General features: G+C 39.2%; 17 protein-coding genes and 2 long non-coding RNA genes across 28 annotated transcripts; 10 read left to right on the forward strand and 9 right to left on the reverse strand.

Annotated features, from left to right (window-relative positions):
* Positions 1 to 17,321: 17,321 nt before the first annotated feature.
* grin2ab (glutamate receptor, ionotropic, N-methyl D-aspartate 2A, b) lies at positions 17,322 to 142,646 on the reverse strand. The gene is made up of 20 exons (XM_059334075.1): positions 142,187 to 142,646; positions 141,094 to 141,300; positions 117,165 to 117,389; positions 115,112 to 115,270; positions 56,241 to 56,407; positions 55,987 to 56,121; positions 55,784 to 55,883; positions 52,931 to 53,136; positions 48,102 to 48,216; positions 47,781 to 47,983; positions 39,054 to 39,222; positions 36,553 to 36,706; positions 33,837 to 33,962; positions 31,203 to 31,432; positions 30,397 to 30,557; positions 28,179 to 28,366; positions 25,819 to 26,057; positions 23,923 to 24,106; positions 21,200 to 22,028; positions 17,322 to 21,106 (listed from the first exon to the last, which is right to left on the reverse strand). Exons 1-20 carry the CDS (start codon positions 142,202 to 142,204, stop codon positions 20,101 to 20,103), a joined length of 4,821 nt encoding a protein of 1,606 aa, XP_059190058.1. The 5' UTR covers positions 142,205 to 142,646; the 3' UTR covers positions 17,322 to 20,100.
* A 21,569-nt stretch (positions 142,647 to 164,215) lies between these two features.
* LOC131972331 (uncharacterized) lies at positions 164,216 to 167,594 on the forward strand. Its single transcript, XR_009394457.1, has 4 exons — positions 164,216 to 164,362; positions 165,799 to 166,294; positions 166,996 to 167,127; positions 167,254 to 167,594. It is a non-coding gene; the product is annotated as an uncharacterized LOC131972331 (long non-coding RNA).
* Positions 167,595 to 167,809: 215 nt separating this feature from the next.
* On the forward strand, positions 167,810 to 238,466 carry myo15ab (myosin XVAb). The gene is made up of 74 exons (XM_059334140.1): positions 167,810 to 169,809; positions 170,715 to 173,258; positions 173,379 to 173,498; positions 173,644 to 173,961; positions 174,097 to 174,294; positions 174,526 to 174,758; positions 175,515 to 175,908; positions 176,237 to 176,319; positions 176,839 to 176,902; positions 177,017 to 177,126; positions 178,441 to 178,515; positions 178,635 to 178,725; positions 178,899 to 178,904; positions 178,999 to 179,102; positions 179,636 to 179,699; positions 180,268 to 180,381; positions 182,784 to 182,945; positions 183,086 to 183,199; positions 183,313 to 183,371; positions 183,678 to 183,801; positions 183,912 to 184,007; positions 187,292 to 187,423; positions 190,115 to 190,240; positions 190,666 to 190,743; positions 191,140 to 191,291; positions 192,537 to 192,582; positions 192,697 to 192,821; positions 193,408 to 193,525; positions 193,624 to 193,799; positions 197,081 to 197,165; positions 197,253 to 197,285; positions 197,387 to 197,468; positions 197,696 to 197,826; positions 198,010 to 198,105; positions 198,815 to 198,943; positions 199,059 to 199,165; positions 199,316 to 199,494; positions 200,808 to 200,880; positions 201,550 to 201,741; positions 202,992 to 203,065; positions 203,164 to 203,237; positions 207,064 to 207,172; positions 208,850 to 208,918; positions 209,031 to 209,095; positions 209,183 to 209,563; positions 211,253 to 211,334; positions 211,485 to 211,580; positions 211,780 to 211,840; positions 212,850 to 212,943; positions 213,064 to 213,178; positions 214,936 to 215,051; positions 215,144 to 215,203; positions 215,459 to 215,534; positions 215,646 to 215,761; positions 215,859 to 215,977; positions 217,263 to 217,404; positions 218,836 to 218,947; positions 219,220 to 219,294; positions 224,228 to 224,433; positions 224,542 to 224,660; positions 225,897 to 225,966; positions 226,086 to 226,158; positions 226,816 to 226,889; positions 227,016 to 227,098; positions 227,223 to 227,353; positions 227,442 to 227,536; positions 231,293 to 231,370; positions 231,465 to 231,561; positions 233,236 to 233,396; positions 233,494 to 233,627; positions 235,769 to 235,902; positions 237,392 to 237,525; positions 237,668 to 237,808; positions 237,900 to 238,466. Exons 1-74 carry the CDS (start codon positions 167,932 to 167,934, stop codon positions 237,999 to 238,001), a joined length of 12,879 nt encoding a protein of 4,292 aa, XP_059190123.1. The 5' UTR covers positions 167,810 to 167,931; the 3' UTR covers positions 238,002 to 238,466.
* A 3,893-nt stretch (positions 238,467 to 242,359) lies between these two features.
* Positions 242,360 to 249,131, forward strand: alkbh5 (alkB homolog 5, RNA demethylase). Its single transcript, XM_059334160.1, has 4 exons — positions 242,360 to 244,061; positions 244,147 to 244,227; positions 244,318 to 244,440; positions 248,277 to 249,131. The coding sequence occupies exons 1-4, from the start codon at positions 243,349 to 243,351 to the stop codon at positions 248,434 to 248,436; spliced, it is 1,077 nt and encodes a 358-aa protein (XP_059190143.1). The 5' UTR covers positions 242,360 to 243,348; the 3' UTR covers positions 248,437 to 249,131.
* A 2,729-nt stretch (positions 249,132 to 251,860) lies between these two features.
* Positions 251,861 to 265,730, forward strand: mief2 (mitochondrial elongation factor 2). Its single transcript, XM_059339243.1, has 8 exons — positions 251,861 to 252,055; positions 257,274 to 257,434; positions 258,385 to 258,550; positions 259,070 to 259,161; positions 260,235 to 260,411; positions 261,477 to 261,640; positions 262,755 to 262,907; positions 264,341 to 265,730. Exons 2-8 carry the CDS (start codon positions 257,297 to 257,299, stop codon positions 264,846 to 264,848), a joined length of 1,398 nt encoding a protein of 465 aa, XP_059195226.1. The 5' UTR covers positions 251,861 to 252,055; positions 257,274 to 257,296; the 3' UTR covers positions 264,849 to 265,730.
* A 2,229-nt stretch (positions 265,731 to 267,959) lies between these two features.
* Positions 267,960 to 279,582, forward strand: smcr8b (Smith-Magenis syndrome chromosome region, candidate 8b). Its single transcript, XM_059334172.1, has 7 exons — positions 267,960 to 268,241; positions 268,340 to 268,597; positions 271,889 to 272,301; positions 273,841 to 274,607; positions 275,933 to 276,397; positions 276,695 to 277,163; positions 278,562 to 279,582. Exons 2-7 carry the CDS (start codon positions 268,412 to 268,414, stop codon positions 279,007 to 279,009), a joined length of 2,748 nt encoding a protein of 915 aa, XP_059190155.1. The 5' UTR covers positions 267,960 to 268,241; positions 268,340 to 268,411; the 3' UTR covers positions 279,010 to 279,582.
* Positions 279,583 to 279,740: 158 nt separating this feature from the next.
* Positions 279,741 to 297,706, reverse strand: zgc:112980 (uncharacterized protein LOC503706 homolog). 4 transcript variants are annotated; one of them, XM_059334184.1, is made up of 21 exons: positions 297,617 to 297,706; positions 294,584 to 294,721; positions 294,153 to 294,261; positions 293,975 to 294,068; positions 293,010 to 293,160; positions 292,810 to 292,921; positions 290,704 to 290,829; positions 290,533 to 290,595; positions 290,314 to 290,436; positions 289,483 to 289,638; positions 289,333 to 289,386; positions 286,852 to 287,078; positions 286,684 to 286,763; positions 283,687 to 283,764; positions 283,230 to 283,289; positions 283,048 to 283,152; positions 282,808 to 282,913; positions 281,590 to 281,662; positions 281,282 to 281,341; positions 280,208 to 280,258; positions 279,741 to 280,105 (listed from the first exon to the last, which is right to left on the reverse strand). In XM_059334184.1, exons 2-19 carry the CDS (start codon positions 294,711 to 294,713, stop codon positions 281,308 to 281,310), a joined length of 1,881 nt encoding a protein of 626 aa, XP_059190167.1. In that variant the 5' UTR covers positions 294,714 to 294,721; positions 297,617 to 297,706; the 3' UTR covers positions 279,741 to 280,105; positions 280,208 to 280,258; positions 281,282 to 281,307. The 4 variants fall into 4 exon arrangements, with proteins under 4 accessions (XP_059190167.1, XP_059190175.1, XP_059190182.1 ...); XM_059334192.1 differs by having other exon boundaries at positions 281,275 to 281,341; XM_059334199.1 differs by lacking the exon at positions 281,590 to 281,662.
* Positions 297,707 to 299,153: 1,447 nt separating this feature from the next.
* Positions 299,154 to 308,707, reverse strand: ptcd1 (pentatricopeptide repeat domain 1). Its single transcript, XM_059334217.1, has 8 exons — positions 308,102 to 308,707; positions 306,317 to 306,457; positions 305,886 to 306,104; positions 305,084 to 305,185; positions 301,723 to 302,403; positions 301,435 to 301,551; positions 300,543 to 300,725; positions 299,154 to 299,579 (listed from the first exon to the last, which is right to left on the reverse strand). Exons 1-8 carry the CDS (start codon positions 308,570 to 308,572, stop codon positions 299,340 to 299,342), a joined length of 2,154 nt encoding a protein of 717 aa, XP_059190200.1. The 5' UTR covers positions 308,573 to 308,707; the 3' UTR covers positions 299,154 to 299,339.
* A 289-nt stretch (positions 308,708 to 308,996) lies between these two features.
* Positions 308,997 to 314,194, forward strand: LOC131972390 (stonustoxin subunit alpha-like). 2 transcript variants are annotated; one of them, XM_059334228.1, is made up of 4 exons: positions 308,997 to 309,152; positions 309,811 to 309,871; positions 310,722 to 310,772; positions 311,062 to 314,194. In XM_059334228.1, exons 1-4 carry the CDS (start codon positions 309,114 to 309,116, stop codon positions 311,580 to 311,582), a joined length of 672 nt encoding a protein of 223 aa, XP_059190211.1. In that variant the 5' UTR covers positions 308,997 to 309,113; the 3' UTR covers positions 311,583 to 314,194. The 2 variants fall into 2 exon arrangements, with proteins under 2 accessions (XP_059190211.1, XP_059190218.1); XM_059334235.1 differs by having other exon boundaries at positions 310,725 to 310,772.
* A 934-nt stretch (positions 314,195 to 315,128) lies between these two features.
* On the forward strand, positions 315,129 to 323,508 carry si:dkey-9i23.8 (galanin receptor type 1). The gene is made up of 9 exons (XM_059328560.1): positions 315,129 to 315,227; positions 316,473 to 316,653; positions 317,894 to 318,033; positions 319,130 to 319,193; positions 319,373 to 319,498; positions 320,362 to 320,500; positions 320,592 to 320,756; positions 323,075 to 323,159; positions 323,286 to 323,508. The coding sequence occupies exons 1-9, from the start codon at positions 315,129 to 315,131 to the stop codon at positions 323,493 to 323,495; spliced, it is 1,209 nt and encodes a 402-aa protein (XP_059184543.1). The 3' UTR covers positions 323,496 to 323,508.
* On the reverse strand, positions 323,247 to 324,965 carry tmem187 (transmembrane protein 187). Its single transcript, XM_059328857.1, has one exon. The coding sequence runs from the start codon at positions 324,814 to 324,816 to the stop codon at positions 324,031 to 324,033; it is 786 nt and encodes a 261-aa protein (XP_059184840.1). The 5' UTR covers positions 324,817 to 324,965; the 3' UTR covers positions 323,247 to 324,030.
* Positions 324,966 to 331,467: 6,502 nt separating this feature from the next.
* LOC131976916 (uncharacterized) lies at positions 331,468 to 341,627 on the forward strand. 4 transcript variants are annotated; one of them, XR_009394838.1, is made up of 3 exons: positions 331,468 to 331,950; positions 339,576 to 340,569; positions 340,722 to 341,627. It is a non-coding gene; the product is annotated as an uncharacterized LOC131976916 (long non-coding RNA). The 4 variants fall into 4 exon arrangements; XR_009394844.1 differs by lacking the exon at positions 331,468 to 331,950 and adding an exon at positions 336,702 to 336,875; XR_009394840.1 differs by lacking the exon at positions 331,468 to 331,950 and adding an exon at positions 337,702 to 337,777.
* Positions 341,628 to 353,252: 11,625 nt separating this feature from the next.
* saraf (store-operated calcium entry-associated regulatory factor) lies at positions 353,253 to 362,107 on the forward strand. The gene is made up of 7 exons (XM_059342147.1): positions 353,253 to 353,528; positions 356,853 to 357,031; positions 357,319 to 357,517; positions 357,604 to 357,882; positions 358,556 to 358,721; positions 358,839 to 358,936; positions 361,358 to 362,107. Exons 1-7 carry the CDS (start codon positions 353,462 to 353,464, stop codon positions 361,381 to 361,383), a joined length of 1,014 nt encoding a protein of 337 aa, XP_059198130.1. The 5' UTR covers positions 353,253 to 353,461; the 3' UTR covers positions 361,384 to 362,107.
* A 13,407-nt stretch (positions 362,108 to 375,514) lies between these two features.
* galnt7 (UDP-N-acetyl-alpha-D-galactosamine: polypeptide N-acetylgalactosaminyltransferase 7) lies at positions 375,515 to 408,632 on the reverse strand. Of its 2 annotated transcripts, none has more exons than XM_059334243.1 (15): positions 408,254 to 408,632; positions 404,643 to 404,754; positions 402,377 to 402,695; positions 398,512 to 398,678; positions 397,836 to 397,966; positions 397,281 to 397,360; positions 389,541 to 389,723; positions 387,236 to 387,353; positions 387,017 to 387,139; positions 385,450 to 385,565; positions 380,005 to 380,107; positions 379,766 to 379,864; positions 379,513 to 379,641; positions 378,453 to 378,483; positions 375,515 to 376,777 (listed from the first exon to the last, which is right to left on the reverse strand). In XM_059334243.1, the coding sequence occupies exons 1-15, from the start codon at positions 408,374 to 408,376 to the stop codon at positions 376,671 to 376,673; spliced, it is 1,941 nt and encodes a 646-aa protein (XP_059190226.1). In that variant the 5' UTR covers positions 408,377 to 408,632; the 3' UTR covers positions 375,515 to 376,670. The 2 variants fall into 2 exon arrangements, with proteins under 2 accessions (XP_059190226.1, XP_059190225.1); XM_059334242.1 differs by lacking the exon at positions 389,541 to 389,723 and adding an exon at positions 389,980 to 390,162.
* A 9,373-nt stretch (positions 408,633 to 418,005) lies between these two features.
* On the reverse strand, positions 418,006 to 431,457 carry asb5b (ankyrin repeat and SOCS box containing 5b). The gene is given in 8 exon segments (XM_059334248.1): positions 418,006 to 419,436; positions 419,527 to 419,718; positions 422,011 to 422,145; positions 422,682 to 422,835; positions 424,237 to 424,344; positions 427,135 to 427,214; positions 431,189 to 431,363; positions 431,365 to 431,457. Coding segments are annotated over 8 exon segments (1,065 nt in total). The 3' UTR covers positions 418,006 to 419,308.
* Positions 431,458 to 438,488: 7,031 nt separating this feature from the next.
* spcs3 (signal peptidase complex subunit 3) lies at positions 438,489 to 447,480 on the forward strand. Its single transcript, XM_059336117.1, has 5 exons — positions 438,489 to 438,754; positions 440,672 to 440,745; positions 444,422 to 444,498; positions 445,970 to 446,085; positions 447,045 to 447,480. Exons 1-5 carry the CDS (start codon positions 438,612 to 438,614, stop codon positions 447,175 to 447,177), a joined length of 543 nt encoding a protein of 180 aa, XP_059192100.1. The 5' UTR covers positions 438,489 to 438,611; the 3' UTR covers positions 447,178 to 447,480.
* Positions 447,481 to 457,224: 9,744 nt separating this feature from the next.
* On the reverse strand, positions 457,225 to 486,348 carry kdm2aa (lysine (K)-specific demethylase 2Aa). Of its 2 annotated transcripts, none has more exons than XM_059334246.1 (25): positions 486,204 to 486,348; positions 483,290 to 483,428; positions 480,193 to 480,271; positions 479,945 to 479,991; positions 478,193 to 478,371; positions 477,125 to 477,231; positions 476,875 to 476,968; positions 475,726 to 475,879; positions 475,506 to 475,621; positions 473,792 to 473,918; positions 473,447 to 473,691; positions 472,467 to 472,544; positions 471,460 to 471,587; positions 470,669 to 470,792; positions 470,445 to 470,573; positions 468,976 to 469,059; positions 466,419 to 466,451; positions 466,112 to 466,217; positions 464,537 to 465,151; positions 464,264 to 464,426; positions 462,606 to 462,848; positions 462,312 to 462,475; positions 462,069 to 462,215; positions 458,000 to 458,218; positions 457,225 to 457,768 (listed from the first exon to the last, which is right to left on the reverse strand). In XM_059334246.1, the coding sequence occupies exons 1-25, from the start codon at positions 486,207 to 486,209 to the stop codon at positions 457,587 to 457,589; spliced, it is 3,708 nt and encodes a 1,235-aa protein (XP_059190229.1). In that variant the 5' UTR covers positions 486,210 to 486,348; the 3' UTR covers positions 457,225 to 457,586. The 2 variants fall into 2 exon arrangements, with proteins under 2 accessions (XP_059190229.1, XP_059190228.1); XM_059334245.1 differs by lacking the exon at positions 486,204 to 486,348 and adding an exon at positions 485,328 to 485,910.
* Positions 486,349 to 487,749: 1,401 nt separating this feature from the next.
* On the reverse strand, positions 487,750 to 500,937 carry stx3a (syntaxin 3a). The gene is made up of 10 exons (XM_059343458.1): positions 500,572 to 500,937; positions 498,322 to 498,396; positions 498,143 to 498,242; positions 497,991 to 498,065; positions 497,428 to 497,498; positions 496,403 to 496,511; positions 495,565 to 495,638; positions 494,500 to 494,634; positions 491,888 to 491,998; positions 487,750 to 491,056 (listed from the first exon to the last, which is right to left on the reverse strand). Exons 1-10 carry the CDS (start codon positions 500,599 to 500,601, stop codon positions 490,979 to 490,981), a joined length of 858 nt encoding a protein of 285 aa, XP_059199441.1. The 5' UTR covers positions 500,602 to 500,937; the 3' UTR covers positions 487,750 to 490,978.
* A 36,273-nt stretch (positions 500,938 to 537,210) lies between these two features.
* Positions 537,211 to 546,409, reverse strand: hand2 (heart and neural crest derivatives expressed 2). Its single transcript, XM_059330731.1, has 2 exons — positions 545,755 to 546,409; positions 537,211 to 540,036 (listed from the first exon to the last, which is right to left on the reverse strand). Exons 1-2 carry the CDS (start codon positions 546,370 to 546,372, stop codon positions 539,911 to 539,913), a joined length of 744 nt encoding a protein of 247 aa, XP_059186714.1. The 5' UTR covers positions 546,373 to 546,409; the 3' UTR covers positions 537,211 to 539,910.
* Between the last annotated feature and the right edge of the window lie 30,307 nt (positions 546,410 to 576,716).

Raw genomic sequence — 576,716 nt, forward strand, 5'->3', positions numbered from 1 at the left:
TATCCAAATCAGTGGAGAGATGGTCGAGTCTCCAAATCTCACTGATTGGTAGAATAAATATACTTAAAATGAACGTCCTCCCCAAGGTTCTGTATTTGTTTCAGAATATCCCCTTGCCACCTCCATCAGACTTTTTCTGTAAAATAAAAAAACTGTTTAACCAATATTTGTGGAATAACAAGCGTCCCAGGCTACGTTTATCCCTTCTATATTTGCCCTTTGATGCAGGAGGGCTGCAATGCCCTAATATGCTTTTGTATTATTGGGCAACCCAATTAAGAACTATAATGTTCTATTATGCTGCAGAAAAGCCCCCCATATGGAGAAGTATTGAGTCACTCTCCCTCAGGCTTCCACTTCCCACGTATATCTACTCTGATAAATATAATAAACTCAAAAAGATCACGCTTAATCCTATAGTTAAAAACATGATTTGTATCTTACATGTCACCCGAAGACATTTGAAAGAAAAATCTCCCCTCTCCATTTTTAGCCCAATTTGGGGCAACAATTATTTTGCTCCAGGTAGAGTAGACGGTGGTTTTAAAATATGGGCAAATTTGGGGTTGGGACTGGTGAAAGATACTTTTGGGGGGGATGGAAGACTTTTAAGTTTTGAACAACTAATCTCTAAATTTAATATCCCTCGAAAACATTTTTTCAAATACTTGCAGCTTAGGAGTTTTATCAGGTCTTATCAAAGTGAGTTTACACAAATTCCCCCGGTGTCCACATTAGAGAAAATCCTAACTAAAAACCCTTATGGTAGAGGTATGATATCTGAATTGTATGAACTGCTGATGACATCTTCTCCTGATTCCTCTGCCGCTAAGCTTAATGCATGGAGATCTGACCTGCAGGAGGAATTGACAATGGAACAATGGAGTAAAGCGTGTAAGTTAGCCCAAACACAGACGGGTAACACACGTCTAAAAATGCTGCAATTTAATTGGCTAATGAGAGTGTACATTACACCAGAAAAACTTAACAAATTTAATATGCAGATTCCTGACCTCTGTAATAGATGTGGAGAAGATAAGGGCACATTGTTCCACTGTATATGGTCATGTCCAAAAATAAAGGAATTTTGGGAAGAGGTTAGAGTAATAATACAGGAGATTTTATCAATTAGACTAGTGAGGGAACCCAAATTTTTCCTACTGGGCTTATATCCTGTAGGACATAACATAAATGGCTCTGAAAAAATGTTCATAAATATGGGAATACTACAAGCAAAGAGAGTGATAGCTCTAACGTGGAAAAATATTGGCAAACCAATTATTACGCATTGGTTCAAAGAAATGTCTTTATGTTTACCATTAGAAAAAATTACATATACTCTAAAAGATAAACAAGAAATATTTCAGAAAATATGGGGGTGCTACATCCAGTATATTAAGAACAAAGATTTATCTGATGTACTGTGTGAAACAGGGACAGCATAATTTTTCCCTGTACAGGACCACAATCATATGCTGCATCCTGAAGATTGCTTTATATCATCTGTAAGAACTCTCATGGACTCAAGTGCTCTTATAGAATGTACCCAATGTTTGTATAGCGTTTGAATATGTTTGTCTATGTATTTTGTATATCTATGTAAAAACTCTAATAAATATATTGTTGAAAAAAAAAAAATCATATGGATGCAGAACTTAGTACAGGAGCTGTATCCACCCTTAACTTGTCTTGGGCAATTTTTTCCATTTTTGAATCCTTTTCATCCTGCCTGTAAACACCACTTAAAAAATGTTTACGTGCCATGTTGGTATATATTTTTTTCAGCTATATGACCTAATAATTGATTTTTATTCTGACTTACTGGATCAACATTTTGACCCAAAAAGAAACAAAGAAAAACCAACATAAATGTGATCTTGTGATTGTGTGTGATCCTGTCATCCAGCTCCGGTTTTTATTCTAGTGTGACTCTATTTTATTTGTGTCTTGTGTGTTTAGCGTAACAATTTTGGTCATTTCGTGTATTTTTTAGTCATTTTGTGCCTTTTTTGTGTCTTTTGTTGTGTCTTTTTTAGTCATTTTGTGTCTTCTTCTGTGTTATTTTTTGGTCATTTTGTCTTCACATTTTGTGACTTTTTTGGTCATTTTGTGTCTTTTTTTAGTCATTTTGTGTCATTCTGTGTCTTTTTTTGGTCATTTTGTGTCTTTTTAGTCATTTTGTGTCTTTTATAGTCCTTTAGTCAAACATAAATTGTGATTTAGATTTTTTTTTTTTAACTTTCAAAACACTATCATGCTCAATAAAGAATTTGAAATGTTGCAAATGTGAACAAAGGTTGCACATATGATATAAGAGGGTTACATCCAGTTCTATCATTTTATACTAAATATATTTGAGCTTGTCTCCAGTTTTACTTGGTACATCATCATCAAACTGAAACTGGCCTCATGGAGTTTACAGCCAGAACTTAAGAGGTAAATTTACAGTAGGGCTCCACGCTGCTTTGTTTTCTAGTCTGGAGGTCATGAAGAAAAAATGAGTGCATTACATAGTTGGTAAAAAAATACAAGCTTCTTTAACATTTGAATTAGTTTGATTAATTCTCTTCTACAAGTGTGCACCTTCAATTACACTCACACAATCAATCCGTGCACTATTAAATAAAACAGAATTGAAACTTTTTAAGCACTTATCAAATGCCACCGCAAATACACGCCCAGGTGGAGTTGTGGATGGATGTCGGGCTTTTAAATCAGATGCTCAGTGGTTGATGACTGTCAGCCACCATGATGGACGATGGCATTGTCCATCAGCCCAACAATAATTCAAACAACGATCTGCTGGACAAAGTATGTGATGGTGAGAGCATTTCTTAATAACCTAAAGCAGAATTTTCTGCAACAAAAAAACACTTTAAAAGCCTACAAATAGACAAGGGAGATAATGAATGTTAGTGTTACCTTAGAGAAACTCTTAACAGATTCAAACAGACAGCTGCTAGTTCCAGGCTATATTAAAAAGAAATGTTTATAGTTGCTGTTTAAAGCCGTCCACTGAGTCAGCAAGTGTTCCATATTTTTGAGGTGCTGTGACTAAAAGCGGCATCCCCAAAGGTTTTTTTATGACGACCCGGGGAACAGTTAAAAGAGCAACTGTGAAGGATCTTAGGGTTCGTGGGGGATTGCAAAACGGTGGGGAGTCTGTGATATAAAGAGGGGTGAAGCCATTTAGTGCCTTGATAAATAAGAGAAAGACTTTAAAATCAATTCTGAAATATGCAGAAGTGGCTTGTTTAAAATGAGAATGATATGGTCTCTCGTTTTAGTCTTTGTCCAAACCCTGGCAGCATTATGGATGGTCTCTAGTTTTTCAGTGGCTGCTTTTTTTAGCCCAGTATACAGGATGTTACAGTTGTCAAGTTGCAGGTGATGATGCGCCACCATTGGCCAGTAGTGATGGTGAGTGTAGAGTGGACCAGGAGAGGAACATTCCCATCTGGGGCCGAACCAGATCCACAGCAGTGAGACCAGCAGGAGTGATGGAGCAGGACCACAGCTCCACACCCTGTGAAGAGAGAGCAGAGAAAAGTGCGAGTATTCTGGGAAAATAAAAGCTTGTGTCATGTATTATTGGGACAGAGAGAAAGAGGGCCCCGGTGTATCGTGTCCCCCGACACATTGGGCCTATAGCGGCATAACTAGGGGCTGGTCCAAGGCAGGCCTCGGCCAGCCCTAACTATAGGCTTTCTCAAAGAGGAAAGTTTTAAGTTTACTCTTGAATAAAGAGAGGGTGTCTGCCTCCCGAACTGAGACTGGGAGATGATTCCACAAGAGAGGAGCTTGATAACTGAAGGCTCTGGCTCCCAATCTAGTTTTAAGGACTTTAGGAACCACAAGTAACATAGAATTTTGGGAACGTAGTGCTCTAGAAGGGTAATATGGCATTATGAGGTCTTTAAGATATGATGGTGCCTGACCATTTAGAGCTTTGTAAGTAAGAAGAAGGATTTTGAACTCAATTCTGGATTTTACAGGGAGCCAGTGCAGCGAAGCTAGAACAGGAGAAATATGATCTCTTTTCTTGGTTCTTGTTAGTACACGAGCCGCAGCATTTTGGACTAACTGAAGAGTTTTAAGGGATTTATTGGAGCAGCCTGACAGTAAGGAATTACAGTAATCTAACCCTGAAGTAACAAAAGCATGAACTAATTTTTCTGCATCCTTTTGAGACAAGATGTGTCTAATTTTTGTAATATTACGTAGGTGAAAAAATGCAGTCCTTGAAGTTTGTTTTATATGGGAGTTAAATGACAGATCCTGATCAAAGATAACTCCGAGATTCCTTATGGTGGTATCGGAGGCCAGGGTAATGCCATCGATGCTAATTAAGTCTTTAGATAATGAGTTTCGGAGGTGTTCAGGTCCCAGTACAATCACTTCTGTTTTTTCCGAGTTTAACATTAGGAAGTTGTGGACCATCCAGGTTTTTATGTCTTTAAGGCATGCATTTAGTTTGGCTAGCTGATCAGTTTCACCTGGCTTGATTGATATATATAACTGAGTGTCATCAGCATAACAATGAAAGTTAATTGAATGTTTTCTAATTATATTACCTAGAGGGAGCATATAAAGGGTGAATAAAATTGGTCCAAGCACAGAACCCTGTGGAACACCGTGGTCTACATCAGTGCGCACGGAGGATTCATTATTCACATGAACAAACTGGAAACGGTCTAATAAGTACGATTTAAACCAGCCCAGTGCCGTTCCTCTAATGCCAATTACATGTTCCAGTCTCTGTAATAGGATACGATGGTCAATTGTATCAAATGCAGCACTCAGATCTAGTAAGACAAGGACTGAGACAAGTCCATTATCAGAAGAAATTAAAAGGTCATTTGTAATTTTTACCAATGCTGTTTCTGTGCTATGATGAGTTCTAAATCCTGACTGGAAGTCCTCATATAGACTATTGTGTTGAAGAAAATCACAAAGTTGATTTGCGACTGCTTTCTCCAGGACCTTAGAGAGGAAGGGGAGGTTAGATATTGGTCTATAGTTTGCTAAAACGCCAGGATCTAAATTAACCTTTTTGAGAAGAGGTTTAATTACAGCTACTTTAAATGATTGTGGCACATAGCCTGTTAATAATGACAAGTTGATTGCATCTAAGAAAGAAGTACCCGTTAAAGGTAGAACCTCTTTAAGCAGCCTTGTTGGTATGGGGTCTAGGAGACAGGTTGACGGTTTCGATGAGGAAATCATTGAGGTTAGTTGTTGGAAAGTGATGGGCGCGAAGCGATTTAAATATTTATCAGGGTTTGTACCCGTTTCTAAGGCTCCAGGGTTTAAGGATGCCTCAGTACCAGTTAATGGCAGGAGGTAGTGAATTTTATTTCTAATAGTTATAATTTTCTCATTGAAAAAGCTCATAAAATCATTACTAGTGAGGGCAATAGGAATACATGGTTCAATAGAGCTGTGACTCTCTGTCAGCCTGGCTACAGTGCTGAAAAGGAATCTTGGGTTCACTTCAAAGTAATAACATATCAAATCCATTCATGAAAAACTGCACATAACTTCTTCTGAACCTCTCATCAATTCTGTTTGTGTCATAAAGAAAAATAAAATTAAGACCAAAAAACTAGTCGTACAAGCCACTTAAGAACAAATGTTTGTGTGAGTGTTTCTTGCATGAGGCCTCATGTAAAGACTCATGTATAAAAAAAATCCCTCTCCATCATAAGTTTTGATCCATTAGAAGTGTGTGGCCGTGTCTGTTTCTGCAGAGACCCTGCCCTCTGCCTTTATGTTCTCTTTTCTTTTTGCTGGACGTTTCTGGGCGTCACCCTGTGGGCACAGAGCTACAAAAATAGCTGACACAGCACAGACAAAATGCAAATATAGCGAAGCGAAATGCCAAGCGGACAAAGCTTGTTTCAAAGTGAATCTGGCATCGACTCGCCCACTTCTCTTATACAGTCTATGGTACAGATGTTGAAGTGGCATCAACATTTTTATCCAACTCCAAGCAAAAAAAAGATGTGGAGTTTTTTTAAAGAAACATACGTCTTCCTTTAGGTGCTGCACTGCCATGAATTGGAATAAGACACCTTTGTTTATTAAAAAAAAAGAGTAAACTACAACATTTTCACCTGTCAAATTAAACCCATGAGAAACTTATTTTATATTATTTTTTATATTTTATATTTTATTTTACATTTTATTATTCATTGCCTCATTAACCGCTTATCCAAACTTGGGTTATTTTTATTTTATTTATATTTTAATATTCATTATTATCTTTAACCGCTTATCCGAACTTGGGTTATTTTTATTTATTTATTTTATTTTATTTATATTTCATTATTTATTATTATTCTCAACCGCATATCTGAACTCAGGTCGTGGGGGGGCTGGAGCCAATCCCAGCTGATTGTAATGAATAATAAATTAATTTTATAATACTTTATAATATTATTGATTTTTTTTATGCTTGACTTTAGTCATTTTATTGATGATAATATAGGTATTTAATGTGTTGGTTTGTTGATAAAATGACACCACTCAGTCATCTTGACTCCTGCATCTTCTATTCACATCAAGGACCACAAAGAAAAAATGTATCATACTTTACTGTGTCATCCTTGACACTTGTCTGTGATTTAATATCAAATAAACTGAACTTAACTTTAACTTTTGTCCTCCTCCTCTTTCGCTCGCATGCTTGGATGAGAATTGAAATTGAAATTACTTTGCCTGCAGACGACAAGAACAATCAACGTTGTTGTTGATGGTCACGCTCACTCACAAGGTCAGTAATGCTGTAAACAGGAGTGTTGGAAGACATGGGACCGATGGTAATTTATAGGCACAGCTCTGACAAACTCCTGTTTCCAGGAGGTAATGAGTAAACAGCAAGATTTAACATCTTTTACGGTGAGTAATGACTAATACATTACCGCAATATGGATGCCAAACTCAATATTTTTCAATAAAACAAATACACAAAAACAAATGACGTCCGCCTGTTGTAACATGGTTTCATGTATTATTGTTTATTTTAGTCACACACATGCACAAGCTGTCCTCGTGCATGTGTCATGGGGCATTGTGGTTTGGGGGGGCGGGGAGTGGGTGATGCTGCGGGGACGATGCCCAGCGGCGAGCTCTTTCCCCCCGGGGAGGGCTGAGTGCCTCTCTCTCTCTCCTGCCTGGAGCTTCATCATTTATAGAAGAGACAAAATAAAACAAACACAACAAAACGGCGTGAAGTCTAAGAGCTGCGGCTCTCACATTTACAAGCTCTCACACATGGAGAGGGTAGCTGGAGATGCACACGGAGCAGAGTTTGTCCAACTCCTTGTTCCTGCCTCCCAGCATCCCTCAGCAAGCCGCAGTCAGGTGGAAACCCTCTATTAGAATAACAACAATGCTGCACACTGAGCATGTGTGCGTCAGACTGGATGTAACATTAATGGTGTGATTAGCCAGGTTATTAAAGCTAAATTTACTCTAAATGTTCTGCGTCTATTTCTGCACCTGGAAGTACCCTGATTAGCATACAGCTATTAGCATAAGCATAGCCTGGCAGAACTGTTATATGTGTGAGAGGAAGAGGGAGAGAGTGAAGGGGAGAGGAGAGGAGGTGAGGCAGGGACTAGTTGTCATCAGTCACGCATGACATCTCTCCACTGTGTGCTTATTTCAGATTTATAGCCTTCTACCAGGGAAGCCATGTTGCTTTTGTTGCTCAAACTGAGCTGACTGACAGAGACTGTGGTGTCAATCAGACATCATCTGTCAGCCAGCAGAGTCCACCATCAGAGCCGTGAAAAGGAGCCGTTTATCCTGGATATTAAAGGGGCACTCCTGTGATTTAGTAGAACACTTCCATAAAGTTTAAAGACTCGCACGGCACAGATTAACAAAAAGGACGGTTAGAACGCAGCGGAGACAAGAGTTTAGTGCTTAACAAGAGTCAGGGTCCACACACGCTGTTTCCATAATGCGACTCAATGGACCCTCGCTGCCTGCTAAACGTCTTTCAAACTCCAAAGCCCGCTGTCTTTACCCAGGCTTTGTGTCTCAAGCTTTAGACAAGATAACCCAGGTCAAAAACGGTGATTCCTCAGAGTTAAAATAGAATTTTCGCCTTGTGGTTGTACGCCTCCGCAAACCAGTCAAGTTGTAGTTTACATCCTAATGAAGATTTTAAAGAAATTTAATCGAAGGTATTAAGTGTATTTTTTGGCGAAGCACAGATGGTTAACACACATCAACAACTCAGAAGATCTATGCAATAACTACAGCTTCAAGTTGGACACTACAAGATTAGTGTCACCACTTCAGTATGTGACCAAATATCCCCCGCTCTGTTGAGAGTAATGTTGCCAGTATTTGCAGGACAGTATGATGTCACAGTGGAGCTGACCTTTGAATTTTTGGATTTAAAACGTCATTGCTTCAGCATCTTATTCTATCAGGGGTTTATGTGAAATGTTGTCATAATTAGCACATTCATTCTTGAGTTATGGCCAAAAATGGGTTTCTGAGGACACAGTGACCTTAACATTCAACCTCCAAATTCTAATCAGTGCAAGTGGACGTTTATGCCACATTTGAAGAAGTCCTTGAAGGTGTACCTGGAATATTGGACTGCAGTCGCAAGCTACAGGACACTGTTTCAGTAATGTTGTCACTTTTTCAGTAACAAGTAGTGCAAGGAATTAGAATTTCTTGTTTTTTGTCAGTGGACAAAAAGGTCCACTAATGTTATTCTGACAGGAGCTCATGTGTGGAGATTAGATTAACTCTACAAAACGCTTCCTGTAACACCAAACAACAATCAGATAAAGTAGGCAACTAGCTGGGTAACACTGTGGAACATTCAGCATACTACACCACTGCTATTTTCAGCCATAGTGTAGTATAAGGAGCATATTTTAATACTCTATCATAATATCTTTACTTTAGATTTCAGGGGCAACATATTTCAGCAGAGAAATGCCCCCAATCAAAAATGCGCCCACACATGCCCATAACCGCTAAGCAGCACATTTGATTGGTCGCACTTTTCGACACAACACCAGTGTTTAAAACCACGTTTTCAAACAGATTCAAAGCTTCAAGCTAGCTAGCCGTCAAGAGTCCTGAGAAATATCTGTAACAAGAATTTGTCCTGGTTTTAAACATTGGTAAATGGTAAATGGACCTGCACTTATATAGCGCTTTTCTAGTCGCTTTGCGACCACTCAAAGCGCTTTACACTACAGACTGCGCTCATTCACCCTTTCACACACACATTCATACTGGTGGCAGAGACTACTCTAAACGGTGCCACCTGCCACCATTGGGAATTCATTCACAAACTGATGAACGCAGCATCGGGAGCAATTTGGGGTTCAGTATCTTGCTCAAAGATAATTCGACATGTAGGCTGCGACGGCCAGGGATCGAACCACCGACCCTTCTGTTGAGGGCCAACCAACTCTACCAACTGAGCCACAGCCGAAATTCATGTTTCACCACAAGTCGCTGCCGAACCCCCAAGAAAAAAACAACAACCTTAAAACAGGAGGCATCTTATCTTATTTTATACAGTCTATGATTTTACCGTTAGCCTGCTGCCGCACTTTTCTGGACACCATGGTCGCTTCCGGAGTCAGAGTTAATGGGGAAACAGGACTGTAAAATCCTCCTGGTTCACCTGAGAGCACCTGTGTGGAACATTTTGCCTTCCCACTGAGTTACGGTATGTAAACAATGACCAGTAAACCTTCTCTTTATACATTCATGCCGGTAAAACTTGTCGGCGTTGAGCGTTTACCGGGTTTGTAACGGTGCATTGAGGAACTCAAGTTTTTGTCATAAAGTACCTTTCCTTTCCTTTTTTTATTGTCATTTTTTTGCCAGTTTACTTGTGAGATAAGTTATTATCATTTTAAATAAATTATTTAAATTTTCCATTATGGCCTCAGTATAGTACTACATTTTTCAAAAAAAATTGTCTGTTATATCACACTTTATACCATGTAACCTATCTTTCTGAAGAAGGATTTAAAAAATGAAGATTACAGTTACAAACCAATTATTTAGGGCAGCTTTGGCTAAGTTGGTAGAGTGGGTTGCCCCCCAACTGAAGATCCGATCCCTGACCGTCGCAGCCTACATGTGGAATTATCCTTGAGCAAGATACTGAACCCCAAATTGCTCCCGATGCTGCGTTCATCTGTGTGTGAATGAATTCCCAATGGTGGCAGGTGGCACTGTTTAGGGTAGTCTCTGCCACCAGTATGAATGTGTGTGTGAAAGGGTGAATGAGCGCAGTCTGTAGTGTAAAACGCTTTGAGTGGTCGCAAAGTGACTAGAAAAGCGCTATATAAGTGCAGGTCCATTACCATGGTAATTGGCATTCTAAAAATGGCATAACCTTCAATTCTGACAAAAAGAAAGAGTATAAATTGAAAATCTATTCAGAATTGGGACATTAAAATCAAACTGTGGATTTTGAAAGTTGTGACACCCCTAATAATTAAAAAATTATACCAGTTTTCAAAAAGAAACTTACCAGACCTCTGTATTAGAGGGTGAAACATGGTGACCCATCCCGTTTCCGTGCTGAGACACAAAATGCTTTAACTAAAACATAACAAACACATCAGCCAGAAGTTTTTGGAGGGCTGGATATATATTTATTCATATATAATAACTGTCCAACCCCCCAGTAAGAGCACCGAGCTTTGAAGCCAATTTTCGTAGTGGCCAAGTGGTGGGATTACAGTTTCCAGGTCTGTCAAGTGATACCATTACTTTTTACCTCAGACTTACATTTGGAAAGAGATAAATTGGATTAGATACATTTTTGTCAAAACATCAATCATTTTTGTCAAAACATCAATCATAACCCTATAATAATGACTCTTTTTACTATCAGAATTTGATTAATTTGGTGTGATAACATTTGAAAAAAAACTGAATGATTAAACTACTACTACTACTACTACATGCAACAACTTATTTAACCAATAACATGCTAAAATATATTTTTCTTCAATGTGCAGTACTCTCAGGAAAACAAACAACACAATAGTATATATTAATAATAATGCCAAATAGCAGAAATGTATGTATATTATGTGTATAGAATGTATGTATATGTCTTATTTTTTATATATTCTTATTTTTATTCTTTTCTTATATCTACGTGTCTATATATCTTGAGCTGCTGTGACAACCAAATTTCCCCACTGCAATATAAATAAAGTCATATCTTTTCATATTCAAATCCATATTTTTTTAAAATTTCTTCTTCATTATTGGTTTCTTATTTTTGCAGGGATTTTATCCATGCTTGTTCTGTCAAAGCACTTGGTGAACACTGTTTTTAAAGGTGCTATATAAATAAAGGTATTATTATTATTATTATATCTTATCTTAAATGTAGGCATCAGATTTTGAAAAAGGCTGGTTCTGCTGCATTGTTGGATGGATGGATGGATTGATGGATGGATAGATAGATGAGCAACAAGTGGCTTAAAAACCCTAAACCTGAAATTTTGTATAAAGCTGTTCTGTCAATCACACATCATGTGTCAGCCTGCAGGAAGTCCACCATCAGAGCTGTAAAATGAGCCGCTCCGTCCCGACTCCAGCGGCCAGAACAAAATTTCTTCTTAGACTATGTATCAGCACTGAAAGCAAATCAAAACTGCCCGTCCCTCCCACCCTGCCTCCTACTGCTGGATGGATGACTTTGATGGTAAAACGCTGTCAATCGCCATCAAATCAATATGATCGTGGACTTCCGCAACACACATGCTTGATGCTTGAACGTCAACATGTGGTGAAAGAACTGAAACTGTTTTTTTCCTTTTTCCTCAAGCTCAAGATATCCAGGGAAAATATGAAAACATTTTCATGGAGAAACACACACACACACACAAAGTGAGTGGTGACCGCTGGAGGCTGAGAATAGATGTTCCAAGTTGGATGCAGTTGATGTAACTATTATTTCTCCTCTCTTTCTGCTCTACTCTCCCCTGGTTCATGTTACACCTATCTCGTCTTCTCCCTCCTCCTCCTCTGCTGCTGCTGCTCTCTCATTTCTCTCTATTCATCTCCTCTCTCTATCTATCGCTCTTCTTCCTCCCCTTTCCTCTCCTCTGACTAGGCTCAACTCACTCCAGTATTTTTAGTATTTGTGAGTAGGCGTCGCCAGGTCCTTATGAATTTTCATGGGTTTGTTTAGTGTGTAGGCTGACACGCTGCTCTCCCTCTCTCTCTCTCTCTTCTTCTTCTTTCCATCTATCTATCCAGCTCTTCTCACACGTACAATCACAACAGTTTAAGAACACAAGTGTACATGCAAACACACACACGTGTTAAGTGTGTAGGCTGATTGCTGGTTAATGAGGATGTTTGAAGTCTTGGGAAGAGCCAACAGCCTACACCGGGCCTGTCAAAGTCAGCGCTATCACCCTTATCGTCCTCCATCATCCTCTGCTCCGTCTCTTCTCTCTGACTTCTGCCTGTTTTCCTCCTGACTCCTCTGCAGCCGCGGGGTTGCTCGGCCGCAGACTTTCTTAATCCAGGGAATTAATTACCTTAATTTATCTGCTTAATCTCACACCCCTACGTGTGTGTAGCGCTGGGATTACACACATGCATGTATGTATGAGTGTTGTATGTTGCTTCAGGGGTACATTGAACATGTATTCAGCTGCTGTGCGTTGCAGTAATTACATTACCAGCCTGACATGTGCTCAATTCTATTAATTAAATAAGAGGCCGAGGCTTGAGTATGAGTGTGTGTTGTTACTCTGTCCATTAGATACAACCATATGGATCACGTCAGGACGAATTATGCCGCTGTGGTCCTCACACTCTGTCTCGGAGGAAGCAATACATGCATATGCACCTAAATCACACAACGCATACATATAGATCTGTGTCGAGGCTCTGTATTGCACTGTGATGATTTCCATGCGAGTCATTTCAAAGAAAGTCTGGATGGCTGCAGCGGGACTCCACGTTTTCTTTGTTCTCCTCTCTCCTCCTTCCTCCTGCTCCTCTGACTGCAGCTGGTCTATGGCTTGTGACAGATCCTCCAGCCTCGGTGTGTGCTGATTTGCACCATGCATAAGTGTGTGTGTGTGTGTGTGTGTGTGTGTGTGTGTGTGTGTGTGTGTGTGTGTGTATGTGTATGTTTGTCTATGTGCTCCTCTCTGCTCCCCTCTCCTGTCCCACTTCAGCCCAGATTAGAGCGTCCGTCTCCTGAGGGAGACAAAAATATAAAAATAAAGCTTTTTACCAGAACACTGATCTAAACACACATACACACACATATATATATAAATATATATATACACGTATTGCACACACACACACACACACACACGCACACACATGCACGCACTCACACACTCATGCTAAGGGTGCATTATAAAAGCCTTTGGAGAGTGGGGTAGAGAGAGCCCTTTTGCTGCAGAATCCCAAAAAGCCCTTTTAGTCGTCAGCAGACTGCAAAGATAGATAGATAGATAGATTGATTGATTGATTGATTGATTGATTGATTGATTGATTGATTGATTGATTGATTGATTGATAGATAGATAGATAGATACATACTTTCTAACAAACCCCACTTTAGAAATTGTTTATAGATTGTATTACATGTCGTTATAGATCAGTAATAAGTAAAAAAAAACTTGCCTGCACAAGCCTGAGACTGTTAATGTGGAAGCTTCCATTTCCAAACTCTCACACAAACTTGTGCAGTATAGTCTCGTATAGCCAGACTTATCTCCACAGCGCTGTGTCAGCACTATCATTCTGCTATAGGGGGAAAACACTCCGGCTTGTTTGCATTTCTTTAAACCAAAGACTGTCATCTTGGGCGATGCTAAATTCAGGTTGCAGAGATGGTGTCCATGAAAAACAGATAGTGGAGATTGCAGAAGAGGAAGAGAATGATATAGGCTTATCCCAACAATCTACATCTGGTAAGTCAGACTGTGTTCAGTATGATCCAAGTCTCATTTAATCGTATACTCACTACTTCGCAGCATTTTTGATAAAACCTCACCTTTTAAAACACTTAAGCATAAACGGCTTGTGCAGGTGCGCTGTGTGTGAGATGGTAGTACATAATTTGTAAGGTGTTCAATATAGTTTTGCTGTTGTTAAACATGGCCTCCATTGAGTGCTATTCATCAAGATGTTTCTATTTTTGGATTCTCCATTCACCATGGATGCCTGCAAGAAAAACTAAAAAATTCTTTACAAATTCAAGGTAACATGGGGGAAATAATTGATATACAAATTATTATTTTGTGGGTGAAGTATTCCTTTAAAACAACGTTTGGGTTGCCAATTGAAACGTGAAAAAATACCGTAGCAGCTGTTAATCCATTAATTTCATTTCTTTAGCTAGCTCTTTAATAGCCCAGTCAGTGCCTTGGTGTTGTGGGAAATCATACAGAAATGTTTAAAATACATTTTGGATGATGGCGCTAGAAGGAAAGTTTACAAAAGTGCCAAAGTTTTTACAATTTATCTTGAAGAACACAAGTTTGGTACCAAATTTTATGGTAATCGATTTAATTAGTGGTTTTTACTCAAAACCACAAATGTTAACCTCATGTTGGTGAAAGAGGGAAAGTCAGGAGTTTACCAAAGTCATTAGGATTCATCTTCTGGGGAACATGAATATCTGCATAAATGTTTATGGCAATCTATCAAAAGGTATTAAGATATTTCAGACCCACTCACTTCACCACCCCTATCATGCTCCTAGCCGAGCATCCGGACCAAAATACTTCCATTAACAACTTATTAACTTCAGACATGATGGCTTATTATAAAGTGAGGAACCTCTGACTCACAGACTTTCTAATGAGCCATTAAGTTTACAGTTACGTTGTCATTAATTAAGGCAACCCAAAAGTTGAGAGTTAATTTCCTTGAACCTTAGAAATACTCGTCCGATCTAACAAACTTAAAGTCATGGTCTGCTGTGTATCCTCCTACGTTACTTGCTTTATCTTTTCTATAAATTAATCATCTTTAATTACAGCTTTGACAGGCTAACCACTTCTTTGGAAAGAGCTGCAGAGCATCCTTAATAACTTATGAGAAACTTTCTAATGAGCCTCAAGGTCGACTCTATGGACTGTTGGTATAGGGGCGCCTGTTTCATATGGCACAATATATATATTGGTGAGGCTCTAATCATGCCACAATCGCTGGATCCATTTGTGATTATAGAAACAAGACAGACCATCAGTGCTGAGGAAACATCTGGCTAATGAGACTAGGTCTGCTTTTTCAAATGTTAATCGTTTAACATTTTTGGCAAATACACCTACTCGCCTTCCTGCAGAGAGATCGATGAGATGACTGATACCAGTCTCACAATGTCAATACAGTTAATATAAAGCTACTGCTAACAGATCATTATCTTCGCTTAGCATTAAGACTAGACACAGCTAGTCAGGCATTGTGGAACCAAAGCCTAACCGGATACAGGACTTTTGTGACGGATAATTTTAGAGAGGAAAAATTAATCCATTACTGATCTTTTTTTAATGTGGATTTTGCACCAATATGACTCTGCACAGGGACTTATAAGGCTGCCTATTAAACAAATAACTAAGATTATTATACATTATACACACACGTTCTTCTTCCTGTTGAGCGTCTTCCAGTCCAGACGCCAGTTACATCCAATGCTGCGTGATGCCAGGTTACTTTCTCAAAAAGTTGATTCTGTTTCTACTTTTTCACTGCAGGGATGCAACTGCATTTTTTGCCTTACATCCATTGCAGCCTTCATTGGCGCAGCCTGGACACTCTACCCATATCCAAATGAATGGGAGGACCGGTGGTGTGTCACCACCTGACATTTTTTCCCTCTCATACCTGTAGTGCTATTTATTAATCAATACTGTTTTGGTGTGAGTTGCAGAGTGTATCTGCCTTCTCTTGAATACAGTGAAACTTAATGGCACTTTGCTTGTGCACCAGCAAAGTGCCATTAAGTTTCACTGTATATCAGAGCGCCAAAAAAAACAGCTGAAAACTCAACAGCAATGTCTCTTTACAGAAGTGCCATCTAGTTCAGTTATATGCCAGACATCTCTACTGCTGATATCTAAAAGAAAACTGGGCGACTCACACCAAAACATAGATTGATAATTGAAGTTTTTTAAAGCTAAGGTTAAGGAAGTTTCTCTCCTGTCCTTACTGCCTTCAGCCTCTCCTCGTCAATAATCTCTTCTCTCCATCCTCAATATGCATTCAACTTTTCTAAACTCAGTCTATATTTGTGTGCTCTTTGTTAGTGACATAGCACTACAGGTAAGACAAAAATTATGTGTTTTGGGGGTGAACTGTCCCTTTAAGTTGTATGTATGCTGTCCCATAACAAGTTATGGAGAGATAGCTAGAGGGATAAAAAGATTAATCAACAAGACCCAGACAAGTAGAAAAATGTAACCTTTACTTATTTACAGATTGTACAGAGGTACTGAGTGACAAGGTAGTATTTACAACACAACTAGTAGCTTAGAAACCCCTGAACTTATACACAAGTGAGATACACGGCAGGGAGACGCAGAGGACTACACACCAACACGCTCCTTCCACCCAGTACTGTATATAATATGTGTACACATGGACCAAACTGAGAACTGTGCTGAGCCCGGGAACATTTCTTCCACATGTTCCTCGACAGCGACTGGCGTTGTGCAGGAGCCAGCTGGGCGCCATATTAGTGACATCGCAGGCCGGGAGTCGGGGAGTGTTTAAGTGCCCCAGGCTCCTGTCAGATGTGGCGCACTAACCGGGGTGGAGGGGAACGTTGGTACATGTAGCCTCAGTAGGTCAACTCAGGGAGAACTCAGGTGTTGCAGCAAAATAGGTACCACCAGAAACACAAGCACGTCATGCAAGTTAAAAAATCAAAAAATCAAACAAAAGGTTGGTGTAAAAATCTGTGTGATGGTGGACGTACAAAACTCATTCTACATGCTCTCTTAACAGTACAGACGCAACATGTGTGTGTGTGTGTGTGTGTGTGTGTTTGTGTGTGTGTGTATGTATGTATGTGTGAAACTGTATTTGTGTTATATGAGTAAGAGCCGGGTCGAATGTTATGTGTGGGACGAAGGAAAGAGAGGACAGAAAAGTATACACACACACACACACACACACACACACACACAGAACACCACAAACAACCTCTTGATACATTTCATCCTCTGTCTTATATAAATGCCTGCACGGTGTAAAACACACACACGCACACACACACACACACACACACACGCACACTCACACACTCACACTCAGAGGTGAAACAGCACAGACTCGTAGTGGAAGAGAACTATGTGGGTGGGAGGGGGTTCGTATTAACCGCACAGGCTGGACTATCATTATTCATTGAGTGTGATTCAGATGAGAGACCCAGCTACGTGTTGCTAGTTAACCGGTTAGCCGAGCGGGATAGTTAACTAGTCTGTTGTTAACCCAGCAGTGAAGACTGTACAGTGAGGTCCCAACCAACAACACAACCAGAGGAAAAATAAATCACACAAGAATCTAAAAAACATGCCAGTCTTTTTTTTTTTTTTGTCTTAAAGAAGCAGAATAAAAAGCCACGTTTGTTATTGAAATTAATTCAACACTTAATACCATTCAAATCAAACAAATGAAAATCAGTTTCTAACATTTAAAACAAAGATTTCTCTGTACAGAAGTATAATATTGCAACCTGATATTGTGCATATAACTCACACACCAAACCGGTTAGGATTACCAAAAGAGGGGCAGCGTTCACCATTCAAAAGGTGCGTTTTTATGTTCAATCTCTCTTGGATTCTTTGCAGCCAATACATATAGATATGTGTGTGTGTATGTGTGTGTGTGTGTGCATGTGTGTGTGAGAGAGAGAGAGAAAGAGAGAGAGAGAATAGAAAGAAGAGAATAGAGACAGACGCTCAGCTAATGGGATATCAAGTCTTTTTTCCATCAAAATCCTTGTGCTCAAAAATCAATGCCCTTACTCAGTAGATTATGGATTTCTAGAACACTCATACACACATTGCCAGCTCGTCGAGTGTGTGTGTTTGTGTGTGTGTGCCTGTGTGAGTGTTGCCTCCGTAACGAGTCACTTTGCAAACTCTCTGCTTTGCCACGTGACTCTCTCTGCTGAAACACAGCGCCGTGTTCTCGCCAACAAGAGAGCCATACAAGTACCAGCTACTCTGACGCTCGTCCAGGAGTATTAATTTGATGAGTAAATCTGCAACAATGATGCATTCAGCCTCTAAAATTCACTATGGAAACATTTTTAAAAAACGGGCCTCATGTTCTTTTTGTTCAACATAAAAACTTATTAGAAAAAAAGTACTGTATCCCACGAGGGCCGGTGTTAATTTTGAGGAACTCTTACGACTACTGATATAAAGTGATTTCCAACAATATGTTGAGTTTTAAACACCACGACTGAACTTTATTCTTCTGATACTCAATCTACTCTATAATAGAAGGAAGCAGGGAAAGGAGCAAAAAAGACAAAGGAGTAATTAAGAGAATAAAACAAAAGCGGATGAGGGAAGAAGGGGAAAGGCTAGAAGGAGGGATGAGCACTGTAAAAAGTTTAAAAAACAGAAGAGAGAGATTAAGAGCTGTTGTTGTGTATACTGTATGATGCTGTACCCATTTATCTAACACTGGAAAACTTCTGACCTCACAATGGAAAATCATTGATGCCCTAAAACCCAATGTCAAAGAGAAATAAGAGAAAAAGAAAACATCTATCCAGCGAATGATTGAGAATATTCATATTTTCAGTATAAAAGTGTTTTTGGTCAAACGTCTGTGTTTAGGTGGCAGGGTATAAAATCTACAAAGTGCACAAAGAGGAAGCTATCTCATAGCTTCAACACACATACCCACCCTAAACTACTATCCTAGACTACTGCGTATGTGTGTGTTTATGTGCATATATGTGTGTGTGTGTGTGTGTGTGTGTGTGTGTGCGTGTGTGTGCATATATGACCCTGTATAGGAGTTTAACTGTAACACAGGGCAGTAGGAAGCATGCAGTATGACCTGAAGGCTAGCTAAGAGAGGAAGCAAGGATGCTATACTGTATGTCTGCAGATCTTTGAAACACTAGAACACACACTCTCGTCCTGATAGGCTTTTACTGGCGGCCATGTTTGGTCCACTTTTTGGAATGTTCAATTAACTGACATCAACAATAACAAACAGTCTTTTTTTATTAACTTCCCCATCCCATTAAAACAGACACAGTGTGCGTGTGTGTGTGTTCGAGTGTTTGTACATCTGCGTGCAGGAGCTGTTCGCAGACCTGCGTCTGGAGCAGCCAACCCGCATCCCAGTCTGGTCTATTACAAAGATAGTAATTTCCATTCAAGTCAAGGATTACTCTAGTGTAGTGTACTACTCTTTAAGCCATGCTGGCAGTGCAGTTTGGAGGCTCAGACAACATACGGGTTGACTGTTGAAATCATAGTGCAACAGGAGAGTCCTGGAGAGGGGCAGGTGTGTTCAGCTGAAATATGTGTGTGTGCATGTGTGTGTGTAATCTCAGAAAGAAAGGGGTTTTCTGTGTGTCCCCTTCGTCTCCAAGAGGCTGGTGAGAGGGCGGGACAAGTCGGCTCGTCTTCCAAACACACCATCCTCCATCAGATCCCACTGTTGGCGTTAGACTCAGTGTCCTTCTTATTCCACCAGGGATTCGATCGGTCTTGTCAGACGTATTGTCAGTTTGTGCCTCGTTGCACACAGCTTGAGGCTAGTACACACACTGACACTCACACACGCTCTTCATCTTGTATTGTGCCTGCAGGTGTCCCTGTGGCCCCAACCCTGCCCTATTGAGGGTGTGATAAAGAAACAATGATTTATTTACTCAGCATCACCATTAACCTTTTAGTCCGGAGCAGACCTTACCGTCTTTCACCTGCGTGTGTGTGTGTGTGTCAGTGTGTGTGTGTTTGTTTCTGAGTATGTGCTTAGAATCAGAGCTGCCTGGTCCGGTCACACACACCTCTGTCTTGCATGCGTGTGTGTTAGTGTATTTTCAGTGAGTGTGTTTGCGGGTGACTCTCAGACGTCAGACTCGATGCTGGGCATGCGGCGGTAGAGCCGGGGCCTGTTGCCGCCTGCGCTCGAGGCTCGCGGCGCTGTCACATAGCTCATTGGCTGAGAGGCGGCCGGCGGGACCATGTAGGCCACCACAGGGGGCTCCTGCTGAGGGTAGAACACCTGTTGGTCGACAAGGCCGCCATGCTGGTTGTTGTGATGGCTGCCATGGTTCCCGAGGGTAAGCGAGAGCGGCATTCGCTGCTTATAGAGCTCGTGGGCGGAACTTCTCTGTGGCATGCGTGTGACAGACTGGGGGGAGGGCTCTCGTTGTGTCGTGCCAGGAGCTGACTGGAGGAAAGGGTTGTGAGAGGGCCGATCGGGGAAGAGGCTCTTAGAGCGCCGGGGGAGGGGCATAGGGGCGTCCAGGCTGTGGTGGTGCGAGGGTGACGGTGAAGGCGGGCTGCGGCTGCTGAACGGACGATCAGAGCGCATTGTGAGAACATTAGCATAAGCCCCCTCGTCCAGGGTCATCTCCCTCTCCCTATCTCTGTCAGGCAGACTCAGCCCCCGCAGGTGGGTGTGCAGCTGCGTCTGCCGCTCGGGAACGCCGTCTGGAAGCACGTTCTCGTAGGAGTGCTGACGACTCAGCTGAAGGTGCTGCGCCGACGTGGAGGTGGGGAGAGGAGATGGCGAGGAAGGAGAGGGCTCGAAGTGACTGACCAGCCCGTCGCCTTCGCCCACCATGCCCAGCTCGCTCTGGGGAAGGTAGTGTGTAAACATGTCCCCGCTGTGTGGGTGAGTGTGCGTGTGGGAGTAGTGTGAGTGCAGGTGGTCTTCGCTGATGTCATACAGGTTTCCCAAGTGGGCGCAGGCGTCGCAGCGCGCCTGTGGCGAGCGCACGGTGTAAAGGCCGGAGTAACCGCTCAGCTTGGTGAGGCAGGAGCGACAGTGGCTGGGCCTCTGAGCGCTCTGTGTCCCCTGTCCTGCACCCGGAGCGTCGAACGAACCTCCGGCTTTGTCCTTCACGCTGCGGGGAGAGAGGAGGACACTGATTATACACAGAAACAACAAAAGCACTTGAATCAGGGTCACAGTGTTTGTTTTCTGCCGAGCATGATACCTGCTGTGTGTGTAGGTGCTGTATTTCTTGTCCTTCAGGGAGTGCAGGTCAGCCTCAGCGCTGTGACTGTGGTGCAGCAGGCTGGCACTCAGCTGCAGGATGGGAGCGTCGGTGGGAGAGTGGTGGGAGAGTGAGTGACTGTGTGAGTATGTGCTCTCAGGTGGAAACAGGTCAGGGGGGTAACTGTGGTCGTCACCTCCCCCCTGGCTGTCTCGCTGGTAGGGGGGCGCAGACTGGAGACTGGCCTGGTCTGAGTCAATGGAGTAGATCTTGGATCCTCCGCCCCCACCTCCACCTCCTCCTCCACTTCCCCCTCCTCCTCCTCCCCCTCCTCTCTTCCTCAGCTGATTGATCGGCTTGAATCCGCCCCTCGCTGCCATGGAGTCAGAATCTTTGTGTGATGGCGGCCGGCTGGAGCACTCTGAGATGTCAGAGTGTGGCGGCGGCTCCTCTGGCAGGTAGCGCTGGCTCTTCATTTGCGGAGGTCCGGGTCCGGACGCCGGGGCGGGGCTTGGGCCTGGAGATACCACAGAAGGCTGGGTCTTCAGTGTCTCCACGCTTTTCTTCCACAGGGCTCGCGGTTTGGAGGCCTGCGGACCTGCAGTGAGGGCCGCCCCGGCGAGGCGGGTTTTGCCGTTATCGTTGGTGATTGACAGCTGGGGCTTGTTGGGGCTGGTCTGGAGAGGAGGGGCCTTCTGTTGCACGGGAAATGGTGCAGCATTGTTAAGGAGGTTTTTGTGTCGCCCGGACAATGACAGGAAACTGTGCGGACCAGCGGCGTTGCTATAGAGACCAGGACCCTTCGGGGGCAGACTATGGAGTGAGTTACCTAGGAGACAAGGAGAGATGCACCTCAGACAGCAGATACAATAGATGGATATTTGGATGTGATGCTCAGTCGGTTACATTATCTACTGCCCTGGCACACTGTGTGTGCCGTCTAATGTGTTTCTAATCATGAGGTGAGCTCACACATGACAGTCAATCCGATTACAGTCTGAGTCCACAACAAGGTGAGAGGAGTCACCTTTAGATCTGCACACACAGACTGTATAGAAAAGGCAGGGTGACCTCTGTACGTGCGGGCAATGTTATCAGTTTACCTGCTTTGTGAGGGTACAATCTTTGAATTTTGTTATGAATATTATGTGAAACTGTTAGTTGAGCAAATGTTTTTTATGCAAAAAATAAAACCCTGCTCAAAATAGGCAGCAGACAAGTATGTTTTTTTCTTCTGTTGTGTCACAATTGACGTCACAAATGTTGCAACGGCGTGATGTTGGCGTCCATTCACATTGCAATCCAGCATTGCAGAATGAAGTGGAAGGAGAAAGTAGTGACGTGTAACAGAACAGCGGCAATATGTGGACAGTAAGCGACAATTCAAAACAATAATAGCTGAAGAACTGCCCGTCGTGCTGTTTCTCGCTGAGATTCTACAGAAGTAAAGTTTGTCTGCATTTTGTTGAACATGATTCGATTACTGTCGGACTCAAGTGAGAGGCGTGTTTCTGATGATGCGGTCCTCTTTCTTTCGTATTACCCGAGTGTTGGTCGCAGCTTCACATTGATCCCGCCCCAAACAGTCTCGCCAATTTAACGCCTCTGTTACTACGGCAGTCGGTACAGAGTCTGGATGACTTGGTCCCCTCATTACGCCTCTGGGAGGTTCAGACTGAAGGTGAAACGTCACAGAGGTGTAAATATCGCAGCTAGAAATTGCAGTCAGAGGCTACAGATGATACCCCTAAATCATAATGCATGACTTTATATGACTCCTTTAATTTCAGCTGGTATTTAAATAAATTGTTTTTGTAAATTAGGTAATTAAATCAAAGTAAGATGTGCAATGTTGCTGTTTGACATCCCAAAACATCCATGTGATTTCACAGTTCTGCTTTTGGAAATGTGATGAATTTAAGACTGACACAGCAGATAAAACCTCCATTAACACACTGTCAAACTGAAGCGAAGCCTATCAGTAAACATCTACTCCTTCTAAAAGATAATTTATGATTCCTTTTGACTCATAAACACTCATAGACACCAACCCATTCAGCGAACATGATTCAACATAATTCTGTATTCATTTTAGGTCCATGTAAAGTGAATACACCGAATGTTCTCCAGATGCCTCAATGACACAGTTTACACATTTTTGTAACAGCTGATTTATCAAATTGAAGTTCTACCAAGTAAAACATGACGCTGAATTTAGCACAATTCTGTAATATATATAAAAAACGTTCAGTCGGAGTATTGCACTGCAGAAGGGCAGAAAATGAGCGTGTCCACCCGGGTGTCATATTTCCATTGTTACTGATCGAAGCTGGAGCCTTTAAATACTCATCACTAGTGCAGAGTCAATTGTCCCGGGAATAAATACAGATTTTAACCTTTTAAACTGAAGACAAAAGCCAATTAGTGTTGTCAAGTATTGATACTGAATAAATGAAATCGTTTTTCACAGTATCAGTACTTTTCTCTTCATCTGCTTTCTACTGTCACTTCTCTCTGGCAGATTCACACGTGTAAAAAGGTTTAATTATTGTTAATGGTTACCACTGTCATTCTGCCAAGAAAAACCTAAAATGTTCTACCGTCAATGCTTAAATTTGTTCCCCATGGTGTTGAAAAAAGTACTGAATAATAGTTATTATCAAGGTATCGTATTTCCGTTAGAAAATTCCAGTATGTGGAGTGTAAAAGGGGCTTTATCGTACCTTTCCCCGCCATCACATCGAGGATGTTGGGCTGCAGGAGGACAGTGTTGCGTTTGGGAGAAGACAAAGCCATGGACTTGGCAGACTTTAGCAGATGCAGCATGTTGGCTTGAGGACTAAAGTCCAGCTCCGGATTCTTCTTCTTCATATCTATATGAACACCATGGATACAGCTCCATATACCCTGAGAGCAGCAGAGGAAAGGAAACAAAAAGCCAGAAAAAAAAAAAAAAGAGGCGGGGAGAGAGATAAGAGAGATAATAGAAGAGTTAATTCCCAACCCAATGACTTCACAAGAAAATAGTTCAAACATGCACACACTAATTTCCTTCCACAGTAAATTAACACAGACCTCTGCATCCGTTTCTCTGGTGCGTTTACTGCAAACCTTAACCTCATTTTGTTTTGTAATATGGCAAGAAGAGATAATCGCCACTTTTTCAGATGAACTGCTTTCAGAGGCGCCTCGAAAATTAAATTTAGGTGATGATGTCACTGGAGGGGGCCTTTGAGTGCAAGGAGATGTTCTTCCTGGAGCCACTTAACCTCCAGCATCGCCGCTCTAACGGCATGCGCACACCAAGAAAAAAAAATGAAAAGCCAGACCCACACACACACTTAGACACAGACAGACACCGCACTCTTTTTGTAAAACATTTAATGTGTGAAATGCTGCTCATCTGGAATAAAAGCCCTGCCTAACACAGAAACATGACATATGAATAATGAAAGAATGGTCTGTCTGGATGTGCCCATTTGTGTTCGTGTGTGTGTGTGTGTGTGTGTGTGTGTGTGTGTGTGCGTGTATGTGTGTGTGTATGTGCGTGTGTGTGTGTGTGTGTATTTAGGTTTGTGTGTGTGTGTGTCTGTCTATCTGTCTGGCCATGTGGTCAAGCCCGTCTCTCACCTCGCTGCACCTGCATATGAGTTCCCATTTTTAACTTTGGGCCAGACTCTCTGTCTGTGTGTGTGTCTGTGTGTGTGGGGGGGGAGTGATAGAGAGCGAGCTTTGTGTGTGTGTCTATATGAGTGCGTTCACATCATCCTCTTAGCGGTTTGATTCCTCTATCCCGCCGTCCATACGTGCATCCATAAATTCATCTCTGCTTCAGCTGGGCTCTATAATCACACTATCCCCTTCTTTCGTCTTTTATCACACACATACATACCACGACTCCTTCTATATATATACAGTGACAGTAACTATTGCACCCCCCCCCCCCCCCCCCCCCCCACACACACACACACACGTCCACAGATTTATATTTTGTCTTCACAGAAACAATCATGTTCCAGATACTTCTCCTTTTTTCTGCGTCCCTGTTTGCATTTTCACTGCATCTGAAGAACCATGAAGATTAGGCAAATTAGCTTCGTTTGAGATGCAGTTTTTTGCCAGACAGACAACAGAGTAATCATTTTTGTAATTTACTGTGTGATGTCTGAATTGATGTTGTTAAACACCACAAAGGCTCCACGGCTGTCTTCAAAGTTGCAATAATGTGCTGTGTGGTTTCTGTTATTTTTCTGCTTCAGAATAAAACTGCATTGGAACAACTCTGCAAATACAATTAAGTTTTGTTTCTTTTGCTGTTTTTCTGTGTGTTTAGCCAGCTCTCTCGTTATTTCATGCTCTTTAAGGGTAGTCTGCTGTTTAAAAGTCAATAACATTATACGAAATTCCCAACCGGAGTTGTGATATTGATATTGCAACAACCGATGCCTTCTTACAGTCACAATCAATGCTATACATCAGTTGTTGCACTCTTGAGGATGGTGTTCGATCAGTAAGTAGCGTTCAGCACGGCAAATTCTTACAGCTGAAAGTACCTCCTGCAGAAGCAGCAACTGGACCGTGTTTTCTGCAGTGGAAAAAATACATTTCCTTCCACTCACCCTGCTGATAGTGAAGAGCAGACCCGGTCTCCCAGTGCAGACACCGGTGAAGCAGTATCTTAGCCTCCAGTAGAAAAGGTGTTCAGAGATAAAGGTGAGAATGGAGAGGCCCATGGCCGTGGCCAGCATGTAGAAGACGCCCGCCATGTTGTCTATGTCCAGCTGGCTGGACATCACCTCGTTCTTCTCACTGTGGCAGATTCCTGTCAGCCACTGGGCCTCCAGCTCCTCCATCTCACCTGTTGGAAAGGTGGGGGGAAAAAAGGGCAAAGTGAAGGTTTATCACGGCATTAGAAGGAGGGAGGGAGGAAAGAGAGGGAGCGGGAAAGTGGTAGAGGTGTGCTGGGGAGAAGTGCGTATCATTACGAGGAAAGATGAAGAGGAGAAGGGAGGAGGGGAGAGAAGTGAAGTGGTAAATAGATCGTAATGGAAAGGAGACAGGAGGTGGAGTGAAAAAAGGGTTGTAGGAGGAGGGAGAAGAATTGATAGTGATGGAGTGATAAGGAAAGATGGGGGGGAATTATTATCAGACTGAGAGTGTTTGTGTGTTGCCTGTGCACGCGGGTGTTTGCCCTGGATAAAAAGGCCGGGTGTGAAGTGAAGCGCTTTAGTGGTTTCAGCAGTTTGATTTCTGTCTGGCTCATTCTCTTTCTTCCAGTCACACCATCTCACTGCTTATTATACAGAACAATCTGGAGGAGTAAACAGGACACGGTGGGCACACACACACACACACACACACGCACATGCATGCGAGCACACAGACACAAACACACACACACTTGCATGCACGCACATGCACGCACACGGAGTAATGATGATGAAATGGTGTGTTAAGACTAGCCCCTGATAGCTTTCTGACAGAAGGAGGGTGGAGAGAGGGAGAGTGTTGGGGGAGGAAGGAGGGAAAGCTGAGCAATGGCTCAACTGTAATAACACTAAAGGCACGCAACATCTGAGAAACTTAAATTCCTCCTCCAGACACATTTCAAAGTATGTAAAAATGCCATGATAAATATTTCGTTTAACATGATTTTTCCACGTAGCAGGCGGCACATTTACTCTTCCTCCTTCAATGAGATATTTAAGTATTTCTGGTGTCTGACCAGATGTAGACTGTCGGTACAAACCTGTGATTATTTTTGAATGATATTGTTACTGCGACGTGGTTCACAATATTAAAGGGAATTATTCTTTTTTCATCATTATTCTCAGTTTCATTGAAAAATATAGAAAAGAAAAAAAAAGAAATAAGTAAGAAATAACTTCATTCAGAATTATATTTTGACATATTTTGTGCGTCTTGCACTCACCCATACTGCGGTTTGGACAAAGTTGTGATTTATTGTGCAGAATGATAATGTGTGCCAGTTGTGTGACTAGGTTGACCAGTGAAAGAGTAGTGCAAGATGGCGAGCATTTGAGGAAACATTGGAGAGACTCAGACATTCATGTGTGATCCTGTCACAGTTCAGCTCTGTCTCCCAGTAATTTTCCACTGAGCCTGCCTCCTCCTCACTCCACCTGTCAGCCACTCCCTCCTCATCAGCCAGACTCTGTTCACCTGTTCACCCAGCTGCCTCTGATCACTGATCAAGCCTCTATAGAGACTCCTGCCTCACACACACTCACTGCCAGATTGTTCTCAGCTCTTCAATGACAGACTTTCCAGTGATTTTCCTCGGACTGATTTCCTGTTGCCAACCCTGCCTGCCGCTGATCTACCCATCTTGCCTGACCCCCAGTAAACTCAGCAGCCTTCTGTCCCTGACCTGGAGTTTCCCTGCCAGTCGAAACAAGCTTCGCTGCCAGAGACTTTAAGAGACTTTGCTGTTCAAAGTGCATATTGCTTGCATTGGTCTGTACCTGCCAAGGTTGACATTAAAAGCAATAACCAAGTGTTCCTGGTATCCTGTGTGCTGCAATTAGGTCCATACGCAAACCGATACAGATCCTCAGTCAGACCTAGACTCAGATGCAGAATCTGTTGTGCACCAAAATCGGTAGCAGACCAAACGACAAGCAGACATTAGAATTAGAATTAGAATTCAAAGTGTAGTTAGCATTTGTTGATGTGACCAGGTGTTTTCACTCTCTGTACTGACATGTCCACTCTGCAGTGGAGGGTTTCAGGTCTCTCTTGGTACTTAAATACCTAATCTAAGATGCCATTTGAATGTCTGATTTAAGAGAAGTGCACAAACATCTCCCCTTTCAGTAGAGAAATATGAAAACACCTCTCTGGTCAAGTTCATATGATTAAGGTCTGACATTTTATGGGGCCATAAATGACAAAACAAATTGAGTCGAGGGGATCTTTAAACTTTAATGCAGAACGTGGACGACTGCAAGTTCCTCACCATCTCCGATAATGCCCAGTATGGCCAGATCAACCAGACGCTTCCAGTAGGATCCTTTCTGCAAGGCGATGCCATAACCCGTGGTGGCAAAGATGTAACCGCTGCCGATGGTGACCAGCTTACAGCCGTCGTCTCTGCCCGCCATGTAGTTCAGCACGGCTGCATCGTAGATGAAAGCATCCAGCTTTCTGTAAGAGAACACACATTGTGGGTTTACTACCTAGACCGGGACTTCTCAGCTTGTGATAAAAATGCTAAATCTGAGGGGTCATGACATGATGAAGATGAAAGGTAAGACTAAAAAATGTTTCTACTGCACACATTTCTGAATATTTTTAGATTTTTTTGGAAAATACATGTGTTTGGGAAGTACTGAGTAGACTGGTGGATGAGTACTGGACTTTACTACGCTGAGGATTTGTAAACAGATAGTTTAGCTGTTGTTTAAACTGACCTCCATTCACTTCAATTAATTAAGAATTCATTGCTTTTTTATATTACCTGTTCACTGTGGGATTTCTGCAAGAATTCAAGGTAACACTGTGTGAGCACTTGATATAAAAATAGTCATTTGAAGGGTGAAGTTTTCATTTAATAGGGTCACAAAGGATTGGGCTTTTAACATAAAAATGTCCTTTCATTAAATGGTATCCAGCAGTTAATAAAGTGGCATTTTCTGTCTAATGTCTTTATAAAATGTAACTTCAATTGAAAAAACCCATTCATTCCATGAAAAATATCAGCAACAGTTATAATATTTTTGGAGTTTGTCGGTTAAAGAAAACAATGTGAAATTGGATCAATCAGGCTTCAATACAAAACACCACAGCACTGTAGAGTCTTCACTACTCGGCCTATAATGTACGTACTGTGCCAGTAACAATGTTCCCCAGATCTATGAACAAACCAGTTGGCTTACTCACAGCACTCTGTTTTCTTGGAGCTGAAATTGTTATGCAGATCAGATTTGGGCTGTGTGGCGGAGAGTAGAGTCCGGTGTGCACGCTGGTGCAGCGAACATTCACGCACATGAGGATGTCTTTGTTCGCTCTGAGCTTTAATCTTGTACACACAGATTTTTGTCATTATTCTGACATGACAAGCTGAATTCAAAGTAAGGGTCCACAATCTGTATCTGACGCAACAATCCCCCTATGTAGGCCCGGTATATCCGAGCTCAGCAAAAAACAGAAGCGTGATGTATGACTGTTAACCAAACACAATGTAACAAGGAGCCAATATCAGCCACCTATATAACAGCAGGACTCCTTTTTATAACTTCTTCATCAGCAAAAAAATGGTTTTATATAAGCCAGTGAACGCACCCTGGTGCTAATCAATCCCCCCGGGCCCTCCATGTTAGAGATGTATGCATAAATATTAAACACTTTGAATTAAACTGTTCACCAAAGGGCATATGTTAAACGCAGTCATTGAGAAGCTGTTGTGGCAAAACTGCACAGAGAATTTCATTCATTTAAGTGCATACAGCCTTTGAAAATAACACACTGTAGATTCATTAAAGTTTGGAGCTTTTTAATGCGTGGTTTGTGTCACAGCAAAGACACGAGTTTGACAAGAACTCCAAAGTGTTAACATTTTCTTCAGCCTAGTCAACCAAATTTGCTGAAGAATTGAATTAAACACTGATGATTCTGCTGAACACATTAATTATACGGTTTTGATGTTGTTTCAACAAAGCCTAATATAGAGGGTATATGAGTAAAAAACCTTATCTATTTGAAATGCAGTATCAATGAAGTAATTGCAGAGAGGGAAAAGCAAAAAAGTAGAATTATATTTGGAGAAAATCCCCAAAAGATCAAAGCACACAAAACTAATGAACAAATAAAAGCACTGCAGCCATCCTTCCATTAGTGTGTGTTTAGGAGGGAGAATAAAGGTAGCAAACTCCAGAACAAATTACACTCTCCCTGTTTTGGCAGCTCCCTCTTTCCAGCAGCAACAAGACTCAATAATGAGCACTTGCAGACAGCGTCTGCTTTTTACCGTCGCTGACAGAAACACTGAGCACAGTTTCTGCAGCGCTTTAGCATGAGCCAGTGCAGGGCCCCATGGGGTGACTCTGTGTGATGCAATGTCTTTTTTGTTTGTTTTCACATGTTCTTATGCATACAAGCTGTCTGCAAACAGAATTAGCCCCTCAGGTACAATAAATCTCAAAATGACAAGAGTTGACTTGACAAGTTTACAGTACCCGGTCTTGAGGCTGACCAGCGCATCCACAACGCCGGTCTGATGGTATTTGGTCATGTACTGATGCATATCTGGATAGTTCTTCCTGATGTTGCGCTCGGTGCTGCCGTTGGGAACCGTCCCGAATCGAAATGGAGGGGAATAGGAGTATGGACTCTGGAACTGCAGGGAGAGAAATAAGGAGAGCAAAAGAGAGACAGATTGTTTAAAGAAGGAACTGACAGGAGGAGACAGGAGGGAAGGGAAAATACAAACAAAGAAACTAAAAGACAAAGAGCAGGAGAGAGAGGCAGCGAGAGGAGAAAAACCAAGAGAGGGAGCAGAAGTGTTAAAATGAAGGAGCGACACACAGGAGGAGAGTGACAAGAAGAGACAGAGGAGAAAGGAGGAAGGAGAGACAGTGGAGTGGACTCATCAGTCATCATCATTGTGTGTCCAGTCTAGCGTAAGACTGGCTGGGTTCTGCTGACACTGCCAGCCTCTGCAAACTACACACACACACACACACACACACACACACACACATCTAAACACAAACACACACACACGTCTTTGATCTATGCAGCCCGTGTGTGCGTGTGTATGTATGTGTGTGTGTGTGTGTTCGTGCCCCTGGGTCTGCTGTGCTGGCAGTGTTAGTGTGGTGACAGCTACGGCCAGAGGGTTTGGGCTGTTGAAGCCCAAGGGCGCTCCCTGGAGAGTCCTGTCTGGCCGCAGGGCTGGCATCCATTACAAGAGCAACCCTGACTGTGAATGTGTTTAGTTTCTTCTGTGTGTGCGTGTGTGTCCGTATGTGTGCAACCGCACCTTCTTGTCAGACAGTCCAGTGACTTGGTCCACAAACTCTTCCTGGATCATGAAGGCGGCCAGGTTGGCAGTGTAGGAGGCCAGGAAGATGACGGCAAAGAAGGCCCACACTGATACGATGAACTTACTGGTGGTGCCCTTTGGGTTCTGCACGGGGACAGAGTTGTTGAACACCAGACCCCACAGCAGCCATATGGCCTTACCGATGGTGAATGATGGACCGTGTGGGTCTGAGGGAGACAGGCAGGGAAGCAGAGGGAGAAATAAAAAACAGAATGTGTCAAAAAGACTGCACTGGAGAACCAAGGATGAAACCTCAAAGTCACATTTTCAGCTGATAGTATGAGGCTGATATGGGGGTTACAACAGCAAGTGATGTAATATTGTAGTTGTGTACTTTACAATTTTTTTTCTCCAAGCCCTGCCTTACTGTGGCCTACAAGCAGCTGGAAAAAAAGGCTGAAAAATGTCATAACAGAGGTTCAAATTCTTGCAGATCATCATAGAAGCCACCATCTTTTTAACTACATAAATCTTCCAAAAGAAAAGTTGAAACAAAGACTTTTATGATCCAGTTTGAAGGCATCATGCGTCCAGAGTCCAGTGGAGTGACATTGTAAATATAACGTGACAGTATTATTGGCCTTTATTAATGCCTCCAGCTCACAGATTTTGCAACAGTCATTGTGGATGACAGGCATTTTCTTCGGTTTACGAGTGTAATTAATGGTTGAAGACCAAAAGTTCTTTGGGCCAACTAGATTGACCTTTAATTCTAGCAAGTCAAAGTCAAAAATGAATGTAGTGAGTAACACCCTGATTGTAAAAAAGAAGAAGCTGAGAAGCTGTGAAAGACATGATAAAAACAGAATGTAATGATTTGCAAATCTTTGCAACCCACATTCAACTAAAAAAAGGAAAAAGACATAATATTGCTCAAAATGATTCTATACTCTCACTCATGCTATTTTTGGTGCATTTTGATTTTATTTAGTTTTACAAAGTGTCTTAACTTTTTTTAGAATCAGGATTGTAAACCACTTTACAAGTGACTTTGAAGAATGTTTTTCAGACTCATATCTTATGGAGAGAAGAAAAAGAAAAGAAAAGAAAAGAAAAGAAAAGAAAAGAAAAGATTGGGAGATTTAGAGCTGCTATTCTGTGATGCTGCATGCAGTAATTTGCACCTAAAAACACCACAAAAAGCAACTGACAGTAACTTTCACTTGAATTTCAAAAACAACTGGACGATTATTTTAAAGTGGGCTGTGATTGTCGAGTTGCACAACTCAACTCGCCAGTAAGAATAAAAAAATAAAGGAAAGAAGACAATTTTATCTCATGCCAGTCTAAACTCTGTACAGTAAATATTGAAAATATTTTGAGTGAAAGCTTGCAGCCAGTTAGCTTAGCTTAGCATACAATAAAGGGTCATTACGTCACAGAACTCCTCTTACCAATAACTAACCACCATCAAACTGTTAATGATATGTAACAATATTTAGGAGGGCCTAATGTTAGCCAGCTCTCCATAATTGTTGATCAGTGTCAGGAGTTGGAACCATTTTTCAGTCAAAGGTGAAAAAACACAGTTATGATGGGTTGTAGTGGGACTTGCCATGCCCACTCCATTAACTTCAATTTAGTCTTGCTTAGCCAGACCTATCTCCACAGCTGTGTCAGCACTGGAGATAGGTCTGGCTGCTCCCATTATCATCCTGGTACCGGGAGAAATAAACTGTGGCTTGTTTATATTTCTTTAAACAAATCATAATCATCTTGGGCAGCAATAAGCCCAGGATACATCCAGTGAGTCAGACTAACTTCTATAAAACTCAAACCAAAGTCTGGCACCAATGATGACGTAATGACCCTTCCTTCATTTAAAGGGTTCCTTTTAGACCCTTGGAAGTTAGTTTTTCTAGCTAGAAATAGTGTGGCACATAATCCAAAATGTTTTTTCTTTTACTTAAACGTGTAATTAGTGAGTTTTATAGGTACTGGTTGACAGGTTTTGTTATTTTTGGACGGATCCATGCTAACAGTTTCCAGCTTTTATACTAAGTTTGTCATACAGACATGAGAGTGGTATCAGTCTTTTCATCTAACTCCAATCAAGAAAGCCAGTAAGTGTAGTTCGCAACAATGTTTAACTATTATTTTCAAGAAACACTTTTCTCATGGAGAACATTGTCTGTAAAGTAGTTATAAAACAGTTTTATATTTGTTGCTGTTTGTTGTTCAATCCCTGAAAAATTAACAAACTAAGCACGGTATTTAGCTTTAGTCAACCATGTTCATGTGTACAAAAAGGAAAGAGGAGGATTTATTTGTAAGACCTGGATTGGCCTTTAGATCATTTAAATGTTAAATTAATCTAAAATGTAATTCCGTGTGATCACAACATTAATCTCCAATTCACAGCCAGCAGGGTGGCTCCAGGTTCAGATTTCTGATGATGGGACTTCCTTTAGGAGAGACTTAGGGGAATACTCTGTAGCATTAAGTGAACTGTCTAAAGTCAGGGTAATAATAGGTCACTTCTTTCGCTTCAGGGGAAGCTTGGATCTTTGCTTCTTGCTCCTGGGAGAAACGATTGGTGTGATATTCCTGATTGTGTGTGTGTAAGCCTACCTTTGCCTTGGGCCAAGTTGCGGTTGAAGCCCAGCGGACTGACAAACTCAAAGAGGAAGACGGCGATGGCTGTGACTATGAGCAGCATCACAAACATCATCACCCAAACTGATGCACTGAAGGGCTCTGAGAGGGGAGAGAGAGAGAGAGAGGGGGGAGAGGGGAAGAGAGTTAAAGAGAAATCAAGTACATGAGAAAGTGTTGAGGAGCAGGAGATGCATAAAAAAGTGAGGGACAGAGAGGAAGAGGAGACAGAGAGAGTCGGGGAAATAAAGGAGGAGGCGCAAAAAAAGAGAGAACAGGCACGAGGGGGAGATAAAGCAAGAAAAAGATGATAGTGAAGACAGAAAGAGGGGGAGAAAGGGAGACAGACAGAGTGAGAGAGGAGGGGAGGAGAGGGAGAGTTAGTCACAGAGAGTTTGACGGAGCACATTTCCATATTTCTCATTATTCCCTTGGATGAGAGCTGAGAGAGGGAGAGGCCTGGGGCGGGGGAGATGGTACAGGAAGGGGGGAAAGAGAGGAGGAGAGAGAGACAGAGGGGGAGAGGGAGAGAGAGACAGAGGGGGAGAGAGAAGAATCAAACTCGGAGTGATCTGATGTGCCCTGCTGTGGGCATGTGTATGTGATCTATTTGTGTGTGATCTGTGCATGTGTGTGTGTGTGTGATGGAGAGAGTGTGAGTCTGCATGTGTTTGGTGTGTAGCAGGGCAGGAGTTCAGAGAGCGGGATGAGTGCCAGAGACTCTGTACCCAGACAAATTGTATATGTGTGTGTGTGTGTGTGTGTGTGTCACTGTATGTCTAAGTATGTGACTGCCAGGGTTAGCCAACCCTGAGAGATTGTGCACTGAGGTGCCTCTAATATGAGTGCGAGAGATACTGAACCGTCACTGATACCCTGGCCCAGGCTCAACACACACTCACACACACATGGATACAATGTGCTTTCATATAAATACACACACAAAGCATTCACCCTTTAACATACATACGGCCAAAGCACATTCATTCTCCACACACCCTTGACTCAATACACAAACGTCCTAATATATTCGTGCGGTATCACACACATTTTTTTTCCCCTTTACACACGCATGCTGACACATGGCTTGATACACAGGGACCAACACACGCATGGTCCAATACATCCCCTCGCTTCACGTCTCGCTCCAATGACAATACAAGACATTAGGCGAGCACAGAGGAGCGCTTCAGCTTCTAGTCATCTGAACAACTGAAAGAGAGGCGGAGGAGATGCAGGAGGAAGAGGAGAGAAGAGAAGGAGGCGGAGGAGGAGGAGAGGATAGTATCAAGAATGCTTTGTCTGAGCTGACTTCTCAAAAAACAGCTGGCACACTCCACCTCCTCCGCCCTGCTAGAAATATTAATGTGCTTAGGGTGTTGAGGCCCAGATAAAGTCAGAGTACAAGTGGAATTTGGCCAGCATATACTGTCTGAATAAAATATTCCATTTTATGTGCAGGATTTTGCCAACATGTAAGCACCTCCCTTTTTTCTGATCCCAGTTGTCAGCTCACTGGGGGACAGATAGAGAAAAAATGTATGGTTAAAGCAACTACAAGGAACTTTAAACTGGTTATGAAACAGTCTTAATTTAATACTGATGCATCTATATGACTTACATAAGCAAACCACCACAAAGAAGATTGGCCTTTTCTGTATAGTTATTCTTAATAACTGCCCCTGGGTCCGATTGCCCGCGAAATAAGACTAAATAATTTACGGCACACAGGCTGGAAGAGCCTATTTACATTTTTCCCAGGCAAACTGTCGAGGCTGTCCTCCCCCAAAACAACCCCACATTTTGTTTGAATAACAGCTTAATACAACCCAAATGTATGTCTACTGCTCGGCAGCCTCTAGGTTACAGTAATTATGACGGGAGTTAGGACTAAGTCAGGTGACAGAATATAAAGAGTGACAAAGTCCGTATTGGAAGGAGGCCTGGGTGGATGGGTCAGACAAACACAGGACTTGGACTCAGGACATCAGAGTTTGTGCCCCTTGAAAAACCATACTCAATATTGACTAAGTCTTAACTTGTGCGGTAGCTATGTGTTGTTCTGTGCCACAGTTTATGTCACCTACTACTATAACTACTTCTTGTCCAGGAGCAGTTATATGACAGCAGACGATGTTTTTTCCTAAACCTAACCAAGTAGTCTTGTTCCCTGAAGGTATGAGGACATGTTGAGCTCCTGCTTGCTTAATGCTCCTGAAGGAACAAACTCCATATGTGGTATGGTTTGGAGGATTTGTTAAAAGTTTGGCAGTTAGTAGTACTTTAGCCAGTTAAAATGAAGCAGGAACTACCATTTAAGACCCTAAATTCATTCAGAAAATGTTTACTGAGGTAATAAATCAAGTGAAAAGTGAGCTAATTTTCTCATAAACTTCCAAATAATCTGACTTCTTTTTTTGGAACCAGTGGAGTCGCCCCTTGGTGGCCATTAGAGAGAATGCAGGTTTAAAGCACTTCCACATTAGCTTTAATGTCCAGACTTACAGGTTGCCAACTGGTTAAAAAAGTTGCATCTTTCTTTCACTCGCTTCCAACGGCACAAAGTGGTGTTGCTCATGAAAACACTACCAGCACTTTATAAACAATATTTTGTCCACAGGAACTGCCAAAATCAACACAAAAGTTCCTTGTTGTTGCTTTTAGGAAGACAAAAAGGTAAAGATAGATTTACCAAGGAAGGCGGAAGGAGAGACAGTCCCATTGCTACGTGACACCATGACACTGATGCCCGTCTCCACAAAGGGCACGGAGAAGTCGATGGCCTCTGACCTCTCCTCATTGATGGTCAATGAACCGACGGCCATCACTGCCTTCTTATACACCACCTGGTCAACAAGGAATATAATTATAGTTTGTGACATGCAACCAGCACTGACAAGAAATAAATATTGTGAGCTCTGAATATTTGGACAACATCATACAATTCACCTTAGATCTGTTTCTCCTTTTTATTTTGGATGTGAAATATCACAGTGACTGAGGGTATGCGCTCAGAATGTCAGCTGTAGTTGGAGGGCATTTTCAGCCATATCAGATGAAAAGTAAAAATACAGCTGTCTTTTTCATTGTGCCACCGTTTCTGTTTGTCTGAATGTATTCTGACAGATGGAGAATCTCCACATAAAGATGTCGTTTTTAGTGTGCACTAAAATGTTATGTTTTTGTTTCAGATTTAATTGTCTAAAGGCTCACAGCGGTCCACTCCCATAAACATTACAACAATCTATGGATCATATTGTCAGCTTCCATTATCAGACGTTTTACGTTTCACTTTCAACCTTTAGGGACTTTACTGTGACAGCACTTAGCTTTAATTTAATCTGTGATTGAATATATCATTTCCACGAGAGATAAACGATAGCGATTGACTGAGCCTCGAGGTATCCTGCTCCTGTTAAAGAGCTTCGTAATCCTTGCTCTCAATGATTGCATGACATTTAAAGCCTTAATAAGAAATATTATCAGCCATATAAATTACAGGTAAGAGACAAATTAGCTTCTTGTGTTGCCTCACAACAAGTAATTATATTTTAAAGCATAACTCTTCTCCACTCCTACTGTAGAAACAAACATTAAAGATGTAAAAAAACATTTAATCTTGTATAATGTGCTTTAGTGACACAATGTGTATAAAAACATCTGTGAGCTTATTTTAGAGTGATAGCAGCTCACAGTCCTGTGTGTTAAGTTTTGGTGGTGACTGGTTTGTTTATAATTGGATCACAGATTGTAGCTTTATAGGATAAGTCTGGCAATATGCCATATTTTTCATAAAAGTCAACAAATCCCATAAAAAGACAAACACCAGAATGAATTGACTCTTCTTCTAACAAGTATTCTCTCCATATCTTAAGCCTGATATAGCTTATTCCTCTGTGCCACAGACCACTTTGCTAGAACAAATGGGCTTATGGCACCAAAGGCAGGGTGGAAAATCTTTATGGTAACTATTGACTGTAAAAAAATTACAAAAAAAAACGGACATCATATATGGAAAATAAAAAATATGGACACCAGCCTAATCTGTTAATTAATAATAACTCCATGTAGAGTCCATGTGACGGAATGACCAAGCAGAGGTGATAAATATAAAACTAAAGTCCCATTTTTGAATCATTAGTAATGACAAATTGCCAGGACTTGGGCTTTTTAACACCAGCACAGTTTAGTCTGATTAAATCTGACTTTTCCCCCCTGGTGCAGTTAATTTGGGCAGGTGTGAGCACAGTAATCACACTCAGGTTTGAACCAAAACAACAGCACCTGAGTCCACTTTGAGGAGGTGGTCTTGGGGGGGGGGGTGGAAAGTACTTGTACTTTCCTTGAGTATGTCCATTTTATGTCACTTTAGACTTCTACTCATTACTAATTACATTTTAGAGGCACATATTTAGCTGACAGTTTTAGTTATTTTTCAGGCCGAGATTTAACATAAAAAACATGATAAATTTAAAGTAATTAGACATTTTTATTTTTAAATTAAACCTCATAACAGTATATTAAGTAGTAAACAAAACCCTACCTTGAGAAAAATTGAAATGCTGCTTACATAAATGCATCAATAATAATAATACAATAACATATTTGGAATATATATATCAAATTTGAGTGGGGGCATTTTGCATAATGAGTACCTTTACTTTTGATACTTTAAGTAGATTGTAATGTTGATTCTTTTGTACTTTTACTTCAGTAAGTTTTGAATGCAGGACTTTTACTTGTAATGGAGTAATTCCACACTGTGGTATTGGTAATTTTACTTTAAGTAAAGAATCAGAATATTTCTTCCACCACCGGGTCTCGGTCCAGTCCCAAATAAACTGTGAAGGAGTTTGTTTTCATGACAGAGTGTCAGGTATCAACCATGACGTCTAACTAAATACGTTTATTTCCTGATAATTACATAAAAAGTCAGTGACAAATACACGGTCGCCCATGAAGTTGGAATAATTCTGTTTTCAGACACAATCTTCTGTTAATTGTAGTTTTATTTTCATTGTGATATGTTTGGAAAAGATTGATCAATAACGTTTTGAGAATATATACACTTTATCCATCAATAATAAATCATTGTCACAATCATTTCATGGAAAGAGTTAAAAAATATTTTTTTCCAACTTTATGAGCGACCATATATAATATTGCATTAAGGGACACATCAGTAGGGCGTACCTCTCCCACCATGCCGTTCCACACATTGTTGATCTTCTTGCCGTGTTTTCCGTTCGTGACCAGGTAGAGGTCATAGGTGAACTTGACGTTCCTCGCTATCTTCTTCAGAATGTCAATGCAGAAACCTTTGCAGCACTGCTTAATGTAAGAACCTCCTGATGTGCTGTTACTGCAACACACAGACACAATCACAATTAGGTCATATTTTATTATATCAGAGGACATTTCTGTGTTATATAGGCAAGTGGGGGGAGTGTGAATGAAACTGTACTGTGGTTGCCTGCTCGCTGCACATCTGGTGGTTCCATCAAACTGTAAAACTAGAATTATGACAGTGCAGAGTAACCATAAATACAGCTGAAGGGCAGAGAGAGCTTGTATGGAGTTGCGAGTGTGTGTGTGTATGCGTTTCCCTCAGTGCCTGAAAACACAGGGGTACTGAGCAGATGCTGCCGGGCTTTAAATAGAGCTGGGCTCTGCAGAACAACCAACCCACATGATTAAAATATCAGCTGTCCTTCCCCTCGTCTCTCCCTTTTTCCTTTACGCTGTCCTTTCCTCCCCTCCTCCTATGTTTTCACTGATTATGTCCATAAGGAGGCACCTCTCCAAAACTGACTGCCTGCATACTGTACAGCACATACACAGCGCAGCCATACAGACGGGATGTGCAGAATGGAAACAGATGTTTAAGTAAACTTTTCTGACAGGCCTCCCCGGGGACCTGGGAGCTGTGAACTGAACTGGATTGTTGGATCAAATGATAGTCATAATCTATTAAACTCTACCAGCATTTAAAAGTACTTCCATGAAAACTTTATTCTGTTCTCATGTCATCCACCTCTGATGTACTGTAGCATGTATGGATCGGAACAGTAACGCTCTGACCTTTTCTCTTGCCATTTTGGCTGACTCCGATTCAAGAGAAAGTTCATGAAGAACTGAGGGATTTACACGCGGAGAACACAGAGAACTGAATCATCAAAGGATTAAAATATCTTTTAGCAGTAGTCAAGTGGATCTGCGGCATAGTGTGCGTGTGTGAATGTGTGTGTGAGAAAGAGGGCATAGCATTCATATATACATACATACATGTGTGAGTCTGTATGTACAGTATGTGCCCCAGGTGTTCTAATGCACACATAATGTATACATTAGCTCTTCCCAGCTGAGCCCTCTCTGTGTCCTTATGTCACTATGTAAACAAACACACACACACACACACACACACACACACAGCCACGGACAATAACAGACTCCCAAGACACACACATACAGTACATCTGTTTGATTCATGTCATACATGTGTAACAACAAACAGACAAATAAAGTGGACGTAGTGACTGAGTAAATGTAGCACTCATGGATGGTTGGATGGTTGGACGTATGTATTGACGCACGGATGGCCGGACACGGAAAAACAGCAAATGTAACGTAAACGAAGGCCAAGAACAGACTCGTCATCTTGGCCTGTGACCGCTCTCAGACTTCTGTGGAGATTGCTGCAGAGAAAGGTTAAGAAATCGGGTCACAAGTTAAACTTTCAATGCGCTGTGATTCAGTCGTCTAATTGTCCGTGCCTACAGTGCTGCGATGTCGTGACTACAAGGGGCAGAGACTCAGCGGTTGTTGTGTTGCATCTTCTGTCTGTCGTCTCAAGTCATCCTGACACAAAAGCTTTTAATATGGTGGATTTTGTTTGTAAGAAAAGGTAAATAAATCTTCAAAGAAAGTAATTACAGTTGAGGTTTTTTTGCACGTTCCCTGCGGCTAACAATGACTATCTCATCCTATTTTATCCTTTCCTAATTGCTATCCTGACATTTAACTATTTTCTATTGTCTGGTAGAAATCCATTGAAATTGTGACAATAATGCTGTCAGTCATGAGTAGAATACTGCAGAAAAGATGGATTCTGGTTGTGAATTTGGAATTTGTGGCATTCAAGTGATCAACCAGAAGCACTGAGCTGGTGGCAAACAAACCTGCAGCAATTATGATTAATTCTCATGTACTCTGAACTGGCTGTATATAGATGAGCTCAGATGTGAGATAAATTGCAGAAATTAGCAGAGAGAAAAAAAGCTCTTGTCACGCAGAGGCTCTTATTGAGGTGTCCATATATAGCAGATAATTGGAGCAAAACCTGAGATGTCAAAAAATCCAAGGGAGGTTTCTTTGAGAAACTGAGTACTTGAGAAATATCTCTGCATTGTTTACACACTCGAAAGGGCCTGCAACATATTTCAGCCACTATAAAGACGCCTTTTAAGTTTTTTTCAAAGAGAAAAGTCCATTGTATTTTTTGACATGTTGCTGTTAAAAGAAGGCTCTCAAGCTTTCTGCTGGGCTGATTTTTAAAATGTCATACATGTAAAAACACTCTGAACCGATCTGAAAGTACAACGTGATGAAAAAAATCACAGGCAAAAAGTAAAATTATCAATGTATAAATGGATAATTTTTTCCAAAATCTATGTTTTCTACATTATACATCTTATTTCACTTTGATATGAATTCAAGTTAGGGCTGGGCAATATGGAGAAAAAACAGAAACAAATATCACAATAGTTTTGACCGATTTCGATTTCAATATTGATATTACAACGATATGTAATCTCATATCGCAATATCAATATTTAAGCAATATATCATCACGATTCGTAGTCGTAGCAGCACAGAAGATAGTAATCACAGTTGTGATGAAATACACTGAAACATCAGGACCTCAAGTGTGATATAGCTTTTATACAACAGTTCTTTAAGAACCATTTATTAGTTAAAAGTGAAAGTATTTTCTGGTTTTCCCTCGGATCTCCCCTGGCTCCTTGGCTTCGACTCTCGTTTACGGAGTTTACTGACAAACAGAAAGCTTTACTTGTTGCTTGTGGAAAGCTAACTGCTGATAACTGTAATATTAGCTGCCAGCTAATTCGCTCTGCTGGCAGGAGTGCTCAGAGCATCGTTGGTGTTTACACCGCTAGTACAGGAGCTTTGGACCGCTGGGAAGAGGAGGCTTTCAGGCCTGGGGCTGTGGGAGTGGTGCTGGCATCATGCCTAGACCAGGGCCGGGCGAGCAGGCAACAGAACCGGGTTCAGCTGTCTTTATGGACATCATGGCAGAGGTTACAAGGCATAAGAGGACGTTATGCAGGACGATAAGAGAAAAGGAGAGTGGCCAGGTCTCCCTTGAAAAAGAGGTTCTTAATCTCAATGGGATTTTCTTGGTTAAATAAAGGTTATAATAGTAATAACAAATATTAGCTGGCTTACTATTTCTGTGTTGTTGCACTTGCTTGATGTTTGGCTGTGTGCCGGTTGTATTTGATCACAAGTAATGTAATCATGAGACTCATGATTTTGTGGAAATAATGAAATCTTGAATGCTACAATATAAGGTAATGTTAGACATAAAACGTCCATGTCGTTAACGCTTTAAAACACTGTACATGTAGTTAAAAGTCCCAGTGATGTTGTAGTCTTTGTCAGCACTTATGGAATGCCCATTGTTTAATCAAATCACTGGGTCGGATGTAATTGCTGCATGGAACATCAGTTTATTGCCCAGCCCTTATTTAAATCAGTTCAATAAATATCATCTGTAACAAAGGATGATTAAAGCCATTCAGCCCACTGCTATTGTTGCAGTGGAGAAAGTGATATATATGCAGTGAGGTGGTGAGTGGTGAGGTGGGAAAAAAACAGTATAAATGCATGAAAAAATAATAGCATTTGATGAAGTAGCACAACAAAGTCAATATGAATTTGTGAAACATTTCCATTCCATTAGCAGATACTGTTATCACAAACAACTTAATGCCCTGATAACAGATAAGGAAATGTTCCTGTGATCCTGAAGTGATGATGTCTGATAAAGACGTGCTAAAAATGAGATGAGAAAAGTCTAAGTAAACAAATACAAGGGATGTTTTCCAAATACCAGGTGCGGAGTGAGGATTTGGGAAATGGGGATATTCAGTGGAGAGAGGACTTTTTTTCACAATAGAAGATATGGAGTAATTGTGCGGTCCCGCCTGGAGTGGGAAGGACATTTCTCTATTGGGGAGCTGTAGAAAGAAGAGTCAAGGCCAGGTGAAACGATGACGTAGCTGCCGCAGGGACCCGAGAGCTAAGTGGCCAGTTGTAGCGGAGCACAGGCCTGCGAGTACGGATAGACCATAGCCTGCAGATATGCACGTTCAACTCCCCGAGGAGCCTTGAATGCCAGGACCAGAATTTTGAATTTGATGCGAACAGCCAGCGGCAGCCAGCTGGGAGGGAGGGAGGGAGGGGGTCGATACACGTGGGGAAGCAACAAAGGAGAACTTGGGGAGGTTGCAGACAGGGCAGGCTGCAGCGTTCTGGAGGGTTTGTAGCTGCTGAACAGAATACTTTACGAGCATGGCTTGGTGGGAGTTGCAGTAGTCCAGATGGGAGATGACAAAAAGGTTGGGCTGCGTCCCACATGAAACATCTTTTCATTTTCAGTCTCAAGGTACAGCTCAGACTGGGATTTATGCATTTATTTATTTACAGGCTCCGTCTTTTTCTTTTTTAAACAGGGACACTGCATATTCATAGACATAGTACAAAAGGCTGATTTTCATCCTGGTATTGAAGCCTAAAAGGGCCATAAGGATTTGAATCTTAGAAGTGAACTTGAATCATGACTGAATACTTGACCAGTACTTTGAGAACAATTTGAAGTTATACAACTTATGCTTGCAACAAACGATTATTTTCATTAAGAATGAATCTGTTGAAGATTTCCTCAATAAATAGAAGGAAAATACTGAAATTTGCCTTTTACAATTTCCTAAAACCAAAAAGGATAACTTCTTGCTCTCCCATCAAAATGCAAAAGACCTAAAGATATTCTGCTCTTACTCGCAAATCTTCACAACTGAGAAGCTGTAACAAAGAAATGTTTGTTATTTTTGATTGAACGATCATTTTATGATGCAAATAGTTTAGGACTGATCAGCTACAAAACTAACTGTTTAAGCTCCAGTGCAATTTAAGAAACTTGTTTTTTAAGCACAACATTGTTGGGTTTCACAAATGCAGACGAAAAAATCAAGTGTCTAATGTAAAAGAAATCAATATTCAAATTGTACAGATTTAACTGGTTAATTTGGATCTTAAAATTCAAGTAAACTAAATTCAAGATCAAAAGTCTGAAAAGACTGTCGGTTATGTAAACCCTGGAAACCCTGCAGACTAGAATTTTTAATCAGAATCTGATGTTTTGGATATTGCACAACATGAAATCACCATCTGGAAATTTCTGCAAGGGAAATTTAAACCACAACAATTAAAAATCAGATAAATGGGCTGTGGTTGGATTGTCACGTCTTTACATATTTTCCTTGACGTTAATGGAAATGTCAAACAAAAGATGTGAAGGAGAATTCATAAGAAAAAACACAACTGGGTTGGTAAGAGAATCCGACTGCTCTTATGTACGCAGTAATTATGCAATGTTGAACGTTAATGACGTGGGTCTGCTGTGGTGAAACTACTGAATATGGACTACTAACTTCTTACTGTGTTGTTTCCTGCAGCTATATGAAGTGCTCCATCAGTGACAGGCTGCTTCACCCGCAGTGTGTGAAAGAGAGATACCGCAGATCCTCCATCCTGCTGCTGTCAGACTTTACAATCAACACTGCTCCCAGTAGATCAAGCACCAAAACGACAATTCACTCATGTGCAATATCAATGCTGGCCTATATGTAACTGTGCAATAGCAATATTCCTATGTGCTTCTTGTTATTGCTCTATCCCCTTTGCTGCTGTAAAACTGCAGATTTCTCCGCTGTGGGGCTAATAAAGGATTATCTTATCTTAAGTGTGGACAACCCAGTAAAAAATATCACATTATTACTAAAGTTGGGATTGAAATAAAAACAGGAATGTAGGCTACAAAAAGTGAAACTAAATTACATTCTGAATAGTTGCTCAACCTCCTGTCATTCCATATTTATCAACATTAATCCTCATTAGTATGATTGTATGAAAACAACTGTTACATGTATGCAAGATATAGACATAAACTGTTATACATATAAATCTACTCCTGAAAAACATCTTGAAAGACAAACTTCTGTGTTCTGGTTAATACGTATGTGGATTATGAACAGAATGTGGATTATGAACAGAATGTCGTTTTTAATGCTGCTGCAGGGAAGTGTGGATCGGTGTTATCTTCTTCCCTTTTGTAAAAGATGGTCCAGTGTACCCTACGCTAAAGGAGACAATTAAAAGAAGCATTGAAGCACCTATCCCTAGGATTTAGAGAATTCAAACAGCTCTAATCGCGGCTGCCACTTAGATACTTCTAGGTCATTTCAATCGGTTAGGAGTATTAAAACCACGGCTCAGATTTTACACTGTGAATTACTTTAATTCTAAAAGATCAATCATGTTCAAATGTCAAACATTAGGTATTCAGTCATGGTTCATGCCACAATTAAGTGTTCAGTCGCTTTTAAGAGTCAAATCCTTTCCTTGCTTCCATATTATGCAAGCTTGCAGAATAAAAATAAGACAAATGTTAATGTTTATATGCAATATGTAGCACAGGGGAAACAAATAGGCAGCATTACTAATTATTAATTAGTAATTGTAATATTTAAAACCAGCAACACGTTCGGTACATCTAAAATAACACACCGATCACACTGAATTAATGGAATAATGAAACAAAGAGCACAATGGGCAACACATGCAATTACAGTGGTAGCAGAAACAAAAATCAAGTACACCAACAGATTGGCATTAGCGAGCTGACAGCAACAGAGAGCAATTAATTATTAATGCTGACAGAACTGATTACCCACGAACCCAAATGAGAACTACTTTGCCGGTATGTGTTAAACTCTCTGACAGAAGTTGGAATGGAGTTTTACTCGTGTACAACACTGACAAAGAACACAAAACAGTATGAGTGGGATAATCACTGATGTACATCTCAGCTGGCAGCCTCAGCTGACATGTAGAGTGGTTATATATGAATCTGAAATTAGCTGCAATGAATTTGATTCGACTAGAAACACCTGCAGCTTCTCTCCTGATAAGAAACACCTTGAGCTACACAATGTCGATTTGTCTTTGCAAAGAACAAGCATTACAATAACAAACCAAGCTTTTACATGCACCGTTGAGTTTGTGAGTTTAGCATTAACTTCTGCTGTAGCACCACCATGTGAATACATTAAATTGTCAGCTGCATATATTTGGATTTCAGTCTCGAGGACAAACAGATGGTGAGTCATTATTATATAAAGTAGAAATGAGTGGGCCCAGTATAGATCCTTGTAGAACAAAAGTGGACAAGCAAAGGGCAGCTGATTGACGAGTGTGTTCTGAGACGAATTGAGACAGGATGGAGAGGTGTGATTCTATTCGTTTTTTTCTATTGAAATAGATTACAGGGGGACTAAGAGTGTCAAATGCCTTCCTGAGTTCAAGAAAATACTTGGCTCACCGGTTATCAGCCCATTAAATGGCCGTTATCATCTGTTATCAACCTCATACATATGGATTAGAAGGTGCTTGCAGAAGGACATTCTCAGCCCATTAAATGTTCGATTACAGTTTCCTTTTTGCTTCACTTGGTACTTAAAACTACAGAAAATGGTCTAACTGCAGTCTTGCAGGCTACAGGACACACCCACTTTACTACAAGACACACCCACTTTAATACATGACCCAACCCTAGAGACAACTTCCAGTTTTATGTACTCATTTTAATCCAAACCACAATATTTTCCAAGGTAATCCAAATATTTTTTGTCCCTAAACCTAACAATGTAGTTTTGGCACCATTTAAAGGGCATGCCATGTAGTACTGTGGTAAAAAAAAGTTGCATTTAAAAATGATGACAGATGGTTTGGGTTGAATATATTACCACACATCAGGATACTTAGATGATATGAAAATGGCTTATACAGTGATTTTCTGTTTAACATCTCACATGACATGAAGTCCTTGGTTTAAGGAGCCATCCACCAACCAGCCTGTTGCTCCTTATTGCTACTTTCTCCTTCACCTCCATCATAATTACTATGGCCATAAAAAGAAGTGTTCATTTGTGAAGATGATCCTGCTGAACAAAACGTGTCAGCATCAGAAACGTGCATTTGTCACTGAGCTTATTTTCTGCAATGATCCAAAATCCAGTGCAGAAGTCCAATCGGCGAATTCTCAAAAGACCCCATGGTGGTGTTAACTTGCAGATGGGCCTACAAAAATATGTACATTTTGTTTCCTCTCTATATAACCACTGATAACTCATATTCAATCACGTGATAACATGATAGCATGAGACGGTAGTGTTTTAATAGTAAGATTTTAGCAAAAATTAATTCGTTTTGGAAGTACTGAGCATATGACTCTATAAATGAGACTTGGATTATAGTGCGATTCATCAAGGATTTACTCCCGTTCGGGAATCCCTGGTCAATGTGAAGGCAAACAAGAACAACAAGGTTTTCTTCTTTGAGAACTTTAAATGCTAACTGGCTTTAAAGCATACTGCCAGGCTAATCTTGTCTAATCTAGTCAGAACATGCCATAACCATGCCAGTATTACTATTGGCTGATTTTAATCCAGGTAACGGTGTGAGTAAATGATATACAAACAGTGATGCTCAGGGTAAAGTATCTCTTAAATGGCTCCTGAGAAGTGTGTAGATGCTGTGTTTTTGAGCTCGTTTACTTACTCTTTGACGTGCTTGCGGCAGGGCACAGAGTTTCTCATGCAGGTGCCGGTGAGGATGTCCACATTGTCGACAATGACGAAAGGTTTCTCCTCCAGGGTCACGATGGAGAGATGGTTTTCATCCGCATCCTCGTCGCCATGGGAGTTATACCTCGGCCACACTGGGAACATCAATGACAGCGTCCCGTTCTCCCATCGACCCATCTGTGTGTGCGCAAACACACACACACACAAACAATATTAGGGATAGCCATCTTAATTAAAGTGTTTTGACTTTTTAATTTCCGTGCTCTTTTGCAGAACCGCTGTGTTCATTTGTTACCTTCTCCCACTTCCTCTCACTATTCAGGACGATGACAACCAATTTGGGGTTGGCCTGGTAACCATCTGGAGTGAAGGATAAGTCACGCCCTTCATTCCATACATGCATCATGTGTCTGAAACACATGGGAGAAAAACAGAGTAGGAAGCTGTTATTTGCTTTTGTTTTGCATCTGTTTGAGTGTTTGTGAGTGTGTGTGCACAAGAGCAGATACATTTGAAATAACAAGTTAAGCACTCTATAATCACTGCAAGAGTATCCTCTTCAAATCAATGCTGTCTTCACCCACTGTGTGTGCATGCATGCCTGAGTGTGTACGTGTGCGTGAGCATCTCTCTGTGTGTAGGAGGGGGAAGAGTCAGAGGCCACATATCTCTCCCATCAACATTCTGCATTGATTTCTCCACAGATATACGCCTGAGAGACAAGCCACTGGTGCAACAAGGCTGCCCTCACTCTGTTACTCACTACAGTTATCTTGCATACTCAAACAGTTCCTTTGCTGAAACATTTACGCACTCGCTAAAGTGAAGCAGGAGAGAGGAGTAAATGAACCAGTATCACACACAGTGATATGGGATTAGGAATACACTCACTCCAGTAAAACAATTTTCAGAAGGCGAGGATGCGAGGAGTGTTAAGACTGGTATAATAGCGTGAATTCCCATGAGGGGGGAAAAGGCCTGTCTAAGGAAGTTTTCTAAAAAGACCAAATCGCTAGAGGGACAGCAGCTGCCCCAAACACACATGTTTTTTTTTTCTTAGATGCCATGTGTTCTGTCTTATTACAGATGGTTTGATTAATTTTGACACAGTGTCAAACACGGTTTGCACGGGTGATGTTAAATGCCTAAAATATCATCTGACTAAAATCAACTATTTCAAATGCCAAAAATGTGCAGCTTTGCATCGACTTTGCAAGCATTTTTTAATTTGTATATACAGTACTGTGCAAAAGTTTTTGCCAGGTGTGAAAAAATGCTGTAAAATAAAAATGCTTTCAAAAATAGAAATGGTAATCATTTTTTTTAACCAATTAACAAAATGCAATGTGAGTGAACAGAAGAAAAACCTCTTATGTAAGCATTAGTGCTGTCAAAATAGGTGCATTTTTGCAATTATTTAAGAAATATTTAAATGTGTTTTAAAAAGCAATGCAATTAAACAGTTTAATTAAATATGCTAGTATGATATAAAACAAGAACTGCTAAGTAATCAATAAATGCTATGAGTCTAACCCATGAGTCTCCATAATACACATTACAAGCTTTGTCTGGGGACAAACCAAAAAACAAAGCAATTCATTGCGATTAAACACAGCAAATTGTGCAATAAATTAGTTAAATTACATCATTAGTCAATTGACAGCTCTAAAAAAGAGCATTATTTTCTTTGCTAATAAGTCTCAGCAATCATTTATGTTAACAAACATTTAATAGATGCATTCAAAAGCTACTAAGGTATTCACAGATTCACAGCATGAGTTAAAAAGGGATGCTAAAATAAACTTCTCTTCCATTAGAGCCTGACTGAATTGGTGGACAGTTATTGGCCTATCAAAGGCATATTGGTATCTATCAGTATTGACATATATAATATTCATTTTTATTAAATTTAATTTAAATTTTTTAATGCAAAAACGTATGCTTGAGGTAATTTTGAAATAGTTTTTGCGTATTATTTTATTTTTTATTTATGCTTTTTCTAAATGGTCAGCAATTGACTGATAAATATCATATTAATATTGTATGCACAATGCATAATGTAATGTAATAAAACATTTTTTTAAATGAAATGAGCCTTCTGAGTACCTTTGTTTAGTCATATAGAATAGACTAGAATTGAATGGAATAGAATATATCTTTACTGCCCACCAGGGGCAGAAATTTGTCTTTGTCTCACCGAAAAACTGACATAAACATTAAGACACATAAATAAGCAGAGCAATCAGTAAAAAAGAAGCACATAGACAAGGTCATATACACATTAAAATTGCTTGTCTGTGGCCTGAATTCATCAGTCACCTTGTTCCATTAAGAATATTAAACACACTTGGGATAAATTTATTTATTATTAATTATTTAATATATATATTATTATTATATATATTATTTAATACATTTTTACTTGCTTTTGGGGCTTACAGGCATCTCCACATAGGAAATGTGTATTTTCATTTCAGCTCAAAAATTCACTATCCCCTCCAAAATCAGTATCGGCCTCAAAAATCCCATATCGGTTTGGCTCTGTATTTTATGCGAGTAGTTAAGGGCACGGCGCCATGAGGGATTCATGCATAAACGCAAATATTGCAACAGGAAGTCAAGATGGATAAAGAGAATGGTTTGAGTGCTGTTTAGCATGTGCCCTGCAGGTGAAAACTATGATAATTGCACTCCAATTCAAACAGGTGGGATTTTGTGTTGTCTCATCTGCTGGAGAGGTATTAGAGTCGACACGCATAAATATTGTTGTTGGAGAGTTGATTAGAGGGGTGCATTAATCATCTGTTTTTACAAAGGCTTGGAAACAGGCCTGTGCTCTTTCCAAGCAGGCTCCACTCACATGGAGTAAAGAGTAAATAAAAGGTCCCTGTCTCCCTCGCATGCAGGCACTGAGAAAATACCAAAACAGCTCTGCCATGGGTTTACCCTCTCTCAGCAAACACAAATAATTAAGCACAAACCTGCAAAGTTACACATAAGAGACAATTCTGTGCTACATAACCAAACCTGCCTTTGTCGTTATAGGTTGCAATGTTTTTCACTATTGGTGACATGTCAAGACAAATATATATTTTTGTGTTTGAAAAATCTTCATGGTGCAGCAGGTGATGCCCTTGTCACAGTGCATTGCCACAGCTGAATACATATAGCGGAAACACTGTTGCGGTCTATTCTTGGAAACTGCTGTCTCCTCCTATTTCAGGTTTGTTACCATTTTTGGAGAAAGATTTTGATCTAAACCGATGAGGCTGGTGTGTTTTTGAGGCATGTAAAACAGGCAGATTATATTTCATATATTCAGATTTATATCCACATGTATATTCATGTCACTTTGTGATCTTGTGTGATGTTAACAAAACAAAATGTACAGCTGCATTAAAAAGGAGTTCAATGATTTTGAAATGACTGTATGCAGAGTTATTTGCATTAAATAGAAATTCAATGCCGATTTCTAAAAGCAGCAGGAAAAAAAGCTATTATAGATGTGCAGAACATTTTCTTATTATTAAAGTACTTAGGTTTCCATTGTGTGTGTCTTTTTAAAAGTATGAATAAAGAAGGAAGGGAGGCTCTTCCCACAGTCTGTCTTGTGGCAGGGAGCATCTTTTCAGAAAGAAAAAAAAAGTGACAGCTTAGGGGTTTGCATGGTACAGTGGTTCCATCAAAAAGAATAACCTTTTGAAATTTAGTACCAGGACAAACCTAAATAAAAACCTGTACCATTGTGGAGACCAAATAAGCTGAACTAGAGCCTGGGATATTAATGCCTGTCAGGCAAGAATGACAGGGAATCCAACGGGGTTGATAGTGTCTTTTAAGTGCTGGATTATGTTGTCCTATTCCTCTCCACCTCACGTTGTTTATATGCACACTGCGGCAAGATTGTATCTAGACTAATGTATGCAGAATTCTGATCACAGCCCCACCACTTCCAAATCAGGGTAGGGAAATCCAACCTGTCAGTCTATTATCACAAAAATTGGCTGCAGTTGTTTTGACAAATATGCAAATTATATCTAATAAGTTAGTGAAACAAATGAGGTACCTCTGACAGAAAGAAAAAAGATTGTTCAGAAAAAGGTTTGAGCTCCTATTGAGGTCTGAGTTATATTGGATCAACCTGTCAACAAGGCTGTATATTGTATATGCTTTGATATATTCTGTAATAGGCTAATAAGAGAGAGAGAGAGATGGGATAATAAAGCTATAATGGTGAAAATCACACTGTGGCTCTCATTCTAATGAGGCAACTCATGAGTTATCATAGATGTGCAGAGCCTTGCAACCTGACCTTCGTGTATTCAGTCAGTTTTATACACATTTCTGAATTAATAATCATATTTTAGCCACTGAATGCCTCATATTTAAGATGCAGTCACAATATCACACCAGAAACACTGAAAGGAAGCAATGGCACTAACAGATTCTGTATCTGTTCTTTGACAGTCCTCAGTGTTCAGTATGAATGTGCCTGCATGTGTCCGTGTGCCCATTTGTTCCCTCTGTCTTGTTTGAAGGATTTAACCGTTTCCTCATCACAGAGACTTCAGAGAAAAGAGCACACACACATATTCATACATGCGTGCGCACGCGCGCACACACACACACACCTGCCGACACATACGTGCCACCCACAGAGGCACATAACAAGAAAAAAAGGGCGAGAGAACAAAGCTAGTAAAAGCTGCTTTAATCCTGACTTAATGATAGAGAATCCAGTCATGTGAAGTAAGGTGCACGCACCGAAATACACATGAATACACACACACCAGACACATACAAGGCTGTACTTAACACGGGGCAGCAACAACACGGAGGTCTCCCTGAAGTTCAGTTCATTGTCTCTCCAGTGAGGCAGCAGAGTGAGCTCATACACCGAGCAGCCATGTACACAACAGCTAATAGTGTTAAATGTCATTAGACATCACAGTGTTTAACACTGCTGTCATCTCTGCTTCCTTTCTCCTTTTTACCCCTCTCATTAGTACATTAAAAAGACTTATGTAACGCTGCTCAACACTCAGCTGCAAAGACAAACAGAGTTATGCAAGTCCCTAACCTTGATCTCCTCTCACACTCTCACACATGCACACACATACACACCTGCGCAGGGCGCTGGGTGGGAGCTTCCCCGGGCTCCTGTCTGATGCTGTGCTGTAGCAGCTGCTCTGGGCCTCTGGCAGCTCCCCCTTCTCCCGCAGCATGGAGGTGGCTGCGGAGGAAATGATGCCCACCCCATCCCGCACCCGCGTGTCCAGCGGGTACTCCCAATCGTCGTAGGACACGGAGATCATACCCAGGGGAAACATCTGAGGGGAGAGGAGAGGAGATCTGAGAAGTAACACATATGGTGTGAAAGATTCAATTTGGCTTCAGTTTGACATTTTTTTACCCCGGTTTTAAACATCCATATGTATCTCTAAAAGACGTCAAGCAGATGATTTATTGGTTTCCTGTGCCCTCCTCAAATCATTCACATCTGGCTATTAAATAAGTGTGAGTAGACTGGATGTCCACAAACTGAATTTGTTCATTTCGGTATCGCATGCATCTCGAAACTGTCAAAATGAAAGAAATAGGAAACTAAATAGCTCACTAAGTTTGTCTCTCTAAACCAAACATCAAAAAACTGCCGGCACACTAGTCTGTCAATCTACCACACGATACTTTGTTGTTACAATTTAATTTGGCACAAAATGTTGAATCAGACATTTGAGGCATAAAAACCCAACACAAATAAGGACTGGAGAATGATGGACAAGGAAAGGAGGAGAATAAACATTTGAGAGGCTTTTGAGAAAAGGTAAGCAAACATTGGATATGTTTCCGGTTTTAATGTGAGGGGAACATTTGAGCTGATTATACTTTGAATTATTTATACTCATATTTATATCCTTTTTGGATAATAGCTACCTTGCTGTCCTACATGTTGAGAGTGAATGTGTATGTAATGCTGTCAAACATCCTATTTAGGGGCTGAGCAAATATGATCAGGTAGAGAGAGAAGAATGTAAACAAAGCAGGAAACTAAAAATGTATGATTTATAGTTTACCAGTCACCAGTATTCTTCTCTATACTGTCTTAAGGTTTATAGCTTAAAAGGAATAGTTTGACACTTTGGAAAAGATGCTGGTTTGTTTTCCTGGTAAGATATTCGTCCGTTGTAGTTTCTTGGGCTGGGTGGGAGGGAGGGCATTAGGTGGGGAGGGCTGATCGGGAATCTATATGACAATTTATCGGCATACTGTAAGATGATAAAGCCCTTGGTTTGTTATGTGGTATAAAAACTATAAAATAATGTTTTAAAAAAAAATGATATTCTTCGTGATTTCAATCTCTTCCACTCCACTTTGCCTGTTGAGGGTATTTAGGGGGGGACAGCAGGTCAACAGTAGCTGCCCCATAGAAGTGGACCGTAAGATTAATTTGTTTGTCAAGTTTAATTAATTGTGAAGTAATAAATCTGTTTAAACATGTTTTGCAGTGGCACCTATTCAAATTTTAAACTTTAGCATCTATAAGTGCATGGAACATTGTGATGGATGAAAAGTCATGGAAAAAATATTAGACCACAATTTCTTGTTCATTTTAATGCCTGGTACAACTAAAAGTACATTTGTTTGGACAAATATAATGATAAAAAAAATAGTTCATAAGAGTTTCATCTAAAAGCTGATATCTAGCCATTTTCCGTGGTTTTCTTGATAATAACCAAAATCATTATCAAGGAATCAATGGAAAATTGTTGTTATCATTATATTTGTCCAAACTAAACCAAATGTACATTTACTTGTACCAGCTATTAAAAAACAATAAAGAAAGAACAATAAGGTGAAGAAACCAAGAGTGGTCTAATATTTTTTTTCCCTGTATATGATGGATGTACAGGATTGCCCTTCCAATTCTAAATTATCTATCATAAGGTGTTGAAGCAATTTTTCGGTTGAATCCATCCGTTACACAGATTTGGTCTTAATTTTAACAATTTTTTCCACTCAAGAATAGACACAAATTCCTCCAAAGAAAGAAATCTCTCTATAACAGCAAATTAAGACACCAAGACACCATAGAAAACTCCATGGTGTGATGTTATATAAAAACTTTTTGGACATTTCTGCAAGAATTCCACTTTTGGGCAAATACATGGCACATGGCACTTCTGTTCTGGAAACTGCTGAGAACCCTAATGAATTCACAAGAGCCTAAGCTTTTCAGTCATACCAAATTTATGCAACTCCAAGACTGTTTAGGGACTGCAGTATGCAGAAATATTACACAAAACAATAGGCAAAAATAACACATTTCTACTGCATGTCAAAAACTGCATGTTTTCTGCCCCAAATTGTATGGGATTATCATAAAGTGGGCATGTTTGTAAAGGGAATACTCATGATTACCCATGTAACCCATTTTCATTCTGATATCTGATATCAGAGGTCAAGTGATCCATTTGAAAAGTCAGTTCTTCCCTTGCCAAAATTTAGGGTAACTTTGGATTTTTATTTCACCCCCTTTCAAAGATATCTTGACATGTTTGGCACCAATTAATTCCTTAAGTCTTCAAGTTTCTTATGGTACTGAGCCTGCTGAGCCTCTGAAAGACAGCATGTCAGCAAAGGCTGCAGGTATCCAAGGGGAGCTGAAGAGGTTCATCCCAACAAAAACAAAGTATAAAAAGGTTGGATATGGTAATGATAATTTGTCTTTTTTCCACTCCAAATTTAGCAAACAATAAAGAAGGTGTTAGTCATTTTAGAGATGCTGGTATGCAGATTTTGTTCCCTCAGAATCTCTTTAATGCTATATTTAATATAAGCTGTCAAGAATAAAAGAGATGATTGATATAAGGGGGAGAGGGAGCAGATGACCTGCAACAGCCTGGAATCAAAAACACTACTTGTCTTGTCAAACCACTCAAAAGTGGCCACCTGTTAGTACATATGGGGCCTCAATACCTCAGGGGTAAAGTCTGGGTTGCCAGTGGTGAGACTGGATACAATCCAAATGTAACCAGCTCCTATCAGGCCCAGGGACCGAGCTTCTTCGAGTATATACCTGTGGAGGAGTAGAGTCAGGGAGTTAATAAAGATTCAATTCAGAAATTCTGCAGTGTATGACAGGGAGACAGACACAGCAAAAGAAAATGAAAGACACTCACACAGCCTCATCTTTGGAGCAGTACAGCAGTATAACGGGACTCTGGATCCTCTTGAGGGCGATGTGTGATTTAGAGTTTGGGTCGCCATCTATAGCATCAAGAGTCACCACACTCTGCAGGTCCCAGCGCACAAAGCTGTAATAATACACCATTAAATAATACAAGGTACTTAATCTTGTCAGCTGCTGTAAATAAAGGTTAAAGATGAAAGCAGGCTGAGTGTGTGCACATGTGTGGGGGAGCGTATTCATTACCTGTGATCCACAGTTACCCTCAGCGTGCTGATGAAATCCTGGTACCCGGGGAATTTGGAAGTGACGATAGAAAAAACATGCCAGTCATACTCCTCCATGATGGCAAGCATGAGCAGAGCCTCCTGCTGCAGAGCGGCGCCGAACTGGAAGAACGTGGACTTCTCATCCTGCAAAGACACACGGGCCAGCAGCAGAGACAGTCAGCAGATTTGTCTGAGGAGCTGAATTAATTGCATGAAAAAAAAACACAAGAGCTGGAGTAAGTGTTTGAGCGCAAATCAGACTTAAAAAACCCGGTAGAATTAAAACCATTTTCAATTTTGCAATCAGTGAGTCAGAGCGGGAGAGTGACAGATAAGAGAGAGTGTAAGCGTTTGAGGAATGAACGAGGGAAAATGGGAAAAAGAGGAAGAGATGCCGACAGATTCAGTCAACAAGTCAGACTACACTGAAGGAGAGTGACTGCTGGCAGCAGGGGGGCCCTAATGGTTGGAGATAACTCATAACTCACAGGTTTGATTCCCTTCGACCCTTTGTAGCCAATAAAACAACAGCCGTGCATTGTCTCAAAACCTAATTGAGCCAAATAACAACACTCTACCTGCATGCTCATTTTGTCTGGCGCTGTATTATTGAACTGTCTCAGTGTTTATAATGTTACACATAAAAAAAATATCTGAGTCATTAATGTGGGACATATTTTTTCTGTGCTGCACAAGCTGCAAAAAAATGTGGTGTCATATTCCAGCAGTCTCATTTGAAGTCAGAGGACATCCTCTATAAACTGTGTCTCCAAATTTTCCAGCATTAACTCACAATGCCATGTACAGTTAAATCATTTAGTCTCAGCATTGGAGGGAAACCGAGGGGTCAGCATGAGAGTAAGACGCAGCGGCAAGCGAGCATTACCAAAACCAAAGCAGCTATTAAACAGAATGAAACCCAAAGTGAGTGTGAAATAAGTTGCTAATGATTGCAGAATGTATGTTTGCATAAAGTGTAAGCTGAGTTTTCTCCCTGGGGACACAACAAATAGACAGCAACACAGCCCATCCACCAGAGAGGAGAGAGGAGGAGTAGACAGGGAGAAAAAGAAAAGGCTGAAGGGGAGAATACGAAGGAGAAAAAAAGTTCCAGTCTTGTGAGTGAGATTGAGATACCTGCTGCAGAAAGAGGTGGAAAAGAAGTGAGTCTTGGGAGAAAAACAGACACAAACATCAAACCTCCTCACAAGGTCCCTCTTTTTCCACACACACACACACACACACACACACACACACACACACACACACACACACACACACACATATACATGGGCACACACACACATGCATGCTCTGACACCCCCTCCACAGAGGGCATCAAAGAACGTGACACATTAACATCAAAGCTCTCATAAACACACATGGAGAATCAGCTGTCAGCTCCTGTCTCTCTGCCCCCACCACCTCCACCTTCATGTGCGTGTGTGCGAGCGTGTGTGTAAACCTATATTGTGCTTCTAGTGTTGTCCCTCAGTTTAACAAAAAGCTCACAGCTCTGGCCATCACACACATAAAGCAGGCCCCGCAGAGATTTAACTCCCCTCCCTCCGCGGCTACAGAAAAAAGAGAGAAAAGTGGGGAAGAGAGAGGATGAAATTGTACTTCAAAAAGATCTATCTCACTGTTTCCATCTCTGTGTGTGCATGTGTGTGTATGTGACTGTAGGTGTGTGTATGTGTGTGGCTTTATACTTTAATCAGGTTTAGAAAAGACAAAAAAAAGAGACAAAAATCTCTCCTCTGTGTGGCAACAGGCACATCCTCAGTTTTACCCAGATAACACCAACACACAGGCACAGATACTAACATGCACCCACACCCACCCACCCACCCACACACCCACTCCCTCGCACATACAAGTGTACAACCAAAAGTCACATTCAGATCCGAGCTGCAACACTTGATTTAACAGTTAATCAGCTGACAAAAGAACCTAATCGTTAAAAGGATAATTCCAAGTTGTTACAATGACATGAGATTTTTTCTTTTCTGCAAATTATTATCATTACATTGTATTCTTCAAACAAAGATCTCATCTTAGCAGTTATATGATCAGACAGTTAACAGTTTAGCAAGATTATCGAAACACAAAGCGATCGTGACTGGACTACTGAGCGGCCCATAGTACAAACTGTCATGGAAAAAAATATTAGACCATTGTTTTGTTCAATTTCTAGTTCATTTTAATGTCTGTTACAACTAAAGGTACATTTGTTTGGACAAATATAGTGAAAACAACAAAAATGGCTCATAAGAGTTGAATTTAAGAGCTGATATCTAGCCTTTTTCCATGGTTTTCTGGATAATGATTTTGGTTAACAGTTTAGCCAGATTATCGAAACACAAATACAGCGATCGTGACTGGACTACTGAGCGGCCATAGCACATACTCACATGAAGCTGCCATTGAATCCAGTGAGAACCAGTCATTGAAAATTAGCCTGAGCAGACTGTATGTAGATATCGAGGCACACCTTACATTAACACATGCACAGCCACCTGACCATATCTAACTTTCCCATTCCTTGCACAATCCCTCATTTAAATAACTCCATATTTGTATGAATTGCTTCTACATATTTTCTATTTATGCTGCTGTTTTTTGACTCGAAGAGCTTGTTTCCTTAATATATATTTACATTTAATACTTTTCTCTTTTGCACCAACGCACCACAGCAAATTGCCTGTGTGTTAAAACCTACTTGGCAATAAAAAATTCTGAAAGATTCTGATTCAAACACTGTGTATGGAATTACATACATAACCAATATGTACTGCAAACTGCCTACTACATGCAAGATTCAGTATACCATTACCAAAGTTGCAAGAACGTAGTCTCATGTGACTGTCTGTAATAAATGATTAAAGATCCGACCTGGCCGGCAGCTCTCACAGTTTTCAAACAGGTATTATTTACATTAACTGACCACATATTGGTAATCTCAATGGTTACTCTCTTGCCTGAAAAAATATTCAAAAAGCCTATTTAAAAACAATGTTGTGCTGTATAGACCAGAGCAGGTAGTTAAAATTCACAGATAAAAGAAACGTTGACATAACATCAAAGCACAGAGCTCATAGAGACAAATAAAGAAATCATAGGCAGCAGTCAAAAATCATTCACATCAAGAAGACTCAAACGCTAGAGAGTAAAACGACACATTATCAGCTTTAACACCAACAAACGGGTTTTTTTTGGTTATGGGTTGCTAACTTCCAGGACGGCCTACAAAAATCTGTTGCCCCTGCACTGATCTATAAGGTACAGCTGCTGAGAATCTGCTCCCCGCTTGGGTGAGGGCAGGATTTCAAAGGCAACTTAAGTGTGCGTCAGGGTGAGGGCTGGAGAAATGTGTTGCCTGTCATGGGGCCCAGTAGATTTATGATAGCACAGCCTGATACCCACTGCAGGGCCTAATGATAGGTCATCATTTAACATGGATATTTGGGTTTCAAGAGGATTGCTCACCCATTGTTTAGGATATATCTTTGTGTATTGTTAATAACTGACAAATTTCAGTAATTTTCTCTCACTGCAGATGAAAACTGTGTCAAGAATAGTAGGTGAACCAGATTTCTGATTTCTACAACTTAAAACAGCTTGGGTAATAGGTCCATTTGAACATTTCGCAATACGACCCATATGAGCGTTTTGTGGTTTGTGGTCTAGAAATAGCGCACACATCATTATAGTACATACACATACGATTCACAGTTTTAAAAAAAGTCTGCAGTTTGGTTGAATTTAGGCTACAAAACCAATGATCTAGGTTTATTGAAAAAACTTCCTGGTAAGGTGTTATGAAAGACAGCTTAAACAGTAAATAAAATAATTGCCGGAAGTGAAGTATAGTAACTGTTTCACTAGTCAGCCACCGTTCAGTACTTCATTTCCTCTTCTGTCACATCTGCAAAGATCACTACCACCAGTGTAGATATCATTGATTAACACATATTTAACAATCTAAGTGTGAAATTTCATCTATGTACATGGAGATTTACATGTCTAAATACAATACAAAAGTAAATCTGATGAGAGAAAGCAGTAAGAACGCTCGGGCGACACTCGGGCGATGATCTTAAAAAGTATTTTTACTGTACTGTATTTTATTGTGAAGGACAGAAGTACGGTCCGGGTGTGTTGATAAAGATGGATGATGACGGTGATATTTATTCGGCTTACCCAGAAATATCTGATTTCCCCTGAAAGAATCAGCAGCCCCCACTGTTTTATGAAAACGATAGCACGCGGCTAATTCACTGGTGTTAAGGTCCTTTAGCCGACTCTGGTAAACCCGAGGCTAACGTACGCGGTTGAAACGATATACAGTCTGAAAGATAAGAAGTTAAACTCTAGTTTCACTCCACTTGATTTATTGGAAACATAACATGATCATTTATATAAGCAGTTAATGTGAAATTTGAAAGAATGTTAGCATGTGAGAATGTGAGTATCCGACATTGGTTCCACTCACCCAAATATAAATTCTGCTATTTAAACTCCACATTACGGTTATTCATTACTATTACAGCCACTAGAGGGCAGGAGAGGACAGTCTAAGATGTAAATATAGGTCGTATCTTGCTAACTGAACAAACGGCCTATGAAGTCGTATTGAGGGGAGACCAGTCTGGCTGTTCACTTTTGATGGCTTTTATGCTTTTAAGTATTGTTTGAAACCTGTATTTAAGCTGATATAATATAATATAATATAATATAATATGATATGATATGATATGATATGATATGATATGATATGATATAATATAATATAATATAATATAATATAATAAGCCAGAATCATCCTTTAGGCTATTTATGAAATAAAACTGCCAAACATTTTCTGATTCTCAAATGAGCAGTGGGGATTTTAGGCATTAAATGAACAACGAAATTGATTTTAAAAATCAATAATGAAAGCAATAATTAGTTACAGCCGTAATACAAATACACACATTTTGTTACCTTCACCAAAGCACTGAGGGGGACACATGAGAGGTGTTAAGAAGTCTGAAGGCCACATTTAAAAATACATCAAACAGCGTCTAATAACACAAGGTGCTGCTCAATAAAAACACAGCTGATGGAGAATGAATACACACACATATGTGGTCACAGGCAGAAGATACTGCAGAGATGCTGCTACATGACATACAGATTCATAACATGCTTTTAACATGTTTAATATTTACATCTGTCACTCTGGTCTAATACAGTTCCTTTGAAATAATTTCAAGGGAGAGGAGAGGAGAGGAGAGGAGAGGAGAGGAGACGAGAGGAGACGAGAGGAGACGAGAGGACATGGGTCTTTTTTCAGAAGACTGAGAGGTGAAAGGGGAGGATGATATATAGTTGCTTCTGGTTGTTGAATTATAAAGTATAAAAAGAGACGTTGACACAGACCTGCATCTTCTCATCAAATCACACAAGTCCACCAAGAAGCTCACATATAAATAATGCACAGATAAAACACACACACACACACACACACACACCAAATGTATTTCCACATTATATCCCACTCTACCTAGAGATTTACTGATGACATTGTGCATCAATTATACAAATACAGTGAACTTCACGTACAGTTTCACATCCACCCACACAACACACACACACACACGCATATATGCACAACGGTCCCCTCAAAATATACCAGCTTACCATTAAATAATACACCAACAAAACCAAGACAGATTCTCACTTTATCACTCTTGCACTCACACACTCACAGACACATGCTACTTCATGTCAAATTTCATTTTTGTTTACAGCAATCAAGTGAAGAAAGTATGCAAGTGTGGAGAGAGTGGCACAGATCCAGGCTAATGACAGAAAAAATGACACATTTCTAGAAATCACTGTGAGATGGAGTCATGTGGGCTACAGGAGGAGGAGCTACAAGCAGTGAAGGTGGATGAAGAGAGAAATGTGCAGCCGAAAGCCAAGGAACAATAATTGAAAGGCCGGATAGACGAGCACATGACATGGGGCAGCACAAAAGGAGAGGATGGTGCTCGTATGCAGAATAATGAGAAAAAGATGGGGTAAGGAGGACGATGATGATGAGGCCAGCAATGTGCTATATTAATATTTAATGCAGTAGGTCAGTTAGCATGGCGCAGCAACATTAAGTTGGCTTGACAAAGTACGGCCCCCAGATGCAGCTAAGTACCATCCCACTTAAGACTGCACAAAAGTGCAAACAAACTAGCTAGGCAAAATAAGTTTTGTGTCAACAAAGTGATGTATGCAAGGGTCACATGCAAAATGCAAAAATAAGTCAGCCAAAAAGCCATAATTGCAAATGCAGAATAATGTTCTGCCAACAGATTAAATTACCCCACATTATTCTGTTAAACTGAACATTCAGATTCACTGGCTGCACAGTGTAGAAATTATTTTACCACTACCTGAGGTTTCAGGCACAGGTAACACCTAAAACTAATTTGGTATACAAATGATATTTGTAGTATTTTAAATGGATGAGTTGGGATCTAGAAAGCACCTTTGAGAACAAGGTCACCGCCCCAGTAATTAATAAATATGGCCAGTCCAAATGAAATGATGAAAATGTGCTTCCACTGAGATGAACATAAAATAATAAAATCCTACTTGAACTTTAGGTCACGGCTGTCTCGTTCACAATGCAGGAATCCAAGTGAATATTTTTGTGTGGCACTCTGGGAGGATGTATGAGAAAGCCAAATAATTAGCGATCCGAATGATTAGACAGAAAATCTCTCATGGGGAAAAAGAAGTAGGACTAGCGGGCTTTAAGTTGGTTTACTGTGTTCTATTAACATACGTTCAAGGCAAAGAGTGTAATTTATGCCTTAAGAAAAGGAAGAGATAATGAGACTGATATTAAATTTGGTATATGTGCCATTTCTTATCTAAAAAAATCTTCATCCACCAGGTGTTGCAAGCAGATGAGCTGTCTTGTAATCAAAGTTGTTTCGTCTTTCTTACAAAATGTTGACAGGAAAAGCACAGGGGTCACTGTGGATTGCATTCAGTTTAAAAAGCTCCAGATATCCCACCTTTACCACTAAAATGAGTACATATATGCAGCTTTTTTAGTATGTCTTTCTAGGCTTGATGTTTGTTTGATTTCTGGTGTGACACGTTCAATGTCACAAACGCTCCGGTCCTGTCTTACTCCTTTCCAGCCTTCCTTGATATATTGCTTTGTTTAAAAGATCTGGGTTCCCTGTTGCACAGATGACACTCCTGAACTAGAACGTATGACTTTGCATGACCCTTAAAGAAAGACTTTTTGTCTGAGATATAATGTTAACAGCTCCTTTGTGAACTTGGTTGGATAAACTTAGGTAAGCTGTATGAAGTTTTGTGAGACATGACACATATAAAAGTTCCAAACTGTAGCTTTAACATATTGTTAAAATGAATAGAGCTGAGGTGACCGGTAAGTATTCATTTTAGCTCCATGTAAAGTGAATAAACCTGATGTGTTAAATTGGACTTCTACTCAGTGAAACCAGACCTGAATTAAGCACAATATGGAAACTAATATAGAAAAAGTCTCTTTTCAAATGTTCTAGTTATAACATTGTGCCGGTGAGGGGAAATAATGAGAGTATCCACCCGGGTGTCATGTTTCCATCGGAGCTGGAGCTGATAAATACTCAGAGTCATTTGTCGTGACAATAAATGCAGATTTTAACCTTTCCCACTCAAGAAAAAAGCCAGATGTTCGTGGGTGTTTGTGGGTTATTTTTCCGGCGGGAAATGAGCTGAAGTGGCAATGCCTACAGGGACACTTGAATCCAACAAAGCCATCCTTCATTAAGTTGAAATGTCTGCTGTATGGTGTACAAAAAGGGGTTTTAATTTAAACCACTGCAGCAAAATATAGCTGAATATCTGACTACAGTCTGTAGTGGCCAAGCTGGTGATGTCATCTTTAATACATGTCCTGAAAAAAAGATCAGTGCATATGGGGTGATATACCGCCTATGTTTCTAGTGCTTAAAAAATTCATACAATCCAGGTAAAGTAAGGTCACCTCAGGTATTACAGAGGATATTTTTGTAAGCCGAATTCCAACTGGCAATGCTGGCCCTTATCAGTGTAATTAGGATTAATTAAACACTGCAGGTTAATATGTTAGAGGGATGAAAGGTAGGCAGTCTAAACAAGGGCCTGTAAAACTACTTTAAAAAGCTACACTGGTAGACAGGACACATTTTCTGTTGCAGCCTAATTCTCTGTAAATGCTCAGCAGATGTTCTGCAAACCCCAGTGCTAACAAACACCGCTCTAAATCCATCCGCTAACAAAGAATTAGCTCAGGAAAGCCACTTACAAACAAACACCTAGGGTAGCCTAAGAGAGGAAGCCGTTGTCACTTGACCAGCGTCGGAAGTAACACAGACAAAGAATATCCAGAGAGAGAGAGAAAGAGAGAGAAAAAAGAGCTGTTTATGTTGAAAATAAGCTTTTGAAGTACCGACAGACACAAAATAAATCTACACATACACATTGATTCGTCACTGTTTGAACTACACTACGACTTTAGAAGCAAATAACTGTTTTATGAGCATAATAGTCAAACATATAACATCAAACATCATTCTTTAAACATTGCTGAAAGCTGCGAACAGGGACAGCACAGTCGACAGCCTCTATAGCACACACATAGCATAAAAAATTCTCTTGACACTAACAGAATGTAAAGGAAGGTCCCTCAATAGCTAACAAGCAGTGGTCCCTTAACCACTGAAAGCTCTTCAGTTTTAGAACACAGAGACAGGTCCCAAAGCCCACATCCACTACCCGAACATAGACTTTCCACATTCCCAGGATTGACAGAGAACTATAGCATTTAGCTTGCAGACATGGGCTCCCAATGCTAACAAAGACTACTTTAGTATTTAACAAGAGGTAGGTCCCAATGCTTGAGTCTACTGTACTATTTAACAGCCTCACACTCCCCAGGCAAACACAGAACAGCGTTTAACACGGTGCAGAGCCCCCGAGCTAGCATAGCCTAGCCCAGACCAGTGAAGCATTAGGCCTCACCGCTAACTCAGACAAGCATGTAATGGACAGCAGCGCGGCCACGGACCGACAAAGCTCTCAGCATTACGACACAACCACAGAATGTAATATGGGACTGGAATAGTCTCCTGACACTTGAAAACACATTTTCTAAACCCCGACCAAACACTTACTTTGGTCAATCCACAGGAAAGTTTCACAGAAAACTTTAAAGACTCTTGAGTTATGCAGCACTTTCAGTCAAAGTGGACCTGCTGTATTTTTGGTAGAAGTAAAACAGCGTGACAGAAGTTTGGAAGCAAGAAAAAGGAAAGACAGTAGAATAGACTGCATCAGCTTCTGATTGAGGCAAATACAGTGGTGAGTCTATGTGGCCATTAATGGTATAATGGGAAAAATACAGTCTGCTGCTTTTACACTAAACTGGCTTTCACACAAAATGCTTAAGGCAGCAATTCTCAGACACAAATTAAGTGTCAGGATGAGACATGAACGACTTCTTTATAGTGCCTAGAGAATTTGTTTATTGAGACTGACATCAAGGTTTCACACAGGCGTTCCTTTTCTTTGTTTTTGTACTTTTTAATGATTGTTACATCACTGCACTTTTTGAAATAAAGATATTTAATTCATTAATTTATAGAAGAAAAACAGTACACAAAGGTTTGAATCTCAAAAGCAACTGGATATCATGTTGTGAAATTTAACTTCCAATTGTGAAATGGAACTATTGGGGTTTTTTTTGTTGTTTTTTTTTATAAATGTAATAATAGATTTTTTTTGTAAGGCACTTTTAATCGAAATCTCAAAGTGCTACAGAGCCATGAGTAAATGTTTAATTTAAATACTCCTAAACATATAGAACTGAAGTAATTTATATTGAAAACCACCAATCATTATTATTATTATTATAGACCATTATTATTATTATTATTATTATTATATCCATCATTTTTATCATCACTTTTACCCAATGGTGGGTAAAGTTCTGCAAATATGTATTCAAGTAAAAGCACATTACTCAAGTAAAAGGAAAGATAGATATTTGACAACCTACTCAACTAAAATTTACTGTGAGAAACTGTTTAGATAATGTTTAGAAGTGCAAGGGTCCCAAACTTTTCCATGCTAAGTAAAGCCCCCCAATTATCATTAGCTTAGTCCAAATCAATTCTGAAGTCTCTTTGCATTGAAAAAACACTGTGCAACATGGTTATTTTTTTGAGTTTTTAAAAAACACTTTGCTTTCCATATTGATTTTTTTTAATCTACGACCCCAATTCCGAAAAAGTTGTGATGCTGTGTAAAATGTAAATAAAAAAAACAATAAATCTAAGTCAGTGAGTGTTTATGTACAAAAAACAAAACAGTTTCTCAATTTGAACTCACAATATATTGCCTTTGTATGTTTTTTTTGTGTACAAATAACCAATTTACTCCTGACAACTCAAAATGACATATTGAACATTTTAAAGAAGAGAATTCAGACTACATCAGTTGAGACATATGGTTCTCACAGTGAAACATTTCAAATGTCAGCACTAAGAATTCAATAGGCGTTTGAACTGGTTATATTAAAATCATTGAGTTGCTTATTAGATCTAGATGCTTGTGGCCTTGTTTTGCCTCCAAGTGGTTCACCTCTCATCGAGACACTTAATTTGTGTCGGGGATGTGCTGCCTTGAGCATTTTTTGTGAAAACATTGAAGTGCAATACCAGTGTAATTTTACTCTTTTCCCATAAATGGCCCTAAAAACTGTGAACCAACCGCTGTATGTGTCACAGTCAGAAACTAATACAGTCTGTTTGAGCGCAGGTTTGCCATAATTATCTCAGGGAAGTCATAAACTCACATTTGTTTTCAAAAATCCATTAAAAACAGCTCGCAGACATATTGCTGCCTTGAAGAACGTACAGTCATCCATCATGCCCATGTAATATATTTCTTTCCTGTCAGCGTGTCAGTCGAGATTTTTACAGTTTTGTCAGGATTTTTGGAGCTGCAAAAACCAATTATCAGTTACTAATACATGATGAGATTATCAGGAGATTAGTGGATTTTTAATCCAGTGTCACACTCCTGGGGATGTGCCAGAGATGTGCCCACAGTGATTGAACCAGGTAAGATATCTCTCCCCCAGAAAACCATCAACACAGCCTTTTATTTATCAAACTGGGAGTTTGTTTTATGTACTACTGCATAAACTGTGACTGTTCTTATTTGAGTTCCATATCTGACACCCTGAGACCTTACACTCCAGTTGAATTAATGCTGTTTTGTTTTTAAATGCTGAATTATTCATTATTTAATAATTAGTAAGGGTGATAATCAAGGATTCTATTTATCCATGATTTTAACATACAGACTTACAGACTTTTTATTTTATTTTTTTCTCCCAACTTTGTTTATTGCTTTTCTCAACAAAAACAAACACGTAAGACTATAGAGATGAAAAAAAAGACAAAAAAGACAAAATAACAATAACAAAGTAGAATAAAAATTGAGAAAACAAAATAGAATAAAAACAACAACACACATGCAACACCAGTCAGTAGTAAAAAAAAAAAGAAGAAAAAAGGATAAAAACAAAAATACATATATATTAAATCAGTCTGGAATATCTTTTATTTTATAAATTTTATTTTGTTTTCATGATTTTAATGTGACTGCTGTGCCATTGATAGAATATTGAGTCTTGATTCATTGGTTTGCTATAAACATTTTTTTCATTCCTCTTTAAAAAGATAAGCTACAAGCGTAATATGCAATATTTTTCTTGGAATGTACGATACAGCTGTGCGATCAAATTTAAAATACCCCTATAGTCATGCTTTAAAAAAGTTAGAAATACTTTGCTATCGGGGGCGTTCCCAGTGGCACACCTGGTAGAGTGCATACCACAAAGGCCCAGTCCTCGTGAGCGGGTGGCCCGGGTTAGAATCTGGCTCGGAGCCCTTTCCCGCATGTCTTCCCCTCTGTCTCCCCCTTTCACTCTCAATATCTCTACTGTCAATAAAGCTACAAAATGCCCAAAAAATATCTTTAAAAAAAAAAAACATAGTGTGTCTAACATAGTGTTCCCACATAAGAAGTAAAGAAAAAACTTCAAGAAGGGGCTGAAAGCACATCTACTCTTCCTCCCTCACTGAGAAGTCCTGGATCTGGCCAACACCGCTGCTTGCGTATAAGGTTGACCGGTGAAAGAGCAGTGAAAGCCAGCAACGGAGTTCCACAGCTTGCGTCCTGCAGACTCCGGCAGTAGTGCAGGCCTCTGATCTATTCTCTCCATTAAAGGAAACATCGCTGAGCACCCAGTCCAAAATTGGCGACAAGCAGACGTATCAGAATATGAAAGTGTAGTTAGCATTTCTTGTAGCTGTCAGTGGCTGACAGAGTTAATGGGTCTAAACATACAGTTATATCTGCTACAATGTTACACTGTATTTTCGCTCTCTGTGCTGATAAGTCCCCTCTGTGCTGGAGGTTTCAGGTTTCTTTAATGGCTTTTTATTGGCTTTTATCGAGTCGAGATGCAGCTAATTTAGCTGGCCTTGCATACATTTGAATCTCAGATGTGCACAGAGGAATGTTAAAAACACCTCTAGTGAAAAACTTTGCGCAGATACAAGTCAGTATAGAGAAGGTGAGACATTTTAGGAAACATAGCAAACATTTTTGAGTGGAGGGGAACATAAAATATCCTAATTACCCTTCTTTCGATTCTGATAATTGAAATTGTAAGCTCATTTCAATCCATTTCCAAATTGTGATTCCCCAAATGATTGGTTGGTATTACTAAAAAAGTTCAGCAACAACTAATTTCTGTCTCCATTCCTTCCATTTTATCCAGTTAGTCTATTATATTAAAAAGTGGATGCAAAACCTATTTATTTTGTGGGCTACAGTTTGATTATTCACAATGTATTTAATGAAGAGGGGGATAATGGTTAAAATACAGTAATTACTGTGAAGTAATAACAGAGCTGTTGCTGTCTTAGACACTGACAAATAAGAAGTTAAAATATGCAACTGAAACAGCCTAATTTTTCGGTTGAGAGTGAAGCACAAACAGGCTCTTTTTGATTTCATTAGCAAAACTTTCTAATGCAGATGTTCTTCGGAGGAGGATTATTCCTAATTGGGACGGCAAAGCAAGCCGAATAGTTGTTTTCTTTATTCTGCAGATTAAACAAAATGTAAACCTCACCATGATCAAATAGCTGCTCAGGTTATTATTATGACTTAATATTGTAATTTGCTGATAAATACCCCATACACACACACACAGACATGTTTTTCAGCTGCGTTTAAAAAACATTTTGTGGGTTCCAAGAAACGATCCATCAACTGTGTCTGCCCTATAAATCAAGAGCCATGCTCTGCAGTGCTGACTCTTTCACATATGCTGCTGCATCAGCTAAGAAATCAACTTGAATATTGTAAAGAAACATAATTATTTGGCTTAGGACGGAAAAATACATCCCAAGCACTACTTCGACAAAGCACATTGTATTGGATGGTGGAAGTGCGCTTGCCAAGCACCGGCGGTTAAATCTGTCTCCTGAGTGGTAGCCGATGGTTGTGTGCATGGTTGGCCCTGCCTATCCAAGTGTCAGAATGCTGCTCACGGCAGAGGCTAATCACAACACCTGTTTAGAAGAGATTACAGCAGGATCCGCCAGAGTGCTGAAAGGCCTCTGCTTTATTAAAACTGAAGTGTCTGTCCAGGCTGTGACATCCGCACGCACACATACATGCACAAGCATCAGTGTGGCAGAAAGAAAATAGGATGCACGTCCATATATGGTGTGTGTGTGCTGCTTTTTCAGTAATAATAACTGTTTGACTTATCGAGCTTCAGAGAGAAAGAGATGTTAATGTTATTTCATCCCCCTACATGGAAAATTAATGACACAGCCAACCCTATTCCTCCCTCGGTTTCTCTCTTCCACCATCAGTGAATGAATTTAAAACAGCTCAAGAACTGAGCAAGACCCTGCATCCTTCTCCCTCCTCTGTCAGCCTTCATTGGCAAATCAAAGTATTGCCAGTTTGATATTTATAGCTGAAGTGCCTTTGGGTGAAAAAAAATCCCACTCCCTCTCTCTTTCTCTCTTACTCTCTGCCTGTCTCTCTCAACCCACTGATGGTGACTCTGTTGGACTTTGGAAACCTTAGGCCTGGTGTAAAAATGGCAGCAAGCGGTGAGTCAGCCCATCCCAGTTGACTACCTCAGCTTTGTTGATTGCTCGACCATGCTAAGCAGGCCAAGTGCCGCAGGTATGAGAACAGGACGGCCAGTCGGGCCAGGGTCAGGGCACATGTCCAGTGCCACTGCAGAACAAAAGGATCTGGCTGGTGTAGGAACACCACAAGCCAGAAGATTAATTAGACAATTCACAGTGTGTTAGTCTTTCAGCTTTTAGAGAAGAGCTGCAGGCCCTGCTGAATACTAAAACATTGGTTTATCCCCGTTTTGGTTAAAATTACATTAGCCCAGTGTTTCTTAAGTGAGTTGTTGACAGCAGAGGCATAATGTTTACTAAATACCGCAGAATAAGTTTATACAATGACACAGGCTTCCAGAGGGCATGTCGGTTGGGGGCAGGGTGGATTCACAGAGGAACGCTGGAAAGTGGTGAAGGGTTTCTGCAGAGACTGTTTGCGGGGAAAGGAGGGGGTTAGACAAATCACTAATTCTGCAGAGGAAAGAAAAACGGTAGCTGAAGGGGGATTCATTCATTATATATAAGCCTTACTCAGGTCTGTGTAAGCTTTTTTATACCAAAAACACTCCCACAACACTATTGTGCACACGCTCTCGCTTTCTGAAATACACACATAAAAATCTTGTTGCTACATTTAGTTAAACCAGCAACAGGTTAACGCACCATAATCCTCTCCTCTTCCAGCCTGTGCTGAGCTTGCCCCCGTGTTTTCCCAGTTTAAAGCCACAACTGGTCTCCTCTGCTCCCCATCTCCCCCCTTTCTCCTTCCCTCTCCAATACAGCCACTTGTTCTCATCGCTTTTGTTCACACGACAGTCACCATCCACTGTTACCATGGCAAATCAATGGTCAGTCTACAGATGGGAGCAGATTCATTTCTCCCAAGCACACACACACACACACACACACACACACACACGCCTGAGCACACAATGTGTTTGCTTCCCGCTCTGGCATTCCACCACACTGGTAATGGATAGGTGTGGATGTGCTGCGTGGTTGAGTGCACCAAGAAGATGTGTGTATGTGCGTGTGTGTGTGGCCAATGTGTCAAAGATCAGATAAGTAAATCTATTTCCTTTACTAATTAAAGGAAGGCAGTGCTCTCCAAGGAAAAGAGAGCATACCGAATGCCAGGGCATGGTGTGTTAGAAGTGATAACCACACACACACATTCTCAATACTTTTGCATTCACCCACACGTGCACAGACACACTCAGATATGCACAAATGACTTTTGGCGGTGTGTATATTATCTCCGCTGTGCATCTGTGGGGGTGGGTTGTACATGTGTTTATGTGTGTGTCTATCAGTGGATGCGGAAAGTTGCTAAGTGTCCATTGGGGGAGTTAGAGCAGCTACATGGCAGATGCTTAAAGCCAGTGGCTATTAGACAGCAGAGCAGAGATAATAGGCTACGGCTGCCATTACCTACTACGCCCTATTAGCCAGCACCCAACCTGGAGACAAACAGACAGACCCACAAACGGGGCAAAATCTGTACTTTGCGCGTATGTATTTTTATGTCTGTATCTGTGGGTGTGCATGAGTGCGCTCTATTGGGCAGCGCACGCTTGGAGAGATAGATGAGAGAAGAAGGGAGGAGACAGAAGCGATAGAGAGGAAGGATAGAAGGGCTAATTTACCAGGCCTCCTATTAGTGAGACAGATCTTTTCCAGATGGGGAGGGAGGGGAGGAGAGGTAAAGCAAGACTCTGAGAACGGGGAGGAAGTAGAGGAAGTGCTAACACATTCAGAAAAACAAAAGTGCATTACAGTCCGTGTAAGCAAGAAGATGAGCTGGGAGTTGACAGGGAGAGTGGAGGGGAAGGTGGGAGAGATAGAAGAAGAGAGAGAGAGAGATTTGAAAAAAACCCTCCATGTGACATTCAATAAAAAGGAACAAGAGAAAAACCTCAGTTCCAATATCTGACTGTCTGCAGATGACGTTTCCTAGTGTGCATGCGTGTGCTGAGGAGAGTGAGAGTATGACACACATCACATGCCGGCTCTCTATATCCATCTGTCTATCCATCCACCCCTCCTTCCATCCTTCTGTCACCAGCCGGTTTGATGCTGCAGCTCTCGGTGCAGCTCTTTGCCAGCGCGGCTGATCCTGCCCTCTGTGGAGGGATCTGGTGCTGGTGACTGGGGGGTTACTCCACAAGAGCCGCGTAGTGTGTGTGTGTGTGTGTGTGTGTGTTGGGGGGGGGGGATCAGTGATGACGAGGATGATGATGATAATGATGATCAGGCACTGTTCACTTTCACATCCTCCTCTCGCTTTTCCTCCCTCCCTCCCTCCTCTCTCTCCTCTTTCCTGCTCAACACACTTTACAGAAGTTTGAGCCACTGGGAGATCATTAGCACAGGATCAAACCCCAACACTCACTGTCCACACACACACACACACACACACACACACACACACACACTGGCAAAAACACACAAAGCACACACACACTAAGAGAAAGAGTACACAGACCACACACCCACACATGCACACCCACACAAAAACAAGAAATGGGGGCACACAGAAGAGCACTGCAGCTTAAAATCCAAAACACAGTGAGAGAGACAGTGTGTTACTGCATGTGTGTGTGTGTGTGTGTGTGTGTGTGGGAAGGAAGAGGGACATCCACAAGCACTCTGATGAGATTTAGGGGTGAAAGAGGATTGATTGAGCATCATTTCTTTTTAGAAATGGGACAAAAAGTAGCTGAACCGTCTAATCTGAAACACACATTTACTTCAACAGACCTGACAGACGTGTGTGCACACACTTCGCCACATGCACACAAACTGAGCAGCCACCCACACATCACAAGCCCATTCAATGACTCCAAGCAGCCTTTCTCTCCTACACTCTTTCTAGCACACAAATAAAGAAAAAGTTGCATTCACACACATGCACACAGAACTTATATTCTTCTATACTGTTCTTCTTTCTCTCACTCTCTAGACAAATGCATTCATGCATGCACGTACATGCACCGCAGCACCGAGACATGCAGACACACACACACAGTCACAGTCAGTCTCTCCATCAGGAGTGTGCTGAATAATTCAGTCTAAGGGAAGTACACAAGACTGTTAGGAGTGTATTCAGCGCTGGCCTGAGGGCCGGCCTCTGCTCTAAAAGCATGATGTCACCGCCAGCCTTCTCCTCCTGTCCCTTGCTCCTTTTATCCATTTTCTTTTTCCACTCTCCCCCCCTAACTATCATCTACTGGTTCAATTTGGCTTTGATGGAACATTTAATGCTTAATTGAGTCAAAAAAAAATCATGATGTGTGTATCCAGCCAAGCATTTGTGCACAAAAACGAAAATAAAAAAGAACAGTATTAGGAGTTGCTTTAAAAAGTTTATTTCAACAATCTGTTCAGAGTCTGACTACTATTTGTCTTCCACTTCTGTCTCTCCTAATTTCTCTCTCATTCGTTCCATTTCATCCTTTTTTCAGTCCTCCCTCCCCTTCCTTCTGCAGGTTTGCCAGCTGTTCTGCTGATCCACCGAAGCCTCTCTCAGATGTAGGTCACTCTCTCAATTAAGGCAATTAGCAGCAGCCGGGCGAGACTGAGAACGAGCCGCTCTCATTACAGCAACAGGAGCCATAGGCCCGCATCACATGGCTAGCACTTAACACTCCACTTGGCACCTGCATTAGCCCTGCCTAGCGCCAATCTGCCAGTATTGGCGCTAGGCAAGTATTTACTTGTTCTAGCACTGAATTTGCCCCTGCAGAAGAACCAAGCCGTACTCTTCAAACAATAACACTATTCAAACGGGATTAGTTTTACTCTGTGCGTGATTTCACGGATAATGCATACAGGATAAAGAATCTCTGCTCATAGCCGCGATGTGAAAATCATCTCTGGTCTGTCATAACAGCACAACTTTTAAAAAGAGACAATAATAAGAAAACACAGAATATTCAACACTGCACCAGAGAGGAGACACTTACACCTAACAGACGCGATGCTTGTCAGTGAGGTCAAGAATCTCACCGCCTCCAGTACATGTATAATGACAATCTGCTGGCTGCCACACAGGAAACCCATTATTGAGATTATAGTGGTGTCACTTTGAACTGTATTTCTATTATCAGATGACATTTGAGTTGGTTGTTTCTTACCATTTTGTTATTTTCCACACTGGTAAAAAACACACAAGTTGATCATTAATCTTGTTATTTAATTTCAATAGCTCGCCTCCCTAAGCTATTTTCTATCCATTTTAGATTAAGAATTAAAAACACGACACCTCTATTATTTACACTATGACAGTTCTTCTACTTCAGATTCAAAATTCACAGTATATCACCTTTCTTACAGTATTAAATAAATCACAACCCCTGCAACCCCTCGTTCCCAAAGGTCAGAATATTCTTATAATCACAATCTCTTGCAGCAAAACTAATCAAATGTGAAGATAATCTATATGAAGCTAGTAAGCATCTGCAGTGTGCTGATCTGTAATGCAATCTCTTAGGATGTGTCAGGCTTGTAGCACCGCCGGCCATCATTAGCTGGCTGCAGTGATGTAGGCCTCTCTCAATCCAAATCTTCTGCTAGCTAGCCTCGTACCAATAACAGCTGATTAGTACTGGTCTGGAGAACAATGTTCTAGGATGCATCACCATCAGCGAGAGCAGCAACACCTCTGGCCATCATTAAACTGCTGCAGTGAGGTAGGCCATTTTGTTCCATATTGCTCATTTGCTCTGTGTACACACACACACACACACACACACACACACACACTGCTGGGATGAAATTAATAAAGATTTAATTTTTGTTTACTACATTACATGTTCACACAGTTATAAATTATTTTCTCTAAAACACGTTTATATCAACAAATGTAGTTGTACAATCCAGCAGTTATTACATGTTTTACATAACACACACACACACACACACACACACACACACACACACACACACACACACACACAGAGTAATTACTACCTCAACCTTTTTTGTCCAAAACTGAATAAATTGCATTCACCGGGAAAGGTCTGCTATATTTATTTTTTGATTTATCTCATTCAACAGACTCATCTTCCGAGAAATAAGATGCATAGAGAGTAGACGTGGTGGAGGATATGCATGAAGCTGGTAGGAAATTTTCATGTTTTACTGTAAGACACAAACCAGAGCTGTCAGTATCAATATCACTGACCTTAAAGTTATACAGATTCCAATTGAAAACTTCATTAGACTTGATATTTCACCATCAAGTAAAAGGAAGCCACTGCTCCTCTCCATATACGTGATTATTACACAAATACATTACATGCTGAGCTGCCAACTCTTTCAAACACACTGTGCTAGAGTTCACCACACTACACCACAGTCTTTATGGGATATAACTGCTGAGGGCCATCACTTGGCATTAAATAGAAAAATGCTTATGGTGACTGGCAAACCGTACAAATAGTCCTTTTTTTCTAGATTTGGGTACAAAAAATCTTGAATGCAGGTATCTTTTGACTGGTTTTGATATATCTTGTGTTACCGATGCCCAGCACTTGCTTCAAATGTTTATCAGCCCATTAAATAGGCATTATTGGTTGTTATCAGCCACATACATATAGGCTGGGAGGTGCCTGCTTTAATTGTCTGGATATGTTTTGTTAGGCTTAGGCGCCAAAACTACATGGTTAGTTTTAGGAAGAAAAAAAAACATGGCTTGGATCAAATACCTTACATTACTGAATGTACACACATTGGGAAATGACCATGATATAAATATGACACATTTATGTACTGCTGTAATAGATTATTATATGTATATAATAGATTATTAGCTCTAATGCTTTCATATCCTTATAGACGGTGACCCATAAAGTTGGAATCATTTTGTTTTCAGACACAAATCTCTGTTAATTGTGGTTTCATTTTCATTGTGATATGTTTGGAGGAGATTGATTAATACACATTTGAGAAGATATACACTTTATCTGTCAATAATAAATCATATTGTTCATGGAAAGACGTAAAAAATATTTTATTCCAACTTTATGGATGACCGTGTACAATGGACAATGCAACATAAAACTGAGAAGGCAAAGTTTAGATGTGTTTTTTTTAAGAGACACTTGGTTTACTGTGTTACTGTAGACTTGTCCTTTCCCATCTTGTCTGTGGAGCCCCTCAGTGGCTTTACTATAAATTCAGCTGCTATAGCATAAGCCATGTAATTGGCGAGGAAGTCCCGCTTTAAGCCAAACTGGACACCTGTAATCTACCTAGAGGACTATGTCTTTACCTCGTAGCAATGGGAGGATAATTGCATCACTCTGGGAGAATATGGACACACGTGCTATACAGTGCTATCAAATGGAAAGACAAGAGCTTCATTATGACTTTATGATCGCTCGGTAATCAGACTGAAGTGCTTTCTTTAATTCAGATTTGTTGCATATTAGCACTTTCATTTCATGGGGATATTACAATTTGTATCTGGTGCCTCAAGTCTGTCGACAATTCTAGATGATTACTAACATGATATTTGTGCCGTATGACCAAAGTGAGTTTGAATATCATGTCATTGTGATAATGCTGATTTAATTATTTGGAGATATTGTGGCAGCAGGTCGCCAGCAGGGTGAGAGGCGCTTGTTTTATCTGTTTGTTATATATCTTTTTTTTAAGGACTGAATTTCTCTCTTATGTTCTCTTCTTTCACTTTTTTGATTTTCAATGAGGTCTGACAACACGCCGAATACACTCTGTTGAAGCATCACTCAGCCCTTATCATCTTATCGATCTAAGAAACCCGCAGTGTTGTTATCACTTGTTCAGTGCCCGTAGGAAGTATGTATTTGTATAGTGGGAGATTAAGTAGATTTTTCAATTATGGCCAAATGAGGTTGTGTGTGAAAGTGGGATGTACAATGAGGTGTAATACTCTTGTTTAGAAATAGTTATTTAAAAAAAAAGAAACTTAATCATTCAACATGGTTAGACATATATACAGACACAGATATAGGGAATAAGTTTACATGCAGCACAAACAGATGGATGTGAATAATGAGTAATGGTTATTAGGTGTGTTGTGGAATGTGTAGATTGATTGATCACTATTGTGTTTCATATATTGTGGCTATGCAGACCACTACAACGTCTGCAACTCAATAAAACACTTACTTTTCATAAAGTATCACACCATCCAGCACGTACACATTGAACATTGATATTCTCTGGAAACTATTTGAATATTATTGGAAAATGGAACCTTGTAGCACAAACTCCTAAAGATAGGTAGGCTAAACAGACTTACATATGAGATGAGTCAGGTGTGGAAATCCAGACTCAATTGTGTTACTGACCAGGTGTAGGCCTATCACACAATGGGGCGGAGGTCCCCTAAAAGGCATCCGGTCGGAAACAGTGCAATGTCGCAACATGTCCTACGTAAATAATGATATTTAGAAAAATGAATTCCAAAATCTTCAAAATCGAGGATGCACACCTTCCTGCCATGCGCAAGACACATACGAAATCTGAGGTCAGTCTGACTAACGGTCAGAGATATATGCCCTAGACACACACACACGCACGCACACACACACACACAAACACACACACACACACACACACACACACACACACACACACACACAGACGCTTTCATAGATAGATGTAGGTCGACATAAAACAGCCTGCAAGACTGCTAGGCCTGCTGGGTTATGGCAGAAATAATATTTATTATTATATTTTAATTATTGGAAACATCATGCATGTATTAAACTTTTTTTTTATTGTCTTTTTTTTAAGTGGATTTTCCTAAAATGTAAATATAATTTAACTGAAAAAAATAAATGTAAAACAATAGATAAATACAATAAATATTGTGAGTAATATAAAAATAAAATTAAAACAAATAAAACTAGGTTCTAGTGTACTGCCACAACCTTATGAAAACTCATAACTAAACTTAAAATTAAATGTGTAAAATAATACATAAAAATACATTAGACCAAAAATAAATTAAATTTAATATGTTGTAGGTGCTTTCACAACCTAATGAAAACTCCTAACCATATATTAAATATATATAATATGACATAAAAATACATTCAGGCCACAATAAATAAGTTCAAATTTGTTGCTGTGCAGTGCCACAACGTAAAGAAAACTCCTAAACATATTACATATATAAAATAAGACAAAAACAAATTATGATAAAAATAGAGTAGATCAAATATGTTGCTGTGCAGTGCCACTAACCTAATAAAACTCATTAATAAATAAATTAATAAATAAAATTATACATAAAAATACATTAGACCAAAAATAAATTAGATCAAATATGATGTAGTATGCTTCTACAACAATGAAAACTCCTAACCAAATATTAAAGAATAAAAAAAAAATTTAGACCACAATAAATTATTTTAAATGTGTTGCTGTGCATTGCCACAACCTACTGAAAACTCTCAACATTTTCATAAACTCCATTAAACATATTCCAGCCATAACTCAGCAAAAATGGGTAAAAACGCTCCTCTATAAAGAAAACAGTGATTTAATTTGATGCAATACAAAAAGAGAGATCTTTGTTAAAATGAATGCGTCACAATAATCAATTTATCTTGATTATCTTGTTGCTTTCAATTTTTTTGGCCATTTTTGGGCTTTATTGATAGGATAGAGTGAAGGGGGAGACAGAGGGGAAGACATGCGAGAAAGGGCTCCGAGTCGGATTCGAACCCGGGCCGCCCGCTTACAAGGACAATGCCTCTATGGTACGCGCTCTACCAGGTGTGCCACCGGGAACGCCCTCTTGTTGCTTTCATAATCATTGGAAGCCTACATTGTAATTGAATATTTTTTAAAGATTAATCACCCAGCCATAACATTATAAATAAGGATTTCTGAAAGGTCACAACTCCAACTGAAAACTAAACACTGCCATTTGACGAGGCGTTTGTCTCACTGCGACTACATATGTTCAATATGTTAAGGTTGAATTCAAATTAGAGAAAAAGTCTGGTCGGATTAGCTGTTGTGCATGTAAGCAAAATGATCTGAGATCTGCTGTTTGGCAGTGATGAGCTGCTGCAGTATCTTTACACTATTAATCATCTTCCCCCATGACTAACGCTGATGGTGTCATACAAGTACCGCCTAAGACGGTCCATCTCATGACACCACACACACACACACACACACACACACACACACACACACACACACACACACACACACACAGAAACACAGTCTCTCTGTTTCTCTCTGAAGAGTTCATACTGTACATCTTCACATCCATTTCTCTCTCACACTTGTTCTTTCTCTCTCTCATCCTCTCAAATCGCCTCGTACTTAACTGTTACCATATATGGTTCAATTATTTTACAAGCCCTCTCAATCACCTCTCTCTCTCTCCCCACACTTCTTCTTTCCTCTTCGCTCTCTCCTCCTCTTGAACATCTAATATCACTCTGATCAACTGTGTTCCTCCATCCTTCTCTTTCTCTCTCTCTCCATCTTCCCCCATGCGTCCCCCCCCCACCCTGTCTCCCTCAGCATCTCTTTCTCTGCCGTTATTGCCTCCCTCATCCTCTCCCTTTCTCTTTCTTTCTCTCTGATCTGCTCTGAGAGTGTTATTTATACAGCAACAACCCACGCAGAGTAGAGCAGAGCAGAACAGAGCAGTGAAGGGAGTTTGACTTGCCAAAGTGGGCATCACCTCAGAAACACAACAAAACTCTTCTCTCCTTTACTCCATCTATCCTTACACCACTCTGTTTCTGTCTCTTCGTCTCATCACAACTTTGCTCTTCACTTCACTTTCTTATTGAGGCTGTGCACAAAATATTTAATAGTTCAATGGCAGCAGCTCAAATGGGGAACAGAGCATCAGTGCACATCGACGGCACAGATGATGAAAAATGAATATAATTAACATACTAGATTCAAAAAGGAGGCATCCTAATAGAGAATATATTATGAGAGGATTTGGGTGCTATATATATTATTTTTAACAGTAACTGGGATTAACAGTAAGGTTGTTATCTAAAAATGCTGTCTTAGATTTTCTGTGGTGCATCTCCTTAACTGGATATTAAATATTATGTAAAGTGAGTCAGAGCTCTGTATGGAGGTCAGAGAAGTGGGACTATGACTCAAAGGTTGCTGGTGTGAATTATTGACTGGCTGGGAAAATCTCATGAAAAATAACATGCATACTCACTCAACTTCACCTGCATAAAAGCAGAAAAATAAATCCCACTGCCTGCCTCGGTGGACATGTATTCCACACTCATCTGTAGTCTTGCTCTAGTTGATCTCTGCATATTTTCTGTTCTTTCCTTCATCTTCCATCCATCCATCTTTTTATTTTTATTTTATTTCTTCACAGGGTCACTTCTAGTAGCCAATTTACAGTAGGTGCTACAGGTAATATTAGCCAACATCCTGATGATAGTGTGTTGAAAACTGCATTTAAAGCAGACATCATTTACCAGTCTTGTTAGCATTTACTGTAGGGATGTAACTAACATATTAATGTTTCAATTATTAATTTGGTTAAACAATTAATCATACAGTCATCAAAACATCAGAAAATAGTAAATAATATAGTTTCCTTGAGCCTAAGTTGACGTCTTGACATGTCATGTGTTGTCCCACCAGCAATCTGAAATGAGGAGATATTTAATTTACAATTAGAATGGGACTCAAATGCAGCGTTGGCCTTGGCAGAGGGTTGCGCTCTCTTAGTGCTCCTCTGGTGGTCCCACTTTGTGAGTTTGTGAGTGGTTCTTGTGGTCTAGCGTTAAGATGTGTTGTATTAGTTGCTCAGAGCATCTAAAAGACACATTGATAGCTCTCTGTGAGCCATGAAATATGGTCTGGAACTCATATTTAAGAAAAAAACTACAGCACATAAATGCAGCATGAATGCCCTATCTTGCAATAACGAAACTGAAAAAGTATATGTTTATTCTCCTGTGATTCAGATCTATTCCAAAATGTGGACTGGTTTTCCTTGACCCATGCTATACCCTTCCACCAAGTTTCATAAAAATTAGACAAGTAACTTCAGATAAACTGAATTGAAATCATAACCTCCTTGGCATATAGGTAATGATATGACAAAGAAAGAACAAGCAAATCCTCACATTTCACTGACTAACAAGTAAAAATGAGTTTGGGGGGTTAGTGAAGCTTACTGCTTTTATTGTTCACATAACTACTAGAGCTAATGCCTACGTCTGTACAACTGATAACATCTATTTATCTGTTTTCTATTTCTGCTGGTTCTCTTCAGGGTTGCGGTTCAATTTAAGCCAATTTGACGAACAACAGAGACTTTCCCAGGTAACTTCCTCCAGGTTCTCATCAGGGATCTTGTGGGTTTTTCAGGCCAGCTGGATGAGCCCAGGCTTGACTGAAGGCTCATGCATACCTTCAATTTCTTGTACAGAAGTGTGTAGGAGGAAATGTCCAACGGCAAGAAAAGAGAGATTTCCTGCACACGGTCCTTTAACTTGTAACAAAGTTTCGGTCCTTAGACCTTCATCAGGCAAAGTAAGTTGGACAAATGTAATCACCTAGCTTCCTTTCATCTTGTCCCTTCCAGGGTGACACCTACAATGTGAGGCACCACAGGCACATCCTGACTGGACACTTAACCCATATTGATTGATCTGGCAAAGTACATGCCCAGAAAACCTCCAGAGAAATCACATTTCCAAAGGATGTCTCCACAACTTAATGCATTTGGACACAACCTCCAGCTCCTGAACTCTAATGATGACTGAGGCATTCAATGACCGGTAAATTGTAGCCTCCACTTATACAGGAGATTAGCTCCTTCTTAGCCATCACATTCTGGTGTAGCTCCATCGTTACTGCGGCTAAAAGAACCTGTCAATCACCTGGCCCCACTTACACTCATACATGAATATGACCCCCAAGGCATTCTGATTCCTCCACCTGATACAGCTGCTCTGCTCTCATCTGAACAGCGACCTCAGATTTGAAGGTGCTAACCCTTTTCCCAGCCGCTTCGCACTCAGCAGCACAAAGCTCAACTGCACATCAGAGGTCACAGGCTGATGAAGCCAGAGGGACGGCACCATCTGCGATTTGCAGGGAAGACACGATAAAGTCCCCGAGCTGGAGTTTTTTCTCACCACAGCTGCAATTTGCTTCCCTTAACCATGAAAGTCAAGAGGGCAGAGGGGACAAAGCAAATCCTTGATCCATCTTGAACAAGTTATACACAATGAGAGGTAAGAAATCTTAACTGCAAGGACCAATAGACTTTGATTATAGGCTGTGGTAAGCAATACTCCCGTACTACCACCCAGAAGATATCCGGTGTTACCCATTGTGCCTCTGTCCAATATCCCAGGTGGTGAGGCCACAAGACAGCGGCTTCCTGATGCTCCTTCAGGCTGTGCTCAGACAGGCTATGGGGGTTATTGGAACAACAGGTGCCAGGAGTACAGCTTGGCTTCAAGCTCCACTCCCCAACCTGGCTCCAAGAGTGGGCGCCAGTCTCCCAATTAATATGCACTAACTGTCACAATTACTGAATAGATAATCCCACCAACACAATATGGAAAAGACTAATTTAATATATAAAACTGAAGAGGCAGTGTCTCAAATTGAGCCCCACTCACACATTCATGCGTGTGTCAGGTAATCATAAGTGATGTCCAATTATTTGCAATGAAAAGAAGATGTGCTTATTGCTATGGAAAGGGGGATAGACAATCTAATGAATACATCAGGTGATTTCGCTAATTAGCTGCACACTCTCAGCTTGAAAGTAATCAGTGATATCAGCTGCTTGGGGGTTACTGTAAAATCCCAAATGCTAAACTAATGACTTTGTGGGGAAAGAATATCTCTAAATGATCCCGGAGTCAGGGGCGTCTCTAGGATTTTGACACATCCGGGGCTCAGCCCAGAAGAGTTGAGCAGATGCGCGGGCAGAGCGCGCGCCAAAATTTTTTAGACATAGAGACATTCTCCACATAGCTTAAGAACACACAATTCACACTACACTTGCATTCAGAGACGAATGCTTGATTAAGTACAGGGATGCACTGCAAACCTGTCATATCACCGCTGAAAAAGGTGAAAACGATGCAATCCCATAACCACAGATCATCAAATGAATTACCCATTTTGAATTTAGTTTGCACCCATGTACTGACATTAGCTAGCTAGGTAACAACACATTTTTCCATTTAACACATTAGCAGCTACAGTAGAAGAAGCAGGCTGTGCAGGATCCCTGTATGCTAGCTAGCTGCTATCATGCATGAAAAAGAAAATAAACAAGATGGTTCGACGTTATAGCCTAACATTAATTTTAGCTACTTTCCCCTCTAGATCCATAGATTCATAGATTGTGTACCTAAAATGAATTAAGCTTGGGCAAAGAAGCCCAAGCTTAATTATTTTTAGGTACACAATTCTCACACACTACAATTGCATTTACAGACAGATGCTAATAATAAAAGATCGTTTTTTTCCCATGCAATTTCAACTAGCTGCTAGCTAGCTAACGTTAGCTACTTTCCTCTAGTAGTCTTCATGGCATGTAATTGGACATCAATGCTGCATGAAATGCTACGTTAACAAATCTATCACCCTGCTTCCGTTTTTTTATCTCATCTTATACCTCCACTTGCCTCTCTATTATTTCTATTACTCTTATCTCTTCCATCCTCCCTCTCCCTCCCTCTCTCTCTCTTTCTCTCCCTCCCTCTCTCTCTCTCTCTCTCTCTCTCAGGACCAGCTGGTCCCTCTGAGGGAGAGAGAAACTTCTTAACATGGAGGAAGAGGAGTGGAACTGACACAAACATGGTACGTGTCTGACACAAGCGTCACTCAAATCTCCCTTTTCCACCTTTTCTTCGTCTATTCCCCTCTCACACCTTCTTTCCCTCTCTTCCCCTCTGTACCGCGCTCCCACTAGAACACGTGAAGCACATGGATAGTGGATGGCTCGAGGCATGTGCCTGTGCTCTTAGCACATATGGCTGCCTGTCTGTACAGGAGATGGGGGTGAGAAACATTACTATGCATATATGCAAGTGTAATGACTTATTGTATCTGTCTATTATCTAGAGTGGCATAACAGCTTATCTGCGCAACTACTTATGTCAATATTATGTATGCTTGTGTAGATACACATGTCATCCATCTGATGTTACAGTGAACTGATCTAAATATGCTATTATTATATTTCTAGGTATTTAACTTCTTATTGTACTGTTTTTTTTAGGATTATGTAAAAATGAGTGGTTTAGGTAAAGGGTTCCAGTACAAGTGTTACAAAACATTCTTAACCTTGTTCAAAAATATCTTTTATTTTATTTTAACCTTGTTTAAAAAGATTAGTATAGCTGAGCACACATAACCAAGCAGCACTTCCTCTGCGGAATAAACTAATAACAAGGAAAGAAATAATACAAAAATAAAAAGTGCACTCAGCACAGTTCAGATCAGAGGTGTTGAGATTGCTCTGATTGATCCAAACTCCACTCACAAAATAAACATTTTAAAAGCTGTTTGCCTGTCATCTTGCTGACAGCCCTGACAAAACATGAATTCAGACTTTTTACACATCGGCATCATGCTCTTATTATTTCGGCATATTTTATATCTGTTTATTGCAACAAAGTCACAGCAAAATCAATTTAGTTTGGGTTCATAACAGTGTAGTAGCTCTGTACAGGCAGTCATCCAGACGCAGTTGCTGGAGAAGGTGGTGATGTTCACTGAGCTGTCTGCACCTCCAGGGGATTTGGGTGTTGGTTAAGAGAAGTGAGTAGACAGCAGCCAATGAAGATATAAAACAATCAATAAAACAGGTTTATCAATCACCGCAACCATGAAAGTATGACTGATTACCTGCGGATAGACAGACAAATCTATAGGTGTGCACACACACACGCAGCCAAGCCAAGCATGACTGCCTCCAGGGTTACGCCTGTCAATGTTGATAAGAGAGAGGAAAAAATGTATATCCTCGGTGAATGCAGATACGGACACATGACTGGATGAATATTGAAAAGTGTCAGAAAAACTTATTAAATCTATTATTTCACCTGCAACTACAGTTAAAAGAAAAAAACATCTCAAAAATCCCCTTCTTCCTTAGCACTTGTTTGCACTTGAGATGATTGATGTGAGACAGTGCAGCAGCGATAGGTCCCTCAAGTCCTGCAACTTTGTCAAACATGTCCCTAACTATGATTGATTGTGTTGTATGCCTGTTGCAGTAATTGGCTTATTAGACAATTGAAAAGTTGGGAGGAGTACTGCACCTATAGGGAGTACTTGCTCTGGAGAATGCATCCCTTTGTTCACATACCAATTACAGTGAGTAAATGCATCAGCAGCAGTTCTGCAGAAGTATCAAGAATTACAGAACTTTTAGCCTGCCACCTATCTTTGTTTCAGGTACTTACACGACAGTCAGGAAGTCGATACTTAGATCTCCCTCCAGGCAGTTTCTGTTGGAATGAGCTACACAAGCACAAGTTTATTACTTCCTGTTTTAACTTAATTGAGTACAGCTCTAACACTGGATTAGCTGCCAGTCCTGCTTCCCTACGGAAGAAAGACAAAGTTGCTGTTATAAATATGATCCTTTTCATTTGGGTAAAAGAACTGCAAGGTTTGTGGTCTTTTAAGACTGACCCAGCCTTAGCTCTGACAGCCAACAAAACATTTCAGTCCGAACAGTCACACACCATAAAGCCAACACTTAAAGAGTAATAAACTGTTTAAAGGGTTGCTGCTTTTAAAGTCCCCAATGAAGTTTTCTTGTAAACAAACAAAAGTCATGTTTTCATTCAGTGTTCCTCCCCAAAACACACCGTGTCTGTCCTTGAGGCCAAAATAACACATTGAGTGCATTTCCTTCCTCATAAAACATTCACAAAGCAGGGCTCCAAAGTCATGGTTACAGGGTTTCCATCAGCAATCATTTCGGGAAATTGGGGCCAATTCTTGGTCTAAATTAGAAATAATCAACAGGGAAAGCAAAATGCGTTCTACAGTAATAACCATGTTGCACTGTAATTCTTACCTTGATATAATTTTAAATAAATCATTGCTTACTAGTAGGGCTGCACAAAGAAATATTATAAAAAATTGCAGTGTGGACTAGTTCAAATCCAAATCCAAATCCCAGTATTTGTTGTTATGAATTAAATATTGTGGTGTGTAACACCTGCGAATGTAATAATGCCCACAAACGTAATGCATTTTCCACAAGCGTAATAGCCGCTACCTACTATAAACGTAACACAAGATTTCCCACAAATGTAATAACTATTACGTTTGCAGGAACTTATTACGTTTGCAGGGAAGTGAAAATCGTCAACTTTCAATATTGTAATAAGTTCCCACAAATGTAATAACACAAATAATAATGGTTGTTGTGGCTGTTGTTGTTGTTTGTTTGCCTATACACACACAACTAATACTGACAGTGGGTGCATTGTCATTCCTTTTCAGCTCACAAAATGATTTTGTGTTTAAACAGATTTATTTCTTTGCATAGGCAATAATCAATAATTTGATTCTATTCAACTCAAATGTATTGAATGTTTGATGCCACAACAACAATTTTGCCAAAGCGTGTGAGTTTGTGTTTGTGTACAGGTGAGTTTAATATGTCTACACAAGCATCACTACTTAGAGATATTTTCTGTTTGCTCGTGGTTGTGTACGTTAATGTTTATACTTGTTAAATGTGAAAGTTAGGTATCAGCAGTTAGCGACTATTGTTAGTATGTCGACAATGTAGCTTTATAGGTTTAACTTCTTAGTATGATACTGTTATAATGTTTGGATAGTTTTTAAATCGATTCGGATTTTGTTTTGTTTCACGATCGCTACCACAATTGCTGGTTAGTCCTGTTGTCATGGCGACCACTGTAGTCCTGAGGAAGTCTGGTCAAAGTCGCTACAGTTTAACAGGATACTTGTTACTACTTTATTAGTGTGTTTATCTGTTTGTGTGTTTGCAGATACATGTGTTGCATCAAAATAAATCCCATAACAGCTGAAACAACAGCATCTGATTTCAGTGTGTTACATGTATCTAACACAATTCAATTATTAAAGACTCCTTCTAGAAATGTTTCAAGGTGTGGCCTACATAAAATACCTTTATTTGAATAATAGGCGAATCTGACTCGTATAGTTTTCAAACCCAAAAAGTTAAATTATCTTGTTAAAATCCTTTTCCCTCATTAAAATCCAGAATCAAGAAATATGCAAATACATATGGAGAGAGAGAGAGAGAAAGAGAGAGACAGAGAGACAGAGAGAGAGAGATGCTGCTTGCGTGCATACATGCGTCCGTTGTGTGATAGCAGAGCGGAGAGCCAGCAGCTGGATTTTGCACCCATGGTCAGTAGTGTGTGTATAGACAAACAAACAAACAAACAAACAAACAAACAAACAAACAAACAAACAAACAAATAAACAAACAACAACAACAACCACAAGGACCATTATTCATTGCATTATTACATTTGTGGGAGCTTATTACAATAATGAAAGTTGAAGATTGTAGTTTGTAGTAGGCAGTGGCTATCATCTTTGTGGAAAATGTATTACACTTGTGGAATTATTACATTCACAGGCGTTACAGTGGAGTTATAACTTTGTACAAGAAATTCGGTGGCTGACAAGGGCAGGTTTCTCAGAATCAAAAATATTTTTGGCCGTTGTAGCCTGTTTCACCTCATCAGCTACCGTAGTAGAGGCACCCACGAAGACTTCATGGTGCATTCAGGTGCAACTTGTAAACTCAAGTTTTTACATTTTCCATCACATTAAACGTTAAAATAATTTGTTAACATTTAGCCAATTTTTTTTAAAGAAGACGAATTTGACTCTATAAATAGTTGTCACCAAACCAATGTTCTGTCTAATAATGGCATAGCCCTCAGTGTTGAAAAAAAGTTAAAATAATAATGTATGTATGTATTGTATGATGACGTGTGTAGGGCTCACAGCTACTCCAGAAGGTTCATTTGGATTAAAGACTGAATGCAGTGATTATTATTGTCAACAAATTCTCTCCATGCTTCAAGATGGAGGTCGTTCTTTGTCCCCCTCCAAACAAAGACAAACGACCCCCACCCCCACAGGTATCTGGAGATACCTAAAGGCGTCTCATTGGCTGATACCAACAGGAAATAAAACTTCCAGGTTGAGACACAAAAGTGTCCTGCAGCCACCCCTTCTCTCTCTTCTCTTCTCAACTCCCTGAGGAACAGCATGCCTGCTGTCCTGGTCTGATCTTCCAGGAGGAAGATCAGACACCTTCCCTCTGTCTCCAGCTCTAAGGGAAGGCCGGTGAGGACCCAAACCAAGTGGGCCCACCACGACGCTTCTAAGTTTCCTGCCTGTGATCTATACTGGACATAATCACAGAGACCCTCACCAAGCTTCTGGAGCCAACAACAGCAACCAACGCTACAACCACCAAAACCCAACCAGGAACCAGATTCTTCCTCAAAAGGAGTGCTGCTTTCCCTTTCAACTCTGGACTCTGTGGTATAGTACTGGGCAGTTAGTAAGCAAGAACAAGTTTGTTAAGCTTTAATCAATGGTGTTGATCTGTTGTGTGTTTAAGTATATTTGTTGGGATATTTTGTGTAGCTAGATCACTTGAAGTTGTATGATTAATGTTGCTCTACATATCTCAAGTTGTACATGTAAATTAACTATAACTCATTTGATTTGCTCACACACTAATCCACATGAAATATACTTTAATTTGGCTTCCTACAACACATAGACCTTCAAGACCGCATGGTCTATTGTTCTTCAAGAACAAAAGGGCTTCCGCCATTTTGATTTATTTAAATGACCGCCTTTCGGCCGCCATTTTGTTACACATTCTTTCTCAACCACATTTCCACTGTAAATAGTCTTTTAGATTAGTTACTGTGTGTTCTGTTTGCTTTGCTTTATTTAGAATAAATATGTTTTTGGATTGATATGCTTCTCCCTTTAATGTTGCACATGAATGAGTGATTTGCTAACCTCTGCTATGGAAAGAACTCAAAATTCCTTCAACCGTTACTAAATATTAATAAGGTAATTCGATTATAATTATATTTATAATTAATAATCAATGTTCCAAATTGATAATTTGTTAACTTTATGAGACTGATTAACTATGATTTGCTATCTTTTCCTATTCCTAAGTGAATAGGTGGTGCCCCATCGAGTAACTTTAATTCATTTAAAGTATTAAATATTAATTTAGTCAATTTCCGATAGCAAAATTGACCTAAATTAGCTTTACCTCTAAATATTTTGGTACCCCTAATGGAGGCAATGTGTATCTGAACCAGATACCCCTACACGTGAAATTGTGGAGTTGGTGAAACATGACATCCTCGTTGTTTGCATTGCAATGTTTGTTTTGAAGCAGCCTTGTTCTTCGTTACCTTTGCTGGTATATTGCTATGTGTCTTTGCGCATCACCTCAGTGTAGTTTGAAACCAGTGCATGAATGTGTCCAATACTGCATGCATGCTTGTGCATACAGTGTCGCACTGCTCCGAAGCTTATTGAGAGGACAAAAACTCCACCAGGAACCTTTAATTTAGCAGCCTATCCATCATGAAGCATTGAGTAACCAGTGATCCCGCCGTGAATAGTAGCTTATAAGACAAATAATGGTAACCTTAATGCGCTTCCCCACCAAGTTAGTCGGCCAACCGCCTCACCCACACAGATAAAATCTTTAGACCTCTCCCCAACAATAACACACTCTATCAACCATCATATTGACAAACCAGCAAGCAATTGATTGCTTAATCAATGTAAACCAACTGACGTATGCATCAATCTGCAACAAGATAATTGCATCCTGCAGGGTTGGGGGCCTCCTCATGGGGTGTCATGACAGACAGTATTACAGCTTTACAGTTGGTCTGTTTTCTGTTGGTTTCATGAGGATTAATCTGGAAGCTCCAGTTTTATCCCACATGCCAAAGATATGAAAGACATGTGGATTGAAGTCTAAATTGCATCAGTATGACTGTCAGGTTCTGTGTCAATGCTTCAATTACAGTGTTGGTATAAATACAAGACTGAAAGAAGGTGATATAACCTGGCTTTCACAATGGCGTTTTTGTTTATTATATATTTGGTTGTAATGGTTTGCCTTGATTGAAAATCCTGCATCACCGTCTAACAACTTATTTGGGATGAACAGCATTACCCAACACTGATGCTTTGGGGAATTCTGTTTTTCATCTGCGATACTGAGCACATGTTAACACAAAAACAAATGTTTGTTGAACCAAATCACAGAGAATATATTCAAACAATAACAATAAATTAAATTAATTCTACATTATTAGTAACAATTTAGATGTAAATCAGACAATGCGGGCAAACACTGCAGCGAACAGCTTTGTTTTTCAGTGAAGAGACGCTTTAATTATACAGCAGATGTTTACATTATTAATGCAGATGTTATTTTTCTCTACCTATGTTTACTGTTCATTAGTATGTTGCCATATAATATGAATATTGCATAGATGTATAAAATCTTTTTTAATAAAAAAATCTAATTACAGAAAACGACCTCCATGCTGCTGTGATGACTATCACATCACAATAGAGATAAAAGGGGCTCGCTGGTCTTCACAGGAACCACACTACTCATCATCATCATCATCACTGTTAGCTATCGTCATCACCGTCATCATAGTCATCATCATAGTCATCATCATCTGTAACATCACTATCATTATCATCACAATCAGCCGAGACATAGAAATGAGACACGTTCCATATGCTGAACTGTGAGTCAGCCATGACATTAAAGGCTATCAAGTTCTTTGTTCTGATGTTTCAGTTGAATTTAATCAGCAATGCAGGCTTCCTGCTGGTGCTGAAGAGAAGTTCTCACTATAATATCAAGCACAAGCACACATCTGCAGATTAAAAAGAGCAAAAAGGGGGTTTTGATATGAGCAGATGAAAGGTTAGACCCTAATATAAAAGAATATTTCAATCATCTACACAGAGCAACACCAAAGATGCTTCCTCCTTGAGTCTAGAAATTCAAAGGGCTACTTGTGACATGAATTAGGGGCTTGAGATGTAGAGGAACCAAAGGAAGGAAAACCCATTCAGAAGTAGTATTGCGATGGCAGCTCGTGCACACCACATGTGTGCTGTGGCAGTGCAGGAAGATGAAGACATGCCAACATAGAAATGTAGACCACCTTCCTGGATGTGTTTGCAAGCCTGGCAGGAATGTACTATTCTAGCAGCATGGAGGACATGAAGGACAAACTGATCCATATGTGCAAGGAATAACATTAATCCGGAGGGGAGGAGATAAAATGCACTGGCCTGCAGATGTGCTCTAGATGCTCAATGCTCCGAAAATGGTTGGATGGGTCAAATGCAGAAGACACATTTCCTCAAGAGGATCGATGTAGTGTATATGAGAGTCTCCCTTCGCTCAAAAACGTGTTATGCTTATAATTACATCACATGGATGTTTGACCTTCACTGTGCAGAATGACGTATAGAGTTGATTTCACATTCAGTTCATCTGATGCGGGAGGAAAGTCTCTGATCACCTTAAATCTGAGTTTAAAGGGAGATTTTTTTTTTTAAATGGAGTTGTATGAGGTACTTATCAATAGTCAGTGTATTAACCACAGTTGATGGCGGTCGGCACGCCCACATTTTGGAGAGGCAGGCAAGAGTACTTAGCAAAGCAATGTACTGCTGTGGACGGGAGCAGCAGCAAAGTGTATTTTAGCCACTTAAAAAAGGACCAGCTAAAAAAAAAAATCAATATCAGTTAGTTATAAGTGTACACTATATTTAGAATATTTTCACAATTTTTCCATGCTGTCAGACAGCCTTTTCTAACAGGCACTGAAGCTGTTATATCCATCTAAGCTGTCCTTAAAGTGACCAGACTCTTTTGACAAAAATGTAGTTTTAGCTTGCAGAAAAGGGTTAGTTTGGGTTCACCAAAGTCACACAAATACACAAACAAACTAACCAGTTACTCTTGTGTCCTGCAGGGTAAAAAATGCTGTTTTTGTCTGGTGGCTTTGAAGAGAGCATAAATGAATATAACAGCTTCTATTCCCCGGCAGAAACAGCTGTCTGATGGCAAGTTATACTGAAAATATTCTTAATATAGCACACACTTAAAGTGATGTTGCTCTTAGGTGGCTGAGAGTGGGCTTTTCAGTGAAGTAGGAGGAATCTTGTGTTCAGTAGTTAAATCTCTTAAATGAAAAATATTTGCATATTCATATATTCTGGATTTTTCAATGAAGGAGAAGGAGTAGAGATCTTCAGGAGTAGGAGATTTTTTTCAGTGAAAAACCCATATTAGTAAATTATGATTCAGTATTTATATGCAAGTCATAAAACATGCCTGGAGGGGATCTTTAAAGATATAAATGTGTTTGTATAGAGCTGAGGATCATATCCAAGTTAAAACACCATTTATAACTCAAGCAACTACTTTTCTAAGATAAAATATGATCCCTTTATTATCCCCTGAGATTTAAATGATTAATATATTGTTATTACATGCAGAAGTAGTAGCATGTATTTCCCAAAGACAGCACATTGAATCAGTTAGCGCTGTTGCCTTACAGGAAGAAGGTCCTGCTTATAAATTAGGGCTGCACGATTTCAGAAAAACCTGTCATTGCAATATTTATTTTTCTGCAATATATAGCATCTAGGGAGGTCCAGGGGAATGCTCTCCCTGAAGAAAATGTTGTGCATTAGTCTGGTGCACTTTGAGAGTTAAATTAAGAAGATAGATCTATGAAGAACTCTTGTAAACAATGTAATCATAAACACATTAGTGCATTAGTTGTATGCATAGATATGGATTGTGATGTGGAGTGGGTCCTCCCACATCAAACAGCCCTCTCTAACCCATTGAGTTGAATCCCCATGAAAGAGTGCACAGAAAAATATTTTCAGTTCATTATGAAATTATTGCGGACCGACCCAGACTGTAGGCAATTAATAGGAAACACTGGATTAGTTGAGTATAAGCTTGATGTCTTCCAGTGAATTTGCCTCACTTGACATTTCTCGTCCTGTGATGTGACCATTGCACATGCACACATGCAAATCGATGCTGCAGCAGTATACTGTGCAGCCCTTGTGTAAACCTCTTTTTGGTTGGAGTTGAACGCTGCACATCGGCTGCCCACTTTTTCCTGAATAGTCAGGTCAAATGCAGAGGACAAATCTCCCCACTGGGATTACTAAAGTTTGACTTTAATTAACTTAGTCAGACATTATCTCCCAACTCTGCTGTTAAATTAAGTATGAAGAGCTGGTATATTTCCCAGGTTTTACAACGGCTGATTAAATAAAAGCCTTCCACAGAATCATCCGTAACAATTCAATCGTCTTTGTTGTAGTTCAAACATCATTTCAATTCCCTTTTGGGACTGAAGACGGCAACAACATGTGGAAAGTTACAGATTTCTGCTTTAGGGCCAGGATTCATATTTTTAAGTTTTAGCACAGCTGGCTACATGGTCAAAGTTATTTTTAGATGAAGAACGGAGGTAGAAACAGGGGAGTCAAAAACCTTGATGTTCAGTCTTCATTTACTGGAAAAAAGTTCAGGGTCAGTTAACATTTACATATTGTCATAAAGATAGTTTTATAATTGTACAGATCAGTGGGCTTCAGCAGGACTTACCGCTGGGTGTTGTCTACATTACAATGAAAGGAAATGTAAGTCCTAATAATGTGACTCAGTGGTGCAGCAAACTAATGCAGAAAAGAAATTCATTTGGAATTGAACCCTGAGGGACCCCTTGAGAGATCCTAGACAAGGCAGATGAAAAATTGCCTAAATGGTTCTTTTCCTCAGTTGTGACATGAGCTAAGCCAGGAGAGTGCTGTTTACACCGGCCCTATGCTCGAGACAGTCAATTATAATGGCATTATTTACCATATTGAAGGCAGCCTTGAGGTCTACGAGGAAAGAAACAGCACAGTCAGAAGCAAAAGTCAAGAAGAGGTTGTCTCAAATGAGCCAACTCCAACAAAACAGACAGATTTCCCTTTATGTTGTTTCCTTTCAAACAGAAAAGTTGAGACACAAAAGCAGGGATAATGGAAATGGGTCTGAAACTGCTGAAAATTGTATCATTTTACAAGAGGCAGGCTCATTGCATGTGTATGAAGCAGGGTGAAACAGCCCCAGTGGCCGTGGAGCTATTTACAGTGGAGATGACACTTGGGCCGACAATATCAAGAAACCCCTTAAGGAGGCTTGTGGGGATAATGTCAAGAGGCAGGTTGTAGATTTGATGTAGGAGACAGTCTCTATTAGGGAAGAAAGAGCTCAAAGCAGCTCAGGACAGCACAGTTTTCCAGCGGAATAAAAATGCAGGGGACATTTGTAGGGCACACACTGGTGCCAGTATGTGGAAGGAGGGCACGACACATTTATCAGTGTGGAACAGGACCCTCGAGACCGTCCAGTCCTGAAAACAACAGCACTGGTCATTTGTTTAAACAGATTAAAACAGCCTGTGTTTATGTTCGTGTTAGAGCAGCAACCAAGTACATTTACTCAAGTACTGTACAGTCTGGAGGTACTTTTAATCAGCCTAAGTTTTACCATTTTCTCCCACTTTATTGTAGTTGTATACTTCATTTCAGAGGCAAATATCTCACGCATTACAAATGTTTGCTGGCTGGTATTAAAAGTTACTAAGCTGCACCTAAGGGGGTAGAGCAACTGATCGATATTAATGTATCTCTGAGCAAGACATGGAAACCCAAACCTCTCCCTATGTGTGTATGTGGGGGTGGAAAGTATATTTTTACAGGATGGTGGTTGATAAATAATGTAACCTAAATATAATGTATGATGAGATTACAAAAGCTGATGGCAATATAATAGTTAAACCAGTATTAAAAAAAACTGGATAAAAACTTGACACTTTACAACACTAAAATGCTTCTTACATGTTAATGCAACAATTATAATAGTCCAGTATTATAATATATATTGTATAACACTGACAGGAGCCATTTTGCATAATGAGTACTTTCAGCATTCAGGTTTCATAACAACCTTTCAGCTGATTGTAGTTAGGTTTAAGTGGTCTGACAGGAAAATAGAGTTGTGCACCTCCTCTTACTCTGTTTTGAAGCTTTAGAAAAACTAGGCATTGGCGGGACACTTTGACCAATCATAGGTCATTTCAGAGAGCAGGTGTCCCTATTGGCTGTTCTACAAATGCAGATGTGTGTGCATGTTCCTTTAAATGGTTAAGCCTGATTTAAGGTGGTAAATCCTGCAGAAAAAGTTACTGTTCAAGCATCAACAACAACTGATGACACTGCAAAGCAACCCCGAAAAAGAAGGAATGCAGACCCATGAAAAAGGGAGTCTATAAGAGAGTCTGGCAATAAATGCATAAATCATGTATCAATATCGATGAAACTTTTTCAGGGAGAAAATGTTGCTAATAGTTTGGCCTTCTGCTGACTGAAGGCTCAATGCTGTATGTCTGTCGTCTCAAAGGGCTTTACAGACTGCAGGAAACACAAGAAAACAGGACTTCTTGTGGTATTGGTGCTTTAGCATAGCATCACGATTGGGGTGATAAGCATATTTTTTAGGGTTGTTTTTTACCCTCCTGTAATTAAATGGTTCTTCGGTAGAGCAGGATAAAAACTAAGAATTAACAGCCAACATTTATTTCTTTACTTTAAAGCATTACGGTTCTTAACCCAGTGATTTAGTTACCCAACAAAATGCCATACATTCCTCTATATTTATTTATCTATATCCATCCTCCATACAGTTCTCTACATTTATTTATCTGATCTATTTTCACTTATTTATTTGAATAGTGCATTGTTTTTTGTTCACTTTTGATTGTTTATTTTAATTGCATTTGTATTTGTATGCTACTGGAACTTTAATTTCCTTGAGGGAGTCATCCCAAAGGGATCAATAAAGTGCAGTCTAAGTCTAAGTCTATCTAACTTAAACCATAAACTAAAACCTTAACACTACACTACTACTACTACCATAATGGGCCAAATGACTTTGTTAAATATGATAGAGATCACATGTTGTGCCAAACCTGCAGAAAACTACCCCAACTCTGCAGTTGCCTTCAGCTCTAGGGAGTGTTTTTGCATCTTCAAGCTTAACATTTTGGTTTTACCACCTGCAACTTTACGGTTTCACTACTTTACAACCTTATGGTTCACTCTCACTACTCTCATCTACCTCATTCCCAGCTGCAGCAGGCACATTTAAGATAAACCCACTGTATACTACCTGCCCAACACCAGACCTCAAAGAGACAAAACACCTGCAGTAAGTGCTGTGAATCGTGGAAGATCTAGACTAAAGCTCCAGGTTTCCCTCAGGAGCTGGTAGGGGAGCTCATGAAAACAGAGATGAAAAGAGAGTCAATATTGGACTTGTATTTGTCGGGTTGCAACAAACATGAATCCAAATGAATGCTAATGTTTTGTGCCTACTGGATGTGTAAATAGGCAACTGTTTGCTAACATATTTGCTATAACAACTTCATTAGGCAATCATATGCCAGTGCTGTGTTTACAGGCTTTCCTGCTGCCCACAAGTGGACGTAATTAATGCTGTTTTAGGGATAATTCATTCCCCATCATGCCTCACCTTAACTGAGCGGTTAATGTAGAGGCAGCAGATCATTCACAATATATTTTAAGGCCTGAGGACTCATTGGAGCCCTCTGTCATGACCTTCACTGTCTCCTGATGTTTCTCAGCAGCCCATTAAATAAGTGAATTTTTCCCTTTTTCACACCTTTCCCTCCTAGGAGTCCAGGTGCAGGCACTGAGCCAGCGCTGGCTGCTCTGCTCCAGTGTTAATAGTTTAAAAGGGGCAATCGACTCCGAAATGGGAGACCAAGAGCAACAGCAAAGACAGAGCTGCTCCTCTGTGCCAGCAACAGATTTACATATCATGAAAGATGAGAGATCAGACAGTTCAGGACTGGAGATATTATATTGCAGTGACAATAACGAGCATGCAATATACTTTGGGCCGGGTTTACTGCCAGGTTTATTGTCTGTTTATTGTCTGGAGATCCTGCCTGTTTTATTAACATGACATCAGCTGTGGTTCTAAATATTCAACTTGACTTTTTCCTTGAGATTCTCAAATTTCTGTTACACGGCAGAGAGGCAACTGTGCAGGTGAGAGCTGGGAACAGCCGCTGAAAATTCTTATCCAGAGCAAATCCCCAAATAGATATTAAATTCAAACCAGTGAAGTCAGAGGGGACTTTTGTTTACCCGCTATACAAATCTTCTATATCAAAACAGACTTTAACTTCATGTCTTTGTGACTAAGAATAATTCTAACATGAACCATATAACTGCTAACAGTTGTGTCATCAGCTGGTCTGACACACACATGCAAACATACACACACTCTTTCTTCCCAAACGCACACACACTCAGTACACAGTACATGGTGAAGCTTTCCCCCTTGAAGCTTCTTTGAAAAGGTTTATAGAATCTTAAAATAGCAGTGTGGTCTGTGAGCACAGGGATTAAAAAAGAGAGAGCTACTATAGAGCTGCTGTAGTGTGACATCACACAGACAAAACACACACACACACACACACACACACTAGAGCCCTGCCATTGCCATCTTATTGTACTCCCCAACTGGGGCGTGAGAGAAGGAGGAGAGCAGGGGGGGATGACAAGAGGAGAGGAAAGGGGATAGGTTGGCAAGAGGTGACGAGAAGAAAGAAAGCACGAGAAAGACATGGGGGATGACTGAAAAATAAAAGGATATAAGAGAGTGATGCAGGGGGATAAGCTGGAAAGTGAAGTGTGTGTGTGAAGGAGAGTGTGTGACAGATGACAGTGGAGGAATAGAAAAATGAAGAAAGATGTAATAATATAGAAAGCTGGTTTGTGTGGGACTCCTGCTGAAGTGCGGCGCGTTTGAGGTCGAGTGAAGACGCTCGCAGATCTGAGTGATTTCGTGAGCACACACTTTCTCATAACCACGCACACAAACACAGGTGCAGAGACAGCAGGTCCGGCTAAGGTAATTTTCTCATTGTGTGTGAGACAGAGGGACCTGTTGGCTGATAGCGACATCCTGCTGCTCCATCACACGGCACAGATAGACAACACGACACACCAACACTGCCCGTGATGTGTGCTAAACAGCTGCAGCAGCTCTGCTGAGGAGAGATTGACATCTCCAGCAGCCGTTTCCAAAAAGCAAACAACAATAAGTGAGACTTGCTGCCAACACAGACAGATAAACAGAACGCAGAGACACATAAACAGACAGTTGCACAAGTGCCGTTACACTGTCAAGAATGTTATCTAGAGGAATATATGCCAGAAATGTGTTGCTTTACCTTAAAAATCAATATGTTTATGGATGCACCGATCTGGTAATGGGCTGATACGGGTTCAAATAACTGGATTAGGTATCAGCTATGGGCCAAATAATGGGCTAATCTTTTTAGTCAATACATTTATTATCCTTTAATTCTAAATAACAATTCAGTACATTTATATCCAAGTTAAGAAAGCATTTTTATGTCTGCTGGTGCCTTGCACATGAAAGAATGATCCCAGTCACTTCCACACAGCTGAGCTTATCAATGAAACACTAGTATTGGATCAGTAATTGGTATCGACCAACCAAAAGTTCCCTATCAGTTGTTATCATTGTCATTAATATGCATTAGAAGGTCTATTCCACTTACGAGCATACTGTATTGTATGTCCAGAAGGTCGTTATCAGCCCATTAAATGGCTAGTTGCTATTTTGTTATGTTTCACTTTTAGTTTCTTTAGTTCTACGCACCAACAACTACAAAATAAAAAGTATGTGGTTGGATTTAGGTATAAACACTAAGTTTTGCAAATGAATAACTAATTGTGTTTTTAATCCAAACAAATGTGGTTTAATATAGTTAAAAAAGGTTATGGTTTTATAAATTATATAAAAATAAAAATATTTAGAAACCTTTCACTTGAGGTCCCCTGGGTGGAAGTCCTATACTAAAGGAGCTAACCACCACCCCAACTCTTGAATGTACACCATCGCTTCTTAAAGTTGTCACATCCTCCTTCGCTGCTGTATTAATTGCTTTGGCCACTAGAGGTCGCCACTTAACAATAATGTTAATATAACAGTCCATTAAATGGGCTGAAAATGACTTTCTCAACCTATTCAGTTGGAGCAGACCCTTACTAATTAATACCTATAAGGATGTTAACAGGTGATAACGCCCAATCAATCATGTGGCATCAGAACAGCGTTTAAAGCATAGACTGTATATAAATAATGGACGTAGTCACCGTGACGTCACTGTTAGTCCAACACTGAACAAGACATTTTTACTGAACAAAACATTCAAATAAACTGTCATTAAGTGAAAACACAGGGTGAAAGGGTCAAAGTTATGAGACCAAATCGGTAAACGTCCTCTTTTCTATCTATATAACGTTATATATAACTTTATTGACACGTTGCCGTGGATACGCATTGCTCTGCTTCTCTCCTGATGACGGCTCGCCTTGTTAGTGACCTGTCAATCAAAGGTAGCCCCGCCCCAAATCATATGATTCTTTATCTTCTATTTTCTTCTAAATGGGGCCATTATTAGAACTATTGACATCAAATTGTCTTGAAGATGATTTTTTACTAGTGATTGAGACCATGGTGTTGTCCTGAAAAAAATTTCTGAGGTAATAAATCAAGTGAGAAGTTTTCAAATTTTGCACTGAAATGAATGGCCACATTTTTTTTGCAGCCAAATTTAGCGCCCCCTGCTGGAATTTTCAGTAGATTGCAGGCTTAAGGCACTTCCTGGTTTGCCTCCCTGCTCAGACATGGAGATTGCCGCCTGGTTTAAAGTCCAGGTATTGTATCGATATTGGTCCTTGAAAAGTCAGATTTGTGCATGACTCAACATATTTGGACACATTTCGTGAAAAGTCATGAAGTAAAGTTTGAAATCGTTCTCAGTGACATTGAGTCATTGACTGTCTTACTGTGTGGACTGAATTTAACTTCAGTGAAGTTTTTATTTAATTTGGTGTTTGACACATCAGGGAAGATCAATCTGAAAGTTAATCAGGGCATCTCATCATGAATCTGATTATCTCCTCTATCTCATGTTGAAAATGGACATCTCCCACAGCATCAGACACTTTTCCCTCCCAGTCAAGGCTTCAAACTGCCACGACGGATATATATCAACGGAATCAATAATCCTACGGTTCCTCCCATTGCAAATTTCATTGCATTGCTAATCCAAAAGCAGTATTCAGTGTTAACCTTTCTGTTCTGTTCTTTGACTTTGGTCTGACTCTGATTTATGTTAACACCAGAATAATTTAACAGTGATGCGCAGGTTAAAAAAAACCCAGAAGGGCACTCGGAGAATGCTGACCTCCATCAAGGCCAAATGCAGTGTCACTCAGTGTTAATGAAAGTTAAAAATAATTGGTGTATCCGCCCTTACGGTTCAGATCTGCTCCAAAATGTAATGGGTTCTTTCTTGGCCCTTCCACCAAGTTTCATGAAACCAGCCAGTAGTGTTTCATAATTCCTTCTGACAAACAGACAAACAAACTAACAAACAAAGCAAAAAACAAACAAACAAAAAAAACATTACTGCTGCCCTCTCTAGATTTCTTTAATTGATTAAAGAAATATTCAAATATTTTTTGACCTTTTTTCATATGAATGATTTATTCCCAAGAAGCCTATGAACACATCTGTGGTAAACACAAGTTTTAAAGTGGTGCTTCTGCATTATTCTTTGTGGAGAAACTCAGTTTTACAGATCTTGACAACTCGTGTATTGAGTGCGTTAGTCATGACCTCCTTGGCGGAGGATATAAAAGAGTCACTACGCTTCTCATACCTGTAATAAAGTTGTGTTCAGCTTTATAGTGACAGTAAATATAACAGAAACAGGTTGCCTCCACGCTCTGTAACATTTTGCTGATCTTCAGCCGTACTATATATAAGTTAAAGAGGAGGCACATCTTGCACCTGTTATCACTGTGACCAGATGCAGCAGAGTAGTTTAAATCCAATGACTTCAGTAGATGGTGAAAGAAGGCAGAGGGAGTTTTTTTTTAGATAACATTCGTTTCCCTCCCTCAAACTCTGATGAACCGGAGGCGCTCAAGTTGACATCGGTATTTCGGACAGTCAAAATGGCTTCCCACTATAGGCACACAGATGACGCCGTGGATTATTTCACATTTGATAACATGTTGTCAGCAGTGTTTTGCACATGCAGTTTGCAGGGGAATGGGCAAAAAATAAATAAAAACCCTAACTCTAACTCAGCTGTGCCAGAGAAGGTCATGCCCCATGAAAGGACCGGGGCACGGCCTGAAAGGTTTGGATTGCCAGTTGAAAAGGGCAATTTTCACCCAAGAGGAAAAAGGGCAACCCATTCCTGCCCCCATGAACGCCACTCGTTGTTAGTGTCAAAGCTGACTAGTGTGAGCCAGCTTCACCACTGAAGGAATAAAAGCAGAGGCTTAGGCTGTCGTGATTGGGCGGCAGCACCGCGAGCCAGGACCATAAAGACTGAGCTGTTGGACATTAGCTGTGAGTGACAGTATTTCTGCTCCAGTCGTCTGGCCAAAGACAACAAAAACCAACTCAATATACTGCTGAGAGATTTAACACAGCCTGTTTTTGTCTATGGATAGTGAATGAGAGTATGTCTGTGTTAAAATGGTTGGCCTAAATGATGGATAAAAGCAAGAACTATCGTGGCCGGGTCATGCTAGAAAATGACACAGCAAAATGAATCAGTAGGTGACGTAGTGACTTTACTCACAGGGCTTATTGGTTCATAAAATCATAAATTATGGACGTATTCTCCATGTAATTAAAAGCTTTCTGAAGACCCAAAATGAAGCTCACTGTGGGCGGCTCCAGCCGTCACCATCCTGGCAGTGCCGGACTCCCCCGTACTCCTGGCTAATCCGTAAATGTGCAAAGTGATGGAGAGTGGGTGAGCTGAGACGGCCCAATGAAGCCCACACCACCTGTCACCTGCCTGTCACTCAGAGAGGCCACGTCTTTAATTATGCATAACTTTAAGCCTTTTTATAATTTAAACAGGGAAGGTGTATAAATATTAACCCCTGAATAGAGGTCATGAAGGGGGAAATTGGCCATTGAGACTGTTTTTGTACCAGGCTGTAAACCTGTTTTATTTCGGCTCTAAAGTTGGGTAATTTGAGATTGCCTTTGCAGCCTGACTCAAGAGGCCATTGGAAAAATAAAACTCAGTTTTGGGCACTACCACATTGGCTTTCAGTGCACAGAGGTTGCCACTTGGTTACCTTCTGTAGCTGGCAAGCTAAACACTATGGCTGGCCATGGTGTCTGGAGAAGTGCAGCAGTGGGTGCTAGCTGTATGCTAAGATGTCATTTTGAAGTGTTGATGTTGTTGTTTTGTTCTTTGGTTGCACAGGTCACCAGTGACTTGCGGTGGAAACTGGGACAACTTGCTGGTGAATATTTTAAAAATGGTAAATTTAGTGATTTACCAAGAGTTTTTGGGACTTGGGACACCCAACTTGAAACCACGACAATCCCAGGCAATCGGGGACGTATGGTCATTGTATCGTTAACGGAACAATATGTCAACACAGTTAACTCAAAAGATGTATCTACCATTGACCATTGACTCCTGGCTCATCGATGTCTGCGCACTATTCCACTAAAGTGATTGGTGCAACACAGTTATTTAGCTTCAATAGCTTGCACCATTTTGGACTTTGCTTGTGTTTTAACATAACTTGTAACTTAAAAAATAGGATTTTGCAATTGCTACAAATAGTTAACACACGCAATGTTAGTTGTGTCAAATGGTCTTTCCACAAAAAGCAGCCATTGTTCAGTTGCTGCATGGTTGCAAAGCATGCATTCCCAATTGTGTCTGCATATTTGGCAGGCAGGCAGAAATGCATGCTCTCTAATAGGTAGAGATGATTACCATTTCACACTGACAGACAGGTAAATACACTCGTTCTCCAAATTGGCATGGTCTTGCATTCAATAAATATTGGTCCACATGGGCACTGAGGGACAGGCTCTTTGTGTAGGTAAGCTGCCTGTGGTACTATAAAAGGCACCGCAGCGGTAGCAACTTTAATGGAGTGCGTTGACCCTTTGGACTGGATGTCCGCATTATTAGATGCAAATTATTTTCCCTTAAAGCAATAATGTGCTGCAGGGTATGTGCAGAGTGAGAGCAGAGTGGTGTGATTTTGCCTGGAGCCTAGAACACTTTTTTTTAAGTCAAAGCATTTCTGTTCTCTCATCCTCCAAGACAGTGATCCATTCAGCCGCATTCAAATATAATGCAAAGCAATTTTTGCATCCTGTCTACATCTATGATTTCTTTTACAAATCACTAAATCTCGCTGTTTCCTGAGCAGGATGTGCACACACATGTCTACAGGATTTTTAAAAAGATTTTTTCCTTTGTTATCAACATTTCAGTAATAGCTGTTGTACTATGACAATGGAAACCACTTAAGAGATAGCAGCAAAGCCAATTGCAGCAAATTAAAAGATATGAGTAAAGTGCACTTTGCCAGGCTCTGCATTCAGAGCCATGAAACCACAAAGCAAAGCTAGAGACCAGAAACGTAATTTTTATTTTTTAAACTTTTTTATTTATTTTTTTACGTTTTTTTGTTGTCTAACTGTCTTCTGCTTGAATTTGTACTTTTCTTTGTATTTAGTAGCTCACAAGAGGTCCAGGGAAATGTAATTGAAAAAATATATATTTTTCATCTTTTTAAGAGCAGTCCTCTTGTCAAAGCAGAGACACAAACACATGTTTTACTTCAGTGTGTTGAAATATATTAAGAATCAAAAATCTAATGATTAAACTAAAATCTGTTCGGTCTTGTCAATCATCTGTCGTGTGGTTTAGGGCTTATATAACTGCTTGACAATGCCTCTCACCAAAGAAAGCTACTTCTTCTTTCAAGTATACAACTGTAATTCAGCATCAGAAAGGTCAGGAGTATATAAAAGCTGGGATTAGCTTGTACATTTTTTCTTATTCTAGTTCTAGAACATGTTTATTTGGAGATATAACTGTTGAAGTAATGTAATCATGATGGATAAATGTTTTTTTGTTTAGAATAGGCCATTTTCTCAGACTGGTTCCCCCTCAAAAACGACCCCATAGGTTGTTACATTAGAGACTGTCCTCCGCCGCCCTGTAGTGGCCATAATAATAAAGAATGACGGCAAAGCGGAGTGTAAATGGTGTAATTGGTGGTTGGGGTGGGAGGTGGATGGATTGAACAAACGTCGGACTTTAACTCTGGAAAACAAGGTTTGTGTCGCATGTGAAAGAAAAGTAAACAATGTGATTTAAATGTAATGGAACTTCTGTGCATCATGCTTTAACGTAACTATGTCACTTCCGGTAGTCACGTCACCCTCGTAACTACTTCACTTCCGGCATTTACGTACATCTATCTACTGTTTAAACTGTCTTTTAAAGCGCCTCACCAAGACATTTTTTGACCAAAGCCTAAATCAGTGTTTCTGAAGCCTAAATTCACCAAAACTTCACCCTTTTTTTTTCAACAGCAAGCGTACCTGTATGTATAATGACGTGTGCGTTTTTTTTTACAATGCCCCTCTCCGCTCTATACCACAAAACGCCCATAAGGGTCGTTATGGGTCGTTATGGGTGGTTTTGACAACCTATTCTGTCGTTTAGGTTGGAGATCTTGTTGCATTTTCTTTATCCTTTTTTGAGTAATAGTTTACTGTTTCTTTAAGAGAGTGCATCCCCATGCTTGTTAAGCCAGTTAAGCTGTTGGAGAATCTAGTTGAAGCTTGACTTGCTGCAGCGTCACATGGTTTTCATACAACGCCTTTAGTTTTATGTCTTCTGTGATAAATTCAGTGGATTTTACATGCTTGTGACACATGTTAAATAAAAGTAATTGTGTTTTCCCAACTCTACAACAGACGTTGAGTAGATTCCTGTAAAACTCACCATAGGAGATGAGAAAAACAACCTACAGAAATGTAAACTTCATCCACAGAACAAAAAGGAATGCAGGAAAGTGTGATGAAAAGCAAAGTGAACATCTAAAGATGTCCTAAGATGAAAAGCACTCAAAGTTAAAAAGGGATGATGAGGAGTGACTGTCTTACAGCCAAAACAGGGAAAATTTCAATTGCCCTCCAAAGATGAAAACAAGATGAGTCGTCATGAGTCGTGATGCTGCAGATCTGTTTTCCTTCTGAATGGTAACTTCCACACAGTGCAAAGCGCTACAGCCATAACCAAGGTACAAATATTATTAACATGAGCAATACGTATATTGGCTTCTGATATACATGCTTATCTTTCGCATATGTTTTTCATCAAATTGTTCCAAATTCATTTGACTAGAACCACAAGAGTTTCTTATCGAGCAACACCCACTTAATTTATACTGCGGGGTAAAAATGGACCTCTTTTTTCCTCGAATGTGAAACAGATTAGATATACTGTATATTCAGAAGATAAAATGGGTGGCTGGAACACATGCAGTCTAATTAGGGTTGGCACAATGATGAGTCATCAACCACTGAGCACAACATTCATTCAAAAGCATTTTCATTCCCCAATCCTGACAATTGTGCTACTGCATAAAGTTGTCGCTTTGTGGTTCGGATCTGGTGGCTGATTAACGCAGATTTTTTTGCGTTACTGACTCTCATAAGCTTCCTGATAGGTGCATGTTAAAAAACCCTGACTCACTGACAGGGAGGAAAAGCAGCCTAAGAGTAAGTTAGGAGTGGCTGTGAATGGGCTCATAAAAATAGTTATTAATATTGAACATACATACAAAGAAAAAGTATAAAAGAAAGTATATAAAGAACAACAATATCAGTGTCCATGCCAATGTTTCACTGTGGACATGGTGATAATCCAATTCGGTAGAAATTGTCTAATTCAAAGTCCTTATTAACATCTTAATGGACACATGAGATATTTTTAGATTTTCTCTCTTTGCCTCAGTCAAATAGGAAATTCTGCAACAGGAAATATTTTATTTTATATCTACAACATAACATCATCCACTTATTCAATTTTGTTGGCATGTGAAACAGTGAAATGTTACTGTATAAAGCATTTACTTGGCGGTGTCTACATATATATTTATCATTTTTATCACATTTTATTCTATTTTTTGCATGGGGGAAGTACAATACAACATAAATGATGCTCTTTGATGTGCTGTACCAGTTAGCTGAGAGCTAACTTGGCAGATGTTTGTTTCTACTACAGATGGAGATTTCATTGTGCATTTAGGTTAAGTCAATGTCTGTTCACCAAGTCTATGTGATATTCATATACACAGTATAATGCAAGCTGTTTCGAAGTTAACCGCCATATGACCCACAATATGGGTCACTTATACAGTATATTCTGTTGTTTATTCTAACTCCCCTCAACATGGTGCTCCAACCAGCCAATAAGAGTTCAGGAGTGCACACTAAGTAAACTCAATTTGACATATCTTTTTCTGAACATTTTGGCCCTCTGTCGACACAGTGGATGAATCTGAAAACTCTTGCTGTTACAGCTTTCGTAAAACAATGTTGTTCTTGTTGTTTGGCAGTGAAATTGTTGCTTCTGTTGGTAACTTTCTGTTGCCTACTTGATCAGTGTGATCAGTCAACGCAAATGTCAAAATTGCCATGACTCGACAGACAGTAATTAAAGAAATAGATCACTGTTTTTGGAAATACACTTTTTGGACTTTAGTCTAAGTTTTAGTCTTTAGTTTACTAATGAAGTAGTTAAAACTCACACACAACAAACAGACACATTTTTGTATAAAACCGTCACAGTGACAAGAAGACTCTGGGATGTCAGTGTGTCCAGGAAAGAAACTGTCCTGAGCATTTACCCCCGTAAAAACCCTGTTTAATGCAAATTCAAAAAGCAAGATATAATTCTCATCTTAGCTAAATGACGGCTGTCTGTACAGCTTTTATTTTGGGACAGATATGAGCAGGACTGTAGTAGCTACTCAAGTCTGGTTTTGTTCCACTTTTTTGAAGTCCTTTTCTCTATTTTGTTTTCCACAGCGGACAGTAAACTAACCATGATGACTGCCATAACCACTTTATGAAACTGCGCTGACATCACCTTCAACCAGACTCTCGCTGAATCTTTTAATCAGCAACTAAACAATTGAAGGTCTGCACTGTGACAATTATAAAGCGTTGTGTACGGTGTAGTTTACCTGACATTTTTTAAAATCTAGACTGAGTGAATAAACAAATTGTGGTTGTTATTGATGGCAAATTTAAAAATGTCAGGTCTGTGCCAGTGAAGATTCACTCTGATTAATTGGTGGTCTGCAGTGTCTTAACTGCACTTTCTGGTTACAGCTCAGCTCACTTAAAACCTCGTCTGAGGTGATACCAAAAAAGTACCAGGTACTTTCTGCAACTTTTGCTTAAGGAAAACCAAATAAAAAAAGCAAGTCAAGTTGAGCACAGTTGTAGCATGCAGTGGAAAAACAAACTTAGAATGGAGGTAGTTGGAGTTGTTTGAGCAGGGACAAGGACATGATCTCTCACTGGAATTCTCACAGACAGCCAGTTGTGTTGAGCGGTGCCCAGCTAAGCTAGAAGGAACTGGCCATGAATACCTGTGGTGTAAACGCAGCCAGAGAACCTAAGCAGCAGACACAACAGAACTTAACACTTTAGTCTGGTTTAGTAACCATATTAACCTAGTTACTTTCCCTTTCTTTCTCTCTCTCTCACAAACTCATCATCTAATCTTGCGTCACATTGGTTCAAGGCAAGCAAGATTTCCCGAAAAGCCTTCTAACGTAGTTGGCTGTTCCTCTCGCAACCTGAGCCACCGGAGAATAACAACCGTGCGAGAGTGGGAGAAGACAGAAGAAGACTCAGAGACATTTCAAAACAGGAGAGTAAGATGGAGTGACAGCAGAGATGGAGATGGAAACAGGACAGAGACACTGGGCTGGGGGAGAAAGGGAGACACGAAGGGAGTAAAAGCTGCCGAGCAGGAGAACACTGGAGGTGAAAGTGGGGAAGGACTGAGTGAGTGAATGACACAGCAGTGTGCTGTATCTTCTGCAAGTGACAGCAGGTGAGGGGAGTAGGTGTTTAATATTAAAGCGACTCAGCAGAGAACCCGGGCAAATGGCCCCAACTGATATGGGACATCCCAGGCTGGGACACACACAGCCACACGTGCACACACATACATGCGAGTACACAGACACTGAGGGTTGCATCCCACCACAGTGGCAGAGCAAAGCAGAAAGAACATGCATGTTTAATTCACAACCTTCCATTTCAGCATGTTCGTGTTCTTACGCTACGCACTGTGACCCCCCAACCCCCACCCGCTATCTCCCACACACCGAGAGGGAGGAAGTCAAAAGACGAGATGAACAAGGTTGGCGGGGAATGAGTGAGCGCATATGTGGGGTGAGGTAAAGCCAACAACATTTCTTATTTCCCAAGCGCAACCCTCTGTAATGGAAGTACAACATTCCAAACTAATCCTGTTTCTCTCCTGGGCTTTCACATGCCCTCTCAACACATCAATTCTGTGTTCCCTAAATGTGTCTCCCTCCTCACAGCACACCATCCAACTTCCCATAGATTATTCCTGACTGCTCCACATTGACATGCACTATAGGGGAGGAAAGGACGCAGAGACTGGGGGAAGATTGAAAGAGAGGGGGAGAGAGAGAGACAGGCAGCATGGTTGGACCTGTTGTGACATTGATTTTTTTGTTTTCATTTAGGAAAAAAAATGAGATTGGCCCAACACAAATGGGTTATTCTTTGATTTGTTCGGGCTGGGCCAATTTGGGTGGAATTTGTTTTGGACATTGCGGATTTTTGGCAGAGGTACAAGGAGAAGTACGGTGTAGGCAAAAACAAACACTGGAATGCAAAAGCAATAATGTTGTCAGCAAGGTTCCTAAATCAATGTTTATTTTAAATCAGATACAATGAACAAAGCACACAAGCCTGTAGGTTATTATTTGTACACTTATTCTTTCTTTTATTCAGTCACAATTACTACATATGTGGATGTGCGTGTGTGTGCGTGCGTTCGTGTGTGTGTGTGTGCATGTGTGTGTGCAGTAATCTGAGGACATTTGCACACCAAGCCTGTTCATGCTAAACATCTGTGAAAGCTGTTGATATGGGGGTCTGGGGTCTACTTCATGTGAATTGCAGTTTGGTGTACAGCAGGCAGCAGATGACTGCAACTTAATTTCAGCCCGGGAGATAAATGATGGTGTGGACAAACCGTGTAAGGTGGTGCTGGTGAGGGCTGGTATTCCAAGGAAAAATATACCATAGCTATGAAGCTTCTTCTTATACAGAGTATGTTAATTTGAAATATGTAGAGATGCTGCACTTCTATTGTAAAATTATATTAATGGAGTCAATAAGGTGGAGAAATGATTAAACGGTTAAGAAGTGGATCCCAAAGCAAAATCTTGACTAGGGCAAAACAAAGGCCAAGTCCAGCCCTGGTAATTGGAAACCAGACCACACACCACTAAACAACAGCAGCACTTGTTTGACCCCACTTAAAATCAAGACATTTATTTTCAACTGAGGAGCTGTTGAATATATTCTAAAAGATAAACAAATTAGAAATGAGCTCAGAAATCACCCTGTGTGAAAATCTAGACAATGATCACGTGGCTCTCTTGAATACTCTATTCTGATGGAACAATGATGTCATGTAAAACGAACCATTGATATGGACATGCTCCGATCATAAGTCGTGTTTCCATCAGTACGTTTCTATACGCAGTTTGAAGATTTGCATCAGAAAAGCTGTTTCTGCTCTGCTGGTCAAAATGAGCTGACATGAAAGAACAATTATACAGTGGTGCTTGAAAGTTTGTGAACCCTTTAGAATTTTCTATATTTCTGCATAAATATGACCTAAAACATCATCAGATTTTCACACAAATCCTAAAAGTAGATAAAGAGAACCCAGTTAAACAAATGAGACAAAAAATATTATACTTGGTCATTTATTTATTGAGGGAAATTATTCCAATATTATGCACAGGTGCATCTCAGTAAATTAGAATATCATAGAAAAGTTTATTTATGTCAGTAATTCAATTCAAAAAGTGAAAATAAAACATTTTATAGATCGATTACACACAGAATGAAATGTCTTAATGTATTTAATTTCTACTAATTATAATGATTATGGCTTACATTTAATGAAGACCTAAAATTCAGTGTCTCAAAAAAAAAGTAATATTACAAAAGACTAATTTTTAATCTGGAAATGTTGGCCTCTGAAAAGTATGTCCATCTGTATGACTCAATACTTGGTTGGGGCTGTTTGACTTGAACTACTGGAAATTGACTTTTCCATCATATTCTAATGTATTGAGATGCACCTGTATCTGTGAGTGGCAAAAGTATGTGAACCTCTAGGATTAGCGGTTAACTTGAAGGTGAAATTAGAGTCAATCAATGCTTTAAATCAATGGGATGACAATCAGATGTGAGTGGGCACCCTGTTTTATTAACCAACAGGGATCTATCAAAGTCTGATCTTCACAACACATGTTTGTGGCACCACTGTATGTTAACCCGCGTGCTGTACCTGATCCATAAAAGCTGTCTTTTTTAAAACCTGAGGAGTGGTTGCAGTAACTCTCCACAATCTTGTTTATCACAGTTTTCAGGGATGCCTGCATTGCCTGCTCCTGTTTATGTGATCGGAAATGAAGCCTTTACATGAAATATGACATAATCATGACAGTTAAGTTTGCATCTTGGCAGCTTAATGCTGCTTTAACACCAAGTATTTCACACTTGCGCTGCCCACCTCCACGTATATCCATTATTTTAGAGCACTTGCCTGCCTGCTGGAGTTATTTTTCTGCATTTTCTTGGCACCCTCTTCTTCTTTCTGTTCTTTTTCTTTTAGCTCTCCATCTAAAACATCATGTGTAGACTACTGAGCTGAGCCAGGATAACCAAGGTAACAGAGGATGAGCTGCTCATATTTCACTCCTATATTATAGACTTGATTGCGATATTAACAGAACGCATGTGTGTGTATGTGGAAAGGGAGAGCGAGGCTCTGCCTGCTCAGGCTGCAGAAAGCACAATATTGTTTGTTAGCCCACAGTAATCAGGCTGAATTGTTACCAGCCCACTGGGACTTATTTCGATCCTCCAGATTCCCACCACACCACTGACAGCAGGTATGAAAGCAGCATTCGAACACTATTACATGAAGTCAGATTTCTTTCACAGCAAAGTACATTCATTGGGCTTTTTATTCCGCCTTTTCACACCATTGCAGTTTACATGCATGTCATATTCTGAAATCATTGGGAGCAAATATAGCCGAGAGCAGTAGAGCAGGGTCAGCGTGATGAGATCATCCCCACTGTGTGAGTGTCAAGCGCATGTGTCAACCTCACTGAGAGTCCTCGTCACCTCCATAATGGCCCTGTTTGGCTCTGTCACAAGGCAAGATAGGAGCATAATTAATCAATCAACAGGAAAAAAGTGCCACAATTCTGATAATTAATTAATCCTCTCAGCAGATGTTTGGCCTTTTTTCCCTGTCATTAATGACTAACTGCAGCTTCTCACATGTAAACATTTGCTGGTTTTATCTGCTTTATATCATTATGATTAAAATATCGTTATGTTTGCGGTGTTGGTTGGGAAAAAAGTAAGCATTTTTTCAGATGTCAACATTGTGCAGATATGAACCCATTTTTTATTTTAGCATTTAAAGAGGACATATTATGCTAATTTTTTTTCTGTTTCATAGTTGCATTTTGGGTTTCTACCAGAGCGTGCTGACATGGTTTAATGTTAAAAAAAAATCTGAAATGCTTCAACGTGGCTTGTGTCTCTTTATAGCCCCCTTCTTAAAAAGCCCAGTCTGCACTGATTGGTCAGCATTACTGGGTTTTCTACATCTGACAATCAATTGTTTAATCCAAAATTAAAGCTGAAGTAGGCAGGAAACTGGAAAAGGCACAAAAAAACAGCCAGTATTTTAAGTAAAGTGAGACTTCCCCTTGCAGCTCGCTCCCTCCCCTCTCTGCTGTTTACGATCAACAGTTTTTAGAATGGCAACCAGGTCACAAACTATTATTTTACAGCCAAACAGTCACTGAAATATGTTTCTGAAAACATTTGAGGTGAGAAATAGGCAATGCAGGAACAGAATCTTGATTCATATTTGATCGGTGCTGCCTAGTTTGACAGACCATAGTTCACGAGCAGTCATGGACATGATTGATAGCTGCGTTCAAGACATTTCTCAGCTTTGATTGGTTGTTTTCTCTAGAGCGCAGTATATTCTTGCTAATGTAATTAGGAGTACAGGAGGAGGACGTTTTTTTTTCACAGATTATATGTATTACTCTTTATTGAATAAGACAAAAACGTATTTTTTTAAAAGTTACCAACAGCGGCTTTAATCAACAGTTAATAAAAAAAACTGCTTAGTTGCAGGAAACACAACAAAACATATGAAATTATTAAAGGAATTATTCAAATTTAGACCCAGGGGACACGGGGAAAGAAAATCATCAAAATCCTTTCACACCTTTTCCCCACATATTTGAACTCTGTCCCTCTGGCAGGTGCAGATAAATGAGAACCACAACGACCACACGCACATCAGAACTTGAGGAAAAATATCAATCTTCCGACAAGGCTTTCTCTATGATTTGCTGACTTACTGAGCCTCAGTACCTGCCTGCCACTGGGCTGCTTTTACCCTTAATTCAAACCAGGCAGGAATAGTTTTTTATTTACAGGACAGGCCTGCAGGAAGAGTTGCGGGGTGCTGGTTAGTTACGGGCCACACACACTCACGCTCACACCTGGGAGCTGCTAAGAATGACCGCATTCTTGTACTTTTGGCCACTGAGCAGTTCAATTAGAGCAGTCGGGGGTTAAGTACCTCGTTTAATGCCACATCAACGGGAACGATTGAAGGCGGGAAAAACACAATTTATTTATTTTCCCCACCATTATATTCTCAGTGGGAGGTTCCAGCCAGTGACCTTCATGTTGCACCCTCACTCCTCTAACCTTAAAGACAACTCTCTCTCTCTCACCTTCCTCTCTCTCTTTTCAAGTCTTTTCTCACACACACACGCGCACGCACACACACACACACACACACACACACACACACACACACACTGCATCCCCCCATCAACTTCTACTTCAAAAGGCTGCCGTATTGTAGCAGTTATTGGTTCCTGTGTTTTGGCTGCTATGCCCGGAGAGATTTAAAGCTAAAGAACCAGTTGTGTTTTTATCAAAGCTCCTTCAGTCTATCTGTCAGTTAGCGAGGTCTACAGAGTCAGTACCAGAGAGAGAATTCAACCAAGAAAGAGATGAACATCCCCAACTTTGCACTGAGCATCACACCAAAATAAAACAAAAATCCAATCTTAAAGGATAGCTTCTCTTTTTTCTTTTCTTTTTTAAACTGGGAATCTATTTTTCTGGCGTCCCACTGAGCTCTAGACGTGATACATGATCCCTCTCTCTCTCTTTTTTGGCTTTTCTTAGCCCAGTTTTAGACCAAGCAGAAAATGCATTATTATATATTTAAACAATTCTTGATCATCTATTGAAATAAAAATGATGTACCAGAGAATGCTGAATGTTCTATGCAAAGACTTCTCCTGACCTTATGAAAACTATACTTTTAAATTTGCACTGTGTAACCTTTTGAAGGACTATTTAACATAATAATGCTGAGGGTGATACCAGTCATCAATTCAGTGCGTTGGCAGTGTTTCGACTGGTGCTTAGACAAAAAATAAATAATCCAACTGAGCAGCAGTGATAGCATAAACAAGCTTCCAAAACCTCCTAGTGTGTCATTTTAATCTACAACATGCTGACTACAACATCCTCGGACAGTTTATATATGACGTAAGTGAAACACTCAAACAACCTTGAAATATCAATTTTAAAAGAGCTTAAAATACCACAGGATGGAAAATGTAACATTTTTTACACTACATCATAATCATCACATTCATATTTCCACCAGCTGAGGATATACACAATATCTCTTAAATGGACGCTTTATAAAATATATAAATATATTGTATATATATATATATATAGTGATTTATGGAGCTTGTCATTTCTCCTGCTGTAGCCTAGTGGATTATGCTGAATTGTGAGCTGCGTTTCAGGTGGAATGACTTTCTAAATACCAAGTCTGTCAATGGAATAAGTGTCTGACCTAATTGCTAACGTGCCAGGACATCTGAGAAAACGTGTAGGTTGAAAAGCTATGACCTTTTACATTTAAAGGTGGCTGAGAGGAGGGAATTACAAGTCCCTAATCTCCATCACACAAACACCATGTATGCCAAAAAAAAAGCAGGAGTGTGTTTTGTGTGTGTGCTTTCATGTGTCACGGCCACTCACCTTGTCTGCCATAATCATAGTGGAGCCTCCGTGGACCCCCAGGACTGGAAGTTGCGTCTGAACGGAGAGGAAGTCAAGGATCTGGGCAATAGCCTCCTGATCGGTGCCATCGGCAAACACAAGGCCATGGAGACGAGTGCGTGTCAGAAGCTCACACACCTTGGGAAGCGGTGAAACAAACACAGGTGTCAAACAACCCTGTGTGTGTGTATGTTATAGACACAGAGTGTAGACTGTCTGTGTGTTCTTGTACTTCCGACATAGTGAGGACCGGAACATGTGAGGACATTTTTGCAAAGTGAGGACATTTCATTCCTCACTTCTTTCAAGGATTTTTTGAGATTTCAGACTTTGTTTTAGGGTAAAGGTTACAATTAGGTTTATGTTAGGTTAGGGTTGGACATTTCGAAGGTTAGGGTAAGGGGGTAGGGAACAAGGTTATGATAATTAACAAAAACAAAACCAAATAACGGAAACTAGAATTGAAAAAACATTTTCGTTAACTGAATTAAAAAAAAACGCTAACTAACTGAAACTGTATTGCGAGGTTACAAAACTAACTAAAACTAGGACTGCGCGCAGTACTGAACGGGCCCTCGCAGTACACGCGTGTCGGGGCATGCTGCAGTTGGGGTCTGTGCGTTACAGGGGCCAGTCTACACCACCCCTATGAATTTCATTGCCTTAAGTCTTATGGTCTGGGCACAGTGGCACTTATTAAATTAAACTGCCGCCAGAGCGCCACCTAGGGGCCGATCAATTAAATCTTCAAGGGTTATCCTCAGGAGGGCATTGACAATAAGTATACCAAGTTTGGTGTTAATCCGACCAACCAATTTGGAGATATATAATACTTCAATTTAAAGAGCGCCACCTAGTGGTCATCACCCAAAAATTTTCAGCGAGCCTCAGGGGCTCATGGGGAAGTAGTAACCTGAGTTTCATGTCATTCAGACACACCAATGTGGAGATATGCAACACTTCGTGTTTTGTGTTGATAATAGCGCCACCTGCAGGAAGTTGTTATTTAATAACTTGAGTATTCTTTGGGTTATCAAAATTCTTTTAATAAGTTTTTGTCATGAGGGTCCATAGATGCTGTGTGCAAAGTTTGGTGCAAAACGATGAAATTGCCTAGGAGTTCGAAAAAGTAGGTTTGCGACATTTCGCGAATTTGCGGAAAAAATCTCTAGGCGAAAATGGGCGTGGCCTATATCACGAGATTCGGCACAACTCAGTGAACGCGTGGATATAAGATTTTTGAATGTGCGATAAAGTATGTGGGAGTTATTAGCCTAAATGCGTTTTCCTTTATTATAGCGCCACCTAGTGGTGGAAATTCAGGATGACAACAGATTCTAAAATTTTTCACCATGTGTGACTTATATTTAAAGTTTCATGAGTTTTGGAGTATGTTCAGGCAGTGAAAAATGCGATCATTTGGGAAGAAGAATAAAAAAAATAATAATAATAATAATAAATAATCATTCGAAATACAATAGGGACCTCGCAGGTCGTTGCCTGCTCGGGCCCTAACTAACTAAAATTATGGTGAAGGTGTCCTTCATTTTCGTCTTTGTCAACTTTTTTCATACATAATGAAGATGGATAAGGCAAAGGAAATAAAGGCAAAATTTACTGTGATCTCTTTTAATCTCCCACCCAACAAATACCCCATTACAAAAATAACTAAAACTAATACAAACTAAACTAAAACTAAAGCATTAAAAAAAAAAAAATAAATAAATAAAACTAGCAAACTCACTCTAGAAACTAATTAAAACTAACTGGATTTGAAAACAAAAAATCACAACAATATTAAAACTAAAAACTAAACTAACTAAAAACTAATGAAAAATCCAAAACTATTATAACCTTGCAAGGGCCCTCACAAAGATAGAAGTACAAGAATCTGTGTGTGTGAGTGAGTGTGTGTGTGTGTGTGTGTGTGTGTGTGTGTGTGTGTGTGTGTGTGTGTGCGTGCGTGCGTGCGTGCGTGCGTGCGTGCGTGCGTGCGTGCGTGCGTGTGTGTTTGTGTCACAGCATTTCTCACCTGTGTAATCACAGACTTGGGGTCTGTCTGGTTGATCCTCAGTATTACCACGGAAATGTCAAGGGCATCGTCAGGGCGCCGAGGTGGGCGGAGCTCCTGATCGGAAATGTGGCGCGTCTGGCCCATGATCACACCAACGCTGAGACCTGGAGGCTTCTGGGACGCCACAGGCACCATCATCTGGGAGAGTAGGAGCAACATCCAGCCCACTACACCCATCATACCCTAAAAACACACACAAACACCACAAGTTTACCCAAAGAACCACTGACAGTCTGTCAGTTTGGGACAAAGTACAGACACTGAAATATATCATATCGCTCCCGTTTGCTATACATTATCAATACAAAAGTGGCATTTTTTTTATAATAAAACATACAGGTGCTCTAAACAGATTGGATTGGTCTGGAAGTGGGAGAGATTTGATTAAATTGGCCAAGAAACAAAGACAAATTAAAATATCTCAATATCAAATTAATATTTTATCCAGGCGGAAAAAGCTGATCAGTCAGGTGAGTTAAATGTTACATTTTTGCCATTGTCAATTTTTTTTTACAACAACCATCACTAATAAATGGGAAATTGATAGTTTCATTAAGTTATTTTACTGTAAGCGACAAATAAAATGATAATGAATATTATATCAAATTCATATTTTATCCAGGCGGAAAAAGCTGATCAGTCAGGTGAGTTAAATGTTCAATTTATTGCCTTTGTCAATTTTTTTTTTTTACAACAACCATCACTGATAAATGGGAAATTGATAGTTTCATTAAGTTATTTTACTGTAAGCGATAAATAAAATGCTAATAAATAATGTTTACTAACTATTAGCAGAATTTATATTATTTTAACAGTCTATTAAGGCACACTTTATAACATTTTATATATTTGTTAATGATTGCAAATTGGTTTGTAAACCATCTTTAAACATTATTTTAATGGATATTGTAAAGCTCAAACTTCTGAATTTAATAATTAGTTCATTATTAATAAATGGTTTATAATGCATCACGTTACATTAATTTTACCCCATTAAATCTTTTTGTTTGTTCACTGATGAGAGTGGATATGGAGACATTTACTTTTTACTACACTGTCATGTGGTTTGATGTTCCTAAACTGTCAAAGTAAAAATACTGATATTTGCTTTCTTCATGAGCTGCTTAAAACTTATCAACAAAATATTAATCCTGGATAACCAGCCTTCGAGGTGTTTATACAGTAACCGTCTTTTCTCGTGCCTTTCTAATCCCACAAGGTGTGTTCCCACAGTGGGGCTGATAACAAAACTGAAACTCCTTGTCATTTTTATTCATCTATTTTATACTATTTTATATTTTTGAAAGCATGTTTTTTCTTCGGTCCAACAAGAAAAGCAAGAACTCCCACTTCTTGCTATCTTTGTTTGCTTGAAAGAAGTTGAGTCACTCCTTGTGAGCTAAAAATCGACTTTACAGTGTTGTGGACAGAATATGCTCTCGGATCATCGGGATATAACAGTCTTGTGTATTCTGAACATGTCTTCAAAACTGCAGTAAGTGCTGTAAAATGACCCGCAGGGTTTTTCAAAGAGTGGCTTGTATTTATCTTTGATAAAAAACAGTGTGACTCAGATATGTGACCTGAATCTAATTATTAGCGCAAGTCTCAAGTGCAAAACCAAAGATTACACGACAGGCACAAACTGGAGCCGGGAGTTTACTGTCCTCTTTCTGTCCTCCGCTATTCAACAATCACTAAATTCACTTTCAAAGTGGGCAACCATTAGGAGAGCAGGGTTAAAACTAACTTTATTTTTGCTTAAGCACTAATCAGGCTTCGTGAGACGCCCTAAATCTCTCTTCCACTGTCTGCCTTTATTTGAACAGAATCTATGCCTGTAGGCAATGTTCAAAGTAAAGTGCCAGCTATTAATGGATAAAATAACCCTGAAATGAATGTAATCTGATTTACCCCAGCCATGGGGGTATGAGGGGAAACATTTCAAATCGCTGAAGGCACGCAAATGTCTGCATCAATCAATACCATTCACCGACATGAAAAATAACATTTCTTTCAACTCTACATCCTAACCAAATTCCAGCCTAATACAGAGGAGTTTAAGCTCCCGTTCCTTCTTCAGCTTACTCTGTGTTACCTTTTCCTGTAATGTGAGCAGATCTAAGAGAAGCAGATGAGTAGAGGAAATGCAGTGTGAAATGCCTTGGGCTGAATGAGAGCTAATGAAACCATGATGCGAATGCTACGTTGCATCTCAGCCAATTTCTTACACCACCACAGTCCAGCAGAGCTGAAAAACACCCCAGGATGAAACATCACGTCCACAAAATTAACCCACTGTCTCTTTATCTCTTCATCCTGCCCTCTCCCCGGTTTCTAACTTTGCATCCGTGTATGCTAATCATCTTTATCTATTCATTTCCTCTTAATGTATTTCTTCTTTTTTTTAACTCTCTTTCTCTAATTCTGTCAATCTGTCTTTCCGGCTGGGTTAGTGTGTGTATCTGATCCATGTCATCTCACACCCGGTCTAATCAGGCCAGTTAGTCAAGTCAGTACTTTCCCAGCTTGCTCTCTCTGCCCTGGTGCCCACAGACTAGCCTGCAGCTCCAGCAGCACTTAGCATAAGCCGCTAAATCACACACCGCTACACTCCTGTCCCAGGAAATTAGTGTCAGCTCCAACCAATGGGACAAGATTACACTAACTTTCCCTGGAGTTAGCATCAGAGCTAACATAACTAGGATCCTGCGTGTGCTGGGCTACAGCTTCCTAAATGGTCAACCTAACTGGAAAACTTTGGGTCACTGAATGTTCCCGCTGTCTTGCAGCATTTGCATTTATGTCTAAAATCAGATCCGCTGACTCCTGTGATAAGCCTCCAAAGAGAAATGTCATGAGAGGTAACAGTTTCCCTCTGTGTTAGCATTTATGCTAATATTTCCACAAAAATGAAAAAAGAAAGATCTTAATAATGTAACAATATTCAGCAGCATAATTCTCTAGTATCTGCCAAGGGCGTTAACTCTTCAAAAATCTCTTTTAATGGTAGAAGAGTACCCAATAGCTGATTTACTGCAGTAAAACATCGGGAGCTTTTGTTTGTGCTCATCTTAATATCCTAAATTGTACAAATTTGCCCCGAAGCAGCAAATTAGTCTTGTCTAAAAATGTTTTTATTTTCGTGGCTAAAGTTAAATCTAGATTTGTGAAAATGATGTCTCTGTCAAAGCTAGAAACAACACAACCCATGCTCAAATGGGAGCTGGCATCAAGAGGCCCTCAAGCTGCTTCAGTGACAATGAATCAGAGGACGTCTTTGTGCACAGTGTAACACAACCCAGAGTGATTCTCCTCGGATATAAGCACATTTTTTGGTTCAACAATATTAGCCCTAACTCCTATTAAATAAAGCTCATGTGGGTGTAATTGCTTAAATCTATCAGTCCACAATTTCACTCTTTCAGTCATCGCCAATGAAGCAGCTCTACATAGTGTCTCTAGATGACAACACAAATTAGGCTCGCGGTTATGTTTTCCCCAAAATATCTTAAAGAAATATTCCACCTTAAAATCTGTCTTCTGAATAGCAAACAATCAGCCTTTGTAGGCTCACAAAAGAGCTGCACACGTTTGTAGTTTCCTCATGAACAACAGAATTAATTCAGACAGTTTGGATGGATTTTAATAGTGAATGAAGCCAGATTTCACTGTGGACAAAATCAAAACATCCTTCCCGAACTTCAACAGACAAACTGGGGACTGTGTGGAGAGAAAAATACAGATCACACCCATGTTTGTATGAAAATGAGAGAAAACAGCGATGATGCATGTGTAGAGCTGAAAGCGATACTGGGCTGTGAAATGATTGAAATATTTAATCACAATTAATCGCATGATTGTCCATAATTAATCGCAGATTAATCACACACTTTCACATCTGTTCAAAATGTACCTTGAAGGGAAATTTTTCATGTATTTAATACTCTTATCAACATGGGAGTAGACAAATATGCTGCTTTATGCACATGTATGCATATTTATTATTGGAAATCAATAAAAAATAGAGTAGTTAGAGGGCTACACACATATTTGTAGAACTGGAGTTACGTGTGACTAGTATTTCTCACTGCAGGTCAAAATAATGCGCTGCCATCCCTAGAGTTGCTTTTCTATTTACTGGTTTAATAAAGAGAAACGATTGAACCGAAGGAACTGACATTTTTCATTATCCAACGTGAACAACTGCAGAGATATCTGAAATGGAAAGACTGACAAATGTACTAAGAATTCAACAATCTGAATTGATTGAGAAATGGGACAAATGGACTGCTTACAAGACCTTTCACAGAAACACATACAGAGCCATTGAAGAATGATCGGGACATCCAGTTGTACCGACATGTTTTGTACTGTATTTTGACTTGCGTTTGTTCTGTGGATACTTACTACTTACAATAAAACTCAAATAAAAAGAGAAACTTTTCAACCATCTGCACCACAATCTGCTCTACTTTTCCACTGTCCATTCACTTGTTAATACTATAAATACAGGTATACACATTTTCCAGTCACTGTGAAAAGTTGTTGAAAGCTGAAAACATTTTGATAAGAGACCATGGAGAATTTGACACGAGTAAATTATTTTATTGTTAGTATTTGCTATGTTGCGCATTTCTTTAACAAAATAAAAAGTAAAACTTAAACACTAAACCTTAGACCTTAGGCAGCTTGAGGCAAATCTGTGATTTGTGATTTTGGGCTATATAAATAAAATTGACTTGACTTGACTTGACAGCTTCTTATGTTTTATGGACTGCCATCTTGAAGCCTGGAGTTTGGTATTTTGGCTGTCACCATCTTTTTTTTTGTCTAGGAACCAGAAGTAACCATATTTGGTCGAGAGGGTGGAGCTGGGGAGGATGATGCTAACTTATCAGCTAACATTAGCACTAGCTTGTAGTTCAAGGATGTGTGTTTTAAGCCAGCAAAATGTTACAATTAACTTTCATGAACTGAAAACAGACTGAAAGGGTCAAAGTTTAAAGACAAAAACACACACTAAGCTGTGGGAGTGTCAATAGCAAAGTAGTTTATCGCCCATTTTCTCAATTCAATTCAAAGTTTATTGTCATATACAGAATAGAAACACGTTTCCTTGCACAATGGACATCTTAATTTGCAGTCTGTCAAATGCCAGAGAAGAAGCGAAACAGAATTTAAAAAAAATAGGATAGAAAAAATATATATCTATCTAATATATTTCTATCTCTAAATGGGAGTGTAATTTCCAAAATGAACATCATGCTGTAATTAATTCCACAAACTTGTTAGGAAAATGTTTGCTAAGGTAATAAATCAAGTGACAAGTAGGGTAAATTTCTCATAGACAATGATAATTTTACTTCTTTTTGCAGCCAGTGTAGTCGCCCCCTGCTGGTCTTTACAAAGAATGCAGGTTCAATGCTATTCAACACTGAATTCACTTTTCACACCCAATGGTTGCTGCTTGCATCAAAGCTGCAGTACAAACCTATATAACGATTGCATTATATGAGATAACTGCAGCTCTCTACAGTCTCAAGGCTAAATAATATAATACAACATTTACTTTTTTGTGTGCTGTGCCTCAGCCACTGAGGTTACACTGAATAGCAGCTGCCACCCTATTTTTCTGCAGTTTCTAATCTTAGTGGTCTTAAATATTTTTTTTCCATCATCAAATGTTTTTTATTTTCAGTTTGGTTTGTTAATCCCCATAATACCGAGTTCCAAACTCTTGAGTGTCAGGGCCAGATTTATGTACATATTTGCACTCGCAATCTACATGAAATTAGCGTCTGATTTACTAAAGCAGTAGCTAATTACCAGTAACTGGGACTGTCTTTTAGGTGCATTCTGCATATAAACAACATCTCCAAAGATGCAGTTCAGTGGTGAAATGGGGATACGATGGGGTAATAAATCATGAAAGAAATCAAGCTCAGAAAAATAAGTAAAAATGGTGTAGTGATGCTGAATTCCCATCAAATTAAATGTCACGTTTCCAAACCATTTACGAAGTCCCTGATTAAACACTAACAGAGAAAATAACTTAGACGTCTATTACTATAAAATTGCTTTCAGGTTTATAAAACCAATGCAGCAGGACTCATTAAACATGAAATGTCTTTAAAAAATACATGCAACTTCAACTACATGTCAAGTGTAGCGTAATGCATTAGCACAGGTTCAAGTTCAGGTTAAATGACCACAAAACCACATCTCCATCCAACTTGAATTTAGGGAAAATCAGGAAATAAAATGCTGCAATATTGTCTTTCTGTATTATCCCTGCACTACTTTTCTTTCTAAGAAGCTGTCACTCTCATTTCTAAATAATTCACTGTAGCTCTCCTACACATGTTTCTGCTGTCATGGTGATTTCTGCAGAATGCAGGATTATTAATTTTCGTCTCCCCCACCACAACCTTCCTTTAACATACCATTTCAAATCTGCACCTCTGCCGTAGAGTCAAAGAATTTTCTTTATAAAACTGACCCTTTAGATATGGAGTGAGACTTAATAAGTGTACCAGAATGTGCAGTCAGCCGCTTTTATCAAATCTCCCCCTGTTATGTGTGCAATCCTCCTTTAAATGCTAAATGCATTTGCATGGAGAAGAGGGGCACACTTCACTGATCACACGCAAGCCATGTCTCAGATGACAGGCAAAGTGTGCTTCCAGGCCGGTGCAACTGTTTGATAAACAATATGCACATCAAGTGAGTTTTATGTTGTCTAGTACTGTCAGTTTTATATTTGCAAAACAATGTTACTTAACAACATTGGCAACATTTACAGCCAGTGTGTGTTTGAATATGATATATACAAAGGCTACATATATCTTTTTTTCTGTTGTATCAGAAAATTGGAAGTTGTTTTGTTTTTCAGATACATCAGATAAAAGTCATAACCGAGGCAAAGTTTTGGGTCGAGAGAGCATTAAAAAAGGAATAAAGGGGATTTGAGGAAGAAAGGTTCACTTTCCTCGCTCGTGGTGTGGACTTAATGTCTCCTTTAGAGCAGAGCTGTTCGTTATTATGTGTTGGGAAAGATACATAGTGTGCAGAAGTTAAAAGAAGACTCGGCCACCCACCTTTATTGTTTCTTAGTTTTATTTGGCTGCAACATGACTGTGAGAAGCTAGCCAAGCTTGTCACATTACCGGGCAGTCTGTGCTAAGTTGTGTCTCAGTTGGGTAAAAAAAAATTAAAACACACTGCAGATGGTGATGTGACGTCTTCAAGCACATATTTGAAAATGTTTTAAAGAAATGTGGAATCCTTGGAAAAAACATTTTTCTTGCTTTCTGTGTATATTTCAGTTTTAAATTGGCAGCAGTTTTCCCAAATCAGCTTTGAAAGGTAGCAATTTCATCAAAATCTAGCCACATCGTGTCTACTAACAGAAAAAAATAGTACAGTGTCATCTGATAAGGAGTCATCAGTCACCTTAGGTAAGTCATGACTTCTCAATCCAAAGCTCATTTTTTTCTTACATTTCTTTTTAGATCCATTAAATAATTTGAAACAGTCAGACAGAAATCAAAGTAAATGCGTGACAGCAAAACAGGCAACTTTTCTGCACACAAAAAAAGAATCAGCGGATTTTGTTAACCACGTGCACATGTTTATGATTTGTGAGGAACTCTTAACAGACACTGTGGGAAAGACTGAATATAATGCTGCAAGAATACAATGTTTGCACTTAAAATACTTGTTTGTGTGTTTAGGGTTTATGATATGTACATAAACTTTGGAATAACATTTTAGAAATGTGAGGTTTAGAGAGGGATTTTGGAGAGAAAGTCTAGCTGAAGAGTAAATATATACACACACTACACAGCACACACACACTCCACACTCCATCTATGTTTAATTAGTTTAAATAAGTGTCTCTGATACTGACTGCTTAACATTCACCCGGCTGTCATTTAGCATTTAATCACTTTTAACTGATAAAATGATATTAAAAGTCACTTGAAATGTTGCACTTGCAGCTGACATGTTCAGCTACAGTGCTCTGTTGCTGGAATGATCAGATTTCAGGATTGTTAATGCACGGGTTTGTTGAATAGCGCTACTTGATGCTGATTGGTCAAAAAAGTCAGGACAATGCTTTAAACAACTCCAAATCCTCCACACCCACAGGTCACATCTTTTGTATTTAACACGTGGAGAAATAGAAAACAAGAGAGTGCGGTTTAACAAGCAGACAGCTCTACAATTTGGAGGGTTTATTGATCCGGTGCCATTTCAACCATGCTGTTAATCCATGTACTGGACCCCAACAAAAACTCAAAAACACAACCTTCAAGTAGCACAAAACAAGCTGGTTAGAGGCTTAAAGCTGGAGTCAGGTTGGCAGGTGTCAGTTCTCACAGCTCCGCAGGCTTCCAATGGGGGACAATCACATTTAATTAGAGATAGGGTTTTACATGGAAGTGCTCCCGGGTACTTTTACAATTTTAAGTATCTTGGATTCTTGAACCATGACATAAAACTGTCGTCTTTTGTGATGTGATTTATTTTATTTTAATTTTATCAATCCAGGAGTTCCAGCCATTCCAAGTACCTCACACAGCATTATTCTCTGGTGGGGACCCCCCCTGTGGCGTCCGTGCAATCTATTAAAATGATGTGTATATTATGATGTCAAATATAACATTTATTTTATATATACATATATATTCCTTATTTTGTATTAATAATTAATAATCAGCCTTTCTTCTGTTATAAACATTCCTTTAAATTTCTGTCTTAATTTTCCAAAGTTATATTAATGGTAAATATTTTTCTTATAGAATTTTTCTCTTTTGTTAGGCCTACTTATTAATTACAGCGTATTCTCTTATAAAAGACATTAAAAGACATACACGGTTGTTCATAAAGTTGGAATACAATTTTTTTTTTACCACTTTCCATGAAATGATTGTGACACTGTGATTTATTCTCTACAGATAAAGTGTATATCCTCTCAAATCTCTTTCAAACAAATCACAATGAAAATTAATCCACAATTAACAAAGGGTTGTGTCTGAAAACAAAAAATTTCCAACATAATGGGCAATCGTGTATATAAAATATCATATATCAAAGTTCCATGACCCCCACTTTGAAAAACAGTGAATAAATGTTGAGAAATCATTAAGGGCAAGTACTTATTTTCACTGATGTAGATGGTAAAATTACAACAAATCATAAAAACACACTAAGTGAAGTTTACAAAAATACAAAAACCAACATTTAAAAAAAACAAACCTGTCAACAGAGCACAGTTGAAACTCTTACTTTAGTATTTTGTGCTCATGGTTTTATATTGACCTACAGATAAAAATGAATAGGTACTTTTGAGCATGTCTGCTTCCTGAAACAATATATTGATTGTTTATTCAAAATGAATTCTTCTCTTTCTTTTTATTCCCTCTTCTTAATGTCAGACAATCCCTGACAATCTCTGATATGTTGTATTTTATCAAATGTACAAGAAAGGTTGTCAATAAACCAAATGCCAAAGATATTTGATATTGAATCAAATGACTCACTGCACTTTCGCAAACATGTTTTGCAATATCATACTGGAACAAGGAGCAGTTGTTATGTTTAATTTGAAGGCACAGCAACAGAACACTTAGATATGGAGATTTTAGCAACTGAAAAACAAACACAACATAATCCATAACTATTCACGAATGCCCTTTTACCTCTACTACAACTACTAAATAAAATAAGGAATTGGTTTTAAATTCAAGGCAATTTTGGTGCATCCACTCTGAATATTCTTAATACAGGTGCACTTTCACATGATATACTTAAATATGCTTTTCCTGACCTGGGAGCACCAGGGTTTATATTTTCCAGAGATAGCGCTGCATTTACTTACGCGCAGTGTGCATCATTATCCACCCACCCAGACATTGAATTGCAAAACACAAATGTTTGTTGTCTTCATTCGACAGCGGAATATGGTGGAAAGGTCCTGTTTGAAATATCACATTTTTATTTGTTTAACATTGATGTAAGTTCCTAGTGCCTTCTTGCTTGTCCTCGATAAAACCGCCTTCCTGCTAGACACAGTCTTTTAACAGCCCAACAGCCTTTTTCCACATCAAAATTTCAGCAATGCGGAGAAATGTGTGTGTTTTGGGGGATGGGGGGGAACACTTTTAGCCAATTCTATCTTCTTTTTTTTTTTTTTTTTGCTTGGTAGTGGTAAGCGTGGGACCAGGGGAACAGAAAATGTCCGCGAGAGTTCTGTCATTTATATTTCATTGGTAATAAATATGAATAAACAAGGACAATGCCAAAACACCAGAAAGGACACGCGCCCTCATTCATCGGGGGAATGCATTATTATTATTGTATTTGTAACTGTGTCTGTGTGCATGCCTATATTTGTCTATGTGCTTGACTTTGAGGGTATTTGTGTTTTTGTGCAGCAGGATGTGAAGCAAGAGGAATTCATAACCCCTGCGGAGAAAAGTAAAAGGCAAGAGGTGAGGGTGGGGCAAGAAAAAGGGAAGAAAGGGCATGAGAATAAAGTTATTATGAAGCCGTGCCAAGGCAGGGGAGTGTGTTGTCACTCTGGCAGGATAGTTCTGACCTTGGAGAGAGACAGAACAGCTATAATGTGAGGTAGTTTGATAAGCTCCATTAGATTTTGCATTAGAATTGCACTTAACTGTGTTTAGGAAGTGAATGAGGATAAGTTATGAACCTAGGGTGTGAATGTTTGCATTTATAATAATGATTTAACCTAATGAATGTTTAAGACGGAGAACTTGTATTGTTAGGTGCAGCGATGAGGTGAATCAAGCAGACGGCAAGTCAGAGAAACATTTGCACAAGTTTGAGGATTTGTTTACACGCCAAACTTTTGCATTATTAACTGAAAACTGTACATTAAAAGCGGAGCTGACCACAAACTGAACGAACACCGGGTTTATAAGAACAACGCACAATATGATGAGCTAAGACTGAGCCATCCTTATGAATACACAATGTGATTTTTCTAGCTCTCAATTATTGAAAGGACCTGAAACATTAAAATGACACACAACGGTTGTAGACAATCATTGGTGAGTCTTGTTAGACAACCTCATGTAATGATGGAATAAATTTTCCTTTTAATTTTTAACCAAAAACTGAATTTGTACTCATTTCAATGCATGACAAGTGAACCGCTCTCTTGAATAATCTATTATTGATGAGAGTGAAGACATGTACTAATCCACCAAAATTTCAACTAAAGACTACATATTGCTGTAATAACTTGAGGAAATAAAAGATTTTAGATGACATTTCTTGAGCCAGGCACATGTAGAATAACAAGCAGCTAATAACTGTGTGGATTAAATAATGGATATCTGGGTCACTTTTCTTATCTGATATCATATATGAAGGGACTGACTCGAGTTATACACATAATTGTATTTAAAAATGAAGGGTTTTGAACCTTTCTATGGGGAGACGTTATGTATGTAGCATGTTCTTTTTCCCTGCCATGTTTTCTGCTCAGGCTCCTTTCAAACATGCACATTATCACGTAAATGTGCTGCCAGTTTTACATGTCGGTCTTGTGTTTGAAAAGGCGCCAGGATCTCTTTTCTGTAAAAGTCACGACAGCCGTCTTACCAAGTTAGATCTCGTAACAAAGGCTGAAGCAGCAGAAGGTTTAATACATGTCTTGTTCTACATTGCTCTCATTTAATCATCCTTTATGCACAAAGAAAACTAAATTTATTCATACACTACAAAATATTGTGAATATGACCATCTAAAGCAGTTTTCATGTCAGATCAGTCTAAAACAACATTGTCCTGATGGATAAAACTCTCTTTATCATGGTATATAAAAGTCTATATCATTTTATTGATGTACACGGTCACCCATAAAGTTGCAATAAAAATATTTTTTACCTCTTTCCATGAAATGATTGTGACAATGTGATTTATTCCTGACAGATATAGTGCATATCTTCTCAAAACCTTATTAATCAATATCTTCCAAACATAGCACAATAAAAATCAAACCACAATTAACAAAGGATTGTGCCTGAAAACAAAATTATTCCAACTTTATGGGTGTTTATTGTATTATAGTTACTATTATTAATGGCTGACAAATACTTCAACATATGAATGTAATAATCATGTAAAAATCCAATATTTACGTAAAACAAATCTTCTCATTGATTTTCATGACTGCCCACACTAGCCTGATGCAACTGGAGATATTAAAGCAGGATACGAATTATGACAACATCTTAGCAGACGGTACGAATTATCTATAAATTAATATATTATCAAGAGGTATGTATCTATTCACATCACCCACTCCACATCATGGAGGAGAGACTACAATCAGAATAATTATCAGACCTGGATTCTGTATCTAATAAATTGTGCAACTGATATGAAAAATATGAAGAGATTTACTACTTAGAAGTGGCAGTGAGCCTCCTTTGTGCTCACAATGGTCATTAATTAAGCCTTTGACAGCAAAATATGTTTTAAAAGCCTGCAAGAGACCTGAGGACACTCAGTCATTATTTCCATCTCGTCTCTGTTCTGTTGTGACACCCCATTGTAGCTCTTTTTGCATAATGGTCCTGTTGTGTTTAGATAAAGCGTAAAGGAGACAGACTGTGTTTGAATGCAAAAAAAAAGCCATTACTTTAAGGCGAGACACTAAATGCTCAGGTCAATTTTGAGATTTTGGGTTATTTTGCTTCAATAACAGATCGCCTTTCAGACTTGTGCAGATTTCTCCTAAATTCACCAAAAGTTAGCATAAGATAATACCTCATTTCAAGATATAAAGAATACAAATAACACTTGTCTTGATGTGACTAATTGACTGGGGTTTGATATCTATAAGTTAAAACTGAATGTTTTGAAGGTTTTTACAGATGTGTTTGCCCATACATCATTCATAGCCTGATTTATAGAACATTATATTCATAAAAACATGGAGAGAATTGATTTTTTAAATTATTTTTATGGCGGTTAACAGTATTTTCTGTTTTATGGAGTGATAAAATGAGATATACAATATTCCCTCAGGCAAAAACCTTTGACTCTGAATGTCAACAAAATGAAACAAGAATTTTGAACAGGCTATATCCAATGTTCATATATCTGTTGTGGAAATGCATGCAAATTAGCACAAGTTTAATAAGATAATGCCTTATTTGTATATTTAAACATAACATTTCAGAAAACAAAAAATACTTCTCTTAATGTAAGCAATCAGCGGGGGAAGTTTCATGGTGATAGCTATTAGTTAAACCATTTACCCAATTCACCTGTAAAATGTGCAGAATTTGATCTTTAAAGGCTGTTTTCTCAAAATTTGTTAATTGGCTTTCTTTAAGTAGCACTTATATAGAGAAAACTTTCCATTTTTTTCCATTTTTTCCTATTTATATTTTTTATGGTTTTCAAAGAGGGATTTGTTCATATATCATCCATAGCCTGATTTATATAACATTTTATTCCTAAAAACATGGCAAAATTTGATTTTTTAAGGCTATTGACAGTATTGTCAGATTTATGAAGTGATAATAAGACATTTTGAATATTCCCTCTGAAAAAAACTTTGACCCCAATATGTCAACAGAATGAAACAAAACACCTTTAACCTGGCTTCATGCAATATTCAGGAACTGTATGCAAAGTAGAAAATATTTAGTAAGAGAATCCCTCATTTTCTTATTTAAGCATTACATTTCAGAATCTTACTGTAAGTAATCAACAGGGGAAGTTCCACCATGTTATCATATTTTTCCCTTATTCATCTGTAGTGTCTCCCCCAGACAGACAGATGAAGCCAGCAATTTCACAGATTCAATGTCTGAAATATTATGCTAAAACATTTATTTATGTATGTGGCCATGGCATACATTTGATGGCAGCTTTTCAAAAGCCTCTAACATGCAATCTATCTTTGATCATACATCTCTGAGCGCCCGTTTCTGGTCAACATGTGTTTTTTGATGTGCTGCTTATTGCTGTTAAAACCTGCACTTGGCAGGAGGAGACAGAGGCTTCAAATGTTCCCACATCACCAGATGCCCCGTCTGGCTGAGACAGCACCTGTTGCCGCCGTGGAATGGAGCATTATACCTGGGCTAATATATTTTGGATGATTTGCGGATGCTTTGGGAATAGTTTTGGCCACTGCTTCTTGCTGCCTGGCAGAGCTCTCAACAAGATCATGTAGAAAAAAAAGAATTTAAACTGACTAGACGCTGACACACTAAATCATAGAGTGAACGAGGTCCTATTGATGTGGAAATCTGGTAAAAAAATTACCACATGTTGAAGATTTCCCCGACAGGTAGCAGTATCATTTTATTTGATGGTGCCACTTGACTACATTTATGGCAATATTCACCTCAGTTGCCGGCGTACTATTGATTTGTTATAATACACCAAATAATCTGAAGCACACAATCAATTGCAGAGGGTTTTTTTTTTCACATCTGCATAATTAGTTATTATTATGTTATACTTTATGGGCATATATTGGTATGCAAATGTTGTGTTATACATTAGGAACCTACTAAGTACTGCAGGTTTGTTTTTCCTTGTATATTTATCAAATGGATGTTTGTTTCTCCAAGGTAAGCAGCATCCTCAAGAATTTGGTGCACTGGGGTGTGGGTATAAAAATCTACTTAAGCACCACTGTGCAGCACTTAAATCAAGCTTTGTAAAACAAAAATGCAATTACTATCTCACAGAGTTACAGCCTGATTATGTAATTGAACTAATAATCATTCTTATGATGCACTTTTCAAATCGCACACGGTCCACTGTGCTTCACAAACGGATAAATAACACCGAAAAAAATCAACAGCACAATCAATAAAAGCAGAGCCTGTGCTCCAGGAAGTCTCCTAGGTGCTGTGTTTGTACAAATTGGAGACAAGAGAGAGACCTTTGACTGAGGCGAAAACACCCGCGTTACAGCAGTCTAAGTGAGAAGAGAGATAAAAGCATGGATGACTTTCACCAAATCAATAACGGATAAAACGGCTTAATTTTGAAAAGATTCCTTTCTTTGGAAGAAACGGTCTCAAACAACTCTTAAACAACTCTTCCCAAACTCTTCTGGTGAACATGCCGTGGCTGTGCTTTGGGATTTATATTGATTTTGGTGGGTAAAATATTTGCATTCACCCTATCTAAACGTCCTATTTAAACCACGTTTACATAAACCAGTAACATCACTCTCCTGCCAGTGGCGTGACAGTGATTGCGAGTGACAGATATTGACATAAAGGAGCCACAGATGTATGGCAGCAAATCTGAGCCTGCTAGCCACAGCGTCTACAAGCAAGAACTCATGTACTGTCCTAGCACCTTGGCTCAATGAAGAGGCCAGCAAAACAAGGGATAAGATTGACATTGTGAGGTAGGATGGATATGTAGCCAGCTGAATAGCTAATTAGCTGTAAAAGTTTAAAGGGATTACAACAGATCAGCAAAGCCCAGTGTGCACCTGGCACTAAATCTGTATCTTAAATCCATATAGTGCAGATCAGCCAGAGCACATGTGGAGGCATGTTGTTAAAGTCTGCCTGCTCCACCTGCATAATTTGAATAACTAATTTGCATGATCAGTAAATTGAGACAACATGACACTTGACAAGATGCACACAGGCCTTCAGAGCATTTTCCAATTTCAATTAGTGACAGAGCAGCAGTGCAGTGTTATTAAAGCATTAATAACATCCTGAAATGACTTATCAGAGTTCAATTCATTTGGTCCAATAATATTTGTTAAGTCTCAGAAAGCCAGATAGTTAATGATTTTATGCCATTCACATGTGAACAGGAATTCGGCCGGCTGGGCCAGAGGAAGTCTGTATTGAGCATATTCTCAATTGAAATCATGAAGAAGCCTGCAGAGGCGGTGCATGCAGCCAGTCAGCAACTTTCATGAGAGTGAAAGGGCCACCATGTTGAAAAGGGGGATTCTGTTTTTTCCAATATGTCCTCACAACTGAACAGCCAAATAGGTTGTTTGCCAGTGACTCTCAAAAACACATATATGACAGTTTTAACATTGTGAAACAGTGCTGTTTTTAACACTTGTGAAACATGATTTGGGTGGAAATGTGATGTGATGTAACTGAATTACATTTGTTAAATTGTTAAATAAGTCATTAACACCTTTCTCCTGGGTTAAAGTCTTGTGTTCTATTTATCCACTCCAACCTCCTCCCTCCAAGAACTTTGTTGCTCTTTATACTACACCACCTGACTTCCTCCTTTGCTCCAGTCATAATTACAGCGGTTACTAGAGGTCGCCAGCCAACAAAAGAAAATTTAATTCAGGTCTTTCTAAGCAGTTTGCCTATTTGGCTTTTTTTATGTTTCTGGGTGCAAAGGAAAGAACTGGACCAGGAGGGCTTTGGACAAACTTTTTCGGCTGGTGCAGTAGTTTATTGTGTGTCCTTTATAGCAAATAACAGCTCAACCCTGTGGCTGGAAGACTAAAGGGGCATTCCTTGAAACAAAACACAATTTTCTTTATTTAGGAAAAATTGATTTGAAAATCCCTTTAGTCACTCTTGTTTGACTGCAGTTTTATGGTGTCAAATTAACCTCAATGCTTCTTTAAAAAAACTGTAATTGAAAACAACAGTCCATTTCAACTAAACCCACTTCACTGAAATGTCTTCTAGCCAGTATTGAGCATGTGCTCATTAACAAAATGTGTTTTGGGCCTGTAACTCTTGAAGTCTTTTACAAACTTTTCCCCATAAAACACAAAGGTGTTAAAGAAAACCTTAAATTGTTTGAGTCACTGCTTCAACACTTTTAAAATCGAATTCAATTCAATGTGTATTTGAGGAATTTCTGATTTCACAAAAAATAAAAAATAAGGAAGATAACAAAGCCATTTTACTTGTTCTGTAGCTGAATGATGAAATTCCTTATGGACTTAACATCATTGGCACAGTTAGTGCTGAGCACACATTGCCAGACTCCCTTTTTCGTAATGTAGCTGCTGGCTTATCAAGAGAATTACAATCACTATTCTTTTTACACCCTCTTCTGGAACGTTGGTGCTACATTAGTATATTATTGTGCCGCTCCATAGTACCATTGTTTAAAGAAAGCCCTGTCCTACATGTGTTATCTCCTCTCGTATAATAATCTGATTCATTGTAAAAAATGTATTAATCATCTTAGTAACACGCTGGGCTAATTGTGCCTTAACATACTGTATGTAAAACATGAAATTGAGTGGAAACCATCTTCCCTGGAATCAGTGAGACCACTCACAATGATCCCTGTTGGAGACAAATAAAGTGGTGAAATAGCACCGATACATTTATCTGTTCCTCGTAGCCGTGGAAAACTGAATCAAATTGGATTTAAAATGCTAAAGAATGTCTTAACTAGGACAGTGTTATATCAGTCTGAGCCAAAATCTGGTGTCTGTAAAAGCAGAAAATTGGAATATGGGTTTTGGGTGTTAAGTTGGCCAAAATGACAGGGCCAGACTGTCCGCACTTAGCCACCTCCTAAGCTTCTTTTTGAACACGGAAAAACCCTCAGACAGACAAAGTGTAAAGCCATCATTTAAGGTAACAACTAAGCCTCCTAGGAAGCTGGAAATGTTCTCATTCTCAAAGCCACATGTTGTGTTTAATACTAATCAAGCTAATTCAAAAGCACACTATTCAAATAGACACAGTGGGGGGTTACAATCCAAAATGAAACATCCACCATCTTGAAAGCCTTAAGCTTCCTTCTGAAAGATGAATAGTGACATCAAAGGAGAGCACATCTGTGTGTTTGTTTTAACTCTGACCACTGATTATCAATAGTGAGGTTATTTACCTGATTTTCCTATTATTATAGATTTAATCACTGCTATACAGAATGTAATATTAAGTGTTTCTTGTAGTTATGAAAGCACAGATAATTATCACCCAACTCTGCAATCCCTCTCAGCTCTGTGGAGTGTTTCAGCGCCTGTCATTGTTTTTGATTTCTGGCCTTCAAATTTGCTGTTTTGGTTCAGTTTAACCACTTTCATCAACCTTGTTTCCAGCCAATAGGCAGCTGTTTTAAGTGAGAAATCTCTGATAAAACCAAATCTGTGCTACCTGCCAGGCACCACACGGCAGTGTGAGACTAGCTAATAAACACAGCAGAGCAATTAGCAGCTAAAGAGCCAAATATTTCATTCAGGAGTTTGTGATCAAAACAGCTGGAAAAAAACACAACTTGCATTCATTAGGTAGCCAGAGTCATATTTTTAACAAAAGCTAATATTGTTCTGAGGATGGCATGACAAGGATCATACCAATGATGATTTACTTCTTATGGCAGATACTGATAACATGAACAAAAAATGTTTTAAACTTTAAAAGAAGTTGAATACTTATTTTTTGCAGGGTTCTTAAGATAGTTTTTACACACCTGAAATGGACTAATTAATTAATATTCCAAAAGCCAAAATATTAGTGACATCAATATTGTTAAGACAACAAAAACAGAGCAGTTCTGTCTCTTCAAATGTTCTGTTTCTTTTAAAGTTAATTTCTTCTAGAGCATTTTTGACAAATAGTTCTAATTAAATGCTTTATCATAATCTGTAAAATCAGACATGTCAGTGTATAAAATACTACTACTAATATTCTGCAGATAAAACACATGACAAAGGGCATATAGTAGGCATTTATACTAAATGAAGTAATGCAAATGGAAAGTTATGTTAAGTCAGTGAAAGTGATTTGGCTTTGTATTATTGGCTCTATTCATGCGCTATAATTTCCTCATTGGAATAATGCATAAACAATCTAAAGTATATCATGCATCCCTAGTTGCTCCATGTCAGCCGGATGTGTGAATAAAACAAATGTCTTCCTCCAAAAACGAGCCATGTGTCATTTTTACAGCAGCTTAAAAGGCCCCATGTGTGTGTTTATAGTTAGCGGCACCATCTTTGCCACGACCCCTGACCTAAACCTTTCCATTTTAGTTATCAGTCATGAGAACTTTATAGTGTATTACATCACTTAAAGGTGGTGGACTATGAGCAAGTCTTAAGACAAATTTGTTTCTCGAGCCAAAAGAGGAAATGACTAAGCAGAAATGTTACAACATTATTTTACCTTTCCACAAATATTTCTGCTGGATCTTTCCCCTCATGGATTAGCTTTCACTTTTACTCCGAAAATGTGGCTGATACATTCATCCGTGAGTCACTGTAAACTGAGTCAGAGACCTATAGGTTTTGTCGGAGGTCTGATTAACTGCCAATACAGATCAATAAAAGCCATAAGTTACTTAGCATCCCTTTAACCTTTATCTCCCCATCAGTTAAACAAATAATTGAATCAATAACAGCATTCTGCTAAGCCAGATATGGTGTGTGGACAAATTGAAAATGGTATAAAAAGCCAACATAATCCAATACAAAACTACTATTCTGCAAAGTGTTTCATTGAAAGTGTAACATAATAGCCTTATAACAAAATTAATTCAAACAGCCTTATAAAGAACAAAGGTTCACAAAGCCATTTCCATCGACCTTCCAGCTGGTCCATCTGTCTGCAACAGAGGCATTTAGATACGGCACCGTTAGATTTTTTGATTAAAATAGAAACATGAAATTCTGCTCTTGATTCATACTCAAGACATACAAGTGGCAATTTCTAGGTTACAGCTCTATTATGCTTGTCATGCCTCTAAATCCACCACCTCTCAAGTAGGATCAAGATTATCCTGAATCCCAGCATCAAAACTGTCTGCCCTCGAGTCATGAAAAACACAGATATGAGTTTGGAGATTGATTAAAAGTAGAATTTAAGTTCCAAAATCCTAGCCTGGGCAAGGACAGCTTTTATTTTTCAGGTTTGAAAACCCCCAATTTTCAGGTCTATTCCAATGCGATTACTTAAATCTTATCAGTAAAGTTGGGCTGGATAAGACTTATCTGGAATCTTAAACTGAAGGAAACACTTAAAAAAACATTAAAGATACACTGATACAGATGTACACAAACATTTAGTTAGGGGTAAAAATACTGGGAGGAAAAAGCCATGCTGTGATTTGGTTTTAAAAACTCTTTGGAGAAATCTGCAAAAATTGCATTTTTTCGGCAATTGGATGGTGAGCACTTCTGGTCTGGAAACTGCTGAGAAATCCCCTTATTGTCAATATACCTAGGACATCCACCCATCTTCTGTGGGCCTCTAGATTGTGGTTGTAAAGATTCATGAGGCTGTGATTATCTAAGAGGTCACAACAGGTCATTTTATACAGTGACATCAAGTTAAAAAAAACAAATCACCGTAATGAAATGGCTACTATGGGGATTAACATCATCATGCATGAATAAAATTGAGTCTCAGCATTCCAGTGATATCCAGTTGATGCAATTGCAAAACTGTTTGGGGAGCCCAGTATGCAGAAATATTTAAATATAATAGGCAAAAGTAAGACATTTGTACTGCATGTGAAACTGCGTGGGTTTTGCTATGAAGTGGGCATCTGTAAAGTTGAGAGTCGTGGGTGCCCATAGTGCCCCTTTTAATCCGGTTATTTTACAGTCAGAAGTCAAGGGACCCTTTGAAATGGCCTTGTCAGTTTTTCCCTCACTAATAATAAGCCTAACTTTAGATCGTTATTTCCCCCGCCCAGCAAGATACCATGACATGGCTGGTGTCAATGGAGTCCTTACATCTTCTAGTTTAATATGATACCAATATCTTCTTGCTGAAACGGTGGGGGGTTCACTGATGATTAATGTGACTCACCGGATATAGACTGTGGCTTTAAGCCTGTCATTGGTTGTGTCTCAATTTTGCAGGGGCAATGTCGCTGCATCCTGGGCTTAGCACCACCCAAGACGATTGTGATTGGTTTTAAAAACAAACACAAACAAGTCAGAGGCTTTTCCCCCTGTGGCAAAACAGCAGGACGATAACGGTTGCAGCCTGGCACGGACACAGCGCTGTGGAGATATGTCTGGCTAGGCAAGACTAACTGGTATTTACAGAGCAGCTACTTATTGAATTTTCTATTTTAAATGATGTAAAACACTGAATGCTTGTGCTTTAAGGCATGAAATGGTCAAATTTAAAGGAGCAGAGCATCATCACAAAACGACTGCCCTACTTCATTCTAAAAATATCAGATCTAAAACCTGTATTAGTCAAACCCTACTTAATATCACTATGGCTCACTAACTCATTAAATGAGACCACTGACTGTGTTTTGATTAAATGATTAAACAGAGCACGTTCTTAAGAGGCTTTTGGGTTATTAACTTGTGTCTGAGACTGCACTATCACACATCAATATACAGAAGATCAGCAGGGGTCAAATGACTCATTATCATATGTCACTCAGTCTTTTTCACTGGTAATTGCTAGGAACAGGGAAATGAAAACGCTCATTTTCATCGTCTCAGGCCTCATGTGGGCGGCATTTGACCTGTGATTGTACGTACAAAGACTTCTTCTGACAGTGGACAAGAAAATGTGTTCAATACGTTGACACTAAATGTCAAATGCAACTACGTCTTGGTGGTGGGTGTGGTCGGGGCAATATGGTGCAACGCAGTGCAGGCATAGTAGCAGGTTTAATTGACTTTAAAGAAAGCACTCACTCAGCAGATGACAGCTGAAGCTAAGGGCCATGCCAGAGGCTGGTTGGCTGCACACGGTTTAGCTGTTAATGTTCTAGCCACAACCACATCACCAGAAACCTTATTTTCAAAAATGCAGTTTTGTCAACTTCAGTGGATAGTGAGCTCCAACCAAAAATACTGTGCAGATAAGGGGATTATTTGCTGTAGCTCTTATCTCAGGATATGTCAATACCTCCTTCAGGACAAATACAGCTACAATGCAGGGCAGGGAGGTGCATATTCCACCCACAACTTCTTTGGTTTCTCTCTTTTTTAAGCATCTTAATAATTATTCTTCATAAGCTCTAGGTTGCAATCTTGTGTGTGTACTCCCACCAAAAAATCCTCTATGTGTTTTTGGAAAAGGGAGAAAAAAAGTCGATTTGAGCATTCGCAGTTGGTTTTATTCTAGCATTTTTTATGCAAATGCCTTTAACTAAGCCATGAAAAACAACATATCAAATACCATAAAATAACCTGAAAGATGAAAGAGCAATATAGTTATGGGTCAGTAATTATGTGTTAGGATCAAAAAGCCAATTTTAAGGCGAAGCTATGTTGTTAACAAGCTATCCTTTGAGACTATGTTACAGATAATGCACAATAATTGTAATACTTTTGGACCACTTCAGTACAACTAACGGTTCAACAGAGGTAAAAACTCCATGTATCTTTCATGAAAAAATTAAAAAAAGATTTCTGCATAAATGCTCTCTGAACCTTTCCCCACTTGCAGGCATATGTAGATTTTGGGCTAATTTTGGGCTCTAGCTCTAAAAATGTCTTGCACACAATTAAAAACCAAAACACTGAGACTAGGATGACACAGAGTAGTCTTATGGCTCACCTTTTGCAGCCTTTTATCTGCAATAAACCTCTCTGAATATCTTCCTGAATATGCCGGTTGTAAAAAAAAAAAAAAAGGATTTTTACAAGAACACTGTATCCTGCAGACAACTTTTGGATCTTTGTTACCAGCGTAGATACAAGAACTTAACGTCTGTGTGAATATCACCAGTTCCACTTAGGTGCCATCAAAATAATCTCAAGAGGGCCATCTTGTTAAAGGCGGCACAATAAGATGTTGAGAACAGCACATTTAATGTGAGGGATTAAACAGCTTTAACTGCAGAGAAACAGAACACAGTCTCACTTCTGACTACAGTGACAACCTGCTTCGAGACAATGAACTATAGTACCTGCTTTGCCAACAACAGGGATGGTTCAGTGAACAGCTCAGTGAGATGCATCTCGACATAATTTCAACTCTATGTCATGCTGGATCCAAAATGGGACTCAGAATATGGTATGCATCACATCACTGACAATTCTTCATTTTGATGCTTCTCCTGTTTGGCTTTGTTTCAGTAGTTGGTTAATAGCACACTGAGAGAGATGAGAAACAATGCCCAGCTGAGCAGGAAACACTCTCTGGAGTGATGACAACAAAAAGAAAGTGAATAGAAAAGTAGGCCTACTATAAAATACTGTTAAGGTTTTAAAGGTGTTATGACATCACACCCAGAATTCATTGCAGCTTTGCACAAGATATTTATATTAATGAAGACAGCAACAGCTCTCGACATTCACTGCTCCCACTCTATTGCGTTTATGCCCTACAGAGTTGATCTCCTTTTGTGTCATCCCACTATTCAAGAAAATAGGCTACTGCTGAGCACATCCACAGTCTCTCTCCTCAGTTCTCTACAGCACAATGAGTCTGGTATGGCATGAATGATAATTTGCCCTAAATGATCATGATAAATTTTCACACAAGCACACAGTATTTCACATTAAAAATGAGGGTCGTTCCTTTGCCACTAGGAATGATTAGTGTGATGAATTATGGGAATTGGGGCTTTATACTCTGTCATGTCAGACTCCTATACTCAGATATGTCAGGGTCTTATAGTTACCCCCCATGGAACATCTGTGTGTGTGAGTGTGTGTGATGGCTTCCATGTCCCTGAGAGGAGGAAAAGACACTTCGTGTGTCAGACTTGGCACGGGAAACGGGAGGAAAACGGAAGAAAATGTGTTTCTACAACGTGACTGCATTCAAAGCCTGAAAACTGTAATTTGAGATATGAATTCATTACACGGCCTCTCATCAGTAGCCGGGGATAATGTGATGCAACAGCGCCGCTTAGCGTCGCGTAGCGCCCCGTCTGAGCCGCTCTGACTGCTTGTGTTTCTCCCCTTTACCGGCCGCGGTGCTTACCTTCGGTGTCACAAAGCGTGGCTGCTGCAGGTTTGCGGTCGCAGAGGTTTTGCGCCTTCTTCTTCGGAGTCCGTGCGATGAATGTTGAGTTTTACTGCCGTGGTCTGAGGGCCCGTGCAGGCAGCCACCATGACCTGTCCGTTTACTGGCATTTTGGTTCCTTCTCACAGCGTCAGTGAAACCAGAGGAAAAGTGTTCAAACTTGATCTGGGAAAGAGAGAAAATAAAAAAAAATGCTCGGGCTTATTGCATTGCACCCATGAAAAGCGCAGACTTGTTGAATTTGACTCTGTTCTATAAAAAGGACACGCGCCTACAGGCTGGCGCGTATGGGGCCATAAACATTATTACCCAATGTCATTATATCCTCGTGACTCATAAGCATTTTAACAGTTTTAATTAGATCAAATACCAGCTCAGTCCAAGTGCTTGAATGTGTGCGTTAGTGCGCGCGTGCATGTGCACGTGCGTGTGTTATCTTATGTGTGTATGTCAGAGGACAAGTGCGTGCGTGTGCGCCTCTTTTGGGGATGCTGAGACACAGGCTTATTGGATGGGAAGCTTGCGTGACGGAAACACAAGTTAAATTCAAAGGTAGGATGTTGTACGGTGAGAAAAACCAAATTACTCTCTCTCTCTCTCTCTCTCCCTATGTGTGTGTGTGTGTGTGTGTGTGTGTGTGTGTGTGTGTGTGTGTGCGCGCGCGCGCGCGCGCGTGTGTGTGTGTGAGTGAGTGTGTGTCAGAGAGGGAGAGAGAGAGAGGGGGGAGAGAGAGAGCGCGTTAAAAACAGCCTGTGGCTCCTTAGCGAATATTCCCCTCACGCTCCTCTCTACGGTGCCGGGCTCGTCTATGTAGGGCATGCAGCAGGTTGTGTGTCGGAGACTCGGACGAAGGAAGGAGCGAAGAGAGGAACCCCAACCAACCAGCCACCCCACCACCCCGCCTCTGCTCCACTTTGAGAGGAGAGTGAGTGTGCGGCAGATATTAAACCACTGAACCCCGACAATTGCTGCTCAATATCCGCGTCACCTCCCGAGAGGAGAGAGTTAGTTAGAAGCCAAGCCAAAAACCATACTAATTAAGCCAACTCACCCCATTCCCGTGACACATCTCTCCAGGCGGCCAGGTGGAGATGACATTGCAGCCTGTTACTCCATTCGGGTGCCCTCGGCAGGAGTGGGAATCACATACGACTCTCCTCCGTCAAATTAATCCATCAATTTCTCCTCCATCCAGTCCCCCCAAAAAACACACACCACCACACGGATAAATCCACCTGTCTGCCTCTTGAAGACCTCCCCCTCCACCAGCACCTCACCCCCCCGGTAGATAGGTAGTATTCCTCTCGGTTAAAGCTGTCAAACAGCGTCCATTCAGCGGCGGAGACGGACTGGGGAAAGAGGGGAGAAAAAAAGCCGTGGAGGTGCGGAGATCAGTTAGACTCTAGGATCCAAAATAAGCGTTGGTTTGGGATCTCCAGCGGCAGCCCCGCGCGTTCCGCAGTGAGGGCTCGTGGACAGGTCCGCGCGCCTCCTCCTCCTCCTCTCCTGTCCTCCTCCTCCTCCTCGCGCCGCTCGCGGATTCTTGGAGACTGAAGGGGGGATTCCGTCACAAATAACATCAAAAAGCGCGCACACACACATATATATCCACACACTCTCTCCCCTCTCTCTTTCCTCACTCACCCTCTCCTTCACGCGCTCTCCGAACGAGCACTCAAATAGAAAAACACCCCAAACAATTGGGAACAAGTTTAAACGGGTCGAGTTATTTTTGTAGCTTTCTACGCCGCACGACAGAGGTGGTGCTCCGGCAGCCGACAGAGCGCCCGGGCGGAGAGGAATAAGGAAATATTCTCCGGCAGTCTCTTTACCCCGCAGCCCGCCCGCCCACGCTTCGCTGGCTGAAGGTACTTACACATCAGCCTAGTTAATTAAACATATGGGCCTGAATGAGAGAATGATGGCGTGGTGAAGGGGAGAGGGGGGGGGGGGGGTGGTGGTGGTGGTGGTGGTAGGGGGGGTGACTTGGGTGACTTCATCTCCCCATTATAAAATATCAAAAAGATATGTGGTGAGTTAAGAGGGCGCGCGCTAGGGACATTTCGCCATGTCTAGCCTCCCAAAAAAAGCGACTCCAACTTCACAGTTCGTTAAAACTGATATGTCCCTTCCCTGTCTGCCTCTCTCTGGATTTTCTGCCTCTCTGCGTGTCGCTTTTCCTCCAAAACAAGAAGACGCGAAAGAGGTATGGCGCACACCATCATTCGTCGTTTATGGCAATACCTGGTGCCACCTCGCCAAAAGGCGTGCGCGCGTTTGTGCAAGCATCTCTCTATGTCTTTTTCCGTGTGTGTGTGTGTGTGTGTGTGTGTGTGTGTGTGTGTGTGTGTGTGCGCGCGCTGTGACGACTGTCTCGGCGTCAAACAAGTCACCGCGTCGCGCCTCCGCTCCTCAGAGCATCCACTGCGCACAGATAAAACATTTTAATATCCGCTGAACTGTTGTAACCCAATCTAGTGGTGCACCCCCCCCCCCCCCCCCCCCCCAAATTAAAATACCGATTCCTTCAAAATTACTGCACCCGAAACGCTTATTGCTGATGATGTGTCATGTTCCCTCGTCAGCGCCGGAGTTTGTTAAAGACTATACGGGTGAGATAAGAGAAAATAGAGCCAACGCGAGTGAATTACACAGCCTCAATTAAACATAATTAGCAGATCAAAACTGCAGCACAGGGGGTCCTCAGGGAGCGCTGACAAACCCCCCCTCTCCCTCCATGGCTCTCTGTGCCTCTCCCTCTGTGTGCTCCCTTTGGAGTCCCATTGCAGACAGATGGTGTAGATACTGCATGGGGTCATGTTAGCAGGCCGGGAAACTACTAGGACTGGCTGTCATAAGCCGAGTTACACTTTGAGGGAGAGAAGAAAAAATCAGCGCAGCGTAAACAGACCAGAGGGCTTATTATTAAGGAACACTTCACATCCCTCCTCTTCCTCCTCCTCCACCTCCTCCTCCTCCTCCTCTATCCCTAGAATAAAAATCTCCACCTGTTGAGGTCCTCTATCCTCCTCCGTCAGAGCCCGAGCCTCCAAGGCTTGGAATAAAAGAAACAGACGATTGCATAACGTGGACATAAAAGAGAGAGAGACAGACCACACCAGGGGTGGATGGTGGTCTACTTTTCTTTTGAGGAAAAATTCCTGGGGTTCGAAATATAATAGCTCTGCCTTTCTTTCATATACCAACCCACCCACCATCATCTCCTCCTGCTATTTACCCATTAGAGACATCCTGTTGGGACAGGCCGGACCCAGGACACCCCCTTTGGAAACGCATGCCATTAACAGTGGCTTTCATATTTTGTCTCTTAACCCAACAATTAGCCCCAGTAGAGTATGGCTAAGCTTGCCTTATTCTATATTTAAACATTAAGCTGTTTCCAAGGAAATAAAATCATACGTTCTTTCAGGGCCACCACAAATAAGCCTTTAAAAGCCACCCGTTTCTTTCAATATAATCTCATTCAAGGGTATGAATGCCTGCGGACCTCCCGGTAGTCATTTCTGGGACATGACCTTTTTTCAGGAGTCTGCTGGAGCATAGACTTGAGGATCTCTCTCTCCCTCATTTAGTATGCATTCATCTGGTGCACACCAGCACAACACTTGGACAGTATAGTGAGTCAGCTCTGTTGTAGGTCCACAGTGTTGGAATTCACTGAAAATGCGTCCCTCTGATTATAACTGATTTATAACCTCTGGGCTCAGTCGTCATGCATCTTTCATGGACCAACAGCACATTGAACAGAAGTTATCCAGGCATGTCCTGATGCAGAGACGATGCCGGACACACTCAGCTAAGGTTCAAATCTGGCTCCCAGCATCCAAACACCCCAATGAGCCAGCTGCTTGTACCTCTTCATTTCTGCTGTCTGATTAAATTTCACAAGTCTGTTGCTAATAGCTTATACCAGTGTGTGATTATAAAATATTTGAAAAACAGGGGAGACCCATTACCACTCTGTACTGCGTCAACATTGTGCTAACTATTTTGTTATTACCCTGCATAATTATTGAAGACAAAAGCTCATTCTACTAATGTTGTTTGGCTAATAGTCAAAGCCCAGTACTCCAATATTCCTGGAATGAATCAGAGGAAAAGGAAAGGAGTCCAATTAAAGCAGCTCCAACTATGAAACCAGCAGGCAGACTCACCACAAACACACAAATAAATATATATAAATATATATATGTATATAAATAAATAGATAAATAAATTACAGCGAAGAGAAAACGATTACACAAGGCCTCTGACAAAAATGATGTGGGCAATTTTTGTATCCATGGTAACTGACTTTTTCAGAGTGTCACCACTTTTGTTTTGGCAGAGGCGCAACCCAGATACATATGGCTTATGTTCTGTGGAACTGTGCTGGACTACACAAGTCCCCATTCATAAACAACTGGCCACGCTAGCTGCTACAGGATGCCAGCCACTCATTCACAGACTGCTGATGCAACTAATATGGAAATCTTTTAAAAGCACACACAGCTAATTAGCTGCACAGCTAACTGAAACCCACTCCATAAAAGCTTGTACCTGTCAACTTTGCTTAAAAATCTTTTTAGTTAGAAGCACATTGTTTCCATGACAACAAGACCCACTCTGGGTTGTATTTTTACTATCAGTTTGTATATGTTTTTAAGAAACTACCTCGCTGTAGTTCCGGTGGCAACACAGATTTGCCCAGTTTTCTAAAACAAAATGCACTGGCATCTTCAAACCAGCATACGCTAGGGCTCATCTGACAATCAGGAGTTTGATTGACAGGCAAACACAATAGAAATGATTCACTGTAATGTTTCTACGCAACTGGAAGTAAGCTGGTTGGTAAAGAAAGTAGGTGGGCTGCGTTTGTTCAGATGACTGTATGACGAGCCTACAAGATACATTTCTGTCTTTTATACAATGATCTTGACTCCTCATTTTTTCCCTCTGACTGAGGCATTGCCACAGCGAAGACATTGCATTGTAGCTACAGTGCATGGCTTTATATAGACTCAGGAAATGAATCACTCCGTCAATAAATGGCAACAAAATAAACAGAAATTTATTCAAGGCTCTCTATCTGGAACAAAACGGTGTGATAGCTGGCATTTACTGAGTTATAGATATTCTCCCTCTCTAGTCTGTCTTTTTACTTTGTCTCCCTCCCTCTCTTGCACTCTACACCCTCTCTCGCTCATTCGCCCACAGAGAGTGGGTGACCTGGAATGAGCTCTCCTACAGACGGCACTGCTTCCTACAGCCAGACAGGGGCAGTACTGAATGTAGTGCCTAGATCTTAAGCAAGCTTTCGCCTGACTCTCAAGTGTCTATACCTTATAGCGAGCTCGTCTCCCCCTTTCAAATTTATAGACACCTTTGAAAACCACTCATCTCAAAAATTGATAGGTGATTATTTCCTGTAACAGTGATGATCACAGTGAAAAGTTCATGAGTGCAGCCGCCAAATCAATTAGTTGGGAGTGATGCACTGCTGTGTCTTTTTCACTTTGCCACACCAGCAATTATCCTTAGCGTGAAAAGGTCAGTCAATAATTAAATAATTAATTGCTCGAAAGGTTTTAAAAAGTTTTGAAGCTTTAGTGAGACCTCTCTTCATGAATATAGTCTGTCCTCATTTCAACAAAAAAACATTTTTGCCTGAAATAGGTGAATGAAATATAAAATATTAAAATCTCTTCAATGAAAAGGTACAACATTAAGACTTTTTTAAATAAAGTGAGTGTACTTTAAGTTAATCAGCCTGGGGAAGTTTGGGGATTTGAATAATTCATATTTTGAATAAATTTAGGGCCAAATAGAATAGATATTATAAGAACTGAACTTAGTGAACTGGACTTTCAAAATGAATGCCTGCAAAATGTCCATTCATGCAAAAGGTTCAGCCTGTGGTTGTTGTGATAAATTAAATGACAAAAATATGCATGAAGACACAAAAAAATCAACTAATTTAGGAAATCTTTCAAAACTTGGGAAAATATATTTAGAGCTACAGTTAGCAGCCTGTTAGCTTAGCACAAAGCCTGAAAACAGGAGGAAAGAGCTAGACTGGCTCTGTGCAATGGTGACAAAAGCCACCTACCAGTAATTCTAAAGCCCATGTAAAAAGCTAAATGTCAAATCAAATTGTTGTAGTGTTTCAGGGTATTATGTGCAACACTATTTCTTGCTACACTGGTTTCTCCATGATGTTGCAAATCAATGGAGACTCCAAGAAGTTAGCCTACTGCACCAGGCCAGAAAGGTGAAATAGTTTCACACTTCAATTTTTGCATGGATTATACAAACAAACAAAAATATGGTGACACATAACAAGGTGGCAGGCGGGTTTTGTTACCCTCAGACCAAGCAGCAACTGTGCCAACGCAAAAGTGCCTTGAAACTGCATTCTTCCAAAAGGTCAGCAGGGGGTGACTCCACTGGTTGGAAATAGAAAATAATTACTCTACTCTCACTTGATTTATTACCTCGTTAAACATTTTCCTAATGAGTTTATGGTGTCAAACACTAGTTTAAATTAAACTTCAATAGAGCATTATGTTCATTAAGTAATGTATGCCCAAATTTAGAGTTAAATAAGATAAAGTAGGGTATGCTTTAGGGGTCGCTACCACGGTGCACTGTGAATTTCTGCATAAGAACCTTGTCCCTTTTAGTGTTTGGAGTTCAAAGTTAACTAACATTTTAGTTAATGTCTTGGTGAGTGTTTGGCTGAACTAAAAGACACTCTAAAGGAGTCGGCTATTCATTTTTAATATCGGCTGCCCATTCCTAAACAAGCTAGCTAGGTAGCGCTAGTGTTAGCTGTTTTTCCATTCTGTGTATGCACCAAAACCGCGTCAATCTCAAGGCTTCAAAAACGCAGTCAACAAACCAATGAATGATGTAAAGTTGACTACATAATTATTTTTTATGCAGTCTATGGTTAAGACTGAAACATGCTTGCTGTTTCCCTATATGCTTACTAAAATAACAGGCTGCTGGCTGTGGCTTCATATCTATTTACCTGACAGAGGTAGAAATGGTATCATTATTCTTATGTAACGAGGAAAAAAGCAAATAAGCATAGTTTTCAAATCCGCTATCCAACTATTCAACTTTTCCATTGGCATAAGAACTAACCTGCAGGTTTCATGAAGTCTTTACTCTGACACCAAGCATGCACAAGTCGACAATCACAACAGTCAGATGGAGGTCACAGATTTTCAACTGCTGTTGCAGCATGGCATTCAGATTGCACACAGAGAAGCAGAGAGTACAGACTTCTCAGTATGACCCACCTCGAGCAGCAACCTGCAACGCACAAAAATATGCAGAAATGATGTCATCCAGTTGGTCTGGGGAGGCACACATTTAGAATGTGTTGGTTAATTTGCACTTAAAGCACCAGGGCACACTCTGGTACCCAATTTGACAGTTTGGAAATTTGCAGTGCTACAGGAAATCCCTTTTGTATATTCAGAGTGTTAAATTCTTAGGGTGCTCAGAGTGTACTTTGGGCATTGTGGCTAAGGAGTTGGTGCAATAGAGCGTTTCAATGTTGGAGGCTGTAGCCAAATCAAACTAATTGGCCCAGTCCACAGAACAATTTCAAAAAGCTTATCGAGGCTGTAACTTTTTATGACCTTTCTATTATCAGCATTGCCAGAGGGTGCACTAAATATCTTAATGGCAATAACAAAAACCTGACTGGGATTGAAGCATTGTTCATTTTAGGATGAGATCTCACAGTTTGACCTCTAAATACAATTTACTGTATACTGGCAAGTTTAAAGATTTGTCAAAACACATTAGCTCTTCAAGATGAAGAAACTGGGAATCGGGCTATATTTGGTTTTCAGTGTTGGTTGATAATTGATGATGCTGTTTGTTAGACTGGAGCAACACTAGTGAGATGCTCAGCGGAAGTGGGATTGAACATGTGAACCTGCCAATATTTACTGCTGAACTATGCCACTCGTGATGCTTTTTTAGGTTCCCCTTGAGCTTCTAAAAGCCACAAGCACACTCATTTCACTTGTTTTCCATTAACACGAACAATTCGAAAACTGTAGAAAAAAAAGTACATGTAATGATTTCAATCAGCAGAGTAGCTTAAAAAATTAGTGTTGTTGATTAAACATAGATTAGATTGGGATAGGCTTTATAGGGGGATAATGCCCGATTATGGGGATGAATCCAATAATCAGACAATAGAATAAACTCCCAGCTTGGCCATCAGCCAACCGCTGAGTGAGTCTTTGTTCTGGTGGTGGTGGGGAATGCTGTGGTTGGATGCTGGCATCAGCATATTGGGTTAATAAAGAGCACAATGATCAGTTATTGGCTCCTCTGTGGGTAAGAAAGGAAGCGGAGGGACTGGCCTCTTGTATTTAGAAAGTCTTAGAGGAAGCAATTGTTGAAAAAGTAAAGAAGAAAGAATTTAGAAATTAGTTAGGCTACCTGAATTGTACAGTCAGTTAACAGACACACACCAATTGTCTTGTTTTGTTTTATTTGTTGTTTAGTTGGTAGTGTTTGTTTTTGCATTACCCCCTCTGTTAAAAAATGGTCTGAGCCAATATATATGCTCCCCTTTGTGGTCAGTTTTTGTCATTATTGTTGTCTGCTCAGTTTTACTCTGTTTATATGAAGTTAGCATAGCCTCAGGTTACGTCTGTTTATTTGACCTTTTTTCTTTTATGGGCCAGAACTTTTTACATATTTTATAAGTTGTTTGCTTCATTTTTGGGTCATTTAAAGCATCCTTTTGAAAATCTACCTGTGACTAGGGTGACTGGATTCCAACAAATCTAATTTGGGACAAAGAGTTTGTTCGTGTAGGATGATGTGGGACTGATGCTGAGTGGTTTCAATTTCAACCATTTTTCTTTGCATTCTCTGAATCTGTGAAAATCACCTGTGCTAGATAATTACTGTGTTCTGCTATTGGGAGTGCAGGGGAAGCTGTTAGCATAGCTTAGTGAAGCACAGAGACAAGAATCACTGCTATTACCTCATCTGTTTTGGGGGTTTATTAGGAATGTATCCATAGATTGGCACATCATTTCCATAGGCTAGACCCAGTGAAAGTCTTTTAAAATGTAGGACATCATCTCAATATGTTGGATGTCGGACAATCGATAAAAATGCTGTGCAGTCCCACCTGAAGTGTATAAGATAAACTACAGGCCAGCGCCAGATGTAGAGATTATAAAATAATGGTTTTATTTTGACCTGAGTTGATGACAGTAATTTCATATCACATGAACCCAGTATAAAGAAAATGATCCGTCAACCATATTGTAACCACTTTGCATTATTGTTAGTAGATGAGTCAAGATTGGAAGTTTATGAAGTTTGCTGTACATGGGGAAGAGAAGAGTTGTAATCAATGATTAGACAATTTAAAAAAAGAAAAAACTATTACAACTTAAATTATGACAAAGTGAAATCATAAATACTGTACGTATGGCAACTTTTAGGTTTTTTTTCTGGAGACTCAAAATCTATACATGTACAGCACATGTAGGTGTATTTTTGCATGCATGTCTGCGTGTCAGAAGGGTAGGAAAATGATCTGTAGTTGTATTTACAACATGATGTCAAGTCATGTTCAGCATACTCTGAGCTTGTGTATTCAAGTTAACTTTTTATAAACTTCTTCCTCCACAAATTGAAACTAAAACTAAAATTTATAAAAGTTAAAATAAGGTAAATAAAAACCCCTAGAGGGATTAATGAGGCTCCGGAGGTGACGTATGGTAATCGCTTAGTGACAGTTTCGGCCGTGATCACATACATGACGGATTAAACACGGGACACGCAACTGTGGCCGCGCTAACTGCACAACATCAGCGGCTGATCAAAACAAAGCAGCGTGGCTAATTATCATAAACCTAGCTTCTTGAATTAACCGGCATCGCTAACTGTGCATAGAGTGTCCGGTGCTTGTTGTAAACAAACAGAGATCGGTAAGTGAACACCTCCTGCAGCAGCAGCGCATACACACTGTACTGCTACAGAGCTAACTGCTAGCCTATTAGCAATACGCAGGACTCCGACTCTGCAGCTGGTAGAGACTGCTGCAGGAGGACTGTGTGGCTTCGATTCGTTCTTACTCTTCTTAACGAGCCGCCGGCCCCTGCGACGTCATTCTGGCTGCTTCCCCTCCTCTTTTTCTTTTCATTTTACTGCCCCAACAGGCCACAAATATAAGTTTGGATAACTCCATCTCGCGAGACTGATTTTTAACGCAACGAGAAAAATCGAGTTCAATCTCGCGAGATCTCGTGGCACGAGATCTCGTCACACCCCTACTGTAAATGTATTCATACTTGAGCCAAAGACAGAATTGATTGCAAAAAATAATAGTGTAACTTTTATAATAAAAATTTTAAAATAGAAAAAAAAAATCATAATGCCACAATGCAGTCATTGATGATTACGTCAGTCTAGTGTCTCGTCTATAGTTTGTTTTTATTAATTAAATCATATGTCACATAACGTACCTTGTTTTTGTTATTATTATTATTATTATGATAATTAATTATTATTAATAATGATAAATATAATAATAACAATTACACATTTGGTTGGATTGTTTTATCTGTTGATTTTCTGATTAATTATCCTCGAAAAAAAACATTGATTTGTCAGTGAATTCAAGAATTAAATGATTGATTTAACTGAGTCAAGAATTAAATGATTGATTTTCTCACAATGGCACTCATACTGAATGTGTTTATGTACATCTGTTTGTGTGCTAGTATGTCTTAGCCCCAGTCTCTGTTTGGTCATTTTGAAATCTCATGCAGTCTAGTTTTGGGGACATTTTTCTCCTGAATGGGAAACTCCAGCTCTGCAAGGATATTGTCCATCTGCTGCATCTCCTAAAGGACCACTGAGGGAGAGAGTTGGGTGGCTACATCATGCAGTCTTACACAGTGACAGAAACACACACACACACACACACACCTCTGTAAGGTGACACTGTAGCATTTTCTTGGCAAATATGGTCTAGTCAATGTGATCAGTGAAGGCCACATAAACATGGTTGCAGAGGGACTATTTGTCTCTCATGGAAAGCAGTGTGTTTGCCACCTGCTGTGTAATCTTCTGTGACACTTTGTACTTCGATGCCCACCGGCCAATGTTATCGTCATTACACCACACCTGTGAGAACGGCACAAACAGGCTGTTATAGACTGTCACATTGTTAGTGTCATTATAGCTCCAATATCTCAGACAATAATGACAAAAATGCAGTGATTTCGGTAGATAGGACTCAAAACTATTGACTATGTTTATATGGAAAAAATGCCTCTGCTATAGTTTGTGTGGTGCTTTGTCTGAAATCACTCCCTTGTTGACTCATTCACTACTCAATGTTTGCTTAAAAATCCTGCTCCTTTATGATCAGTAAAATGGCATTTCAGACACATACTTATCATCACCATTTTGTGTTACTGAGAACTGTAGAGTAACACAACTGTGATGTTGGTGGAAGAAAACAGTTAACACGCCATGGGCTAGGGATCGGGATCGGTATCAATACCCTTAAGGTATTTACAACCCTGATTCCAAAAAAGTTGGAAAGCTGTGAAAAACATGGATAAAAAATAATGCCATGTTATCAAATCCTTTTTGATCTACACTCAATTGAAAACACTACAAAGACAAGATATTTAATGTCCCAAACCAATAAACTTTGGGGGTTTTTTTTGTAAATGTACACTCTGAATTCAGAATTTGATCCATTCTACTTTCGTTCATTGTCCCGACATCTTTGTAATTTGGATAGTACAAAAAATAAAACAGTGCTAAGAAGTTTCAAAACTTCTCCAGGCACACAATACCTGCATTGGATCCTTTTTGTACCCAAATCTAGATAAAAAAGACTATTTGTATGGTTTTGCTTGCAGCTTATCAACAAGTATTTTTTGATTCATAGTGACTTAATGTGATTTAATGCGACCATAGCAGCTACAATGCATACAGTTTGTGGTGAAGTGAAGTCGAGTGTGTTGTATTTGACAGACATGGTAGTTCAGAGTGAAATGTACTCCTCAAATAATTTAGATTGGGACGAGTAACTGTGGCATTTCACCTGCTTCCACTCACATGATGGGTATCGAATGAAGTAGAAAAAAGGTATCAAATAAAGTTGGTATCAGTATTACTTTAAGGTTCTGGTATTGTAATTTTTTAATGATACCCAGTCCTCCCGTAGGTAGGATATTATAAAAATGTTTTCCTGCCGTTGTGGAATATTTCAGAGCACTACATTATCAATAAATGTACACATTCAATTTAAACATTTCAAATGAAATGGCAAACAGTCAATGCAGTGCACTATGTAGCACATAAGGATTAATTTAAGGCAGAGCCACTTCCTCCTCATTAAATGTCTGTGCTATATTTGTAGACATTTAAAAGCGGGTATTGGGAAATTTATACTTTTGTTTTGTAAATGTGGAGAGCCTGCTATCCTTAAAGCACTTTAAAAAAATCCAGGCCTGAAAGTGCCAGGTTCAAACAGGGACAGTTGTAATATTATGCCTAAAACCTTTTGCACTTATCTCTAACAGAGGTTTTCAGTGTGAACATGGCACATCCTGTCACTGGAGTCCTGCTCTCGCTGCTGGTAAAATGTCGTGTTAAACATGCTGATATACACAACACACACGCGCACACACAGAATATACACAGCAATTAAGTCATTAGTCTGGTTGGATTCACATGCATAACAGCAACATATGCAGAAATGCGTGTTTGTGAGTGCGTGAACAAGTGAATGTGTCACACCTAAATTAGGTGAACTCACTCCAGCTGTGTCTTGACTTTATCTATGACTTTCTCCAGCTGCTCCTGGCAGCACCCAATCATTGACTCTTCCCACAGAGGGGCCGACAGAGAAAGTAGTAGAGAAAGTTTACACAGCTTTCCACAATGTTAATGCCGATCAATCAAGTGCCAAATTCAGTGTAAGTGTGGTATATGTAAAATTTGCTCAAGATTTACATGTGGTGGCTACCACTGCTCTGTATCCTGATTGTTGTTGCCTGTACATATCTGCCTCTGGCAACAACAGTCAGAGGCGTAGGTGGACTGACCATCATGAGTGGCCAACTGGGACCTGAAAGCCAGCAGTGAGCTGAGAGAGACCCATGTGAGAGAGATATGCGGGGGGTACTGAGTGCACCACTGATCCATGGGTCTCCCCTTCAAACTACTGTTTAGTTGCTGTAAATAGAAATATATTTATGATTAATGAATATGAAACAACAGTCCACTGAGAAGTCAGTCTGTAAAAATCTGAGAAAAAAAGCCCATTTCAAACAAATATAAAAGCAACTGCCACTAACGAATGGATTTAATAGGGATTCTATAATTGTGCAAACCTGCAACATTCCTAAATGTACAATACAGTAGAATACTTTTTATGCTGCTGAGGAGGAGGTCTCACAATTAAAACAATTAGCGTTGTTATGAAATAGCATTGGATCATCAGAGTTATATTAAGGATTTAGGATTTCTTTAGTGTTCATCACACAGGAAGTTTTTATCGGGAGCCGAATTATCCACAGAGGTCTCCTCTCCAAAACAAATGGAGCCGCTGATTAAAACCAGTAAAAACAATGAATAAGCACTTTCACATGAAAAAAATCAATGTTTCGGAAGAGCTACAAGCTGAGCTGTTGCTAACATTTGCTCAGCTTGTTTCTCTGATAACTTCAAGACATCCATTGACTAAAGTTGAAAATTAATAATAATATTAATAAGTAATAAAAGTGTATCGTAAACATGGGGCTTAAAACTGGATAAAAAGTACATTTTCCACATTTATATTGATTATCTTAATAAAAATGCAGATTTCTTTGTGTTGAAAATGTAAGACACATTTGTTAGTGTTGTTGTTAATATATAACATAGGTGAAGTCTGTTCTTATTAATGCATAAAAGTTACATATTATACCTTTAAATTAATGTTCTGTATTTGTCATGACAGCAACTTCATTTTCCCAATCATCTGCATCTAATTAGTAGTTCAGTTTAATCAATTTATCTATTTTACAACAGACATTTTGACTAAGGTAAGCATTAGCATTAGGAAATACAGGTGTAACTCATGACATTAACAGAAAAAGAATGGAGCACACTGATTGATTCGTAGCCTTTAACTGTGCACAATTAAAGGCTGAAAATCAATCAATGTGCTCCAGCTTCTTTCTTCTCCCTTTAAAGTCCTCTGTCCTTGAGCTGAGAGGCATCTGATTCAGCTGCATTCTGTTGAAAAAGCATAGGGAATCCTCTTTGACAATAACTTAGATCTATTTGAATGTTGTAAACCATGACAATGCGAGTAAGCCAATGCACAATACCAGGACCCTGAAACTTAAGCAGCTAAATGGACTTCTGTCATCATTCATTTCATTTTAAGACCTGTGTTTCTCCTACTACGGCATGTTAAAACATCTTCTGTTAAAGAAAAAGCTGTGTACTAACATCTGCTGTCATCAAATTCACAAGTCGATAATACTACTGTCTTTTTGGACAAACATTACATTCACAAAGCGAGATATCTTCAGTTTCTACCAAGCATAACCCAATTTTGTGTGAACCTTTAGACTTTAGAGACCCAGCTCTAGTTTGGACTTTTGGCAGACTGCCTGGTCCCTTGGTTCTGTTTGCCTCCGCTGGCTGCCTACCTGTTTCCGACCTATCCTGCCTTTTCCTGCAAAAGTCTTCTTTTCTTTTACTACTCCTACTACAGACTCTGCCTCTGGGTCTCACTCCAGAATGGTTACATACATTTTAAGTCTGTAGAATTTGCCCAGAATAGCAAGCATAATGTGGTCTAGTCTAAGAATGTACAGTGTAATGATTTTCATCCATCCTCTGCTATTATTTCAGACACTGCCATTCCTCTTCCACCCTGTCCACCAGTTACCCTCAGTGTGTTCCAACATTTTCCATCACCTGATCCTCCGCCTGTCTGCATACTCGACCTCATTACCCCATCAGCCCCTCACTACATACAGTATACCTGCCCAGTAATTCTATTCATTTTCCAGGTTGTCCATCGCAGCCTTGTTTTCTGTATCTGCCTGTCTGCAAGTGACTCAGTCCACAGCTAGTTTTTGGACATTTGGCTGCCTGCCTGGTCCCTTCTGGTCTTGTTCGCCTCCACTGACTGCCGACCTGTTGTTGACCTATATATCCTGCATTTTGACTAGTAAAGCCTGCTTTCGCACTACTAATTCAGCCTGCTGGTCTTGCCTCTCGGTCTTAATCCAGATCTGTTACAGTGCAACCTAAATTGTGAGGCTCCAAAATGAAGATGATTAAGGGGCAGACCATGGAAGCAATGCCAATAACAGAGTAGAGGTCGACCGATAATAGAGAGCAAATACCAATATTCAGTAGTGAAAAATTCCAATATTTATATATATATATATATATATATATATACATTTGTGTTACAAAGTATGGGCTAAGTAGTTTGTTAAGTGCTGTTTTTTGTTTCGAAATGCAAATGTCACTTTTCTTGACACCGGCTTTAATCTGAATTGAATGACATTATAAAGTTAACATCGCTGAGCAGCTTTTTGTCTCTCATTCTGTGCTGCTTTGGCACTGGATTGTAAATTGAAGCATGCACTGCTGGACAAACCATGTTATGTCACCATTTATGGATTAACCAAGCATCTTTTTCTGCATTGTATTCTTTGTGTATATGGGGCAAAATATATGCGGATACTGATGTATCTGTGATAAGCCAATTTCAGCCAATAAAACTGTCTGACTGATATATCTTTTAATGAGAGTAATGTCGTTTAGTCTGAGAATGTACTGCTGTGATTTTAGACACTGCCCCCACCTTTTCCCCTCACCTGATCTCAACCTGTCAGACAACCTGAACCTCATTACCCCATCAGCCCCACACTACATACACCTGCCCAGAAATTCTGTTCATTTTTCAGTTTGTCTATTGCAGCCTTGTTTCCTGTATCTACCTGCCAGTCTGTTATATTGACTTTGAACCCAGCTAGTTTTTTGGACTTTTGGCTGCCTGCCTGATCCCTTCTGGTCTTCTTTGCCTCTGCTGCCTGCCTACCTGTTCCTGACCTATCTGACTAGTAAAGCTTGCTTTTGTACCACTACTCCTACCTGCTGATCTTCCTTCTGGGTCTCAATCCAGATCTGTTACAGTGATAACCTAAATTTTGAAGCTCCCAAAATGTAGGGGCAGAGAGCATGGAAACCATGCCAACAGCGTCAAGAGAAAGATAGTCCAGTTTAGACTAAGAATTTACTGTTATACTGATTTTCATCCATCGCTCTTCCCATTCACTGCTGAACTGAAACCAGGGTGTGGTGACAGCGGGCAGCCCAGTCGCCTGTCTCATGGGGGACTGATTTTCAATCTTTATTTAACCTTTAGCTGAATGCCTATGGATATCTTTTGGCTAATAAATTATTCAAGTAAATATAACAAGCATGACACAAGGTGAAGGATTCACTTTTGTTCGAGGTATTTCTCCAGCCACTATTGTTTGGGCTACGTGTGGGATTTGCAGCATCTACACAGTGAAGTGGGAGCTTATAAAGAGCACTGGAGGATAGTATTATATCCTTCTTGTTTTACTGCAGGCTGTTAAGGTTAAATACAAAATAATCCAAACTCACCCAAATGTTAAATTTCACATTAAAATTCATCACCCACTAAGGTTATTAAAATGCCAAGTATATTTAAAGCATTCTATTTTAAAAAATAGATTATTCAATATCTTTGTAGACCATACAGGACTTCTTGGATTCAATGTTTCCACAGTGTGAGTGGCAGAGTGTGGGGGTTACTGCAGGTCTGTTGAAGTCAGCCCTTCTGAATATAAATTTGTAGAACTTGCCTACTCTCAAAGCATCAGTATGCAGAGAGTGAGAGAAAGCAATTTGATAAATTGCAGCTGTACATCTTCCACATGTCATGTATAATGTGAATAAATGTCTCAAATTGCTGCACAATTAGTCAAAAAAGCACGTCTGGCAAGTGTGAGGCCACAGGTGTGCCCCCTACCGTGTGTCTCGCCTTTGTGTCTAAATGGGAAAATATCAACCATGGATGGACTGCCCACTTTTCTCTATTTAAAAAGATCTTAAATTGTAATTTGGCTTCATCTAATAGGCTTATGAGATGCATCAGCTTTCATATAAATTCCATTTCTGTGTTTTTGAGTGCCAAGACAGGTGTTATCTCTGTTCCGCAGCACCATCCCAACATGAAAGCATGATCTCAGAACCAAGTGGTTGCTGATGATCAAATAATCACCTGCTGTGCAGAAAACAACATGATAATTTCATCTCTGTTGCCCCTTTGCTCTCATATACTCGAGAGTGGAGTAGATCTAAAGCAGCACTAAGCGAAATTCTCAGACTGTTTTCAAAACACCCAGGAGGAACAGAGATGTTAAATTCCTTAAGCTGTATCATTATGTTTAACAGCCATTTAAAAGAATACTCTCACATCCTGGTTGATTCAATCTAATGAATGCTTTGATTGTGAAGAGATACCACCGATTTTTTTTCTGTAAATGAAAGCCCATTTCTGAAACCTGCAGAGAATACAAATATTGCCAGTTGCATCACTTACATTTTTATCTGTATACTGTAATCAATCAACCAATAAATATCATATAAATATAACTACTGATCAAACGCAGCATTTACTGTACTTTCAGTATACTCCCCCCTCTCTGGATATATACTGTAGGAGCCTGATGCTCAATGTCAAGACAAAATGACTCATAATTTCATTTTGTCTTTAATAAGCTACTGCTGTGAAATAAAAGCCCTATAAAGTTTGCATAGATTGTTTAAAAATATATGTTTTGTATCGCCTGATGGTAGTCATGGCTGTACATTGTACCTTGTTATGTATTAAACTCTCTCAGCTCATGTTTTTATCCTTTATCCTTTATGTATGATCACTTGGTGAATTACCCATGCAAAGGCCAAAACCAAAATCTGTAAGAATTCTTCTCTTAAAATTATGTATATTTGCTTTTTTGTCTTATTGGACTTTTGAACTGTGTAGACACAAAATGAAAAATGAAAGGAAAAAAAAGGGGTGGGGGGATGTATGCCATGCATCAAAGATACTAGGGCTGCAACTAACGATTATTTTCATTGTCGATTAATCTGTCGATTATTTAAACAATTAATCAATAACTTGTTTGGTCAATACAATGTTGAAAAATATACATCAGTGTTTCCTAAACCACAAGATGACGTCCTCAAATCTCTTGTTTTGTCCACAAACCAAAGACTGCTCTACCAACTGAACCACAGCCGCCCCAGCCGCTATATAAGTGCAGTACAGTCCATTTTGAAATATTTTTGTGCATTGATGAGCTAAAAGCTGCCCATTTTGCCCATTAAATGCCTATTATGTCTAAGAAGATTGTTTCATACATACATATATTGTGTATGATAATTTACCTGTTTACATGTTCTGTATAAGACTAGCCAGAGCAAGAAGATTATGACATGAGACGTAGCTTGAGGAAACACAACCACTTTTGTCCACAGGGGCCGCCAAAAACAACACAAAATTAAGGTTTCTTGTAGTTTTTAAGGCTAAACACACACACATGCATACAGACAAACAAACATACAGTAGGAACACACACCCTTACTTTATGCAACTTGGAGTTGGGATGAGCGTGGATGTGGTGGAAGAGGATTATGCAGGTTCCATGCGAATACATTTTCTCAGGAGTTTAGTTGGACTGTGGATGAAAGAAAAGATGCACAAAAGTAACATTTATTTTGAGTGACACGAACAAACTCACTGTACTTTGGTATGCAACAGCAGTCAAGTGTGTCCCCTAACGGGATGGGGTCCAAAATGTGACTCAAGGACATTTTGGCAGCAGCAGGGATTATTTGAAACTGATGGACACACAGCGGGGCTATCGCTACTCCAGCAGCCAGGTTATCCTCCACTATCCAGCCTATCCAGGTGGAGCTTCTGTTAAGTGGATGTGGATGGATGTACCCTGCTGCTTTTCTGACACTCAGTTCCTCTATCTATCTATCTATCTATCTATCTATCTATCTATCTATCTATCTATCTATCTATCTATCTATCTTTCTATCTCTCTCTCTCTCTCTCTCTCTCTCTCTCTCTCTCTCTCTCTCTTAAACAAACAGAAAAAAGACACACATTTATAGGTCTCTCTGTCCCAGTGGGGCTTTCTACAGCCACCCTGTGACCTGCTGCAGAGACCAAGTGTCTTGGAGCAGCTGTTCCAGCTCCAGGCGCAGCTGACTCCTTCAAGAGAGAAAATAATGTTGCCGATCCGCTCACCGATCTGTTGCCTGCTGTGCAACCAGCAGAGCCTAGTAGTGGGAAAGCTCACCACTGTACCCATGTTACACCCAGAAGCAGTGAGCAGGGGCTACATTTTCCTATTGTCACCTCAGCAGTATTTTTCTTTTTTGCAGTTTTAGGTTCTTTCCATTTTTACTCTTTGTTACAGTTTTCTCTGACATTTCTCTTCTCTGATATTCTTTCCTCAACTAACAATGTAAGCCCATACAGGTCTAGCTTGACACCTGTTCCAACATTACTCCTGCAGAAACATCACCCACTTCCTGAAGCAACTCTTCGCTGTGTAAGTTATTTGAAAAAAGCAGCTTGTGCCTGCAGAATGAAGCCATTACTTTCCTTGAATGATTCACAGAGCCCAGAGCTGGACAGGGGCCATGGAACATGCCAAGTATTATAGATATTTACTGTTTCAGTGCCCTCAGCAAGCTGTTGTCAGGGGGACACAATTTCAAGCAGCAACTCCTGGTCGCAACACCACCATCAAAAAAGCCAAATAATTCAGGTAAGGCCTGCTACCAGAGAGCATAAAACAGCTACTACCCTCTAGCTCTGTAAATCCCAACAGGAACACAGAGGAAGAAAGAGAGTGATGCCCTCAGCAATTATTAATGTAATCCAGCAGTCCCCAACCTTTCTGGCTAGTCACTCCCTAAAATTAAGCCATGTTTACTTGCTACCTCTTTTCACAGGCTGCATACGTCTGCTAGGGAGCGAAATCACCAGGGGGCCAAAGATACAATATTATCATGATACTTAAGTCACAATACAATATTATTGGCATATTTACCATTTTGAGAACATATTGCAATTACATAAAGTGCAGTAATTACAATCTATGACCTTTTTCCATTTGCATATTGTGGCCCCAAAGTAAAACCTTGCCTAAAATCTGTATTATCTAATAATATAAAGTTCTCACTTTTATTGCAGATAAGTAGACAAACTGACCATCTCTGTGATACAAAACCATACACCTGACAAACATGTTTGAATTAGAGTCCACATAATAAAATAAAAACTCCAAAAGACTCCAAAAATGATTGATTTTATTATTTATAGTATCAAAATGTCAATTTGAATTCCCAATACTAATAATGTAAGTAATAAAAAATATTTATACTGGGCACCTGTGTATTTGTAACAAGCAAAATATCAAGATATTAAGCTGTATTTATTTCCCCCCCTTCCCCGAACATCTACCTGTCGTGAACACATTTTTCTATGTTTTATTTAAATGTTGCTTTTTTTAAAGTGAAGAAGTACAATAACAGTCATTTACATGGGTAAAAAACAAGGGAAGTCTAGAGGAAAGTTAAAATAAAAAAGGTTTCTATGCAGAAACATGTTTTTTTTCTGCTTTCCTACCCTGTTTATCTTCTCACAACCCCTGAAGGGAGTCTTGACCCCTAGACAGGGAAACACTGATTTATTCTAATCTATGTTATGACTAAAAGAGTTTTGGATTATTCCATTGCACGTCAGTAGTTATGTTTTAAAGCAGCTGTTTAAGTAGCCTGGTAATTGATTATGTAGCTGTCAGTGGGCAAAAAAATAAATAAAAGCAGTGACCTGGTTTTGGTTAGAAAACAAGCTGGCAGGTTGGAGAGCTGCCTGCACGGACCGGGATGTTGGCTCCCAGCTGCAGAATGTCAACAGTATAAAGTGTGTTAACCAGGACCGGTTCTAGGCAGCATATATGAGGGGGCAGTCAGAAATGTGAAGGGGGCATCATGTGTACACGTCATGCTCCAGCACTTTTTTTCTGTGCTTATAGTAACGATGCTTTCTTCACTGAAAGGGGTCTATGTGTCCAACCCCAACCAGGAGAAGTGGATTACACTTTGACAGGCCTCTATCAGACCTGTCCAGGTGTCCCACCTGAAGACTAAGCTCCTGCTGGTTTAGCTCTTAAGGTCACTGAGGCATGCAAACCCCCTGACCACAATAAGGTGGCAATCCCTCAGGGGGGAACTTAAAAATAAAAATTTAAAAAATGAATAAAATCAAATAAAATATCACATAACATCCTTCATCCAGATTTCAACCAACAATCGTGTATCTTGTGTCCCTTTTTCGGCTGATTTTTCCGCAGATCATTTTGTCAAATTGTAATACTTTCTCAAATTCTAAAATTTTGATTTGAGGGGGCAAGACATTTATTTAAGGGGGCTCGGCCCCTCTTGCCCCAGCGTAGAGCCGGCCTTGTTAACCCTAGTAAATCTGCCTATTGGTTGAAGTCTATGTAAATCACTGTTTCAGAACCAGCGCTAAAAATAGCTCCAACGTGGCCAAAGGCTTGTTTTTCTCAAAAAGGAAAAAAAGCGATCTCTTGCATCGTGGCTCTCCACAGTTGGTTCAATATCAAAGCCTAAAACCTGTTTTGATAGCGGCAGCCAGCCGGTCATGTGGGGGAGACGGCAAGGTCGTCTGGGTTATGGAGTGAATCCAGTGGAGATGCAGCAGTTTGTGCCTCTCTGCTGTTTGTTTGTTGTGAAGCGGGTCCATCTGGCGGGCGACCGCAGCACTGCTCATGAGGAGACGAGAACTGTACACTGCTTTGTACTCTCACCTTCAGCCCTTATGCGCCATATATCCTTCAAGAAACTCTTTCCCGTTGTGTTCAGTGTGTGTCAAATGTTGACTATTCCAAGCTCTCGTATGCAATAAACCTCCGAAAAACAGCCAGGTGGCGGTGGCTTTTCCCTCCTTAATTAACGCTAAGTTATGTTACTTAGCTTAAGTTTTTTTTTTAACTCAACTAACGGTTACCGAATTAACCCTCTGGAGTCCATCTATTTATTGAAAATACACTGAACATTTTTTATTTACAGTAATAACTTTATTTATATATCATATGTAGACAAGCTGAGAAAGCCAGTTGAAAGTAGTTATAGGAGCTTTCACACAGTGTGCCATTTATGTTTTTAGCATACAATGAAAACTATTGCTATTTTTAATTTACATGCAAATAGACATGTCAAACATGACATGTAGATATGTCTGATAGTTTTATTATTTATTATTTTTGCTGCTGTTTTTGTGTGTATAAATAGTAAAAGAAATTAAAAAAATAAAAAAGGTAGCCTACATTTCCATAGACATCTGTGTTTTTTGTTTGTATTTTGGGTTTCTGACAGCTTTATACTTTGTTAATTAAAATAAATTGAAAAATCTGACTGATAGTCAAGTTTGTGTGGAGAAAAAGGAGCCATGCATGTGATGTAAGGACAGACTGAAAGGTGGTGACCAGAGACAGAAATGAATGCATAGGAAGTTGACAAATTTGAACCAAAATCTCCTGGACTTCAGAGGTTTAAGCTAGGCTATATCGTTCGACCGTTAGGCAAAGATTTGCAAAACATAAAATTTGACTAAAATATGGCTAAAACAGACTCGTTTTTACATTTAAATAACAGTTAATTTATTTTTCTTTAACTTTTCACCTTGTTTATTTACCACTATGTACATGAGTGTGTACCACCGTGTGTAAGACCCAGAGAGCCCACCCACGGTGCTCATCAGTTCTCACCGGAGTGTGTGGAACACAAGCCCCCGGCCGCTCACCGAAGAATAGCGGTCGTTAAATATTCATCCTCCGTTCCCGGTGGCACACTTTTCCTCTCTACTGACCGACCCCTGCTGCTCTGAGCCCCGCCAGAGGAGCAGCAGAGGTGGGGGACTATGAGAGTGATAAGAAAATGTAAACGGAATTTCTTTTAGTGTTTTTTTTGTGTGTGTATTTCCCCTATTTTTTCTACTGCTAGACCTTTAAGAGGATGGGGGAACGTGGCGACGGAGCTCCAGTGTGGGTGTGCCGGAGAAAAGGTAGGTTTTTCTGGGTGCACTTACTCCTCCTCCCTCCCTTTTCCCCTGTCCACACATAAACTGTTCCGTCTGCCCGTTTGTCTGCACACTTTGGTTAATCTACTTCATTCCTGCAAGATAAATGATTATCCTGGAGTTAGTCTACCAAACGTATCTATTTTCCTCTCATTACGAGACTATATTAAATCAAGAAAAACAATGCAAAAGCCTTAGGTAATTGCTTTGTGTTGTGCAAGCTTTAGATTGGCCTGTAAACTTACCTGATCCAACCAACTCCAAACTATTAGAAGTGCTGCAGGTGTAATGCTGGTCCACTAGATAGCAGCAGATTGCTGTATGTGTGTGTGTGTATGTGTAAAGTGTGTATGTGTGTGTATAGTGACAAAGATGGTCTACTGCTTCCCCTCAGGACCTGAATGCTTTTGATGAGCCTCATCAAGTCCACTTCTGTCATAAGTCTGCTTTTCTCTCCTGGGCATGTATCCCAGTTTCTCTGTGTTGTCTCTCCTCTACAAATTCTATCAAAAGATGGAGGACCACCTGCCAGCAGCGATTGCTTTGGGAAGAGGGAGACTGGCTGCTACTCAGAGCTTTTCACGTTTGATAGGGTCTTTTCATTATGCTTCAAAGGCAGATGTACGGTTGGAGACAAACCGTGGGAAATCCAGGAAAAAATACTCTTTCATCACGCTCTTCGTCTTTTTAATGCACATGTGCACCCACTCAAAGACATAACTGTGCATAAACACATTGCGCTGCACACTTGCACACACATACACTACATGTGCTCTTTGGTGGTTGGTAATGATCAGATAGACTTACACTCCAAGACCAAAAGATCAGGATCTGGCAACCCAACACCTATACCCTGTAACAGGACAGATCTGGCAATCCGACCCCTTCCCTCTGGAAGAGGAATAATTTGGTTGATGGCACTAATAATCACAGCCCTGTTACCGATCCTTCTCTGGCTCTATGTGTGTGTGTGTTTGAGAGAGTCATTCCTCTGTTATTGATACCCAGAGCAAAGACGTCATCTATCTACAATACAAGTGGGTGTTTCTCCTGCCTCTGCTTCTTCTCCTGCTGTTACGTATGTGGAAGTAGGTTGGTGGCTGCCTGCGTTGCTCATATAGATGCTGTTTAAATATAATATTTCTTAGAATGATTGTCTTCACTTACACAGTCTTACACTGTTACTCCAGTAAAGGAAGAAGAGTAGATTTATGATCAGAGAGCGTGAAGGTGAATGTACTTCTCTCATGCATAAGTGTGCTTGCAACACAGAAATTAGAGGTTATTGATTATTGGATATTTGTGGCATTGATGATACTGCTATTCATTCTTATATTTTGCCTCCCATGTCTGTCTGTCTGTCTGTCTCTGTCTCTCTCTTTCTCTCTACCTTTTGTATTATTTATGCCCCGCCCCCTCAGCTGCAGAGAGCTCTCGAGTTTCACCTGTAGAGCCAGATGACAAATTAAGACTCCTTCTACGACTCGCCACAAGGAACTCCTCAATTGCACTCAAACACATACACATATATACGCACTTACAAACGCACACACATACACACAAACCGGCAACCCATCTGCCCTTCTCTCTTTCTCCCTCACACACACAAACTTGCTCACGCATACACACTAACTGTCACACACTCTGAGGAGGGCAGTGTGAACAGAGTGCTGTGTTGAGTGAGTGAATGTGTTGTAGTGAGCAACAGAGGACGGACTACGTCAAAAGAAGAAGTTGAGTGTGACCTAAAGACTTTGTCCAGGAGTTTGTTTGTTTTTTTGGCTGCTGTATTCTTTTTTTTTTTTACCACTAAAGAAGACACAACCAGGATGCTACAAATTTGAAGACTGCAGAGATTCTGGCGATCACCACACTTCACCACACGCTCTTCTGTACTGTTTGTCATTGAATGTTGAGGTGACTATGATGGAAAGCTTTCTTGGTGAATGAGTGCGCTGCTAGAGTATGTGTTAGTTTTTACTTCATCCATACAAGAGAAAGGCTTGAAAATAGAAAGAGTAGAGCTGGAGTTACAGATGCAGGTTTTTTGTTTGTGCGGTTTTAATGTTTATCCAGTTTTACAGAAAGCAAATGCTGCAGGGATAAAACTGTGTGGAAATTAGTAAAAACCAACAGAAAAAATTGTTTTTGTAAGAGTTCACATTGAGCTTCACAATACAGTTAATGCTACAGTTTAATGAATTAACTAATTTTATAGAAGGTGTTTAGAAGTCTGGACCATTGAACCCCTTTGACCTTAAGTATGTAACAGAGCTTGAACTTGATGGGTGGAGATTTGAAGTTTCTTTATAGGAGGTTTATAACTATACAGGATTCAGAGCTCTCTCAGATTAGAGATTTATGATGCTTGAGACCCAGAGCAGGGTTTAATCAGGAGTTTGAGCGATGTCTTTGGTGGCAAGGTCAGCTTAATTATATGTAAAACAGTTTGTGGTGCTAAGACTGTAACACTTAATCATTTTAGTCAATACATTTTGAAAGTTAATGAATGGGATGTTGTTATGAAAACATTAATTTACCTAACCACTTGGCTTCATTGAGTCTATTCTAGAGTTTGTATCTAAAGATTGCTGACATTTAGCTGTACATCTTGGCAGGAGCCTTCATGGGGACCAGATTTGGGCAGTGTAAAACTGCTTTGGCCAGGTGGACCTGTCCTCACACAGAACCTGCATATGGTGCCAGTGCAAAGTCTACTAGGCATATCTAAACCAAAGAATCGTTAAAAGGTCAGACTCCTGATCATTTTCTCTTAACATATCACATTCATTTTTCTCAATTTCAATCTTAAAATCCAATGTGTCCTTCCATACAGTGTACTTGTAATATGTTTTTCATTTGTTTTTTGTTTCAAGGTTAAAAGAATTGCATCCTGAAGAGAGGGCATGGTGTGCTCCTAGCCACTTGTGAAAATGCCCAAGAAAGACGCTAAGAAGGACGCAAAGAAGGGTGGAAAACCTGAACCAGAGAAAAAAAAAGAGGAGGAAAAGAAAGGGAAGGATGACAAAAAGGGAGGAAAAGATGACAAGAAATCCAGCAAGGATGATAAGAAAGGTGGAAAGGATGATAAGAAAGGTGGGAAAGATGATAAGAAAGGAGGGAAGAAGGACCCACCCAAGGGTAAAGACGATGGAAAGAAAGGAAAAGACAAAGGGAAGGGTAAGAAAGTGGAGTCTGAGGAAGAGCTCCTAAGTGATGAGGAAGAAGAGGAAGAGTTCAGTGAAGATGAGGAGGATGATGAGGAGGAGGACTCAGAAGATGACAGGAGAGGGAAGGGGAGAGGAGGCAAGGGGGCCAAAGGAAAGAAAGGGGGCAAATCTAGACGTGGGGACTCAGACGAGGATGAGGAGGAGGATGAAGATGAAGACGAGGATGAAGAAGAGGAGGATTACGGCAAATCCAAAAAGAAATCTAAAGATGGATACCACCATAAAGGAGGGAAATCTGATGCTGATGCAAAGAAGAAGAAAAAAAAGAAAGATGAAACTCCGGCAATTCCAATAAAGGAAATCCCAAAGAAAGGTCTGAAGAACATGTCCAGGATGTTCATGAAGTTTTCTGGCTTTAAAAGGCGCAGGAACAGCAGGAAGAAGCTTAAAAGTACATCGAGATTGTTCCTTGGGTTGGGAAAGAGGAAGAACCGCCTTGCTAAGAAGAAACGCCGCAAGTCCATGCTGAAGAACACCTCTCGATTCATGATGAGGTTTAAGGCCAGCAAAAAGAAAAAAAAGGAGAAGGAGGCCAAGGAGAAAAATGGTGGGAAGAAACCAACCTATATGCTGCTACGTCTGGGAGGAGGAGGGAGTGAGAAGAAGGGGGGCTTCTTCAAAGGTTTATTTGGAAAAAAGAATGGTGACGGGCCTCCTGATGACTTCAAGAACAGGAGTGCGTTACTTGGTAAGGTTGCAGCAGCAACTAACTGGCTGACCAAACGCTTCCTGTCCACTAAAATGCGAGGAAATGCAGGACAGCATGGCTGGGGTAGAAATAGTGCACATAGCCGACAAGCCAGCTCCAGAGGTCGTCATCATGGTCACTACAATGATGGTTATGAGCATGGGGAGGAGGCTTATGGATATTCAGGACACCAGAAAGGTTATGGAGGCTATGATGATGGTTATGGCGGTTATGGGGATGAGGCAGCTGCAGGATATGGAAGCCAGGGTCAGTTTGGTTACTATGATAATGGGGCAGGGGGTGCAGATTATCAAGACCAAGGTTACTATGAGGAAGAAGGACTCTATGATCCAAATGCAGAATATTATGAAGGTGGTCTATATGATGATGGCATGGGGGGCTTCTATGACCCTTATTCCTCTCCCCAAGGCTACTACAACAACCAGGAAGCTGATTATTATGGTTATCAGCAACAACAGGTAATGGCAATGTGCGGTGACGAGGGTCTGGACTACTACGCACTAATGGGTGAGGATCATATGTATGGTGGAGAGGCAAATGGATTCCTTGACCCTCCGGCTCAGGGTTATTATGATGAAAACAGTCAAGGAGTTTATTATGGTGATGGACAAGGGGGGTACTATGATACCGGACAGGCCGGTCTTTATGAGGACCCTTATGCAGCAGCTATGGGGGGATTTCCACCAGACTATCAAGTTAGTTATAGTGATGCTGGCATGCCCTACCAAGACTACAGCTCCCAGCAGGCCATTGGATTCCCACCAGGAGGCCCGCAGGTCTCTGGTTTTGTAGGGCAAGGGATGGTACAGGATCAGGTACAGGGCCTGTATGGTGATCAGTATGCGGACCAGTTTGATCAGTATGGGGATGGTACTGGTGGAGTTGAGGGAGGGGAGATAACGTTTAGAGTTCCAAGACCTCAAGTGCGCCTTTTTGGGAAAGAGCGTCTAGATGTGCCCCTGCAACCTCCACCTACTTTGCCCCCTGATCCAGAATTTGAAGACATGTCTGATATCCAGTATGAAGACCAGATTCCTTATATACCAGGTCAACCTGGTGACATGATGTCAATGCAGCAGCAAATGGGAATGTCACCACAAACCATGTTGTCCCCTCACGAACAAATGATGATGCCCCCACAGATGATGTCTCCACAGCAACAAATGTTGTCACCACAGCAACAGATGATGTCACCACAGCAACAGATGATGTCACCACAGCAGCAAATGATGTCACCACAGCAACAGATGATGTTACAACAAGAACAGATGATGTTACAACAAGAACAGATGATGTTACAACAAGAACAGATGATGTCCCCACAACAACAGATGATGTTACAACAAGAACAGATGATGTTACAACAAGAACAGAGTATGCCCGCTCAAATGATGTTACCACAGCAGCAGATGATGACCCAGCAAATGATGTCATCGCAAGAGCAGATGTTGCCACAGCAGCATATGATGTCCCCACAAATGATTCCACCACAGGTAATTGTTGCTCTGTTGTGTCAGCGATAATCCTTATATTTAAGGCTAGAGGGTAACTTTGTAGACTTTCAACCAGGTTCCTACATATAATGTGTGATGAACATGTGAAAATGTGAAAAAATTCTCACTTGATTCTATAGAGTACACCTCTACTGCCCTTCTAAGCAACCAGTTTGAGTTAAACAGCCTGCAGTTCCTTGCTTGTTTTAAAGCACCTCTAACAACTAAGAAAATCTTTCGTAACATTGTTAGCTTTTAGGTTGTGAAATCTAAATATATAGCACAAGACAATGAGTGAATAAAAAACACTTTTAAGGAACATTAAAGAAGAATGTTTATGGCTACTCTTGCATATTAGTATTGTTAAAATCATGAAAATCTCCTTATTAGTCTCATTGAATTCTTGCAATCAGCATCTAAAGGTAAATTATCTCTTTTTCCCAACCATTTATCGAGAACAAGTGAAATATTACTACATGGCTTGTCACAAACAAAATTTTCAAGAATCACAGTTGTGGTGCAATTCCTGCTCGCAATGGATATTTCTTTTGACATAACACCACTGAGATACAGTTCTCAAATAGGCTAGTCAACTACTAAGTAAGTCTTTCTCTAAAAATGCTAATGTTCATGACCAACAAAATAATTAACAGTTGATTGATTTAAGTGATGGTATTGGTCAAACAGACCCTGTGCTTCTTGTCCTCATCAGAATTTTGCGGACACAAGGTTCTATGTTGGGGTGAAAACAATGATATGTATTCTTGATATGTGTCAGTTTACAGACTTTTTTTTTTTTTTACATTAGGTGGATGTTGTATTCTATTTGGAATACCATACAGTTTGATACAAATGTGATGCCCCATTAGTTTTTTCCAATCTTTATTTTTTGTTGTGTTTTCCAGCAACAAATGATGATGGACCCAATGATGATGTCACAGCAACAGGGTTATGGCCCAGTGATTCCTACTCCAACTGCCATGATCATTAAGCAAGCAAATATGTCCCCACTTCCTGCTCGGCGCATGCACTCTCCCACTCCATCCCGCCGTTCCGTCATCATGCCCTCCCCACAGATGCAGCGCCACCCCTCTGCCATGGCTTCCCCGGTTCCTTCTCAGATGCTTCCTCAGAGACGCAGCCCCTCCCCACAACCTTCCATTAGAAGTGGGTTTATCAATGCCCAAAGACCCCCCTCTGTTATCTCAAGACGTATGTCACCTCATTCCTCCCCCATGGCCTCTCCCCGTGCTCGTCAGAGAATGCCACCTCAGAGATCACCGTCTCCCCTGGCTCGAGGACCCTCACCCCCTCACTCCCCCCGGGCCTCCATGATGCGGCGAAGTCCTCCACCCTCACCAAGAGCATCCATGAGAAGACGTTCTCCACCTCCCTCTCCCCGGGCCTCAATGAGAAGACGAAGTCCTCCAGCCTCACCCACTCCAGCCCGCAGCCCATTTGGAGGGAGGAAGATGCACGGTCCACCCTCCCCTGCTCGTTCCCCGGGGCATGCATCTCCACCTCACTCTCCACAGCTCAGTAGAAGACCATCTCCCTCTCCCCCTCCATCTCGTCGCAGTTTGTCCCCTATAGGGCCTCGACCCGGTCCAGGATCTCCCACCCTCTCTCGTCGCTCAACTCGGCTGCTACGGGACCCCACACCATTGGCACGGCCTAGGATGGGGGGTAATGTTCCCTTAGGTACTGTCAGGCCCTCACCCATGGGTCTCCGAGGGCGTCCAGTGCCCCCACCCACCCAGAATGTGCGTCCATTCCGTTCCTCAATACGAAGCAATAGGTCTTCTGTTCTCACAGTGGACTCCTCTCTCCTCTCTTCCCCCTTTCATTCTCCTCACATGGTCCACCGTGCTCCCTTGGGGAGGAGAGAATCTGGTCGATTTCCTCCTCGCCCTGTGGCTCGAGGACGGCCCTTTATGGCCCAGAATTCTATAAGAAGGATGCCTCCGGTCTCTCCACAGCTCTCCCTTAAACACATGCCACATCCTGCATCACCTCACTTTGCCCCAGAAATGGTAGACACAGGTGAGATGGTTTATGATTATGCAGAACCTTATGTTCCCTTATCACCTAATCTTTCTGGTGCAATGCAAAACCAGATGATTCGGGATGCGTCCTATGCCACTTCACTGCAACCTGTGGCCCCTTCATCCCTCATGCTCTCTCGGGCTCTGCAGAATCAAGCTATACAAGATGCATCATATGCTTCACCTTTACAAAGGCCAATGTCCCCATATGAGCAGCCAATGGCCCCTTCGTCCCCCATGCTCTCTCGGGCTCTGCAGAATCAAGCTATACAAGATGCATCATATGCTTCACCTTTACAAAGGCCAATGTCCCAATATGAGCAGCCTATGGCCCCTTCGTCCCCCATGCTGTCTCGAGCTTTGCAGAATCAAGCTATACAAGATGCATCTTATGCTTCTCCTTTACAAAGGCCAATGTCCCCATATGAGCAGCCTATGGCCCCTTCGTCCCCCATGCTGTCTCGAGCTTTGCAGAATCAAGCTATACAAGATGCATCTTATGCTTCTCCTTTACAAAGGCCAATGTCCCCATATGAGCAGCCTATGGCCCCTTCGTCCCCCATGCTGTCTCGAGCTTTGCAGAATCAAGCTATACAAGATGCATCTTATGCTTCTCCTTTACAAAGGCCAATGTCTCCTTATGAGCAGCCTATGGCCCCTTCATCCCCCATGCTGTCTCGAGCTTTGCAGAATCAAGCTATACAGGGTGCATCTTATGCTTCTCCTTTACAAAGACCAATGTCCCCTTATGAACAGCCTATGCCCCCTTCTTCCCCAATGTTGTCTGGAGCTCTGCAAAACCAGGCATTAAGAGATGCCTCCTACGTGTCGCCTCTGCAAAGACCTCAATCCCCATATGCCGCATCTGTACCTGCATCTCCAATGCTCTCTGGAGCCATGAGACATGGTCAGGCACTGAGAGGTGTGGCTTCTTATCAGACTCCACAGCTCCGTTCACCATATGGACCAACTGTTGTTACTCCTTATGATTATATCTCTGAGCCTGGCCCATCACCAATGCTTCATGATGCCTTGCAGAACCGGTCTAATTTACAGAATGTCTCGTCTTTAAGATCCCCTATGATGCAACGCCGTAACCCTTATGCACCAGCTGGGCCTCAGCTCCATAATGCCCTTCAACAGAACCCAAACCTCCGTCAAGCAAATTATCAGACACCTATGCAACTCAGACGGTCCCCATACGGCCCCCAACCACCCTCTTCACCAATGTTAGGAAGTGCCCTGCAAAACCGACAGTTGATGCAGGCATCGTACAGGCTGCCAGATGGAACCTTGATGTCACCATATGCAACTACACCTTCCTCGCCATTGCTTGGCAATGCCTTGCAAAACCAACAACTTCGTGGAGCCTCATACACCTTGCCTGATGGATCAGTTATTAGGGTAGGTATAAAAGGAAAGTCAGAATAACTATGCACTATGTGGAGTACATTTGACTACACATGGAAAAACAATTGTTTTATCACAGATATACTCTGTATCCCCCACCTCCCATCCACCCAGGACCCACGTATCCCCCAGAAGCCCATGTCTCCTAACCTTTCCAGAGCTCTTCAGAACCAGAATGTCAGGGGTGCTTCATATACTCTCCCTGATGGCACTATTATAGACCCAAGACAGCAAGTAAGCCATGACTCATGATCCTATTTATTTAATTTACTATTTATTGTTGTAATCCATTCATCTCTCTCCCTACTTTTCTAAACTAAATGTACTAGTTAAAGCTGAAGTTGTTGTTGTTGATGTTAGTTGTTCTTCTGTCATTCAGCAATCCATTTCCCCAAACTTGGCGAAGGCCCTAAGCAACCCAGCTCTGCGTGAAGCTTCCTATTCTCTCCCTGATGGAACAATTGTGATTGACCCCAAGAAACAGAAGTCCCCAAACCTTGCAGCAGCACTTCAGAACCCTTACCTAAAAAGTGCATCTTACACATTACCCGATGGTACAATCATCATTGATCCACGGAAGCCAGTCTCTCCAAACCTCTCCAACGCCCTTCAAAACTCTGCCCTACGGGAAGCCTCCTTCAAACTACCAGAAGGGGTTCATGACCCCAATATACCAATGTCACCAAACCTGGCTCAGGTAAGCTATGGGTCCAGACATATTGATGTAGATCTTGTTACCAATATGCTGCTGCAATTCTATTGATGATTGATTGAATTACTCTTGTTTAACTTCAGTCTTACCTAAACTGAAACCATCTGTTGTAATACTTAGGCCCTCAGTAACCCAGCCTTGAAGAGTGCTTCTTACACCCTCCCAGATGGAACTATTATAGTGGACCCAAGGAAACCAAAGAGCCCCAACCTGGCGGCTGCCCTGCAGAATCCCTATCTAAAGGGTGTTTCCCTCACCCTGCCGGATGGAACCATCATTATTGACCCACGGAAACCACTTACCCCTGACCTGTCTAAAGTGTGTACCTGTTAGATTTACCTTAATGTAACTTTGCAGCAGCACCTTTTTGTTTTATTGACTTTTTTCACTTACCCAGTTACTGAAACTTTTAGTGCATTTTAGTCATTATAGACTTTGGAATTCTACATTAAATGACAATAATTTGAACTATATAGCAAATTGCATTTATATCCCTTGAATTGTGTGTGTGTGTGTGTGTGTGTGTTAACCTGGTGTGTTGCTCTGCAGGCTCTTCTGAATGAGAACCTTCGTAGTGCATCATACCGTCTCCCTGATGGCTCCCTGGTTATCCCTGGCCAGAAGCCCAACCTCGGATCTGCTCTGAGGAGAAACCAGGCACTTCGGTCTGCAGAGCTCTATCATCTAACAGATAGTTCTGTACTGTCGGGCCGACCCAAACCTACCACTCCCAACCTTGCCTCTGCACTGCGGAATGAGGAACTCCGTTCTGGCAATTTCAGGTAGGGACCTATACTATATATGGAAACTAGGAGAGAAAATGACCTGACAGGCTTAGAAATCAAGCTGAAAGCTAGGCATTTACTTTTTACCATTAATTCAATTCAATATTTGCCCTCCAATAACTATTGGACAAGAATAGCTTAACGAGGAACTAAAAGTCCTCTCTTGCATTCCTGTTGACATTTCTACTGCATCTGAAGAGCCTTGAAGATTAGGCCAATAAGACCAATGGTGGATTTTATGTTCCTTGTTTTAACCTTACTCTGTTCTCTCATCACAGCTCTCTACCTCTCATTAACACCCTGCCTGTCTCTACCGCAGTTCCTTCTGTCCCTTGTTCACTCATGCCCTCAGGTCATTCACACTTTCTCAGTCCATCTTTTTTCTTTTTAACTGGTTGGGACAGCTAAGTCTAATGTTTTTAACATCAGTGAATAACATGTTCATTCCTCATCCTAATATCAGTACTACAGTTTTAAGACTCTTTGTTTTAAGAATGAGGAAGTATTCAAATGGTACACACATTCCCTTGGAGTTTCTGTATCATCATAAAGTACATTGTATAGGAACCAAATCCCTGGTTTTATTGATTTCTTATTATCACTCCTTTGAAAGGTTCTTGGTCCCCTGGGAATGTTCCTACATTGGGACACTCTAAGTAGAAAATCGGCAAAAATATAACAAAACAAAACAGTTTCAATGTCATATTTTTACAACATCTTTTTAATTGAAGAGAAATCTTCCTTGTTTCACAGGCTGCCGGATGGCTCTATTCTCACACGTCAGTTCCAGATCCCAAAGCTGACTGATGCCGTCCAAAACCAGCAGCTTCGCTATGCTTCATACAGGGTGCCAACAGGCCTGCAGGGTGAGGATAATCGCTATGCTGTGGTTCCACCCTATGGGCCACGCTCAGGACACTGGGCCAGGAATGCCCGAGGAGGAGGGGAAGGAGGGGAAGACATTTGGGCTGCTGAGAGGGTTTTACCACATGGAACAGTCCAGAATTTGTCAAAGTGGTCCATGTACAGAGAAGATGGGGTGTTAGAAGGATATTCACCCTCACCCCGACTTGTGGACGGACTGCCTAAGGACATGGACTGGACCCCTGACAGAGTCAAAGTACCTGGTCAAAGCTGGTATGACAAGGTAGCTACATTTATAAAGTCATGTGTTTATTCATATGCATCTGTATCTGTAAAGGCAGCACTTACTCATTTTTTTTTTCATTTTAATTTTCATTTTTTTAATGACAGTGGATAGATAATCACTTGTGACAGGAATGATGAGATGTCAACATTGTTCTAGCAATAAGTGTGAAGCATACCACACAGAAGCTGGATTACAAAAAAAAATAAAAATCTGCATGTTGTTTATCAACTCTGCATGAACTGACAATGAACCAACAATATCCCCCAAGCTTTGACAATGCATGCCAATGTTGGACTAATTACCTACCATGTATGTGTGTGCACAGATCTACTCTATCCTAAGCATGCCCACCACAAGCCACAGGGTGAAACGCTGGGCCGAGGGAATGGAGGACATGACACAGCTGCCGTGAGCACAATCCAGTATTAACAAACACCCTCACAGTCGTTTGTGTCACACGCTTCCAAACATTTTGTTGCTCCAGCGTAGAGCGGCACAGCTCATTTCAATGCATATCCTTTTCGGTTCCTTCAAGCAACTATTTACTCTCTGTGTGTGTGTGTGTGTGTGTGTATGCCTGTAGGCTTGAAAATCCTTCAAAATTTGTGGGGTTCAGAAAGAAATCCCCAGTATTAAGTATGTTAAGTATTTTATTAAAATGCAACATCCAAATATATCTCTTCACATCCTGAGGAATCCTCTGCATTAGATAGTGTATCATTCCAACAGCAGTTTGAAAGACATTATTCCTTAATTATTTCCTGACATGCTACCTAGTAAAAACTCTCTCTGATGTCTGATTTTGACATCTTGAATGTCATTGAAAAGCAATTAATATTGGATGTCAAAGTGGGTGTGGGGATCCTGCTGCAGTGTGACAATATGTGCTCTGCACGTGTGTTTAATTTAGTCTGTGTTTAATTTCAGTGAACTGAATGAGACCACAGTTCTGATGAACCTGAAGAAGCGATACGACCAGGAACTTGTATATGTATGCTCCATTCCTAATTATGCAAATTAGAAAACTAATATCATCAAATGTCATGGTCATCCACTCATCCGCTCTCTTTCCTGTCCTTTCTATCTCTTTTTTACTTCCACACAGACCTACATAGGCAGCATCCTCGTGTCTGTGAATCCCTACAAGTTGCTTAACATTTACGGCACAGACATGGTGCTCCAGTACGGGGGCCGCGGCCTGACTGACAACCCTCCGTAAGACCTGGGAGTGTCTGTGTGTGTGTGTATATGTATGTGTGTTTTTGTGTGTGTGTGTGTGTGTGTGTGTGTGTGTGTGTGTGTCTGTGTGTCAGTGTGTGTGTTGGACCTGAGAAATTAACCCATGAGGTTTTGTTTTCAGTCTGGTTTGTCTTTTGTTGAGCAGGAAATCTCAAAATTTTGTTAAAAAATGTAATGAAAAGTTAGGTCACTGGCCATAGAGGAAGTTATTTGTTTTTGATTAAGACGGTATGAACATCGCAAGATACGCCATTATTTTATAAATACTTTCATGGCTTTTTCAGTTGAATATGGCACATCTATCCCATGGTTGCAGATGTGTAAATTTCAACAAATTCAGATCTAAATGCTGTTAGAAAAGATCTGACATTTTCTCTTATTAAAATAGCTAATTCGGATGATTGTGCAACCTTGGGGTAAGACCTGTGAGTGCTCTCAAATACATCAGCAAAACTCTCCAACCTTTAACTGTAACCTTGTGTGTTGTGTGTTCCCAAGTGTGATTGTACTGTTGTATTACATCTGTCTACATGTGTCGTAAACTGTGCTCTGAGATACAGTATAGTGGTAAATAGAGGTGTAAATGCCAGCACTCTCAGGTGTTAGTAAGAGGCTCCTATTACACTGCTGTTGGTTGGTTGCCAGGGGAGAGTTTGGTTATGGATTTCACTACCACTTCACATCACACACACACACACACACACACATTCTTGTACTTCTATCTTTGTGAGGGCCCTCATTGTAATAGTGAATTCCCTTGCAAGGTTATAATAGTTTTGAATTTTGTTGTGATTTTTGTTTTCAAATCCAGTTAGTTTTAATTAGTTTTTAGAGTGAGTTTGCTAGTTTTAGTTTAGTATTTATTTTTTTGAAATGCTTTAGTTTTAGTTTAGATTTTATTCGTTTATTTTTTTTGTAATGGGGTATTTGTTGGGTGGGATCATCCATCTTCATTATGTATGAAAAAAGTTGACAAAGACGAAAACAAAGGACATTTTCACCATCATTTTAGTTTTGTAACCGCACAATACAGTTTCAGTTTATTATCATTATCATGTAACCTTAACCCTTAAAACAAAGTCTGAAATCTCAAAAAAGCCTATAAAGAAGTGAGGACAGGCCAAAATGTCCTCACTTTGCAAAAATGTCCTCACTCTGTTGGTTAAAAACGTGTTCTGGTCCTCTCTATGTAGGAAGTACAAGAACACTCACTCACTCACAGCTACATTCAAACAGCAAATGAGCATGCAAATGTGTTCTTCCCCTAAACAATATTTTGTTGTGTTGCAGTCATCTTTTTGCCATTGCTAATATCTCATATACCACCATGATGGATGCCAAAAAGGACCAGTGTATTGTTATCAGGTATGAAAAGCTGTTACTGTCACAGGCATTTGTCAACAATGTGTAACAACCTCTTTATGAGTACTAAAGAAAAAGAAGTGCTGCAAAACACTCAGGTAACAGTTTTTTTGTTATTACAGCGGAGAAAGCGGGTCAGGGAAGACTGAAGCTACTAAACTGATCCTGCGTTACTTGACAGCCATACATCACAAATGCAACGTCACACAACAGGTAGATATATACAGTACAGTGATCAGTATACTGCTGTAACCCTATACAGTATATAATATACTTTACTATATCAGTGCATGCAATCTAACAAATACAGTCCATACTGTGATGATTCAAGCTAACACTGTTATTGTTTTACTTTTCTTCCCTTCATCTTGTCCATCTCCTATCAGATAGAGGTAAAGTGTTCCTCTGCTTGCTAAACCTTCATGATCACCAACATCCTTATTGAATTTAGCCATGGTCACATTTCTGTCTGTAATGATTGGTCAGATCCTGGAGGCCACGCCCCTGTTGGAGTCTTTTGGAAATGCCAAAACAGTGCGCAATGACAACTCTTCACGCTTTGGCAAATACACGCAGATCTACATGGAGGAGTGAGTAGTAATGACTTCCACCATTGTGTTCAAGAACTTAATAAGAATCACTAACAGTTTTAAGTGTTCAGGGCTTTTAAGTCAAGAAAAGGAGAGAATCCAGATGATCTAGAAACAAGAAATTTCCACAGATTAAGATAATCAGACTCCAGCTGTAGTAACTATGAGCCATGGCTTAGAATTCAGCAATATTAGTACAGATTGGCTGTAATTTCTCTGGGATATACGCGAGCACTTGCAAAGCTTACAAACAGCCTGTATGTGAGCTCAACTTTGAATAAGCTTCTGGTCACCCATGTCTACACACATACACACACAAACACACACACACGCGCTGTGGGCTTAGTGGAGAATATGCTAACATGTTAGATGAGTAGTTGATCTTCTGTTAGAAAAGATCCAAGCACATTAGACATGCATGACCTGTTACTTAACTCAGACTTACTCTGTGTGTGTGTGTGTGTGTGTGTGTGTGTGTGTGTGTGTGTGTGTGTGTGTGCATGTCTTTTTACCTGCCTGTGTGTCATTTAAAGGGGTGTAATCAGCGGTGCCATAACGTCTCAGTACCTGTTGGAGAAATCCCGCATTGTCTTTCAGGTGAAAAACAGACACATTGACTCAAACACACACACACACAAACACACACACACACACACACACACACACACACACACTCAGTAGATCAGGTGGAATCTTCTTACCAGTGAGTCATTGTGAGAAAGAGGAGATTGCAGAGGAAGACAGCATGAGAGGTGTCGAACATGTCGCACTCTATCGTTACACAGTCCAGCCTGTTCATCAGTCATTCATCCATCCCACCATTTGTCTTTTCTACAGCATTACGTCAAGTTCAATAAATCTACCACTGCATGTCTAAACTGTAGAGCTTTTCTTTTCTTTTTTTTAACAATATTTTTATTAGTTTTCAAGTTTTACAATAAAATTAAAACAAACAAAAGTAAATGATAACATACATAAAGAATGCAGAGCAGAACCCAAACCTTCATACACACACCCATTCACACCAGGTAACTGTAGAGCTTTTCTAATTGCAATTGTGTAAGTGCATATGTGTGCAAGTGATAGTTGTTTATGTCATCTTGCCAGATGTGTCTGTGCGTGTGTGTGTGTGTGTGTGTGTGTGTGTGTGTGTGTTCATCCACAGGCCAAATCCGAGAGGAACTATCACATCTTCTATGAGATGCTGGCAGGTCTTCCTCCTCATGAGAAGCACTTACTGTATCTGCAGGAAGCTGAGACTTACTACTATCTGAATCAGGTGCTCAGAGAAATATGAAACACACATATCCACAGCACAGATAAGGAGTGGTCACTGTAATCAATTCCACAGTCACATTAACAAATGAGATGTCAATTTTCTGAAAATGTCACATTTATTCTACAAAGTGATTAATGGCACAAACATAAAACTCATTGTGGTACCCGAATACAGAGTAAAGGACCTTTGCAGATTCGTTTTATGTGCGATATATTGAGTGATGAATGTAATTTGCTGTTTTCTGTCCAAAGTGAATATATAATTCGTGTCCTTTAGTGATTGATGTCAGGATTTTTGTTTTGCCCTTCGGCAGTGCTCATGGCACCTTAAGCAAAGCAACGTGTAGATATATGACCCCTCGTAATATGTTGTGTCTGTAATTTGTGAACAGTCGAACCAGAGAGGAAGTTTACCTTCTCAGATTGTTTTCCTTTGAGTAATTTTCGAAGGCACGAGAAGCTAAAAACTGTATGACATTTCACATTAGGGAAAGACTGGAAAATTGTGTAACTACTAAATGGATTACCATGAAATTTTGTGAACAAACAACTTTTCCTGTGGTGAGGTTGACAGTGAGTTTTTATTTTAAAATGTCTCTTGGACTATTGGATGCATTGCCATGATTTTTGACACAGGCATTCATGTTACTCTCGGGATGAATTGTAATATATTAGGTGATCCCTTTATTTTTCCTCTAGCAACAAATTAAAAGACTTTATTTTGTCCAAGACTTGACCAAATACAATACATGCATTTGCCTGATATTAGACAGAATTGTCAAATTCTTACACGTTTTTTTTTTTGAAAATCCTTCAAAATTTGTGGGGTTCAGAAAGAAATCCCCAGTATTAAGTATGTTAAGTATTTTATTAAAATGCAACATCCAAATATATCTCTTCACATCCTGAGGAATCCTCTGCATTAGATAGTGTATCATTCCAACAGCAGTTTGAAAGACATTATTCCTCAATTATTTCCTGACATGCTGCCTAGTAAAAACTCTCTCTGATGTCTGATTTGGACATCTTGAATGTCATTGACTTTGAGGAGGGAGATTCATTCATTCATTTCTTTCTTTCTTTCTTTCTTTCTTTCTTTCTTTCTTTCTTTCTTTCTTTCTTTCTTCCTTTCTTCCTTTCTTCTTTTACCCTTACCAGTTGTTGGATACCAACATATCCGCCTGAATCTAATTTTATTAAGTTAAGTTGACACTGATATCAAGCCTTGTCAGCATAATGTTTTTTTCTGGGTTTTAAGTAAAAAAACTAAAACTGCAATGTCTGGCAATTTTGAGAAGACAGCCTCTGTAGCAGCATCTATTGTGTCTATAGTGGTCACAATTTATGTTTTTACACCACCTTGATTCCTTACTTGACAACAGCATTAATCCCACCCGTGGTGCTGTTTGGCTAATCGTTAGTCCCCCCGCTGTGCTCACTGGATTTTCAACAGAGAAACCAGTATTTCATTTCAAGATGCAAGACAAAATCAATCTATAGGGGTGACCCCGAATAGTCAAACTCAACAATTAATCTAAGGAGCCTGATTAGATCGGGAGGTGCTGACTGTCTTGTTTAATGAAATTGAAGAGTACATTTATTAATCAGAATACATACAAGAACAAAGCATGCACAATCGGAGCGCTTTTTTTTTCACTTAGTGAAAGGTTCTTAATTCAGCATCAGGAGGCACGTAGAAACCACTGACACCCACAAATGTTGGTCCTTTCTCTCTCGAGGTCAGTTACATTTGGCTTTGATTCGTCACGCTAAGCTATGAAGGAACATGCTAAAATCTGCACATCAACTCTGTCACCATGACTAATATCTGTTAGTATGCAACAGACCATTCAGTTGCTCCGAAGAGTGCTTAACATCTGTTTCTCCTATGATAAAGAGACTGACTCGTGATATATCTGACCAATATTCAAGTTTGTCTGATTGAGTATCCCTGTTCTTGCACACTTTGTTGCCACCATTGAGCTGGTTTGTTGTCTTGGATTTCTTTGTATGACTCCATGAGATGTGATGAAACAAGTAACAAAAAAGCTGCTCATGCCAATTCTGATTAAAGATCCATAACTAATGGCAATGATATTGGCGGTGCAACAAGCACATGTGGCTTATTTTATGAATAGTAATGTAGCACAAGGCTGACAAGTAATGTGTCACTGCCTTCTGTGGTTCAAAGTGTGGACAGTAGTTTGCTCTGTTGCACCACTAACCCCACCGCTGCATCAAGGTGAGAAGTTGAACCCCCGGAGGTCAACAAAAACAAGACCTTTCGCTGCTGATAAGTTGCTCCTTAATTAGAGCTGTGATTAAACAGGCTGAGGGTAAGAATGTTGTTGTTGATAACGGTGCATGTGTGTGTGGTGTGTGTGTGTGTGTGCTTGAGTGCAGGGAGGGGATTGTACGATAGAGGGGAAGGATGATGGGGAGGACTTCAGACGTCTGCTGAATGCTATGGACATCCTGTGTTTCACCCCAGAGGAGCAGAACGGCATCTACAGGCTGCTGTCCTCTGTCCTTCATCTGGGAAACGTCTTCTTCCAGCCACACCAGGTCTACCTCAGACACACTCACACACAAATAGGCCACAAAAACGCCTTTAGTTTCACAGCTGAGTGATAACGATGATGTTGATAGATGATAGTAATCATGAATGTGAACGCCTCCATACGTGTGGGTGTGCGTTCCTGCAGGCTGAGGGTCAGGAGGTCGCGTCGGTGGTGAGCGCTCAGGAGATCAGGGTGGTAGCTGAGCTGCTGCAGGTCTCACCTGACGGCCTGCAGAAGTCTGTCACCTTCAAACTGACAGTGAGCAGAACGCACATAGCGTAAACAATCACACCCTCACACACATATGGGTAATTATATTATAACAATTAAAAGAGATGTTGTCAGATAACAGATGTGTTGGATCCCCTCAGGATACAGTGAGGGAGAAGATCTTCACTCCGCTCACAGTGGAGAGTGCTGTGGATGCCAGGTGAGTGAGTCTGAATATAGTATCTGTTAAATTAAACACTACGCACCCACTTCTGCATGGAACAACCTAAAATAAAAGCCTAGTCTTGTTTGAGGCTTTTTAATGTCCTTGTTATTTTTTTTTAAATCATACCAGGAGACTACTGACAAAGAGTGAAGAGTCTTTGATATTCTCTTCCAATCTTTGGTAGAGGCATGTGAGGACAAAGGACGTCATGGCTGGGGGAGAGATTTTTCAGATGTCCTCTGTTTCCATAGGAACCGGGTTTTCTGTTTCCATAGAAACCTTATTGTGTGTTTTTCATAGAGATGCCGTTGCCAAGATCCTGTACTCGCTGCTGTTTAGTTGGCTGACAGAGCGCATCAACGGACGGGTCTACCCTCGTAACGAAGCCCTCTCCATCTCCATATTGGACATATATGGATTTGAGGTCAAGCTGAAGAACAATGTCGCTCAATAGTGTTACAGTGCTGATGCAGAGCTGACATGTGTTAACGCAACTCCCCTCACTCACTCATGTCTGTGCTCTTTACCCTCCAGGAGCTACAGGTGAACAGTTTTGAGCAGCTGTGCATCAACTACGCCAATGAAACTTTGCAGTTCTACTTTAACAGGGTCATCTTCCAGGAGGAGCAGGTCAGGGAAACTACAAGTTCATGTTTTCATTCATATAATTGTGTTTTCTCAAAGCAGATGAAGTGATTACATTTTATGTCAAAATATGTTTAGGTTAAAAACAACCTAAATATGGTTGAAAAGTCAAAGTATGAAATATAGAGCACTTACGATTACTGAGAGACAGGTCCTAGCTGCACATTGCAATAAAGTCATACAGTGTGTTTATGTGCTGTTACGGGTGTAAATGGGTTACAGTCTACAGTAACCTGATTTTTTTTTTTTCTCACTTGCAATTTATTGTTTTTGTTTTTTTCAGAATCAAAATCATTTTTACTGTCAAGTAGGTTTTCACATACAAGGAATTTGCTGTGGTGTATTGGTGCAAAAGAACAAAGTACTAAATATGAATATTATTCAAGGAAACGAAAAAGTACTGCCAGTCAAAAAACAGCAGATAAAATAGAAAAAAATCAAAATACTAACAATATTTAAAAAATTATATAAACAGTAGAAACAATATGTACAAATATGGAGTTATTTAAATGAGGGAAAGGAATCAATCATATAAATGCAATCAAATAAATATATATAAATCAAAACATACATCCATCCATCCATTTTCTTCCGCTTATCCGGGGCCGGGTCGTGGGGGCAGCAGGCTAAGCAGGGCATTCCAGACGTCCCTCTCCCCAGCCACAACGTCCAGCTCCTCCTGGGGGACCCCGAGGCGTTCCCAGGCCAGGAGAGAGATATAATCCCTCCACCGTGTTCTGGGTCTTCCCCGGGGCCTCCTACCAGTTGGACGTGCCCGGAACACCTCTAACGGGAGGCGCCCGGGAGGCACCCTTACCAGATGCCCAAACCACCTCAGCTGACTCCTTTCGACGCGAAGGAGCAGCGACTCTACTCCGAGCTCCCTCCGGATGTCTGAGCTCCTCACCCTATCTCTAAGGCTGAGCCCAGCCACCCTACGGAGGAAGCTCATTTCAGCCGCTTGTATCCGCGATCTTGCTCTTTCGGGGGTTCTCTACCGGAAAACGGTGGACTGCCCCCTCTGGGTGGGGAGAGAGGTACTGCCTCAAGCGAAGGAGTTCAAGTATCTCGGGGTTTTGTTCACGAGTGAGGGTAGAACGGAGCGTGAGATGGACAGGCGGTTTGGTGCGGCGTCAGCAGTGATGCGGGCGTTGTACCGGACCGTCGTGGTGAAGAAGGAGCTGAGCCGGAAGGCAAAGCTGTCGATTTACCGGTCCATCTACGTTCCAACCCTCACCTATGGTCACGAACTTTGGGTAGTGACTGAAAGAGTAAATCAAAACACTATAAATAAAATATGCCCATACCCAACCTTACGTACATATACTTGCACATACAAACCTATACATATACACACATTTATACATGCATATACATATATACATATACTTACATACACCCATACATGCCTACACACATGCATACATACACATATATAAAAGAAAAATAAATTATTTTTAAAAATGGCATTAAGGCAAATGTAGATAAAAACCAAGTAAACACATCAAAAGTAAATAAAAAATAGGGAAACAAAAGAGAAGGAATGAGTTTATCTCATCTCAAGACAGTAACCTCATTTCTTTGACTCGAGAGGTCTGGGATTAGAGAAACCTGATTTCCCTAGACATATTTATCCCGTGGAAAGTCAGTTTGTTGGCCATACATACACATAATTAATTTTTTGAAACAGGATGAAAGGAAAGATCGTTTCACATAGCGATGCATCCTGACAATAAAAACTAATTCTATTCAGTAGAACAAAGAACCTGCACACTGTCTGTTGGGAACGTTTCAGTATGGACAGCTTCATCAGGGAATTTATTATTTTTAACAATGGGAGAGACCATTTTAAATAGGCTGGACCAATCAGATTGAAACATAAAAAAAGTCATACCATACATTATATCATTATAGCACCATAACATCTTATGTAAAGTGCACATTATACATGCTTAAAATACACATAGTAACAAAGAGAACAGGCTGCTAAACACAGACTATTATTGTCAATCTGCTGATACATTTCTTCTCTACATTTAATTAAAATCTGGTTGGAAATCTCACACAGACTCTAATGTTTTACAAGCTCCAACCAGACTAATCAGATATTGACAAGATTGATATTTGATATTTGTGGGTTATGAATATTTGCCTACATATGGACGTATTCTGGGACAGTATATGGGAAATTTTTGTTCTACAACACCAAATCCGAAAAAGTTAGGACGTTGTCTTAAACATAAATGAAACAAAATGCAATAATTTTATAATCCTTTGTGAAATATATTAAAGTGAAAGCAGTACAAATATTGTATAACTAGTATTCAAATAGTTAAACTTTGGTATATTTTGTAAGTATACAGAATTCTGATTTGGATGCACTCTGAGGTATTTTTTTTACAGTGTCCCAACCCCTTAGGATTCGGAGTTGTACTACAGGCAGCCCACAGTTTTCTCTGAAAACTTTTAGTTTTGCAAAATCTGACTAAAACTGAAACAGACCGACAGTAGTCTGTATGTTGTAAAAAAAATTGACACATTCACACTGTAAAGAAATGGCCCTGTCACTGCACACCATCAGCCCAAAGTCTACAGCACACATACACACAAATTATGATCAGTGTATCATTGATTGTCCAAAATAAGGTTTGGGATAGGGAAGACATCTGTTTACTAACCTACTGTGTGTGCAGCAAACACAGATTTTCAATAACTAGATCACTGCAGTGCATACAAACCTGAGTAACCTGTGTTCCTGTGTGCCTGTACAGTAAAACATACTGATTGTTATGTTGTTGAAACAGCAGTTAAATGTGTCTTGTAAGAATACTTTTAATCAAGTTTAGAATGGTTTTAACAAAAATGTTGAGACCTTTTGTCCTGCAAAAACACTAAATTGATGTATACTGGGTTCATGTGAGCACAACTAAAGCTTTAAATCTGAGGGATCTTAACCCAACATCACCTTTCTTTAAGTTAAAGTTTCAGTAGCATTAAAAACTGTTAATGTAGGGAACAAATATTATTATATATACAGAATTGTTTTTGTAATGTGACTCATTTCAGAAAAGCTCTCATCAACCCACAAGGTCATTAAATCTAACAAACTGTAGTGGACACAGCATTACTTCAGCTGAAGTGAAAACAACAGTGAAGTTAGAAGAGTTTTATATACACCAACCTGATGACCTCTTGCTCGGTCTGTGTGTGTGTGTGTGTGTGTGTGTGTGTGTGTGTGTGTGTGTGTGTGGGTGTGTGTGTGTGTGTAGGAGGAGTACATGCGGGAGCAGATCCAGTGGCAGCAGCAGCCCGTCAGCCGAAACCAGGCCTGTCTCGACCTCATCGCCGCTAAGCCTCATGGGATACTACGCATACTGGACGACCAGTGCGGTTTCCCTCAGGTACGTCCACACTTTTTGAACTCAACTCTTCATTTTCAGAGTTATAGGAAATCACTAAAATGAATAATAAACAGAGCTGATATTGATTGAAGTGAATTAGAAATAAGATTGATTGATACAAACGGTATAATTAACCTCTTCAACTCCCAGAGGACTGGCCGTCTTTTAGAGGCTGTAGCTGCCTCAGTATTCATGCTTCAGTCAGAATATTTGTTTCATTTGAAACTAGAAGACCTGAATACTGGTTCCAACCATGTCATGATATCTGGACAGTAAGGGTGGTAAATAATGCTCCAAAGTTTGGCTAAATGTTGGCAAAGGAAAAACTGACATGCCTATTTTCACAAGGGTCCCATGATCTCTGACCTTATGATATATTCATGAAAATGTGTTTCATGGGCACCCACAAGTCTTCCTTTTTACAAATATGCACACTTAAAATAATTTTCAGAGCCTGTACACACTGTTAACTAGGGGTGTGACGAGATCTCGCGAGATTAAACTCGACGATATTTCTCGTTGCTTTAAAAAATCAGTCTCGCGAGATTTGTGAGTTATTCGAACTTCTATTTGTTACCTGTGGGTAGAGTGAAATGAAAGAAAGAAGAGGAGGAGAAGGAGGGCAAGCAGCAAGCAGAAAGAATGATGTAGCAGGGGCCGGCGGCTCGTTAAGAAGAGTTAGAACGAATCGAGGCGGCACAGTCCTGCTAACAGGCTAACAGTTAGCTCTGTAGCAGTACAGTGTGTATGTGCTGCTGCTGCAGGAGGTGTTCACTTAGGGATCTCTGTTTGTTTACAACAAGCACCAGACACTGTGCACAGTTAGCAATGCCGGTTAATTCAAGATCTCTATGTTTATGATAATTAGTCATGCTGCCTTTTTTTGATCAACTGCTGATGTTGTTCAGTTAGCGATGACGGCCACAGTTGCGTCTCCCGTGTTTTGTCTGTCGTGTATGTGATCACGGTCGAAACTGTCCCTAAGCGATTAGCATACTTCACCTCTGGAGTCTCATTAATCCCTCTGGGGGATTTTATTTTTTATTTATCTTATTTTAACTTTTATGAATTTTAGTTTTAGTTTCAAGTTGTGGAAGAAGAAGTTTATTAAAAGCTCATGCTTACATCATGCATATAAAGAGTTATAATAAAACATTTCAAAATGCATGTGCAACTCTGTTAAATAAAAGTCTGTTGGTCCAGTCATATATTTTGTCACTGTAGTTTTCTTAAAATCTCGTCTCGTTCTCGTGAACCCAATATCGTGTCTCATCTCGTCTCGTGAGCTGAGAGTATCGTCACACCCCTACTCTTAACTCAAAACACAATATTTATCACAGATTTATGACAAGAAAACATTGTCATACTGTGCTGAGCCCGTTATCTCCCCTTAAGATCAACAGCAAAACAATTGTTAGCTTTAAAAAAAGTCTTGCGTCACTAAATTGATAGTTTAAGTCTATGTATGTATGTTTAAAATATTTTCACCGCTTTACCTTGCAATCAGATGGCCTTTTCTGATGGAGATCTGAAGGCGTTTTATCCTTCTGCTCTCTTAAAAGCCACCGTACTCCGTTGAGAAAAACAGTGATTTTTAATGATCTCCCAGAACATGGTAGTTGCTGGTCTATCAAAGTGCAGAACACAATATACTTCAGGTAAAACAAGTGTTTCCATCAACTAATTTCTATACACATTTTGAAGATTTGCATGAGAAAAGCTTGATGGAAACACCAAATTTCCATAAAACTTTAAAAAAATGTCGATAAAAGTTTTTACACGGCTTGAGGTTTTTTTTGTCTTTTTCGAAAAAAACTTAATGCGCTAGATGGAAATGCCGAATAAGTTCTAGCAAACGTTTAACTCACATGACTGACCAGCTATTTTTTCTATGCCGGATAAATCTAAAAGAAGAAAAATTAAGCTGTGTCTGCTGTCGGTGCCTTCCTGAAGACTTCTTTTCATTTTCTATTATGGGTGGCTAAAAGTTGTCCCATTAGCAACCTTTATGATTGCTGTTTTTTCTCTCACATGCAATATATACTTCTTCTACTGACGGATTAGCCTACATTACACTGCCATCATCTGACAGAAGTACATCTATGCAGCTTTGTTTATTAGCTTTTAAACTAGTTAATGGAAACATCCCTAATTGGCATTTTCTGTAATGACACATTTTTTAAATTTTGCTTCAACTTTAATAGAAACACGACTATAGAGACAGACAACCATTCATGCTCTCATTCAGTCCTACGGACAATTTAGAGTAACCTTAAACTTAAGATGCATGTCTTTGGACTGTGGGAGGGAGCCGAAGGATCCGGAGAGAAACCACAGTGACACAAAGAGAACACAGAAGTCTGAACTATTCCTTTAAAAGACCATCTCCCTTATTGGATTTCTCATAATCCAGGAGATTGAAGTGTGTTGGAGCCGGTTCCAATCAATACAAGACTATCCCACATGCTCACTTACAGTAATTGTCTACCTGCTGTTATCATTATTCCCGGGGCTCCTAATGTAAGAAGCTGACTGAGCTCATGATGAGATAAACGTATTATGAAGTGTCTCAGAGTGAAATATGAACACCGTGTTACACAAGTTACTGCAATCTGCTGAACACGTGTGTTTGTGTTGTACTGATTTAGTTTCCATGTTCACCAACCATTAACCGTCTCTGACCATCACTAGGCGACAGACCACACCTTCCTTCAGAAGTGCCACTATCACCATGGAAACGACCCGCTGTATGCCAGGCCAAAGATGCCGCTGCCAGAGTTCACCCTGAAACACTACGCTGGGAAAGTCACATACCAGGTGCAGTTCATATTCTTTTCAAAAACCGCATCATATTTAAAACTTTTCTTTTTATTGTTTGAATAATAATAATAATGATATTAATATCCTAAAGAAAAAGTTAACATTAAAAAAGTTAAGAAAACTATTTAAGGGTGGGGAGGTGGCATAATAATATCAACTTTATCAAAATTAAATACTTCTACATTTTACTATGTCATGGTCTTCTACTATTATTATAGTTTTATTATTAAAATGTATATTACTTTGTCAAAATCAGAATTGCAATATGGGTTAGTGCAATCTTAATATTTAAGATTCAATTATTTTTTCAATGTATTTATAATCCTAGATTCTCCACCTTGGATAATTGTCCACAGGGCTGTTACATGTTTGCATGTCCACTACTAACCCAATATCACAATTTTTGTGTGTTTGTGTTGCAGGTGCACAAATTCTTGGATAAGAACTTCGACATGGTCCGCCAGGATGTTTTAGACCTCTTCATCCAGAGCAAAAACAGAGTGAGATGCTCAAATACACTTTATTCTTCTGACTGTTATTGTTCCAGCATTTACAGTATATCTTTTATTCTTTATTCCTCAAGAAATTTTCAGTTACTTTAAATATCCGGATTGTTACTCATCATCTTGTTTTGTGGTGGTGCGGCACAGTGTGTGTTTTCACTTGTTACCTAGAACCTATTAGGAAATTATTGTTTTCAGTTTGGAATACATTTTTTGTTGACATTATGTGTAACTAGTGCTACTTATAAAACAACATCAATTCCTTTACTCATTCTGCTGTTTGAAATACCTACTAGAAATATTACCCACCTAACATATGACATGGATACTCAGGACTGACTGTTCACACCATCATCAACCTGTTTGTCCTCTGTTTTGTGTGTGTGCATACAGATGGTATCCAGCCTCTTCTTAAAGCACTCAGAGTCTGTGTCTCAGCAGCGGTCTAACGTGCGGCGCAGCAGCACAGCTCGCCGTTTTCAGGCCAACACGGTCAGCGCAAAGTTCCAGAGCAGTCTGCAGGAGCTGCTGGAGAAGATGGAAAGGTTTGAGTAAAACATTTAACCTTTGGGACACATATGGAAAGCTTTAACATACCTTTATGACATCAGTAGAAAATAGTGAAAAATTGCGTTGAAAGTGCTCCCTCTTCACAACTGAATAGTGTTATACAATAACTGCCTTCCTCCAACTTAATTAAGAGTCCAGACATGTACATTATTTGCACGTCACTTTTGAAATATTGCAAGAATATTTAGGCTGTATGTATGGCCTGACGAGTGACTTAAAGAGGGAGTAACATATGCCCTTTTTTTTGCCTAAATAGACAATAACTACTGAACAATGTGTGCCATGGTGTTACCGATAGATTAAAGTGATTATTGTGGAGTACAGAAGCTGCTGAAATTATAAATGACTCAAGAAAAAAACATGTCATTACATGTAACAGGAATAATGTTAAAACAACAGAATATTAAAAATAGATGTGTATATTAATTATTGAAAAAATGTGATATAAATCAGTATTTTGTTTTAATTTGCTTTTTCATTTATTAACCTTTTATATCAATTGCCTAATTTGTATACTTTCCTATTTAATTTTCCAATGTATTTGTTTATCTATTTGTATATTCATTTTTAAATGTATTTAAAGAAATTGCATGAAGACATGTATAAATACAATTTATAATAATACAGAAATAAATGGGGGAATCCATTTTAAAATGATATAAAAATAAAGCAAAAATAAGTAAATAATGGAGGGAATTAATCAAAAAAGGAAAAACAAGGAAATGAATACAAAGGTAAATAAATAAGGCAGCACGCTAAAACAAGAATGCTAACAGACGTTACATTTGACCAATTGATTAATGTTTGCACTTATTCTTTATATATTTTTGATACATTTATTGGCATATTAACTTAGTTATTGTGTCATTCATTCATTTATTCAGGCAGCTTCCGTCCTCCACATCTTACGAGCCTCCAGTTTCAGTGTTTGTTTGTGGGAGCCATTATCTCGGAATGATGGATTTTATTTGCTTAATTTGAGCTCAGTCATGTCTCTAATGGAGGAAAACAGAGGCCTCTTGATAGCTTTCAGTCTGACACTGTTAATATGTAGCTTCAACTGTGAAGCCATGACATGCTCCGATGATTTCATACTCAGTTGGATTTCTTAAGTCCTCTCAAGTGGAAAGTTGACTTTCTTGCGCTGGACTAATGTACAAAGTCTTCATCACATCAAAAATTCATATATCCATGCGTTGGTTCTCATCTATCTGTGACAGGTGTAACCCTTATTTTGTGCGATGCATCAAGCCAAACCATCATAAGGTATATTTGCAAGTTGGATGATGTGTGCAGGTTTGCAGTGTTTTCTTTTTTTGCCATTTTTTATTGATCTTTAATATACAGCTCATGTGTATTATCTGTGTTATGTATGTGCAGGAGGCAGGAGTGTTTGACATGGAGCTGGTCAACACTCAGCTGCATTACTCTGGAATCATGGAGACCATCCATATCAGGAGGGAGGGTTATCCAATCCGATTGAACTTTCACAGCTTCCTAATAAGGTTGGTTATGTGCTAATCTTCACATTAAGCTTAATGAGGAGAAATGTGAGCTCTAATTGAACCGTGGAAGCTCAAATCTGGTGCAGCCTCCTGTTCAGCTTTCTTTCCTTAAAACAATATTTTATGCTCGTCTTAACACTCGCAACATTCAAATTGTCAAAAGTGCTTGAATTGTTGGCTTTTTCGGGTGAGAGTACAATTCACACACCGATTTCTTCATGCTGAAAGAGCCATCTGGCACTTGCCAGCTCCTGCAGCAGGAGAACAGCTGAAACCAATTGATCTCTCAGCATCTCTGAACACCGGCTGCCAAAGTAGTCAGACTTACAGTATGAAAGAAAAACAGGTCTGAGTGTCCAATATTCACACCAAAACTACTTAATACAAACAAATACTTAAATACCTTGACTCAGAATACCTTTAATACCAATTAGCCTCACACCAGGTCTCTCAAATACACGGACAATAATACGTTTTAGAGTTGAGACACATGCTGCAGCTGTGGATTTCACTAATCTTTGTTCACATTTACTCCAGAGTTATTATCATATTGGGTGATTTGAAATGTATGTGTGGGCATGCTCAGGTATAAATGCCTGCTGTGCCTGGAGGATCCTCCACCTGCAGAGGGAGAAAACTGCGTCATCATGCTCCACAAGCTCGGTCCGGTCAAAACTGGCACGTATCAGCTGGGAGTCAGTAAGGTGAGCTCTCTTTCTCGCTACATGGAGAAGAATAAGGTTGCGTGAATCATACATAAGAAATAAATACTGTGCAACTGAGATTTGTCTATGTGTGTTAGATTTTCCTGAAAGAGGAGCTGTATCAGCTGTTGGAGGGGAAGCGGGACCGTGTGCTGAACATGGCTGCCATCACGCTGCAGAGATACACCCGCGCATGTTTTATCAGGAAAAAGTTTGCCAAGTTGCGGTGGCGTGTGAACATGTTCGAGGCTCGCTGCAGAGGCTATGTAGCCAGGTAATGTTCACCTGAGGTCAACTTTAGCTTATATTTCTAGGGGTATCTGGTTGCAGATACAAATTTCCTCCAGCAGGGGTACCAAATATTTAGAGGTAAAGCTAATTTAGTCAATTTTGCTATCAGAAATTGACTAAATTAATATTTAACACTTTAAATGAATTAAAGTTATTTTCGGGGCACCACCTCTGGAAAGAGGAAAGATAGCAAATCATAGTAAATCAGTCTCATAAAGTTAACAAATTATTAATTTGGAACATTGATTATTAATTATGAATATAATTATAATCAAATTACCTTATTAATATTTAGTAATGGTTGAAGGAATTTTGGAGTTCTTTTCATAGCAGAGGTTAGCAAATCACTCATTCATGTGCAACATTAAAAGGAGAAGCATATTAATCCAAAAAGATATTTATTCTAAAACAAAGTAAAAAAAAAACACACAATAACTAATCTAAAAGACTATTTACAGTTGAAATGTGGGTGAAAGATTATGTGTAACAAAATGGCCGACCAAGGGCGGTCATTTAAGTAAATCAAAATGGCGGTAGCCCTTTTTTTCTTGAAGAACAAAAGACCATTCCTACAACACATAGACTTGAAGGTCTATGTGTTGTAGGAAGCCAGATTAAAAGTATATTTTATGTGGATTAGTGTGTGAGCAAATCAAGTGAGTTATAGTTAATTTACATGTACAACTTAAAGTCTGTAGAGCAAGATTAATCATATAACTTCGAATGGTCTGGCTACACAAAATATCACAACAAATATACTTAAACACATAACAGATCAACACCATTGATTAAAGCTTAACAACTTGTTCTTGCTTACTAACTGCCCAGTACTATACCACAGAGTCCAGAGTTGAAAGGGGGAAGCAGAAATCCTTTTGAAGAAGAATCAGCTACTGGTTGGGTTTTGGTGTTTCCAGCGTTATTTGCTGTTGTTGGCTCCAAAAGCTTGGTGAAGGTCTCTGTGATTATATCCAGTATAGATAACAGGCAGGAAACTTAGAGGCGTCGTGGTGGGCCCAAGCTTGGTTTGGGGCCTTGCCGGCCTTCCCTTAGAGCTGAAGAGGGAGGAAGATTGTCTGGTCTACCTTTCTGGAGTGCAGACCAGGCCAGCAGCGCTGCTGACCCTCTGAGGGAGTCGAGAAGAAGAGGGAGAAGAGGTGGCTGCAGGAGACTTTTCTGTCTCCACCTGGGGGTTCTACTTCCTGGCAGGGCTCAGCCAATGAGTGTAGATGCAGATACCTGTGGGGGTGGGGGTCGTTTGTTCCTTTTTGGAGAGGAACAAAGAGAGACCTCCATCTTGGAAGCATGAAATCAAGAAATTGTTGAAATAATCCTCAATGCATTCAGTCATTAAATCCAAATGAAACTTGTGGAATAGCTGTGACCCCTACATATTCAATTGCTTGTGACTAATATTAAAGGATGCAGAAATTAACCTTTGTGGTCAGGGCAAAATAAAATTAATTTAGGGAAATATGGGACATTATTATGCAATTCTTGGAAAGTGAGCAGGCGGAAGTTAATGAGTGAAATTAATAGATAAATAAAACAACAAGAACCTATAAAAAACCTCATGAAAATATATTATTAATATTATTGGGTTTTTTTTATATATATATTTGTATTATTTATTTTTGTATTTATTAATTAATTATTTTTTTCCATGAATATTTGATGTTGGGGGTGAGGGTTTTTTTGTTTAACTAAAATTTAAAAAAAGGAAATAATTCTGTCTTTCTAAATAAAGATAGAAAATAGAGGGACAAAAACAAAAATTTATTAAAAAGTCATCCCGTGTTCCAGCCCTCAGGTCTCTGTCTGGAAGTTGACTCTTCGAAGTTTAAGCTTTCTTTAACAGGCAGCACCTTGTCCTGTTCTGAGTCTGAAGTTTCAGCCTTGAGCTTTGCAATTTAGGTTCAGTGTTTGGTTTCAGAGAGCCAAATAGGTCGAAGCTTATCACACACAACCTGCTTCTTTTGTCCTTCGTGCGAGGAAGCCAGGTCAGAGGATTCAGGTCGTGCTCATCCATCAGACGTGATCGTTTTCTCCCTCACTGCCAGTCCGACAAAACCTGGAGACGTGATGCAAATTTACATTTTATTTGAATGGGTAAAAATTCACTCACCTGCTTAATGGGGGCACTAAAATGGCAATAAACACAAGGTCAAACCTTTTAAATCTCTAATTATACGTTAGAGATCGCTGGTCACGCTTTGATGAACTTTACACATCATGCACAGTAAATATAAATTATTATATTGATGTAATTACATAAACCTTGCTGCACCAATTGTGCTGTTCTAATTACAGAGATTGACATCATAGTAAAAATGTCCCATGACCCATTCAGAACCCTGTAATGTTCCAAACACTCAACAAATGTTCTAGTACAGTTCTACTCTAAATGCATCCATAAATCATTTGCAAAAAAATTAATTAATAAATATAAGAAATATAAAAAATATTTAATAATGTGTTATTTTTTTCTGTACATTTCAATGGACAGAGAATCTGAACAGGAGAAATCACCAATATTAGAAATTACAATAAATAGTCTTGAGAGACATTTTTGTGAGTTTTTCATGAATAGTTAACTCAAAGTATAATCTGATGCTTAAAACACATTACATCACCAGAAAACAGTATGTTCAAAATCTAATGAGTTTTATTTTCTCTGTGCTTAATCCATAGGATGCATTATAAGATTATTAGATTATCAAATAATTGACCCTTTTCCCCTTCCTTTGACATTCAGATCCCCTGTTCTTTCAAATTGACCAATTTTTAAAAATCCTGAGTAAAATCAGTCGGAGATCGTAATCAACCGCTTGGAAATTCTAACTTCTGACCTCCACATGTTCCAGGTGCACTGCACCAAATATAACCCAAAAAAATCAGTAGTTCTGCCGATTTTCAGAGATTGTTTACTGTAACCAGCCAACTTATAACATCAGTTTACATGCAGAACAGGTTTTGTATTTATGTTTAAATGCAGGAAAATATACTTTACATTTGCCTTTCAGTTGATGGTTTACCATCCATAATCAGCATTTTCATGGGTGCTTCTATTGTTGTTAGAAGTCAGATGGCTGCTTTTTCATGAAGCCCGAACTTCGACTTTTTCTAGTTGGAGGTCACAAAAACTTTTGTTGTCTGAAAAACAGCTTATAATTAAAACATGTTAACTTTTTCAACACCTCTCTTGTACTCATTCTCTACTCTCTATCTGTATCTGTATGAATAATCCATATTTTTCCTGAACAGGAAAAAGTTTGTTCTGAGGAGGAAGTACCTGATCAGGTTCCGCTCTGCTGTGCTGCTCATCGTGAACCGCCAGCGGTACATGAGGGTATGCACACTGTGTCATTTGTGTTTGAAAAACGAATTAAAAAAGTGAACAAATGTGTGAAGTGTAATACTGTTGTCTTTCTGTCAGACAGTGGTGGAGCCTGCAAGAAAGGCAGAGGAGGTGAGTGATGGTGAAAAAGTGAAAAGAGACATTTTAGGGAGGAAGATGAAGATGTAGCATACAAGTGTTCGTGTATATGTGTGTGTCTGCAATGTGTGTAGGATCGCATCAACAGAGAAGTGGTAAATGTGACAACGCTGCCTATCCCTGCTGAGCTGGCACTTCTGCTTCAGGCGGCCTCAGGTGCACGCGCACACACACACACACACACACACACACACATACACACACACACACACACACACAAAACCATATATATACGACACTCTGATCTGCAGCCTCACAGTCTGTGCTATAAATAAACTTCCATCAACAGATGTGTTCCACCTTGTTTGCAGTTGGGTTCAATGATGTTTACTGTCGCATTTCTGTGTGTGTGTGTGTGTGTGTGTGTGTGTGTGTGTGTGCAGGTAGTGAAGAGCTGCATTCTGACTGCTTGGCAGTGGTCCAGGCTCCGAAGGTTCAGGTTGACCCCCAGCTGACCCTGCCCCTGGATATCAACAACTACCTCATGACACACTACATCCGGGCCATATTTAGGGTAAACACACACACAGACACACACACACACACACACACACACACAGAAAATCCAAGCGTAAATGAATAAAACATAAATTGAACTTGGTGACCTTGATTGCACCTAGGAAAGTGTTTTGTGAACTGTAACTACATAAAAGTGTGTGTGTGTGTGTGTGTGTGTGTGTGTGTGTGTGGTTTGTAGGATCCGTTGTTCGGGATGCTGACAGCCCCGATGGAGAGTTCACTGATTCGAATGGATGAAGAGCTAAAACAAGGAGCTCTGAACATTTTCATTCTGGTATGTTGCATTCAAATGCTGCTGGGAAACTCCATCATCCTTAGACTTCGACAGACTTTCTAATCATTCAGTTATGCATAGAAATATGCATATTGAACAAAATTCCGATGCATTGGCTCACATTGCTCTGTGATGTAAGATAAATAAAGTATAAATATGTAAAAAAAAATATAAAACTGTAGAAATGGAATATTTATATTGCACAGAGTGTAGCAGCAGAAATTGCCAGGACCTTTAAGTCAGCTGCTAATCAGCGTTATGTCAGAAAATTAAATAACTATGTCTTTTGGTTTAAGCCGATTTAAAAAAAAAAAAATTTAGCCATTTACCATCATATGTCAGTCTACAAACAAGTAATAAAACCAAGTGGGTTTTTTGCCTTTTTTACTTGATTTTACTACAATGTTTCATCAATTTAAAGCTACCCGTAAAAAAAACATTTTTCCAAAAGATGGTTTTTGTTATTTTAGGTAGTTCTTATCATGCTGATGTGTGTTTTCTGATTCGTTTTTTTAAATTTGTTATGAGATGCTATAAAAACATACTTTAGAATATTCTCGCATTAATGTATATCCATATATTTTACACAGGCTGTATAATGTGGAAAGCTAAGACTGAGCTCCTTGAGCAAATCTTTAAATCCTTTGTTGTTGTAATTTCACGTGTAAGGTTACAGTTTGTGATATAACTGCTTTTGTGTTTTCTATAGATACTAAGATTTATGGGTGATCCAAACTTAAATGGGGCTCAGGAGAATCTGTTTGGGAACTACATCATCCAGAGAGGACTTGCCAATCCCAGTCTGCGAGATGAGATTCTGGCTCAGGTGGCCAATCAGGTGAGACCAACTCATCTTTTTTTAGCCTGGGGGATAGAAACGAAAGCCCAAATAATACGGAATCTTTTTCTTTTGGTGCACATTATCTCTTTACTTTAATTTTCTCCTCCGTTAGGTGTGGAGGAATCCGAACATTTTGAATTCAGAGCGTGGTTGGGTGCTCCTGTCGTCGTGTCTCTCTGCCTTCCTGCCCTCTCAAAGGCTGGCCAAGTACCTGCTGAAGTAAGAAACAGTAAACAGTGAGACGCAGTCACATAACTGTACATGGAAATGGCTGTAATTATACCTGTACGTGCCTGTGATCGTTTGGTTTTAGTAGTTCTTTGCCAGCCTGCATTTCTCTTTTAGCTTTTGTTTTTGTTGTTGTTGTAGGTTTGTGTCTGACTACGGGCCGGATGGATACAACTGTGTGTGTCAGCACCGTCTGCTTCAAGCTCTGCAGCGGTTGAATGTTGGGCCGGAGTATGTCCGTACCTACCCGCCCTGTCTACTAGAGTGGACCGCCAATCGCAAGAGAGCTCACACTGTCCTGCACATACACTGCTTTGATGGTGAGAACACACACAAGAGAGGATTTTAACTGATTTTATAGTCAGATTTAGAGCTAGTTGCAAAGTTGTTTTATGGATGACATAAGAGCATAAAGTGACCTCTTTTCTCAAAGCAGTGGTGGAATATAGCTAAATACATTTACAAGTACTCAAGTACAATTTTGAGGTTTACTTGAGTATTTCCATTTTATGTAACTTTATACTTTTACTCCGCTACAATTTGAAACAAATATTGCACTCCACTACATTTACCTGACAGCTTTAGTTACTTTTCAGGTCGAGATTTAACATAGAAAAAACATGATAGATTTAATGATTTTCTTTAAATTAAACCTCAAAACAGTATATTAATTCTTTAAAATCGGCCCTACCTTGAGAAACTTAAAATGCTGTCTACATAAATATATCAATAACAATAATTAGTATTATTTTGGATTATATAAAACATTCTATGGGGCCATTCTACATAACAAGTACTTTTACTTTGATACTATAAGTACATTTTTTGATGCTATACTTTTGTACTTTTGAGTATGGAGTACTGTAATGGAGTAATTTCACAGTGTAAGGCTGTTAATTAGAGAAAATTGACAACTGAATGGTTGCATGCATCTTCTGCCTTCCTGCAACAAGAGAGAGAACTGTCTTTTATTTGCATTTACTTTTGTATTGAATTTGACTGTTTTTTTATTAAAGAAATTGTTGTACAATTGGTCTAAATCACATGCAGCAACCCTGCACAATGCTTACATATGCAGAAATCATTATATATGTATATATATACACAGACCAGCAATATGTGCCAGTGTCAAAGTTTGTGTTTTATAAATCTGAAACAAGTTTATTTTGACTCCCTTCAGCTTTGCCTATCTCTCATTGACGCAGCCTCACCTTTCTGTTTTTTTTTTTTTTTTTACCTGAGCTCAGTTCGTGTGTGCAATATCCAGCACAGAGGAGTTATCTGTCTCTCATTTCCTCCTCTCATCCAGCTAATCTGTCCTCTGGCCTTTTGGCAAGTCTACTAAGGATTAGACAACACCTGATAGTCGCACTGGTTCACTGGCTTTGTTTGTGTCTGTTTGTTGATGCTGGTGTCTGTGTAAATCTTCATAGGCAGACAGGGGAGAGTGCTTCCAACTTTGTTTCAGTGATACAGTAGAGGGGCTATTTCATCGACAGACAGAAACGGCTCTTAATGCATTATAAGATGAAAAAAACACCCCATATCATTCTTCAAGTTGAACTTTTGGTTGAGTAACTGCTATATATCAGAGAGAGTTTGTCTCTCTAAACTGGTGTCTTTTCTCCTGCAGCGGTGTCCTTCCTGTGTCCCCTACACTCTTGGACAACAGGAGAAGAAATGGCCAAAGACATCTTACATCACAGGTATCATCGTACTGTAAACACAAGCACTAAATACACGGATTGGATTACAAAGAAAGGATACATTTTTTTTTTATTATTATTTATTTGTTCATTTATTTAACAGGGACAGTGCATGGCTCTCAGCCGTACCAGAATTAGCTACTAGCTACATTTCATCTGTAGTCCCTGGGCAGGAACAAATAACATACATCTAACACAAACAAACAAGGCTTTCAAACAGCAACAACAAAGTTTCACACTCTTAAAACACAATACAACACAGGACAACAAAGAGTAAAGTCACAGTATTAAAACACAACACAAATCAATGTTGTTGGTTTTTTTTAAACAATATGTTATTGTTTTTCAAAGCACGCAGTGAAAACAAACAATCACAAAGAACAAACAAACAAATAGAAAGTTAACATTTTATACAATTTCTTCTCATATTTAGCAACAATAAAGACATTTGATATCCCAAGCAACATGCATAATGGGTCACATAGCAGATTCTTAGATGAAATCATTAAAATACAACACTAAACAGATTGCAAAATAGTGAGCTAATGTTATAGGAAACAAACGGAGACATTCAGGTGGCATTGTTATATCATGTTTGAAGATTTGAGCATATTTTTTTGGGCATTATTGTATTTGTGTGTGCGTGTGTGTGTGTGTGTGTGTGTGTAGGGGTGTGATGGAGGGCCGCCGAGGCTGGTCGGTGTTGCTGAAGGAGCCGGCTCAGTGGGTGGAGCTGGAGGGCTCAGACTACGTCCTGGACTTGATGTCGGACCTGGAGCTTCCTGCTGACTTCCCCAAACACAGCAGCTACTTCATCATCTCCGCACAGGAACCGACCAGAGTGCGACCCAACACCAGCATGTAAGACACACACATTTAACACACACAGTTGTGCTGTACTTAAGTACAATTTAGGCATACTTGTACCTTACCTGAATATTTCTTTTGTTTCAAACATCTTTCTATTGAAGTATGGTGTGTTCCCTGGTGTGTAAAAAAGGATGGGTTAAATGCAGGGTTTGAATTTCCCCATTGTGGGACGAATAAGGTAATCTTAATCTTAAAACTTAATTATTCCCAAATATGACTGAATAGGATAATGTTTGCTTTTTCTCTTAATATACATAAACACAAAACATCAAAACATACATCAAGATAAATAAGGTATCAGAAAAACAATAAGGAACAGAATCATCTGTGAGTGAATAAAAATAAAGTAAGGCCAAAAATAAATGTAATGATAATAACAATGTCAAACAACAGAATTAAGAAATAAAAAAATAATTAATAAAAATGTATGAGTATTTCTTTTTTATGCTAACTTTTAAATTATTGCAATCAATTAAACTCCACTATATTTACCAGACAGCTGTAGTTACTAATTACTTTTATGATGAAAATTTTACATTAAAAACCATATTATAAGTTCAGAAAATACAATACAAAAGGCTTCAAAAATGCAGTGTCCACACAGACTGCCTTGTCACAGGTTTCAAATGTCTATGACTTGTTAGAAGTTCTATCTAAACTTAACTTCTTATTTAAATAACAGGCCCAAAGAGAGCCAACATTTCATTAAAAAATAAAGAAAAACAACAACAAAATGAATACAATTGTGTGTGGTGGGGCTTTGATTCTCTTCTCTCCTACCCTGTTACTCACCTCATTATCCCACAGATTTATCTTTAATCTTTTATTCAATTCTTGTCTTTTTCTTTTTTCTTTTTCTCTTTTTCACTCCTGCCCCCAATATCAGTCATAACCACAAACTATAACGTCAAAGAAACAATTCTCGAGAAAAAAATCTCCTCCTGCTTCTTTTTAACTGGCTAACATACTACTCACTGCAAAACTTTGCCTGTGAAAATTCAAACATTGACTCTTCTGGTATGCGTGCAGTACATTGTTGTTGTTTTTTTAATATTAGGGGGAATCAGACAGGCATTGAGAATAACTTTATAGAAACAGCCAGTCTTCTCCCTGATGCTCTTGTTTGCTTATGTAGGTCACAGAGAGGCATCAGTATTAAACAGAGGATGTTTCATAACCTGATTTTAGGGGTTCTTTCCGCTACTACAAGGTTTAAGAGGTTGTAATTATTTGTTTTACAGAAGCCTGTTGGGTGGTGGGTTTGACATGAAGGATGACGTCATGTCTTCAGTACTTCCTGGCTCTGATGGACTTGGTATACATTCAATCAAAAACATTTATATGATGACACTAACTGATTTTGATTGCAGTAAATGATGAAGTGCTCTCCTCTCCTCTCGTCTCCTCTCACAGACTTGGAGCCTCAGAGAGGGATGGATCGTTATCTCGACAGCCTGTTTGACCCCGTACTGTCAGAGGGAACTGGAGTAAGTTGCATAACTCACTCACTGACACACTTGACCACTTGAGAGGGGACTCTGTCAACCACTGGCTGTCAGTTACTGTACGGGTCAAGCTCTGTTTTTCCCGGCCATAGTTTTTTGGCTTTTACTCTCTTTTTTTGCATTGAAGCAGAGAGGCAGGGAAGAAGATCATTTGTAAAAAAAAAACATAAAGTCAGTATTTACATACTGTATGATGGATAGTACTGTGCAAAAGTTTTAGGCAGGTGTGAAAAAATGCTGTAAAATAAGAATGCAAAAATAGAAATGTTAATCATTTTGCAAAGCGAGTGAACAGAAGGAAAATTGGAATCTTTTTTGCCTTCAAACCAGAAACAATTCTGCTTCTTGACATTTTTTCCACATCTGCACAGATGTTTTATCTGCAAGACTTTGCACAGTACTTTATCTTCTAGAAACAAGCAAAATGACTACTATTTTTATGGCTGGGCGATATGGTTTATAAATAATATCTTGATATTTTTTTGTCTGTGGCTTGAGATATTTGATAAATATATAATTATATTCTCATATTTTTTCTAAAATAACATAAATATTTGATTTAACCCTTTCACATGTGTGACCATACCAGTGTAAACTTCCACATCACAATGTCCTGATTTTGTCTGAGTGACACTCTGAGGTTGTGTTCTGTCTGATTGGTCTTTGGAAATTTTGAAAATTATACCAAACCAACTCCACATAATAGACCTGCTTTTAATTTATTTTTATTTTTGTGGAATTCATTGTTAAATGCTGGCTCACATCTTCCTCTATTTTTAATTGATGTGAACTCAGGACAAATATTGGTATTTAAACACATAAACACTTCTTGCTTCTAATGCATACATAAATTATTAAAATGCACAAGGAATATCTCGATATGACAATATGGTCATCTGCCATATCGCATATAAAATTTGTTTAGAAAATGTCCGATATATTCAATACATTGCCAGCCTCTAAAATACAGTAATAGAATAAATTAAAGGAAGAAGATTACAGATAAACAGTTACAAATACATGACAAATTGTCGTTAAATACATAAACAGTGTAGATTCCGTGGTTTCTACAGATTTGAGGCTCGTCTTGCAGCCTGGAAATCTGTTTTGGGACCTTCTCAGTCAGTGTAGTGTAACTACAGATGCCAGATTTTATGAAATAAGAAAAGTTTGTGCTTCAAAGCTGAAGAAGAGAAAAAGTCTCAAAGGAAATAATGCTTACTGTAGTTTGCAGCCAATAGACTTGATGTATATTTCTAGGCAAAATGTGCCTCATCTCATGTTTGTTTGTTTTTACAGTAGGGTCCACATCACACAGCTGACAGAGATGTAATATCTGTTGTGAGTTTGAGTTGTAAATACCAAGATATCATCTCTGCTCAGTGTGTCAGCACATTTATGATGTATTACCCAGCAAGAATGTTATACTTCGCCCCCTGTTTTGAAAGCTACAGTGGAAGTAATATCTGCTGGTTGAGTTATTATCTGGTGATTGTTGATTGAGTTTAATCCGTTCGTATTTAGTCTGGTCAATGGTGCAGTGAATGCTGGCCAGGTTGGATCTATCAGTCTTCAGCCGGGACGGCGATGTGCTGAATGTTAGCCGTGCTATCGGATGTGGCTGACAGGAATTAGCATGTATCAGATGTGTTCTACAGACCTCTCCCGCCCAGCAACCTATTACGTTACCCAGTTACCGTAACTGTCACAGCGACTAGATCGCCACGATGATTTCCCACCCAGGCAACGCAGGGATCTGCTTACGAGGAACTGACACTCTGGCAAATGAAGTGCTTACTATTTAATGAGACATGGCCTACAAACACACACACTCCTGTGGATTTATGGGTCAGCAGCTGATTTCTGATGGACACATAAGAGGGAATTCCTCTGATGAAGGGTGCTCCGTCACAGAGGACAGAAGTTGTAGCCAGCTTGGATTTCAAACAGTCACAATGGAGTCAAAAAAACAAAGAAAGATGTCAAAGTATCTCTAAACGCACTACTTCCATGAGATGTTATCGCCTCCTCACGGCCCAGAACCTCCACTGAATATAGTATTTTTAGTGATTTGTTAGTGAAGTGACAGTTCTTCAGAGCACACTGAGCACACAGATCAGCTGTGGAGGAGTAGATTCTGCTGCTGGAGTGGTTTGGTTTTGACACGTTTTTGTCAAGACTCTGGGTTTCCATTAGACTCCATTATATCTGCAGTGCATCTAAGCTGAATAGAGCTGCTTTCCCCTCTGAAGGATCAAACTATACACCTGTCAGAGGAAGGGGCCGGGTGTCGTAACAAAACGTTCTGATATAATACCAAAGTTTCAGTTCTGATACCAAAATAATACTTTTTTGACATCTCACTTTAAGGAAGATGCACATGTTTTTTCTACAAATCCCCAGTGCCATGTAACCAAAAAAATGTAACAACAAATATGACCATTTTCCAGTTTGTGATGCGCTGTATATTCTAATAATAATAATAATAATAATACTGATATAGTTTAAAATCCCCCCCTCCACCAGCTAGACCAGGGGTGGGCAATTCATTTTCCCAAGGGGCCACATGAGATACTGCAAAGGCTGTGGAGGGCCGGACCAAAACTCTGAACTAAATTCTGCTCAATATTAATTTAATCACATTATAAAATATGGTCAATTATATGGTTTTGAGTTGCTACTGGTAAGAATTAATTTACTATGTCAATAGCAGTAAAAATAGTAAAAACTCCAATCATTATCTCACTTTTCCATTTATTTTAAACAACATACATTAAAACCACAAAAACAATATAGAGCATGTATGTTATGCAGAAAACCAGCAATTTATTAACTAACTAACTCAGTGTTTTTTGTGGAACGCATTTTTGTGCAGGTGCGTATGCATGCACGCACATAGGTAAATCGCCTTTAAAATAAAAGTACTGTGGTTGTATTGTTTTCTAATTTCTGGATAACTTCACACGGGCTGGACAGGGACTGCCAATGGCCAGTCTGAGCTAGACAGACAGTAGGGCCGAGGGAAAAAAGTTGCAATTACAAACCTGTCTGCTACTTCAGCACCACGGACAGCGCCTTGGATTATCAGTACATAGCACAGTTACTATTCTGAGCCACGGTTGAGGGCCATAGGTTTAAAGTGGCACAAACCTCATTAAGATAAAGTATCAATGAGTCAGGCAGACTAAACTCAGCCTCTGCTCCTGAAGGAGGGAGAGGGAGGGATGACAGGTTAACACAGGGGATGTGTCTGGTCATTTTGCTAACAAGGGTGAAGTAAGCAAGTAAGTAAGTCAAGTTTATTTATATAGCACAGATAAAATCACAAAGTGCTCTACAGAAGATAAAAAGAAACAAATAAGATAGGCGAACATAAGACAATTAAAACGCAGTTAAAACACAATGAAACATAAAAATTATAAAATAATATGTACAATGCATGGTGGTCATCCAAATGCCTGTCTAAAAAGATATCTGGTCTTAAGGTGATTTTTAAAAGAGTCCACAGAAATGTGTGAAACTGTAGGGGTAGAGGCAGAGAGCTCCAAAGTTTGGGTGAGACATATTCAAATGATGGATCACCACGTGTTTTCAGACAGTTACGTGGAACAGACAGAAGATGTAGTGTATAAGCCATAATATACACTGATTCTGATATATCAGCCAATAAACTAATGAATCGGTTTCATACCAGCCTCATTCAGGTAGACTTTCCGTGAGTATTTCTTTAACAGCCTTTGTTTTGTTTTGTTCATTCATGTTATAAATCTGAAGTTCAGTGCTAAAGTCTGTCTGTCTGTTCTAACAGGAAGTAGAATCAGCTGCAGGACTGGCGAGCAGGATGAAGGGCGCCGGGGGTGTTGGAGGAGGATGGCAGCAGCAAGGGCAGTCAACCGGCCCCCCACTTCCACCTGGGGGTCAGTCAGAAACACACTCTCACCAAAATCACTCCCTTGTTCACACATTTACTATTTCCTGCTCAATAAACACTCAATAGTGATTCAAACTTTATTCATATAGCACCTTTCATACAGGTTATTGCAGTTGACAGTGCTGCACTGATGATTGACAAGCCAATAACAAGACAGAACAGGTGTAGACCATAAAAACCAGACAAAAGACAAGACCTATTATTATGGGGTCTTTTCTGTTTGTATATTTGTTTTGATCAGTCTCCTTTCTACTCACCTTACACTCCGGTATATGACAACAGATTACTCTGGTTAAGTGGAAGAAATTTTTTTTTTTTTTAATTGTTGAATAAAAAAAAAAGATGAAGATACATAGTTGCCCATAAAGTTGGAATCATCTTGTTTTCAGACACTATCCTCTGTTAATTGTGGTTTCATTTTCATTGTAATATGTTTGGAAGATATTGATTGATAACATTTTGAGAAGATATACACTCTATCTGTCAAGAATAAATCACATTGTCACAATCATTTAATGGAAAGAGGTAAAAAAATATTTTATTCCAACTTTATGGGCGACCGTGTATAATACTAAATAAATACAAATAAAAGAGAAGAAAAATATAAGGGCTATAGAAGAGAGACTTTAGTAAAACCAAGAGAAGTAAAATTTAGATTAAAAAGTTAGGTTAAAAAAAACCCCAAAGAGACAAAGTTTTAGGTTCACATAAGTATATTGAATATAGTAAATGCTGCTATCATTGACCTGTGTAGTGTCTCACAACTTTTCTATTTATAATATATTAATCTAACAGAGAGATATGTGCACAAAATAATTGTGCAGCCTTTTGCCACAGCTAAACCTTCATCATTGCACAGAATTACTGGAAAACAGTCCAATCTGCCCTAAAAGCTTCACACAATCACAATAAAATAATTAGCATCTTCAGAGAGTTTGTGGTAACTGACGTGCAGTTATAAGGGTTGTCCCAGCTCTTTAAATCGTGCCATCTTCTTTTACTCTCAGGTGTGTGTTTGGAAACACCAACAGCACACAGACTGCCATATCATATCCCCAATACAGTGTGTACTCTCGCATTTAAATTCCTTTTGAGGAATGCCTGCAACTCGTTGATCAGGACCTGTAGCTCACGATCAGAAAAAAATATATTAATTTGTCTTTTTCTCTCTGCCTTTTTATGCCTGTATTCTTGGTGCAAAGGCAACATTTTTACATCACCATATATATTACTGCAATCAGACACAAAAAGGGGCAAATTGCATCCAGCAGTAAAACTTAATGGCCGTGTTTGTGCTGTAAAATGTCAATATGTTTGTGAACTGGACCTTGAGATGGAGCAGATAGTGATTGCAAGTGATTTCCAACTCCTGGTGCTGTCAGTATTTTGAAGCAGAAACAGTAAGTAGTGTACATGCTGTGGACTACTTTCTTTGTTCCACTCTATGAATTTTTGAGGGATTTCTACTTGGCATGGATTCTGCACTCAATTCAAGCACTAAAATAAAACAGCAGACAGTTGATAAAGTGCTCTGTAAAGTAAATATGGAGTCACAGGACTGAGCCATAGACACACACTCATGCCTCCATAAATCATTAGCAAGTGTCATAAAATAAACACTTACAGTCTGACAGGAATTTGATGTGTGTCTGTGTGTTCACAGCTGTGAGAGTCCTTCCTGTGGGAGGCGTGATGTCGCCTCCTGTTGCTGCGGTGGCACCTGTGACACCTGGTTCGTATCGAGTGTGAAGAGAAATATGAGGGAGGGAAAAAAAGGAAAACCTCATGAAACATGATTTTTATCCCTCCTTCCTGTTTACTGTTTCTCCTGGTGTCTCCTCCAGATGCCCGGCAGGCTGTTTTGGAGCAGCAGCAGCAGGCGATCGTGAACCAGCAGGCCATCATCATGGTAAACCCTCCGTCTGCATCTGTGTCTGTTCATTTGTTCCAGCCCTCTCTTGTTCTGGAGTTAATGCGTCATTGTCTTGTTTCTCAGGCCCAGCAGATGACCATGCAGGCCATGGCCATGGTCAGCCCAGTGACCAGCCCCCCCACCACCCCCATCACAAGCCCACCCATGAGCCCTCTGCTCCAGCACCCTCCCAGCCCGTACGCCCCCACCAGCCCCTATGCCGTCATACCCCCGAGTCCGTACGCCAACATCCCACCGAGCCCCTACGCTAACTTCACCCCCACTCCCTACGCTGCGGCAGACATCTCGCCCAGGCATCCCTATCCCCTTCCTGCTCCACTTGAACAAACTCCATCGCAGCTTCAAGCCGTGCCTCCGCAGACTCAGCCCGGAGCTCAGCCTCCGCCTCAGGCCCAAACTAACAAAACTCAGCCAGCACAGCCCAAAGCCAACGCTGCTGCACGGGTCAGTAACTCTCAGACATGTGAGGTAACAATCCAAACTGACATATTACATAATGATTCAGGACTTTTTAATTCCAACAACAAGCAACGAGTCCCCGGGAAGAAATTATATAAACACAACAAGATGAGTGAGTGGTTTGTTTGGAAGAGGAAAGAACTGTGTGGTCAGGATGGTGAGCAAAAGATAGCTGAAATGGGTACCTAAAAGTGAAATTTAAATATCTATAGCCTTCATTTAATCATAGAGATAAAGATCTATTTTCCCAGAGAGACCTAAGGAAAGAAAAAGAAATAACAGCCAGATAAATGAAAGGACAAATGCATGAAAAGAGAAACAAAAGCACACACAGAATCAGATTAGAAGTTTCAAATCAGCCAGTGAAATGTCCAAACAGAAGTTTAACTAGACTGAGACCTGATGCAAATGTTTCTTTTACTGTCTGCTTTTGCCTTGATACAGTTTTAGTTGAGTGGGTTGGTCTTTGTCTGCATTGATAAAGTTATGGTGATATAATTCCTTTTATAGAGGGCAACGATTTGAGCTTTTAATTCACATGAATCGTCGTATGATGTTTTGATGGACATTCCAAATTTATTTCTAGATGGTGACAAAAGTACAATTTATTTTTAGTTTAACCACTTTATTGTTTCTAGTTTTGACAAATCTGAACACGGAAGTGCAGTTCAGTACAACACGAAATTAATTTGTCCACAAAATTCAAAGCACCAGAACAAACCTGGCACATGACAGATTAAAAGTAATCATGCTGGAATTGACTTTCACAAGGTTGTTTTTTACATTTCTACCAGAGTTGGGACCAAGTCTTTGCATTTAAGCCCCAAGTCCTAATCTTTTGAGTCCTACATATGTCAGAATGTGCTATTAACAATTGTAAAGCCATTTTAACAACTGAGTAGTGATATATATATTTTGTTTTTTATCAACATGCTGTTTTTTTTATGCTTTTGTAGAAACGACTTTGGTATAACCAGGGCGACTGAACTTATTTAAAAAAAAGAAGTGCTGGCGTAACACTGTTATAGCTTTAATCATGGCTCTGTGGTCAAAAGGCTCAAGTCCAAGTCAAGTCACACATCATTGGTCTTAAAGTTGACTTGCAGGTCTTTTAATTTAGCAAAGTTAAGTCTGAAATCATGAACTTTGTGTCCGAGTCTGACCCAAGTTTAAGTCAACACCTCAAATTTCTACTATAAAATAAAAAAGTAATGTGCAGCATCCTTACAGTCCACTATATCATCCTTTTCATTCCCTTTTATTTACTGTGACATTGTCCTGCAAAATCTCAAGCATTGCCAAATAACCTTCACAGAGCAGAACAAGTGACACATAAACATAAACACATTCATCACTCAGGTGACTGTGATCTGCATGATTCAGTGTCAGTCTCTCACCTGAGTGATGAATGTGTTTGTGTCTTTTTCTGCTCTGGATGGTGATGTGACACAGTCTGAAGAATATCTCTGTTAGATGGAAATTAAAATAGCTGGCAGCCTTTAAAACAGTCTGCAGATCTTTTGTTATGATTCTTGCCTTAGTTTTTGATCCAGCACCTGTAAACATTTTTTTAGATATGCTTGCCCTGCAGCCAGTTTATCCAACATAATCTCAAAAATGTAACGTCTGCAAAGCCTTGAGAGAAACTTTCTGTCCTCTGTGTGGGTTTTTCAGGTTCAGTCAGGTAAGGACAGCGTCTCCCGGAGGAAGGCTCCAGGCATCCCCATAAACAAGGACACACCAGCCAGAAAGTTTGGTAAGAGAGAGAGAGAAAAGAGGACAGAGCAAGCAAGAAGTCCTTTCAGTTCTTTGAAATAAAACTCTTATTTAAGACAGCCTTACACAAGAGAGTGTAACTTGTTATTGGCTGTGGTTTTTATTTATTTTGTTGTTGTGTGTGTTTTAGCCCCAGTGGTGACGACTCCTCCGCCCCCTGCTGGAGAGGTGGTGAAGTACTCGCCTCGGACTATAGATCACGTCGTCCCCAGCCAAGATATCCAGGGTATCTGGATTTTAAAAGCTTCAAAATGTTAATGTCACAGACTCATACAACATCATCTGAATGATCATCATGTGGTCAATGAAGTTATTTTTTTATTGATTTCTAACAGACACATTTGTTGATATTTGGATTTGAAACAATGAAAGAAAATATGAAGTGTAATAGCCATAACTCTCACATGATTTGTTATTTTTAAAAGACATCATCAAAAGGTACAACTCGCCACCTCCACCTTCAGAACACCTGACACCTGAGAAGAGGTGAGATCACACACACACACACACACACACACACACACACAGCCTTTTAATAAGTAAAAGGAGCATAAATGAGGCTTCATTTCAAGTTTTGATAAAGATATACACTTTATCTGTTAAAAATAAATCCCAATGTCACAATCATTTCATTGAAAGAGGTAAAAAATATTTTATTACAAGTTTATGGGCGACCCTGTATCCCAGATTATAAAATAAATCCCCCTTGGGGTTTTTGAGAGTTTTTTTTTATTTTTTCATAAAAGAAAAGCATTATGTAAACAACCTAGCATTTAAATGGTTAAAATTCTAACAAGGAATAATATTTGGCAGTTATGAACAGGATTAAAGTTTGTTCAAAATGTAGCTTTGTGAAAGTGAAAAATTATATTAATATATAGTATTATTATAGCAGTTTAAGGAAGGACATTTTTTTTCCTTTGGGAGTTTTTCCTTTTTAATCTAACAGTGAGAGTAAAATGTATTCAATATCAATGTTGTTGCAAATCATTAACATATACCAGACTGTGAAACCGTAGTATACAGAAAATAATTTCTTTGTTGTTTGTCTTTGCATAAAAAAGTGGCATTATGTAAACAAACCAGCATTTACAGGTTTAAAGTTTTAGTTATGATCAGGACTGATGATGGTTAGATCAAGATTTAACTCTGGGAAATAATATTAATATATCATTTTAAAGCAGTTTTTGTTTTCTAAGGACATCTGACTTACTATTTTAAAATGAGGCACATGGGTTAAAATGGATTTCTGCTTGTAAATACATCACAGCAGCTGATGCTATCTTCAGTCACAGTATGAAGTGTACACACTTTAAATCCGAGGCTACAACAAACCACCAACAGATACTGACTGGGAGGCTTTTGCTTGCAGTTGGCACACAACACCAGAATGATTGTTATTTACACACAATCAGCACACACACACAGATTATAAAGTGCACTACATTTGTACAAAGTGAGATGCGTGATATTGACACTGTGTGGATGTATTTAGGAGACCAGAGGGGAAGTTTAAGAAGAAGCAGACCCCTCGTGATGAAGCTTTACAGATCCTCAAACCGCAGATGGACCACCCTCCTGCTCCACAAGTACACACACACACACACACACACACACCACACACACACAAATACACAGAATACAAGCAATGCATGCAGCACAGTGTTAGACAATGAAAGTCATGCAGGGAAACGTTTTTGTCTGTGCAGCCCAAACGTCCTGTTGCCCCCTCACCATCTGCGTCTGCACCGAAGGAGGCGGGATCTAAACCCACCAAGAGCAAGACCAAACCACCTGTTCGTCCTCTCCCCTTACCTCCTCCAGGTAGTCACAATCACTTAAATCTCAAATTGCAAAGTTAAAGGAATCTTGTGGAGCTTTCATTTCTTCATGTCTTTCGCCAAAAGTGTATATATATATATATATATATATATATATGTATATGCACATATGTATGTGTGTATAAATACATATATATATATACATTATATATATATATATATATATATATATATATATATATAATGTATGTGGGTATATATACATGTATATACATTATATATATATATACACATACTGTACACACATACTATATATATAGTATGTATGTATGTATGTATGTATGTATGTATGTATGTATATATAGTATATATGTATTATAAATAAATACAATAGGTTTTAGCAGCAGGTAGCAGTAGGTAGTGCAAATAGATTAGTATAAATAAGATGCAGTTGACAGTATATGAATACGCTAAAAGGGATAAATACAGTGCTAAACAGATCAGTGCAGATGTTCAGATTTTCAGTGGCCGGAGGGGGAGTGTGGGGAGTGCATTTCCACATATGTAACTTTATACTTCTAATGCAAATATTGTACTTTTACTCAAGTAAGGGATCAGAATACGTTTTTTTTACCTGTTTAAATCAGCTTGATTAACCTCTATCTGAAATGTGCAAATTGTTCTTACGTTCACCCACTAGTTTGAGGACTTAAAATGTGTCCAGTGACAGTAATTCTCATTTACTGACACGAAATTACCATTATTAAGCCAATTATTGTTATGTTCGAGACAAGGTCAGGAGCACAGAAGTGCAGTTAAACAGAGACACACTGAACCTCACAGCTGCAGGTGGCAAGGCACCATCTGATCCTGTTTATATCCAGATTGTAGAAAATCAACTGTCCTGTCCTCTTGTCGGCATTTGACCTTAAAGCATTTGGGTTCCTGAAAACAAGATTTCAATAATATTAGGATAATAAGATATAACAGTGGAGCAGTCACACTGTTCCGTGAAACACAGCAACACTTAAAGGGATAGTTCAGATTTTGAACTGTTGAACTGTATGAGGAACAGCTTGGAGAAGCAGCACAAAACCTCAGCAATGTACTGCTGTGAAGAACATATTTAAGACAACTAAAAAAAAACCCAATGTCAATTTCGGTGCACACTATATTTAGAAGATTTCTGCTGCTTTACCTTGCCATCAGACTTTGTGACAGGAAACCAAAGCTGTTATATCCATATTTGCTCTCTTCAAAGCCACCAGACTCCTTTTTACAAAATAAAATAATTTAACCTTGCAGAACAGGAGAGTTGCTGCTCTACTGCTGCCGTGATCATTTAGTTTATTTGTGTTATTGTGTGACTTCAGTGAATCTTAATCCTTTACTCTTTAAAACACAATAGCACAAACAAACATACTGACGGAGGCAGCGGTAGACCAACAACTCCTTAGTTCTGCAAATTACAATTTTTTTAATGAAGTTTGGTGGCTCTGAAGAGACCATAGATGGATATAATGGCTTCAGTTCGGAAAGGGCTGTCTGACAGCATGGCAAAGCAGTGAAAATATTCTAAATACACACTTAAAGTATAATATATATTGATTTATTTCAGGTGTCTAAAATTTGTTTTGCAGCAGTAAATTGTTTAGCTTCTTCTTCCTGCTTCTCTACTGACGATGGATACTGTAACTACCTCATACAATCCCACTTCAAAAAATTCTGAGCTATTTGTTTTCCAAAATAAGCTTGTTGAAAAAGATGACTCTAAAACGTAACGTGACCTGTTTGGTGCAGTTTCTCGAGAGCTTCCTGTGGAGACGGAGACCATCCAGACACAGCTTCATCAGAGAACCAATGAAGAGCACTACACCTACACCAACGTTCCCTGGAGACTGTACCTCAGGAAGGAGGTCGGTACAGAAAGAAATACACAAACGTCATGATCCACTGTCAAAATGTTTGTATTCTATTGTGAGTATTTTTTTTTCTTCTTTTTTTACAGGTTTTTTATCCCAAAGACAGCTTCAACAATCCTCTGGTGCTAGATCTCATTTTCAAACAGGTAAGTTAGGAAGTATTTGAATTTATGAATGGATGCATGAATTAATTAATTAATTAATGGATGAATGGATGTAGCTTCAGCAAATTAATGCATTTTTTTCATTCACCTTTAATTAAATTATTTTGTTAATTCTTTCACCTTTTTACCTCTCACAAGTTGTGCTTCAGAGTTTTACCTGACAACAAAAAAATCACGAAAAGATCAAACTAAATTATTTCCAACATGGCCTCTCCTTTGCTCTGTTGTCTCCTGCAGATAGTGAACGACACTCTGTCAGAGGCGTGCGTTCGCATCACCCGGGATGAAAGGCAGAAAATGAAGGCTCTTTTCGGTAGTCCGTCTGTTCTTCCTGCAGACATTCCTTTTGACTGTACGCTCTAATCCAAACACATCTCGTTGACATTCATGAGTTCACGTGTCTGTTTGTTTGTTTGAATGACAGCTAAACACGGGGTTCAACAGAATATGGATCCGGTGGAGGAGCATGTGAAGAAAACAATCGTGACGGCTGCCAGGGAAACCTGGGAAATTTACTTCTCCCGTCTGTTCCCTGCATCGGTGAGGGCGGTAAAACTTTAGAGGAAAATGATTACTGAGGGTGTTATTTTTCATTTTTATTGAGTCTGTGTGTGTTTTTGTTTGTGTGTGTGTGCAGGGTAGTGTAGGAACAGGTGTGCAGGTGCTGTCAGTGTCCCACAGCGGTATAAAGCTGCTGAAGACCGTAAAAAGTTGCGCTGCAGCTCCAGACTACTTCAGAGTCCTGCGGCCCTACACGTATGTCCTGTTTTTATATCTTTGTTTGCAAATTCTTACTGGCATTTGTTTTATCTTGTTTGGAGTTTGAGATATGCTAGCGCTCAAAAGTTTGGGGTCACCCAGAAAATGTCTGTTGTTTTCCATGATAACAAACTGTTTTATTCATGAAATGAGTTACAAAATGAATCTAAAATATAGTAAAGACATTGACAATGGTAGAAATAATAATTTAAACCTGTACAAATCCCCAACTTTACCTCTAGATACTCAAATCAGCACAAAACAGTTTCCAGCTGTGCTAACATAAAGCTCAGGGGTTTTAATGATCAATGAGCTTTTCAACACTTGGATTAACACAATGTGCCACTGGAACACAGGAGTGATGGTTGCTGACAATATATAATCGATATTCCATAAGAAAGTCAGCCGTTTACAGCTTAAATAGTCATTTACCACATTAACAGTGTCTAGACTGTATGTCTGTTATTTTAATTTTTAAAAATTTTGCTTTTCTTTCAAAAATAAGTGACCCCAAACTTGTTTTGAGTTTTTGTCATCTGCACCTCACAGTTCATGTTATGGATTTCCTTAAATAAAATCAATGTGAAAACTTCGACTAAATTCACAGGACCTTGCAAAATACTTTTTTATTAAGTTTGGCAGTATAACATCTCTCATTTTCTTATATATCTGCAATAAATATTAACACTTGACAATTAAAATAAGTTTCAGGAAGATTAGAATAATCCTTCTTAGGAAAATATAGAGGAAAAGAAAGTGTGGTTTTTCAGCTCTAAGGCTATGTTTTGCAAGATGTTGGCACTCATTTTTTATGCAGGGTCAAATAGCTTTATTTTATATTATAAAGTATTATTATACAATATTGATTCCACAAAGAATCATCATTTGGTTGCAAGAAAGTCAAAAGTAGTGGAGGTATTCATTTTTGAACATTAAGGATTCTTCATCCGGATAATAATTATTAAAAACATTTTGTTTGACTACTTTTTACAAGAATACAAGTTGCAAATTATCCTGAGGCTTTCTTCTTTCTTCTACAGTAAAATGACATCTTTACAAACTGCATAAAAGGAAAACAATGGATTGTCATTCAAAAATATGTACATTTAGCATGTAGATTGTCTTATATTTGGATTCTGAAACACTGCAGTTATTTATTGCTGTATTCCATTGTTATTAATATATGATAACTATTCATTTCTATTACTTCTGTAGCTTTGTTTTACAGAACAGCTGTGAGCTCTTGTGCTATATCACAATTTGCACTGTTTTTTTTTTTCAGCTACGCAGACATCCTGTTTGTAACCATCCCCTCTGAAAACATGCTGGAGTTCAATCTGACCAACGAGAAACTCATCCTGTTCTCAGCCAAGGCGCCGCAAGTCAAACATCTCATAGACACCTTCATCAATGAGATCAAAAAGGTACTGCACACACACACACACACACAAACACACACACAGACATCCGCCCTCTGTATTCTGTAGTCTGTATTTTAATGGTTACACTTACTGTGGTCAGTGCTTCAATCCTGTCAGAAAAAAACTGTTGTTCATTTTTTTTTTTTAGCATTTTTGTTTCTAGCTCAGCCAAAACCATGAACCTGAAACAGTTTCAGCTAAAACATGAACAGTAAAAGGACTTTAGCTGTAGTGTTGAAGTGTTGATTTTACCTCGATATCTCTCTGTCTCTTACTCATCCGCACATAGACTACCAGTCAAAAGTTCGGACACACCTTCTCATTCGATGGAATTCTTTATTTTCACTGTTTTCTCTGCATTGCAGATTAATATTTAAAAAAAATAAGGACTATGATGGAACACATATGGAGTAAACAAAAAAGTGTTAAACAAATCAAAATATGTATTATATTTTAGATTCTTCCAATTAGTCACCTTTTGCTTTGATGGTCTCAAACACATTAACCCTTTGGTGCACAACAAGGGTCTAAAGTGACCCGACTACGTTTTTATGTTCTATATCTTTGCAATAAATTAATTACATCATTCAGTATTGCAGGTTTTCCTCAATTAACTTTTTTTTGATCATCATACATTCAGATTTTTTGTTTTCATTTCTTACTTTTTTAATAAAAGCCCTTTTTGTACCACTACGCTTCTAATGCACAAGGTCATTTTTTACCCATGTGTGTAAACTGTATGGGTGTATGGATGTAATAATACAAAAACTATTTTTCTTCATAGTTCTTCAAGTATGAAAGGATAAATGGATATAATGATCTGTTGTAATAAAAAAAAGATATTCAAACACACAGCCAGCATGAAATAACATGGGAAATTCATTTGGGTCTTTTTTGACTCATTTGTGCATTAGAAGGTGTTTATATGTTGTGCATCAAAGGGTTAAGAAGGCAAGGAATTCCACAAATTAACTTTTTGACAAGAGTCACCTGTTAACTGAAAAACATCCAGGTGATCAGCTCATGAATCTGACTGAGAATAACAGACAAAACATCATCAAAACAAGAGGCGGATACTTTAGAAGAATCTAAAATATAAACATATTCTGGTTTGTTTCACACTTTTTTGTTTAATACATATTTCCATATGTGTTCTTTCATAGTTTTGACGTCTTCAGTATTAACCTACAATGTTGAAAATATTCAAAATGAAAAAAATAAATTGAGAAGTTGTGTCCAAACTTTTGACTGATAGTGTATTGAATGTAACAAACTATCATTTTATGTGAGTTTTATGAAAGATGTAGAAAACAAATCAGTGACTCAAGCACACGTATATGAGTTCATTAGATTAAATTTAATACAAATACTGCAGCATTACAGGAACATGTGATAGTGTGAGATTATCCACTCGTGTGTCTTTCTTCCCTGCAGGACTCTGACTACGTGATTGCAGAGAGAAACTTTGTGACAGACGATCGATCGATGCTCAGTTTTCACAAAGGTGACGTTATCAGGCTGCAGGTTATGGACGGACTAGAGAAGGGTGAGACACTGCGGTACTGTACATGTATAAATGAAAACAGAATGGATCAAATTCAGAATTCAGTGGATACAAACAAAAAAAAGTTTGAACATTAAATATCTTGTTCAATACATTGTAGGTTGAAAAATTATTTGTTAATCATTGCATTCTGTTTTTATTCACGTTTTCCCAGCATCTCAGCTTTTTTGGAATCTGCGATGTTGTAGAAATCCTGCTATCTTTTGAGTGAATCTATGATCCAAGCTGGTGTGTGTCTGTGTTTTGCCCTCCAGGTCACAGCTACGGCTGTGTGGTGAGGAAGAAGGTGGTGTTTCTGGAGGAACTGAAAAGAGAAACTCAAGACTTTGGTGAGATTTCATTAAATCCCTTCATTTTACTCTATAACAAAACCAGTCAATCAATCTGTGAACTTCCCTTTTCCTGCACGCAGTAATCAGATGTCATTGCCAAGGCTAAAAAATAAACAAGGCAACAATTCAAACTGACAGCTGTGATAGATTTACTAAGCTGGACGGTGTCTGTGTCCCCTGGAGGGGTGATGGTATCTTAGGACAAGGAGAAATAGGTGCGGTAATGTTGACGGGGCCCACAGCACTTTTAAATACAATATTGTATCAGAAAATTATATTTCAGATGGAAGATGGCGATGCAATTTGAAAACTATTGATTCATTGATTCATTTCTTGAGGACACAAAAGGTGAAATAAGATCACAGGTCATGTCTTTCCATTTCTTACCACACATTTGACAGGACAAAGTCAGGGTGTGCTTTCACATTTATTTTTCTAATTTACTGTGATGCATTTATTTCTTCTTTGCTCTCTCACATTTGGACTTAAAAAACGTCCTGAAGTGAACCTCACGTAGCACACAATGGTCAGGTTTCTCTGAATTTCCACCATACAATCCACTGAGATCTGTTATCAGACTTAATAGGGTAAAAAAAGGCTACATTTCTAAAGGTATGAACTTTAATTATATCAAATGTGAATGTAAGGTGTCAGCTGCATTACTAATTAAATTTTCCATCAAGTATTGAAAAGTCAAGGGTAGCTGGGAGGACAGCCTCTGTGTGTGTGTGTGTGTGTGTGTGTGTGTGTGTGTGTGTGTGTATGTGAATATTAATGTCACATTGGACTTCATGCAGCAACATTTTCTTATATTCTCAATACATTTTCTAAGACAAAAGTAATTCTTCAGCATCCAAATCTGCTGTAATCCTAGTGTGCTGAATGATGAATCTCACTCGATCATAATTGTTAATTAGCACAGGGAACGCCCCCGAAACATTATATAAGAGAAGTGTGTACTGTGCAAATACTTGAGCACAGAATTGGAGACATGCCACCAAAAAACAGTTGTAAGCAGAAGGGAAATCGACATTTTGTTAAATAAACTCAAACAAAGTTAATGTGATTTTTCAGAGTGTCAGTACTCACTGATATTATAATCAAAAATACATATATCCAGTCATGGAAAAAATTATTAGACCACCCTTGTTTTCTTCCGTTTCTAGTTCTTTTTTATACCTGGTACAACTAAAGGTACATTTGTTTGGATAAATATAATGATAACAACAACAAAAAATAGCTCATTAGAGTTAAATTTAAGAGCTGATATCTCAACATTTTCCATGTTTTTCTTGATAATAACCAAAATCATTTGTCCAAACAAATGTACCTTTAGTTATACCAGGCATTAAAATGAACAAGAAACTGAAGAACTGAAGTCTAATAATTTTTTCCATGACTGTATATTTAAAAAAAAAAAACCCAATTCTAAAACATATAATAATCTAATACATGAATAAAATTGCCTAGAATGCAGATTAATCTATATTTGATTATATGATACCATTTTTTCTCCTTTTTTATGTTCATGAAATTTGGCATATGCCCCAACTGTGCATCTTTGAGTCTTGTACCCATTTCTTATAATACATCCATGTCTCTGACCCAGACAAGAGACAAGAGACAAGAGGGTGAAGTAAAGCAAATACATCTTGATCGCCCCCTGTTGGCGGGCTGCAGTACAACTCATTTAAATCCCAGCTGATCCATATTAACAGATGGGACATGAGTCAAACTAAAAAATCTAAATTAATGATGAACAAATTTATTCCAAAGACGGTTTCTGTCATTATAAGTAATTCTTACCATGTGGTATAATCAAGTGTTAATTCTTCTGATAAGTTTAGTTTTAATTAGTTTTCTGATGCTATAAAAAGGGGGTGAAACATCATGATTGACAGCTGGTATTGGCCCATGATTGGTCGGGCGGGTGTATGGGCAGGACCTTAATACCACAGCTTCAACTCTCAATCACTACTGCGCTTATTCTGGCTCCAAATGATGGCAGCGCCAGTGGCAGAATATTTTGGCTTGACTTACAATAATTTTGGCTTCCTTTTTGTACAATAGTATGGTATGTAATACTATGTAAATGACGCCTCCACTACAGCGCTTGAATGACATGTCCACAGTTTTTCATAGATTAATACCATTTATCATAGCTTTACTCAAAAGACAAAATAAAGCTCTAATTTACAAATTTCATCACATAGCATTTGCAGTCAAAAAAATTGTGTCCCTCTCCCAGGAATCTTGCAAACAAATTAATTATGCACATGCGCCCTTATTTCCTCGTTATCTCTGTGGTTTAAGCTAACAAAAAAATAATAATAATAAAAAAATGCTGTTCTTCTCTTCTTAAACATAAAGCACTCCTGTAGCGATTACAGATGGCACTCATGTACTTACTTGATTCCTGTGATCTAAGGCTAGTACCATCAGGTTGAATGCAATTATTGTAAGTTGCTTTGGACAAAGCTAAAGCATGTCAGCTAAATGACATGTAATGTAAAAACAAAAAACAAACAAAATGGCTCTTACAGGTATGAAGTGAATATATGTCGTCTACCTTCATATACAGTTGATGGTCGAACCCAGAAGTCATTGACCTTTGGGATTTATAGAGGATATACAATTAGGTAAAGATTCAGACATGGTTTGGGTTTAGCATGTTTGGGTAACCCTGCAGGAAATCAATGCAGGTCAGTGTATTGCCCTCACAAGTGACAGAAATACTCCTGTGTATAGCATCTATAACTAGAAAATTTCCTCAGGGGAAATTCTGAAAGGGCCACGGGGGCTACTGCCGGTGTGTGTCCACTATGATGAGATGCCGAATGTTCCAGGACAGAGGTGGACAGACTGGAATTTCTGGCCTCAAACAGAAAGCATTTTTGGCAAAACCATAATACCTATCATTGATCCGACTTCACATTGAGCGTCCTGGGTTTTTCCTGAACGTCTACATATGTTTGTTTTTTTAAGAAAAATGAAAAAATAGCTTTGTTAGAGCGATCTAAAAAAACTGTCACATCTCCCTTTTTCAGAAATCTTCCTGCATTTTTAATATAATAATGAGGCTGTTGGTGCGTGTTGGTGGCGCGTTTGTGCGTTCTACGCCCAAACTATAACTCTGACAGCTTTACAAGAGGATTGTGAGTGAGAAGACAAGTTTTCCTACGTTTCTATGTATAAATTATTTCTGTAGAGTGGAATTTGCACCCTTGAGCGCAGTTTTCAAATGTATTTTTTGACAATTTTTTCTCTCCCTCTACACTCTTGCGATGATGTCACACACTGTGACACGAACATACTAGGAAAAACTAGGAAAGAAATTGAGAAAAAAGTCTAGAAATATCTAGAAAAGCTTTAGAAAAATTTAGAGAAGGATCTAGAACAACCTAGAAGGTGATATTGAAAAAAAATCTAGAGATCTAGAGCTTTTCTAGATTTTTCTAGATTATTTTCTAGATTTTTCTTAATCCTTCTCTAGATTTTTTGAAAGCATTTCTAGATTTTTCTAGATCTTTTTCTGGATTTTCTAGATATTTGTTTTCTAGATCATATTCTAGATTTAAAAAAAATCTTTTTATGGATTTTTTCCTAGTTTTTACAAGAGCATTTCTAGATAATTTTCTAGATTTGTCTAGATCCTTTTAATTTTTTGGAAATCTTTCTAGATTTTTCTAGATTTTTCTTAATCTTTCTCTAGATTTTTCTAAAGCATTTCTAGAGGAAAAAAATCTAGAAAATCCAGAAAAAGATCTAGAAATATCTAGAAATGCTTTCAAAAAATCTAGAGAAGGATTAAGAAAAATCTAGAAAATAATCAAAAAAAATCTAGAAAAGCTCTAGGAAAAACTAGGAAAAAAAGTCTAGAAATATCTAGAAAAGCTTTAGAAAAATTAAGAGAAGGATCTAGAAAACTCTAGAAAGTGATATTGGGAAAAAAACCTAGAGATCTAGAGCTTTTCTAGATTTTTCGTGTGTGTACACTATGATGAGATTCTTCAGAGAACTATGCCCTTTGTGTGTGTGTGTGTGTGTGTGTGTGTGTGTGTGTGTGTGTGTGTGTGCGTGTGTGTGTGTGTGTGTGTGTGTGTATTTAAAATCACATAAAGTTACCTGTGTGTGCGTGCGTGCGCGCGTTTGAAGCATGTGTATGCATATGTGAGGAGTGTGCGCGCTTACGCGCAAGATCATTGCAATCAACAGAATTAACTGACACCTGCCAATGTCCTGGAAGAGTGACAGCAGCCAGAGGTGGACAGCCTGCATTATGTGTGGGGTTATTAGCGTAGCCGAGCGAGAGAGCTAAGTCTTGTAAATGAGAGAGAAAAGCATGCAGATACACATCTGACTGGTGTAAATGAAAAGCTGACCTGCTGTTAGAGGAAAAACAGATATTGATCAGGACTTACAGCAGGGCGGCAGGTTGTTTAGAGGCACAAAGCACCTGGGTGTGTGTGTGTGTGTGTGTGTGTGTGTGTGTGTGTTTTCTAATCCCTCTGCTCTGTGTGTCAGGTTGGAAGTTTGGTGCTGTGTTCGGCCATTTTCTTGTTTACATAATTCCATATGTGTACCATCATAGTCCTTATTTTTTAAATATTAATCTGCAATGGAAACAGGATGACAGGATTGAAGCACTGACCACAGTCAGTGTAACCATTAAAATACAGACTACAGAATACAGAGGGTGAATGTCTGTGTGTGTGTGTGTGTGTGTGTGTGTGTGTGTGTGTGTGTGTGATCAGGTCAGAATGTGCGTCCTGTGTGTGTTAAAATACAACACTAAAGAGATTGCAAAATAGTGAGCTAGTGTTATAGGGAACAAAGAGAGAATTTTGTATGTGTGTATGTGTGTGTGTGTGTGTGTGTGTGTGTGTGTGTGCGCGCACGTGTTTTCTAATCCCTCTGCTCTGTGTGTCAGGTTGGAAGTTTGGTGCCGTGTTCGGCCGCTCCGGTGCGTTCCCATGCGAGTGCGTCCATCCCGTCGCTCCTCCTGACTTCCTGTCGCTGCCACTGGACCGCAAGTCAGAGCCACGAGGAGGAGCGGGACAGTTCGCCGTGTCATCAGCCGTCGCTGTGGCCGTGGCGTCCACCATGGCGGCACATGAGATAGATCAAACGATAGAGGTACAGAGGCACACCTGCTCACATACAGTGTGTTTTTTTCCTTCTGTCAGTCAAACTTATGTGAGTGACAGATTGTTTTTCTCACTGTCAATCTTTTTTTTTTTTCAGAAGATTTCCCTTGACGGCTTTGCTGAAGGAGATCTGGATGAGAGGGCCCTGCAGGACAGCAAATATGACATGTTGGAGTTCGCCAAGAAGTACTTCAGACAGGGAAACAACATGAAGGGGTGAAACACAGCGAGAAACTTGCACACACACACACACACACACACACACTGAAATCCTCACAAATACACAGAAAAACACTAACCTCACACAGAGATGCTCTCAAATCCAGTGGAAAAACGCAAAATACTTTACCCACCATGTATCTTTAATTCCTGAAGAAAATGGTAAATTCTTGATGAATTGAAGTAAATGAATGCCACGTTTAACAACAGCAAAACTATATAGAAACATGCTTTTGCAAATTTTTCACACACTTCATGCAGTATAATCCAAGACTGTCAAGATTGCAGCTGTGCGTAAGTAAGACTTTTTGTTTCAAATATTAAGATTTGTTTTAATAAAGGTTTGCTGTTGTTAAAAGCTGCCCCCATTTAGTCATCAAGGATTTTCTCCATTTCTGGATTGTTTACAATGGAAGCATGTGAGAAAATAATGTTTTTTTTAGTAATTTAAGGTAACATGAGGTGTGTCATTGATACACAAATTGTGATTTATAGGGTGAAGTATTCCTTAAAGTACAAATTAGAGGTACTTTACTGTATGATACTGAGTAACATATTGTGATTTATGTTCTACTACAGTCATTTACAGCTATATTTACTTGTTTTGTTTTTATTTGTACTTACAAGCATATCGTTGCATGCAATATGATATCTAACATATCACATATCATAAAATGTAATTAACATCAGCTCCATCTAAACTAAAACATTACCTTTTTTTTTTTTTTTTTTACATGTCAGAGCATCAATACTTATGATTGCACAATAAAATTCTAAAACATTCTCAGACTTCAGTGTTCATAATGGAATATATCTGCAAAAACAAATATCTGTATTTTGATTTTTTTTTTTTAATAATTTACTAAATCATGTTGCAGTCCAGAATATCAATCAAACTGCTGTTGGGTTGTTTCAATAGGACATTTGAAACTTTTTTTAAATTTTGCTTAATCATGTATTTGTATTGTGCAATCAATGGGATCTAAATAGTGTTTATTCATTTAAAATTGCTTTTATGTATGATCTGTTTTTGCAAATGAACTCTTTATATTCAAACACACTTTGTCTCTGATGCTTGTGTACCTTTTATCAAGTTACATTTTAAATGTGGGCCTTTTACTTGTAATTGGGTCTATTTATAGTGTTTTTATTGCTGCTTTTACTGAAGTAATCTATCTGAATGCTTCTGTTTGAATCTAAATGCTGCACTTTGTGTCTGGTTTTGTGTCTCAGAGATACCCTGAAGAGCAAAAGTAAGAACAGAGACTCCAGAGAGCCCATTGAAATGATCAAGTTCACCAAGGTATCTTTCTCCTTGCTATAACTGAAAGCATCTTTAAGTTTCTCATAACTCTTATGCACTCTGTGGGTGTATTGAGTAGTTAATATGACACTTTTGTTGCATGATTCTCTCCTGTGCAGACTCCTCTGACTGAGTCTCTGATTGAGTTCATGGACCCAGCCATGAACAGAGTGGCAGCGGATCTCTTCCTGTGTAAGTTCTCACCTTCTCTCATCGCTCCTCTAATTACATCATCTTATTACGTTACTCTTATTACACCTGGCCTCCGATTCATCCTCCGTTAAAATGAGACGTTGTGATCAGATTTGAAGTACTTGAGTGCTGCATTTCCCTATAGAATCTGCTATTCAATACGACAATTTAATACACCTGAGCCAATCAGCACTTACCCAGAGGCTGTTTGTGCCCTCTTTATCACCCTTAATCATTAATACGCTGCTATTTTTCCTTGCTGTAAGACACTGTAGGGCTTTGTATGTATCGTTACGTAGTTTTTATTTCATGTGCACAACAATTACAATGAAGCAGTCATTGGCAATAAACATCTTGGCTCTCAGGATCCCTCCAACATAGCTCATTAAATATGTATTTAAAAGAAAAAAAGATAAAAGCAAACAAGTAATGCAAAATAACTGCAAGTTTGATTATAGGGATAAAATATAAACAAATAAAATAGAAAATAAAATAATATACACAAGTGTAAAACAATATTTGCAATTACTAAAGTGAATGTAAACAGATATGTAGCACATTTATATTAATAATGAGAAGACATACATTTATATAAGTATTAAAGTATATTAAAGGTAAAGTGACGATCAAACAATGATGGTGTGTGTGTTTATGTAGCGGTGATGCGTTTCATGGGCGACTCTCCATCAAGAGGATCGACTGAACAGGAAGTGGTCAGCAATTTCCTCAAGGTAAATACAAACACTGTCTCTTTCTTAAGCTGTCATTTTCTTTTTGGCTGTTTGCTAATCTGTGTGTGTGTGTATGTGTGTGTGCGCGTGTGCATGCGGGTGTGTGTATGTGTATCCTCCCCTCAGCTCATCGGAGAGTTCACCTTGATGAGGGATGAGGCTTACTGCCAACTTCTCAAACAGCTTACAGCTAACACCAGCTCCAAACCGTGAGTCTGCTCTCCCACATAAACAACACACAGCGCACACACCACCAACCCTCCCACACTGCACTCCTCTTTCTTCCCCGAGCCTGTAATCCTGAGTGTGTCCGTGCACTCTTGTGTTGTGCAGTGATAGTTGCCAACGAGGCTGGAGGCTGCTGTACATCCTGACCGCGTTCCACCGCTGCTCTGAAGTCCTCAAGCCCTTCCTGCTGAAGAACCTGCAGCAGGCTTCTCGCAGCGCCGGGGCGCAGTATCAGGGTAAAAAACACACTATCAGCAAAGTTTAAAACTGCTTTGAACTCTTTACCAAAGCCACCAGAATAAAATGTTCTATTTAATGTGTCAGGCATCGCGAAAGCATGTGAGCAGAACCTGAAGAAGACGTTCCAGTACGGCGGCCGCAGTGTTTCCCCCAACAGCATGGAGCTGAAGGCCATGATGGTCAGTCAAATTATATTTATTGTTTAGGTCCTGTACTTCAATAAAACGTAGAAAGTATGATTCAAGGTAAACATATGAGAGAGAGAGAGAGAGACCAGCAAACAGTACTACAAAGAATAATATTCACAAGAACGTTCAAGAGTGCAGAAAAGGTTTCCAGTGAATTTGATTACAAATAAAGCAACAAATTAATGTGGTAGCCGGTAGAATTTGAGCTCATCATCAAGGATAAAGCTGATGATATTCTAGGTTGTATGCCTCTGTGACAGCTGACGACAGAGGCATTAGTATTATTAGGGCCTCGGGGCAATCGCACCGAGCACTACTGTTATACTGTGGATTTTTTCTTCTTCCTCTTCCGGACGCAATTTCATCCCGCTACTAGTCCTACAACTCAAAGAGTTGCAGGACAAATTATATATCAAAATGTGCGGTTTGATCGGGATCGGTGTGCTATTACTTTTCTCTACAGAATACACGTAAGTCGCGAAAAACTGCCCAAAATTTTGCATTGAAATGAATGGGACGGCCGAAAAAAAATGAGTGAAAAAGAACAATAATTGGAGATTTTTAAACGTCTACTCCTCCGGCATAATTTCACCTAGAGACTCCATTTAAACTTTAAACAGTAGACACAAGTCTTGTGTATCGGTGTATTAATCCACGTTTCGATAGGTCATATAGTTTTTTATCAATCCCTGTTCAATGACCATGATCATTTTTGGAGAAATTCTGAGATTATAATGGGTGTGTATTGCACGGAATGTTCGTGTCACAGTGTGTGACATCATCGCCAGAGTGTAGAGGGAGAGAAGAAATTGTCAAAAAATACATTTGAAAACTGCGCTCCAGGCCGCAAATTCCACTCTACAGAAATAATTTCTACATAGAAATGTAGGAAAATTTGTCTTCTCACTCACAATCCTCTGGTAAAGCTGTCAGAGTTATAGTTTGGGCGTACGACGCACAGATGCGCCACCAACACCACCAACAGCCTCATTGGCTACCATATTAAAAACGCAGGAAGATTTCGGAAAAAAGGGAGATGTAAAAGTTTTTTTAGATCGCTCTAACAAAGCTATTTTTAAATTTTTCTTGAAAAAAAACAAACATATATAGACGTTCAGGAAGAACTCGGGACGCTCAAAGTGAAGTCGGATCAATGATAGGTATTAACCCTGATTTCCACCGGGCGCGTTACTGCAGCGTTAGCGTCAGCGTCGCGTACGCCGTTGCAAATAGGTAACACTCTAATCAATGAGAGCATTTCTACCAGGCGCGCTGCGTAACGTTACAGCAGCGCCACGTCATCGTCTCTACGCGAGCATTAGGTAGGACTTCTATTTCTCCGCAAGACGCTGCCAAATCGCGTGAATCTCAACAGAGCAGATCGCACCAGACAGGAAGTCCGACTCAGAATCAGCGTAAAACACTTCCGCCCCTTTCAAAATAAAACACAATACGCAGTTCATGCAGCCTAAAACTACTTCACATCAACATTATGTTATGACCGGGGCACCAGATCAGCAATCAATCAATCAAAGGGTCTCAGAGGATCGGCGACACGGACCACAAGAGACTGATTGTTGAAGTGGAACATCATACAATCATTAATGACTATCTACCAAGGATAGATGGTCAGATCAACATATCTTTCACGTCAGAGAAGCAAAGTAAGTTGGTTGTTGTTGTTGTTGTTTACTTTATACACACAGTTTATCCATAGACTGTATAAATAGAGTTTAGAGTTTATCACGGAATCTTGCGGTCTCCCGTATGGTCAGGATTATCGCGTAATCCGGTTATCTCGCGTGTATACGACCGGCTCGCTAAGCTGACGTGACGCTGATGTAACGTGTCCGGTGTGAATTGACGCCGGGCAGAAGACGCAGCAAAACCGCGGTGGAGACGTGCTGCTGCTGTAACGCGCCCGGTGGAAATCCCCAGTTATGGTTTGGCCAAAAATGCTTTCTGTTCGAGGCCAGAAATTTCAGTCTGTCCACCTCTGCTGTCACTATGCCGGAACAGGTGCCAGTTAATTCTGTCGATTGCTTTGATCTGATTGCCTTTGATCTTTGATGTGATTACAGTTACAGATAGACACACACACACATGCGCGTAAGCACGCACACTCCTCACACATGCATACATATGCTTCAAACACACACGTGCACACACACACACACACAGGTAACTTTATGTGATTTTAATTACACACACACACACAGGTAACTTTATGCAATTTTCGCTACACACACACACACACACACACACACATTTTGAGGTTATCATCATAGTGTACACACACCGGCAGTAGCCCCCGTGGCCCTTTCAGAATTTCCCCAGGGGAAATTTTCTAGTTATTATTATTATTATTATTATAATTTAAGTGGTATTTTTTGGGTTGTCTGCCCCATTCTTATAAATGTGATAACCCAGGAATGCTTGGAGGGAATTTCTGCAAAATTTGCCACAAACAACAACCAGGACTCAAGTTTTACTGATTAGATTTTGTTTGTCAAAGATCACTGTAAACCTCACAAGGTAGGGTTTGGGCCATAACTCAAGAATTCATGCACTAATTATGACAAAATCTTCCCTAAATTTCTTCAGGATGATGAAGTGATGACAATTTATATCCAATAGATCTGTGCTCGATGTGGGCCAGTTCTCACCAGTATCACATTTGGAGTCACTCTTTGGAGTACGGTGACTTTTTCTTTAGTTTAATTTAGTTCAGTTTATTTGACAATTATTGAAATACATGTATCAACAACACTCTCATACCCCTACACTTCTCATAAAGATATTTCAACAATAAATGTATGCAGAAAAGACACAATTTACCCCACCCCCCCTTGTTGTGTTTCTGCTTCAATCAGTGCAATAAGTCAACTTCACAGTGACAGCATAAAGTTAAAAAAAAAAAAAAAAAAAATTCTGCCATTTTTAAAACACCGTAACTCACAAACCTAAGGGGAGATTGTGGCCATATTTCACATTTGGTGAGATTCTGAATTGGTGACACTAATCACATAGAGTAAATCTGCTGCCTGTTGATCATGTGAGTGAAGCATCTATCTTTCACCCAAGAATACACTTAGTACCATTCATTAAATACCTTTATAATGAATTAGTCCGGACATGCATGGATGTAAATTGCAGCTTGACTGGTAGGCGGAGGCGTACAACAGCAAGGTGGTAATTCTAGTTTCTTCTTATTGTGAATAAATCTCATAAAAAGACCAAAACAAACAAATGCAGTCTGTGTATCTAAAGCTTATTCCCCTGTGTCACAGAGCTCTATTGTTGTCCAAAAACGATTAAAAACACATTAAGGAGCCACGCTGTTTCAATTGGTGTCATTTTCCTTCATTACAATGAACATGGGCACTGGAGCCTGAAAATAACCACCAACAAAAAGATGATTTAAGTCGTTTTTAGAGATTTATTTATTTTTATGAAGCAGTGCAGTGCTGAGCATCACTGACAGGGTAGGGACGAATACGTTGCCTTCCATATCCTTTAAATTAGTTTATATCCTTGTGTTGTTTAATCTTGAAAAATGTATTATATTTTATAAACTTGTGCTCTATTTTGTATGTAAAGTTTTAAGATAAAGCACAAATATCTCAAGGTTGTGCAGCCTTTTTATCACTATATATGTAGGTTTATGTGTGTTATGGTCCTAAAAAATCAGCCATAGTCCATCATGTCCAGTTTATACTACATGAGTGTGTTTTTGTGCTTCCTCAGGCTGGACGGAGCTCAAAACGTCAGCTGTTTCTTTTCCCAGGAGGCATTGAACGTCACGTGAAAATCAAAACGTGTTCTGTAAGTGTTCAGTCACTGTTGTTCGGCAGTTCAGCCCCGCTTTATAAGAAGGTTGTGATATTCTGTGTGTCTGTGTGTGTGTCATGTTTTTCAGGTTGCTCTGGAGGTGATCGAGGAGCTGTGCTATGAGATGGGTTTACACAAACTGGAGTGCATGGAGGAATACGCCATATTTTTAGTCACTAACAGAGGTGTGTCCACAGATGTCTGCTTCTCTCTCTCACACACACACACACAAACACAGCAAACATCCTATTAGCGTACAAAGTCAGTCTTCTGGTCTCTGTCAGTGAAGCAGATCCACTCACAGATCACATATCAGGCTGTTCTCTGGTTTCTAGCTGTGGGGGAAAGTCACTCATGTTCACGAGTCCTGATTGGGATCGATGTCAACTTTTCATTTCCGATGCCAATATCACAACATGCAGTCTTCTGCCAATAACAATACAATACACACTGACTTTGTGATCTAGTTAGATGCAGTGGTGGAATGTAACTTAGTACATTTACTCATGTACAATTTTGAGGTACTTGTACTTTACAAGAGTATTTCCATCTTATGTAACTTTATACTTCTACTCCACTGCAGTGAGAGGCAAATATTGTGCTTTTTACTCCACTACATTTTGCAGACAGCTTTAGTTACTTTTCAGGTCGAGATTTAACATGAAAAATATGATCAATTTAAAATGATTATGCATGTTTATAAATTAAACCACATAAAAGTAAATTAGTTAAAATGAGCCCTACCTTGAGAAAATTCAAACACTGCTTACATAAATGCAATAATAATTCAATTATATATTTTTGGAGTTGGTCCGTTCTGCATAACGAGTACTTTTACTTTTGGTACTTTAAGTACATTTTGATGCTGATACTTTTGTACTTTTACTTCAGTAAGTTTTGTATGCATGACTTTTATTTGTAGTGGAGTAATTTCACAATTTGGTATTAATACTCTTACTTAAGTAAGGGATCTGAATACTTCTTCCACCACTGGTTAGATGTCAACGTGCTATCCGTTTGCACACTGTTTGTCTAATGTGTTTTTAAAAAACAGGATGCACAAATTGTATAAATATTACCTTAATATACCCATTAGTGAATAAATACATCGTTCAAAACATGACATCATATATTTTTTTCTAATTAATTCACAGTACACTTGTGCTTTTTCCTGCTGAAAGCTCCAACACTGATTTTGTCCCTTAAAGTGCTCACAGAGGACTCTCTAGCTTTGTTCCAAATCACACTTCTTATTACTTTTAGTTTGTACTGCGGCTCTGTGTACTGTTGCATACAATAGGGATGCACTTCATCATAATATTGCACCTTGAACTCCTTGAACTGCACCTCTTGCTCATATATATGCTGCACAGAGCACTCTGGGTCAGAATAGCCAGAAAAGCATGCAAAATGTGAATACTGCAAGTCTGCATCTGGATGGATAGGACATCCTGCTATTTTTTGGCATACTGCATGTGACATACTATGTATTGGGACATACTCAATCTTTTTCTGGCATACCAAATAGTATGGTAGTATGAGTATTGGAACGCACAGTTTGCATTCTGTCATTATTAGTTTTCTCCTCCTGTTGAATTCAATATCTCCACATGAAAACAGCTGGCAGCTGCTGGCGTTCGTGTGCTATTCAAAGCACAGCAGCTCACACAACATGTGGCTGCACAAATATTATAACGACTTTCAGGGTATTTCTCGCAGTAGTTTCTATTGGATTTTAACTGGTTTGATTGGATTGACTTTCATAATGACTAATCTTGAGGTGAATATTTATATATCGGGGTTATAAATGACATCACATGTGTGTGTGTGTGTGTGTGTGTGTGTGTGTGTGTGATCAGGTCAGAATGTGCGTCCTTTAAACAAACATGAGTACATCCTGGACGTTGCGACAGAGGCGGAGTTAGTCGACACAAACTACAGCTTCTGGTTCAGACGAGTCGTCTGGACTCAGCCGCTCAAGTTTGACAATGAGCTCTGTGTCGCTATGCAGTTTAACCAGGTACGACAGGTGATTTTTCACATACAGGTCACACTGTGTATGTTACCTACACGTGTGCACATACTGTATATGTAACCATGTTAATGTGTTTGTTCAGATTCTGCCAGACTACCGCAAAGGTCTGCTAAATGTTCTCCCACACGGAAAAGTGAGCGATCAACAGTTTCACCAGATCTCCAAACTGGCAGCTTTGCAGCACAGAGCCAAAGACATCGTCTTCATCCCCAGCATGTATGCAAACAATCAATCTTTTACATTTCTCTTATATTAACCCCTAATTTCCTAAATATTTCTTAACCAGGTGGATCTGCTCTTATCAAGCTGTGCTGGATAATGAATCCCACCTAATCATAACAGTTTATTAGCCTATATACTATATAAGTGGCACACAAGAACTGGAGTGATGCCACCAAAAGAAGCTGTAAGAGGAAGAAGAATTTCAGCAGAAGTGAAATTTGAAAAAGTGAAAATAAACGTTAAAAAAGTATACTTGATTTTCCAATATGTCTCTATTCACATTACAATTATAAAAGATATAATGATCTAATGTATAAATATAATGATCTATATTATGTAAAAAATCCTTATTAAATCATATGATAATCATGCATTTTCTTGTTCCTCAAATTTAAAACTTGAACAAACAATCTGTGGACTGTGAAAACTAGATGTTCATTTCTTTTCAAGAGTACTTTCAACCACTCGTAAAGTTGTATCTTATTGAAGGGAAGAGCAAAAATAATCTGAAATTAATTTAAAAAATCTAAATTATAAGAACAATCGCAGACGCAAACAGAACTAAGAGGACATTTGTTCATAAATTTCTTCCTGCATGAGGCCAAATATGTGGCAATACAGCCTCTAGATTCAGTGATCAAGTGATAAAATAGTCTTTCTCATTATCATATCATTGCTGCGTTCATGACCCCCAGTTCATTATATTTTTGCAGCTGAAGGTGTAGCAGAACAAACACTAATCATGAAAATAGAATAATTTAATTGTAAAAGGAACAGTAAGAAACGAGAGAGAGAACAACGGCTCAGTGAGACTTCATACAGTTTACATCCACCCAGTCCCTCAAAGATTTCAATTTCCACATCACAGCCATTAAGCCCATCTTATTTCAATAAAATCAAAACTACTGACATGCTTTTAATATGCTCCAGTAGTTCATCAGTTGCCTTTAACCTTCATATTATTGTAATTAGATTTAAACCAATTATTCTCACTCTTCTAAGTACATATTCACACTTCTTAATCCATTATTTCAGGACACATTTGACCTTCCCTGGCTCCTTATTAACACTGATCCAATTTGATTTTACCATTAAACATGACCAAGTGAAATTAGCATAAATATCACCACAAAAATCAATTTTTACTTGCAGGTTAATTATGCTAGGAAATCAAACTTAAACAGTAAATGTTTTTTCAACAACTTTAATGAATGTCGGATATATGGACGAGTTTGTGTTGTGAAATATTGATTTAATATTATTTATTTCATTATTTTTTTGTAACGTCAGCATGACATAAGCTACCGATAAGTAGGAACAGGTCACCAAAAACAAATAATAAACACACAAAAACAACACCAGATTCACAATAAAACAGACCAAAATACAAATTCAAATAATAAATTCATTCATTTTTTTTAAAAAACATTTTAAAAAATGTGACAGAGCAATAGAAAAATAGAAAGCAATTGTTGCAATTACTTTAAATTCTACACTTACCAGGCTTCACCTTCAATAAACCTTTTCTACCTTTTCAAATGTTTTTAATATGATTTATTGATATTTTAATTTATACATACATCTTTCAAAAATAAACAGTTTTTTATTAAAAATTCTAAATGGAGTAATATTCAAAGAGTCCACAGCAGAAAAATAATCATTTTGACATTTATCCTTCTATTGTTCTGTTTTATTTGTTTAAAACTTTGTAAAAAATACTATATACAGCCGAAATAAATAAATAAAATGTATCTATTGTATTGTTGTTGATTGTAAATTATATAGATATTTATTAAAATAAATAAATAAATATCTCCCTAAACAAAATATTCAGATTAAAAATAAATCTGTTAATTTTATTATTAATGTATAATGTATAGTACAGCAGTAGGGTTTTTTTCTACATTTTCTACAGAACATGCAGTCAATATTTGTAGTTTAAAGTGTCTGACACTTTATTTTTCTCAACTGTTGAATTCACCAACAACTTACTGTTGTTATCGGCCGTCTCTCTCTCCGCCCACACGGAGCCGCCAGCAGAACAGAAACAGCTCGCTGAGTAAAACCATCATCCGGAGAAATGTTGAGAATCACTGAGTGAAGCCGACTCCTGTTTATCTTCTCCTCTCCTCCAGACACGAATTATCAGAGTACATCGCCCCACCTCTGTTCAAAAAGCAGCCGCCCCAGCAGTGGGTAACGATGGTGACGCAGCACATGCAGCAAGTGCAGACCCTGAACCCTCACCAGGCCAGAGCTCAGTTCCTGGGTAAGATCTCCTAACTGTGGGCTTGGTTGAACTGGTCAGTTTTTACATATTTTCTCAACACTTGATTTGGTCAAAGGCTCCAGAACAAATGACTAACTGGACTGTGAGTTGAGTTTCTTTAATCAAGTGATGTTTCCAAAGTCAAGAGTGAACTTCTGGATGCAATCAATAATTAAGTTCATCTTCACATTAAAATGAATCTGCATTTAGAAGAAATGCTGCAAAGTTCATGTATAAATGTGCATTTTCGAGGTTGTTGTCATAATATTGGAGGTATTTGTGTCTTAAAGAGATGCTCCACTGATTTAGTGTTGCTCTATTATAATGTTGAGAGACAGATTATAAAAACTTAAATCAGCAGAGGAATTCTCCACTTTTATGCAGTATTCACACCAAAATGCCCGTTTGTAGTGTTTTAAGGCAGCCAGTGGCCCTGCATTGAAAAGCTGAAACAGAATCAACTTTTGGAGAAATGCAACCAAAGGTCATGCTGCAGTGGCTATTCATATATCCTGCGATCAGACCTTTTAAAGTTCACAACATGACATCACATAACTGCGCAGTTTAAGTGACAGTCCCACAGTGCTGCATAACCCCGTGTGGATCTCAACACCTGATTTGGTGTGAATGCAGCCTTATTTTGCACAGTTTTTCCCAGTAGCCACTTGCAGTACTGCAACGAACAATTCCCCTGCAGCCCAAAAAGCTCTTTTTCCCACAGAAAACATTTATAAAAAAGACGCCTGTAAAACTGCTTATAGGTCTTCTCAAACTGCAAACAAGGCCATTAATGACTCTATTATGAATTGTAATCCATGGAGGTTTTGTATTTGTAAAACGTCTCCACGAGTTGAGAAAAGTGACTGAAAAATCTTCTTGACGTCGTCTTGACCTATTTCAGGAGATGAGCCCATATAACTGCCACCCTCTTGTCGTTTTCACAACCTGGGAGGTGGAAATTATCTGAAAGCTCTGAGTTCATGAGTTGTGCCGTGTAAGCTGACGTCAAAAAATGGTGGAGGCCATGGGTGTTAGTTTTGCCGTAAATGGTTAGTTATTTTAATCATGTAGTTTTCCAGATATGTTTTCATTGTTTAGCAACACTTTCCTCATGACGTAACCTTTTGAACACCAGTACACAGTGGGCTGTATAACACAGAGTAAACCCGAAGGCTAGGAAAAAAATTGGCATATGCACCAGGCAAGTAATTCGTATTGGACTGAATAGGCGCCATATTTGTATTCAGTTTCCAGATCGTATAATACATCTGTGGTCCTAACCAAAGCTGATGATATCACCAGGGTAATTCCGTCCAGTTCCTTCTCCACAGTCAGACTGCTTATGATCAAACTGGACTTGATGTGTAAAATCTCTTAAGTTCCCTTTTAATAAAGTATTTTTGTCCAGTTCATGTGATGCCTCTTCAGAGAATAAAGATGTGACCTTTTATATTCACTCACTTTAAACTATTTGTCTTTGTGCATGCAGGGCTGATCAGCGCATTCCCCATGTTCGGCTCCTCGTTCTTCTACATCCACAGCAGCAGCTCCACCTCCTTCTATGCGCCCTGCATTGTTGCTGTCAATCAACATGGCCTCCACTTCCTGCACAAAAATACACACGTAAGGAGCCACACACATTCACGACTGTCAGGCTCTCGAATGACTCATGAGCTCATCGTGACTGAAACATGAGCCCAGAAGAAGAGTCACGTCGTTTTTAGCAGATAGTTGTGTTTTAAAGTGTTTGGTCTCTGTGGCGCAGGAGCTGATGGCAATGGTCCCCCTGGTGGAGGTGCAGTCCAGCCGCACCCAGAGGCCCACTGCTGGAACGAGCTACCCGTATGTGGACCTCACCCTGGGGGACTTGAACACGCAGCGGCTCATTCAGCTGCAGCTGGAGCAGGTATGACGCAAACACAGACAAGGACACTCAGAGGCCACACATGACCGTTTTCTGATGTCTCTGTGCTCATGTCGCTGGTGTTTCTCCGCAGGGCCTGGAGTTGTGTCGAGTCATCGCCATGCAGGTGGAAAACATGATGTCCGTGCGGGAGAGGAGACTCACCCTTCCACCCAGTGAAATCACCATGTTATAACTTCAGCGTACGCACACACTTGTATGAACACACACATAAATGATATGATAATAATTGTCCTACCTCTTCTTGCCTTCAGGTGTTTTATTAATATACATGAATGTGTAAGTGTACCCTGAAGTCACGACATTATACCTGTTAACTGAACAAAGTGCATCCTGAAGACAGTGAAAAGTCAATATTAGTTAATGTTTCTTACAGGACATTTTTATAGTTGCACTTAAACAATTCAAGCTGTTTTAAAATGTACATAAACTGTTAATGTGAGGAAGCTTCAGAGGCCTTTTCATTACAAAATTTTATAACTAAATGGAACATGTTTTTTTATTTTTTTTATTGATACTGATTACTGTATAACTTGATTATAGTGTGAACAATTGTTGTATTCAACCTATATTAATGCATCAACTTTCTTTTTTGTAAAGAATATTTTATCAAAATAAAATAATCTATTTTAAAGAGAGAGATATGAGAACTTGTGCACTTTGTGAATAAAATTATTAAACAACAATATGGTATCAACACTATAATAAAGAAATAGATACAATGAATAAATAAAAATCAACAAAGTCCATAACATATTTATTTTAATGACCAGTGTCTCAGACAAGGCACTATTGATTATTATTATTATTATTTCTCAATTAATTAATTGTAAAATTACCCTGACCTGTGGGCCCACCAGACCTGTGGGCCCACCACCCGCAGACTCAGGCATAAGGGTCGGGTGCACAGAGAGTCGGGCGGCAGGCAAAGGTGGGGACCTGGGCGTGCTGACCCCCGGCTCCAGCGGCTAGCTCTGGGGACGTGGAACGTCACCTCGCTGGCGGGGAAGGAGCCCGAGCTTGTGCGGGAGGTGGATCGTTACCAACTAGAAATAGTTGGGCTCACCTCCACGCATAGCTTGGGCTCTGGAACCAAACTCCTGGAGAGAGGCTTGACTCTCTCCTTTTCCGGAGTTGCCCAGGGTGAGAGGCGCCGGGCGGGTGTGGGGATACTCACAAGCCCCCGGCTGAGTGCCGCTGTGTTGGAGTTCTCCCCGAGGAACGAGAGGGTCGCCTCCTTGCGGCTGCAAGTCGCAGGGAGAAGGTCTCTGACTGTTGTTTGTGCTTATGCACCAAACAGCAGTTCGGAGTACCCGGCCTTCTTGGAGTCTCTGGGTGGTGTCCTGGAAGGGGTACCATCTGGGGACTCCATTGTTCTTCTGGGAGACTTCAACGCTCACGTGGGTAAAGATGATGGTACCTGGAGGGGGTGATTGGGAGGAACGGCCTGCCCGATCTAAACCCGAGTGGTGTTCTGTTATTGGACTTCTGTGCTAGTCACGGATTGTCCATAACGAACACCATGTTCGAACATAGAGTTGTTCATAAGTGTACCTGGTACCAGAGCACTCTAGGCCAAAGATCGATGATCGATTTTATTATCGTATCGTCTGATCTGCGGCCGCATGTTTTGGACACTCGGGTGAAGAGAGGAGCAGAGCTGTCAACTGATCACCACCTGGTGGTGAGTTGGATCAGGTGGCGGGGGAGGATGCTAGACAGACCTGGCAAACCCAAACGCGTAGTGAGGGTGAACTGGGAACGTCTGGCAGAGGCCCCTGTCTGCAGGGTCTTCAACTCACGCCTCCGGAAGAATTTCTCCAACATCCCGGGTGAGGCTGGGGACATGGAGTCCGAATGGGCCATGTTCAAAGCCTCAATTGTTGACGCGGCTGGTAGGAGCTGTGGCCTGAAGGCCGTCGGTGCCTGTCGTGGCGGCAACCCAAGAACCCGCTGGTGGACACCAGCGGTGAGGGAGGCCGTCAAGCTGAAGAAGGAGGCCTTTCGGTCTTGGCTGGCCGAGGGGTCTCTGGAATCAGCAGACAGGTACCGTTCGGCCAGAAGGGCTGCAGCTGCGGGAGTCGCTGAAGCAAAAACTCGGGTATGGGAGGAATTCGGGGAGGCCATGGAGGAGGACTTCCGGTCGGCCTCAAAGAGGTTCTGGAAAACCGTCAGGCGACTCAGGAAGGGAAAGCAGGGCTTGGCCCAAGCCGTGTTCAGCGGGGGAGGAGACCTGCTGACCCGACCTGGGGATGTCCTTACACGGTGGAAAGAACACTTTGAGGAACTCCTTAATCCAGCCAAAATGTCCTCCGTAGAGGAGGCAGAGTCTGAAGACTCAGGGGAAGACTCATCAATATCCCTGGCGGAGGTCACCGAGGTAGTTAAAAAGCTGCCCGGCGGCAAGGCGCCAGGGTTGGATGAGATTCGCCCTGAGATGCTGAAGGCTCTGGACATTGTTGGGTTGTCATGGTTGACACACCTCTTCAGTGTCGCGTGGAGGTCTGGGACAGTGCCTGTGGATTGGCAGACCGAGGTGGTGGTTCCCATTTTCAAAAAGGGGGACCGGAGGGTGTGTTCCAATTACCGTGGAATTACACTTCTCAGCCTCCCCGGGAAAGTCTACTCCAGGGTGCTGGAAAGGAGGCTCCGGCCGATTGTCAAACCGCAGATTCAGGAGGAACAATGCGCCCTTCGTCTTGGCCGTGGAACAGCGGACCAGCTCTTTACCCTTGCGAGACTTCTGGAGGGGGCATGGTAGTTTGCCCATCCAGTCTACATGTGTTTTGTGGATTTGGAGAAGGCTTATGACCGTGTCCCTCGGGGAGTCTTGTGGGGGGTACTGCGGGAGTATGGGGTACCGGGCTCGTTGCTACGAACTATCCTACCCTATATAACCAAAGTGAGAGCAGTGTCCGCATACTCGGCACAACGTCAAACACGTTCCCGGTGGGTGTTGGCCTCCGCCAGGGTTGCCCCTTGTCTCCGATTCTGTTCGTGGTCTTCATGGACAGGATCTCAAGGCGCAGCCGGGGGGAGGAAGGGATCCGGTTTGGTGACCTCAGAATTGCATCTCTGCTTTTTGCAGATGATGTGGTTCTTTTGGCTTCATCAAGCCGAGACCTCCAGCACTCACTGGGGCGGTTTGCAGCCGAGTGTGAAGCGGTTGGGATGAGAGTCAGCACCTCCAAGTCTGAGGCCATGGTTCTCTGCCGGAAAACGGTGGACTGCCCCCTCTGGGTGGGGAGAGAGGTACTGCCTCAAGCGAAGGAGTTCAAGTATCTCGGGGTCTTGTTCACGAGTGAGGGTAGAATGGAACGTGAGATGGACAGGCAGTTTGGTGCGGCGTCAGCAGTGATGCGGGCGTTGTACCGGACCGTTGTGGTGAAGAAGGAGCTGAGTCTGAAGGCAAAGCTGTCGATTTACCGGTCCATCTACGTTCCAACCCTCACCTATGGTCATGAGCTTTGGGTAGTGACCGAAAGAATGAGATCGCGGGTACAAGCGGCCGAAATGAGCTTCCTCCGTAGGGTGGCTGGGCTCAGCCTTAGAGATAGGGTGAGGAGCTCAGACATCCGGAGGGAGCTCGGAGTAGAGCCGCTGCTCCTTCGCGTCGAAAGGAGCCAGTTGAGGTGGTTTGGGCATCTGGTAAGGATGCCTCCCGGGCGCCTCCCGTTAGAGGTGTTCCGGGCACGTCCAACTGGTAGGAGGCCCCGGGGAAGACCCAGAACACGGTGGAGGGATTATATCTCTCACCTGGCCTGGGAACGTCTCGGGGTCCCCCAGGAGGAGCTGGACGTTGTGGCTGGGGAGAGGGGCGCCTGGAATGCCCTGCTTAGCCTGCTGCCCCCGCGACCCGGCCCCGGATAAGCGGACGAGAATGGATGGATGGATGGATGGATGGATGGATTATTTCTCAATTAATTAATTGTAAAATCAGTCAGTTGAATCAGAATTACAGTATAATACAATAATTGAATGTAATAACTGTGATATATATATATATAAAAACAATAATAATACAAATGTATAATAATGATAATAATTGAATTGATTGAATGAGTTGAAAATATTTTTTTCAGAGTTGTGGTATAATACAGTAATTGAATGTTTAAGTGTAGTATCATATAATGTTGTATTTATACACTATAAATATAATATAAACAAGCAATCAATCAGACTTTATTTGTATAGCACTTTTCATACAAGACAGATGCAAAACAAAGTGCTTTACATAAAAAAGAGAAAGTAATAATAAAAATAACGAAACATAGAAACATATATATGCATATATATATATATATATATATATATATATATATATATATATATAATAGAGTATACATGTAGTCATTAATAAAGAGCAGCAGAGTAACTTTGTGAGTAAATAAAGGTTGGTGGGACAGACAGAGAGACAGATTTAGCGGCGGGCTCCTCCTCGCGCCCTCCGGGCTCCCAAAATGGATTGATGTTTCTTCCGTTCGGGTCACGTGTCTGTCCCTCCCTGGAATAACACAACTGCGCATGCGCTGCTCCGTAGCAGGTTACACGAGTTTATTTTCAGTCGTTTTCTTGGAGACGGTGGCGTAAAACTGACCACGGATATAATGACAACAACGTCTTCCCTGAACTTCTAGGAGGTGAAGCGTCTCCGGAGCACCGAGGTTTGGAATCTAACGGTGACATGTGAAATGTTGCTGCGTGGTTTGTGGGTATTTCCAGGCGGCAACGGACAGACCAAGCCAGGCTAGGTGAGCTAGCTTAGCGCTGGCCTCTCCGCTGGCTGAGCGTGTTGGAGCGTCGACGCGGTGTTTATCACGGCTCTGCTTGTTTGTAAACATCCGGTAATACCATCTGCATATTGACTGTTTTCACACTAAAGTGCTGTTTTAATGCACGCACAGGACGGCGGAGCTACTTAGCTGCTGCTAGCTACTCTGAGACACCGCTGTGAGTGAGTGGCCCCTTAAAGCAGCGACATCCCCCATCAAAGACCCCCTTTGACTTCCAGTCTGCTCCTACACTGAAAAAAATAGCTTTTTTTGGCCCTGTAATTATTATTTCAATCATCTATATAAATTCTACAAAGAAATACGAATTCAGTGCTTTTTCTTTAAAAAAAAATTACTTAGTGATTGTTATTATGTGTCCTCAGTTTTGTATGTAAATTGAATCATTCGTTCCAAGTAATTTTCACTAAACCAGTTCATTAGCTTAATTAGTTGATATTTCCAAGTAAAATGAAATTGAGGGACATCAGTGAATCTGCAATTTACTCGTGTATTTTCATAAAAAAAATAAGTGGTTCTATCAAATAAATATTACTTAGAAACAGCCTGAGTAAAGATTACAAACACTTTCTGTGTGGAAAAACTTGCCTAGCTTTTTTAAGTAAATGTCACTCCAATTTTTTCAGTGTATTAGCCTGATTTAGGGAAAACAGGCTGAAATGCAGCGCTGATGTGTAACTGTTAGCTCAGAGCTCACGTCGCACTAACAGCAGTCATATTGTTTTGGCTGACATGGCAGCCAGCGGATACTCTGACCTGAGGGAGAAGCTGAAGTCCATGACTCCACACAGGGACGAGTACAAAAATAAATTTGTGGACGGCACGAGTAATGGAAAGGGACGAAAGCGCAAGTTCAGAGAGTCAGACGACGATGAGTATGAGCACAGCGATGACAGCGTGGAGCACCGGGAGCAGGAGGCCAGCCGGGTGAGCAGCAGCATCCTGCAGAAGAACATCTTCACCCCAGAGGAGTGCGCCTTCATCGAGGAGAAGATCGACGACGTGGTGGCCAGAGGAGAGGCTGGACTTTACAGGGAGCACACAGTGGACAGGGCGCCCCTCCGTAACAAGTACTTCTTCGGGGAGGGGTACACGTATGGATCCCAGCTGGAGAAGCGTGGACCGGGCCAGGAGAGGCTCTACCGCAAAGGAGAGGTGGATGACATCCCAAACTGGGTGCACGAGCTGGTGATCAAGCGCCTGGTGTCCACTGGGGTGGTCCCTGAAGGCTTTGTCAACAGTGCAGTCATTAATGATTACCAACCAGGTGGCTGCATTGTGTCACATGTGGATCCTCAGCACATCTTCGCACGGCCCATCGTCTCAGTGTCCTTCTTCAGTGACAGCGCACTCTGCTTCGGCTGTCGCTTCCAGTTCAAGCCGATCCGAGTATCTGAGCCAGTGTTTGTCCTGCCTGTGAGGAGAGGGAGTGTCACAGTACTCAGGTAACTATGGCTGTGGTTGCTGTCAACATGCACTGGTTGCATTGCTGTTTAGTGTGGCTGGTAAAAGCTTATCTCTCTTTCTCAGTGGTTACGCTGCTGATGAAATCACTCACTGCATCCGACCTCAAGACATCAAGGAGCGGCGTGCAGTTATCATCCTAAGAAAGTGAGTCATCATACTTTGATTGAGAAAGGAATTAACGTGTAGAATCTCGCTCTGATCCTTACTATGCTTCCTCATTTCTCTGGTTACCAGGACCAGACCAGATGCTCCTCGACTGGACTCTGACAGCCCTTTAAGCTCTTCTCCTGTAGAGAGACGCGCTCCTCTGAAAGCCAAACGCTCTCATCGCAAAGCAGACCCTGATGCTGCTCACAGGTATACAGACACACTAAAGGTTTTCATGGGATGCTGAAAAAACAGACCTGATCTAAAGTTGAAGGCTTTAGGACAGACAGTGAGTCGGTCAATCTGAAAAACAGGGCTATGGATAGTTTAGCCTGTAATTTAAAGCAACTCCACTAACATTAGAGGAAATTGCTACATTTTTATAAGATTCATTATTAGCCTTATTAAGCTTCAGAGAAACCTGGAAATAGAAACACAACACAAACACTGTCAGCAACATGATGCACAGCCACTTAACAAGCAGCTGTGGGTGAAAAAAGTAACAATGCATGCAATTTTCCCAGCAATTCACAGTTCTCCCACTCCATTTTACCCACATAAATTATGTCTTGTGATGAATATGACACATCACGATTAGACCTACATGGTCCATTTGGGTGTAAGCCCCATGTTAAATATGGAGCTCTCTCATTCATTTGTTTAAGTTTTTGTGTTAACATAGCCTAGTTGCCACTTGGAGGATTTATGCAAAACATCCCCAGGCTTGTCTGAACTTAAAAAACATTGAACTAGGCTAAACTCTTGCAAAAATGATATGAAACTGCATCCGGCAAGGCGCTGTGTTGGCCAGTCAAGTACTGTATATGTTTCAGCCAATATTCCTGGTCCATCACTGCTGTTTACATTGAGATAAGCTGTAAAGTCCTTAGTTATATCATAATTACTGTGCAGTCTTTTGATGTCTGATAAGCCCTCAAGCTCACAGATGTGTTTCTCCAATCATACTTCCTCAATCATATTTCATCGCCTCAACAGAACCTGAAACTAACCCACCCCCACCAGTGCAGCCAGACGATATGGCCAAAGTCTTCCATCCAGATTTAGGTCATTTCATATCTCAGTAATTATATATCACAATATAGCACGTTTCTGGTAATGCAATGAATAGTCTATATCAGAAAACCACACAGTAAGGCCTATTTTTGTATACTCCATACTCCCTGTAAGCAAAATGGTTTTCTCCAGCTTCCCAGAAAAATATATGATAAAACGTTTATAGTGTTTTTACAATATATATCATCATATTGCCTAACACTACTTAGATATATTGGCATACTGATGTCAGACTCCCAGCAATGCAATGAGATCCTGCCTATACTGAATATAATTTTCTCACAGCTCAAATCAGACAATCGATCAGGTCGTGGTTATTAGAGATTAGAGACTGGATCTTGAGGACCTCTAAAGGCCCTTTACGTTAATCTGACAGCGATTGTACATGTCAGTGTCATGTCCCTGTATAAGTACCCTGCTGACTTTTATGCTAAAGTCACAGCAGCAATTTCACTACAGACACGAGTCAGAAAGAAAATGAATGAAGGCTGCAGCAGACAGAAATGATTGTCTTGTTCCACCTTCTAACATCACCATAAGAGATTAATCTTAATGATCATACTTTATGCACAAAATCAAACACTGTGTAAAAGAGCCTAGCTCAAGTGGTTAAGGAGATCAATTTTCTCAGATAAGGTCAGTCTAAAAAATGTTCCTCCTCAAAGATGAGAGCTGGGCAGAAAAAGTTTTAAAACAAATTAAGTATTGTACTATCTCAGTAACAGGGCAGCAACTGGATTGTTTTATTGATTAATCATTAATCGTTCACTAGACTTTATCATTGTTTTGTCCAACTAACATTTCAAAACCAATAATATTAAATTTGCAATAATGTAAGACAAAAAAACTAATTTTTGCATTTGAGAACCTGGAAATATCCAATTTTTTTGGTACGTTTGCTTGATTATATTGAATGATCTCATATAATATACATAAAAAATATTCAAATATTTGCAGATTCATTTTCTGTTGATTGAGTAATTGAGTGATTAATCTTTGCAGCTCTACACAGTAATAATCAGATCAAATATTCTCTTATGTTTTTCATTCATACCGCCTGGATGAATAAATTAATATCCAGTGTTTAGCATGCAGCATGTGAGCTAATGACAATTTTCAAAAAAGAGTCCCAACCTAACGTCACTTCATTCAAAGGCTTGTGCACTGTCCGACTTTATAAAACAGCCAGCAGACTGCTTCTCTATAATAACGTTCAATAATGAGACTGATGTGAGAATATATTAGTGGACTCACTGCAAGAAAGCGAGGGCGAGTGTCCCTCACGCCCACAATGATCATTAATTAAGACTTCAAAGGCAAAATAATTTAAAATCCATCAGTGGTGCTGCCTGTGGAAGAACAGACAACCCTCTTCTTTCTCAGCTATCATAACACTTTTAAGCAACTGCTCTCTCTGCTCCCTCTCATGCACCAGTAAATGTCTGAATGAAGCCAGGAGGAACATTAACTTAAAAGTCACCTATATGTGAATGACAACACGCGCATATTTGAAGAGGGCTTAAAGGTGCTGAACATAACACATTAATACAGTAGTACAGATATGGAGGAGTAATGGCATCCTAAATTAACTCATGCTCTCTGTTGTAATCCAAGCCTCTCTATGCTCTGTTGTTGTAGCCGGTCCTGCCATGCATGCATGCCAGTCCCTGCATGTGTGTTACAATTGCCACTGCTCTGCACTGTGCCCATAATAGCATTTCCAGCTACACATTCCCACAAGTGTCTTAAACCTGCATTCTTTCTAACAGCCAGCAGGAGGTGACTCCACTGGTTGTAAATTACCCTACTTTTCACTTGATTTATCACCTCAGTTAACCTTTTTCTAATGAGTTTATGTTCTCAATCACCAGTTTCAGGTCTTCTTTAATGCAGCATGATGTTCGGTTTGTAAGTTATTGTCTCATTTAGAGTAATACAGACGATAAAGCAGGGTATGCTTTAGGCTGGGGTTTCCTTTTAAGTGACAGGTCCCTACTGCAGCGCAGTGTGTTTTTGTCTTTGACCCATTCATGGTGTGTTTTCACTTCATCAGAGGCTATTGTAACATTTTGGTTGCTTAAAAATACCTTCTTCAGTTTTCCATTGGATTAAAAGACAATCTAAAGAGTCGGCGGTTGATGTTTTATTACCGATACACCATGCTAATATTTAGTCTTCATGAATCCTTTCTGCACATGCGCTGGTTGCAGGAACTCAAGACGGTGACAGCCAGAATGTGCCAAACTCGAGGCTAAAAAACAGTCCAAAGAGCAATCGGCATTGTTAGCACCATTAGCTGCAAGCCACCGGCTCGCCCACCACAATGTTGACTAAAGCCCGACTGATATGGGATTATTGAGGCAGATGCTGATTTTAGATATGGTGGCTGGCGTAGTTATTTTTTGAGCTGAAATGAAAAAAGGCCTTTTTTTCAATGTGGATACTTTCTCAAACATAAAACTATTAAATAATATTAAACACTGTTGTACTGAGAAAATAAAGAATAAATAGGAATAAAATAAAAAGCTAAATAAAAATCATTACTGTTTGCTGACTACTTTAAAAAAAATATATATATATAAAAACCCATGGCAGGCAATGTTTTCTGCATTATATATTGTGTAAAAAGTTTTCATGATGACGCATAAGGGGGAGCATAAACAAGATACCTATGTGCCACTGATAGGCCAATATCAGTCGATAATATCTGTCAACCGACATATCTGTCGGGCTCCAACGTTGACAGCCGTGTTCAGGCAATCGATGTGTTCTGAATGTGGTGTACAGAACCTTTAAGACACACCTGTGCAAAAGAGAGGTCTGTCACTGTAATTACGTTCCTTTGTGTCTCTTTTGGGACTTCCCATGTGTTAATGTGTTTATTGCAATAATGAAAGAGTTTACCATCAGTCGGCATGTGATTAACGAAGATCCAAATCTGACTTGTCGTCTCAATCTTTGTCCTCCCCCAGGCCGCGGGTTCTTGAGATGGATAAAGAGGAGAACAGACATCCGTCACACTCCCGTCACCGCCGTCACAGCATCAGCTCAGAGAACTACTGGAGACGTGGGCAAGACTCCGACAAACACCGGGAGAGTTCAGGACGCAAAGTCAAAATGAGACGCCACTGAGCCCCTCTCCATCACACACACACATACACACAGGAATATACCCGTTTTTTTTTCTGTAATTCAATATTGTAACATTCTTGGATCAGTTGTCATTTTCTGGCTCCAGTCTTAGTCTGGCACCAGGAGAACCGTCATCATGCTGTCTGCGTCTTGACCCGAGTCTGGATCAGTTTATTTGTTTCTGGCAGACGAAGCTCTGCTAAACAGTACAGAACCTCGAGTTTCTTCCTACAATTAGGCTCTGTTGTTAAATGACCGTTAACTGAACATTTCTTGTGTCTATGTCCATAGATACTTCAAAATGGCATGTATTTTTTGTAATCAAGATGTACAGACCGCAAGAGCTAAAAGAAAGATGTATGTATGGACTTGTACAAAGGCTGAGCTGTAATCTAACTTGTTATAATGTACAATACGTTTGTATAGTCTTTGATTGGGGGAACTTTTATGCAGAAAGAAACATGTTTTTTTTGCACCTACATTTCTGATCCTCACCTTTTTACTGTGCCATCCCAGACCTTTGTTCTCCTCGGCCTCCCTGTCACAGTTTAAGTTGAAACGGCTGGCAGATGTGCAGCCGTGCTTTGTGTTAGGATTTGATTCAGCTGTATGGCTCATCCTGGTGAAAGTCACAATACGTTGCATCAACAAAACTGATGATTTATGGAGTGATTTGAAACTCTGGCCTTGTTTTGCACTCCTGTTTTCGGTTCAAAGTTGCTTTACCTTATATAGTGACAGAACCCATGTTTTTGCTGTTCTGTATTAAATCAAAGTTTTCCCTCATTTAAACTGGGTGATAGTTGGGTCAGACAGAACAAAACCAACCCTATTATGTCTTGTTTAACTTGTGTCTAAACACGCGGCCGAGAAGAAACTCAATTTCCAGATGTATTTGTCCTTGTGATTTGCTGTGTAAACACAGATAAATTTGTTTCTTGCTCCCAGTCAGCCACATTTGGCAGAGGTACTTATTAGTTCACTGCTAGGTTAGTCTGGAGTTACACATGAATAAAAATAGCCTCGCTTCAGAGGAGAAATTACTTTCTAAAAGCAGGCTGAGTTGTGTTCATGGATTTATGAAGCTCTCGTAGAGTTCTGAACTCCAACAAGCAGGCAAAAGTTAAATATTGGATCTCTTCAAACAGAATGGGACACTAACTTTGTGGACATGGTGGCACAGGAGAGGGTTTCACTGGACACATTTTGGGCTGACTGAAATAAAGCTGAAATTGTTTCCACAGAGTTTGTGTGCCATTCATTAACCCTCTGTTATATAAATGATTATCTAGATATGATAAAAGGGATGTATAAATGTGTTTTTCACAAGCTAAAATTGCTTAAATAATAGGAAATGAAAAAAAATCAAAGTTGTCCTATTTAATGTAATTTTATAATGTTCAATTATTATTTTCATATAGTGTTTATCAGCATGTTTTTAGTCAAATTTATATTTCATAATTATAACCCAGGAGGCCACTTGGCTCGTTTTTTTGACTGGTAATTTACACAAAAGTTGGCTAATATATAGTAATAAAATTTGTGCTGAAAATCACAATCCCTTCTGATTTCCAGTGTAGCATTTTACAATCCAGGTAAGACTGTACACTTATAAAATGATAAAATAAATAAAAAATATCAGGTTCTAAATCTGGTCCCCTGACAGTCAGTTCACTTCCATTTCTTATGATTTTGCAATGATTTGGACTCTGTCGTTTCTTTATGCTGGTCATACAGAGACACCAGTATTAAATTGAGACTGTTTCATAACCAGTTAAAATCTCTCGTCCTTGCTTTATACAAATTATTAAATCTATTCAAGTTTGGGAACCAACTAGAAAATGTCCAGCTTTGTGAAACCTATACAGCATATATATATATAAGTATATATACTTAATATAAAATACAGATGCAACAAGTCTGTAGTAAATAAAGATATGTTCAAATACAATTTTGAAATAAATTTTAAGTGAATAAATATAATTAATGATGTGTTCTACTGGGGGAATGTTCTAGGTTTCTGTCCACTTCGGGCTCACGTCCTCTAATCATTCAGGTCTTCACTCATTCTACCCAGACAGGAACCAATCCTGAGTGGACTTCACAAATCAGTGGCCTCAGCTCAGACCCTGTTACTGGATGAATTCTGACTTCAGTTGAGAATCAGAATAAAGTGGATGGTTTGTCATTCATAAAGGCCACTTTGAGCAGGAAGATACACTGTTCGTAAAGCAGCCATCCTCATTCAAATCTAACAGTTTTAATACTTGTTTTATTGCTTAATGTTCATTTACGCTTTTAAGATAAAATAAGATATCCTTTATTAGTCCCACAATGGGGAAATTTTAAGTATTACAGCAACAAAGGGGATAGCAAGATAGAGACGAGCTTCGATAAAATAATATATAGTAAACAATCAGTATAAACTAGATATATTAACTTTCGGTATTCCCCTAATATTTCCTGAATTGGTATACAAGTTTTTTTCATGCAACCTCAGAATTTCCAGAAAGTTATAGAAAATACTTCAAATGTGTCTGCTTTTTATTTTAAATTTTAATGTTGTACAATTAGAGGCAACACAGATTTTAGAAAAAAATTACAAGAAAATCAAAAGATGCATAACAAATGCATGATTAGCTTCAGCTATGAGGCCATCATAATAACTTCAGGTTTTGACTGCACAGGAAAAAAGAGCCGAATTGACAGATTGACAATCAAATCAATCAGCAGCATGTTTGGAAAAGACATTTCTGAGATAAGAGATGCAAAGTTCATTCTCAAAAGTGTACAGATGGAGTTTAAGCAAACCAATCTGATAAAAGACCAAGTGATGTCATCAAAAGCACTAAAATAGATTAACGGCAGTGCGAAAGGAGTATTCAAGTCATTTACTTAAGTAAAAATTGCATTTTTTTGTTGTTGTTGCAAATACCACTTTAAAAAAAACAAAAAACTTTTGTCACCCTTTGATGAAATGAAAGGAGTTATAAAATGCATGATTTTTTATTTTTTTATTTCTTTCCATAGTGTGCAAATTTGTTACTTTATGTCCCCCTTCACGCACTTTTTCCCAGGTTCTTTGATAACAACATCCACCTCCTCCTTTTCTATTATATTCAGAGTAATCCCTGATTTGTGTGATTGTAAACATTTATTTACTTATCACACACACTCACATTTTTTAACCTTCAATACATTAAAACAAGTTACCTATTGTACATATAGCTCTTTAATAAATGCAGTGAAGTACAAAGTATAATATTTTCTCAATGAAATGTAGTGAAGAAGAAGAAAACTGTACTTGTAACTAAGATACTTGAGTTAATGCCGTAACTAAGTTGACATTCTTGCGTCTAAGTTTATGGTGTAGTACCTCCGTGTTCCTGAAATTCTTTTTCAAGGCGCTGTTTCACTTTGACGTTGAATGTCAACCACAATTAAAAGGAGGAAGAAGAAATCAGCAGCTGTTAGCTAGCAGGTTGAGCTATATTTACTCTTTGTCCCTGAACGATAGAAACTATTTTTTACGCTCTTTCATCAGAACATCGACCTACGTATTTTATCGAAACACTAATGGTGTGTATTCGGACTGTTACATTTCTCTCCGCACTGAGTGGTGAGTATTTTAACAGCAGTGGAGGGGTAGCTGTCACTGACTGCTAATGTAACGAGCTAACTAGCTGATAGATAGCTTCTCCAACTGACGGTAGCAGCAGTTGATTCGTTTGTTTCCTCTCATCAAGCTTCAAAGAAAGATTAAAGTAGTTGTCTGTTTGGTCATGGAGGATAACTAGATGGACATGTTTCAGGTTACGTTACTAACTGTCATGCTACTAATATCTGGCGTGTGACGTTACCTTTAGATTGCATCAAAACAGTAGAGAGCACTGGGGCGGATCGTAGTGGTGGAGGGCACAAGTTGCCCCTTGGGTAGATAAAATGTGATGGATTTATCTTCAGGGTACCCTTACTGTGTTCTCAAAGTCAAGTCAAGTCAAATTTATTTATATAGCACATTTCAAACGGCAGGCGTAATTTCAGTGTGCTTAAAGTAAAAATCATACATGACAGAAACATACAATATACATACACTAAACACTGCATTAACATTATATATAAACCATAAAATAATGTGACATGCATAAAAACATATAAAACATATAAGACAGCATAAAAAAATAAGACGGCATAAAAAAATGAGGGTAGAGTAGGGCAAGAGGTAGTGGTATTATCATTGTTAAAAGAAACAACAATAGTATTACTTTTAAAAGAGCCTATTACCCTTTACCTAACTAAAAGCTTGAGAAAAAAGATGTGTTTTTAGTCTGCTTTTAATAGAAGACACTGTTGTAACAGACCTGAGTTCATGTGGTAAAGAATTCCAGAGAGTAGGACCATAATGACTGAAGGCACCATGAGCTGCTTTAGTGTTTATTCTGGGTATGTAGAGGAGATCTTTATTTGATGATCTCAAGAATCTGTCTGGCATGTATTCAGAGAGCATGTCAACAACATAAGGGGGAGCTAGGCCATTCATACCTTAAAAAACAAGAAGAAATATTTTAAAATTGAGTCTTTGCTTTACTGGTAGCCAGTGAAGAGAGATTAAAACAAGAGTGATATGTTCACAGCTTCTGGTTTTGATGAAAAGTCTGGCAGCAGCATTCTAAATAAGCTGAAGCTTATTAAGTGTTTGATTTCTCAGTCCAGCGAAGAGTCCATTGCAATAGTCTAGTCAAGTGTCCTCTTGTTTACCATAAATAGAGAAAATGTATTAAAAATGGCACATAGGGTGGCCTTTATGTCTAGAAAGTGTTATAAAGTGCCATACCAGTGGAGAAAGCGTGATAATGTGCCCTTTATATAAGGGCAAAAGATATAAGAACAGAGAAAAATATTAACTAAGAGCCGCTGATCAATTTGAATACCAATCTGTCAGTTCTGAACTTTTGGACTCACCGTATGTAGTAAAAACCTGAGTTATTATGATGGACTCACAGTTGAAACCAAATCTATTCATGCATTTGCTACCATTACTTGATCGATGTAACATTTTAAAGTAAATTGATATGAAGATGTCCCCTCTGTTGTTAGTGAAGAGCTTTTGATTTTGGTAATTGTTGAGAATATGTCAGAGTAGGGCTGGGCGATATGGACCAAAAGTCGTGTCCCGATATATTTAGGCTGAATATCGATAAACGATATATATCCCGATATTTTTATCGCAGAGTGAGAGCAAATGTTCAGTCAAAGTCAAATCTGACATGTCACAAGTAGTTTTATAGAAACTGTTTATTTGAGTAAACATAAATACTGTATAACAACAGGTGTACCTTTTTTTTGAAAAAAATTAAAGCTCCATAAAGTGCACATTTAAATAAAATAAATCTTAAAGTAAAAATAGCTTATGGCCAATCTTTTTCTGAAATAAATATATTTATATGAGAAAAGAATAACGAACATTACAAAAGAGCTAAATATGACAAACACTAGTAAGAGCAGCATTTATATATGAAGCAGCTTGCCTGAATCAAGGATCACAGTGCAAATTTTAACTATATCGACATATGCGATATGGTCTAATTCCATATCACATTTAAAAAAATATCAATATATCTTTTATATCGATATATCGCCCAGCCCTATGTCAGAGTAAAATGTCAACAACTGCTACACTGCCAGAACACACAGCAACGATTTGAGTAACTGTTGGTTGACACTGTCAGGAATATCTTTATGGTGCACATCTTATTATGACCTCAAACAACCCAGAGCATCTTCACATGCATATATCTATGTATGTATGTTACAGACAGTGAAGGTCCCTGAAAATATCAGACCAGATCATAGTGTCATATGGAGGGATTATATGTTCATACATTTATTATTTGTGCTTAAAGAACGTGGTGAAGTGTCCTTAGGCTGCCCTTAATTGGGGAAAAACGTGATAATGCACTTTTTAGGCTGCCCTTCTAGTGGAGAACATGTTATGATGTTCCCTCTAGGGTGGCCTTCCAATAGAAAAAAACATGATAAAATGCCCTCAAAGGTGGAAAATATGATGAGGTGCCCTTCAAGTCAACATCAGATTAAGTGCTCATTTGTTTAAATTTGGGAAGAAGTCAGAGTGCTCTTATTCAGCGGTGTCCTTATGTGAGTTAATAACTCAGTGTTGTTGCTGTTATTGTTATAGAAGAGCTGCCAACTTTGGTCAGTATAGTATCCCTCAAACAATGCAAATTTTATTAAAAAAAATGATTACTTTACTATCCCATTAAGAGAGGCAGCTTGTCCTCTCATTTAAAACAACAACTTGGTAGTGTAAAATGCTGTTAGTGCTACAACTCTGGTTTAAAAAACAGCACAACATAGATAACAGTTTTATTGACTAACAGATCTATGTGTTTATCATTTGTTCCAGTGGTTTGCAGCTACAATCAGTGTTGTGTAACATCTGTCAACATCTCAAGACTAATGGTTGACATTTAAACAGAAAAGTGAACTCTACTCTGACGTTGAAACAGTCACCTCCGTGCTGAACATGCGGCAAACATTTGCTGTGCTTTGCTTGACTGGGAAAGTTGTTATATATTTGACCCAGCCGGTGTGACTCAGGCATGTATTGGGTCTATAAATAGAGCATGTCTCCATTCTTGGGAACCTGTGCCTCTGGCAAAAAAGAGAGGACATGCACTCAGTTGAAATGGTTTGCAGTGATCTGCTGTGGCTATTTCTGGATCTCAGGTGTCTGGAGCCAAATATAATAGGCACAGTGCAGACGGTCAAGTTTTGTACAAACTTGTGAATTTTTATGTCATTGTCACATATGTGTCGCTCCTCAAATGAGCAAGCTTGGTCAAATCTAATATTTGTCTTCCCGTTGTTAACAACCTTACCAAAGGCTTTAGTTTCGCACAACATACTCCAGTGCTGCAACTTCCTACTGCTCTTGATCAAAGGCATTTTTGTCAGACAGGCAGTTGTTCTGCCAATAAATTTTGTCACAGAAAACATTTTGATCTGCCAGTAGTGATTGCGTTCTATTAGCTTCACCTGAAGGTGCCAAGAAAAACAAAATGACAACATGGTTCCCAAGTCTTCTTTCTAAGTAGAATAAATGTCTGTTATTCTGTGAGCTTCATTATGGTTGTTTAAAAGCTAAAATGTGACCCAAAAATTCACTGTGTTTACAGGCAATGAGAGACTACAGAAGAGTTGTTCGTTTCCCAAAACTAAAGTTGTCATCAAAGTTATGAATGATGGGAAAATTATACAAAATAATGAGTCTGCTAACTTTTGTTTCCATTGCCAAATGTCAAAAAGATGCCTCAAGGTGATTTACAACCTACAGCATATATTTAAATTAAAATAAATCCATCAAAGGAAAATGTTCCTTTGTCAGCTGCATAATTTAATGCAACAGTGATGGTTGAAACTACAATTAAAAGCACTCAATCTGTCTGTCACAGCAATAAACAAAGCTGTTTGGCTTCTCAAAGACTCTAACAAGAGACTCTGACCATGTTTATTAGAGTTCTGATTTACATGCCACCACATTCATTATTTCTTAGACTGTAAACAATGGCATTTAAAGGAAAATTAAACATTGTTTACTGATCCAAACTAATGCTCTGTCTCCCCATTGGTGCAGTATGAAATTACAGACGTATAGAGGTGAAAATGAGGGGGAATAAAAGGGAAATAAAGTGTCTGGGTAAGGTGTTAGGCCTCCATAAGTCTACAGAGCAGTTTCACTTCTCCTCAGCATGGATTCTTTAAGTGAGGCTCTACTGTAGGGATGAACATCATTCCTCCAAACGATACTCCCTAAGGGCTGCAAATAATGATTATTTTCTTTAATGATTAACGTTCTGATTATTTTTTAGATAAATCGTTTGGTCAATACAAAGAAAACAGGGTGTGCCCATCCCAGCCTAGTCAATGCCCACGGTGATGTCTTTAAAACTCCTTGTTTTTATCACTTCACAACTGGAAGATATTCCGTGTAGTATGATTTAAAGCAGCAAATCTTCATACTTGAACGGCTACGTCTTGCTTTTTGCACGTGTTTCCATAGCTGCTTCATTGTTTCACGTGCGACATGCCTAAAGAAAGTAAGACAGTCATGTGCTTGCATGTAACACAGAACAATCAATCTCTCTTTTCTTAATTGATGTCTGTGAGCTTCTATTATATAAACTTGCTAGTTCTCATTGTAAAAATTCTCACTGTGGCATTGTCTCTCTGTGTCATTGTTTTTATTGATAATAAAAATGAACAGATCATATGTTTTATGCCAATTTTTTCTTTAAAAAGACTCCATGGTATCAAGTTTTATTGAACTGTGCTTGTTTTTCTGGAATGTGCCACACTATTTGGCCATATCGTCAAATATTCAATTTTATTTCAATCCTGATTTTTATTTCTAAATTGAAATTGAAAGCTCACTTCCATTGATTTTCATTTCAGAATGGAAGTTGTGACACCCTTAGCTGTAAAAGTTAATAACCTTGATCAGTGTCCCTAACTATGGCGAGTTGGCCTTGTGAATTTAAGGGGATGTTGGGCCTGGAGAGTCCTTGAAAAGGGTGTTGGAACCCTGAATTTGTCACCTGTCAGTACATATTTGAGTATTACTCTGCTGCATATCCTGTCAGTTCATCTCATGAGTTATTCTGACATCCCGACATGTCTGTCATGTGGAAGCGCAGCTGCACCCCATGATTTCAGGAGATAAAGACTGCTGCCAGTGGAATTAATTTTCCCTCTACCTGTCATGTCTCGTGTTACTCTCTGCCCACTTGAATTTATGTTATGCGTTTTCTTTTCCCAAGGCTAACCACAGAAGAAGGAAGCCATGAACTTCCAGGGCAGTCGGAGGCGAGGAGAGGATGGCATCGCCGTCGTGATTGACTTCCTGCTGTCTAACGCCCGGCTGGTTCTGGGAGTCGGTGGAGCTGCCATGCTGGGAATCGCTACACTGGCTGTGAAGCGGGTGAGTGTTTTTCAGGCTGTTAGTACCACATCAGTGTGTCCTTCAGACACTCTTCATTTAACAAATACTATATTATTAAATATTAGAATGTGTGCAACAATAAACTATTAAAATAACATCAATTATAGCGTTACTACTAATAATTCCATGACATTTATTCTAATTTTTTTACAGTAAATTGTTTAATGAACTATCAATTTATAATTTATTTCTTTATATTAGAGCTGCAACAATTTTTCGATTAATCGAAAAATAATCGATTATTAAATTAATCAACTATTTTGGTAATCAAATAATTGGTTTGAGCAGTTTTTTTAAAGACAATAAATCCAAATTATTGATTTGCGGACGTCATCTTGTGGTTTGGGCAACAATGATTGATATTTTTCAACATTTTATTGACCAAACAACTAATCGATTAATCGTTTAAATAATCAACAGATTCATCGATAATTAAAATCATCGTTAGTTGCATCCCTAATTAATATAAAGTGTTACCAGTCTCATGAATATTATGTTTGAAAAAAATAGCTGTTAAGAAGTTAAATCTGGAATCTAATTAACATCCTAAATATGAATTTAAGTGAACATGGCAATAAAATACATGGAATTTCTCATCTACAGATCATTTTTGTTTTGTAGTGAAATTAATGTAAATCTACAGCTGACTAAACGAAAGAGAATTGATTTTAAAAAAACATTGAAAATGCTCAGTAGTAATGTAAAATATGTAATTTTCAGATAGAGGACTAAAACATGTAAAAACTCCTCAGGATGGTCCTGTCTGAAGTTCCTTGAGGTTATCTTTGTGCCTCTTAAATTGAAATGTGTTTGCCTGTGGGTTATGGCAGCGTATCGGGCCTCTGTGCTCTGTATTTAGGTAGTGTGTATTATCATTCGAGCAGTGCATGCATGGCTGCACGTCTGTGACGGTGAGTGTCTGTGTTCAGCTGATAGAGCGTGCGGGCCGTGCAGCCGATGATGAAAAGGTGGAGCAGAAGATGGCAGAGAGCTGGGAGGAGTTGAGTTTGGTCTCTGCGTCTCCCACAATGCTCAGGAAGGGCATCGAGGGTGTGGTGATGAAACATGTTGCCAAAGCAGCCAGACAGCAGAAAGGTATGCGCTACGTCTCAGCCACCTGAAGTGTTCAGACGAATAACACATTATGTGGATTGTGCAACAATTTTTCACAACTCTGCAAGTGTACCCAGAGAGCCACTTTCTCAAACATAAAACTTTATTTAATAATATTTATTATTGTTATACATATGAGTATACATTATACAATGTATTACATTCTCAGATAATTCTATAAAGGACTTAGAAAATAAAGAATTAATAAGAATCAAATTATTAGCTCAATAAACATTACTGTTCAGTGTCAGTCAATTGCTGACTATTTAAAAAACATTTTTTTAGGTCACAGCAAGCAACATTTTCTGCATTATATATTGTGTTAAAAAGTCTCATAATGGCACATATCAGACAGCATAAACATGTATGCAAGATACAAATATACATGTCAACCGATATATATCTGTCAGGCTCTATCACAAATGCATAGAGGTGTATGTGTTATTGTTGCATATATTCTAATTATTCTTGTGGCCCTTTTTTAACCTCTCTCCCAAACAGCTGACCTGTCCCAGCAGCCTAAGATGTCCCCTCTGGAGCCTAAACCTGAGTCACAGTCTAAGCGGCTCCAGCTGTGCGTCCTCACTTTGCAGGTACGCGCTGACATTTCCCCTCTGAGCTCTTGAAGGCATAGATTATGCATTCAGTCTTAGCAGCAGCTGTAAGAGCTCTGCTCAGTGTTGGCTCATTCATTTATGCGTGTGTAACATGTTTTGTAAAGCGCAGTGCTTTGGGGATACGCATTGTTATGCACTGGTTAGGCTGCACAGAGCCCGAGAGCCCTGCATAATCAAAATACTGTGTGCGCTTGTGCACTTGCTGTATAGAAGAAGTCAAACAAGCATGAAAACAGCTTTGAGTTAGTGTGCAGAACAACCACATAAGCAGAAATGTTGCGGATTGTTCTGTGTGAGCTACATGAAACAGTTTGTTCAGTAAATGTGAGTAGAGCGGCCCAAACGCATGACTGGACATAAGAGGGGATTTAAAACAATGGGATTTGTCTTAAAAGAAAAGCTTATGGTAATTATATATTTTTTTGAATAGTTGCATGTCTTAATTTTCTATTCTGCATATGTGGGACACTTATTTCACAATGAATACATGGAAAACAACGAATACCTTGTGGAAAAAAAGCATATTTTTTTCCCAATAACTGCAATTCAAAAACTTGTTTCTGTAAATTATTGCATTTTTCGATTTGTTTTGCATGCATCTCAGGTCTAGTCATGTTTTAACACGGGTAGGGCTTTAATTCGCTATAAAACTATTAATGCGCTAACCACACTTTTTTTATGGTTGTTCACATTTTTAACTGCTTCTTTAACAGCAGTAACAGAATACCCAAAGCACTCTTCCTCTGCTGTTTACTACTTCTCCTCCTCGCAGCAACTCGACTGGCAGAGCATCATCCTGTCAGAGTTCTTAAGTCTGCTTAGAGGCACAGAATGACTTTGAATATTATATTACTCAAGAGACGGCTGGTTGTATCCCCAGTGGAAGTGTAACAACTCCAGAACTGTTTTGTTAACTTCATGTTTCGAGTTGTTATCTCCACGACACAGTATCTGTGCCTCTCTGAAAGATGCACATACGTGGACATTGTACAGTAGCTGTCTGCCTGAGCTCTGTATTACTGGATTCTAACTGTGTATAATGTGTTTAGGAGCGACTGCAGCAGTACTATCACACAAGGGCAGCACTAGCGCCACCTGAGGTCCAGAGGGCTCAATCTCTAGCTCTGGACATCTGCACTGAGATCCAGGGCTTTCTGCACAGCCGCCTTCCTGACATGCCCCTGGGAGAAATGAGCCTTGGAGGTTCTCTACTGGACGACCTGCAGGTAATAGGGTTGTCACGATACTAAAATTTTTAACTCGATACCGATACTGAGGAAAATATTCGATACTCGATACCATTTTCGATACCACCACGATAAAAAAAAGACCCCAAAATTTAAAAGAAATATTTTTATTAACAAGAAAAATGCAACATGTTAAAATTAACAGAACCACAGGTTAAATATTTATAAGAAAAAACAATTGTGCAAAAAGAAACTGCAACTATGATAACAAGCTTTAGGTCTGAGGTAGTGCAAAAAATAAATAAATACAATAAACAATAACAATTAGAACAATATTTTGAGGTTGTATGCTGTGCACAATATTAGGAAAGCTTGATTAAAAAAGAGGTAGAGTCGGCTGTGTGTGTTGCTGTTTGGTTGCAGGTCGACTTCTCTCTGCTTCATTCTGGGACTCCAAGAGAGAAAATAACACTTTTCAGTCACCAACATTTATGTAAACTTATTAACTCTATGCTTATGTATACTGACACTGTGTCAATTAACGTAATATGGGCATACTACGTGCCTGATTTATTTATTTAATTACGTTGCTTATAATCATTAACGTTACGTCAGCCTTTAATTGCTAGCTGCGGCTAATGGCTAATAATAACACGGGCAACATTAATGCGAGCCACCGGCTACAATAATATCAGTAATAGGTCAGTTTGAAACCAAAGACACTAACCTGTCGAAATTCACTGTAAAGGTTGTACAGGGTGTCGCTCCTAAAGATGTTTCGCCAAGTTTGAAGTACTGCTTGTGCACGTCACGGTGAGGGGGAGGGGCCTGCTGCTGTGTGTGTGTGCAGGCAGAGAGAGAGAAAGGACGCAGCGTTGGGAAGTGGGACGGGGGGGTATCGATACTTTTGAAAATGAGTATCGTATCCGGATGCAACGTTTTAGTATTGATACTTTTTTGAGTATTGATACTTTTGACAACCCTAGCAGGTAAACACACATTTTGCTTTTTTTTTTTTTTCATACACTCACTCATTTTTTTTCACCCTTTTTATGTAGCAAGGAGTTAACTGAATAGCACCTGTGTTTGTTTCTGTGTGTTTAGGTGGTCAGTGCGGACCATGCATGTCTGCTGGTGCCTTTACAGCTGGAGGCCTCTCTGTGGCGTCTCATCCCGGGAGAGGAAACGCTGTTCACACACCCGCTGCACTGGATGGTCCGACGGGTCAATCTGGAATATTTTCCCAGAGGACGCAGCTACTGGGACAGGTGATCACACACAGATTAAAACAAGATGATTAGGGCGTCCCGGTGGCTCACACTGGTAGAGCGCTTGCCATGTAGGCTGAGGCCTTGCTGCGGCGGAGCCGGGTTCGAATCCGGCCTGAGCTCCCTTTGCCGCATTTCTTCCCCTCTATCACCTTTCACTCTGTCACTGTCAATAAAGCATAAAAATGCCTAAAAAATAATCTTTAAAAAAAAAAAAAAACAAACAAGATGATTATTGCTAATAAGGGCTGTCAATAATCTGGGGGTACAATAAAGATAACAGACTTAGATGCTTTTTGTGCGGTCTCACTGTGATGCTAATTTACATATGAACTTTTAATTAAAAAATGATAGTTGTTTTTTTTTTGTTTTTTTTTACAGAATCACAAAACATACTATCATGATACTCAAGTGAATAGATTTTTTTCTGACACCTCTACTGCCTAATTAGTAACAACGACAAACTGTGTTATTAATACAAATAATGCAAAAGTGATCATTGGGAAGATTAATTTGCCAACATTTCTCACACGTAAATCAATAAATAAGTAAAACTAGGACTGCAACTAATGTTTTTTTTCATCATCAATTAGTGTGATATTTATTTTTTGGATCAATTGTTTGGTTTATGTGGCGTCTTAAATGTTTCTTTTTTGGTTTGACCCAATCCCCAAAATGTTCAGTTTTTGTATGATATGCCAAAGAAAAGCAACAAATCTGATGTGTGGCATTTAATCTATCATCAAATTAGATGTGACTAATTGTTCTTGCTCTAACTAATAATTCATTACAGACATTCACAGACAGAAACTTTAAAAAGCCTTAATCACCACTTCTTTATTAACATGAATGAGATTGAAATGTGTAATATAACAAGTCAGTGATGAAATCCTCAAATTCAGCAGTTAAGCCTCCGTCAGCTCTCTGATTTAATTTTAAATCATCATTAAGCAACAGAATTCAGCAATGTAAGCGTAATGCGTGATGCTAGTATTAAACCAGCCTTTGTAAGTTAAATTGAAGCTGCAGTGATAGACTAAACATTTGCATGGAAACATTCTGCAGGAAAAGTGAGCCATCCACTAACACCAGTCTCTCTCTGTGTGTGTTGCAGGTACCTGGTGGGTGGTTACCTGTCTGCAGAAGCTGTTGTCAATATGTTCAGTAAAGCTGTGATGGAAACTATAAACTGGCCGTCCATCAGCAGCACCCTGGACTGTCTCGTCAGACCTGTACTGGGAGGCCCAGACCTGAGACTGGAGATTCGGTGTGTGTCTGTTCTTTATTCTTGTTTTATATGTTGAGATCAAATAAAAAATAGATTGCTTAGTTTTAATGAGTTACTGCACTATAAAAAGTTAGTTTGTAGTTTAGAATGCGGTGATGACTACTTAATAGTCGCTGATGCGGCGATTAAATAATGTAAAGTATTGACTTCAGTTTCCAAAAAATTTTATCCTTGTGTCTGTTGTTAATTGTCTCATTAATGCGTAACGGCTTCCTCTGTCTCGGATTTAAGTATCAGAAAGTTAATTAAATAAAAGTGCTTCAACTCCCCCGGGTAAACAGGATTCCAAAGGAAAAACTTTAGTCTCCTTAGAGCTGAACTAATTAATATTTTTTATGAACAATCTTTCAAATCACTATGGTGGTGCCTGCTGTGACAGTCCCACAGAGAGTTATCAGCCAACCCTGCAGTTCCCCACAGCTGTCAGGAGCTTTTTAGTGTCTTTCAGCTCTTTTTTTTTTTGGAATCATGTCCCACAACTTTAGTGCTTTGATTCACTCTCAAAGTGTTTTGTAAAAATCACCCTCACAGCAAGAGAGTCGTCGGTTCTACTTCTATGTGGAGTTTGTTCTCCCTGTGTCAGCGTGGGTTCTCATCGGGTCCTTCGGCTTCCTCCCACAGTCCAAAAACATGCACTTAGGTTTAATTGGTGACTCTAAATTGTCTGTAGGTCTGAATGAGAGCATGAATGGTTGTCTGTCTCTACGTGTCAGCCCTGTGATAGTCTGGAGACCTGTCCAGTGTGTACCTGCCTCTCAGCCAATGTCAAAGATAATGAATGAATGTTTAATAAATAATATTAGTAGTAGTAAGAGTATTTAGCAGGCATTTCTCTCAGGACAGTGCCCCAGATCAAAACAGAGCTTAAAGGAGAGCCATTTTTATTTTAATTGAATGAGGGGCCACGGGGCAATCTCACCGAGCACTGGTCCCATACAGCAATAGCTGCCCAAAATTTTGCATTGAAGTGAATGGGATAGCTGAAAAAAAATGAGCGAAAAAGAACAATAATTGGAGATTTTTAAACGTCTTCTCCAGCATAATTTCACCTAGAGACTCCATTTAAACTTTAAACAGTAGACACAAGTCTTGTGTATCGGTGTATTAATTCACGTTTCGATAGGTCAAATACTTGAAAAGGAATGCTTGTTGTAGGTGTGCTCCTTGTATATTGTATATTATATAGTATCATAACATTACTAGTATTAATTGTTTGAAATCTCTGAAGAATGTCATCATAGTGTACACACACCGGCAGTAGCCCCCGTGGCCCATTCAGAACTTCCCCAGAGGAAATTTTCTAGTTCTAATGTATTGCTGTGTGATGGAATCAATCAACCTGTGTGATGTTTGTGTGTTAAATTTGATGCGCCTCCTCTCGCTAATTGATTTGTCTGGTTGTAATCCTTCAGGCCTGAAAATGACAGAGGGGCAGCAAGCAGCAATCAGTCCCTGTTCATCAGCATGCTTCCTCTGCTGAGGGAGCAGGACGTGGTTCTGACGGCCCAGCCGGAGCTCACCTCTCCCTGGGTCAACGCCTGGCACATGTCTCTCTACCCGTGGGAGACTCAGCGCCTGACTCAGCTCGACACCGCTGACGACGGATACCGCAGACACACACTTAAAATCCTCAAGGCGGTGTGCAGACTGAACCCCGCCCTGCGGTCGCTGGAAGCCGCCCCGCTGGCTAATCTCATCCTGCACCTCAGTGACAGTGAGAGCAACTGGTCCGAGATCACCCTGGATGTGCGATTCCAGCAGTGCATCACGGAACTGATTGGCTACCTCGAACAAGGGGCTTTGCACAGTTACTTCAAGCCAGCTGTCAATCTGCTGAGTGGCTTGTCGGAGGACCAGGTGGACCAGATGGGCTTCATGCTCTACTGTGCCGTGTCAGAGCCTGAAATTCTGCTCATATAACAGCCTGCACACACATCTCTCAAGCTCTGACACACATGCACAGATCATAGAAGTAATCTTATCATCTAAACCGTTTGGTTCATGACAAAGACGTTGTATTCTTCTGCTAGTTTAGTAGTTAAGCTCCTCCGTCCTGCTTTGGCGCAAGGGAACAGGGTACAGTTAAGATGACAATAATGGCAGGCACCATGGACTGATGTCTACACTGGAGGAGGAGAAGCTACAGCGAGGCTGCAGATGTCAAAGTGATAATCATGCTAATCAAACCACTCCGAGGAACGGAGACGTGCCAAGAAAAGGAGTATCAAGTAATTTGAAATGATGCATCAGGATGTGCCTGATTAAAAACAACACAGCCAAGTCTGCATTTCAGTTTGTGTGATGATTATTTTTCACAGGGAGTCCATGAGGGTCAACATGGCCACATACAGTTCAGCATATCCATTAACAACAAGGGAGGAGTTCAGCTTATTGCTGAAGTGCATTCTTACTTTCTTGCCTCTAATTGATAGTCTGCATTATTTTCCTAAATCTCCTTTAATATATGCTAACTATGCAGAAATTAATAACCTGCTGAATACCAACAGGCTTTGATGCACTTATTAAACCATTCAGTCTGTCTGAGTTGGATTTATTGTGTATATTTTATCACACTGGTGGTTGAAGTGTGCAGTATTATGTTTATTATGTCTTGTTTAGTGTTCAGTCTGGTGCCAAGCTTATTTGGGTAAACTAACCCTTTAAATTATGATTAAAGTTGCCTAATAATTTTATGCAGTTGCTTTTAAATACCGTATGAATGTTGTGGCCACTTTTTCAGTTGTGTGGATTTTCTGTGATTGAACAGTGAAAACTGCAAATAAAAATTAAAGTTTAGATTCTCACTCAGGTGCCCTGAAATCTTTATTTGAAAAGAAGACTCAGACTTTTATCTTGCACCTCTGTTTGTCAGTGTTAAGCGCCCCCTGCCATTAACTGAGGGTCGTGCAGCTTTGTATACTTGTTGCACTAGTTTCATTCAAACATCAATCAAATTGATGAAATCATGTCATGTGAGAGGCAGCTGATAAAGAGGTTACACTGGTTCATCGGACATTAAATTACATTATGAAGAGATTCTGCTATACTACATATCATCACTGATTAAGAATAACAAATATTCTTAAACATTTAACACAACATAGTCTGAAAGCACCCCAAACTACATGCTCCAAAGTGATTATGCAGTTGAACACACCTTTGAAACGCTTTCTATTAAAAGTGGACATTATAAACAGTGTTGGAGTGCAACTATGTACATTTAATCAAGTGCTGTACTGTATAGTTTAGAGGTATGGACACTTGAGTATTTTCATTTTTATGTAACTTTATACTTCTATTCCACTAAATATTACAAGTAAATATTGTACTTTTATACTCCACTACATTTTGCAGACAGCTTGAGTTACTTTTCAGGTCAAGATTTAACATGAAAAACATGATCAATTTTAAATGATTATGCATTTTTATTAATCAATCCTCATAACAGGATATTAAGTAATAAAAATGAGCAACATTGTAATGCTTACATAAATGCAGCAGTAATAATATATGTTTGGAGTGTTTGAAACAATCTCAGTGGGTCCCTTCTGCATAGCAAGCACTTTTACTTTTGATACTTTAAGTACATTTTGATGCTGATAAGTTTGTACTTTTACTTAAGTAAGTTTTGAATGCAGGGCTTTTACACATAGTGGAGTCATTTCACACTGGGGTATTAGTACTTATCAAGTTTACTTAAGTTAAGGATCTGAATACATTTTTCACAACTACTTTTAACAAAGCAAAATATTTGAATATTTAAAGATTATAAGCTGACTTTAATGAGGAGTTGCAGAATTGTTTACTTAAATCACGGACCAGGAACCTCTTCAATTAAAAGAGCCACTTTTGACCAGAAAAGGAAAAGAAAAATCCACCTGGAGCCGCAACTTTGAGCTTTTTAAAGTAAAGGTAATTTCTTGTTGTAGATCAAGCATACAGTGAAAGAAAACAAATCGGTCAATTTCCCTTTGAAATCTATAGTCATAGCTAGATTTGGCAAAATTTTGAAGATAGGGCGAAGGATGAGATGTGCACAGGCTATGATTTAAGTTAACTGAAATTTTCCAATTTTTCTATCTACACAGGCTCCATATTTTTACAACTGGAGAAAGTAAGAATCACTTTAGGCTGAAAATGATACAAGGAGAATTCAAATGTAAACATTTATTTATTTATAAGTCACATGCTTAAATAATCAAGCATGTATATCATCCTTATCATCACCATCATCCTCATTATTGAATAATAAAAGGTTACACAAATATTACAACTATTTTTTTTTGTTTTACTATCTGTTGTTATACACCTATAATTAATCTGCACTAGAGGGACACAATTAATCTGAATTTTGTCAAAATCGCAATATTTACTAGTGTAAGTAGGGGCCAATTATGTGTCAAAATACTATTCAGAGTTAAGTATTAACATATTGTATTCTACAAAACTTTAGAGAAAATATTTTGTTTGGAACAGATCTTTGCAAAAACAAAAACAAAATCCCTCAAATAACGATTTACCAGCGGCTCTTTTCAAAGTAAAAGGTATTTTATTTATTTGTTGTTTCAAAAAGTGTGTGTGTGCGTGTGTGCGTGCGTGCGTGGTGTGTGTGTGTGTGTGTGTGTGCGCGCGTGCGTGGTGTGTGTGTATTTATTTTTCATTTATTTATCTTTCTACCACCATGATTGTTTTGTGGTTATAAATGACCCCCCCCCCCCCCCCCCCCCCCCCTTTTTTTCCCCTTCCAGTTATTTATTTATTTATTTATTGTATTTTCATCATCATTATTGCTATCATTATTGTTGTTGTTTTCTTGTATGTGCCTTCTTGTTCTATGTTGTTCACCATTTGTAAATTAACAAAATGTGCAATAAATATGTTTTTTTAAAGTATTTTATTTTGAAACGGATGACCGGAAGTTTTCATCGCTGTAACTGCCGTGTCTCGAGACCATAGACTGTATAAGAGACTTGAGCCTGGTCCTCCATGAAGCGTCTCTTTCGCAACAGCAGAGAGCGGCATCGGCGCGTCCCCGGCCCGGCGCCTGTCACATGGCTAAACAGGGGTGGAGAGGCTTCAGTTTGCCGGTCAAATACCTGACACCGATGTAAAAGTAGTTTTCGGCTGAAAGTGAGGTCGTTAATTACGGGAAAGAGGAACACAAACCTGGTACAAAGGTCAGCGAACCGTGTGACTGGCGCCCGCAGCCAAGTTTCACTTCTTGGTTAGGTTTTCTCTCAGATCTGTTGCTGAAAACATAACTTGTTTACGCGACCGGTGGTGATAAAACGAAAGCAAGGAGGACACTTTAAGGTTGGTAAAGTTTTACTCTGTGTCGCTTCTTGGTATTAGAAAACTGCGCAACAAGTTTTTAACTCCCCGGTGGTTGTTTTTGCGTCCCGTGTGAACAGCTGACTCACGGACTGGAGGCCGGGCTGGATCCCGAGTAGATCCTCCATGGGTTGACCCTTCACGGTCTGAAGATGATCGGGTCACCGGACCTGCTTGCCTTTACCGGCACTGAGGGGTTTGGGGAAGGGGAGGAGGACCAGGAGGGTCAGAGTCTACCAGAAGAGCTCTCTGTCCCCCTTTTACCTCCATCTAATCCCTGGACCAGCTCGGCCCGGTTTCAGAGAGACTTCATCCTGGTGGCTGAGTTCTCAGAGCAGGTGTGTGTCTGTTATCTAGGATAGCGTCACCCTGTTAAAATAATCGCCTAGCACATTTTTTTCAAGTTTTGCAGGAAACACTAAAAACTTCACCAAAAGTGTAACATATGACATTTATTGATCATTTCACTCAAAAAGGATGTAACAAAGGATGGCTATTGGCATAGTAATAACACCGTGTGTAAATTATGTAATTTAAAAGAAATAAATGACTTAGGCAATTTTTTTGAACATGCCTTTGTGACTTAAGCAAGATATGGTAACACTTTATTTTACATAAGAGTCACACAAGCCTGTCAGAAACACGACATGACAAGTATCATGAGCATTAATGTTACTTCAAAGTTTCATTAACATTAACAGTGTGACGATAGACAACTGTACCTGTAGAGTTTGTGAATTATGAAACAATATCTGACACTCTCACGCTGTTTTAGAGTTTTATGGTGTAGGAGTTATCATGGAGGCCACAAAAGTGGAAGTAAGATAAGACTTTATTGATTTCCTGGAGAAATAAATTTTTTTTTACAGCAGCACATAAAACAGACCAGAGAAATTTACCACAAGGAAATAAAGCAAAGAAAATAAAATTATTATTGAAAGAGATATATGAAAGCTATATAGTTATAAACAAGTTGAGGAGAGTACACATTACAATTTAGACATTTAAGATAAGAGTGTAGTTCATTTGTGTTCCTTTGCAAAGTGATTGTAATTGTAAAATAACAGGATATAAAGGCGTGGCATAGGGCTGCACGATTTTGAAAAAACAAACAAACAAACCCTAATCGCAGATATTCTTACTGATATTGCAATTGCAACATGATTCATGATATTTGAGGGATTTTTTTGTTGCAAACATCTGTTCCAAACAAAAGATTTTTTTTAAAGTCTGTAGAATACAATATGTACACCCGGCCACCACAATACTAAACTGCATTGCAGATTAATAATAATAATAATAATAATAGTATATTAAATAATAACAGATAGTAAAATAAACTAAGGTGTGTAATAGTTATGTAATAATAATGACGATGAAGATATACATTGCTTGATACTGTGGTAATCAGTATTCAAGCATGTGAATTACCTCTGTTTTATTAGGTGTTTTATTTTAACAAAAAACTTTGTACGTAAGTTCATACATAAAATGAAACATTTGGATATTTTATTATTTTTTTATGTATTGTATTAATTTATCTCTTTTACTTTTGCTTTTCGATACTGCTTTTTGCAGCTCAGTTTCTGTCATATTTATGGTTTTGCAACTGATAGTGGCTTGAACTTAATATATTCAGGAAGTGTCAATGAGATAAGGATCTATTTTGCAAGAGCGTACTAGATCAACTACAACTACTCTTCTAAACATGAGCAGTCAGTCACACAAAGCAGCCATAATACACGTATGCAGTAATTAAAACAAACACGAATATTATTTAAAATCTCAGCAGCTAAAACTTCACTCAGAAGTGTCTCTAAGTAGTAAGGTGCTGAGTACTGTAAACCAGCTCTTTTCTACTTTACAGTTAATGTTACAAACTTTTAAAACTGAAAACACGTGTGCTGATGTCCTCTAGATGTCAGTGATGACATCCAACCACGCTGTGATGATGATGATGATGGAGTACTTCATTAATCCCAGTGGGAATGTGTTGCACTACAACAACCAGGTCACACATAAATCACATTTAAAAACTACATTCAAGATTTTAACTAGAAACTAAAGTAAAACTAAGAACTAAAACCAATCTGTCACCTTAAATATATACAACAGGAGTGCCTGACAGTATTCTGTGCATCCTGTATATTGTTAAGAAATATGAAGGCACAAATCACTCACAATAATACAAGCTGCTGCAACACAAGGCTGCTAGTTTGCAATTTATTTCCATTGAAGACAAGTCAGTCTTCAAATCATTTTTTCCCCAATTAATTACTCACTCATTTAAGACTACATAGAATATTAGAAAATGGTGAAAAATGTTCCCAGATCTCAAGGGGGCATCTCCAAAACCCAACTATATATAAGAGAATTCCTCATAGGAACAAAACAGTGAAATAAGCTGTCTATCATAATTTCCCAGAGCCAGAGAGCTGATGTTTTAAAAATGTCCTTATTTGTCTAAACAACAGTGCAGAACCTTAAAAAGATTCAGTTTACAATTATTAATAAAAGAATACCAGCAAATCTTCACATTGAAGCTGCAACCAGAGAACTTTTAACTGTTTATACTTTATTTGAATGATTAAATTATTATTAAAATAGTTTGTGATTAATTTGTGACAACTAGTTGCTTCAGACCTGGATTAAACATTTTGTTTAAACTCAGTGGTGAATGTATTGTTTAAAAAAATATTTTATGATTTTTCAGTAATTCCTGTTGTGTAAAAGGATAAAATAATATTTTTTGGCAACCCTGGGTAAATGTTTACTTTGTAATTGTCAGGCCGGGCTCAAGTCAGGACTTTAACTTAAAATCTCTTTATTCAAAAAAGCAACCAGGAAAACCTCACAGAGTGAAAGAAAAGGGCTATGAAACTCCTGACTATGAGTAGAAATCTAACAAAGGAAAGATAAGGGTAAAGATAAAGGTAAAACTCTACAATACCATAAAATAAAAACTCCACGCACGCACGCACGCACAAACAAAAAGCGATCCAAAAAGGGAGGTACAAAACCAGATAGGAAAAATAAAAGATACTACAAAAACACTATGAATAACTGGATAGGGACTAAAGGGGGAAAGATAATAAAGAAAGCAAAATCACTCCAAAAGGAAGAAAAACAAAACGGCTGACTCAAAAAGCTATGAAACTAAGAACTGCGCTTAACTAATAAATTACAAAGAAAAATCACTCTTGCGAGGAATCCAAAAGGGCGAAAAACAAGACAAGCTGTGGCAAGAAGGAGATAACTGGCTGGTATGGTGACGGGGTCAAACATACTGGACCAAGGCAAGGGAAAACACAGACTATTGGAACACATGGAGGGAAGGGAGCACCAGGTGAACACAGACTATTGGAACACATGGAGGGAAGGGAGCACCAGGTGAACACAATCTGTGATTAGGGGAGACAATCAGACAAATGACACAAGGGGAAGGGCAAGTGATCTGAAACGAGAGGAGAGTTACTATTTCAAAATAAAACAGGAAATAATGAGACCAGAACACATAATAAAACACCACCTCACCGCGGTGTGACAGTAATTACATAGACTGTTAATATTGTTATTGGTGAATGTTCATATTATGCTGTGTCTCTATAACCTCTGCTGTATGTTTCCAGTTGGGGCCCAAACCTGTGCTGACGATACCAGACGACCCCAGAGTCACTGGATCATTCGACCTCGACCACTTCTCTGTCCGCATTATGTCTGTGGACTATCAGGCGTCCGGCCCGTGCCACACCCCTCCTGCATCCCCCGGCCCCCGCCTCAACTTCAGCGAAGACTCTAAAGTGGTTCTGGGAGATTCGGCAGAGGATGCGTTTGCGTACGTTCACCATGTGACCCTGTACGACCTGGAGGCTCGGGGCATGGTGCGACCTTTCTGCATGGCGTACGTGTGTTCAGCCCAAAGGAAGCTGATGGAGAACTTCTCTGAGCTGTCGACCAGCTTCTCTCAGGCCTCCGACAGCCTCAAGACGGGAAACAGACAAGCATTTTCTATCGAGCTGCAGAGAAAATTACAGGAGCTTGAGTAAGACCAGAATGTACTTTAATGAAATTACAAAACACATGTATTTAAGTGTTAGAGCATGACTAAAACATCAGCGTCCACTACTGGCTACTTGGCCGTTATTAGCTTATTACAGATCTATCCATATTTGCCAAATCAAAATCAAATCAAATCAATTTTATTTATATAGCGAGAGGAGCAGGAGTTCTTGGGGGGGGGGGGGGGGGGGGGTTGGGGGGGGGGGGGGGGGGGAGTAATGTCTTAATAGGAAACAAGAAATTGAAGTACAGGAATGTATTATTCTAGCTTGTTTCATCACCATATTTAGCACATTATCACAGTGCCAGACTGTAAAACCCAGCGGCGCGCGCATAAACTGCAGGGTGGAAACATAATGTGACCGTACCTTAAGCAGAGGTCTAATTAGCCAGATTAAGTGAAAACACCTGGGCTATTTTGGGAATATTCAAGGTCATCGGACTCCATGTACCAATTAGAATAATAAATGTGTAATTTGTGCCACCCTAACATGCAACAAAGCTCAGAGGTGAATTAAATTAATGTCAATAAAGTTTAGTCTGAACACACCCACACAGCTCTGAGCAGAATTTTAATCGGCCACATTAAATGAAAACACCTTTGTGGGTGATCTTTGGGTATACAGGGCCCTGATGTTGCTCAGAAATGGATGTACATCATTCTGTATAAACAACACTGTTTGCGTGGCAGACACATTCCACAGATGTGGAGAGCATAACTTGTCTTTACCCAGCCCAGCCAGTGAGAAGCATCCTTTTTTAGCTGCTACTAATAATAACTTTATTGTTGATTTATATTTTAATTACTTTTCAGATTAATTGTTTGGGATAGAAAATGTAAAAAATAAAAGAAGGGAAAAACGCAGATCACAGCCCAAGGAAACATCTTGAGATTGCTTACTTTGCTTGAACAACAGTGTAAAACCCAGAAATATTACATTTATTTTGATATTTTTGAGAAAAGTACCCAATCTTTACATTTAAGAAGCTGGAAACAAATTTCTTTTGGCAATTATACTTGATAAATTACTTGAAATAAAAAAAATAGTAAAAAAAAAAGTTGTGAATGTATTTTCATTCAGTCCATTAACTAAATATTTGACTTTTTAGCACTGATCTTATTCAAATAAAGCCCCTTTTTACACCCCAAACATACAGATGCAGTTCGGTTTTTACTGCACTAGTTGTCTGCATATGCAGATGTGACCCCAAGTGGCACATAAAGTCCATGTGGTTATAAATTTTGGACCCTTGTAGATGTAGTCGGGTTACTAAATTTAAGTCGGAGCCACATGGCCACGTGGAATGTATGAATTGAGGTTAAAGAGTCTGTCCTTAAGTGGTTTAACTTCTCATCTGGCTGCAATGCTGTAAAGGTGTACTCCATGAGCCTGTGACATCACAATAGGTGTGGTCACAGAAGCAAAGGAGCAGACTTAAATCTTTTAAACAGAAAAGACAGTGAAATGTTGTTTTTCAGACTGTGAGTCTGCTGACTAAATAAACTCTCTGACTGTTTCAGGTACACACGGTCGACGCTGCTAAAGGAGACCGAACCTCCGAGTATGACAAATGGCTTCCCAGAGGAGGGAGAAATAGCCGATGAGCGTGAAGCTTTAGACCGTTCAATCTTAAATCATAGAGACCTCCTGCGCCAGGTGGCTTCCTATCCAAACAGGAAGCTGAAACAGCCTGACTTCTTGCCTTACGACCCAGCTGACTCCCTCTCTGATCCGACTGTGTTGCCCCCCTTTGAGCCCTGTCCTCCATCCCCTGCCACCACCTCCTCCAACCCCAGCAGGTCTGAGCGCCCCCTGAAGCCTCTGCAGGACCTTTGCAATGACTACTTCCTGTCGCTGATGAAGGAGCAGCTCGCTGACACAGAACGCCGTCTCCGTGGTGACAGGAGCATGCTGCGAACAGCCCGCGTCGCACGATCGCTGTCCAAGAGGCTCCCGCTTATCAACTTCCTGTTCGAGCTGTGGAGCCCAGAGGACGGAGATGATGATGAGGAGAGGGAGAGCACTGAGGCAAAGCTGCAGAGGGCGACAGGGAGTAAGAGCAGCGTCGAGTTGTTCCAATCAGACCCAATGAGTCTGGATTCATTCTGCTCCTGTGTGGAGGAAATCCCCATCAAACTGGAGGCAGGAGAAGCTGGGACAGTGAGTCCAGACCTCGATGTTGGCACAGAGATGACAGGAAGTGTGAGCAGTGGCGACAGCATCGAAGTGCTCGGGACTGAGAAATCTTATCGGACGCAGCATGCTGTCACTGAATCTGACAGCAGAGGTACAAATTATATATTATATATTATTATATTATGGCTCTTCTGTGTGGAGTTTGCATGTTCTCCCCGTGTCAGCGTGGGTTCTCACCGGTTACTCCGGTTTCCTCCCACAGTTTAAAAACATGCACTTAGGTTTAATTGTTGACTCTAAATTGCCGATAGGAGTGAATGAGAGCGTAATTGAAAATTCGTAAAAGTAGGATTTCCTGTAAAAACCAATGGGTCTCATGCAAGAAAATTTACAGATTTTTATCTTAACTCTCTCCCACTGTATGATTTGTAATTTATACAGGATTTTTAATCTCAAAATCTCTTGAAAGTAGTTAAATATACAATACAAAAGTGAAAAACTGCACATGACTCCTACAACAGGTCTGGAATTGTGTTTGTGCCTGAGAAAACATTAAAAATACGAGGAAATTGTTGAATTAGCAGCTCTCCTAATTTACTTGTACAAGCCACTTAAGAACGAGACTACTTGTAGACTGTGAAGTCTGCTGGCTCTTTCATGCGGCCGAATGTATAGAGAGATACAAAAATAATCCATTTAAATGATCACTTATGACCCACTAGAAGTGTGTGGTGGTGGTGTCTGTATCTGCAGAAACCCTGTCTCCTGTCTATATTTACTCATTTATTTTAATTTTGCAGTGTTCTGGATGTTTTTGGGTGTGCCCCTGCTATTGAACAAAGCATAAACAAATTTGTTGTGCTGCCTGAGGTAGCAAAGGGTAGCAAAAGGAGTCACAGGTTCTAGGCTTGGGTGGTTACTGGTTTTATGGTATACCAAGGTATTTATGTATGAATTCCAATTATGTCAAAATAAAGATGCTGCTATTTAAGTCTATTTAAATATCATGCTGGTATTACATATAAAAACACACAAATACTGTCATTTACTTTGTACCCTGGTGAAGTTGGGAAGTTCAGCGCATTTCATGCACAAGGCAGACTCAATGTGCTTCACAATGGATATACATAATTACAGTTAAAAAACAAAAAAAAACACAGTAAAACAAACAATCAATTACAGATTAATTGAAGAGTTACTGCAGGTAGACAAGCTATGACATATTCACCACATATACACTTACTTACTCACACATGTGCACCCACTCCCACAACCACACATGCACGCACACAGTTCAACCGAATGCTGTTGAAAAAAGATTTGGTTTTTAATCTGTTTTTTAAAATGGCTACTGATTTGGCATGTTTAACTGTGTTGTGACATTTTATAGACTAAATGATGAACAGATTAATTGAGCTGCAGTCATATGACAGTATATTCATCCTGATACAGCTGACAATTCACTCTCTTCAACAGAAACACCAGTCGGGATGACGGACACCTCTTACAGGCGAGCTGTGGTAGATCCTAGCGTCAGGCGTGTGCGAGCGTACGCAAGACGAGCCAACAGTGAGGACAGCATCGAGGTACTGAGCACCACCGAGTCCATCTTCCCCGACGACCTCACCGCCATCACAGAAGAAGAGGCAGAGCACCAACCTGTGACTAACGGCTTTGAGAACGAGGAGATAGTGACGGAGTGTCAATCTGACGACATCCTCAAAGAGGAGAAGATGTTGAATGCAGCTATTTTAGTAAATGAGGATGAAAATGAAGAGCCTGTTCAGGAAGATGATGGTCATGTTGACCGAGACAACAACTTAAAGAAAAAATCTGTCGGTGGTGAAATTATAATTAAAGAGGAGCAGGTCTTTAAAAGTTTGAAGAGCAGTCAGGCCTATGAAGAAAACAGCACTGATAGAACGTCCGAACCACTGCAAGGTAAAACATCTGCTACAATATTCATTTCTAAAACATGATTGAAGAACAAGTCCACTTATTTGCCTAATTATGAAAGCTTACATGTGCAACTTACATACATCCACACTTTAATTTACAGATATTTTCAGTAAAGATCTTTGTCCAAGGTCATCATTTAAAAACTTTTTTTAAGTGATTCTGCTCCACTGACATCTGTCAATAAGCTTTGTTTTTAACTGTGTTTCTCCAACATCGTCATTTAGAAAACACATTTCTATGGTCTGAAAATTGATGGGAAACTATTATTTCTGTCATTAGCTGAAGAAGCAGCGGTGTGGTCGGTGCCTGACCTCCGTGTACAGTTCGCCCCTCCTGTCGCTCAGGCTGAGGCTGAGCTGTGGTCTCCGCCCTCCGCTCCTCTCAGGTTGCTGAGCGTCGACGAGGCGTCTGACTGCTTCAGCTTCACCTGCTCCTCCGAACAGCCCTCTCCCACACAAAATGTCCACAGAAACCCGCGCTCACATCAGAAGAGGAGGAGGAAGGCTGGACTCAGGGCCCTCAGGTTCCTCAAACAGAACTCGTTCTCCCAGCATGCCGTGTTTTGTCTCCTGAGTGGCCGGCCGCTGGTCGTCATCGGAGGAGATGAGAGTTTGGTCAGAAAGCTGGTGGATGCTCTGAGTCTGTTCCTGCCGGCTCCTGGTCCCGATGACAACGCTGTGATGCCGTGTTTGACCATGCCGCTTCAACTGACTGACCTGCTCACCTGGAGACTGATGGGAATACACAGGTATGTGTTTATGTTTCCTTTTTTTAGAATAAACCATTATATGGTGCTTTTTTATATTTTTGGACAAACTATACTGTTTCCATTATCAGTGTACTATTCTTAGTTGTTTTTTGTCATTTTGGGACAAACTACACTATGACGTTTTTTTTTTTTTTTTCATTTTTGGACATACTACAAAATTATGTTTTTGTTTTGTTATTTTTGGACAAACTATAATATTATCATTATCAACAGACTATTCTTTTTTCTTTTTTTTGGACAAACTACACTATGACATTTTTATTTACTTTTTTCGACATGGCAATTCTTTGACCCACTATTCTATGATTATTTTGTGATATTTTTGGACAAACTATATTATTACCATCATCAACATGCGATTCTTTGGTGTTTTGTGGCATTTTTTGACAATCTACACTTTGACCGTATTTTGGGTAAATTGCACTCTGTTGATTCACATTAAAACATAATATGACCAGAAATTACAGAAAAACACCATATTATGGAAAGTCCAAAAATGACCCCCTCAAAAAAAAGTCATACTATAGTATGTCCAAAATGGAAAAGAAACAGCATAGTGTAGTAAGTCATTTTTGGACTTTCCATAATATGGTGTTTTTCTGTAATTTCTGTTCATATTATGTTTTAATGTGTATCAACAGAGTGCAATTTACCCATTTGAAGCATTTTTAGGCATTTTAAACTTTGACCATTTTTGACAGAAATCGACATGCTATTGTATGATTTTTTTTTTGAGGCGGTCATTTTTGGACATCCCCAAATATGGTGTTTCTTGTCATTTCTGGCCATATTATGCTCTCATATGTATTAACAGACTGTAATTGACCCATCTTAAGCATTTTAAAATTTCTCATAAATGGTCAAATTTAAAAATGGATCAATTATAGTTTGTTGATACATGTGGTAGCATAGTTTGTCCAAAAACTGAAAAAACAACATATTAAGGGATGTTCAAAAATGACCCCCTCAAAAAAAGTCAAAAATGCCCAAAAATGCTTCAAATGGGTCAATCATAGTGTGTTGATGTATATGAGAGTATGATAGCAAAAATAGCGGGGAAAAAAAGGCCATATGTCCAAAAATGACCCCCTCAAAAAGTAAAAAAGTATGGGATTTTTGTCAAAAATGGTTGTGACTATTTAAGTGTGTTGAAGCTGGTAATGCTTGGCATGTTTTTTTTTTTTTTTAAACCTTTCTCTTTGTCAGGGTTCCCACATGCATAGCTCTGACAGAGCATTAATTGACCTGTTTTACACCAAAACAAAAACCTTTCCACGTTCAATACTATTGGTAATCTTTTAATGAACAATGCAGACATGCTGAGACAGTGCTAAGAACAAACAAAGCTGTTACATCCTCTCCTCTTCTTCTGACCAGGTCATCCTCCAGCTCTTCAGTCAGCATTGTTCACTCTCTGACCCGCTACAGTCGTTATCTGGCGCTGTTGGACCTTGACCAGAGGACGCTGCGTTGTCCGTCATACTCCGGCTCTCTCATCGGCAGACTGGCTAATCCTCAGACTAGCATCAGCCGAGGCCTCACCTACCTGCTGCACCTGGAGAGCTGCCTGACCACACTGGCTAACCAGGCTCTGCTGTACACGTTTTATTCTCTTTCACAGCGTCCTAACGCTGCTGGAGGGAACGATGGCACAGAAGGAAAGGACTTCCTGTTTAAGCGAAGATTCTGCAGCAGTGAGTACGATTTGACGGTGATGTATTTCCTGAGCGACCTCATCAAACAGCACCACGCAGGACGTGGACCACCGGTTTTAAGATTTGCTTACAGCTCAATGCAGCTTCACAGAAACACATATGCAGCATAAACACTGGATGGACAAAAACAATGAGCTCATCATAAAGATAGTCTATTATAGCTTAAACCAAATGCACTGATTTCTCTGTAAGTTTGACTGATGCAGAGTTCTGTTGTCTGCCACTGAAGAATCACCCTTTGGTTTTTATCTGAAGTGTTAAATGTGTGTTTATGCATGATTTTTACTCCACGTTGCTGAGTCATGAACACAAATGCACTAGTGCCTCACTGGCACCAAAGACTTTTACATGCCGTCAGCCTCAACAGATCATGTTTTAGTTTTTTAAATTTGTGATTTTAGAAATGAAGGCTTGTTACTGAATCACATGTGAACTCTGTTATTTAAAAAAATTGAGCCACATATGAACACTGTATAATTTAAGCAGGCAAAAAAAAAATACTCCATACTCCAAAAATACACCAGCATGGTGTATTGTACCAGTTGCTTGTAGTTTTTGGATCTCATTGGCCCAGAACTACATGGCCTTTTAATTATTTACTTTTATAAACTTGAATGTAACTATTGCTGTGTATTTTTACATTTAGTTACAGTGAATAATAATAAAAAGTTCATATTTAGTGACTGTTTCCAATCACTCAGTAGTGATATGCACTGTTTCTTTCCACCCAATCTCTGCTCTTGTTGGAGTGAACAATGACTATGGCTGAACGGCAGAAAAGAGCAATAACTCCAGTGAAACAATACAGATATCTTCCACATTATAAACAATAATCCAGACATTCAGAGCAACCAATACTTTATTTGCCTTTTATATCATTTAAGCAAAAAGGTTCACAAAACAGTCACAAATCCAAAAGCATTTTTTTTTTAAAAAGTATTCAACATAACCACCACTCAATGAAAAAAAAAAATCATACAGTGCAGAAGTAAACATGTATCCAGCTTACTTAAGTCTTTTAAACAATGAAGCAACATAAAGTGTCTCCATTATTGAATGCTGAATAACATGAGTCTGTTTGGAGTCTCTTGGTCGAAAAACTCAGACACACTTTGATCTGTTGCTCTTGAATGTACCCGACATCCAGAGGAGGGGCTGCTGCCACCTCAGTGTTTGACAGGAACATCAGCGTAGAACTGGGTGCAGCTGAAACCACCAGAAAGAAGAAAAAAAATAAGTTAAATTTAACAACATGCATTGACTGTCTGAGGTTTTATATTAAATGTACATCTGAGAATCAACTCTTACAGTTTGGTTGTTCTATGTGCAAACAGAGCTAGGAATGGGACAGGATCAGTCCTGAGGGGAGAAAAGATATTATGACACATCCACTATTTAAAACCCCTATCGGTGCTGAAATGATTGATCATAATTGTTCTTCAATTGTTTTTCAGTGAGTCAGCTAATTGATTAACCAATTAACTGGTTGTTATTTATTAATAACTCAAACTTTCTACTTGATCAGTGCTGCCTTGTTTTATCAGTTAAAGTCCAGTATTATTGTTTATTATTGTTTATTGTTAAAAAGATCCCCATTAGCTGTCACCAAAAGTGGGACGAGCTAGTCTTCCTGGGGTCCACAAGACAAAACAAAAATCACTTAACAATTAAACATTGTAGACATTATATACGTCATCAGAAATAATTCCAAATAAGTTATTACATTCATATTCAACCCGCCACATGTGAGATTAATGGTTGTGATTGACCGGGTGGAAATTTGCCTGAATGGGAAAGTGACCAGATGGATCTGCCAAAGCAAATAAAACACAAGTTTGCAGTTTGACTGGTTTCCAGGCTGCTGACAGACAGCTGTGGGTGATAATGGGTCATTAGATGAGGATGGTAATGCACATTTTTAAGGCCCTAAAGTTTCACATAACTCAAACAGGATCCCTAATGTAAAGTTTGCTTTCAAGGATAAATCAGTTAAAGACACTAGGGCTGTCCTGTCTTAGCCAATTTGTCAACTAATTAAAGAAAGACCAAAATTACCAGTGGGTTTGTGGTTTTTAATCCTCTTTTCATCCTGAATAACTGATGTACAAGAAAGATACGAGCACATCTGTGGTTAACACAAGATTTTAAGTGGTGCTTTTGCATGATTCTTTGTGGAGGAACTCATTTTTACACATCTATCGATAGAACCAAAGAATCATCAATCACTAAATCATATGAGGGTTCAGCGATTAAGACTTTCTTCAGTCGAGGACAGCCCGAAAAGACACTACAGACTTTTTTCTTTCAAGTTGAATTCTGTAACAAGAACAAAAACAGACCCAGAAGGAGGAACAGCTGATGAGAGTTGTACGTACGACTTACAGCTGACATGGCGACGGGGACTTCACTTAGCAGCTAATGTTCAGATCCAATGGACAGCCCCTATGATGAGGAGATAGAAAGTTAAATAAACACTGCAACATACACATAGAAAGAGTCTTCGTTGTCCTTTAAAGGATATCTGGTGCCAAAGTAAACCCAACACACACTATTATTTATCCCTGCATGTGACAGAAACTTTTACAAAAGCTTATAATCCAGTAAAAAGTATGTAAGAAAATTAACTCTAATCAGGACCTGTTTAGTTCAAAGGGTAGTGGCTCTGTAGTTATTAATTAAATGTGACTCACTGGTCCAAGTTCTCTGTTGAAGAAGACTGAGTGGGTACAATGGCTCGCAGAAAGGGAAACACTTTATCCTCATCTGACAGAGACAGAAACACAAAGACATGCTATGTTTGGTGGCTGTGCAGTCGTACCACGAGGCAGTTTGGTTTCTGTGCACGAGAATTGTTCCATATTCATTCACAGATACAGTTAAGAGTTTTTGACCACTAGTGGCACTGTAGAGAAATGTTTTGAGTGGTAGATGAAGGAATGATGAATATGGCGACAAGAGCCTCAAACTTCATGAACTTCATGTGTTTTGCAACAAATAAAAGGTTGTGTCCATCCAAATTATGCAAATATTGCCATAACTGTGTTCAGCCACTGTTTTTTTCCCAGCATCATGATAGAAAAGATATAGAAAAATATACACTAAAGATGATTATAGATTGTTTATTGATCATATTGCCCAGGGCTGAAAGTAGCCATTTCACTATATTGAGACCATTTCTTGAAACTACCTGTTGCGACCTTTAGGATTATCACAGCCTCATGAAACTAAACAACCATAAACTAGAGACCTGGAGCATTCAGAGGATGAATGGCTTGACTTGACATTGACTATAAGTTTACAGTTTACAGAACAGAAGTGCTTGCCCACGGACTGCAGAATTTTTTTTTATTCTTGCAGAAATCTCCAAAATATATATTTTTAATCGCAAATTGCTGCATGGACTTTTTAAATGGTGTTCCTTAAGGTCTTGGTGCCTTAATGTGATATATTGGAGGGATTTTTTTTGACAATTTCTTATCAAATTTCCAGACAAAAAAAAACTGTAAAAATTTGCAATAAATGTGTAAAAAAATGGCATCACCCGCAAAAACTGCTGCAATTTATGACAGAATTGAGTATAGGAATGCCCTACATATATAATAAGATCATAAGGAACCATTATGCATGCTTCACAATAAATTATTTTTATGATTAGGTTGCTTCTTAAATTACTCTTAAGGTTTTCAGATGGTGTACAACACCTCTATGTGGCATCTTCTGATGTGTTTGACCTACTATCTCCCCCTAAAACCCCTACCCCTTTAAAAAAAAAAAAAAGAAAAAAAAAGAGGGTGTTTATATCAGTGCTGTCCTACTTTACATATTTGGATGATTTAACCCCCACATAAAGGATGATGGTGAAGGTTTTTAGTGCAGCGATTGATAACCTAGAGAAGACACCAACACACCTTTCTGGCTGACCAAGTCCTTTGTGATTTCCTCCATGAAGGAACTGAATCGTTCCGGGTGGGACGACAAACTGTCCCGCAGCCACTCCAAAGCCCACATGTTCAACTGAGAGATAGAAATGTTATTGGATAAAAACCTTTAGGTCCTCATTTCAACTGTGTGCAAGCCAGGAAAATATGAGTTTTTTCAGAAAAAATGTCTACAAACAGGACATGACATCAAAGCCAGAGAGGGATTACCTTATACGTTTCAAGCACAGGGACAGCTGGACTCAGAGGAGCACTAATGATTCTCATAACTAAAGCCTGTGTTACCAGCAGCAGCAGGGACTGATCTGGGTACATCTGTAAACACAAACAGTATAATAACAGCTTACTGTGTTACTTAACATCCACAGGTTTGATTGTAGGTCATTACATACCTCAAATCGTGGGATCAGTACATTCGATTCAAGCATCAAAATTATAGCATCCTTCACTTGCTGAGGTCCAGACATGAAAGACAGAAAACACAGAATGATAACAACTTCCACAGGAAAATAAATGATGGATAGAATTACTTTATTCATCCCTGAGGGGAAATTAGGTTGTCATAGCAGTCCGGTATTTGAATACAATAAAAAGGATACAATTTAATCAATATAATAATAATAATAATAAACAAAAATAAGAGTAGGACAACAACATGATATTAATAAATGTGTCAATACAGGGCAGTGGCAGGATGGTGATAATAACACTACCATCATATCAGCAGTATATAATTGTTACTGAACTGTATATAATAATAATTATAGTACAGTATATATGGTATATGATAAATGGAAATTGAACATTTGAAGACAATAAAAGAGCTGTAAATAAAAAAGAAATACATACAAGTAGAAACTCTGGGCTGGGCTTTGGGAGAGCAGCGGGTGTGTTGGCGACTGAGAGTAAAATGGCCCAACACTGAGACTGAAAAACACATATCAGATGTTCAGTCAACATGTAAAACTAAGCAAACTTGATTTATTCAGCACATTTATGCACAAAGGAAAACTCAATCTCTGTAAGTGAAAAGAAAGAGGCACACAGGAAAATGCACACACAAACTATTAAATGGCATGAAAAGGGTTAACATAACTAAAAAATGAATGTTAAAAAACACAATAAGGGGAGCTCTGCATTGAAAATTAAAATCTCCCGTGGTGAAAAAAAGTATTCAGATGCCTTACTTAAGTAAAATTACTAATATTACTCCACTACAAGTAAAAGTCCTGCATTGAAAACTTACTTTAGTAAAAGTCCAATATTATCAGCATCAAAATTTACTTAAAGCATAAAGACTTTTATATATTTTAATTATATTATTGTATTGTTATTATTGATGCATTTATATCAGCAGTGTTTTGACTTTCTCAAGGTACACCTCATATTATCTGCTTACTACAGGTGCATCTCAATAAATTAGAATATCATAGAAAAGTTTATTTATGTCAGTAATTCAATTCAAAAAGTGGAAATAACACATTATATAGATCCATTACACACAGAATGAAACATTTCATGTCTTAATGTATTAAATTTCTTCTAATTATAATGATTATGGCTTACATTTAATGAACACCTAAAATTCAGTGTCACAAAAAAATTGAATATTACAAAAGACCAATTTTAAAAAGCATGTTTAATATGGAAATGTTGGCCTCTGAAAGGTATGTCCACCTATGACTCAATAATTGATTGGGGATATTTGACTTGAACTACTGGAAATTTACTTTTCCATCATATTGTAATTAATTGAGATGCACATGTATACTGTTATGAGGTTTAATAAATTAAAAAAAGTCTCATCACTTTAAATTGATCATGTTTTTTATGTTAAATCTCGACCTGAAAAGTAACTAAAGCTGCCAGCTAAATGTAGTGCAGTAAAAAGTACAATATTTGCCTCAAAATGTAGTGGAGTAGAATTAATATGAATAATAGAAGTAATATGCAATATTTGTCAGGCAGTCTGCTCTCACTTCCTTCTGCTCTCTACTGCTTCCTGCAGAATATATATTGTGTGCTCCCACTGGAGAACAACGCCTCTGAGCGTGCTTGTAGCTCATGTGCTGAGTACAGACAAAACTTGAGTTCACAGCTCAGGGAAGCTGTGCGATCCGGGCCAGGGGTGTTAAAAAAAAAGATCACGGCTACAGCCACAAGCCAGCTTCACCCCAGGCCTTTTCCAGGCCGATCTAGAGCCCGTCAAGGCACATAGCCACAGAGGAAATGCGCCGTGCGAGGTCGAGCCGGCAGCAGGTTTCAAAATGAATATGTTGGGCTCATGATGTGCTCTATCTGGAGTGCTTCTGTGATGCACCGCCAAGCCCCTCTGGAGAGCCGTGTTCCCAATTTGGACCTTTTTCTCTTTGTGATCGTTTTAGAGCCCAGCGTCCAAATACAAGTAAAGTAAAAAACAAGGGCAAAAGAAAAGTTTTATTGGATATGGACTAAATGGACAGAGCACATAAAACCTGTAACATCAAAGTTTAATTAATACTAGGGCCGGGACTTTAACGTGTGAATTAAGATGAATTAATTACACAAAAATTAACGCTTTAAAAAAATTGACGCATTTTAATCACACTTATTTTTGCACCGCGGAACGTTTCTCACTGGATGAGTTTCAGGCGGACCGATTATACTGGAGCACCAACTAGCGTTCATGAGTTCAGACAACAACAAACCACAGCGAACATGAAGGAAGAAGCTGATGAGACGCTTTGGTTGGCCCCGTGGATGATGGGACATTTTGTTACAAAAAAACAACGGATGGAAGCGTCGATAAGAGCATGGTTGTGTTGCTATGCAACAAGGAATTCACATATCACCGCAGCACATTGAGCCTCAAGTATCACCTCAATGCAAAACATATAGCAGCTAGCGGCTAGCGTGGTAGCTAGCGTGGATTGTGTTTTACTTGAAAAACCAAAGTATTCTAGTTTACAGAAGGTCTACCTACCTATAGGCTACCTGGATTTCTGAAATGAACTATATTTCTAAATATGCTATTGCTACACTTAATGGCAAAAATTGCACTGGTCTGTCGGACTTGAACAAAAATTAAAAAAAATTTTGTTGCTTAAGCTTATGTATTCAGTAATTCAATGGTATACTAAAAATCCATGTGAAAAAAACGACTTCTCACTGTTTTCAGGTCAAATATTTATATGCGATTAAAATGCGATTAATTTCGATTAATTACTTACAAAGCCTCTAATTAATTCGATAATTTTTTTTAAATCGAGTCCCGGCCCTAATTAATACTATTTGTTAATTTGTTTTAAGTTTAATATAAACTTACAAGTTTATTTTCTCTTTGCTTGATGTCTGGACTATCACAGGAAGTAAGCTACCCTGTTCGGTTGTTCAGATGATGGAGCAAATGAACCTTCAAAAAAATGAACTGAATCTTGGAAATGCAACGACAGATAAAGACACTCACACTTTTTGGCACCCACCTTCCTTAGTCCCAGCAGCAAGGGGGACATAAAAATTGACAAATAACTTATAGTGGATAAAGGATGTCTGTATAGTAGTGAATGTTATGTGCAATGGAAATAATATTTTGCTTTTCGCAAAGACACAAACACAATGAACACCAAATTTCAAATTTGGATTTTTCAGTATTTTTTTCAGTTCTAGTGTTTACTGTTACTGTTTATTTCTTTGTTCAAACTCTGATCGCAGCATCATGAATGAGCTGCAGCTGCTGCAGTCATCTGAGGGAGACCGGAGAGAGGGAAAAAAAAGCTGTCTGTTTTTAAAGCTACAGACACCTGCAATTATTAAAGAAGTCGTGTTTCTATTTGTTGAGAAACTGAGCTGTGATGAGTGTAGACTTACATCAGTGAAGACGGCCGAGCAGCATTTCTGAACCCTGAGAGCAAACCTCACCAACTCAACACGTGTCAGTGCCACAGCATCTAGAGACAGAGAGAAAGGAGGGAGTTCCAACTCTAATAACATTTATTTGTATTTTTATAAGGTATCTCTAATTGATCTTAGTCTGACCTTTAATTGGCTCCCACGCTCCAGAAGAGCAGAGCTGCTCCGGCTCACTGACCAGCAGCTTTGGTGCTGTTGCTGTTTTAAAGACGCAGAGGTAGAAGAGGAAGAGCTGCGGGGTGAAGCGGGAGGCGGGGGCGTTGACCGAGGGCAGCAAACTGTTCAGAGCACACTCAAAGTCTCCTGACATGCACCTGAAGAACGGGATTAGGTCCTGAAGCTGCTGCAGGCCGCTGAAGAAACGAAACAACTTGATGTCAACAAACATGTCGAAATGATGTAGAAATCTATGAAAAAGATGCTTATAAATACTGCTAAAGAAAAAAACAAACAGAGGGGCCTGAGCCTTTATGAGCTTGACTTTTGTGCGCTGAAAAAATATGATTTAGACGCATTCATATAATAATATCTGTCAAACTTCTGGTATCATTCCGTTTGAGGCTTTCTCTACAGCATTGAAGGACAAAACCTTTGTATTCTACCGGACCTGGGATCCATTTCTTGACTACCTAGGTCCCACCACATCTCGTAGGATGAGGTCAGGACTTGTGGACTTGGCCTGGGAAATATATGCAGAGTTTATAGAGTGATAAGCAATCAAACTTGAGTATGTATTATATTGTCTTCTTTGGTCTGAATGCCCCATTTTTATTTTTTTATTTTTTTATTATTTTCTTCTCTTTTTTTCCTCTCCTTTTACTATGCCAGGCTTAAATGTCTGTATTTTGTGCACTATTATTAGTGATATGTTTTCTGTTCTCTCTGTCGCTTCTGCTTTGCAAGAAAAAGGGTAATAAAAACATGTTTGAAAAAGAAAAAAAACTTCAGCGAAGATGAAACAGAATATTATTAAAAGTGCTCCCCGAAAAAAAACAACATTACTATTTTGGAAAAAGAGAGAAGAAATTTAGGCGAATTTGGGGTTGAGTACTTATTTTTTGTCAAATATGTGGGATTACTATAGGTGATGGTATGGTATTTATGCATTTGTTTTTTTTTTTTTTAATTTCTGTTGTTTGACATTATTATTGATTTTTAGATGTTTTTGGCCTTACTGTATTTTTTTTTTAATTTGCTCAATCAAATTATTCTGTCATGTTTTGTTTTTCTGTTACCTTATTAATCCTTGACTGTTTGTTTATTAATTTAAAAAAAAAAAAAAATCAATTATCACCCTGTTCAGATACTGCTGTGAGTAATTCTTCACAATAAAAAAATATTTGAAACAAAAAGTGCTCCACAAAAAAAAACAATTTTAGTTTAATCCAACCATTTGACAGTACCTCACCGCCCACTAGTTGAGAAGAGCTGATCTATAGCACATCTATACTCCGGCTTTGGTGGTCAGAAACAATCACTAATCCTTTATCCCGTAAAGAGGCACATTTCTTGTTAAATCCAGGATGAATTTAACATGGTTCGTACACTTTTTTAGCAATGATTTTCCATAACTTTTCAATGACCTCTCCGTAACCTTTCAATGAATTTTCAAGAGCAATTCTTGAATTGAATTCTTATTAATAAACATTTACATGGATTAAAGTAAAAAAAAATCTTCTGACTTAAATTTTATTCACGCTACAGCCAAGTCACGTGCAGTGTGTGAAACATGTTCCAGGTTACTTAACACCTGCTTTAGAAATTCTAATGCATAAGAATTCGGCACCAAATACAGCCATCACATTTAAATGCTCAACCAATACTGATTCACAGGAGGAGGATTTTAAACAGCTGTTCTATTGTATTTATTGCATTTTTTTTGTCGGCCGAAACTTTGGCAGTGCGATCTACTTTACAAATAAAAATTACATTTAAATTCAACTTAACACACACATCAAACACACCACAAACAAGGTGTGTTAACAGGAATAACGTAGCTGATTATTACAGTCGGTAATACAGTCAGTCAATCACATGAGAATGTTACCAGACATAGTTGTTTCAGAGGTAAATGCAGAGACTGCTTGCTGAAAAAATGTCCCTGAAGGCAACACACATCAGCGGTTTTACATGAATTTACCTCTAAACAACTCCGTCTGGTAACGTTCTGTTATTATCTCATAGTGTGATGAATGTGCAGGTCACAACTTGTCCACCAGAGCGTTTTGGAGTTATGGGATTGTGTATTTGATGAGTTTAATGAGGGAAACCAAGACATCCAATTAGCCTCCGTAGCATAGCTCTAAGCAGCCCACGGCTCTGCTCCGCCATTCTAAAAATAGCTGGCACCGACAATTAAAGGTAACAAACTTACTCCTAAAACAACAGTATAGGGATTGTTATATTATTTTTAATAGGCCTACTTTACACATTCTAAATATTATCCAGCAATATTTCAATGAGTTTTACAGAGCCTTACAGAGGATTTTATTTTTCAATAACTTTTCAAGGACCTAGAAATTGCTTTTTCAATTTCCATAACTTCCAGGTTTTTCATGACCGTAGGAACCCTGATTTAAGCTTAAAATGATTTTTTTGAATACTCACAGTTTGGAATCGTCAGTTTTGACGACCTTTAGGTAGCGACACAGTTCTCTGTACCTGCAGAAAGTGATCACCGGTTTAGTTTCAACAGCAGTTGTGAACAGAAATAGTGTGTTTACATGTTATGCAAGGATGGAAGAGTGTGTGTTGGACCTGTGCTGCTGCTGTAGCTGTTCTGTTCTCAGTAGGACTATAGAAAGCTGTTCAATCAGGACGTCCTTCTTGCCTTTGTCTTTGCGGACACCTGACACGTTTTGCCCCTTCAGCACAGACACCAGCAGGACGTCATCCCAAGGACGAACACACAGGCTAAAACACACACACACAGAAAATGCTTTAATGTGCAACCTCAGGGAGAAAACACACACAAGCTCTTCTGAACTGCCGTGTCACAAGCACGTTTGAACTAGGGTTGTCAAAAGTATCAATACTCAAAAAAGTATCGATACTAAAACGTTGTATCCGGATACGATACTCATTTCCAAAAGTATCGACGTAGCACGTAGTATGCCCATATTACGTTAATTGACACAGTGTCAGTATACATAAGCATAGAGTTAATAAGTTTACATAAATGTTGGTGACTGAAAACTGTTATTTTCTCTCTTGAAGCAGAGAAAAGTCGACCTGCAACCAAACAGCAACACACACAGCAGACTCTACCTCTTTTTTAATCAAGCTTTCCTAATATTGTGCACAGCAAACAACCTTAAAATATTGTTATTGTTTATTGTATTTATTTTTTGCACTACCTCAAACCTGAGGCTTTTTAATCATAGTTGCAGTTTCTTTTTGCACAACTGTTTTTATTATAAATATTTAACCTGTGGTTCTGTTAATTTTTGCATTTTTCTTGTTAATAAAAATATTTCTGTTAAATTTTGGGGTCTTTGTTTTTATCCTTGTGGTATTGAAAATGGTATCTGAGTATCGGTATCGAGTTGAAAATTTTAGTATCGTGACAACCCTAGTTTTAACACACACCTGTTCTTCATGCTTTTCAGCTCTGTTGGGAAATTGAACTTCTTGTAAAAAATCTGCATTTTCTGGGTGAACTCTGGAGAAAAATCCCCCGTCACCATCTGCCTCTGCACGGACGCTATTACCCTGAAAAAACACAAATATACGCAAAGAAGAACGTAAATACATCAGTGAAGTAGTTGCTGACAGGACACAGCATGGGTTCTGTGTGCGTGTGTGTACCTCTTCAGTAACACAAGTTTAGCTCCAGCAGCATTAGCCATGGGAGACTGTATGATGAAAGTCCTGTACAGAATCATGTGAAAGAAAATTAATACACAGAAAGCTGTTTAGATAATCAGTCATCAAGAACAGAAAATGCTACTCTGTGTGTGTGTGTGTGTGTGTGTGTACCCCAGGACTTGAAAATGTCTAATAAAGTACTCAGCAGCTCCCAGTCTCATGATAACAGCAGCTCTGCCTTCCTGTTTATCTGCTTTGTTCAGGAACGCTGACACAAACTCATACACAGGTGTGTAGCTGCAACAAAAGAAGAAAAAAAAAATAATCAAAAGGCTTCATTAATATTTAACAAATGAAAGTGATGTCTGTATCTGGGTTGTGACATAATATAAAGTCAGTACTGTGCGGTGAAAATGCCACTGTTGTAACTTGAAGGTGTATTTGCAGCCATAGTTTTATATTAATACCTGAATTTATGTTGGTGTCGAAAACAAAATTTACTTTGTTTCACCAATTCCTGACTTTCTACTCCCCTACATTCAGCGCCGACATGGTGCAGACATTTTTATTACTTGTAATTAGTTTCATACATACATACATACATACATACATACAGGTGCATCTCAATACATTAGAATATAATGGAAAAGTACATTTCCAGTAGTTCAAGTCAAATAGCCCCAACCAAGTATTGAGAGCATATACAGTCATGGAAAAAATGATTAGACCACCCTTGTTTTCTTCTATTTCTGGTTAATTTTAATACCTGGTACAACTAAAGGTACATCTGTTTGGACAAATAAAATGATAACAAAATAGCTCAAAAGTGTTTAATTTATGAGCTGATATCTAGATATTTTCCATGGTTAGGGTTAGGGTTAGATTTTGGTTATTATCAAGAAAACCATGGAAAATGTCTAGATATCAGCTCTTAAATTAAGCTCTTGAGGTATTTTTGTTGTGCCAGGTATTAAAATGAACAAGAAATTGAAGAACAAAAATGGTCTAATATTTTTTTCCATCATTGTAGATGGACAAACTTATCAGAGGCCAACATTTCCACATTAAACATACCATTTTAAAAATATTTTTTTTGTAATATTCAACCATTTTTGAGACACTGAATTTTAGGTCTTCATTAAATGTAAGCCATAATCATTATAATTAGAATAAATATAATAAATTAAGACATGAAATGTTTCATTCTGTGTGTAATGGATATATATAATGTGTTATTTAATCTTTTGAATTGAATTACTGACATAAATTAACTTTTCTATGATATTCTAATTCAGGGATGGGCAACTTAAATGCTGGAGGGGGCCACAATTTTTCATGGCCACTACCAAAAGGGCCACATATAGGACCGTGCACCAAGGTTATAATAGTTTTGGATATTTCATTAGTTTTAGCTTCAATTTCGTTGTGATTTTTTGTTTTCAAATTCAGTTATTTTAATTAGTTTTTAGAGTGAGTTTGCTAGTTATAATTTGTTTTTATTTTTGAGAAAATGCTTAGTTTTAGTTTAGTTTTTATTAGTTTTAGTGTTTTTGTAACGGGGTATTTGTTGGGTGCGAGATTCAATAAGTTCACAATAAATGTTGCCTTTGTCTGATCCATTTCAGCCCCAATAAGTTTACGAAGTCATAAAACCAGATAGATTAAATAGATTTCATATCAACCAAAAAGGTTTATGTATGAAAAAAGTTGACAAAGACAAAAACTAAGGACATTTTCACTATAATTTTAGTTAGTTTTGTAACCACACAATACAGTTTCAGTTAGTTATCGTTTTTTCAAAAATTCTCATTTTTATTTCAGTTAACAAAAATGTTCTAGTTTTAGTTATTTTTCGTTAACTATAATAACCTTGCCGCACACTTAACCAGATATGATGAAACTGCAATTTTAAATATGTTTACAGTGCAGTTACTTAACATATTTCATGCTCAAATGCATATAAAACAGTATAAATAGGAATACAAAAAGTTTGAAGCAAATAAAAAATAACCACTTACTGTGATTTATTTATTTTTCAGTGCAAGAACAGCAGACCAACATTAATTGCAAGAAGTAATTTTGTGCATTTTTACACTGCACTTAAGATCTTTTATAGTTGTACTGAGGGCCATTTCAATTGAGGGTGCGGGCCGTATGCGGCCCCCGGGCCTCCAGTTGCCCATCCCTGTTCTAATTCATTGAGATGCACCTGTGAATGGTGTAATCTGGATGAAATAATAATTAAATAAATCATGGACAGCTCTCTCCATCACTCACTCGTAGATGATGCAATTCTGGTTGGCAGGGCCCAACCCCTCGACCGTCTTTCCATTCAGGTAGGAAGTGAACAGCGCAGCGAGTCCTTCTCTAAAACTATGCAGCATCGTCTCTGGACAAGGGGACGAGGAAATTAAATGTAAGAACAGTCGTACGAGTGTCACTGACATTTATGTCCACGCTCGTGTGAGAGCGAGTACCTGCTCGTCGGAGGTGATCATCTACTTCAGACAGAGTGAGGTTAAAGGTCAGCAGTCCTCCCAGCAGAATGCGTTTTCTGAGGCTGTTCCAGAAGTCGCTCCTCTTGTGGCTGTTGCAGTGACACCCGCCGCGCCGACTCCACATTGCACACTGAACACACACACACAAATTAATGCAGCTGTGAGGTTTTTTTCCCCATTAACAATGAAAACAAAACTGGAAATGATATTTGTCTACGAGAAAATTGTGTTTATTGTCCAGAACAAAGCCGCTACTGAAGCTAAATTTGTGGTAACTCTTAATCAAACAATAAATAAACATACAGTCATACGTAGATAAATAACAGTCAGTTTCATGTTGAAAATACAGTTTTATGAAAACTAAATAAATGGGAAGGGAAAAAAGCTCTATATGTTTTAAAAACATGACAAATTTGAGTCCAGTAGGCAAAATCTTGCAAGTTCTGTATAGTAATTTATGTGCTCAATACATTTTACCCTTTCTGCAAAAAAAAACACATCTACAATCACCTTTTCATCTGGTCCTCTACCAGCTTTCTCTCCAGCAATGAAGGAGACCGAATTATGCAAGTGGATGTCAGAACAGCCACATTTTTATGTTTAAAAACACGAGACAAATCTGAGTCCGATTTTGTTCCCATTGGCATAGCAATTTACATGCTCAATAAATTTTGGCCTTATTGCAATTACACAGAGGCACATGGATCTGACAAGACTGATACAATAAAGTAAAAGGAGGAAAATCAACTCACTTTTTGTGTCAGGACAGCAAATGAGTGAGAAAAGGAAAAAGTTTTTGTGTGCCTCTGTGCCTTTTTTTCTTTTTGCCATGGTGTCGAAAGAGTATCAGGTATTGCTTTTTTATACTAGTATGGCATCAAAGAATAAAATTCTGCTATCAGGCCAAAACAACCTTATAAACAGTAGACTACATTAACACATACCGATGACGCCAGCTTGTCGCAGATGTAGCAGAAACACTGATCACACATGAGCATGTTACTCGCCACAGGATCGCCGATTTCACAATCTGTAGCTCTGAGCAGGAAAGAGGAGAAGGAGGGCAATTATCTCTAATGCACTCATCAGTACATCACAAAGCATGAGTGGCAATTTACTCACGTGAAAGGATGTATGGGACAGTCGTATCGTGCGTGAGGCAGAACTTCAGCACAGCGGGAGAAGGTGACAACCAGGTCTTCATCCAGAGCGGTGGGGGCAAGAGTGCAGTCTGAAACACAGAAGAAAAAGACTAAGAAGCAGCTGGTGACTTGAACAACATTCACATAGACCAGGCATGTCCAAACTATTCCACAAAGGCCGTGTGGCTGCAGGTTTTCGTTCCAACCAAGCAGCAGCACACCAGACTTGACTCAGTCAATCAACTGATCTCAGTCTTCAGACAGTTGATTGGTCAAACTGTGTGCTTTTGCTTGGTTGAAACGAAAACCTGCAGCCACACGGCCCTTTGTGGAATAGTTTGGACATGCCTGACATAGACGCTGCTGCTGCTGCTGCTGCTGCTGCTGGAGTGTAAAGGAAACAGTCGTTACCACTGTTCTTCTTTTTCACATCCTCCATCTCCACAATGAGAACCGAGGGTTCGTTACAGGATATTTCACTTTCACAGTCGTCGTCATCATCACTGAGGATGATGATTTCTCCGGTGTCCATCGTACACATTGAAACGTCTAACACAAAGAAAGGGAAAAAAAAGACAATAATAAAGTCACAGGTGTTTACAGTGTGAGATGTCTGAAGTTGGTCTGAAGTAGGGTTGTCAAAAGTATCGATACTCAAAAAAGTATCGATACTAAAACGTTGTATCCGGATACAATACTCAATTTCAAAAGTATCGTGTTATTATTAGCCATTAGCCGCAGCTAGCAATTAAAGGCTGACGTCACATTAATGATTATAAACAATGTAAATGAATAAATCAGGCACGTAGTATGCCCATATTACATTAATTGACACAGTGTCAGTATACATAAGCATAGAGTTAATAAGTTTACATAAATGTTGGTGACTTGTTGGTCTCTTGAAGTCCCAGAATGAAGCAGAGAAAAGTCGACTTATCAAGCTTTCCTAATATTGTGCACAGCATCCAACCTCAAAATATTGTTCTAATTGTTATTGTTTATTGTATTTATTTATTTTGTGCACTAACTCAGACCTGAAGCTTGTTATCATAGTTGCAGTTTCTTTTTGCTCAACTGTTTTTTTATTATAAATATTTAACCTGTGGTTCTGTTAATTTTTATGTGTTGCATTTTTCTTGTTAATAAAAATATTTCTATTAAATTTTGGGGTCTTTGTTTTGATCCTTGTGGTATTGAAAATGGTATCGAGTATCGAATATTTTCCTGAGTATCGGTATCGAGTTAAAAATTTTAGTATCGTGACAACCCTAGTCTGAAGAGTTTACCAAAACTTATTATACAGGTGCATCTCAATAAATTAGAACAACGTAGAAAAGTTTATTTATGTCAGTAATTCAAATCAAAAAGTGGAAAAAAACACATTATATAGATCCATTACACACAGAATGAAACATTTAATGTCTTAATTTATTTAATTTCTTCTAATCATAATGAGTATGGCTTATATTTAATGTAGACCTAAAATTCAGTGTCTCAAAAAAAAAAGAATATTACAAAAGACCAATTTTAAAAAGTATGTTTAATATGTAAATGTTGGAAAGTATGTCCATCTATATATGACTCAATACTTGGTTGGGGCGGTTTGACTTGAACTACTGGAATGGACTTTTCCATCATATTCTAATGTATTGAGATGCACCTGTAGTCTGATTTCTTTTCAGCTAATATGCTACAATGGAGCAAATTCAACTAGTTTCAGAGCATGAGTTGCCTCTTCTTATGGAACAGACGCCAGATCTTGAGATTTAACTGGTCTATACTTCGGAAAGGGACCAGACTCGGGTCAATAATATTTACAGGTTTTTTTCAGCACCTTACAGCTGTGTTAATTTAAAAAAAAATGTATATACAGTACACCGGTTAGTTCACTGCATCCCATTAATTAGATGTTATTGTGCTATAAATAACAAAATTACATTACATTACAAAATTTATTGTAACAGCAACAAAATAAAAAGTTTTGTGCTTCAAAATGTGTCACCTGGTTGTAAGTAATCTTGTATAATATTCAGAACAATGGTGTTCTATTTATCTTATTCATTGTTAAACAACACAAATGAAGGATTATGCCAAACTAGTTATAGTTGATAATGTGTGTTTTTGAGATTTTTAGCTTTTTTTGAACATGATGAAGTATTTGGTACAAAGGTTTCATGGTTACACCACATTGACATTTTGACCATTATCCCCGGAATATTTTCTCAAAATTGATCAAATCCAGGAATTCTATCCAAGGTCTTCAAAAAGAGTATGTATTCAAGTTATTTGTGAATTTATTTTATTTATTTTCAAATTTTAACCTTTTTAAATGTAACTTTTTTTTTTCATTTAATGAACTTTATCAAAACAGGTTGTACATTCAAACAATTGTATATAGAACAGCAGACAGGTGCTCCAATATATATGAATCATCAGAAATACATAAATAAATCACAGTAAATTAAGGTTATTAGTAATGCCAGAAAATGTAAAAAAGTAGGGAGGATCATAAATAAATGAATCAATAAAATGACAGGAAAGGGAGAAGAAGAAAAAAAGGGAACAAATACATTCTTCTTCTTTGAAAAACCTCTCGTATATATATCTGTGGATGTAGTGCTTTGTTTAGTGTCAATTAGTGTAAGAGATTTCATGTACTCTTTAAACTCATGTAAGAAACTTCTAAAGTTGGGTGGAGTTTTGGAGTATTTGCTTTTGTGTATGTGAAATTTGTATGGCAAATTTCACATACAAAAAATAGGTTTGTAATAAAGGTGATGTAATTTTCTCCATGGACAAAATACATGATCACACTTCTACAGTCAATTAAGATGTTTATCTTGATTTTACACACTATATATTGTTCAAGTTGAGTCAAGAAATTGATAGATTGGGTATAGTGGTAGAATAAATGAGTTAAGGTTTCCGGTTCCATATTGGAAAAACTGCATTTGTTTTTTAAAAAAAATTGAGAAATATAAATTTGTTGGATATATAGTGTGTTCAGGTCTTCTTCCAGTCAGTGTCCATAAAGATGTTATCTCAAAATGCTCTTTTTAAATGTAACTAAACCATAAGAACATAACAAATTGCGTCACGTCATTGACCCGTAAACTAAATTTTATAGCACAACAATAAAAAGGAAATTTGTTTTCAAGGATTTCCAACCCCCGTATGGAACCTGAACTTACAAGACAAGGCACTTCAACAGATATTTGTCATAAAAGTGTGCCTTATTCTGTAGCTGTAACTTTCCCAAACAGCTCAGACCAAACCACGTTCATTTGTTTCGTACGTACGCTAGCTTCCCTCAAGGCAGGACACAGACATTATATAAAACACTCGCCCATCATGTCAACATTAAAACGATTCATTTTACTCCTTTGCTGCAAAATATAGTTAGGTACATGTTAGCTTCATTGCCGTTAGCGACAGTTATCTTACCTTCGTTGTCAGCTTTATCAAAAAATAATAAAAGTTGTTTTTGGCGCCCGGCAACCGACGTACCCAGCGTCACCGGATGTGACGCAACTTCTTCTTCATTGGCTTTATTAGCGGTTGACACACAGGTTTAGGTGTATTACCGCCACCTGCTGGACCGCTGCTGCTGCTACTAGTGGGAGCAATAAAATAATAAATAAATCGGTATGTAAATAAATAAATCTTTATCTTCTATATTTAATAAACCAGTTTCTTAAAGTAGTTTATTTCAAGCATCTTCTTGTTAATATACAGTCATGTAATTATTAGACCACCATTGTTTTCTTCAATTTCTGGTTAATTTTAATACCTGGTACAACTGAAGGTACATTTGTTTGGACAAATATAATGATAAATGAATAAATAGCTCATACAAATTTAATCTAAGAGCTGATATCTAGACATTTTCCATGGTTTACTACATTTGATAATAATATAAATCATTATCAAGAAAACCATGAAAAATGGCTAGATATCAGCTCTTAAATTAAACTCTTAAGAGCTATTTTTGTTATTATATTTATCCAAACAAATGTACCTTTAGTTGTACCAGGTATTAAAATTAACCAGAAATTGAGTAAAACAAGGGTGGTCTAATATTTTTTCCCATGACTGTATCTCTTTATGACTAACTACTATTCTGAAGTGTTCCAGTATCATCATTTATTTAAATTAAAAAATGCATTGTTTAATAGACTTATTAGGAGATATTTCTTTCACTTGATAATAGTATTTTGACACTGATATATAAAATGTTTTACAGAATCCTCTTTCTCACAATAATCAAAGATCCCAGATGGATGCTTGATGATTAAAATGTTAATATTTAATTTGCCTTAAGTCATTTGATTTATCTCGTTCTTAAACACAGGTTTACAGCTTTAAGAGTAAAATCCAAACACTTTTCAAGCACTTTCAAAGTAGCTTGGCATTATCATCACTCCTAAATGGTTACCATAAATGCAACTGAGAAAAAGAATGTTTACAGAAATCATTAATACCTGCAGTAACCAAAGGACACTGTCGTTTTGTTTATTTACCAGCTTTATGTTAACTTGAATTTAATGTTTTTATAATTATCATAATTATTTAATGTGTGCTCATTTCCATAGTAAGGGTTCAACAGAGTACAAGAGAGTAAGGGTTCTATACAGCTTTGAATGTTGAGTGAACACAAGAACTATTCTTTTATAAACAAATATGATGGCAGCATCATATTTTTAACATTAACAATTAAAATTAAGAATTTCCAAGCTTTCCAAAAAACCTGTATACATTATCTATTATCAAGCCCCTCCTTTAATTATAACATTAAATAAAAATTATTATTAATTAAAATTATACAAACATTTTAGTCTATCAGAGTATAAGCAAGTCCCAACCCAGAGATTTCAGTTTGAGCAGTAATTTAAAATGCCTTATCTACCATCATTAGAGTCTGCAATTGTGCCCAAATATGGTTACAAAATAAAATACAATTGAATAAAACAAAAAGACAAGATTTAATGTCTCAAACTTGAATTTCACTTTAATTTTGTTATAAATAAAATTAACATCGATCTTTGGAGAAAACTGACAGACAGTCCATGAGCTTTGACCTAAAGTCCATCCAGAGTTTCACAGATTAATGCAAACAGACCATAAAAGGGTCAAGGAGAGAAATTAAGACAGATTTCCTGCCGTGCAGTTACAGAGCAGCTTGCTCGCTGCTCGTCATGTGTTTGCGACGAGACTTATATCTCCGTGCTGCTGCTCTCTGGTTCCTTTGGGCCTTATTCAGTCCGTCTGCAGCTTCTGTTTTCAGCTCATCAGTGTCCGGCTCAGACTGCTCATCCTCAGCGCTCTGAGCAGGCATGTTTCTCAGCCAGTGCTGGTAGTAACCACGGAAACCATCGATTTGGACCAGGTAGTTGTTTCTGGACTTGTGCTGGAAATGATGGAAAGGAGGAGGGAAACATAAAAATATCAATCAGTCAAGAAAACCATTTATCCAAATATAATATACCAAATTTTTTGGACTATAAAGGCGTACTTAAAATCCTTTAATCTTCTCAAAAATTGAAAGTGCGCCTGATAATCCAATGCGCCTTATAAATTAATTCTGTGCTTACTGACCTCGAACCGATTTTATGTGGTGTACGGCACTCAAAAACCTGTCTACGAAGCCGCACCGATCGATGGATTGTTGGAACTTTACGGCTACCGTACTCAGGAGCCTCGCAGAGTAATACGTACTACTGTGCTTCAACATACGGGTAACCAGAGTATTCCAACCGCTAGAAATGGGTGTCAACAGGTGGTTCAAAGTTAAATTGCGGTTAAATTGCGAGCTGCGTGGGAGCATTGGGTGACAGAAGGCGAACACACATTCACCAAGACAGGGAGGCAACGCCTGGCGAGTTACACCACTATCTGCCAATGGATGGTGGATGCCTGGGCTAAGGTGTCAGTCTCAAGTGTCGTCCGAGCTTTCACGAAGGCTGGAATCATCACTGAACAGCTGGGTAACAGCGGTAACAGCAACCAGACTGACTCAGATAATGACGAGAGGGATCCGGGCATGCTTGATGCTGAAATCGCCCGACTGTTAAACTCAGACACTGGAGATGAAGAATTTGATGGATTTGTAGAAGAGGAATGAACTGAAAAAGTGAGTGTATCGTTTTGTATTTTCTGTGTTACTGAACAATGTTGAGAGTTATTGTGAATGAGTTGAATAAGTTTGACTTATCTGACTGTTTTGTTTGGCTTAATGCGCCTTATAATCCGGTGCGCTTTATGTATGAAAATAAATCCTCCGGTGCTCATTCATTGATATTGCACCTTATAATCCGGTGCGCCTTATAGTCCGAAAAAAAACGGTAATCAATAATAGAAAATGTGTGCTTACTTGGTTATAGTTGGGGGGATACTGTGAGGCGAACTCCAGCTGTTTGATGATGACCTCATTTGGCCACACCTGCATGCTTCTCATGCTTTTGAGCAGCTCTTTCAGGTAGGCGTAATCCATTCGTCGAGTAGCTTGGCCAATAAGAGCAGATAACACATGGACGTTCGGCTTAAGTCCTGCCTCCTGCAAAACACACATGCAAAGAAAAAATAAAGAACTATCAACTCATGATATTGGTCTTTGTCTACTAATAAAATTAATATTTATATTAGAGGAGTATTTGTGATTTCCCCAGGGTCTCTGCAGGTTTCAACAAGTCAAATTTAAGACTTTTTAAGACTTTAAGACCATAATGAATTCAATTTAAGACCCATTTCACATCCATACTGACAAAAAAGTACAAAAAACATGAAGGAAAATCGGAGGCCTGGAATTACTTGCAAAGTATATGAATTTATTTATTGCTCTCTCATATTGGAATAAAAAATGCTTAACATAACTAAAAATACCAGAAGAACTTCGAATAAAAAAATATTGGCAAACATCATAATAAAACACTACAGCCAGCAGCCATTGTGTGTGTGTGTGTGTGTGTGTGTGTGTGTGTGTGTGTGTGTTAATATTTTTTACAGACCTTTTTCAAAAATCAGATTTAACACATTTTATGAGATTTCAACAGAATTTTAGACATTTTAAGGCCTTAAATTCAAATTATAGGATTTTAGACATTTTAAGACTATTTTTAAGACCCTTGTTTCTGATGTTAAGTTTATCTCCTGTTCTGTTTACATAAAACAAACCTATGACAATATATGGGTCTTTTATTATACAAATACAACGTACAATTGGACATCCATTCTGACTTGTAGAATGACTTGTTTTGTTTCATCACCTCCATGTCTTTCAGCAGCTGCAGCCCGTCCTGCTGTCGCTTACAGCCCAGAGCGAGGCTTCCAAACGTCTGCACGTCTACACTGACGTTGCGCTGTCGCATCACACTCAACACAGCCTGCAAAGAGACAGAAGTGCATCACAAACATGCCACAGACTGTATAAACAACTTAATAAAGTTAACTTTTTGCATGGCTAGTGAACGACTACTGAAGGGAAGTAAGACAATATTTTTAGTTTTTGGGTGAAATGAATGTAATGGTGGGAGGGAGAAAGAGTGTTTGTGTACCTTTGCCTCCTGCAGGTCTCCAGCTCTGACCGCTCGGCGAATCACAGAGTTAAAGAACGCAATGTCGAGCTTCACTTTGTGCAGCTTTGCGACCTTCAGCAGCATCTGCAGAGACCGAAACTCCGGCTCCATCGTGTCGGCCAGCAGGGTCAGAGTCTTGAGGTCTGGAATGAGTTGGTTAGCCGCCATCTTCTCCAGAAAACCTTCAACTCCTCCAATGAGGGCGAGCCTATCTGATGCTCCGGCCACGGTGCCGAGGGAGACCACAGCCCCCTGCTTACCCTCAAAAAGGTCCAGTAGGTTGGGGGCAGTGCCATCACCTGCTAATTCAACAGGCAGGGAGGCGGATTCTATCTGTTGGACTGGTACCAGATGTGATACGTCCTGTCTGCTGAAGGACTTCTCCTCCTCAGTGTCCCTGCTGTCCTGCTGACTCTCACTGTGAGGGTCAGGTTGGATAAACAGCTGTCTCTCCAGGAGGTCGATGTCTACCAGATCATTGCGTCCAGGCTCTGACTTCACACGTGACACACGTTTCCTCTGGTACTTGGGCTCAGGCCTCAGCAGCAGGCCAGAGGCCAGGCCAGGGTCGCCGATCCCACAATCCCTGGCAGTCCGCAGGAGCAGGGTGTAGTTCTTCGAGTCTGGATGAATCCCGGACTTCAGCATCTGACGCCAAATCTGAAACAAGCACAAAGAGCTTATGCATCTATAGACATCAGAACATGTCACTCTAGAGCAGGGATGGGCAACTGGAGGCCCGGGGGCCGCATATGGCCCGCACCCTCACTTGGAGGGGCCCTCAGTATAACTGTAAAAATGCACAAAATGACTTCTTGCAATTAATGTGGATCTGCTGTTCTTGCACTGAAAAAAAGAGAAATCACAGTAAGAGGTTATTTTCTTATTTGCTTCAAACCTTTTGTATTCCTGTTTATACTGTTATACATGCATTTGAGCATGAAATATGTAAAGTTACTGCACTGTAAACATATTTAAAAATGCAGTTTTATCATATCTGGTGAAGTGCACGGTCCTATATGTGGCCCTGTGGTAGTGTCCATGAAAAATGGTGGCCCCCTCCAGCATTTAAGTTGCCCATCCCTGCTCTAGAGTCTAGGAAGAGTTGCAATCTGTTTTGAACATGTCATGTTGTGCAATTAGCTGTCAAAAATACTAATAAAAGTCTTCACTTTTATACACATACATTACATTATCATTTTATATATTTGCATATCATTTTTGTCTATCCGCGAGTGGGAAGTTGTTGTAATATCAGGACAGCATCTTGACAGTAAAATAAAGTGAAAGTCCTCTGAGAAATGAGTCTTTTTTGTTAGTTTGTCCTCACAATCACATTGGCCCTCATTTATCAAACGAGCGTACATCAGAAAGTGAGCGTAAAGTGGGCGTAAGATGATTTCTACGCAAGCCTCGGCATTTATCAATATGGACATGAGCGGAGGGTACGATCAGATCTCAGTCTGCTCTCAGCTCGTGTACGCAAATTTGAGTCAGCGTGAAGTCCACACGTCTGAGTCTGAGAATTGATCTTAGACTATTGTATCAATGCCTGGAGCTGGAACTCTGTGGTGTTTTGATTTTTAATGGTGACAAAGCAAAACATGTTTAGACTACATCATTTATCATTAAAACATAATCCAAAAATAAATACACCCTGCGATCGTGAAATTCTTGAAACAGAATACCAGCCGAGGATATTAAATGTTGTTGTCTTCTGCTGTTTACTGTTATCCAGCTCCGACACCGGAGCGTCAGCGTCTCCTCCACCAGCGGTTCTGACCGGATAGAAACATTTCCAATCAGCGCTGCCACACGCTCCTCTGACTGGGACATCATTCTTAGTACTCAAACCTCGCCGGGAGTTTAATGCTTTACTGCTACTCTGCTGACAGCACCACTGATTTCCTTCCTTTTCACTTTTTATGCTGCCAAACAAAACCAGTTTTTTTTGTTGGAGCTGTTGGACGTCAGCGTTTCACTTTCTGACTCTGAGAAATTCCCCTTCTTTTAGAATTAAAACTTACTTTAAAACATTGTTTACTTCCTTAAACCAAAAAGCTGTGAAAACTTTTAAGTCCGTGCTACAAATGTAAAATATTCACTGAACTTGTTTGAGTTTATAACTATAACCACTTTTATTTCATAAACCTCTGTCGCTGCGTATTTCTGTAATATGTCTATATTGCCCCTATTGTTAATTGTAACGGTGCATTTTGCTAATAAAGTTGAGTTTAGGGGGGGGGAAATCCTCATTTTGGCCGTATTGCGCCCTTCGGTGTCGTAAACTCTGAAGACGAGTCTTCTGAATCAAGTATATATTAGGGCGTGACATTTAAATGAAGCTCGTTTCGAGCCGCCACATTTATCAACAGCCGATCATTCTTACGATGTGATTGGTGAGATACGATCGTTTGATAAATCCCACGTGGACCCTGTCGTAAGACGAAATATACACTCAGATCTGTGCTGCTTTCTACGCTCGCTTGATAAATGAGGGCCATTGTTCTTATTGGCGATCCTTTTTTTTTTTAGCAACCGGCATGCATGCACATTGTAAATGTTTGTATAAAACAAATGATTGGTCTATTGACTCTGCAATAACAATAGTATTATTATAACAACACTAATTTCATTCTATGTTTCTATTTTAGGTTTAATAAAATCTTGGTGGAAAACACATTTTATTTTTAAAATTTTACTGCAATAAAAAAAGTTTTTAAAGGCTAATGCAAAATGACATATTGTCAATTTCCAACATCCATCTGTGACGATCTAATGTAACAAGAAACAAACAAGCTTTGGCCACAGTCGAAAAACATCAAAAAAGTTTATTTTAAGGCCCACTAAAAATGTTGAAATAAAGTTACAGCTGACGTTACTGTATTTGTAAACAGCACAAAAAATGTTTAGGCTGCAGCCCAATTATAGTTAGCTAGAATGTATCCTACTGTATTGAACAATAGTGCATTTGAATTACACACAGTACATTATTTTAATTTGTGCAGTAATATCAAAAGCGTTTGAAAAAACCTTTAGTTTTAGAAACTGTCTAGAAACTATTATTTTATATTCATGTAATAAATATACAAATGTCACTTAGATTATTATCTGCATGACAAAAAGAGAGAAAAAAATCAGGTATAATAATCATCCCCATGTAGTGCTAAATTTGACCCAGACAGATTTGATCATTATCAGAGGTTTCCATTGTGTTACCACTTCATGTGGTAATGTTTCACTGGGTTAGCCAAGGTTAATAAAGTCTCACCTGCAATCTGTGTCAGTGTAAATGACTTTAGGCAAAAGAGCCTTGAGTGGCTCTAAATCATGCCTGTACCTGTAGAGCCAGTCTGAATCCTGTCTCTTTGTCCTTCAAACAGCCCATCAGCAGGTAGTGAAACGTCTCCTGAGTTACAGCATGGCCTTTCTGCAGCATCTCCTAAAAAAAACAAAACACAAAGTTAGATAGAAATCCAACACAAAAGAATCCTCCCTCCCCTAACTCGTGGCTAAAAGATCTGATGTCATTTCTACACGTAGAAAAAAATCAGGTACAGTATTAGGGGGTGCTCCCACAAATTTTTATAAAACTTGGAATCCCATTCTTTCCTTAATCAAGTCCATTCCATCCTTAGATGGTCAAGATAGATGGTTCTAATTAAGATAAATTAATATAATTTTGAAATGGCCAGTAATTGTTTTTGGTATGTTGATTTGGTGGTTGAACTCTAGGCACAACATTTGTCATAGCTAATTTTTTTTTCCCTAAGCATTCTGGATCCCTCCTCTAAATGTCGGTTTGTTTGTTTTTTGTGTTATTTTTATTTTTTTAGTTTATTTGGCTACTGTTCATCCCTCCTGTTTTTCTTTCAGGGAGAGAGAGTTGTGTTTGCTCATTATCATTACTATTTATTGTATTTTGCTTATTTTATGTGAATGTGACTCTCTAGTTAGGGGTGGGGGGTGGGGGGTTTCTAAAAGGGGAAAATGGGTGAAATGTATCCTTACTGATTGAAATATGTAATTGTGTAAATATTATGTCTTGACAACCCAATAAAGATATATATGAAAAAATAATTAAATCTAACACAATCCAGTGAAAAAACCTCACACACACATAATATATACAAATGTCGTACCCTGAGTGTGTGAATACAGGCTTGAAGGTGGTTGGTCATGGCGTGTGTCTTTAGAAGGGCGTGGTACGTTTTGGTGCTGATGGGGTAGTTTTTGCGAAGGAGTTCTTGCTCCAGCTTCAGCGCCTGCTGGAGGCCGACTTGTTTGGACGGCGCCTCAGCACAGGCGTTGAACAGAGCGGTGTAGGTGGCGTCTGTAGCTTCTAGACCTCGCTTCTTCAGCTGGAGGACATGAGGCAGAAAATACATAATCGTGAGATGTAATGCAGGAATGTTTTAGTTTCATATATGAACTGAACTCAATAGTAAAACTAGACAAATTTTAGTTTTATACCACTTCATGATATGGAATTTAATTTAAAATGTTAATAAAAAAGGTTAGGGCTCATTTTAATAAAATGATTGATAAACGTGTATAAATAAAATATTCCTACATCATTGTAGAGTCTGAAGGCCTTCTTCAGCTGTCCAGCTCGACCGCAGCCTCCGATCAGCACAGAGTAGTTAAACTCCTCTGGCTGCAGCCGCTCTCCCTGCAGCATGTCTCTGCTGAACATGTCCAAAGCCTCCTGCAGCTGTGAGGGGACACATAATGTTTATATGTGAGGAGACAGACAGACAAACTCAAATTTACAGCTGAAAAAATTAGTCAATTGGAGGATTTACAGAAAAATAGTGGCAGTTTATTGTTAATTTTCCATGCAAAAAGGGCAGAAAATGCTGCTTCTCAAATATGAAGAGATGATGCCTCCCTTTCGTTATTAAAATTAATTAAATCATTTTTCACTGTTTTCTGAAATTCCATCGACCAAACAATTAACTGATAAACTGAGTATATAATCGTCAGATTGTTGATGTTGCAGCTCTAAAGTTAGGGCTTTACTCGACCTTTAGAGCTACAACGACAAGTCGAATAATCGATTAGTCAATCACCAGAAAAACTATTTTGATCAATTTTAAAAATCCGAAAATGCACTTATTTGCTTTATATCATTAAATTGAATATCTCTGGGTTTTGGTTTGACAAAAAAGACATGTGAAGACATCACTTTGGACTCTACTGACATTTTTTTTGACATGAGCAAACAATTAATTGATTAATTGAGTATTTACCGTCAACTAATTGTTAAGGTTTTCGGTTCATGGTTAATTTTTCATGCAAAAATGGCAGGAAAAGCTGTTTTCAGCCTCTCAAATATGAAGACTCTTTGCTTTTCTCTGTTTTATATGATTTAACTCGCAGCCCTATCTTAAAGAGCTGCAAAGACAAGTAGATTAATCATTGAATAGTTGAATTAATTGACAACTACTCTGATCAACTAAATAATTACTTTAGTCATATTCATGTGCAAAAGAAGCCAAGTATTTGTTAATTTCTTGATGTTGTTTCGTCATATATAACTACTGAATTTCTTTACATTTTTGGACATGCTGGTCCGATATAACATCACCTTGGGCTGAAAGACATTTTATTGACAAAATGATTAATCGAGAAAATAATTAGCAGATTTATCCATACTGAAAATCGTCACCCTGTTAAAATAATCGCCTAACTAATTTTTTTCAAGTTTTGCAGGAAACACAAAAAACTTCACCAAAAGTGTAACATATGACATTTATTGATCATTTCACTCAAAAAGGATGTAACAAAGGATGGCTATTGGCATAGTAATAACACTGTGTGTAAATTATGTAACTTAAGAGAAATAAATTACTTAGGCATTTTTTTGAACATGTCTTTGTGACTTCAGCAAGATATGGTAACATATTATTTTGAAGGTGTCTACATAAGAGTCACACAAGCCTGTCAGAAACATGACATGACAAGTATCATGAGCATTAATGTTACTTCAAAGTGTCATTAATGTTCATGACACATCCCATGTCATGTTCATGACACGCTCAAGTCACTCTTATGTTGACACCTTCAAAATAAAGTATCTTGCTTAAGTCACAAAGACATGTTAAAAAAATGCCTAAGTCACATTTTATTTTGACTTAGGCATAATAAATCCGCTTAAGTCACACACTTGACATAAGACATTATCTTCAAGGGGTAAAATCACATGATCTGATCAACTGAGGATGTAGGCGATTTTACCATAGGTGGCCGGCGTCATGAGGAGATGATTTAGGGAAAAAAAAATTTTTTTTGCCAAAAAATGACTTAGGCGATTATTTTAACAGTGTGACGAAATACTTGTTATTTGCAGGCCTACCTTGTTCTCTTTGATGAGCTTCTTGCACTGTAAGAGGTACCAGTAAGGTGTGTTTGTCCTGCCGGCTCTCACCGGGACTTCATCCCCGTCCTCCCCCTCCTCTTGGAACCGCAGATCCTGGATGTAAGGGCTGGTTTTCCTGAACGACCTCCTGGAGGACAAGTCGGCGGAAAAGGAGCCGAAGTTCTCCCGGTCTGGTGGGTCGCTGTCTGCTAGGGCTGAGGGGGAGTCCGGGGGATCGGTACCCGCATGTGAAGCGGCTGATAGGGACGCAGATCTGGCGGTCAGCAGCTGCAGGTAAGCCGGTGTGAGGAGCCCGGCTGACCGGTGTCGTGACAAATCTGGTATCCCTGTCAAATTCGTCAGGGTTCTGCTCGAGTTCTTAACCGTTGAAAAGAGGGACAACTTAGCTACAGGAACCGATACTATCCTCCCGCTCCGCACACACGAACAGGCGACGGACGTTAACATATTTGACGTTTTTATCTACCTAACTACAAGCTAACAAACGTTACTTTTCATTAAATTCAAACGTATAATGCTAGTTTGAGTGCAGCTGGGTAGCTTCTGACATGTTGCGCACCACGATGTTTCAATGACAAAAACTAGACACGGCATGATTAATCGATAGCGAACACGATTTATAACGTATACTTTCTGCCGTTGTAGTCCCGGGAAATAATCAACAAAGACATTCAGTGAGTTTAGACAGATCATTTATTTATATATGGATTACATAGATTGTCTAAAAAAAACCTTCATCTACGCTGGATAGGGTGGCTCACTCCGATCGACTACATCAATGATAGATTAGTGCGCCTGTGTCGTTGACTTCAATGTAAATCTACGCCACTCCCCGCAGTCTCTTCCATAGTCTCTTCCTGAGGTGAAATGAGGTGAAGACGGCGAGTCAAACTAAATGAGAGCATTAAAAGATTGTTTTCATGAATTAAAACAGAGATAAAGCTGCCAGAGTCGACTCACCTTTACTGGATTCAAGTTTTAATCAGCAATGGAAGAGAGGGACGGAGCTGCACCCCCTGTCTCAATGGTAAACTCACTTTGATCATAATAAGTCTGCATAGGATTAAAAAGGACTTGACTTTAGATTTGTATGAACTAGAAAAACTCGGATTCCACCTGTTATTATGTAATTTTGCCAAAACCAAATGTAAGTTTACAGGTCTCACACTAAAGGTCAGATCACCTCCAACAATAAATAAATGACACAATAAATATAAAAGTGTAAACTAGGCTATATCTTGAGTCAGCATTACTACCATGTAGGGAAAGGCATATAAAAGTGTCCCAATTTGTGTCAGCAGGAGGCTCCAAAATTCAGTCCAAGAATTGGATAATTAATATAATGGCATGGAAAGTTATTTATTATAGCTAATAAAGCCACTAAATAAAGGCATCCTGTGAATAATTTCAGTTTATAAATATATAGTAGTTTAAGGTTGTAAAAAGATCCATTTGGTTTTGTAAATACTGTGATACATTTTTTTTTATTTTTCATAATTTATAGAAAATATAATAGAACAAATAAATGGCTGCACTGGTTTGTTTGCTTATGTCTCATGTTAACCTCCTCAGGTTTAATCACACATGCTTCAATTAAATGTATTTCAGTGTCATTGTTTTTGACAATTTCTTGTATTGTGTCAGGTTTATAGAGAGTAACACAATATTAATCCTGATTTCTGCAGGAAATCTCAGTACAAGATCAGCAAGTTCCCCCGCCCAGTCCCGAGTCCTCACCTGCTTCTGGTACACACAACACACCCACAGTGCAAAAATACCAGCAGAACACGTGACTAGACTTTGTTCCATAAATACATATTAGTATTATTATTTCATACAGTGTTAACACTATCAAATTTAACCTGAATCACATCATAATAACTTGGTGTCATCATATTCTGTTGTCTAGATAATAATAATAATAATAATAATAATAGTAATGTCTTTATTTATAAAGCACTTTCTTTGAAACAACTTATAATGTGATTATAATACAATAAAAAATAATTGTTGATGTCATGTAGTTTTATTGTTTTCTGCAATGCACGTGTGGAAGTTGTTTAACTGATTGATATCATTAGAAAATATAATTGTGTATTATCAGCACAGATACAGTAATTGATACTGTTTTTTTAATTTTGTGACCAAGTGATAGCATGTAAATGGAAAATAACAAGGGCCCAAGAATGAATCCCTGTGGAACTCCATATTTTAGCCTTACTGAAGCTGCTTGATAATGGTTTTAAGCAAGCTGTAATTTAAAAAATAAGAAGAAGAAGAAAGTTGTTTGAATTGATTTAATGCCAATCTCTTCATTATTTTATGAACATTTTATAGACATCTGCCAAAATATGTAAATATATGTTGCCAAATATTTTTATCAATAGCATGTTAATTCCAGTTCTACATATTAACACTTTCCATGTGTTAAGACACTTTTCCTTTGAGATAATGGACTTCTAAAATGATCATATATAAAGCTGTATTTAATATATATGATATATTAATATATAATATATCTGAAGTGTGTGTGTGTGTGTGTGTGTGTGTGTGTGTGTGTTGTGTGTGTGTGTGTGTGTGTGTGTGTGTTGTGAAGCAGATGATCTACTGACAGATGAACCTCAGACTAGAGCAGACTTCTTACAATGTGAGTCACTTACCACAAATCCACACACAGAAAACGCTTCACAGATCCCGTGAGAGTGCAAACAAACACAAACAAACAGATAACTGTTTACTTAGTAAATATCCATAAGAATATAAACAAATATTACTTACCCACCTACCTCTGCAAGAAATCAAATAGGAGTATATATCAAACAAAGTATTTCTTAGAAGACTCTCAGAGCAAGTTTTTAAATCATCCCAGTTGAGAATGCTGCACACATTGAGGTCTGATGTGTAAATTAAAGACTAACAGTGTTTCCCTCTCACAGATTATGTTTACCTCACCCTAGACCCAAACACAGCATACAGAGAGCTGGTTCTGTCTGAGAGCAACAGAAAGGCGGAGCACACACTTTTAGTCCAGGACTACCCCGAACACCCAGACCGGTTCTCTCACCTCTACCAGGTGCTGTGTAAGGAGGGCCTGTCTGGACGCTGTTACTGGGAGGTGGAGTTCGAAGATTCTGTTGAAGTGGCGGTGTCTTACAAAGATATCGGCAGATCCGATTACTATCACGAGTGTGCGTTCGGCTGTAACGACAAATCCTGGAGCTTAGACATAAACCCGAACAACAGATGTTTCAGACACAATGATGAGGAGACCGAGGTGCCGGAGCCTCAGTCCTCAAGAGTCGGTGTGTACCTTGATTATAAGAAAGGAAGTCTGACCTTCTACTGCGTCTGTGACACAATGATGCAGCTGATGCACAGAGAAGAAACCACGTTCACAAAGCCGCTCTACCCTGGGCTGTATGTCGCATTCACCGCACAGCTGTGCGACCTTGAGTAGAAGTTCAACCAAAAACTGGCCTGCAGCAATCTATTTTTCTCGAATGTGCAATATCTGTCAAATACAAAATACTCTCAGGAAAAAGACAAAAACAAAGCAAACAAAAAAAGGTGCAAATAATTAATTCATATAATGTATGTATGTGTATATGTCTTAAATTGTAATTCTTGCTTCTTCTTTTATTTATCTCTAGACCTTTTAAACTCCCCCCTCTTTATCTTAAGCTGCTGTGATGACTGAAATTCACTGCACTGCTGGATAATTAAAGTCTTATCTTATCTTAAGTTATCCATTCTGCCACATAGATGCCATTTGAGATGCCCAAATGCTAGATAAACATGATAAAGGGCCCTTTAAAAATGCCCTTCCAGTGGATAAAAAGTAATTCTGTGGGCTGCCCTACATGCTAAAAACGGTCTCCGCATTGGTGCCCCACCACATGCAGCAGGTGCCCATTTTATTTTTGTTGCCCCTGTCCCTCAGACAGCCTGCATCCACCACTGCATGACTGCAAATCTGGGTCCACTGGTGATAATTCACAGCAGCAGAGATGAGCTTTTATTGCTTTCAGAAGGAGTGGGAATGACACAAAATAGTGGTGCCCCAATGAGATGAAATCACTTAGAGCAAATCAAGTCATATCATTTATTATAATTAATAATTATTTATGATAATTATTAATAATTCTGATAGCCATCTAACCACACTTTTGAACCGTGACATCCACACAAGCATTGCTCAGGTTCATCCTTACATATATGATATCCTTATGGGAGGGATAGCATTTATTATAACGCCCTTTTATTTACATATTTGACGCCCTGTGTAAGGTATCATTTATTCATTAAAGAGGCATCCTTAATTCCCAACATACCTCCAAAACCCCACATCCTATTTACCCTCACTCTCCCCCTATCGACAAACTCGAAGACCCACCGACTGCCACCTCCCCCACCATCCCTCTGACTCCCACCTCGGCTATCAACATCCCCATCTACAAACCCAACTATCACCTTGTCCGACCCAACAAGAAAGTCCAGGACTGGTTTTTCAGATGCCGAAAACCCATTGTCATTCTCGGAGATTCCAACATCAATCGAATCACAGGCCACAACAACGCCCACATACAACTTGACAGCTACCCAGGTGCCAATGCATAGCATTTCCTTAAGATCTGTGAAAAATCCCTCTTTTCAATTGGTATCAACAATAAAGATCAGGACCCCAGGCAAACAACCATCAAACAACTTAAAGCCCTCTTCCGTCTATGTAAGTCAACCTTTCCCAATGCAGACATCTATTTTCCGATCATGATCATTATTATTATTATCTCACACTCACACAACAAACTAACCTCAAACTCATCAACAACACCATGGCTACACACTTCCCATTTCTCACAGATTTCCACGACACATTTTTTACAGAAAAGGACAACATTAACTGGACCACTGCTACTGCTGAGGCTATCTTTGAGAATTGATGTCATCCCCTAAATTTAAACTAAACAATAAACCCAACCAGGACAACCACTCACAAACCACACATATTCAGGACCTGGGTGTAATGCCCCGTCTAATATATTGAATCTGGCCACCCTTTTCACTCCATCTACTTCACAGATATCCCTACTGGAGAAGGGTCTCTCCTTCATTCTACGCCCCACTAAATTGGACCGGGAGGAACTTCAAAGGGACCTACATAATTTCCATAGCTGATTGAAACTCAGAGATTATTTCCACCCCAATACAAATCACCAACACATTCCATTCACTCACCGCTCACATTGGGAACCGGACAATGATGTACTTAAGCACCAGCTCACAAAAACCATCATCGCCAATAGACAGACCCTGCAATGATATCGGCCCTCGGCAGATGTCCCGGACAATCTGTCGGAGGGCGAGCGGAGGCCTGTTAGAAATAATCTGTTATTCTGTCTCTGTTTTCTGTCTCTGTTTTCTTTCTCTGTTGTTTGTCTCTGTGTATTGGGGTCACTATCTGTGTGACGAAGGTCTCTATCAAATGCATGCGTAATTCACTAACTTTGTGTGTGCCCTCTCTCTTTGCAATTATGGATTAATCATGCAATATGCTTTTGATACAATGACTATGATTGTGTGTTAATATTGGTCTAGAAACTGTGATTACTTATATACATATATTCCATTTGCTTAAACTGATTAAGATTCTATAATCACAAAAAATTATATTTTATGTTTCATATTTTAGATTTCATGTGGACATTGCAAAATCTGTGTCTCAAATAATATCTCTGTAAATCATAACAAGGCAGGAAGTTTGTTTTAACAAGTTTTGATAACAGGTCAGGACACGGACTTGGTGTCCTGGGCAGAGGAGATTACTGTTTTCTCTGCTTGGTGACATGACGTGTCCACGTATGCAAAAAACTGACAAATCAGCGGTTCGAGAGGGATCCTTCTTCTGGAAACCTTCTGGAGAGATTCTACCGACATTATCAGATGAAAAAAACTGGTTTCAGGGACAGAAGGGGGGTCCAACCTCCATGAACTGACCAGCCTGTCATGTCAGGGATGTGTGGATTGAACCCAGGGAGTCTGTAACTGCACATTTCTTGACGTATTGTAATAAAATGTAAAAAAATAAGAACTTGGACGTCTCCTGCTCATCATTCCCCATCAAACGATCTGCGCAGAGAAATAGGTGAGAGGTTACTGTCAGATAATTTAATTTTTAATTTAATTTCCCCCAGACTCCTGAGACCTATAAAGCTCTTATTTCACTTTTTGGAATTTCATTAAAAATAATTTAAATAATTCTCTAAAGGAGGTATAGCTTTCGTTCTTGCACCAATTAATTCTTTTTTTCTTTCTGCATCCATAAATTTGAACAAGATTAAACACCATGCAATACCAAACCAAACACCAGGTGGCGCCATGCCAATAGATGGGAAAATGGAATGGATCCACTTTTACATCTATTTCATTCATTCTTTTCTTAGCTGTATCATAGCCATAGTATAACCAATTACGATTTTAAGGGAGTCTCATACATTCCATCTTGCACACCAAGAAGTGGCGTACACCACACCTTTAACTCATGAGGGTGAAATAGGAAGTTGGAATCTAGCTTTCTGATGGTGCTAGAGACTTGTAACTAAGTGCAAAAGGGGCTTTTCAGGGATGGGCTTTCCAATGATACCACTCCCTTGTCTGTAGGACGTTTTTTTTTATTTCGAAGTGAAATCACAATATGGAATCAGGTATGCTTTCTATAGGTGCTAGAGACTTGCAACTAAATTCTAGAGGGGGGGGGGGGGGGGCTTCCAGGGATTGGCTTTCCAATCATAGCACCCCCATTTCTCTAGGATGTTGTTCTGCAAAGTTAGAGAACTAGACAGAATACGGTCAAAGTGAGAGTTGAAAGTGAAAGACTAGACAAAATAATGAAGTTTAACATTAACTGTAGCAAACGTGTGACAGTACTGTGTCACATAGCCTGTACATAAACATGTGATCGGTTTAAGCGCATCCGGCATAGTCCAGCCCCAGTTGAGAAATAGGAATGGCGGTGGATTTTATTCACTTCTCTGTTTTCACACTTTGCAAAGTCATTCTGTGGGCCGGATTAGACCCTTTGCAGGCCATTTCTGGCTCTCAGGCTGTATGTTTGACACCACTCATTTAAAGCCATATCAGTTGACATATTATTTGCATCTGATTCCTAATAGTAGCTTATTATTTTCATTATTGTTGTTATCCTCACCTGCAGCATAATAGTAGCAGTAGTAGTTAGAAGTAGTAGAAGCTAAATACAGGCACACCTACACAATGTGCATCAGAGCCATTCTAGTTGAGTTAAATGAAGCAAGTGAATTTTAATTGAAAACGGTTTTGATGACGCCTCCATCTGACCTCTCCACACACCTAGAAACCACTGTTGAAGGCTGTGGACTAACAGCTCACCGTAAAAGTAAGTGGAGCCTTTGTTCTTTTAAATAGAGAAGACTGTAAATTGAGCTTTAGCCCTGTGTCTTTTACTATGTATGACTGCACTGTCTTTGTCTGTTTAAAACATCAGACATGTAACATATGGAAGAAGGTTGGATATCATTAGGCAGTGACCATCTCATCTCAACACCTTAAATTTATTAGGTTATTTCGTGATATTGTGGTTTCTCTCTCTGCCTTTACATAAGCTCTGTTTGTTCATACGAATGCAGTGCTTATTTAAATATGCCTGTTCAGAAAGGGCTGACTGCTTGGCCCACTCAACACATCGCTTCCTTGGGTCCTGAGCAATAAGGGGTGAAGCAACCCATTTTACTGACATAATTCTCTTAAGGGCCCTAATTCAGATAAACTCTGTAGTTTGCAGATTAACAACCAATCCAGACTGTCCAGAACTAAATTTAATTTTAGTTATATATCACTCAAATGTCAATAACAACCTCCTTTCAATTAAATATAAACCAATTCTGGATGTTGTAAATGTCAGCTCCAAGCACTGAGGCCAATGCGGAATACTTTAAACCTGCATTATTTTTAATGGCCAGCAGAGTGATACTGACAGTTACAGTTGCAGTTGTCCAGTCTTGTTTTATTCAGTTATGCAAAATCTCGAAGATTCAATCCTTTCTCTCTCCTAAGAACCTTTCCCTCTTTATTTGATAGTGGTAGACATAAAGATTGAAATTGGGGAAACAGAGTGAAAGACATGCAGGAAAGGGCTCCAAGTCGGAATCGGACCCGGGCCCACTGTGTTGCAAGGTCTAAGCCTTTATGATATCCGCTTTTTTGATGAGCCACATGGCCGCCCTGATTATAAGATTAAAATTATAACCTGATATCCTCATGTGGGTTCCTGTTAAAACCAGCCTGTCCAGTCGCCCAGCATCCCTCTTCTTAGTGCTTCATCCCCAGAACACCTCGCATAGAGGAGGACGCTGGCAACCACAGACTGGTAGAACATCCCAAGGAGTTTGCTGCAGACATTGAAGGACCGCAGCCTCCTCAGGAAGTACAGCCGGCTCTGTCCTTTCTGTCAGTGTTGGCTGACCAGTCCAGTTTTTGTCCAGGTGTACCCCTAGGTACTGATATGTGCTTACCACCTCCACATGGACTCCCTCAATGCAGACTGGTAGCAGGGCGGGCTTAGACCTATGGAAATCCACCACCATCTCCTTGATCTTAGTAGTGTTAAGTTGTAGGTGGTTAAGTTTGGACATCTTCATTTGATGTTCAAACAACGGTTATCAAACATTTTGTTGGCTGCGCACCACACTTATTAAAAAGGTCATGAATTTAATTAGCACATGTATTTTGCCTTGGGGTTGATTTATTACTAGTTAATTTCAAAAATAGCCGTATGTATTGCTTTCTTTGACATTTGGTTATGGGTCTAGTCCCTCCTATGAAACAAGTTGAAAAGACATGAAGGTTGCACATAAACCACAGACACCACTTTTATATGCAACCTGCAGCACTATTGAATTTATACAGTAACATGTACAGCAAGTCTAGACCCTCTGCTGTTATCTGCACTCATTCAGATTATGCTGTGATTCATATTTGTTCAAACATTCCATTCTTATATTTGCTTTATTATTATTATTATTATTATTATTATTATTATTATTATTATTATTATTATTGTTATTAATAATAATAATAATAATAATAATAACAATTATATTAATAATAATACATTCAATGTGTATAGCGCTTTTCAAGACACCAAAAGACGCTTAACAGGCAATAACATATACATAAACATATATACAACAGACTTCAGATGGAGAAATGGCGTTTGTTAACTTTGCCTCCATGTTTTGGACATATATTTTTTTGGCCATTATTCAACGCCGTAACTCAGGAACAAAATTTGGATTTGGATACTAAATTGGGTATTGAACTAAGCTCGGGTGCCTACCTTGAAAATGAAAAACATATTTTCGGTGCTCTGTGGTGCTGGATTGAAGATGTGTCTCTTTTGCAAAATCTAAATTTGACATGTTGTCTACCATCCATGGCTTCACATATGAAAAATGGATCTGTAAACTCTTTGACCAATGTCAGGCGTCACACATATGGACCTGCACTTATATAACGATTTTCTAGTCACTTTGCGACCACTCAAGTCGCTTTACACTACAGACTGCGCTCTTTCACACTGGTGGCAAACCCTAAACGGTGCCACCTGCCACCATTGGGAATTCATTCATACACCAATGAACGCAGCATCGGTATCTTGCCCAGGGATCGAACCACCGACGCTCTACCAACTGAGCCACAGCCGCCCCCATGTGCTCTGTGTTCCTTATCTTTCAGTGAGTGAGTTCTTTAATGGGACTGTATTCATGGAGCGCTCATGGCCAGAGGCAGAGAGGTGGCTGCTGGTGGCGGTGTTGGGACTGGAAATGCTCATGGGAGTTGTCGGAAACTGTCTCGTGCTGCTGGTCAAAGTCATGGTAACTATGTTTACACTTTAAGAGTATTCTGATTACTGTACTGTTCACACTACACAGCTTTTTATCTTGTAACCAGGAATGTTGAAGTTGGTTTTTCACACTACATGACTGACCATTGAAAGTCAACCTATAAAGGTCAACCTATGAAGTTGACCTATAAAGTCTGTGGTTCGAATAAGAAATATCACTGGTTATATTGATAAATTAACTGGCTCTACAACAGTCTGTGTCTTTGTTCACTAATGGGAGCAAGTGGCGAGCCAGCGCCAATGTGCCTCTGATCTGAGGCTTTTTTGGGCAAGCTCCAAAAACTGTTGGTGAGCAGAAAATCAGGACTAAAGTCATAAAGTGTGACAAAGCCATAAAGTGTAATGGCATTCCTTATATTTGTGTGAAATATTTTTTTGTTAGTTGTGTCTGTAAGTACAGAGGACCATAATGAACCATTTAAGGTGATCACTTCATCAAGCCGGGACCTCCAGCACTCACTGGGGCGGTTTGCAGCTGAGTGTGAAGCGGTTGGGATGAGAGTCAACACCTCCAAGTCTGAGGCCATGGTTCTCTGTCGGAAAACGGTGGATTCCCCCCTCTGGGTGGGGAGAGAGATACTGCCTCAAGCAAGGGAGTTCAAGTATCTCGGGGTCTTGTTCAGCAGTGAGGGTAGAACGGAGAGTGAGGTGGACAGGCGGTTTGGTGCAGCGTCAGCAGTGATGCGAGCGTTGTACTGGACCGTCGTGGTGAAGAAGGAGCTGAGCCGGAAGGCAAAGCTCTCGATTTACCAGTTCATCTATGTTCCAACCCTCACCTATGGTCATAAGCTTTGGGTAGTGACCGAAAGACTGAGATCACAAGTGGCCGAAATTAGCTTCCTCCGTAGGTTGGCTGGGCTCAGCCTTAGAGATAGGGTAAGGAGCACCTCGGGGTCCCCCAGGAGGAGCTGGACGTTGTGGCTGGGGAGAGGGGCGTCTGGAATGCCCTGCTTAGCCTGCTGCCCCCACGACCCGGCCCCGGATAAGCGGGCGAGAATGGATGGATGTACTTTTTGTGTGTGATCTCAACAAATGCCCTCTTCTCTTCTTCTGTCTTTCCTTTTCAGTGCAGGGGTCGGTTCTGCTGTCGTTATTGGCTTCCTTTCATGAGTCTCACTTTGTCAGATTTAGGTACCGCTCACACCGACACCATTGCCAGTGCATTACATGATTAAATGTTGTACATTTACTTTTCTGTCAACCCCCCTTATAATGTATGCATGTATTTATTGCACATTGTCACAGTGTTTGACATGTAATCTCAGTGCAGTAAGTCATCATTTCTAACAATAAACCCCTGTGTTGTGAAGGCTGCTCCCTCCTCATCATCTCCGGCTCCCTGTTGGCCATGCTGACAGGAGGTCAGAGGTCACCGTGGTGTGAGGTCGTCAGCCTGCTTAAATTTGCCTTCATCACTTCCTCTATAGGGAGCATAGGTACGGCTTGGCTCTAAACACACTCAAAGAGACCATGTTATCATAAAAAAAAATTACCCATACAGTTGAAGCCACAGTAACAATCTTACATAGAGGTTTATATTCATTCTGAGTTTAGGGATAATTCTTTTTTTATTCATCCAAGAATATGTTTATTTATTTGTTACATGCCTTAATCTTTAGTTAACAAATCTAGGATCATTAGTCACCATATGAAATCATCAAGTTGTGTTTTTAAAGTAAGTATTAGAAGTACATTTATTTAAAAAACGTACAGTCCCCAATAGTCTGATACAACTACCAAGAAAAAAAAGACCATTAGCCATAACATTTAAACCTTGATTATAGTAAATGTCTACTCAAGTAAAAAATAAAAAAATGAAATGTACTCTAAAAAATATTTTTTACAAAAGGGTATATATACAATGTTTTCAATTATTTTAACTTTAAATGTTATTGGAATGGCTTGCTTGGATTACAATAATTTGCAAATTAATGTTGCAAATGTGCAGCTTGGCTTTCTGGTTGGGAAATGATTGCATTGTCTTTGTGATCACTACATCATCAACACATTTGCTGATTTATGATGTCACAGTTGCTGTGTAATCCCCAAGACTGATGTGCTTTTCCTGGGTGACATCCCTGTAGCGCTACTGTTGCTTCGTCTTTCCACACTTAACTGTTTTTCTGATGGTTTGACCCTTTTCATAATTTTCAAGACTTTATCCTTGATGGTGAAACCCATCTTAGGTATATAATAATAATAAATAAATATAATAATAATATATTAATATTTATGGTAAGCAAAAGTCCCAAAGACCCTTTTGTGCATTTAGTTTGAGGGTTTCGTTTCTCCTTTTCAGCTATCCTCTGCGTTCAACGGCTGGTTGGCATGGCTTCTACAGGAGGTGCTCTCTTTGGTATCATGGTGACGGCCTGCTTAGCTTCTTGGGTGACAGGGTTGGTGTTCGGGAGCGTCCCTGTTGTCTATGCCTGGATCCGGTATGTAGTTTACTTAATTATTTCAGTTAGTGCTTCATCTACATGTCGTTTCTGCTCTGTTCATCTCCTTTAGCTCCTCTCTCCACTCCAGGTATGACCCTGCTGAGATGCTGTGTGCTGTCTTCTGGGAAAACAGCTACTCAGACATGTTGGTCTACATTCTCTGTGCTTTCTCCATCTCTATCTTCCTTCCCTTCCTCCTCATATTCCTCTGCTCTATACTGAGTGCCACTGGCTGCTGTTCTAGTCGTAACAGGTAAGCCACTCAAGAAAAATAATTTCAAGTGACACAACACAAACTGGAAACTGTTGAAATCACAAATTACTTTGTCATTTTGAAATACAGTCTATGTTTTTTTTTTTATCAGGTCAGGTAGAATCAAAAGTTACACTTGCATGTACACAGACCAGATTACTGCTGAGTGAACTGTCTCGATTATCCAGAATTCACCATTCAGTCCAGTACTATCTGCATTAATTATGTACTTGTAATGGGAAATAACTCATGTCTCATTATACAGCACAACGTCAAAATAAACAAAGGATTAGAAACAATCTCCAAGCTACGAGCACTGGCTCATACGAAACAAGGTGACTGAACTACCAACTAAAAAGCAACCAAGCAAATGCAAATGATAACATAACAACTGGAACATAGAAAATTGTGCATGTAGTTTTTCCTTAATCTTACTGAGAGACAAATAAACAAACAAACAGCCAAAGCTTAGATAGCTGTTTCCAGTATTTATGTGCCAATGAAAGCAAATGAAACGGATCAGGTGAGCCATTAACTATGTTAGGTAACAAATGTTTCCAGTTATTTAGACACTAGAGTATGTAGATGGGACACAAATGCCCTGACTCCCAATGTAAATAATGAAAGTAAAAATAATTTGTGCATTGGCCCTGGGATTCTGTTCCAAAACTGAATAGGTTCTTCCTCTGCCCATCCTACACTCTTCTGCCAGGTTTAATGAAAATGAGGCCAGTAATTTATCTGTAATCATTCTGTAATTCCTCTGACATTTGATTTGATAAAACAAGTTTTTTGAAAATCCCCCTCAGCTTGGCCTTTTTTCTTGAACTCTGTAGACAAAGCCATTGATTGAGCAATACATCCAAATATATCAAGCCACTCTGGGTTCAACCCTTTTTAGGCTCAAAAGAAGGAAACAGCTCAATTGAGTATGAGTATATGCAAAGCCCTCTAAGGCTATTGCTTGTCTGCAGTACTAAAATGCCTGTCTGTTAGTGGGCCTCATCTCACCTGTGATAGACCTCTTTAACCTCTCTAAGAACCAAGGGTTCAGAGATCGGTGAAAATGCATTAAGACACTGTTCCACTGGTCCATGTGCAAAGCGTCAACTCCCAGTGGAGGGTTGTCCTGTGCACTTTTGTTTCCGAGGTGGTGAAAACAGATTCAACTCTGCTTTGCCAGACCTGTCCCAAATTTGGGTGACTACATCTCCAGTTCCCTTGATGCCCCCTGTTCAGCTCACAGGGAACGCACTGCTTTTATGAAAAGCAAATGTGTGTGTGCCCAGCAAAGTAAATGTTCAGTACCTGCTGTCGCTTTGTTGTCCGTAGGTATCAGCAAGTGCCGAAACCGAGGCTCTACAGATAGGATGCCACAGTGCAGCTTCATAGCTTGAACGTGCCAGCAGCAGCGAGACATCCAGATAAAATAACACTCTCACTACCATTTTGCATAACAGCGATGACAGAGTGCAGGAATGTCTTGTATTTCAGAATGATGGAGAAATGGGAATATGCGTCTTTAAGACATATGGAGGTGAAGCAGTCTCCATGGTGAACATGTTCCATGACCTGTGTGATTGTCAGTATGTAAAAACGTCTCTCCATTATTGATTTGCGACAAATGTATGTTTCCATTATCCTGTGGAACTGTGGAGGCAAACACTGTGTAGCCTCTGCTTACTACTCTGCTTATCCAGCTGTCCAAGAAACATATGTACCGCCACTGAGTGATGCTCTGAATGCAGGCTTACATTGACTTGATGCTCTGCGGTTGCCATCAGATCTTGGTTAATTGCCCCCAGAGCATGTGCACCAAATTTGGGGAAACTTTGTCCACTGGGTTTAGAGGTACACATTTTTTGGTATTGCAGAGGCCCCTATGGGTCAAGTTTAAAATGCTTTGGTAGGCCTATTCAACAACAAATGAAATGTGTGGCCTTTCCAAAACATGTATTTAGCATTAATTAAAGTGCATCATTGGCTGGTTGGGCTCTTAGCCCCTTTAGGTCTTGAACTGTTTGTAATGAAAATAACTAGAAGCCCGGATACCTTTGACAAATAAAGGCTGGGTTTGAGACCCAGCTCCAGTTATTGTTTGGTGGAGTGGCTTACCAAAAGTCCTCACACAATCCTTATCCCTCAATAATTGAGCAATCCCAACTTACTTCAAAATACCTGTATTATGTAATGTAATAGCTCCAGTATGCAGTACTATATGGGGCTGAGAGAGAAGTTTAAAAAAGGAATTATCTGTGAATGTAAACAAATCCAGGGTTATTTGCAACTCTCTCCATCTTATCCCTTCTTTTTCTCAGTGACGATGAAGCAGATCTGTCTGCAGTCTCTCCTCTCCTGGTGGCCTCCTACATCCTCTGCTACACCCCCTTTGTTGTGTCTGAGGTGACGTGCACTCACTGACATGAAACAACCTATAGACTACCATATCTTCATATACACAGATGCAACAAAAAAACCTCTCCACTCATAGAATGTCCATTTCTTTATTTTCATTGACCTCTCTATCAGCTGGTCCTGCTGGGGAGAATAGACTTGTCACCGGCACCTGATTGGTTAAGGACACTATCATCAGTGATGTCATACCTGGACTGTGGTCTGAACCCTCTTATTTACTGTTCCCACCGTGACTTCCGAGAAGCAGGCCTGGCCCTGCTATGGACCAATCAGAAACCATCATCAGAGCCTGTCCTCACTTCTATCACTAAACATGATGTGTAAACATGTAAGAGGTTCCACATTTACTCAAGGTCCCTTCTGTTATCTTTATAATATACAGTATAATATCAAGTCATTTTTTTTGTTTTGTTCTTGGCTCCTTTATGCATGGTAATATTTTTATTTGTAGTAGGCAGTAATACATTTTGTATTTTTTCTAACAAAATTAATGTACCTTCAAAAAAACACACACTTTTGCCTTTGACCCATGATCATCATCACCTGGGACAAAAGTTACAGTTATTTATAAACCACTCTATAGCTGAAATGTGGAAACATATTGCAGTCAACCCAGGAGTGATTCCACTAGGCCACTGACAGTAAATAGTAGATTACAAGAGATTTATGAGAACTATGTTCGGATGTTTGGGCATTTGTTTGTGTTGTGTCATGGGTGGATGTTGTGCAAAAAAACAAATATTTTCATCCTACAGCGATTGTCTTATAGCTTTGTCATCAATAAAAAGACCATTGGAAAAAAAACACGGTTTGTATCGGAGATGAAACCAAAGCGGATCTCGGCAACTTTCCCAGTGTCTTACTCGCGCTGTGCTGCTGTTTTCCCCCGTGTGCTCTGGCTCAGTGTTGTCAGGAAACAGAAGCTGAAGTGGAACTGCAGCACGTCACACACTTTAGACCAGAAGTGTCCGGTGAGCCGCTCGAAGAGCTGGTACTGACCCAGCCAGTGGTCCAGCAACTTCAGCACCACGAAGCCCGCACAGGACAGCACCGCCAGCAGCAGGTAGCCCCGCGTGCGCCTGTCCCCGTGCGCCAGCTGCACGCGGACTCCCCGGTACACCGCGAGGATGACGTGACAGCACAGCGCCAGCTCAAAGCCCCGCTCGTGCGCCAGCGCCAGACCGTAGCTGAGGACAGACAACAGCTCGAGCGCTACCGCGTGCGTTGCGCGCCACTTCGCCGGCCCGCGCTCTATGTAACTGATCCACAGCGGAACCCACGCGAAGATTGGTAAGGTGAACCACTGGTCGAGGACGGCGGGAGCGCGCCGCAGCGTCGCCAGGCGCGTCCACTGCACAGGTCCGTAGAAGACAGCCATAAGAGCGAATACCTCTCTCAGGTACCGGCTCTCCTGCGGTTCTGGGGCGCATCCGGTCCACGTAAACCAGTATAGTCCCATGTAAATATAAGCCAGGTTAACCAGACAGTTACAGGGCATCGCCAGAAAATAGGGCAGAAAATCAACCACTTTCTCTGCATAATGGTCAGTAGACAAGTCCACCTCAACTTCGTCGAAGAGGCTGGTGTTTGCCAAGACAACACAGAGCACAAAAGGCACCGACACGTGAAGGAAAGCCGACTTCATTAAAACACACCTGGCAGTAAAGGTAGCCTAGATGTGGAATGGCCAAAGCTCTAAACGCTTGAAAGTTTCCTGAAAGATTGGGATCAGATCAAAAGTCGGAGCTGTACTTCTTCTGTTTTTATTTCCGGACTACAAACCAACGTTGAAGTTGCATGATGCCACCACCTACCGTACTGTATAAAAACTACCGTGGGTACATGCCAAAGCTCTTAATGTTCGCCTCCTCTATCCTCTATCCTCGCTTGAACCGGAAGTTGTTTCGCGGGCGCCATCTTTAAGACTGTCCCAAAGCTCTTATTTGTGATCGGAGGATAGAGGATAGAGGATAGAGGAGGCATATCGGAGGAGGCACAAGCGAGGATACACGAGAGAATCCTATGCGGAAGTCTTTTAGCGGTGGCCCCGCCCCCTGACTCGTTGAACAGACGCTGTAGTTTGATACCGGAGTGAAGACAGATCACAGATTAAACTAAAGTGTGTCACCACAAGTTTTACATTTTATTTATATGATTCCCCATGTAGTTAAAATCTGTTTTATTGTGACTCTGAACAACAAAAACACCACAAACATGTTTCTACATTTATAATAAATTAAGAGAAAGATATCGCTCTAGAAGTTTTTTTTCCTTTTTCCCCTTTTCGTGATCTGTTTTTTCCACCGTACAGATTTATTATGGATATGATATATATATATATATATATATATATATATATATATATATATATATATATATATATATATATTAAAGTTAAAAAAAACAATCAGTAGAGAGTATGAGAGTCTGTCCGTCAGCAAGAAACACTTTTACATTGTTTGTCATTTTCATCAGTCCCACGCGAGGCTGATCATTACTGAGTGACATAATTTACATTTTACCTTCATCATCTAACCTAATAAAATATTGGCCGGTGTTCAGCGGACACAATCATGTTCTGGGATATTAAATAATTAATGTATCACCAGGATCGTCTACTACAACGGCGTATTAGGGCCATATATGAAAAAAATAAATAGGAACCCAGGGGAGAGGGACCCAGCCCCCATGGCATGATTAAAAACAGATAACATGAGGTGATGTTACGACATCATCACATTTTATTCCTTTCTACCTGCGGGATGTCTCTTCTTCTCCATCACTCGCTCTGTTTAAGGTGTTTTATCAGAATGATCCGACTGACGCTCCCTCCTCCTCGCGTTCGCACGGAGCGATCTCTTTCAGACCTCCTCTGCTTCTTGTTGACAGTTACAGTGTGTAACGTTCGTCTAAACTTATTTCACAGCAGCAGGTTTATTGTTCCCAGCCTTCATTCCTCACGGACATTCTCATGTGATGCGTCTTTACGCGTGCCATGAAGCGTGTGCCTTTTGAAGTGTGTGTGTGTGTGTGTGTGTGTGTGTGTTTGTCTGTGTGTGTATGTGTGTGGCACCGGACGGACCCAGTGAGGCATGGACCAGTATTATCCCCCTCCCCTGGGTCGTTTTTTTTTCCCCATACTTGGCCCTAATAGTCGTCCTAATATATACAGAAGCAAATAATAATAAATAAATAATATGAAGGCATTCCCGTGCCCCTGAGCTGGACACAGTTCACAGTATAAATACACAATGGAGGTTGTTATTCATATGCAGGTGTTTGTTAAACAGAGAAAACACTTATTATTATTATTATTATTACTATTATTATTAGTGCATGTCTCCAGCTGTTAAAGCGACTGACAGCTGATCCAGCTGTGATCTGCTGCCGCCGTCATTAGAAACGGACGTCGCTTCACGTGAAGCTCCGGAGGGAAGGACGTCTCATGTCTCTTAAATCGTTTCCCCTCTCCTCGCTTCCCTCACTTGCGTCTCTCCATGCATCCCCGGTGGGCGGGACTAAGACGCAAGTGAACGGCGCAAGTGAGGGATGCAGGGATGCGAAATAGACGACATGGGAAGCACGCCGTATCAGGGTGGTCTTCTTCTCTTCTTCTTTATTGTTTTAATGCGTCCTCTCCTGGTGCGTTACTGCCACCTTTGGTTTTCTTTGTGCACTAACTTAAATCATATTCCAGAGCCTGTTCTCACTTCTATCACTAAACATGATGTAAGGGGTTCCACATTTATTCCTGGGAAATTTCAAGGTCCCTTCTGTTATCTTTATAATATACAGTATGATATCAAGTCAAAAAATCCCCCCAATGTAACCCTATGGAGAGTCTAGAGTGGTGATGTCATCAAGCAGAGTGTAGAGGGAGAGAAAGAATTGTCAAAAAATAAATTTGAAAACTGCGCTCCAGGCTGCAAATTTCACTCTACAGAAATAGATTATACATAGAAACGTAGGAAAATTTGTCCTCTCACTCACAATTCTCTGGTAAAGCTGTCAGAGTTATAGTCTGGGCGTAGGACGCACAGATGCGCCAACAACACGCACAAACTGCCTCATTCGCTCCCATATTAAAAACGCAGGAAGATTTCTGAAAAAGGGAGACCTAACAGTTTTTTTTAGATCGCTCTGACAAAGCCATTTTTTTTTCTTAAAAAAACCCCAAAATATGTAGACGTTGAGGAAGAACTCAGGACGCTCAAAGTGAAGTCGGATCAATGATAGGTATTATGGTTTTGCCAAAAATGCTTTCTGTTCGAGGCCAGAATTTCCAGTTTGTCGACCTCTGGCTGCTCAGTGTGGCAGAACTGTCTCCACCGTCAGTTAATTTCAGTTGATTGATCTGCTCTGATTGGTCAACTCCACCTGGCCACCTGGTTGCTTAACTACCAAAGCACCCCCCCCCCTCCAACACAGACATCTTAACTGAAAACAGTTTACTCTAACTCAGCGGTTCCCAAACGTTTTTAGCTGCGCACCCCCTTCTATGTCCCAACCGTGTTGACGCACCCCCAATGCCCCACACCTTCAAAAAAAAACAAAATGCAATAAGCTTTTTTATAGCCATATTAAAGGCGGCATGTTTAATCATGCTTAAATGAGAACACATATAATAAAATAATCACCATCACAACAATGCGGTCTTGCATTTGAATTAACCTGAACACAGTTTCAATATAATGCAACAAAGTTATGCACAAGCTTACACTTTTAAGAGCAAAGAGGGTGATGACAGGCTCTGGATCAGAGGCAGAAAGCACATAAGTTGGGGAAAATGTTATAATAGTTTGAGCCGCGTTGAACAAAAATTGCAGCAAGTTTAAATGAGCGTGGAGCTAAACAACCCGTCATAATCGTATCATCATCATAATCATCAATCATAACACAGGTTGGAAAAATGGAAGAAGATAACTTCTTCTATGCTTCATTTGAAGATGAAGTGCATTTTGAATAGCCTGCATTTATTTATTAATTAATATTACAGTTTTTGATTTTACATTTTACAAAGGAAATGTTAATTTACACTTCTTTATTATGTGGGGGGGAAAAAATTTAATTGTGTTATTATCAGACCGCCATTACATTTTTCATCTCGCACACCCCCTAGCGGCAGCTCGCGCACCCCAGGGGTGCATGCACCACACTTTGGGAATCCCTGCCCTAGACAATAACAGGTTGTTTTACATAGTTTTTGCTGCTTCTTCAAAGGTGGGTAGATAGATATCTTACCTTATTAGGTGAACGGCCATGCATTCATATATTTTTTTCTCATGATAACGAGTTAATTTCATTTGTTTTCTTGAGATAACGAGATAATTTTCTGGAGATCTGTAGTCCAGACACGTAGCCAGCAAAGGGCCCGCCCATTTTATTCACTGGCCCACCCAGCCAAGTATGATAAAAACATATTTTGTTACAAAAAAATATAAACATGTATGTAAGAAAGGAAATAAATGTTTAATTGTATTTGTAACCCAGCCCATGTGGGATGAGCCTCTCCACACCCTGGAACTCTTCGTTGTGTTGTTTATGATGATGTAGCAGAAGGGACCAGTCGGACATGGGTGGTCGTTATATTTGCGGCTCAACTATAGCACATGACACAGAAATGCAATGCAACCCACCTTCCTACAAGTGCTGATTGCACTTAGATTTTTATGATTTTCGTGCTTTATTTCTTACAGTATTAAACGGTAGATAAGGTGTCAACGCACAGCATAACATAGGCCTGCATCAGACAGAATTCTCACATTAACAGCAAGTGGTTTCAGTACCACGGACAGCTCATGCGTAACAGAAAATGCGCAGATCATTGCCTATGGCAACCAGTTAGTGTGAAAACCAGCAAGGACACAACACCGGCCTTTAGATTTTCTGTTGTCTCACGCCAGTGTTAACTTGTACTGTTTAAGATTGAGCTGCCTGCCGTTCACAGCCGTGTTCACATTGTTTTATAAATGTGGTTCATATCAGACTGCGTGTGAACTTACAGTCCTGAATTGTGACCACTGTGAAATGCGACATGACTGTTCAGCCTGAGGTCGCATTGGAAAACATCAGATCTATATCCGATTTAGGATCACAAAGAGACCCGGTTCTGATTTGAAAAAAAATTAGATTCCATCCTCTCTGCTCCATACTATACAAAACAAAACAAAAACAGATACATATAAGCAAAAAAAACAAAACAGATTTGGGCCACTTTTGCTTGCAGTAGCCCATGTTGTGTGGCAATCTGCCATAAAAATCGTCTGCTTCATTTGAGTCTATATTTTAATGTTCAAAATCCACACCCCAGTCAACTCTCCCTTGTTAAGCCAATAGGAATCTGGCATTCATTGACTTTCTTCTTTAAATACTCGGCAAAAAAAGATAGCTGTGTAATATACCATACCCTGGACCAGTTGTTCTCAACCTTTTTGAGTCGCGACCCCAAATTTTTGTCTGTGACCCCCCCTCACTGAACAGAATCTCACAGTTCAGATCATACAAACTTAGTTGATGCGACAAATTTTGGACAAATAATGAAGCAGAGAACAACTAAAACATCTCTCTGTCTGTGCATTTATATATTTTTTTTATATTTTATTGTTAGTTTTAATCTAAGTCCTTTGCTATAAGTTTAAAGGTCCATTCTGACCTCCTGAGTGTGTAACAGTCAGCTTCAAGCCAGAGACTCCTTGGAAAGTAATAACTTGCTACTTTGGGATTTGTCACAAAATTACCCAAAAAAAAAATCAAATTGACCTCAAAATGACACAAAATGATAAAAAAAAAAAAAGACATAAAAAAGACATAAAATTAAGCAAAAAGGGACTCAAATCGACTACAAAATGACAAAAAATGACCACAAAAAGAAACAAAATGACCAGAAAAGACACAAAATTACCCCCCAAAAAAGACACAAAATGACTAAAAAAACACAAAATTACCAAAAAGACTAAAACACATGAACACTTTAACACAGTGGAGACCGAGCTGACTTCCAAAATGATTTGGCGACCCCCAGAAATCATCTCGCGATCCCAATTGGGGTTGGGACCCCAAGTTTGAGAATAGCTGCCCTTGACAACAGGCTCCCTGTGGTGGTAGCCACAAGAACATATTGAATTCTTCAGACCCCGGGAATGAGAGGTTCGCTCAAACACAATGGGTCTAATTGATATTTATCTATGTGATGGTGACTCTCTACTTCTCAGTTGTAACCTCCTGTCCCTTGGAAGAATTGCAACATTCAGTTCACAAACTAGAAGTAATGGTGTGGGACATGAAAATTGAAAAGGAACATATACCATAGTTAAATCAACCTCTGATGGAAATCAGACATGACAATAATGACAGTCAGGAACATGGATACCGGAATACAAAGGACATACATTGGGTTCTGTCCCCCATGGCTGCAGGAAGAAATAACTTCTTGTAGCCTTAAGCTACAGTAAAACCAAACAGATAGTAAAATAAACTAGAAAATTTCTAAAGAAATTTTGATTGTGTGCTTGCCTCTGGCCCTTGATTCTCGTTGATTAAATCAGCAGTTAAACAGGGACTCTGTCCTGAGTTCACAGACACCTCATACAAGTTTCTAGGACAAACGTTCATTAGTTAGTAAAGGGGGCGTGGCTGATCAAAAGGGGCGGGGTAATCAACCACCTATTAAACAGGAACTCTATGCCGAGTAATCTGACACCTTATACAAGTTTCTAGGACAAACAGTTTATTAGTTATGAAAGGGGGCGTGGCTAATCAAAAAGGGCGGGAATTTATTAAATAGTGTTGTGTAGAACTGGTCAGTGATGAACCATCATCATGCATGACAAGTTTGAGGCAGATTGGACAATGTATGGTCAAGTTATAAGGTATCATGCTTTATGAAAAAACACCATGTCCTTTAAATTAGAATGTCTGTCTTGGGGGGGGGGGGGGGGGGGGGGGAGGCTTTGGTAGCTAAGCAACCAGGTGGCCAGGTGGAGTTGACCACTCACAGCAGAGCAATCAACTGAAATGAACTGCTGGTGGAGACAGTTCCGCCACAGTGAGCAGGCAGAGGTGGACTAAAGCGTCATATTTGAGTCATTGTTTGATCTTCGCGCACATATTCAGCAACTGAGTGAAGGATATGGCGTTGGGGGCGGGGCCAAGGCTGACCCCAGGCCTCTTATGATTGGTCATTTTCCAGCCCTCCACGTGGGTGCCTTTTCAGTTTACTGCTGACAGCTGGTAGCGGCGGCATCAATTAAACAACAACGGTTGTTTCATGACGTTCACGACCACAACTCTACGTTTCATCACTGATAATGAAAAGGTTAAAAAAATGCTGTTTCTTGTTTCTAAATGATCATACAGTAGTTCAAGTGTTAGATCCATGGGTTTGCCGTGACACCGAGCAGAGACCTGCAGTCCAGCGGTGCAGGCTGTCTCTCTGAAGCAGAGGATGGCGGTCGTCTTAATTTATATCAGTCTTCTCAGACAGCCCACAAACATTGGAAGACTTTCTGATCAGAGACTGGAGCGGTGGTCCGGAGAGAGGAGGATGTGGAGCCGGAGCTCGTCTGGGGGGCGGAGCTCGGCAGCACCTGGTGTCGTTGTGTCCTGAGTCTGAATCTGCTGTCAGGAGGCTGACCTGGACCATACCATGCGTGGTGAAGCATGTTAAACAAATGTTCGCACATTTGGAGTACTGTGCCGGGAAGAGGACGTGCTGTCCCTGAAGGATGTCCGAGCTGAAGGATGTCCGAGCGGAGACACCGGAGCGTCCTGTCAACAGCAGGTAACTAGGTCAAGCTAACTAACGTCAGTAATCGCCGGTGGTTTACGTAAAATATAATAAATAAACGCTAAACGTGAGACATGAATATGATGGAGAAGATGCGAACAATGTTTCCATTTTCAATAGTTATCAGACGAAAACGTTTTAGTTTATGTCGCTCCATGCTAACGGTAATAGCTAATTACTAGCTAACATTAGCGTTAGCTAACAATGACATCAAATGGCCGGTGTTACATCCCTACTGGTTTCCACACCAACTGGTTTCCGTACGCGTGCGTGCGTCAACATCAGCAGCTGTGGCCCCGCTCTGTCGGCAGATTCGTCACATATTTATAAACATAATACCTGGCGTTTTACGAGTCGCATCTCCTATCTACTGGGGGGAACATCGTTTAATAAGTGAACACTACATCACAGCTGCCTATAAAAAAAAGAAATGTATGAAAATAAAATGTTTGAGAGATCGCTAAGAGCTGGATTCGAACTCACCTAAGCAAAATTAAATAGCACATTATCCATCAGCTATACAGGTTGAGCCATTCGTCTTCTTTTGGTCTGCGTGACTTCAATTATGTATCCTTCAAGTTGCTTACGTCAGTGTCCAGGTAACATTTTGTTTCGGCTCGATCTAAACCAACTGGTTTCCTTGAGCTGAACATAAACAAATACCGAACGTATTTATCACGTTTCTCCCTCTCTCTCTCTCACTGCCCGTGTCTCGACCGAGGCCATGTCATATTAACCACTTTATGAACCCCATATGAAACATATTGTGACAAATAAATACTTTTAAAAAGTGATGATCTAATTCAGACAATACTTCTCTGGTCAAAATACTCGAACTTGTGTATGTCCATGCTTTTCAAATGCACAATGTCCACGCACACGTCTTGTAATTATGTTCCGACTGTACATCATAATCCGGATGGAGCAGTAAAGTAGCTAATCAACATTTAGCACGGAAAACGAGTTTAAAAGATAGATTCGAACTTGCCACAGAAAAAAATAAAAAGCTTGCGAGACTGACGCTACACGGTGTAAGCCACTTGGGCTCCTCAATATTTCTGAGCTTCAATTATATATTCATGAAATTGCCTACCTCAGTGTCCAGGTAACATTTTGTTTTGGCTTGACCTAAAACAACTGGTTACCTTGAGCTGAACAGAGAAAATTACCGAACATATTTATCAAGTTCCTCCCTCGCTCACTCACTGCCCCTGTCTTGACCGAGGCTACCGTCCAATTAACCACTTTATGAGCCACATATGAAACATATTGTGGCATATAAATACTTTTAAAGGTATTTAAAAGTATTACTTTTAAAATTGGCTAGTTAGATCTTCACTTTTAAAAGTATTTATATGCCACAATATGTTTCATATGTGGCTCATATTTATTTGTCACAATATGTTTCATATTAGTGGGGCGGATTAGCTGAACAATCGTTCACTTTGTGATAAAAGCATGAAATTTGGTAGATGTGTTGGTGAATATGTTTCGAACAAATCTGGATATTGGGCCACCTCAAAAGCGCCCCCTAGTGGCCGTGGCAGGCATTTGTTATACAAATAAATCAATGATGAATAAAAACTGCCCTTTTAATAATACCAACTGGTGATGAATTGTATATTGTTGGAAAGCCTGATTAGTCACCTTTACAACGAGGTACAGCTTGTAAGGATCGTGCATTCATGGAATGAGCAACGGGGCTAAACGTGTGGGTAGCACCCCCCAAAAATGTACATCCCCTGTGGGGCGGGTTAGCTCAATAAATCACAAGAATTGTTTCTTTTGTGATAGAAGCACACAATGTGGTGGATGTGTTGGTGGATATGTTTCAAACAAATCTGTATATTAGGCCATCGCAAATTCACCCCCTAGTGGCCATAGCAGTCATTTTCTTCGTTAAAATTACAAAAAATATTTAAATTATTTCTTAAAATATTTAAAAAATGTAAACTAAATATACAAACGTAAATTAAAAAATGTAAATACACATATTAAATTAACAAAAATCCAGTTAGACACTCTTTCAGTTATTTTTCCTGCCCCACCACAATCAGGCTAGCCATCGAGCTAGCTAGCAAACGAGCTAGCTAGCATTTGCTTCCTGGGACAATCAGTGCAGTGGACTGTCCATCAAGGTATGTCTAAATATTTTATTTCACCTGTTATAATTATGAATAAAATATGTTATGAACATCATAAAGGCTAAAGAGAAAAACAATCATCATGGGCCTTGGCGGAAAAGTAAATTAGCAAGATAGCAAAAATAGGTACTTAAGCTAGCTAGTTAGCTTGGAACATGTATCAGTGGCTGTTGGGTGTGAAAGCTTAATAAGACACTGTTAAATTATGTCCTGTGGAATGTGGACATCTCTCTCTGCACACACACACACACACGCACACACACTATATGTAATGTCTCCTTTGCCCATGTGGTTCTTTTTTTCTTTTTTTAAATGTATTGTATAACTCCATCACAGTTAGTCAGGCGGCTTAGGACCAGATTTGAGAAGAAAGGGACACGCCGGACAAAAGCACCAACATTTTTCCACATGCTCTCTATCACCAAAGGTTTCAACTTTTGGTAGGAGCCACTTCATCAAGATTGCAGATAGGAGACGGCAGCCATATAAGCCATAAGTCTATGAGAACCAATAGATCTTCCAAGCCACTTAGAAGGTCAATCTTGGTGTCAAAATATACATTTTCTGGGTCAAAGAATCATTTAAAGCTATTGAGAATATCACTGGATGACTCACTGTAAATAATTTGTTGATCAAGATCTGACATGAGATTAAAGCGTACCCTTGATTTTTTTGAGCAGTGTACACGGCAGCTAATCCACACTCTCCCGTGAACATTGGTTCCAAACAGTTTCAACTCAGGATACCCTGCAGCACTTGAAGCGAGTTGCCCAGTCTGAGTGAAAATGAATATATCTATTTGATCAAAAAATCATCTAGTGATATTCTCAATAGCTTTAAATGATTCCTGGACCTAGAAAATGTATATTTTGACTCCAAGATTGACCTTCTAAGTGGCTTGGAAGATATAGCATTTCTCATAGACTTTATATGGCTGCCATCACCGCAATCTTGATGAAGTGGCTCCTACTAAAAATTGAAACCTATAATGATAGAGAGTATGTGGAAAAAATGTGGTGCTCTTGTCCGGCGCGTCCCCTTTATTTGGCTAAGCCGCCTGACTAAGTCACACACCTCAGAACAAGGATTTTGCCAGAAAGAGTAACCTGCTACAAGTAACCCTAGTAGAATTTTTAAAATGTATGATTTTTTTCTCTGTCTAAATGTGTTTTGTTTTTATTGTTGCAGGTCATACAATATTGAAAATTATTTTTTCTTTTTAAGGAGCAACAGAAGAATACAAGCCAAAGAGGAGGCCGTAGCCTGTGAATGGGAATATCAAGACCTAATAAAATGTTATACAAAGTTAATGTTCTTTTCTATTAGACTGTAATAAAGCTTTTGTCACTTTAACATGTCTCTAAATTATATTTGTGGTGCTGAAAACATGAAACAGCAGCTGTAGGGTAGGCAAAGCATTCCACGCCAGTAACCACCGGCGGCCATTTTTAAAAATGGCCGCCACAGCCATCAGAATTTTTTTTGCGATGGCCCAATATCCAGATTCATTAAACATGTATTCAGCAATGAGTGTACCAAATTTGATGCTTTTATCACAAAATGAACTAATCCGCCCCACTACACAGGGGATGTACATTTTTGGGGGGTGCTACCCACACGTTTAGCCCCGTTGCTCATTCCATGAATGCACGATCCTTACAAGCTGTACCTCGTTGTAAAGGTGACTAATCAGGCTTTCCAACAATATACAATTCATCACCAGTTGGTATTATTAAAAGGGCAGTGTTTATTCATCATTGATTTATTCGTATAACAAATGCCTGCCACGGCCACTAGGGGGCGCTTTTGAGGTGGCCCAATATCCAGATTTGTTCGAAACATATTCACCAACACATCTACCAAATTTCATGCTTTTATCACAAAGTGAACGATTGTTGTAAAATATTGAGCTAATCCGCCCCACTATATGGGGTTCATAAAGTGGTTAATATGACATGGCCTCGGTCGAGACACGGGCAGTGAGAGAGAGAGAGGGAGAAACGTGATAAATACGTTCGGTATTTGTTTATGTTCAGCTCAAGGAAACCAGTTGGTTTAGATCGGGCCGAAACAAAATGTTACCTGGACACTGACGTAAGCAACTTGAAGGATACATAATTGAAGTCACGCAGACCAAAAGAAGACGAATGGTTCAACCTGTATAGCTGATGGATAATGTGCTATTTAATTTTGCTTAGGTGAGTTCGAATCCAGCTCTTAGCGATCTCTCAAACATTTTATTTTCATACATTTCTTTTTTTTATAGGCAGCTGTGATGTAGTGTTCACTTATTAAACGATGTTCTCCCCAGTAGATAGGAGATGCGACTCGTAAAACGCCAGGTATTATGTTTATAAATATGTGACGAATCTGCCGACAGAGCGGGGCCACAGCTGCTGATGTTGACGCACGCACGCGTACGGAAACCAGTTGGTGTGGAAACCAGTAGGGATGTAACACCGGCTAGGTTGAAAGAACACGTTTTCTTGTGGACAAAAGAGTGTGATGCAAAACATGTCTGAGAAGTCTGGGTGACAACATGATTTTTTTTTTTAGCCAGCTACTGTCAATACTTCTGTTGAGCAGAAGCTGCTTTTTTTTATTTTAAAAATCTGCCACTACACATGGAGACGCATTTGAAGCAGTTAGGCCAAGTAAAGGAATAGCGCATGCTAAACTGCACACATCACAAGAATATAGCCTGCAAGATGTGGTGAGGGAGGTCGCGGAATTTAGGATAACCCGACTGACTGACGTGGAGAACGTGGAGTCACGGTAAGAAATAATAAGTAAAAATAATCATTTCTTTAGAGGTTTGCATCAGCTGTGATGAGCTCCTCTGGCCAAGAAATTAAATGATGTTGATGTGGAATTATTTGGGTTTTAAGACAGGTGGGGTTTTTTTATATTATTGTGGTTACTTTTTCATTTTTGAGTCATTTCAGACCAATCCTGAGCTGCAGATATGTTCATGTTTAGGCTCAGAGTGGTGAGGGTATTTATGAGGGCTGCTGTTTGAGGTGAAAGGTGTGTTTAATAAGAGGCTCACAGAGGGACAGAGTCGGACAGCTGCGTTTCAATTATTGTGTTTGTGTATACGGTTTGTTTTGGAGTATGGACATAGTTGATGACTTAATACCTGCTGACTTCACTTGACCTGTCTCACTGCCTGTCTGTCACTGCGGTGGATTGATGCCGCTGTACTGTACTGAGTGTTGTGCTCTCAGTAGAGCTCCGGTTATAACGGCGGTGAAATTAAAAACACTCCAGCGTCTGTAGTTAGCATTTTCTGGAGGAAGATTTCATAGAGCAGAGTCCCTGGATTTGTCTCCAGTCATTAATGAGATGTTGATTCTCTTCCGGTTATATCACTTGATTCCGCGTGAATTCGCGAGATTCACTGATACACTGCGCTCTGTTGGAAGAGCATTTAATTGTTCTGCCTCTCACTTCACGCCGCTCACTTAGAGATTGGATAATCTTCCACGGCACACCTGATGATTTCTTACGGCACACTTGTGTGCCGCGGAACAGCTGTTGGGAATCACAGGATTGGAGCACAGTTATGGGGCGAATCCATAGACTGTATAAAATATACAGTCTATGGGCGAATCTGATTGGCTTCTTGTGTTTTGGCTTGGCTGGCGGGACTCGGCCTCTCTGGCTTTTCGTCTGACGTAAGAAGACATACTGCTAGCATACTACCGTTACAATTGTGCCTTATAATGTTAGCATTTTCATATTTGAACTTTTAAACTACTGTCGAAAATTTTGTGAAATGTAGTTGCAAGTTATTTGAGTTTCATTTGGAGGATGTTTGTCATTTCATTTTGCTAATTTATTCGCGGCTACTGGTCTTAGGTCTGAGCTAGCGTTCTCTAGCGAGCTAGCTTTAGCATCATGTCGAAGCAATTTATAAATGGTCCGTCGAGGCAGGATATCTTTACAGTTACTCCATGTTACAGTTACCATGATGCTAACAGTTGTTATAACAGTAGATGTGTCTGGTGTTAGCAAACACTATTGATTCTAAGAGTGCATTGCATGGTTTGACTGATTTGATGCTACTGACAGACAGCCTACAATGCATTGTGAGTTGATAATCTAGGCCACAACAGTTTATGATTGCTGTGTTTTGTCTTGTGTCTATCTGGGAAGGTGTCATTATGCTAATAATAATATAATAATGCTAAAAAATTGCCAGCTTATGCTATTTTCCTTGATTAATGTTGTCTAAATGCCATTTTTAATGTAGGGTTTGTGTACAATGTTGGCCTGACTATTTTTTTTTTTAAAACTGTGATATGTAGCTAATTGTATGTGGATTTTGATGGTAGCTTCTTGATAATCCTGTCCTGTTTTTTGTGAGGATGTTTTGGTATTCTTATGTAATAAGGTGTAATAGTAATACCAATGTCATACTCATCAATGGCTAAATTTGAACATTCGGTGTATTTGGATAATATTAAACTGAAACTCATGTCACTTGGTAATGAGAGGTTAAAAAGAAAAGATAATCATGGGAATATACATTTAACCATGGAGTCAGGGCTGTAGAAATTTACTGTAATGATGAACTGGTAGTTTACTTCACCATTTAAGATTTACATTGTGTCAATGTCAATGTTACTCACTACTGTTAGCAGACTATTACCCAAACTATTACCATTTCTTTTTTCCAATTTGTCATGTCAACTGGTACCTGAAGTATGTGCTCCTGTGACTAATATTAATGTACTCTGTGTGTGTGTGTGTGTGTGTGTGTGTGTGTGTGTGTGTGTGTGTGAGAGAGAGAGAGACAGAGAGAGAGAGAGAGAGAGAGAGAGAGAGAGAGATTGATTGGAAGTTGAAAATGTAGGCTTAAACAGTTTTGGATTAATTTGTGTGTGTGTGTGTCCTCAAGTGGTGCTGTGAAGCATTTTCATTGTAGGCTTTAATCATGTAGGTTATTATGTAATAAGGTGTATTTGTAATACCAGAGTCATAGCCATTAATGGCTTAAATTAGGCCTCATTTCAAGAGAGAAAAAAGTAAAAAAAAAAAAAACCCTGAATACTTTTTTCAATAGTAATGGAAAAAAATAATTCTTGATGGGAATGCACAGAGTAGGTCATGTCAACTTTTAGTGAAACTTATGTTTTGATATTTGTATATTTGAATAAAATTGACCAATATTAATGAAAAAAATATGAAAAGGACCATGAGGACCATGGGTGCTATAAAAATGTATAAAACACGTAAAAATGTATGAAGAAAGTTAAAATTGATATAATCTATAAAGGATGCAGAGGGGCACATATGCTGAAAATTTTGCTGTGTTTCTAGAGGTGCTATGTGTGTATTTAATTCTAATGATTATATTCAGCTTCATACTGATTTTTATGAATAAGTGATGCATTAATTCAGTTATTTAAAACATTAATTACACATTATTATTACATTGCTGCAATGCTCACGGTTGTCATCCTGCTCTAGATAAACACTACTTCACCTAAGAGACTTGAGTATCCAGTTCTTCGTTGACCTTCAGCATTCAGTTGTTTGTCTTCACCTTTTCAGGTAAGCAATTTAAAAAAAATGCTTTTGTAATGTTGAGAAACACTGAAATTATTATTCATAAAGAACTTTCAACCATTGTTCTGTGATGTCATGTATAGTGATATACAAATATATCTGAAGGAAAGGTGTATTTGGGATAATCAATATTATTAGTATTATTCATGTATTTATTCATTTTTAAATCAGAGAATGGGAGAAAATAGATTATTAGTACAAAAACTAGTAACTAGTAAAAAAAATTGGTAACAATAATGTTCATTCATTAATTGACGCTTGGTCAAACTCATCTAATTAAGTATTGCTGTCTCATTAATGTATTTATTTATTTTGTAGGCTAAAACCTGAGAAGCCATCATCATGTTGTTGTTTCACATCAGAATAAGTATTTCACATGATGCAGATTTTTCAGCATGTGGTCCTCAATATAGTATAGAAGTCACTGTATTTTCTAACTTTTCCAGGTTTCCTGTGTCCAGCATCTTCAAGACAGACTAAGCTAACTTTTCATATTTTTTGCACATTTATATTTAGGTTAGGTTAGGAGTAGGTTAGGTTTATAGTAGAGTATTTAGTTTGTATAGTTTAGCTTTTTATGCTGATCTAGGGACAGTTAAGTTAGCAAATTAATTTAGTTCAGATCACTTAGAGTTGCATATTATTGTTACAATTGTGTTATTTTGTGAGTTATTGTTGTACAGGCTATTGTATATTGCAGGACCAAGTGAGACGAGGAAGACCACTGCTTCCAAGATGCCGCGCTCAGAAAGTGCGTTGGACAAGTCTCAACCTTGCAGATCCTGCCCCACTTAGCCCAACCACTTCCGACCATGGGGTACCTCAAAGACCTCCGTCAACCAGCCGGCTGTGGATGATGGATAACGCACCCACAACTCCTTCTCCAGTCTACAAGGTATGGGTTTGTTTTTTTCCCCATCACAGTGGACACAGACATGGCCTGATAATACAATCTGCTGTCTTAACTACTTCCTTTGAATAATAAAATATTAATTCACAATTGAGTATTTATAATGTATGAATACATTTGGTATTGTGTGTCATCAGGTTGAAATTACAGACACCCCCACAGTCCAAGAACAGCTGGATGACCTCTGGACCCACTTGCCCCCATTCACCAGTTGAAAAGATAGGCTTTTTAAAAAATTCTTCAATTGTAAATTCTGCACAAAGTGATACACAAAACATTGTATGTCTTCCATTTCAACAAACACAAACATGAAATGTATATTTAAATACATAACTTAATGCAAATCAATCATACTAAACATCATCTTCTTTTTTTTAGACCAACCATTGCACGCACTTCCATCCAAGGAGAGGTTACATCTTGATGGAAACTTTTTAGATTAACAAAACTTTTGTGAGATTTGTAATTGTTGTTTCTGGGGAGGGGGCGGAGAAGGTAAGTCTAAACATTGCATGCAAGAGACAAACACCGGTGTCTCAGGGGAAAGCTATCTGTATACACAAGTATCAATCTACTTGGTTGCTTCAAAATGTTACGATAGTTTTGCAATTCCTGACCCCGAGAGAAGCACATCAAACAAACAAAAAAAGCAATGGTAGATTTTCAAGGCCTTTCAATGACATTAACATTATTTTCAATGACATTCATTTTGCAATTAACATTAGTTTTATCTTCTAAAACATAACTATAATGACATTCAAATGTAGATTACCACAAACACAATAATAAACTTCAAGTCTCATTGGATAAAATAAAAAAATATTGACAGTCCTGAAATGATGGGTTAAACATCCTTAATAAGCCTACATTAATAATATATTAATTTCAGGTGAAATATTTATTTTTTAACCTTAAATTGAAATCTCACTTAAAGAAATTGATACGTAGTATTTTTCATATGAAATTATGTAAAAACAAAGAGAAAAGAAAAGATAAGTCTAAAACTAAAAAGTGGTCTTCCTCGTCTCGCATGGTCTCAGTAGCAGTCGCAGGTTCGCATGGTCTCAGTGGCAGTCGCCGGTTCGCATGGTCTCAGTAGCAGTCGCAGGTTCGCATGGTTTCAGTGGCAGTCGCCGGTTTGCATGGTCTCAGTGGCAGTCTGCAGTTCACATGGTCTCAGCGGCAGAGTTACTGGTTCGCATGGTCTCAGAGGCAGAGTTAGTGGTTCACAGGGTCTCAGCGACAAAGTTACTGGTTCGCATGGTCTCAGCGGCAGAGTTACTGGTTCACATGGTCTCAGTGACAGAGTCACCGGTTCACATGGTCTCTCAGCGACAGAGTCGCCGGTTCGCATGGTCTCGGTGGCAGTCGACGGTTCGCATGGTCTCAGTAGCAGTCGCAGGTTCGCATGGTCTCAGTGGCAGTCGCCGGTTTGCATGGTCTCAGTGGCAGTCGCCGGTTCGCATGGTCTCAGCGGCACAATTACTGGTTCGCATGGTCTCAGCGGCAGAGTTACTGGTTCACATGGTCTCAGCGACAGAGTCACCGGTTCACATGGTCTCTCAGCGACAGAGTGGCCGGTTCGCATGGTCTCAGTGGCAGTCGCCGGTTCGCATGGTCTCAGAAGCAGTCGCAGGTTCGTATGGTCTCGGTGGCAGTCGCCGGTTCGCATGGTCTCAGTAGCAGTCGCAGGTTCGCATGGTCTCAGTGGCAGAGTTACTGGTTCACATGGTCTCAGCGGCAGAGTTACTGGTTCACATGGTCTCAGCGACAGAGTCACCGGTTCGCATGGTCTCGGTGGCAGTCGCCGGTTCGCATGGTCTCAGTAGCAGTCGCAGGTTCGCATGGTCTCAGTGGCAGTCGCCGGTTCACATGGTCTCAGTGGCAGAGTTACTGGTTCACATGGTCTCAGCGACAGAGTCACTGGTTCACATGGTCTCTCAGCGACAGAGTCGCCGGTTCGCATGGTCTCGGTGGCAGTCGCCGGTTCGCATGGTCTCAGTAGCAGTCGCAGGTTCACATGGTCTCAGTGGCAGTCGCCGGTTTGCATGGTCTCAGTGGCAGTCGCCGGTTTGCATGGTCTCAGTGGCAGTCGGCGGTTCGCATGGTTTCAGTGGCAGAGTTACTGGTTCGCATGGTCTCAGCGACAGAGTCGCCGGTTCACATGGTCTCTCAGCGACAGAGTCGCCGGTTCGCATGGTCTCGGTGGCAGTCGCCGGTTCGCATGGTCTCGGTGGCAGTCGCCGGTTCGCATGGTCTCGGTGGCAGTCGCCGGTTCGCATGGTCTCGGTGGCAGTCGCCGGTTCGCATGGTCTCGGTGGCAGTCGCCGGTTCGCATGGTCTCGGTGGCAGTCGCAGGTTTGCATGGTCTCAGTGGCAGAGTTACTGGTTCACATGGTCTCAGCGGCAGAGTTACTGGTTCACATGGTCTCAGCGACAGAGTCACCGGTTCACATGGTCTCTCAGCGACAGAGTCGCTGGTTCGCATGGTCTCGGTGGCAGTCGCCGGTTCGCATGGTCTCAGTGGCAGTCGGCGGTTCGCATGGTCTCCGCGGCAGAGTTACTGGTTCACATGGTCTCAGCGGCAGAGTTACTGGTTCACATGGTCTCAGCGACAGAGTCACCGGTTCGCATGGTCTCTCAGCGACAGAGTCGCTGGTTCGCATGGTCTCGGTGGCAGTCTCCGGTTCGCATGGTCTCAGAAGCAGTCGCAGGTTCGCATGGTCTCGGTGGCAGTCGCCGGTTCGCATGGTCTTAGTAGCAGTCGCAGGTTCGCATGGTCTCAGTGGCAGAGTTACTGGTTCACATGGTCTCAGCGGCAGAGTTACTGGTTCACATGGTCTCTCAGCGACAGAGTCACCGGTTCACATGGTCTCTCAGCGACAGAGTCGCCGGTTCGCATGGTCTCGGTGGCAGTCGCCGGTTCGCATGGTCTCAGTGGCAGTCGCAGGTTCGCATGGTCTCAGTGGCAGTCGCAGGTTCGCATGGTCTCAGTGGCAGTTGGCGGTTTGCATGGTCTCAGTGGCAGTCGGCGGTTCGCATGGTCTCAGCGGCAGAGTTACTGGTTCGCATGGTCTCAGAGGCAGAGTTAGTGGTTCACAGGGTCTCAGCGGCAAAGTTACTGGTTCACATGGTCTCAGCGGCAGAGTTACTGGTTCACATGGTCTCAGCGGCAGAGTTACTGGTTCACATGGTCTCAGCGACAGAGTCACCGGTTCGCATGGTCTCGGTGGCAGTCGCCGGTTCGCATGGTCTCAGTAGCAGTCGCAGGTTCGCATGGTCTCAGTGGCAGTCGCAGGTTCGCATGGTCTCAGTGGCAGTCGCCGGTTTGCATGGTCTCAGTGGCAGTCGGCGGTTCGCATGGTCTCAGCGGCAGAGTTACTGGTTCGCATGGTCTCAGAGGCAGAGTTAGTGGTTCACAGGGTCTCAGCGGCAAAGTTACTGGTTCACATGGTCTCAGCGGCAGAGTTACTGGTTCACATGGTCTCAGCGGCAGAGTTACTGGTTCACATGGTCTCAGCGACAGAGTCACCGGTTCGCATGGTCTCGGTGGCAGTCGCCGGTTCGCATGGTCTCAGTAGCAGTCGCAGGTTCGCATGGTCTCAGTGGCAGTCGCAGGTTCGCATGGTCTCAGTGGCAGTCGCCGGTTTGCATGGTCTCAGTGGCAGTCGGCGGTTCGCATGGTCTCAGCGGCAGAGTTACTGGTTCGCATGGTCTCAGAGGCAGAGTTAGTGGTTCACAGGGTCTCAGCTGCAAAGTTACTGGTTCACATGGTCTCAGCGGCAGAGTTACTGGTTCACATGGTCTCAGCGACAGAGTCACCGGTTCGCATGGTCTCTCAGCGACAGAGTCGCCGGTTTGCATGGTCTCGGTGGCAGTCGACGGTTCGCATGGTCTGAGTGGCAGTCGCAGGTTTGCATGGTCTCAGTGGCAGTCGCCGGTTTGCATGGTCTCAGTGGCAGTCGCCGGTTCGCATGGTCTCAGCGGCACAGTTACTGGTTCGCATGGTCTCAGCGGCAGAGTTACTGGTTCACATGGTCTCAGCGACAAAGTTACTTGTTCACATGGTCTCAGCAGCAGAGTCACCTGTTCACATGGTCTCTCAGCGACAGAGTCGCCGGTTCGCATGGTCTCGGTGGCAGTCGCCGGTTCGCATGGTCTCGGTAGCAGTCGCTACGCGGCAGGTTCGCATGGTCTCGGTGGCAGTCGACGGTTCGCATGGTCTGAGTGGCAGTCGCAGGTTTGCATGGTCTCAGTGGCAGTCGCCGGTTTGCATGGTCTCAGTGGCAGTCGCTGGTTCGCATGGTCTCAGCGGCACAGTTACTGGTTCGCATGGTCTCAGCGGCAGAGTTATTGGTTCACATGGTCTCAGCGACAAAGTTACTTGTTCACATGGTCTCAGCGGCAGAGTCACCGGTTCACATGGTCTCTCAGCGACAGAGTCGCCGGTTCGCATGGTCTCGGTGGCAGTCGCCGGTTCGCATGGTCTCGGTAGCAGTCGCAGGTTCGCATGGTCTCAGTGGCAGTCTCCGGTTTGCATGGTCTCAGTGGCAGTCGGCGGTTCGCATGGCCTCAGCGGCAGAGTTACTGGTTCGCATGGTCTCAGCGACAGAGTCACCGGTTCACATGGTCTCTCAGCTACAGAGTCGCCGGTTCGCATGGTCTCGGTGTCAGTCGCCGGTTCGCATGGTCTCAGTGGCAGTCGCAGGTTCGCATGGTCTCAGTGGCAGTCGCAGGTTTGCATGGTCTCAGTGGCAGTCGGTGGTTAGCGTGGTCTCAGCGGCAGAGTTGCTGGTTCGCATGGTCTCAGCTGCAGAATTACTGGTTCGCATGGTCTCAGAGGCAGAGTTAGTGGTTCACAGGGTCTCAGAGGCAGAGTTAGTGGTTCATAGGGTCTCAGCGACAAAGTTACTGGTTCACATGGTCTCAGCGGCAGAGTACTGGTTCACATGGTCTCAGCGACAGAGTCACTGGTTCCCATGGTCTCTCAGCGACAGAGTCACCGGTTCCCATGGTCTCTCAGCGACAGAGTCGACGGTTCGCATGGTCTCGGTGGCAGTCGACGGTTCGCATGGTCTCGGTGGCAGTCGCCGGTTCGCATGGTCTCGGTGGCAGTCGCCGGTTTGCATGGTCTCCGTGGCAGAGTCACCGGTTCACATGGTCTCTCAGCGACAGAGTCGCCGGTTCGCATGGTCTCAGTGGCAGTCGGCGGTTCGCATGGTCTCAGTAGCAGTCGCAGGTTCACGTGGTCTCAGTGGCAGAGTTACTGGTTCACATGGTCTCAGCGGCAGAGTTACTGGTTCACATGGTCGCAGCGACAGAGTCACCGGTTCGCATGGTCTCGGTGGCAGTCGCCGGTTCGCATGGTCTCAGTAGCAGTCGCAGGTTCGCATGGTCTCAGTGGCAGTTGGCGGTTCGCATGGTCTCAGCGGCAGAGTTACTGGTTCACATGGTCTCAGCGACAGAGTCACCGGTTCGCATGGTCTCGGTGGCAGTCGCCGGTTCGCATGGTCTCAGTAGCAGTCGCAGGTTCGCATGGTCTCTCAGCGACAGAGTCGCCGGTTTGCATGGTCTCGGTGGCAGTCGACGGTTCGCATGGTCTCGGTGGCAGTCGCAGGTTCGCATGGTCTCAGTGGCAGTCGCCGGTTTGCATGGTCTCAGTGGCAGTCGCCGGTTCGCATGGTCTCAGCGGCACAGTTACTGGTTTGCATGGTCTCAGCGGCAGAGTTACTGGTTCACATGGTCTCAGCGACAAAGTTACTTGTTCACATGGTCTCAGCGGCAGAGTCGCCGGTTCGCATGGTCTCTCAGCGACAGAGTCGCCGGTTCGCATGGTCTCGGTGGCAGTCGCCGGTTCGCATGGTCTCAGTAGCAGTCGCAGGTTCGCATGGTCTCAGTGGCAGTCTCCGGTTTGCATGGTCTCAGTGGCAGTCGGTGGTTCGCATGGTCTCAGCGGCAGAGTAACTGGTTCGCATGGTCTCAGAGGCAGAGTTAGTGGTTCACAGGGTCTCAGCGACAAAGTTACTGGTTCACAGGGTCTCAGCGGCAGAGTTACTGGTTCACATGGTCTCAGCGACAGAGTTACTGGTTCACATGGTCTCAGCGACAGAGTCACCGGTTCACATGGTCTCTCAGCGACAGAGTCACCGGTTCGCATGGTCTCTCATGGCAGTCGCCGGTTCGCATGGTCTCGGTAGCAGTCACCGGTTCATATGGTCCCAGCGGCAGAGCTACTGGTTCACATGGTCTCCGGCGCGATCCCCGACCGAACCTACACTCTCCTGATTTTGGTGAGATGTTGAATTTCCATTTTCTAAAATTTTATGATTAATAGTTCTGATTATTTTGGCAGTAATGATGAATTGAATGACTTTGGTCACTTAGTATTTCTGAGTCTTTGGAGTAAAGCATTTAGAATTGGTCTGGTGTACTTCCCGTTCACTAAAATAATTTACTGCAGTCTAAGATTTACTCCTACTAAGACCAGGTTAAAATCCTGTGTAGTAGCCGAGTGTGATTTTATATCAAGACCAGGTTACAATCCTGTGAGATATAAAGTTATATTAAGACCAGGTTAAAATCCTTTGAGATATAACAGATAGATTTTATCTTAAGACCAGGTTAAAATCCTGTGAGATATAACAAAAGTAGTTTGGAAAATAAAATAAAAAGTAAATACATAAATAAATTAAATTAAATTAAAGAAACTGAATAAAATAAATTAAATTGAAAGAGTAAACAATGGGTTCCCGAGGCAGTAAAGTTGAACAATGTGATCCAAATAGTCAGACAATACAACAAATTAAAAAGAAATACGGCCCTGAATGTTGTGAATGTTTGCCATATTGGATAGAAAAATATGGATTCCCCAAAGGGAGATCCCTGAGCAAAAACCAGTTGGAACAATTACAAACACATTCACAGAAAGAAAAAGATAAGTTGATGAAGAAAGGCAAAGTTAAAACTGAAAAAAATTAAAGAAATTGAGAAACATGTAGGATGTCTGAAAGTGTGGGAGGATGAATGTGAGCGCAGGGAAAGAAAGCAGGGCCTTCAAACCATGACACTGTTAAAAGCTGGAGAGGGATCACAAACAGATAAAGTTGCAAAATCAAAGATTAAATCCAGGTCTTCTCTGTATCCTTCTCTAACAGGTCTTGGTGGCGGGCCTCTGAGCAGCGACACTCTCCTCGATGGAAAATTCCTATTGATGTAGCACAGCCACTGACAGCACGTGCACGTTCACTGGTTAACCCAACTTCGCAGTTTTTGCGGGCTGAGGCTCTCCACTGCACGTCACACGTGGCTCGTGACCATGACCTCGACTTTGTACACGTTTTCTTTGCTGACGTCAATGACAACCTCATGACTGACACCCTCTACTGGTCGCAGACGAGATGTGCACTCTCAGTGACGTTGACTGACAAACAGTTACCCTTTTACCATGTACCAGGTTCACATCCACACATTTCACTCTCCAAACCAAATTCTGACCAATGGAGAGACTTGGGCCCATGGGTACATTTTTGCGCAACTCTTTCCGATTGGACACGAACTCCTGACCCTGCTGTGATGTATTCATCAAAAGGGGGGGGTTTACAAATCATTTTGCAAACTCAGTTTCCCCTGCCTCAGATCAGTGCATGTACTGATTAATGCAGACAGGGTGGAAGGGGAAACTGCTGTGTTACTGTCTGCTACTGAGGTTCACCCTGCCTTAAAGGAAGTTTCTGACTCCTTATGGGCGAATGGCAAATATGATGTAGGCCTGATTAAAAACTGCAAACCTGTTCTGATTACAGGCCCTTTGGAAGCATAGGGGCTTCCTGAAGAGTGATGGAGAGCCCATCCTACATCACTCTCTCATTGCTGACCTCCTAGAAGCTGTTTTGTGTGTTGCTGTGTGTAAATGTGCTGCTCACACTAACTCCTTTGACCCTGGTTCCACAGGAAATGCACGAGCAGGCTGCGTCTCTTCTTCTGCTCCCCCAGCAGGCACACACACACTCTCAGTTCCCTCTCTGTCCCCGACTCACTCTCTGCAGTACAGACTCTAGCCTCTCCTTCTGACGAGAAGCAGTGGCAGTCTGTTTCCCCATTATGCTAAGTTGACACATGGTCTTGACCATGCATCAAAAGGGGGGATGCAGGTTATGATTGATCAACATTGGTTCACTAAAGGTTTTTCAACCTATGCTCAAAAACATTGCCAAGCCTGTGTCATTTGTGCCTACCACCTGGCCAGTGGTGGCGCTGTTGAGCGTGAGAACGGGACATTGAAGAACAAATTGGCCAAATGTTCTGAAGACACAGGCCTCAAATGGACACAAGCACTCCCTCTAGTGCTTATGTACATGAGGATGCGCAAGCGACCTAATACTAACCTCAGCCCTTGTGAGATTATTTTTGCAGCTCCTCCCTTTGTAGGTGTGGACGTCCTGAAGTTTCCAACTCCATCTACCACACTGTGTGAAGATGCTATGCTAACGTATTGTGCTAATCTAGCCAAACACCTTGCAAACATTAGGAGACAAGTGACTGCTGCCCTTCCAACTCCAGCCACCGGTCCTCTCCATCAGCTCTACCCTGGTGATAACGTGGTGGTGAAAGACTTCAGGCAAAGTCGTGGAAGCATAAGAGGTGGCAGGGTCCATTCCAGGTCCTGCTGACAACCCATACGGCCGCGAAAGTTGCTGAGAGGGCCACCTGGATCCACGCCAACCACTGCAGGAAGGTCCCGCCTCCTCCGGACCCTCTGCCAGGACAAGGTTGAGGCGTGCCAAGCCTCCAACTTTAGGGTGAGGTGAAATAGCGCTCCCCTGCGACAAGAGACTGCCAAGTCTCCAAGATCAGCCAGAGGTGTAATAAGCGCTCTGACTGCAACACGTGGTGCCAAGCTACTAGTCTAGGCTCTGTCTCTCCCCCCTCTCTCTTCTGTCCACAGATTTACACATCAACACACTGGACTCTGACACGACTAGCAGGTTGGATTAGCAACCTGTGACATCACAAGTGCCAGTCCCAGGCATACGCAGTTACACTGCTCTCACACCCTACCATAGTTTCCTTTTGCGACCTGCAGCGTGGTCTCCATAACAAAGGACAGGATCTGGTGACACATTTTTTCTTGTTGTCTTGATTTTCTCTTTGGGTTTTGTTTTCATTTGTCTTTCGTTTATTGCTTTCTTCCTGATTCTCAAAGCCCTTAACCTTTAGGCTATGGAACGTCACCACCCCTGGCATCCCTTTCGTGCCCCAGGCCTTTGTGGCCTCTGTGGTACCCTCTGTTGCTTTGCCCTGCTCTCCTTATAGTGTTCCCCCTACTCTCTTTCCTACACCTGATGGCTCTTCTTCTTCCTGTTTGTTACTTGTGTTGTCCCCCTGCTTAAACGCTTTGTTTCTTCCATGTTCACTACTCAGCTGAACTCATTCCCTTGCCTGACCCCACCCCACTTCCTCCTGCTTTCCAGTCTGCCCTTGCCTCTGTTGACACTTTCTCTGAATCCACTTTTGACTCTGACTCTGATGTTAATGATGATGCTGATATGTAGGTTGACTTTATGCCCCACTGTGCTTTGTTCATTACACGAGAAGACTGTCCTCCTTAAAAAAAAACAAAAAAAAAAAAACAGCGTTGCTCTCTCCCTTGAGTCTATTTCACTGTTGTTGTTGCTATTATTGATGATGATTGGTCTTAAACCAGTGCTGAATGTTCATCTGATACTGTTTAATGGTGATTCTTTTGTACATTTCTTTATGGGTTTTTTTTGTTTTCCTTGTTGGTTGTGTTTGATCTGTTCTCTGGTTGATCCTTACGGATCAAAAGGGGGAAATGTTATGACAAAGTGCCATGCGTATGCATTTTCACATAACTTTCTGAACATTTTCACATAACTTTCTGAACATTTTCACATAACTTTATATCATTTTCATGTGAACACAATCCGCCCTTTTCATCCTGTAAGATAACAGGGCACAGCTGCTTCTTCTCGTTTTTGTGCAGGGTGCCTGCTATCTCAAGTCCTCAAGGTCGTAAGACTGTGCCTCCTTCCCAACACACACACATGTATTGTAACTCTATAAAAACTGTTAGCTCCCTTTGTCTGCAGATTCACTCTGTGCAGACTTTTTGACTGTACCTTGTGCTCTCCTGGTTGCAATCAGAATAAACCTTTTTTGCTTATGCTCCAACGACTCAGTGATCTTTCCTCCTTATAACGATTTTTTGCCACTACAGCCCTCCCCCTCCATGTCCCAGCAGCCCCCACGGTGGAGTGCTTTAAGTCTCGTCTTAAGGCCCATTTTTATTCCCTGGCTTTTTAACTTTGCGTGAGTTTTGTGGTCCTCTGTGTCTTTTATTTCTTTGACTACTTCAAACTACGTATTTTATTTATTTTACTATCTGTTTGATTTTATTGTTTTATTTATAGCATCATTTTAGAGTAATACACTTATTATTTATTGCTGATTGTTATATGGAAATGTTTGTTTTATTGTTGATTCTATGTACAGCACTTTGGAGATGTTTTTGTTGTTTAAATGTGCTATACAAATAAAGTGGATTGGATTGGATTGAAGTAAAATCATGTAGAGTGGTTGTCTTACTGCAGTAACCTCCTCATAGACACTGTGTAGCTCACTGGCGTAGCCAGAAAAAAGACATTGGGTGTGCACCAGCAATACTGGGTGTGCCATATTTATTTTCAACAGAGTATTACACCTCCACAAACATTCAAAAGAATGTGTCTCTGGAATACAACATTATTAACACAACAACAACATATCCACACATTCTCTTCAGTAATAGTCAACAGTTAGTTCACAGCAGGTCTAAACATTCACTTGTGACGTGCTCTCAAATAAATCGATAATGCTACCTATACACCAGAAGACTTTGAAAAGATTTGGAAAAGACTCCTGGAAGACTATCAGCTCACACCTGCTCACATCTAAAGACAAGTGTTGAGAGTTTTTAGTCACAGCCTAGTCTCACACTGAGATTCTACAAAGACTGTCAATCTTTCAGGGTCACTATTTTAAAGCCTACAACTAGATTCTTTTAGCATTTTTTACCTACCATGCATTTTTTTTCCCTCATCATGCTCTAAGTAAAAATTGACGAAATGGAGGAGAAGCAGCTTTTGGCTCCAGCTGCTCTAGTGTGTGCAGTGGTTTGTGTTGAAAAAAATAAAAACGATAAAAAGAAGAATAGATGCCACAAAATACCCCTCACAAAGCTGAAAAGGGGTTTCTGTTTTTCTGACATGAAAAGTTGACTATTTTACAGTAAACAAAATAGATATAAGGAGGAATAAAGGAAAGCAAAATTTATAAATGAATTCATGATATACATTTATGCCCTATTTAATTCTGTGTTTAATTGAATATTTATATTTATCAGCTCTTTCAACTCTCATTTAGTTAATCATACATTAATTATCGATTATTTATTACTTATTTATGTATAGGCCTACATTTATTTACATTTTTACTGGGTCTCCTTACTGTTCTCTTTACTAAGAAACAGCGCCCCCAAAATTCCGCTTGTGGCCGTAAATATATGACATCACTATATTTGTATTAAGGACTGAGCTCACTATCATTATTGTGATGTTACTTTTTCCTGTGGAAGTGGTTTTACAGGCCGGTCTGGAACCAGGGACCTTTTCCCCGCTCATATATTGGTTGGTGATCGTGTTACATCACTGAGACTTGCGATCATATCAAACACGTTTGATATGATCCAAACCCAAGACTAGGAAAAGAATGATATCACCGATGTGTGCACACCTGCCCAGGTGTCGCAACGCATCATCTGACGGCAATTTTTTTGGGTGTGCCAGTTGCCTCTGTGGGTGGCACCGGCACACCCTGGCACACCTTTGGCTACGCCATTGGTTTACTCTAAGTGAACAGACATGGCGTTTCTTCATAAAATATGAGACCTTATAACTCCACAATACATTGTCCAATCTGCCTCAAACTTGTCATGCATGATGATGGTTCATCACGGACCAGTTCGACATAACAATATTTCATAAATTTGGGGGATTTGAGCAACACAGGGACACATCTCTACAATATACAAAAACATGTTGGGGCTGGCATAGTCAGGAGCAGGAACTTAAAGGAGGAGATGGCCATCTCACTCCTTAGGATCACACAGGATTAAACCAAACATTCCATAGAATAGGCAAGCACCCTACAGGGCTTTGCAGTCAAACATGTGCTGGTAGAATGTAAGATGTACGATGCTGAAAGAAAGAGACTTCTAGAGGATGGGAAACACAGTAACACCCTGGATAGTCTTCTTGGGAAAAAATCATGCAAAGAAAACAAGCCCCGATTTAATTACCTGAGGGAAACAGGACTTTTAAAGAGAATTTAGTTATGTATTTAATTATTTATAGTTGTATTGTAAATGCCATTATTTACTAATTATTTACACTATTGTTCCCCCTTTTCCCATTAAATCATTTATTTATCTTAATTGTATTATTATTATTATTACCTAATTTATTTTATTATACTTTATTTTTAATTGTATTATTATTTTCTCTCCTTATTTTCCTGTCAGTCTACTGCGCCACACTCCATTCTCCAGTAGGTGGCGGTAATGCTCCTGTACGTTGGTCTGCCAACCGCCAATAAAACTCGGAAGAAGAAGAAGAAACGCAACCTGAACGCAAAAAACAAATGACGCAACAAGGAAGCTTAGGTTCAAGCAAATATACTGTACTAGATATAGTTTAGATAGGTATAGTACAGGGGTTTCACAAACAGGTGGAGGTGTAACGTAACGCGAAGTGACAGTTTTGTCACGTCAGTTAGTTGTTGAAGCAACGGAGACTGTCAGAGCTCTGGACACTAGAAGAAAATGAAACTGTGTATTGCAGTTGTGTTGCAGTTTCTGTTGGTAGGACACATCAAGAGCTGGGATGACGGTCAGTATTGTTACCCTATTGTTACTTCATATATATATATATATATATATATATATATATATATATATATATATATATATATATATATATATATATATATATATATATATAAATATAAATATAAAAGCAGTGGCTTGGTTAAGGAAGTGGTGTAAGGAAGTGCCCCGCAGTGACTGCGGTCAAGTGAGCCGTCATTCGCTTCTCCGTAGTCAAGCCAGCCGTCCCTATATAATATGTTTCCAGTCACAAATTCCACTGCAGGTTCATTCTACAGGGCTTCAGGTATATTCTCACAAATTTACAGGAATTTTCACTGTGGAAATTCATAATAAAATGTATTTGAATATTTACTGTACAGTAATATATTACATTAAAAAAATAATTAAAATGAAACTGTCTGTTTCCAGACACTAATTTCACTGCAGGTTCATTCTATGGCATATGGCAAATATTCAAGTGCATTTTATTATGAATTTCCACAGTGAAAAGTCCTGTAAATGTGTGAGAATATACCTGTAGTCCCATAGAATGAACCTACAGTGAAATTAGTGACTGGAAACAGACAGTTTAATTTTCATGATTTAAAAAAACAAAAAACAATGTAATATTTTACTGTACAGTAAATATTCAAATGCATTTTATTATGAATTTCCACAGTGAAAATTCCTGTAAATTTGTGAGAATATACCTGAAGTCCCGTAGAATGAACCTGCAGTGAAATTAGTGACTGGAAACAGACAGTTTAATTTTAATGAATTTTAATATAATGTAATATTTTACTGTACAGTCTATATCTAAAGGCATTTTAAAAAATAAAGTGAACTTTTCTGTGATTATCATGCAATTAATCTTATTTCCATATTTATCTAATATTTGGGCCTGGTTGTGTAATACTTTATTGTAAAAACTGAAAACCGCACGTGGACACAAAAAATAAATTTTCGGCACGACGCAATTTGATTATTTCACATGGTGTGTTGATGTAACGTTAATACTTCATCTCCTCTCTGCTGGTAATAGTTTATACTGAAAAAAGGTGATAAAGAATGACAGTAAAGTGTTTATCCTCCATGTCAGCTTGCTTGGAGCAGTTTCAGTGTATTTACCGCAAATATAATAATATGATATAATGCCATAGTTTAAAGGCAAACTGGAAGTGCGTTACTTTGTAATGTTAAATTAATTTTAATTTCACACAAACACACACATACACGCACACACACGCACACACTAATATATATATATATAATATAATATATTCCAGATTTGGAATTGAATTCGTTTATTTTCAGCTAGATTGGTATCATACCATACCAACATCAAATGAGTTAAACACTACAATTTCTCAAGAAATAAAACTTTTATTGGGGACCCATTGAATTTCTCAGGGTCCCAGTCAAATTACCTGCGGGTCCCGTGGACTCAGTACACTGACCCCCATCAACATCACTGACCCCTCCCCGAACAGTATCCTCACTGACAGACTACAGGCCTGACATTTGGGCTTATCAATATTAATTTTTGGAAGAGGCAGCAAAGCTTGCAATAGTCTGTAATTTATTAACATTCATTTTATGTGTAAATGCATAATTAACATCTTAAAACGATGTCCTCTTTACAATAGTTCGTAAAATGTGGTGATTTACATTGACAAAGTAAGCCAGTAAGTTAAGTTTCTTTGTGTATTTGAGAGAGGAGGAGAAATAAAATTGACCAATACTATTTTGGTATTCAGACGCAATGAGTGGTTTAGTAGAATAAAAGTTTGAGAGGTAACTGTGTCTGAACAGGAAACCGAGGAGTACAAGTACTCTGATTGCATTATAGAACTCCAGCCAACTGTCAACATTTCTGCTGAAATCTTCAAGTTCATCTTTACAATGTAGCTTCGAGCACACTCTCTGTTTACATTAATTAAGCCCACAACCTGGATGTTTGATCAGGAAAAGCTTAAATCCCTGGGGAGCTGTGGTAGGATAAATGGCAGTTGTTTCCATTATTCAGCAGTATCTTAACTTGTGCTGTCAACTACACTATTAACATGTAAGGATGCTTATTTACCCACCCAGGCAAAATATCAATACAGCAGGCTTTATACTGATATTTGGCTACATTCCACATGTGTGTATGAATGGTCTACTTTATTCACTGCTGTGTAGAAAACAATAAAATCTGAGGATATCGATTGGAAATCTAAGGGCATGGTTTACAAATCTGTTAGCATGGATTTACACATTAAGCCATCAACATCAACATTAACATTCGGCACCCCTTTAATGAGAGCTGGGGGTGGGGGGACATGAGATTTTTAGGGGGACATAGCAGGTCAACTGTACCACATAGAAGTGATTTGAAGAATATTCATTTGAGTGACAGCTCAGCACTGCATGTCAAGTTGTTTTAGTCATAAATCTGTTATACACTGTAAAAAAATAATGTAAATTTTAAGGTGAAAAACTGCTAAACCATGACAGTAAAAGATCGTAAAATGATAAATGGGTTAATTCAGTTTCAGTAACAATAAAACACCGTAAATGTATATATCAGCCAAAACAGTATTTTTTACAGTTTGTTTTTTTGGAAACACCACTGTAAAAGTACACTTGTTGTGTATAACAAAAATATACTGTAATGTATGTACAAGCATCACTGTAATTTTTGCATTTATCTTTTGTAAAAATATTTTTTCTAACTGTTAAATGTACTAAACACCATATCTCTAACAAAATATACTGTAATATTTAATGGTAAAATCTTTAATTCATGCAGCATTTATAAAGTATTTTCTTGTCAATTATATGGCAAAACAGTGTTACTTTTGATGACAAATGATGAAAAAACTTTTTATTTATACGGTAAAAAATGGAATAAAATGGCAATCTTAAACGTGAAATCAACAGTGCTAATATATTTTTTACCATAATACTTAAAAAAAGTTCTACCATATTTATTACAGTAAAGTTCTGGCAACCACAGCTGCCGGTTTTCACCGTTACAGTGTAATAAGTAATGAATTAATACATAAATCAGCTAATTGGAATGATTAAAGTGTTCAGAGCATTATGATATGAGTATATGAATGCCATTCCAATGCTCATAAGTTGTTGTAGCAATTTTTGTGTTGACACCGTTTGTTACACAGATTTTATGCTTAATTTTACCTTAATTTAACCTCCACAACATGGATCTTCCTTTGATCTTCTCGTTTCATTTGATAACAGTATAGTACTACGTCGTCTGAAAGAGAAAACTTGGCAGGGCCTGGTGGTCGGTAAAGGGACTCATGATTTTAAAAAATCCTTTTTCCTCCTCTCACCACTGCAGGCAGTGTGATTCTGCGGGACGTCCAGGTGTTGACTCTGTACAAGGATCGCTATACGACAGCTAGGCGTTCCAGCCCAGTTCCTCAGCTTCAGTGTGTTGGAGGCTCTGCAGGATGCCAGGCCTTTGTCCCAATGGTGGTCCAGTGTCAAAACAAAGGCTGGGATGGAGTGGATGTACAGGTGAGGAGAAAGGCTCTGCTGGGCAGCTAGGACAGACAGATGAGATGCTCAGAAGGGGGAACAATACAATACAGATGAGGAAGATCAGGGAACAAAAAAACAGTTTTTAGAAGCCACAAACTGAATTCTTGGAATTTAGCTATACTAGGTATAATTAAACTCATATATTGAAACAACAGTTCAACACCCAAAAAAGTAAGCTTGTCAGTGTAGTGGTATGATGAACCATCCACTTTAGTCTGTCTAAATATGAGGGAAAATGTAATAATGTGGTCACCCCCTAACAGTGGGAGTGTAAGGCTGATATGGACAATGCCTACCGATTTGGCCGCATTGAGGTGAGCTGTGAGGGCTACAGTCACCCTGCTGATGCCCACATCCTCAAGGGCTCCTGTGGGCTGGAGTACACACTGGAACTGACTGAAGAGGGCCGGAGGACCACACAAGGAGACTGGGGCTCCCAAAGTGGATCCAAGGGATTTGGAGGTAGGAGGCTGGAGGTGTGAAATTTATTTATCTTCCCACAAAGAGTAGATATTTAGAAGCCTCCTTTTCCTTTTTGTCTGTCTCAGGTCTCGGGGGCTTTGCTTCCAGTTTCTTCAATGGTTTCTCTGGAAACAAGCATCAACATCGCCAGCAGAGCCATCAGAGCCATCAGAGCAGCGAGGACTCAGGAAGCCTGCTGGTGGTCGCTGTGCTTCTGCTCTTAGCCTACGGTGTCTACAAGCTGTTCCTCAGTGGGAACATGGCCCACTGGGGGCAGCACAGCGGGCAAGCTGGTTTCCCCGGAGATAATCACCATGGCTCCACCGGAGGACCACCTCCCCCTGGATTCAAACCTGACTTCTTAGGTAGCTATTGCTGCATGACAGTGTGGGTTTAGAGTAACAATAGAGGGTCTGGTTTGTACTACACTGCAAAAAAGGTGAGTCTAAAAACACTAAGTCTGAGGGAAATGATCTTGCTGTATGGACAGATAATTTCACTTGACAAGATTTCTTAAATTAGGATTATTAAATCTAGAAATAAGCATGTTGTACGCAGAAATAAACTCTTCAAACAAGATAAATTAAAGCTGCCAGCAGCGATGAACTGGCCCGAGCTGAGTGCACTGCAAATTATTTGTTTCTTACCAAGATAAAAGAAACTTTAGATTTAGAAGTGTTACATAATTTATCTTGTTTTAAGAGTTAATTTCTTATTTTAAGCGTTCAACATGCTTATTTCTAGATTTAACAATCTTAATTTAAGAAATCTTGTCAAGTGAAATTATCTGTCCATGCCGCAAGATCATTTCCCTCAGATTTAGTGTTTTTATCTTGTTTTTAGACACACCTTTTTTGCAGTGTACAGATTTTAAAAACACTTCCTTAAATAAATACATCTGGTGGGATGGGGTAGGTGGGGTGGGGCTGGGATGTGCTAGAATGTGTCATGTTCTTTTTTTCTTGTAGAAATAGAAGGATTTCTTTGAAATACGATTACTACCTTGCTGAAATCTCGATGTTCTTGTTTTGTGTGAAGGTAATCCTGGAGCCAACCCAGGCTATGGTTTCCACAGTGACTACACTCATGGACAACAGTACCCAAGACATCAAGCTCCCCCTGGCACTGGTACTGGCACTGGTGGAGGCTTCTGGACCGGCATGGGAACAGGAGGGTTGCTGGGTTATCTCTTTGGTCGTCAGAGGTCAGTGGAGGGAGAGAGAGAAAGACAATTCATGACTAGTATTGCAAAGCAAGAACTCTTCCACCTCCACTCCATTCAGAGCCTTGATTTTTTTGTGTGCGTGTGTTTATTTTGCAGGAGCCAGCCCCACAACTTTAACTACTCCCCGTTCACTGACAGCAGACATCGTCCTGCTGGAGGTTCCACCTCTTCCTCTGGGACTCGCACTGCCTCAGGTAGAAGGCCTGCATGTTAGCTAACAGAGCTACAATGGTGTGGAAAAGTGTCGCCCCCTTCCTGATTTCTTTTTTTTTTGCATGTTTGTCACTTAAATGTTTCACATCATCAAACAAATTTAAATATTAGTCTAAGATAACACAAGTAAACACAAAATGCCCCCCCCGTCATAACATAACTTAACTGTGGTTTATCACACCTGAGTTAAATTTCTCTCCCCGTTTGAACGTATCATACAGCTTTATTACCTCTGATATACAGATGTTGATGATAGTCAATTTTATTGATACAAAATATCTAGTTTTCTTTAGATTGTTTGTCTAGAGCAAACTTTTATATTGATTGATTGATACAGTATAACACCACACAGTGACTTTATACATATCAACCACCCACCATCCAAAATGAGTATTATTATTAGGCATTTACCCATTGAGAACGTATAAACAACTGAAAAAGTGCATGCTGTTAAATGATAAAATATTTATACAAGAACAGAGTCAATGGGCTCATTTATCAAACAAGCGTACGTCAGAAAGTGAGCTAAAGTGGGCGTACGATCATTTCTACTCAAGGCTCGGCATTTATCACTTCAGACGTTAGCGGAGGGTACGATCAGATCTCACGTCTGCTCTCAGCTCGTGTACGCAAATTTGAGTAAGCGTGAAGTCCGCACATCTGAGTCTGAGAATTGATCTTAGACTATTGTTTCGATGCCTGGAGCTGATAAAACTCTGCCGTTTTAAAAAAAAAATGGTGACAAACAAAGCATGTTTAGGATACATCGTTTATCATTAAAACATCATTTAAAATAAATACACCCTGCAACTGTGAAATTCTTTAACCAGAATACTAGCCAAGGCTATTAAATGTTGTTGTCTTCTGCTATTTACCGTTATTATTATTATTATTATTATTATTATTATCCTGCTGGACACCGGAGCTTCAGGGTCTCCTTCACCAGCGGTTCTGACCCAATAGAAACATTTCCAATACACTCTGCCACCTACTCCTCTGTCCGGGACAGAATTCTTACTAAATGTGAAGAAGTGAATAATATCTCTCCATAATAATAATAATTTTTATAAAAAAAAAAAAATAATAATAATTAATATTTGCATATTATGTCTGCTATTAGGCTTTATATAACACAATGTATAAATGGAGTTGGATGGTCCACTGCTACTCTGCTGACAGCACCACTGATTTCCTTCCTTTTCACTTTTTATGCTGCCAAACAAAACCAGTTTGTTATTGCAGCTGTTGGACGTCAGCTTTTCACTTTCTGCCTCTGAGAAATTCCTCTTCTTTTGTGATTAAAAGTAAGATTTAAACATTGTTTACCTCCTGGATGCAACCAAAAAGCTGTGGAAAATTTAAGTCTGTCCTCAAAATTTAAACTTTTTTGCGTATACACTTTTTATTTCATAAACCTCCGTCGCTGCGTATTTCTGTGAAATGTCTGTTTTGCTCCTGTTGTTGTTGTCATAGCGCACTTTGCTAATAAAGGTGAGTTAAAAAAAAGAATTGTGGCTGTATTGCGTTCGGTAATCTTTAGGGCGTGACATTCAAATGACGCTTGTTTTCAGCCGCCACATTTATCAATGTCCGATCATTCTTACGTTGTGAACAGTGAACCCTGTCGTAAGACGAAATATACATACGCTCAGATCTGCGCTCAGTTTGTTTGATAAATAAGGACCAAAGTAACTGCAGTTTAGTTTGTGGTCAAGGGGACCATTAAAATCTGATTTTCCAGCCCAGGAGAAGTGTGCATCTCATAACTCTGCTTTGCTTTTAAACAGGAGGCTACATCCTGCGCTTGCCCTTTTTTTCCACCTATATATAGATATAGTTGCTGACAACAAGTGAAGTCAAATAGTAGATAGCATCATCTGTAATTTAAAAAAGAGAATTTCAATCATCACATTTTTAGAGATTTCCTGATTACCTTCTTTTTCATTTTTTTGTTAAGTAAGCCGTTATAACGACCAGAACAAATTTTTCAGATTATTCTGACATCTGAGGAATGCAGCACTAAGGCCCAGTCATCCAATGTTAACAAAAGCCAAAATGAATTTGTGTATTCACAAATTCAGATCTTGTGATTTAGATCCGCTCCAAAATGTTACAGGTTCTTCCTCGGCCCAAGCTGAAGCCTTCCACCAAGTTTTGTGAAAATAGTATTTTTTGTAATGCTGCTGACAGACAACCTAACAGCCCCAAAAACATGATCTCTTTAGCAGAGGTAATATCAGGATTAGATCAGGATCTTGTGTTTATGAGATAGTAGCTGTTGTAATTATGAGCTAATGCCTCAAATTGTCCTGATGAATGAAAATGCATTCATAATTAACATTTCAGTAGTGCCAAGACATGCTGTAGGTACAGCTGGCTGACTAAATGTCTTTGTTTGTCAGGTTTTGGCGGAACCAAGAGAAGATAGAAGATGCGGACGGATAAGGGACGGCACTGAGCTGGTCAGTGTCGGCTTGTGGAAAAGCCCCTCAGTGAGAGAAGACATTCTCTTTATGTATTTGTCCAACAACATAATAACGTTGTTACTCTTTTCTACATTCCTCTGAAGGGGATACTTTGATGTCAGCTACTCCCAGAAAGCGCTGTTTTTTGTATGTAAAAGTTTGGTTTGAGCATAATGCTGGTTTCACACTGGAGGCAGAAGCTCCACTATGAGCAGTAGTTCACCTGATGTGAACCAGTTGTTCATTGATTGGATCAGCATTTAGTAGGCAAGGCATTTCAATGGTAATCTACTCTTTGATTGATACATTTATTTATGTGGTCTTAAGGATTAAGTCTATTTTCCAACTATCTGTTGATTTTCTTTGAGTGAATCAGTGTGCTGTACCTCGGGTGCAGAGAGATATCTATTAACAATGAAGCACCTTTTGCATTCACATCAAAGGCAGATATGAAGATAAGAATATGTACACAACAAACAAGAACTATGACAGAAATGATTTCAATTGGGGAAAAGAACAATGGAGAAAAAAACAATGTTTTCTGTACATTCGTTCTACCTGCTAGTAGCCTGGCAGCCTTTTAAACCTGAACTTTTTAAGTGTTTTATTTAGAGGATATATTTTGATTTTGAGGACATGAAGTGTAATATTTTCAAAACTGACTAATAAAGAGACCCCTTGATTTTTCTTCTTGTGTGTATTTGTGTGTGCTTGGTCAATAATAATAATGGTCATAATAATTTCAATAATTTCACTCTTCAAGAAATGTAAAAATAAAGTATCCACTGATTATAATGATATTGATATTAAAGTTATCAAATTGGTAATAGATGGGATTTTCAAACCTGTAAACATATTTTTAATTTGTCCTTACAGAGAGGCCAATTTCCTAACAGCATAAAAATAGCCAAGGTTATACCATTGTACAAAACTGGAAATAAATGCAACTTCACAAACTACAGGCCTATCTCACTTCTACCACAATTCTCAAACTTCATGAAAAACTTTTTCATAATAAACTGGACAATTTTCATTGATAAACACAAAATACTCTCTGACAGTCAGTATGGATTCAGTCATCTTGCAGAAATATAAAATAAATAATAAAATAAATAAAAATAAATATGCAATTGGAGTGTTCATCAACTTTAAAGCATTTGATACTATAAATCATGAAATACTAATCAATAAGTCTGAACAGTATGTGATAAGGGGATTAGCACTGGAGTGGGTTAAAAGTGCTAGGTCCAAATCTATTTTAAAAATACATCAATGACATATGCAGGACATCGCAATTACTGAAGTTCATACTGTTTGCTGATGACACATAACCTGGGGCAACAGCAACTTTTGGATGTAATCACAACTGAATGAAGCAAAATCATTTTTTGGGTTGAAACTAACAAGCTTTCATTATTTTAAACAAAACAAAAATCATGGTATTTGGAAACAGTAAAATCATCAATCAAGCTCAGGTGAACACAGAGGGGGTTAACATAGAAAGGGTTCATGAAATCAAATTCCTTTGGGTGACAATAGACGACCGAAATCTCCTCCTGGAAATCTCACATCAGACACATCAGCACCAAACTGTCAAGAAGTATTTCAGTTCTAGCGAAAACAAAGTGCCTTCGAAATAAAAAATCACTCTACATTCTCTACTGTTCACTGGTTTTACCTTATTTAGTTTGTTGCACGGAGGTCTGGGGTAACACATATATCAGTCTCCTACAACCATTATTCATACTACAGAAGCAAGCCATCAGAATAATTCACTCTGGTAAAGCTGTCAGAGTTATAATTTGGGCGTACGACGCAAAGATGCGCCACCAAAACCACCAACAGCCTCATTGGGTCCCATATTAAAAACGCAGGAAGATTTTGGAAAAAGTGAGATTTAACTGTTTTTTTAGATCGCTCTAACAAAGCCATTTTTTCATTTTTCTTAAAAAAAAAAACATATGTAGAGGTTCAGGAAGAACTCCGGACGCTCAAAGTGAAGTCGGATCAATGATAGGTATTATGGTTTTGCCAAAAATGCTTTCTGTTCGAGGCCAGAAATTTCACTCTGCCCACCTCTGGCTGCTTTCACTCTGCCAGAAGATTCCACAGCTGTTAATTCTGTTGATTGCTCTGCTCTGATTGGTCGACCCCACTCTTTGATGTTTTGATGTGATTACAGTTACAGATACACGCACACACACACACACACACACTGGTCATTTAATGTAATAACAGTTAAAGATACACTCACGCACACACACACACTGGTCATTTAATGTAATAACAGTTAAAGATACACGCACGCACACACATATGCGCGCGTAAGCGCGCACACTCCTCCAGATACAAATGTTTCACACACACACATTTTGAGGTTAAAGGGCATAGGTTGCTGTATAAATAAATACTTGAAGAGGAATAGTATCATAACATTACTAGTATTAATTGTTTGAAATCTCTGAAGAATCTCATCATAGTGTACACACACCGGCAGTAGCCCCCGTGGCCCTTTCAAAATTTCCCCCAGAGGAAATTTTCTAGTTTTCTTTGTGATGCTGCAGTTTGCAGGTAAGGAAACAAAACACAAGTATGATCACAAGAGACGTTACAAACTGAGACAGCTGAGTTTGTTTTGAGCAAATTGCGTCGAGTGGGTTCTTGTGAAAGGAAGTGTAACTGTCTCTGAGACAGTTTTATTTGTGCTTGTTTTTTGTTTCATACAAATTCATAATCATTCAAGTTCATAAGGTCAATAAAAGGTGATTAAAAATGATAAGATGTTAAGAAGGTTTATAAACATGTCTAAAGGATAAAAAGTTTGGTTAAAATGTATTGCCTTTTTTTGACAGACTTTTATTGTGAAGTATAAAAGGGTCACAGTCTGATTTGAAGGCATTGTGGGAGATGTGAGGTTGAAATGTGAGGCCGGGTCAGTTTATTATGGTTGAGTTGAATTGAATTCAGTTGATTCTGACCCATAGTCAGAGCAGTGCGGTAATTCTACATGTGGTCCAAGTGGCGCACACAGTAATTTTCTGTTTCATTATTATGTATAACGCTCTTCACTCTTCTTAACTAGTCTTGGACTATTTTGTCCATTTTTGAATCCTTTTCATGTCTTTTCATGTCTTTTTTGGTCATTTTGTGTCTTTTTTTTTTTTAGTTATTTTGTGTCTTTTTTGTCATTTTGTGTCTTTTTTGGTCATTTTGTGTCAGTTGTTGTGTCTTTTTTTAGTTTTTTGTGTCTTTTTTTGTTAATTTTGTGTCTGTTGTTGTGTCTTTTTTTTGTCATTTTGTCTCTTTTCTTCTGTGTCTTTTATGGTCAATTTGTGTCTTTTTTTTAGTCATTTTTGTGTCTTTTTTTCTAGTCATGAAGAAGTCGTGCTCCGGCGCTTTCGTGGACTCCAGAGGGTTAATGTGCCCTATTATGGACATTTGTAATGTTTTTGAAGTTCATTTAGTCCAGCCATGTCTGTTGTGCTTATGTGCTTCGGACATTACAATGAGCCTTAACAGAGCGTGGGAGTTGGATGTGTTTTTCAAACTTGTATGTCTTTATTTATTTGTAGTTTTGTGTCTGCAGAAGTACACAGAGAGAGACAAAAATAAACCTTCAAGACTTCTGTATGAATCATGGCCATTCATTTCATTGGACCGGTGTAGTTACAGGAAGTCTGCTGTTTTAAGATAATGCACACTGGCATAGGTTGCTGTATAAATAAATACTTGAAAAGGAATGCTTGTTGTAGGTGTGCTCCTTGTATATTATATAGTATCATAACATTACTAGTATTAATTGTTTGAAATCTCTGAAGAATTTCACCATAGTGTACACACACCGGCAGTAGCCCCCGTGGCCCATTCAGAATTTCCCCAGAGGAAATTTTCTAGTTTCTTATCATATTCAATAACATCTCTCTCTCTCTCTTTCTCTGTCCCTTTGCTTTTAACAAAGTGTGTTGAGTGAATTTTTGTGAAAGGAAGTCCGCTGTTTTTCAGATAATGCTCACATCTCATCACTATGAAAGCCATATTATTGTCACGGATAATTTTGGATATTTTTCTCTCATCTTCAACAGTATTAACTGGACTACATTCTACCTACATCATGGCCAGACATGGAGACGAGGTCACTTTGCCTTGTGACAATGTCATAAAAAATCAACACAAATGTAACCAAACTTCTTGGTTTTACAATCGTCAAAAAGGAGGAACAGCAGAAGAGCTGATTAGTCTTGGTCAGATTGGTAAAAGTGAGATAGCTGAAGAGTGTGACAGCAGACTGAGTGTGACAGCAGACTGTTCTCTGGTTATAAAGAACGTCAGACGTGAGGATGTTGGCCGTTACAGCTGCAGACAGTTCAACAGAGCAGGACAACAACCAGGTGGAGATGCTCTGGTTGTTCTGTCTGTTATTAACAGTAAGTATTTACTACATAATGTTTTCAGCTCAAACTGTCTTGTTAGAATAACAATTATATTAATGACGATTTCAGTGATGAAGTTAATTTCACTCTTCTCTCTCTTTTCTCTCACAATATCTCTATCTTCACCAGTCAGTGAATATCTGAACGGTGATCAAACTCGCTTGTTCTGCATTGTGTATAAAAATGATGAATGTGAACACACGGTTCAGTGGTTGTTTGATGGTAACTTTAATGACGTGGAGACAACAGCAGGTTCCTGTTCAGCCTGGATAACTTTTCCAACTCGTCATCTGAGTCAGAAATCAAAGTTCTACGAGTCTCTGAAGTGCAACATGACAGTTAAGAGGAGTGGAGAAACGCTGCTCGTTTTAACAGGCAAGTTGAGTCTTATTTGATAATTTCTATATTTGAAAATTATAATATTTTTTACTCATTTCAGATGGTAAACATGATGTATTTTATCATTGATGCAGTTGTTTTGTCATTTCTTATCATATTCAACAACAACATTCAACTCTGTCTCTCTGTCCCTTTGTTTTGAACAAAGTGTGTTGAGTGAATTTTTGTGAAAGGAAGTCCACTGTTTTTCAGATAATGCTCACACTTAACTATAACTATGAAACCCATTTTTTTGTCACGGATCATTTTTGATATTTTCTCTCATCTTCAACAGTATTAACTGGATTAAATTCTACCTACATCATGGCCAGACATGGAGACGAGGTCACTTTGCCTTGTGACAATGTCATAAAAAATCAACACAAATGTAACCAAACTTCTTGGTTTTACAGTCGTCACAAAGGAAAAACAGCAGAAGAGCTGATTAGTCTTGGTCAGATTGGTAAAAGTGAGATAGCTGAAGCTAAATCCAACAGACTGAATGTGACAGCAGACTGTTCTCTGGTTATAAAGAACGTCACACTTCAGGATGTTGGTTGTTACAGCTGCAGACAGTTCAACACAGCAGGACAACAACAAGGTGGAGATGCTCTGGTTGTTCTGTCTGTTATTTTCAGTGAGTATTTACATCATAATGTTTTCAGATCAAACTGTGTTGTTAGAATAACATACCAAAATATTATTTTAATCATGATTACAGTGATGAAGTTAATTTCACTCATAATTTCTCCATCTTCACCAGTCGATGAGGGTCAGAACGGTGATCAAACTACCTTGTTCTGCAAAGTGCTTCCCTATGGTGGATGTGAACACACAGTTCAGTGGTTGTTTGATGGGTTGCCTGGTTGACATTTCCAACTCCTCATCCTAGTCAGAAGTCAAAGTTCTACGAGTCTCTGAAGTGCAATGTGACAAAAAACAGGAGTGAGAAAACGCTGCTCCTCTGGTCTTCACTTGAGAAAACAGGCAAGTTTAGTCTTATTTGATGATTTTTATATTGAAGATTATAGTATAGTGTAGTATTTTTACTCATTTCAGAGGGTAAACATGGGGTATTATATCATCGATGGTGTTGTTTTGTCATATTCAACAACATCTCTCTCTCTCTCTCTCTCTCTCTCTCTCTCTCTCTCTGTCTCTCTTTAGCTGTGGATGGAGATATTCATGTTGATTCTGATTCTCTCTTAGCTACAGGGTTTTTGAATAGAACACACAGCTGCAGCCAAAATGTTTCTAATGTTTTTATTATAATTTAGATTCAAAGGATGTGGCTGAAGGTATCGACACCTTACATCCCTCTTTCTCTCCTTGGTGGAGGATCATCATCATTGTGCTTGTGGGTTTAGCAGCTCTCATAACAGCTGTTGTGGTGGTCAACATGTGGATAAGAACTAAAGGTGAGAACATTCACCGATGTCATTTTTATGAAACCTGGATTTTTACAGTGAAAACTAAAGTTCACTACTTTTTTTGTCCTATCAGGGAACCAAACACAGAGGGAAGACAATGCTGTGAGTATTAAAACTGTTGTTATTAAAAGCTTGTGACTGTTTACAGCTGGAGTAAATAGCACTGATTGTATTACATTGAATGTAAGTGGCTGCAGTAACAGAGGTGATTTACTTTTTTCCGTTTTATCTCAGAATCTCAGGTATGTTCTGTTTTTTTTCCACAGGAGCAGAATGATGAGGGTGAAGATGAAGATGAAGGTTCAGTGATGTATGAAAACGTTGGAGAACCTTCTGCTTCTATCAGACTCCACCGATCAACAACTTCGACTGTAAAAGAAACACAGAACATAATTTGAAGTGCTTTGCTAGATAATGTCAAACTTCTCTTTCAGATTTAAACATTTTCTATTCAGCACTGACAGCTACGCCATTGTTAAACTATTGAGTATTGATTTGTAAAGATCAACAGATTGTTGTTTTTTATCATTATCGTTTAGACTTTATAGTTATTCTTTAAAAACATAGGCTACATGGTATGAAGTGTAATATAACTGCCATGTTTTCAGACGTTTATTCATTTTTTCTGTAAACATGTTAATTGGAAGTCTAATATGTTTCATATGCTTTGCTATGTGCGCTTGAGTGAGCTTTCACAACCCTAACAGAGTCTTGTTAGAATTATATAATTGATTGATTGATTGCTTGATAACCACTTTGTGTTTTTTGTAAAATATATTATATATTGGAATGAAAAATAAGCCTACAGTAAGTAAAATGTGTCGGGAAGAAGAATAAAAGCCACCCTAAAACTGCTTGTTTTGGTTCAGAGGTTTAATAAGCCATTAAATGTACCAAAATTTTCAGCATGAGTGAACAGATAAAAATGTGACACAAATCAGTATTTCTCTTTTAATTCGCTTGACAGCCCTGATTTACATATGATGAAGATGTTTATAATAAAGAAAATAACACAAAAATAAGTTTGGGAAAATAAATAAGAGGGGACATTAATGGAAAATAATACAGCAATAAATAAATACATAAATAAATAAATAAAGTAAAAATAAATTAAGATGAATCAAAGACACAGGCGAATCAATAAGAAGGTAAATAAATATACTAGAAAATTTAAACAAATATAAATGTATGTCACATTTGCTCAATAAATTAATTTATTTTTTTACCATTTTGGTACATTTTTGGTTGTTTATTATTTTGGCACCCTCTGTCCCCCACACTTCCTGCTCATGTTTCAGTTTGTATCAGAAACAGAAATGTGGTTATAGCGTGAAGGAAAAGGTCAAAGATCACGTGTGAAGAAGTGATCTTCTGTGTGTGTGTGTGTGTGTGTGTGTGTGTGTGTGTGTGTGTGTGTGTGTGAGGGGGCTTGGATTACTGTGCTTGGATGCAATGTATGATTAACAGAAGCTTCTTTAAACACCGGTGCACACTGAACTTGAGAAAGCTCTTTATTTAGCCCTGTGGGAGCACCCTGGTTACTGGGAGGTTTGTACCGAGATCCATGGGGTCAGCAAAGTCACCATGGGGTCCTCCTCCATGACAAGTTTTCAGTCAGCAGGAGGACATCATCAACCACTGTCTGTTCTGCAAACAGCTCTCTTCCTCTTAGCACCCTGGACAGGAAGTCCACATCTTTGCAGCGCTTTGAGTGGTCGCAAAGCGACTAGAAAAGCGCTTTATAAGTGCAGGTCCATTTACCATTACCATTTACTTAAGGAGTATGCAACAGTGCACACAAGCAAGTGTAGCATCGTGTGTATCTGTCTCAGAGAGGGAGAAACCTCACGTACTTGGTTATGGGCTGTATTTGGCTTTCCCAGCTCTGCTAGATGCACTGCAAGGGCGACTTGTTAGCTAAACCGGTATGGAAATAGTTTCAATAATGTGTGGGGCTAAAAAAATAACCGTTAGTTGAGCTAAACAACAAGAGTGTGGCAAGTTAGTACGCTAAACAGTGCACTGCAGAAGTGCACAGCCTCAATAACGACTCGTAGATATTGGTCTTGACAAGCGTTTTGAAAAGGTTTCTTTAGGTTGTCCCCATACACAATGTTGACACAATCCTCATACTGATGTGTTGTACTGAGTGTACTGATTGAAAGGGAACAGAGGGTTTTCCTGTTGGGAGGAGTAAGAGTGTGCCATTTAAACTGGACAGCATAAAAAACCCACAAGGTTGCCTTCTTGTTCTAGTGCCTCTGATCCTGGCTCCTGTAGAGTTAGCAACTGCTACTGGTGCCCATGGTTACCACCTTAGAGCTCCAAAAGATAACCTGCTGCTACTGCCTGAAGGGAAACTTTCCCCTCAGAACAGCCAGGTTAAACAATATATTTCTAGATTGCAAGTGTTAGACCAAAAGTTGGATCTATCCTATAATTAGCTCTCCAGTTAGCTTGCTGCACTACCTACTTTGGTGCTTCCTTAACTCTCAGCAGCTGAATGGTACATTAAATCAATTTCATAAGTCAACATTGACAACATCATTCGCAGATTGTACCTGGTCTACACCGTATGGCCGGCTAACTGACGAGCTAACTTTGTGTGTCAAACTATTTCTGGCGGGTGGAAACAGAATCCGTTTCTTTTTACACTTGTGTCACTTCGCGGGAACAGAATGTGGCGGGAGCGGGTGCGAGTGTGTTTGATTAAAACAGGTGTGTTGTTCACCACTCTCACTTTTCTGATTCTACACTGCGGCGCGTCTGGTGTGTCACGTCGCCGTGCATGTCCGTGTCTCCTCGGCGCAACATTAAGAGCATGGAGCGACGGTGAGCCGGAGGGGGCAAGCAGTTAGGTCGGAGCGCGTGCTTGGGTGCAGTAGAGCTCAGAGCGGGGCGCTGTAGCCAGCGTCTCCCACTCTCCTAGTTCTGCACTTATCCGTTTGGCGTCCTGGTGTGTATCCGGTCATCGGCCACCACGACGAGGTCTGCTGCTGTCCTGGCTCTGCTAAGTGTGGACTGAGAAGCTCCACTGTCTCGGGTCATTCCACGTGTCCACAGTTTCGGTCCTTTGTGGACGAGATTCACACAAATTAAAGCCAAGTTTGGCTCGCCTGTCGCCTGTCTTTTTAATTAGTTTTCATAAGTCAATATTAATTTCAAAGAGTAAATATTTCGTTTGTTTAATTAAGCTTGTTTCTGTTTAGGGTTTGATTAATAATAGTTTGGGTTATTTTTCTCATTATATTAGGTTGATAATTATATTCTTTTGTTTAATGTTTGATTTGTTTCTATCTAGTCTAAGTTGGGTTATATTAGGATTGTGTTTCTTTTGTTAATTTGTTTAGAGTTGTTGATATTTCTATTCTGTTAATTGTGTTTCTGTTTAGCGTTTGATCAATAATAGTTTGGGTTGTTTAGAGTTTTTGGCTCTTTTAACTGAATTGCCCCAGATGTCCCCACACTGTGCTTGATATTAATTTGTGTTTCTTTATTTTACTATAGGTGCTGGGTCCAAGCGAGCGGCAGCCTTCCCCTGGTGGTGGTGTTTGACACAGTTTGGTTGCAGTGCACTGGTGGTTTAGTTGTATTTATCCCCTTTTGAGTTCCCTGCCGCCGTGGTAAGCCCAGCCCTATTGGCAGAGCTGCCAAGTGTCACGCTTTGAGTGTGACAGTCACGCAATTTAACCCATTCTCACACCACACGCCACACTTGACATTTCTCACGCTTATTTTTCCCCATTCAATACTCTGAATACTGTATTTATTTTTTTCATGGTAATAAACTTTCGTCCTCGTGGCTTGCCGTATCTCGAGTAACTCTGATTGACTGACCGAGATAACCAATCCCAGACCAATCCATCAGTCCTTTGTGCCTAAATCTAACCAACCGCGGAAGGCACCACGCAATATAAACCAATCAGAAGCAACGAAAGGCGGGTCTTGGCGTCTCTAACTTTCTTTCACACACAACAGCGCCGACATTTAAAACCCACTCGACGTTGCTTGAAGACAGATGGTAATTAACTACTCAATTTTGTTGACAGTTGATTCACTGTTTCTCCTTGAGTTTCCTAGTTAATATGTACTGTTTTAAGGCTGCTATAAGTCTATCACTGTCCTGTATTTGTTGCAGAGCTGTGTAACATTTATTTGCCTCTTCTCTTGACCAGTTCACACTTGAAAAAGAGACTCTAACGTTAGTCTCAATGTGTGTGTGTCAGAGTTACAGACTTGTGAATATCAATTTAGACCCCCCTAAAGCAGTGTTTCTCAAAATTCTAAATTTCAAGGTCTATCCTTAACTCTGACAGTGTACAAATGGAACCAAATTAGCTTTATTGGCATGAATGGTATCAACCTTTGTTGCATAAAGCAGAACATACATACAGACATGCAATTCAATTACAATACAATTAATACAATACATTAAATATTAATACAAACATATTAAATATTTTACATTAAATATATTTCATATTAAATCTCTCTCCTTCGCGCTCTTGCTCTATCTCTTTTGGCAAACATGGCGGAAGGCGGAGCAGACACGCCCATAGACAAATAGACGCAGCATCAGCTGCTGTGACGCGAGAAATTCGGCCGCCATCTTGGAGTGGTGATCCGCTCCACTCAGTGTAATTAGTTTGACAGGAGCATGTAACTGTCAGCGCATTTAATTAATCTTACCTCACTGAATACTACTGATTTTCACTCGTTTTTTTGTCATACGTGTAGCTATGATAAAGGACACATGTTTTGGCATGTTTTATTATTCATAGTTGGCTTAACAGTAATTGAATATTCTTATATGCTATAAGTGACCAGACGTCCGAGATTAAAAAAAAGACACAAAATAACTAAAAAAAAATCACACAAAATGACAGAAAAAACCCTAAATTACTTTAAAAAAAAAGAAAGAAAATGACTATGAAATTAATGACTAATGAAATTACTAAAAAAGACACAAAATGACCTTAAAAAGACACAAAATGACCAAAAAAAGACACAACATAACTAAAAAGGACACAAAATGACAAAAAAAACCTAAACTACTTAAAAAAGACACAAAATGACCTAAAAAGACACAAAATAACTATTAAGGACACAAAATGACCAAAAAAAGACATAAAATAATGAAAAAAATCACACAAAATGACAGAAAAAAACCTAAATTACTTAAAAAAGACACAAAACGACAGAAAAAAGACACATTACTAAAAAAAGACACAACATTACTAAAAAAGACACAGAATGAACAAAAAAGACACAAAATAACTAAAAAGACACAAAATGACAGAAAAAAAGACACAAAATAACTAAAAAAACACACAAAATGACAGAAAAAAACCTGAATTACTTTTAAAAAAGACACAAAATGACCTAAAAAAGACACAAAAAAAACAAAAAAGACACAAAATAACTAAAAAGGACACAAAATGACAAAAAACGAAATTACTTAAAAAAGACACAAAATGACAGAAAAAAGACACAAAATAACTAAAAAGGACACAAAATGACCAAAAAAAGACACAAAATAACTAAAAAAGACACAAAATGACCAAAAAAGTGCCATGGGAAAGAGAGAAAGATGGCCTATATTTTGCATTTTGTTGTCCAAGTAGCTGTTACTTTGTTCAGTGACAATAAAGTTCAATCTAATCAATTCTAATGACTGTTGATTGAGGGTGTGTGGTGGCAGCGGGGCTCAATGGGTGCTCAGCAGCCCTAAAGCTCTGACCCTCGACTCGCCCCTGGCCGCTGGCATGTAGGTGAGGACATCAGTCTTAAGGAATAAATCGACGTTAAAAGGCCAAAGGCATCATGGTGCTAGAGTCTCACTCTTGTCATTTTCTGAAACTTGGCAGCCCTGCCTATTGGTATCTTTTGTTTTCCCTCGCCAGTGTGGTGGCCCCATCTGGGTGCACTTGTTTCATTTTGCAATACACTTATTTTAGTTATTTTAATAATTTTGTTTAATAAAATTGAGTTACTTTGAAACCACGACCTCTGGCCCGTGTGTGATTTCGGACCTGTGTTGGCCTTTGTAGGGCAATTTCCTGGGTTAGAATCCCAGGTGGCGTTGTTGGCAACTCACATTACACATATACACGCATACACAAACACACTCACACCCGCTCCCGCCACAATAAGTTTTAGACACACAATTTATTTATACAGTCTATGGTTCAGACCTTAGTTTTTTTTATGTTTACGGTCTGTGGTTAAGACCTTAGTTGTTTTATATATACTGTCTATGGTTTAAACCACAATGTGAATAAGCATGAATTTACACACCTATTTCAGTTAGTCTGTTTTTAATTCATGCTACTTTTGTTTTGGAGTGAACCCTTTATTTGAAAGCTAAACATTTAAGAAAATTGTGCAGTAAGTTTTGTAGTAGTCCTTGTAAATGGCAGTTAATTTCATCTATAATTTATGCCACTTTATACATTATGTTCTAGCTGTGAAGATAAAAAAAACCCACATTAAATAGTCTAAACCAGAACCTTCTGCTGTAGAAAAATGTATACATCATTCTCTAGTTACTTTATCTCCAACTTAATTTATTACATTAGGTTTTTGTTCTCCTTATTGAGCTTTTGGTTTTCAGTTCCCTTAAGCATGACACTTATAGATCACGCTAACATCTTATAAAAAAAGAAAAGGTGTCAAAGAGTAGCTGATTATGTAGTTGCCAATTATTGTTTAGTTTCATCATTGTTTGCTGCTGTAGTTGTTCCAGCTGTGTCCTGCAGCAAGGTGCATGGTTATACACAATCTGAAGAATGAAGATACAGCCCTAACATTATTACGTTTTCACTTTACAAGTCTATCCAGTCGAACTAGTTCATATTAATCAAATTTCATCTATGGCTAACACGTAGTCCCTACAATGATCACTTCAAAAAACTCAGTAACAACCTTCAGAATAAATTAATTGGCTGTTAAAAAAATATTTTTGAAGAGTTGTTGTAGCCCAAAGGTAAATTTAATGCGTTACATTTTATGATTTAATATAAACTGATCTTTTCTGATAACTGGAGTTGGGTACTATCATCTTAGTACCAATTTATTAATTGTAAATAACACAAAATAAAATATTAAATGTATGCATCTATGCTACAGTGCAGTAACTTTTTCTCCCCCTGAAACTGCAATAACAAAGAAAGAACACATTGGTAGTAGTAAAAATCTGATCTTTTATTTGCTCAGTCACCCTGCGTGCCGCCCATATTATTAAATTTCTCCTATAAGTTAGATATTTACATCATTCAACACCCTTCACAAAATGCATCATGATCATCTTTACAAAGAAACCTATTTACATTGTACAAAACATTGCATACATGATCGTCCACACACCAAACCCTTCTTCCCTTGTATAAACAAAGCAAAAAAAAAAAAATTTGTTGCTTCCCCCACCCTAAGTTGTATATTTCTCACTCCAATAACCCAGTGCGTTTTTCCCCCATTTTCAAACAGGCAGTTACTAAGTCACAGACAACTGGTCAGCTACTGAATAACTCATTAAGACCATCAGTAAGGCAGGCAGTACACAAGTCTGTCTGTCAGATCACGTTATTAAAGATGTGCTTTCCTTAACATGTTTAAGGTTCTGTTAAGCATCTCAGTGTCTGTAGAAGTTCATAAAACATAATTCAAGCCAATGGAACTCAACAGAAGTAAATGGCAACCAATGAAATTAAACAAAATAAGGACAAGCTAATTTTATTCATGCCATTATATATTTGGAAGCATATTCTAGGTAGGATGGTTTAAGGCATAGCACACAGGGAATGGACCTTGAGATGGTTTGAGGAAACCCACGTTCTATGATGCTTTTTGTAGGACGAGGATTGCTTACTCTTTTCATCTTTGTGATTTCCATTTGTTCTGCTCAGGCTTTTGCCACATTGTGCTGATTTCAACTGAGCTTATTCATTAACCAAATTAAGTCTGTTAGATTATTAACTTCAAGCTCTTTAGAGGTCATACTAAAATTTCAAAAAAGTCTTTCACAGACTTTGGAGTGCAAACGTTAACAAACAAATACAATGTCAGAATATGTCAATCTCTAGCCTGTTCAGTATGTGCCCACTGGAGCTCGGACAAAATGGCCTATTAAAAAGCCATACTAAAAGCAGGTGACCAAGCATCTTGATGTGTCGTTTACATACATAAAACAAGCCAGGACTTTAACGCCATGAATAGCAGCATGATATTAGTCAATCACGCGAGACAGATTTGGCTCATTTAGTGTTTATTCTTTTATATATCCAATTGCTATTTAACATCGTATTTTAACTCACTGTTACAGCCTGGAAGCCATCTTAGCCTGACTTGCAGACAAAAGCAAGCGTTATGTCAGCCAGTGTCTGTGTGAACACAAGGTTAAACACACTGGTGTTTTATTGACTCCACCAATATAAAGGACTCTTTGGTTGATTGTAAAGGTCCAATAAGAGCATGACTGTTCAATAGTCAGAGTTGACGTGATTCATTTTAAATATCAATGTAGTGGTTTAGAAAAGACCTGAGAGCCCAAAAGAACAGATAGAAAGACACAGTGTAAACAAAATCACTATGAAGGACAGAGACAGACGGAGTATAAGGACAGACGACATGTTTCCAGTTCAGTGTTTTTCCAACACATCATTTGGAGGACCAGTAGCTTCAGCCTTTCATTCCAACCAGTTCTTCTGCTGTCAGGAGTGTCTATGCGTCTGTATAATGAATGGATTATGATGTGGACAAACCGTACCAACAAACAGCGGAAGCTGTTAGTTGTCGAGGGTCTAAAAATTGGACCATTTTGACTTCATCTTGTTGGAGGTGCATTGACACTGACTGGCTCATATAAAAAACATGTGATGCGACACTGTCAACAGTATCAGCTTGATATATCTGTAAACTTATAGAGTGGATGTATTTCTTGGTGTAGATCCTCGTCCAGTCACCATGTTTCTCTCCAACCTCCCAGTGGTTTTATTTGTGCCAGTTGCTCAGTCTTCAGACAGCCACTATGTTGTTCATCTCCCATTTCTGAGTGGTTTTACTGGTGTCACAATCTGATATGAAGACTTTGTGGAGCAGGTCCGAGCGGTCTAGACATTTCCCTGTTAGGACAACATGGATAAACACCACTATTAGTGTGTGTTACAGGAATATGGAATGTGCAATATGGATCTGTGAAGGGGTACTCAACTTGAGAATATTTGAACTCATCTTATCCAGGGCAATGTAATATTGGTGCCTTATCAAATAGTGGAGCTCTGAGAGCTGTTTTAATATTGCAAAACAGCTACATCAGAAACATACCTTCGAAAGGACAAAAATCATGTGACCAATGATCTTTGAGACCGTTTTCTGCTTTGCTTCGTCACTGAACATGCAATAGTTTGAAACTACTGTGTGGTGCACTGACACACATACTGGGTTGTAACATACTTATTAGTGATTGCACAAGCTAAGTTAAACATAGGATGTTTTTTTAAAAGAAGTTTTAAAAGTTTAAACATGAATGTTTAATTGCAGCCGATTCATTCTGTTTTCTTTCCCTCACAACTCTGTGAGTTTGCAGAGGCTAGGTAGAAACATAATCAAACAAAGGTCAAAGATGTCAGTGGTAGGATCCCACTGTAAAGTCTAAAACATCAGTGGGGATTTAAATGGCAGAAATAATTTGTAAAATACCAACATCTATCATATTTACATTACCATCTCTACAGAATCTGTAGGATGCTAATTATAATGAAATAATTGGTCATTGATATTATTGCTCTGCCCAGACTATTTTATTTCAAATGCTCACTTAAGAAATGTGGAAGCCTTTTTCTTTTTTTTTAAAGATTATTTTTTGGGCATTTTTGTTGCTTTATTTATAGTGACAGAGTGAAAGGGGGTGATAGAGGGGAAGGCACGCAGCAAAGGGAGCTCAGGCCGGATTCGAACCCGGCTCCGCCGCAGCACATGGCATACATGGCAAGCGCTCTACCGGTGTGAGCCACCGGGACGCCCCTGGAAGCCTTTTTCTGATTATTCTAAAATAAAATTCTGTGATCCATATAGCCCAAAAGTCCCCATGAATTAGACTTGAAACCTTACAGCTACATAAGTGTTCTGAAGGCCTTAAACTTCCAAATTCAAAACACTATTTTGGGCTGTACAAAAGAAGCATTTTATAAATTTGGATTTAAGGCCTTTTCAGACCAAATTCGAATAATTTGTGCAAATAAATTTCACGTCAGTTTAAAAAAGTCAGGGCCCATCTACCTCTATGGCCCATCTACACCGAGTCTGAAACTTCTATATTTAGCTGTGCGTTTGTTTTTCTTTGCAGCTGTTTCAGATGCAGACAAACCAAGCCATCCAATAAAATACTGACTTTGATCACATGACCACTAGATTTTTCACCGACATCAATTTCATAATTCTGTATTACTATATGTATACATATATACATATACACACATATATACATAAACATATATGTATATACATACATATATATACACATATACATATATATATACACATTATATATATATATATATATATATATATATATATATATATATATATATATATATATATATATATAATAATGTAATAATAAATGACTGAAATGTATTATAAATGACTGAAAATGCCCACATTATATGCATTATTGTGATATGTGATAAAAATTAAGGTGCATACTTCTGTCCACTGGTGATGTTACGATTGTCAGTGATGAAAATGAATCACTATGTGAGAACTCTAGTCCATGTTAAAAATAGTGCAGATATTTACCTGTTGGTATATGAGTGAACCGATGGAGATCCTAGACAAGCAGAGGGAAAGAAAGAGAGTGGGTAACTTTTTATTCATCAGAAAACGTTCTACTTTCTGTCTAGTCTGTATTAGACTGACCAGTGTGCTCTAACCTATTTTTGTTTGCACACAATGATGAGTAGAGCAAGCACTATTTTTTAGTTTTGATTATTAGTGTGTGTGTGTGTATTTGTATTTATACTACCTACTTAGTGAGGACCAGAACAAGTTTTTAACCAACAGAGTGAGGACATTTAATTCTGTCCTCACTACTTCAAAGGAATGTTTGAAGGTGAGGAATTGGTTTTAAGGTTAAGGTTACACTGAGGTTTAGGTTAGGGTAAAGGTTGGGATTAAGCATTTAGTTATGATGGTTAAGTTCAGAGGCTCAGGATGCATTAATTCAATGAATGATCCTCACAGAGATAGGAGTACTATTATGTGTGTTGGCGTGTGTGTGTGTGTGTGTGTGTGTGTTCTTATGTGTCCTACATAGAGAGGACCGGAACACGTTTTTAACCAACAGAGTGAGGACATTTTTGCAAAGTGAGGACATTTCGGCCAGTCTTCTTTAAAGGCTTTTTTGAGATTTCAGACTTTGTTTTAAGGGTTAAGTTTACATGATAATGATAATTAACTGAAACTGTATTGTGTGGTTACAAAGCTAACTAAAATTATAGTGAAAATGTCCTTCGCTTTTGTCTTTGTCAACATTTTATAATGAAGATGGATAAGGCAATAAAAGGCAAAAGTTCCTCTTTCAATCTCCCACCCAACAAATACCCCATTACAAAAAAACTAAAACCAATAAAACTTAACTAAAACTAAAGCATTTAAAAAAAAAATACTAAACTAAAACTAGCAAACTCACTCTAAAAACGAATTAAAACTAACTAAATTGGAAAACAAAAAATCACAACCCAATTAAAACTAAAACTAATGAAAAATTCAAAACTATTATAACCCTGCAAGGGCTGTTCCAATGAGGGCCCTCACAAAGATAGAAGTACAAGAATGTGTGCATGCGTGCGTGTGTCACCTTGAAGTACTTCCACTCAGTGTGCTGGTTCTGATCACAGTGTGTGACGATGACAGCAGAATTATCACTTCCTCTAGTCAGGCATTGGTCATACTGCATCAGCTGGTTGGCTTCATTGATACGAAACAACTACACAAACACAAACTGGCTCATTTAGCATTCACTGACTTTCAAGTATTGTAAATAAATAAAAACTTTGAAATGATTGTCTGTGTGTGTGTGTGCGTCTCAATGTGTGCGTGTGTTTCAATACCTGGTTGCCCCCCATCCTGTGGCACGGCCCTATTTCCACATTGCCTCCATTGGTGTGTCCCATACTGTCAATACAGTAACTTGTCTCAAAGCCTCGAATCTATGCACACATGTATGACAGGGAGCACACACAAAGACACACACCTTAAAATGAGCTGTCTAACAACCATGAAACAGTAAAATGCTGTGTGTGTGTGTGTGTGTGTGTGTGTGTGTGTGTGTGTGTGTGTGTGTACCTACCTCCCCCCATTCTACATTTTTAGGAGGCAGAGGATAGTGCTGTGGAATGTCATATGCTATTTCCTCCATGAACCACTTGAAGCTCTTGCATCGATGTTCCTCCCTGACAAAAAGTTCAGCCAACAAACAGCAAGCAATTGATTAACAACCAGTGAACTTGTAATTTCACTTAGTCTTCATTTCAAAGCCAATTCTAAAAATAAAAAGGGAATGCTTGAATTTTGAGTTTAATTAAAATGTAACAATCTATAGTGTGTCTTAAGTTGGATTTTAGGGCTTTTTAAATGTCTGGTGGTGCCTACGGCCTACAAGGTTTTATGCTATTTGTGAACAGAAAGACGCAAGTATAGACATCATAAACACCTGCCATCTATCATTGCCACACTTTTTAAAAATGTAGCAAAAACAAACAAACTTTGGTCATAGCACTGACACCTGAAATAACAATTAAGAAGAGAATGAGGCTTCCGGTTAAGGCAGCATGGTGGAATGCAGCAGTAGACAGTAGCTCCACACCAGTCGGCTGCAAAACTAAATAATACTCGAGATATTACCACTTCAGAGGCTGTGTTTCATCACTATGAAAGGGGCAAAGGCAAGCAAAGGACAAAAAGGCGCACAAAAAGCAGGGAATATAACGCAACCGGCGTTACAATCCTTACCCGACTCAGAGGACTCCGAGACGGAAGAAAATGTCGACAAGACGATGCTAGCTGAGAAAACTCAAGCTGGTGACATACTTCAAGAATTAACGTCTGTTACCAAAGACCAGGCCGACCTCAGAAGAGACGTAAGAAAAGAGCTAACTACATTCAAACAGGATATTAGCCAAAAGCTATCCGAAACCGCCACTACTCTACAAGCCCATGGCCAGGCTATCAGCGTAGCTGAAACGTGCATATCAGATCTGGAAGCAAGCGGCCCGGTAACTAAAGACGCCCTCCTGTTGCTTCTTAATCAACACAGTAAGATGCAAGAAAAACTGGCCGACTTAGAGAATAGATCCAGGAGAAACAACATGCGGCTCTATGGGATACCAGAAAATACAGAAGGCACTTCAATGGCGGATTTTGTCAACAATCTGCTCACAACCGAACTCAGCCTGCCAGACGGAGTCAACTTAGAGATCCAGAGAGCTCACAGAGCACCAGTCACAAAACTCAACCCGAACTCACCACCCAGGTCTGTTATTGTAAACTTTCTACGATTCAAAATCAAAGAGATGGTGCTAAAGTCAGCATGGAAAAAGAAGGTGTGTGTGGGTGAAAAGCAGATCTTTTTTGACCATGATTACTCAAACGAAGTAACAGGAAATTCAGAAAAAAATAATATTTACCAAACAAAAATACTATGAAGGAGGCAGTAAACATGCTCGACTCCTTGCCTTTAAATTGCGAAAACAACAAGAAGATAATACTGTTTATTCTATAAAGGAACTGTGTGACTAAACAAACATACCATGACATACCAAAGTTGTTTTAAAACTTTTTGTGAAAAACTATCTATACACTCAACCACAGGTAGATAGCGACAGCAAAATCGATGATTTTTTGAAATCAGTGAATCTGCCAGTCCTTTCTGAAACTCAAAATAATACATTAATGTCAGCAATAACAACAGAAGAAGTGAAGAATGCCATAACAAGACTGAAAACAAATAAATCCCCAGGTCCTGATGGATATACAGCACAATGGTACAAACTCTAAGAGAGGTATTGACTCCTATTTTAGTGAAAACATTTAATTGGGTTTTACAGACAAAAGAGACTCCAATTTCCTGGAAGGAAGTGATAATATCGGTTATTCCAAAACCAGGAAAGGATAAATCATAATGCACTAATTACAGGCCAATTAGTGTACTAAACTTAGACTACAAGTTATTCGCTTCTATCCTTGCTAAAAGAATTGACAAGATTCTGCCACAGATCATACATTTAGATCAAACAGGATTAATTCAAAACAGAAAAACCAAAGACAGTATAAGACGTACACTACAGATTATCAGACATATCACCCAAAACAACCTCCAGGCTATGATAGTAAGCTTAGATGCAGAAAAAGCCTTTGATTCTGTAAAATGGACCTTCCTATTCAAAGTAATGGAAAAATTTGGCTTTAATGAGACAATAATACAAACAATAAAATCACTATGCAAAAACTCATCAGCACGGCTTAAGATTAATGGAGAACTCTCAGAATCATTTATACTTGAACGATCAACGAGACAAGGTTGCCCACTAAGGCCTCTTCTCTTTGCTATTTTCATTGAGCCTTTAGCTCAAGGAATAAGACAAAATGAAGCAATTGAGGGGATAAAAATGGTAGATGATCAGAAATTGGTGCTATTTGCTGACGACGTTTTAATATATGTATGTAATCCAACACGATCCTTGCCAGCATTAATGACATGTTTAAGTGAATATGGCTCTTTCTCAGGTTATAAATTAAATGTTCAAAAAACACAGATTCTTAGTTTTGACTACAACCCTCCTATTGATCTCCGTCAGAAATACCAGCTAAACTGGGATGAAAAATCCAGGAATTCATATCCCTAAAGATCTGTCAAGAATAGCAGAAATCAATTATAAACCAGTTATTAAGGAAATTAAGGAAGATATTCATAGATGGAGCCTGATACCATATCTAAGCCTCAGCTCACGTATCGAATCCATCAAGATGAACATCCTGCCAAGGGTTTTATACCTTTTTCAGTCATTACCCTTAGAAACACCAGAAAAACAATTTCAAGACTGGGCAGATTAATTTCTAGATACATATGGGCTGGGAAAAAAACCTAGGATACGATATAAAATACTCCAGCTATCAAAAGAAAAAGGAGGACTAGCTCTTCCTATTCTAAAAGACTATTACAAGGCAGCCCAACTTAGGCCTTTAATAGGCTGGTGTACTCCAAGTTACAAGGCCAGATGGAAAAATATTGAACAAACAATGGGAAAAGGACTTCCAGTCACAGAATACCTTACTGATCAAGATAATCCATGGATCACTAACTTATTAAAGCTTTTGACTGATGTATTAAAACAGTTCAATTTAAAAAAGACATTCGATATCTTGAAATTGTTTGCTTATGACCCACAATTTACACGAAAGTCAACACGACCATAGATTCAAGGAATGGACCTCCTTAGGGCTTACAACATAATATTCACTAATAAGTAAAGGTTCGGTTAGAAGTTTACAAGATCTCAAGGATAAATTTGGTCTACAGAGCCAGGACCTCTTCAGATATCTACAAATAAGAGACTATATCGGGAAAAAAATTATAAAAAATTATGAACCTGAAAATAACATTCTACAGGTATTTGTAAAAGCTCATAAAGATGAACCTTTTAAGAAGATAATTTAAAAATTATACACAAGTCTTCAATCTCTTAACAAAGAAAATGTATCCAACATAAAATCAAGATGGGAAACTGAAGGCAACATCATAATCTCACAGGAGAACTGGAAGGAAATTTTCAAACAACAATGGAAAACAACAAATTCTCCACTTTGGAGAGAATATTCATGGAAAATCTAATTTGCTATTTTTGCACTCCATATCAAAAGAGGTCATATTCCAATCAGACAGAATGTTGGAGATGTTGTGGAAGCAAAGAGGCAAATCACTATCATATATTCTGGTGTTGCCCTGTTGTGACCCCATTTTGGTTGAGCGTACATCGAATTCTAGACTGTTTTCCACAAAAATAACTTTTTGTTTCAATTTGTTATATTTAGTGGATCTAGAGGAACTGGAGTGGAGGAATAAAGATAAATATTTACTGAAAATATTACTGGTGGTCTGTAAGAAATCAACGATCAGGACGTTCAGACGATCAGAATACTTTCATTCCTTTGTACCTTTCCCTTTTTTTTAATTTATTCATTTATTTTGGGTGTTTTCCAATCCCCTTTTGTACGCTTTGATATTTTCTGTAATTGTCTATAGGTCTTCATGTTGATCGTTTGTTTGTTCATTTCAAAAACCAATAAAAAGTAAATGACAAAAAAAAATTCAGCAGTCACAATATGTTGGCTCACCAGCTTACAGGTGTATCTCAATAAATTAGAATATCATAGAAAGTTTATTTATGTCAGTAATTCAACTAAAGAAATGGAAATAACACATTATATAGATCCATTACACACAGAATGAAACAGTTGATTTCTTAATTTTATAATGGTTATGGCTTACATTTAATGAAGAACTAAAATTCAGTGTCTCAAAAAACATTTTAATATTACAATTTAAAAAAGAATGTTTAATATGGAAATGTTGGCCTCTGAAAAGTGTCCATCTATATGTTCTCAATACTTTGTTGGGGCTGTTTGACTTGAACTACTGGAAATGGACTTTTTATCATATTCTAAAGTATTGAGATGCACCTGTATACGATATATATACATATATATATGATGTATATCACAATAAAAACAATAATAAAGCTGAATTGCTCGTTTACTATTACTTAACAATGCACACCATTTATGTAGAGATATTTGATGTTATATTAATCATTTGTTCTCTCTTTGCAGAGCTAAAACCACACATAAAAAAAGGAAAATAAAGTAAAGTGGCTCTGCTTTGGAACTTGGAACTTTGAACTGTTGTCTGCTCCATGCTTATCCAACACACACAGTGTATATTTTTCACCATCAGATTTAGAATCTGACAAGAACATAACCACATAGTAAAGCCTATTTTTGCTTGTGTGAATTTAATACTTTTTCTGTATTTCCTTTAGAACTTTAGTGCAAAATGAACATAACAGTTTCAGGAGAAATAGAAATAGGGGGAAAAAAAATACAATTAAGACGACACTTTGATTCAACTACACGGGGGGAAGGTTGTCAGTCTGAGTCCAGTTCGTTTAAATGCATTGTGATATAAAAACAAAATTGCAATTCCAAATAACATTCCCTAAAATATTTATATATAATATTTAGTATGTTATGCTATTTAGTATGGTATGTTAGTATATGCTTGTTATTATCAATTTAGATGTTGTTGTTACATGGTATCCAAATATGATTGCATCACAATATGATTCCATTAAAGGACAATAAACGATCATACAATAATGGACCAGTCCTATGTTTTAGGTTGACTATATACAGTATGCGTCTGCCTTTTGTTTTAATCCATTTTGACTCTGAGGATGACACAGTGAATTTAAAGCCGTAAATCCATTAGTATGATCTAGTCCCGTTTTGTCCCTGGGAAGTTTGCCTGTAATCCGCTGTGGGTGGACTTTTTAGACAGTATGATCTCTTGATTGTGAACCTTTTTCTGGGACAGCCAAACATCAGAGAGTATACAGGGGCTTTAAGATGGGTAACTAGTAGAAATATGAGAAATTCAACTGTGGAGAAATGTGATTAAGTAAGACAAAAAAATGGGCAATACATCAAATATGCATATTTTGTTGAAAGTATGTCATACCTGAAGCGTTTAAGCTCACTGATGTCTCCGTAGGCAAGAGTGAGAGTTTCAGGACGACTGGCGTAGAAGTAGTCCTTATATTCATCCCACCATACCTCCACCACACGAACATAGTTCTGTATACACACACATACACAACAGGGATTCATAAAGGTATAATATGCAGTCAGCAAACGAGCAGTCCTAAATATGTTTTTTTTCATTTTTTCTATAATCCGTCCAGATTGTTCCTGCATCAAATGCTTTATCAGTGTTGCAGAACTGTAGAAGAAACTTCAATCCATGCGTTTGGTCAAACTCATTCAGGAAAAACACTGCTGCAAAAGTGACAAATACATCACAAACCAATATGACATATCGTTGGTTGACTGATTTCACATTTAATGATTGACATGAGACATAATTATCAGTGCTTTTCATTAGGACATGGAGTAACCAACCAGTGGGGAAACACATTTTAATGCCACTGATCCATCACATACACTGATCTTAATCATTGTAGATTTAATTGAATTTGCCTACCTGTTTGATAACATGTAGGGAATTACTGTTGACAATATGGCTTTTTGTGTGTCCTACACATTACACTGTTCACACTTGCGACACGCACTGTTCACACTTGCGACACGCACTGTTCACACTTGCGACACACATTTTACAACTATACATGCTGTACACATTCTATACACAAACTATATACCATGCACACTTTTCATTCTGTACCCACATTCTATACAACAACTACATGCTACATGCAACACAACACACGTACTATACACACTGCACACACACATACTATACATATTGGGCACACATATTACACATACAATAGATACTGTACACACATTCTATACATACAACACATATTGGGCACACATACACTAGATACTGCACACAAAATAAACATACTGTACACACTACAAGTACTATACAAACTGCACACATTCTATTCATACTGTACACACATTGTTCACATAGTATACTGTGCACATACAAAATTATTATTCAAATTTCCAATGACATTCTTATTAATTAGACATATTTTCCACCTTTCCAACTATTCCTTCTACTTCACCTTCATACACATTTACGGACAACCCAGGACATCCCCTAATGTTCTGAGTCATCACCAGGCTGCAGTGCCAGGCAGTTTGAACAGTCTATAACTAATAACAGACTGTAAGGGGCACAGTGTTCAATTTATATTCCTTCCTTGGCTCCAACTCTGACTGCCTAAACTAGAGCGAGTGAGTTTATAGGGTATGGGGAGCTTCTTATATAGCAGTGGTGCACCTCACAGTTATTTAATGCATGAAGTTGTATGTGGTAGATGTCAAACTATTTTTTCTCGTTCCCATCAAAGCAGGTCCTGAAAAAGGCACACTCTAGTTTTTTTTTGTTTTTTTTAAAAGCTTTGTGTTTTTCCCAGAAATTTCAACCAACCACTGCCAATAAGACAAAGGCAGGGAACCCAGAGGTCAAAACAAGTGGGGCATGTATTAGGTAGAATGCAATATGAAAACAGGTAATCAAGGGTTGCATCCATTTCGTGGCTAAGCCCGTCTACCTTCAGAGTGGGTGATGATCCGACATGTGCAGGTGGAGGGTTGCCTTGCCATCCTTGAAGTCTGTAGATGTGGCCGACACGGGAACAGGGTACAAAAAGCAGCTGGCCACCACACTGCCAGATCTACAAACAAACAGAAATAAAACATGACTATTGCTCTCAACCCGTTTAAAAATTGTGTATGTGGCCATTCAGCTTCATGGTGTATAAATGGACTACCTTGTATGATATTTCAAAATTCTCGCCCCCCCATATCTGCAGTCCTGGGTCATACAGACCCAGCTCAAAGAAGAAGTCTCTCTCTATAGCAAAGAGACCACCTGCCATTGCTGGAGACCTACAGGTGCACAAACAAAACAAATCCACATCCAGAAAAGATATATAGACACATACTCAAACAGGTGCATCACTTTGTAGCTCAACATTATTAATCACACAAGGTGAAAATTAAATAATCACATCATCCATTCTTTTAACATTTGTCTGAAAACAGTTAAGGGTCTGTTTGGATATTGGCATCTAAATTCAGGGCTTTCCACAAGAATATGGAGCAGGCAGGCAGTTAGGGGGGTTGGGGCCATGCTCATCTAGAAAAAGGATTTGGCTGTTAAAGTCCAAATGTGGTGACCTCTGGCACATTTTATTGCCACTGATCTTAGTTATTGCACATTTTAATGTATACTTTATCAGTTTGCCTACCTGACTGATCAGAACATTTGTTATTAAGAATCATTCAATCTTTTTGTATTTATTTATTGAGATCTTCACTGTAAGGGGGGTATTAAGACATGCAATGTAAATGAAGATTATTAATTAATTAATTAGTATGCTCATTAAGAGTCTGTGTGGTCTGAAGATCAATGCTTTCAGCAGACAGCTATCTGTGCAATCATCAAATTAGTGCCTGGAAATTTCCTCTTCAAACCCTCTTGTCCAGTCTTATTTAGAATTCCTTGAGTAGGAACAGATTATAGACATTTAATAGCACACTCACATTAAAGTGCAGACATGTTTGTGCTAAAATATTAGTTAGAGTTTTCTCCGATTTTACAATTGTATAATGTTATATTACAATACATTTTTGTGCTGTTTCAAATTAAATTAACATTACACGTACAGTTTTGAGAACCATGCCATCCAATAATTAGTGATTGATCACAGTATTTATAAGACCAAAAAAGTTTTTCCCTTTGTTGGATGGTACAGCTGAAGATAGAAAGGGAAAGGGAGCAGAGAGTGGACAATATGCAGCATGTGTGCCGCAGATGTGTGGTAACATCATTAATAGTATTTTACAGCATAAATTCAACCCTGCTTTTGTTTATATTGCATGTAAAGTATTGATGAATGCTACAAAAGTTCTTGCATTGGTCCTATGCACAATTTAAGATAATTATTAGTTTATGCATGAGGCCCACTCCATTGTTTTGGAGTGTACACTCATAGCAAATCAGATATTGTTAAACGAAACTATTTTATATGAATCAAACATTTATATCATAAAGTAGCCATTCCGTTTGGCCAGCACCCGGCGCTTATGGAAAGCTCTGTAATTTGCCTTTACTTTAAGCAGTCAGACAGTAACAGTATAGAAAGGAACATGTTTGCCCATTTTGAAGCATCTCTGTGACACTGACAGATAAGCAGGGGTGTGTGTGCATTTCAATGCACTTCCTCTGCAGTGACACAGAGATGGCTCAAAATCAGCTTTTTAACAACAATGACAACACAGTGAAGGTAAGATAAAACTGACAGAGTAACAAAGTCCAAGCACAAAAAGAAATTAGTGGAAGCAGTGGAGGAAAAAGTGGAGAAAAAAGTGACAAACTGACAAGACACAATGAATGAAAAAGTGACTGGGGGAAGGTGGGGTGATGGTGCCCCAGTCCGAACCCATTCCACCAGAAGTTCCCCTGCAGACCACACAAAATGTCCCAAAACAAATCCATCAGCTTTTAGATTCTGAGCCAAACATTTCTTACTGAAGGCAATGCTTTTATGTAGTCATAGTCCTTTAAAATCCCTGTAGGTAGGCTAAAAAGAAAAGGTAGATTTACAGATTCCCAAAATAAGCAAATGTTTTACTTAGTTACAGCAAAATATCAGAAAGTCAACTAAGAAGAGAAGACGTAGATCAAGAGTAAATCCCACTAAATTTAACAAAGGGGTCCACTTGACGTGGTGAAACACCAAATAGCTCCCAATAGTAGAAATATTGATACACACAGGTGGTCAGTGGACAGGACAATAGTAAGCTACTCCTCATCAGAGGAGTTAGATAATATTGGTTTAGTTGGTTAGTTGGTCTTAATATTCTGTTTTCAGGTAGTTCTACTGACATGAGTTGGTTTTCTGTATTTTCACAACTTTCTAGTTTAAGTTTAGCATTTCTTCACAAGTTAGTTGAGGTACTGATAGTCTTAATGTCAGACATATAATGTGCATCTATCCAGGTTAGATGGAATATGTTTTTCTTCTGTATTGACACAGACCAGATTAGTCAGGAGGCATTGGTTTTCTGTACCTATATGGCTCAGTCTGAGTTTTTCTGAGTTTTTTTTCTTCATCTCCCAGAGGAACTCTCTTCCAGAGCATGCTCCAATCCCAGGCTCCTCTAGCAAAGCCGTCCTTGTCTCCTCCCCCCTGGGGCTCGATGGTGAACCTCTGGCCATGGATGGAGTCGATCAGAGGCACCGTACTTACGGTTCTGACAGAGTGGGGGTGGGGGCATGCGCACAAGATACATGGGGGAAAAGGTGTAGGGGTGGTGTACATAAAGGAAAGAAAAAAAGGCAAACACAGACAGCAGTGCAAGGAAAAACACGAAGACATTGGGTGGCACGACAGAGACCGAGGCGGAGCAAGACACAGTAGAGGATAGGACGGGTGGGATGAAGGGATGGGAGATGGAGAGACAAACAGAACAGGGATGAGTGTTGGCATGCTGGCTGCATTGTGTGTACCGGTAAGGCTGGGTGGTATGTTTTCTCTTGTCCTTCTCTCTCTGGCTAAGTGGTACTCTCTTCCAGAGCAGGCTCCAATCCCATGCTCCTCTAGCCAGGCCGTCCTCATCTCCACCCTGCTGGGGCTCCATACTGTACTCATTACCATCTATATAGTCTATCAGTGGTACTGTACATACCGTCCTATATGCACACACGCACAAAGACACACACACATACACAAACTTTTTTTTTGCAACTGTGATGATTAATTGAACAGTAGACACAGTGGTGAGTTTTACAGCTGAGACGTATGTCTTATGTCATAACAAAATCTAACAGCACAGTGTTGTTGTTATGCTTTGCAAAGTCAGCACTCCAGGAAAATGTCCATCAAATTAGGTGCAAAGCATATCACAGTCATATTACTTTAATGAGCAAGAGACATACAGTGTAAACTACAGACAACCTGAATCATTTGTATTAGCAAATACAGGATTCCATGCTGTTTTATTGATGGATATTAAAAAAAATATTAAAAATTGTTCACTGTGGTACCTGAGAGCATAAGCAGATTCACTGCAGTTATAAGAATGCACACGACCTCAGAAACATCTGCAACTGGATCAAGATAACACTAGTGTCTGTCAGCAGTTAGCAGCTTTAGCTTACAACCTGTGTTGTAAGCTTACAGTGTTTAAGAGACAATTGCAACTGTTAAGTCCCGGGAGTGTTAAACTCCACACCTGCTCTCTTGTCAACAAGCTGGACGGTATGAGATCATGGGTTACCAACCATAGTAACTAACATTATTTAAACACATGTGGTATTGAGAAAGTGTCAAACTCTCACTGCTCTTGACAACCTTAATGAACAAAAGGGAAAAATGATTTTCATCAGCCCTGTCTTTCAGATCTGTTGTGCAATGAAATGGTTTCTTCCATGGACCATGCTACAGGTTTCTCATCTGCTTGCACATCATCGTTTACCTCATAAGGACAGTGCTTTTACTTCACTTATTTCATTTCAAAGATAATCATTAGGACCCAAGCACCAAGTGGTGCAAAAACCACCACTACCTATATTGTTCCACTACCTGGGAATCCCCACTGGGACAGGCATGTATACGTCCTATCGTGCTATCCACACTGAATCCATCTTCAGTCAAGTGAGTGTTAAGTTAAAGTGTTAAGTGAAGCGCAATCTGGTAAAACAGCTATTAAACATCACACAATTGGGGATGACGTGATCATGGCCGACTGAAGACGTGTTTTCGTTGAGCTCCTGCTCCCACATTGATTTTATTTAAATTTATCTGCAAGTTAATGCTCCTTTCTTGACTCATCACACCAGCACAGTGCTGAAAGATCTACCGATAAGAAGAAAAGTGACGTTTTGATAGTTTGCAATGTCGAAACAAACGAAGATTCAGCCACGGAAACAGCCTAATGCTGCAGCTGCTAATGCTAATGTTAGCCAAGCAACAAACTCTCCACAGCAAATAGACACGGCTTCACCAACTAACATCATGGAAACCGAAGCGCTGATTCACAAGGTAACTCAAAATTTCAGCGACGTTATGGAGACGAAACTTTCAAAGTTTTCCGAGACTCTGGAAAAAATTTCTACAACTTTAGAGAGCCAGTCCAAACGCATTACTGCCACGGAGCAGCGAGTTTCGGACGTTGAGGACATAGTGGCTGATCTGGAGACCAGGCTCGGTGAAGCAGAAAAGAAAATGAAGCAAATGGCTCATGGCATGGATGATATGGAGAACCGAAGCAGACGGGACAACATCCGTGTCCTGAATCTCGAAGAGGGCACGGAGGGAAATCGCCCTATACAGTTTTTTGAGTCCTGGCTGCCTACTATACTTGGACTTGGACCGGCGAACCCCGAGACGAAAAGCCGCATTAAAATTGACCGGGCGCACCGCAGCCTGGGACCGCGAGGAGCACGTCCCCGACCGGTTGTTATTAAGCTCCACAACTCCAGAGACAAATTACGCATAATGGCAGCAGTGCGGGGGAAAACTAACCTGGAACATGAAGGACAGCGGATCTCCATCCTTCAGGATCTGTCTCCTGCGGTCCGAGAGAAGCGTCGCGCCTTCAACGGAGTGTGTCAAGCCTTAATAGACAAGAGGATCCGCTTCACCATGCGCTACCCGGCTACACTCACCATAAACCACAACGGCACGGAGCACAGGTTCGAAACGCGGAGAGATGCAGAGAACTTTCTTGAAAAACTGAAATAGAAGACCACTCAGAACTGTGACGTGTCTACTGTATGATTACATTACTACACGCCATCTGGAATGAGTAAGTTGTGTTGCATTGATACTGAAGTTATTCTGCCTAACAGGATATCAGTGTGATAAGGAAGAAACAGCACAGTCAGCCTGTGTAAAACTATAAAAGACTTCAGAGCTGATTTAGCTCAGTTAAGTGTATTTCTCACTTTGCTGCGTTTACAGCCTTATCTGATGTATTAGTTTGGGGTGATAGCAGAGAAGGGATAATGTTAAATTCATAACATTACCAGAATATCGACATGCTTATTAAGTTGTATGTTGTGGGAGCGGGGGTGAGATACGGAAGTTGTTTTGAGTTTTCTCCAGAAGCGATTAGCAGCACGTACTCCTGTAACACTACCATTGAGTAGCTCTTTTTTTTTCTTTTTTTTTTTTTTTTCTCTTTTTTCCTTGAATTCTCATGCTCCCATACTATTTTCATATTTGTTTCTTTTTGTGTATGTGTTTGGGGGTGGTTCTTGTTTTCCCCCCATGTGTAGGAGTTGTTTATATCAGCACAGCTTATTTGCCAAACAATAGTGAATTGCTTGTTTCATGTCATGGGCTATACTTGTTTGAATCACACCATTTTCCTTTACCATCTAACAAGTTATTTACACCATGAGTAACATAAAAATCGTTACACTTAATGTTAAAGGTATCAACCATGTGGTGAAGAGACGTAAAATACTCTCTGTGCTCAAAAAAGATAAGGTACATGTGGCACTATTACAAGAGACCCACCTTACTGATCTTGAACACTTAAAATTAAAACGTGATTGGGTTGGTCAAATATATTATTCTTCATTTAACTCTAAGAGTAGGGGGGTAGCAATACTTATAAATAAACATATTGCATTTACGCTAGATAAAGTTATATGTGATACGGAGGGAAGGTTTGTGGTTATTACTGGGTGTCTATATGGCGAACGAATTCTTATAGGAAGCATCTACGCCCCCAACACTTTTGATAGCTCATTTTACTCTAAACTACTGGCTAACATCTCTTCCATTTGTCCATCACTGGTAATAATTGGAGGGGATTTTAATTGTGTTTTGGCCCCAGGAATGGATCATAGCCCACCCAATGTCCTTCCTCTCTCCAAGATGGCTAGAGCCACAAGGGAGCTCTGTTCTGATCTCGGCCTGTTTGATGCATGGAGAATTATCAATCCACAAGAGAAAGATTTTACTTTTTTCTCCCGCCCTCATCATTCCTTCTCAAGAATTGATTATATTTTTATTTCGAGATTAGCTCTGGACAGGACCAACACTTGCTCTATTAACACATGTACCCTTTCAGATCATTCATCAGTCACTATTGAACTTCTGCCACCTTATTATGACCCCACATCCAGACACTGGCGTCTAAACCCATCTCTCCTTAGCAATCCTACATTTTTAACATATCTAGAATCACAATGGGAACTTTTTATTTCTACAAATGATACACCTGATGTCTCTGCTTCAACCCTGTGGGAAACAGGTAAAGCATTCCTGAGGGGTGCCATAATATCGTACACAGCTGCAAAGAAAAAAAGTTCATTAGCAAGACAGGTAGAACTCGAACAGCAAATTACAGCACTAGATAGAGAGTTTAAGGCTACCTCCTCAATATCTATCTTTAAAAGATTAGAAGCAGCACGATCTGCCCTGGATCAACTGCTAACCCAAAAAGCAGAATCAGCAATATTCTTTGCCAAACATAGACTATTCGAATCTGGTAACAAACCTGGTAGGCTTCTTGCCCGTTTGGCCAGAGGCCGTACAGGGATTTATGCAATACCATCACTTAGGGACAGAACTGGCACAGAACATTTTGAAACCAAAACTATATGTAAAATAATGAAGGATTTTTATCAGGAACTATACTCGTCAGAGTGCCAAAATACCTCAGAGCAAAGGAAACATTTTCTTGATAGAATAAACCTTCCCACATTATCTGAAGAATGCAAAAATGATCTTTGTAGGTCGATCACAGCACAGGAAGTTCTGGAGACCATTAAATCTTTACAAAGTGGGAAAGCTCCCGGCCCTGATGGGTTCGGCCCCGAATTTTACAAGAAGATGGTAAAGCTGGTGGTGGGCCCTCTGACCAATATGTTTACTGAATCTATTGAAAGGGGCGCGCTTCCACCAACTTTTAATCTGGCCCACATTTCTTTGATTTTAAAGAAAGATAAGCCCTCTGATCAGTGTGCATCTTACAGGCCGATAAGCTTACTCGGGGTTGATTGCAAGATTCTATCAAAACTCTTGGCTAGAAGATTGGAGGAGGTGCTACCTGTCTTAATTAAGCCAGACCAGACGGGCTTTATTAAAAATAGATATTCGTACTCTAATGTTCGCAGGCTCCTGAACATAATACAATTTTCACATAGTACAAAGAAAAAGGTCCTCGCCATCTCATTAGACGCTGAAAAAGCGTTTGATCGCGTAGAGTGGGAGTATCTTTTTGATGTTCTTCACAGGTTTGGATTAGGTTCAAGTTTTATTGAATGGACTAAACTTCTATACAGATCTCCTACTGCCAGAGTTCTTGTAAATGGCTCCAAGTCTGATGTTTTTCCTCTGAGTAGAGGTACACGACAAGGCTGCCCCCTCTCTCCACTATTATTTGCACTGGCACTGGAGCCTCTGGCAGAAACCATTAGGAGCCACCATGAGATATCTGGTGTCGCTTTGGGAGGCAACGAATATAGAATTTCGCTTTATGCAGATGACATCTTGCTGTTTATCACTAACCCAGAGAGTTCAATTCCTATTTTGTTATCAATCATTTGTCAGTTCGGTCAGATTTCAGGGTACAAAATTAATTACAGCAAGTCAGAGGCCTTGCCACTTGGTGACCTTGGTGGCCAGGCATCCCTGGTTAATTTCCCTTTCAGATGGTCACCTTCAGGTTTCACTTACCTGGGCATCAGAGTATCAGCAAATATTAAAGAACTGTATAAACAAAACTTTACACCAACCCTGGCAGCAGTCAAAAGTGATCTTAACAGGTGGTTTGACCTCCCTCTGTCATGGATGGGTAGAATTAGTCTAATAAAGATGAATGTGCTCCCTAGAATATTATACCCATTGCAAATGTTGCCACTTAAGATTACTAAGAAAACTAATCTAGATATTGAAAGATTTCTCTCAAATTTTATATGGCACGGAAAGAAACCTAGATTAAAAATGAAGACTCTACAATTACCAATAGATGAGGGGGGTCAGGCCCTTCCCAATTTTCTTTTTTATAATTATGCTTGTCATGCTCGGATAATATCAGGCTGGCTCAATTATTTTCTTCTTCAGGAGACAAATGTGGATGCCTGGTGCTGTGCCCCTTTCTCCCCTCTCTGCTTTCTTCTAACTGAAATGAGTAAACTTCCTGCTGAGGTTAAAGATAATGTCATCATGCTTAACACATTAAAGATCTGGCATGATGTTGCTAAACATTCTGGCAGGGGAGGCTTCTCATCAGCTTTACAACCTTTAACTCAAAACAAAGCCTTTCCTCCTGGTACAGGGAAAAGTATTTTCGGTGTCTGGCACTCAAGGGGCTTGAGACTAGTAGCTGATTTATTTGAAAAAGATAATTTTATGTCATTCACGCAGCTTCAGACAAAATACAGTATACCACATAATCACTTTTTTGGTTTTCTCCAGGTGAGACACTTTGTACAAACTAATTTTACACTCCCAACAGACCAACCATTAGTCAGCCCAGTTGAAAGTTTCCTCCTTAATTTTAATCTAACTGCCATGAACGGTAAAAGATTCATCTCCCTGTTCTATGCAAAACTATACTCTGTGAATCCTGTCACTACCAGCAGGTATATGGAGTCATGGGGTAGGGACTTGGAGGCTGACCTCGATGCCAACGCATGGTCAGATGCCTTTGAATCTATAAAGAAAACTTTTACTTGTAATAGACTCAGAGAAAGCCAGTACAGAATTCTACACAGGCTACAATGCACCCCTCACCTTCTAAACAAAATAAATCCCCAGATCTCCCCTTTGTGTGGGAAGTGTAAAAAAGAGGTAGGGACATACTACCACTGCATTTGGCAATGTCCCTTGATAGCCAGATATTGGAAAAATATTGCTAAGGAACTCAGCTCAATCTTTCACAAAACAGTAAAGCTGGAACCAATCTTATTTCTTTTGAATATACATAAGGGGCAGCTCTCTTTACCCGCTGGACAGCTTATATTAATGGGCAAGCTGCTTCTTTTGGCGAGGAGATGTGTTTTGTTTCAATGGATTAAAGACAAACCCCCTTCAGTTACACAGTGGTACAGGGAAATATTCAAGGTTTTTCCTATGGAACACCTCAGTGCCTCGTTAAAGGGCAATGACAACTTATTTTATGGTATCTGGCAACCTCTGTTGAATCACCTTCCTGGTGACCTCGTTGACCTGCTGCAGAAAGGGCAACCATATTTTACCTTCATCAATAAGTCATAGAATACTTTTTTTTTTTTTTTTCTCTTCTCTCTCTCTTCTCCCTTTTCAGTATAGTCCCCATGTGAATTTTTTGTATATTGTATGATGTGCAATTCATATATGTGAATTAGTGTATTTTTCCTTTTGCAGTTTGGTTAAATATGTCTGTGCTGTATGGTTCGTTGTTTGTTCTTGTGAAATCAATAAAATATATTACAAAAAAAAAAAACATCACACAATTATCCTGAATCCTACTGAATCTGTTAGATGTATGAATGATGGACGTAAAAAAACATTTTAACTGGGGCATGGCTGTAGTTTAAATATATTGGTAAGCCTGTTATTAACTGTTCGTATAACTGGGACGAAAGAATACTAACTGTTAATATCCAAAACATAGACACTTACATTAACTATTCCTGTAACACACTGTCCACAAAATTGCAAAATCACATTGATAAAATGCTGTCAGGCATATCCTTGGTTATTGATCTTGTTACAATATGAATAACAAAATAAGAAAACAGCTGGGACGCACAGCCTTGGTGCCATACATGCGTGTTAATGTATGTATGTACATGTGTTTGTGTGTTACCTGTCTTTTGAAATAGGAGCAACCAGTGGAGCATACCAGTTGATTCCAACCTCACAGTGAGCATCCAGGTAGATCAGTACCTAAACAACAAACACAAACAGATACTTGAGGTCTGTGTTCCTTTCTATTTAACGAGAAGGTCATGATGACAGTGTGATCGATGCTACCAACACATCTAATGTAAGTTGAGCTATCTTTTAAAAAGGTAAATCAACTAATAAATACATTCACACGCTAGTTCAGGGATGGGCAACTGGAGGCCCGGGGGCCTCATACGGCCCTCACCCTCACTTGAAGTGGCCCTCAGTACAACTACATGCATTTGAGCATGAAATCTTAAAAGTGCATGATACTGTTATACATGCATTTGCATGAAATATGTTAAGCTACTGCACTGTAAACATATTTAAAATTGCAGTTTCATCATATCTGGTTAAGTGCACGGTCCTATATGTGTCCATGAAAAATTGTGGCCCCCTCCAGCATTTAAGTTGCCCATCCCTGCTCCCTGTTACAGTCGTCCTAGGAGCAGCTATAGCAGAAAGATTATGATACCTGTCCTTTAGTGGCTTTCTTGGCTCCTATACTCCTGGCCTGGATAAGTCCTTCTCTCTTCTCATTTCTGAAGAGTTTTACAAGACCATTCCATTGCTTAATGTACTCCTCCAAGTGCTCCTTCAGATGGGCTACACACATAGACACAGACAGAGACACACACTGTGAAGGAACTGCTTCTCAATACTACATGTTACATTGTTATATGTAGATTTGTAAGACACCAACAGAGATACTTGTTTGACATCTGAAAATATTGTGGTAAATAATATCTTTGCTCTTTCCACCATCTTAATCACAGGGCTACTGTTAAAGATAGAGTTACACTATATGACATATACCCATGACAGGTCTGGTCATTTAAGCAACAGCAAATTCTATGGGCTCTGTGCTTTAACAGAACATGAATGTTACAGTTTCATCTCATCAGTGTGAGAAACAGGAGTTTTAGCGAGACTATGGATCTCTGTTAATCATAACCTTGCAAGAAAATGTGACTTTACCATGGTAACAGAGGTGAGTAGTCAGCTATTTAGCTAGAAACTAGAAATGTTAAGAGAGCTCATTTATCCGATTACTTACTTTTGTGTGTTGATGCTGAATTGGTTAAGAGATAACAATAATACAACCAAGATGACATGTTTTTTCAACACCAGTATGTTATAAGCAAACCCACCTTTGTTGCTGTAGTCATCTATCATGACTATCTCAGCCAGGTATTTCCTGGGAGTCCTCTTGATGACACTGTGGATGGTCCTCATTAGTGTAGACCAGCCTTCATTATGGAAAACTATAATCACACTGGAGGTCATCAGTCGGTCGTCATAATGCCAGTACTTACACCTGCAGAGGTGGGACAATGCAAGTTGCAGGCAGTTACTTTCATGTTACAGGTTTCCGTTTAGGAATGTTGCTGCTATTGCTCTAATGCAACTTCATGTCATTCATTGGAAGTGTTGAGAGACTGGCATTAGTTTAAAGACTAAAATAAAATTCACCAAAGCACCAAAGCAAGTTCCTGTTCACATCAAGGTTATTATAGTTAACGAAAACTAACGAAATAACAAAAGCTAGAATTTAAAAAAACATTTTCATTAACTGAAATAAAAATAAAAACGAGAATTAAAAAAAAAAGATAACTAACTGAAACTGTATTGTGTGGTTACAAAACTAACTAAAACTAACAAAAATTATAGTGAAAATGTCCTTCGTTTTCGTCTTTGTCAACTTTTTTCATACGTAAACCTTTTTGGTTGACATGAATCCTATTTCCTCTATCTGGTTTTATGACTTAATAACCTTATTGGGGCTGAGATGGATCAGACAAAGGAAATAAAGGCAACATTTATTGTGACTTTTTTGCATCTCAACAAATACCCCATTACAAAAAAACTTAAACTAACAAAAACTAAACTAAAACTAAGCATTTTCCAAAAAATAAAAACGAATTAAAACTAGCAAACTCACTCTAAAAACTAATTAAAACTAACTGAATTTGAAAATAAAAAATCACAGCTAAATTAAAACTAAAAACTAAACTATTAACTATTAACCAAAACTATTTTAACCTTGGTTCACACCATACACCAATTATTACCTAGATTACTCAGATATAGAAGTCAAAGTCTAAATCTGACTATTATAAGACAAGATATGATTGAGTTTATGGAGCACCTTTTTGGTATTACTTCAAAAACAGATTTATGGGGTAATATCACTGCAAATATACTGCATTTAAAAAAAAATCTGTTTAGAGCCCATTTTTTGAGCATCTGTATTGGGTATTATTCTTACACCCCTCGAAGATGTTACTGCATCTTTTTTGATAGTCATCATCAGATTGATGTACTTTGAGATCTTTGTTCTATTTGTCTGTTGGCAGAATGATGTGTTCTGTAAGTGACATACAATTATTGTATATGTCACTTTGAAGAGATTCAGTGGTGGAATGGAGCACTGAGAGGGGTCCATATTCACTTTGTCTAGTATAGCCTGTTTGATTAACAAATGCTAGATTGTTGTTAGTGCGCTGGACTTGGTCGAAGATCATAAGCAAACAATTATTGAAAAGGCGGCCAAGGCTGGTGATCCCTTTCTCTTTCAATTGAGGAAATGAAGATGCTTATTTGCCATTACAAAACATGGGGAAATTACATAGTGGAGTGAAGGGGAGGGATTGAGGAAAAAAATATGTTATTAACTGTCTATCAGGCTTACATGGTTTGTTAGGTTGTGTTGATGGTGGTATGAGTAAATCATCTTTCCTGATTGTTTAGTGAATGATGATGGGATGTCTTTAATGTACCGAGTTACTGATTGCTCTTAGTCTAGCCAAAAGAAGCTATAGTCATCTGACAAGTGTTTGATACACTGTCATTGTATGGGTAGAAAATAATAATAAAGGTTTATGGTGAAATTTAGAGGTCTGTTTGTATCGTGAATGCAGAGTGGAAAGAGGACAGTCAGACTAATGGTGGCTGCACTGGAGTCAAGGAAAATAAATAGTCAAGGAAAATAAATAGTTGATAGTTGTTTGCCCATTTGTTGTTGTGAAGGGGTTTCATGTTTTTTTTTTGCCTTAACTAATCAGTAGTAAATATAATATTAATTCTGGTAATGCCATTTTCAGACAAAAAGAACCCATGGTTGCTAGAAGCTGTTAACTTAGTTTTTTATTACTTTCAAATGAAAGGCTGATTTAGTTCACTTACAACAACCAGTACAGCTCATTTGATCTCATCCACAGCCTTTGCATTTTGCTATTTACTTTCTAAGAATGTAGCTAGATTATAAGATAGCTATGAAGTTAGGCAACATCCTTATTCCTTTTCTCACTAACAGGCTCTTAACTGTTTCTGGTGGAGGCAGCTGTCAATGATAACCACAACAGACCTACATATTTAAATCACTGAACTAATTGGAGAACCAGGCTAGGTCTACAACTGCTTCTGCAATAACTATCACTACTTAATCCAAGCCCTGCCATAATAGGTGGAAATAGTATCACAATTAAGTTGCTGCCAGAGGAGCCAGAGACCCTACTCAATGCCAATGCAGAGAGCTCCGACAAAAATCCACAGCATGCTATGGTTAAAAAATGTAACCTGGTTCAAATGATGTACACTGTACACTCCCACTGAGTGTCTGTCAAGGCGGTGGAGTATTTTGATCCATAAATGTAGAGTAACAATAATCCAATGAAAAATAGTGCTCTTGTCATGGAGAATGTTGGGTTTTTGATGTGTCTTGACCTTTATGGATGTTTGTTGCTGGATGTTAACTTAAAGGGCAATGACAAATAACACTTCTGAAAAAAATGACAGCCTATGTGAGGGCTTCTGACAACATTAAGAAGGAGTCAGAAGGGAATGGATGGCAAACATTGTGCATCCGTGAGGTGGTAAAGTAAAGGACTTGCAGTGTGTAATCTCAATCTGTCAGGCTGCTTGTTCAATGGGGTGTGTATGGGTCACACCTTACTGCCTACTGTGTGTGTGTGTGTGTGTGTGTGTGTGTGTGTGTGTGTGTGTGTGTGTGTGTGTGTGTGTGTCTGTCTGTCTGTCTGTCTGTCTGTCTGCTTAAAAAACAAGATCATGCTAAGGTGATGCTGTAATGTTAGTGCTAGGCCTACATTAGATACAATGGACAAATCATTAGGCCGATGTAAGTGTGTATGTGGGTATATTAGTAGACAGAACAATTGCCATGTGGAAAAACATAATTTAATTCCCCCTCTTCTTTTTGACTCAACAACTACCATTATTTACTTAAAGTAAATACAGAAACAGTCCAGGGTGATATAATTTATCCATGCGTTTGCCTTGATTTGACTTTTAAAATATTAAAACAAACAAAACATTATTTCATGTAGGATTGGAGGAAGTTAACTAAACTGTTCCTCCATGACACAATGAATGCGGCCAAGTGAAATGGTTAGCTAAGAGACATGTTATAATAGGTTTAAGTTCTGTAACAGCAATCATGGGTGGATTAAAGTGAAAACAAACTGACATGAGTTAACCCTCTAGAGTCCATGAAATCACCGCCACATTGCTTCTTCATGACGTGAAGACATTAAAATGAAGCAACGTGGAGTCTTGCCATCAGCTTCCCTCTAAAGTTCTGGCTTGAAACTCCATGCCAGATTTTTATTGGATTATATTTGGCCAAGTAAAATTGGAAATAATGTCAAATATATTTAGTATAAAAACATAGAACTAGAGATTGTCGTCATTTTACCTGTTATATGTAATATTTGCAACGTGTATTCATATTTGCAACATTTCAAATTCTGTGTATTGAAATATAATTTTCAAGATCAGATTTTGTTTTCCTTTGTTTCTTTTGGGTTCAACATTTTTATCAAGTAAGTCAAAGTTAAAAATTAATTATCAGGACATAGGTGAGGTAATGCTGAAAAAACTGATACCAATATGGCATGGTAAAGATATTTTAACAGATTTTTTAAAGGACTTAATAGCCAAAGATTTCAGAGGGTTAAGAAGGTGGCAGACTTGGTTAGTATGAGCAGAAGTACTCACTCTTCATGGCGTATATCACTGATGGTTCTGTCCAGTGAGATCATGTCACTAGCTACCATGTTGAAGCCAAACTCTTTGACGGAAGCCTGGATGGCGTCTTTGTACTCTGGACCCAGGACAAAGGGCTTGGCTCCCTCTCCAGGACCGCCGGGGACCCCCTGAGGCTCAGGTTCCTTTGGCTCAAAGTTTCCTAGGATACCTTTCTTCAGGATGGGGCTGGTGTAGGCTTGGGAGTGAGGTCTGAATGTCACATACTGCTGCTGGATCACCTGTTTCTGGTTTGGCTGCTCGTCTGCTTTCTGCGCTTGCTTTGCCCCTCCTAGAGACAACCAGAAACAAAAAGATGACACAATACCACAGCACACATTGCTAATAAAAGTGGAGGAAGATACGATAAAACATTAAAACATTGTGTTTCTCCCATCAGTACTGCTGATATTTTAGCACAGGGTTTCTGTAGGTTCATCAAGCTTAATTTAGACCTTTAAACTTTTAAAATCAAGATATTTTTAATACCACATAGAGTGTAATTTAATTTCACTATTATATCGGTCAAAGGATTAAAGATATCAATGAAATATCTTGAACAATAAAATCATATAATATTTTTTATAACTACAGATGGAATATATTCTCTTTTTGGGAGAAAACTGAAATACATTCTCTTTGTAACTTTTCAAGACCTGCAGATAGCCAGCAATGGTGCTTCTGGATTTTTTGGGGTAACTGATTAGAATTATTGCCTTGATTCAACTCACTGTTTGTTTACTTGGTTTGTGTATTATCAACTAATAGTGCTGCCCAATACTGAATTTCCTAACATCGGCTGTGGAAGAATGCTGTCTTTCTGGAGTTAAAAAAACCTTTCTGCTGTTCTGCAGTCGTTTCGTTTCCACATTTCCACAGGGAGTTAACAGATTATAAGTGACCTTTTTAAGTTTGAGTGGAGTCACTGCATAAGGGTTGCTTTCAATTTACTGATAAAACTATCTACAATAAAATCACAAGAGGAAGGTAAAATGTCTGCACTAATTTTGTGTAAAAGGTGCATAAAATTTGCAGCCACTTTACTAGTAAGATGGCGTTTCCTGACAGGTAGCTCTGGAATATCTTCATGTATAAAACCATTGACAGTAAAAAAAAGACAACAAAGACACAAAAAGGGATCAGAGGCGGATAGACCATAGGTTATTATTAGGGTATTATGTTGGTTAAAATTCATTCAAACCTAAAATAATAATTCTGCCATAGTTGGTATCGATAATTCAAAGGAATTGGTATCTGTATTGTACTCTCTATTCTCTTCGTCTTCTTAAAGACCCTAAATGTACAACAAGGGTGGTCTATGGATCTGGGTCTTCCCCTCAATCCATACCATAGACCTGACTATTGGACATTGCAGCAAAATCCTCATAAGACTCCTGATCATGAGATGAGTTATATTCATAGCTTAGGTAAAGGAGCTACTGAAATTCAAGATTCACTTTATTGTAATTTGATTTAATATTTTCACACAGAAGAAATTAAATACTCAGAAGAAATGAAATACTGTTATGGCTGATGAATAACTCTCTCATTCAGAATGGTTACAGGTGGCTATGGCCTCCACCAGGCCAATCAGGGGGCTTTATAGGATGACTAATCCAACTGGTCCAACGGTATTGATGAAATACAGACATGCCTGTCAAACTAGGCAGCACTGATCAAATATGAATCAAGATTCTGTTACTAATTTTAGTGTTGTTTACCTGTTATTTGAGAAAGTTTGTGACCAGGTTGCCATGTTTGTACTGCTGCAAAACAGACTTACACCACCCTAACCTGCGTATCTCAACGATATGTCAGCTGCTCTAATTGGTTGTAGGTTTGTCATCTGCATTTTTGTCTGTACTTGTTGACAATGCCCCTTGCCTTTGAAAGCAATTTCACAATTGCAAATTAGTCTGGTGACGCCGGGTTTTATTTACTTATCAGAGCTGTAGAGATTTTATACATCTGTTAGACCATGACTGTACTATTGTCAGCAAACATAAACCCATTGTGGTCTGTTTAGTACATTTTTCAGATCTTCTGTGTTTACAAACCTACCATTACTCTCTTACTCCTTGCTGGTAAAAGTCACATAAATAAAAATTTTGTATCAGGACCTGTAAAATTGCAGGTAATATTTACATCTACACCTGCCTCATAAAGCTTTGAGTCTTTTTCGAGAGAATGTAGGATCTGGCTTTGTTTAAGACCGTTTATAAATAAAAATGTGTCTCACCATGTTTGACTCTGATAGAGTTGAGGTCAACTTCCACCCCTTCTACATGAGGCCAGGGCACTACAGGCTTAAACTGCTCTGCTAGGTCTCCTTTAGGCAGCATATCATCATCCTGTATGCAGAGACATGACAGGTTACTATACATTACACAAATACACATTATTAACATTGCATCAGAGAATGATAAAGTGGTAGAACATGCTGGAGCAAAGAAATGAACGACAAACATAAAAATGAGATGATGAATATGGACCAACTTCAGGTCTATAGACAATAAGCAACATACAACATATTTGGTTCAGCATAAAATTGCTATGTGTATTATTTGGCTAATTAGAACTGATAACAGCCTGTCATAAGTAAGAGCTTTTTTATTCATTGTTTGGTTTTAAAGCTTGCCCATTTACTGTATGAAGTTGCTTTGTAAGGATGTTTATATGGAAGTTAGGCAGCTACAGCAGTCAGTCTTTGAAATGGCAACAATACACATAAAAATGGATACCACTTTGACCATACTGCTAGGTTGATTTGTCTCCATTCTACAGTTATTCTGTTTCTCAGAGTCTGCGAAATCTGCATTTTCCAAAGTACTTACTGAAGAACAAATTTACACATTTGATTATGTTGCTGCCTTATGCTAAAATCATTTAAATTCCTTTTTTCTCCTCATCAATCTACACTCAATACACCATAATGACAAAGCGGAAACAGAATTGAAGACATTTTTGTTAATTTATTAAAAAGGAAAAGCTGAAATATCACAGTGACATAAGTAATCCAGGCCCTTTACAATGACAGTTGAAATGTAGCTCAGGTGCCTCTCACATTGATTATCTTTGAGATGTTTCTCCACCTTGACTGGAGTCCACCTTTGGTAAATTCAATTGATTTGGAAAGGCACACACCTGTCTACATTACAGCGGTGTAGCATTTTCTTCGCCCCTTTTCTTGGGAACTACACCACAACTTAAAGCCTCAAGTATCCTACTGGCACAGCAGCTGTATGAAAGATGAAGTACCCAATCACACAATCACCTGCACTAATATCATCATCATCATCATCATCATCATCATCATCATCATCATCATCATCACTGGCTGTGTAGCCAAATATGTTCTCATGCTGGTACACTGTGCATTGGCAAAAACACAATAACTAAGAGACATGTGCTCTCTCAATGATGTTGCTAAATTAACTAGCGGGGATGATGACGAGCTAGCATTAGCCTCCTGCTGCGCATTAGATGACAATCCAACAACTGTAAAAGTTTTGCAGAGCAGTCCTCCTGCTCTCTTTTCTACTTCCTTTTGTGTTTCGGCTTGCGGAACATGCTTCTTACTTAGATAGCTAACTATTTTAGGGAGTTATTACAGCTATAGCGTTACACATACTAAACATACCTGGGAAAATGTGATGTTTACATAGGCTGTCACGATAAACAGCGGGCAATGTCAATGGGCAAAATTAGCAAAATTACCCAGCTCTCACTTCTTTAATTTTTCAAGAACAAACAAGAATACTGAATTAGCTTCTTGACAATGCATATTGGAGCAAAAACCAAGCCATGAGGTCAAAGGACCTGCCTGCAGAACTCAGACAGGATTGTGTTGAGGCACAGATCTGGGGAAGGCTACAAAATTCTGCTGCATTGAAGCTCCCCAAGGGCATAGTGGCTTCCATAATTCTTGCAGGAACAACCAGGACTCTTCCTGCCCAGCCAAATTGAGCAGAAGGTGAGCAAGACAATGAACCTGTTGGCCAGCTGAGCTCCAGAGATCCTGTCCAAAATTTTGCATTGAAGTGAATGGGACGGCCGGAAAAAAAATGAGCGAAAAAGAACAATAATTAGAGATTTTTAAACGTCTACTTCTCCAGCATAATTTCACCTAGAGACTCCATTTAAAATTTAAACAGTAGACACAAGTCTTGTGTATCGGTGTATTAATCCTCGTTTCGATAGGTCATAGAGTTCTTTTTATCAATCCCTGTTCAATGACCATGATCGTTTTTTGAGAAATTCTGAGATTATAATGGGTGTGTATTGCATGGAATGTTCGTGTCACAGTGCGTGACGAATGAAGTCGGATCAATGATAGGTATTATGGTTTTAAAAAGGCCTTGTGTTCAAGACCAGAAATTCCAGTCTGTCCACCTCTGGCTGCTATCACTGTTCCGGATCATTGGCAGTTGGTGGCAGTTAATTCTGTTGATTGCTCTGCTCAGATTGCCTTTGATCTTTGCTCTCACTACAGTTACAGACAGACTCCTCCAGATACACATGCTTCAAACACACACACACACACACACACACACACACACACATTTTGAGGTTAAAGGGCGTATAAATAAATACTTGAAAAGGAATGCTTGTTGTAGGTGAGCTCCTTGTATATTATATAGTATTATATAATTACTAGTATTAATTGTTTGAAATCTCTGAAGAATCTCATCATAGTGTACACACACCGGCAGTAGCCCCCGTGGCCCTTTCAGAATTTCCAAACAAGAAAGGAAATTTTCTAGTTTGTTTTTGCTTCATTCTTTTCCATTAATTTTTTAATTTAATAAAAAAAGATATTATTTACCTCTATTTAATTTTTTGCATTGTTTATTTTTCTGTAAGTTACTTATTTTTCTTTGTAACTGTGCAATGTATTGCTGTTTGAAATAAATAAATAAATAAATAAATAAATAAACGTCCGAACATTGTTACGCAGTGATTGGCGAGATATGAACGTTTCATGAATCACACATCTTACTATGATTTCTGTACTCGGAACTGCGCCGGTAATAATAATAATGAAAAATAGATAGACAACCCCGACGGTCTAATAAAGGTCTAATAAAGTTGTATCAGGTGACGTTCTTGTTGTATGAAAATGGCCTGAGCCAAAGTAAAAACATTCAGACAGTTTCTAGTGGAAACAGCAGGACTTTGCGTGATCTGAACTCATGTTAACTGTTTACTTTGCGGCTATCAAAGAGTACATAACTCCAGTACGGTGACATATGCGGATATGTATCCTGGAAGTAATAAACGTGTCTTAGGAATGTAACTTCACTTCATGTTAACTGCAACATTTTAATAGAGCTATCAAACGCAGCAGGATGAAACTGTAATCGGCGCAGCTAACGTTGGTAGCTAGTTAGAAACAAATCTCCATGACAACCATTATTAGTGGAGTTAGCTGACGTTAGTCAAATAACTGAATGAAAGCGTGTTCTCATGTTAAATCATTTTTATTGACTATTAAGGACACACTTACGGAAGAGGATTAGGGCCACACAAGAAAAAAAAATGAGTTCTGACTTCATTCTCGGGATTCTGAGTTTAAAGTCAGAACTCAGAATTCAGTTTAAAGTCAGAATTCTGAGTTTAAAGTCAGAACTCAAATATTTTTTCTTGTGTGGCCCTAATCGTCTTTAGTACACACTCTCCTACTACGACGTTTCTATAGTTTCAGTCGTTAGCCAAAGATTTTGGTTTTTTTTTACAACTACGTGTATTATAGAATTTGACGTGTTTGAGTTGGAGTTGTGCTGAACTGTTAGGAGCAGTTCATTCTTGGACACTAACGTTAGGGTTAATGAATTGATGTGGTCGACTCACCAGTTTCCCAAAGGGCTTGACATCGTTGGCTTTCGGCGACAGGGAAGACCAAAGCACCACCAAACCAAGAAAAGTCCCAACGACAAGCAAACTCCGTAAAATAAACCCTACTTTCAGCCTCATGTTTGAAGCTCTTCCCGGATATCTCAGATGCCAACAGCTAACAGGTAGCTAGATTAGCTGCTGCTGCTCCTACCAGTGGCTAACGGCAGAGTAGGCAGACAGCTGAGGCTGCTACTCTGAGCAACACGGCCCGCTACTAACTCGACGGAGGCGGTGGTGAACCGTAGCTATATGCTAAAGGATATTTAGTATTCCACAGCCTGGTGGTCACTGTTTCTGTCCGGGTACAGGTGTGTCGGTTTGACTGGTGTGTGAGTTATCTGGTGATATGCGCGTGCGTGAGGCAGTGGTTGCGATAGACGCTCAGGGAGTGAAGAAGTGGGTGACTGTGTTGATGCCTGTTCACAATACTGAAAACGTCAATTCGAAGTCTACATAGTGATCCTGTTATCAGTGTCATATTTGTATCATATATCGTTATTAATCTGATGTCGTGTCAATCTGATAACTGTTTGCTTGCTTTAATATAGCATATAAAGGAATCAGTGTGAGGTGTTGGTAGACTTACTGTGAGATTACTGTCAGCCTGTGATGTGTGTCATACCAAAGGCTGCAGACACTTATATTTCTCATACCAAGAATCCACACATTGTGCATTAGTACTCATTCATAGAACATTTACATGACTTTAAACTCGCATTTTGCAATTTGGACAGGCCTATACTGTTGAGAAAGACATTGAGGAAACCTTTAAAATTAAATGATCTGACTCCAACACAAAATCCTCACCTATTTCTCTGCACCGATTGTTTGATGGGGAATGATGAGCAGGAGACGTCTGAGTTCTCATTTTAACTTCACTTTATTACAATACGTCAAGACATGCGGTTTACAGAGACTCTGGGTTCAAACTTCACTTCCCTAATTACACCAAGGCTGGTCAGTTCATGAAGGCTGGACCAGTCTACCTCCCCTTGAACCCTTTTTTATAACCTAACAGAGGTTTAATATTAATAAAAAATGTAGGTACATCTTTCCAGAAAGTACCTCCTTTCGATCCGTTGATTTGTCAATTTATTCAATACATGGATATGTCATGTCACCAAGCAAAGAAGACGGTTATCTTTCTGCTCAGCACATCATGTCCGTGACCTGACCTGTTAACAAAACTTTAAAAACCCAAACTCATGCCTTGATAGGACATACAGAGATGTTATTGGAGACACAGATTTGGCAAAAAAACAATAAAACGTATAAATATCTTTTTGTGATTATAGAATCTTAGGACAAAGAAAGTTTAAGTAGATGGAGTTAATGTATTTAGAGTAAATGTATTTAGTTTCATAATAGTTTTAAAACAATATTAGCACATGATCATTGTAGCAAAGCATCTTGCATGATTAATCTATAAATGCAGAGAGGGCACATACACACATATAGTGAATTACACACGCATAGATAGTGATCTATTTCAACAGAGACAGAATAACTGTCTTTATTATTTGATTTTGATTATTTCTAACAATACGCACAAGTGTAGACATTTAAAATGATCAGGGGCTTGGGATAACGTTAATTATTAAAATTCCTTTAACATCTAAAACATTTTTGGTAGGTTTGAGAAGAGTTAGTCCAGCGATTAGACAATAAGTGTTTTTCCTTGTGAGTGATATGGGTGAGTAGGCTGAGGTGAGGTGCGCTTGTGTTTATTTTTGACAGTCTTGGACTGTGGATTTCTCACAGTGATTCAGATGTTTGTTGTGTCTGTTTGCCTCTGGCTGTGCGTATTTGTCTTGTTTGCGTAGCTTTGTTTTATTTGTTTGTGTGTGAAGAAGTGAAGTTAGTCAAAGTAGGGAGACTGAAGTAGAAGTAGAAATGTGTATAACAGTGGTAGTAGTCAGGAGGAAGTAGGGACAGACAAAGGGACAAATGTGGTGATTAACAGTGGATCCCAATATAGTATGGTGTGAAACTGTACACGGCATCCTGAGGGTCTACCAGCAAAGAGAATAGCTAATGACATTTATACATCACATGGTGATCTGGCGACTACATCTGTCTTAACGAAATTGTGCCATGTGCAGAAGAAGCCATGAAGAGTTTTATTTCGGCCATTGTATTAGAGACTTTGGAGTTAATTTAAAACCAGAATCTGACTCACACTGGCTTACAATTATAGGAAATAAAATAGTAATGTCCAATGAAGTTTAAACCTCTTCACAGTTCATCCTGATTCTACAGGACCTCAGGTATCTTCTCACTTTGGAATATCAGAATAAAATGCACTTGAATATTTACTGTACTGTAAATATCCAAGTGCATTTTATTATGAATTTCCACAGTGAAACGTTCTGTAAGTTTGTGAGAGGATACCTGAGGTCCTCCAGAATGTACATGAAGTGGAATTAGTGACTGGAAACAGACAGTTAATTTTTAATTAATTTTCAATATAATGTTACATTTGTACTGTACAGTCTATATCCAACGTTGTTTTATTTAAAAAATCCACAGTGAACAGGTCTGTGAATACCATGCAATTAATCTTATTTCATTATTTACACAACAAATACATTTTCGGCTCGACGCAATTTGATTATTTCACGTGGTGTGTTCATGTCAAGTTAATAGTTCATCTCCTCTCTGCAGGTAAGAGTTTTTATACTGAAAAAAGTGATGAAGAATGACAGTAAAGTGTTTACCCTTCATGTCAGCTCGCTCTGTGAAGTTTCAATGAATTTACCATAAATATCACAATACAGGCGCACTACATTATATACGGAGAAGCGAATGACGGCTCACTTGATTGAAGTAAAGTGTTTGACCATCTTATAAGGTCTGTTTTTTTGTGTTTTTTTTAAAGGTTTGTTTGTTTATTTTTTGCACTCTGTTGCAGCACACTGCTTGTGTTGGTCATCCCTACACAGAGGGATACCATTTCGGCATTGTATATTTAAAATAAAATCTAATTTGGTGACCACTATGTCATTCCTTTTGTCACTGTCATGGGTAAGTCAAGTCATAGTCAAGCTACTCCTTGACTATAAGCACATAGCTTTCGTTACATATTTTATCTTCATTTAAATACATAAAAATAGGCTTTTTTTTTTACACCACAGGTGTCTTGTTGCCCATGCTGTTAAGTTTTTTTTTATTTTTGTGAGTTTAAATGATCCAAGATATAAAAGTATTTCTTAAAGCTATCAGTGGTGGAAGAAGTATTCAGATTTTTTCCTGAAATGAAAGTAGCCTACTGCTACCATACTGGAAGAAAGAGTGGAAGTGGAAGTATAATCAGCAAAATGAATTTAATGTACTTGAAGTAAAGGTATTGATAGTGCAGTAAAATGGTTCCTGTCAGTGTTTATCTCTGATGTTTTTGGATTAATATGACTGCTGACTTAATGTGTATGTTGCAGGCTGTACATGTTGAAGGTTGTGCTCGTTTTAACTCCTTTATATTATTATTGGTAGTTTAATCTGCAGCAATATATATATATATATATATATATATATATATATATATATATATATATATATATATATATATCTGCATCATATTCCATAAGATCGTCCTGTCAGGACAACGTATCTCTAAAAAGCAAACTTTTCACATCATAAGCTTTCAAAATCAACACATATTGAGATACATGATTCCTCCTCAAGAGAAGGGGATGGAAAATTGTAATCTGAAAAGTAACCAAAACCTTCACATATGTAGTGCAGTAATATATATATATATATATATATATATATATATATATATATATATATATATAATATTTGCCTATGAGGTGTAGTGGAGTAGAAATAAACTGATCATTATCTGATTTCTGAAGTTACCAGATTATTCGAGTGCTCATGTAAATAGCATAAACCAGTATACTTCAAAGTGGATAAACAGTTAATCAGGTTCTATTACATCTAAGCATGTGTAAAAACATTTAAAAAAAATTCTTAACATCCTTCATCTTATACATGGACGTAAGTACTGAAATGAAGAGTTTTCTTCAAAAATGGCAGAGACCTGTTTCAAATGGAGCGTCAAACAGATAAGATGGCCTGTGAAGTGACTGTTTTTCGATGTCCTGGAAGACCTTTTGGGTCACAGACAATTGTCATGTAGCGAGGGCAGTGGGATGGATGTGGGCTTTGGGGAGGAGAGAGAGCAGCTGAGACGCCATGATGCTGTTGACACCATGTTTTGACAGGAAGTTCTGAAAAAAGGGTTTTACGTCACATACTTCTTCAGTTATCGCATTACTTAAGTACATGTAAATGCATCAAATCACATTATTACCATTACCTGCTTATTTCCACACTGCAAACAATTAATTACATTAACAGTAAAATACTGGCAGCAGGGTTGCCAGCATTCTACTGTTAATTTTACAGTTCCTCTACTGTTATTGACTTTACAGCATGTTACTGTGATAAAACCACATACTGAATTACAGTACAATCCTGTATCTCCTTGACTTGACATTTGTAAAATACTGGCAGCAGGGTTGCCAGCATTCTACTGTTAATTTTAAAGTTCCCTTACTGTTATCTACTTTACACTATGGTACTATGATAAAACCCACATACCGAATTAAAGTAAAGTCCTGCATTTAATTCATTTTTACAGTAGACTAAAACAGTAAACGGTATAGTGCTGAAGCTATAGTTGCAATATTGTTGCAGTATACAATGCAGTCATTTTTGTAAATAGAGCATATTACTGTCTGCAAGCCAATTACTACGAATTAAGCGCTGTCTTCACAGTAGCTTCAGTAATTTTAATATACCATATACTGAATGAGTTAGTAAAATACAGCCATTAAAAAAAATATACAAGAAGAGAATAAAATATCACTTATATATATCATATATTTTATGGGAAACGGCAAGCTTCCTACAAATATTGCCCAGAATGCATTGTTTTCTACAGTATAATACCTTTTTAATGGAAAACAGTATGTTACTGTCACAATTTGGCTGTTTTCTTACAGAAATTTGTTACAGTGCAGTTACCATATTATTGTGTGCATGCAACCATTCTATAGGAAGGCATCAGTAAGTATATTATATTAGTATTAGTATATATTGTCAGGCCGGGCTCGAAGCAGGACTCAGACGCAGAGATAGAGTATGTCAAAAGCACTTTATTATGGTACTTAGTCAGCAAGAGGAACTCCCCGAACAGAGGAAACAAAAGGGCTATGAACATTAACAGTCTGAAGGACCTAACAATAATAATCCCTACAAAGAGGGAAAAACAAAAAACACCCGACTATCCTGAAACTCAGGGCAAACTATCCTATGGGGTAATGGACAAATAACTAGACAAGGGAAAGGGGGAAAAAGGGACAAACTAATGCTACCTATACACCAGAAGACTTTGAAAAGATTTGGAAAGACTCCTGCAAAACTATCAGCTCACACCTGCTCACATCTAAAGACAACTGTTGAGAGTTTTTAGTCCCAGCCTAGTCTCAGACTGAGATTCTACAAAGACTGTGAATCTTGCAGGATCACTATTTACAAGACTACAACTAGATTTCCTTTAGCATTTTTTACCTACCATGCAATTTTTGTGTGTGCAGTGGTTTGTGTTGGAAAAAAAAACAACAAAAAGAAGAGGAGAAGACGCCACAAAATGCCCCCTCACAAAGCTGAAAAGGGGTTTCTGTTTTTCTGACATGAAAAGTGACTATTTTACAGTAAAATAGATATAAGGAAGAATAAAGGAAAGGAAACTGTAGAAAAGAATTCATGATATACATTTATGTCCTATTTAATTATTTGTTTAATTGAATAATTATACTTATCAGCTCTATCAACTTTCATTTAGTTAATCACACATTCATCATCAATTATTTATTACTTATTTATGTATACATTTATTTATACATTTTAACTGGGTCTGCTTACTATTACTACTACTAAACAGCGCCCCCAAAATCCCGCTTGTGGCCGTAAATATATTACATCTCTATATTTGTATTTAGGCTTGAGCTTACTAACATTATTGTGATGTAACTTTTTCCTGTCGAAGTGGTTTTACTGGCCGGTCTGCTCATCTATTGGTTGTTGATTGTGTTCCGTCACTGCGACTTGCGATAATATCAAACACGTTTGATATGATCGCAAACCAAAGACTAGGAAAAGACTGATATGAAACAGCGCAGATTACTACCTTACACTTAACGATCGGGATGACGGGAGCGCGCTGTGACTCCAGTAAGACTCCTAGATTTACTAAAGACTTTTAGTTTTTAGTCTGGGACTGGGAAAATCGTTTGGTGTAAGCCCAGCATAAGGGAGCAGCTAAGCTGTGAAAATTTACAAAAGAAAATCACTCTTACGAGGAGAACAACTTGAAAACGAAGCAAGGCAGATGACTGTGGCGATGACAAGAACTGTGGAAATGCTGGCGAGACGAAAAACGACACACTGGCACAGGACAAGGGAGACACAGACTATTTAACACATGAGGGAGGGAGCACCAGGTGAACACAATTGGTAATTAGGGGAGACACTCAGGAAGGTGACACACACAGGGAGGGGCAGGTGATCTGAAACGAGAGGAGAGTTACTTTTCAAAATAAAAGCAGTGACAAGACCAAACATAAAAAACCCAAGACCTCACCACGGTGTGACATATATTAGTAGATATTGCACTGTTCAGTGGTTTAACTGCCGACCTCAGCATACAAACTTTAGCTTTTTTATCATCAGAACAGGATTCTATTTTCTTAATACACTGTAAATAAAACCCTTTTGTTTTTACGGTTAAAAAAAACAGCAGCTGTGGTTGCCAGAACTTTACCGTAAAAAATACTTTTCAACTTTTTCTAATATTACAGTAAAATTATATTAGCACTTTTGATTTCACAGTTAAGATCACCATTTTATTCCATATTTTACGGTAAAAAATAAAGTTTTTCCATCGAAAGAAACTTTGTTCTGCCATATAATTGACAAGAAAATACTTTATAAATGCTGCATAAATTTGATTAGATTACATTTTTACCATTAAATATTAGTGTATTTTTGTAAGGGATATGGTGTTTATTACATTTAACATTGAGAAAGAGTATTTTTACAAAAAATAAATGCAAAAATTACAGTGATGGCTTGTATATATTACAGTATATTTTGGTTACAAACATGGTGCCAGTGTATTTTACAGGAATGTATTTTTCAAAAAGAAAATGTAAAAAATACCGTTTTGGCTGATATATACATTTACGGTGTTCCATTGTTACTGAAACTGAATTAACCCATTTATCATTTTACAGTCTTTAACTGTCATGGCTTAACAGTTTTTCACTGTAAAATCTACAGACTTTTTTTACAGTGTAAAGACATCTTATATTTTCATGTATATCTGTAAAGACCAAATTGAATGTCCCAGCAAAACTTTCCCGTCGCAATGTTTCAAAAGACAGACAAATGGCAGTAAAAGAGAGACAAAGTAATCAAAAATGTTTATTTCCTTTCTGTGAATGTGGTTCTTGTCTCTGTCCCCTTCTTGACAGTTTGTCTCTGATCACCACAACTGACACAGCTCCAGCTAGTCGCCCCCTGTAGTTTAGTTCTGTCGAGCAGAGAGCCACACGCTTATAGCGCCTATTAGCTCACATCACACAAACAAGAATGCTGTCCGGGATATTAAAGCAGATTTACTGGGTGTGGAAAGAAATACAAGAGGTCTGTCTGGTTTGTCAAACTACTCTCTTCCATGACATGCAGCTCAATTATTATAATGGTACAGCTCATTGTTGTAACAACCCAAGTCATACACTAATGCAGATATAAAACTCTTCAGTGATTTCCATCGATGAAAGGAAAAAGCAAACAGGTAATGACAAAGCAAACAGGTAATGACAAAGGGATCATCCTCTACACAAAACCTTTATGAACCAAATAGACAGCAGTGGACGGCTCCTCTCTCTCTCTGTTGCAGGACGGAGAGATTCAAAAGATCCTTCTCTCCTACAGCAATCAGGCTGTCTCATTCTAACAGAGATTCTACCAGACTAATTGAATTTACCCTCGGGGATAAATAAAGTCATTTTGATTTGATTTGATTTACAATGGGAATATACACAGAAATTAATGTAAAATAATCACCGGAATGATATTAAAAACAAAGCATTTACAGAGGATAAGTGATAGTAGAGTGTCAGTTTTAACACAAGCTGAAGACTGCATAGAGGGAGTTAGATTATCGTGTATACAGATAATTTTAGAACGACCTCAGACCTCACAGCAACACCTCTCAGATGTAATTCATTGTGACGCCAATCCCTCAACAAAAGGCTTCAGGAAATACACTGTCAATCACCACAGCAGAACAAAAAAAATGTTGGCTACCTCTCAGACCACATGACTAAGAATCTTGCTAGACATTATGCTAAATGTGTGTTTAAGTATGAAGTCAACCACAAATGATAATTTACATAACGAAACCTTGATGAATGACCTTTTGACAATGTTGACACAACATGCAAAGAGCGCGATGACAGAGAGTGAGAGTCATCAGTTAAACCGTTTACTGCCACTATATACAGCTCAGTGCTGTGAGACTGCTGGACAGCAGTAAGGTCATGTTATGGATCATTTATTGGTATTTAACTATACATGCACACATGAAGGCAAGTGCTTGCCAATGAAAAATAAATTCCAATATTTACAAAATTACATTGTCATTATATTATACAGACAAAATGAGTTGGATAGTCTGGATCAGCTGTCACTATCAGTCAAATAATCATCTGTCAAGTCCTACTGAAGAAACATTTACAATAAATGGAGATTGTGGCACAAATGCAACGCACTATGTATCATAGTCCAGTGCACGGCAGTGTAGATCTTCAGTGTATTTTGATGTAATAATTAGGGCCGGGACTTTAACGCATTACTTAAAGGAACACTCCACCGTTTTTTCATATTAAAACATGTTATTCGGTCAAGTAAGACGAGTTGATACAGACCTCTTGCGTCTCAATGCGTGCACTCAATCGCCCTGGCGTGCGGCGCCACTTGGCTAGCACTTAGCTTAGCCCCGTTCATTCATTAGGATCCAAACAGATGGACAGTTAGAAGCGACCAAACTCCTCCACGTTTTCCCTATTTAAATACAGCTACACGAGTAGTTAAACGACCAAGTATGGCGACACAAAATAAAACGTGGCGCTTTTCTAAGCGGATAAAAAGGATAACTATAATGTATGGCGGAATAGCACTTGGGAGCACTTCGACTCGGCGCAGTAATATCATCACTCCTGAGGGGAGAAGATTTTTCAGGAGTGATGATATTACTGCGCCGAGAAAAGAAAAGAAAAGAAAAGCGCCACGTTTTATTTTGTGTCGCCATACTTGGTCGTTTAACTACTCGTGTAGCTGTATTTAAATAGGGAAAACGTGGAGGAGTTTGGTCGCTTCTAACTGTCCATCTGTTTGGATCCTAATGAATGAACGGGGCTAAGCTAAGTGCTAGCCAAGTGGCGCCGCACGCCAGGGCGATTGAGTGCACGCATTGAGACGCAAGAGGTCTGTATCAACTCGTCTTACTTGACCGAATAACATGTTTTAATATGTGAAAAATGGTGGAGTGTTCCTTTAAGATGAATTAATCACACAAAAATGAACGTGTTAAAAAAATTGACGCATTTTAATCACACTTATTTTTGCACCGCGGAACGTTTCTCACTGGATGAGTTTCAGGCGGACCGATTATACTGGAGCACCAACTAGCGTTCATGAGTTCAGTACAAGAAACCACAGTGAACATGAAGGAAGAAGCTGATGAGATCGCTTTGGTTGGCCCCGTGAATGATGGGACATTTTGTTACAAAAACCAACGGATGGAAGCGTCGATAAGAGAAAACCAAAGTATTATAGTTTACAGAAGGTCTACCCACATATAGGCTACCTGAATTTATGAAATGTACTATATTTCTAAATATGCTATTGCTACACTTAATGGCAAAAATTGCACTGGTCTGTTGGACTTGAACAAAAATAAACAGTATTTTTGTTGCTTAAGCTTATGTATTCAGTCATTATTCAATGGTATACTAAAAATCCACGTGAAAAAAATTACTTCTCACTGTTCTCAGGTCAAATATTAATATGTGATTAAAATGCGATTAATTTCGATTAATTCATTACAAAGCCTCTAATTAATTATATATTTGTTTTTAATCGAGTCCCGGCCCTAGTAATAAAGTAGTAGTTGCCAAGCTAACTAAATAACCAATCAAATCAGATGTGGTTAATAAGGCCGCGTTCAGACTGCAGGTGAATCTGATTCAAATCAGATTCCTACTCAAATCAGATTTTTAGGGCTGACTGTCCACACTATTTTTAGCAAGTGTCCAAATCGGATATGGCTCTGTTCAGACTGGGCCACATTATTGACTGAGCTGACAGGTTGCCATAGTAACGGCGTCAGATCGTCTGACGTCGTCACCGCGTCAGACGTCATATAATTGCGACAACAACAACAAACATGAGGGAGGCATGTCACCTCAGTATATTGGCCTTATCACTGTCCATTAGAGGTACAGAACATCTCAGACGCACCAGGGGAGAAACCGGGCGGATGGACGCCCCCGTCGGGCCCGCATGAGTCGGGCGCGGCTGCCGGTGGACACCTCATCTCCGCGCTGCCGGCGCTACGCATGCAGCGTAGAGTGACGTCACGGACAGTCAAAACCAATCTGAGTGGTTGGAGCGGTTCAGACTGAGACGCATCTGTCCAAATGCGATCTGAAACTACCTCCCGAAGGTGGTTTCGATCCGGTTCGCAAAAATCGGATTTCATGTGATTTGTGACTGTCAGACTTCAAAAGAGCCATCCAGTTCCAATCTGGATGGGCTAAAAATCGGATTTTGCCTGGCAGTCTGAACGCGGCCTAAGTGGCTTGGCCCATCATTGAACAGAACTGCATGCACATTTTAGTTGTTTTTTGCTGTCATGCTGCATGTGTGCTCGTCATTCTATGTGTGCTCCAAATAGTGAGTCAGCAGGGAAGGAAGAGGAAGGAGGGGCAGTAGCTTCAGTCTGGATCGACCAATCAAGTTCCTGATCTGGAGACGACACAACTGGCTGAGACTCCTCGGAGAAACTAGAGAGAGACAGAATGATTTCAGCTTGAATTTTGGATGGTTCCATGCATCAGTGTTGAGAATCACTGTAGTTAAAGATACAGCTGTACCTTCAAATGTCAGTAAGAGTTGTTTTGTCTTGCCACCAGCAGGAGCTAGCTCCACAGGCCGCTGATTATTACTGTCTCTGATGTTGACATCAGCTCCATAGTCCAGCAACACTGACACCTGATCCACACTATCCTGTCTAACAGTGGCATGCAGAGGACTGTCAGCTCCTCTGCCTGCATTAACATTGGCTCCTAGAAAAGACACAGAGGAGAGGAGAGGAGAGGAGAGGAGAGGAGAGGAGAGGAGAAGAGAGGAGAGGAGAGGAGAAAATAAATATTAGCTTAAGTCATAGTGTAGACAGAATAGAACTATACTGCCTAGGGTTGTCAAAAGTATCGATACTCAAAAAAGTATCAATACTAAAACGTTGTATCCGGATACGATACTCATTTTCAAAAGTATCGATACCCCTCCCCCGTCCTTTCGTTTCACACTTCCCTATTACTGATGTTATCGTAGCCGGTGGCACGCATTAATGTTGGCCGTGTTATTATTAGCCATTAGCCGCAGCTAGCAATTAAAGGCTGACGTCACGTTAATGATTCTAACCAACGTAAATAAATAAATCAGGCACGTAGTATGCCCATATTACGTTTATTGACACAGTGGCAGCATACATACTTCACAAAGTTTCAGAGTAAAAAGGGGCCTAGAGATAATCCTTAGGGGTCACAGGTTAATTACAGGTATGAGAAAGAAACTTGAATTACTGCCATTAGCCTCAAAGAAGCTACAAGTTGTATAACATGGATGCTCCCACTAGCTAAGATCTGTACAATCATCAGTCTGTAAGTGGACACGCAAGATTGGTTTCACTAATTCAGTATCCAACCAAATTACTTCTATCCCTGAGTTGTGGAGATGAGTCATGGCCATAAAAGTGTTTAAGCAGAAGTTGACCGTTTGTATATAAAATGTCATCACTTCACTATTTATCCTATTAGACATGTGTGTGAAATTATAAGTCATAAGATGTATACATGAATTCTTGAGTTATGGGTAAAAATGTTGCAAGGTCACAACGACCACGACCACGACCTTTGACCTACCAAATCGAATCAATTTATCTTTGAGTCTCAAATTTAAAGAAATTCCATCAAGATGCTGCTGAGATATCAGACAGAATACTACATAGTGCCTCTGGCTACGACTGCTGCTGGCAAGGAGACGTATAAAAAAACAACATGTTTTTGTTTAAACATTGCATTCTTTCTTCTTCTAAAAATCTTCAACTGAGGCAACCCCAGCAAGGATAAATGTCCACGCTGCTGCCTGTACTACCTGGGACTAGGGTTCATAAATAAACATTGCTTCATTTTAAGGGATTATATTTTTGCCTCAGAGATCAAAGTAATTATGAGTAATCCAGAACATCAAATTGGTTAGATTGTTAACATCGTTAAATTAGAGCATCCCTTAATTATGTGTCTGAAACCTATCGTCAGCAGGTCATGTGATTTGATACTTTATTAACAATTATAACCGGGACCACTACAGATCAGTGGCGGACTCGTGGGGGGGACCGCCCCCCCTCATGCCTCCATGATTGAAAAAGCACGCTAAAGTGCCCTCTAGAGTGGTGAAAACGAGAGGAAGTGCCTTATTGGCTGCCGTTTACACGTGCAAAAAATGATTTGGTGCCCTCTAGGGTGCCCCTTCATATAATAAATTATGATGATGTGCCCTCTAGTGCAAGAAAATTCGATAGGGTGCCTTAATGAGTTCCCTTCTAGTGCGCTTTTTCCTGTTTGGTGCCTCTGTGGTTGAAAAAGCGTGCGAAAGTGCCCTCTAAAGTGATGAAAATGAGAGAAAGTGCCTTATTGGCCACCCTTTATACATGAAAAAACGTATTTATTGCCCTCTAGGGTGCCCCTTTATAAAATAAATTATGATGATGTGCCCTCTAGAGATTCTATAATATGGTATCACCCAACTGTGAATGTTATGTGAGATGTTTGCTCTCATTTAGCTCTCAAAGTGCACAAAATAGATGCATTTTACTTAAAAATTAAAAATTTTCTCCCAGGTTGGCATGCCCCTGGACCCCCCTAGATGGTTTGGTTCGATACTTTTAATTGTCAGTACCATATCATTAATTACTTTGATCTGGATCTCCTTTTAACTTAATGCTAATATTTCATCATACATGATGCATCATAGCTTTCTGCGTGCTGGTAGGGCCCCATGTTGTGCAGAATGTGCCCTTTTTATTTTTTCGCCCCTGCCCTTCTAACAGTCTGAGTCCGCCACTGCTACATATGAACATATAATGTACTGGAAGCTGGCCATACCTGTAACATTTTGGCTACAATAAAGCACATTAGCAGGCTTATATTAGGTTTTGACCGAGTCAACGTCCCCTTTCATGTGAAAGGGTTGCTAGTTGCTAGACAACCCACTTTGCAAATCTTTTTGGCTCAAGTAATCAAATAAAACTTTGGGAACCTGTTGGATGGCACAACGTTGCAGTAAACAAGACACACCTTCATGCAGCAGAATCCTTGAACAGGCTGTGTGTCGGTGTAGACAGCTCATGTAGAGAGGAGAGCCCAGATGAGACACTTCATAGTCTGGATCTGCTCCATGAGACAGCAGCGACTCCACACACTGGCTATTACCTGCACGCACGCACACACACACACACACACACACACACACACACACACAGGAAAGGAAAAACCTTGAGATGTTCAAATTAAGCTAAATTCCACAAAATCTGGTGATTGGATTTTTATCCAATTTTTTTTGGGCAGTCCATGGCCAAGAGGTTAGGAATCGGGCTAGGAGAGAGTCGCCGGTTCGAATCCCGGTACTGACAGGTCAAGGACTGAAGTGCCCTTGAGCAAGGCACCTAACCCCCCTCCACAGCTCCCCGGGCACAGAAATGTGCTGCCCACTGCTCCTTGCATGGTGTGTTCACTTGTGTGTAAAAAAGGATGGGTTAAATGCAGGGGTTGAATTTCCCCATTGTGGGATTAATAAAGGAATTAATCTTAATCTTAATCTTAAATCTTAATCTTATGATATAATGCATTACAAATGGATGTCTGAACAAATAGATAAATCCAACTACGACTACAAATGACCCCTAGATACATATGGACACTGTAACATCATAGACTGCATACAAGTACAGAGTGCTCTGTGTAGTTACCTCTCTTGCAGGCTTCGTGCAGAGCTGAGGGGAAATGTGTATGCGTTGTGTGTGTGTGTGCTCCATTCTCCAGCAGCAGTTCCATACAACCGACACTCCCGGAAGCACAACAGTTGTACAGAGGAGTGACACCATCAATAGTAGCAGCATTCACCTAGACACACACACAGATGTGGGTAAAACAAAGCTGTCACTATATCTACAAACTACAAACCCTGTTACCCTCAGGGAGCCGTTCTGCCCTTTCTAGGTGTAAAACAAATCGCTTCTCCAAATCATTCGACCCCCTTGCACTAAGACTTTTAAATTCTTCATTGGGTTTTTATTTATTTATTTATTTTTATGTTTTCCTTATTTCTTAAAGTCTTGAAGCAATGTGGCTTATAAATAATCTGTATGCAGTAGGCCAGGAGTTCTCAACCTTTTTGAGTCGCGACCCCCAATTTAACATGCATGTTGTCCGCGACCCCCGCTCACTAAACAGAATCTCACAGTTCAGATCATACAAACTCAGTTGATACGACGAATTTTGGAAAAATAATGAAGCAGACAACAACTTAAACATCTCTCTGTCTTTGCATTTACATATTTTTTAAAATATTTTACTGTTATTTTTAATCTAAGTCCTTTGCTATAAGTTTAAAGGTCCATTCTGACCTCCTGAGTGTGTAACAGTCAGCTTCAACCCAGAGACTCCTTGGAAAGTAAGAACTTGCTACTTTGGGATTTGTCAGAAAAGACACAAAATTACGCAAAAAAGAATCAAATTGACCACAAAGTGACACAAAATGGTCAAAAATTTACCAAAAAGACACAAAATGTCCAAAAAAAGACACAAAACGGCCCAAAAAAGAAACAAAATGACCAAAAAAAGACACAAAAGGACCAAAAAAGGAAACAAAATGACCAAAAAAGACACAAATTGACCACAAAACGACCAAAAAAAGACACAAAATGACCAAAAAAGACACAAAATGACCAAAAAAGTACACAAAAATGAAAAAAATTAGCTGACCTCCAAAATGATTTGGCGACCTCCAGAAATCATCTTGCGACCCTAATTGGGGTCAGGACCCCAAGGTTGAGAATGGCTGCAGTAGGCTATCACAGGCTTTTATAATGTGTCCATTCTAAGCTCCATGTTGTCTGATGTGTGTTGTGTCGACTTTTTATGTACTGACTATTATACTATATACTATTTGTTGTGGGCCATGTGGGCCATATGAACCACGACAACCTGCTGCTCTAAATGAATTGCCCCTTGTGGGATTAATAAAGTTGTTTGAATTGAATTGAATTGAAGCAATTACATCCTAACATGACTCAACTTAGTACATGCCACTTATTCTTGCTTATTTTTGTGTTGTTTCTTGACTTCGTCCTTGCTTGTGTTGTATGATCTCTCAAATGTACGTCGCTTTGGATAAAAGCGTCTGCTAAATGACATTGTAGATTGTAGATTGTAGATTGTAGATTGTAGATTTTCATGTTAATGTTTTTGAAGGCGGACACATGCTGAACATTAAATCATAGTAAAGATAAAAAGAATACTTACATTGGCTCCAGCATTTATCAATGCTCTGACACAGGCTACATGTCCTGACAGGCAGGCTTCATGGAGAGGGGTCACATGATCGATGGTGACAATGTTGGCGTGGTAGCCCTGAAAAGTCAAAGCACACAGCAGTATGACTTCAGTTGTTTAGGAAGCACACTGCTTTTTTTTTTTAGAATCAGTACTTCTATTTGACTTGTTGAGTCAGTCTTTCCGATTCGAATAAATTTTGAGTAAATGACAGTGAATGAGTATTGGCACAGTTCCTAGATTCCCAGACTTCAGATATCTTTTCTGCTAAAAAATCCACCACTGACAACAAACAAACATAATCACCTGGGCCAGGTTGAGTGACCCGTGCTTGCTTGAATGCGGTGGGGAACACACGTGAAGAGTTTATGATATGTGTAACTGCAGGATTTATTGCAGAAGAAAACATTTGTAGGAGGTTGGATAGTATCGGGTCCAGTAGACAGGTGGTTGGAAGAGAATCCAGCAGGAATTTGGAGACTTTTTTATTGGTCAGTGGGAGAAAAGAGGTGTGTAAGGCCCTCTTAAGAGGCTGCAGCAGACAGAGTTGGTCAGGCTAAGAGAAGTGGTTACTGATGGCAGAAACCTCTCAGTAAAGAAGGAGGCAAACATGTCTTGAGTTATCAGAGTGGAGGTAGGAGACGGTGGTGGTTTTAGGAGTGATTTGAAAGCAGAAAACATTTTACCAGCATTGGTGGCTCTACAGATGTTGTTCTGATAGCTGATTTTAAGCTAGAGGTCCCTAAAAACACAGTAATTCCCTGCAACGTTATGTTTGTGATGTTTCATTTGGAATATTGTAACATCGTTGCAGCAACATTACATTTCCAGTGTTAGTTAACATTAGTTACATTGCTGCTACGCCGCTGTCTAAGTGACATTTCCTGTAATATTCAGTTCTTTATTTTATTAAACATGTCCTCTATTCTGGTGTCAAAACAATTACATTTTAGACTGTTCTGTCCAAAGAATACTGGTCTTTATCTACATTCTCTCTGGCAAACTTCAGTCTGGCCTTCATGTTTCTGCTAGAGAGGAAGGTTTCTTTGTTGCACAGGAACGTCCATGAAAGTTAAACTTGTACAGTCAAATTACTTCATAACAGTATCATTAATAATTTCAGTGGTACAATTTGGACTAGTCTTTAAGTACTCAGCCCACTAACAACCCTGATCCAGTTAAACTTAAAACAAAGTACCACATAAGCTTACAAACTTGTTGCTGAGTCCTAACTTCAAAATCAATGCTTGTTCTGTTTTTTTTTTTAAGTTTGATTTCTCTTATTAGCTTTTAGTGTTGATTTTCACCACAAAGCCAGCCAACAGAGGGAGTCACCCGTGTCAGCTGACCCACCGATTGTAATTCAGAGTGTGAATCTAGCAAGTGCTCAGCCCAAAACAGCCCTCTAACAACCCTGATCCAAAATAAAACTCAAAACAAACTCCTACAGAGGCTTACTTACCTGTTGCTGAATACTAACTTTAAAATCAGTCTATATAACAAATGACGAATAGCGAATGGATCTGAAGCCTTTGGGTCAAACTATTTCAATATTACACCTGTATGGTTTTATCTACTGTCTCTCAGCACCCACTGACTGTTTCAGACTGGAACAGACCTGGTCCGACCTTGCCTCATCAGTCATAATAGCTAAATCATATTCATCATTGGAGATAGAGTCAGATAATGTGTGTCCCTGCTATAACATAGTATGACATAGTATAGTATAGCATAGTATGTCACTGATGCAACTTGTGTTGCTTTTGTAAACATGGATAATCACTTAGAGGTTCTTTTGTTGTTAGCCATGTTGTGTTTTTATGAGGTTTATGAGGACTTTAACGCGTTAATTAAGATCAATTAATCACACAAAAATTAACGCTTAAAAAAAAATTGACGCATTTTAATCGCACTTATTTTTGCACCGCGGAACGTTTCTCACTGGATGAGTTTCAGGCGGACCGATCATACTGGAGCACCAACTAGCGTTCATGAGTTCAGACAACAACAAGCCACAGTGAACATGAAGGAAGAAGCTGATGAGAGCGCTTTGGTTGGCCCCGTGGATGATGGGACATTTTGTTACAAAAAACCAACGGATGGAAGCGTCGATAAGAGCATGGTTGTGTTGCTATGCAACAAGGAATTCACATATCACCGCAGCACATCGAGCCTCAAGTATCACCTCAATGCAAAACATATAGCAGCTAGCGGCTAGTGTGGTAGCTAACGTGGATTGTGTTTTACTTAAAAAAACTAAGTATTATAGTTTACAGAAGGTCAACCTACCTATAGGCTACCTGAATTTATGAAATGTACTATATTTCTAAATATGCTATTGCTACACTTAATGGCAAAAATTGCACTGGTCTGTTGGACTTGAACAAAAATAAACAATATTTTTGTTGCTTAAGCTTATGTATTCAGTCATTATTCAATGGTATACTAAAAATCCATGTGAAAAAAATGACTTCTCACTGTTCTCAGGTCAAATATTTATATGCGATTAAAATGCAATTAATTTTGATTAATTAATTACAAAGCCTCTAATTAATTAGATATTTATATACATTTTTTTAATCGAGTCCCGGCCCTAGTTTTTACATACAGTATTTCATCCTCTGAAAATTATACATTCTGTCTCACCTGTAGACCAGGCATCACAAAATTTCAAATATTCTGACAATAACTCTATTCAACCACATAAATGTATAAAGCAGATGATTTTCCCATTAGAGGTTAGTTGGATAAAACTGTGGCAGTTTTCCCAGTACACCAAATGTACCAAACGCAAAGTGCAAAAATAATAATAATAATCTCTGTCGAATGTCCTGTGTGTGTCTCTCTGTGTGTGTTTAAGGACATTACCTGGACCAGCAGAGTGCGCAGGGCAAGCAGTCGACCCTGAGAGGCTGCTTCATGTAGGGGGGAGCGATCTGCCCAGGACCCTGCACACATATAAGGAAATAACTGTCAAAAGGTGTAGCAAGGTTACCATTTAACTGAGACACTGAGTACTCTTTCTCCAATGTCTCAACTTCTGACTTTGCTCTCCTTGTGCTAGTATCACAAAGGACAGTATTATAGACCAGAAAGTATACAAATTATGCAAAACAGGCATTTGCCTGCATTTCTCCTACATTCTACTGTGACGAATGACAGCAAAAACTAGGACAGTTATTCTGGGTACACACCAAGAAATGACTTTTTCCAACAATTGCTGGGGCTCTGAATGGCAAGATTATCAAGATGATACAGACATGACTTGTACAGAGCAAGCATTCTTTCATACATCAAGTAAGATACAGATCCACCATGATTGTACATCACATTAGAAGTGAACTCTATAGGACACAATGGAGGACCAGGACCAACCATCAAACGCAAAATAATTCCCCATTCCCCATCTTAAACTTACAAATATTCAGTTGAATAAATAGAAGCTTTATTATTCACTGTAAAAAAGAAGTCTGTAGATTTTAAAAAAACTGCTGAAAAACTGCTAAACCATGACAGTAAAAGACGGTAAAATGATAAATGAGTTAATTCAGTTTCAGTAACAATGAAACACCGTAAATGTATATATCAGCCCAAACAGTTTAAAAAAAATACAATACTCCACTGTAAAATACAATGGAAATATACTGTAATATATATACATGCAATCGCTGTAATTTTTGCATTCATTATTTGTAAAAATACTTTTTCTAACTGTTAAATGTACTAAAAAAACATATCTCTTACAAAAATATACTGTAATATTTAAGGGTAAAAATTGTAATTTATGCAGCATTAATTAAGTATTTTCTTGTCATTTATATGGCAGAACAGTTTCTTTTGATGGATTATTTTTTATGCTAAAATATGGAATAAAATGGCAATCTTAATAGTAAAATCAACAGTGCTAATATCCTTTTACCGTATTTATTACGCTAAAGTTCTGGCAACCACAGCTGCCGTTTTTTTACCGTAAAAACACTATATTTTTTTTCACAGTGTTGTTACAACAAAAAGATACACTTGTTAGATGTAATTCTTAGTTGTAGCTCCCAGTCATTTTGAATGAAATGAGTATCTGCTCAAAGCAGAATCTGTAGCAGGCCTTCAGCTTTGCTCCCTGTGGTTATATTTAGTGCTTGTGAGCAGCTGTGGCATCAATAACTGAACCTCAGTACTACACACCACATAAACACACACACACACACTAATTCACAACATACCCATATCTCCGTCTCCCCATGGCACATCCGGCCAATGGTAAATATAAGACATTTTGAAGGAAATTAAAGATAAAGGACCTCCACAAATTCTGCTTGTCCTTAAGTACAGACTGTCAGACTGGAAGATCCCCTTACTGGCTAAACTCAACAAACACACTCAAAATACTATTAATAACTACTAGCTAGCTTACTAGCTAACTATATAGTGCTTGCACCACAGGCAGAGCAATGTTAACAGTGTGTTGAGAACAACCTAACTAAGTCCCTATAACTACACTAAACTAAACTGTCTGTCTTTGTAGCTAATCAATGTAGCGATGACTTAGCTAATGACAAACACATTTTAAAGGCTTATTTTTATCATGTTTTCTGCTGAATGTATATGTTACAGAGGCAGCAGCCATATTTAGATGTATGTGTATTGGTTTCTCAGTAAAGTGATGCATCCAAATGCATTTTACAAACACCACACAAATCCTAGGCTGACTGCGTTTGGTCAATGCAACTTTGCGATTTTATGTAGTTAACATGCTTTTGTCCCTTTAATACAAACAAGTAAAACCATGCTTAATTAATAAACCACTCATTTGTCACTTGCGTGTCTCACAGATTCTCTGATTTGCCACTATGTATTTCTGGTGGTCTAATATCCCAGTAAACAGAAACAGACAATAATGACATGCTATTATAATAAATAAAAGTCTGCATGAATTAGCCAATACAAAGTTATTCTATACGGTGATAAACAATGCAAAGTTGAATAAATGAGAATTGTTATTGGTATCCTATAGTGCAGCCCGGCATAAATTCTTGGCGCTTCAACAACATAAACTTTACAGCATAAACGTTGGATATAATTTATATCGCAATGAGTGACATTAACAGCACACTCATATTTAGTTAGCAATGAATGTCAAATATACTTGAAATGGACCAACGTTAGCATCCATGTAACAGTACAATGATAGAGTGCTGCGGACTACCATGAGCTAACTATAAGTGATGAAAGTTACGTCAATATTTACATTCTCATGGACACATAGGATAATTAACCAGCTGAATAAACAAAAGGGGCATAAAGCGAGCAAATACTATTGTCACCCTGTTTGTCATTAAACACATAATAAGTCTAATGATGTATGACCAGAATTTTTATCATTTGTCTGACAAACTAGAATCTTACCAGACCTGATGTCTGTCAAAAAAAAAAATCTGGCATGAACTCTGGTTAGTTTTTTCTCAAGAGATAAGACAGAGCCATCTTCTTTCCTCCTCTCATCTGTTCTCCCCTCCTCTCTTCATCTCCTCTCCTCTCATCTCCTTTCCTCTCTCCTCATAAAAATAAATAAATAAATCAGCGGCAGTGGTCATTATACTACCGCCGCTACTAGAATATTGGGTAAGCACTGAGCTGTTTATGCGGATTATGCTTTACTTAACGCAGTGGCAGATGGAGTCAGTGTGGATTTCACAATAGAACGTATATGCACTCTACAAACCTAAAAGTAGTCCACTCACTCACTCACTCACTCACTCACTCACTCACTCACTCACTCACTCAGGCAGATAGTCACATTCAGACCAGTGTGTAGGGCTCACCTCCAGTGGCCAGCCAAAGTAAAAACAACACTCTAAAAATCAGTACAACGTAAAAAGTGAATTATCTGTACTGAATACACATTTCATCCAAGTAATTTATCCAATCGGGTGCATTTCACACTAGGGTCCAGGAAAGAATTGACCATCTCCTACTTTATCACCAAGCGGCGAGTTGAGTGGAGCAGAGAGTCCCTAGTGTTCTTGCTGAACCTGGTGGATATGTAGCATGAGCAGCGCTGCACAACAGCAGCACTATGTAAAATCCGGTCAAGCCAGTCACCACTTGGATTTTGATCAACTTCTATTCATGCTGTTACAGTGAATGAGTGAGTGAAGCAGCCACAGAGGCTGAAAAAAAGTCTCATGCAACAGTAATATTTCAGTACACATTATATATTAAAAAGGTGTTGTTAAATGTGACATGTGAGTAATTGGTTTGTAGTGGATTTCTCAACAAAATGTTCCTAGGACTATAAAACATCAACATGTTGATCAACATGTCAACATTTTCTTATTGTTTTCTGCACCAAAAAGGTGCAATATAAAAATATCAGTATTTCCAGCCCTAAACTCTCAATTTATTCATCCTTCCTTTTATATACAGCCATGGAAAAATTATTAGACCATCCTTGTTTTTTTCATTGCATTTGTTCATTTTAATGCCTGGTACAACTAAAGGTACATTTGTTTGGACAAATATAATGATAAAAACAAAAATAGCTCATAAGAGTTTAATTTAAGAGCTGATATCTGGACATTTCCCATGGTTTTCTTGATAGTGATTTTGGTCAGGGAAGATAGCTATATATATATATATATATGTATATATATATATACACGTGTGTGTGTGTGTGTGTGTGTGTGTGTTTGTGTTTGTCAGGATGTCTATATAATATAATCTATATTATATAGACATAGACATATATAATATTTACAGCATAAATATGATATATGTCTATATCATATATAATATTTATGCTGTAAATTGTAATACTGATTTTATCTTACACTCGATTGGCCTATATGTTTAAGGTTTGACCCCCCTCTCGACCAGTCTTAGCCCAGCAACATTGAACACACACCAGCAGCAGCATTGTACCGACCTTGGCTAGTCAGAATGCCCCAGCAGGCCTTCTTCCTCTCCGGGACGTGCTCGGGTAGCGGTCCGGCCTCAGCGCATCTTTTCCGGGACATCTGCGGACCTGCGGAGGGAACCTCTGGCATGTTCCCGGGACGGAGCTCACGCGTTTAAAGCCCACTGACACTGAGAGCCAGCCAGGCTGCACAGACCAGCGGGGAGAGGCGGGGCTGCCAGCTAATGAAGGAATCCCATTGGCTGAACGGCTTTGTTGTTGTTGTGTTCAGAGCGCATGACGATCTCACATGTGCGACCACGTGTGGGCGAGAGAAACTATTTTTGTCCTTGAAGTGGACTGCCTACGCACAGCCGTCCATAGCCTTATGGGACGTGTCATGGGAATCTGGCAGATAAAATCCCACACGGAGTCTTTTTACATGTTTAAGTAAAATGCATCAATCTTGTTCACTTTGAGAGCTAAATGTGAGCAAAAACATCATATCACATTTTTCACAGTTGCTTGAAACTGTATTGTAGGATCTTTATTGATATCCTATTGTGTCATTTTTGTGTCACTGCAGATAATTTTGTTCACTGGGATTCTTTTTCTCTCTATTACAAGGGCACTTTATTGTGTTTTCAAACTTGGCATCGAATTGAATTAAAACTTTTCTATTACGGGTACAGGCAGACTATTGATCCACTTTTTGCTTCGTTGCCGATTTTGGTAGCACTCAATGTAGTTGTTCATCATAGCAATGCTACATGAAAGCAACGCCTCTTTCATATTCCCTGTTTGTCAGCTACGAAAGAGCACCATGGCACCAAAAGGGCAGAAGGACACTAGAAGGACACTAGAAGGGCACTCATTAAGGCACATTATTAAGTTTTTTGCTCTCAAGGGCACATCATCATAATTTATTATATGAAGGGGCACCCTAGAGGCCCCCCATTAATTTTTTGCATGTGTAAAGGGCATCCAATAAGGCACTTCCTCTCATTTACACCACTCTAGAGGGCACTTTTTCAACCTTGGAGGCATGAGGGAGGGCGGTCGCCCCTCCTGCCCCCCCCTCTGAGTCCACCACTGAAGCCAAATATGACATGTCACAAGTAGTTTTATTGAAACCGTTTATTTAAGTGAGAATAAATACTGTATAACAACAGGAGTACCTTTAAAAAAAATCAAAGCTCCATAAAGTGCACATTTAAATAAAAAAATATCTTAAATAAAAGCCGCAGCTTGCCTGGAGCAAGGATCATAGTGCAAAATTTGAACTATATCGATATATGCGATATGGCCCAGCCCTAACTCACATCAAATCCACTTCTCATCAGGGGTGTATTACAAAAAGCAGGTTTAGTGAAAACTCTGGCTAACACTAACCCTAACCCTGACTTTATCTCTGTTCTTTTACAGAGACAGACAAAAGATTTGATCACCTCTAACAGTGGAATTTGTGTACAGTGATTGTGTTTGCGTATCAGTAAATTTGAAGTCACATACTCTATGAGTTGTGTACTTGTAGATTATTTTTTCTCCACGAATACAACAACACTTACACATTCACAAATTCTTAATTACAGGTGCACAAATCCTATTTTACAAGTCACAGATTAAAAAACTGACATGCTCACATTTTTGCCCCTATTGTTGTAGTATATTTGGTGCAAAACATATATGTGTACCTGTATCAAACAGGAAGATTGTTAATTTTAATGAGTTAATTTTCCTGATTTGCTTTGTTGGTAAATTAGCTGTAGTCTTTTGTGTTCAATCTTTGTCAACCCCCTCTTGTGTTTGGTATGGGCTGATCACTAGGGTTGCCAACTCCCCGAAAAATAAATAAGGGACACTTCATTGGCAGGGCCGGCCGACCCGATTGCCTTCACCCATCCTGGCGTGGTGAAATTTTTTAGCCCCTTTTTTGTAAGTAAAATGATTTTTTAACAATTTGACTCGAACCTGAATTGAATTAGATGCCTATTTTTGTGTGACATGAATACATGGAAAACAAATGATTATCCAGCAATTCACTTTAACACAAAATAACAATTAGGCCCTGTTTTTCAAAGATGTAGTGGAGTTTGCTGATAACAATTTGATTCACTCCTTTTGTTGGCTTTTAAAATGCAGCATGTATGCAATCGAATGGCCATTTTGGAAGATTATAGCATTCCATAATTCCAAATTGGTTCAGTAAAAAGGCATTAAATTCATGTCATGAACACATGGGGACCTGGTCTTCAAGAATGCACTGGAGTTTGCTGATAACAAATTGATGTATTTATTTTATTGGAGCAGCATGAATACAATTGAATGGCTATTTTGGAGTCATGCAGCTGACAAACGGGCCGTAAAGTGCAATGTAATTGCGCACTAAAATTTAAAGTGCAGATGGCGTGACCGCAGTACTGGAAGCATGTTGTTTCAGATCAGTCAGTCCACCATGGGCTACGGAAAAAGAGCGCCGGCACAAAGTGCAGTGTGCTTTATAGATGTTATCACGCACTTTTTCCACCCAGGTGCTTCCTTTTACCCATTCTTCAGTATTTTTGCATCCTTTTCTATTTTTTTCTCGCAGGGGTACTAGACACATTGCTGCTCGAAGGTGTAGCGTCTGTGTCACTGTCACCTACGCATGCTGCTTTGTTGTCTTCTGCTATCTTCTCCTCGACCAATACAATACAATGGGATGAGCGTATTCTGTATCGTCATACTCGTGTGTGAATATGCTGTCAGTTCATTGGTCACAGAGCAGGACGGGCCTAGGAACAAGTTTACCGTAAGTTTACATATACTGATCACCCACTATAGTTCCCTCTGTTTGTCTTCTGTTAGTTTGTTAAGTCGACGGTTGTACAGTTTTGTTAGTTTGACCTCATTTATGGGCCCAATTCTTTATAACTTTTGTTTGAAAATTCTGTTGCTTTATACTTTGTGTAAATGAAGACCCCTTTTTTTGAATATACTACCTGTTGTCCTCATTGCTGACTGACTCGGTCCCTCAAACTAGCCATGTTAGTGACCTGTCAATCAAAGGTAGCTACGCCCAAAATCACACGATTCTTTATCATCTATTTTCTTCTAAGTTGGACCATTATTTACATCATTTTATTAGCATAGAAAGAGACCAATTCTGCATGAAGTGTATGCACATTTTCTCATTTAAATATGTGTAAATAGCACTGGAGCACTAAGATGCTTACATGCATTCATTTGCAGGCGCTTTTTGAATTAAAGAGAATTTGTTTCTTTTTCAGATTGGTGTCTGTCTAGCAGCTGCAAAATCATTTTGTGAATTAGCCCCTGGATGTTGATGTTAATATCTTTGAGACTTAGCTTAAAGTCTGAAAGCAGTTCAATAACCATGTTTTACAGTGCTTTATAGTGTTAGCGTGAGCTTTGTTTTTACTCATGTCCAGGTCAGTTGATGAGATTGTGGTATCGTGAGACCATGAGTGCTCACATTTGCATAGTCATATAAGCACACCTGTAGGTTTGCATGGTGAATCCAGGCTTCTCTCCTTCCCTTTGTCCTCTTCAGCATTTAACTCTATATTACTTATGGAAATATGTTCATCTTTGTTACAATCTATGAAACTTTAGATAACCACTGCTTATGTCAAAGCAGAGTGACACATGTAATTACAAAAATCCCAGTGATGTTTTACTGTAAGTCTTTCATGGAATGACCCTTGTCCGATCAAATTACTTGGTCAGAACTAATTATTTCTATCACTCATAATATGATCTATGTGCAGAGAATGAAGACAATTCCTTTTTATTATGTTTAGATTATATATCAGTTTCTTTCGGTTGTTTTTGCACATTTCTCAAATTCTGAGAGCAGAGTTGGAATTCCCAAAACTATTTGTGTAACCTGCACATCATCATCACTTGGCATATCATTAAAGCAGTTTCTCATTCTTTGAACATAATTTTGCATTCAGCATTGAAGGAGCATTTGCATTGAAGGCGAATGTGTGTAAGTTACATAAATCAAACAATGATCATCAGGAGGTGTAAAAAGACTAATTCACCATATAACACTGCATGTACAGTTTTGTCCAAAGGATTTTTCCTATGTTTACCATTGTTAATTTTATATTTTCTCTTAATGCTTTGTCATGCAACAGTTTTGTCTTTTTGTTTTCTGTATGACATTGTTGGTCAACAAGGTCCAGTCCAAACAGTACAGTGTGGTATTGACAACATGACTCATTTTGACTCTCTTGTTTGTACACAATGACACAAGGACTTGTCATTCTGATAGCAATGACACATTCATTGACATAAATACATACTTTTGGGAGATAAATAAAGGATTTTGAGCAGGTTACAGGATTCCGCAGGTAATCCATTGTGTGTGTGCTATGTACATGGTACACAACAATAGGAAGTGAAGGGACAAAGTAAAATAACCAGGAGGCATGAAGTTGTACCAGGGATTACTTGGACAATAAAACAAGTTAACTCGCTGTCATGATTTAATTCAGGACTTTCTTTCATGTTAATACAATTGCATGAACAGCGACTCCTTGGATCAATGCATGCAAAAATTCATGCATTGGTCTGATAACATTAAAAATAATTGGGGTCTGATATAATAGGATGTAAGGGTGACAAACACGGCTCAAACTGTAACCAATTCCAGCTGACACTGGGTGAGAAACAGGGTAGACCCTGGACAGGTTTTCAGACTATGGCAGGTCTGACACATTTTCAACCAAAGCAGTTCCAGGGCCAGTTCAGAGCCGGTGCTATTGCTGGTTTGCAGTTGGTTCAACTGGGGAACCAGCTCTGAACCAGTTTGCTTTTCCACAGGCACTAGAGCCACGCCATAGTCCCTTTTACTGTTTGTACACAATGATGACGCAGAACATATGCATGTGCATTCTGGCAACGGAAGTGGTGTTGTTCTCCAGTCGTTCTGACTGACAAAGAAGCATTTATATGCATTTACAAACTGTTCCTAGCATCAACATGTCTGGTTGTTGCGTATACGTTTGTACGGATCGCTATTCCACCGGTGGACTAAAGTTTTATAGGATTCCAACAGGATCACGACCATTTCAGAGCAACTGGCGGCGTCTGTGGCTGCAGGCGGTTAAAAGTGTGGACTGTGTAACTGGTTCCCGGTCGGCTGCCAGACCGTAGTCGGTCAGCACAGGAGAGAAGCCATCTCCTCGGGCCGAAGTGTAGTCTTACCTACTTCGTGGTTAACCCTGTTCACTTTTTGCAGCAGTGCCAACACAAAAACACAGGAGCTCCGGGTTGACTGAGACGTCATGGCCTTTTATTTTTGCTACCTGTAGCTTACACTGTACATTCATTACTCAGTCAAACTCCTGCTCAGACTGACCTGCTCTTTTGCCATCCGTGCACACACACACTCCCACTCGCTCACTCACACTCAGCACAGTTACAATGCTACTCTCATAACAACTGGAATAAGGACATAATCAAACATGCTCATGTCTGCAGCGGCTACTTTACAGGGAACTGGGAACAGTTTGTAGATGCCACTTCTATTGCCAGAATGCGCGTGCAACATTTTGTGACATCGGCTGAAAAAGGGTCTATAGTGTCACTGCTAACATCTGTATATGTCTCCGCCCCCTCGGCAAGTATAATAACAACGGCAGACTACATGTCTCTACAACACATCTGTCTTGTCTGCTCATCATGATCACTATCGACAGAGAATACATTCTTATTAACACTGAACGTAAGATGTTAATGTTGGACTTTGTTGTAAGCGAACGCTTAGCCCGTATCAATCCCATTGCTGTTAGATAAATCAAATAAATGAATGATACACATTTTAATTGGTCTCTCTCAATGGCACTGAGTTGGTCTTGCTCGTCAGAAAACCCCGCCCCCAGCCCCTGACGTAAGCAGAGAGTTGGTGCCGCTGTGGAACCAGTTTTCCTGGCCAAGAGCCGGTTCTTTGGCAGTCGAAAACCAAAGAACCGTTTGCAATTGGGCAACAGCCTTGAAAAGCCCGAAATACCCTTTTTCAACCAGAGCTGGTTCCCGGCTGGTCCTTGGGCGGTGCTTGTGTGGTTCGCAGTTGGTTCAACTTGGGAACCAGCTCTGAACCTGTACGCTAGCAACAGTCTTGTCTGCTCATCATGATCACTATGGACAGAGAATACATTCTTATCAACACTGAACGTCAGATGTTAATGTTGGACTTTGTTGTAAGCGAACGCTTAGCCCGTATCAATCCCATTGCAGTTAAACAAATCAAATAAATAAATGATACACATTTTAGTTGGTCTCTCTCAAGGGCACGAGTTGTTTGGTCAGATAACCCCGCCCCCAGCCCCTGACTTGGTGGTTCGTGGTCAAGCCTAGCATAGAGATGATGCTGTGTAGGTAGCAGATCGGCTCAGCAGGCCGAGATATATATATATATATATATATGTGTGTATATATGCTCCGGCCATTGCCTATTCACGAACTGATTCTTTGGTTATCTGACCAATGAGACCAACTCGGTGCCCTTGAAAGAGACCAACTAAAACGTGTATCATTCATTTTTTTGATTTGTTTAACTGCAATGTGATTGATAGAGGGGAGCTAGCGTGCTCACATTGGCTGGCTAGCGTTAAAAAGCAAACAGGTTCAGTGCTGGTTTGCAAGTTGAACCAACTGTGAACCAGCTCTAGCACCAGCCCTGAAACTGCTTTGGTGGAAAAGAGTTATTAGAGACCCAGTGAGAACAGTCGAACAGGCAATCCTCTTGCTGTGCGTGCTTACCACTAGACCACCATGTAGTCCATAATGAAAATATAGTTCAGTTAATTTTTAAAAAATGAACAGTGCAAATCAAAACTGAACATTATTATTATTATTATTATTATTATTATTTTAAAGACAGAATTTATGGATGGAGATGTTGCATCGCAATTGGTTATACAAGTGGATCTAACGAGTAACAAGGGTATAAACAGAATATACACCTTCCCTCTAAATCTATAATTGGTTATAAATAAAGTTATTGAAAAAAGAGACTGTAGTTCTTACGCTTACTCATCGCTCGCATTCAAATGTATTTTTTGTTTCCTGTTGCGTCAAGTTTTCTGTTCTGTCAAGTAACAAAGAATCGGAAGTTAAATACAATAAAAATAAAAATAAATTTACCCAACCAAAATCAAATTTTTGATCCGTCGTATATCTGTGTTCAAAATAGTTTCTGTTATTTTACATTTCCTTCGACGACAAAAAAAAACAAACAAATAAAAATCACCCGAACATCCATAAAACATGTGAAAATATGTTTTAATTTGAAAGGCACAAACGGGAAGTACGTGTTATTCTGTACAAACTGACATTTCCGTTTTGTACACAGTCGCTAGCAACCGCCATCGCTCTTCTTGTGAGAAATACCAGTTATTCTTCTTCCTCTTGTTATTATTATCGTCGCTGCTGTTTCGAGATGAACACGGTCTTGTCGAGAGCTAACTCTTTGTTCGCCTTCTCCCTGAGCGTCATGGCGGCCCTAACTTTTGGCTGTTTCGTCACGACAGCATTCAAAGACAGAAGAGTTCCTGTGGACATCCACGTAACAAAAGTCATGCTGTAAGATTCACCGTCGAGCATCACCTGTAATCGCTGTTATAACTGACTTCACCTGTGTCTTCGTGTGCTTTACTACATTATAGCTATAACACTGTAATTCACCCCGGCAGGTGCTAGGTTCCGCTTTTGTATACAGATAGCTTGCAGGGCCTTCTGGTGGTGTTTGGTCAAACCTCATCGTTTGATATCTTCTGTGCTTCAAACTATCTGGTGGTGTGACTTTGATTGACCTGGCTACAATTTGTATCGCTCGGAATCTGTGAATACAGCCTTGATACCGGTGTTATGTCCTTCCGGGTTCCGAACTAACTGGTGCCCGTACTGGTGTGTGCAGCTGTTTTCTGCCTCATTTAGCAGATTCGTCACATATTTAATAAACATCTAACGGGCGATTTCCAGGTCGCATCTCCATCTACTGTACTGGATAATATTGTTGTATAAGTAAACACTATATCACAGCCACCTATAGATAAAAAGAAAGCATGAAAATATAATTTTTGCAAGATCTGTTAGAGCTGGATCCAAATTCACTACAACAAAATTTAATTGTTCATGAACCATCACCTCTACAGTCATGGAAAAAAATGATTGGACCACCGTTGTTTTCTTCCATTCTTGTTAATTTCAATGCCTGGTATAACTAAAGGTGCATTTGTTTGGACAAATATAATAATACAGGAGTAGCTCATAAAAGTTAAATTGAAGAGCTGATATCTAGACATTTTCCATGTTTGTTTCGATCATAACCAAAATCATGATCAATAAAACCATGTTAAATGTCTAGATATCAGCTCTTAAATTAAACTCTTATCAGCTATTTTTGTTGTTATCATGTATATGTTTATTAAATATGTGACAAATCTTCTAAATGAGGCAGAAAACAGCTGCAAACACCAGTACGGGCACCAGTTAGTTAGGAAACCAGTAAGGACATAACACCAGTATCAATATTTTCCACACAAACGATTGAATGAAACATATTTTTTTATATGATAATAAAATTTGGTTTGGGACAGCCACTCTGACATTATCCTGTAGGTTACCTTGATAAACTTGCACTCAAAAAAATAATACTGCATATTGCTTAATTCAATCAGTGCAACACATTTACACTTAAAAATATTGAGTTGATTTTAAAGCTCTCAAACCGGTTAAACAAAACATGCGTAATGAGTAAATTTAAGTAATATTTTCAAGTACTTCTGAATGAATTGACCTGGCTCAATTACCACATAAATTAAGTAAATGTAACTAAAATATTATGTTAACCATATGGGAAATATTTAAGCTATGTAATCTGTGAGTCAAATAGTAATTTATTTTTGAAGAAGTAAACTTGATTTCTATGTGGATATTTTACACAAAGATTCCTGTTGGAGTTCCACTAATGAATTTTGATGTAGTCAACTCAAATTCTCATCACGATGATATTCAGCATTTTTATTTAATTTGCATACCTATATATTACTGTCACATTTACAGGCTCCTTGAATAATTTCTTAGAGTGTGGGAATTAATTTAATGATGATGGCAAGCGGTCCAGGCTCTGAGAGAGCAAAGCATCCCCAAATCATGACTCTGGTGCTGTTTTGGTCCGAGCGTTCACAAGCAGCCAAACAAACCGTAACACGGATTTAACCGCACCAGAGGTAGATTGAAACGGACTAAACTTGGGGTTGTGAAAGCGCCCTTAAACACCAATACGTTTCTTTGATCCACTATATACCATCCAAGTATATGCCAGATCCTTCATCCTCAGTCTATCAGTCTGTTTCCTTAAGGTTTTCAACAAGAGCAGCTCTGTGTTGTCATTGTTGCTGGTTTGACTTGCACAAGGTGGAAATAGCTTTTCCCCTTAAATCTCTCACTTTCCCTGTTTCCTAGGCTTTATCTCTGCTCTGTCTCTTTGTTTAACAGGAAGAATGTTGATGACTTCACAGGACCCAGAGAGCGCAGTGATCTGGGGTTCCTCACCTTTGACCTCTCAGCTGATATCCTTTAGATCAGTGGTTCCCAACCTTTTTCTTGAGGGACCCACATATTTACCACTGTAAACTTTGGCGACCCCCCCATTGTCCATTGCTTCTATGAAGTACCATGGGTACCATGAAGTGACTTTCATGGTACCCTCTCTTTTTCTTTTTGAGATATTCAGCATTTTCATCTCACTGACGATTCACCATTTTCTGTTGTTAGGTGAGGTTACCGCTAGGTGAGGTTACCGCTAGGTGAGGTTACCGCAAGGTGAGGTTACCGCTAGGCAAGGTTACCTGTGTATACTGCAGGAGGGATGTCCTTATTTCTCTTATTTATTTTTAAACTTTTCTATAGTGGTTTTTCAATTTGAATAAATGTTTAATGTAGCCCTCATTTAGTTGTTTTTGTCCCACTAATGAATTAAATGCTGACTCATCTATATTTAACGCATTAGATTTATTACATCCCTTAAAATCAAGAGGGCTTCGCGACCCCCCGTGGATCTTTGGCGCCCCCCTGGGGGGGTTGGGCCCACCCGGTTGGGAATCACTGCTTTAGAATACTGCTTCGAAAAAAAATAATCTTCTGCACAGTACATGTATAAAGAAAATCTAATTTTAGTAAGTGTTGGTGTAGTGTCCCCCACATAGGGTTGCCAACCGTCCCTTGAAAAACGGAATCGTCCCGTATTTAGAAACAAAAGCACCCGTCCCGTATTGAGGTGAAAAGGGACGCACTTTGTCCCGTATTATTGTGACAGTCAAAAAATAGTCAGTAAATGCCAATGAAAATTTAATAACAGGGCGCTTTATATGTAAACTTACGGTAAACTTGTTCCCAGGCCCCGTTCTGCTCTGTGACCAATGAACTGACAGCATATTCACACACGAGTATGACGATACAGAATACGCTCATCCCATTGGTCGAGGAGAAGATAGCAGAAGACAACAAAGCAGCATGCGTAGGTGACAGTGACACAGACGCCGACACTGCTTTACGGGGTGATACACCTTTGAGCAGCAATGTGTCTAGTACCCCTCCGAGAAAAAAACAGAAAAGGATGCAAAAATACTGAAGAATGGGTAAAAGGAAGCACCTGGGTGGAAAAAGTGCGTGATAACATATATAAAGCACACTGCACGTTGTGCCGGCGCTCTTTTTCCGTAGCCCATGGTGGACTGACTGATCTGAAACAACGTGCTTCCAGTACTGCGGTCACGCCATCTGCACTTTAAATTTTAGTGCGCAATTACATTGCACTTTACGGCCCATTTGTCAGCTGCATGACTCCAAAATAGCCATTCAATTGTATTCATGCTGCTCCAATAAAATAAATACATCAATTTGTTATCAGCAACCTCCAGTGCATTCTTGAAGACCAGGTCCCCATGTGTTCATGACATGAATTTAATGCCTTTTTACTGAAACCAATTTGGAATTATGGAATGCTATAATCTTCCAAAATGGCCATTCAATTGCATACATGCTGCATTTTAAATTAAAATTTAAATTAAAATTAAAAACAAAAGGAGTGAATCAAATTGTTATCAGCAAACTCCACTACATCTTTGAAAAACAGGGCCTAATTGTTATTTTGTCTTAAAGTGAATTGCTGGATATTTCTAGATCATTTGTTTTCCATGTATTCATGTCACACAAAAATATGCATCTAATTCAATTCAGGTTCGAGTCAAATTGTTAAAAAAATCCTTTTACTTACAAAAAAGGGGCTAAAAAATTTCACCACGCCAGGACGGGTGAAGGCAATCATGTCGGCCGGCCCTGCCAATGAAGTGTCCCTTATTTATTTTTCGGGGAGTTGGCAACCCTACCCCCACAGCATAAGGCGTCATGGGAATTTTAGTTCCAGAATGTTAAGCATAATTATCTAGGCCTGGGCCGACAATCAATAAATCAATTAATCGCACGATAAATTAAATGAACTCAATAATTTTGCCGGCCTCGATATATCGCCATGCGCATGCGTGTTTGTTTTCCTCGTCTGTTGCCTCCAAGCAGGCTGGATGACAAGAGGGTTCACTCCGTGCTCGACTCAGCACCTGGGCGCTTTTGTTCCATAGCAGAATGAGCGGAGTGAACCCTCCTGTCAGTCATCCAGTCTCTTTGTCTCTGTGGGGAAGGCTGGGCCGCTAGCATTGGCTACACACAGAGTGCAGCAGGTGAGCCTCGTGCGGAGCAACGCGAGGAAAAAAGATGATTGCAAAGCCAAATGCCACAGCCCCGGTGTGGGAATATGTCGGTTTCAAACCGAATGAAAAAGGTGAGCCCATCAACACACGGACGAGCCTGTATGCCGAATTTGTTCAAAAGTGGTGGCAACAAAAAAGCCACCACAACAAACTTGCATGCCCACTGGTCGACAAAGTAAATATAAACGCTGTGCGCTCACAGAAAGTGGAGTTTGCTACATCGCAAAATAAATGCTGCCCTTTAAAAAAAAAAAAAAAAAAAAAGTTTTATTTATTTAGGATATTTAAACGTTCTTAAAATTACAATTACAATGGTAAAAAACACTGAGAAATAAAAGTGTATTGTATTTGAAAGGGTGTGCATTATTATGATATATTATCATGTTGACAATAATATCGTTTATCGGCAATAATTTGTGGGGCAATATATCGTCCAGCAAAATTTGTTATCGTCCCAGGCCTATAATTATCCCTCAAATGGAAGAGACGCTAAATCTGATAAGAGGAGTGGCAGGAACTTTTTTCAAGTTGCACTGTTCCGATTTTTGTTCTCTGATCACTGACATTCTGCTCTGTCCATTCATACTGTATACGGATATTTACTGTGCGCTGTAAACCTGTGGACATAGATAGGTTATCTGAGAGATTTCTACCATCACCCCAATATAGTGGAGAAGAGTGAAATTAATTTAAAAAAAATTTGCAGAGCCAAACGCAAAAATGTCATTTAATAAAACCAACAGCAACTTGTCTCACTTAGTGCCCTTGATAGTCCACGGATGGCACTGTGAGCAGATTTTGTCATTTATTATAGCACCAAATCACAAAAAAAGTTACCTCATTACACTTTTCATAGAGAGTAAGTCTAGACCATACTCTTTAATTTACATCGACTAGGGCTGGGCGATATGGACCAAAAATCATATCCTGCTCTTATTTAGGCTGAATATCGATATACGATATATATCCCGATATTTTTATCGCAAAGTGATAGCAAATGTTCAGTCAAATTTAAAGCCAAATATGACATGTCACAAGTAGTTTTATTGAAACCGTTTATTTAAGTAAACATAAATACTGTATAACAACAGGAGTAAGATTCAAAGCTCCATAAAGCGCACATTTAAATAAAAAAAATACCTTAAATAAAGTATCACAGTGCACAACTTGAACTATATTGATATATGCGATATGGTCTAATTCCATATCACACTTAAAATATATCGATATATCTTTTATATCGATATATATCACCCAGCCCTAACATCGACCCAACATTCCTATCACCTCCTTCTACAGATGTCCCTTAGAAATAGACCTCTCTGTGATTTGCAATAAGTAAACCAATTTATCATCTGTCGGTATGGTGTAGATTATGTTACCTAAGGGAGGAGAGAGGACAAGTTGGAAGTGAACTCAGCCAGCTCTGGTTCCTGCATGGTTAATGTCTGTTCTCTTGTTGTTCCTTAACTTTTCTCACATTTGCAGCCCATTTTTGACTGGAATGTTAAACAGCTGTTTCTCTATCTGTCTGCTGAGTACACCACAAAGAGCAATGTAAGTCATAGTCAACACACGCATACACTCACACGCACGCACTCTGTCTGTGAGTACACCACAATGAGCAATAGAAGTCATTAGGTTCATCCCAAAATGTTATTTCAATTGCATCTCTTTCTATTCTCATATCTTAGCTCCACCTTTGTAAGATGCGAGGGAGAGATGTGAGGACAGTGGTATCATCTGTCACTTGTGCTTAATGCACAATAAATTAAAAATAAAATATGTTTGTACCTTATTATATAGGGCCGGGACTCGATTATTAATTGGAGGCTTTGTAATTAATTAATCGAAATGAATCGCATATAAATATTTGACCTGAGAAGTAATTTTTTCACATGGATTTTAGTATACCATTGAATAATGACTGAATACATATGCTTAAGCAACAAAAATATTGTTTATTTTTGTTCAAGTCCAACAGACAAGTGCAATTTTTGCAGTCTCAAACTCAAATTACCTGGGGGCAGCTGGAGGCAGTATCAAAATGACCAAAAAAAGACGCAAAATTACTAAAAAAAAAGACACAAAATGACAGAAAAAAAACAAAATTACTTAAAAAAGAAACAAAATGACCAAACAAAGACAGAATTACCAAAAAAGACACAAAATTATTTAAAAAAGACACAAAATGACACAAAAAAGACACAAAATGACATATATATATATATTTAGAAATATAGTACAATTCAGGTAGCCTATAGGTAGGTGGACCTTCTTTAAACTATAATACTTTGGTTTTTTAAGTAAAACACAATACTTTCAAGTACATTCAGAACATTGGAAACCCTGATTTTTATTATTACTTATCGACGCTTCCATCCGTTGGTTTTTTGTAACAAAATGTCCCATCATCCACGGGGCCAACCAAAGCGCTCTCATCAGCTTCTTCCTTCATGTTCACTGTGGTTTGTTGTTGTCTGAACTCATGAACACTAGTTGGTGCTCCGGTATAATCGGTCAGCCTGAAACTCATCCAGTGAGAAGTGTTCCAAGGTGCAAAAATAAGTGCGATTAAAATGCGTACATTTTTTAAACGCGTTAATTAAGATGAATTACTTACACAAAAATGAACGCGTTAAAAAATTGACGCATTTTAATCGCACTTATTAAAGTCCCGGTCCTAATATATTATTATAAATCCATAATTTCCGATGTAAAACGCCTACAAGGAACTGTAGGTAAAAATGCCAGCATTCCAAAATGTACAATCTTTACAGTAATATACTACCTAACCTATACAATATACTACAATCAGGTACAGCAGCTCTGCCCCATTATCTACCATAATAAAGTTTATAATAGGTATGTTTTGTTCAACTACAGTTTTTCTGTTGACTGATTTACGTGTGTGTGTGTGTGTGTGTGTGTGTGTGTGTGTGTGTGTGTGTGTGTGTGTGTGTGTGTGTGTGTGTGTGTGTGTGTGTGTGTGTGTGTGTGTGTGCGCGCGCGCGCGCGCATGTGCCAGTCTCTGAACCAGGTGGTGCTGTGGGATAAGATCGTCCTTCGCGGTGAGAACACCAAACTGAACCTCAGAGATACGAAGTCCAAATACTTCTTCTTTGATGATGGGAACGGACTCAGGTAGACACACACACACACACACACACACACACACACACACACACACACACACACACACACACACACATTCTTGTACTTCTATCTTTGTGAGGGCCCTCATTGTTGTAGTGAATTTTTCATCAGTTTTAGTTCTAATTTTGTTGTGAATTTTTGTTTTCAAATTCAGTTAGTTTTAACTAGTTTTTAGAGTGAGTTTTCTAGTTTTAGTTTAGTATTTATTTTTTGAAATTCTTTCGTTTTTGTTTAATTTTTATTAGTTTTAGTTTTTTTTGTAATGCGGTATTTGTTGTGTGCAAGATGAAAAGAGGTCACAGTAAATTTTGCCTTTATTTCCTTTGCCTTATACATCTTCATTACAGTATGTATGAAAAAAGTTGACAGAGACAAAAACGAAGGACATTTTCACTATAATTTTAATTTGTTTTGTAACCACAAAATACAGTTTCAGTTAATTATTTTTTTTTAAACAAATTTTTATTTCAGTCAACGAAAATGGTCATTCAATTCTAGTTTTTGTTATTTCGTTTTGTTTTCGTTAACTATAATAACCTTGTTCCCTAGCCCCTTACCCTAACCCTAATATAAACCTGATTGTAACCTTAACCCTAAAACAAAGTCTGAAATCTCAAAAAAAGACTTTAAAGAAGTGAGGACCGGCCGAAATGTCCTCACTTTGCAAATTTGTCCTCACTCTGTTGGTTTAAAAACGTGTTCCGGTCCTCTCTATGTAGGAAGTACAAGAACACACACACACAATGCACATCTTTCACTGACAATCGGCCCATTAGGTTTTGATACGTACAAGTACAAATTTCAGTTGATAATGATGCTAGATTTTTTTTTTCGCGGAAAAACTAAACTCATTGACTATTATAAAAAGTTTATTATAAAAAGTGAGGTTTCAGTTTGTACATCTCTCATGTGAAGTGACTAACTGACTGTCATGTGTGTCTCTCCAGGGCCAATAAGAACATCACTCTGACGTTGTCATGGAATGTTGTTCCCAACGCTGGAATCCTGCCACTGGTCGCTGGAAGTGGACAAGTCAGCCTCCCTTTCCCTGAAGCTTATGAAACCACCAGGAGCTATTAGACAGAGAAACACACACCCAGCCTGTTTCAACACATACACACACAAACTGATGACTCACACACACACTGTACACTGGTGTTTCTTTACAGTTGTAAATTAATTTTTGGTTTGTAATAAAAATTAAGATGGGAACAAGCGTGTCTTTGTAAGAATATATGAAAAGCAATAGCAAGTAAACTGTTCAGTTCACCCAGTCACAAAAAATGTGTTCTCACTTTTTCTACATGTAAATATTGTGGCTGTTGGCTTGATTTGAACCATTATAAAACATGTATTGATGATAAAGTGCAGTGAAATTAACAACTCCTATATACTGTTTACTGTGAATATCAAATACAATCCCACTGGGATCATGACAAAGAAGCTCTTATACATCACAGTTAGATAATCTATAATTGTGTATAAATTAATACATTTTTAATAGTGATGTTGACTATTAGGTGTGAAATGATAAGTCCAGTTCATGATTTGGCCTTTTAATTGGTGCAGGGGTCTGCTGCCACCACCACAGTGAACAGATCCATGTTGTGTGAGAAATATTTTTTAATAAGCATTGTAGTGGTCAGTTGTCCAAAAAAATTAAAAATAAAGTTTTTGGTGGTTTATTTTCCCCAAAACAAGCAGGCAACAAAAGAACAAAGAAATTGTGGCTCCTGAAGCCTCTTGCAGTGGTAAAAACCATCGGCCCTCTCAGGAGCATGCTGGTTCTCTGCCTGCCTACGTAACCTCAGGTGCCCAGTGTTACCCCAATTTACATAGAACATAAAAATACTTTGTAAAACTAAACGATAATGATGATTAAACTAAACAAATAACTAGGAAAATGAAATATAATCAAACATCAAATTAAAACTAGGCCTGCAAGCTGGACTGAACGGGACCGAGCAGAGTGGAGCCGTCGGAGGAGGCCACGTCGGGCGTGGCGCTCTGGGCTCAGTCCCCTATGCGTCCCAAATGGCGTGTCTTTGTAAAACATGTAACTTCCTGTAGCCAGCGGGGGGCGCTATGACTGTGTCAATAATGACATGTGGGTGTGGTCAGGGCTGGACCCTCATCAGGTGTGCGAAATTTGGGACAGATTGGACAAGGATATGGTCAAGTTATAGAGTCTGGTGTATTATGGCGAGATGTCATATTTTGCCGGCATGCCACGCCCACATATTCGAAGGTCAGTAAAGGTGTTGATAAGTTATGTTCCCAAAGGGCTTGTAAAGGGCTGGTAAAGTATGCAACATGGTCATTTTATGAAAAGGGGGCGTGGATTAAACATAAGGGGCAGGGCTTTATGAAATATTGTTATTTAGAAGTGTTAAGGGCTGGGCTCTGATGAAGCATGAGAAGTTTGGACCAGATGGGACAAAGTCAAAGTATGTAAAAGTTAAAAGCATGTGTAGTTTGGTGGCAAGACGCCATATTTTGCTGCCATGCCACGCCCACATAGTGTGACAGTCGGTAAAGCTTTCAATAACTTTGGTTCCCAAAGTACAAAGCCCTTGTGATACTGACCAAGTTTGAAGTCCATGGGGTGAAATCTGTCGGAGGAGTTTGTTAAAGTATGCGAGGTGGAAATGGGAAAAAGCGATGAATTGTGCGATATTCAAACCAAGATGGCAGACTTTCAGTTGGGTTTCAGGTATGGGTCCAAGAGGCTTTTTGGTGCGTCTCCACATGATTCATGTGTGTACCAAATTTTGTGTCTCTATGTGAAGCCTACTGCTAGGGCTAAGTATAAAACATGTGACTACCTGTTGCCAGTCAATCAGGTTAAATCCGTAGGAGTTCATTAAAATATGAAATGTGGTCATTTAATGAAAGGGGGCGTGGATATAGCATAAGGGGCGGGGCTTTATGAAATATTATGATTGAGAAGTGTTAATGGCTGGACTCTGATGAAGCATGAAAAGTTTGGAGCAGATCGGACAAAGAATGGAGAAATTATAACGATCTCGTGTTTTACGGCGAGACGCCATATTTTGGCGCCATGCCACGCCCACATAGTATGACTGTCGGTAAAGATTTGAATAACTTTTGATCCCAAAGCCCTTGTGATGGTACTGACCAACTTTGAAGTCAATCAGGTTAAATCTGTAGGAGGAGTTCATTAAAATATGAAATGTGGTCATTTAATGAAAGGGGGCGTGGATATAGCATAAGGGGCGGAGCTTTATGAAATATTATGATTGAGAAGTGTTAATGGCTGGACTCTGATGAAGCATGAAAAGTTTGGAGCAGATCGGACAAAGAATGGAGAAATTATAACGATCTCGTGTTTTACGGCGAGACGCCATATTTTGGCGCCATGCCACGCCCACATAGTATGACTGTCGGTAAAGATTTGAATAACTTTTGATCCCAAAGGCCTTGTGATGGTACTGACCAACTTTGAAGTCAATCAGGTTAAATCTGTAGGAGGAGTTCATTAAAATATGAAATGTGGTAATTTAATGAAAGGGGGCGCGGATATAGCATAAGGGGCGGGGCTTTATGAAATATTATGATTTAGAAGTGTTAAGGGCTGGACTTTGATGAAGCATGAGAAGTTTGGAGCAGATCAGACAAAGAATGGAGAAGTTAAAACGATCTCGTGTTTTATGGCGAGACGCCATATTTTGGCGCTATGCCACGCCCACATAGTGTAACTATCGGTAAAGATTTGAATAACTTTTGATCCCAAAGGCCTTGTGATGGTACTGACCAAGTTTGAAGTAAACTAACCCTAGCCCTAACCCTAACCCTAACTAGGGTTAAGGTTAGGGTTAGGGTTGTGGCTAACCCTAACCCTAATTAGGGTTAGGGTTAACCCTAACCCTAACCCTAACCCTAATTAGGGTTAGGGTTAGCCACAACCCTAACCCAAACCTAACCCTAATTAGGGCCCGAGCAGGCAACGACCTGCGAGGTCCCTATTGTATTTCGAATGATTATTTATTATTTTTTTTTTTTTTATTATTATTCTTCTTCCCAAATGATTGCATATTTCACTGCCTGAACATACCCCAAAACTCATGAAACTTTAAATATAAGTCACACATGGTGAAAAATTTTATAATCTATTGTCATCCTGAATTTCCACCACTAGGTGGCGCTATAATAAAGGAAAGTGCGTTTAGGCTAATAACTTCCACATACTTTATCGCACATTCAAAAAACTTATATCCACGCGTTCACTGAGTTGTGCTGAATCTCGTGATATAGGCCACTCCCATTTTCGCCTACCGTTTTTTTTCGCAAATTCGCGAAATGTCGCAAACCTACTTTTTCGAACTCCTCCTAGGCAATTTCATCGTTTTGCACCAAACTTTGCACACAGCATCTATGGACCCTCATGACAAAAAGTTATTAAAAGAATTTTGATTACCCAAAGAATACTCAAGTTATTTAATAACAACTTCCTGCAGGTGGCGCTATTTTCAACACAAAACACAAAGTGTTGCATATCTCCACATTGGTGTGTCTGAATGACATGAAACTCAGGTTACTACTTCCCCATGAGCCCTTGAGGCCCGCTGCAAAATTTTGTGCGATAAACACTAGGTGGCGCTCTGTAAATTGAAGTATTTTATATCTCCACATCGGTTGGTCGGATTAACACCAAACTTGATATACTTATTGTCAATGCCCTCCTGAGGATAACCCTTGAAGATTTTATTGATCGGCCCCTAGGTGGCGCTCTGGCGGCACTTTAATTTAATAAGTGCCACTGTGCCCAGACCATAAGACTTAAGGCAATGAAATTCATAGGGGTGGTATAGACTGGCCCCTGTAACGCACACACCCTGACGGCAGCATGCCCCGACACGCGTGGACTGCGAGGGCCCGTTCAGTACTGCGCGCAGTCCTAGTTAGGGTTAGGGTTAGCCACAACCCTAACCCAAACCTAACCCTAATTAGGGTTAGGGTTAGGGTTAGTTTACTTCAAACTTGGTCAGTGCCATCACAAGGCCTTTGGGATCAAAAGTTATTCAAATCTTTTCCGACAGTCACACTATGTGGGCGTGGCATGGCGCCAAAATATGGCATCTCGCCATAAAACACGAGATCGTTATAACTTGTCCATTCTTTGTCCGATCTGCTCCAAACTTCTCATGCTTCATCAGAGTCCAGCCCTTAACACTTCTAAATCATAATATTTCATACAGCCCCGCCCCTTATGCTATAACCACGCCCCTTTCATAAAATTACCACATTTCATATTTTAATGAACTCCTCCTACAGATTTAACCTGATTGACTTCAAAGTTGGTCAGTACCATCACAAGGCCTTTGGGATCAAAAGTGATTCAAATCTTTTCCGACAGTCACACTATGTGGGCGTGGCATGGCGCCAAAATATGGCGTCTCGCCATAAAACACGAGATCGTTATAACTTCTCCATTCTTTGTCAGATCTGCTCCAAACTTCTCATGCTTCATCAGAGTCCAGCCCTTAACACTTCTAAATCATAATATTTTATAAAGCCCCGCCCCTTATGCTATATCCACGCCCCCTTTAATTAAATTACCACATTTCATATTTTAATGAACTCCTCCTACAGATTTAACCTGATTCACTTCAAAGTTGGTCAGTACCATCACAAGGCCTTTGGGATCAAAAGTTATTCAAATCTTTACCAATAGTTACACTATGTGGGCGTGGCATGGCGCCAAAACATGGCGTCTCGCCATAAAATACGAGATCGTTATAACTTTTCCATTCTTTGACCCATCTGCTCCAAACTTCTCATGCTTCATCAGAGTACAACCCTTAACACTTCTACATAACAATTTTTTCATAAAGCCCCGCCCCTTATGCTTTATCCACGCCCCCTTTCATAAAATGACCACTTTGCATACTTTACATAACTTCTCCAAAAGATTTAATCCCATTGACTTCAAACTTGGTTAGTACCATCACAAGGCTTTGGGGAACACAACTTATCAACACCTTTACTGACCTTCACAATATGTGGGCGTGGCATGGCGGCAAAATATGGCGTCTCGCCATCTATCACCAGACTGGATAACTTCACCATACATTGTCCAATCTGTCCCAAATTTCTCACACGTGATGAGGGTCCAGCCCTGAACACACCCAGGTGTCAATATTGACACACAGTCATAGTGCCCCCCGCTGGCAACAGGAAGTCACATGTTTTACGCCTAGCCCAAGCAGTAGGTTTCACGTGGAGACACAAAATTTGGTACACATATGAATCATGTGGAGACGCACCAAAAAGCCTCTTGGAGCCATACCTCAAACCCAACAGGAAGTGTGCCATCTTGGTTTAAATTGATTAAATCTGTTGGAGGAGTTATGTAAAGTATGCAAGGTGGTCATTTTATGAAAGGGGGCGTGGATAAAGCATAAGGGGCGGGGCTTGATGAAAGATGGTTATTTAGAAGTGTTAAGGCCTGGACTCTGATGAAGCATGAGAAGTTTGGAGCAGATGGGACAAAGAATGGTCTGTTGTTTTATGGCGAGACGCCATATTTTGCCGCCATGCCACGCCCACATAGTGTGACCGGCAGTAAAGCATTCAATAGCTTTTGATCTCAAAGGCCTTGTGATGCTACTGACCACGTTTGAAGAGAATTGGGTGAAATCTGTAGGAGGAGTTTGTTAAAGTATGCGGCATGGAATTGGCCAAAAACAATGAAAAGTGCGATATTCAATCCAAGATGGCCGACTTCCTGTTCGTTTTCGGGTATGGGTTCTTGAGACTTTTTGGTGCGTCTTCCATGTATGTACCAAATGTCGTGTCTCTAGGTGAAAAAATCCTATATTGTGAGGCTCTTTTGAAAATTTCAAGGGGGCGCTAGTGAGTCATTTTGCAAGATCCATTCCCGCGAATACCAGAATACGTAAATTTCATGGGAGATTGACGTATATTCCCAAAATGGTGAGTTTTTGAATATGATAAAGGCTCCAAATTAGCGATTTACTTTTGGTATGAATAATAATAATAAGAAACGGACCAATTACAATAGGGTCCTTGCACCTTCAGTGCTCGGTCCCTAATAAATGTCTAGAGTTATCATAGAATATTACTTAATAAAACTAATACACAACTAAATACTAACAAGAAATAAATAGCTCCAACAAGTATGAAATTAAAGTATTTTTTTGCCTCTTAAAACTGGTTTTAGTAACAATTGGCTCACACCAAACGATTTCCCCAGTCCCAGACTAAAAACTGAAAGTCTTTCGTAAATCTAAGAGTTTTACTGGAGTCACAGCGCTCTCCCGTCATCTCCATCGCTAAGTGTAAGGTAGTAATCTGCTCTGTTTCATATCAGTCTTTTCCTAGTCTTGGGTTTGATCATATAAAACATGTTTGATATTATCTCAAGTCTCAGTGACGTAACACAATCACCAACCAATAGATGAGCGGGGGAAAGGTCCCCGGTTCCAGACCGGCCAGTAAAACCACTTCCACAGGAAAAAGGAACATCACAATAATGCTAGTAAGCTCAGTCCTCAATAAAAATATAGGGATGTAATATATTTAGATGTTTCTTAGTAAAAATAACAGTAAGGAGACCCAGTTAAAATGTATAAATAAATATATAGCCTACATAAAAAAGTAATAAATAATGTATGATTAACTAAATGAAAGTTGATAGAGCTGATAAATATAATTATTCAGTTAAACACATTATAATTAAATAGTATATCATGAATACATTTCTAAATGTTCCTTTCCTTTATTCTTCCTTATATCTATTTTTACTGTAAAATAGTCAACTTTTCATGTCAGAAAAACAGAAACCCTTTTTCAGCTTTGTGAGGGGAATTTTGTGGCGTCTTCTCTTTTTTTTCAACACAAACCAGGGCAGCCGTAGCCAAAGTAAGTAAGTTTTTACTAAGAGAATGATGGGGAAAAAAAATGCATCATAGGAAAAACATGCCAAAATAATCTAGTTGTAGTCTTGTAAATAGTTAACCTGAAAGATTAAGTCTGTCTAAAATCTGAATGGTGATATCCGTCAGCTGTGCTCTTCTGTCTACAAACTAAAGTGAAAAAGCACACCACCTGGTGCCATCAACCAAATGATTGAGTTCTCTAAAACAGCTCAGATGTGCATCTCATGTAAAACCCTGATTACAAAAAAGTTTAGACGCTGTGTGAAATGCAAATAAAACAATGTGATCATTTGTGAAAAGTCAGTATATTTAAGGTTAACCTTGACTTATTTTTGTAAATACATGCTTATGTTTTGGATTTGGTTGAGGGAGGGGTAACAAAAGTTGATAAAAGTTGTGGAACGCTCAAGAAACATTCCACATTCAGTGGTGTTTACAGTTTTGAACGTTCCACAGGTAAACACATAATCAGGTTCATTGGTAACACGAGATAGTATCATAATTGGGTTTGCAAGTGCATCCTCGAAAAGCTCAGAAGCAAGGATGGGGCGAGGTCCTCCTGAAAAACTGTGTGGGCAAATAATCCAACTGCAGAAGAATGTTTATCAACACACAATTGCAAGGAATTTAGGGATTTCCCCCTCACCATCCATAACATATCAAAAGATTCAGAGCATCCATAGAAGTATCTGCATTAGGGGGAAAAGCTGAAAACCAACATTGGATCAAGCTTCAAGCCCTCAGACAGTAAGTACTGCTTTAAGAACCAACATGATTGTATAAAGCAGCGGTTCCCAACCTTTTTCTTGAGGGACCCACATTTTTACCATTGTAAACTTTGGCGACCCCCTCACTGTGTTATCAGACAGTGGTACAGTCTTACATTTGTTAGCCCCCTGCAGTCCACATAGTATCTCAGCAGTTTTAATGCAAGCAGGTTTAATCAGTGTTTCCCCAATGTTGTGTGGCTTTTTGGCTTGGGCAATAAGGAGAGAGCACTCAAAAGACGCACCCGTTGCCTGCTTCTGGACGCTTCCAACTTTAATAAAAACTGTCCATAATGTTTCGGGGCCTGTTTGTGACAAGTTCCATTTTTCTGAGGAAAAACTATTTGGGTTTACCCACCGTCTCAGGATGTTTAGTTGTCTGGTGTCGCTTCAGCTTGCAGGGTTTTAAACTTTTATTTGCCAGTTTCTCACTGCAAAAGATGCATTCGGCTCTAATTTTGTCCATTGCTTCTATGAAGCCGAACTCAGTGTAACTTTCATGGTACCCTCTCCTTTTCTTTTTGAGATATTCAGCACTCTCGTCTCCCTGACGCATCGCCATTTTTCCATTAGCTCTCTGCTTCTGTTGCTGGGTGAGGTTACCTGTGTTAAAATAAATTGATTATTCTCTATTTTGTTGAAATGATTTGATTGCTTGATTTCTGCTTCTCTGTTGTGTGACTCCCTGTTGTCTGTCCCTGTGTCTGTCTCTGTGCGTGACGCAGGTCGCTATCAAAGGTCTGCCTTGGTATTATCTATCTCTATGCATTTATATTAATCAGGCAATATGATTTTGATACAATGATTATGTTTGTGTGTTAATGTTGATTTAGAAACTGTGATTACTTTGATTACATATATTTCATTTGCCTAAACTGATTAAGATTCTATAATCACAAAGAATATATTGTATTTCATATTTTTTAAACTTTAGAATCCATGTAAGACAGTGAAAATCCTTTGGCCTCCTGTTATATCTCTGTAAGACATAACAAGGCAGATGTTCATCATAACAAGTTTGTTAGCAGGTCAGGGCACGGCCTTGTTCCGGGCAGCAAGATTGTTGCCCAGGTGGCATGACGTGTCCCTGTATTGATTAAGACTGGCGAATCAGCGGATCAAGAAGGCGGAACTTCCTGGAAGAAATCTACTTTCATGTTAAGTAAACAATTGTTAGTATTTAATGGCTTCAGGGAAATTAGACGGGGTTCAGACTTCACAAACTGAAACAGTCTGTGTATCAGGGACATGGAGTTTTGGACCCGGAGATCTCTGTATAATGCACATTTTTTGACGTATTGTAATAAAATAAAATTAAACTGAGAACTTGGACGTCCTCCTGCTCATCATTTCCCATCAACGATCTGCGCAGAAAAATGGTGAGGATTTTCAGTTGGCGTATTGAATTTTCAAGGTTTCCTCATGCAATTTTTCCAACACCTGCAAGAGGGATGTTACACACGGCCTTATTCTCGCCCTATAGCATATTTTAAAACTTTTCTATAGTGATTTTTCTATTTAAATAAATGAATAAACGTTTAATGTAGCCCTTATTTAGTTGCTTTTGTTACACTAATGAATTAAATGCTGACTCTAAATTTAACACATTATAATTAATTACATCCCTTAAAATCAAGAGGGCTTCGCGCCCCACCGGTTGGGAATCACTGGTATAAAGGACGCTGCTACATGGGCTCCAGAACTCTTTAGGAACCTGTTCAGCTGAACACATCGCTGCTTCTACAAATGATTACAGATTGTTACCAGTGCAAAGTTGGAAAGCCAGCATCTGTGATGGTGAGGGGGAGGTTAGTGCCTGTGGCATCATGGGTAACTGTCACCAGACTGTCACAATGTGAAGGCAGACAACTATGCAGACAACGTCTCTTCCAGAGACATCCCTGTTTATTTCAGACAATGCCTTGCCACATTTTTGCATTGATTTTATATTTTCTTTCCGTTGTGCTATTCATTGCTCTAAAACTGTATTTTCCTTTTCTGTATCATGACACGGCCTGCCAACAAATCACAATCTCCCACATAAAGGAATGTGTGGAGTATGTTGTATTGATAAAATGACTCATAATTTTAGATACAAGATGGAGAAATGAATCCATTGTGTGGTGCCGTTTGTACAAATTGTTTTGTGAAATGGACACTGTTAAGCAAATGTTAAGGATGATTTAAGAAATGACGAAAGTGACTGAGAAAAACTAATACTTAGTGTGTATGTGGGAAATGTATGCCCCAGCTCCTGAACAAATGCTGCAAATAGAAAGTTTAACCAATTATTTTCAATTAAGTTTTCACATGGCTAGAACAAATGTACAATGCCAGTTGTCTAAGTGAACCTTAATGTGGATGAAACATTAACAAAATAAACATATATTTACACATGAAGTCATTATATACAGTGTAACATAGAAAAGAAACACAAGTTTGTTCCTTGAACATGAACAAATCTATCATCTCGTTTTTACTGCTGAAAAATAGTAAAGACAACTCTTACAAACAGTGCGTACTATGTCAGTCTGTACAAGCCAAGGTGGTTTCCTGTTTCAGACTTCTGCTTAAACATTATATGTACATTATAGCAATGATAGAAGATATTACAAAAATGTGAACCTTTGGGAAAAAAAGTTTTGAGTTGTTTCAGGAGTATTCTGACATTTTGAAAAAAAAAAATGCTCATCTGTAGTCTTGCCATATGAGAAGTTTGAACTTCACGTTTGAGTATTTAGGCCAAAGAAGAAACACCTCCATCCAGCGTAACAGTGTGTGTTGTAACAAAGTGTTTGTGTTAATCGAGGCGCTGGATGAGCTTCTCCTCCATCATACAGTAGAGGGCGACATGGGACAGGTCAGAGATGAAGGCATCACAGGCACGTCGGCTGATGCCCTTACAGCCTCTGAGGTCCAGCAGAGTCAGAGAGGAAAGACGCTTCAGGTAGGACAGGCAGCCGTCTGTCAGCTCACTGCAACCTGACGGAGACAAGCGGACAGCAGTTGGTGTCTGTGCTCTGTCTGAGAGCACTTTAACCCTCCTGTACTCTTGTATGAGAAAATACCAAATACCAAAAACAGGTATAGTGAATATTATGTGGTATATGAAGGGCAAATAGGCTCAGCCCCCAGAGGGTTAAAAAAATAATCAATTGGTTGATACGGATAGTCCAGCTAGAAGCAGCATGATGATTGTGCTCACACACTCACCTGCCAGTGTGAGTTCAGCGAGGCTGTGGCGGCTGTGAGTCCCAGCTGCTGTCAGCAGAGCGATAGATGAATCTGTGATGTCCTTGCAGTGGGCCAGGTCCAGCCTCTCCAGCTGGGGCATGTGGCGCTGAAGTAGTCTCAGAGTGGACTCACTAATGTCCAGGCCAGACAGACGCAGCGTCACCATGTTCCTCAGTCTGCTGCGAGATGACTCGGACCCTGTAGGAACACACGGGTGGAAGAAATAGTCACTTGAGCTGAATAGGTCAATATGAAGCCTACAGGCTTAAATGAGAGAACCCATGGCTGCAGACTGCAGGTAGCCATGCTCATTGTGTCAGTGGGACCCATGCATATTTGGGAATGTGATGGTGCACTTTGATATATGGTGAGATCAGCAAGACAACATTATATGCTGGCATGGTAGAGGCTGACCAATCATGTCCAAACTACACTAAAATTAAAGAATGGAAGTTTCACATGTGAATCCAGATAAACTGCAAAGAACAGATGGTGTCTCTTTGTAGGTTTTTATTCACTTTTCCTGGAAGATCCTTCTGTCATCTTCATGTTATCTGTGTGCATTAATGCACAATTTTATTTGTCATCACAATGTTCCATACAATAACCATCTATAGCTAAATGCCAACAAAGTGTCAGAAATAAAATGAAAGAGTTTTTCAAAAATAATTGTAGTAATTGATTTATTAACAATCGTCAACAGAGATCTAGCCAGAGATCTGGGTGGACTGCTGGGAACAGTTCTGAGGGACTTTTAATTGGTCTATGGTTTATTGAATTGTTTAACTTATGATTTAAGATTATTTAATGGAACTGTGTGAACAGTTTTCAGTGGGTCGGTCTCCAATGCACCTGTTGATCTACAGCAGAAACTGATGAATTATTCAGTTTTGGGAATAATTCATCAGTCAGCTGTCAAACTGCCCCCGCTGCAGAGGACTGGCCACTGGACCAACAACATGTGCCAGCCAGTGAGCTGATGTCATCACTAACATTTTCAACATATCACCATGCCAGGAGAGTTTTCCCACATGCTTTGAGACGGCCACTTCAAGTAGTTTTTCCATCCCAGCTAGCCCTCTTATACAGTGAGGAAAATCATTATTTGATCCCCTGTCGAGTTTGTGATTTTTGCTAAATTTTCCCACTGACAAATAAATGGTCTATAATTTTAATGGTAGGTTTATTTCAGCAGTGAGAGACAGAATCTAAAAAAAATATCCAGAAAATCACATTATATAAAAGTTATGGATTTATTTCCATTTCAGTGTTTCCCACAGACCAGGTAGCAATGTGTGGTGCTCCACTGACACCGGTGGGTGAATCGAGTGTCACAGTGTGGTGGAGTCGGTCATTGGGTGGATGCAGCGGGCGGTGTTCAACACTTTCTGAAGCTGCCACATGAAAAAACCTGTTTCTATTGTTCTTCAGAGTCACCTGCTGAGACACTATAAAGCTACAGCATTTCAGCTCAATCTTACTTCTTTAAAAGTAAGTTATTTAAGAGAAGACAACTAAAAACATTTTTACCAGAACCCTGCCTGGTTTCATTCCTCACCCCAACTAGTTCAATCTTTAGATTCTGTGACAGGAATGATTTGCACAAAACAACTTCAATTGGAGGTTTTTATTTCAAATAATTAACTTAAGACCTACCTCAACCAATAACCTGTTCTAACTGTTTTGGTAAAATAATGTAAAAAATAAAATATATTAACACAAATAAAATAAAGAAACTACCTAAGGAACAAAGCCTGATTCAGATTCTTTTTAGGTTCTTATACTGTAGCCTATTTAGTGCACAGCTTCATGTCCTATCAGAACACCTCATTTTTCTTGGCTTCCTGAAAAACAACTCAAGTGCTCTTCATAAGGGACCTCCTTGGGTTCAGGCCCATTTATGGATAGTCTTGCTTGAGAAACAGCAAAAAAACAGCCACAGACAAATCAGAATTAAAATAGGCTACTTTCCCCACCTGTTTTTAAAAAAAATGTAAAGTCTAAACTTCTCTGTTTCCACCTCACCTGTTGTTTCAGCAGCTGCCTGTCTTACAGGAGCATTTTGTCTGCTGACCTCCTCTATTTCTCCCTGAGCACCACTGTTTGATGCCTATAGAACATTCAGATAAATTAACGTTTACGAGCCATTTGACTGTTCAACTTTGTTTCAGACTGATACCTCCTCATGCTGCTCCTTGTCCTCTTGACGAGGCCGTTTTTGCCGTGAAAAAAAACTTTCAATACTCATCTGGATTAAAGCAGGAAACATTCAGAAAAACTACTGATAACTACAACAATAATAATATTCATAATAACTTAAAAAATGTGGTCTATTCTTTTTGATTTGACTGTGGGCATAGTAGTCTACTCTATCCCCTCAAATATTAGGGCTGTAAAGTCCTAAATTCTTTAAATATATCACTTTATTATCATTTTAAACCTTTTTAGGTGAGAAAGTAGCTGTTTAGATCCCCAGTGCGTCGTTAATTTGTCTAAATACCAGCTGTTTACAATTTTGTTCGGACGAATTCGGCGCTACTCACGCTAGCCGTCGTGAGCAACGCACTTCCGGTTACATTCACAAAAATAAAACCCCCGTTGCCCTTTATAACGTTAGAATTTGTGCTTTTACTTTGAAAACAGGAAGCGAACCTACCCTCGATGTAGCTAGCTTGAAGCAGCCGCTTTGACTGCTCTCGTCCCGTTAACGGCATTTAAGGAAACCATTCAATATGCCTTAACGTTACCGGAGAGTCTTGACAGCTCTGAGACCGGCCCAGTTCATTGTAAAACATTTATTTATTGATGTGAATGTGGTGTTTTCTGTGTGTTGGCTAACGTTACAGACGTTACAGTTTTTTTAATCCCCTAGAGAGGAAAAAAAAACTGAATCATTTTGTGGCGGTCGGTCTCTATTCTGTGGCGGTGCACCACAGAATGGTCTATGTGTGGGAAACACTGCATTTGACTGAGTGAAATAAGTATTTCATCCCCTAACAAAACATGGTGGAGAAAGCCTTGTTGGCAGCACAGAGGTCAGAGGTCAAGTTTCTTGTAGTTGGTCACAAGGTTTGCTCACATCTCAGGAGGGATTTTGGTCCACTCCGCTGTGCTTTTTGAGTGGATCTGCAGTCGCTTGGCAAGCTGAAGCTTCAGCTCCCTCCACTTTCTATGAGATTAAGATCTGGACACTGGCTAGGCCACTCCATGACCATAATATGCTCTTTCTTAGATACACTATTCAGGGATTGGAGAACAAAGTCTACAAAATATGGCGCCCCTTCTTGGTATTTTATGAGAGACCCTCAACAATAATTTCTGAGTAGTATGTTCGGATGTTTGGGCAGCTGATTGTATTGTATCATGGGTGGATGTTGTACAAAAAAAATCAAACATTTTCTTCCTGTACAGTGACTGTCTTATACATGCCTTGTCATCAATAAAAAAGACCACTGAAAGAGAATATGCTCTTTCTTGAGGCACCTTTGTTGCCTTGGCCGATGATTTGGGTCATTGTTGTGCTGGAGGTTGGAATCTGATTGAATGATGCTATGGACAGGTGTCTTTTCATACAGGTAACAAATTCACATTAGGAGTACTTTATTAATGTGAGAGGATTCATTTGTGTGCCTCATGGGTACATAACAGGTCTGTGGGAGCCAGAATTCTTGCTGTTGGTAGGGGATCAAATATTTATTTCCCTCACTGTATGTTGAAAATACAACACCTAAATCAAAATGCGGTTTGTTGATTTCAGCTCAGCATGAACACAGATTGACCCCATGAAATGTATTGGCAAGCACAGTACCTAACGTTTGTGAGGAAGACCGACATCATGACAGCCACTACTTCGTCACTGTACTGTACTGGTATCACGACACCCATTACCATACGTCTCCATACAGCAAGACACCAAGATACCAACGCAGACGAGGAAATTAACTCAGGGTACTCCAGGAAAATATCAGTTTGTGAGAGTGAAGCTGCATTCATATTGTACAATCAATTCAGTTACTAAGCTTTGAGAGCACTCATTTCTGCTACTGACCAGGGGGGGTGATGATCTCTTTAATCTGGGCATCTTTAAGGCCTTCGCACCAGCGCAGGTCCAGCAGCCGCAGGTAGGGCAGAGTGGGAGAGACCAGTGCTGACAGACAGGACCAGGACAGACCAGTCAGCCTCAACTCCCTCAGACCTAAAGGCACACACAGAAAGACAGAGAGACGGGGTGTGATGAGACATGAAGGGAAAGGTGGGATCTATGTGATTGAGAGTTGGTGTGTGTTTAAACCTGGGAGCCTGGTGAGCAGACAGTTGAGCTGTCTATTGGCCAGGGGGGTCCAGGACAGATCCAGGGAGGTGGGCTGGCGTTTAATGAGGCCTGCCAGGGCCTGGTTACTGAGCGGGTGGCACCGGCTCACATCCACATGGCTCCACAGACGCTTGTCACAGCTCCTGCACAGGACAGTTTGACATGGTTGGTTTAGTCACAAATGTTTCAGAGCTCTGCTTGTTTTTAAGTCAAAGACTTAAATTAACACATACTGTATGCTTCAAGTTTTTGTAGAATAAGAGTGTAACGTACCACTTGTACCAGGCCTTACAGACAGTCATGCAGGCCAGCAGCTCGGCTCTGTTCAAGTACCTGAACACAGACACCCACACCTCCTTCTCCCCTCCTGTCTCGTTGCCCACATCCTTAAAGGATGGCAGAGACAGCAGGGGCGGAGGAGACATGGCGGAGGGCGCAGCAGCTTCTTCTTCCTCTGTAGAAGTCGCAGAGTGATCTCTAGTGCCTTTGTCGCCATGGTTACCCCGCAGTCGTGGCCTGTGAGATTTAAAAAGTATCGAATGATGTAGGTTTCATGCATGGGACGTCATTAACTCAAATAGTTTCTGGTCACGTACAGCCTACAGAGCATTATTGAATGTTAGTTATGCTTTGGTGGAGCATCAGCTGTTGTCTGTCTCCACTCTCACGTCACCGGACTCTGTTTATCACTCTACACTCTGATTCATCACTGGTGACAGTTACTCCACCCATCATTGCATCCTATACAACAAAGTGGGATGGGCACCTTTGGACGAGACATGCACTGGTTCCTTTTCATTTATAAAGTATTGATAGGTGACATGCCACCATACCTCAGCACTTTATTAAACTGGTCACATAGTAATTATCCAACACGCTCTAGTGATTGCTTAATGCTAAATGTTCCCCGGACTAATATTGAATTTAGAAAAACCTGGATCATCTTACAACATTCACTCAAACTCAACACAATTGTAACCATGGGCCAGTTTAAAACTATGATAACCAGTAAATCTGCCTTTCACTGTAACTGTTTTTAATGTTTTTAGCATGTGTTTTGTCTGTGCTGTTTTGTGTTTTCTCTCTACTCTCAACATCATTGCAAATGAGGGGTTGTCCTCAATGATTCCTCGAGAAAATAAATGAAGGACAAATGAAATGAAATGAAAATGTCAAACTGATCTGTGAAAGAGTCATGTGGCTGCAGGTTCCAAGCAAGACCACAGCTAATACGAGCATCTGTGACGGTATGGGGGGCCAACTGTGAAGGTACCATTAATGCTGAAAGGTACAAATGTCATCATCTTTTTTCTATGTTGTTACTAAGGTCTTGGTGTTTTTGTGTAAAATTCTGAAGGGGTTTTCGACCCCTTTTGTTTGGTATCAACACAAAAAATTATAGGACATAGTTGGAGCATGGAAATGGACTTCAAAAGGAGATATTAAGTGATTTGTATCAGAGGTTATTAGAGATGTTTGACCAAAACAACTTGTCACACAGTGCTGAGCTGCATCTTAAATTAATCTTCAGATCCCTGCTTCCAGATGATACAGTCCTTCAAAGTGGCATATACTGTTGACCTGCCATCTCCACCCACAACCCCCAATTCTCAATAAAACAAGGGGTTAACACCATAGTTCCCTCAATGCTTGTCACAAAGCTCAATGATCTGGGATCAAACACATCATTATGCATGGGGATCCTTGACTTCCAGACAGGAGGGTTCGGTTAACACCGGAGAACCCCAGGGCTTCGTTTATAGCCCCCTTCTGTATTCCCTATACAGCTGTGGTTGGCCTGATCACAGATAAGGCTGATGACCTAAAAGGGCCTGACCCACTGATGTCAGGACAACAACTGACAACAGACTAAGCAGCTGAAGTGAAGGAAAAATAAAGGAAAGTGAATTTGATAATGTTTTGAGCTCTACCTGCCAGGTCCTCTTGGGGTTACGTTGTCAGCTGTGGCGTCACTCTTAAGTCGTGAAGGTTTGGATAGAGCCGTCTTTCTCTGGATGAAGCCCTGCTGACCACCAACACCAACTGCAGCCGCCCTCAGACCCATTGCTGCTTCTAGCTTTGGCACTATGGAACCTGAATGACAACATGTCTCTGTTGGAGCTTAACTCATTCATTTTTATGTTTTTACTTCCGAGGTTTTTGTTTGACCAAATCTATACTGATTCTTTGATTTGAAGTCTCACCAGAGTGTCTCTTGGTCTTGTGGGGGCGCTGTAGAGTGACAGTCAGGTAGGAGCCACTCAGCAGGTCATCATTCAGATCAGACACCAGGAGGACTGGGGGTTCTGGATCTGAATCCCAGCGCCCTTCCTCCTCCAAATCCTCATCCTCCTCCTCCTCTTCATCTTCTAGCATGTCCATCTCCTCCTCTTCGGGGTCAAAGTCCTGCTCCTCGCTGTCCTCATCTTCATCTTCATCATCAGTCCTGCGCCTCCTCCTCCGTTGACGATGCAGTCGTTCTTTGTCCCCATCTTCGCTGTCTTCTTCCTCCTCTTCCTCCTCCTCCTCTTCTTCATCATCGTCGTCGTCGTCGTCCGACTCCTCGGACTCATCTCCTCTTCGCTGCATCCTGGAACCTCCCCTCAGCCTAACCCCTCGTCCCCTACGTCCAACCTCCCTCATGCCCAGCCCTCGCTTTAGCTTGAGGACGGAGGAGGAGCCAGGAGTCACGAGGCCTCCTCTGCTTCCCCTGTGGGCTGCGCCTCCCCTCAGCAGGCCTCTCCTGTTGGCGCCAAGCCCTCTCCTGGTAGAGTGGCTCCCCCCTCGGGCATGGAGACCCATCTTTTTTCTCTGAGAGGCTGTGGAGATAGAAGGATGTGACAGGCAATCAGGTCAGAAAAAAATTATCTCATCACATCAAAATAGATGAAATTCACATACATTTGTTTAGACAAACATTGAAAAACTTTTTTGTGATAAATCAGCAACAAAATAAATGCTGGGCATTAGACGCGAAGCAAAAATGTTCTTCAGGTTAATCTTTTAACTAGGGCCCGGACTCGATAAAAAAATTAATCTAATTAATTAGAGGCTTTGTAATTAATTAATCGAAATTAATCGTATTTTAATCGCAGATAAATATTTGACCTGAGAACAGTGAGAAGTAATTTTTTTCACATGGATTTTTAGTATATCATTGAATAATGACTGAATACATAAGCTTAAGCAACAAAAATATTGTTTATTTTTGATCAAGTCCAACAGACCAGTGCAATTTTGGCCATTAAGTGTAGCAATAGCACATTTAGAAATATAGTACAGTTCAGAAATCCAGGTAGCCTACAGGTAGGTAGACCTTCTGTAAACTATAATGCTTTGGTTTTTTAAGTAAAACACAATCCACGCTAGCTACCACACTAGCCACTAGCTGCTATATGTTTTGCATTGAGGTGATACTTGAGGCTGGATGTGCTGCGGTGATATGTGAATTCCTTGTTGCATAGCAACACAACCATGCTCTTATCGACGCTTCCATCCATTGGTTTTTTGTAACAAAATGTCCCATCACCCACGGGGCCAACCAAAGCGTCTCATCAGCTTCTTCCTTCATGTTCACTGTGGTTTGTTGTTGTCTGAACTCATGAACGCTAGTTGGTGCTCCAGTATAATCGGTCCGCCTGAAACTCATCCAGTGAGAAACATTCCGCGGTGCAAAAATAAGAGCGTCAAATTTTTTAACGCGTTCATTTTTGTTTCATTAATTAATTTTAATTAACGTTAAACGTTAAAGTCCCGGCCCTAATTTTTAACACACGCACCTTCATCTTCGTCATCACTGGCAGAGTCGTCTCCATCGCGGCTGTGTCTCTGACGGCGGTAAATCTTAGCCATTCGAGCATCCAGCAGGGAGGAGGATTTCCGCTTCTGGAAATGGGAAGAATGGAAGGAAAGGTAGAAAGAAAGAAAAAAAGAAGGAAAAAAGAAAGCAGAAGCAGAATGACCAAGAAAATTAAACAGTATGGGGGATGAGAGGTATGGAGAGACGGACACAAATAGAAATATAATTGATGACTTGAAATCAGGAGAGTATTTAGTAGAAGCAGAATCTCAAAAACAAACACTCACCACTGGAAGGCCTTCACCTTTGTCTCCTTTAGCCTGCAGGAGAAAAAAAAAGAAAAAGGTCAATATAAGAAGCAATTTAAGAAAGAAGGGGAATATCAAAGAGCTGACAGTGAGCTTTTTGAGATTTAGCTGACCATTTTGGCTTTGCATTAATAAATTGTGCAAATATGCAAAAACATTTTTTGAAATGCTTCCATTATGTTGTGCGGATGTTCACTAACTAATATAAAACAGCAATCCATCTGTAATCTGAAAGGAAAACAAAGTCTGTTTTGCTATTATTTACATTGCTGTCTTTTGGCAGAACTAAAGCTCTCTGTCAAAGTTTAATTACATCAACATTAAACATAGTTAACGTTGTATAGAGCATCATAAAACAAGCTGAAGGAAAATAAATTGAAATTATATATTGTATCCTTTACTGCCACTAGTGGTTATATATATATATATATATACATATACATGCTTATACAATGAACCAAACCAGCATCCCCAAAAACTGAGTATCTTTTAACAGTACCATACTACCATATATTAGGTTAGCGGTTATGGTACAAGTCAATCATTTTTTTCTTATACTATTTGGGTGCTCGGAATTGCCATCACACTAACAATTCCAAAAGTCCAATATATATATATATATATATATATATATATATATATATATATATATATATATATATATATATATATGCTTAACATCAGAATTTGAAAGTCATCATTATGACTTTTGACATATTTAAGTACTTTTAAATGGTTAACAGCTTGAACACATAACAGTGAAGAGAAATGTCCTATTGTTTCCATCGGAAAAAGGCATTTGGTACAGTAGGGATGAGGGCAATATTAGACTATTTTGTACTTTTGATTAGAAACATGGCTGTAGTAAGAGAAAAGCCTTTAATATTTATATTTTGATACTGAGAAGAAGCCGGATCACAACAACTGTTCCCCATTAACCAACGCAAAGTCAGTTACTGGAAAAAACACAATATCTGTTCATCCAGGCATTCAAGTTGAAAGTTGAGTGAAGAGGGTAACTGAACAACGTCAGCTTCTCTTGCATCCTCGTTGACACTGAAGAAGTGAAGACAAATGTTCCCAGTAGTGCACCAGTAACTGAAAACTAGAGGTCGTCTGATATATCGGCCAGCGTTTTTTACTTGTATTGGCATCGGCCGATAGGTGCGTGTTTGCCGATCAATTAGCCCATTTCATTGAGCCAACACCAGGCACGGCTCGGTGCCACATCTGATGTGAAAAACACATCAAATATGTGGATCATCTGAGGCGCCACCACCTCGAGGCCTAGAACAACAAACACATTGTTTGCTATCCAACTGTTAATATGTTTTGTTTGTTTTGTTAATAAATGTTTCTTTTTTTGTTTAAATTGAGACTTGTGTAACATTTGTTATCATTGTGTCATTTTTATCATGTAAATGGAGGGAGAAAAGGCATTATCGGCTTCAAGAATCGGCTCAAAAAAATCGGCTCAAAAAAATCGGCTCAAAAAAATCGGCAGCCATATCGGGAATCGGTTAAGACTGATGTCAAAATAATAGGTATCGGCCTTAAAAAACCTGTATCGGTCGACCACTACTGAAAACCACTTATTTAACCCTCAAAACCCCAAAAGAGTTTCAGGGTGTTACTTGCTTTTGTCCAATTTTACTCACTTCAGTTCAATATATATAACCTGTGCTCCACCCACTTCCCCCTAATGTTGGTAATGCTCATTAGCACTTGGAAAAGTGTGTTTGTGACAGCACAACAACCAATCTGAGCTGAAGGCAGCGTCGAAATGAAAACAGCTAACAGCCTGAGAGAAGAGGTACAACTCTTGTCCAACACAGGATTTTTAAATAGGAAGTCATTCTCTTTCAGTAACAAAATAATTTGGATTAGGAAATGTATATCAAGAGTTGTGTCTGTTCCCTTGAAAAGGTGAAATGGAAAAAGGGGTGGGGTACACTCGGCAGACAGGTAGATGTAGGCGCCACCTCTCACCAGTCTCGAGCTGATTGGCTGAGAAGGCAGAGGGGCCGCCACCAATAGAAGTGATGCTGAGGAGGAGGAAGAGCAGGAAGGAAGAGGAGAATGAGGAGGAGGAGGAGGAGGAGGAGGAGGAGGGAAGAAACCACAGCGGACCACCTCCCCATCCTGCTGGGTGCCTACAGGACCCCCTATGGTAGCAGAGGGCCCAGGGCCCAGTCTGAGGACCAGGGGGCCATGAGGACGGATGTGCTGCTGGTGGTTGGCAGCCAACGATTCATCGCTGCCTGATGACTGACGGAGTTAAATTAAATTCAAAGAAAACAGAAAATAAAGCAACAAAAAATAAAAAAATAAATAAAATAATGAAAAACAAAACAGACAGGAGACACAATACCCGTTAGCTTTGACACACTGCAACTAAATGTGTGTGAACGGTGGGTTAAGACTGAGTGCAAAAAGACTCAGAAGTCCGTGTGCAGCAATGTACTCAAAATACATACATACAAGAAGTGTGGGACCCTGAGACTGTGTGTGTGTTCGAAGATGAGACATGGTGTACCTCTGGGTCAGTGATCCCTTGGACACACTTTGGACACTCCCAGCAACTGGGCAGGTCTTTATTCACCACTCCTTCTCCCTGAACCTGTGGAGGCAGATGCAGACAAATTATTAGTAAAAGGAAAGGTGCAATAGGGGAAGTGAGAGAATAAAGAGAGACGTGCATAAATTAAGTAGACTTTAACCCTGCTTATAGCCGACTACTTGAAGCTAGACTGTGTGCATTCACAAATGGTGTCAGTGTATTACGGCCTATATACGAAGTTGCTACAAAAACAACATTCCAGTATTCTTTTTTTATACTATAGTTCAATTAAGTTTTGGTCCTCATAAGAGATTGACTATAGGTTCCCTGTGGAGTTTTTGACCTCTAGTGGTCCCGATGAGTCATTTTTTTTGTAGGCTGTTTGTCTCATGTGCATCCTCCTGTGTGTCCATGTGTGCATTTGTGGGGGACATGCGACACCTGGTTTCACTGTATTCCACTGATCTACACATGAAATGCAAGAGATATACAGCAGGACTACATTACTAATGTAATCAAATGGTTTCTTTGTTAGAATGAGGCAAAGTTCCTTCTCAGTCATACGAAAACCTTGTTTAACTAGATAAACGATCGATCTAACTGATAACCCCCAAAACAACAAGTTAGTTCAGTTGAGTGCCTGTGGTGAGGTCACGTCTGTGATAACAGCAGGACAGTAGAGTGTCTGTAGTTGATTCCTATTTGTACGGCTCTCACAAAGGGGGGTGTCTGCAAAACAAAGCTTTTCATCTCACAGTCAGTAGTCCTGGAGGTTCATCCGACTGTACTGAGAGCTACGTAGTGTATGTACTGTGTTGGACATTTTATGAACAGTCTGTTCATAAATTAAGGAATCACTTTAATGCTGAAGAGGCAAGGGTTTGATTGCATTGCTCAAGTACTTTAATCACTTGCTGAAATCCTGCATCCTCCGTGACTGCATATCTTTAGCTATAAATACCACCCCAATGCTTTAGTTATTTGCCCTGTCAGAATCTGTATGAACCAGCTGTTTAAATGCTACAGGGAGAAGGAGTTCTACACTACTATCTTCTCCTCTCTAAGTGGCCACAGGGAGAAAATTGGCTGAAAGGCTGAGCGGTGGCACCCTATTCATTTCTTATTATACATCCATTCCTCGACTGCTGGGGGTTTGTGCTGGCTGAGTTCCAGTTGCAAATTCCCTTAAGGTCTGTCAAAGATACTGGATATAAGGAAGATAGCACATAGACAGAGCGCCACGCGTCACACTCTGAAGACCACGCCCACTCAGTGAACTGTCTCACTTCTAAACAGTCTGGGTTTGTCTCCTTGGAACATCGCTCATTCTTTATTTTCTCACTGTGGCTTTGTTCTCACCATGTTACTCATTCCTAATACTGTATAGTAAACATGGATTCATTTCAGACACAGCTCAAGTGTGTGTGTGTGTGTGTGCATTGTACCGTTAGGCAGGCAGGATGGACTATCTGTGCACAGTTGGAACACTCCATCAGAGTGAGAGAGGGGTCTCCCGTTTCCTCCTGATTTGGCTCTTTGCAGATCTCACATACAGCAGACAGAGGAAGGCCCGGCTGGAGCGGACGCAGGGCAAGTTACAAAAGAGGCATAACCAACATATTATTTATACCAATTAATAAATATATATATTTTTAAAAGAGTTACTTACCGAGAGACACTGTCGTAGCACACAGGTCTGCTTGAGTTTACCTGGTCCTCCAAACTTCTTCATGTCTCTGCAGAAGTTACAATCTCCACACTCTGGTCTCATACAGGCTTCACAGCGCTTACACCTGCAAAGAAGGAAAACATTAACAGCAACTGGATGATCCCTGAGGACAGCTAGATCACACACTTGCACATTTATATTAATTATAACAAGGCTTAAAACTGTACAAAATGTTGGCTAAACAACTTTTTGCTGAACTAAATTGAGAGAAGCCTAATTGAAGCATAACTGAAAACCTGTAAGTGTGACTATAAACCTCAAAAAACAGACATCTGCATACGAGTATAGAATCTGCCACCAGCAGGACAAGATTTTGGTATCTGAAGCATTTTGATTTCCATTTGTAGCATTGACAAATCCTTTTCTGCGTGTTGAGCAAAAGAAAGGAACACACTGGCCAAACTGTAATCTCGGAACCAGTCAGGTCTCGTCTGACAAACGATTTAGCTTTATATTTTTATCTGCATTAACAAGCACATATCTGAGATTAGCCAAAAAGTCGTATGGACCATAAACACCTTCAAAAAGTATAAATAAACTTGCTTATAGGACTGTAACCAAGAAGGAAGTCCTGGTCCGGATGTCTTTCAGCTACATGAGAATAAATATTGCCCAGGGCCCCCAGAGGGTTCAGAGACTGGAGTGATTGAAACATCATTCAATTTTAGCCCATGTTTACTTGTTATGACAAAATGTTTTTTTAATGAACACACACTCACACAGACACTTACCTAACCCTGCGCCGTCTCAGCACAGACATGGAAGAGGCTGGTTTCTGTGGCCGTGGTATGATGGGAGTGGAGGTCAATTTAGGACGAGGAGGAGGTGGTGGAGGAGGAGGAGGCTGGTACCATGAAGGCTGGTGGAGAGGAGCAGTAAGTAAAGAGGAAACCATGACTGAGGCAACAAGACACAAGCACAACAGCAAACGATTGCTATGAATGTTGGGTCCAAATATGTCGAAAATATGATACATCATGATAATAATAATACATTTTATTTATGGGCGCCTTTCACATCACTCAAGGTCCCCTTACAAACAGAGCAAAAAACACTAGATAAAAACAAAACACAATCAGCTACATAAAAACAAAAAACAGAGCAAAAATGAGGATGGAAAGGTCAACCAAAAAAGGCTAATCTAAACAAGTGAGTCTTAAGCTGTGATTTGAAGGTGGAGAGAGAGGTAATGTACGCATAAAATGGCATTTTCAAACCAATATTGGTTAAAAAATATATTAAGTTTCCTTTAAAAAGGAAAAAAGGGGGGTGGTCCATAGCGTAGTGGTTTACACAGGCGCCCCATGTATAGAGGCTACAGTCCTCGCTGCGGTGGAGCCGGGTTCGAATCCGGCCTGAGCTCCCTTTACCGCATGTCCTCCCCTCTGTCACCCCCTTTCTATCTGTCTCTCACTTTCAATAAAGCATGTAAAAATGCCAAAAAAATACTCTTAAAAAAAAAAGGAAAAAAGGTATTTTATTTTATTAAAAGTAAACATTCAACAAACCAATACTAGCATTAATATAAATGCTTCTTCCAAGTATTTATTAACTTAAATAAAATAACAAAAATATATAAACATTTTTTAATCATTGTTCTGTTAAGGTTTTCAGTTATCCAGGTTATGAATTTAATTTGAGAAAGAAAAAGCAAATCCAGTTGCTTTTAATTTAGCACTTCCTGATACATTACCATCATTTCTAATGTGTCTTGTGTCTAAAAGTGAAGAATGCTTACTCTCTTTGGCCACTTGACGATGGGTTTTCCTGTATAAGACATTTTGGGATTGTCATTGGCATGTTCCTTCAGTAGAGCCTGTAGGACACCAAAGACAAGAGTGGTGGGAGAGAAAGCAGGGGTCAAACACTGTCAACAAGACACCATGAAATATCAACAGAAAAAGTGATGTTATTCCTAGGGCCGGGACTTTAAGGCATTAATTAAGATGAATTAATTACAAAAAAATGAACGCATTAAAAAAATTGACGCATTTTAATCGCACTTATTTTTGCATCGCGGAATGTTTCTCACTGGATGAGTTTCAGGCGGACCGATTATACTGGAGCACCAACTAGCGTTCATGAGTTCAGACAACAACAAGCCACAGTGAACATGAAGGAAGAAGCTGATGAGACGCTTTGGTTGGCCCCGTGGGCGATGGGACATTTTGTTACAAAAAACCAACGGATGGAAGCGTCGATAAGAGCATGGTTGTGTTGCTATGCAACAAGGAATTCACATATCACCGCAGCACATCGAGCCTCAAGTATCACCTCAATGCAAAACATATAGCAGTTAGCAACTAGTGTGGTAGCTAGCGTGGATTGTGTTTTACTTAAGAAACCAAAGTATTATAGTTAACAGAAGGTCTACCTACCTATAGGCTTCCTGAATTTATGAAATGTACTATATTTCTAAACATGCTATTGCTACACTTAATGGCAAAAATTGCACTGGTCTGTTGGACTTGATCAAAAACAACCAATATTTTTGTTGCTTAAGCTTATGTATTCAGTCATTATTCAATGGTATACTAAAAATCCATGTGAAAAAAATTACTTCTCACTGTTCTCAGGTCAAATATTTATATGCGATTAATTTCGATTAATTAATTACAAAGCCTCTAATTAATTAGATGAATTTTTTTAATCGAGTCCCAGCCCTCGTTATTACAGAACAGACCCCCCCCAAAACAACAACCCACCCACTTGTCATACCTTGATGTGTGTAATGAGGGCGGGGGCATTGTGTATGCCTGCTGGGACACATTTCTTGTTGGACGGCAGAGCCTCCAGTTTACCCAGAAGGTTCCACATTCCCTCTACCTCCAGGGGAGTCAAATGAACTTTAACTGTGGGTTTGTCAGACTGCTGATCTGAAGATTCTTCATCACTACCACCACTCTCCTCCTCCTCCTTGACCTGCTCACTGGTTGGATCTGAGCAGGATGGCTTCTTTAGACCTAACACAAGGAATGATTTACATGTTCTGTTTCGCCCAATCGCAAAAAAAAAAAAGTCATCTTCATACACGTTTGACACCATGTTTGCTTATATTCATACCAATGCCCAGCGTGTGCTTCTGAAACTCTGGTGTGAGGTAGGAGGTCTTTGTCAGGCTGAAGACGTATCGCTCCAACACGTACCAGCACATCTCATAGTAGAAGGGGTAACGAAACTTTAATGGAACCTGCAGGTAGGTGAAAGAGGCACTTTACCAATACACAATCAATCACTTCTGGTCATTTACAATCCGTGTATCCTTTGTCCTTTCCATTTTCAATTTGCAATCAAAAATCAAATAATGAAAAATTGACTGGTTATTTTGTTATTTGTTTTTATTACAACACAAAAAAGCTTGTTTTTTCATATTTCAATATTAGGCTCAGAACAAAAATACGAAATGGAAAAACGGGCACAAGAACTCAATTTGCTTTTAATATCTAATTGGTCAGGTTTACGTGACCCGGAAGTTTGTAATGTAATATTTTACTGTACAGTCTATAGCCAAAGGCGTTTTATTTTTAAAAAATCCACAGTGAACAGTTCTGTGAATATCATGCAATTAATCTTCTTTCCATATTTATCTGTTTTTGGCCTGGTTGTGTAGCACTTTATTCTGAAAACTGAAAACCGCACGTCGACGCAACAAGTACATTTTCTGTGGGATGCAATTAATTATTTCAAGTGGTGTGTTCATGTAAAGTTAATACCTCATCTCCTCTCTGTGGGTAAGAGTTTTATACTGAAAAAAGTGAGAAAGAATGACAGTGAAGTGTTTATCCTTCATGTCAGCTCGCTCTGAGGAGCTTCAATGAATTTACCATAAATATCACAATATGGGCGCACTACATTATATAGGGGCGACTGGTTTGACTACGGAGAAGCGAGTGACGGCTCACTTGACCACAGTCAAACTTCCGTTTTTTTTTTATTATAACACAAAAAACATGCTTGTTTTTTCATATTTTAATATTAGGTTCGGATCAAAAATATGAAATGGAAAAATGGGCACCAGGACTGAATTTGATTTTAATATTTAATTGTTCGGGTTTACCTGACCCGGAAGTTTGACTGCGGTCAAGTAAGACGTCACTCGCTTCTCCGTAGTCAAACCAGCTGCCCCTATATAATGTAGTGCGCCCATATTGTGATATTTATGGTAAATTAATTGAAGCTGCTCAGAGCGAGCTGACAAGGAAACTTTACTGTCATTCTTTCTCACTTTTTTCAGGATAAAACTCTTACCCACAGAGAGGAGATGAGGTATTAACTTTACATGAACACACCACTTGAAATGATTAATTGCATCCCGCAGAAAATGTACTTGTTGCGTCGACGTGCGGTTTTCAGTTTTCAGAATGAAGTGCTACACAACCAGGCCAAAAAACAGATAAATATGGAAAGAAGATTAATTGCATGATATTCACAGAACTGTTCACTGTGGATTTTTTTTTAATAAAACGCCTTTGGCTATAGACTGTACAGTAAAATATTACATTACAAACTTCCGGGTCACGTAAACCTGACCAATTAAATATTAAAGGCAAATTCAGTTCTTGTGCCATTTTTTCCATTTCGTATTTTTGTTCTGAGCCTAATATTGAAATATGAAAAAACAAGCATTTTTTTTGTTTTTTGTGTTACAATAAAAAAAAACAAATAACAAAATAACCAGTCAATTTTTATTTGTTTGATTTTTGATTGCCAATGAAAATGGAAAGAACGAATGATGCAGGGATTATTTACACCTTAAGGGGATGGTGTTTTCACCTACCCGTGTTCTGTCTTCTATATTACAGATGTTAAGTTGCGTAGGGATGTTGAAGCTGTGCAGGAAGTTTCCTCCAAAGACCATAGAGTCCACAGGTGTGTAGACTGCATGAATCCAACCTGAGAGAGACAGACACACACATAAACACATTAATCTTCCATTTCTTTTATATCACTGAAATCTTTAATATAAACCGAGTGAGTGAAAGAGAGTAAAAGTACACCTGAGGGTATGATAAAAGTGCAGCCCTGCTTCAGTTCTATTCTCTGGCAGTCAGATGCTCGATCTCCCAGGAAAATGTCTCCCTGTTTTCCTGACAGCACCCAGTTCTCATAGAGCTCAAGGTTTGGAGGAGTGGGAGGGATCAGCCAGAATACCTGAAAACAGAACTACAATTCAACCCACACTCCACTCACTCCAGATTACTTTCTGTACAGTTTACTGAGTGAAACAGGAATAACTGAAGTTGCTCCCTCTCATTCTGGACCGTACATACCGTATTTCCTCAAATAGTAGCCGGGGCTTCTATTAATACAAAATCAGTTTGGGACCCAGCTAATAATAGGGGCAGGCTATTATTTGAAGGAGGTTTTATTAAAAAAAAGTATATCAGAGCAGCTCTGACCAGCACTTTTTAAAGTGTTTTACACAGCGCATTGTAGCCAGTTACCCAGATGTCGGCCATATTGGAAGTACTCCGATGTAAACAAACAATGAATAGCATGCTGAATGTTCATTTTAGGCAGGATTTAAAATGTCTAAACTACTAAAAAGCCCAGAAGAACGTGCGTAAACGGCTCGACTTTACAGAGAATGACTAGGACAGCGGGAGAAACAACCATATTTACCTACAGTACTAACTCGTGTGGCCAAACTTCAAAATACAGGTGTTGTGTGGAAATCTGTTACCCCGTCAAATTATGTTTCCTGAATGGTGTTCTCTGTAGCATCACCTCCTCGGTTGGAGTAAGGATTTAAGTTTAAGGTTAGGCGTTGTAGAGAGAACTGTTTGGGGTTAAGGTAAACTTGGGGTCATGTTAACAACTTAAAGGAGGACTGGTTGGGGTCAGGTTGGTGCAGGTTAAGGTAAGGGCTACACATATCGACGGGGGAACAGACTTTGACATAACACCGGTAAGACACCCGGCTTATAAAAGAGGCCGGCTTTTATTTACTAAAAATTGTTTTTACACCCGGTTACTAAATGAGGCCGGTCATTAATAGGGGCCCGGCCATAAATGGAGGAAATACGGTATTCAAATAACTATTTTCAACATTATTTGTTCTAGGGCACATGACAGCATTCATGTTTTTGAAAATCCAACATTTAATGAGCTTTGTCAAGCATTGTCTGAACCCCCTCTGGTCGCACCTTGCTTCCTCTGAGTATATGGTACCACACAGAGGTCCCTCCAAAGTCAATGTGAAAGTCTGTGTAGCAGCCCTCAACACTCATCAGACAGTATCTGCAGGGACACACACACACATCAGCAATGTTTATATGAAAATGTCAATTCATTATTTCATCGAACTTATTAAGCAGAAAAGAAAGAAATTCATTGAATTAATTGACTTCTCTCCCACAGATTTGATCCAGAGAGAAGTGAACTGGAGAGACTCACTTCTGTACTTTGGGGTATTGCATGTCGTTAATAGAGTTGGTTGAGTCTCTCTGTCTCTCTTTCAGATGACGAGGCCACATGTTGTCCACCCAGTCTATAAGATCTACCTACACACAAAATACAAGACAGACAGACGTAGATTAATGCTTCTGTTGGCATGGCGAATGTTAAATACTAGGGGTGTGACAATACTCTCAGCTCACGAGACGAGACACGATATTGGGTTCACGAGAACGAGACGAGATTTTAAGAAAACTCCAATGACAAAATATATGACTGGAACAACAGACTTTTATTTAACAGAGTTGCACATGCATTTTGAAATGTTTTATTATAACTCTTTACATGCATGATGTAGGCATGAGCTTTTAATAAAATTCCACAATATGAAACTAAAACTAAAATTTATAAATGTTAAAGAAGATAAATAAAAAAATAAAATCCTCCAGAGGGATTAATGAGGCTCTGGAGGTGACATATGGTTTTCTATCGTCTCCTAATCGCTTAGTGACAGTTTCGACCGTGATCACATACATGACGGATTAAAGATGGGAGATGCAACTGTGGCCGCGCTAACTGCACAACATCAGCAGCAAAACAAAGCAGCATGGCTAATTATCATAAACATAACTTCTTGAATTAACTGGCATTGCTAACTGTGCATAGAGTGTCCGGTGCTTGTTGTAAACAAACAGAGATCGGTAAGTGAACACCTCCTGCAGCAGCAGCACATACACACTGTACTGCTACAGAGCTAACTGTTAGCCTGTTAGCAATTTTCAGCTGGGAGAGACTGCTGCAGGAGGACTGTGCCGATTTGATTCATTCTTACTCTTCTTAACGAGCCCCTGCAACTTCATTCTGGCTGTCTTCTTCTTCTTCTTCTTCTTCTTCTTCTTCTTTTCATTTTACTGCCCCCACAGATCACAAATAGAAGTTTGGATAACTCACAAATCTCTCGATAAATATCGTCTAGTTTAATCTCGCGAGATCTCGTGTCACGAGATCTCATCACACCCCTATTAAATACACACAAACACAAGCCTTTCATAAAGTGTGGGCACATACTGTGGTAGGTCTCCTGACCAGGTTCTCCAGCTTGGTGTGGCTGAACTCCAGGCTGATGACATTATAGAGCTTCTCTCTCTGAGACGGAGGGGTCTCGTAGTAACGTGTCCACTGGGCCATGGACATCTCTGTCCCCTTCTGAGTGCTCACATCCATTACATCTATCATGCGTCTGCTACCTGAGAGGGAATGTTTTGCAATTTGGCAATGGTTAGTCACAGCATGCCAAAGAAATCAGGTTAGAACAGCAGCCAATATGTTTAGGGTTCCCACTCTTTCCAGGAGTCATCTTGACAATAAGTGGCTGCACTTTATATGCTCATAAGCCCATCTCCTTATCATGCAAACATAATTAACATACAAGAGCTACGGACTGGGGTGTCTGGGACCCTACCAATAAACTTCTCTAAGAAACAACAATCACAGCAAATTATTTATTTACTTATTTCTTCTGGAAAGCAAAAATATAGCACACAAGGAAATCTTTGTGTGCTGCATCTTTGTCCATCTCCTTCAAAATGACTGACAGGAGTGGCCCTCCCCCCCTGATAGTGTGTGATAGTAAAATTTAGGACATTCTAAAATTCTAGGATTCTAAGGAATCCATCATAAACGTGAGTGAAACGGGGTGAAATATCGCTCCAAAGTTAGTTTGAATATAGGAGAAGAAAAAACTAGCATCGCTATTTTGAAAGGGGTCACTTGACCTGTGAAAAGGGGTTCTATGGGTACTCACTGTTCTGCTAAAAACACAGCTTTTCTCATGCAGTAAAATGTGTTATTTCACCGATAGTGTTTGAATATTACTGCATACTGGGGTCTCCATCAGCCTTGTAATTGCATAAATTGAGTATGACCGGAAAGCTGAAGATCTGGATTCAATGAACCAAACTTTGTTCATGTGTTATGATGTTGATCCCCATAGTATCATTTCATTGCAGTGAGAGCATTTTTTAAACTTGATCTCACTGTATAAAATGAGCTGCTGTGACCTCTCGGATAATCACAGCCTCATGAAACTTTACAACCACAAACTGAGGGGCATTCAGAGGATTTATGGCTTTCCTAAGCCAATGGACAATAAGGGGCTATTGACAGTTGACAGAGGAGAAGACAGGTGCATGGATTTTTCTGTTTTTTTTTTTCAAGGTCTTGGGACCTAAATGTGGTATTCAGGAGGGATTTTGGACATTTTTTTCTTAAATAAAAAAAAAAACAACCAAAAACTAAATTTAGCACCAACTGTGTGTAACAAATGTATCAACCATACCATAATCTTCTAAACCCTTATACACTTTATTATCATGAATTAACTAATATAACTGATTTATGACTAGCAACCTCCCACCCCCCAAAAGAGAAAATATTTCATATTTATTTATCTACTTTATGTAAATTAAAAAAACTGGATGTTTCTTACAATAAGGGGGATTAGCATAAATTCTATAAAGGGGAGACTCATGGGTAACCATAGAACCCATCTTTATCCAGATATCTGAATGAAGATGGCAGGGTCAGTATATCCGTCACCAAAATATAGCAGAACTTTAGAGTGTTATTTAGCCCCCCGGGCTAAATAACACTACGGATGGTTTTCTAGTTTTGATATCTGACACATCAAACCAGTATCTGTCTTTCTTTGTATCAGCTTTAAAACAGAGTCTGCTACAGAATGTAGCAGTAATGTTGACCGAGATGGCCAGCAGTCCCACTGGTCTAAAAGGAAGAAAAATATAACTTCAATAGTCTTACCTACAAACATCTTGACGTCATTGACACTGAAGTCAGAATCAGGCATCCTGCAGAACAACAGGAGGTTACTGAACATATTGCTAGTCTCATGTTGTTTTGTTACATGCAGCAAATCATGTCAGTTTTTTTCCCCAATAGAGAAGAATAAACGAGCAAGTTAATAAATGACTTCATTAGAAAAGAGACTAAGAAGTAAGGTAGATGTACATGAAAAGAAAAAATAAGACAAAAACAATTAGGATGCCTACTTGATTCCAAGTCCATCAGGCTTCTCAAAGAGGATTGGCTCCCGAAGACCGCCTCTCTGGATAAACTCGTATGTCAAGTCTAAGAAATACAGAAAACACAATAAAAGACTGTAAGCCTTGGTTTTGCATATTTCACAACTTTGACAAAAAAAGAGCCACTTGACATCATATTTTGCAGACACTTTCAATTGCTAATGGAAACAACTGTTCTGAGTTTGGTGTTAATAGGACTACTTGTAATCAAGACAGACATCACTTCCCGTTTTGACTGCAACATACAGGAAGGTCTTCCTGTACAACTTGCACATTTTGGGGATTTTTTTTGGCTTGCTGCAACTTTGCGTAAAAAATTCCAGGGGGAAATGGGAGTGGCCTATATTAGGAAATTCAGCTCAACTCATAGAACACATGCATGTTAGAGTTTCTAATATGCCACACAGTATTCTGGAGTTACTGGCCAAAATGATCTTGCCTTGATTATAGCACCATCTGCTGGTGGATATGTGTCATTTTTGGTATCTGCAGTGTGTACAGCACTCTGTATCTGCCCTGCTACCAGTCTTAATTTGTAAAAATCAAATGAATCATTGGTTTTATGCACTGACAAATGTAGTTTGCATTTCCAGTTCAAATATATGTACTGCACTAAGGCCATATGGGCAAATGTAAATAATTTATTTAAAATGTAATATCAACTTTTTTTGCTAGTCAACTGGGAACAAATGGTTAAACAAGAAAATTAAATTAGACACCTGATGGCAAAAGGGTACTTTCCAGAGTTACAAGGTGCACCTGAATGCCACCATAAAGCCCCTGTTGGCACCTACATGCTTTACCATTGTTTACATAAACTTACGGAGCCAAAATGTTCCACAACATTGACTTCAGGGAAGCAGGAGGATTTTTTCAGTTCTGTTTTTCTTTCATCTCGAACTCCGGCAGTGGTCATGGCAGTGGCATAATTATGATTCCACGGCCCCGAGTGCAGGATACTAATGACGGGCCCTATTTCGGTCGATTTGCATTGTATTGTTTCAGTGTGCCGTACCGTTGTTGCAGGTGCAGGGCGATTGACTTATACACGTACAATACACATTAAGGCTTACTATGATTCTTTAATACGAACATCAATGAAGATGGTAGTTTACATTAATCAGAGTGATATTAGAGACATTTTCTGCTACTGAAAATAGCAAATCCTTGCTATGGTGTAGTATTTTTAGTTTACAGTGAATATTTGTTATCACATCACTTACAAAACTTGTGTTTAAAGTCAAGTAAAACATATGCACAAACAAATACCAGAATATTTCGCTAAAAGATGATAAACATCATCTTGATACATGGCCAGTTAAGTTAATTGATGCCGTCTCAGTCGCTAAAGTTATTAATTGTTAATTAATTGATATGCGTCAGATGATGATTTACTATGTGCAAAGTAAACGCAGCTATGCCATTCAGAAAGTTATACATGTTTATTGTGTTAACAGAGACCGACAGTCCGCTATTATCCGTTATTGTCATTTATAAATAACTGTATTGTAAAATTAAAAGAAGAGAAATAGAACACATCTCCATGGTGAATCATGTGCCGCTGCTTTTATGAAACTAAGTGGACTCTCAAAGTGCACAAGATTGATGCATTTTACATATATATTTATTTTGTTATGGCTTAATTGCAGTCAAACACTTTTTGGCTAACATTCTATCAAAATTTCACTCAAAGTACTATGAATGATGATGCAAGGTTAGTACAAAATAACAACCCTCAAATTGGCTTTGTCATGGTCTCAAGAAAATGTCTCTCTCCTTGTCCTCCAGTGTTTATTGCTTCTGTAATTAACTGAATTAAATGTATTGCATTGAGGGTTTATTTTTGCTGTCTGTACATTCACTCCTGTTAGCATTTAATTTGCGAAGCTGTCCTGCTGTCTGTTTATCCTCTGAGCCCGAGCAGCAGTAGGGAGTGTGTAAAATAGATAAATAAATGTGTGTATAAAATAAGTATTCATTTATTGTGACATTTAAGCATCAAATTATATAATCATGTTTCTGAACATGTAATTATAAAATGACAGCCCTTAAAACCCTCCACAGTCTGAAAGTGGTGGTGGCGCAGGTATGATGATATATGTGACGTGTTTAAAACATGGCTGCATTGGGAAGACGATGTCAAACAGTCTTGATGTCTACTGTTCTTGACAGGTAACGGTTTGTGTTGTGCAGTTTGCTATGTCTCAACTTTATGAAGAAACTCCCCTCCAACATTAGAATGTACAGTTGAAACCAGAAGTTTACATAAACTATATAAAAAGACACATATGCTTGTTTTCTCACTGTCTGACATGAAATCAGACAATCACTTTTCCTGTTTTAGGTCCGTTACCAAAATTATTTCTATTTGCTAAATGCCAGAATAATGAGAGAAGGAACATCATGGGAAAGTCAAAAGAAATCTGCCAAGATATCAGGAAGAGAATTGTGGACTTGCACAAGTCCGGTTCATCCTTGGGTGCAATTTCCAGATGCCTGAAGGTGCCACATTCATCTGTTCAAATAATGGTTAGGGTTAGGGTTAGGGTAATAAAAGTATAAACACCATGGGAATGTCGCTCAGGAAGGAGACGGGCTCTGTGTCCCATAGATGAACATGCTTTGGTCCAAAATGTGCATATCAACCCAAGAACAAAAGCAAAAGACCTTGTGAATATGCTGGCTGAAGCTGGTAAGAGAGTGTCATTATCCACAGTGAAACGAGTCCTGAGACATGGACTGAAAGGCCACTCTGCCAGGAAGAAGCCATTACTCCAAAAGAAACATGAAATAGCCAGAAAACAGTTTTGTCAGACCACAGGACATGTCTCCAAAAATGAAGGTCTTTGTCCCTGTGTGCATTTGCAAACTGTAACTGTAATCTGGCTAAAGACCTAAAACAGGAAAAGTGATTGTCTGATTTCATGTCAGACAGTGAGAAAAAAAGCATACGTGTCTTTTTATACAGTGTATGTAAACGTCTGCTTTCAACTGTACCTGTTCCAACATAAGAATCTGCTTCACAAATACAAACAGTGCTGACCTCAATGAATGTCTTGCCTACCTTTTCCGTCCATCCGTAGAACCCTGTCAGAGCTGAACCTCTGACTGTGGACTTTCTCCTCCAGGTCAAACATCCTTCTTCCATCAATTTCCTCATCTGAGATGCCGTCATCATGGTAACGGCGCCGAGTACCGGCCCGCTAGGGAGATGAAGGCAGGATGAGTAGGTTAAATCAAAATCACAGACATAGTTGACAGAGGATGGACAAACAAGTGGTGACGTTCCTGGTAATTTCAGTCTGTGCTGTGTTCGGAGTTTTTCTGGGTTACTGCGCTGTAGGTTAGATAAGCTGTTGCAGCAAAGAGCCAGACGTCTTTTTATTAACTTGGTATGAAGATTTCTATTGACTGTACATCACTGTTTTTACAACAAGTCAGTTAATTCACACAAGAAAACGTAATTGGACTCATTGATGGCTAGTGAATTTTTTTCGGGTTAACTAGCAAGCTAGCTAGCTCATCTGAGTCAAGTTGATAAAGCACTAACAGCAGATAACGTTAAACAATGTTAGGTTGGCTGATTTGTAAACTGCGTTGTGCTGTTGTATCTCTGTCCCCTAATGATGCTGTAAATGACGTGTCTAATGTTATGGTTGATTTGTCTGGAATACTATGTGTAGACTGGCTGGATTTACCATGATATCAACTGTACTAGTCATAACTCCACACTTAGTTCAAAATGAATGCACTTGTTTCAGGGTTAAAACAGCTCTCTAACTGTGTGAGGAGGCTCTAGCCATGCATGTTGTGGAAAAACAATCTTGTGGTCAGGGGTTCAAAAGAGACTGACAGCAGGCATAACTGATTTACTGAATAGTTTTCAAGTAGATGAGGTTAATACTTTCAAAACACATACACAGTAGAGTTATTTGTTTGATTTTAACAGCTGTCTGAGGAGAAAACGCTTCATTAAACGCCACAAAAATAGTAAAAAAAAAAAAAAAAGACAACTTGGGGGGGAAAAAAACTACACAAAAAGCAAACACTGGGGTCTCCATGAGATGCGCTTATCACATACTTTCACAATGTGGGAAGGAGTCTCAATATTTGGGACAAGGTACAGAAATAAGGGTGCAGTCCCACAAAAAGTAAGACACCTGAAGGGTTGTATCCGGGGTGTGAACTGGTCCAGTCAGAGATGGGACTTAGGTTTATTTATTTTAATTTTGTTGGTACCTTATAATGCTTATTTTTGATTGTACATTAATTTTGCAGAAAAATTGGGAGACAACATTTCAGTTTGAGGACTTGAGGTATATCACATGTGTTTGATGCCACTGTTGTTGCGATTGGTAGGTCTTAATATTTCAAACAAAGGAATGTAAGAAACTTTAAAATTCTGTACTACTAGACATTAAAGTAGAATAGTGGAGACATAAATGGTAGATTCACATTATTCCAACCTGTGTGTGTGTTTGTGTGCACACACACATTGCTCAAGCTAGGGCTGGGCGATATATAAAATATGTTTAAATGTGATATGGAATTAGACCATATCGCATATATCGATATAGTTCAAATTTGAGCTGTGATCCTTGCTCCAGGCAAGCTGCTTTATATATAAATGCTGCCCTTACTAGGGTTTGTCATATTTGTTTTTTTTTTTGTAATGTTCATTATTCTTTTCTCATATAAATATATTTATTTCAGAAAAAGATTGGCTTATTTTAATTCATAGGCTATTTTATTTAAGATATTTTTTTATTGAAACGTGCACTTTATGGACCTTTGATTTAATAAAAAAAAAAAAAGGTACTCAAGTTGTTATACAGTATTTATGTTCACTTAAATAAAGGGTTTCAATAATACTACTTGTGACATGTCATATTTGGCTTTGACTGAACATTTGCTCGCACTTTGCGCAAAAAATATCGTATATTCAGCCTAAATATATCGGGATGACTTTTGGTCCATACCACCCAGCCCTACTTCTTATACGACATTAATTAATTCAGTGTGCGTATTAACGTTCACCTATGAAGGCAGTGGTGGTGGAGGGAAAATAACGACCAACGTGGCCAAATTGGTTGTGAACTCACCAGTCTCTTGCTGTACCTCGGCTTGGATTCATCCATTATGACTGGAGCTGTCCACCCAATGCAGCTTTCAGCAACCTTAGCAACTAATCTACCGCTGATGTGAGTCGCCCCTTGTCTAAGGTTTCCCTACACTCACTGACTTCACATAGAGAGAGCTTCATGTGGAGCCCGACTCATTTAAAGAGTCCAGTTACATTATTAAACTGAATGGAAGTGCAAATACACACAGCATTATTATCATGATAAAACCCAGACTGTGTGAATACTCGAGCTTTGTTCTTGCCTTCACTATTTCAAGTCTTGTCCAGCTATTGTTAGCTTTTTGAAATACCTCCTGCTTTTGTCGATACAAAACTCAACGTGACCTAAAATCGTAATTTAAAGGCAACATTCAAATATTTCCAATGTCGTGCAATTACAGGGCGTACTTTGTTGCTGCTGTTATTACTAGTATGGTATAAAGTTAATGCGCTTTCCGAACAGCCGCCATTTTCCATCCCATCACAAAACATCACCACACCCCGCCCACAATCGTCATTGGACCAATCACAGCTACTCCTGCGAGACGTTCATTGGCCTACAGCAGTGTCAATCACGTGAATATGTGTAGACTGTGATTGGAGAAGCATAACCAATAGACAGTTAAAGGAGCGGGCAGTCCACCAATAACAGCACAATTCAAAAACCCGCTGATACCTCGTTGGCTAAGATATTCCACTAACGGTAATGATTGGACAAGCAGAACGTCAGTCAACAGAAGGAGCCAATCACGCGATGATAGAACGCACTGACCACTGCCCCATTATCCAATATAACCAGACATGACTCATAAATAAACCGAATTGCCTCAAAAATGAAACGTATTAAGAAGCCTACCCCCATATTCACACAGATCCGTCCGCTCTCAGCAGCCTTCAGTGATCCCAGAGACGTGACGCCCTCTGTGTCCCGTATTTTAACTCCCGGAGGCGCCCATCGCAGGGACACGTTTTGTAGCCTTCACCTCAACGAGGAAGTGCTCGCAGTTCCATAAATGGAAGTGGACTTTCGACCCACTGTTGTTGATTGGCTGGGAAATGTTGCATAGCAACTGTGATTGGTCGCAGCCACTTGTCTGTCAAATACGTACAGCTTACATACGGCGAGCGAGAGGGACGAGCCAGACTGTGATACGCAGTACAAATAAAACACAATGTAAATGACCACATATAAGCAAATAAAAACAATAACAGCAATAATAATATCAGTTCATATTAGATTCGCCAACAGTGGTTAAAACTACAAAAGGAAAAAAAACATACAGTAATATCCCTTATAATTTGCTATAAAGTCACATGGCTTAAATAATGTGAACAGGAAAGGAAGGACATCAAAATTATACTTCACTGAAATGTGCTGAATTTGTACCTTTAGGGGTTCAGCAGCTTGTCAATGGGGCAGTACCCTCTAAGGGACAGCTGTTGTACCCTTAACTTTGCCTTGGGAACATTTACTGTATGTACCTTTTTGGCCTTCAAAAAAGTGCACATAGTTGGTCGAGGTCCAATAATTAACCCTCAGTGGTACATTAATGTTGATTGTACCTCCCAGGACAGAAATGGACTCCTACTGTAGCCCTATTTCAGATAGGGTTCATTATTAGACCTCAAGTTATGTACCTTTTTGTGGTCCAAAAGGGTACATAGCTTGAGGACATGTTTCCAACCAATGTCAAAGGTACAAGAGCTGGACGTTAGAGGCTACTGCCCCAAGGACAAGCTGTTGTACCCCTAAAGGTACAAATTCAGCACATTATTTCCTACAGTGTACATGTTGTGTGTCACACAAGCTAAGAATAATAAAAGTGAACAGAAGAGCTGACTGAACCATGGCTGACCATTATTCTTGCCTATATTTCTACCTGTCCTCTTGTATTCACACCTGAGACAGAGGAATAATATATATTTAAAAGTATTTTAACATTTAACTGTTAAGGTTATCAAGATTTTTGTAAGGTTTTCATTTAGCCCTCTGGAAACCAGTCCTCCCCCCGTCATGTTGAGACTCATAACTGGTGATGCTGCAGAAAACGTATTTACAGGTTAAATAAACAACTCAGGTTATAAGTGGAAAGTTACCCTGATGTGTTATCTTGTTTTTGGGACATTCTTTCATCCATTTAAATTTGACAACACAAAGAACTAGTTTGCTGCTCAATTCCTAAAGAATAGAGTCTGACATATATTTTTTCATATTTCAAGTCTTGTTTCAAGGAGGACACTAACAAGGGGCACTTGATGGAAGCATGAGCCAGTGCAGACATGCAGTATTACATCCACAGGGGATCTTTTTTAGCAGGTTGTCCAATGGTAGCTTCACACTTATGAGTACAAGAAAACCTTACTGTATTGCTCACAAAAATACAACATATAAATGCCATACCTTACATTAAAATGTGAGGTTTTATTTTGCTGATCAATGCACAAGCTCTACACTATTCTGAAATAAATCTTGCAAATTGCAAAAGATAAAATCCTATTAAGAGTAGGATGACGTTGCAGGAGTGGGCTGCAGTGCAGTGACAATGTCAGCCCAAACCTGGAGTGTAGTGGACTACATTTGTGGATTAAGAGCAAAGAAGAAGGATGTTAATGTGAAAGACCAACCATGGCATGAAACAAGAACAAACTCCTTGGAAATACAGTCGTAGTCCTTTAAAAAAAAAAAGAAGAGGGGCCAACCACACACATTTAAAATGAAAGCAATCCTTGTAAATACACAAACAAAAATACCTGTAAGCAGTAAAACACCCCCAAGGCAGCATCAGTGTCATCAAATACAACAGGGCTGTGTTTATTTCCATTTCTAAACTAATGCTTTCAGAATATATATATATACTATTTTAAGAACATACAGTAGTGTCTCCTATCAATCATCTTTAAATCATTTCAACATCAAAACTCCAATATTACCCTTTTTTCGACCAGAGCTGGTTCCCGGCCAGTGGTATTACTGGTTCACAGTTGGTTTAACTTGCGAACCAGCTCTGAACCTGTTTCCACAGAGTCTAGAGCAGGGATGGGCAACTTAAATGCTGGAGGGGGCCACAATTTTTCATGGCCACTACCACAGGGCCACATGTAGGACCGTGCACTTAACCAGATATGATGAAACTGCAATTTTAAATATATTTACAGTGCAATAACTTAACATATGTCATGCTCAAATGCATGTATAACAGTATAAATAGGAGTACAAAAGGTTTAAAGCAAATAAAAAATAACCACTTACTGTGATTTCTTTTTTTTTCAGTGCAAGAACAGCAGACCAACATTAATTGCAAGAAGTCATTTTGTGCATTTTTACACTGCACTTTTAAGATTTCATGCTCAAATGCATGTAGTTATACTGAGGGCCACTTCAAGTGAGGGTGCGGGCCGTATGTGCCCCCCGGGCCTCAAGTTGCCCATCCCTGGTCTAGAGCCACGTCATTAAGCTACTGCTAACGTCTGTATATGCCTCCGCCCTCTCCGCAAGTATAATAACAATGGCAGACTATATGTCTCTACAACACATCTGTGCTGCTCATTTTGATCACTATGGACACTGAATACATTCTTAATAACACTGAACGTAAAATCTTAATGTTGGACTTTGTTGTCAGCTAACGCTAGCCTGCTAACATAATTAAGTATGATAAAGCTACAGTTTGCAAACTCAAAGTTGCAATAACAATTATAAAACACACAGAAATACAAGACTATTACTAGCCAAACCTTACTAGCATGAAGAACTGAGTTTAATTTTATCCAAAACTTATTTAAACACAAAAAATACTTAAATATGCAAGATTACTTAGAACTTAGAAAACTAGCCTCTTAGGGGGTGCTTAAAGATAAAACATTGAACTCCTTGGTGATATCTTTACAGTATAATCTCACTTGATTTAGTTTCTAAATAAAAGCGCCCTTTATCAATACAGGCGACTCTCACAGGGCTTCAGTTCACTGTACCAGTACTTCAGTGAACTGAATGACTGATGCAGTACGTTCATTGGACGTCTCACTGAGTGAGACAGAGAACGAACCAGGAATCTCGTTCACTGTACCATGACTTCAGTACATGAACTGAAACACTGACAGGAAACACAAAAAGAAGACAATAAAAATAAAAAAGAAGAAGAAGTCTGGCGTGGGGGTGGACTTGAGCAACTCCGTGTGCACGCTACTTATATATTAGCACTTCAGGAAGAGATTCAGTACTTTTCGTTCTGCCAAGTAATTTGTTCTTTAGAACGAATCGTTCAAGAACGAGACATCAGAGAGCCGGTACTTTGGCATTGGAAAACCAAAGAACCGTTCACAATTGGGAACCAGCTTTGGTCAAACAGGGGTATATGTAAATTATTTAAGGAAAGTGACTTTCCTCCTTCATTAAACTAAAAAATGCCCACTATGGAGTCACAGCAAGTGCAGGTATCATCAGCTGCAGTCGATTACATAAGTATTGGCACAGGAGTCTGGTTTCCCCATCAAAACACAAATAATAAGAGTTGTCTCAATACTTAGGATACTGACTTCACAGATATGCACCATAATGATGGGTAGTCATGCAGTTGTGCTGCAGACCTCTGTCTGAGGTCAGTTTACTCATTAATAAATCATTATTATTTATTGGCTGGTTTGATTAGTTTTTTCACTGATTCAAAGTATTTGTGACAGCAAATCCTGATAACTATTCAGTGCTGTTGCATTGAAGTAGTTGAATCATATGAGAGAGTAGTTGATGGGGAAATTCCCTCTCTAGAATCTCACTTAGGAAATTATTTCAGGTTTGACAGCTTTGGAAGGAAATTTGTATAATTTTGTATATATTTTGTGAAAATTGGTCAAGAATGTAAATGAAAGCTAATAAGATACCGTGGTAGCACAGGCTAGCAGCCCTATTGAATATAAAATATTTTTGATGACCCATACAGGCCTTACAGGGGTAGTTACGCCATATGGTCATCTTTTCTACTATTACACTCTGATGTGATATAAACACTACTTAAAAGTCAAAAGACAAATCCTGCACCTAATAACCTACAAATACTGCAGTAGTAATTATACCACAGTCAGAGCCTGAGAGCAAAGACAGTTTTTAAGGAAGGTATGCTGATTTACACTGCAGTAGGTACAGCTCTATACAACACATCTCACATTTATAAAGACTATAATATTCAGGTTTTTTGTTGGGACTATTGGCAGGTATTTAAAGGTGTCTCAAATATTTTGTAATGCTTCGTTTAACCCTAGCATTATATGGCTTTCAGTGAGTCCTGCAGCTGGCCATTAACGCTGATCTAAATGTCTATGAGGCAGATACATTAAATCTAAATGCCATGAATTCATATTAAGGTTTCCTCTCTGGCCTGAGGTCCATTTGGAAACAACTTTAACTATCCAGACACTGCAGTGAAACTGAATGTGAATGTGGGACACCATGAAAATGAAAAGACAGTTGTAATAACATATTCAGAAATGGCTGAAAACAAAAGCAAATATTGTTAATGAGTAAAAATGACAGTAAATAGAGCCCAGCCTCTGTTCTATGATCATCTGAGAGCAGTTTCTCTCTGTCTCGGCCTGTACTGTGTGGCCTTAGCTGGTGGGGGGCCTCATTCAGATTTTCTATTTGATGAAGCTGTAGAGAAAGGATCCAAGTATCAAGGCCAAAATCACACAGCAGCAGAAGATCATCATTTGTTTCTGGAGAGGGGAAAAGAATAATAAAATAAGATGGTGTTACATTACCATTCATACATGCATGTGTTAGAATTAGGGCAGGGACTTTAACGCGTTAATTAAAATTAATTAATAACACAAAAATTAACGCGATAAAAAAATTGACGCAACCTGAACGAAGAAGCTGATGAGACTGCTTTGGTTGGCACCGTGGATGATGGGACATTTTGTTACAAAAACCAACGGATGGAAGCGTCGATAAGAAGGTATACCTATAGGCTACCTGAATTTCTGAAATGTACTATATTTCTAAATATGCTATTGCTACACTTAATGGCAAAAATTGCACTGGTCTATTGGACTTATAAAAAGAAAACAATATTTTAGTTGCTTAAGCTTATGTATTCAGTCATTATTCAATGGTATACTAAAAAATCCATGTGAAAAAAATTACTTCTCACTGTTCTCGGGTCAAATATTTATATGCGTTTAAAATGCGATTAATTTCGATTAATTAATTATAAAGCCTCTAATTAATTAGATTAATTTTTTTAATTGAGTCCCGGCCCTAGTTAGAATATTAATAAAAGCCAACGATTATAAAGTGGACTCCTACACAGAGGTCATTCTAGGTTAATAGATAGGTGAGTAGTCCCAACTAACCATTTGATGTTTGATTAGATGAAAGAAAACTATCTCCTGTACATTAAATGCATTAATGTATGTGTAAGAAAGAGCGAACAGAGGAAACACAACATGACACGACTAAAATCTATCCGTTTTGGGCTGTTATGTCTAAAATATTGTTTCAACAGGTCTTTACATCCATCTTAGTGCAGAATCAGTCCGACTTACCCTGCGTGCCTCCTGCTGGAATTTGGCTGCCTTTTTGGTGTCGGCCACCGCCCTCTCTACAAAACCAACTGACTGATCCATGTTGCTCTCAATTCTGTCAATCATGCCACCCTAAAGGAAGACAAGATGGAGTAATGTGAGAGAAGGGAACACAGAAAAACAGACATTTCACCAGCAAGAAAGTGCTGCAACTACTTGTTTTGTCTTTAAACTTAAGTGTGTAGTGTTGTACTGGACATCAGCTGCTTGTGATCACTTTTAGAGATGTTCCGATACCATTTTTTCCCTCCTGATACCGATTACGATACTTGTGATGTGGGTATCGGCCAATACCGAGTACTGATCCGATAGCAGTATGTTTTCAAAAAAATATCATCCTACACCTGCATGACTGTGATATGATTATCATTGTGGTAAGGCCTGGCTCAGGTTAAACCCTTTGTAAAACATGAAAAAATACAGCAGATTCAAGCCATTTATTTTTACATTTATTTTTTTAAATAAAACAGTATACAAAGCAGTAGTGCAACAGCAACTTAAATAAATCAATCTAGGAATATATTTAAATTAAAGTGAAGCCACGATATATTAAAATGAAGGTACAGTATAAAAAACAGTAGTCCAACAGCAACTTAAATAAATAAATCGAGGAACTGTGCCAGAGCTTAACGGAGCGAACCATTAAATAGATTACTAATTTAATCGGATCGATGCCTGGACTCCAGTACTCGCCGATACCGATGCCAGCATTTTCGGCAGTATCGGAGAAATTTCCGATACTGGTATCGGAATCGGAACAACTCTAATCACCTTTACCTGCTTTTGATCAAATAACTGAGCAGTTTTATAATCTAACATACAGCATGAAGCACTCTAAAATATGAACATGAACATGAGACTTTCTTGCAGAGAAGTGACAAACATTTACTGATTATTAGATCACAATAACCTGTCACAAAGTCTGCCAAGGGAAGTTGTTTTATCTAGTTTGATTCAGATATGAGATGATATCATATGCCCATTTAACACAGTTACAAGTTAATTTATATCAAGTCACAAAAGGCAAATCAAATATGATGATAAACAAATCAAATGGTTAAATGAGGCATTTGTCACAGATTTTACCCTCTTTGTAGACATGTTTGTCCATGTGCTGGAAGTCATTTCATATTTTTTAAGAGCAAACTTAAGACTTATCTTTTTAATTTGACTTTTACTTGAACCATTTTTAGAGATTTTTCTGTTCATGCATCTTAGTGTTATAACATCTTCTCTTTTATTTATTTATTTGCTACTATTTATTAGTCTATTATTATTTTTATTTATATATATATATATATATATATATATATATATATATATATATATATATATTTATTTGATCATGCTCTACTTCTTAATTATTTATTTATTGTTTTATCTTTTTATCAAGCTTTTTAAAAACTTTTTGTTATTATTTTTTTTACTTTTATTTATTTATTTACTTATTTCATTTTATTTTATTTTATCTTACCTTATTTATTTATTTTTTATTTATTTTATTTTATTTTTTATTTTTTTTGGGCATTTTTTTGCTTTATTGATAGTGATAGATAGAAAGGGGGTGATAGAGGGGAAGACATGCGGCAAAGGGAGCTGAGGCCGGATTCGAACCCGGCTCCGCCGCAGCAAGCCTACATGGTAAGCGCTCTACCGGTGTGAGCCACCGGGACGCCCCATTTATTTATTTATTTTATTTAATTAATTTCTAAGCTGCCGCCAGTGTTTCCTCATTGCTCCACGTTGAGATGGATGAGATGAGACACACATGGAACTTTCTCTTTTTTATGTGAAGCACTTTCTGTTATATCTCTCTTGTATGAAAAGTAAGAAAATAAAGTCTGATTGATTGATTGATTTATAGCCATACAATAACTTTTTATTCCTGCTGACTGCAATATGCTTCAAAAATCATAAAAGTAGTGTTTGTTATTTATGTTGTTAATTTCAATCTTACTGAACAAAATGTGTAATATCATAAAATTGTGTTTTCCACAGAGCTTTTTCTGCAACAATCAAAAATCCAATGGAAAAATCCCATTGGCTTTTTGTGGAGGGATCCAGGGTCATGTTTAATTTTTTGCTGAAAATGTCGGTCAGCCCAGAAACATTATATGGGAAAAAAAGTCAATATTTGAAAAACTGTATTCCATGCAGTCTCCCCAAAGCCTTTAGGTTCCTGCTAGGTAGATTTGATATGCACACCAACATTATGATGATGATGATGATGATTAATGATTAATGATAGTGGCTGTGAAAAACGAGAGCTGTTGTAAGCTGAAGATTTTTGAAAACATCAAATACTACTACTTATGTTATCATATATACTTGAGGAGGAACAATATTCCGCAGGCTTTTTTTGTACAATTTCCAACATTTTTGATAATTGCTCCTTATCAAATTAATTCACAATTGAAAGCAAGTAAGCAGAATGTTACAATACTTGTGTAAAAAATAGTCCTAACAGTATAATGTAAATGCAGCTCTATCTATAATTCCAAGTTTACAGAGTTATCTTGAAATCTTTCAGAGCTGTTCATTTGAATCTCCGAGTGGTTGTGAGTTGTGGGTACCTGATTCTCAACCAGCATGGCGATATCAACAAACATGTCATGGAGCTCTTTGATGCTGCTCTCCAGCCTCATGATATCTTTGTGACGAGCCTCAATCTCATTCAGGGCTTGCTGGTTGATTTTAGAGTCTGTGATCTGGGGAGGGGGTCACGATCAGAAGCACATCATCAGAGAACAAGCTAATGAAATATCTGTGGAGGTTCAACAGGGAAGGTTACTCAATAGAAGCAATACGTGCAATTTTCATTTTTGTTGGGACTGTCAGAAAGCTGCTGATTCAACCACTTATCAAGTACCATATGGACACATAATGTATATGTCAAGGTTATTATTGTTAACAGAAATAACAAAATAACAAAAACTAGAATTGAAAAAACATTTTCATTAACTGAAATAAAGATAAAAACGAGAGTTTAAAAAAAACAAAAAACAATAACTAACTGAAACTGAATTGTGAGGTTAGAAAACTAAAACTAACTAAAATTATAGTGAAAATGTCCTTCGTTTTCGTCTTTCTCAACTTTTTTTTATAAGTAAACCTTTCTGGTTTTATAACAATAACCTTATTGGGGCTGAGATGGATCAGACGAAGGAAATAAAGGAAACATTTATTGTGACTTTTCTGAATCTCGCACCCAACAAATAATAAAAAACCCCAACTAAAACTAACACTAAAACTAATAAAAACTAAACAAAAACTAAGCATTTTCACAAAAAATAAAAACTAGTTAAAACTAGCAAACGCACTCTAAAAACTCATTAAATCTAACTGAATTTAAAAACAAAAGATCATAAGGAAATTAAAACTAAAACTCATGAAAAATCCCAAACTATTATAATCTTGGTATATGTACACTTTGCATTACCAGTCCAACTCATTGACACGACATAGAGTAGAATTGACCTATGTGACACAGTCTCATCCAAACATTATGGGCTCAGTTTACCATTAAAAGTAGCAAATTCTCAAGCAATTCTTTGGAAATTAAAAAATTGCTTCATTTTCTGTTATCAGATTTATGATTAGTATTATTTCCACTACGTTCCACACACTGCCAGTCTTACCCCAGCAGCGAAGACAGCTGAGTTGCCTCCCTCCAGCATCTCTTCCAGTTCTTCATCAGTTGTAGCTTTCCCCGCTGGGATAATCAGAAAGGACATTTATCCAAATGTTTTACATAAATACGTGTTAACAGCCAACAGGCGTGGTTAAATCCAACAGGTAGAGCAGGACAGAGAAACAATGACATATTAAACCTCTGAAGTCCAGGAGATTTTGGTTCAAATTTGTCAACTTCCTATGCATTCATTTCTGTCTCTGTTTAGCATCTTTCAGTCTGTCCTTACATCACATGCATGGCTCCTTTTTCTCCACACAAACTTGGCTATCAGTCAGATTTTTCATTTTATTTTAATTAACAAAGTATAAAGCTGCCAGGAACCCAAAATACAAACAAAAGACACATGTGTCTATGGTACAAAATGTACTTTAAAATGTTTTACCATTTCTACACACAAAAACAGCAGAACAAATAATAAATAATAAAACTACAAAACAGTCTATTTGCATGTAAATTAAAAATGGTCTAGAACATCTACATATCATATATAAATAAAGTTATTACTGTAAATAAAAAGTGTATTTTCAATAAATAGATGGACTCCAGAGAGTTAAGGCAGCTTCCCTGGCTTGTGAAATGCTTTACATGTCATGACATGTCAAGTGACAGAATTCAAATATGACTCTTTATAGTCAAATTACAATGACAATATTCACTGATAACAGGGGTGAAACATATCTGCTAGGAACTCATTTTTTAGTTACATTTGTGGCATCTCACAGTCATGAAAATCTCAGGAACCGTCACTGTCAAATAACATGAAATAATCAAGTGTAACTCACTGATCTCCAGCTGCCGGGCGATTCGTCCTTTGCTCTTATCTCTGAAGTCAACTTGAGCCTCGTTGTATTTCGTCATCACCTCTACAAACCTCTTGGCCAGGATAGCTTGCTGGGGGAATGAAGAATGCAGATGCCTTGTTAACTGACTTAAAATGTGGTAACACTTTACAATAACCAACTGATGTTTATAGATGGTTTATAGACCAATTATTAACCATTTACAAAGTGCTATACATATTAAGTATCCTTGAGCAAGATACTGAACCCCAAATTGCTCCCGATGCTGCGTTCATCTGTGTGTGAATGAATTCCCAATGGTGGCAGGTGGGACCGTTTAGGGTAACCTCTGCCACCAGTATGAATGTGTGTGTGAAAGGGTGAATAAGCGCAGTCTGTAGTGTAAAGCGCTTTTAGTGGTTGCAAAGTGACTAATTTCCAATTTCTTAAAGGTATATGAATCATTTAAAAATCATTAACATACTTAATATGGAGTTAAACATGTTATAATGAGTTTAACTAAAACCATTAAAAAACTATTAATTATAATGCAATTGTTTGTTAATGGTAAATTAACTATAAACTTACATTAATATACCATCTATTTGTCATTTATAAATGATGTAGCTAGTTAAACATTAATAAATTATGTATTTACCATTCTAATGGCCCATATATGGTTTATAAATGATGATTAAACATTAATAAACTATCTGTTTACCATTTATAAATGATGCTTTTTTTAAAGTGTTACCAAAAATGGGAGTAAATTTGGGATGACAGTCACAAAACACATATAATTATGTGGATTGCCATTAAAAAACTATTTTGTCATTACAAACTACTTTGACCATATTTACATTATTACAGCACATTACAGCAATAAAATGCTTTTATTTTTGGAATTTAGGACGATGAGGGATAATATTGTGTGCTGGCATTTCAAGCAGCACTGTAAAGGTATTGAGTGTTCCCTGCAAATTTTAACAGCAAAGTCAATGTAATGTTATTATATAATATTGTGTAACCTGTGATTTGCGTATCCTGAGGTCGGCTGAGGCCCTGTCATCTGTGTTTGACTCAAGCTGGCGCTCAATACCTGAGACACACACACACACACACACACACACACACACACACACACACACACACACACACACACACACACACACACACACAGACAGACACATAGAGACAGACAAAGGACAGAGGACAACCAACATGGTGATTCTGTTGTTGTTGTGAAAGAGACTATCCACAAATATTGAAAATAAGATGGCTTCAAATTTTTAGAAATACACCGAGCAGAAATACACACACACACACACACACACACACACACATTCCTGGTGATGATGGAAAAAAAAATTCTACTATATCAATGACTATACACTATATATTGTTAGAGTTAGCTAGATTTTGTGGACTGTTGGCAGACTTTAATAACACTTGGAAAAACTCTCCCACCCATCCATTGTTTATACCCACATTATTCAGTTTTATTTATTTTATCAAAGCTAAAAACAACAATTAAGGACAACAAGCAACCTAAAAGTTGGCCTGAAAAGATGTAAAAAGATCATTTACTAACTCTTGAGTTTGTTTCGTGCGTTGTTGGCTGACTTTTTGATCTCATTGGTGAGGGCTTCAACATCATCTTGTGTTTCTGAAACAGACAGAGCACAGGGAGATTACAAACAGAAAGAAGTAACAGAAAGTAATAGACATGTGTGTGCTTGTTACTCTGGTCAGGTGTGGGGGCGGACAAGATGCTGGAGTAGAGTTTTTTTATTTCTGTGACGCTCTCTTCAATCTTGTCAATGCTGGAACGGATGTCTTCAATCTGAAACATGCAAACATCCATAAGCAATACATTCCACTTATTTTAGAAATATGAGGAATAAAATATACTATTTGAATACCTGATTAAAGAAATCATCCATAAACGCCTCATTCTCTACAGGAATCTCAATGTCATCTCCTCCTGCATCACTCTTCTGTTCAACACACAAACATGCACATTAGAGAGAGAGGCAGAATGTAACATTTACTTAAAAACATTGTACTTAAGTTGAATTTGGAGGTACTTGTACTTGAGTATTTCCATTTCATGTCACTTTATACCTCTACTTCAGTACATTTTCAGGCAGATATAATATTTATTACTGTACTACATTTAGCCGATAGGTTCAAGATTTATCATAAAACTACTTTTAAATTGATTTAAAAAATATATATATAAAGCAAAACATACAGTTTTGTCGGACCACAGGACATGTCTCCAAAAATTAAGGTCTTTGTCCCTGTGTGCATTTGCAAACTGTTATCTGGCTGTTTTATGTTTCTTTTGGAGTAATGGCTTCTTCCTGGCAGAGTGGCCTTTCAGCCCATGTCTCAGGACTCGTTTCACTGTGGATAATGACACACTCTTACCAGCTTCAGCCAGCATCTTCACAAGGTCTTTTGCTTTTGTTCTTGGGTTGATATGCACATTTTGGACCAAAGCACGTTCATCTCTGGGACACAGAGTCCGTCTCCTTCCTGAGCGGTATGATGGCTGGACATTCCCATGGTGTTCATACTTGGGTATAATTATTTGAACAGATGAATGTGGCACCTTCAGGCATCTGGAGATTGCACCCAAGGAGGAACCAGACTTGTGCAAGTCCACAATTCTCTTCCTGATATCTCGGTTGATTTCTTTCCCATGACTTGACACAAAGAAGCAGTGTGTTTCAGGTGTGCCTTAAAATACATCCACAGGTGTGTCTCGAATTAACTCTAATCTTGTCAATAAACCTACCAGAAGCTTCCAAAGACATGACACCAGCATCTGGGCTTTCCCAAATTGTTTCAAGGCATAATAATGTTAGTGTATGTAAACTTCTGACTTTGAAGAAAGTAATAAAAAATTGTCTAAGAAAAATCCTTCTCTCATTATTCTGGAATTTAGCAAATAGAAATAATTCTGGTAATCCTAACGGACCTAAAACAGGAAAAGTGATTGTCTGATTTCATGTCAGACAATAAGAAAAAAAGCATATGTGTCTTTTTATATAGTGTATGTAAACTTCTGGTTTCAACTGTGGAAACGAGCAAACACCCTCCGCCCATCCCCAACCCTCCACCCCTGACCCTCCATCCACCATCCCATTAAAAATAAAGCACAAAGTTAATTAATTAATTAAAATTAAAATTAATGAATTAGATAAAATAAATCAAAAATAAAGTAAGGTAAGATAAAATAAAATAAAACATAAAAGTAAATAATAATAACAATAAAAAGTTAAAAAAGAACATAAAAACAAAAAATAAATAATTAAGAAGTAGAGCATGATGAAGACACAATTATGAATATATATATATATATATATATATATATATATATATGTGTGTGTGTGTGTGTGTGTGTGTGTGTAGTAGTAGTAGCAAATAAATACATAAATAAATAAATAAAAGATGCATAAACAGAAAAAATCTCTAAAAATGGTTCAAGTAAAAGCCAAATTTAAAAGATAAGTCTTAAGTTTACTCTTAAAAATATGAAGAGTCTCTGATGGCTTCAGGTCTTCTGGAGGCTGTTCCACAAACGTGGACCACAGTGAATATACAGCAGCAGAAAATAGTTTTTATTATTTTTTAAAAGGGCTCCTCGTTTTTCAATGAACTCCCAGTCCCCTAGGAAGTATAGACAGAAACACTTCACATGTCAACAGGTGAGTCTGTGCAGCTCAGTGCGTGCCAGGTGACACAAGGCCACCTGCAGGTTACTCCTTTATGAAGTTTCCCTCGCACGCGCTGCACTGAATAACTCTCCTTTATAATTAATCAGCCTCAAGTCATGACCACGATTTTGCGGAGTATTGCAGATAACATAGCCAGGCTGCAATATTTTACTGTTAAATATATCAGACATATGCATAAGCTCTCACTGAATACTCTTATATATGCTCTTGTATTAGGCTACCTTGGTATCAAATCGATACTGATAAACCAAATGGCATTCATGTGGAATTGTATCAAACTGATCTTTATCATTATGCACGTTTTGTTTCAGATATCTGCATACAGTAATCTACTAGCAGTGCATTGATATTAGAGGCTAGCAGCAGCTCCGGTAGGGCCTGTGCTTTATGGATATGACAATAATTAAAGCATTTAATTCAACCTACCTCCTTCAACTGCGCCAGTCGGTCCTTCATCTTGACAGGTCTGAAGTTCAAATAAAATAAATAAATAAATAAATAAATGGATCAGCCTTACAGATCTCGGACAACAATGCTTACTCTATCCTACAACAGCGATTCAAACGGCCTCGAGAGGAGTCCAGTGGAAATAATTAGCTCTGTCAATTAATCCAGGAGATTAGACCGGAAGAGAATTTTCAGAGTGAGAGCAGGAGCTTTAGACATGAGTACATATAAGGAATAAATCAAACTATACATGGATAGAATGTCTTGGTTGTTTGGACGTCCCTCTCTGAGACAATATTTGTGGTCAACCTAACCCAAGGTCCCACTAAGCCTCTATCCTCTAAGAACGGATTAGGACAACAGCGTTTAGGACGATAAACCTGTCTCCCCCTCACCCCTCCCACCTCTCCCTACACCCTGTTTACTAACCCTATATATATATATATATATATATATATATATATATATATATATATATATATATATATATATATATATAATTTGTGAATAAACGTTGAATGTTGCCCTTATTTAGTTGTTTTTGTCCCACTAATGAATTAAATGCTCACTCATCTATATTTAACACATTAGATTTATTACATCCCTTAAAATCAAGAGGGTTTCGCGCCCCCCCCGTGGATCTTTGGCGCCCCCCTGGGGGGGTCAGGCCCCCCCTGTTGGGAATCACTGCTCTAGAGAATGATATTCAACAACGCTGCTCTGGGATGGCATCATAGACAGGACCAGACATTGGAAGATGACCATGGAGTGGTACCACACTTGTAGAGCTCAGGGACCGGTGCTAGCTGCAGCTCACCAAGAACTTAGGTGCCGCTCTGGAAATTTGCTGTGCTGCAACTCAAGAGGATCTTAGGAGTGCTGCAGCTCAGCAGGAACTTGGCTACGTTGCAGCTCAAGTGGAGAAAAAAAATAAGAAAAAAGAATTACTTAGCTACTGCAGAGCAGTCAGTCGGGGTTGGGATTTTTAGGTGGAAAAAGGAGAAAGATAAGGATAAAAAAAGGAAGAGGAACACATGAAGTGAAATGTCTTTCCTCACTGTTCATTAATGAGTGATGCATCAATAGTGTGTTATATTGTCAGACCCAGGAGATGGAACTACCTCAACTCAGACAGAGGGGAGGCAAGTGGAGAGGCAGGGTCACAGGTGAGGTGGAAGAATGATTTGTTGACATGTTAGGAGGGAGATTCAGTAGTGACAATGTGACAGATGCAATCCTGCCTGGTGGTAGCTCAGACGGAGGAGGAGAGTCAGGGTCACAGCTGAGTGTCATGATTCAGTTCATGGAAGCCCTCCCTTCTTCCTTGTGTCTGTTGTTTCTTCATGACTTGTCTCTCTGCTCCTCATGTTTCTCTCCAATGTCCACTATGTGTGAGTGTGGTGGGCGTGGCTTTCTGCACCCAGGCAGCCACAGGTGATCCTCATCTCATAATCAAGCCATCAGTATAAAAACTCTGGATCTCCTCCTCAACTAAGCTGGGTCATTTTGTCAGCTTGTGTGGTAGAGTTTTATCCTGTCTATTGTTTGTTCTGCTCCTGTAATGTCAACTTGTGTAATTAAAAAACCCTTGTGTTCTGTGAGGGACTGAGTCAGTCAGCAATGAGGGCAACAGGTAATATTTTCAAAATGAAGGGGTTTTTATTTACTCAAAGTATAAAACAACAACATTTTCAAACAAAAGTAATGAAGAACTGGGCCCATAAAAGAAGTCAAACTAAAAAAACTGTATAACGGTCAACTGAACAAACTAACAGAAGACAAACAGACCTTATGACTACTTCTTCTTCTTCTTCTTTGGAGTTTAATGGCAGTGGGCATCCTTAATGTTGCATTTACCGCCATCTGCTGGATTTTATTTCCTTCTCATTTCCCTTTTATTATAATCTTTTAATTAATCCAGTTGAGATAAGGAATCTCATGATGTTTCTCCTTCCTTCCTTAGTTTTCCCACATTCTATTAAATTCTTGAAACTGTTTCCCTCCATTCCTTCCCTCCGCAGCCCGATCCTCATCTCTTCCCTCTCTCTTTCATATCCAGCACATGCTATCAACACATGTTCCACTGTCTCCATCTCCCCACAGTTACACTGCCCCGTTGGATGTTTTCCTATTATACTAAGTGTATTATTCAGTTTACTATGTCCTATTCGTATTCTGCTCATGATAACTTGCTCTGTTCGGTTGTCTCCACAACATCCCACCTCTCCTACTACACTTTGTAATTTATATAAATGTCTCCCTTTCTCCTGGTTCTTCCAATATTGTTTCCATTGATTGTTTATTTCCTTCCGTACTAAACTTTTCCCCTCTGCTTTTGATAATTTTACTTTCATTTCCACCTCCTCTTTCTTTACTGCCTCCTTAGCAGCTTTATCTGCTTTTTCATTTCCTTGAATTCCTAAATGAGCTGGAACCCACATGAATGTTATTTCCCTCCCCTGCTGTATTAGTCTGGATGTTTTTAGCAATACTTCATATAATATTTCCTGATGTGACTCTGCTTTCCTGCTTTTAATGCTTAAGAGTGTTGACACTGAGTCACTACATATTGTTATCTTCTTGTCCCTCCTCTCCTCCACCCATTCTATTGCTAGTAGTATTGCACATAATTCCACTGTATATACACTTAAGTGATCTGAAGTTCTTTTAGACATTTTGACATGATACCTGGGAACCACTACTGCTGCACCCGTTACTCCTGTTGCCTGCTCCTTGGACCCATCTGTATATATGTGAATATGTTCTCCATATTTTTCCTCTATATAGTTATAAAATTCCTGCACTAAATCCGCTGTTTTATTTCTTCTTTTAATGCTCCTTAATTCTAAATCTACATTTATCTCCTGCATCATCCATTCAGGTACTGCTGACCACCACACTGTTGGGCTGAATTCTATTTGTTGTATTTTCATCTGTTAAGCTATTCCCTCACTGACCCATCCAAAACTTGATTTTTGACCTTTCCCCTTTTCCCAGCACATCTCCAGAATTCTCTTAGCCGGATGCTCGTCATTGTGTCCTTTTAAGTTTATCCAGTAATTTGTCATCAAGTGCTTCCTTCTAAGCCATAATGGCATTTCTCCTGATTCTACCTGGAGGGAGCAGACTGGAGCTGTTTTCGTTGCTCCTATACAAGTTCTCAGCGCTCGAGCTTGAATTACATCAAGCTGTGAGAGAACTGACTTTGCTGCTGAACCATATCCCACACAACCAAATATTTTAATGACATAAAATCAGCTCCCCATTTTAATCCAGTCAGACATCTCATAATATTCAAAACTCCCTTACATTTCTCTACTATACCTTTTATATGCTCCCTCCATGTTAACCCGGAGTCAAAAACCATTCCCAAAAATCGAAAACTTCTCACTCTCTCTAATTCCTTCTCATACAATCTTAACTTTTTATTTTCACTGATTTTCTTTTTTGAAAAGAACATTACTTTACTTTTTTCCACTGAAAACTTAAATCCCCACTCTAACCCCCATTTTTGTACTTTGTCTATCCCTTCCTGTATCTTCTTAACTATATGATCAACATTCCTTCCCCTCTTCCATAGTGCCCCATCATCCGCAAACAAAGATCTTCCCATTCCCTCTGGTATGTTATCATATATATCATTTATCATTATTGTAAATAGTGCTGGACTTATCACACTCCCTTGCGGCGTACCATTCTCTACAATATAACTTTCTGATACTTCTGATCCAATTTTGACCTGAATGACCCTTTCGCTCAAAAAATCCATAACCCAATTAAATAAATTTCCCTCAATTCCCATTTGATTCATTTTAATTAGCAATCCCTCTCTCCACAACATATCATATGCTTTCTCCACATCAAAGAATACTGCAGCCACCGTTTCTTTATTTACTTGTGCTTTTCTAATTTCATCTTCTAAACACAACACTGGATCCATTGTACTCCTTCCTCTTCTGAATCCACTTTGATATTTATTTACTAGTCCCCTCTTTTCTATATATTGCATAAGCCTCTCATTTATCATCCTCTCCATTATTTTCCCTATATGCGATGTCAAAGCTATGGGTCTGTAATTTATTGGTTTACTAGGATCTTTTCCAGGCTTTCTGATTGGGATAATTAATGCCTCCTTCCAGCTTCTTGGTACTTTACCCTCTTTCCATATCTTATTATACAATGATAATATTTTACTTAATCCCCCTTCACCTATATGTTTCATCATAGTATAGCAAATTGTGTCTTTGCCTGGCGCACTCTTTCTTGTTTTGGCTAATGCCCTTTTCATTTCTCCAATGGTAAATGATACATCTAATTCACTTCCCCTACTATCCTTTCTTTTTAATACCTCCCTGTTTACATCTCTAGTTTTCTCTCTACCCTGTCTTCCCTCCTCCGTTAAATTATTTGAGCTGTGCACCACAACAAACGTTTTAACCAATAATTCTGCCTTTTCTTTATTGGTTACAGCTACTCCATTCCCAGAACTCATAACTGGGTAGTTCCAGTCCTTCCTATCACCACCCATTTTTTTCAACATTCCCCATACTTCTCCTATCTTAGTATTATTCCCAATCGATCCACAGAACTTCCTCCAATACAATCTTTTTGCTTGTCTTATTGTTTTCCTTACCACTGCTTGTGCTTGTTTATATTGAATCAGGTGTTGAAAGTTATGGTATCTTTTAACTAACTTAAACGCTTTGTTTCTACTTTTAACTGCCTGCTTACATTTATCATCCCACCATGGTACTACCTTGCTTTCTTTTCTGCCTGTACTTTTAGGTATATACCTGTTTGCTGCTGATATGATCCCTTGCTTTATTTCCCTATCCATCATTCCACTTCCATATTGTCCCTAACCTGAGAAAGATTCTTGTCACACTCCATTGTGAATTCTATCCAATTAGCTTTTCCTAGGATCCACCTTCCCCCTACTCTCTCTTTGATCTGCCCTGTTGCTATATTTATTTTATTATATATAGGATAGTGGTCACTTCCTATAGACCCTTTTTTCCACACACTACATTCACATAATGGCGCTATTGCATTAGTCACTATTGTAAGATCCAAAGCTGACTCTTTCCCAGTGTTTATGTCTATTCTTGTCCCTCTCCCATCATTCACACAAACCAAGTTCTGTCCATCTAACAATTCCTCCACTATCTCCCCATTGCAATCATTCTTCTCACTCCCCCATAGTGTATTATGAGCATTAAAATCTCCACACCACACTGTGTTTCCCCTGCTCTTATCTACCATTTCTTCCAGTTTCTTAATGTCCAATTTTTTACATGGGTTATAAAAGTTTATTATCACCATCTTCCTCTTTTCTGTCCATATTTCTATTATAATACTCTCCATCTCAACTCCAATATCAATAACCCTGTATGGAATGCCCTCTTTTATGAACGTGACACATCCTCCTCCTGTCCCTTCTTCCCTGTCTCTTCTGACTGATACGTATCCCTTAATAATAAATTCTAGGTTTGGTTTTAACCAGGATTCCTGGATGCACAATATTTCTGGTATTTCCTGTTGGCTATATATAAATTGCTTAAACTCCTGACCATTAGCAATTAAGCTTCTAGCATTCCACTGGAGGATTATCATTATTATTAACACTACCCAATACATGATGATTCTTGACTGGCCTGAACACTCAACTCATCTCTTACCTCTTCCCATCTTATCCCTCTCATATCCAAATGATGAACTGCTGCTTTGACTATAATCTGTATTCTTTCTGTTTTAGATTTAACATCTGCTGTTGCATTTATGACTCCTGCTATAAACGTCACCATTCTCTTTTTCACTTCCAACATTTTCTTTTCAATTTCATGAACAGTACTTATCATCTTCTGTTTCTCTCTATTCTGTTGCTTGCCATTAAAACTCTCCTGTCTCGCTCTCTTGGCAGCTTCAGCATACGATACTTTTTCATTCACTTTTATCTGTTGCACTGTTATTTCTCTCTTCATAACCTCACACCCCCAATACGCCACACTATGTTCTCCTCCACAGTTGCAACATTTTGGTTTCACACCTGTTCCACATTTTCCATATTCATGATCTCCTCCACACCTTGCACACCTTCTTTTACCTTTGCACTGTTTAGCAATATGCCCATACTCCAGACACTTGAAGCACCTCATTGGCTTTGGAACAAACTCTCTCACATTATATTTTACAAATCCACAATATAGTTCTCCTGGGATATTTTTGACCTCAAACTCTACCACTACTGTCTCTGATTCTTTTTTCTCAATTCCTCTTGTCATTCTTTTGGCATCTTTAACTGTGTTATTTCTCATTTTCAGGTTTCCCACTAGCTCTTTCATGCTGATACCAAGGGGAACCCCTGTTATCACTCCTTTACATCCAATATTCCTCTGCTCACCAACTTTCACTGTTTTTGTAACCTTCACTTTTCCCACACTCTCCATTTTCTGAGCCTTTTCAACTTGAATTTCTGTGCTACACCCAATTAGCAAGTTTCCATCTCCTAATATCTTAGCATACTTAACTTCTCCTACTTGAGCTCTGATTATTTTTGTGATTTTTAGTGGGTCCATTTTCCTTACTCCCCCTTCTCCTTCAAATCTCACCACTACATTAAGGGATCCCTTTTTTCCAGTCTTTGCTTCCTCTCCCTGTCCCTCACTTTCCGTGCCTTCCAAACTATCTCTATTTTCCTTCTTTCTCTTTCTCCCACTTGCCCTTCTACATCTCCCTCCTCCCCCTACCTGCTCCCATCCACTATCCCCTTTATTAATCTCATACTCCTCTTCACTCATTTCAAAACTATTGTTACTATCTTCATCCCCCTCCTTTCCCTCCATTTTCCACCTGCTTACAGAAAGCAGCGCTAGGGTATCGCTACCGGACCTATACAGGCCATCGGCCGATACCCCTAGTGATGGTCCGCTGACACTTGAAGCTCCGACACATGCGCGGTAGCTCATGAAGCAAACGTCCCGAAGCACTGTGCCGAGGCGTGGTTTGGTCACGTGACTCGTGACGTTCGAAGCAGCAAAGTGCTTCGAACGTCACCGAATCACCAACAGTGGAAGTGAACCGCTACCTCGCTGATCCTCCACTAGAAAGAACTTCAGAACTGCTCACATACTGGGCAAACCACAAAAATGTATATCCCAATCTTTTTCAAGTTGCTAAACATTTCTTATGCACCCCAGCCTCATCCGTGCCGTGTGAACAGGTTATTTCCAAGGCTGGGGAAATTGTATTGAAAAGAAGAAACCGCTTGAATTCCAAAACTGTGGAAAAACTGTTGTTTCTAAATAAAAATTCATAACAAGTTACACAAGCACAGTCACTGCCCTGTTTTTCAAGCACAATCTCTTTCCCCACCCACCCATGAACCTCTTTACCAATGAACCCCAAAACATTATTTGCCAAATTCCATAATATAATCTGTATTTGCACCAGCCCCATGTGAAAAGGGACCTCAGGCCGGATTCGAACCCGTGTCCGCCGCAGCACTCAACCTTAGAGGTACGCGCTCTACCGGTGTGAGCCACCGGGACGCCTTATAAAACATCATTGTTGTTGTATTCAGTCGTGTAGTTGAGAACAAATGCATGAACCAATCAATGACACTTCTCGATTGCACTTCATTTTATTGGCCACTAGATGTCCTACTGGAGCACTGTGTGTCATTGAAGCTTCGAGTAATGAACCATGTTTTGTATAAAGTGTCGAAGCTTCAACAAAGCCTCGATCAGCCATCACTAGATACCCCCACAAACTACTCTCTGTAAGTTACCTACCTACTTTCTACTCTCCAATGACACAATTACGCACTCTACTTAATCCTTTAATAATTCTTTCTGATAATCTGATTCACCACTCCAGGAAAAACCTCGCGGTACTCCTCTCCATACAACTCCACTCCGTCCCGGAAAGAAGAGTCTCGACCTTATGACTAAACACAAGAGGGAACTTATATAGTGGGTGATCAGCCCATACCAAACACAAGAGGGGGTTGACAAACATTGAACACAAAAGACTACAGCTAATTTACCAACAAAGCAAATCAGGAACATTAACTCATTAAAATAAACAATATATACTAACCAAACAAAATTAATTGAAATTACTAATTGTCTAAAGAAAGTAAACAGTGAAGTACTAAATCCCCCCTCCCCCCATGGTGTGCTGGCCTTTGGGTTGGCCCAATCAGCGATCTCTTCCATAAAAGGACTGAGCTTGTGGGGTGGATCCTTTTGCCTGGCATTCCCAGCAGCAGCAGCACTGGTAACTCAAAAAGAACAGAAATTATGAAACAATACCAAACAAAGACTGTACAAAAGCTAACTAAATGTACGCGCTTCAAATAGAAAACTAATGTACTGTCAAAATAATAAAGTGTGTTGTATGAAACAGAGAATCTGTGTGATTTATTTGAATAGTAAATGTTAAACCAATGTAGACTAATTACTTAACTGAATGTATAATGTGTATGAACAAAATACAACAAAACTTAACTATAGAACAAATGTATGAGTGCAGAGGGTTACCGACATTTATGGTTGTGTGGCCACGGCTGTGGCCATCACATGTTCAATCCGCTTTATGCCATTGCTCCCTATACACCAGAAGACTATGAAAAGATTTGGAAAAGACTCCTGGAAAACTATCAGCTCACGCCGTCTCACATCTAAAGACAAGTGTTTAGAGTTTTTAGTCCCAGCCTAGTCTCACACTATGATTTTAGAATCTCTCAGGGTCACTATTTACAAGACTACAACTAGATTCTTTTAGCATTTTTTTCCCCACCATGCTTTTTCCCCCCAATCATGCTCTTAGAAACTTACAAATGGAGGAGAAGCAGCTTTTGGCTCCAGCTGCTCTAGTGTGTGCAGTGGTTTGTGCTGAAAAAAGCAACAAAAAGAAGAGGAAAAGACACAGAATGTGGGCTCGGCCCTGGTTATATGGACGGGGACAGCAAGGTCTGTCTGTTCTACAAAAGGGACTGGAGGTGAGTTGACAATACTACTAACTAACTATTGCCATTTGGAATAATCAGTTAGAATAACTTCAAAATATTATGTTGACTTCACTAGAAGAGATAAAACTAATATTTTTAAATCTCACCCATTCTTCATGACAATGTCCATGTAGACCTCTTATGCATATCATAACACTTACATAATATCTGAATTATATTGTCCTGCCAAAGGTTATCAAAATGCATAAACCCTTTTTCTCTACTTTTGGCATTTTTTAACCAGGCAAACGACAGGACTGGATTTAAAGAATTGCTCTGCATGACATCCAAGGACTTCGAATTTTTATTAGAACAAGAACAACAACTAATAACAAAGCAAAACACCTGTTTTTGGATGGCCATCACTGCAAGGGAGCGACTGTCTGTGACACTGAGATTTCTGGCCACAGGCTTGTATGAGGGACATTACCACTGCTGTTGCAGAAAGGCCAACACCTTCCTGTTTTTACCTCAGCCTCCCAAAATGTAATAGATTACAGGCAAATCACTGACGTTTGCTCTCCAGCCAACCTCAGATAGGCCTGAAAATGAAATGATAGAAATGTACAATGTACACAGTCTTTTTAGTATATGGTAAAAAGGTAATATCAGGAAACAGTGCATAGTTACATTATATTTCATGAATTGAAAATAAATACAAAAATATAAACATTTTATCTCATCTCAGGATGCATAAACTTTCAAATGCAAAAAATATTTATTTTTGTATTTGTTCAATTTATGCAATAAAATGTTACTATGCATAATAATCTTTTTTCCATATACCCGTGACTTTTTCGTCTTTCCAATTATCCTACCATATGCTGTTTTTAAAGTGTGCACAAACTTTCACACACAACAGTAGTTCTGCATGTCTCCACTTGCTCTGTTACAGTTAAATTGTGAGTCTTGTATTTCTGTTTCCATTCAAGGTGAAAACTAACTTTAAATCCCTGGGGTTCCAATACCGCATGGGAAGCACGACAGTATCACAGATCGTCCTCTCCACGTGTGAGGCTCTCTATGGGTCATGAAGGAAGATTGTCTCAAGGTGAAACACTAATAAACTACGCAGAAAAAGTAGGGCGATTTGTGTTGGGTAATTTTGTGCATTTTTACACTGCACTTTTAAGATTTCATGCTCAAATGCATGAAGTTGTATTGAGGGCCACTTCAAGTGAGGGTGCGGGCCGTATGCAGCCCCCGGGCCTCCAGTTGCCCATCCATGGTCTAGATCCTGACAGGGTTGTCAAAATTACACTTGCCTCATGTGATCCACAATTTCTTGAGAGCACACAGATCAGAGCCCTATGTGCCACTGACCTTGAGAGACTGAGAGACTGATGACCATGAATTCATCCCTGGATCCTGGAGGCAAGAGAGCCAGGGGGCGCTCCATGATCTGGCAAACAACAAAGCACGCAATGCAACACAAAGAGCTTAAGGCCTGAGGGACATGATGATTGAGTACTTGGCCATGGCAGGAGCACCACACATAATGTGTGCAAAGGTATGATGATGTGATATCCCTCACTGCCTGTTATCCCACATTAAAAATATGTTTTGTAACTGTAACTGTAACTGTCCTTCTCATAGGGACACAATCAATAGTATGGAAATACTTTAAATGGGAGAAAGAGAAAATGTCTGTTGTACTGGCTTAACTGTACTGCTGTACTGGTACTGTTTAAGTCACCGTTGTGCCTTTTTCGTTGTACAAATGAGTTCAATAAAAAGCAAGTACTTATTGAAAAATAGTTTTGTTTATTCTGGGTTGAACATTCACAGCAAAATGTTATTTTCACAAAAGCATACACAGAAATCTGAAAATACCAGCTAGGCATATGAGCTGTGAGGTAAAGTGCAAAACAATACTCAAGTTGCAACATTGTGTTTGAGATATGCAAGTGTCTAAACATCAGCACTATTTAAATATGACCATGTGTAATTTACACATCAGAACAAACTTGACTTGACTATGTTGCAGACCTTGGCTTATGATGGTGATGGTGTTTCCTGTGGCCAGATGTCAAGCTGATCATTAGGTTGTGGCCTGTATTGTGCCCTGCCTGTCAGTTGCTGCTGATCTGCTTCTTGAAAATCATAAAATATTTTTGGCTCTTGTTTTTAATGTTGGGTCTTTGATGTGACTGATCTCAACTGCAACCCGTCGTTCAAACTTGCCTCTTCTTCTATTTTATCATTTTTTTCTGTGTTGAAACCTCAGACAGTTTTGGACATTTCTTTTAGCAATTCAAGCTTCTCAAGCTCAATGTCACTGTCACTGAAGCGTCTTGCCTTTTTGTTTAAAGGCTGGTGGACTCTGGGCTCTGATGGTGGTGGGCTCTGAGGACCTTGAAGAGCCTGGTGTACAAGGCCTGAGCACAGACTCTGAGATGTCCTTGTCCAGAGTAGAATACTCTACGGGAGGACACCTCCTCATCAGCCACTGTCCCCTGTGTGTCTGTCTCACCGTCTTCAATCTGTTGGATAAGATTGCCAACATGTATTTGTCATATAAGTGGTAATTCTATAAGCAGTTGGTAACTCAGAAACATTATCACATCAAACACATGCATTTGATTGCCATTTTTTCATGTTTTTTCATTATTAATTATACTGTTGTATAGACTTCAAAATATTTTTGAAAGTACAGTGGTGGTAAGTTTAGAGCAACCATATCCAGTAAAGGGGGCTATGAAGCTATATAAAATACATGACTTTTTGGACTAAAACAATACTTAGAATTTTACTTCTATAGAACCTTTCATACCAGACATTCAAAGTGCTGTACAACCCAACATATTACGAACACAGTGTTTCAGAGGGAACATTCAAGGGAGCATAAAAGAAATACATAAAAGGTACATATCTGCTATGGAGCATGGTCAATACTCACAACAAGGCTGGTCTGATTGTTGCGGGGGGTGAAGAATGGTTTGAGAAACTCCCCACATCCACTTGGTCGAGGTCGTAGGAGACGGCTGAACTGTGTCCTCAGAGACAGACCCCTTGTTTTCACCTCAGCAACTGAAACATAAATTGGGTTGCATTAGCACAGGTAACATGTTTCTTTTCCTTGTACAAAGTTAAGTTTGCTAACTGACTCATCCGCTGTATTTCATTCGTGCTCTTAATAATGTAATGTATCAACAAATCCAAATCAGGCGGCAATCTCCATGTCTGAGCAGGGAGGCAAACCAGGAAGTATCTTAAGCCTGCATTCTTTTTTTTTTTTTTATGTATTTTTTTGGGCTTTTTCATGCCTTTAATGGACAGGATAGCTGAAGAGAGACAGGAAGCAGGGGGCAGAGAGAGGGGAATGACATGCAGTAAACGGCCGTCCGATGCGGGACTCGAACCGGGGCCAGCTGCAGTGAGGACTGTAGCCTCTAAATGCTAAACTGCATTTCGTTGTCCTAGTACTTGTACTCTGTTCAATGACAATAAAGTTGAATCTAATCTAATCTAATCTCTACACACGGGGCGCCTGCGTAACCCACTACGCTACCGACCACCTAAGCCTGCATTCTACTGAAAATTCCAGCAGGGGATGTAAAGTTTGGTTGCAAAAAAAATCTGCCCATTCATTTCAGTGCAAAATTTGAAAACTTCTCACTTGATTTATTATCTCAGAATTTTTTTCAGGGCAACACTATGGTCTCAATCACTAGTAAAAAATCATCTTCAAGACAATTTGATGTTAATAGTACAAATAATGGCCGCATTTAGCAGAAAATAGAAGATAAAGGATCGTATGATTTGGGGCGTGGCTAGCTTTGATTGACAGGTCACTAACAAGGCGAGCCGTCATCAGGAGAGAAGTAGAGCAATCCGTATACACGGCAACATGTCAATAAAGTTATATATAACGTTACATAGATAGAAAAGAGGACGTTTACCGATTTGGTCTCATAACTTTGACCCTTTCACTGTATTTTCACTTAATGACAGTTTATTTGTGTTTTTTTATTCAGTAAAAATGTCTTGTTCAGCGTTTGGTTGGACTAACAGACACTCCAAGGAGTCGCTGCTCAGTTTTCTGAGGTAAGTAACATACATATTTTTTTTTGAGAGCCAAAACTAACATCCCAGTTAATGCTCCAGTTAATGCTAACATGAATTAGCAGCGGCTTCTCTCAGTCAGGTTGAGGTGCAGAGAGGCGTGTAGTCAGTGATCAGATCCCTCTCGCTCCTCCACAGTCCAGATATGGTCTGCTCCCCGTATCGGAAACAAGATGGCGACGCAAGATGGCGACGAGAGTCCACAAACCAATGGGTGACGTCACAGTGACTACGTCCATTATATATATACAGTCTATGATCCAAATGGATGACCAGTCTAAGAAGTATCTGTGAACACTCACTGTGGCCTGTTTACATTTAACAGACTGCCATTTGGTGTATCCTCTGCTCCAGCTGTCTTCCAAAGAACCATGTCCTTCAGGTCCTTCAGGGAATACCCCAAGTTGCTGTCTATTTGGATGATATTTTGGTTTCCGGGGCAACCAGAGAGATGCACCTCCGGAACCTGTATGAGGTGTTAACTAGATTGGAGGATACTGGGCTCAGGCTAAAAAGAAGGAAATGCACCTTGAATACAAAGTGGATAGGTGGATGCTACAGGAGTTCACAGTGTGGAAAACAAGGTATAAGATGTTGTTGATGCCCCCACATCAACTAATGTGACAGACCTTAAGCTCACTGAACTATTATAATCGCTTCCTTCACAATCTTTCCACATTGCAGGAAGTTACCTGCCAGGAAAGGTATATCTAGATGGCATATGTTATGCCTATGCTGCCAAATCTTTGAGTAAAGCCACAAGAAACTGCTCCTGAAGCCCTGTGTCCTCCTCTGAAGAATCCTGATCCACAATATTTTACAGACAAGACCGAATGCAAAAGGCATGTCAGAAACAGACAGTCAAGAAACCTGAAATGTAAACGAGCTTAAAGGTAAAGGAAATGCTGAAAGAGCTCATGAAATCAAATGAAAAAACAACTGATGTAAAATCTAACTTTGAACAATAATAGAACTGTCATGAAACCAAAGAAAACCATGAGTCATTGATGAGTTTGCCACTGCCTGAAAGTAAATGAAAAAAGCTAAATGAGTGGTGTAATCTAAAAATGGAAAGATATGATGGTTTTATACAAGATGTAACTATGTGGTTATCTGAAGTTGGACTGAAAACCCACACCATTGCTGGAAGTCAAATTGCTGCACAGAGTGATGTAAACTCTGAAGTCATCTGCCTCCAAACCCAAATCAAACCACAAATCCAATTCTTCATCACATGCATCTTTAACTTCATCTGCTCTCATTAAAGCTTAGGCTGAAAAGTCTGCTGTCATGGAACAAGCTCTCACCTTTGTTACCACCTGGCTCTAAGGTGGCAACAAGGAGGGAGGTCACACAGATAGATCATGAAAACTAGTTTTATTTAACATAATTTAATTAACTTATTTACAAATGAGTGGTGTGTGTAAGTAAGAAAGGAGTCAGTCATGTCAGCAGTGTGTGGATGCGTGGAAAATATGGTGAGGTTTGTGTTGTATGGTGCGACAAACCAAAAAAAGGAAGCCACAGTGTTGGGACTGGAGCCTGCTGAGAGAGAGAGAAGCTCTGCAGAAGGCCCTCCTTTATGTCTTCTGAAGAGCCCAGCCCACATGGGCAGGTACAATCCCGACCCTCCCACTCTACCCTCCTAACCACTCCCAGTACCTGCAACAAAAGCACTGTGACGGTACCGGACCGTCGTGGTGAAAAAGGAGCTGAGCCTGAAGGCAAAGCTCTCGATTTACCAGTTCATCTATGTTCCAACCCTCATAGGGTTGCCAACTCCCCGAAAAATAAATAAGGGACACTTCATTGGCAGGGCCGGCTGACCCGATTGCCTTCACCCACCCTGGCGTGGTTAAATTTTTTAGCCCCTTTTTTGTAAGTAAAATGATTTTTTAACAATTTGACTCGAACCTGAATTGAATTAGATGCCTATTTTTGTGTGACATGAATACATGGAAAACAAATGATTATCCAGCAATTCACTTTAACACAAAATAACAATTAGGCCCTGTTTTTCAAAGATGTAGTGGAGTTTGCTGATAACAATTTGATTCACTCCTTTTGTTGGCTTTTAAAATGCAGCATGTATGCAATTGAATGGCCATTTTGGAAGATTATAGAATTCCATAATTCCAAATTGGTTCAGTAAAAAGGCATTCAATTCATGTCATGAACACATGGGGACATGGTCTTCAAGAATGCACTGGAGTTTGCTGATAACAAATTGATGTATTTATTTTATTGGAGCAGCATGAATACAATTGAATGGCTATTTTGGAGTCATGCAGCTGACAAACGGGCCGTAAAGTGCAATGTAATTGCGCACTAAAATTTAAAGTGCAGATGGCGTGACCGCAGTACTGGAAGCATGTTGTTTCAGATCAGTCAGTCCACCATGGGCTATGGAAAAAGAGCGCCGGCACAACGTGCAGTGTGCTTTATAGATGTTATCACACACTTTTTCCACCCAGGTGCTTCCTTTTACCCATTCTTCAGTATTTTTGCATCCTTTTCTGTTTTTTTCTCGGAGGGGTACTAGACACATTGCTGCTCGAAGGTGTAGCGTCTGTGTCACTGTCACCTACGCATGCTGCTTTGTTGTCTTCTGCTATCTTCTCCTCAACCAATGGGATGAGTGTATTCTGTATCATCATACTCGTGTGTGAATATGCTGTCAGTTCATTGGTCACAGAGCAGGACGGGCCTGGGAACAAGTTTACCGTAAGTTTACATATAAAGCGCCCTGTTATTAAATTTTCATTGGCATTTACTGACTATTTTTTGACTGTCACAATAATACGGGACAAAGTGCGTCCCTTTTCACCTCAATACGGGACGGGTGCTTTTGTTTCTAAATATGGGACGATTCCGTTTTTCAAGGGATGGTTGGCAACCCTAAACCCTCACCTATGGTCATAAGCTTTGGGTAGTGACCGAAAGAATGAGATCACGGATAAAAGCAGCTGAAATTAGCTTTCTCCGTAGGTTGGCTGGGCTCAGCCTTAGAGATAGGGGGAGGAGCTCAGACAACTGGAGGGAGCTCGGAGTAGAGCTGCTGCTCCTTCGCGTTGAAAGGATTCAGCTGAGGTGGTTTGGGCATCTGGTAAGGATGCCTCCCGGGCTCCTCCCGTTAGAGGAGTTCCAGGCACGTCCAACTGGTAGGAGGCCCCGGGGAAGACCCAGAAGGCGGTGGAGGGATTATATCTCTCGCCTGGCCTGGACACGCCTCGGGGTCCCCCCCTCTGGCTGGAGAGACGGACGTCTGGAATGCCCTGCTTAGCCTGCTGCCCCCGCGACCTGGCCCCGGATAAGCAGACGAGAATGGAGGGATGGATGGTTGGACTCAAATTTCTTCTTTCCTTTCTACATTCCTATGTCCTGACTTTTCCCCCTTTCTTATTTCTTTTCTTAAATAGCTATATACAAATCCTTGAGCCAGAGGTAAACAAATAGCAGTGTGCAGCTAACACAGTTAGCTGTTGCACACGAATAAACAATCAGTTATGACATTTAACTTTGCTGCAAAGATCTGGAGACTTTTGGAATTTACCAATGTTCCAAAATAATAAAAAATTGTTTAGATACAGGTTAGTGCCAATTGAAATAAACATGATGCTTGTTGTGTTAGTCATAAACAAAAAGAACAAACTTACTGAGTGAGCTTCTATAAAGAGACTTTTATTCAGTTTCAATTACGCACCACATCGATGACAGTTTCAGTAGCAGGCTCAATACAAATATGCAATATGTCAACGTTGGCCTGCAGGCTGTATTGGCTGAACTTTAATTAACTAGCCGAGGAGTGTTTTTGGTGTCCACCATGTTACTCCCCAATCAAACACTCACTTCCCTACTGTGTGTGTCTCTATCAGTCAGCCCATTAGTTCTCATCATGTCACAATGCTCTAATGGTGTTACACACACACACACACACACACACACACACACACACACACACACACACAGAGCCAGACGTAATTATAAACATAAAACCCGGGGCTCCATTATTACCCATGTGTCTCTGTGTGTGGCTGTGTGTGTGACAGTGTTATGGTCTACATATGTGTGTGTCCACCTTTTACCAGGTTTTATGTGTGTTCCCAGACCTGCTGATCAAAAACATGCAGCGGTGGACCGGTTGGCCTGGTGGTCTGCCCAGTCCCGGGTGGTCTCAGGATTTATTGCAAGCCGTTTGTGAGCATGTGTTCTAGGGGGGTGTTGTTTGTTACCAGTTCTTTTGGATAATTTGTATCTCTTTACAACAGTCTCATTTCCAGATCAAGTGTGCTGGATGGTTGTCACAAACCCAGGGGTGTTGCTGAATGATCACGTCTCCTTCCATTTCAAGTGAAAACATGGGCATGACTCAGTAGCAGGAGCAGTGTTGTGTCCATGTAGTGAGATTTAGTCCAGCACTGCTTGTCTGTAGCGAGTCGATCGGTACATTGACAGTGTTATACCTGGCTTGAAATTGCCTTTGTCAGCTGCATTTTTCATTATATGACTTATTTAAATTCAATGACCTCCGTTGTTTTGCTGCTTGAGAACATTACTATATTAAAAAATCATTATTTGAGTTGATAGAAAAAATTCTGAGAGCAGATAAAGTGTAACACCAGTAAGAATTTCCACTGGTGAACATTTTCATCTTGACCACCAGAAACATGTTTCTGTTATTTCAGTATCATTTTTTTATTTGAATTTAATTTAATGATTATATGCAACCAAGACAGTCTCTCTCGATCAAAATAGGTAAAAATATATAAACAAATCATTGAAAACAATTTCCTGACAAAAATGTATACTAAAAACAAAACACTTGCAGTGTCTATTGCCAAAGTTGCTGTAATGCTCTGTATGCTGGCTCGGTACAGTTCTGGAAGTTGATGTTGTAAATTTACATAAAGAAGGAGATTATGAGTGCTGCCGAGAAATCCCATAATAAATAAAGGGCTACAATTGCATTTATTCTAATATTCATATATTGTATGCATCAAAATTTGTGATAAAAAGGGCTCAAAAATGAACTTGGTTCCTAGGACTGTGTGTGTCAGCCTTCTTTAAGGGTTCTACTCCTCGATGAGCCTCACGCACCTAAAAGTCATCGGCTAATTCCTCCAGAGGCCTCTCGTATTCTCTCACAGAAAATAATGCTCCACCTTGCTTGTCAACAACTGCTAGTTGTAAAGAATAAGAGGTAACACTTTACAATAACCAACTAAGTAATGTTTATAGATGGTTTATAAACCAAATATTAACCATTTACAAAGTGCTATACATATTTAATCGTCAAATGTTTACAACCAATTTCTTAAAGGTATGTGAATCATTTCAAAATCAATATGGTGTTAAAAATGTTATTATGAGTGCAACTAAAACTATTAATAAACTATTAATTGTAATTTAATTGTTTGTTAATGGTATATGGCCATTTATAAATGATTATTAGTTAAACATTAATAAATTATGTATTTCCCATTCTAAATGGCCTTTATATAATGGAATAAGATAAATTCTACACAGCACTGAAAAGAAACTAGCAACAATAAGACAATTGTATACCACTATTGAGATTTTTTCCATTTATGCATTTATGCAATATGATTAAAAAAACAATGAAATTATTGAGATAGAGCAGAAAAACTTTGAAGGAGGCAGAGGTAGGAAGAGGGCCACCCAGGATTTAGAGGTGTGAGGCGTCACAACTAATGACCAATAAATGGCCAGTGTGACTGACCTGCTCACACTGCAGTAAATCAAAGGAGAATAAAAGAGAGACAGAGGAGGAGAAAAGAGTGGGTGTAATGTTGAAATGAAAATATGTCGTGTTTTTTTTCAGATATTTTAAATGAAGATACGTATCTTTTAATAATTAGGGCCACGGGGCAATCACACCGAGCACTGGTCCCTACAGCACGGTGCATGGTGTGCTATTACTTTTCTCTACAGAATACAAATTTTTCGCGACGCAAGTCAAACACACACACACACAGAATCCAGAAGGAAAAATGCTAAATTGCAGACTAGATTTCATGAATTTCCATTAAGGTTCTGATTTTAGTCTAAAGCAGATCTGAAGTAATCTTTCATTTAAATGTAATCCAAAGAAAATGTCTTATTTAAACATTGTTCTTGTCACAAATAGCAGTTTGATTTAGAGAAATATATTCCAAAAAACAAAAAAAAATCAAAAATTTAAACCACTGAGCAATGAGGTCTGAACAAATATGACACAGACCTGGATACGCAAGATGTCTTATCACCTTTGAATCTCTGGAACAAAATTATGATTTATTACATGTTTTATTTACAGAAAGAGGCAGCTATATGTATGAATACCCTACTAGTTCCTTGATTGCCGGCCTCCAGTAATCCAGTATCCAAGGTTCTGCTGTTTTTTTATCTGGTGTCCAGGTTTTTCCTCCTCAGAGAGCTTGTTTTGGGCAGGCAGCCTATGTGGCATTCAGCAAAACAACATAACTTAACAGTAACTTAACAACACCACTTAACTTGAGTTTGGTTTTGGTAATTTTCCTCAACTGAATTAGAAGAGTGTGAGCCATTTTTCAAATGACTATGAATGGAAAGCTTACAATAAAGTATGGCAGCTTTATTACGGATGACTGATTAAATGATTGACCATTACACACATTGTACAAAAAGGAAAAGAACCAAAACCTCTGAGTAGCAAAGTGCCAAAGTATTGCCCAAATTATTACAAACCTGCAAAAAATGTTATTCAACACTAAATATCAATATCTCTGAAAATCCATGATCTAAAAAAGTCTACAGCAAAATCTGTAAAATAAAAGATAAAAAAAAACATGTTGAGATGAAAACACTACAGACAGCATTTTGTATTTAAGTCAAACTGAGGTATACAATTTTTTCACAGTATACATTTTTGAAAGCACTGGGTTGTACATTTCATTTGACTTTGTACCAGAAACACAGTGAACCTGCAAAATCACCACACTGTCTGTTACTAAATTGGTTGGGCAGTTCCATACACTTCGTTATGGTAATGCTGGACGAACTTTTTTATAAAATGCATACAAAAAAAGAATACAGGTTGTTAATTATGTGATAGACTAACCATACAACTTTATACATTTATATACAGTACATTCCTATGAATGCAATGCACCCTCTCTCTCTCTCTCTCTCTCTCTCTCATCAATATATATATGTATATATACATGTGTGTGTATATATATACACTACAGGCAAAACGTTTGGAAGCAAGAACAAATTTGTACAAAAGAAGATCATCAATGCTATACTTTGCTACAAAATAAACATGATTATTATGTAAAGAGTCACTTATTAGAACACATTTTTACTATAATTATCAGGTCTTTGGGTTTTTATTGCTTAGACTTAGACTAGACTTGTGTATCCTTCTTTCCTTAATGTGTAAATATGTACTCTATGTAATCTATGTAAATATGTTTCTTTTGTCAGAGATATGAACACAGTTGAGATTTATTGTTTTTTTTGTATCCAATCTCAAAAAGCCAAAGAGCTGAAGTGAATAATGCAAATTGTGATTTTTTTTTCTTTTGCAGTGAAGTTATGACTCTTCCAAATCTTCTCAATCCTATAACTTATTTTTCTTTAGTTAACATTTATTCAGCAATGGTCTGGTAACATTCATGTATACCTAAAGGTAAATTGAGGAAAATGGTTCAATTCAATAAAAGGTAAAGTCTGATCATGCAGTAAACACATCCAAAAATCCAAAGAATACATACTGGTTTTTAAGAAAGCCATTGTGAACAGACAATTTAAGTTGCTTCCAAACTTTTGGCCTGTAGTGGATATATATATATATATATATATATATATATATATATATAATTATTAGTGTTGAGTGTCTGAACCCTCAATTCACATTTTGAAAATTAGAAAAAACAAAAATGTGACGTCATGATTTAGATGTGAACATCTGATTCTAAAACATTGTTTTATGCATTGGATGATCAGGCATAAAAGGCATAAATAGAATGAAGTGTAAAGTGTTAATTTATACTTAACTTCAAGTGATTCTAAATGATGACGCTCATGGCATTAGCACAGCAGGCTGATCATAAATATAATAAAAATATTGGCTTTTTGTTAGAAATATGTGTGCAGATTGATGTACAACCCTTGGATTGTGATATGGTTTTGATTATGAAGAAATCAACATTAATTTATTAAGTGTCAGTTGAGACTAACAGTGAGATGATATACTGACTAAACCTCAACTGTGTTGGTTCAGAATAATACTATAATAATTTTGGCTGAGAGAATAATGTTGAGGAAGCAAAATATATTTTTGATGTTTGATGGGCTTAAAAATTGGTATGATCAAGATTTTTAAAAGTAACTCATTATTTAAAGCAATAATTATTACAATGGCCAACATGACAAAACAAGAGGCTGCATAAAGTCAGTGCAAGCTAAAGTTTGTAGGTACTTGTACATAAATCAACTTCAGACTTAAGACATGTACAGTACACACTATAGGTGGATGGTTTTATTCTCCATGACTGCCAATGCTTCCAGTGTCATGGCTGACACCATTGTCTCTTCCATCGCTGCAAATGATAATCTAGCCAAATAACTCATTCTCAACTGAACACAATACATATATAACACTGATGTGGAAAAAAGCCGAGTGACCCATGGTGTGTCCCAGCCATGGGTTGAAGACCTGCTGTGCTGTTGATTGCTCTCCACAGGCCTAATTGAAAGAAGGCTTCATATGGTAAGAAGCTATAAATTCTCCAGATCCAGAAGTATTTTCTCTATTTCCGATTCTTTCTTGTTTTTCCTCTTTTCTGTTTTCCCCCCAATCTCTAAATGTAGAACAATGGGCTGTCTGTCTTTGGTTTGGCTGCTAATGAATCCAATACTTCTCCCTTATGGCAAGGGCTGATTAGAAGAAAAAAAAACACATTTTGTCATAGTCTCTTTTGATGGAAAGTCTATATGTGGTGTGTGTGTGTGTGAGTGCATGCCTCTGTGTGTGTATGTGTGTGTGTAAAGTGTTGCGTCATAGCAGTTATGGGGTGAATAGAGTGACCTGGAGGTTTGTTTGAAAGGCTTCCAAGGGCCCGCCCTCTTCTGTGTTTTCCTCTCCTTTCCACCCCCATTTTCTTCTCCTCCCTTGCTGCTCTATCTTTTTCATCTTTAATTGCTGTATGTGCTCCTTATTCACAATAGCCACTAAATCGTCATTTGTGTTCACTATTGTGGCCACTAATGCACGACTGTAAACATCAAACAATCCGTGGCTTGTTAAGTGTCAAACATGCATAGCATTGTCTGTCGTCACTAATGTTGTCCATGAAGTATCATCAGTGACCACTATTCCACCCTGATGATGTAATGCAGGTATGTTCATTTGGGGCTCAGTAGCTGCTTCGGCATCATCCTTAAATCTCTAAAGTCTTGTGTGTCTCCAGAAGGAGCTTCACAGTCTGATAAATTGCCTAAATTTACGATGTAATGTTATTTGAGTGAGGGCAAGATGGGGCTGAAATCTGAAAAAGAAAAAAATCTGAGTAAATCTGACCTTCTGGATTGATTTATTAAAGAATACTTTTCATTCTGCCTTACTGGATCAACATTTTGAACCATAAAATAGGATTTTGAGTAATTAATTCTTTTTTTTTATTCTTTAAAAATACAATCATGCTCTACGAATAATTTTAAATGTTGTAAATATGAACACAGGTTGTAAATATAGCATATAAGAGTATCTAGTTCTATGTTTTTATTCTAAATATATTTGACCTTATCTCCAGTTGTACTTGTCCGATCATCATCAAACAAAAACTAGCGTGGAGTTGAAAGCCTTTAGGACTATAGAGGGACGTTAACGGCAGGGAAACATGCTGCTTCATTTTTACATCATGATATCAGGAAGAAGTCGTGCTCTGGCGCTTTCGTTGACTCCAGAGGGTTAACTTTCTTTTTCAGAGGTGAAGTGGACATTAAAAAAAAACAATACATCTGGGTCCCTTGGTAGAAATGAGGCCCCCTGGTGGAGCACAGCAGGGAACACAGCAGCACAGAATGATGGGGAGGTGGGAGAAGGAGGAGGAAGGGTGAGGGAGAAAGGGAGGGGTCTGCATGAAATAATGGCTGCCAGATGTTTTGGTATTATGCAAGGGAAAATTCTATTCCAGCTGTAGTCATCTATCATGTTCACCAGTCGACTGCACTTAGAGGACAGCAGATAGACAGACAGGAGACATGAAGAGAGACACTGTGAGTGTGTGTGTGTGTGTGTGTGTGTGTGTGTCTGTGATGGCAGCGTTGTTGATGGAAGTCTGGAAGTATGTACTGAGTGCGTGATGTCTTATTGTCTTGAATGCAGAAACTTTAGTCAGGTGGCTTAGGACCAGATTTAAGAAGAAAGGGGACACGCCGGACAAAAGCACCAACACAGCTCGACATCCTGCAAAAGACAGAGCAAAGAAAAGTGCGAGTACTCTGGAAATACATACAATAATACACAGGACAAGATGATACTATCTGCTGTGCCATAGTCCTAGGGAGTGGACACACCCCTGTCCACACCACCACTGCAAGTACCATGCGGCCCCCACCAACGAATAAGGCTGTGACGAGCCTCACTCACGCCGTACAAGCACGCTCAGTGTCATTGGTCCCGCATGGCATTCTTAGCTAAAACATCAGAACCAAGCGGCCCTCCCCAACGGCTAAGTGTCGTTGGTCCCGCATGGCAACAGCTAAGGCTGTGTCGAGCCTCACTGGCGCTGATAATATGCGCTCAGTGCTGTTGGTTCCGCATTGTTTCTCACGGCATTCTTAGCTAAAAGTGACAAGTTAGCAAAAACATCAGAAGCCCAGCCCTAACTATAGGCTTTGTCGAAGAGGAAAGTTTTAAGTTTACTCTTGAATAAAGAGAGGCTGTCTGCCTCCCGTACTGAGACTGGGAGATGATTCCACAGGAGAGGAGCTTGATAACTGAAGGCTTTGGCTCCTAATCTACTTTTTAGGACTTTCGGAACCACAAGTAACCTAGAATTTTGGGAGCGTAGTGCTCTAGAAGGGTACTATGGCATTATGAGGTCTTTAAGATATGATGGTGCCTGACCATTTAGAGCTTTGTAAGTAAGAAGAACGATTTTAAACTCTATTCTGGATTTTACAGGGAGCCAGTGCAGCGAAGCTAGAACAGGAGAAATATGATCTCTTTTCTTGGTTCTTGTCAGTACACAAGCTGCAGCATTCTGGACTAACTGAAGAGTTTTAAGGGATTTATTGGAGCAGCCTGACAATAAGGAATTACAGTGATCTAACCTTGAAGTAACAAAAGCATGAACTAATTTTTCAGCATCATTTTGGGAAAGGATGTGTCTAATTTTTGTAATATAACGTAGGTGAAAAAATGCAGTCCTCGAAATTTGTTTTATATGGGAGTTAAATGACAGATCCTGATCAAAGATAACTCCAAGATGCCTTACGGTGGTATCGGAGGCCAGGGTAATGCCATCGATGCTAATAAGGTCTTTAGATAATGAGTTTCGGAGGTGTTCAGGTCCCAGCACAATCATTTCAGTTTTATCTGAGTTTAACATTAGGAAGTTAACAATGAAAGTTAATTGAATGTTTTCTAATTATGTTACCTAGAGGGAGCATATAAAGAGTGAATAAAATTGGTCCAAGCACAGAACCCTGTGGAACACCGTGGTTAACATCTGTGCGCAAGGAGGATTCATTGTTCAAATGAACAAACTGGGAACGATCTGATAAGTATGATTTAAACCAGCCCAGTGCCATTCCTCTAATGCCAATTACATGTTCCAGTCTCTGTAATAGGATACGATGGTCAATTGTATCAAATGCAGCACTCAGATCTAGTAAGACAAGGACAGAGACCAGTCCTTTGTCCGAAGAAATTAAAAGGTAATTTGTAATTTTTACCAGAGCTGTTTCTGTGCTATGATGAGTTCTAAATCCTGACTGGAAGTCCTCATATAAACAATAGTTTATATGAGGACTTCCAGTCAGGATTTAGAACTTATCTAACCTCCCCTTCCTCTCTAAGATCCTGGAGAAAGCAGTCGCAAATCAGCTTTGTGATTTTCTTCAACACGAGGTTAGATATTGGTCTATAGTTTGCTAAAACGCCAGGATCTAGATTAACCTTTTTAAGAAGAGGTTTAATTACAGCTACTTTAAAGGATTGTGGCACATAGCCTGTTAATAATGACAGGTTGATTGCATCTAAGAAAGAAGTACCAGTTAAAGGTAGAACCTCTTTAAGCAGCCTTGTTGGTATGGGGTCTAGGAGACAGGTTGACGGTTAAGATGAGGAAATCAGTGAAGTTAGTTGTTGGAAATTGATGGGAGCGAAGCAATCTAAATATATATCAGGGTTTGTACCCGTTTCTAAGGCTCCTGGGTTTAAGGATGCCTCAGTGCCACTTAAAGGCAGGAGGTAGTGAATTTTGTCTCTAATAGTTATGATTTTCTCGTTGAAAAAGCTCATGAAATCATTACTAGTGAGGGCTATAGGAATACATGGTTCAATAGAGCTGTGACAGTGCTGAAAAGAAATCTTGGGTTGTTCTTATTTTTCTCAATTAATGATGAATATACTATTATGTTGGAGCATGACAAAGAGTTAAAGACAGGTGGAATCACTTCCTTGAACTTAGCTACAGCACTATCAGATAGACATCTAGTGTAGAAACTCTTGCTTATTAGTGAGTAGTCCAGTAACAGGACTTCAAAAGATATTAAATAATGGTCTAATAAAACAGGATTATTTGGTAAAACTATTAAATTATTAATTTAAAAATTAAATGTTCAATTTCAATCCCATACATCAGCACAAGGTCAAGGGTGTGGTTAAGACAATGAGTTATGAACTTTCTGATTAAAACCAATTGAATCTAATAAAGAGATAAAAGCCTTACTGAGGCTATCATTATCAACGTCAACATGAAATCACTTACAATAATAACCTTATTTGTAATTAGTACTAGGCTTGATAAAAACTCAGAGAATTGTGATAAAAATTCGGAATATGGACCGGGAGGCCGGTAAACTATGACAAATAGGATTGGCTGTTGCTTTTCCAGGTTGGGTGTGAAAGACTGAGAACAAGGCTTTCAAATGAGTTGTAGTTTAATTTAGGTTTTGGAGTAATTAGAAGGTTTGACTCATATATCGATGCAACTCCTCCTCCTCGGCCTGTGCCACGAGGGATATGAGTATTAATATGACTAGGAGGAGTAGATTAATTTAGGCTAACATATTCTTCATCACGCAGCCAGGTTTCAGTTAGACAAAGTAAGTCAATATTGCAGTCTGATATTAACTCATTTACTAATAAAGCTTTAGACGATAAGGATCTAATGTTTAAGAGTCCACATTTAATTTTTTGGGTTTGTTTATTTGTAGTTGAAGTTTCAATTTTCATCAGGCTATTTTGGGTAACTCCTCTTCTGTTAGAACCTGGTTTAAATAACTTAGCTTTGGGAGGACGGGGGACAGACACAGTCTCTATGGGGTTTTGCGTGGGTGACTGCTCTAAGGGAAGTGCAGAGAAGTGTTTTACACTGCGACTCTGCCTCCTGGTCTCAACTCTGACTTGTCACGGGTTTGGACCGCTAATAAATTTTGTCAGGTTGCTCGATATGAGAGCAGCTCCATCCAAAGTGGGATGAACACCATCTCTCCTAATAAGACGAGGTCTCCTCCAGAAAGTTTGCCAATGATTAACAAAGCCCACATTGTTTACTGGGCACCACCTCGACAACCAGCGCTGGAACAATGAAATACGGCTACACATATCATCGGTGGTCAAATTTGGCAGAGGACCAGTGAAAACTACGGAGTCTGACATTGTTTTGGCATATGCGCACACCGATTCCACATTAATTTTAGTGACCTCCGATTGACGTAACCGGGTGTCATTAGTGCGGACGTGGATAACGACTTTAATGTAATTACGTTTATCCTTAGCCAGCAGTTTCAAATAAGATTCAATGTCGCCCGCTCTGGCCCCTGGGATGCACTTAACTATGGTGCCTGGTTTCGCTAACTTCACGTTCTGAAGAATGTTGTCACCAATGATCAGGGTTGGTTTCTCAGTAGGTGTGTTACTGAGTGGGGAGAATCTGTTTGAGACGCGAAGCGGTTGGTGGTTAACCATCGCGGGCTTCGGCCTCTAACTATTCCCCCTTCGGACATTCACCCAGCCGTCTGGAACGGCTAGCTACGCTATGTCGGCTCGCACCAGCTAAGGGCGACTGGCTAACTGCTGCAGTTAACTTTACCGAATTGGTTTCCATGGTGCGGAGCCGCACTTCCAGTTCACTAAGCCTCGCCTCCAACACAGCTAAAGCACTACACTTATTACAAGTACCATTATCGTTAAAGGAGGCTAAGCAGTAACTAAACATTTGACACACCGGGCAAGAGAGAGCAGGAGAGTGAGGGGGGGAAGACATGATTAGCAGCTAGGCTAAGTAGCTAACACAACTGAGTAGTAGCAGACAGATAAGATTAGCGATAAAGTCGCTACAAGGAGCAGAGAGATACAAGTGCTTAAGTGAAACTAGCCTATGTAAAAATGAAGCGGGCAGGTATCCGTTATAATGTGTAACTTTAACAGAGTTTACTGTATTTAGCAAGAGCAGCGAATAAGCACGGCACTACGAGCACACACAGAAACACCGGAAGTGACACAATACGCTCACCTTAGCACGTCAGCACGTCAGAAGTCTTGATATGTATTTACATGAACAAATTTGTATGACATTTATTTGATTTCTCTAATATTTAGTTTAGCACTAGACAATGTGTTAACAAATTTTGTTTATTGAAGTTGATCAGAGTCGTTTCTTTGTGAATGTATCACATAAATCTTATTTTGGCCGTCGACATATAATTGAAATGTCTTTTCAGTCTGTGTGACATGTTCCTAGATTACATTACAATGTACTCTTAGTAAATCCCTTGTGCCCTTGGGCAGTTGTTGGAGTTGTTGTATTTGATACTACTTAATTAATCATTATGAACATATTATTTAAGTAGGCCAAGTTACTGAAACCTTTGGCCCACCTTTGTCTAGCTTCCCTAATAGTATTTTTTTTTTCTTTTAACAAAGACTTCTTCTACCAACAACTCCAACTCTTGTTTGGAAAAGTTCCTGCTATGCTTACCGGCGATATCATGCAAGTGATCGTAAGTTAAAACTCCTTAAGTGAGAAAACTAAGAAGTTCCTAAGACATACGACAATTCTTAAGAAAAAAATGGTGAATAGCATTTAAGAATGTTCTAAGGAAAATTCCTAATTTTCTTAAGTTTTATCTTAAGAACATTTTTGTGAATGAAAAGCAGCCTTGGATGTTCCTAAGAATGTTCTTAAATGCTAATTATGAATAAAACTAAAATGTTCTTAAGATAAAACTTAAGAAAATAAGGAATGTTCCTAAGAAAGTTCTTAAAAGCTATTCATCATTTTTTCTTAAGAATTGTCATATGTCTTAGGAACTTCTTCGTTTTCTCACTTAGGAAGTTCTTAGATTTTTAATTTAAGATCACTCGCCAGACTTATCTTTTTACTGTAGCTGTTTTCAGACTGCTGAGGGCTTCTCTTAAAGTTGTGAAGACATATGAGAATAAATCTAAGAACTTTCTTTTCAAGAATCTCATTTGTTCTATTTTAGTGAAAAACTTAAGAATAAAGTTAAGAAAAAAAAAACAAAGAAAAGATAAACATTTCTTCATGAATACCCAATCTTCTAAAATTTTGTCTTAAGAGCAAAGTTCAGAAAGTTGGAACCTGGTCTCACAGTCATCTGTGAAATAGCCACGGATTCGCTTAACTCAAAATCCGTGGAGTAGCCATGGAATCACTCAAATTTCCGTGAAACTGACAGGGATTTTGCTACAATGCAAGTTAATGACAGTCATATCCCGTGGCTATTCCATGGATATTTTTAGGGACCGAGCACTGAAGGTGCGAGGACCCTATTGTAATTGGTCCGTTTCTTATTATTATTATTCATACCAAAAGTAAATCGCTAATTTGGAGCCTTTATCATATTCAAAAACTCACCATTTTGGGAATGTACGTCAATCTCCCATGAAATTTACGTATTCTGGTATTCGCGGGAATGGATCTTGCAAAATGACTCACTAGCGCCCCCTTGAAATTTTCAAAAGAGCCTCACAATATAGGATTTTTTCACCTAGAGACACGACATTTGGTACATACATGTATCATGGGAAGACGCACCAAAAAGTCTCAAGAACCCATACCCGAAAACGAACAGGAAGTCGGCCATCTTGGATTGAATATCGCACTTTTCATTGTTTTTGGCCAATTCCATGCCGCATACTTTAACGAACTCCTCCTACAGATTTCACCCAATTCTCTTCAAACGTGGTCAGTAGCATCACAAGGCCTTTGGGATCAAAAGCTATTGAATGCTTTACTGCCGGTCACACTATGTGGGTGTAGCATGGCGGCAAAATATGGCGTCTCGCCATAAAACAACAGACCATTCTTTGTCCCATCTGCTCCAAACTTCTCATGCTTCATCAGAGTCCAGGCCTTAACACTTCTAAATAACCATCTTTCATCAAGCCCCGCCCCTTATGCTTTATCCACGCCCCCTTTCATAAAATGACCACCTTGCATACTTTACATAACTCCTCCAACAGATTTAATCAATTTAAACCAAGATGGCACACTTCCTGTTGGGTTTGAGGTATGGCTCCAAGAGGCTTTTTGGTGTGTCTCCACATGATTCATATGTGTACCTAATTTTGTGTCTCCACGTGAAACCTACTGCTCGGGCTAGGCGTAAAACATGTGACTTCCTGTTGCCAGCGGGGGGCGCTATGACTGTGTGTCAATATTGACACGTGGGTGTGTTCAGGGCTGGACCCTCATCACGTGTGAGAAATTTGGGACAGATTGGATAATGTATGGTGAAGTTATCCAGTCTGGTGATAGATGGCGAGACGCCATATTTTGCCACCATGCCACGCCCACAAATTGTGAAGGTCAGTAAAGGTGTTGATAAGTTGTGTTCCCCAAAGCCTTGTGATGGTACTGACCAAGTTTGAAGTCAATGGGATTAAATCTGTTGGAGAAGTTATGTAAAGTATGCAACGTGGTCATTTTATGAAAGGGGCGTGGATAAAGCATAAGGGGCGGGGTTAGGGTTAGGGTTAGCCACAACCCTAACCCTAGGGGGGTTAACCCTAATTAGGGTTAGGGTTAGGGTTAGGGTTAGGGTTAGGGTTAGTTTACTTCAAACTTGGTCAGTACCATCACAAGGCCTTTGGGATCAAAAGTTATAAAAATCTTTACCGATAGTCACACTATGTGGGCGTGGCATGGCGCCAAAATATGGCATCTCGCCATAAAACACGAGATCGTTATAACTTCTCCATTCTTTGTCCGATCTGCTCCAAACTTCTCATGCTTCATCAGAGTCCAGCCCTTAACACTTCTAAATCATAATAATTGAACTCCTCCGACAGATTTCACCCCATGGACTTCAAACTTGGTCAGTATCACAAGGGCTTTGTACTTTGGGATCCAAAGTTATTGAAAGCTTTACCGACTGTCACACTATGTGGGCGTGGCATGGCAGCAAAATATGGCGTCTTGCCACAAAACTACACATCCTTATAACTTTTACATACTTAGTCCCATCTGGTCCAAACTTCTCATGCTTCATCAGAGTCCAGCCCTTAACACTTCTAAATCACAATATTTCATAAAGCCCCGCCCCTTATGCTTAATCCACGCCCCCTTTCATAAAATGACCACATTGCATACTTTACCAAACTCCGCCTACAAATTTAATCCCATTGACTTCTAAGTTGCTCAATACCATTACAAGCCCTTTGGATCCGTGGAAACTTGTGTATTCCACGGATTTTGAGTTAAGCAAATCCGTGGCTATTTCACGGATTCCTGTGAGACCTGTTGGAAAAAAGTGGCACTTAAGAAGCACTTTTTTCTTAAGAATGCTTTGTGAATCCGGCCCGACACATAGAGACAGACAACACTCTCAGTCTTTTTAGTAAATGTCTTACTGATAATTTTTGTAGGAAAGAACTCAAAGAATGGAATATGAATCTTTAAAACAGCAGGGACTGTATGGGAATATTTACATCATCAAATAACTTCAACTCACGTATATGAATATGCAAACATAAACTATGCAGAGGTTTGTTGTCTACATTCACAGCAGTTGTTCTCAATGAGAGGTCAAGTTATCTCCACTTTACTTGCAGGCTATCCATCAAAATGGGGAATGATTTTGTTTCATTTTAATTTCCGCCATGGGCACCGCCATTGTGTGTGTATAGTGTGAAAGCTATATGCACCATGATCAACAACCACTACATATTACCTCATTTGAAGCTATTTTTTAACATGCACTGCTGAGCGAATCATACTGATTAACCCTCTGGAGTCCATCTATTTTGCATATTTTATTTACAGTAATAACTTTATTTATATAGACATTGTGAAAGCTAATTAAAAGTGCAATCATAGGGGCTTTCACACAGTGTGACATTTATGTTTCTATACCATTTTAATGTTCCTTTCTACTATGAATTATTATTTTTTAATTTACATGCAAAAAGAATGTTTTATAGTTTTATTATTTGTTATTTTTTATACTGTTTTTGTGTTTATAAATAGTAAAACAAATTGGTACATTTCCATAGAAACCTTCTTTCTTCTTTTGTTTGTATTTTGGGTTCCTACTACTAAACTAATACTTAATTAAAGAAAGAAGAAGAAAAATCTGACTGATAGCCAAGTTTGTGTCGAGAAAAAGGAGCCACGCATTTGATGTAAGGACAGACTGAAAGGTGCTAAACAGATACAGAAATGAATGTATAGGAAGTTGACACATTTGAACTGAAATCTCCTGGACTTCAGAGGTTTAAAGACTGAACCAAACACATTTGACTCTACATACAAATCCTCATGGCCTTCCAAAGTGGAGAAAATTTTGTATTTCCTTGAAGTTATTTAAAAACATGTTTTGATACATGATCATTTTTCTGCCTTGTGACTAAATTTGCATGATCTAGAGTGGATGCAAAGATGCAATTTCTTTCATGATCTTGGAAGGAGACGTTGGACTGTGATCTTTGAAAGGCTTCCAAGGCCTTGATGCTTAGTACAGGAAAGATTTACCCTGAAAGGTGACTCATAGACCAGAAACAGCAGTATCTGTGCTCCATCTTTGTTGTGCTTTCAGCAGTAGTTCTTGCAGTATTATTTTTGTACTATTTAGCTCTCTATGAACATGCATTATATATTACTATTAAGGATAATGTCACCATTTCTTGTTTTTGGTTTGCACTTTGCCACCATCGTAGACTAGGGAGCTTTATCAGGTACCTGAGGATCTTCAGATTCACAGCTGAACAGAGAACCCACATAAGCAAGATATTGTAACCTTACTTAATGGAAAAAATATGTTTTGGGTTAGTTGAATTATTCAAGTTACTATTATATACAACAATTATTCAATTATTATTTATGGCATTTTCACTGTAATTTATGTCATTTCCATGTGTTATATTTAAGTTTTTGCCCCTTACCCAAAGTTAATTCGTTCCTACCTGCCCTTGTTTTGGGGGACAATTGTATGTGAAGGGTAATAAAGCGGATGCAGTAGTTTTGCAGGGTTTTTCTTGTGTTGTTACCCATGAAGTGGAATGCTGTATGCTGTCGTGCCGATGTTGGTTATTAAAGAAGATTCAGAATTAAGTGTGGAGTTATCTTGTAGCCCGCTCATCACCCATCAGCCCGAGAGACTGGGGAACGCTACCCAGACAAGAAATAAGGTTTACAATATTTTGGAAGTGTTTTTAAGTCTGGTGTGCTATGATATGCTGTAATACTGGGACTCTGAATAGGGTGTAATGGCCACTAGTCCAAAGTAAGGTGAGAGCAATCCTCAAAGAGAACACAAGCAGCACTGGAGATGAAGAAACAAGACAACTGGACATAATGGCCCTCATTTATCAAACGAGCGTAGGCCTACGTCAGAAAGTGTGCGTACAGTGGGCGTAAGATGATTTCTACGCAAGCCTCTGCATTTATCAATTTGGACGTGAGCGGAGGGTACGATCAGATCTCACGTCTGCTCTCAGCTCGTGTACGCAAATCTGAGTCAGCGTGAAGTCCACACGTCTGAGTCTGAGAATTGATCTTAGACTACAGTATCGATGCCTGGAGCTGATAAAACTCTGTGGTGTTTTGATTTTTAATAGTGACAAAGCAAAACATGTTTAGACTACATCATTTATCATTAAAACATAATCCAAAAATAAATAAACCCTGCGATCGTGAAATTCTTTAACCAGAATACCAGCCGAGGATATTAAATGTTGTTGTCTTCTGCTGTTTACTGTTATCCAGCTCCGACACCGGAGCGTCAGCGTCTCCTCCACCAGCGGTGCTGCCCGAATAGAAACATTTCCAATCAGCGCTGCCACACGCTCCTCTCACTAGGACATCATTATTAGTAAATGTAAAGAGGTGAATAATATATTTCCATCATAATAATAGCAATATTCGGATATTATATAGATTATGAGGCTTTATATATCACGATGTAATTACTCAAACCTCGCCGGGAGTTTAATAGTCCGCTACTCTGCTGACAGCACCACTGATTTCCTTCTTTTTCACTTTTTCTGCTGCCAAACAAAACTAGTTTGTTGTGTTGCTGCTGTTGGACGTCAGCGTTTCACTTTCTGACTGAGAAATTCCTCTTCTTTTATAATTAAAACTTACTTTAAAACATTGTTTACCTCCTTCAACCAAAAAGCTGAAAACTTCTAAGTCCGTGCTCCAAATGTAAAATATTCAGCGAACTTGTTTGAGTTTATAACTATAAGTACTTTTATTTCATAAACCTCCGTCGCTGCGTATTTCTTTAATATGTCTATATTGCCCCTATTGTTAATTTTAACGGTGCACTTTGCTAATAAAGCTGGCTTTAGAGGGTGAAAAAATCCTCTTTTGGCCGTATTGCGTCCTTCGGTGTCGTAAACTCTGAAGGCGAGTCTTCTGAATCGGGTATATATTCGGGCGTGGTATTTAAATTACGCATGTTTCGAGCCGCCACATTTATCAACAGCCGATCATTCTTACGCTGTGATTGGCGAGATACGATCGTTTGATAAATCACACGTGGACCCTGTCGTAAGACGAAATATACACTCAGATCTGCGCTGGTTTCTACGCTCGCTTGATAAATGAGGGCCAATGGGAGGGAGGTGAAGGGTGAAACCACACTGCATCATTTTTCTGGTGCTGGCAATGTTTGATTTCCTCCCTAACATTTAATTTCATTTTTATTTTACTACTGAGGCTTGATGGATAATCCATCAAAGGAAAATGAATCCAAGTGCTAAGAACATTGTAGAGTTCACCAACCATAGGTTGAAATACCAAGACATATAATCATTGCCAAGCAGTTCCTCAACCAATTGTAGTCCATTGGTTGAGGTCCAACCTATCCTAATACAACCATTTGTAGGATATCTTATGGAATAAGATATATTTTTTTCCATCCTATAAATGTCCAGCGACAGGAGGGAACTCCGTGCCTGCACAAGCCCCTGCAGTGCAGAACCTCTTTAAATGCAAAACTACTTGGTTAAGCTTAGGAAAAGATAAGAGTTTCTGTTAAAATAAGTACACTTGAACCTAAGTTACGTAACAAAGGCCCAGTTACTTCCTGTGTTACATGACTTATGTAACATAGTTTACATAACTTATGATGGCAGTGTAACATCACACCCTTTACATACAATGCAAATGACAGCTGCACAAAAATGTATGTAAAGGAGAACCACTGGTAAGAAAAGGGACAAATTGGATATAATGTTTCATGGTCAGTCTTTGTCTCACTTTTAATTTAATCCGGCCTTCTTGGTTTTGTAGCCTGATGTTATTTTAATAAAATAATGATAAGAGACATTTTTCCCAATGCAGTTTCAGTTTGTGTGGGTGCGCTAAAACATGTTAAGGCCAGTTTGAATCCCAGGACCCTAACCATAACTCTTAACCCTCACACTACTCCTAAACATGGTGTGTTCACTGGTTTGTAAAGGATGGGTTAAAGGCAGAGGACAAATTCACTGCTCACTGTCTAATAGTAATAGTGGAGGTGGTACTGAGTTTCACTGAAAATATTTTTGTAGGAGAAAATTATAATAATTTATTTGCTATACTGCCCTACAAAGTCTAACTGCAGTAACTATGCAACGGGTAAAACTGAGAAAAAACTGCTTTTAAGTTTTTTAACGTGTTTTAACTGGCCAACCAAATGGGTTATAGGTAGGTAAGTGATATGATACTTATTTCTACATGTATTGATGATGTAATTTTTATGCTAAATCATGATGATTTATTTGACCTTTGACCCCAAAAATTAAGTTACTGCACTCTGGTTTTGCTGTAAAAGGTTCTAATAGTAATGCAAAAAGTGCAGTAACTACAATGTTGTTGTCTTCTTACAGCTTTTATTTTTAATTTTCAGTGAATAAACATTTTCAAATTGATTTTGTATTTACAATTGTTTAACAACTTTTGCGTATTTTAGACATTATATTATAAAGAAACTTTTTTTACTTCATCACTATCAAGTTAATAATTTCCCTTTCAAATAAACTTATAATTTCTATTATTTTTATATTTAAATTAGTATAGATATCCAAAGCTGACTGTGGTAAGTGCAATTTCTGCTTGGTTTTGAGTTGAATTTTGTGGTTTTTATATAATTATTTATCTGAAATAAAGCAAAATTGAAATATGAAACTCTGTCACAAGATAAAACAGACATCAAGGACTTCATTTTTAGTTATAACTCAATTTTGACCAAAAATGTAGTTACTGCAGTTTGACTTGGTAGGGCAGTATAGATACATAGTCATTAGTATTTTGCTCCCTATAGCTGACTCAGACAACTTCCACAGGTTTGAGTGTGTTTTTACGTGTGTGTGTGTGTGTGTGTGTGTGTGTGTGTGCGTGCGTGCGTGCATGCAGGCGTGCGTGCGTGTGTGTGTGTGTGTGTGTTTTTGTGTGCCGGTTATCATGGGGGTCAACTGTGTCTGACGCCAGGTCTCTCACTAATGATCTGTTCTCCTGTCTTCACCTGAGGCCAGGCTCAAGCCATTACATCTTGTGTGTTAGTCTTTGTCAGGACGGGAAAATCCTCTCAAGCTCTCATCTGCCACCAACAACATACCGACTGGGATGCCAGATAAGGCCTTATCAGTGGATAACCGAGTGACAGCTCCATCAGATATTGTGGCAATGCGAAGACGGTGAAGGATGTCAATAACTGTTTTTGGGCCTGGTTCAGTGTGAGTTATGTTTCAGCTGTCATCATCACAACTACAGTCAGCCACTTTACTTGTTTAATTGGTACAAGTTCAAACAATAAATTAAAATTTAAACCACAGACTTTTAATTTTGTCAGGAGACAGAAACATCTGAACACTCATATTCAATTCATTAATCATGTCTAAATATACACCTTGTATTTGTCTCTAGAGTAATGATCTGTTTACATCTAACTATGCTAAAATGTCTCTTTAAAAGAGGTTTTCCACATTGACTTTATGATTTCTTAGTTATTAATTAAGGAGATATTAATTGTTAAGGTTGGATGATGCTTCCCTAGTGTCTGTCAGTAGTTATCAGGTATTATGTGCCCCAAATTCCCTTTATGAATTTTCTCTCCTTCTCCAGTAACAAGGATAAGGTTTGCATGAGAAATGGCTTGTGAAGATCACAAATCAAAATGTACCGCACTGAAAACAAGAAAATTCCTCAGCATTTCATTTTATGGTCTTCACAACAAGTACTACTAGCACATCAACCACTCAATATGCCACAGCAAAGGCACATTAAGAGTTCACCACAGAAACATGGTTAGGCCTTTTTGCAGGGAAGAATGTTGCAGGGTCTGCCTGCAGGACTCAGCCTATTGTCTGCAACAGGTGCAGCAGCAAAATGACTGTCAAGCAGCCTAGATAAGCTTTAATATCTACTGAGAAAGTGATACTGGATAGGTGAACCCACGTGTTGTTAGATATTTGAACACAAACTAATATACTTAAATAAGGGATTTGATTAGCATCCACTTTAACAAACCTTTCCCATCAGCCTCCTGTTGATAACTGAAGTGGGATGTGTAAATGTTTGACTCCAATATTCCCTCATTGGTGTCACAAATCACAGAAGCGTGTCACCACAGGCAGCAAACACAGAAACAAATCCACCCACAGTCCAAAGTAATATATAACATTTACACAAATACATCTGACATTGCTTACAAAACGAGAGCAATCGCTGCTGAATGCCATTCACTGCTGAATTTATGATAAACCATCTTGGATCTGTGTGTTGCAAATGTGTAGCAACAAGATGCCATCCTGTCCTTCTCCTGAACAGAAGAGAGACAGCGATCCAACAGAGACCTAAAGTAGTTTGTAGGGGAAAACTGATGACATTTGCTCAAACTCAAACCCTCATTTAAAAAAAAATATTGTCAGATGTGGAAAACAACCACGATATCAAAATGTAATTATATAATTAAGGCGATTTGTGAACCAAATTGTCTTGTATTGTAAAATGTATTATTTAAAAAATGTTTTTCCAATAAAAAATTATATCCTATGAATTTGCATCCGTAGTCTATATTTTCTACGCATTTAAAAGGCGTATCTGATGCAGACGTTCATCTATACCGCATCCCTGTCGAAAAATCTCGCCAAATATAGTCTCAGTTTTATACATAACATGAAAGTAACCGTTATGGAATATCTTTTAGGTCATATTTTTGGTTTTGGTACTCTTTCCCTTTGAAATAGAAGCCCGATTCATATGCTGAACAACACAAAACTTTAAGGCTGATGTGTTTTTTCATATAATAGGCTACTCATTGAAGCTGTGTTTAACATTCCCTTAATGAATTTGCCCAGGTCAGTGATTGACCAACTGAGAGTAAGAAAGCTGTTTGGATCAGTGAGGCCGTCAGTGGCGTCATTTAACCAGGTGGTGATTTATTAAATTCATGACACTGTTTACATCCCACCAAAAGCATTATTTAGACTCCCAACACATTTCACACCACAACATGGATAAATCGAGAGAGACACACAGAGATAGAGATAGATAGATAGATAAAGAGAGAGAGAGAGAGAGAGAGAGGGAGAGAGAGAGAGAGAGAGAGAGAGAGGGAGCTTCACATACACCTTGTAGATTAATCAAATGTACTCAGTAAATGTCCGGTGTCAGTCAGTGGAATGGCCGTTTTGGTCCTTCTAACGACCGAATTGCACATAAATATATTCCGATAAATAAAGCAGAGAGCCCGTCAACAGTGTGTGTGTGTGTGTGTGTGTGTGTGTGTGTGTGGACAGGAAGAGAGGCTCCAGCACACTCCGTTCACTATCTAGCTGTGGCGCAAAGCTACTTCGCTCAGTGGAAACGTACACATCTGGTAGAACATACACGAGAGCTACAGAGCGCTCTTTAATTCGGCATACATCCACCTATTTTATTAGAATGGGCTCAAGAGAAGGGGGGAGTTATGATTTACCAAAGACTAACAGTGGATCTTATCGATGATTTAATATTTTAACCTGTTCATCCTCTCCAACCCAACCCAGCCGCTCGGACATGTCCAAGCTTATAGACACACAGCCTTCTGTAGCTGTTTTAAAACCGAGCCTATCCAGCGGATTCAATTATGTTGAATTAAATGGGGATTGACAAAGCATCTAGAAAATTCAAGCCCCAAACCCATTCATCGATTTTTAGGAAAAATGTTTCTTTCAATTCAAACTTTACTTAACATAAAAAAATTGAACGTGTGATATTTCCATTAGGTTTTTTTCTCCTCGAGGTACAATTTAAGAGAAAATCCGGGTTTAGGGTCGACACAAACAAATCGGCAGGAAGCCCCCTCGCCGGTGGAAGGTGAGGGAGTTATGAGCAACTCCAACAAATAACTTCCTTCATGTCTCACCATAGCAAAGTGAACGGAGCTATGCAAGCAGTACAACGTCCACTGTTCAGGTCCAGAGATGATGATGATGATGATGGTGATGATGCCATTGCAGTTGATCCGAGCGCGTCATTATTGTCCCATCACTCTGTCGGAGGAGCGGGCCGCAGCAGGAGAGGGAGGGGGCGCTACTGTTTCAGTTCCAGAGCCCAGACATGTTGAGGCCATCCTGTCCGTCCTTTGCTCTTCTTATCGCCCGCTGACGAGGAGGATGACGATGTTGATGATGATGACGTTGTCTTGGGGATCTCCACCTGCAGAGACATGACATCCTTTTACATTTTATTGATGTTGATCCATGATTAAATTATCTTTTTATGGGTTATGTAGGCTATGTTATAAAGTAGGGATGGGCATCTTAGATGCTGGAGGGGGCCACGATTTTTCATCGAAACTACCACAGGGCCACATATAGGACCGTGAACTTAACCAGATATGATGAAACTGCAATTTTAAATATGTTTGCAGTGCAGCAACCTAACATATTTCATGCTCAAATGCATGTATAAGAGTATAAATTGGAATACAAAAGGTTTGAAGCAAATAAAAAATAACCACTTACTGTGATTTTTTCCAACATTAATTGCAAGAAGTAATTTTGTGCATTTTTCCACTGCACTTTTAAAATGTCATTCTCAAATGCATGTAGTTATACTGAGGGCCACTTCAAGTGAGGGTGCGGGCCGTATGTGGCCCCCGGGCCTCCAGTTGCCCATCCCTGTTATAAGGTATAAAATGTAGCTAAAGAGACGAGTGACAGCAGCATTTATCACCCTGGAAATTGTTTTACTGTTATTAACTGTATTTGTCACACTTAGATAAAGTTTAAAGCCTATGCCTCTTCTCTCTCTCTTTTTTTAAAGATAGCCTACCTAACACAAACACACAGTCCAAGCTTCAGCGCTCAAATGACTGGATATTAGATATGTTGACCGTGTGTGAGTGAGCGCAGTGAAGTAGTAGTAGTAGTAGTAGTAGTAGTAATGTTTGTGTGTTTGCAGTGTAATGATAGTTGTATGTATGCTGCAGCACTCTAAGTAATTACACACTTTTAAAATGTATACGACCACCTGTTTTCTGGTATAACAGCTCAAATATGTTCAACTGACGCGTTTTAATTAATTTATTCTCCAGTTTGTTACATTATACGAAAATATTCAAATCTATGCGGGCGCGCGCGTGTGTGTGTGTGAGTACGATTTTATCAATAACATATTTCCTTTAAACCGTGTAAAATAATGCTACATTAATAAAGGTGATAACAACAACAGTAATAACAATAGGCTAATAATAAAAATAAAATACACATATATAAATATATATTTAAAAAAAGTAAAAACGTGCACTTGTTTTACCTGAGTTGGATTCAACACCTTTCTGTATGTATAATGTGTTTATTGCCTATTTTTCTTTTCTGCTGTTTTACTATATGTTTCCATGTTTTGTCACTGTCATTTTAATCTGTAACTGGCAACCAATTTTGGCCAGGTATCCCTCGAAAAGCAGATTGCAATCTCAAGGGACTTCCTGGTAAAATAAAGGTAAAATAAAAAAAATATTAATAGGAATAAATTGTATTGAATTGAATTGTAGGCTATTGAGTTATTTCCTTGGCCTGCTTTTTAAGACTTGCAATTTCCGTCTACTAACAACATCTGGACAGGACCACAGGCCAATGGTTAACTCGAAAATATTTGTAAATATTCAAAACAGTCTTATATATATATATATATATATATATATATATATATATATATATATATATAGTGCGGTGGCAGTGGAGATGTTGAGGACTCTGAGCCGTGTCTGTGTGTTTGGCGACACAGTGACAAAGCTTCTAGTCTACACAGCTTTTCATCTCCGTTTGTTCACGCTGAAAGATCATCATTTTCTCTGGCATCAAACTTATAGAAATGTGACAAAGTAATGTCGCTGACTCTCAGAGGATGTATCCCACACTATTAGTGAAGCGGTACACCACTGCTCAGCTCGGTAAACACACAGTCTGAGACAACAGCACACTGGAGCAGTAGCCTGAGAGGAGCTTAACATCAAGCACACCATCATCTCATAAAATATGAGCATTGTTCAAACATGACAGATCCATTGCAATACCAGGCTCTGTAAACGCATCAATAATTGAACACTGGCCGGAATATGTGTTACAGTGAATGCGTTTACTGTTATTCTCCTCTTGGAGTTATATTTTAAAATGTAGGATTTATTGCTACTTGCTACTTCACTTAAAAGGTTGAAAGTCCAGCATATTTAGAAATGTAAGAAATGTAAGTGGCCGTGCAATTCGCAATTACGGACAGAAAACAATACGAGTTTTGTAGCTCTTTGAGAAAAACAAAGAGAAAAAAAGGGCTTAACACTAAAAATCAACCTGACTGGGAAACATTTCGGTCCGTTAATAAAGCCACGAGGTCCAATAAAATAGGAGTTGCTGCAGGCGGAGGCTGAGCATAATGATACACACAACCTTCAGTCTTTATTATGTTGTGTTCTTTCATATTCGAGTCATTTTGTCGCAGCTGCGACATCTGCCGCACCAGCGCGATCTGCTGCTTTATCCTACCAAAAAAGTATAAAACAGAAAGGTTGGGCTATATAAAATATCACATTTAAAAAAAAATAACATCAATAACAACAACAGTAATAATAATTATAATTATAATAATATGGATGTGGATAAAATACTGATTTTACACTCGCACACACTCAGTATATTTGGGCCTCCACTACTTAATGTTATGTATGTTCAGACAATTCACCCTCATAAATTATCAAATTATAATTTAATTATGAGAACTATTTTTTTCATCTCATATAATGAAGAGATATATATAAAATGTTCCAATAATGTATTAAGTCACAAATACTTTCTAACTACACTGTTTACAGCCTGTAGCCTATAACTTTCTGAGATTATAAAAACATAAATAGATACCATGCACTCACAATGAGCTTTTAATATACAATGCCCCACTACTTCAACTAAAACCAAATTAAATCATTTAACAAGTTAACAGCCAGTAGATATTTTATCTGTTACATAATAGGGGGTTGTCAGTGTTTTATTTATTCAAATTGAATTGAAGGATTTCTGAAGGTTCTTTGTAGGCATCAGTTACCAGTCACTTGGCTCTATTAGTCAGCAGGCTTTATCACTGAAAGTGATACATAGCACTGTGTTTCCAGGCAGGCTGCTGAAAGCTCTCTATATCCTACTCTATATGACTTACAGTGCAAACATGCCTCCAGGCATGACACGGAGATAGCAATATAAACATTTTGTTTTTGTGAAAAAATAGCACTGCAACAAAAGGAAAAAGTGTGCCGTGATTTAGTCAGTCTGTCACCAGAGACTATATGTATAAATGTGACACGTCTAAATCCTTTAATCAGAAATAATTGAGATTATAATCTCAATGTATATTTGCAATCAGTTTTCCTCAGCATTATAATATAAATAATTCAGGTATTACCTTAAAATCACGCACATATTTTGAACTTGGATAATGGAAAATTGATTCAAAGTGTGGCTGAAAATAGGTGAAACAGATCAAACACACTCTGCCTCTATTATTGGATCTTTGGATTATTCCATTGTAGTACAACAATATTCCCCCCTGAACCTCACAAGACATCTAATATTTCTGTTCACATATATGATATATCTTTATTCAACTGAAGTGCCCCAGTTGTAGCAGGGGAGTGTGTATTTTAATTTAGGACTGGAGTTGACATGAGTTATTAACAGGACTACATCCTTCTATTAGTGATTGCAGTTTGAAATGTGAGGAAAAATTGCTTTCTGGCTTCAATTATGTACCACACTTCCTTAAGGCAGCACTTTAGGCAACAGACAGGAAATAATTATTCTGCTCGATTCTCTTCTAGTTTATCCTGACCTGCTCTGTATGTGACCCTGTATTTTTGTTTCTACACATAACTTCTGGACGAAAGCTCGATGTTATCTCTGGGTAAGGTTAAGATGTGCTGGTGATTATATCCATCTATCATGAGATAACTGTGTGTCAAAACAACAGGCAGCTAGTTCTGTCAAAGCATGTAGAATCTGCGACATGATGCTTAGAAATGTAGTTAAAATGGTACATTATTACCTTTGGCCAGTGATCACAAATATAAATAAATAACAATTTGATATCACTGGCTGCTATGTTTGGAGTAGCACAGTTGACATGGATTGAAATCTATTGGATGCGCACAAACAATAAATCCTTTGCAACTGCAGGACCTTGAAAAGCTGTAGCCATGGGCTGCATATGATGTGGATAGGCCGTGAGGACGAAATCTTCAAAAAGTGTTGCTAGGAATAATAGTCGTGGTCTGGGCTGAACCTGGCCCCTCCTGGCTCCAAGCTGTCTGCGGATGGCAACCAATTTTCTGGCCCCACTGCTGATCATTTGGACTAAACCGTGTAAAATCTTTCTGTTGATACGGTTCAACTGTATGGGGATGCAATAGGTTTTTTCTTTAATAATAAATAAATAAGGAGTCAATGTAAATTATAAAATGTAATACACTTGTTTTTTATTTATTTATTGTTGACACTCTCTTTAGCTTTTAATTTCTTCTATAAATAAATAAATAAATATTAGCTGACGGCACAACCTGTTTTCTCTCCTGTGTTGCCTGGCTTTTCAGCTACCTCTATTCCTCTAAAATAATTATATCAAAATTAAAATCTTACAGAACAACAGTTTCCTAATTACGTTACCATGCGATTAATCTCATTTTTCTGCTCAGAGAAACAGCCTCCTTTTTCATCTCCTCCTCCTCAATTAATAAGATTATAGCCAATCGACAAAATATTTGAGATTTGTTGGTAAATCTCGGTCACACCGGAGCCGCCAAGCTCCTGCTTGTGCCATTCTGCTTCTGATGCAGATATAACTGTCTGTCCTTAAAGCTGCGTGTCCCACACTGAAAGGACGTTCACATTGTTCCCTGACTTTATCCTTTCATAAATAACCTTTGCACATCGCGAAAGTAAAGGCAATGATGAGCAGTGACCCACGACCTTTAAAAATATCCACGAAGGGCCCATCAAGTAGTGAGCAGCATTAGCCTATATTTTAATAGGCTTCATTTCTTTTGAGAACAATTTGTTCACACCGCTCTTCCATGCACAAAAAAGCAAAGGCAAATTTTGAGTTATAATGAATATATTTCTATATTGTGGATTTGTCTATATGTCAACATGTTTGGGTAAACAGCTGTTTATAGTAGGCTATAGCCTGTGTTTTACCAATAGTCTACTGACGCTGATTTTACACCAACTTCTCTTTTTTTCTGGATCATTATTGGGTTTATTATTATTATAAGGATTGTTATAGTGTTTTTTTAAATTTTATTTAGCAAAATAAATGTTGCTGTTACAAAGTTTTCACATTTCCTGTCGGACGCTGCCTTTTTTAAATATCAGTAGAATAACGAGCTGAAGGTAGGCCTATTTACAGGAAGCTCAACTGTGACCCTCAGTCGTTAATCTTCGTGAGATAAAACATCCAAAGAAACCAGCAATAATTGCATTTAAGAATGGTTCAAATGTTTCACCTTCGCCCTACAAAAACTACGATTTTAGACCATAAATCATGTCAGCCAAGGGTATTTTTTAAATTAATTTTTAAAAAAAGTGACAGCAATGAAGTCAAAGTACAAGTCTACAGTGCACTAGTATAAAGTTGATCTCTCCTTCACATCAGGCCCTTAAAGCAGCTGAACTCTAATGTTTGGGACTGTTGCTTCACTTTTCTTTCTCCTGCAGCACAGTAAAGTAGCATGTAGGCCAAAGGACGGGCTGCCATGGGAGTGTCAGCTATTCATGCAGAACATGTTGTGGTGTCAGCTAGTGCTCAACTTATTCCCCCTGTACTCTTGTGTTATTAAAGCTCAGGCCTCATTCAGCTGTACGGGTCACGGCGCACCGGGCTCTCTCTTACCGCTTCTCTCTTCCTCCGCTCCTCCCGGGCTTCCGTTTTTTTAAGCTCGGCCTTGAAAGCCTGTGTGTCTCCGTGCTGTCCGTCCTTGTCCAGGATGTCCATCAGGTAGGAGATGTAGCTGGTGGCCAGCCGCAGCGTCTTGATCTTAGACAGCTTAGTGTCTGCAGGGACATTGGGGATACACTCTCTCAGCTCCGCAAAGGCCGAGTTGATGCTCTGGGTCCGCCGCCGCTCCTTGCGGTTGGCCGTGGGTCTCCGCTTCACGGGCCGTGGGTGTGCGTGGTGGGGGTGCATGCCGACCGCGGCTCCGTTCACCGAGATGGGCCCGGCCCCCGGAACCAAGCCGCCGGGCCCGTAGTGGTGGTGATGGTGGTGGTGGGGGTCCAGGCCGCCGGAGCCGCCGCCGCTGTTGCCATGGTACTCTGGGCTGTAGCCGGGTGCGAGGCTGTACTCAGTCGGAGACATATCCGCGTGACTGATGAGCCAGCTCGTGAAGTATGGAGGAGCCCCGGTGTCCTCGTGACAGCGACCGGCAGCCGCCGCCGCGTGCAGGGAGTAGTGGTGGCTGTCGTGGTGGTGCATGACCGGGTGGTGAGGGAAGCCCGAGACCAGACTCATAGTGACACACACACACACACACACACACACACACACACACACACGCACGCACGCGCGCGCGCACGCACGGATGCTGCAGCAGTGATAAACTCGCCTTGGCTGCTTAACGCTTGTCCAGAGCAGATGTTTGCATCTTCAATAATCTACTCAGCGGCTCCCGACAGAAACAGTCCGTCCGGTATTCCGTGCAGCAGGCCAGAGCCCTAGATACTAGTCCTGTCTGGCCATATAGGCTGCTCACTTCTGTCCGAACAACTCCTCCTCTAAGACATTGTTCTCTCCCTCTTCCTCTAGTTATAAAGTCACAGCAGAGTCTCTCCTTCCTTCGTAGAGAAGCTCTCTCCCTGTGGGCCTACTTTATCTCATCCTTCTCTCACTCATTTAGCAGCTGTCAGCCTCAGAGCCGTTTGGCAAGGCAGGACCAGTCTAGACAGGCACTGGGTCACCACTGGCCAGTAGATACTGAGCTATGGTAAAGCCAGCTAGTCTGTATGAGAGAGAGAGAGAGAGAGAGACAGAGGGAGAGTCTGATTTACTACGTCATCTTTACTACCGGGGAGGAGAAACTGACTTCACAGCATTTATCAACCAATGGCGGCAGGCCTCCCCCTCCTCTGGCCCCGTCTGCAGGCTCTGTTTACTTCTCTTTAATGTCAATGGGCCTGCTAAGTAGACCTGCTGGCTCTGTCACACACACACGCGCGCGTACACATGCGGGGAGCGCACGCATGTGCATGTGCATACGCATACGCACAGCAACAATTAGCCCACAAGGTCAAGAATAAAGTGAGATGATCTTTTCTAGTTTCTCCATATACATATAGGCTACGGTAGCCAAAACCTAGGTCCACCACAGTACGGTCAGTATGCTGTTTATTTTGTTAAGTATTTATTTAGGCGAAGCATTTTAAAATGCTTTCAACAGAAATGTAATGCAGCGCTCTCCAGCTTTTACTAAGGCTGATACCAGGCCTATTGTAGATACATATAGATCCTAATGCTTTAAAGTGTGTAGCTATAGGCAAAGATGCTTTTTTGAATCCTTAAATAATTTGTTTTATTTGTAACTTTTAAATTATGTTCTCAGTAGGCCTACCAATTGATTAAAGCAGATCATATGTGTTGGAGACATGCGGACAACGTCTTAAAAATATTTTATTTAAAGTTTCAATGGTCCAAGCAGCAAACGCTTGGATCGACCTTTTTAGGCCTTTATGTTTCTGAAGCGTCTTATTTCAGTTGCGTGTTCTCAGTTTGGCTTCGTTTGTGTGAGCAGGGCTGAAGGAGCCACTGGTCCACAGAGCTGACCTGAAGTGAGATAGAAACACTCGACACTAGACAACCCTTGACCTGTGTAATGCATGTCAGTTTGGGACTTAAATCATTACATTTATTTCGTTGCTTCGAAAATGTTTACATTAGGCTAAGCATTCCATTGTTATATAGCACATTTTGTACAATTAAAACTAAAATAATAATAATTTAAAAAAAAGTTTAATTACAGCAAATGATTACATTATTTCCTTAAAATATAGATTCACGAACACGATTTTTCCAAACATAGTAACATGTAGTATTATACATTTGAATGGCTGATCTTTGTATTTTATAAATAATTTACTGCTGCTGTCACAAGCAACTGGACCAGACTGCAGAGGCAACCCCCAATAAACAAAAACAAACAAACAGTAAACACCAAGTTTAAGCTTAGTGATAAGTCGTTTGTGGGCCTTCATCCAAATACGAGATAGATATATTAAATAATAGCATAATAATAATAATAATAATAATAATAATAATAACATAAATAATAATAATAATAATAATAATAATAATAATAATAATAATAATAATAGACATTTGTGATTTGTGTGAATCATTTAGAAAACACTGCTGTAAATCAACTCTGTGATATATAATATAATATAGTTGATCATTTTAGGCAGCTGTGAAAAATGCTCTAAAATAAGGATGCTTTCAAAAATAGAAATGTTAATAGTTTATTTTTCATCAATTAACAAAATGCAAAGTGAGTGAACAGAAGAAAAATCTACTTCAAATCAATATTTGGTGTGACCATGCTTTGCCTTCAAACCAGCGACAATTCTTCTAGGCATTTTCACACCGGCCTGAGACTTTTGCACAGGACTTTATATATGACATATGATTTAATGCCTATCAAAGTAGGACTTTGTAGTCACAGGTTTAACTTTAGGCTTATCAGAAAGTCCATGTAAATGAGCACCTGGTAATATGTCAGAGCTGATTCTGACACTGTGACCGACCTTCTGACCGCTTCGCTCGGCTTCCGTAATAAGAAAAGTCCGCTGCATGTCCGGAGCTGTAAAACCTTGAAATAGCCGTTTAATTATATTTTCAAACCCGTGACGTTTTGGTTTTCTAGTCGCGACAAAAAGACTTATAGCCTACTCTGTTAACTCTGTTATGGCGGTTATGTTCTTACTCACAATCTTTCTACCCAGCATTTTGAAAATAAATGAAAATGTGCAACGCCAAAGCTTTCAACACAGTTTTAGTCAAATGTAAATGTAAATGACAGTATTACAGTTCTATTTCTTTACTTCAGCCTCACCTTGAGCTTCAGCTCAAAGCAAGAGAGAGATAGATAGATAGATAGACAGATAGATAGATAGATAGTTAGATAGATAGATAGAGAGAGAGAGAGAGAGAGAGAGAGAGAGAGAGAGAGAGAGAGAGAGAGCTCAGAACTGTGTATATCTGTATGTTTTCATGGTAAAGAAAATAAATAAATACCCTCTCCTCTTTACAAATAAACCTGGTCTCCCTGATGATGATTTCATGTCATTAGAATAGCGTAAAAATTCCAAGATATCATATTATAGAATCTCAACAAATATTCAGACCTCTAGGTGACCCTTTGAGTGCCACTGCAGCCCATTCAAAGATCTCTGAAGACCGTTCAAAGAAGTTCTAAGACCTGATGGAGACACCTCCCTGGAGTTGGTAAAGCCACAAGAACTTCTGAACATACTGAATGCATTTACAAGTATAATATTAAGCCTTCAAACTTTCTTTGCAGGTAGTTATCAGCTCCACTGCTCTGCTCTGCTATATCCCTTTTTACTTACCTGAAGAAGAGGTAATGCATTTGCCTTTGGGCTTCTACTTCTGGGTTTAACCCCCACTTTGATCTATTAATACCTATATGTCAGCAATAGACATAAAGCCCACGTAAGAGAGAGATTTAGAACTGGGTACTGACTACAAGTCTAAACGACTCGCAGAAAAATACAATTCTTTGTTTCAGTTGTGGACAGGACTTGGGGTGAATGATGTGGTGATTTGATACTTGAGTGCAAAAGGTTTCTGCATGGTCGCAGGCAGGTTGTGGACATAGAGAATATAAAGACCAGGCAGTAGCCGATGGCAGCAAGGCCAAATCGACTAAATTCTTATTTAGGGGGTGTTCAATTGAGGGTAGCAAGCTGTAGGCACACCACTGACATCTGATGAAGACAAACATGTTTCTTTTTTAAACATCCTTTAAACCAAAACAATAAGCTGAAAGAGGCAAAAATGCTCCATTGAGCTGAGGGTACTGCAGAGGGCAGAGTTGGTTGATAATCTTCCATGGGATCAACACCACAGTGTAGTGAGCCCTTTTACATTGCATGTAATTGCTATAAATCTAACTATTTTTAGTATTTTTAAACTGGAGTTGTCAATATTTTCACATTAACAATGCAAAGTAAGTACTGTAGTCATTAGACCCCATAAGAAATATTGGAAATATCCATTGTGCAAAGCCAAAGGTTGTAAAATGATATGGTATGAAATGCCAGGTGGAGTGTGAGGATAAGCGGCCTTTATATGCAAAACGTTCAATGCAATTGGTTTGATTTCACTTAAAATAATGACATCTAATCACCCATGTATGACACTTACATAAACATGTCTCACAATGAAGAAACTCAGAACAAGATTTTTTTAAACCAGCTGTGTGGAGTTCAAAGGTGATAACAGACACACTGCATTTAAGGTTGTGAGACAGATTACCACTTGTCAGCAATTTTGCTTAATAGGGGACACAAACTCCAAACATCACAAATGGGACTGTTGAATAATACTTTTTTTTACAGACCACAAACTTGGAAAGGTTTTAACCAAACCCCCATTTAAAGTGTAGTTAAGTTCAGCTGGTGTAAACCAGGATTTAGAAAAGCCAACTGTCTGCTGTGTGTCAGGACTCAAACCTGACCTGTGGGTCTGTATGGACTCTGACAGACCTGTCTGTGGCTGGTACACTGACAAATATGTGTAGATAACATGAATGCAGTCTACAAGGCCCAGGCAAATAATGTTCATGTTGCTGAAATTTAGTGGTAGGACTCACAGCTTTTAACTTTCCATTAATCTTCACACTTTTTTTTAACTTGTGACTGTTGCTTGAATACCATATTAGTTTGTTATAAAGAAAATAAACACATAAGAATCCTGCAAAAAGACTGCAGCCTATGGGTATTCTCCATATTACTGATCAAAGAATGTCTGAGAAACATTGAGATAATTCTATGAATACCAAGGGAATATTATTCGCAATACAGGCTACAGGGAAACATTTGAACATTTGTGCTGTAGTCTTCCCTGCAAGTAAAATATAAAACATGTATAGAGGTAGGCTTGCCTTTGTTGTACGGGGGTCAATATATTCTCTGTAGCAGACAAACCTCTCTGTAGTAAACTTGGAAGCAATACAATCGGTCACCTGAATAAGTTGCTGGATAAGTTTTAACCTCCTGAGAACCTGTGTCCTGAATAAGTTGCTGGATAAGTTTTAACCTCCTGAGAACCTGTGTCCTCATATGTGGACATTACATTTAAGGTTTGCTGGACCTTTATACTTCATTCTGCTTAACTATGACATGTTGTCCTCAGTAGTACACACTCTAGAAAATACATCAATTAGTGAAAAAATCAGATGGCAGCATCTTGGTAAAGTCAATCAACAGCTTATCCCCAGAAAAAAGTGGACCAGGTACAAAACCTGATCAGGTTAAAACTTGTTTATTTGTGCTTAATAATGTTTGTAGTTTGAGATTTTGTACATATTTGACTATTTTTAGCAATAGCAACAAGCTAGGACTGCTAATCAGGAAGTTCTCATTTGACAACGAATACATTTTACTATCGAGGCTGTAAATGTATGGAAATAAACAGATTTACATACTGGTGAATTAAATGTGTTCTACAGTAAAATAACGCTTAGTTTTTAATAATGCTTTGTTTTTAATAATGCTTAGTTTTTGTACTTATCATGTCCTACTAATCCTAAATATTTAGGAGAAACTGACAATACTTACCAAACTAAAGCTTGGGTCTCAGGAGGATAAGTTAACAATGATTGATGTATGCATTTTTAAGTGGTCAAAACTCAGAATGTAAATTATAATACGATCGGTGCAAAATATTTAGAATTCATTGTTAAAGGCTATTGTAAATCACTCTGACTTGTTCAAAGTGCTAGCTGCAGCCACAACATGGTTCTAAGTAATGTTTTCAGGCTCTATTTAGTTGTAAATGATGGCTATGGACAATAAAGTGTTTTGAGTGCTGCCTGTGTTGTAGGAGGCAAACCTGAAGAGAGAATGGGCTTTGGAATGTGTGGAGGAATTCTCTGTGAGGAAGGCATATGATTTATATTTGTTTAAGTGTTGAATTGGGGGGGGGGGGGGGGGGAGAGAGGGAGAGAAGGGGAGAGATCAGGAGCCTGACCGACTGACCTACAGTCTAATTATGTATCATTATCAGGAGACACAAACCGATCTAAATTACTGCAACAGCTCCCATTCACATAGATGGATTACACAGAGCAGAACGACACACACACACACACACACACACACACACACACACACACACACAGACCTCTCCCACCATGTGCCCTCTCCTCTGATCTCAGCCATTCCTGCTCTGTATAAATAAACCTTACATAGTAGCAGAGCATGTGTGTGTGTGTGTGTGTGTGCATGTGAAAGAGAGTGATAGATAGAGGGTAAATGTGTGTGTGTGTGTGTGTGTGTGTGTGTGTGTGTGTGTGCGAAAGAGAGAATGAGAGAGAGGGAGAGAGAGTGTGTGTCAGGTTGTGTGTTGACGTGCAGGTACATTCCAGAGCAGCGGAAGTTTCTTTTAAGAGTGAAGTGCTGTTGTTGCTGCCTGGACTCAATTACAACTATAATGCAACTCTATACAGTGAACATGTGCTGAGCTCAGCTGACTTTGTGTGTTACAAACATCACATTGTGGAATACCTTTAATTATAACCAGTGAGTGGTCAATAAAAGACAAGATAAAGCATGATTCTGTGATGTTGGTCATCATGGGACAGGGTAACACCATAGTGAAAACAAATAAAATATATTTTTCATTTGAAAAACCCTATTATCATTTAATCTACATCTACTTATGTCCAATAAGTAGTTACAATGGCACTATTGTGTCGTGGCTTGTAATTACCATTTCACAGTTTTTTTTCGGTGTTGTTAGTCAGAATGAATACACTACTGATATTGCTATTGTTAAAGCAAACTGTCCTGAGGAGGGGGGATTTATTCGGAGCATAAAACATGCAACATGCCGATTAAACATGAAACAGTTTAAACTGATGTACAAAGACACTATTTTCCAGAGGTACAGGGATGAGAGAGATGTTGGGTAGCACCAAGTGTTATGAGGATACTGTGTTTATTTATTTTTATCTTTTTATACTGGTTATCATTTTGTGTTGTTGTTTCTTTTCCTTTCGTATGTATGTATGTATGTATGTATGTATGTATGTATGTATGTATGTATGTATGTATGTATGTATGTATGTATGTATGTATAATTACTGTGTATAGGTAAATTATATTGTATTGTATATTGTTTTATTAGATTGTAACTAGTCATATTTAAGGAGAGGGGGTGGGAGTAAGTTTTACTTCTCACTCCTTTTTGAATATGTATTCTATATCTCATGTTAAATGTTTTGTCTTACTGTTTTTTATTATTTTGTTTTCATATTCGAAATAAACAAATCAAATAGTGTGTTCCATACATTTTATTGCAAATTGGCCTTTAGATTTTGAGAAATTCTTAGCACAAAGCTGAGGTTGTTTTCTTGAGGGTGGCACAAGCTCATGCAGTCTCTCTGGGGACCCCATTGGGTTTTATGATATCCTGATAAAACAGTATTGATGTATGATGTGGATAGGTGGACATTTTGACACTCCCCGGGGACAGATGGACCAAGACCAACCTCCTCCAAAATAAGATCCTAAGTGCTGTTTGTACAGCTAATTATTATGACCCATTTGTAGTTATCGTCGCCCTCTAATGGCAATAGAAAATATGAATGATACGAAGGTAGAAGTGACTTTAAGGAGTGTGAGAACAAAGGGGAAAATGAGGAAATGGCGTATAAAGTTTGACAAGGTCCACATAGGAGTGGTGGTCAAGCAAACACAGGAGATGGGTGTCCTATGTGGAAACAAAGTAAGAAATGTTATTTACAGTAATGTAACTAACTAACTTACTAACTAACTAACTAACTACTAATGTAACCAACAGAACTACTTCACTTATTTTTGCATGCCTAAACAGGTACACTTTTCTACTAACCTTAGGGAAGTAGTTTTTTTTCCCGTCTAAACATAAATAAAAGGAAATGTTTCAAACTAAATTTGCATATGAGGACGTACTGATCTCCTGCAATCAGTAGGGGCCCTGATTTTGGAAAGCCTGTGGGTGATATTTGAGGGTAGGACCAAATGACGTTAGGTTAAATGGTTTAGAGGACTTGTTGGATGGACCAACATCACAATCCACAGGTAGTTACCACTAATAACATGATAAAACATATAAAGTCAAGTCAAAGTTTATTTATAGAGCACATTTAAAAACAACCTCAGTTGACCAAAGTGCTGTACAGTTATTAAAATAAAATAAAAATACACAGACATAGTTATAAATAAAAACAATGAAAACAATACAATACTAAAAACGGTAAAACATTAAAATATTAATAATAACTCAATCTAAAAACAGAGTTAGAGTTAAAAAAGAAAATAAAAGAGTAAAAAAGTAAAAAGTAAAAAAGCCAAGGATTCTTGCCTAGCTGGGACTGAACACCAAGGAGAATAAATAGGTTTTTCATAATGTTTTAAAGTGTTCAACAGACTGTGCAGCTCTGACCTGGAGAGGTAGGCTGTTCCACAGAGAAGACTCTGTCCTCATGAGTCCAGAGTCTGGACCGTGGTAGGACCAGGAGCAGCTGTTAGACCACCTAAGTGCTCTGAAGTACTGTGGGGTTTTAAAAGCTCTGATAAATAAGACGGTGCCAGACCATTTAAGCACTTAAAAACAATTAATAAAACCTTAAACTGGATCCTAAAATGTACAGGTAGCCAGTGCAAAGATGCAGGATGGGGGTAATGTGATCATGCCGTTTATTCCCAGTCAGCAGACGGGCGGCTGCATTTTGGACAACCTGTAAGCAGAGCACTGCTGACTGGTCAAGACCAACAAACAGAGAATTACAATAGTCTAGGCGTGATGTGTTGAATGTGTGGATGACTCGCTCAAAATCATTAGTGGGGAGATAAGCCTTAACTTTTGACAGTAGTCAGAAGCTGGAAGAAGCTAATATATAATATATTGCCTTCTTGATTTTTTAAGCCAAAGGCTTTGTCATTATTGTTCAAAACTGTCAGTCTGTTATGTGCCTGTTAACCCTCTGGGGTCTATGATTGTGGCGTCCTGATCAGATCATGTGATGTTAAACAAAAAAAACGAGGTCACATGGAGTGCTGCTATCAACTTCACTCCAAAGAACAGACTTGAAACTTTCTCCCAATTTTTGTTTGACATTCCTAGGTCATGTAAAACCAAAGATATGTTTTAATTTGATAGTACATAAATATTTGAGCGTTAATTTCACACATAGTTTGTTTTGAAGAGTTGCAGCTAACAAGGAAAAAAACCTATAAATATACATGTTTTTATGGGACTTTTTGTACTTAGTTTTATTTAATTTACATTTTTACCTTTTTATATGTTCATATTAGTATCCTATGTTTACATTTTGAAGTTCATGATTTTTTTCATCAATATGTTGATAAAGTAGGTTAAAGTGAGAAAATAACTGTCAGATCATATAGGTGAAGAAAAAATGGATACCAAATATGGGTATAGTAAACATTTCAGGGCAAAATCAAAAGTATTCAAAAATGGCCAAAAATAGGCTCAGACCCCAGATGGTTAAGGCTGGACTTCAACACTCCACCAGCATTTTTATTTTGCATCCACTGAAGTCAACTCTGTTTTGTAAGGTTGGAAAACAACTGTCAGCTCTGTCTCAGTTCCTGTCTTTATGCAACTCTGTCTCTGTTTCCAGCTTCTTATCTTTTTCCTTCACCAAGTTACACAGACACACCCACTCCTCCCAGTGGCACACATGTATGAAACATATAGGTCTGTAAAGTGTTCATTTTTTGGTGTTCTTGTTATATTGGAGTGTTTTCATGATTCTTATTCAAGTTTGTATTTTAAACAGAACATGCAGTCACTTAGTTTGGATGGTTATTCCCATGTCAGTGCAGGATCATGTTTCCAACAGTAAAGTGACTTAAAATGCTTTTCCCAGGTCTTCTCCATATGGTCAGTGCCGTCCCTCCTAGAGACCAAAGGGACAGTTAATCTGAGGGATTAGTGTCTTTGTTAAACTGAGAGCTCAGATTAAAACATTGAGAAGGATTGAGGTTGAAACCTGAGAGATATGAAAACAGAGACGGGACACTCACACTCTATGGGAAAACAACAAAATGTATACACTTTCACATGGCAAACACAAAATGTATTTTTCATAAATGGCTAAACAGTTAAACAAAAAAATAGAAAATTTCCTCTGGGGAAATTCTGAAAGGGCAACGGGGCTACTGCCGGTGTGTGTACACTATGATGAGATTCTTCAGAGATTTCAAACTATGCCCTTTAACCTCAAAATGTGTGTGTGTGTGTGTGTGTGGGTGTGTGTCAAACGTGTATCCGGAGGAGTGTGCATGTGTGTGTGTGTAGCGAAAATCGCATAAAAGTTACCTGTGTGTGTGTGTGTGTGTGTGTGTGTGTGTGTACGTGTGTGTGTGTGTAATTAAAATCACATAAAGTTACCTGTGTGTGTGTGTGTGCGCGCGCATGTGTGTTTGAAGCATATGTATGCATGTGTGAGGAGTGTGCGCGCTTACGCGCATGTGTGTGAGTGTGTGCATCTGTAACTGTAATCACATCAAAGATCAAAGGCAGGATTTTCTGGCCTCGAACAGAAAGCATTTTTGGCAAAACCATAATACCTATCATTGATCCGACTTCACTTTGAGTGTCCTGAGTTCTTCCTGAATATCTACGTATGTTTTTTTAAAAGAAAAATGAAAAAATAGCTTTGTTAGAGCGATCTAAAAAAACTGTTACATCTCCCTTTTTTTATAAATCTTCCTGCGTTTTTAATATGGGAGCCAATGAGGCTGTTGGTGCGTGTTGGTGGCGCATCTGTGCGTCCTACGCCCAAACTATAACAGCTTTACCAGAGGATTGTGAGAGAGAAGACAAATTTTCCTACATTTCTATGTATAAATTATTTCTGTAGAGTGGAATTTGTGGCCTGGAGCGCAGTTTTCAAATTTCTTTTTTGACAATTTTTTCTCTCCCTCTACACTGTGGCGACTTACGTTGCGTAAAATTTGTATTCTGTAGAGAAAAGTAAAAGCACACCGATCCCGATCAAACCGCACCTTTTGATATATAATTTGTCCTGCAACTCTTCAAGTTGTAGGACGAGTAGCGGGAAGAAATTGCGTCCGGAAGAGGAAGAAGAAAAAATCCACAGTATAACAGTACTGGTCCCTACAGCTATTGCTGTATGGGACCAGTGCTCGGTGCGATTGCCCTGTGGCCCCAATAACTCACTTTACTGATTGATTGATTGATTGATTGATTGTTTGATTGATTGATTGATTGATTGATTGATTGATTGATTGATTGATTGATTGATTGATTGATTGATTGATTGATCATACTACTGTGTGATTTCATACAACTACTGTGTGAGCTTTGCCTCCATGCCCCAGTTTGACATTTGTGGAAACAGTGGTTTGGACATGCTCCTCCATAATGCATGCATTTCAACAAGAATCCCTCAACTAAATCTTACACAGGTTTGAAATACATTGTTTTTTCGTGGAGTGATGTAGCCTGCTGTGATTCTCCATCTGGCCTGTGCACTATTAGAATGGACCATCATTCTTTACAATGCCGGCCTGGAGTAAACTTCACTTTAAAGCATGGGTCTCAAACTCGTGGCCCGCGGGCCATTTGCGGCCCTCGTGACGATATTTTGTGGCCCCCACCTTGATATGAACGTTTAATGTGAATGGCACTTTACCGTGTTGTGTGTGGAAGGTCCCTTTAATTACTTTTTTTGGTAATTTTGTGCCTTTTTTAATAATTTTGTGTGTTTTTTAAAAATAATTTTGTGTATTTTTAAATCATTTTGTGTCTTTTGAATAATTTTGTGTATTTTTTTTGATCATTTTGTGTATTTTTAAATCATTTTGTGTCTTTTTTAAATAATTTTGTGTCTTTTTGGGGTCATTTTGTGTCTTTTTAAAATAATTTTGTGTCTTTTTGGGGTCATTTTGTGTCTTTTTTAAATAATTTTGTGTCTTTTTGGGGTCATTTTGTGTCGTTTTTTAAATAATTTTGTGTCTTTTAAAATCATTTTGTGTCTCGTTTAATAATTTTGTGTCTTTTTGAATAATTTTGTGTCTCTTTTAATAATTTTGTGTCTTTTTGAATAATTTTGTGTCTCTTTTAATAATTTTGTGTCTTTTTTTGGTAAGTCTGTGTCTTTTTTAGTAATTTTGTGTCTTTTTTTGGTCATTTTGTGTCATTTTGGGGTCATTTTGTGTCTTTTTAAAATAATTTTGTGTCTTTTTGGTAATTCTGTGTCTTTTTAAAATAATTTTGTGTCTTTTTGGTAATTCTGTGTCTTTTTTTGGTAATTTTGTGTCGTTTTTTTACTAATTTTGTGTCGTCTTTCTTTGGTCATTTTGATACTGCCTCCAGCGGCCCCCAGATAATTTGAGTTTGAGACCCCTGCTCTAAAGGATCAATTATTTTATTATTGAAGTCAGTCTCGGTAGTGCAGGCTAATACATTCTGCATTGATCTGGTCCAAACTGACCGATCTTTTCAGATGAGAAGATGGATAGTGACAAAAAAAGCTGCACTGTGAACATAGCCTGGGAATATGTTGGACTCCTCACCTCAATCCCCAAACTCTTTTATGCCTAACCGGCCACTGCTCATATGACACAGCTGTCTCGGTTTCAGGGGATTCTTTTAGGGGAAATTTCCCTGTTGTGGTGTGGAGGAATTTTCCGTTTTTAGCACCTCAGGGCCAAAAGGTTGATTGATCTTCTGACTGGTCTTTCCCTTTCCTTTGCATCTAGTTTTCCTATCTTTACTTTACATGAGTCATTTCTTGGGCCATCCCCAGATCTTTGCAAAGGAACTGGTCCAATACCGGTCATCCCTTGGGTAGGGTCTGGACCATTTGTAACTGTCACAGCTGGAACAATCATGTGGCAGTTAAAGTGTTTTAATTTAGCAGATGCTTTCATCCCAAAGCGACATACATCTGAGAGTTGATACAACACAAGCAAAGGTCTAGTCAGAAGACAACACATGAGTTAGTTCACTGCAAAAATGTGTGTCTAAAAACAAGATAAAAACACTAAATCTGAGGGAAATGATCTTGCTGCATGGACAGATAATTTCACTTGACAAGATTTCTTAAATTAAGATTATTAAATCTAGAAATAAACATGTTGAATGCTTAAAATAAGAAATTAACTCTTAAAACAAGATAAATGATCTAACACTTCTAAATCTAAATTTTTTTTTTATCTTGTAAGAAACAAATAATTGTCAGGTCACTCTGCTCGGGCCAGTTCATCGCTGCTTGTAGCTTTAATTTATCTTGTTTTAAGAGTTTATTTCTTATTTTAAGCGTACAACATGCTTATTTCTGGATTTAATCATCTTAATTTAAGAAATCTTGTCAAGTGAAATTATCTGTCCATGCAGCAAGATCATTTCCCTCAGATTTAGTGTTTTCATCTTGTTTTTTTTTCGACACTTGACTTGTTGTAGTTGCTCCTTTAAAGGCAAGATAAATAGTTTTCAATGTGATACAGGCAGTTTATTTTCTTGGGTACAATGTCTGGAGGATGGGAGAGATGGGAGGGAGGTTTGACTGAATGGAAAATCTGAAGGAAGTTTGTGAGGTAAATGTGTTCATGAGGTGGGAAAAAGATTTGATGGGGTTAAGGGAATGCAGGAAATAGGAGGTGTGGTATATTGACTTAAAAAAATATGTACATTGCCAATGATTGATGAAGAAGTGTATTGTTTTATTTGCACACACACACAAATAAATGAATTCAAATAAACAATAAGAGTTTTTTTTATTTTGTGGACAGAGAGAAGCACTCGCCACACTGTAAAAGCTTACTATGTTATCAGAAGCCTGGATGTGTGAAGTGTCAGCAGCACTGTAAGAAACTTCATATAATGTCAGTCTACGATATTGATATACTTCAACAATGCATATTTATTCATAAATATATTCATCTTTCCCACTTGCTGCCTAAAATCTTTTCATGAATTCTTTTCAGTTAACTCTCAGGTCCTTTCTTACACCACAAGACACACTAATAAACTTCATCTACTACACATACTCAGTTTTATTTGCTTACAGAGGCTCCATACTTGGAATTCTCATATTCATGCAGTTAAACTATCTTCATCCCTCAATAATTTTAAGTTAACACTGAAAGCTTACCTGTTAAATCAAGACTCCTAATAGTTTCTTTTTCAGTATAGTTATAGCTATAGTTAGTCATTGGATCATTATCTCTGATACATGCTCATACATTCATACACTCAAATTTTCACTATTTTACGTTTATACACACCCATGTTTTTATTTCTGAATTTTTTGTGTGTGTGATATAAAATGGCACTTGTATTGCTTTCTTTTTTGTTGTTATTTGTTGTTGCTTTCTCTCATTGTTGTTGCTAAATTAATGGTAACACTTTACAATAACCATCATTTATAAATGGTAAACAGATTTCATTAATAAACCATATATAAGCCATTTAGAATGATAATACATCATTTATTAATGTTTAACTAACTAAATCATTTTTAAATGGCAAATAGATGGTATATTAATGTAATTTTATAGTTACTTTACTATTAACAACAATTAAATTATAAATAATAGTTTATTTATAGTTTTAGTTGCACTCATTATACCATTTTTAACACCATATTAAGTATGTTAATGATTTTTGAAATGATTCATAAACCTTTAAGAAATTGGTTGAAAACATTTAAAGATTAAACATGTATAGCACTTTGTAAATGGTTAATAATTTGTCTATAAACCATCTATAAACATGACTTAGTTGGTTATTGTAAAGTGTTACCAAATCATTTTTGAATTTTTGTATATTTCTTGGGGAGGTGCTTTTTATTAGCCCATATACACTGTAAAAAAAGAAATAATAGCTACTCAATAAAATTTAGGCAACAGTTTGCACGCAATATTATTAATTAAATCTAACTAAGTTACAAGTTGAGTTAATAACAACCTAACAGGAAGTGCCTGTCAATTAAAAATGGACTAAATCTATTGTGTTGGATTTATTCAAAATTCTCTTGATTTAGAATTACATACACATAAAGATTATATTTAATGTGATCAAAATAAGTAGATTCTATCTCAAACATTTTATATTAAAGTTACTTAAACAACTGCCTCAAAATCAAGGACGCATTTATATTTAATACATTTTATCAAATATATTGTGTAAAATGAAATGATTACAGAATAATTTACAACATGGTCTCACAGGAATCCGTGAAATAGCCACGGATTTGCTTAACTCAAAATCCGTGGAATAGCCACGGAATCACTCAAATTTCCGTGAAACTGACACGGATTTCGCTACAATGCAAGTTAATGACAATCATATCCCGTGGCTATTCCAACATACAAAGTGATTATGTACATTCACTGAGTGAATATCTAGAAAACAAAACATATATTTCTCGCTAGAAATGTGATCAAAATCGATTTTTATGCAGAAACTAAGTCAAAATATTGATTTTTTTCACTAAAAATGAGAGAACTGTCCGCCATGTTTTTTGTTCTGACCGCCAGCACCTTGAAAGTCATGTGAATTGGATCAAACCAATAGGAAAAAATATATGACTGTCAGTAACTTGCATTGTAGCGAAATCTGTGTCAGTTTCACGGAAATTTGAGTTATTCCGTGGCTATTCCACGGATTTTGAGTTAAGCGAATCCGTGGCTATTTCACAGATTCCTGTGAGACCAGGTTCATAATTTATTACAGTGTAGGGTTTTTTTTTTTTTACCTCTCCCACATTTACTATTCATGTTTCATTTCTGTTTTTTTTGTAATTGTCTTTTCTTGTGCAAAATAAATAAATACAAATACTGATTCAATAGGGACCGCTTTCTAATAAGGTTACTGCAGTATAGGCATTCAACTACCACCTGAGGATGAGACCTAGGAAAAATGACTTGACTTGTAAGCCATGAAACCATGGTTGGGAAGCTGATACTTGGTAATTGAACAGCTGAACTTTCCATTACAGCTCAGTCTACTTGAGTTACCAATGTCTTGCTCAAGGATGCCCTGATGGTACTCAAACATGTGACTGCAGCCAGATGGGCTTGGATGTCTGAATCAATGTTTAAGCCATAAGCTCAAGATGATTCCAGTTATTCCATTTATTATTATTACCATAGTGAAATACTATTGGGGTTTCCTAACAATAACAGTCAAACAGAAACGATGAAATCACTACAGCTAGAAAACAGCTGTCATAAAGAAAAAGCCAAACAACACCATGATTAATGGATCACATCAGCTGTGTGTGGGGGTAATAAGGTGCTCATTAAGAAGTAGTCCAAAACAAGCTTTGAGTTTCCATAAGTTGGTTTCCCCACCCCCGTATACTGACCACACACACACACACACACACACACACACACACACACACACAAAGAGTCATTTTCTACATTTACCTAAGAACAACACATCAGTCATGTAGTGTAGGCAGCTGATTTAAGTTATTTGATCATTACAAAGCTTTAAATCAATAATTGGCTTACGCAGTGTATATAGGTGTGTGTGTGTGTTTTATGGCATGTGCCCTGTATTTATATGATTTGACCCTGTACCTTCCTGTCCTGGGACAATTTCCATGCAAATACACTAATAAACTCTTTAGGTCTAAATGAGCACATACAAGCCTCTCTGTTAGAAATGGAGCTCTGTTGAAGGGGCTTAACTTGATTCAGGAAAACTTGTGTATATCATTTGTTTGAAATCATATCACTGTCAAAGTTGGGGACACACACAAATTCAGTTTCTACATCTGCGTGTTGTCCTCTGTTGGCATTATTTCCATTTGTGCTGCCTTTGCCAGTAGCTCACAGTAGGGGATCCTCTCACAAAAGCTTATAAATCACCTCATAAACCTGAATAAAACATCCTACACTCACTTAGGGTGCACTGAAAGCCAGTTCAATCTAATTTCTGATCTGCCTTTCTATCTGTTTTACAAGGTGAAATTGATGACAAGGCTTTAGTGGGTATTTGGCAGCAGGACAGGAAAATTGCACACCCAGTATTTGACAGTGTGCTCCTAACATCCTCCCTGGTCATCTGTCCTGATGGCAAAACTCTGACTTCGTTTCCATGATGTGCATGCAAGCACATGTAAATCCCCAAAACAATGTTAAGTTAAAATGGAAACGCTGGCACCTTGATGATTAGAAAAACCTGAAGCTGAAGGAAAATTAAAAACAGTGAATTAGATTACTTTGACTACTGCAGAGCTTTTCATTGTCCAAACAGGCAAGTTGATAATATGTCAGATGTTCTGTCTTCAGCTTCTTCTACTGCCCCCAAGTGGCCAAAAAATTTAGATTTTTTTTTTTTTAACTTTGTCATATAAGACAAGCACGGTTTGGAAGTTCAAGTAGTGGGTGGCATTACTTTGTATTGGATAGACCATTCTGTAGATATAAAATTAGGAATCCATTAGGGCTGTCAAAGTTAACACGATAATAACGCAAGTGACACATGCACATTCTGTGAGTATGACCCTCGGCCCACCCTGTAGTTTGGGCAATCAGTAAGTGATGCAGCAGTAACATTGTGAATGGGGGCAGAAACTAATAAAGAGTGTCTTTTGAATGGCAGGTTCAGCTTCAACGAACCAAAGTTATCTGTCGATGTGAATGAGTTACCATGGAGACGTACAGTCTCAGATACCAGAGAGACTCCTCCCCCTCGCCCATTGCATCACACTCCTCACAGTACATGCACACTTTATTTATTGTTTGTTTTAATTTATTTTTTGTATCACCCTGTTTTGATCTCACTTAGTAGAAGAGAATATTTTTGTGAGCCTTTATTATCCCATGTGAGTTTAGACAGTAACACTGTGTCAGATTATTCACTTTAAGTGTGAAGGATCCAGGAAACTATCTTATTTAACTGACCAGTGAACCTGTTGCACAATGTGCCTGTTGTTGTGATGATGAGGTCAATCATTTTGTGCTGAGCTGTTTAAAGCAGGATGTTTAGTATTGAGTTGGACACTACATGGTGTTAGTATTACTGAGACATGTTACATTCATTTGGTGTTTCTTGTTGGGACTCAGTCTGACATGTTTTGCTGTAACATATATATATATATATATATATATATATAAATCAGAGTAGAGGATGATAAAATCATTTAAGCACCAATCTATTAATCTACCGTGGTTTAGATATGTATACGGACTACTAATTTGTTAGTAAAAACAAATGCAGTGAATAATATTTCTAATCAGGCCTACAGAACCACTAATCATTTTTATGCTTTGTAAATTGTCTATATTCCAACACAGAATTAAATAAACTGTGTTTATTTGATGTTTCTCATTTTGGTGAATGTCCTGGTGTTTGACCTAAAGCTCTATCTAAAACACTTCAACATGTTTATATTTCACAGTGGATTTTCCAAAGAGAGAGCCAGAAACACTTGTGAACATAATATGGCCATGTTCACACAGACAACTGCACTCCATGGAAAAATGAAAGTCGCTGTTGCATTTGAAAGGAATCACTCCACTCCTGGCACAAAAAATAAACAAAAAATAAAATAATAATAATAATAATAATAATAATAATAATATGCATTGTTTTGTCATCTGAAAGCCTACACACTCATGGATCTGCAACTATCAGGGTAGCTGAAGATATAAAAAATACCTTTTTTCATACCACTTGAAGTGAAATATAAGACCAAACTTGCAAAATGGAAATACACATTAAAACTGAAAAAATACCTTTTCTATGGCCACACCATAAGGTACAGTGACATCTGCAACACAGTATAATAATCAATACATAATCTTATATTCAGTATACAATTAAGCCAATCCGAAGCGTCTAGCTTGAGTCATGGCAACGCATTATAAATACAATATTTTTAAAAAGACGTTTATTGCTTAGGATATGTAAAACCAAAAATGATAAATAACATAAACTGTCTTCTAAAGCAGTACACTGCAAAAAAGTGAAACTAATTATATTAGATCAAGGGGATATATGCTTATTTTTTGTCTGATAAGATAGTTCTTCTTAGTCAGCATATTTTATGTTCGACTGTTTCACTTGTTTTAAGTGTTTTGGTCATTAATTATCTCAAAAAGATATTACAGCTTGTTACTGAGATTTTATGACCTATACTGAGTAAATACATGCCTGAAACTAGAATATCAAAAGTTACAAAGCTGTTTCATCAACACTTACAAGTATAAAACTGTTTTTTCAACATAATAATTTCTTATTTCAAGCAGAACTAAGATATCCTAACTTTGACATTCATTTACCTCTTCACATACTTAAAAAACAGCCAGATAGAAATCTTTGTAGCTGTATCAAGAAAAGTACACTAGTTTTTATTGTGACTTTGCTGGTTTCAAGAAATATAATGCCTATGCATATCATTATGTCAAGATGATGGCTCTAGCATTTATTTAATTCAAGAATATTTTTCAACATACTGAAAATAGGCCACATGTAGTCATTAGAATCAAGAAAAATGCACTTGTTATTAGTAAGAATACATTAATTCTAAGGTATTTTTGGGGTTTATTAAGATTAGATATTTTATTATTTTATTTGTTTTGGAATGTCTTGACAAGACACATTTTCTTGTTCCATTGGCAAATCATTTTGCTATTTTTATAGCCTGGGTATACCCAGCCTGCCTTGCGCGCTCGAATTTGATTTCGAACCTCCATCCAGTCTGGAAACCAGGAAGGATTCTTAGCCCTGTTTTAGGGATCCAATCGCAGAGCGGGGAGGGACGGCAAGACGATGACGCGTACTACTCGGCACTTGGAAGCTTGTAGTTTTCTGGATCCAACATGGCTGCTGCAGACGCGAAACTCTCTTTAGCTGTAGATGGTGTTTTAAATAGTTTAGAGCGAAAGTTGAAAGGCGAAAGGTCTCTCGGCGGCTCCGCTGAGATCACCGGCGTTATGGTAGCGGGGCTATTAGCGTCGCTAGCGGCTATTAGCGTCGCTAGCGGCTAATAGCTAATAGCCGCTAGCGGCTAATAGCCCCGCTACCGCGGACAGCGGAGCCGCCGAGAGGCCCGCAGCAGCTTGTTTATTGCCCATAAAATCAGTGGATGTGTGTGGCATGAGGGGGAATAAAGCGTGAAAATAAATAATCTTGCAGAAAGCGAGAACTGGAGGAGCAAAGCAGCAAACAACACTCTCTCACAGACACACACACAAAAAACATCCATTTCTGTTGCTCTACTACGTTATCTGGTATAACTGATCTGATTGGCTAAGAGCTACCTACAGACGCTTTTGATAGACATTCTAAGCGTCCATTAAACGGCTTTGGAGGATCATAAACCACACCTCCTCTACGGAGAAATCCATTGCTCGTTGCCAGACTAGACCCCATTTGAGAATAGTCTGGTGTTAGCCAGGCTACTATTTTTAAGCAAAATACACCTAATTTTTCTACTTTTTTCTTGTTTTTGTGAGGTGGCTTTTTGCAGTGTAGCCTATGTTGTCCTCTGATGCATGCAGCAAGGACAATATTTATCATTATCACTGGTATCACAGGTTGAAGTGACTCTAAATCAAATCAAATACAACATTCCACATCACGACCAAACACAGTAATTTCAGTAATTTTACACCTAATCAACAACTGTGAGTATCTGACTTACAAAGGGCTGACTCAGCGTCAGGAAATTTCCCTCGTGTTAATTGCACATTGACATCATTTATCTCCAACAGGAGATAAATGATGTGTAATAATGTCTCATAACTGTAAATTGTGTTCTGTCATAAAAGTGTTGATTAATTTAGTAATGCAAGTCATGTTGGTAATGTCGCCACAATGTGCATTTAACACAAGGGAAATTTCCTGACGCTGAGTCAGCACTTTGTAAGTCAGATACTCACAGTTGTTGATTAGGTGTAAAATTACTGTGTTTGGTCATGATGTGGAATGTTGTACTGTACCAAACCCCAGTTGGCTGTAGACCCTAAGTTGCTCAAGTGCTGAATCAGCTGGATGGTGTGAAACACATTGCACTCTGAGAGTTGTCGTGGTCAGAGAGAAGACTCTCACAGTTAGAAGGAGCCATGGCAGCCAGTTGCGTTTGTGAGTGTTGTACTGATGTTGATGAAAAATGTGCACTGCCTAAATTAGTATATACACAAACTTTGTCTATGTTCAATTATATTAACTTAAAGTTGTTTATTTATTTTTTTGAATCAGAGTATGTCGGTGTCCTTTAAATATACATTAAATGGAAAATTAGCCTGCTTAACAATGCAGAAGTAAATTGGCAGGAATGGATAAGAGACTAAGTCATTTGAGGTTGGATGTGTTGTTCATTGAGAATTCAGCCTCAGTACATTCTTTGCTCCTTGAAACCCTCTTTCCTTCCCGGACTGTCTCTCTTTCTCCCTTGTCCCTCTGTTTACATTCTCCTCAAACCGCAGGAAACCATTTTTAAGGCAGTGCCACAGATAGAGAAGCATGTGTGTATGCATGTGTGGGTAGGTGGGTGACTGATTGTTAGGGATTCTGGCAGAGGGCCTGTTCACCATAAACACATTTTTTTTTAAATGGAAATCTCATCCTTCTGGTTAGAGAAGTTGTGTGTGTGTGTGTGTGTGTGTGTGTGTGTGTGTGTGTGTGTGTGTGTGTGTGTGTGTGAGAGTTTGAATGTGTAGGAGAAGTGAAAATGGAGAGAATGGAAGAAAAGATATTATAACAGTTAACCTTTACATTTATGGAAATTTGTTCTAACAAGGTCATGTTGACATGTTGATTTTAAGATCAGAACCAGACATTTTTTTACTAACTGGACAATGATGTGGACTAGATGTATATATAATAATACACCTCTGGTTGTTAAATAGGTAATTTGACATATATCCTATTTCTCCGATAAAAAGGGTAGGGAATCACGTTTGAAAACAGTTGGATTATAATAAAGAAGTAGTAGAAGCTGGCATTGCAGTGCCATTGTGTGAATTTACCAAATATGGTGAAGGCCAGAGAGAGGCTGAGAGCTACATAGAGATATTAAAAGTAAACATACAACATAAACAGAAAAATTACATTCAATGTGTAGCTCTGTAGCTTTTGGAGTCCACTCAGTGACCATATCTGCAAGAGATGGGACAGATGTTCAACCAAAACATATGAGTTCTCCAATTTTGAGAAAATATGGCAAAATTAAACAAATATATCACTGATAACCACTTTTCATGATGTGTCTGTATACTAATCTTGACGGGATTAAGCAGTTAATATGCTCTGTTTCAATTCTGTGAAAGTTGTATTTTGATGAAGCGTGTGAAGTCTGACAGATTGTTTATTACAATGGAAGAGACGTGACCAATAGCAGGCTCATACCAACATTCTACATCTGGTGAGTTAGACTATGTACAGAGACTTTATAATCTCTGGTATATGAGTTGTCTCCTATGATAAAGAGCTACGTTGTGGAAAAATTAAATCCAGTTACTCCAAGTAACTATCACAAAAGCTGTTTGTTGACCAATATATATAATTTTCTCTGTGACACATTGTGATTTTTTTATTTAACCTTTATTTAACCTGGATGTCCCATTGAGATTCAGAATCTTTTTTGCAAAAGAGACCTGGCCAACATAGCAGTCAAAAATGTAACATTTACAATAAAACAAGTACAATATTAAAACATAATGAGCCGTATTAAGAAAAACAAGCACATGTCTCTATCGCCACAGTCTTGATGCTAGCTTTAAATTCATTGATTGATATCAGACTTTCTAGTTACCGTATTTCCTCAATTTATCGTCGGGCCCCTATTAATGACCGGCCTAATTTAGTAACCGGGTGTAAAAACAATTTTTAGTAAATAAAAGCCGGCTGTCACAAATCAGGAAGACCCAAACGCAGTACAGTCCTACTGTGATTTTTATGTTCTTTATTTTACTGCAACAGTGAACAACAGATGACTGCACTAGGCAGCAGGCAGGAACACAGTATTTCTTGACAAGTCTATAGACAGAGCTGCAGTCCAGAAGTCCAAAGCAAAAGCTGGCCGAAGAGTAATCCTCCACGGAGAAGCCGGAGTGGCAACAGAAGCAGACAAAATAACACCAGGAACTCACAGGCAGGGTTCGGAGTCGGGGACGGAAGGCAGTTAGATATCCAGGGCAGAGACGAAGATTCTGGGTCAGGAACAAGCAGGGTCGGAACCGGGAAATCAAGCCGAGGAAAAGCGCTGGAAAGTTCTGCATACTACAAAGACAATCTGGCGCTGTAGTACTGGGCTGGTGTAGCTTAAATAGTGGCTGGATGCTGATGAGGAGCACCTGAGTGCACAGGTGAACAGAGTTGGCTGATGAGAAGGGCGTGGCCAGCAGGGAGAGTGAGCAGAGGTGAGGAGAGTGGAAAATTACTGGCAGAGCAGCAGAGGAATGGATGGTGACACCGGCCTCTTTTATAAGCCGGGTGTCTTACCAGTGTTATGTCAGGTCCCCCGTCGATATGTCGATATGTGTAGTAAAGTCGAGCCATTTATGCACATTCTTCTGGGCTTTTTAGTAGTTTAGACATTTTAAATCCTGCTTAAAATGAACATTCAGCGTGCTGTTCATTGTTTGTTTACATCTGAGTACTTCCAATATGGCTGACGTCCGGGTAACTGGCTACAATGTGCTGTGTAAAACACTCTAAAAAGTGCCAGTCAGAGCTGCTCTGATTTTCTTTTTTTAATAAAAGCCTCCTTCAAATATAGTCTGCCCCTATTATTAGCTGGGTCCCAAACTGATTTTTTATTAATAGAAGCCCTGGCTACTATTTGAGGAAATACGGTAAGCTTTTTCTGTACATTGTTCCATTCCCAGGGTGCTGAGTAAGAGAATGCAGTTTTTCCCAGTTCAGTTGAATCATGGGGGACATTTAAGAGTAACCAGTTAGAGGAGTGAATGAAAGGCCCCAGAGCTAACAGAGAGGAGGTTACACAGGTATACAGGAAGTTTTCCAACTATTGCTTTGTAGATAAAGATAAACCAGTGCAGTCTATGGATTTGGAGTGATGTCCAACCAACTAGATCATAAAGAATGCAGTGATGAGTGAGGGACTTAGAATTTGTAATGAACCGTAGTCACGCATGGTTCACTGAGTCAACGCAGCATGACAATTACAATGATGATAACAATGGCTCCCTAAGCAGGAAATAATAACTTCAATTTTTTTTATTCAACCCTAGTTTAAGCAACAAAATGCAAAATCTAAATATACTAGAAGAAGAGAGAATAGTTGGAGAAAGGACTTTATTTAGTACCGGGTCATAGCTTTATTTGGGCTTAAAGCCAGAAAAGGAGGGTTTAACTTTTCCTCTCTAATATTTGTTTATTGTAAAACCATAGCGCTTACATTGCCTGCCTATTGGAGAACATCTGAATAGAGCAGAATAGAATAGATTGATTTCCTAGAGTGTTTATAATTCTTGTTCCAGCAGCAGTCTTTTCAATAAACAGAATGACACTCTGATTTATTGCTGCAGCCCTCCACTGTTAGCTAACATTGCTCTTCTCTCCCTCTCTGTCTTTGGGTAGCACTACTTCTACAGTACACTTAAACTCAACAAAAGAAGATATTTTTTCTAATAAAAACTTTAGACTCTCTCACATATTGCAAGGATTTGAAAAAAATGTACCCTAAAACTGATGTATAAAATATTCAATAACTACACTGAAAAAAGCCACCTCTAAAAAACAAGAAAAAAAGTACATAAATTAGGTTTATTTTGCTTAAAAATAGCAAAATTATCTGCCAATGGAACAAGAAAATTTGGCTTGTCGAGACTTTCCAAAACAAGTACAAATATGTAATCTCAATGAACCCACAAATACCTTAGAATAGTGTATTCTAACTAATAACAAGTGCATTTTTCTTGATTCTAATGTGGCCTATTTTCAGTATGTTGAAAAATATTCTTGAATTAATAATAAGTAAATGCTAAAGCCATCATCTTGACATAATGATATGCATAGGCATTATATTTCTTGAAACCAGCAAAGTCAGACTAAAAGCTAGTGAACTTTTCTTGATACAGCTTCAAATATTTCTGTCTGGCTGCTTGTTTTAAGTATGTGAAGAGGTAAAATTATGTCAAAGTTATGATTTCTTACTTATGCTTGAAATAAGAAATTATTACTTTGAAATAGCAGTTTTATACTTGTTAGTGTTGATGAAACAGCTTTGTAACTTTTGATATTCTAGTTTCCAGCATGTATTTACTCAGTATAGGTCATAAAATCTCAGTAACAAGCTGTAACATCTTATTTAGATAATTAAGGACCAAAACACTTAAAACAAGTGAAAAAGTCAAACATAAAAGATGCTGACTAAGAAGAACTATCGTATGAGACAAAAAATAAGCATATATCCCCTTCATCTAAGATGTTTCATCTTACTTAGATTTCAGTTTTTGCAGTGTAAATGAAGCATTTTAATATCCAAACAGATAACGGTTAGCAACATGGCATGCATAATGAGCTGTGGAAATATTCTACTGACAAAAAGTCTAAATAGTTCTCCTGAATGGGGTATGTGTCTCTGTTATTATGTTAGTCACAGTGCTATTTGATGTTATACATACAGTATTTATTATAAAAAAGCCTTATGCTTTTAAAACCTCTCTGCACTGAAGCCACAAGAACTAAGTTAACACAGTGACCTTGCACAGTAATGAAGCAGGTTCTCATGTATGTAAATATGGTTGTTAAGTACAAAGATGTCATAAATCAGGGGTGGGCAATTAATTTTCCCAAGGGTCCACATGACCAATACCACGAAGGTTGTGGGGGTCGGACCAAAACTCTATTATTACTCTATTAATTCAATTGCTTTATAAAATACAGTAAATTATCTGGTTTTAGCTGCTATTGATAAGAATACATGTTATGATGAGACTGTTAATGTGGAGTAAATCAAATATAGCAGTAAAAAGTAGTAAATAGATGAATCACTATATCACTTTTCCATTTATTTTAAACACAACTGTAAATGACCTTTAGCAAGGTTCATATAGGTGTTTTTGTATTATATAGCTTGTTTTTTCATTTTTCTAAATTTTCAAGGTGTTTTATAATGTTGTGATGCTTTTATTTTGAAAAGGTGCCGTCCAATGTGTAACGGGTGCTTTAATTTTGAAAGGTAGAGACAGGAAATAACAGGTGGAATGGTTAAATGCGTCGTAATTCATATAAAGTTGATAGAAAGTATCAAAAAGGCTTCTATAGTGGCTGGCTGACAGGGGACCAAGGTTTGTTAAAGTTTATTTTCTTCCGTCATATATATTAGTGGCTATATTTGTTGTCTTATAGTAAAATTGCTTGTTTGCTCAAGTGCTAATGTTTGTTATTTTTTTCCCACCTCTTACGTTGGATTCACAAGGTGACCAAGGAATGTCTTATTTTTATTTTGATGGAGCTACGATTTTAAATAAATCTTGTGAACTATCAGTTAAAGAGTTGACCGTCATTCAGCCAGGAACGCTACTACACATATATTCAAACCACAAAAACAATATAGAGCATGTATGTTTTGCAGCAAACCAGTAATTTATTAACTTAATGCAAAAAGCAATACAAGTGTTTGACAAGGTATCGAGGTAACCCGGGTAACTCAGATATACGTAAATCGCCTTCAAAATAAAAGCACTGTGGTTGTATTGATTTCTAATTTCTGGGTAACCTCATGCGGGCCGGACAAGGACAGCCAACGGGCCGGATGTGGCCCGTGGGCAGCCCAATGCCCAGGTCTGACATAAAGTGTGCAACACGGGCCTCTGGAGTATTAATCCTCATTCCTATTGCCTCCAATGGCTTGGCTGAATGAAGACAGGATTCTTATATTGTGATCATACACATAGCGAGACTACATACAGAGTCAGTGCAAAGATGCTAAAATAGCACTATTCACACGGAGTGGTGTGAATGATGCTTAGGTAAAAAAAATCTAACTCAAATGAGAAATTTGCATGATGTCATGTTGCAAAAGGTTATCAGCATTGAGCAGACAGGAGAGGACAGAGTTTGGTATTCAAAAGTTCCCCTCGCACCAAGGTTAATATAGTTAAAGACACACATCAAAACACACAACAAAATAACACACATCAAAACACACAACAAAATAACACACATCAAAACACACAACAAAATAACGAAAACTAGAATTGAAAAAACATTTTCATTAACTGAAATAAAAATAAAAATTAGTTTTTAAAAAATGGATAACTAACTGAAACTGTATTGTGTGGTTTCAAAACTAACTATAACTAACTAAAATTATAGTTAAAATGTCTTTGTCAACTTTTTTTCTTATGTAAACCTTTTTTTGATTGATATGAAATCTATTTTATCTGTCTGGTTTTATGAGTAAATAAACTTATTGGGGCTGACATGGATAAGGCAAAGGAAATAAAGACAACATTTATTGTGACTTTTTAAATCTGGCACCCAAGAATTACCCCATTACAAAAAAACTAAAACTACCACTAAAATTGATACAAACTTAAATAAAACTAAGCATTTTCCCAAAAATAAAAGCTAATTAAAACTAGCAAACTCTCTCTAAAAAACGAATTAAAACTAACTGAAATTGAAAACAAAAAATCACAACGAAATTAAAACTAAAACTAATGAAAAATCCAAAACTATTATAACCTTGCCCTGCACCTTATATGAACACACCATTAGCTGTCATGACATCATGTTTAGAGCAACACAAACACACAAACAGTAACCGGTATTGATGGTAGCTCTATGTTTTAAAAATCTTCGAGGGTTTTTCCCTTTCCTGTCTTACAGCCAGGGTTCACATAAAAACATCAAAGTAGAATACAGGACAAAATCCACACAATAAATGACCAAGTGCACATGAACAAGAGTGCAAATGGTCAATCTTGTACGTGTAAAATTCTGCAAGGGATGTGCAAGAATTGTAGCCACAGTGCTACAGCTAACTGCTGTTAAGCATATGAATAGCACTTTAGATGAAGGCCATATAGAATCTCTTAGTCCTCCTGACTGAAACAGCGACTTGAGAGCAAAAGCTTAAACTCCCTCAGGATTATCCTGACAGTCCAATATAGCATTGCCGTCTAAGGATTTAGGGTTTACTGTCCATTTCAACAAGATTTCCATGTCTATTCTTATTGGACTGATTTAGACTTCCAAACCAGACAATAATACAAAAGGTAAAATAGATTCAGTGAAAAGAGAAAAGAAAGCTAACAATAACAGAATCATCAGCACATTTAACAATACTTGAGTTTTTCCTAATGCTTGGACACCTTCTTCAGCATAAGGGATTATATGAACATATACTGAGAGATGCTACAGAGCTGGTTTACACGTGTTTTCAGTACCTGGCCAAAGATGTTGTCAGGTTGCAAACTCTTAGTCTTTAAAAGAATGAAGAGGTTAGCCACACACTGCAAAAAAGTGGACTTTTAATTTCACTTGACAAGATTTCTTAAATTAAAATTATTAAATCTAGGAATAAGCATGTTGAACACTTAAAATAAGAAATAACTCTTAAAACAAGATAAATTATCTCACATTTCTAAATATAAAGTTTTGTTTTTATCTTGGTAAGAAACAAATAATTTGCAGAGCACTCTGCTCGGGCCAGTTCATTGCTGCTTGCAGCTTTAATTTATCTTGTATTAAGAGTTAATTTCTTATTTTAAGCGTTCAACATTGTAGGGGTCACAGCTATTCCACAAGTTTCATTTGGATTTATGGACTGAATGCATTATGAATTGTTGGAGCAACTTCTTCATTCCATGCTTCAAAATGGAGGTCTCTCTTTGTTCCCCTCCAAACAAAGACAAACGACCCCCACCCCCACAGGTATCTGCATCTACACTCTCATTGGCTGAGCCCTGCCAGGAAGTAGAACCACCAGGTGGAGACAGAAAAGTCTCCTACAGCCACCTCTTCTCCCTCTCCTTCTCTTCTCCCTGGGAGGGTCAGCACCGCTGCTGGCCTGGTCTGCACTCCAGAAGACCAGACAATCTCCCTCTCTCTCCAGCTCTAAGGGAAGGCCGGCAAGGCCCCAAACCAAGCTTGGGCCCACCACCTAAGTTTCCTGCCTGTGATCTATACTGAATATAATCATAGAGACCTTCACCAAGCTTTTGGAGCCAACAACAGCAAATTACTTTGGAAAAACCAAACCCAAAAGACCGGATTCTTCTTCAAAAGGATTTCTGCTTCCCCCTTTCAACTCTGGACTCTGTGGTATAGTACTGGGCAGTTAGTAAGCAAGAACAAGTTTGTTAATCTTAATCAATGGTGCTGATCTGTTGTGTGTTTAAGTATGTTTGTAATATTTTGTGTAGCCAGAAAAAAAGAAAAGTCTTTTTGAAGTTGTACGATTAATCTTACTCTACAGACTTTAAGTTGTACATGTAAATTAACGAAAACTAACCTTTGACCTGCTCACACACTAATCCACATAAAATATACTTTTAATTTGGCTTCCTACAACATATAGACTTTCAAGGCCGCATGGTCTATTGTTCTTCAAGAACAAAAGGGCTTCCGCCATTTTGATTCACTTAAATGACCGCCCTTCGTCAGCCATTTTGTTACACATTGTTTTTCACCCACATTTCCACTGTAAATAGTCTTTTAGATTAGTTATTGTGTGTTCTGTTTGCTTTGCTTTGTTTAGAATAAATATATTTTTGGATTAATATGCTTCTCCTTTTAATGTTGCACATGAATGAGTGATTTGCTAACCTCTGCTATGAAAAGAACTCCAAAATTCCTTCAACTGTTACTAAATATTAATAAGGTAATTCGATTATAATTATATTCATAATTAATAATAAATGTTCCAAATTGATAATTTGTTAACTTTATGAGACTGATTTACTATGATTTGCTATCTTTCCTCTTTCTAAGTAAAGAGGTGATGCCCCGACAGTAACTTTAATTCATTTATGTGTTAAATATTAATTTAGTCAATTTCTGATTAATTGACCTAAGCTAGCTTTACCTCTAAATATTTTGGTGCCCCTGCTGGAGGCAATTCATATCTGTAACCAGATACCCCTACAACATGCTTATTCCTAGATTTAATAATCTTAATTCAAGAAATCTTATCAAGTGAAATTATCTGTCCATGCAGCAAGATCATTTCCCTCAGATTTAGTGTTTTTATCTTGTTTTTAGACACACTTTTTTTGCAGTGTGGTCCTGTCTTAGACATATACCCGCCCTTGATGGAGCCATAAAACAGATTTAGAGTTTTGTTGGGACATATTGATAAAAACTATTCAAATATTTCTTGAGATTATAATGATAAAAATCACTTTATATAAGATTAGGACCATCAGAGAGTGATTGCAAGGTCTGTGTCACTTTAAAAATGGTGTCAGCCTTAGGGTGAGCGTAAGCAACAGTCACATATACTACAGGAACGAGCTTGGGAGGTCAAACTTATGGATGTATTCAATTGTTTGGGGATGCTGATAACTCTGGACAAAGTTGACGATAAACCTCAACAGTACAAGGTATAAAATATCCACTGAGCAACAAGTTGACTACTGTAACGT

Source organism: Centropristis striata, chromosome 1 (assembly GCF_030273125.1).
Source record: "Centropristis striata isolate RG_2023a ecotype Rhode Island chromosome 1, C.striata_1.0, whole genome shotgun sequence".
Taxonomy (NCBI): Eukaryota; Metazoa; Chordata; class Actinopteri; order Perciformes; family Serranidae; genus Centropristis; species Centropristis striata.

Bases quoted from the DNA above. Each gene is read 5' to 3' on its own strand.
- grin2ab (XM_059334075.1), bottom strand. The intron at 117,390-141,093 runs GTAAGCACCGCG...GTGTGTTTTTAG, and splicing joins CACGCTTTGTGACACCGAAG to GGTATGATGGGTGTAGTGGG. The intron at 55,884-55,986 runs GTGAGTGTCTTT...ACTCCTCCACAG, and splicing joins TGCTCCAAAGATGAGGCTGT to GTATATACTCGAAGAAGCTC.
- myo15ab (XM_059334140.1), top strand. From the start codon at position 167,932: ATGTCCAGGATGTTCATGAAGTTTTCTGGCTTTAAAAGGCGCAGGAAC. The intron at 198,106-198,814 runs GTATGTTGCATT...TGTTTTCTATAG, and splicing joins CTCTGAACATTTTCATTCTG to ATACTAAGATTTATGGGTGA. The intron at 231,371-231,464 runs GTAAGTGTTCAG...CATGTTTTTCAG, and splicing joins TGAAAATCAAAACGTGTTCT to GTTGCTCTGGAGGTGATCGA.
- alkbh5 (XM_059334160.1), top strand. From the start codon at position 243,349: ATGGCAGCCAGCGGATACTCTGACCTGAGGGAGAAGCTGAAGTCCATG. The intron at 244,062-244,146 runs GTAACTATGGCT...TCTCTTTCTCAG, and splicing joins GGGAGTGTCACAGTACTCAG to TGGTTACGCTGCTGATGAAA. The intron at 244,441-248,276 runs GTATACAGACAC...GTCCTCCCCCAG, and splicing joins GACCCTGATGCTGCTCACAG to GCCGCGGGTTCTTGAGATGG.
- mief2 (XM_059339243.1), top strand. From the start codon at position 257,297: ATGAACTTCCAGGGCAGTCGGAGGCGAGGAGAGGATGGCATCGCCGTC. The intron at 258,551-259,069 runs GTATGCGCTACG...TCTCCCAAACAG, and splicing joins AGCAGCCAGACAGCAGAAAG to CTGACCTGTCCCAGCAGCCT. The intron at 261,641-262,754 runs GTGATCACACAC...TGTGTGTTGCAG, and splicing joins GGACGCAGCTACTGGGACAG to GTACCTGGTGGGTGGTTACC.
- smcr8b (XM_059334172.1), top strand. From the start codon at position 268,412: ATGATCGGGTCACCGGACCTGCTTGCCTTTACCGGCACTGAGGGGTTT. The intron at 274,608-275,932 runs GTACAAATTATA...TCTCTTCAACAG, and splicing joins CACTGAATCTGACAGCAGAG to AAACACCAGTCGGGATGACG. The intron at 277,164-278,561 runs GTATGTGTTTAT...TCTTCTGACCAG, and splicing joins AGACTGATGGGAATACACAG to GTCATCCTCCAGCTCTTCAG.
- zgc:112980 (XM_059334184.1), bottom strand. From the start codon at position 294,713: ATGTGTACGATGGACACCGGAGAAATCATCATCCTCAGTGATGATGAC. The intron at 292,922-293,009 runs GTACTCGCTCTC...CCCCTTGTCCAG, and splicing joins TGATCACCTCCGACGAGCAG to AGACGATGCTGCATAGTTTT. The intron at 282,914-283,047 runs GTAATCCCTCTC...TCTATCTCTCAG, and splicing joins CTGTGCTTGAAACGTATAAG to TTGAACATGTGGGCTTTGGA.
- ptcd1 (XM_059334217.1), bottom strand. From the start codon at position 308,572: ATGTTAACGTCCGTCGCCTGTTCGTGTGTGCGGAGCGGGAGGATAGTA. The intron at 301,552-301,722 runs GTACACAAACAC...GTCTCTTTGCAG, and splicing joins GAGACCTGCAGGAGGCAAAG to GCTGTGTTGAGTGTGATGCG. The intron at 300,726-301,434 runs GTGATGAAACAA...TGTGTTTTGCAG, and splicing joins AGCTGCTGAAAGACATGGAG to GAGGCAGGACTTAAGCCGAA.
- LOC131972390 (XM_059334228.1), top strand. From the start codon at position 309,114: ATGGAAGAGAGGGACGGAGCTGCACCCCCTGTCTCAATG. The intron at 309,153-309,810 runs GTAAACTCACTT...TGATTTCTGCAG, and splicing joins CTGCACCCCCTGTCTCAATG to GAAATCTCAGTACAAGATCA. The intron at 310,773-311,061 runs GTGAGTCACTTA...TCCCTCTCACAG, and splicing joins TAGAGCAGACTTCTTACAAT to ATTATGTTTACCTCACCCTA.
- si:dkey-9i23.8 (XM_059328560.1), top strand. From the start codon at position 315,129: ATGGCGGTGGATTTTATTCACTTCTCTGTTTTCACACTTTGCAAAGTC. The intron at 315,228-316,472 runs GTATGTTTGACA...CCCTCTTCTTAG, and splicing joins CCATTTCTGGCTCTCAGGCT to TGCTTCATCCCCAGAACACC. The intron at 323,160-323,285 runs GTGACGTGCACT...CCTCTCTATCAG, and splicing joins CCCCCTTTGTTGTGTCTGAG to CTGGTCCTGCTGGGGAGAAT.
- tmem187 (XM_059328857.1), bottom strand. From the start codon at position 324,816: ATGAAGTCGGCTTTCCTTCACGTGTCGGTGCCTTTTGTGCTCTGTGTT.
- saraf (XM_059342147.1), top strand. From the start codon at position 353,462: ATGAAACTGTGTATTGCAGTTGTGTTGCAGTTTCTGTTGGTAGGACAC. The intron at 357,518-357,603 runs GTAGGAGGCTGG...TGTCTGTCTCAG, and splicing joins TGGATCCAAGGGATTTGGAG to GTCTCGGGGGCTTTGCTTCC. The intron at 357,883-358,555 runs GTAGCTATTGCT...TTTTGTGTGAAG, and splicing joins ATTCAAACCTGACTTCTTAG to GTAATCCTGGAGCCAACCCA.
- galnt7 (XM_059334243.1), bottom strand. From the start codon at position 408,376: ATGAGGCTGAAAGTAGGGTTTATTTTACGGAGTTTGCTTGTCGTTGGG. The intron at 397,967-398,511 runs GTGGGTTTGCTT...CTATGTGTGTAG, and splicing joins AGATGACTACAGCAACAAAG to CCCATCTGAAGGAGCACTTG. The intron at 385,566-387,016 runs GTAGACGGGCTT...GTGTGTATACAG, and splicing joins GATCATCACCCACTCTGAAG to AACTATGTTCGTGTGGTGGA.
- spcs3 (XM_059336117.1), top strand. From the start codon at position 438,612: ATGAACACGGTCTTGTCGAGAGCTAACTCTTTGTTCGCCTTCTCCCTG. The intron at 438,755-440,671 runs GTAAGATTCACC...TTTGTTTAACAG, and splicing joins CACGTAACAAAAGTCATGCT to GAAGAATGTTGATGACTTCA. The intron at 444,499-445,969 runs GTAAGTCATAGT...CGCATGTGCCAG, and splicing joins AGTACACCACAAAGAGCAAT to TCTCTGAACCAGGTGGTGCT.
- kdm2aa (XM_059334245.1), bottom strand. From the start codon at position 485,363: ATGGATGAATCCAAGCCGAGGTACAGCAAGAGACTG. The intron at 466,452-468,975 runs GTACACCATGTC...TTTCTCCTGCAG, and splicing joins AAGGGATCACTGACCCAGAG to GCTAAAGGAGACAAAGGTGA. The intron at 458,219-462,068 runs GTCAGTAGCAGA...GTGTTCCTACAG, and splicing joins AGAGATCATCACCCCCCCTG to GGTCCGAGTCATCTCGCAGC.
- stx3a (XM_059343458.1), bottom strand. From the start codon at position 500,601: ATGAAGGACCGACTGGCGCAGTTGAAGGAG. The intron at 498,397-500,571 runs GTAGGTTGAATT...TGTGTTGAACAG, and splicing joins GACTGGCGCAGTTGAAGGAG to AAGAGTGATGCAGGAGGAGA. The intron at 491,999-494,499 runs GTACCCACAACT...GTCTTCCTTTAG, and splicing joins CCATGCTGGTTGAGAATCAG to GGTGGCATGATTGACAGAAT.
- hand2 (XM_059330731.1), bottom strand. From the start codon at position 546,372: ATGAGTCTGGTCTCGGGCTTCCCTCACCACCCGGTCATGCACCACCAC. The intron at 540,037-545,754 runs GTAAGAGAGAGC...ATGTCTCTGCAG, and splicing joins AGCGGAGGAAGAGAGAAGCG to GTGGAGATCCCCAAGACAAC.